The following is a 470,983-nucleotide window of genomic DNA, read 5'->3' on the forward strand; positions in this document are numbered from 1 at the left end:
TGTTTTTCTATTTCCCTGCACATTAAAGAGTCAACTTTATCATTGCCAAGTGGATGTAGAATGCTGCCAACTCAAAATGGTAATGATTTACACTAATTTTGCCCTTATATAATGACTGCATAAGATGCAGAACAACAGAGAATCAGGCCCTAACTGTACATTCTGAGGTCACCAACGTCCATGATTAAACAAGGTAAAATTTAAGGATAACGATATTAAGCAAATACAACACATTACCTAACACTAGAAATTGGATTTTATTCTGGACTTTTTTGCAACTGTAGTTGATGCTTTCTAGGGAAAATAAGTTAAGGCACTCTTCCCATTCTGCAGAAATTCCCCACAACAATAGACGTCCCATGAAATCCTCCCCTAAAGCATAAAATATCCTTAAATATAATTAAGATATGTTTAAAAAGAAAAGGAGTACTCGTAGCACATTTTTTCCCCACTACATGCATCCGATAAAGTGAGCTGTAGCCCACAAAAGCTTATGCTCAAATAAATTGGTTAGTCTCTAAGGTGTCACAAGTCCTCCTGTTCTTTTTGTGGATACAGACTAACACAGCTGCTACTCTGAAACCTAAGGTATATTTGCGTCAGAGGGATGCTGCTGATGGTTGCTGTTTTGCACCGAATTCAGAATGGCAAGGTGTACACATGTTATACTTAGTAGTAGAGCTGCTCAGGAATTCGTCAAGATATGCCAGTTCATCAGAACCAAAACTGTTGTGAAACAGACTTGGGTTCAACAAATTTCCCAATTTGAAAAAAATGCTGAGAAAAAAAGTTTCCGAATTGTTGAGACATTTTGCTTCAACATTTTCTCAATTTCAGTTTTCTGGTTCAAGACTTTTCATTTCCAAATGTAAGCTAATTAGACTGAAAAGGGTTTCAAAAAGGGTCAAAATCAAAAACATTTCAAAATTATTGAAATCAACTATTTGATTGACCCAAAATTAAAAAAAAATGTTTTTCCGTCTGCATATATTTTTGAGATTTCAAGGTTTCATCCTGATTTGAGGTGGGAAAATGTTTCCAACTTTTGAAAATATTAATGGAACAGGAAAACTGTTTCCCGTTCGCTCTACTTATCAGCAAGAGCGATGACAGAATGAGACCTAAATAAAAAGTGCATTTCACAATGCTATATTATTATAGCCTGCATACAGAGAAATTGCACAATGCATGCAGGTGTTATACTTTGCAGTGTTTTGAAATAATGTAGCCCATGGCAAGAATTACAATATTGTGCTGACTATGCCAATTGCCAAATGATTTGGCATGGCAGTCAGGGAAAGACTGTCTCTAATTTATGTCACCGATTTGTGATGTAATTATTGGTAATACTAGCTGCACCTATGTTTTAATATATTTGGAAATATACAAGCAGTTTCACATGCCTGGAAATTCTTCATTCAACTGCTCCACCCCAGACAAACCAGAAAGGCAACACAAGAATCACAGTTGTAGCTGATGCTGGCAACTGGCCCATAGTTCTGTTCTTTTACAGAGTAGCAAACCCTGGTGAATTTCAGATCTCTGCATAAGTGATGGCATTGTCTTCAAGTTCTGAGCAGGCACTGAAAGAGATGATAACCCACCCTTATTATAGGAAGCCTCACGTAATCGTCTGGAGTGGTCACAAGTCATTCCCCAGCATTCAGCTCCTCCCTGATGCCAAGTGAACAAACAGGCCCAAGAGAAAAAGCTCCCAACTGTGGTGGCAGGGCATATACTGAAGAAGTAGGCCTCTGAATTAGATTCTAAGTCCTTGTTCCCAGATACTACATTTGTAGCCGTTAGAAGATCTGGTCTTTGAGGCTGCTGAGCTATGTAATTCAGACATCAGCTTGAACTTGTCCCTTGAACTCCTGATCACTCCTTCAGTGATTCAAGCACTAATGACAGACGCAGAGGCTAATGAGCACCAAACACGCAAACACAGTGGAGAGGAATCCCTTAACAGCAATGTAAGTCAGGGATCTTGGGGACACTCGAAGCAGTTTTAAGCAGTTCAACTCAAGAGGCCAGCAGTTTCTTGTTCCTGGCCAATGCTATAACTATTATTCACATCCAGCTGATTTGACCTCTCATGAAGATACAGAAGACCAGTGTCTTTGATAGCTCCTTGTCTTCAAGTTCATGTGGGGTTTGGGCCCTACCATGCTGTCTGCTAATTGGTTACCGCTGTCTACAATCAGAGGTACTTGCGTTTCAGTGGTGCTCTAAGTGCATAGTTTGCACAGGTCTTTTTTGGATTCCTTTGAGAGGAAAAGTGCAGTATAAAGGGGAAAAAAATAAATTTTGTTATTTATTACTATTTCCTAAAATCCCCATCACTGGGAAGAATAGGGCACTGTGGCTTCAGCATCTCTGGTCCTCCAACCACTGTATCTGCAAAGGAAATCTTCCCCCTTGCAGTCACCCAAAAGACTCACCTTCCTAGGGTGAGGAAACGGGGGAAGATTCTTTTTGTTTGCGAAGTCAGAGAGGGGTGAGGCTCTGAGTCAGTTTATAAAACAGCTGCTTCTGCTGGTTTAAAAACTATAAATATGGTTCAAGAGTCACTACCCTTGAATACTGGATGTGGTATCCAAGTGCCGTTGATCGCATTGGACTTGCGTGTAACAGATATCGCAATGGAATCATGTGCCAGTTTACCTCAGGTAAGAATGCTTGAAATTCCAGTCCATTGAGGTGTGTACAGCACAAAGCAGGTGCTGTTCATCCTGCTTGGTCGTTAATTATTGTGTGTCGCTCTTTCCAGACAGGGGAGAAGGTCCTTGTCTCAGGGAACTTACAATCTCAATGAGAAATGACAACAGGCTGGGAAGAGAGGGGAAACCTCTTTGGAGAGAGAGAATTCACTTACAAAGATATCAGATGGCCTGGGGCTTTTTGTGTGTTTCATGTTTTTCTTGTTTTGATACGTTAGTTTAAACTGTGATATGATTAGCCCCTAGGGAGGGAGTAGGCAGCTGAGATTCAGGTGGAAAGCAAGGCGGGTGAGTCTACAGGGGGCAGGTTTACTGTTCCTTTTATAGAGACAGATGAGAGGAACCTTCATCCTCTGCTGTTTCGTACAAACAGCCTACATTCATACCAATTAAAGTAACTAGGGTGTACAAAATGAAGTATTTGGTGCATCAGACGAGCATTGCCACATTCTGGGGCTCTGTGATCCACAGCTCTGAATCTGGCCTTTTCAGCCTTTGTTATAGCGGTTATGCATTTATAATAGTGAATGATACTGGATGGTGAGAAGTTTCTTTTCAGTGTTACCATTTTTCTCTCTTGCTTCAGGACCTGAACACTAAGACTAATCCATTGGGAATGAGAGAAACCAAGGAGAGGGATCTGTGCACAGTGCAGCGGACTGCTGACAATAAGGTACTATACAAGAGAATTTCAGAATCAAACCATGTTAGGGTTGTTTCTGCCGGTTGAGGGAAGGGGAGGACAAATTTATTCACTGATAATTTGAATAGCTCCTTAATGGCTAAGCAATCCCAGCTTCATGGGTGAAACATGCTGATGTTTAACATTTGAATCATTCTTTGTTCATATTAAAGTTCTGTAGCTTTGGTGCATGGAAAATTTTAGTATCTCCGTTACTTGAAAAGGGACTGGTTTAACGGACTTTCTACTGTAAAATATGTGTTACTACAGACGAGGACAAATTTACTGCTGGTGTGAGCGGTAACTGACATCAATGAAGTGGGGCTATTTGCATCTTCAATGAATCTGGTGCAGTGTCTCATTGGTTTTTCAAATGGTGTAAACCCAGTTTCATGGGTCAACATTACTTCTGGCCTCTGCTGGAGGGAAAGTCATCACAACACAGAGCTTCAGGGGGAATTAATACACATTATATTAAATCCTCCAACGGGAAGTCAGGGTACCAGCTTTACTCAAGAAGACACCTCTTCACGCTGGCAAACTCTCCAGTTTTCACCCTGTCTCTAACCTTCCCTTCTGTTGGTGAAGTGTATTGAGATGGTGACGCTAGTGTCATCCAGAATCCTTGCATTTCACTTGGTCCCTGGCTTTAGACCTGGGCATGGTACAAAGACCACACTGGTCTCAATAGTTGGTGATCTCTTCTGAGGAATATATTGTGTTCATGTGTCTGTGCTGTTTATCCCTTTTGCCTTAGGTGCAAATTGGAATTGTTCACCTGTGTGTACAAGAGTTTGCACCTGCAAAATGTGCTTTTGTTTACCCAAGTGGAGGTTGATGACTAAAAATCAGGCCCTATAAACCAATCTGTCAAACACAACTCTGATGTATTTGAAGTGCCACTTAACCGTAGAATCATAGAAGTGTAGGGCTGGAAGGGACTTGGAGAGGTCATCTAGGCCAGCCCTCTGTACAGGCGCAGGACAAACCAAACCTGGATATTTATATTTTATGTATGTTAATATTTGATAAGACCTAATCCTGCATCACTGAAGTGAATGGGAGTTTTGCCACTGACTGCAATGGGTGCTGGATTAAGTCCATAGTGCATAAGAGAGTTAAAAAATGGTCCTATTGCTCCCTGTCCATCCACTGTAGAATACACTTCTATTATGGAGCCTCTGAATGTGGCATGGCTGAATAGATTAAAAACTATATATGTAAATGACAGACTTTGTGTTTGTTAGCAATAAAGGGAATATGCTAACACTGAATAATAATTCTCAGATCATGAAGGATTTGAATGGTTTTCTCTTGAATCTCCATGGGAAAATTAGCAGAATTAGAATCAGAGAATCATAGAATAGCAGGGTTGGAAGGGACCTCAGGAGGTCATCTAGTCCAATCCCTGCTCAAAGCAGGACCAATCCCCAATTTTTGCCCCACATCCCTAAATGGCTCCTGTAAGGATTGAACTCACAACCCTGGGTTCAGCAGGCCAATTAAGAGAATCTAGCTCTCTAATGTCATGGCATTTATTAAACTATTTAGGAAACACCACCTATTTTTGTCAGGTGGGATCACAAAATATTGAGTTACAAACATCATACTGATTGTTTAAGAAATTTCCCCCTTCTGTTCATTAATTAGATGTAACACATTAATAGAAAAATAATGCTGCACTTCCCTAGAGTCTTTCATCCACAGTTTAAAAATTGCTTTACAAACTTTGAACCAAATCCTTCAAGCCTTCTTTAGGCAAAACTGCCATGGATTTAAATGGGAGATTTGCATTAGTAAAGACTGTGTGATTTGGTCCATTAATTATTTAAGCCCTCACAATAGCCTCTGAGATCTCTTGAGTATATAACTTGCACTATGTACAGTGTGTTAAGTTGGAACGTTTTGAGTAATGATTTACTTCCAATTAATGTTGTGTCCTATTTTGTTTTTTTCCCTTTCTGGAACCTTTAAAATGGAGGGTTCATCGTAAGTAAAGTGTGAACTGAATGAAAAATATAAATAAAATGGGGGAAATGAAGACGACCCCAAGAAAGGATCAGGGGAGCAATGTGAGAGGTTGGGGGAGAAATGTTAAATCTCACCCCAGGAGACACAGTCTGGTTAAAAGTAATTAAACAGCTGGGTAGAGGAGATGAGGGATTTTTATGTGAAACAGGGTTAAACATGGTAGTTTCACCTGAGTTTCACTTCACATTTCTGGTGCAAACTCCAAGGGTCCAAACCCAGGTAATTCAAAATTAAAGGAAAGATTCTCACAAATCTCTGGTTTCAGAGTAGCAGCCGTAGAGCTTAGCTCAGTGCTCTCATGCAGTTACAAGAAATCACTTCAAAGGAATCCATATTCCATGGTGGGTAGCATGAGGGAGGTATCAAAGTAGAGAGAACTGAAATTGAGACTAGAAGTAACCTGGGGACCCTGGAGTAAATATTGCCCGCTGGAGGCTTCAACACACTAAGAAGAGCTCTGCTGAGAATAGCAGCCATTTCCCCTGACTCCCAAACCATGTGTGCTGCACCAGTGGCAGCTGGATCTCAAAGAACTAAAATTGTACCGTTTATAAAAACCTCTACAATTTTTCCTTTTCTCACCTAAAAACTACATGAAAAATCTAGCTCCCAACTAGGCCCTGAATTATACATACTAACACAACTGGACTTTAGTTAGAAACCAAACCAAGCTCCCCTAAGGGGGCCATTTGGGGATCTGGGGCAAAAATTGGGGATTGGTCCTGCTTTGAGCAGGGGCTTGGACTAGATGACCTCCTGAGGCCCCTTCCAACCCTGATAGTCTATGAAATTGTATGAATCTGTGTCTCATATTGTTTTAATCACAGAATCTGGCTTAGATGGTTAGTAGTAAAATATCCGGGGGTAGCCGTGTTAGTCTGTATCCAGAAAAACAACAATGAGTCCGGTGGCACCTTAAAGACTACTGTGCAGAGCAAAGCGGGCGACGGCGGGCAGAGGGCTCCGCTCTCTCTTCTTGTCCCGTGTCACCTTCCTCCTCCACAAAGCTCCTTTGCATGCCCCCTGCTGTCCCCTTCCTTTCCTCTCTGGGCTCTGCCCCGCTGGGCAGCGCCTAGCACGATGGGCCACTGCACCTTGTCTGGGTACCCCAGTGACCTGCTGTGGATGTGCCTTTCTCCCCTTAGCCCCCTTCCTTCCCCGTCGGCATGTCTCTGGCGCTCCACAGCCATGTTGCTCAGACATCAGCAGGGCCTCTCCCTGTCCCCCCCGGCAAGTTAAATGCAGGGACCCTTCCCAGTGCCCTTGGCTGTGAGGTTGTTGGCCCTGTGAACCCAGTCCAGCTTAGCCCCCAGTTATCCTTCCCCAAATAGATTTGTTGACCATTTTATTATCATACAGAAGCTTCCTGAGCAGGTTGCTTATTTGTTAGGTATTTCTCCCTCCCTCATGACCATTTCTATCTACTAGATCTACCCCACATTTTAATGTTCACCCTGGCCTTTTGTATGTTTATTCTGCAGACAGAATCATCTCCTTGTTACTTACTCACTGTAAGAGTCATAAGGGCAAGGAATCTCCATCAGACAGATACCTGTGAGTAACTTTCCTGATCTAGAGGTTCCACATAGTTCTGCACTGGGAATGGTGCTGAGCTGTTCTGCTCCAGGGGGACCTGTACTCCTCCAGGGAAGAAGAAGGCTTCCTAGACTTCCTCAGTGCCCAGAAGGAGCCCACCCACTGCTACACCCTTTTAAGAGATGCAGCATATTTACTTTTGTGTGCTGATCCAGGGTGAAGTGCCAGAGTGGAGGGGGAGCAGACAGGACAATTGCCTGCACCTATTGCACACCTCTCCTCATGCTCAGAGGGAAATTGAGGAAGCAGTTCCTGCTCTCCACTGAAAGCAAGGACTGCAACTGTGTCTGACCCTTATGTAGGTTGTGCAAAGGTGGGGGAGGTTCCTTGGGCTCTCCCCCATACTGTGCCCTTACGTTAGGGCCAGGCATAGATTGGTGCAGTATAGCTATGTTTTTTCTCACAGGCTATATAAAATATTCATGCTTTTTTCCAAGAAAAATAATAAAAAGCTTAATAAGAAAATAACTGCTTCAATGTATAAAATGGAAAAGCTTCTTTTAAAAAAAATGTGTTTATTGCTGCAGTTATATAAAGAAGGATCAAATTCCTCCTCTTCTCCATCCCTATTATCTGGACTGGGCTGGATATATTGGACAGAAAAGAAACAATTTTGTTTCTTTCATTTTGTTCAGTGTGTTCATTCCCCCTGGTGCCAATTAGCACTGCATAAATTGCTGTGTTGTCATTTAGCAAGGTTGTTTTTGTTTTAATATGCAGTAAGCCAGTCTGATTGCTATGTGACCCTGTGGCTGCCGACAGCTTCGGCTGAAAAGTTCTGGACTAAAACCATCAACAACTGCAAAGACCCAGTCTGGAATGAAACCTTCTACTACAGGATCCAGAGCCAGGTCAAGGTAAGGCCTTGAGAACTCTCTCTTATCTGTGCTCTAGAGAGTTCTCTCCTGCAGAAAGGATGATGGTAATGTTCCTGGCTGGCAGAAGATGTGAAAATGACACATCTCAACTCAAAAGTTTGCCATCTTGCACCAGGCAGTGGAAGCCAAATGTATCAGTCAGCCACATGCCTAGCTTTGGGCTGGAGAAAACCCGCATTACTTAGAGTTAGAAGATGTCTTTTCAAAGGTAGATGTTTCCGTCATTTCCTCATTCCTCCTCTCTCCCACCATACACTCTCTTTCTCTCTCCCCCCCTCTTTGTGCAATATTTTCCCCAGGAGTCCCTGCTTCCTGGGCTCTGTGAAAGCCAGAATGCAGAATTTCTAAACTCCCTCATCTCCCTTTCCAGAACGTGCTGGAGCTGGGTGTCTACGATGAGGATGATGTTACCCAGGACGATCACCTCTTCACTGTGCGCTTTGATGTGGCTAAACTTCCACTTGGAGAAAGAGTTCTCATGTACTTCAAGTCTGACCCACAGGTGAAGTATGAAATAACAGGGAGGGCTGGGTGAAAGGGACGCACTCTCCTGGGTTTTCTGCCTACACTACTATTTGTAATGTATTACTGTTTTCCTTCATGCATGTTGGATTACCCACCCTAGTAGTCTGTCATTCTAACCCTCTGGAAAGGCCTCTTTGCTGGCGCTTCCTCCATTACAATGAAGGGTTTTGCCTCCATGCTCTTGGGCAATGGAGGCTGGCGGAAGTGGGATGCTCTTTGCAAAGCAGTCTCTTCAATGAGTTTGCCGCCAAAGATGACCCTAGTGGAGATTATTCTTCCCTCCAACGGGTATCACTTGAAGTTCTCTGTCACAACTTGTTGGCACCAACCCAGCAATTATGAGGTAGTAGTTCTGAGATCTGGAACTGATACTAGACTGTATCTAGTACTAGTTTATGCATAGCTTATAATTATACACCGTGACACTAATTTTGGCACATGGCTACCTAAACAAGATGTCTAAATTGCACAGCTGATTACTTAAATTGACAAATAGCTGTATAAAGTCCTATTTAAAGTCACATCTGGAAAATTGTTACTTTTTTTAACAAGTTTCCTAAATGATCAATTGAAGTGTAATATACAGCTGGTGTGAAGGGGCAATTAACAGGAAAGCTTGGTATCAAGAGATCTATCAGGTATCTTATGTCCAAGCCACCTCACTGGCATTGGTACTATCCATGCTAAGGTAAAGAGTATTGGCTAGGTAGGAGAGAGGAGAATATCCTTTGGGTGTTCATGTGGAGAATCTCTGTGTACTTTCACAAGGTCAAAGCAACAGGGGCATAGGACTATAGTATTTATATAAAGTATCCCCACATGGACACAAACAGTGAGAACAGCTCCTGTGTTGCAAAATAATGTCAGGTACGGTGTTTGTTTTTTTTTTTTTTAAGACTTGAAAAGATGAAATAAGCTGCATCTGCTGCAAAAAATTGAAGGTGACTTTGCAACAGCACTTTCTGTACTGGGGTCAGGTTTATACACGCAACAGGGCTTTTCTGAACAGGAAGCATTATCATGTTCAGGGGTTCTTAACGCTTTTCATATCATGGACCAAATCTATTGGAGGGATTGTCACATTCGCCTCCCAACATCTCAGTCATCATCCCATTTGCGATCCCAAAACACTCCTGAGAGAGCTACAATAATTGCTTATATGCAAAAGTAATAGTTGGAAAGAATGTGGGTATGTTTTTAGCTGTCTTTAATGTGATAAGTGTATTGTCCTTTTTAAAAGACTATATTAATCACACAGAATCCTTTCACTCTTCAGTTAGCCATCTCCTCTCTTCCCATCTGATCCTCCCACTCCTTTGGACATGGTTTCCTGCCAGTTGATGCCCTTCTTCTCCAGGCCCCATCCATGCTGCCCTAATTCCAGATTTCCTTCTACTCTGCTGCCCTGGGCATATTGCCAAGTGACCTTGTCCTCCTCTTCCACTGTTCCCCTGCATGTTTCTAAGGGACGTCTACACTTCAAGTTGGGGGTGTCATTCCCAGCTCTGTTTGAGGTAGTACACTAAAGAGAGTGTACCTGCAGCAGCACGAGCAATGGGAAATATCTCATTGTGCAACGAGTGTAGCTGAATGCAGGTTAAGTTGAACAAGCCTTTATTAAACACTTTGGACTGCTCTGTCCATGTGACTGAGTTGCTTTCAGCCTAATTCTTAGCATGACCGCCTTTCCTTTTGTCCTCTCAAGAACAGTCCCTTCAGGGAACATGGCCATCTGACTCCACTCCATTGGGATATAAGATGGGGTGGGATCTGAGTTACCCAGGAAAGAATTTTCTGTAGTATCTGGCTGGTGAATCTTGCCCATATGCTCAGGGTTTAGCTGATCGCCATATTTGGGGTCGGGAAGGAATTTTCCTCCAGGGCAGATTGGAAGAGACCCTGGAGGTTTTTCGCCTTCCTCTGTAGCATGGGGCACGGGTCACTTGCTGGAGGATTCTCTGCTCCTTGAAGTCTTTAAACCACGATTTGAGGACTTCAAAAGCTCAGACATAGGTGAGAGGTTTTTTGCAGGAGTGGTGGGTGAAATTCTGTGGCCTGCGTTGTGCAGGAGGTCAGACTAGACGATCATAATGGTCCCTTCTGACCGAAATATCTATGAATCATCACACATGAGGGGCTAACTGCTCTGAATATGTACGTATTTGGCCAGGCCAAAGCGACACTCTATTTTTAGCCCACTAGCTCAATCGGAGCTAGTGAGAGTACGTCTCCTCGAGCTGGGAATCACATCCCCCTTCCCCCTGTTTGAAGTGTAGACACACACCCCCTCAATCTCCTCTCCTACTAGCAGTCTGTCTACACTGCAGCTGGGCGGCGTGATTCCCACTGCGGGAAGACAGGCTCATGCTCGCTCAGCTGAAGCTAGCATGCTAAATATAGCCTTGTGGAAGCTGCAGCATTGGCAGCAGTTTGAGCTACAGACCTAGGGGGTCAGGGAGGCTTGTAGCCCAGTCTGCGACATCCACACTGCTATGGTTAGCAGGCTAGCTCAGCTCAAGCTAGTGCGAGTCTGTCTACCCACGCTGGAAATCACACCTCCCAGCTGCAGTGTAGACATATACTAGAAGACTTCCTTATATTGACAGCCTCTAGCTCCTCTCCCACTGATGGGTTGCAACTCCAGTCCTACTGGTGGCAGTGATCCCAGACAGCGTCTCATTCCCCCCACCCCTATTAGGCAACAGCAGCTCCTGGTCGAGGAAGGCACGCTAAGACCTCTTCTTTGTTCACAGCTGCTTTTACAGACATCCAGGCCCTTCTTAGCAATGAAGAGCCTTAGTGCTTGTGTAAAAGCAGCTAGAAGCGAGGAGGAGGAGCCAGCACCAAGTGAACTGACAGGTATCCATGGAGTGCTCCACAGATCACTAGTAGTGCATGGGACACAGTTTGAGAACCTATGTTATAATAATCCCGTTAACTTTCTTTCTTCAGAGAAAGGAGGAGCTGGAGGTGGAATTCAGACTGGAGAATATGTAAGTAAAAGCCAAATGCTATAGAATCTGTAAGGGAGAGAAGCAACAATTGAGAGACTAATGAATGAATCCATTTCATTGGCCCAGAATGCATCATTCTTTGACACTACTACTAATAAGCATAGTTTACAATGAGATTTATGGTATCTGTAATATCAAAGAATGGCGCATTCTGGGAGAATCATCAGTGAATCACGACAGGCAGGAGAATTTCACAGAGGGGGAAGAATGATTAAAAAGCTAGTTAAGTTTTTTTCTGTGCTGAATACCCATTAAGGCGTGATTAGTGGGACAGTCTTCACCTGTATCTGGTATTAACTCAAATTTCACTTTAGCTTCATAGTTTGTCTTTGAGATAAATGGGGCAATATTGTTCTCTTAATGGTATCTGTTTTGTCTGGAATACTTCTTTTACATTTGGAATCTTGATCCAATGAAGCCAACTGTAATCTCACTTTAGTGAATGTCAGAAAACAGTCACATGGTGTGGCCCAGTAGGAAATATTTGTTAGCTTGATGACTAGAATGGCATGAGCTTTAGTGGTTTTGCCATGGCAAAGCGCTATCGGGGGACTTGCACCATGAGATTTCTAGAATTATCCTTTGTTCAGACACAACGATTCCAAAATTTAGCACAAAACTAAGATAAGCCAGATAACAGTTGGGAGAAAGGTGTCTCATTAAATTATATTGCACCCATTACTAAATATGCACTTTTCATTTTGTTTCTAGTTCGGATCCCTCTGAAACCATCGTGACTAATGGAGTTCTAGTGGTAACTTTTATGTTCTGTTATCATCCCTGTCCTGTAGCAGTACTCATAATGCAGGTGAGATGAGGGTTGCCAATTTTGATTGGACGTATTCCTGGAGGTTTCATCACATGACATCTTTAATTAAAGATTAATCTTTAATTGCTGGAGGCTCCAGGACAATCCTGGAGGATTGGTAACCCTCAGTGGGAGTAGAGAAACTGTGCTGCTTCGCAGTCAGCAGGGCAAGGCACGCTCCTGCAGAGAGAGGCTGAGACTGAAAATAGATGTGATTTCCTAGTCATCTGACTCACACCCATCTCCTCCCGTGTATCATGTTTGGAGAGCTATGACTGGAGCAGCTGCGAGATCCACCAAGCCAGCACTCCTACAATAATGCAGAGTGATTCCTTCTGGCAAAAATTGGGAGTGGTATAGTGGTGAGTTGCCTCAAAGCCAGCATTCTCACCTTATTGCCTGCAGTGGGAGGCACTGATCTCTGTAAAGCTATGAGCTCCCCCACAGACTTTATTATTCAGTCCCATCCTCTGACACTGTATGAAATGGTGTAGGAACAATTTGCTTCCCCATAGTCTCTGTTCCTATACCGTTCCCCCCAAATTACTGGCACTTAATAACAATAACACTTCCCACAAGGGCTTTGCTTGCCAGTGATACTGGTTCTTAGTAGCTTTCTCTCATTATTATTTTTTCTCCTGAATTAGTCCTCTGTGCCCCTCTCTGTATCCTGAGAATGCTGTTAGTTTGGCCTGCCTCACACTCTTCAGAGAAGCTGTGTTGTAAGTCACAACCACCCATCCTTTCTTACAGCTGATGACTACATATGACTCCCTACAGTTATTCAGTTTCATTCATAATCAGATAGCAAGGTCACTGTAGAACATTTGGTTTTCCTAGGGGCTGAGCATGTTGCCTACGAAGCATTCAATTTGTCCATCAACAGTAATACACTAGGATGGGAAGTAGAACCTCAGATCATAATATTCTCCATCATGAGTTATTTTATTGTTCTTCTCGGTTACAGTCTCGCAAAGTCTGCTGTTTGGAAGTCCAGGTGGATGAGAAGAAGAGGGAAAAGAAAAGGAAGCCTTCATCACGTGAGATTGTTGCTTCATTAACTGGCTATAAGTAACCAGATATTGATTCTACTATGGTGACTGGCCATTCTATGAATCATTAAAATAAATAAATGGAATAAAATAATATTTCCACATGATACAACTTTCTTAACACCAATTTTAAAATGAATAATCCGTTATCGGTTACATGGACTGCATCCCATACATCTGCATAGTGAACTCCTTTAAAGTAACACTAAAGCTGAGATTTTAATCACAGAAGGGTTAGAGTTATGATTCTGACAGCAACCTTAATTTTGTTCACTTGTGTGAGCTGATGTCCATTACAAAAGGCTTTTCATTAAATGATTACACAGCTTAAGGGAAATAACTCGGAATACAACATAGAGAAAAGAGTACAATTTCTTTGCTTTACATTGTGTTGAACTGTTTTCCAAATATTGAATCATATTGTCCAGTGTGGTATTAATTTAATGAGAGAGAAATCTATCTAAGGCAAATATTCAAGTGTGTAGAATTAATATTGATTTTATAACTAGAATTGTCTGACCTTTCTGTGATTAAAATCTCAAGCATGGTGTTATGTAATATTGTTTTTACATATTCTTTCCTTTGTTTGTTTATTTAAAAAACATATTACAAATTCAGTGAAAACTTCCAGTATATTACCTCATAATGTGTCCTTTACAGGCCTTTTTTACAGATTTAGTCTAAAATGTATTGTTCATTTTTATATTGTATTAGCACTGGGGTGCCCCATTGTGCTAGGCATTAAACAAACATACCTGTCTAAACTAGGGGAAAAGGCTTGTTTAAAATCACTTGTTAGTTAAGACATTTTAATCAACATTATTTCTAAAGCCCATTAAGCACTTAGGCTCACATGCTCAAAGGTATTCAGGCCCCTAACTCCCTTTGAAATCAAGCACCTAAATACCTTTGGCCCTGGGGCTGATCATGACCGTTTTTAAAGGTGTGAAATCCTGCCTATACTTAGTTTTAAGTAGTGTTTAAAAATGTGGTATTTTAGCTAATAGGTTGGGTTTTTTAAAAACACAACCACCTCTTCCCCCCCTACTCTATATAGCCTGCAGTGAAGAGTTTACAGTCACAATGGACAGAACAAAGGAAGGATTGTGATTCCCATTTTACAGCTCAGGAAATGAGGCACAGAGAGATTAAGTGACTTACCCAAGGTCACACAAGAATTCTGTGGCACAGCTCAGAACTGAACTGAGATTTACTGAGTACCTTAACTACAAGGTCACCTCAGTCAAACAGTTGTGTTGCTATGGAAATAACAGCCCTTAAAGAATTATAAGGCAAAGTGTAGAAATACAAACCTTTTATTTATAAAGGAACTAAAGCTACAACAGACATACCTAGATAAATTGCTCCATTCATTCATGGAACCAGACCTTTTTTAGTACTATTAGTGATTATCACATATGGTTAAGGCTGCAATTCTTTCACAGAGGTCACAGAAGTCACAGATTCTGTGACTTTCCGCAACCTCCATGACTTCCTCACAAGCTGGTGTGGCTGACTTCAGGGCCGCCTGGCCAGCTGGCCCCAGGGCCTGCTGCTCTGGCACTCCACAGCCAGCCGTACTGGCCGCTGCTGGAGTGACCTGGGCCAAGCTGCTCCAGCAGTCCCTGGGGCCAGCTGCACAGGCCCCTGCTTGGGAGGCCCTGGGCAGCTGGCTCCAGGGACCCGCCTGAGCAGCCCCTGGTGCGGCTGGTCCTGCGGACTGCCCGAGCAGCTGTCCTGGGGGCATCCCCAGGGAGCGTCTGAATAGTGGTCCTGTGGGCTGCCCCATGGCCAGCCGCACCAGCTGCTGCTGGAGGGACCCAGGGCCAGCAGCACCGGCCGCTGCTCAGGCGGTGGCTCCGAGGACCACTGGAACAGCGGTCGGTCTGGCTGGCTTTGGAAAGAACCTGAGCAGCAGTCCTGGGGGTTCCTTGGGAACCCCTGAGCAGCAGCATTCCTGGGGTGGCTGAAGCAGCCCCAGAAGCCATCCAAAGAGCGGTCCCCAGGAGCAGCGGCTGGGGGACAGTCAACCCCCAGCACTGGAGCAGGTCCTCCCAGCAGGGGCCCCCGAAGCAGCAGGGCCCCAGAAGTAGAGATTTAGTCAGGGGTATTTTTGGTAAAAGTCATGGACAGGTCACAGGCCATTAGGGTTTTATTTATTTATTGCCCCTGACCTGTCCATGACTTTTACCAAAAATACCCCTGACTAAATCTTAGCCTTACATATGGTACATTAGTATAGATTTGCTCAATTGGAATAAAATAAAAGCAAATAAATGGTTCCCATATCTCATGAAACCCCACGTATCTGAGCCCCTTCTCGTGCAACTTGATTTTATCCTAATTTCTGTCAATATCTCTAGGGTAAATTACCTACCCCAAAATTTCCTTGATTACCCAACCCCTATTTATCTAAATATTATAATAGAATAATATTGCTCAATATGTGGTCTCTCTTAGCTCAGTGTAAAGAACTTCTAATCAATTTAATGAAGGTGGGGTTTTTTTAACACCCCTATTATGCTATGTTTCCAGTCCAATAACAGTAACTTCTGTGTGTGCTTTGCCTCATTCCTTTAGGGAAAGACATCTCCCTCACAGTGAAAGGATCCCATGAAGACACTCAAGACCTTACATTGGCCTCTGATCCCATCATTAGATCCTCATGTCCCCCGAAGTTTCACTATGTCAAGTATAAGCAGTCAGCATTGGATATTATTCTACCAAAGCAGAAACCATATTACTCCTTTGTAAGTTATCATTGGCTTTAATAAACTTAGTAGTAACTTTAAAGAAACACATGCATTAGATAGCAAAATTAATCTATCTTCACTTTACTCCTTGTGATATAAACTTCTATGTATTTCTTCAGTGTAGCTGTTCCTATAATACAAAGGCTGACTCGCCAAATGTGGCTCTCAATTCACTTCCCACAGGAGAGAAAGTAACAATAGCAGAGGTGAGTGCCTATTGTTAACTCTTAGGAATAAACACTGATCCGTATCTGGATTATTACCAGTGTAACAATAATGGCCTAGGTTGCCTCCTTCCTTGGAAACAACGTCGGAAAGGGGATAAGAGGAGGAGGAGAATGAGGATAATCCCCTCAATGAGTTTTTCTGGCATTATCCCTATGGTGAAAGAGGTTAGGGAAATTTGATTTCAAAGGCAGGGCCCCTTCCCACCTCCATGAATCTTGGGAGCCAGATCTCTGTCTGTCCCACAGGGGTCAATTGACTCTCCACGTGTTCTGTTGTCTCTGACAGAGGAGCTCCAGCTGTAGCCATGCAACCATAGTGCTCCAGAATGCAATCATTGCAGCCGTTGCTCCGGAATGCAATCTTGTATTTATGCACCTGGGATGGGGAGTTCCAAGATTCCAAACTCATTGCCATGGGCCTAAGTGAATGGAAGATGGAGGACAATGGCTGATATAGCAGAGATCTCAGCCCAGTACACGGGTGCAGTTGCCTGAAAAGGCTGGGAAGTTGGGAACTCCTGATTTATTCTATGATTCTGAAATTTTATGGTGATTAACAATAGGCTTTATGATTGTGTAAACCCATGTTAAAGGGCCACAGTTACATGATGTTGCTAAGAGCCAAAATTTAGCTTTTGAAAAGAAAACACACTACTACTCACAAAAACCCTGGATTCTACAAAAACTAATAGCTATAATGAGATTTTCATGATTAGCCAAGCAAGTCACCTTGAACTGTCATTTATTCCACCAGTTCTCAACCAGTACTTGCCTCTTCAGGCTTTTGTGAGTGACACTCTAAACACTCCATCCTGATCTTAATGATAAATCACTGTGCTAGGTCTTGGGGCACTGCTGCTCATCTCTTCCTGTCCGGGAGGAGGGCATTCTAACTAGCCATGAAACTACATCACACACAGGCGCATGGGAGGAGACAAACACTGGCTAGGAACCCCAAGGTGTTCATCTGTTTAGAATGGCACAGTCACTGGAAAATGCTGAGCAGCTTTACAGAGAATGAATGAGTGGTGTTGAATCCATATACATAGCATCTCAGGTTGGTGTCTGCATTGCTGAAAAGGGACAAGATAAAACTCACTCAAAAGCTGAAGGGAGGGGAAACCTTAACAATGTGATGGCACTTAATGTATTTGTATTCTTGGTTTTCAGGATAAAAAATTTAATTTGTATGTGAAGGCTACAGACTGGTAAGAGATCTATCGTCTTTGGATGTTAATGATTTTATCAGTTGAATTCTGCTCTCTCCCTGTCTGTTTATAGAAAGAGTTTGCTTACTGTATGTCAACAATTTGTGCAAACAAATTAAAAGCACACAACCTTTAATTAATTTATATAGAAAGCTGGAACTTTATATATAAAAAGAACACGGCATATTCTGTACCCAATATTTTCATCAGTTTAATGAGACTCATGTATAAAATAGAAGTAGTGGCAGAGTTAGCAATTTGATATCTGTATTTGCCCTGTTGTGTTGGTATCCTGTTCAGCACAATCCATAATCTGTCATGATGCTGTTTAGATATAAAGTTGATCAGTTACAGTCAGCAAAGCTTATTCTACTACAGCTCTCAAAAAGGCATTGGGCTTTAAATACAGCCACCAGCTTATATCTAAAATATAGCAGGATCCTTCAGAAATTACTTATAGGAATTAATTCCCCCCCCCCTTTTTTTTTTCTTGCTTCTCTCTCTCTCTCTCATGCTCATGTTAAATCAGTTTGTCTATATAGGACTGTGGGAAAGAGTTTTCTGTCAGATTGACTCTCTTTGGAAATGGTTGATTGTCTGCACTGTAAGTTCTAAAATTGGCTATCAGTAACAACATGCAATATGTGTGCCTGTGTTTTTTTTCCTGGTCTGTGCTCCAGCTCAGAAGACCTAGACGTGCGCTTAGGGTTTGACTTGTGCACAGAGGAGCAGGATTTTCTGTGTAAAAGGAAGAAATATGTTGCTGCTGCTCTGAAAAAGGTTCTCCAGCTAGAGGAGGATCTGCAGGATGATGAGGTAAGTGCAACAGAATCCCAGATGTTCCCCCTCAGCTCAAATGAGCACTCAGCAACTGGACACCTAATGTGATACATTTACTATTATCAAAACTTCTGAATGGTCAGGAGGCCCTCGATTCAAGCAGTGGCCCTCTGATACCAGTATTCTCATCCATCACATCAGTAGACTTAGTTGTCTTACCCCTCCCCTCCTCTGTCTCCAACACGCTTGACTCCTTTGCCACACAGAGTCCATCCCAATAAACCTCAGCCATGGCTCATTCCAAAAATCTGCTTCCTCATTTCCTTTTCCCGTGTCACCAAAAGCCTGTGAATGAAGTATCATGACCCCACTGTCTTACTCCAATCACATTTGTTCTCTCTTTTTTAGTTCTGTCACAGTCCTGGTCAAACAATACTACTTTTGTCTCATTGACACCCATGCCCACAATTCCTGTTATTCATTTGTTACCTTTGGCTTCCCTAAAATCTTCCCCCATTCTGCACCCTTCTTTCTTTCCATGAAAGATCCTGTCAATTTCACCAAACAGAAAATTGACACAGTCCTCCATGATCTCTGACCTCCTTCTTCTTACTTGCCCCATCACCTTCTATTACCCTCTTCTTCCTTTCCTGACTACTCTCTTTACCAATCTCAGCAACTCCATCTCCTCCCCACTCCAACTTTTCCTTACTATCACCCCTCCTATACTTCTTCCTTAACCTATCACTGTGCTCTAGCTACTTTCCATCACAATGTAAGTATGTTCTAGTCTTTATCCATCATAAGCATCTGTACTTCTCACCACCTGCCTCTCTAATGACTGCCCGACCTCCTTTCCTCTTTCACCTCACAACTGACAGAATGCACCATTTACATTTGTTGCCCTGAATTAAATTTCCTTCTGCTTCATCTTGCATCCCATCCCAGCTAGTTATCAATTTCTCCCTCCAGCAAAATTGCTCGCACTCAAAGATTTTAATAACGTCAAAACCTCAGGCTCTACTCCATCCTCATCCTCCTTCTTCTCTCCAATGCTTTGGACACTATTCATAATTATCTCCTTCTTGACACTTTCCCTCCCTGAGCTTTTGTGATACTATCCTCATTTGGTTCTCTTCCTGCCTTACTATTTGATTCACTGTACCTCTTTCTGTATGTCTGTTTTGTCCCCAGGGAAAGAACCGTTCCTCTTTTTGTGTTCATACCAAACAGTACATTTCAGGTACACTGGAAACAAATAACAATAATACTTGAACAAAAGCAACTTCTCCTTCTTCTTTGCCTTCACCTTGCCCCACTTAGTCGGGGTTGGAGGCTCTTGTTCTTTATCTCCAAGCATTCCTATCGAGTGCGTCTTCCAACATGTCCTCTTTACTAATATAGAACTACCTTTTTCTTGGTCTTCCTCATGGTCTTCGATCCATGACAACCAGATCTTATACTCTCTCACTAGCATACCCCATGTCTCATCATTTCATGTAACCCAGAAATCTAGGTCAAAACTCCCTCAACTTTTCTACGATAGGGCTACCCACTTCATGGCTCATACGATTTCATTGTGTAGCCTATCAGCTCTTGTCTTACCCAGCATCCACCTGAGCATTCTTATTTCAGCTGTGTAACATCATTGTTCTTCTGTCTTCCTACTTAGAGTATAGCAGTAAGAATATATTACTGACCACCTGAACAGGGTGGTGATGGTGGTTGTGAAATGCTCAGGGAGATTATAAACACAGAAAACCTAATAATAATGGGGAATTTCAATATCCGTTAATTTGACTGGCTACATGTCACCTCAGGACAGGATGAAGAGATAAAATGTTTAGACACCATTAATGTGTACTTCTTGGACCAGCTAGTCCTGGAACCCTCAAGGGGAGAGGCAATTCTTGATTTAGTCCTAAGTGTAGCACAGGATCTGGTCCAAGAGGTGAATAAGCTGAACCACTAGGTAATAGCAACCACATTGTTATTAAATTTAACATTCTTGTTGGGGGGAAAATACCAAAGAAACCCACCACAGTAGCATTTAACTTCAAAAAGGGGAAACGACACAAAAATGAGAGAGCTAGTTAAATGGACATTAAAAGGAACAGTCACAAGATGGAAATGCCGGCAAGCTGCATGGAAACTATTTTAAAACACCATGCATACTCCAAAACTAAATGTATAAACCAAATTTAAAAAAAACAGTCAGAGGATAAAAAATGCCACAATGTCTAAACAACAGAGTAAAAGAGTCAGTTAAAGGCAAAAAGACTTCATTTAAAAACTGGAAGTTAAATCCTACAGAGGAAAATAGAAAGGAGCATAAACTCTGGCAAGTCAAGTGTAAAAGTATAATTAGAAGGCCAAAAAAAGAATTTGAAGAGCAACTAACAAAAGACACAGAAACTAACTGCAAACATTTTTTAAGGACATCAGAAGCAGAAAGCCTGCCAAATAATCAGTGGGACCACTTGATGATCAAAGTACTAAAAAGCACTCAGGGAAGACAAAGCCATTGTGGAGAAGCTAAATACATTTTTTGCATCAGTCCTCACTGCAGAGGATGTGAGGGTGGCTCCCACACCTAAGCCATCCTTTTTAGGTGACAAATCTGAGAAACTCTCCAAAATTGAGGTGTTGATAGAGGAGGTATTGGAACAAATTGATAAACAGTAATAAGTCACCAAAACCAGATGTTTTCACTCAAGAGTTCTGAAGGAACTCAAATATGAAAATACAGAACTACTAACTGTGGTATGTAAGCTGTCGCTTAAATCAGACTCTGTACCAGGAGATGAGATGATAGCTAATGTAATGCTGATTTTTTTTAAATGTCTTCATAGGCAATCTCAGTCTGGTAAACCTAACTTCAGTACCAGGCAAATTGGTTGAAACTATTGTGAAGAAGAGAATTATCAGCCATATAGATGAACATAATACGCTTTTGTAAAGGGGAGTCATGCCTCACCAATCTATTAGAATTTTTTGAGCGTATCAACAAGCATGTGGAGAACGGTGAGCCAGGGGATATAGTATACTAAGACTTTCAGAAAGCCTTTGATAAGGTCCGGCAACACAGGCTTTTAAGCAAACTATGCAGTCCTGGGATAAGAAGGAAGGTCCTCTCATAGATCAGTAACTGGTTAAGAGGTAGGAAACAAAAAATAGGAACGAAATGGTCAATTTTCACAGTGGTGAGAGGTAAATAGCAAGGTCACCCAAAGATTTGTACTGGGACTATTGCTGTTCAACATAGTCATGAGTGATCTGGCAAATGGGTAAACAGTGAGGTGACAATGTTTGCAGATGATACAAAATAGTTAAGTCCACAGCAGACTGTGAAGAGTTACAAAGGGATCTCACAAAACTTGGTGACTGGGCAACACAATGGCAGATGAAATTGAATGTTGAAAAATGCAAAATAATACACATTGGAAAACATGATCCCAACTATACATACAAAATGATGGGGTCTAAATTAGCTACTACCACTGAAGGAAGATCCTGGAGTCATTGTGGATAGTTCTCTGAAAACATCCACTCAATATGCAGCAGCAGACAAAAAAGCTAACAGAATGTTTGGAATCATTAGGAAAAGGATAGATAATGAGTCAGAAAATATCATAATGCCTTTATATAAATCCATGGTACACCCAAGCATTGAATACTCCATACACTTCTGGTCACCCCATCTTGAAAAGATATGTTAGAATTGGAAAAAATAAAATAATTAGAATTGCCGGAGAAGGGCAACAACAATATGGAACAACTTCCATATGAGGAGAGATTAAAAAGATGGGGACTGTTCATCTTACAAAAGAGACAACTAATAGGTAAGGCTATCATTTTGTCATAGAGGTCGCAGAAGTCACGGAATCCGTGACTTCAGCCCACAGCGGCTGGGAGCTGCAGGGTCTCCCTGCCATCTCTGGCGGTCAGGAGCTGTGGGGTACTGCGGGGGCCCCAGGAGCTGTGAGCCGCTGTGGCTAGGGTGTCCAGGTGTCCAGTTTTCGACCGGAATATCTGGTTGAAAAGGGATCCTGCGCCAGTCCAGAGCACCCTCCTACACCCCAAACCTGTCATCCCCAGCTGGAGCCCTCCCCCTCCCCCATAGCCCAATCCCTTGCCCCATCCCTGATCCCCCCCATGCCCTCCAAACCCCTCAGTCCCAGCCCCACCCCAGAGTCTGCACCCCCAGCCAGAGCCCTTAGACCCTCTGCACCCCAACTCCCTGCCCCAGCCCAGAGCTCCCTCCTGCACTCCAAACCCCTCAGCCCCTGTCTGGAGCCCTCTCCTGCACCCCAAATCCCTCATCCCTGGCACCACATCAGAACCCACACCACCAGCCGGAGCCCTAACCCCCCCTCCCACACCCCAACTCCCTGCCTCAGCCTGGAGCCCCCTCCCATACTCCAAACCCCTCAGTCCCAGCCTCCTACACCCCTAATCCCTCATCCTCTGCCCCACATCAGAGCCCTCACCCTCCCCTCCCTGCACCCTAACACTCTGCCCCAGCCTGGAGCCCCCTCCCACATTCTGAACCCCTCATTTCTTGCCCCACCCCAGAACATGCACCCCCAGCCAAAGCCCTCACCCCTTCCACACCCCAGCCCCCTGAGCCAGCCCAGTGAAAATGAGTGAGTGAGGGTGGGAAGAGCAAGTGACAGAGGGAGGGGGATGGAGTGAGTGGGGGTGGGTCCTCGGAGAAGGGGCAGGGAATGAGCGGGGCCTCAGAGGAGGGGAGGGGCAGGGGTGGGGCAAGGGTGTTCTGCTTTGTGTGAGTAGAAAGTGGGCAACCCTAGCTGCGGGCGGTGTGGGAATCCACAGCTCCTGGCTGCCACGGGCAGAAGAGGGCTCTGAGCTGAGCACCTCACGGCCACTGTGTGAGTGGCAGGGGCTCCCTGGAGCTCCGAGTGACCACGGGCGGTGGGGCTACCCCGCAGCTCTGAACTGTGGGTGATGGGGGACTCAGAGCTCTGAGCCAGGGCCCCCACAGCTACCCAGCCGCTGTGGGCAGTGTGGGGACTCCACAGCTCCCCATTTTGTCATGGATATTTTTAAGTCACAGTCAGGTCATGGGCTTCTGTGAATTTTTCTTTATTGCCCGTGACCTGTCCGTGATTTTTACTAAAAATATCTGTGACAAAATCTTAGCCTTACTAATAGGAGTTATGATAGAGGTCTATAAAATCATGAATGATGTGGAGAAAGTGAATAGGGAAATGTTATTTACCCCTTCTCATAACAACAGAAGCAGGGGTCTCCCAATGAAATTAATGGACAGCAAGTTTAAAATAAACATAAGGAAGTATTTCTGCATATAATACACAGTCAACCTGTGGAACTTGTTGCCAGGGGATGGTGTGAAGGTCAAAAGTATAACTGGGTTCCAAAAAAGAATTAGATACGTTCATGCAGGATAGGTCCATCAGTAGCTATTAGCCAAGATAGTCAGGGACACAACCCAATGCTCTCGGTGTCCCTAAAACTCTGACTGCTGGAAGCTGGGACTGGATGACAGGTGATGGATCACTTGATAATAGCCCTGTTGTGTTCATTCTCTCTGAAGCATCTGGCACCTGTCACTATCAGAAGACAGGATATTGGGCTAGATGGACTATTGGTCTGACCTAGTATGGATATTCTTATGTTCTTTATTGGCCAGCATTCTTCATTGGCCAGCCATACATCACAACAGACCTAATCATGTCTTATACACCTTGCACTTTAGTTTACTTAGCATACTCTTACTGCAAAATAAGCCAACTGCCTCCACTTGCACCAAGCACTCTCCACGTGATTCCTAACATCTGCATCAACATTCCCATCATGGCTCAGCACTGAACGATGGTATTTGAATTGTTGCACACACTTTAACTCTATACCAACTAGTTGTACTGGCTTCTCATTGTCCCTCTTAATAAAGCATCACATGGATTCCATCTTTTGTTAGTTAAACTATTTTCTTCTACTGCTGCCCTCCATTCTTCTAGATCTCTTTCCAGTTTGTATTTATCTTCATGGCACAATATAATGGCATTGGTGAAAAGTATGCTCCATACAGCCTCTCCCCAAGCCCCTTGTGTGAAGGAGTCAATTACAATCGGGAATAGAAATAGATTTAGGACTGATCCTTGATGGAGACCTACCTTCACAGTGAATGGCTCACTGTCGTCACAACTGTTTCTTGCTGCTGTTGTGCTACCCTTGCAAATGTCCATAATAGTCTGAACGTATGTCTCCAGCAGATGGTGCAAATGCAGACACCGCCATATCACTCGGGTCTCTGTGAACTCTGTAAGAAGCCTTCTCTAAGTCCACAAACTAAATGAAATTTCTTGTATTTCTCCCTCTACTTCTCCTGCAATGTGTGGGCTGCAAACATTGCATCCAGCGTTGACCCTTCTGACATAAACTTGACTTGGTTGTCACTTATTGATGCTCCAGTTGCTTGAAGTGTCTTTTCTCACTAATTCTTTCCAGCCATTCATCACATGACTCATTAACTTGAGGGGTCAGTGTGATGGGGTGTACCAGGCCCCCTGCTGGAGGCCGCACGGTCCTATTGCACCTTGCCCCAGGAAAGCAGTGGCAAAGGTCGGTCCTCCAGGCCCGCCTAAAGAGGCTTCATAGAAGCAGACAATCACAGCCCAGCAGGCTCAGATAAAAGGAGCTGCAGGGCCTTAGCAGCTTAGTGCCTGGCTGGGACCAGAGGGCCAAGGAAGGGTCCTCTCTGGCCACAGGAGCCTGAGGGATAGCCAGTTTGTTCTGGCTGCATTTTGCTTAGCTGGGTTTGCAGGAAGAGAGAGGCCCCAAGAACCTTAACCCTGAAGTAAGGGTGAAGAAAAAAGGGGCTAGATAGGAAGAGGCCCAGGGAAGAATCAGCAATGAATTGAGATTGAGCAGTGCATAGCTGCTGTTTTTAGGGTGCCTAGATTGGAACCTGGGTGTCAGGAGACCGGGTTGAAGGCAGTCAGGCCTAGTGGTTGGAGTCTGACGGCAGGACCGGTTGAGACAGGTCCAGAACCAGGAAGCAGGGCTAAAGGTCAGAACTGGAGTCAGAGTCTGAATGCCACAGCCCAGGGTCAAGACAAAGTGGGTGTTGGGAATCAGAACCGAGGGTTGGAACTGGATTACCGGGAGTCAGAGAAGCCAGGAGCCAGGCTGGGACAGGATAGGAACAAGGCTGGGTACAGGGCAGGATCTGGGCTGGAGCAGTGGAAGACCAGAGCAGGAGCAGGGCTTTGCAAGAGATGGGCACAGGGAGGCAGAGGGTCTGTTGGCACGTGCTTTGAGCAGCCAGCAAGCTATTCATGCTGAGGTTCCTCAGCCAATCAGGCATGGCAGTCCATCAGGCAGCCTAGCTGGCTCATTAGGGTGTCAGGAGTACTGAGCAGTGTCACCTGCAGGGTCTTACTCCTGCCACTGGAGTAGTGAGCAGGTCTGGGTTCCCCTATCGGCTAAAAGCAAAGCAGTGTAAATCACACAAAAGGGCCAGGGCTGAGCTAGGAACCCAAACAAAGGGCTGCGTTTAAAGGAGACCAGAGCCAGGACTGAAGATTCTTCTAAGCACAAATAAACTGTTCCTTTATCAGACAGTTTAATACCCCTAAGGGATTCAATTGGGCTTTGTGACTCGGTCGGAGGGCCAAGCCACGGAAGACTTGCCAAGTGAGGTCAACAAAGCTACAGGAGGTGATAGCAGTGGAAAAACCTTGCAGTACTGCAGCAGCAGCTGCAGGACGTGCGCAAGAAGCAAGTGCCCTTCCCCATTACAGTTAGTAATTACTACGTTCTTCCACATCCCCTTTATGCTTGAAGATAGAGACCATATGCTCTTCCCCCATTAGCTGGGTATTTTTTCCATTCTGGAGGATTAATTTAAAGAAGTTGATCATCACCACCACCACTGCCTCATGGCCCAGTGATTTAAATACCTCAGTTGCTACACCATCTGGTCCCTCTACCTTCCCATGTGTCATCTTTGGTGCTGTCTGACTCACAAACACAGTGATAGCTCTTGTGAGGTGGTTGTTTGCACATACTTAGCTCAATGATTTCCTCAAATTCTCTCCATTGAGCAATTTCTCATAAAACCACTGACGTCTCCTCATGATTTTGCTACCTTCCACCAGTACTCTTCCATTTTTGTTTTTGATACACTCCACAATTCCCAAATCCCTAGTGCTTCTTTGTCTGATCCTCGCGAACCTCTATATTCCATTTTGCCCTTCCTTCCTCGATAATCCTACATATAAAGCTTTAAGTGCCTGACCCTTAGCTTCTGCAACCATTATTTTCACCTTTTTCTTTACCAGCCTATATTCCTCATAACTGTCCACTGTTCTTACTTTCTGCCATCACTTAAACCTTCCTTCCTTTTTTTATTTTCTGTTTCCTGCACATCATTAGACCACTACCATATCTTCTTTCATTTGTCCACACACAGCTTGTGAGCTTTCTGTATTACATGTGGATATTTTTCTCCAAACCTCATTGGTATCATCATGGCTGGTTTGGTCATTGTCTTACCTCTATAGAACCTCATCCTTAAATCTCAGACTAACTTCCCTATCTGCAGGCCTCCATCACTTTATCCTTTGTTCCACAGCTCATCTTTTAGTGTCCCCTCCCCCACCCCAATTGCCTTTTTCACCTAGAAGTCTGTTACATGCAACCTATGTTGCTCTGCAATCTGCTCTCCTGGGATCACTTTAAAGTCTCACATTTTTTTAGATCTTTTCTCCTTGTCAGGAAGTAATCTGTCTGGGACCTGTTGGCACTGCTCCTGTATATAACTAAGTGCTTCTCCCTCTTTGTGAAATGTATATTGGCAACAATCAGGCCATGGGCTCTGGCTAACTCTAAGATATCCTCACCAGCTTCATTTCTGGTACCAAAGCTTCATCCTCTGGCAGTCATTCTAGCTCTCACTGTGTTCTCTCATATCTATTGAGATCTGCTATGATAATCAGGTACTCAGAGTGTGGTACTTCACTTATCACTTGGCCCATGCTATGTGGAACTCCACCTTCTCCTCTCTCATACAGCCAACCTGTGGCACATATCAGCATATAACATACAATTTTTGGTCTCTGTCAGTGCTATTCTAACTTTCATCAGCTGGTCACTCTTTCTTTGGATGTCCACTATCATATCCTGTAATATTTCTGCTACTATTATTCCTACGCTATTCCTCTTCGCTGCTGAGCATCATCTTGTAGCCTCCTTGATGTACGTGGATTTAAATCCCTTCCATTTTGTCTCTCGTATACAGGCAATGTGCACTCTCCTTCCCTTCATCATCTCAGCTACTACTTTTTGTTTCCTTTTCATTGTTCCCGCATTCAGGGAAACCAGACATTACTCTTAGGCTTGCTATTTTTAGCCATATGTACCACAATGTGGTAACTTGACCATTTTCCACAGTCGTCAGACAAAGAGGTTGTGTGTCACTTCTGGGTAGGGTGACCATATTTCCCTATGCTGAATACAGGACACCTGGTAAAATTACTCATATTCAAGTGAGTTCAATAGCAATCAATAGGAACTATGCAGTACAAACGTTCAAATTAACATCAAGTTGACTGAGCCCCTGTTAAAAAGAAATACTGAGTAGTTCGATTCTTTTTATTTACCTTCTTATCTTTAAGGCTTTAGGGTTCATATGGGGAGGGGTGACATCCCCCCCCATCCACACTTCTGTACACCTCTCTCACACAGGGGGAGTGACCAACCTACCCCACCCTCCCTGCCTGGCTGGGCCCCTGGGATGGACCCGCCTCTTCTGGCATGGGAGGGATGGGAACGCAGCATCACATACCCTCTGCCCCAGATTTGTGCCAGGGTTCACACCAGAATGTGACCAGCCGCAGCCTTTCCGCACTGTACGGGAGGGAAGGGACAGGAGCTGCTTCCAGCCACAGGGGAGGAGTGGGGGGGAAAGGAATGACCTGACAAAGGTCTTTGCAGAGCTCATTTCTTCTCTCCCCTTGTCCTTTCCTCCTCGCACAGTGTCAAAAGACAGCTAACACCTCCAGGCTGCTATTGGCCACCAACATAATCCAACTGCCTCCGGCTACAGCGTGGGCTGAAAGGGGTTAAGCCCTAAGGATGCATTGTGCACCAGGGCCCAGGGAACCTGACTGCAGGGGCTTCATGGAACCTAGCCAGGGAAGTTGCTCAGCAGAGGAGGGTGTCTAGGGGGCGGAGCAGCCCCAAGCTCTCTGGGGGCAGGACCCCGGGCGAGGGGGGTTAGGAGAAGAGGGCGCTAAGCTCCTGCTCTGGGGCGGGAACAGGCTGGAAATCACTCCCTGCCCCCACTCCAGAGCTTAGCTGAAGGGCGGATAGGCTTCCCCATAGCAGCGCTGTGCGGGGCATTGGCACATACAGGGCTTGGCTCCTCCTGACCAGTGCCCTGGGCCGGAGGGTCTTGGGCTTTCCCGGGGCACCAGCCCAGCCAGAGGCAGTGGGGGAAGGAAGGAGCCTGCTGGCCAGGCTATTGATGAGCTGAGCACTCTGACCAGGGGCTGGTTCTCCTCACAGCGCTGGGAGCGGGATGCACCCTGCAGGTGAGATATGGAGGAGCAGCGGGGCTGGGAGGGGGGCAAGGGACAAAGCAGGGAGAGGACAGCAAGAGGGGGAGCGTGTAAAGGGCAAATGGGTGGGCAGCAGAGGCAACACGTAACTGGCTGCCGCCTGGTGCCTGCCGCACTCACCAGCCACCGCAGAGCACAGCCAGCACCTGCCGGAAATGGGGGGGGGGGCGGAGCCCTGGTGACCAAGAGCCAGCACGCAGGGGGGGCTGCGCTGACAGACTAGCAGGGGGAGCGGCTGGCCCCACGTGCTGCATCTTTGCCTCGTCACCAGCCTTGCACACCTACTGCCATCATCGGCCACTGGGCCCCCACCCACTCACTGCTGGTGGGCAGGTGGTTGGCTAGCAGGAATCCAGCCAGCAGCAGGACCCACCAGTACTGATGTGGGGGAGACAGAAAATATGGGACAATTTGCCCATTTTTAAGAAAAAGTTGGGACACCTGCAGGAGGGCTTAAATATGGGACTGTCCCTTTAAAAATGGGACATCTGGTCACCCTACTTCTGGGGGACACCTTACCCTTTGTATTGATATACTTATTGAAGATGAAGACCTGTGGAACATGTGTGAATGACACAACTTTTACAAACTGGTTAGCCACGCTTGACATTCTTGGTTTGAAATTGGAGTTTTTCCTTCTCCTAGGTGGACTGCCTGCATGGTTAGAGAGCCCCCATCTGCCTGGGGCAAGCTGCTTATAATGCGCCAGACCCCCATCCTTCCCCCCCCCCCCACACTTCCAGTTAAAAACACCTCTGCCATGAGAAGGCAAGTGGTAGGAGTTTGGCTGTTAGAAGCTATGTATTGAGCCAGCCATATGAGGCATTTTCTAGGGCAGTGGTGGGCAACCTGTGGCCCACGGGCCACGCACGGCCCGTCAGGGTAATCCAGTGGCAGGCTGTGAGACAGTTTGTTTACACTGACCATCCGCAGGCACGGCCGCCCGCAGCTCCCAGTGACTGCGGTTCACCATTCCCAGCCAACGGGAGCTGCAGGAAACAGTGGCCAGCACATCCTTGCAGCCCGCATCGCTTCCCGCAGCTCCCTGTGGCCAGGAATGGCGACCTGCAGACACTGGGAACTGTCGGTGGCCGTGCCAGCAGGTGGTCAATGTAAACAAACTGTCTTGCGGCCCGCCAGTGGATTACCCTGACGGGCCGCGTGCGGCCCATGGGCTGCAGGTTGCCCACCACTGTTCTAGGGGGAGCCCATCCTTCAACCCATCTCGGCTTCAAAAACTCTTTAGGAGGAACAAAAGCAACTGAACTTATAATAAGTCCTTCCCTTCTCTATTCCAAATCTATTCCAAATAGAGAAAGCCTGAGCTACAGAGGTTGGGTCCAAATCAGATTCTAAACTTCTCCAGTGTCCAGGAGTCTGTGTATGTATTTCAATTTTGACCTTGTCAGAAGAAAGACTATAGTTGTGATTTGGAACTGGATTGGGTCTAGTGTTCCATTTCAGGTTCATCTAAATGTTCATATGTCATTTGCTTTGCAGTAACTTGCTCTCTTTGTATTGAACAGATTCCTGTGGTGGCCATCATGACAACAGGTGGTGGAATGAGATCACTGACAACGTCATATGGCAGTCTATTGGGTCTCCAGAAGTTAAATGTCATAGACTGTGCTATGTACCTAACTGGTTTGTCTGGCACGACATGGTAAGGAAGACATGAGCAGAATTTCTCTATGCTCCTGATACAAAGATCTATGCTAAAGAAATATTATGGAGCTGCCAGTAGCAGCTCCCCCATAGCCAGCGTTGTGACCCAAGCCCTATTTTTGATCCATTTTGCCAGAAAAATCTCTTTTCTGGAGTGGGGAATTTTTATAGTTAGTGTCAGCACAGAAGTATATGTTTAAAAAAATATTTTAGGGAAATTGGCCGGTCATTTTAAATTTACCAGGCAGGGGAAATGTAATGTTTGTGATTTTAAAAAAATGTAATGTTTTTTGGGGAACCTAGAACTCAAAGGCAGCATAGATTTAGGACATTAAACCTTTGGTGAAGTTTACATTAACCCTTCAAACTGAAAACGTTAAGTTTAGCACCTTCTCTAATAAACGCCTCAGTTTGTTTTTGTTTTTTCCCCTTCAATATATTTCCCAGGACTATGGCAAATTTGTACAGAGATGCTGATTGGTCACAGAAGGATCTGTCTGGGAAAATCCATGAAGCTCGAAAACATGTGACCAAATGCAAGATGGGTTCTTTTTCCATGGAGCGTATCAAGTATTATAACAAGCAGCTGTGTCAGCGGAAACAAGAAGGACACAGGACATCTTCTATAGATCTGTGGGGGCTCATTGTTGAATATTTGTTACATGATGGGGTACAGTATATCAAAGCATGGTTTTATTAAATCATTATGGTGATTAATATTGCACTAATAATCTTATCCTTATGGCTGAGGAAACACTTCCCTTAAAAGCCACTCAGTTTTCAGAGGCTTATAACTTTCTGAAACTGACCCATTTGGGACAATATTTTTTCATGCTTGTTCTGAATGCAGGGTGGGGGGAGGGACCATTTTCACTAGTAGGTTTTTGGATGCTTTTTGTTGGAAAAATCACATTTTGAAAACGTAATAGTTAAGTGCTGTAGGCATATTTTGAAGATGATTTCTTTAGAAATAATTAAATTATAAGTGTTTTAGAACAGCAAACAGTAGGCTATTATCCACTCATTTTTCACAGCACATGCAATTGCAGTGCTCCTGATACAAGCATGCCCAGTCCTGTGTACAGCTGCAGTATTGTACATTAAACTAGGCTGTCAGCTGGTTAGGAGACTCATTTTTAACTGAGACCACTCAAGAGTCTCTACGCTGTAAGCATCTCTTTCTCCTTTTTAGACATTCCCTATCATGTTGTCTGAAAGTGCCATCAAATCATGTACCATGTAATTATCAAGAACTTGCAGCCACCATGCTTGTCAGCTGTTCATGAGAATTTTGGAGAGTATGGAAGATCCCAGACATATTAACCCCTGCATACAATGCAGTCATACAATGGAGAACGTGGCTGAAATGCAGGCATTTTACTATATTCTAAGTACAGACATAGTGAGTAGATTCCTGTGTCAGTTCCTTCTCCCCACCCGCCCTCAATTTAGATACTTTTCTTGTAAAAACAGAAAGACAACCATAAACTCTCGGATCAGCGACAGGCAGTGCATCAGGGTCAGAACCCACTGCCCATCTACGTGGCAATCAATGTCAAGGACAACTATAGCACTTTGGATTTCAAAGGTAAAGATATTCCAGAGCTGTACTTGATCTTAAGTCTAGGAGGCGGCTCAGTTTTGTGTGTAAGACCTCATATAGATTACATAAAACCCCCTCTAAATTAAAGACCAGATCATGGCCTAGTAAAAATTGGCATAGTTCCACTGAAGTCAATGGAGCTACATCAGCTTACACCAGCTGGCATTTTGTAATCACTAGTTTTAATTTTTGTGATGTTTCTATATTTCTGGTGTTTGTGCCGGATCAGAAATGTTTGGAATAAACTTTCAGTGGTTCAACCTTTTTTTAACGCCTTGTATCCATTTGATAACAGCATAACTCTTTATCCTCAGCCTGGTGTCTGCTCTAAAAGATTTGTTGGGGTTTTGTTTTTGTCTTTTTGTTTGTGGCTCTGTTTGCAGAATGGCTGGAATTCACCCCATATGAAGTTGGATTCATGAAATATGGAGCCTTCATTCGCTCTGAGGACTTTGGAAGCGAGTTTTTCATGGGTCGGCTGATGAAGAGGCTCCCAGAATCCCGGATCTCCTACTTGGAAGGTGATTTATTGTCTTGGAAAATTATACAAACCGGGCACTGGTGAATCACTGGTATGTGATTGGCAGCAATGGTACAGTATCACCTGCCAGAATATGTGCCAGTACCTTATATGAATTAACATTTAATAAAGTGGTTTCCTTTGCATTGTTAAAGCAGGAAACTTAAAATAACAGGTGAATGGCAACCACTAGACTTTAAACATTTTCTATCTGAAATTTTCTAATTGATTTTGCATAACAATACAGTTTACCACCAGTCCAAGAGTGAAATCCTGGCCCCCTGGGAAGTCAATAGGAATTTTCCATTTATTTCAACTGGACCAGGATTTCATCCAGAGGCCGTATCTACACTGTACACTAGGGGTGTGATTCTCAGCTCGCACACACATATGCTAGCTCTTATCTGAGTTAGCGTGCTAAAAATAGTGTAGCCATGGTGCCACGGGATTAGCCATGGATTAGCCACCCTGAATATGTACCTGTGTGTGTGTGTAGTTCGTCGGTTCGACAATGATGTTTTCATTCTATCTCTTTTTGTGGATTCTGCAGTGACTCTGAAGTCCCAAATGTGACGTGCATGCTCGTGACCATATAGGGCAGACAGTCATTGGGCAGCATCTTGGTAGCTATAGCGGTAGTATGACGCTTTTCCCTGGCAGCTAACAATTGATTATTTCTGTCCTCTTCAAAGGCTTGGAAAGCTCTGAGTGTTGTGTGCTGCCCTGCTGATCTATTTAACTCAGCCTTCTCAAGATCTTTCGGTTTTATTGCACCAAAGTGTATGCTGTTCTTGATGCTGTCCTTGTAGTGCTTTCTGGGGCGGCCTTGATTCCGGTGTCCTTGTGCCAATTCTCCATAGAAAATTTTTCTAGGGAGTCAATATTCAGACATCCTAATGATGTGTCCAACCCAGTGTAGTTGGACTTTTATCCGCATGGCCTCAATACTTGTGGCATTTGGCTTTTGGAGAATCTCCAGCTTGGTTATTTTGTCTTGCCAGCGGATCCCCATAATGGCATGCAGAGACCGCATATGGAAAGCCTCTAGTTGTTGGATATGCCATATGTATGGTGTCCAGCTCTCACAGCTGTAGAGGAGAGAAGTGAGCACAAAAGCATTATAAAGTTTTATTTTTGTTGAGAGGGTTATGTTGTGGGATTTCAGGACTTTGTTACGTAGCTTTCCTAATGACTGAGAAGCTTTCTGTATCCTGTTCGTGATCTGTTTACCGAGAGACCCTTCATTGGAGATATTGCTGCCGTGATGGGTAAAATTGTCAACTTGCTTTAGTTGGATTCCATTACTGGAGGTGCTGGGGGATATGGCAGAGAGCAGTGAAGATAATTGATGCAACACCACAGTTTTCTCAAGGCTGATTGTGAGGCCAAACAATTTTGATGCTTCAGTGAAGCGATCTACAATGAACTGCAGATCTCCCTCTGGGTGTGGTAGGAGGACATTAGCATCTGCAAAGAGTGCCTCTCTTAGTAGTAGTTCTGTTGCTTTCCTTTTTGCTTTAAGCCTCATAAGATTGAAGACTGAGCCGTTGTGTCTGTATCTGATGTATATGCCTCGGTTGAGCCCATCTGTAGCATGGTTGAGAACTTGGGTGAAGAAGAGGCTGAACAGTGCAGGGGGCAAGGAAACATCCTGGTCTGAGTCCATTTGAAATGGGAAAGGAGCCAGTGAGATCTCCATCTCTGTAACAGTGTAACAAAAGGTGACTAAATCTCACAAGTTCAGTGAAACAGGAATGCTCTGCAACACAAACACACCAGTGACATTTAGAAAATAATATAATAAAACTTGACCCTTCTGAGAATCTGACATACCAGTGCTGCCCGTATTTCAAAATTCTGCAGCGTTAATACACTCCTTGACGGGGGGAGAGAAATTAAGAGCTGTAAGCAACAGAGAAAAGAAAGATGCTGTGGGAAGGACAAGAATGGGTGATCTGGAGAGATACAAGAAGGCTTCCATCTTATGCGGGATTTGACCTGTAACCTTCACTGTGACAGATGATATGAATTAGAGCTAGGCAAAATTGTACTATTCAGGCAGAGACCTGTAAAGAACTGCACTGCCTGAGAAATTACTTGTGCGGGCTGGCGGGGTGGGGGTGGAGGTGCGGCATTGTGCCCCAGGAGTCATAAATTCCTTTTCGAGCTCTCAGCTGTGCATGATTATGCAAGCTGCACCATGCTTTGAAGTGGTTAAAATTGTTCCCTTGGTGCACCAGGCCTGGTTTACAGAGAGAGCAGCATACATGAAAAGAGAGCATCCCTTCATTTCCCAGAGCACAGGCACTGTCATGGCCCCTTTCAAGGCATAGGCAAGAGAGGAAAAGTCCTTGCATCCTGCCTGCACACCCGCACAAAGCCAGACACAATCTGGTCCTTAGAATCTAAAGACCCCCAAGTCAGATATTAAAAGCAGAAGTTTGGAACTGTGCAGACAGATGCCTGCAAAAAATAGAAGGTAATGGAACAACTTCAGATGGAAGGATAAAAAGGCAATTTTCAATTAAATGCTCCCAAGACTAGAGCATAAAGGTCTCCATAAAATCTCTAGCATGGCCCACTCTCATAATTTTATCACAAATCTTGAGTTATTTGGTGTTTTTTTTTTCTTGAAGTCTACAATCATGGGAGTACATGAGAATTGCAACTTTCATTTAAAAAAAATATTTCTTAGCCCTCATGGCTTTAGAGCAAACCTTGAAAATGTTCACAAAGAGTGCCCTAAAGATTTTAAAAAGCAGAAAACAAATATAAAGAACTCAACATTTATTATTTAAAAACAAATCTCATGATTTTTAATCCAATCTTTTATGATTTTGGAGGGCCTGACTTAGGATTTTTTAATGTTTAGGGTTGGCAATACTGATATCGCTCTCCTTTCACAGGCATGTGGAGTAGTTTATTTTCCCTGAATCTGTTATATATCTGGAATTTGTCACACACTTCAGAGGACTTTTGGCACAGGTGGACCCGAGACAGAGTAAATGATATTGGTAGGTTACTTTATACCATTGCCTTATCATTTATTTATCATTATGCTTCACAACCATCTGTTGTGTAAACCATGCACTTGCTTTTTGGAGTTTTATTTTTAAAAATCTGCAGATGCATCATATCTTGCCTGGAAGGAACCAGTTTCAAGAGAGTAATATTGACTACCATCATGGGATCATTTCTGAATAACCCATAGACTGCCCTTTGATCATGAGCAATAATCACTGAATATGTAAGAGAGTAAATATATTCAGGAATAATAATCCTGGTTTGCAGATAATTAGTGACACAAAAAACACCACATGAATATTTGCTGAATTTTTAATTTGACAAATACAGTTCAACTTGGCTTATTTTTCAGGATTATGATTTGTAGGTGGTGTGGCATTGAATGGCTTATTGAATGCTGGGGCTTTGTTTTTAATCCAGCCCTGGGGTATCTTAAGAAATTTTGTCTTAATAGAGCAAAAAAATGTTTATCTACCTTTTGTTAAGGTGCTCGTGAGACCTTTCATCATGGACACCATAGACTAATAGTGTAGAGATTGTTATTGCTATTTTGGGGGCTCCTGAGAAACATTTATTTAAGCAAACAAACCCTTTAATTACTTCTTTTGCAGAGGAAGAGTCCGTCCTATCTATGAGGCCACATGAACAGAAGACTCAAGTATTCACCACGGCAAGCCCCCTTTCCCGTGCTCTTCGTAGTGCCATTACAGAGCGCACATCAGTTGCCCAGTACCACAGTTTCCTGAAAGGCCTCCAGCTGCATAATGACTACCTAGAGAATGACAAGTTTTGTAGATGGAAAGGTAATAGCACTTACCTTTCAGCAGCATCCTTTGAAGGAATTTGGGGTCTGCAATATAGTGAGGAGATCTGCAAGACTTGGGAGAGAATGAACGGATTTTATTTAACAACAAAACAAAACAGACAATGCCCACTTCCCCCTCGAAAACCCCCCTGCTTCCCTTCATATCAAAGTTTGAATCTACTTTTAAACAGAATTGTTTGATCAATCAATTGAACTATACAGGGCTGAAAATCTTTAGTGACATGGATTTGATGGGGTTCAAGCTCATTTCTCTTTGGGCTGTAGCCGGTTGATTAAATCTCCATAGTTTGGCTCAGTGTGTTGGCAGCATTCATAGTCTTTATGAACAGAGAGGAGACATTAAGGCCCAGAGTCTCAAAGGTATTTAGGCACCTAACTCCAATGGGAGTTTGAGCGTCTGTGCCTTAATGGGTAGACAGAAGAAATCCTTGATCACTAGAAGAGGGTGCCCCTGCAGGTCAAAAGGACCAAATGCCGGCTTCCTAGAGACCCCGATCTGCTTATTTAATGCTCCAGTAAAGGATCTGCATTTTAAACAGAACGACAAATTAATTTATTTTTTACTGTTAGCAGCTAAATTCTGTGGGTATGTCTACTCTGCAATTAGACACCCGTGGCTGGCTCATGGGGCTCGCGCTGCAGGGCTGTTTAATTGCAGTGAAGACTTCCAGGCTCTGGGACTCTCACAGGGTACCAGAGCCTGGCCTCCAACCCAAGCCCAGTAGTCTTCACTGCAATTAAACAGACCCACAGTTTGAGCCCTGTGAGCCTGCCAGCTGGCACAGGCTAGCTGCAGGTTTTTAATTGCAGTGTAAACATACACTGTATTGCACATTATTGGAAAAATGTGACCCGTCCTATGGCACTGTGGTAAAGTAAAATATAGACTGATCTTGTAATGGAAAAGCTTTCAAAGCCAATACGTCCATGAGAGAAATACGAAAAGGTATTTAGGAATTTGGTCACCCTTTCGAGTGTACTCATAGGAGAAGGGCTCCCAAGCCAGCAAGCCAGAATCTTTAGCCAAGTTCTTTGAATATTAATCTGATCCTGAACATGTAATGTGCAATGTAGTGTGTTAATGTTTTCTTGTAACTTTGCCTTAATAAAAAAAAATCAAATAAATGCATCCAAAAGAAAAACAAGTGGGAGGGAGGATGGGTGGGCTAGCACAGTTTGAATGAGCCAGGTATAGAATGAACATGGAGAGTCTGACTTCAGAAAAACTAGTTGTTCTAATTTAAGGCTGAGCAACAGTGATGTAAATAGTTTGTCAAATGTCTAATGAAATTAGAGATGTGGAATGGGGCTGCAGACCCTTTTTTCTTGAACACTGTGTTCATCAGAGCATCAGCAAACCGCTCTTCTGTGATTTCCCTTACGGCAAGAAATATATTCCTTTTAGATACTGTGCTGGACACATCACCCAACCAGCTGACTGAAACAGCAGAGTACTTGTCCCTGGTAGATACTGGATTCTTCATCAATACCAGCTGCCCTCCACTTCTGAGGCCAGAGAGGAAAGTGGACGTCATTCTGCATTTAAATTATAGTGCAGGATCACAGATACTGGTGAGAGAAATCAGTGTATTCTGTTTTCTCCATTGATAGTCATTTGTCTGTAAGTTTTTAGCGATATTGTTCCCATTAAAAGCCCTGTGTTAAGTATTCTGAACCACAGTATTTTAGCTTAATGCTGTAGCTTAAAGTTGTATTCACACCCTGTAACCTAACCATTTTCTTTTGTGGTACTGAGTGTTTTTTGTTGAGTACTCCAGGAAAAATTTAAAAACCTGTCCATGTGTTTTCATATAATGCATGTTTCTCAAACCACATTCTTTCCAACAGGAAAGCCAGTGCTATCCCAGAGGTAGCCTAGTACAATTTAGTCTTAGTTGCTGTGCTTTTAAGAAATCCTGATCTCAGCCTAGTCTCTGGTTCTCATATTGTTCTCTTCCTTGATCCAGCCTCTGGATCAGTCCTGTAAGTACTACTCAGAACAAGGAATTCCATTCCCCAAAGTTGTGCTGAGCGAAGAAGAGAGGAAAAAGCTAAAGGAGTGCTACCTCTTTGATGATGCCGAGACTCCAGGAGCTCCCATATTGCTATTTTTCCCATTAGTGAATGACACCTACCAAAGTTACAAAGCACCTGGTAAGTTATCAACAGTAGCCAAGCATTCAACGAAGGCCATCCTGGCTAGCTTATCAACTGATTGAATTTCACTCTTTAATTCATTCCTCTCCACTTGTTCATTTCCCTACAACAAACCTCTCCATTGCCTAACTTACCATTTTTACTTAGATCTACTACATATTTCTTATTAAGAAGAATAGGACCCTGTTTTATTTCCGTATTCACTTTCATCTGTTATACACCCCTAGTTATCTTGCTGTATATTAGTGTAAATTGTTGTAATAAAAATGCAAAATCTTTAAGGTCAAAGGAAATGTACATTTAAGGAGAAAACCCAAAATAATTACAAGCTTTCTTCTCTTTAAGCAGACTTTTCTTTCCTTCTTTTGGTGTCTCTAATATTGGGTCTCTGTCCCAAGTACTAAAAGGCCTGTGTCACAACTCTGAGCCTTGATGGGTATGAGAGCTTTGCTTTCCTTGTAAATAACCTGTTCACTGACTGAATCGCTATTCCTCTTTTCAGTAGGAATAGCCTTTCCATTGAACGGGACACTGTTTCCCCTTAAATACCTTTTGAGGCTTCTACTCTTCTTTCGGTTCCATTCCCCTTCCCCAAATCCTGCCATTTGCCATGTCAGTATTTCCCTTTCCTGCTTGAGTCACAGATGTGAAGACATCTCTAAGACTGTTATGAGCAGACAACAGGAGACACTCATAGGGATAGTCACCTATACCCCTCCCTTCAGCACATCAGGCAACTGACATTCCCCTGATCCAGGGATCAAATTACTGGATTGCAACAGAAACACTTGTAAAACATGCCCAAAGCATTTAAATGGGTGAGCGCTCTTAGTGCAGAGAAATCTCCCTCTCTGGGCTGTTACTGGTGGTACATGACAGAGATAAACCCAATACTACAGCAATTTCCTGTTGAATTTTTCCCTAGGTGTGAAGCGCTCCAGCTCAGAGATGGAGGAGGGCAAAGTTGATCTCACCAGTTGCTTTTCCCCCTATTCTACATATTCAGTCACATACAAGGAACAAGATTATGATCAGCTGATTAAACTGACTGAGTACAACATCCTGAATAACAAACACCTGATGCTTCAAGCCTTGCGTAAAGCAGTGGAACGGAAAAGGCAACATAAAAAATAGTCACCATGCCAGGTGCCTTTATCCCTGGGAGGATGTTTATGTATCCTCTGGCATATGGATAACCACAGCTTTTCTGAAGATTTCAATGGATTCCAGTTTGACCCTATTAACTGGCTGTCCCTGATGAGCAAAGGTCACCAAATAAGGAGAGACCTTCCTTATTCCCCAAAGAATTTCATTGCTACAAAATTAATTTAGGAAAATAAAGTGCAATTTGCAGCATGTTGGAAATACAGTACATGGGTAGCCATACACAAAGAGCTGCTGTGGTGGTGGCATGGTCTAAATGCCAAGAGAGTGAGTTTAAAAATATATAAGTCCAAACTACAGTGTACACACTGGATTCAATTAATCTTTAAATAATACTAGTTCTGCCTTGTTTTAGTGGCTGTTCTGTGAACTATTGTCCATGTGCCAGAATGTGACTTGTTGCGCGAAGGTGCACTGTAGGGAAGAGGACTAGGAATCTTGCCAGTCAACCCATTCAAGGCTCAAGGACAGCTACCACCCCTTTGCTGAGGGGGAACACAAGGACTGCTCTCTCTTAGATACTTACAGGTGGTCTTTAAGGTATAGTCTTGTTTTTGTTCCGAGATTGCTGCAGACCTCCCCTTCGGTGCCTACAGGGTTAGGCAGCAGCCAAGTGGATTGCAGTGGAGCCTAAAACTGGGATTTAGGTTTGTCTGAGGTTTAAGTTCCTAAGTACCTTTTGGATCTGGTCCCTAGTTCTTGTAACACACACTGCTTAAGTTTATCTTGAACTGCCACTTCACATTGGTTTTTCAACATATAAACTGAAACTTCTAGACTTTAAAGTAACATAGGTGCCCTTGTCATTATTATCTGTTTTTAATCAACAGTTCTAATTTAAAATAAACATATATCCTGACTTGACCATTATCTGGGACTTGATGGTATTTAAGGGTGATTTTAAAGGCAAACTGACCTAGAGTGCACTTTCCTTTTCTTCTTCACTCCATACCTGTGTAAAGCAGCCTAGCAGGTGGTCATATATAACCACATGATCGGACAATTCTTTTTTATCACTACTCTTCTGTGTGGAGTCAGAGCATTAGAACCATGTGAATACTAGTTGGCATAGCCTGTTCAATCTGGCATCAATATGTTTAACAGCAGCTTAAAGTGTGTACTCCTATTTTTCTGCAGCTCTGGTGATGGAGACTCAGAAGTATTGACTCCTTCAAATTCGTCTCCCCTCAGCATGCATTTCCTCTTTGGAGAGTCCTGATTGACTTTCATTTCTGAGTTTTAGTATGGAACTTTCAAGCTTTTGTAAATCCTCAGACAAGAGATCGACTCCTTGAAAAATAAGAGACTTCAGTCACAATTTTGATTAAAACCAGCATGAAATAAGATGTGCCTACATGTTTATCTATCTTGATCTCCTTGAAAGGTTTTATTTTATATGCATTTCTGAGAGATTTCCCTAGGAGATTTTACAATTGCTTTGGTAAAGTCTTTCATTGTCTGGTTACTCATACAATTTAATCCTTTCAGTCAGCCCTATTTTGAGGACCAAAGTGGTGCATTGATCTTGTCCTGGACTTCAGCACAGGGGTAAATTTCCCCCTGTGAGGGTTTATGGTATGATGACTAGATCCATCTACCTGCCTATTCCCAACTCCTATGCTCATGTTAAAAGCAGACTGCAGTGTTTTGGCACACTCAGAGGAATTGCTTTTTATTGATAGTATCTGTGAAGAATCAGGCATTTTGCTTCAGTAAGTGTACAATGTATGCACAATTGACTGTACTTGTGATATGGACACAATATGGCATGGTAATGCGGGGTAATTCTTAGCAGAACCTGTGCTTGCTAGCCATCACCTGCATGATGTGCTGTGTACAGCTCTGCATATTGCACAATGGGTCACAATGTAGTAAGTCGTCATAGCATTGGAAGGGCTTCAATATAGGGTGAGATTCCAGATGTGAGAGCTGCTACTGTGTAAGTATCATTCCCATACAAGAACCAGGCAGCATCAGTGACTGGGAATGTTAACATCTTGAAATAGACATGGGTGAACACGTCATTCAGCCCTATGTTTCAACAACTTAACCAGCCCATACGTGACACCATATCGAAACAATGTCCAAAATGTGTAGAACACCTTTGTCTCTTCCTCTCCCAAGTCACACTGTCACCACTACTGCTTCTTGTATTCTGTTCCATCCACAGCCTATGCTTCCTCACTCTCTCCCCAGGACTATAACAGAGGAAGCTATCAGCCTTGCAGCAGAACTCTGGAGCACTGCCAGTAGGAGGAGAAGCAGGCAGTACATACTAGTGCAGTAAAACTGGCTGGCTCTGCCTAGCTCTCTCTGATTAGCAGCAATCACTTGATCCTCCTGCTGTATTGCATCAGTGACAGGGAGGTTCTAATCTGGGAACCACTCCCGAAACCACAGAAAAAACTCAAACTCTTGCATTTTCACTGAAAATCAATAGGCCTCCCTTCAGCATTGCCATGTGTTTGATGTTGTCAGGCTTCTGATGGCTGCAGCTATCTTATGGGAATGAATAGAAACATTACTGAAGAACCCACACAGGCTCCTTTCAGGGGAAGCATAGGGAATGCTGGTTGGTCAAGGGAAATGCTTTGAAGAAAGGGCAGAGCCTGCAGCTATAAGGCGTACACAAAAGGGAGTGCACAATGGTTGAACATTTTGGACAATACCCAACTGTGTTCCCCAAAGGTGGTAATTTTTAGTCACTCCTTACTGGTTGGGGTGCTGTGGTATGGGTGCAGTTGCTTTGTTTTGGAGCGCTGTTTTTCCACAGACCCCTAGGTCTCTGCTCTGTGTTACGGGGGTGTGCTGTATGGTTGTGATGATAGAGTGTTTCCAAAGGACAGAATCTGCATTTTGAAGCATGTTACATTTGGTCAGCCAGCCATGAAGGGGTGTTAGCTGCTGGTCCCTGGAGTTAAAAAACAACTCTTCCATAGAGCAGAACTTAGAAGACAATACAACTATCAGCTGCAGTTGGGAGTATATCTGTATGGGAGATACTGAGCACAGGAAACAAAGATAAGAACATGACATAAGACTGGCCAGACAGGCTTCATCAAGCCCAGTATTCAGTCTTCTGACAGTGACCAGTGCCAGATGCTTCAGAGGGAATGAACAGAACGGGGCAATTATTGAATGATCCACCCCTGGCATCCAGCCCCAGCTGCTGGCAGTCAGAGGTTTAGGGATGGGGTTGCGTCCCTGACCATCTTGGCTAACAGCCGTTGATGGACCTATCTTTCATGACTTTATCTAATTCTTTTTTGAACCCAGTTATAGTTTTGGCCTTCACAGCATCCCCTGACAAAGAGTTCTACAGGCTGACCGTGTATTATGTGAAGAAATAGTTTCTTATGTTCGCTTTAAATCTGCTGCCCATTAATTTTATTCGGTGACCCTGAATCTTGTGTTACCTGAATAATGCATCCTTCTTCACTTTCTCCACCCAGTTCCTGATTGTATAGGCCTCCATCATACTCCGCATTAGCTGTCTCTTTTCTAAGCTGAACGGTCCCAGTCTGTTTAATCTCTCCTCTTGCAGAAGCTGTTCCATATCCCTGATAATTTTTGTTGACCTTCTCTGTACCTTTTCCAATTCTAATTTTTTTTTTTTGAGATACAGTGACCAGAACTGCACTTAGTATTCAAGATGTGGGCATACCATAGATTTATATAATGTCTAGGGCTGTCAAGCGATTAAAAAAATTAATCATGATTAATCACCTGATTAAAAAAATTCATTGCAATTAATCATGCGATTAATCGCACCGTTAAACAATGAATACCAATTGAAATTTATTAAATATTTTTGGATGTTTTCTACATTTTCAAATATATTGATTTCAATTACAACACAGAACACAACATGTACAGAGCTCACCTTATTTTTTATTACAAATATTTGCACTGTAAAAAACAAAAGAAATAGTATTTTTCAGTTCACCCAATACAAGTACTGTAGTGCAATCTCTTTATCATGAAAGTTAAACTTACAAACGTAGAATTATGTACAAAAATTAACTGCATTCAAAAATAAAAACAATGTAAAACTTTAGAGCCTACAAGTCCACTCAGTCCTACTTCTTGTTCAGCCAGTCACTCAGACAAACAAGTTTGTTTACATTTGCAGGAGATAATGCTCCCCACTTCTTGTTTACAATGTCACCTGAAAGTGAGAACACACGTTCACATGGCACTGTTGTAGCCGGCATTAAAAGGTATTTACATGCCAGATGCGCTAAAGATTCATATGTCCCTTCATGCTTCAAGCACCATTCCAGAGGATATGCATCCATGCTGATGACAGGTTCTACTCGATAATGATCCAAAGGAGTGCGGACCAACATGGTTATTTTCATCATCTGAGTCAGATGCCACTAGCAGAAGGTTGATTTTCTTTTTTGGTTGTTTGGGTTCTGTAGTTTCCACATTGGAGTGTGGCTCTTTTAAGACTTCTGAAAGCATGCTCCACACCTCATCCCTCTCAGATTTTGGATGGTGCTTCAGATTCTTAAACCTTGGGTCAAGTGCTGTAGCTATCTTTAGAAATCTCACATTGGTACCTTCTTTGCGTTTTGTCAAATCTGCAGTGAAAGTGTTCTTAAAATGAACAAAATGTGCTGGGTCATCATCCGAGACTGCTACAACATGAAATATATGGCAGACTGTGGGAAAAACAGAGCAAGAGACATACTATTCTCCCCCAAAGAGTTCAGTCAAAAATGTAGTTAACGTATTATTTTTTTAACAAGCGTCATCAGTATGGAAGCATGTCCTCTGGAATCATGGCTGAAGCATGAAGGGGCATATGAATGTTTAGCATATCTGGTACGTAAATACCTTGCAATGCCGGCTACAAAAGTGCCATGCGAAAGCCTGTTTTCACTTTCAGGTGACATTGTAAATAAGAAGCCATCAGTATTATTTCCCATAAATGTAAACAAACTTGTTTGTCTTAGCAATTGGCTGAACAAGAAGTAGGACTGAGCGGACTTGTAGGCTCTAAAGTTTTACATTGTTCTGTTTTTGAGTGCAGTTATGTAACAAAAAAAATTTACATTTGTAAGTTTCACTTTCATGATAAAGAGATTGCACTACAGGGCTTGTATGAGGTGAATTGAAAAATACTATTTCTTTTATCATTTTTACAGTGTAAATATTTGTAATAAAAATAATATAAAGTGAACAATGTACACTTTGTATTCTGTGATGTAACTGAAATCAATATATTTGAAAATGTAGAAAAACATCCAAAATATTTAATAAATTTCAATTGGTATTCTATTGTTTAACGGTGCGATTAACAGCAATTAATTTTTGTAGTTAATCACATGAGTTAACTGCCATTAATCGACAGCCCTAATAATGGCATTATGATATTTGGGTCCTAACAGCCTGTTAGCTTTTTCAACTGCTGCTACACACGGAGCAGATGTTTTCAGAGAACTATCCACAATGACTCCAAGATCTCTTTCTTGAGTGTGTAGCCTTTTATTTTATTTAATGTTAATTATGCTACTATGGGTTCAGCTCTGGCAGCTACAGTTTCAAGTTCAACAGAATCATTTGTTTGTTCTGGATCTAGAGTCCATAGGAACACCTGAAACCATAGGCAAGTAACACATACAATCACAAGAACAAGGTCCACTATCTCTTAGCAGTTTTATTAAAGTTACCAACAAAGATATAAATGTCACAGCACATACAATTCCTAAATATATCCATGTACCAGTTATAACTACAGACATACTCACATCCTCCTAAATGATAGAAGAGTCTGGTGGCTCTCTCATGGATTGATCATCAATACGGGGGTGATTCCTGCTGTAGGTTCTCCTAGGAAGCTCAGTTTTCCTGCTCTGGGCACCCTTTTTTATAATGTGATTTCTGTGCATGTACGTGAAAGTGTCAACCCTCTCTTTCTTATTGATCTGTGTCCCCTAGAAACACAAAGGACCCCAAATTCTACAGGATGTGTAGGTTGACATTAACATTGATGTACCACCTTTATCCTGTGGTTAAGACACATATTGGAGACAATATTTGCTGTTACAGCAACTGCAAATTTAATCTTCAGGCTAGACTTTTGAAATATTACCAGTTAGTACCTCTTTTCCTATAATCTTAGAGCATTGGGTTATTTCTTCATCATTGACTTATGTTAGCATTTCTTGTCTCCAAGGCCTAAAATAGCTAAGTTAAAATCTTGCAGGCGTCAGCCTACAGGTTCTTGAGTTTCAGCTTGTCTTACTTATGTCTAATACACGATTCTGCTAAATACTGATCAATCTTATATTTTTATAATCCTACAAATTAACTCTAATTAACATTCATTGAATATATATGATAACATGTGGATTAATCATAACATCACACAATAAATGAATAATAAACTAAAATAATTAGCTACAGCTCCTCCCCTTGTCAGGGTGACTGTTTTCTCATTATCAAGTGATAATTAGACAATAAGAGCCCCGTCACATACACATGATAGTATACAGCAATGATTAATACAATACAATTGATATATTGCTCAAATCTTATATCTTAAATCTATGCTTAAGGCTATATGTAACTTAACTCTATCTGCACACCATTATTCTATACTATTAGAGATTGGTTTTTACTCTAGGGATCCTTTCAAGTGGTAGATCAATTACTCCTCTGCATTGTGGTACATAATTATAATCATATGGAGCTTCTGGAACATGATGTGGATTTATGTTTCTCAATTCTTCGTAAGTATCAACATCCTCATATACCTCCCTCATATTAGATCTGGCTGCTTCTGGTGATGTGACGGTTGACAACAAGGGAAAGGAAACAGGCTGAATCGTGTGTGGCAGGAGGTTAACCCTTCTTGTACATATGGTTCTAAGTTTTCCTCCCATGTAACATAGGGCAAAGATGGTGCACATCATAAGGATACTATGGCCAATAATCCATCCCTTCCATCCAATTCCTATTCCTTCAGGTGTACTGTCTTGTGAACTGACACTATCTAAAATTTTAACTATTTCTTGATTTGCTTTATCCATGTCATTACTAATTTTAATTAAATGTGAATCTTTTCTTTCTAATAATTGTTTTAGCTGTAAGGTTAGTGGTGGTATATATGCGTGAAACACTGGAGTACTTTGATCAAATCCTGATAATCAGGGTTACTCAGAATAGTGGTTTCATTTTCAAAAGTGGGTATTGGAGATATTGTTGTGTGACCAATCATTTTAGGCACTTGTAGTTTAAAACAAAAATTTGCATTTATGACCATATATCTGCATTGACCATGATAGAATTCTGTATGGTCAGTTACTGCGCAATACTGTCTTCGTCCTGCATAGGCTATTCGTTCCATAGGAGATATCCATTTGCTTAGTTATACTGGACATGATATCTGTGTTGCATTCACTGCCAGTAAATCTCGTTGGCACCTTTCCAGCTGACCAAATAGTGGAGTTATTACCTCAAAGACATCACACCTACAGATCCATTGATGTCCCTTTTGAGAGCAACAAGCCATCTTCAAGACTCTCCATGTTTCGGTATTGTGAGGATACACTACAGCAGAGTACTTGCATCTGTTCCTTGTAAATGTCATCTTCTAGGTGGCCTATAGACTGGACAGTAGCCAATTGATCAAATGCATCTTTATCTGGATTGAACACAAGTAGCGATAGCGTGAACGAAGCATATAAGGATTGTTTCATGTCACAGGGTTTTCTTAAATAACCTGTCGTGATTTGGATGTGGTGTCACAGATTCCAGGTTTCTAATTGCCCCAAATTCTATTTTTTTACATTCCATTTGGCATTCAACTTTCTCTCCTCCACACTTTTGAATACGTTGTGGACTACACCAATTCAAAATTTGCTGGTCTCTAATCAATTCTAGTACCTTTTTCAGTTCCAAGAATTGTAAGGTATTCGCAACGGTGTTGATTACATATTCTCCATATGCTGAAAAAATAATTTCTTTCCCAAGATAAGGGTTTCTGTCCTGATCATTATTATAGTTTACCAATTGATTTATTTTCTTTTGGGTTTCATAAAACGGTCTAGCTAAAAATGGAGATCACCGCTATCCAAGTAGTTCTGAGAGCACCACATTATGACAGAAGGAAGGAGACCATGCTAATTTATCCCAAAGAGAGCACCTCAGAGGTGGGGCTCTCCCCCCTGCTAGAAGGAGGATGAAGGTAATACTTGCAACCACTGCTTTCAGTGTGGAAATGAAGAGCGCAATCAGTCTGGATGTTGTCTCATCAGGAAGCCAAAAGGAGTGGACCGGAAGGGAAACGATCCCCAGTCACTCCAAAGGGACCTTAAGTGACCAACTAGCCCCAAAGATCCCACTGAGAGACAGTTGCCAGAAATAAATAAGAAATTGAGAAACCCCTGGGACTAATAAGGTGAGACATGTTAAAATCTGGTATAGATGTACTTGGACAGAGAACCAGTAACCATGAGTTTAATTGTAATATTTAAAGGATAGAAGGGAATTGTTCATTGACACCAAAGCAGCATGCTAAGCTAACTAACACAGTGGGAAAAAAATGTCTGGTTTGGTGTATCTTGAATGGGTTTAAGTAGCATCTTTGTGGGACACTGATGCACAGGTATGCATAGTGCCATGCCAGTGCGTGAAGGAGAGCCTTCCTAATGTACTAGCCAGGTTGCTCAGAAAGTTGCTTGAGAGAGATCAAAGCCTGAGGCTCACAGATGCTAATGGTACCCCTCTTCCCTAAGATGGGTGGATTGCAACACAGTTTCAGCTGCTAAATGGTGGGAAAGTACTTATAGCTCCCATGCTGGTCACAACTCAGGAGATGCAGAGTCCTATAACTGGATATAATGTTACTGAAGAGGACGTTAAACAGTATTGTCATGAATGGCCAGAAGACACAGTACCCCCAGCCCTCTATAGTCATTTGTCAACTGCCTTTTCCCATTTCAACAGAAAAAAATGAATGTGTTAGTACACCTTTGAAAGGCCACAACGTCTGCGGACATTGGTATGGCATACATAGGTAAATGTGGGATCAAAATTTTAAAAGGGGACATGATACACTTGAGAGGTTGGACTTCTATAAATTGCCTTTCTGCTGGGGTACCAACCATTTTGGAGCCAGGGATTTGGGGTTATTGGCTAGAAAGGTTAGCGATTAAGGAGACCCTACTCAGAATTCCACAGGGGTCATGGCAGAAAGCCAGTATTCCCATCAGTAATTCAATCCAACATGGATATTACATTCCACCAGCACACAGTGCTGGGATGGTAACAGATGATTCAGACAGTAATTCCACTGCCAGTATTAGACCTAGCTCTGAACCAGGCCAAGTTCAAAGAGAGCTGGGTGTGACACTGTTCCTAGTGGTAATAACACCAGGTCAAATCAGCCAGCTGGGAATTCATGCCCTTGTAACACCTTAGGCTACCACTAGTTAACCCCTCATCACTTTAGTAAGGAACAGCAGGAGGCCAACTAATGCATGTTATGAGAGGTGTCAAGAGCTTTTGCAATGATCAGGACATAAACCAGGTTGAGAGTTTAAAGATGCACATAAAGCTCCATGAAGCCCAACCCATAAAGAGGGATTATCTAGCAGTCCCCTGCCCCCTCTACTAGGAATTAAAGAATTATTTGCAAGATTTATTGAACTGTGGATGGGTCATGAGGTCCAGCTCTTCCTACTCTTCATTGGTTGTCTGTGTGCAGAAAAAGGAGGGTAGTTTATGGCTCTGTATTGACTACTGAGAACTGAATCAAAAGACAGTGCCAGATTGTCCACCCCTTCCCCATATATGAGATGAGTTAGATGGCATGGGTGGGAAGTCATGGACTTTTGTTCTAGTCCAGGGCAAGGCCTACCAGAGTGCTGAGATCTTACCCCCTCACAGCCTTTATTACACCCTGTGGGTTGTCTGAATGGATTCACATTCCATTTGGGATTATGGATGCTCCTGCCACCTTCCAGAGGTGTATGGAAGACTGTCCTGATGGTCTGAGAGATCAGAGTTGTGTCCCATATTTAGATGATGCCCTGGTCCCCAGTAGAACTTTTGAGGAACACCTTAAGCATGTTTGGGAAGTCTTTCAGCAATATCAAAAATATGGGATAAAACTAAAGACTGAAAAGTGTGACTTTTATTTAGAAGGGAGGTCCAATATCTGAGTATGACTGTAACAGCTGAGGGATATAAAATGGACCCATCTGACAACTTTGCAGTAGCAGCATTGGAAGAGAAGAAAACATTGCAATGTGAGCAAGTTGTGGAAGGTATTAGGCTTACTAAATCATTATCACCAGTACATTAAGGACTTTTCAAAAGTGGAAAGGCTTTTGTATGACCTGTTGTCTTTTCCACCTCATAATAAGGTCACTAGTAAAAGCATCTGTGGGGAAAAGTGCCTTGCAGAAAGAAAAAAAAAGAATAGGGAAGTCAAGTGCCTCCTAGCCAACCAATCACCTAGACTGAGGAACATCAGAAAGTATTAGAAAAGTTGCTTGACATTCTGATACAACCCCTAGTAATAGCCTATTCAGATTTTCCCCTGCCATTCATTTCACATACAGATGCATCTTCTGATGGGTGGGGAGCTGTGGGGTACCAGTGACAGGAGGGCAAATTCCAGATGATATGCTGTGGCTCTAGGACCCTTTCTCCTGTAGAAAAAAAGATATAATTTGCATTCTGGGAAACTGGAGATTCTGGCTTGAATTGGGCAATTACACCATGATTTGGGAATTATTTATATTATGTGTCATCCTTTCCTGTTTACACAGATAACCCATTGATGACATATTTACTTATGTCAACTAACCTGAATGCCGCTGGACAGCAATCACTGGATAGTTGGTTGACTTTAATTTCTATACCAGATACTGGCCTGGAAAATCTTACATTGATGCTGATATTTTGTCCTGCATGTCATTTGATATAGGTCAGTTCATGTAAGAGTGTACTGAGGAAACCTCTATTGCAGTTGTAAATGCTGTACTAAAATTAGTACAGGCCCAGGAGGAAGGGTTCATATCCTGTATAACTGCTATCACTATGGATGGGAGGAGATAAACTAACAAGTGCATCTTCAACAACAAGGCACATCTCTTGGGAAGAACTATGTAAAGCACCAGAAGCCGACCTGACAATAAAAGTAAAATCCAAAGGATCCAGGCCACCAGTATGGAAAAGCTGAAGACCTTTTCTCCTTTTGTATGGGAGAGCCCCTCATTTGCCAATTAACTTTATATTTTGTTTAATGGGGAATCAGGAATTAGTGGAGAACTGTGGTGATTACTTGCAAAAGTAAAAAGCATAGATGAGAGAAGCTTTTGACTTAGGCAACAAAAACTCCAGAAAATTGGCGGCAAGGACCAAGAATTATTATTATTGCACAGCAAACATAAAAGGGAGTGCACAGTGACACAAATAGGGCTGCCAATTTTGGTTGGACGTATTCCTGCTCTGTGTTATAGGGATGTGCTGTGTGTTTGTACTTAGTGAGATCATAAGGAATCCTGTGCTCTCGAAGGACAGAATCCATGTTTTGAAGTGAGTTACATGGAACCCTGTCAGTTAAAGAAAGCTGTCAAGGAATGCACAACCTTTGGACTCTCAAATAACAATGGTGGCTAGAAATGCCTTTCTCTGCTTATAGCTGGCAAGGAAAGTGCATATTTTCTTGCCTGATGAGGACTTGGCTAAGCTGAGCTACCACTTTGTCATCTCCAGGGTAGATGCTTTTAATGGGATCTGCCTATCTGAGGCTGACCATAAAGAGCAGCTGAGGTTAAAGGTGATACAATATACAATGGTCCACCTGCTGAGCAAGATGGAGAATCAAGAACATATCCTACAAGAACTTGGTGCTTTACATTGGCTCTGCAGTGCATAGGAAGCCAATGTCAAGATCCCAGTCATTTAGAAAGACTTAAAAGGGCTGGAAATTGGCTATCTCAGTGACTACCTCTTATTCTGCAGCCTAAAATGACATCTTCATGCATGCATCTGGGATTCTCACACTATTGTAGACCAGGATATGTCATACAGGTTGTAGGGGTAAAGCTCTAGTTAGTACAGCGGCCATGGCTATGAAACTAGAGATGAAATTGACTGGGAATCTTGTCAGCTCTAAGAGATTCAGGTGTTTTCTGATGTAAGCAGGGCCTGAATCAGCTCATCCCTGACATCTAGTGACGAGCTCAGGAAGAAGATTTCAGGAACTGACCTTGTTTGCATAGACACACCCACTCTGCCTAGGTGCACAGCATGATGGATCTGCTTTGCCCAAATGATCACTTTTGGTGGATGTTGGATTGTAAGTCACTTTGTTATTGGGTATAGGGGTGATAAAGTGTTATCCTTGTTCTGTGAATCAAGGGGACCAGAGTTGTGCTTGTCATGCCCTTATTGAGGGGTTCACCCTCAACTGAACTGTGCTTGCTAAGGAGCAGGTAGGGGTGCCAAAGGCCAGTGGAGATGAGAGAATGCAGGGATACATGTTTGTACTTAGTGGCATGGGCTCTGCCTAGGGGTCCTGGACACCATTTGACCCTCCTTCCTTCCACTGTGTAACGAAAGAGCTGACTAAGACTCAGTTGAGAATCTTTAGTTACAGATCAATAGAACTGTAATCACTGAGAGCCAGGTCTAAGCATTAGACCTGCTATGGGGTAAAAGAGACTGCCTAGTCTGCACTAGTAGTGAGGTTCCCCCACGAACAGCTGAAATTAGGAAGAGCTGAAAGCCGGGTTAAGAGGTAGGACCTCAAGACATCCCAGGGGTTGCAGTGAAGCAAGTGGCTGGTGGAGTGAATGAGCAGCAGAGCAGCCAACGGCAGAGTGAGCAGCTGGCGGAACAAGCAGCTGACCAGCAGAGCAAGCAAGGTGCCTCCCTGTCAACCCCAGAGTGGGAGATGAACTCAAATGTGAACTCTGGGTCTTCACTGGCCAAGGACAGCAGCTGTGAGTGGGGTGTGATGGAGGGAGAGGAGCGGAGAGGGGCACATTGAAGGAACTTTTGTTTGTTGGACTTTCTCACCACAAGATGAGAACCTGAGGTAAAGGACACTGCCCAATTTACTCTGGGGTGGGTGTTTTGCTCATGGTCATATTCTTCTGCATCATGCTTGACGTGTTTTCTGAAATTAATGCTGGGTTATTTTCCCCTTTTTATTAAAAGTTTCTTTTCTACACACAGACTCGGAGCTTGCAAGAGGGGAAGTATTGCCTCTCAGAGGCATCCAAGAGTGATGTGTATTTTTCCAGGTTACTGGGAGGGAGCTCAAGCCGGTTCTGTGTTGTCTTGTTAAAAAGAATCCCTAGATATTCAACCCGGCCCTTAACACTGTCACCTCCACCTGGCACCTCCACCTGGTTAGACTTAACAAATGGATGGGGTTGCTTAGCTCCACATGGAGTCTAATAAGAAGCTATGAAGGAAGATAAAAGGTAGGAGAGTTATGATCCTGTTTGAGACATGCCTTGTAAAGGACAAGGTTTATGCCAGAACTTTAGAAATTAGAATAGTTGTAGCAGTGCACTCCACCTGTGCCTATTGCACAGGTATGCTACTGTGTAAAGTAGTAAATGTGCCAGACTTACAATAGCTATTATCTTCCTTACTTATGCTTAAAATCATACCTTTTAGGTTGCAGGAATTTACATACTATATTCAGTGGCAAGATTGGTCCAGGATGCTAAGCACGTCCTGAACTGTCTGTTCAATGGCATGTGCAACAGGGCTTTCTCTGGGTTTTAAAAATGTCAGCACTGAAGCATTTCATTCACGAGAACAGGCAATAACAAATTTCTCCACTATGAAGCCAGTACTGGAGAGAATGATCTGAAGCTCTCACAGGAGCCAGAAGAGTACCCTGGTGACTGCAAATCCTCCTCTTCTCCTTTTTCCCTATATGGGCCAGATGAGGCACAAGGGCACCTTCACTCTACAGTTCCTTACTCTTCACAGGAGCGGGGAACACTGATGGGTTCTGTCACTGTGCTTCAGTGGGTCGCAGCCGAGAATACCAAATTCAGGACAAACTGCTAAGAAATAGGTCAGAAGACACACCCTAAAACGGGTGGTGGTTCTCCCATAAGATATACCAGACCAGCAACAAAATTAAACTTCTGTTTCTCCATACTGGCTAACAACAAGTCAGAAAAACAGTCTCCTTAGGCATTCCAGTTCTTATATCACCACCAAAAGCACTAGACTTAATGGTGAATGGTTATTTAAAACCAATTTCATCAACCAAAGGGGTCTTCTGATCCCAAAGGACCAGCCACATACTCAGGTCAATATATAACTCAGATCTTACCCAATAATCACGCTGTTGCCAATCCTTTAGTATCTAATATCTAAAGGGTTATTTATAAAAAGAAAGAAAGATGAGAGTTAAAATTGGTTAAAGGAATCAAATACATACAATAATTGCAACATTCTTGGATCAGGCTTGTAGAAGTGATGGAATAGACTGCTGGCTTGTTAAGTCTCTGGTTGTTTCCAAATCATTGAAAGGTCCACAGTCCTTTGGTTAGAATGCTCCCATTAGTATAAGTTCGTAGTTCAGGAAAGGGGAAAAATGGGGATGTTTTCAGGGCCTTTTATATCTTCTGCCATGTTGAGAGAAACCTATTGTTCTAGTTTGTGGGAAATAGCAGGTAACAAAATAGAGTTTGGAGTCACATGGGCAAGTCACATGTCCTTGCATGCTTCTCTTAGTCATAGCAGAGGTCATTACCCATACTCTAGTTAGAACATTCATAGGAAAGTCCATTAAGTGTAGATAGGTTTCAGAGTAACAGCCACATTAGTCTGTATTCGCAAAAAGAAAAGGAATACTTGTGGCACCTTAGAGACTAACCAATTTATTTGAGCATGAGCTTTCGTGAGCTCATGCTCAAATAAATTGGTTAGTCTCTAAGGTGCCACAAGTACTCCTTTTCTTTAAGTGTAGATAGGCATCTTCTGGGGTCCATTGTGAGTTAAGTGTTCTTTGATGGGCCATTCAACTTGAATAGTTCCTTCACAATGTGCTGGCTAAACACCTTGTTGGTGTTACCACAGGAGCAAGCATTTGAAATACAGGTACATAGTTAATATTTATAACTTCTGATACAGAAATGATGCATGCATACAAATAGCATAATCAGACTCAGCAAATCATAACTTTTCCATAGACATCTTACATGACAGACTTTGTACATGATCTGTTCCAATTATATAACAGTGGTAGCAACAATTCTCTACATGATCATATTTTAAACATATAACATCACGCCCACCCCAAACTAGTGGTTATTCTTCCATAAGATATACCAAGCCAGTAACAAAAGTAAACTTCTGTCTCACCACACTGGTTAACAAGAAGTTAAAACTTCAGTCTCCTTAGGCATCCCAGACCTAGTTTCACCACCCTGATGCTAGACTTTATGCTGAGTGATTATTTAAAACCAATGTAATCAAACAAAGTGTTCTTCTAATCCAAAAAGATCAGCCACATCGCCAGGTCAATATATAATACAGATCTTACCCAATAATCACACTGTTGCCAATCCTTTAGTATCTAATATCTAAAGGTTTGTTTATAAGGGAAAAGAAAGAGGGGAGAGTTATAATGGTCAAGGAAAACAAATACACACACTCATGACCAAGTTCTTGTATCAGGTTTGAAGCAGTGATGGAATACGCTACTGGCTTGTAAAGTCTTTGGTAACTTCGAAAAGATTGGAAGGTCCTCAGTCTATTGGTTGGAATGCTCCTTTCAGTGTAAGTTCATAGTCCAGAGATCAGAGTAGGAAAGAGGGAAAATGGAGATACTTCTAGGGGTTTTTTTTATACTTTCTCCCATGTGGAGGGATTGCTCTCTGTCTTAGTTTGTGGAAAATGACAGGCACAAGATGGAGTCCGGGGTCACATGAGCAAGTCACATGCCCTTGCATGCTTTGATGAGTCATAGGAGCAGCCATTACCCATATTCTGGCTAAAATGTCCACAGGAAGGCCCATTGAGCAGGGACAGGCTTCTTCCATCCTCTGTTGTGTGAGCTAAGTGTCCTTTAATGGGCCATCAACTTGAATAGTCCTTTCACATGTGCTGGATGTAAATTACCATGTAGGTGTTAACCCAGGAGCAAACACATTTGAAATATTGGTACATAGTCAATATTCATAACTTCAGATGAAAAATGATACATGCATCTAAACAGGATAATCATGTTTAGCAAATCATAACTTTTCCATTGACACATGACATACTTTGTATAATGTTTGTAACAGTGGCAATATTAATGATATAAATGGTCATGTTTTAATCATACAGTGTCACAGGTGCTGAGAAATCTTTTCCCCTTCTCTACTGGTGCAGCAGCTAGAACCATCCAGCTGCTGCACCCCGTGTATTTAGTGTTTGTTATTATGTAGTAATAACAAACACCAAATACATGGTTTCCATCAGCAGTAGCCCCACTATAACAATTGTAACAGCACCCCTTCTCTTCTCTCTTCACTGGGAAAAAGGGGCTCCTATGAGAAGGGGCTGAGAACTAAGTGTAGGAAGGATAGTTTAGTGGATCGAGCACTAGACTGGGTTTCAAGAGACCTAGATTCAGTTCCTGGCTTAGTCACAGACTTCCTGTGTAACCTTTGATAAGTTATGAGGATAATATCTATTAATCCTCAAATACTATAGTGATGAGGTCTAAATAGTCTTTTCTACCTCTGTACATTTATAAGATATACTGTAGGAAACATAACTTTGCCCTCTAGTATGCGTGCAGGTTTGGATCAACATATATTTATGAACATCTATGTGTCATTTTTCATTATGAATTTTGTGAAAAACAAACATTGTTCCAGTGTCCCCAATTCTCACTTCAGTGACTTATTTCAGTGTCAACAAAGCTGAACTCAAGTACTGATGACATGATGGACAAAAAGGACATTCAGAAACCCCCAGTAGACTGCTGTCATGACACTCAAATAATGGTCAGTTTTTTCTATGTTAAGAACATAAGAATGGCCGTCTAGCCCAGTATCCTGTCTTCCAACAGTTGGCAATGCCAGGTGCCCCAGAGGGAATGAACAGAGCACATAATCATTGAGCGATCCATCCCCTGTTGCCCATTCCTACTTCTGGCAAACAGATGCTAGGGACACCATCCCTGCCCATCCTGGCTAATAGCCATTAATGATCCTATCCTCCATGAATTTATCTAGTTCTTTTTTGAACCCTATTATAGTCTTGGCCTTTACAAAACATCCCCTGGCAAATAGTTCCACAGGTTGACTGTGTGTTGTGTGAAGAAATACTTTCTTTTGTTTGGTTTAAAACTGATGCCTTTTGATTTTATTTGGTGACCCCTAGTTCTTCCCTAGTTCTTGTGTTATGTGTAGGAGTAAACAACACTTCCTTATTTACTTTCTCCACACCAGTCATGAATTTATAGACCTCTATCATATCCCACCTTAGTCATCTCTATTCCAAGATGAAAAGTCCCAATCTTATTAATCTCTCCACATACAGAAGCTGTTCCATACCTTTAATCATTTTTGTTGCCCTTTTCCAATGCCAATATATCTTTTTTGAGATGGGACGACTACATCTGCACGCAGTATTCAAGATGTGGACAAACCATGGATTTAGATAGAGGCAATATGATATTTTCTATTTTATTATCTATCCCTTTCCTAATGATTCACAACGTTCTGTGAGCTTTTTTGACTGCCATTGCACATTGAGTGGATATTTTCAGAGAACTATCTACAATGACACCAAGATCTCTTTATTGAGTGATAACAGCTAATTTAAACCCCATCATTTTATATGTATAGTTGGGATTATGTTTTCCAATGTGCATTACTTTGCATTTATCAACATTTAATTTCATCCGCCATTTTGTTGCCCAGTCACCCAGTTTTGTGAGATCCCTTCGTAGCTTGCTTTGGACTTAACTATGTTGAATCTGGCTAGATCTGGCGAGATTGTCGGGCTCAACGGGTAGTTATCAATGGCTCCATGTCTAGTTGGCAGCCGGTATCAAGTGGAGTGCCCCAAGGGTCGGTCCTGGGGCCGGTTTTGTTCAATATCTTCATAAATGATCTGGAGGATGGTGTGGATTGCACTCTCAGCAAATTTGCGGATGATACTAAACTGGGAGGAGTGGTAGATACGCTGGAGGGGAGGGATAGAATACAGAAGGACCTAGACAAATTGGAGGATTGGGCCAAAAGAAATCTGATGAGGTTCAATAAGGATAAGTGCAGGGTCCTGCACTTAGGACGGAAGAACCCAATGCACAGCTACAGACTAGGGACCGAATGGCTAGGCAGCAGTTCTGCGGAAAAGGACCTAGGGGTGACAGTGGACGAGAAGCTGGATATGAGTCAGCAGTGTGCCCTTGTTGCCAAGAAGGCCAATGGCATTTTGGGATGTATAAGTAGGGGCATAGCGAGCAGATCGAGGGACGTGATCGTTCCCCTCTATTCGACATTGGTGAGGCCTCATCTGGAGTACTGTGTCCAGTTTTGGGCCCCACACTTCAAGAAGGATGTGGATAAATTGGAGAGAGTCCAGCGAAGGGCAACAAAAATGATTAGGGGTCTGGAACACATGAGTTATGAGGAGAGGCTGAGGGAGCTGGGATTGTTTAGCCTGCAGAAGAGAAGAATGAGGGGGGATTTGATAGCTGCTTTCAACTACCTGAAAGGGGGTTCCAAAGAGGATGGCTCTAGACTGTTCTCAATGGTAGCAGATGACAGAACGAGGAGTAATGGTCTCAAGCTGCAGTGGGGGAGGTTTAGATTGGATATTAGGAAAAACTTTTTCACTAAGAGGGTGGTGAAACACTGGAATGCGTTACCTAGGGAGGTGGTAGAATCTCCTTCCTTAGAGGTTTTTAAGGTCAGGCTTGACAAAGCCCTGGCTGGGATGATTTAACTGGGAATTGGTCCTGCTTCGAGCAGGGGGTTGGACTAGATGACCTTCTGGGGTCCCTTCCAACCCTTATATTCTATGATTCTATGAATAGTTTTGTATCATCTGCAAATTTTGCCACCTCACTGTTTACCCCTTTTTCCAGATCATTTATGGATATGTTGACGAGTACTGATACCAGTACAGACCCCTGGGGGACACACCACTATTTACCTCTTTCCATTCTGGAAACTGACCATTTATAGACATTTACCAACTCTACAGTCCTTCCAAGCCTAGTTATAGATGACTTCACTATTTTTGATCCTATCTGGCCTTAAGTCTATGAGAACATTTCCCAGTGAGGGCAAACAGTCTCCAAGAATGGTAGTAAATGACATAGAAGGGTTTAGACACTTAGGCCCTGATCCTGCAAACACTTATGCACGTGCTTAACTTTACTACCATGAGTAATCCCATTGATTTCAAGTACTACTCATAGTAGTAAAATTAAGTACATGTGTAACTGTTTAGCAGGAAGTTGACCCTAAGGCCATGTCTACATTACCCGCCGGATGGGCAGGTAGTGATCGATCCCTGATCGCTCTGCTGTCGACTCCGGAACTCCACCACGGCGAGAGGCGGAAGCGGAGTCGATGGGGGAGCGGCGGCCATTGATCCTGCACCGCGAGGACGCGAAGTAAGTGATTCTAAGTCGACCTAAGATATGTCGACTTCAGCTACACTATTCTCGTAGCTGAAGTTGCACATCTTAGATCAATTCCCCACCCCAGTGTAGATCAGGCCTTAGACTGGGTGTTTCAAAATAAAGATGGTTAAAAGGATTAAGGTCCTGAGTCTGCAAAGCATTTAAGCTTTTGCTTAACTTTAAGTATGTAAGTTGTCCCATTGAACTTCAAAGTAATTATTTGTGTGCTTAAAAGGGTCATATGCTTAAATGCTTTGCTGTACAGGGATGGGATTAGTCATGTGTTTACAACTAATCACATATTTAAGAACTTTGCTGAACTAGGGCCTAAAACAGTTACAATTTTGTAAACAATAAAGATACAAAAAGATGAAGGTGGCAGAATGTTGTGGGAAACCATCAAAGTGATTGTAAGAGGAGAATGCATAAATGTTGCTGTTAATAAAACAGAAGATATTCAAATTGGCAGTGTGCTCTTTCTCAGGTGTTGCAATTTAGACCTAAGGTGAGGATAAGAAAGATAATGAAGTCATTTAGAGGAATCTTGCCTTTTACGCCCATTGATGATTATCTTTGGACTAAGGTGAATTGTAAACAGAAGCTTATTAGAGTCCTGCATAATAATAATAATATATTCACAACTGTATATTAGTAAGGTGTTCAGATCTTTACAGAATTACTTCCCTCCCCATTTTTTCCTACATTTTGCAACTGGAAAAAGTGGGGAACTTAGGGGACAAAAGAAGAGAAAGGAAGGGAAAAAATCAAAAACCTGAAAAATGTTTGGTTTTCTGTTTTGGTTTTTCATCAAAAATCCAATTTTTTGTTTAATTTTCAGAAAAAAAAAATTGGGATTTCTCAACCATACCTTGTTATATTCCTGACTCTGCCAAAGATTTCTTGTCTGACCTTGGAGAAATCATTTAACCTCTCTCTGCTTCAGTTTCTTCATATGAAAAATAGGGATAAAATACTTATCTACCTCCCCACAGTATCGTATGAGACTAAAATAATTAATGGAATTGTATTAAACGTGTTTCACACAGGAGTGGTGGGAAGAATGTGTTTCAGTTCCTGGTTTGTCACCTGACCCCTCAGGCAGAGTTGCTAACTTTCATGATTTTATCACATCTTGTGACATTTGGCATGGTTTTTGGTTTTGGTCTTTCTTTGCTTTTGTTTGTTCATTTAAGATTTTTATGATCTCTTGATTTCTGGAATGAAACTTGTGAATGTTTGCTTTTATTCAAAATGGCTACCATACACTATTACTTCTAATATGAATGAAACTGCTTGTTTTCCTGCTTGTTTTCCACTAGTTTTCTGCTTCCTTTGCAGGTCGAAGAGTGACTGGTCCTAGTAAACATGGCCATCATCTCCCAATGTTTCCAGTAAGACTGAAGCCAAACTGCTGTCATGCAAGATGGCTGCTCCCTTTCTTCTGAGGTTAGGAGTGTGGACAAGAAACGATGAGAAGAACAAGGGTATGTGCTAGAGCAGGAGGGAGGCTATGGAGTTTGTCTTAGAATATGAGGTGCAAGATAAGACTGAAGGGGGAGGTAAAGAAATGTGGGGTACAAGAGGGAGCTGAGAGAGTAGAGTGGAATGTGGAGCTCAGGAGGAGATTGAAGGGGATGCATGCAAATTGTGAAGGGAAAGGAAGGCAATTGAAGGGAGTTGCAGGGGAGTATGGTGCAGAGAAAAGCATGTAACCTGCCACTGATCTTTTACTTTATCCTTAGCTGTCACTGCTACAAACCTAGACATGACCAACTCTCTCATCTAGTCACAGATATTTTAGATTATAACATCAAAATTAATTTAGTTCACTCATTGGCTGTAGCCTTGGAGAGAGAGAAAGAGAGAGAGAGAGAGAGAGAGAGAGAAAACAGGCTTGTAGAAAAAGGATAATAATAGGCGTCCCTCCAATCTCAACAAAATGTCTTGGCCCCAGACTTTCCCAGGTTCCATTTGGGAGGGAGGATAGCTATGGGAATTCTGAGAGACTTGATAGAAAATTAACATTGCCTGCAATTGCTGTTAAGTGAACATTTAACTCACTTAGACAGCCAGAACCATTCAAAGTTTGGGGAACTTCATAAGCAGAAGCATCAGGTCCATGAAAGAGTGCATAAGAGATGGCACTTTATTTAGAAATCATGCATAACTGTAATAGCACACAGTGCCTTGGAGTGAGATTAAGGTACAGGAAAGCAAAATAAAGAAGTAAATAGATTTGCTATTAGCTTTATTACCAGAGGCTGTCGTGCTCCTTACTTTTGCCGCAGCACCTGTAGGGTCAGGCTCAGATCCCCAGGAGGAGTGAGAGAAAAATAAGCATCTTTACACCCCAGCTATGCCTAGCTACCAGAATGATCCTAAGGGTCCAATGACAGCCAATGCAAACTAGAGCAACTTTAAGGCTGCTCTATCTTATGCCAGGGAGTGAAAAGCTGCCCCCAAGATGGCATTGGAGTAAAGGCATAAAAGTGGCTCAACACTATTTTTCTCCTCCACCTTCCTCCCCTTAACATCATAAAGCACATCGCCAGGACCTTAGACTGACTGAAAAGGAAATTTGACAGTTTAATTTCTACCTTATATATACAACGAGGAGACCAGTGGCACCTTAAAGACTTAACAGATTTATTTGAGCATAAGCTTTCATGGGTAAAAAACTCACTTCTTCAGATGCATGGAGTGAAAATTGTTGTATTTGTGGATACAGGCTAACAAGGCTACTCCTCTGATACTTGATACCTTATATATATTTCCAAAGTCACTGTTCTGAACAAAGTTGATGTACTGGCACTTACAATATTAAATTTTGTATCCTCTACTAACCTTTACAGCAAGAACTGTGCTATTCATTACCCAAATGCATGATCAATGTAAGCTTTTCATTTGCATATTAATCAAGCTCTGCCTATGGAGTTTTGACACAGTTCTTGCAATACAAAACAACCACCGGTTAACAAAATGCCCAAGTTCCTGATTGTTCTGTGTTTTCAGTATCGGTGAAACTTTGGAAACAAATAATTGAAGAAGATGCATTTTAAAGATTACTCAATGTGTATGTTGTAACAGGAAAGACAATTGTAATTTTTGTGTAACTGTGAATGGGAACACGCTTTGCAAAGAAAACCTAATATTGAACTCTGACACCACTCCAAGTAGCTAGTTAATTGTGTCATCTTTGAATCAAAGGAAAACTTGCTTGCATCTGCTTTGGGGCTTTGGCAACAGAGATTAGCTGTTAGACAGCAAGCAGCTCTTAGGGCTTGGCTACACTTGCAAGTTAGAGTGCATTAAATCAGCCCCGGGCTCCCTAACTCCTGACGTGTCCACACTGGCAAGGCACGTAGAGTGCCTGGACTCTGTGGCTGGTGTGCCCCTGGTAATCCACCTCCACGAGAAGCATAGAGCTTGCTGCGCCCCAGCTGAAGCACCACGGTGCCAGCGTGGAGGCCCTGGTCTATTAATGCGCTCTGATCGGCCTCCAAGAAGTGTCCCACAATGCCTGTTCTAGTCATTCTGGTCATCACCTTGAAGTCTACTGCCCTGCCCTCAGGTGACCAACCGTCAGACCCGCCCTTTAAATTCTTTGGGAATTTTGAAATTCCCCATCGTGGAGTGCTCTCAGCACATCTTTCCAGGTGACCATGCCTCCATGCGCCAGGCGATCCCTGGTATTGTCTCTCTATCCTTCCTGTTTAGAAGATGATGTTTCTAATGCCACATCTACACTACTTTTGTCAGTATGACTTAAGTCACTCAGGGGTGTGAAAAAACACCCCCCTGAACGACGTAAGTTACACCAACAGAAGCACCGGTGTGGACAATGCTATGTTGGAGGGAGAGTTTCTCCCGCCAGTCACGTGTGGAGGTGGTTTAATTATGTCGACTGAAGAGCTCTCTCCCGCTGGCATGGAGCGGCTATATGAACAATCTTACAGCAGTGCAACTGCATCAGTACAGCTGGGCCACTGTAAGCACACTAGTGTAGACATGATCTAAGTGCTCTAAAATCCCCATGCTTGCACAAATTTTCTTGGCATTTGCTATGCCTGGTGGGAGTGCACAGTGGAATTAGTGACTCACATTTGGGGGTCTGTTGAGCCAGGGGTTCAGGACATATAAGTCCTGAAAAAACAGCTCTTTTCCCACCAGTTTCTAGGTGTTAGGTTTTTTTGTTTTGTGCAAAGCTAGAGATCAAGCTGTTGATGTGATGCAGGTCAAAATGGTCTCAATCAGTCCATTTTTACCCAAGATACTACATGGCGCCCACTAAGTCTTTGGGGAACCAAACCATGAGCAGTATTTAAATAGGGTGACCCTGAGCCCTGCCTGCCCCACTTTCTCCCCCCCGCCCCCCACATGGCTGGCTGTTGCTGTTTGTCGGAACCCTGTCTGCCCCCTCACAGATGTTGCTGTTCACCTGAACCCTGCCTCCCCACTGTGAGGCTCTCGTCGCTACTCACTGGAGCCCTGTTCCCACCCTACACTGACAGGGCTGGCGTCACCGCTCGGCTCCTCGCACGTTCCTCTGTGCTCCATCAGTTGGCAAGAGCAAATGGGACAAATGCCCACTTTTGCCAGAAAAGTCAGGATGGCCGGGACAAGGCTTGAAAAAGGGACTGTCCCAGCCAAAAAGGGACATACTGTATGGTCACCCTGTATTTAAGAACATGTTCACTTCTTCACTTTCATAGATGTGCACTCCGGAAGGATTACACTGTGCATGCACTAATAAAGAAAACACCATGAGAGGGTTTCTATGCAACCTCTTTTTGCTGGCCTGGGTATTTTGAGGGAATGTGTCAACACAGTTGCCCCTTTGAACACCCCGCCACTGTGTTTTCTGGTCCAAATCTTAGTACACATCTGCAATAAAGATTTAATAACTCATGTAGCTTGCTACAAGTTGTCTCTGTTATAATAAAATGTGCTTTTATTTTATGGGGAGGTTTACTGTGAACTCAGAAGAATAGTCAGCAGATGGTCTAACCAAAACGTTTGTTGTATTGGGGGAAGAGCCGAAACTAGAAGTCTTTGTGTGTATGTGATGGAGAGACTGGGAGAGGGGTTGCAGCTACAGAGCGGTTAGGCAATGGGGATGGGAGGTAGGAAAGCCTTGGATTGTTTGCTTGAGAAAATCTTGGGACAGATTAATATGGTGTTTCCAAAGACCAGTGCAGAAGTGTGGGACTGACTGTGCAGGTTCCTTGATCACTGAGGGAAAAGAAATATGTGCGCTCCCAGGGTGCCTAGTGTGTGGACTCTGGGTGATCCCTGGATCACACGGGTGCAGAAGTTAGTGGGAGAGCATGGCATGGAGATTGCTCTGCAGGTTGATTTGCCTCTGTGTGCAAATTGTGAAATACGATGTGTACAACCAACTAAATGACTACTAACTCCTGCCAATAATGTATCTTTTCCTGTTAAAAAGACTAGGCAATCCAGTGGCAAAACTGACCAGAGTTAAGCTTGGTAGGTGGTATGTTGACCCCTTGCAGAATGTTGAGTAGAGCAGCACTCAAATTTCAGAAAACTAAGAAATGCTGAATTAAGATTGTCCATGCAACCTTAACTCTGCCCTCTTCAGCAATGCCACGATATGCCCATTAACACACATCCCTTTACTCTACCAACCCCACAGTTGCTGAAATATACAAACTCTTCCCCTCCTTGTACTACTCATTCCCTCACCCACCCACAGGATTCCATGTAACACTGTTAAAGGACAAAAAGTTTTTTAAAATGTTGCCCTGGCACCTTCCCTCTGTTCCCCTCAAACTAGCAGTAGCCAAAGGGAATTATTTGCATACTCTCCAGGTGCAGTCAGTGTGTTAGTTGCACCTACATTAAATGGTGGAAGAAGGGCGTATTGGGATGTAAGGACACAGGTGGCTTCATTTGAGGTGTGTGATAGAGCTGTGATTATGAGATGAGGAAATCTGTTTTGCACCCTCCAATGTGTGTGAGGAAAACGAAGAGGTGCATGTATATCTTCAGGATGCAGTATGCATGGGTGGCAGGTATTGTTGGCCAGGGGAGGTTGAGCCTCCTCAAACAGCCAGGTGTGGCCCTGCCCATGCTCTGCCCCAACGGTGCATCCTGCTCTTTCCCCGGGGCCCAGGCTGGGGCTGGGGTTAGGGTGGGCCAGCCTCAGCTGCCTGTCCAGCGCTTTGGGCTGGGGGTGCTGGGGCTGCACTGCCCGGTACTCTGGGGAATGGGGGCTCTCAGGCTGGGGGTGCCCCCCTGGTGCTCCAGGCCTGGGGGCACTCAGGCAGCAGAGGGGGTGTGGCCAGAGGACGCAGTAGGGGGATCAGGATTTTGGCAGGGCGGAGAAGTGGGGCTGGGGTCTAGCCTCCCCAGATGGGTGGTTCACATGCCACCCATGGCAGTATGCATCATTTCTATGCAGAAGTGTATAGGTTACGTCAGTAGCAGGGCATAGGGCTTTTATGACAAAGGCTATTGTCAGCAGAGAGGTGGAATGCAAAAGGATTCTAATGCTTTAATGATGGTGTCATAAATATAAAGGGAAGGGTAACCACCTTTCTGTATATAGTGCAATAAAACCCCTCCTGGCCAGAGGCAACATCCTGTTACCTGTAAAGGGTTAAGAAGCTCCGCTAACCTGGCTGGCACCTGACCCAAAGGACCAAGAAGGGGACAAGATATTTTCAAATCTTGGGGGGGGAAAGGCATTTGTTTGTGCTCTATGTTTTACGTGGTTGTTCTCTCTTGGGTCCGAGAGAGGCCAGACAGAAATCCATCTTCTCCAACCCATCCTAATCCAAGTCTCCAATATTGCAGCCAGTATAGGTAAGCCAGGCAAGGCGGATTAGTTTATCGTTTGTTTTATGTGAATTTTCCTGGTGTTAAGAGAGAGGTTTATTCCTCTTTTCTGTAACTTTAACTTTCTGTAACTTTTGCCCAGAGGGGGATCCTCTGTGTTTTGAATCTGAATACCCTGTTAAGTATTTTCCATCCTGATTTTACGGAGATGATTTTTACCTTTCTTTTTTTAAAATAATATCCTTCTTTTAAGAACCTGACTGATTTTTCCATTGTTCCAAGATCCAGGGGGTTGGGTCTTTGATGATTTTGTAGCAAATTGGTTAGGATATTATTCTCAAGTCTCCCCAGGAAAGGGGGTGTGTGGGACTTGGGGGGATATTTTGGGGGAAGACGTCTCCAAGTGGGCTCTTTCCCTGTTCTTTGTTTAAAATGCTTGGTGGTGGCAGCATACGGTTCAAGGATAAGGCAAAGTTTGTACCTTGGGGAAGTTTTTAACCTAAGCTGGTAAGAATAAGCTTAGGGGGTCTTTCAGGCGGGTCCCCACATCTGTACCCTAGAGTTCAGAGTGGGGAAGGAACCCTGACAGATGGTTAAGTGAAAGTGTAGGTGAGATGGTATCCTGTACGTGTAAGGGAGCGGTAAAAGGCTGTGAAGTGGTTCTTAAACTGTGAATGTGTAGTATTCTTTCTCCAGAGCTGGCTAAGGATCTGGAACTTCCTGAATCTTATAGTGCCAAGGGCCAGTGTGGCTAAGTGCATGCAGAGGCATTGTTCAAAGAGTGTAGAGGGAAGGTGGCATGGGGAACCTTCTCATTCCATTTTTATCCCTTTTTTGTTCTGTAAAAGTGCTAGATGGAATCCTGTGGGTGAGGGTGAATCGGTTATGAAAGCTGGTGAAGAGCGTGTACATTTCAGCAACTGTGCAGTTGGCAGAATAAAGGTATGTGTGTTAATGGGCATATTTTGCTCAGTTCAGTGTTCTGCAAGGCAATGACATACCACCAAGCAACTTTAGCTCCGCAATAACATAGTTTTTTGCCATTGAATGCATTTACATTTAGTACTATTTGAACATATTGTTTGCTTGCACCCAGTTTACCAAGTAGTCCAGATAATACTATATAAGTAACCTATCCTCTTCATTATTTACCGCTCTTCCAATTATCGTTTCATCTGCGAACTTTATCAGTGATGATTTTATGTTTTCTTCCAGGTCATTGATAAAAATGTTAAATAGCTCAGGGCCAAGAACCAATCCCTGCAGGACCCCACTAGAAACACACCTCCTTGATGGAATTCCCTATTTACAATTACATTTGAGACCTATTGTTTAGCTAGTTTTTAATTAATGTGTGACATATTAATTTTATATCAGTCCAGTTTTTTAATCAAAATGGTGTGCAATACCAAGTCGAATGCCTTGCAGAAGTCTAAGTATATTAGATCAACACGATTATCTTTATCAACCAAACTTGATATCTACCTAGATGTATTAGATATGTTTTTAATGACACTTACATTATTGTTCAGAACATATAATCATTCAGCCCACTCCTTTGAGGTGCTGAGAGATCCTTCCAATTTACTAGCCCCAGCCCAGTAAATTCTACTGGTCTTAATAGTAATGCCATATTACCGTGTTACTTGAGTAGAGCTGGGCAAAACTTGGAATCTCTGTTCCAGGTGAAATGCCGACATTTCAAATTTTGTTTTTGTTCTAATTCGGAACAAAAATAAAAATTTAGAAATTTCCCACAAAATAAAATTCTAAAGAAAAAATTAATTTCAGGTTGAACAAAATGTTTTGTTTTGACAAACTAGAAATAGTTTGTTCTACTTTAGAATGTTTAAAAAATATTTTATTATATAATATTTTAAAAATTGAAACAGAAAGTCATTTCAATATGTAAAGTCGAAACGTTGCATTCTGAAAATGGAATACTGACCAAAATGCTTTTCCAATTTTTTTTCTTAATGAATTTTGTCAAAATCAGCACATTTCCATAAAAGATTTTGACTGTGAAAGAAATGGCATTTTCCAAAGGAAAAATGTTCCACTGGAAAAATCTCAACCAAGTCTAGAGTTGAGTGCTTTTGTAGACCTCTGCCTGGAGACACCACTTGGTATGTGAATTGGTACCTACCCTGCAAAGCCATCAGATGTCTGGGGTATATGCCAGGCTGGTTACTCCTGAGGGCATTCTGTGGCAAAAAATTAAAAATACTGTGCACAATATTTTAAAATTCTGCAAGTTTTATTTGTCAATAAATAAATGCAGAGGCTCCAGCATGGCAGTGGGGAGCACAGACGACTGGCTGCATAAAGGTGGGAGATCACCACACACCCCACAGCCCCCCTCCCCTCCCCCACCCTTAGGACATAGATTCAGCGGTGAGGCTGTACCCAACCCTGACACAGCACAAGGCCTGGGCCTGCCCCAGAAACACCCAGGGGCCCTGTCCCTCTGCAGCAGGCACACCAGGTGTAGGGCAGGCAGGCTCAACCAGGCAGAATCCAAGTGTGGAGGGGCTGCTTGTGGGGAGATCCAGGTGTGGGGTGAGAGGATTCTGTGTGGGACAATCTGGGTACAGAAAGCTCAGTGGGGGGGTCTAGGTGTTGTGAGATCTGGATGCACAGAGGCTTGTTGAGGTGGGTTCCAGGTGCAGGGGCAATGGGACTCTGCAGGGGCTTCCAGGTGAAGGTGGTTGGGGCTCAGCTGATGAGTCTGGGTGTGCGGGTCTCAGCAGGGGGGTCTGGGTGCTGGGGGAGTGGGACTTGGTGGGGTGGAGGTCTGGGTGCAGCTGGTTGGGGGGCATGGGAGTCTGGATGTGGGGGCTCAAGGTGGTGCAGGGGGTGGGGCTCCCCAGGGTGGGGGTTTGAGTGCACAGAGCTCAGTGGGAGGTGGTCTGGGTGCAGGGGTTGAGGTTCAGTGGGGTGGGGTTTGGGTATGGAGGTCTCCGGGGGTTCTGGGTGTACAGGATGAGGCTTGGAAGAGGTGTCTGGGTATGGGAGGTACGGATGCATGGGGGTTGGGCAGATGGGGGAGCAGCTCCCCATACAGTGACCTCTCCCTGGGCAGCTAAGGAACGATGGGAACAGGAAGCCGAGGAGGATGCCGAGCTTCCTACAGCTGGGAGAGGTTTCTGGAGCTGGGTATGACACAGCCCCAGCCACTCCTTGACGCTCCTCCTCTCCTGCCTCCAGCCCAGCTGGGACTAGCAGCTGATCCCGGCTCAGGGTAGGAGCCACTGACTGGGGTGTCCCCCATCCCCCTGGTGATTTACCTCTCTGCCAGCTGCTCCAAGTGCCTGAAATGTTGTACCTGCACAGCTAAGGAGTGGTGTGTGACTGCTGTTGTAGCATCCCTTTGCTTCCCTATCAGAAAGTCATTTTTCTGTGGGAAAGCAAAGAAATCTGTGGGGGACATTAATTCTGCGCATGCGCAGTGGCGCAGAATTCCCCCAGGAGTAGCTGGTGTGTCACGTTACACTGAGTGCAAAAATATATACATAGTCTTGGGCCTCACAGCATGGACACCTGAATTCCACTGGACCAGGGCTGGCACTATATTTTGCCGCCTCCAAAAGTTGTTCAGGGGAGTACTCAGCCAGAGTAGTGTTCGTAGTGAAGCCGATACAAGGGAGCTGCCCTTTAAAGGCTGAAACCTGAGGCTCTATAGTGGCCAGCCATGCAGGAGCTGTACTGGAGTGATAGCTCCAGCTTTTGGTTATTGGTGTACGCAAATGTGTGAGTGCATAGGGTGCCCTTAAAGACACAGAACTCTGTGCCCCTGAAAATCACACAGCTGCAGCTCACAGCTCGTGAGGGGTTGTGTGACTAAATCACAATCACAGGTGCCCATAAAATTTGGTGTCCTAGAAGGACACCTGTGTGGCATATTCCTAATGCTGCACCAACCCCTGCCCAGCAGCAGCTCCTCCTTCCCTCGCCATTAAAGAAGTTCGGGAATTGAAGATAGGGAAACTAGGGAAGGACTTGGGCTGTGGGGTGACCTTCAGGGTTGAAGCAGGGGTGGAATCCAGACTCAAAGGGAATCTTGGGGACAACCACAGCTAAGGGGGGACCTTGTAATGAAACAGCCTCAGAGGAGACATATTCATAGGGAGGGTCTTGGGAGGACAAGCTTTTGGGGGACCCTGGAGGGGACACAAACTCAGAGAAGGGCCTTAAAGGGAGACTTGGAGAGGGAAATTCAGGGGGACATAGGGTTGGAAGGAGCCTTGGAGAGATGGAGGTATTTTTGGAGGGAGAGGGAAGAGAAATTGGAAATTTGGAAGGCGTGAGGGAGGGGGAATGTTTGAGGAGAGAGAAGTGTGTTCAGGCTTATTGATGGTGGAATTGTAGGAGGTAAATTATAATGGCAGGAGTCAAGGGGATGCCTGTGGTACTATGAAGGAGGTCTGTGTCTCCCTCAGCTTTGGTGACAGTTATTCCACTGTGCTCCTTGACCCCCAGCAGGTGATCTGGGAGGGGGTGGAGCCAAGCTGGCTGGACATTGGGCAGGGGACAAGTATCAGGCCTTCTCTTAATGGCTGTAGCAACTTGCTCCCACTCTCTGTCCTCATTGCAACAGGAGAGCAAAAGTGGGATTTGAATCTCAAAGGAGTGGCACACTGCTTCCCACTGCTCCCTGTATGGGCAGTGCCTAAAAACACAAAGTATGTGCCCCTTTGGCCTCTGCATATCCTGTTCCTCCATCACTTCAGTTGCAAAAGAATATCCCGCTCTTGCAACAGACTTGCTCTTATTGTGAGGAAAGTGGGCGGGGATTCTTTCTGTTAAGAGAATCACAGATGGGTAGGGCTCTGTGTCAATATGTATACAGCACCTACTCAGCAACCCCGGCTGATTTCAAGTCTGCACATATGTTTCAGGAGTCACTGCCAGCTGTGGAACCTAGTACTCAAGTACCATTGATAGTGCCTGACTTGAATGTAGCAGAGACCACAATGGAATCACCTGCTGGCTTCCATGAGGTAAGAAAAAATAAATAAAACCAAATAAGATTTGCTGAGACCCTGATTCAGAACTGCACAACCGAGTGCATGGAGTTTCAGTCCTGCCTTATCAGGCAGGGTTGCTGTTCCTCTGACATCTACAGTTGTGAGGAGTTAGCACTCTTACCATATTTTATAGAAATGGTTGACACTTCTGTATTTTTTTTCACTTTTTTTCCCACTTTTACTCACAGCCTTGTCAATAAAAACAAAAAGGAAGTACAGACTAACCTGTGCCATACTGGGAGTGAATAAGCAGCAGCTCCACACTTTGAAGTCAAAATATGATGCTGCAATTATGAATTTATATTGTGAAATTGGAAAAATATTTTCAAATATTACCACTTGCCCATTCTTGCTTCTTTTCCCCCTCTCAGGACTTAAACAGCAAAACAGACCCACTGGGAAATGTAGGAACTAAATGGATGAAGCAGCAAGCAGTACAGTGGGATGCTGACTATAAGGTACCATAAAATAGACAACATTTTGGGGAGAATAAATAAGTTTATGGATCTTTTTGAGGGCGAGTGGGGGCAGGAGTTTTGAGATGAATTTACTAATTATCAAAGTGTTGAATATTTAGTGATATTAGGTTCCAGGTTGAAATTTCCTTATGTTAATCATCTGAATCCAGAGCTTAATTTGTGCCAGGGCTTACCAGGGCTGAGTCCTGGCACCTCTAGTCTTGGCAATTCATCACCCTGACACATCTGGGCTTGCTGCACCAGTTATGAATGTAAAAAAATTGTTTGAGCCCTGGCACCTAATTGCTTGAGCTCCAGCATCTCTTTCATTATAAATTAACACTATCTGAATCCAATCATTCTTTTGTGCTATATTTCTCTCTGTATGGTTTGTAACAGGCAACATATATTAATTTCATAGCTTCATTACTCCTGAGGGCATTCTGTGACAAAAAAATTAAAATTCTGCACCAAAATATTTAAAATTCTGCAATATTTTGTAAATTTTATTTGTCAAATAAATGTGGAGGCTCCAACATCGCATTGGGGAGCACAGGCCACTGGCTGCACAGAGGTGGGAGATCACTCTGCAGCTCCCCACCGGGACATGGACTCAGTGGTGAGATTGCACCCAACTCTGACACAGTGGAAGGACTGGGCCTGCCCCAGAAACACCCCAGGGCCCTGCCCCTCCATGTCAGGTGCACCAGGTGTGGGCAGGCAGGTTCAACCCAGCAAGATCCAAGTGTGGAAGGGCTTAGTGTGGGGGATCCAGATATGGGCTGAGAGGGTTCTGTGTGGCACAACCTGGGTGTTGGTGGCTCAGTGGGGGATCCATGTGGTGGGGGGGATCTGGATGCAGAGGGGCTTGTTGGGGGGTTCTGGGTGCAATGATAATGGGACTCTGCAGGGGGGATCCAGGTGAAAGTGGTTGGGGCTCAGCGGGGGAAGGGTCTGGGTGAGGGGGGGGATAGAGCTCAGCATGGGGGTCTGGTTATGGGGGGTTCAGTGGAGGGGTCCAGATGCTGGGAGAGTGTGGGGTGGAGCTCAATGGAGTGGAGATCTGGGTGTGGGTGGCTCATCGGGGTGGTCCAGGTGCAGGGGGAGTGGGGCTTGGCAGGGGGAGTTCTGGGTATGGGGAGTGAGGCTCAGTGGGAGGATCTGGTTTTGAAGGGGTCTGGATGCATGGGGGTTAATCAGATGGGGAGCAGCTCCCTGAGCAGTTGAGGAGTGATGGGTGCAGGAAGTGGGGGAGGGGGTAGTTAGTACAGCTTCCTGCAGCCTGGGGAGAAATGTGGGGATGAGTCTGACCCAGCCCTGGATGCCGTGCAGGGGAAGAGGAAGTCCTGTCTTTCCCAGCCCAGCCGGGACTAGCAGCTGAGCCCGGCGCAGGGTAGGAGCCACCAGCTAGGTCTTCCCCAGTCCCATCCCCTGCCCCAAAGTGATTTACCTCTCTGCCAGCATCCCTGGGAAGGGAAAACATACTGCTGGGGAGGGTCGTATGACCACTCTTGTGGCTTCCCTTTGCTTCCCTGTCAGAAAGCCATTTTTCTGTGGTGAAGCAAAGAAATCTGCAGGGGACTTGAATTCTGCACATGTGCAGTGGCACAGAATTCCCCCAGGAGTAACTATCATAGCAGTGGGTCTGATTCTTGGTTCACTTGTATCATTTTTACACCAGCATATCTGCACTAACTTTAATCGAGTTACTCCTCATTTATACTAAAGTGAAAGGAGAATGTGGCCCAGTATCTCACATTCATAACACGATTGTTTGAAGTCCTTTGTATTTTTAATGATAAACCCCAACTTCCAAAACAAATGTTCCTTCAAGCTCTGCTGGAAGAAAGTCATCACAATAAAAGGCTTCTGAGGGAAGAAAGTGGTGATGCCTGCAGGATTGCTTGGAAATCAGTTATAGATGTAATTTGTGTTTATTACACATTAGGAATATCAATGCAAATATTTCTGTCCATTGCTGGATTGCTTACTGCTGGCTATGCATTATATACAGCTGTTGCCTCAAAGCAAAACTGGATGGATTTAAATGAAAAGCTATCTCAAGTTCACTAATGGTGTCTATAATAGAATGTGACTCAGGAATATGACTCATGGGAAATGTGGGGAAATTGGCCTCTTTTCTGTACAAGAAAAGTTTAAGTTCCACAGAAATCCATAGGGTATAAAATATTTGTTCATATAATTTCAAAAATTGTCCAAAACTATGTAAATCACTATCAGTAGAGTTACTCTGGCAACTTCAATGGAGGGAACTTCTCATTTTAAAAGTCTAACTGAAAGCAGACAAATGGTGACAAGTTACCTGTTGGGTCTGCAAGTTGATGTAAGTGGGAACATAACATAATTTGCACTGATCTGGCATTCAGTGGGTGTGTATCTTGCATGCTGGCTCTTAAAAAGGGGATGTAATATAGCTGGAAGAGCAACTAACAAGGAATGTAAAACCTGGTCTTACAACAGTTTTTGTACTGCTTTAACTGTATCTGTTTTGAAATGTCCTTTTGTTTTGCAACAGACACAATTAAAGTGGTACAACCCCCTAGTGTGGATGCGGATTCAGGGATACAAAGATGCTTAGAATAGAATAGCTTAAGCTTCTGAACAGATACAGTTAAACCAGTAGGAAAACTGTGTGTATTCAGTACAAGGCTCCTCCCCATCACTTCAACTCTCTGCTCCTCTTCTCACAGCCTCATCTAAATGTAGCAACTTTAGTAATGCTCAGAATTGCCACCCCCAAGCATTTAGCAATCATGAGATTTTTTTAAAAGTAATACCCTCCCCCCCCCCCCACCCCCCAAATATATTTGCCTCTGGCTTTTGAACCGTTTGAATTCACATTTTCAAGTTTTTTTCTGCCACCATAAGAGCTAGAAACTTTTTTTTTTAAATGAAAGCAGTGAGTCTTATATAGTCACATAACTCCAGAGGCTGAGGCTTTAGGATAAACACCAAATATGGTGAGGCTTGAGGTAAAATTGCAGGAGTTGGCAGCACTGAATTCTTGAATTGAAATTCTGAAGTCCCAGTGTTAACACTGGTATGAAACAAGGTCAAACATGTTCAATTTTCCATAGTAAACTATGAAGGACGGTTGGTTAAGGCACAGGCTTGTGAGATGGGAGATCTGGATTCTATTCCCTGTCTCTGCCTCAGACTTCCTGTGTGACCTTGGGCAAGTCATTTTATGTCTGTGTGACTCAGCTGTCCATCTGTAATATGATGAAAATGCTTACCTGACAGAGGTATAGGGAAGCTTCCTGTGTTAATAACAATATTTAGCCCAAGACATAAGCCAAGTAAAATGGTGCAAAGCTCATCTAACTGCAGAGCATAATACAATGAAAGGCTTATCTATATGCACAAATGTTTGCCTGATTTCTGGGTATGGTTGAGGTGGTCAATTACTGCCTGTTGTAGCACGATAGTGATTGTATTCATTTTAGGAAAGCATGCCCAGGTCTGTGGCATTGGATATATAGGAAGTGTGACCATTTACAGAAGAAATCCCACTTGTCTTTTCTGTCTAATACATTATCAGAAAGTTTTAGCCCTGATCTACACTAGGACTTTAGGTCGAATTTAGCAGCGTTAAATCGATGTAAACCTGCACCCGTCCACACGATGAAGCACTTTATTTCGACTTAAAGGGCTCTTAAAATCGATTTCCTTACTCCACCCTTGACACATGGATTAGCGTTTACATCAGCCTTGCTGGGTCGAATTTGGGGTACTGTGGACGCAATTCGACGGTATTGGCCTCCGGGAGCTATCCCAGAGTGCTCCATTGTGACTGCTCTGGACAGCACTCTCAACTCAGATGCATGATTGTTTGCCGTTGCTCTGACGCAGGGAGGGGCGACTGACGACACGGCTTACAGGGTTGGCTTACAGGGAGTTAAAATCAACAAAGGGGGTGGCTTTACATCAAGGAGTATTTCAGGCAGGACTTCACGGAGGGTTCCAATAAGAAATGGTGCACCTAAGTTATTGTTCTTATTGGAACAAGGAGGTTAGTCTGGCCTCTGATTGATACATGGCTAGATTTACCTCGCTGCACCTTCTCTGTGAGTGACTGCAGTGTGACCTAGAGGAATGAGTCCCCTAGACGGGGAGCAGGGCGGGGGGGTGGTTTGCAAATGAGTACAAAACAAATCTGGTCTATTTCTTGTTTTGATCCACTCCATCTATCTTTTACATCTTTGGCTGGCAGCAGACGGTGCAGAAGGACTGCATGCCATCTACATCTCATGGCTGCTTGGCAGAAGATGGTACAATAGGACTGCTAGCCATCCTCATCTCTTGCCTGCCCGGCAGAAGATGATGCAATAGGACTGCTAGCAATCCGTATCACCTGCCTGCTCACCATAAGGTGGTTCAATAGGACTGACTGCAGGACTAAAGAGAATGACCTGATCAAGTCACTCCAAATTTAGTCACTGCGCCCATGTCTGCCCAGGCGCTCCTGATCGACCTCACAGAGACGACCAGGAGCACCTCGGACATGACGATGACGGCTACCAATCCTATTGCACCGTCTCCTGCCACAAGGCAATGGGTTGCTGCTGCTGTGTAGCAATGCCGTACCGCGTCTGCCAGCACCCAGGAGACATACGGTGACAGTGAGCTGAGCGGGCTCCATGCTTGCCGTGGTATGGCGTCTGCACAGGTAACTCAGGAAAAAAGGCGTGAAACGATTGTCTGCCTTTGCTTTCATGGAGGGAGGGAGGGAACGGGGGCCTGACGATATGTACCCAGAACCACCCGCAACAATGTTTTAGCCCCATCAGGCATTGGGATCTCAACCCAGAATTCCAATGGGCAGCGGAGACTGCGGGAACTGTGGGATAGCTACCCACAGTGCAACACTCTGGAAGTCGACGCTAGCCTCGGTACTGTGGAAGCACTCCGCCAAGTTAATGCACTTAATGCACTTAGAGCATTTTCTGTGGGGGGACACACACTCGAATATATAAAACCGATTTCTAAAAAACCGACTTCTATAAATTCGACCTAATTTTGTAGTGTAGACATACCCTTATTGAGTCATGTGAAATCCCATTAGGGCTGTGAAATGGGCATTAACTGAGGTTCTCTTTGTCTTCCTTTAGAACTTTTGAGTAGCTATTTTTGCCTTCTTGTATGTTTGCCACTAACACGAGGAAACACACTGAAGCAGTTGAAAATGGTTGTTTCTATCTAAGCTGAGGCCAGCTCATAATTATTACAAAAGGCTCCTTCCATTTTGGGGGGGGGGTTAGTGGGGTTTTTTTTGCGGGGGTGGGTGGGTTATTTGTTTGTTTAAGGCTTTATTTAAAGGGAATGTTAACCTCCAGTGGGGTAAAAGTCCTAGGAGCATGAAGGAACTGCTATTTCCATTAATAGTGCAAATGGCTAGGGTTCCTGGTTTCAGGAGATGCTATTTTGTTCATGGCCTTTGGTAGGGTAACTTTAATGTCAGCCATTTTGCTGGTAGGACTGGACCATATGCAGCATTTTGGAATGAAAGAGCAAGATCTCTCTAAATTGCCCTCCCCTATAAAGAGTAAATCTCATTTTCTCTTGTCTTGGAGACTGGCTTGTTAAAGGACTACCAGCCCCCTTCAAAGTGATTCCTATATCTTGGAGTAGGATGAATAGGGAAGATCACTGCGTATCTCTCCCTCCTTTGAAGAAGTACAAGGAGGGAGATGGAGAGGCTTCCTGGGGGGGAGGGATAGCTCAGGGGGGGAGGGATAGCTCAGTGGTTTGAGCATTGGCCTGCTAAACCCAGGGTTGTGAGTTCAATCCTTGAGGGGACCATTTAGGGATCTGGGGCAAAAATTGGGGATTGGTCCTGCTTTGAGCAGGGGGTTGGGCTAGATGAACTCCTGAGGTCCCTTCCAACCCTGATATTCTATGATTCTATGATTCTATGACTTGGGCTCGTGCTATGGTGCTAAAAACAGCTATGTAGACATTCAGGCTCCGGCTGCAGCTCAGGCTCTGAAGCCTAGGGAGAAGGATGAGCTTCAGAGCCTGAGCTCCGACTGAGAGGCAACATCTACACAGGTGTTTTCAGTGCCATAGAGAAAGCCCATGAGCCTGTATCTGTTGACCTTGGCTCTGAGACTCAGTGCTGTGGGCTGTGTAGACTGCAAGGCTTTGGCTTTGAGATTTTCCCTTTCTGATGGGTTATTGGCAGAAAGCAGGAGAGGCTGAGGTTCCAGACTGAATCTGGGTGCTGTGGAAACACAAGCCAGGAAGACTTTTTAGAACGACATTTTTCGGACTTACTCAAGGCCCCACACAGTCATAGAGAAAGCCCAGACCACACAGAGGGAAAAGCACCATCATCCAGTCTACACTAGGACTTCCACAAGTGCTAGGGTGAAGAATTCCTTACCATGCTGAGAGTAAAGGAGGCCTAAGTGGCAGGCCTACACTACAAAGAGATTTGCTATGATTAGTTGCCACTCACCTAATACAGGAGAGAAACTAACCATGTGGTCTGTATTGGTGGCCACTAGTTCTTACAAAATTAAAATTCTACCTTTTGAAATAAACAAACCAAAGTTTCTCTAATTTTTTCTCCTTTCATCAAAAAACTGCATAAAAAGTAGAAGCCTCTAAATGGGCCTTGAATTTGATTCTAAAACACCACAGGATTTTCTTAAACCATCACACAAAACCAAAGAGAATATTCCTGATTTTGTTTAATCGCGATCTCATGCTGGGATGTTTTAGGTACGAGAGACAATTTCAATCCAGAAACTGTCTTAGATTATTAATATATGAAAATTGTATTGTTTGCTAATTAAGGTTCCTCATCTGTGAGTTATTTCTTTCCTATGCCTTTCTTCTCTGCTCTACATCTTGCCTGGGCAGCTGAAGAGTTTGGGGTCCAACAGGAGTGATTTTTGTGAAATGGGGGATGGAGTTTCGGTAGGGAAAGTTCCATCTATTACTGAGTTATGTTAAGGGTGGAGTTTTCTGGGATTTTTTTGTTGTTGTTGTTGTTGAGTGGGTCTTATTTTTGACCAATTTGTTATTTTAAATAGGCTCCACGAGTAGCCGTCGGGCTCCTTTTAATGCGTTGTTATAAATTACAATAAATAAAAACATTCCATATGATAATGTTCACACATGTATTTTATGTGTCATTTTTCTACCAAGGAAGCATCGCTTTGCTACTTGCTCACCGTAAGAATCATACGAATGAGAAATCTTCCTCAGGAAGACTTTTGTGAGTACCTTTACTGTTCCTTTGGGGCTCCTCATAGTTCTAGAATTACTGAGAATACAGATGAGCAACAAGGGCAATTCATTCGTGAGGTAACTTAATTCCAAGGATGAATCTGACTTCAATTAAATCAGCAGAATGAGTAAAGCAGCAATGAATTTGGCCATATGTGTGTTGTGAAATGGACCCGTGCACCCAAATTATTTCCAGAGAATATTATCTAGGGTCCAGTTCCATGAGGACAAATAACTGTATTGTTACCCAAATACAGTAGAAGTGCAGTTTATCACAGATACTTGGAGTAGTGAAGAGTGTCTGGGCTATCATGAGTGTTCAGAATATTGTCAAACTATAATCAGACAATCAAATTATTATCATTATTAATTATTATTATTTATTATTTATTTGTATTGTAGTAGCGGCTGTCATGGAGCCAGGACCCCATTGTGCTATAGCTGTGGGACTGTGGCTTTTTGGGCTTCTAGTAAAGTGTTATTAAACAATTCCCAATTATCATTCACATTTTCCTCATTAACTTCCTCCTCACGGCTGTTCTGGCTCATAATTGTTCTCAAATTTGTGGAAATTGGCCCTTTGAAAACCCCAAGTATATATATAATTGGTCTGGACTTTATTCCTTTTCCACATTATAAATGTGATCAAGTCATGATCACTTGTACCTAAGCTTCCATTAATTTTTATTTCTGTGATCAATTCCTATTTATCTGTCAAGATGAGGTCTAATATAAAATTCCCCTGTCTCAGATGCAACACTTTTTGAGTTAGGAAAATGTCATCTATATAATATTTAGAAATTCCTAGGATGTTTTAGTACTGGCAGCATGAGAGATCTCCAGCATGTGTCTCTCAAATTGAAGTCCCCCATGATCATGCAGCTTTTTTCCCTACACATTATAAATAGATGCATAAGTAGTCAGTCATCCTATTCCCTAGTGTGATTTGGTGGTCTGTAGCAGACCCCAACTAATACCCTATCTTCTGCTTGTTATGTGTTAGAACACTGATCCATAAACACTCAAGATACTTTTTTCTGAGTTATCAGTTATTTGGAAACAGGTAGTGCCATTTTGACAGAGTGCATTCCCGCTCCCCTTTTGCCCACTTGATCTTTCCTGAATAGGTTATAACCATTGATTTTAACATTCCAGTAGTGTGACTCATCCCACCAGGTTTCAGTAATACCAACTAGACTGAATTTATGCTCATAAATCAGCAATTCCAATTCCTCTTGTTTGTTAGCCGGCTCCTAATATTGCTGTTTAGGCAATTAAAGAATTTCTTCTCTTCTGTCCTTAGGTTCCTTGATTAATTTTGTTCTAAATCAGTGCTCACATCTTCCCTTTTTTACCCTCCCCTATTATTATTATTAGTTTAACGCCCTCCTGATATTCTAGCCAGTCTGTCCTTGAGGAGATAGGTTTCCCTTCTACTAAGGTGGACACCATCCAAACTATACAACCTCCCGTAGAAGGTGTACCAATGTTCCACAAAAACAAACCCCTCCACCATACATCACTTAGTCAGCAATTCACTTCCAGAATCTTCTGCCTTCTGTCTTCCTTTACTTGTGAGACAGGAATGATTTCGGAGAAGATTGCTTGGAATCAACTGCCTAGGAGCCAGGAACCACTTCAATCATTCACTCATAATAATCAAGAGTTCTCTTGGAACTTTTGTCCCAGATAGTTCTATATACCACAGAACTGATTCTCCTGAGATCATATGGGGTTTACATACAAACCAGTTCCTTGGAAAGTATATAAGACCTAGCAAGTCAACTGATGTCTCGATGCCTCAGTTCCTCCTCTGTAAATTGTGGATAATAATACTTCCTTTGTCACGTCTATTTAGAATGTAAGCTCTTACATGTGTTTGTACAGTGCCAGGCCTAAGGGGGCCTTGATATCAATTAGGGTCTCTAGATGCTACTGTAAGACAGCTTCTAATAATCACAAGATATGGCCAGAGGAAGTGACGCAAATATGTGCTGAAAAAGAACCTTGCCCTTGTGACTGAGCTATCCACAAGCAGGAACCTACAGCAGCAAGCAGATTAGTTTGGTGATTGTTTAAGTAATACCTGGTTCATTAGGATTTTTAATGAGACCAGTTAGACAAGAATTAAAAATGAGGCTGAATGATTTAGCGGTGTGAATAATTGATTGTAATCAAGGACACATCTGAGGTCTAGTCCGAGCTTAACTGCTGACTCACTCTGTAGCCAAGGGCTACATCTATCTCTGTTTCAGATTCTATCTGAAAAATTAGAATAATATTTAAATACATACTTCTTAGAGGTGCTGAGGATTAGTTTGTTTATGCTGTACAAAGATTGAAATATGTTCAGTGTGGTGTAAATGTTAACTATTTTAATTATTTTGAGAAGAGTTTTTTACATGCAGATAAAGTACAAATAACAGGCATTATCAGCAAATGCTACTGTGTTTCCATACTGACATTTGGAACACCATGTTCCATGACTAGGAGCCCTAGTCATGGTCCAGGATCCCATTGTGCCAGGAGCTGTACAAACACAGAGCTCACAATCTAAGTATAAGACAAGAGACAACAGATGGATACAGACAGCCAGGGAAGCACAAGAAAGCAATAAGAAAATATTAATCAGCATAATCGGCAGTGATCTCTGCACACCAGCTGCCCAACCATTGTTAAGTTTTTGTAGGCATCAATGTAAGGAGAGTTTTGAGGAGTGATTTGAAAGTTGACAATGAGGTTGCCTTGAAGATGTTTACAGGGAGCACCTCCCAAGTGTTAGGGGCTACTTGGGAGAAAGCATAACGGTGCTTGTTTGAAAATTTAACAAGTTGGCAATGGAAGCTGGCATCATGGGCTGATGGGAGGTGAGCATTGACAACATGAGTAGATGAGAGGTGGGGTGGGGATTGACAATGAAGGGCCTTGAAAGTGAAGACAAAGCAACTTTTACTTTTGATACGACAGAGAAGGTGGATCCAGTGAAGGGATTCAAAAAGCGGAATGACACGGTCAAAGCATCGGGCTAGGAAAATTACTTTGGAGTGGCATTCTGAATGGATATGAGTGGGACAAGACTGCATTTGTCAAGGCCAGAGAGAAAGGCATAGCACTAGAGTGGAAGGACTGGAACCTGGGTTTCTGACATCTCTGTTGGAATAACAGAGACTTGGTGGGATAACTCACATGACTGGAGTACTGTCATGGATGGATATAAACTGTTCAGGAAGGACAGGTAGGGCAGAAAAGGTGGGGGAGTTGCATTGTATGTAAGAGAGCGGTATGACTGCTCAGAGCTCTGGTATGAAACTGCAGAAAAACCTGAGGGTCTCTGGATTAAGTTTAATAGTGTGAGCAACAAGGGTGATGTCGTGGTGGGAGTCTGCTATAGACCACCGGACCAGAGGGATGAGGTGGACGAGGCTTTCTTCCGGCAACTAACTGAAGTTACTAGATTGCAGGCCCTGGTTCTCATGGGAGACTTCAATCACCCTAATATCTGCTGGGAGAGCAATACAGTGGTGCACAGACAATCCAGGAAGTTTTTGGAAAGTGTAGGGGACAATTTCCTGGTGCAAGTGCTGGAGGAACCAACTAGGGGCAGAGCTCTTCTTGACCTGCTGCTCACAAACCGGGAAGAATTAGTAGGGGAAGCAAAAGTGGATGGGAACCTGGGAGGCAGTGACCATGAGATGGTCGAGTTCAGGATCCTGACACAAGGAAGAAAGGAGAGCAGCAGAATACGGACCCTGGACTTCAGAAAAGCAGACTTTGACAACCTCAGGGAACTGATGGGCAGGATCCCCTGGGAGAATAACATGAGGGGAAAAGGAGTCCAGGAGAGCTGGCTGTACTTTAAAGAATCCTTATTGAGGTTACAGGTACAAAGCATCCCGATGTGTAGAAAGAACAGTAAATATGGCAGGCGACCAGCTTGGCTTAACAGTGAAATCCTTGCTGATCTTAAACACAAAAAAGAAGCTTACAAGAAGTGGAAGATTGGACAAATGACCAGGGAAGAGTATAAAAATATTGCTCGGGCATACAGGAGTGAAATCAGGAAGGCCAAATCACACCTGGAGTTGCAGCTAGCAAGAGATGTTAAGAGTAACAAGAAGGATTTCTTCAGGTATGTTAGCAACAAGAAGAAAGTCAAGGAAAGTGTGGGCCCTTACTGAACGAGGGAGGCAACCTAGTGACAGAGGATGTGGAAAAAGCTAATGTACTCAGTGCTTTTTTTGCCTCTGTCTTCACGAACAAGGTCAGCTCCCAGGCTACTACACTGGGCAGCACAGCATGGGGAGGAGGTGACCAGCCCTCTGTGGAGAAAGAAGTGGTTCAGAACTATTTAGAAAAGCTGGACGAGCACAAGTCCATGGGGCTGGATGCGCTGCATCTGAGATTGCTACAGGAGTTGGCGGATGTGATTGCAGAGCCATTGGCCATTATCTTTGAAAACTCATGGCGATTGGGGGAGGTCCTGGATGACTGGAAAAAGGCTAATGTAGTGCCCATCTTTAAAAAAGGGAAGAAGGAGGATCCTGGGAACTATAGGCCAGTCAGCCTCACCTCAGTCCCTGGAAAAATCATGGAGCAGGTCCTCAAGGAATCAATTCTGAAGCACTTAGAGGAGAGGAAAGTGATCAGTAACAGTCAGCATGGATTCACCAAGGGCAAGTCATGCCTGGCTAATCTAATTGCCTTCTATGATGAGATAACGGGCTCTGTGGATGAAGGGAAAGTGGTGGATGTGTTGTTCTTTGACTTTAGCAAAGCTTTTGACACGGTCTCCCGCAGTATTCTTGCCAGTAAGTTAAAGAAGTATGGGCTGGATGAATGGACTATAAGGTGGATAGAAAGCTGGCCAGATAGTTGGGCTCAAAGGGTAGTGATCAATGGCTCCATGTCTAGTGGGCAGCCGGTATCAAGTGGAGTGCCCCAAGGGTCGGTCCTGGGGCCGGTTTTGTTCAATATCTTCATTAAGGATATGGAGGATGGTGTGGATTGCACCCTCAGCAAGTTTGCTGAATACACTAAACTGGGAGGAGAGGTAGATATGCTGGAGGGTAGGGATAGGATACAGAGGACCCTAGACAAATTAGAGGATTGGGCCAAAAGAAATCTGATGAGGTTCAACAAGGACTAGGACTCAGGACCGAAGAATCCCATGCACCGCTACAGACTAGGGACCAAATGGCTTGGCAGCAGTTCTGCAGAAAAGGACCTAGAGGTTACAGTGGACGAGAAGCTGGATATGAGTCAACAGTGTGCTCTTGTTGCCAAGAAGACCAATGGCATTTTGGGATGTATAAGTAGGGGCATTGCCAGCAGATCAAGGGACGTGATCGTTCCCCCTCTATTCGACATTGGTGAGGCCTCATCTGGAGTACTGTGTCCAGTTTTGGGCCCCACACTACAAGAAGGATGTGGAAAAATTGGAAAACATCCAGCGGAGGGCAACAAAAATGATTGGGGGACTGGAACACATGATTTATGAGGAGAGGCTGAGGGAACTGGGATTGTTTAGTCTGCGGAAGAGAAGAATGAGGGGGGATTTGATAGCTGCTTTCAACTTTTTCACTAGGAGGGTGGTGAAACACTGGAATGCGTTACCTAGGGAGGTGGTGGAATCTCCTTCCTTAGAAGTTTTCAAGGTCAGGCTTGACAAAGCTCTGGCTGGGATGATTTAATTGGGGATTGGTCCTGCTTTGAGCAGGGGGTTGGACTAGATGACCTCCTGAGGTCCCTTCCAACCCTGATATTCTATGATTCTGTGATCCCAGTGCCTAACCACTGGGCTATAGAGTCATTCCCACTATTTTGCTGGCCCAGCACATATTTAATGATTTATACAGAGTAGAACAGCTTCAACAGGAGACACTGAAACCAACCTAGCCCAGAATACCCCTTACCCCAGTGGGTAGAGCAATGTGCAGGGATGGGGAGACCAAGCTCAAACTCCTTCTCATCAGGCAGAGATGGGAATGAATTTGGGTCTCTCAGATCCTGGGTGGGTGTCCTAGCCACTTAACTAAAAGTTATGAAGGGACTGGTCACAGCGGCATGTGAATTTAGGAGTGGTTAGTGAGCGCCATCAGTGTGGGCTTTGCAGGTGAGGGAACATCTCATTTGAGGATCCCACTGGGACTTAGGCATCCAGGCATCTAGACTGAGCACATGCCTGCTGGCAGAAATTTCAGTGCCTAAAGAGTTAGGCAGCCGCTGGGTGGGGGGGGGGGGGGTTGAGGATCTTGGTTGTCCCTAAATATTGGACTTGTGCTCCTAAGTCTTTTTACGGATCTAGCCCAAATATCCTCTACTCATGGTCTTAGAGATTCTTATGGGAATAAGGGGAAGGAAGTCAGAGGCAGATATAATAATAATAACAACAATAACACTAAGTACAGTACTCTGAAAAATCAGGCTGTAAGCATCTTAAATTGGGTATCCAAATTAGTAGACACTTTTAACCTTAATCTTTCTGTGCCTCAGTTCCCCACCAGTAAAATGCGGAGAACTCCACCCCCATCTCACAGGAGAGTTGTGAAGCTAAATTAGTTAATGTACATGAAGCTCTCAGATATGATAATGATGAGAACTCTAGAAAAGCCCATGAGAAAATTAATCATTCTGTATTCCAAGCAGGGTTTGAATAAAGCACTGAGCCATGCATTGAGGATAAAACAAAAAACTGAACAGCTACTTGTTCAGTGAGCCCAATCCATCCTCTGTGCTGAGTGTGGCAGGTGTCCTATGAAAACAACAGTATGTGATCAAGTGACTGAAGACTATCAAAATACATATATGCAAGGAGGCCAAATAGAGGTTGCATAGGTAACCTTAATTCTGGAAGTTCCTCATTTTTGAGTGCTTGACTTTTCAACCTTAGCAAAATAAAAAAATACACCTTACCATATTTTTTGTGTGTAATATCATGTGCCTCTATGGAAAAGTTGGTAAATAGCTACATAACCATTGTGTTTTAATTAGAACTTAATATAGACAATACTTTCTACAGTGCCTTAATCACCATCCACTACTTCAGCATATCTCAGTGCTATGACTTACCTTTTTCCTTGGATAGTGAGCCTTAGCAGCTAATGTGAGTGTGCCTACAGGTTGGAGTGCCAATAGAAGACTGCCAATTTTTGGATAACTTTTATAATTTTTAATCTGCTTTGTGTTCAATATAGGAGCTAGTCGCCTTCCCCGTCAAGTGTATTTGCTTCTGCTGTTTTCTTTTTGATCAATATTCAGCCTTCCTGGACTGCCAATTTTGTAGTGTTACCAGTCCATTAACTGTTCTCTCCATTTCCACTTGGACAAAATTTTCCCTTCTAATCGTGAACCTCCATTAGCTCATGCAGGTGTGATCACCATTGTTGGTTTGATCAGGAGCTTTTACACTTTCTTGATCTACATACTGATCACCAAAAATCCTGACTTGGGATTTTGGCCCTGTGACAGGTCACGGCCCTCCGCTTCTGTCTTCTCACACAAATAGCCCTAACACCTCTGGTTTGTAAACACTGATGTGTAGTTTATCTCACCCACCACCTGTTTACGGTCCTCCCACAGCAACTCTGTTTACAGTGACATACAAACATTATCCCCTTTTGCCAGAGTCAAGACATCTCTCCATGCAGAGATCTCCCTCTACCCCGGTCCTGCTAGCCACTCCTTCTCATTCGTTCCCCCTTTGCATTTTCTTCCTGTGTGCCTTTCTGCTTTTTCAGATAATGGTTTAACTAGCTTGTTAGCTCTCCCAGCTCAGACTGACTAATAATTAGCCCCAGCTTCCCTCAGTCAGCCCCTTCTATGGGAAAATGAATTGGGCTTACAGGGTACTGGTTCAGCTGCTGGTTCTCAGCACTGTCACAGACCCCACTCCATGATGTGGCTCCCATCCAATATGAAGTCATCTCTGAACAATGTTTAATTACTTAGGTTACACCTCTCTGGGAATTTCAAGTTGGATGTTTTGTAAGAGTGTGTAGGTTTGCATGCTCATGCCGAAATCTAATGCTGTAGTTTGCTAGCAGAGAGCACCTGTCAGCAGCTTGGCAGTGATTGCATCTGTTAGTGCATAAGTGAGGGTGAAGAGACATTCTCTGCAGGCTGATAGAGGAGCGGTACATAAGTCCCTGGTCTTGCCACGGGCACTTAACTGAAACCCTGTGATAGGGCCACTGACAGTGATACTTCTGCTTCCTGCCTATTGTCCTGCTCTTGCTGTCACCACCATGGGTGTCACGGCCAGATTCTCATTGCTCCTATTTGTCTCCACTGGGGCTGCTGTGGGAGTCCTAGCAAGCAATACATTCAGGTGGGGACTTTAGGACTTTTGGGTATGTCTTCACTGCTGGATTAGCCCAGGCTCTTACCTGGGTGTTGCCCTAGCTCCCTTCTGATTCACATACAAAACCCTCTCACCTGAGTGCAGTGGTGCTTTCAACCAGGGCTGGTGGGGCTTGTCTGGGGCTGTAAACTAAAGCCTGAGTGAGGCTTTCACTTATGTGACTCCCTTTGCAGTGAGACCAGGCTAAATCACTTGGGTCCTGACAGTCCTCCAATGCCTTCCCACAATTCCCTCATTACCTTAGAAGGATAGACAATTCACTGGTTTCATTGCTGACATTCCCAGCAGAAACCCAAATTGGTTGACACTTACTTGATGCTCCAGTTCCTCACGAGGTCTTTTCTCAATAGTTCACTTCACCATGTGACTCAGTAACTTGATGAGTTGGTAATTACTACATTCTTTCACACCCCCTTTGCCCTTGAAGATAGAGACGAATATGATCCTCTTCCATTCGTCAGGCATTTTTCCAGTTTGGAGGATTAATTTAAAGACATTTGTCATCATCACCACTCCCTCATCGCTTAGTGCTTTAAATGCCTCGGTTAATACACCATCTGGTCCCACATTTAATCCTTTTTAGCAGTATCTGAATCCCCACCCTGGTGTTAAGTCTTGTGAGGTTGTTGTTTGCTCATATTTCCCTATTTCCTCAGATTCTCTTCAGTAAGCAGTTTCTCATAAAACAACTGCCCTCTCCTAACAATTCCACCATCTGCCAGCATTTTTGCTTTGACATGTTTCACAATTCCCAGGTCCTCCATGCTGCTTTGCCTGATACTGGCTAATGTGTATATTCCTTTTCCCACTTTCTTCATAAGTAGACTCACATATAAGTCTTTCGGTATTTGGCCCTTGGCTTCTGCAACTGCTCTTTTCACATTTTTTTTTACCAGTTTGTATTCCTCATAACTTTGCCCCATTCTTACTTTCTGCCGTCACTTAAACCTTTCCTCCTTCTGTACGGCCTCCAGAACATCACTACATCTCCTGTCATTTGTACACACACAGCTGTGCACTTTCTGTAGTATGTTTGGATATTTTCCCCTGAACCTCATTGGAGTCATCATGGTTGTTCGGTCATTGTCCAACCTTCATCTCATCCTTAAATCTCTGATTAACTTGCCTACACATGGGCCTCCATCATTTTATCCTTTGTTGTACAACTTGGCTTTTATCCCCACATAGAATTTTCATGAGAAGTCTGTTAAAGCAATTTGTTGCTCTGCATTCTGATCTCCTGGAATCACTTTACAATCTCCTAGGGTTTTTAAATCTCTCCTTCTAATCAGGAAGTAGTCAGTCTGGGACCTGTTGACACCACTCTTGTACTTAATTAAGTGACCCTCCCTCTTTGCAAAGTATGTATTAGCAATAGTTAGGCCATGGGCTCTGGCTAACTCTAAGACCTCCTCACCAGCTTCATTTATGCGTCGTCCTCTGTGACCGTCATCATAGCCCTGGCTGTGTTCTTGCACAGAGCCATTGAGATCTGCTCTGATGATCAGGAACTCAACTTGTGTCACTTCAATTATGACTTGGTTCAGCACTATCTGAAATTCCTCCTTCTCCTCTGTTGTACAGCCAATGTGTGGCATATATAACGTGAAATATTTGGTCTTTGCTCAGTGCTATTCTAACTTTCATCAGGCAGTCACTCTTCCTTTGCATTATCATTATCATTACTCTGTAATATTTATATTGTTGTAGCCCTTCAAGATCCCAGCCAGTGCTGGGCACCGTACAAACACTTAATAAAGGGCAGTCTCTGCCGCCAAAGAGTTTACAGTCTAAAAAACATGAGAAGCTGCACCATTTGGGAGTGAGCAAGAACTTAATGTCAGAACTAGTGTAAGTAGCCTTGTCTCGGGTCTTTAGACAGTGCCAGGGGTAAAAGCATGGAGTGAAGTGATGCTCCCCCATTGGCTTGCAGGGACCATGATGCCACCAGAACTGGCCCTCCCCATGAGAACACCTCACTGATACCTGACTGCGTGAACAGCACAACTGGAAAGCTACTTTCAGTATGTGCTTGTGGTTTACCACTGCATGAATTAGCAAAGCTTTTCTATACTCTGCAAGAAGTTTCACCTTCACCTTGAACATCTAATTAAAGTGGGCTTTGTAAAAAATTGCTGTCTGAAAGAGTAGAGCTTGGCATGGATGCCGACTGATGGACTGTCATGGGTTATTGTATAGGTGGTGAATGCTGCTGGCATCCATTGTATAACTCAGGGGTGGCCAAACTTACTCACCCTGCAAACCGCATACAACAATCTTCAGAAGTTTGAGATCCGGGGGGCGCCTGCTGGGGCTCAGGGCTTCAGCCCTGCGGGGAGGAGGGTCCTGGGACCTCAGCCCTGTGGAAGGCGCCTGCCCGGGCTCAGGGCTTCAGCCCCACTCCTGCTGAAGCTTTGAGCTCCAGCAGGTGTGCCCTGAGGGTCTGAAGCCCCAAGATCCCCCTCCCCGCTGGGCACATGGTGCTGCCAGGCCCCCTCCCTGCATGGCAGCTGCTGGAGCCGGCAAGCTGGGAGCTGCAGCAATGGGGAGAGGCAGTAGCCAAGCTGCAGGGAGAGCCACTACTTTTGCTGCTGCCTCTCCCCATGGAGCTAAAGCAGTGGCTCCTCCCTGCAGCTCCCAGTTGTTTGCCACTGCCTCTCCACGCAGAGCTAACACCTGGGAGCTGCAGGGAGAGGCCACTGAGGGTAAGAGCGGGGTGTACCTGGGAGGGCATGACTCAAGCTGGTTCGGAGGGGCAAACCTTTAAATTGTGTGTCTGTGTCCCCCCCCACCGCCCCCAGCAGGCACCAGTTGTCTCTGGCAGAAGCCCCTAGGTCCACCACCCTGCCATTCCTGAGACTGGTAGGCAGAGAACAGAAGGAGGGGCAGGGATTGGACTGGGGAGCTCCGCAAGCACCAGCTCTCTGTGGAGAAAGAAGTGGTTCGGGACTATTTAGAAAAGCTGGACGAGCACAAGTCCATGGGGCCAGATGCGTTGCATACGAGAGTGCTAAAGGAGTTGGCAGATGTGATTGCAAAGCCATTGGCCATTATCTTTGAAAACTCATGGCGATTGGAGGAAGTCCCAGATGACTGGAAAAAGGCTAATGTAGTGCCCATCTTTAAAAAAGGGAAGAAGGAGGATCCTGGGAATTACAGGCCAGTCAGCCTCACCTCAGTCCCTGGAAAAATCATGGAGCAGGTCCTCAAGGAATCAATTCTGAAGCACTTAGAGGAGAGGAAAGTGATCAGGAACAGTCAGCATGGATTCACCAAGGGCAAGTCATGCCTGACTAATCTAATTGCCTTCTATGATCTGATAACTGGCTCTGTGGATGCAGGGAAAGAGGTGGACATGTTGTTCTTTGACTTTAGCAAAGCTTTTGACATGGTCTCCCACAGTGTTCTTGCCAGTAAGTTAAAGAAGTTTGGGCTGGATGAATGGACTATAAGGTGGATAGAAAGCTGGATAGATTGTTGGGCTCAACGGGTAGTGATCAATGGCTCCGTGTCTAGTGGGCAGTCGGTATCAAGTGGAGTGCCCCAAGGGTCGGTCCTGGGGCTGGTTTTGTTCAATATCTTCATTAAGGATATGGAGGATGGTGTGGATTGCACCCTCAACAAGTCTGCAGATGACACTAAACTGGGAAGAGAGGTAGATATGTTGGAGGGTAGGGATAGGATACAGAGGACCCTAGACAAATTAGAGGATTGAGCCAAAAGAAATCTGATGAGGTTCAACAAGGACAAGTGCAGAGTCCTGCACTTAGGATGGAAGAATCCCATGCACCGCTACAGACTAGGGACCAAATGGCTTGGCAGCAGTTCTGCAGAAAAGGACCTAGAGGTTACAGTGGACGAGAAGCTGGATATGAGTCAACAGTATGCCCTTGTTGCCAAGAAGACCAATGGCCTTTTGGGATGTATAAATAGGGGCATTGCCAGCAGATCGAGGGATGTGATCGTTCCCCCTCTATTCGACATTGGTGAGGCCTCATCTGGAGTACTGTGTCCAGTTTTGGGCCCCACACTACAAGAAGGATGTGAAAAAATTGGAAAGAGTCCAGCGCAGGGCAACAAAAATGATTAGGGGACTGGAACTCATGATTTATGAGGAGAGGCTGAGGGAACTGGGATTGTTTAGTCTGCGGAAGAGAAGAATGAGGGGGGATTTGATAGCTGCTTTCAACTACCTGAAAGGGGGTTCCAAAGAGGATGGATCTAGGCTGTTCTCAGTGGTAGCAGATGACAGACCAAGGAGTAATGGTCTCAAGTTGCAATGGGGGAGGTTTAGGTTGGATATTAGGAAAAACTTTTTCACTAGGAGGGTGGTGAAACACTGGAATGCGTTACCTAGGGAGGTGGTGGAATCTCCTTCCTTAGAAGTTTTCAAGGTCAGGCTTGACAAAGCCCTGGCTGGGATGATTTAGTTGGGGATTGGTCCTGCTTTGAACAGGGGGTTGGACTAGATGACCTCCCGAGGTCCCTTCCAACCCTGATATTCTATGATTCTATTAAAAGAGCCACATGTTGCTCAGAAGCCACAGTTTGGTCACCCCGGTATAGTTCATGAACTTAGTATAGTGAGAGAGATGACACATCATCTCTGATTCTACAGTGACATACTTAGCATGACAGATGATGAATGTTTCCAACAATTTACCTGGATTGCAGAGCTATGTGACGTAGCTATAGTTGAGCTATGTGACCTACTGAGCCATGATTGTTGAATCAGTCTGCAAACAATGCTAAGTTTTGCCTTGCTTGCTGAGGATAGCAGCTGCTTTTCCTGGGATAGGCACACTTCTTCTAAGACAGGGGTGGGCAAACTATGGCCTCGGGGCCGCATCAGGCCCTTCAGACGTTTAAATCCGGCCCTCGAGCTCCTGCCAGGTAGCAGGGTCTGGGGCTTGCCCCGCACTGGTGCTCCAGCCAAGGAGTGTGGTCTGGGGTTTGTCCTGCTCTGCACGTACTGTGACTCTACGCGGCTCCTGGAAGCAGCGGCTATGTCTACACTAGAGAGATTACAGCGATGCAGCTCTAAGATCTTTCATGTAGCTGTTCTGTGCTGATGAAAGAGAGTGCTCCCATTGACATATTTAAACCACCCCCAGTGAGTGGCGATAGCATGTCAGCAGGAGAAGCTCTCCCGCCGACATAGCACTGTCCATACTGGTGTTTATGCCAGCGTCACTTGTGTCGCTCAGGGGGCTGGAACATTAACACCCCAAGCGACATCACTTTTGCCAACGTAAGTGATAGCATAGACATAGCCTCACACGAATGTGAGAGGAGAATCTACCTATTATCTCCAGGAGTCATAGAGAGCACAAACCACTGTGCTACCCTTGAAGAGTTTCAGTGTGTACTCCTTCCCACCCTAAGGAGGATCAGCTCCACTGATTGGCATGGAGGGAGGATAGGACCATGGCGCTCCCTATGTGACAAGTCAAAAATTTGAGTGCTTATCTAAATCTTGAGGTTTCACCCATATCTATTTCTAAATTACAGATATGTAAATAAGATTCCAAGAGGAGAGATTTTCTTTTTTTATGTTTCATCAACAAGCTTAGGGTAGAATTTTTTTCTCTAGATCCTTCTGAAGCACTAAGAAATGTGTGACATGCAAGCTGATATACCATCTCATGTAGAGAACCTTGTAACTATGGATTTTCTTATTGGTTATAATATATATATATACACACACATACATATATAGCGTGTATGTGTTTGTGTGCATATATATAGTTATAAATTGCTACATTGACAATTATTCTGTACTTTTCTCCAATAGTAAGCCAGTCTGATTGCTACGTGAGCCTGTGGTTGCCAACTGCTTCAGCTGAAAAAGTCCGGACCAAAACTATCAAGAACTGCAGGGATCCAGTGTGGAATGAAACCTTCTATTTCAGGATCCAGAGTCAGGTCAAGGTGCAGAAAAAATGCCAAGTACTCTCTCTTGTGTCTCATCTGTAGCCAGATCCTTCTGGTATAGAAAAAGCCAGGACAAGATTTTCTGCATCCTGTGTATAATATCCCTTCAATTACTAGATGCTAAAAGTACCCTTAAAATTCCTCTGTGAATCATGTAAGTAACTCCAGTAACACATGTTTGGAGTTTGAGTTTAGTGTTTGGAATAAGACTCCAGAGGCAAGTTAGAAACATAATTTATTTTCTGGTTGTGAACTAATTCAACTGAGTTTATTGAAAATTACACTAACAAGCTGGAGAGCTAGAAAATTCTGACTTAGTTCGGATTTCACTCACCCAATTCCCCTGAAGGATATTTATTTATTATGTGTATAACACCAACATCTGATAGATACTCTGACAACAGAGAGATACAATGCAGAGTGATAACAAATGAAATAAAAATTAGAATCATTACACGATCAGAACAAATTCTCATTGAGTAGTAGCTTTGTTGTACTTAAAGTACTGTACAGGATCTTTTCAAGGGGGTTAAGGCAAAGTGCCACATTTATTGGTAACACATGTATCAATCAACACTGTATCATATGCATATGATATATATTACACTCATGCACTCACATACACAAACACAAGCACACTCCGTCTTGTTGTTACCAACTAGTTGCTCCCCTTAACTTCACTGGGCAAGTGAGTTAGATGGGGGAGGGGTGGAGCCGGGTTTCTGTCGATCTGGATCAATCCTCTGATGTTGACAAGACGAGACCCGAGGTCCTCTGAAAGACACCTCACATTTATAGCAGCTTCCCTTTCATGCAAGTCTATACCAGATTCAAAATCTGTGTCTGTTGGTCATCTGTGGCGCCTCCTTCTGGGTGTTGTCTTAATGCTGCCACATTTACTTTCAAAGAGGGTGTTTTTCAAAAGAAGGTGCTCGCTTCTAACTCCCAAGGCCGTCATTATGTCTGATTTTCTTTAATGAGCCCACTTGACAAGTTTTAATGTTCTTGAGTCTGTCTTCCATCCCCTCTCCAATGTTTGCAGCTGTCTGGAGGTGCTTGCCTTCCACGCCTTGCTCATTCACACCTCATTCATTCAACAGGGCAATTGATTAAAAAAGGGGGAGATCTTATTCTACTCTTAGCAAAAAGACATTTTTCTTCTATCTTATTCTATCCTTAGGGGCTATAACATTATACCAAGGTTCAATACAAAATTTCTATATAAGGATTTGATACAAAGTTCCTGTATACCAAGGCTCAATACAAAGTTTTTACGAAAACAGAGGTCACACGTGGCTAGACCTAATACAAAGTTATATGAAGAGACATAATACAAAGTCATATGAAAGTTATGCGAAGATGCTTAATACAGAGATTTATCTACAGCTTGAGATAATGAACAACAGCGTACAGAACTGAGACCCAGGAACTTCTATTTCTAGTAGCAGCTCTGTCACAATATGACACATAAAGTGTTAAGCAATTGATTCAGGTAGGTCTTGCTAAGGACATTATACTCAAACATTCCCTGAACACAGCTGGTTCTGTGATGAATTTGAAGGAATATGGATCAGTAAAGCCAACAGAGAACTTTAAAAAATGAATCCTTGGAAAAATTTCCAGGAGCCATAACTGCTTCCCTGTTGAATGGAAAAATTTATTCTTTCATGAGTTGATAAATGACAACAGATTTTTTTAAAATAAGATTATCTACATTTAAAATTAAATTGTATGTTCATCGAGATGGAGAATTTTTCAGAAAGTTATTTGCAAATGGAAACAGAGTCAAAATAGAATTCCTGATACAACCTTCATTGATCAGATTTGAATATATTTCCCGTAAAGATGAGTGATTATTCACTTACTCATCATCTCTCTCTTCTTCTGTCTTTGTGCCAATCTCTCCCCCACTTCTTTCCTTCTTTATCTTCCTGTACTATATGCAAACACTAAATATGGAATATTCACAAAGAACCTTGTTTCCTAGATGCTATCTAACAAAGAATATATTCTTAATTTATATTCCCAGAATGTCCTGGAACTGGCAATCTTTGATGAAGACGTTGTCCAAGATGATGGCCACCTCATTGTTTTCTTTGATATAGCTAAAATCCCACTTGGAGAAACAATTTTTATGAAGTTCCAGTTGAATCCACAGGTGAGAACTGATCTCACAAGCAGAGTGAGGAGGAAAGCATACATTTCTCTGGAATTTCCTCATAAAGTTAGTTTGTATTTGTCATAAATATAAAGGGAAGGGTAACCACTTTTCTGTATACAGTGCTATAAAATCCCTCCTGGCCAGAGGCAAAACCCTTTCACCTGTCAAGGGTTAAGAAGCTAAGGTAACGTAGCTGGCACCTGACCCAAAATGACCAATGAGAGGACAAGAGTCTTTCAAATCTGGAAGGGGGACAAAGGGTCTGTCTGTCTGTGTGATGCTTTTGCCAGGAACAGATCAGGAATGTAGCCTTACAACTCCTGTGAGGTTAGTAAGTAATCTAGCTAGAAATGCGTTAGATTTCCTTTTGTTTAATGGCTGGTAAAATAAGCTGTGCTGGATGGAATGTATATTCCTGTTTTTGTGTCTTTTTTTAACTTAAGGTTTCGCCTAGAGGGATTCTCTATGTTTTTAATCTGATTACCCTGTAAGGTATTTGCCATCCTGATTTTACAGAGGTGATTCTTTTACCTTTTCTTTTTCCTTTGCCTCCATTTCTCTCCTGTGGGAAGCCTCCATTTCTTTTGCCTCCATTTCTATCTTTCTGAATTCTACCCGTCTTTCATGTTCCTTTTGTTTTTCCCCAGCCTCAAATCTGGCTAATTCCAACTTCTGTTGAACAGTGCAGTCTGTCATCCTAACCTCTTTGTTTTTAACTAATTTTACACCCGAGAGCTGGAAAGAAAAGAAAAGAAAACAAAAAACTGGCTTGTAAAATTTTGCTGTGCTGTAACCTGATACCCTTTTTTTTCTGATAGCTGTTCTCAGCCTACAGAAAAATCCTTTTGTTATGCCTGCTGTTCTGTCCCCCAGGCAGAGAGACAGAATCTACAGCTGCAATCACCTTTTAAAATCCTGCTGTGCTTTCTGGTTCAAAATGGTCTCAAAATGATCCCACCACTCTGCCACCATGTCAAGATTCCTTCCCCACTCTGAACTCTCGGGTACAGATGTGGGGACCTGCATGAAAGACCCCCTAAGCTTATTCTTACCAGCTTAGGTTAAAAACTTCCTCAAGGTACAAACTTTGCCTTGTCCTTAAACCCTATGCTGCCACCACCAAGCATTTTAAACAAAGAACAGGGAAAGAGCCCACTTGGAGACCTCTTCCCACAAAATATCCCCCCAAACCCTACACTCCCTTTCCTGGGGAAGGGTTGATAAGAATCCTCACCAATTTGTACAGGTGAACACAGACCCAAACCCTTGGATCTTAAGAACAATGAAAAATCAATCAGGTTCTTAAAAGAAGAATTTTAATTAAAGAAAAGGTAAAAGAATCACCTCTGTAAAATCAGGATGGCAAATACCTTACAAGGTAATCAGATTCAAAACATAGAGAATCCCTCTAGGCAACAGCTTAAGTTACAAAAGCCACAAAAACAGGAATATACATTCCATCCAGCACAGCTTATTTTACCAGTCATTAAACAAAAGGATATCTAACGCATTTCTAGCTAGATTACTTACTAACTTCACAGGAGTTGTAAGGCTGCATTCCTGATCTGTTCCTGGCAAAAGCATCACACAGACAGACAGACAGACCCTTTGTCCCCCCTCCAGATTTGAAAGAATCTTGTCCTCATTTTTAAAAAAGGGAAGAAGGAGGATCCTGGGAACTACAGGCCAGTCAGCCTCACCTCAGTCCCTGGAAAAATCATGGAGCAGGTCCTCAAGAAATCAATTCTGAAGCACTTAGAGGAGAGGAAAGTGATCAGAAACAGTCAGCATTGATTCACCAAGGGCAAGTCATGCCTGACTAATCTAATTGCCTTCTATGACGAGATAACTGGCTCTGTGGATGAGGGGAAAGCGGTGGATGTGTTGTTCCTTGACTTTAGCAAAGCTTTTGACACGGTCTCCCACAGTATTCTTGCCAGCAAGTTAAAGAAGTATGGGCTGGATGAATGGACTATAAGGTGGATAGAAGGTTGGCTAGATTGTCGGGCTCAACGGGAAGTGATCAATGGCTCCATGTCTAGTTGGCAGCCAGTATCAAGTGGAGTGCCCCAAGGGTCGGTCCTGGGGCTGGTTTTGTTCAATATCTTCATAAATGATCTGGAGGATGGTGTGGATTGCACCCTCAGCAAGTTTGCTGATGACACTAAACTGGGAAGAGAGGTAGATATGCTGGAGGGTAGGGATAGGATACAGAGGGCCCTAGACAAATTAGAGGATTGGGCCAAAAGAAATCTGATGAGGTTCAACAAGGACAAGTGCAGAGTCCTGCACTTAGGATGGAAGAATCCCATGCACCGCTACAGACTAGGAACCGAATGGCTAGGCAGCAGTTCTGCAGAAAAGGACCTAGGGGTTACAGTGGACGAGAAGCTGGATATGAGTCAACAGTGTGCTCTTGTTGCCAAGAAGACCAATGGCATTCTGGGATGTATATTTAGGGGCATTGCCAGCAGATCGAGGGACATGATCGTTCCCCCTCTATTCGACATTGGTGAGGCCTCATCTGGAGTACTGTGTCCAGTTTTGGGCCCCACACTACAAGAAGAATGTGGAAAAATTGGAAAGAGTCCCATGGAGGGCAACAAAAATGATTAGCAAAAAGAAAAGGAGTACTTGTGGCACCTTAGAGACTAACCAATTTATTTGAGCATGAGCTTTCGTGAGCTACAGCACGAAAGCTCATGCTCAAATAAATTGGTTAGTCTCTAAGGTGCCACAAGTACTCCTTTTCTTTTTGCGAATACAGACTAACACGGCTGTTCCTCTGAAAAATGATTAGGGGACTGGAACACATGACTTATGAGGAGAGGCTGAGGGAACTGGGATTGTTTAGTCTGCCTGAAGAGGAGAATGAGGGGGGATTTGATAGCTGCTTTCAACTACCTGAGAGGTGGTTCCAGAGAGGATGGTTCTAGACTATTTTCAGTGGTAGAAGAGGACAGAACAAGGAGTAATGGTCTCAAGTTGCAGTGGGGGAGGTTTAGGTTGGATATTAGGACAAAAATTTTCACTAGGAGGGTGGTGAAACACTGGAATGCGTTACCTAGGGAGGTGGTGGAATCTCCTTCCTTAGAAGTTTTTAAGGTCAGGCTTGACAAAGCCCTGGCTGGGATGATTTAGTTGAGGACTGGTCCTGCTTTGAGCAGGGGGTTGGACTAGATGACCTCCTGAGGTCCCTTCCAACCCTGATATTCTATGATTCTCTCATTGATCATTTTGGGTCAGGTACCAGCTAGGTTACTTTAGCTTCTTAACCCTTTACAGGTGAAAGGGTTTTGCCTCTGGCCAGGAGGGATTTCATAGCACTGTATACAGAAAAGTGGTTACCCTTCCCTTTATATTTATGACAGTATTATAATTCTTTTTTACCTTAGTGACTGTTAGTGTCTCTCCATCCATCCATATATCTAGCCATATTTATTTCTTTCAACCTATCTATGAGCAAAGCTTCTCTAAAATTGCTTTGACATTGTACTGAATAATTTGGCTAGAACTGCAACCGTACTTTGTCAGAGGAGTTTATCAAAGGTTTGATGATATTGTTGACTGAACCACCAGTATTGAACTTCTGGAGATGAACATCTCCAGTTACATCACTGAGCAGCTCTGAAGAAGGGAAGTTGCTCTTGTCTTTAAAATACAGAACTGGGAGAGAGGAGGACCTGGGCTCTACCCCAGGCTCTGTTGTAGTCTGGCCAGGTGACCTTGGACAAATCAATCTCTCTCTACCTGTTTCCTCACATGTAAACTCGTATCAGGACACTGGCTCTCCAAAAGGAACAGACATGTTATGAAGATTAAATAATTAATTTGGGTCAAGAATTTTTAGAACTTCTGATGGAAAGAGCTATACAAGCAGTAAAATATTATTCTGTGTCATAACTTGTTGCCATTGACCTAGCAACTTTGGAGCACAATAGTGATTTTGACTCTTGAAACTGGTATTGGTCTGTACTGGTAAAAAAACCGAGAATCTGATAATTAAGCTGCATGAGTTCAATATTTAAATATTGGCACCAAATCCCATATTTGGCAAATAGGCAAGTAGGCACACTTTACACACTTAAACATCCTTGATTTGGATGCTCAAAGCCTTATTTAGATCTTCACAATATTTTTCGAAGTGATACATTTTTAGCCTCTGCCTGAAGTGGAGGGACAGGAAAGAAAGAGATCTATTTAATATCTTATGTCCAAGCAAGTAATAAGGAGAATTGAGAATGTCCTCAGTTCATTCAGTAATATCAACATCTTTTTGATCCTGGAGAGGTCAAAGCAATGAGCTTCTCTCCCCTAATGACAGGTTTCAGAGTAGCATTCGTGTTAGTCTGTATCCGCAAAAAGAAAAGGAGTACTTGTGGCACCTTAGAGACTAACAAATTTATTTGAGCATAAGCTTTCGTGAGCTACAGCTCACTTCATCGAGTGAGCTGTAGCTCACGAAAGCTTATGCTCAAATAAATTTTTTAGTCTCTAAGGTGCCACAAGTATTCCTTTTCTCCCCTAGTGGTGGGAACAGCTACTGGGAAGCAGAATATTGTTAGGGACCAAAAAGTGAAGTTAACTGACTATACTTGCAACACAAAATTTAAGGCTACTTTGCAGAAGATCCTTGAATACTAGGGCAGGGGTGGGTAGGAGGGGGAAGAAGAGTTTACACAATCAACGGGGCTGCCCTTATTGGGGAAGGTTTTTGCATGCTTCATTCATTTCTCTCTCTAATTTTCAGAGAAGGGAGGAGCTGGAGGCTGAGTTCACACTGGAGAACCTGTGAGTAAACCTCAAATATTATGAAATCAGAAATTAATGGACTCAGCAATTCCAAGAGTAATCAATCAATAGGGAAAATGTTTCATATCCTTGCTGTTTCTTCAATAGCCAGACCCCATCCCCAGATTCCTTCCTTTTCCAAAACAGAGCACACTTAAACAAATCTTTTAAAAAAAATATAAAAGAGGGAGAAGAAAAGAGACAGAGTGGGGGAAAGAGCACAACAAATATCCATATCACTTTCTAATAATAATTTGTGTCACTGTAATTTTTCCTAACGATGATGTGTTATTTAGGTCCCCCATAGGAGTCCAAGGCTGGCTTCTTGGGACCAGTGAAATGCATGTCAGTGGTGTGGGCACCCCTGGCCAATTCATGGCACTGGGGGCAACGTGACCCACACAGTCATTAATGATATTAAAACTGTCACAAGCCTCTCCCAGAGGTTTGACTATAGTTGAATCATCTCTGTTTCTGAGTAGTCAGTGTGGCCTCTAAAAGAGGCACACTTTTATGAACAACCAAAAATTAAAAAGATCAAGATAAAAATGCTTAAAGTAGTATTTAGACAATACTGGTTGTGAAATGTGTACTTTTCATTTTGTTTTCTAGTCTGGATCTTCCTGAAACCATCATCACCAATGGAGTAGTAGTGGTACATTTTGTTTTCTTTTCTCTTGCCTCTACCGCATAGCAATACTTATGTAACCCTTCTGCCCGTCAGAGTTGGCAGCAACAAGGGCCGGGTTCAATATCTAGGGGATCCATTCCAATAACACAATGCAAACCGGCTCGAGCCCCCACCCAGTGACCTGGGACAAATATATACCACCCCCGCTGGGCGCCTCCAAGAGGCAATACTTCCCCTCTCGCAAGCACATAGTCTGAGTGTAGCAAAAGCCTTTTAATAACAGAGAGAAACAATGTGGCATTATGTTTGGGAAACACCACCAACAGGATTCATAACAAAACCCATGAGCAAAAACCCACCCCAAGCAAATTGGGGCATGCCCTTTTCCCTTTGGTTCTTGAGTCCAGCAACCCCAAATCACCCAAAGTCCCAAAAGTCCAATGCCCCAAAAGTCTCTGTCCCTGGTCAGGGCAGCCCCAGAGTTCGAAAGTTTATCTGTGGAGCTTTACCTCCCAACCTGGGTGGAAATGGGACGGGGGTAAGAGGCACCTTACATGATCTGAAGCTGACTGCCCCATGAACTCCTTCGCTCAGCTGCGCTCCGCTCCGCCAGCCGCCCCACGAACTCCTTCACTCAGCTCCACAGCCCACAAGCAGCTCCTGCCATCCACAAACTGCTCCACCAGCCGGCCCGCCAACTGCCCCACAATATATCTTCCGGCTCCCCCACTACTTAACACAACACTCAGTGATTTCAGCTCTTAGGTGAATTCAGCTTGTAGTAAGGGAGCCCCAGTGCTGGTGCACTGTCAGCCCAAAATGAGCTCAGCAGCCTATAACTAGACTTCTAATGAAATCAAAATTAGCTCTGATATTCTACAGTGGAGAGAGGAGGAAGTGCAATTAGCATGTAAGGCCCTCACCAAGGGGCCCATGCCACCAAGTATTAGTACTTGTCCCCAGCCTCTCTCCATTCACACAGTTTTGGAACCCATGACCCTTGCCTAGCGAGTGCTACTTAGTTGATGGTGAATTCCTCCATCATAACAAAAGGCCACGTACAGTTCCAAGCACAGTTCCCATAATCAGGGTAATAACAATTTATTCTTCCTGCCCCAATAACAGAGACACTGGGGATCCCACAGCAGCCAAAGTGACCATTTGGGCAGCTATGGTCTCATTCTAGGCATGGTGGGTGTGCCTATGCAAATGAGATCGGCCCCTGAAGTTCTTTTTCACAACTTGCCACACCTCACCACCAGATGTCAGGGTGGAGCTCATCCTGACACTGCTTACACTTATAATACTGTGCAGAAACTAGAGAATCAGTAAAATGACCCAGAGCTGATACTCCTATACACTTCCTCATGCTGAGGCAAAGGCTGAGCTTGGATAGCTTGTGAACAGTTTGTATTTCCCCACCATTCCCTAGAGTGTCTGTGTTGGTCGTGGCTGAGGCTAGAGTATCTGCGAGCTCCCTCAAGCCAGCACACCATAGAACTGACTAGCTGGAGAAGCATAACAATGAGGACTCACAGCCGGTGCTCTCCCATTATTCCCTGCAGTGACTGTTGGAAGAAACTTCCATTGGAGTACAGCAGGAATGACATTTTACTACTCCAGCCAGCACTCCTGCATCATTCCATAGCTTAGCTGCCACTAGTTATGAGCGCAATGAAAAATACATAGCAAATCATCACTTGTCAAGGACATTTGTTTTCTTTGTAGCTTTATTTTTCCCCTTTGGGAGTCCTGGTGGATCCTTATGGGACCTTTAAGAATGCCGTCATTTTCTCTTGCTTTATACCACACCCCATAGACACCTAGGGTATGTGTATCATAGCTCACCATCCTTTCACCTGCAGATTAGATATGACTCTCTCTAGAGCCCATTAATAGTACTTCTTAGTCTACCAGAGATCATTGCAGAAGAATGCAAGGCACTTAGAACCAGGGATCGAGCATGCTGTCTCCACAGTGCTCCCAATATTTGCCACCCTGGTAGCAAAATAGTGGGCTGAAGAGGTAAGTCTCCCTCTGTGATATTTTCTGTGTGTAATCATCTTATTGGTCATGTTTGTTACAGTCTCGTGAAATTTCCTGCTTGGAAGTTCAGGTGGATAGGAGGAGGTGGAAGAAGAAGAAGAAGGAAAAAAAGCATTCTACAAGTGAGGTTATTGCTTCATTAACTGGTTATTAGTAGTTATAGCCTTTAAAACAGCAACTGGAAAATGTGTAATCCTTATTATAGGTTACACTGACTGCATCTACAACTGATTGTTAAAATTCCACTGCCTTAAAGCAACATTCAGGCTGAGATTTTGGACATATTACTCCTAGTCCTGCACAGTGTACAGTCATTTACACTGGTGGAAAATGTGTATAAAATGGTACCAAATCTGAATGGTAGCACTGTGCACACACTTTGCACTGATGTATATGACTGTACTGAGGCGGTCACCCCGCTCCAGCCCTGAAGGGGTTAAAACAGCCCTGGGACGCCAATAGGCTAGGCTGATTGGGGAAACAGCCACAGCTGGAGCCATGCCCCAGTCAGGCCACATCTGGCCCTATAAAAGAGCTGTGTCTCTCTCTAGCTCTTGAGAGAGAAGGACCTGGCTGCCTGGGAGAGAAGGGTACTTGGGACAGACCAGTGTGGGGGAAATGGAGGAGGAGCTCCAGCCTGGCAAATCCCCAGGCTGCAGGCCTGGTCAAAGGCCAGAATAGGTACTGGGGTTGCAAAGGTTTAGCCTGGGGTTAGGCAGAGGTAGCAGGTCCAAACCCCCCCTTGCCAATGATAAGTGGTTTACAGACTGCACTGCAGTCTGTCCCAATGAGCAGGAGCTGGATGATGACTGACAGTAGCCACTAAGGCAAGGTGGGTTTAGAGGGTGGGGGTTCCCCTGGGTGAGGAGACCCAGATTGTGGGTTACTGCTGGGGGCAGAACCCCTGGGCAAAGGGCACCAGGGTCTGGGAGGGACACGGGGGCCAGTGGCGGCGAGACACCGGCCTGCACAGGGTGCTCTGGAGGCTGGAGAGCTAATTCCCGAGACGACCAGCAGGAGGCACCGAGCCAGTGTGTCATCGCCTCACTACAATGGCCTACACAAGGTGCAGGACAATGGGGAATCAGGTCCTTGGAATTCAGACTTACGATTCCACTAATAACCTTGACTCTATCCCCTTTCCCATGTGCACTGCAACAGGGTTTTCACTGCATGGTCATACAAGTATACACGAAATAAATGCTCCATTTGTTTATCTGCAGTTATAGAAAAGAACACATTTTGTATTTGTGTGTGTGTATGTATGTGAGTGTGTGTGTGTGTACAATTTGGCAAATTACATAATATGTCACAGGCCCGTTTTTATGTGACCATCAACATGTAATGACAAGCTCTCTTTTAGTGTGTGTAGTGCATGCAGGAATGGTAACTTTCATGTGGGAATGAAAAAATTGAACTTTCTGATTTTGTGTGATTAATATCAGAGCCATAATATCACTTCCCCCAATATAAATTCCTTTGATTTTAATTATTTTGAATGATTACAAAATAAAATCTGTGTCTAAAGGTACTGTGTGCTTTGCTTGGTGCATGTGAGGGGCTGGGATAGTGATTGCAAAGGTGGCTTTAAGCTGTCTTTGAACTCCCATGGCTTCAAGAAGCTGGTTTGACTCCTAATGTTAGATGAGCTTCAGGGCTGCTCTAATTTATACTAGCAGTTATGGCTCTCATGAGCCTATACACCGCCTGGGAATTGGTGGCATGCTCCCTACAGTAAACCAGGGACATATGCGAAGAGAATCTCCAATTTTCCAGTGAGATTTCTAACTAGGTGGACTAGTTACACTTCTTCACACCCCCTTGTGCTGATCAAGTGTCACAAAGGAGTTGTAGCATTGGCAAGCATCTGGCCTATTATCTATGAAGTGACTAAAATAGACAGAGATTCATCTGGTCTATTTGTTCTTATAAAGAAGGTTATTAGCTATTGTAGGGTCAAATCCTGCAGGGCAGCTGTACCGCACATCATTTGGCCTATAATAACATACAATACAATCATGTACATTTGTTCTGTCAGAATACAGTGGCGGTAAATACATGGCATCCCAAAGCACAGGGATGTTCCGATCTGGGCTTTTTGTTCAGGCCATTGTAAAGATAGGGCCATAGGCAATATTTGAATCTGAGTCCATGTCCAGATTTCAAATCTCCCCACCCCCCAAAGTGTACAGAACACAGGTTTTGGTTCCAGTTCATCTCTAGGTATTTTTGTCTTTTGGCTTTTTTATTTTTGTTTTATTACAGACGCTGATAAAGGTTTGGTTTTGGTTTTGTTCGTTTTTTTTTTTTTGTCTCCTTTTCTTAGAGCACGACTTGACGTTTACAGTGAAAGGATCCTTTGAAGAAACTCATGGCCTTTCATTGTGCTGTGACCCCAGCTTTCAACTTACAGATCCCATCCTGTTTCACTATGCCAAGCATAGCCAGCCACAACTGGATATTACACTCCCAAAAATGAAGACACTTCCCAGCTTTGTATGTTATAATTCAACATGGTAGTAGCATGGAGTAATATAGACAGCAACATACATCTACCTTTATTTGGGATGGGGCAGCAAAAGAGTACTTCTCCTTTTAATAAAAACTCTTGTTTCTTTTCAGTGTGCTTGTATGTCATGTAGAGCAGGAAGGAGTAGAACTGGCCCTTTGACTGTGCCATTGAATTTACTTCCCTTTGATCAAGAAGTAATAGATAAGGTAAGCATTGCCAGCCTTTGAGAATAGAATCATAGAATCTCAGGGTTGGAAGGGACCTCAGGAGGTCATCTAGTCCAACCCCCTGCTCAAAGCAGGACCAATCCCCAATTAAATCATACTGAATTTTTTTAAGTTTTTGCTGGATCCACCCAGAGAAACAAACCCAACCTCCTAGATACCAAAGAGGACGTTTTCTATTAAGGACATTAGAAAAAAGATATGGGAGTGTGTCTGCCAAGCTGTGGGGAAGGGCCAGAAAATACAATGCAGCAGTTCTTTAGTGGGGGGGAAGGAGGAGAAAAGAGTCTGATATCTTGCACACTCAACCAGCAAGAGTGTCTAGAGCAGGAAAAGAACTGCATAGTTCAAGGTTCTTGAAAAGCCCAGTGTCTCCCAAGAATGTTGGCTATTCTATCCTAAACCCCACCACTACAGGCCAAATCCTCAGCTGGGCTAGGCTCACGCATCAATACTGGTACTTCAAGACTTTTGGTTTTGGTACTCGTGGCAGCCTGTCCGAGGCTTAATAATGGCCTTTCCACTGGGACCTACAGTTCCCCTGCTGCCCGTCTCCCATTCATGTATGTATTCCCTAACCTGTAATGGAGCATGGGCTGCTCCATAGCCCAGCCGTGCAATAGTGAGACAAGGCAGGCAGAGGTAGATGATACAGACAAGGTCTTAACCTGGTAAATTGCTGCACCTTCCTGAAAAAAACAAGGAACCATTGAGATGCAAGCGATTTTTCTACAAATTTTCTTGAGGCCATATAAATCACTCTGATTACTACAGCTCATGGCTTTGTGACTGTTCTGATGACCAGGAGCAGATGAAACTAATTAAAGTCGGGAGGAAGGAAGGCTGTAGAAATATCTCAGCATTTATTATATTTCCATTTCTCATTTTCAGCACAGAAAATTTGACCTACACTTTAAGACAAAACAGTGGTAAGTTTCTTTCTTGGCTTCTTGGATTCTGATAGATGGTGGCCAAGTTCTGCTCTTTGTATCTGGGGAAAGATGTGCTTATGTCATAACTTTCTGCTGTGTACTGATCTCCAATTGAGACCATGTAATAAAACACACGCAGTGCAGTCAACATTTAATGAGACTTCTATTAGATCCAGCAAAAGAACTGTTACTGATAGTAGTTTTTGAAATCTGTACACATAGGGTGAGATTCTGTGCTGTGCTGCCAGAGCTTGTGAGGAGTTCCTTGGAAGAAAGCTTTATGAATGCTGGGCGTATTCTCCAGCTAAAATGAGAGGTCTTAGGGACCCTTTATGTCACTCCAGACTTTTTACTTTGTATCAAGGGTTAGGCAGGATGAATGAGATCTCTTTTTCTATCTGTTATCCTCCGAGCACCGCAATCCACTGAACGCTCTTGTGCCAGCCATTATGCACTGTAAAATCCCTTATATAGCCAGTGACATAAGATAGCAGTGTGTTAATAAAAGACTTGACAAAGAATGTAGAAGCCTGCCAATTGCCTTATAAAATGTAAATCCAGTTAAAATTGTACACCACTGGGTAGAGATGCCAGCTTATACACCTGGGTCCAACAGCTGTGTATTGTCATATACAGAAATTGTGTCATATACAGAAATGGCCCAACTTGATGATCACTTTAGATAAGCTATTACCAGCAGGAGAGTGGGGTGGGAGGAGGTATTGTTTCATGATCTCTGTGTATATAATGTCTTCTGCAGTTTCCACAGTATGCATCCGATGAAGTGAGCTGTAGCTCACGAAAGCTCATGCTCAAATAAATTGGTTAGTCTCTAAGGTGCCACAAGTACTCCTTTTCTATTGACAATTTGACCCTCTATGTATAACTTTGCCGTTGGAGGTGCAAGTTGCCAATTTTGTTACTTGCAGCTATCTTTAGACATTTTAGATAATAAAAAATACCTTAATATCATGGAGAGCAGATAGATACTTTTGTTTTGTTAATAGAATAAAATTTTACAGGACTCTGCACATATTGCTGTCTGTCTTCCCGTATAGTTTATTAGTTTGTCTATATACAAGTTGTAATAACATAATATAAAAATGGATATATTGTGTCAGACAAATGGTCCATCTAGCCCAGTATCCTGTCTTCCAATAGTGGCCAGTGCCAGCTGCTTCAGAGGGAATGAACAGAACAAGTAATCATAAAGTGATCCATCCCCTGTTGCCCATTCCCAGCTTCTGGCAAACAGAGGTTAGGGACACTTCAGAGCATGGTTTTGCATCCATGCTCACCCTGGCTACTAGCCAGTGATGGGCCTATCCTCATGAACTTAAGAGTTCCACAGGTTGACTGTGTGATGTGTGAAGAAATACTTCTTTTTTGTTTGTTTTAAACCTGCTGCCTATTAATTTCATTTGTTGACCCCTAATTCTTGTGTTATGAGAAGGAGTAAATAACACTTCCTTATTTACTTTCTCCACACCAGTCATGATATTATAGACCTCTATCATATCCCCGCCCTTAGTTGTCTCTTTTCTAAGCTGAAAAGTCCCAGTTTTATTAATCTCTCCTCATATGGAAGATGTGCCAAACCCCTACTCGTTTTTTTTTTTTTGCCCTTCTCTGTACTTTTCCAATCCCAATATATCTTTTTTGAGATGGAGTGACCAGATCTGCACACAATATTCAAGATGTGGGCGTACCATGGATTTAGATAGCGGCAATATGATATTTTCTGTCTTATTATCTATCCCTTTCCTAATGATTCACAACGCTCTGTGAGCTTTTTTGACTGCCGCTGCACATTGAGTGGATGTTTTCAGAGAAGTATCTACAATGACTCCAAAATAGCTTTCTTGAGTGACAGGTTTCAGAGTAACAGCCGTGTTAGTCTGTATTCGCAAAAAGAAAAGGAGTACTTGTGGCACCTTAGAGACTAACCAATTTATTTGAGCATGAGCTTTCGTGAGCTACAGCTCACTTCATCGGATGCATACCGTGGAAACTGCAGCAGACATTATATACACACAGAGATCATGAAACAATACCTCCTCCCACCCCACTGTCCTGCTGGTAATAGCTTATCTAAAGTGATCATCAAGTTGGGCCATTTCCAGCACAAATCCAGGTTTTCTCACCCTCCACTCCCCGACACACAAACTCACTCTCCTGCTGGTAATAGCCCATCCAAAGTGACAACTCTCTTCACAATGTGCATGATAATCAAGGTGGGCCATTTCCTGCACAAATCCAGGTTCTCTCACCCCCCTCCAAAAACCACACACACAAACTCACTATCCTGCTGGTAATAGCTCATCCAAAGTGACCACTCTCCCTACAATGTGCACGGTAATCAAGGTGGGCCATGTCCAGCACAAATCCAGGCTTTCTCACCCCCCCCCTTTTTTCCCGGGGACACACACACATACACAAACTCACTCTCCTGCTGGCAATAGCTCATCCAAACTGACCACTCTCCAAGTTTAAATCCAAGTTTAACCAGAACGTCTGGGGGGGAGGGGGGTTAGGAAAAAACAAGGGGAAATAGGCTACCTTGCATAATGACTTAGCCACTCCCAGTCTCTATTTAAGCCTAAATTAATAGTATCCAATTTGCAAATGAATTCCAATTCAGCAGTTTCTCGCTGGAGTCTGGATTTGAAGTTTTTTTGTTTTAAGATAGCGACCTTCATGTCTGTGATTGCGTGACCAGAGAGATTGAAGTGTTCTCTGACTGGTTTATGAATGTTATAATTCTTGACATCTGATTTGTGTCCATTTATTCTTTTACGTAAAGACTGTCCAGTTTGACCAATGTAAATGGCAGAGGGGCATTGCTGGCACATGATGGCATATATCACATTGGTGGATGTGCAGGTGAACGAGGCTCTGATAGTGTGGCTGATGTTATTAGGCCCTGTGATGGTGTCCCCTGAATAGATATGTGGGCACAGTTGGCAACGGGCTTTGTTGCAAGGATAAGTTCCTGGGTTAGTGGTTCTGTTGTGTGGTATGTGGTTGTTGGTGAGTATTTGCTTCAGGTTGCGGGGCTGTCTGTAGGCAAGGACTGGCCTGTCTCCCAAAATTTGTGAGAGTGTTGGGTCATCCTTCAGAATAGGTTGTAGACCCTTAATAATGCGTTGGAGGGGTTTTAGTTGGGGGCTGAAGGTGACAGCTAGTGGCGTTCTGTTATTTTCTTTGTTAGGCCTGTCCTGTAGTAGGTGACTTCTGGGAACTCTTCTGGCTCTATCAATCTGTTTCTTCACTTCCGCAGGTGGGTATTGTAGTTGTAAGAAAGCTTGACAGAGATCTTGTAGGTGTTTGTCTCTGTCTGAGGGGTTGGAGCAAATGCGGTTGTATCGCAGAGCTTGGCTGTAGACGATGGATCGTGTGGTGTGGTCAGGGTGAAAGCTGGAGGCATGTAGGTAGGAATAGCGGTCAGTAGGTTTCCGGTATAGGGTGGTGTTTATGTGACCATTGTTTATTAGCACTGTAGTGTCCAGGAAGTGGATCTCTTGTGTGGACTGGACCAGGCTGAGGTTGATGGTGGGATGGAAGTTGTTGAAATCATGGTGGAATTCCTCAAGGGCTTCTTTTCCATGGGTCCAGATGATGAAGATGTCATCAATATAGTGCAAGTAGAGTAGGGGCTTTAGGGGACGAGAGCTGAGGAAGCGTTGTTCTAAATCAGCCATAAAAATGTTGGCATACTGTGGGGCCATGCGGGTACCCATAGCAGTGCCGCTGATCTGAAGGTATACATTGTCCCCAAATGTAAAATTTCAGCCACCAGGTTAGCCGTGACATTATCGGGGATAGTGTTCTTGACGGCTTGTAGTCCATCTTTGTGTGGAATGTTGGTGTAGAGGGCTTCTACATCCATAGTGGCCAGGATGGTTTTATCAGGAAGATCACCGATGGATTGAAGTTTCCTCAGGAAGTCAGTGGTGTCTCGAAGGTAGCTGGGAGTGCTGGTAGCGTAGGGCCTGAGGAGGGAGTCTACATAGCCAGACAATCCTGCTGTCAGGGTGCCAATGCCTGAGATGATGGGGTGCCCAGGATTTCCAGGTTTATGGATCTTGGGTAGTAGATAGAATATCCCAGGTCGGGGTTCCAGGGGTGTGTCTGTGCGGATTTGATCTTGTGCTTTTTCAGGAAGTTTCTTGAGCAAATGCTGTAGTTGCTTTTGGTAACTCTCAGTGGGATCATAGGGTAATGGCTTGTAGAAACTCGTGTTGGAGAGCTGCCGAGCAGCCTCTTGTTCATATTCCGACCTATTCATGATGACAACAGCACCTCCTTTGTCAGCCTTTTTGATTATGATGTCAGAGTTGTTTCTGAGGCTGTGGATGGCATTGCATTCCGCATGGCTGAGGTTATGGGGCAAGTGATGCTGCTTTTCCACAATTTCAGCCCGTGCACGTCGGCGGAAGCACTCTATGTAGAAGTCCAGTCTGCTGTTTCGACCTTCAGGAGGAGTCCACCTAGAATCCTTCTTTTTGTAGTGTTGGTAGGGAGGCCTCTGTGGATTAGTATGTTGTTCAGAGGTATTTTGGAAATATTCCTTGAGTCGGAGACGTCGAAAATGGCCCACCTTGATTATCATGCACATTGTGAAGAGAGTTGTCACTTTGGATGGGCTATTACCAGCAGGAGAGTGAGTTTGTGTGTGGGGGGGTGGAGGGTGAGAAATCCTGGATTTGTGCTGGAAATGGCCCAACTTGATGATCACTTTAGATAAGCTATTACCAGCAGGACAGTGGGGTGGGAGGAGGTATAGTTTCATGATCTCTGTGTGTATATATTGTCTGCTGCAGTTTCCACGGTATGCATCCGATGAAGTGAGCTGTAGCTCACGAAAGCTCATGCTCAAATAAATTGCTTAGTCTCTAAGGTGCCACAAGTACTCCTTTTCTTTTCTTGAGTGGTAACAGCTAATTTAGACCCCATCATTTTATGTATATAGATGGGATTATGTTTTCCAATATGCATTACTTTGCGTTTATCAACATTGAATTTCATCTGTCATTTTGTTGCCCAGTTTTGTGAGATCCCTTTGTAACTCTTTGCAATCTGCTTTGAACTTAACTATCTTGAGTAGTTTTGTATCATTGGCAAATTTTGCCATCTGACTGTTTACCCCTTTTTCCAGATCATTTGTGAATATGTTGAACAGGACTGGTCCCAGTACAGACCCCTGGCGGACACCACTTTTTACCTTTCTTTATTCTGAAAACTGACCATTTATTCCCACACTTTATTTTCTATCTTTTAACTAGTTACTTATCCAGGAGAGAACCTTCCCTCTTATCCCATGACAGCTTACTTTGCTTAAGAGCCTTTGGTGAGGGACCTTGTCAAAGGCTTTCTGAAAAGCTAAGTACAGGATATCCACTGGATCCCCCTTGGCCACATGCTTGTTGACCCCCTCAAAGAATTCTAGTAGATTGGTGAGGCATGATTTCCCTTTACAAAACCATGTTGACTCTTCTCCCACAAATTGTGTTCATCTATGTATCTGATCATTCTGTTCTTTACTATAGTTTCAACCAATTTGCCAGGTACTGAAGATAGGCTTACCAGCCTGCAATTGCTGGGATTGCCTCTGGACCCTTTTTTAAAATTGGTGTCACATTAGCTATCCTCCATCTGGTACAGAAGCTGATTTAAATGATAGGTTACATACCACAGTTAGTAGTTCTGCAATTTCATACTTGAGTTCCTTCAGAACTCTTGGGTGAATACCGTGTGGTCCTGGTGACTTATTACTGTTTAATTTATCAATTTATTCCAAAACCTACTCTAATGAGACCTCAATCTGGGACAATTCCTCCGATTTGTCACCTAAAAATAATGGCAGAGGTTTGGGAATCACCCTCACATCCTCAGCTGTGAAGCTGGATACAAAGAATTCATTTAGTTTCTCTGCAATGGCCTCATCTTCCTTGAGTGCTCCTTTAGCATCTTGATTTTCTAGTGGCCCCACTTGTTGTTTAGCAGGCTTCCTGCTTCTGATGCACTTTCAAAAAAATTGCAGTTACTTTTTGGCTAGCTGTTTTTCAAATTCTTTTTTTTTTCTTTTTCTTCCTAATCATATTTTTACCATATTTTGCCAGAGTTTATGCTCCTTTCTATTTTTCTCACTAGGATTTAACTTCCACTTTTTAAAGGATGCCTTTTTGACTCTAACTCCTTCTTTTACTTTGTGGCACTTTTCTAGTCCTCTTACTATGTTTTTTAATTGGGGCTATACATTTAAGTTGAGCCTCTATTATGGTGTCTTTAAAAGGTTTCCATGCAGCTTGCAGGGATTTCACTTTTGGCACTCTACCTTTTAATTTCTGTTTCACTAACTTCCTCGTTTTTGTGTTGTTCCCCTTTCTGAAATTAAATGCGATGGTGGTGGGCTGCTTTGGTGCGCTCCCCCCTCCCCCCAGGCTGTTAAATTTTGTTATGTTTTGGTCACTATTACCAAACGGTTCAGCTACATTCACCTTGTGGACCAGATCCTGTACTCCACTTAGGGGTAAATCAATAGTAATGGTGGTAATGTCTTGTCTGTTTATGAAGGGTATATAGTTTATTTTAACTGTACAGTCCATCTTGAGATACAAGTCATAACGCATAATATTTGTGCCTGCGTTCCAGCCGGGAAGACCTAGATATGCGCTTGGGGTTTGAGTTGTGTGTGGAGGAGAAGGATTTCCTGTGTAAAAGGAAGAAGTATGTTGCTGCTGCTCTGAAAAAGGTTCTCCAGCTTGAGGAGGACCTGCAGGATGATGAGGTACGTGGGGCAGAATCCTTCCCACTCCTTGTCACAGAGACATGCTCAGTCAATTGGGCGCCAAAATGTGGCATCTTGTTCTCTATTTTCACAGTCTCCAGACAGTCAGGATGCTTTACACTGAAGAAATAGGTCATCTTACTTTTTAGGAAGTGAATGAGTGGTCACAGATGATTAGTAACATCTTTTTACTTGTATGTACAGTACCTAAAGAGTGTTGCTTGAACAGATATTAAATACCAAGATGGTTTAGGCCCATGTTCTCAGAATTACAGCAAAAGCTTTCTTAGGACCAACCATGTTCTCAGCCAGCCCATGAAGACAGACTCAGAACTTCTGTCACTCAGGCCATGTCTACACTACAAAGTCATGTTGACTCTAGTTACGGTGGCATACCGCCACTGCAGTTAGTACATTGCTTGTATGTGTACATACTTGGCTCCTTGCGTCTGTGGTGTGCATACTCAGTAGGAGCGCTTCTGTTGATAGACAGTGCGGTGCACCATGAGTATGTATCTCACTGTGCAACTCGCCACCATCCAGCGCACTGTCTTTTGGGAAGTTTTGGCAATGCATGATGGGGCTGAAACGAGTTGCACATGGGTAATTGGGAGTATGGGGTCAACTTCCCAGTTTGCAACTGTCTCCATCCCATAACGTTATCTGTATCCCATAATTTTTGCGCCTTTTTTTCAAAATCCCACACACCCGCGCCACACTTCACGCTGTCCACCGTCTCTGACAGAAGCATGGAGTCAGCACAGCTCTGCTCTATTGTCATAAGTGTTGCAAGCACATGATCCTGCAGTATTTGCAGAGCTGCAAGAAGAATCGAATGAGTAGGGAACATGATAATTTCTCGGAGGACAGATTGCCATGGGACATAGTGAGAACCAATGCAAGGTTGTTGGCATTCATAGAGCAGCTGCAGATGGTGAAGTGCCACTTCTGGGCCCAAGAAACAAGCACTGACTGGTGTGATTGCATCATAATGCAGGTGTGGGATGACAAGCAGTGGCTGCAGAAGTTTGAAATGCACAAGGCTACATTCCTGGATCTGTGCGCTGAGCTTGCCCCAGCCCTCCAGAGCAGGAACACCAAAAAGAGAGCTGCACTAACAGTGGAGAAGTGAGTGGCGATTGCATTGTGGAAACTTGCAATTGTGGATTGCTACCAGTCAGGTGGGAATCAATCTGGAGTCAGGAAATCCACCGTGGGGGCTGTTATCATGCGGTGCAGGACTGTGACTCAGCAATGCCTCAGGACATAATGGATGGATTTGTGGTACTGAGGTTCCTGAACTGTGGAGAGTGGGGAAGGGGAGAAATAGACAGCACTCATATCCCTATTTTGGCACCAGATCATCTTGCCACAGAGTACATCAACAGAAAGGACTACTTTTCTATAATTATCACTGGGATGCTTCATCGACATCAATGTGGGCTGGTCAGGGAAGGTGCATGATGCTTGCATCTTTAAGAACACAGGACATTTCAGAAAGCTGCAAGCAAAGACTTTCCCAACTGGATGGTTACCTTTGGCAATGATGAAAGCCCAGTAGTGATCCTGGAGCACCCAGCATACATCTTGCTCCCCAGCTCATGAAGTTGTACACCAGCCACCTCAACAGCACAGAGGAATGATTCAACTACTGGCTTAGCAGGTGCAGAATGACAATTCGTTGTGCTTTTGGTTGTTTGAAGTGATGCTGGCATTGTTCACTCACAAGATTGGACTTCAGTAAGAAAAATATCCCAATGGTTATAGCTTCTTGCTGTGTCATACATCATATCTGTGAAGCAAAGGGGGAAATGTTTCCACTGGGGCAAAGGTGGAGCGGCTGTCTGCAGAACTTGAACAGCCAGATACATAGGCTATCATAAGAGCTCAGTGCGGAGCTATAGGAGCAGGGAGGCTTTGAAAAACCACTTTAACAGTGAGCTAGAGAAATATGTGGTGTAGTCAGCGTTCCCTCTAATTTTGTGTGTCCATGTGAGGAATGAATTTTGTTATGTACACCAATATGGAGGTGATGTGGAACACGTCGTCTCCATATTGGTGCACATAACAAAATTATGTGGCGGGGGTGGGGCTGAGGGGTTTGGAGTGTAGGACGGGGGGCTCAGGGATGGGGCAGAGGGTTGGGGTGTGGGGGGAGGGAGAGAGCTCTGGCTGGGGGTGCAGACTCTGGGGTGGGGACAGGAATGAAGCGTTCAGGGTACGGGAGGGGGCTCAGAGCTGGGGCAGAGGGTTGGGTTTTGGGGGGATGAGGGCTCTGACTGGAAGTGCAGGCTCTGGGGATGAGGGGTTTGGGGTGCAGGAGTGGGCTCAGGGCTGGGGCAGAGGGTTGGGTGCAGGGGGTGAGGGTTCCAGTTAGGGGTGAAGGCTCTGGGGTGGGGCCAGGGATGAAGGGTTTAGGGTGTGGGAGGGGGCTCAGGGCTGGGGCAGAGGTTTGGGGTACAGGCTCTGGGGTGGGGCTGCAGGCTGCCTCTCTGCGGTTGGGAGAGAGGACTCCCCTCGTCCCCTTCTTGCCACAGCAGCTCGGGGCGTGGGGAGAGGCGCCTCTCCTCGGCTGTGGCAGCTCCGGCGGGGTGGGCTGGGCCAAGGGAGGGGCTCCTTTCCCCCGGCAGCGGCAAGTCCCATGGGGCATCTCTCCCCACCGCAGCCCTGAGCCCCTGCGCAGGACTTAATAGGCGGCTGCGCAGCTTAGAGGGAACTTAGGTTGTAGTGTGCTCTACCTGGCCCTGCTCTTTTGTGGCCTGGTAGGAATTGTATGGTGATTGCTGCACACACAGGAATATGGCATTGTCAACGCACCTATTAATTTTGTTTGTGACTGATCCTATGAGTTGTGTGGCACTGTGCAATAACAGGTAATTGGCTGCTTTCAGAACTGCTCAGCTCTCGGCAGCATATGTTGTGAACTAATAAAGATGAATTATGTTCCAAATAATAGAATTTTATTCTGTAACAAAATAAGTGCAAAAAAGTGCAATTTTAAAACTAATACATTAAAAATGTAATAAACCATAATAAATTAATAGAACAGAACTCATGAATGGTAAAGAACATTCATGTCCATTTCAGCTACACATACATGGACCTGTGAAAGCTATGGTTGGCATATGTGAAGCTGTGATTGTCTTTAATGTCCCCATGGGTAGAGTGGTGGGGGTAGTGCCCTGATGTCACATGGAACATTGAGAAGGTCCCGATGTTGAGTTCTCAATGGGCTTCAGAGGGAGGCAAGCCCAGAACTGTTGAACTTGCAGGTCCACCAGAGCCTGCAACATCTTTGTTTGCTGCCTGAGAAGCCCCAGTATGTTCTGGTGCATCTCCCTCTCCTTTTCCTGCTGGGCTCCTGGGCCTTTTTGCTCTCCACTCATTCCTTTTCCAGTCTGTCTGCAGTTTTCATCGTCCAAGCCCTGTGTTCACAGTCTGAAGCAGCACTGACTTGCAGGATCTCACTGAACATGTCATCCCGAGTCCTCTTCTTTCTCCTCCTTATCTGGCTCAGGTGTTCCATGGGTGTAGAAAGGGAGACCCTAAAGGCTGCAATGGCACCAGCTGCAGATAAAACACATAGAGGTACCCTTCTCAGTCCATTCATTACAGAAAGTGAAACTTAAGATGCTGAACTCACTTCCCTTGCTCCCCTAAAGTTTTAAGCACTACGTTCTCACTTCTGCTTGGGATTGCTTGTGCACGGCGCCAGTCACAGCACCAGCCATGGTGAGTATGGCCCGCCGAGGGTTGAGGAAATGTGGAGGGAATTGTTTGGTTGCATGAATCTAGTAGTATAGGGCATTGTCACTGCATCCTGGCACCATTTTCCACAGGCGGGGGTGATTTTAGCTGAGATCTCACTCCTGAGGGTAACAAGGCAGAGAGCAGAGAAAGCACAGCTGCTGCTGGTGTCCCAAAGGTGCCTGGGCCTGTATGCTGCTAGTCTGTGTACTGCAATGGTGCCTGCTGAACTGATCACTGAGTGGCACAGGAAAGAGTCCTACCACAGAGAAAGATATAAAGGAATCCTCCCTAGAGATCTTCGGCAGAGGATTGCAGAGTACCTCCATGAACGTTTCATCAATATCTCTCAGGAAGATTCAAAGGACATCCCCGAGAACATAAACTGTTCTGCATGGCCCCTCTGCCTAATTCTAGAGGGGAATGAAAAACAGATAGCACCTCACCTCTTTTGGTTGTACCACTACCTTGTCTAGCACAACTAAATTAATGATAAGTCAAAAGATGTGTCCTCCTACTTTGGGGATGCCATCCCTGTAACTGAAAATTTATCTACACATTTACCCAAGGTTCCTTCCTCTGCATTGGGGTCACCCGTGCTTGACTGGTTGGACCGTGGAGGAATCAAAAACAGGTCCCAGCTCGCTGTGCAGCTGGATTCCCTAGGTCGCCTGTCCTCCATACTCCTCCTTCTCTTCCTGATCCACCATCTCTTCCACCTCACTGTGCACATCCTGTGACTTGGTCTCCTCGGAGGTATCTATGGTGGTGTGGGGAGTGGTGGTGGGGTCTCCGCCAAGTACAGCATGCAGCTCTTGTAAAAGCAGCAGATCTGTGGCACAGCAGATCTAGTGTTGGCCTCTCTGGCTTTCTGGTATGCCTGCTGCAGCTCCTTGGCTTTCACTGTGTACTGCTGTTGATCCCTGTTGTAGCCCTTCTCCTGCATCCCCTGACCAATTTGTTCATAGATGTTGACATTCCTATAGCTGGTGCTGGAGCTGTGCCTGCATAGCCTCTTCAGGCCCAGGAGGTCCAATATCTCCTGTTTTTTCCAGGCAGGAGCACGTCTGGAGCATGGAGCCAGCATGGTCAGCTGGGCAGTTGTACTCAACAATGGAGAGCTGCTAGGGGTGCTTGCCAAGCCAGACAATAAGAAAAAGGAATTTCAAAAATCCATGGGGCTTTAAATGGAGTGGAGGTGGGGAGTCTTCTGGTCTCTCTGACCCCTAGGTTGGGGAGTTCACAACTGAGACCAGAGCAGCCAGTATGGGGCATTGTGGGACAGATACTGGAGGACAGTTAGGATCAAGATAAATAACGCAGTTTCTACACTCACACTGCATCAACCTATGTACATCAACTGTGGCTCTAAACTGCTTGAGGAGGTGGTGTTACTAAGTTGGTGTAATGGAACACTTACCTTGGTGGGAGACAAATTTAAGTGTAGACATATGCACAACTAGGTAGACATGAACTGCCTTGTGTTGACCTAACTTTGTAATGCAGACCAGGCCTCACTGTTTATAATTGATTTGAACCTGACTTTCCATTTGCACCTGTGCTGCATAGATGCAAAATACTACCATTCTGAGTTGGTTGTGTTTACAATTACTTTGTACTCACTGGGCAGGTTTAAAGTCACCCACACTTCTGCACAAAAATGATACTTCCTTAAAGACTTTATGCTAAATTTACCATTTGTGCCAGCAGTGTCTTTAGCCCAGTGCATGGTATCCATCTTTAGTGTTAGTTGAGCCAACTTATCTTTCATGTGAGACATAGGTTTAAGTCACTGGGGGAAATGATACAGAAATGTAAACTCATTTTACAAATCTTTGGATCAAAAAAATAAACAAAACAAAACTCACAAAACCTTACATTCTACAAGGTTTGCCTATTCCTAGATGACCAATACCTACTGACAAGGTCACAACAGTGATAGTTTATTGCATTTAGTACAAGTCTATTACAATCAGGAGATAACAATTCCTGTATTTTTATGTTGATCTCCTAGAGGATTTTTTAGGAAAATTGAAAGTATTGAGGTTAGTCTCCAATTATGCTCAGTGTTTAAAATTCCATGACATGACAGCCTTTGCTTTCCAATTGCTGAGAAGTAAGTTACAGAAAACTCAGAGCAATTCCAGTTATTTCTATGCAGCATGGTTAATTCAGATCATGTTTCTACTTGCAAACTGATCATATACAATTTTTTTTACCATTTAATCAGGGCTGGAACTTGTTAATATAATTTCTACTCATCTCCATTCAAATCACTAATTGTCCCTACCCATATAGTTATTTTTCATTAAATGTATGCTTTTTTGCATTGACTAGGTACCAGTGGTGGCATTCATGACAACAGGTGGTGGTACAAGAGCATTGACAGCAATGTACGCTCACCTGTTGAGTATCCAGAAGCTGAATGTTTTGGACTGTATTTCATACATCACTGGTTTATCTGGCACAACATGGTAAGGAGGACCAAGCTTCTGACACAAAGAAATTAAGGACACACAATTTCCAGAGTGGTGAAATGTTTATTAGTCTCCAAGTAGTTATGCATGTACCCATTGTAACCTAGTTTAAATATTGTGATAGATCCAGGCCAGTTGGGTACAGCACAGTAGCAGAAGGCAGATATACTGGCCACTGGATTAACAGTTTTTTGTTCCTTGACTGACCAGAGCAGGGGCTGCTCCAGGCTAATGAGAACACCTGACTCCAATTAACCTGCAAAGAGTCAGGTGAGGCCATTAAGCTAATGTGATCACCTGACTCTAATTAAGGCCCCTCTGATAATATAAAAGGGCTCACTCCAGTCAGGCAGAGAGGAGTCAGGGAGCCAGAGGAGAGGAAGTGTGGCTGAAGGGCTGGTTAATGAAGACCCCCTCAAGTCATTGGTAAGGGAGCCCTAAGGTAAGGGTGAAGAGGGGAGAAGCAGGAGAGCTGTGGGGAAGTGGCTCAGAGAAATGTAGCAACTCTGGCAGTGACAGGTTGGCTGCCAACAGCTGCTACCATTAGGGTCCCTGGGCCAGAACCCAGAGTAGAGGGCAGGCCCGGGTTCCCCCCCAACCCACCACTACAGAAACACCTCCTGGGAGGGGAAAACAGGCTTCTGTCAGGACAGGAGGCTAAACTGTTTTGGCATAAGGCCGTAGGAGCAACAGAGACTGTGGAAATTCTCTCACCAACCTCCATTGCTGGCTTATGATGAAAAGGGCTCAGTAGACTGTATCCCTGGCCCTAGAGAGAAAAGGGCTACGTGGAGGGTTGCAGTGAGCCTCTGAAGCTAGCATAAACCGCGTGGAACCCACAGGGACAAGGTCGGAGCTCTGCCACAATATCTAATAATTTATTATTTTCATACACAAACCAAGAAATCATCACTGTTTATGGTTTCCAGAGGCCTTTTTGGCCAACAGAATGATAATTAACAAGCAGCTTTATTCATCTTGTGTGGCTTTTTCATGTTGGCCTTTGTTAGGTGTTTACCAGTATTTGCTATCGTCCATGATCATGTGTGAATGATATCAACAATGGAAAAGTAGCAAAGTGAATTAGAGAGATTAGATCATCTGAAGCTACAAGCAACCAAGGGAGACCTGGTGCTAATAAATGTACAGTCCTACACCACCAGCACAAGTAGGAAATAATAAATAATATATAACTTTTAGCAAAATGGGTGGTTGTAATAAAGCAGCCACACCCATCGTATTAAAACAATCTTGTTTTAATTTGGTGGTATTAATACTACCCTAATATCACTTTTTGATGTACCTAAGCAATGTAGTTGCTGCAGCGAAGGTGTAGAATAAGGATTGGGGAGTTTGTTACAAATCTAAAACTTGAGCTAGGCTTCCAAATTGTTTGCTGAAATTCACAAACCTTTTGGAAAACGTGGACTGGGTGTCAAGCAAGACTGGGCCCGTTTAATGGACATTTCATGAAACTTGGTGGTTTCAGTTAAATGTCGTTACGTTTCACGGAGATTTTTAGTTTCGTTCAAACGCAAAAGGCACATCAAGGTGTAAACTCACCCAATCTGAAATCAAGAAATGTTGCTCAACGCGCTCTAAGCCAAAACTTGAGAGTTTCAAAGAGCTCTAATTTTGAACCCCAACTTTTCCTTATATTTCCTTTTCTCAGGACAATGTCAAATTTGTATGAAGATCCTGACTGGTCACAGAAGGATATGGAGGCATCAGTCAGTGATGCTCGGAAACATGTGATCAAAAACAAGTTCTTGACCTGTTTTTCCATGGATCGTCTGAAATACTATGTAAAGGAGCTACACCAGCGGAAACAAGAGGGGCACAAGATATGTTTTACAGATCTCTGGGGACTCATCATTGAAGCCATGTTACATGATGGGGTACTATAGAACATTTACTCTTTTCAGAGTCTTCCTTTAAGTAACTAATCTTCTGAAAGTAGAAATGAGGATAAACTGTAAACCTTAACGGGATATGCCCGCTCAGCATGGCTGCAGAGTTATTCACACAAACAAGTTTTATTTCTTGACTGCATCATGTATATGTTAAAATTAGACATGCTCAAAAAAAGGGAATGAAACCCCCCTCCTATGGAAACTCTGGAAAATCCAAAATTCCTTTTTAAGAGCTGATTTTTCAAAGTGCCTTAAAATCCCTATGCCTAGGGAGATTGCCTTGATAATGTATATACGACAAGTGGAGCTGGGATAGAGCATGTGATGCAAATTTGGAATTGTTTGGTCAAGGGGTTCCCAAAATGCAGCCCAAACCCTTTGGCATATGAGCTACTTTTACTTTTCGAAGTGCTTTCAAATCCATGTGCAATTTCGAGGAAGTTTCACCCCACCACACACACCCCATAAATGCTTCCCCAAAGCCATCAACTCTTCTCTCCACATCCCACCTTGTGCCAGGTTAGTGGGTAGTACTGTTTCTGGGAGATAAAGCCTCGTATGCAGGAGAAAGGGGACGGGGAGATAGTTGAGGGCGGGGAGTAGCTACCATATTGAAAATGACACTAAAGAGGCTAGTGCAAGTGTCCTGGCCAGGATGAATCTCTTCTCTGCCAGGAGAGGCTCACTGAATGCCTGCCAGACAGCTGGAGGTAGGGCTGATTCTGTCCAGGGAGCTGTAAACAGACCCACTCCAAGCATGCCACAGGCACAGCATATAACGCTGAGCTGAAAAGCAGCATGTATGGCTCCACGGGCACGTGGAGCTGAGGCTGGGAGACGGAAGGAGAAGGAGGCAGCGGCACACTCACTGAGGCATGAATTTTCATTTTGTTGTGGTTCATAATGGTTCAATATTTCATTTTCCACATTTTCAGCGGAATTTTTCTATCCCCATTTTTTGTTCCCCCAAATTAGTAACTCTTCGAAATGAATTAATTTTGATTTTTAAAAATGATTCCCGCCCCCCCCCCCATTTTTGAAAAACAATCAGTGTGACACTAAAGGGACCAGTGAAAATTAGCAACATAAAGAACCAAACCAGACAAATAATAATAAAAAAAAAAATACGAATTTCACTGAATGACCGAACTTTTTCACATCAAAACTTTCTATATTTAAAATACACACACACACAATCCCCTGTTTTATTATTCATTATTATTTACTTATTCCACAAGGGCATTTAAAAAAAATTCAGAATTTCAACTCCCTCCAATTAAAACACAATAGGAGAATCTTGTGACTGCTGATGCAGGCAGATGTGAGTATCATTTCTTTGTGTTAGCAAAACCCTCTGCTCCCAGAGTTGAATTCAATCCAAAGAAAGGCAGGCAATGTTGGCAATGCTGACCCCCTTCAAGGTTCCAGGCCAGGGTGTGGGGCGCAGTGCCACCCTCCCCAGGAAGCCACTTCAGGAAGGTGCTGAATCAGCACGTTCTGCAGCCTGGCTGGCACTTAACACTGTTCCCAGCCAGCATGGCCCTCTTTTGGTAAGTGCTGCATGGTGCTGGTCACCTGTGCCCTCTGCAATGGAAACAGGTTCTAACCACACTACAGTTTTAAACCATATCGTAACTGAGCTCTTCATTCTTGTACAGCGGTGCTGTAGTGGTGGCTTTCCTGTGACATTTACCCTTTCTGGACGAAATGACTCGTGCATGTTCTCAACTGATCATTTTTTTAAAAAAGTGTGGGGGGGGGCCCTATTTTTTAAAATAAGCAAAAGGTAAAAAATGACAGTTTTCACCAGTGAAATCTTTGAATGTTCCAGTATATGAAACCTTGACAAACTGATTTTTAAACAACTTTAAGCATTCAAGTGAATGAGACTACTCTCATGCTTAAAGTTAAGCACATGCTTACGTGCTTTGGTGGATCAGGAACAGAGTGCTCAGCACATTGCAGGATCAAGCCCATAGAGGAGAACCTGGTCAGAACTGAGTAGGCATTTCATTGTAATATTCCAAGTCCCAGTAAAGTGGTAGGTCCCTATGTCATTTACATTTTCCTCAGTTATGTATCTTGTTTCCAAACAGGAAGACCACCATAAACTCACAGATCAGCAACAAGCGCTCAGTCATGGTCAGAATCCCCTGCCCATCTACCTTGTTCTCAATGTGAAGGACAAAATTAGCAATAGAGATTTTCGAGGTAATAATTATGTTCTAGAAATTTATTTTTCTTTAAATCTAACCAGGTTCAGCTTAGGGTTAGAACTGGTTAATTTAATGCAAGAATCCTTCTTAAATCAATTCACTCAAAAGTGGGCTTATATTTCTTATCGATGAAATTTGTCTCTCTCTGTATTTCTGGTTTGGCCTGGGATCAGAAGCAGAATATTATGACAGAGGCTATTCTCACAAGATTATCTGGCCAGCACAGAAGCAGGAAGTACCAGAAATCTCATGAGCTTTCCAGACACCTGTTGGGTGTGAGAAGAGAATTCACTCTCCATGCTCATCACTGTTATATCTGTATTGAATAAAAGTGGCCAGTTAGCAAATATGCTAGTTCAGCAACTAATTTGTCATGAAGAAGCTGAAACCAAAATCTTATTCCATTAATAACTCAGTTTATTCATATAACAACAATATTTTTCTTTACCCGCAGTCAGGTTACTGCAGTAACACTTTTTCTTCTGACTCCTTCTTTAGAATGGATGGAGTTCACTCCCTACGAGGTGGGACTCCTTAAATATGGGGCCTTCATTCGCGCTGAGAATTTTGGAAGTGAGTTCTTCATGGGTCGGCTGATGAAGAAGCTCCCAGAATCCCGGATCTGCTTCTTGGAAGGTGATTTATTGTCCTGGAAAAATGTAATGTAACATAAGCCAGTCACTGGCAAGCCAGAGTTTTATGGCTGCTGCAATTGGTACAGTGTCACCTTCTAGAAACTGTATAAGGTGATGTATCTGAACCAATAGCATGTCCTGACCTGCAGATTTAAAATCTCTATATAGTGTAATTAAGTGAGTTAGATTAATCTGATTTCATTATACTGTTATGCACAAGGCATCTGAAAGATACTTTTTCATCTTTATTTGAACAACAAAATTTTCAGTTTGCTCAAGTACCAGTCTCTTCTGGATCCCAAATCTATGAGAAATTCAGCCCCTGGTATAGAATGGTCCTACTGCTGACTTTTAGCGCTGATTGATTCAGCAACGTAACATTGAAACATAACCTAATAATATCAGTATTAATATTCTGAAGCAGTACAGCTGTTCTAAGGAGTCTTTTGTACGTACTGTATCCCCAAACTCTTTACAAATGTAAAGAATACAATTTAATAAATAATATCAGAGAACAGAGAAATGAACAAACAGATGAGAGAGAAACAAAACAGCATGTAGTTTTTCAGATGAGTTTTAAAGAGAGATGTGGAGTGGATGAAGCAGAAGGAAGCAGGAAGAGGCTGCCAGTTTATGGCTGGTTAGCAATATTACCGTCACTGAGACAGACTTGAATTTCAGTTAAAATGTATAGTAAAGTAATAACAACATCTACCGCATATGTATATGTAGTGTTATTGTAGCTGTATCAGTCCCAGGATATTAGAGAGTCAAGGTACGTGAGGTAATATCTTTCATTGGACCAACTTCTGTTGGTGAGAGAGAGAAGCTTTCTAGCTTACACAGAGCTCTTCTTCACGTCTGGAAACTAACTCATGCTATGGCTGCACTAGAGAGCTTACAGCAGCACAGCTGTACCAATGCTGTAAGATCTCCCGTGTAGCCGCTCTATGCCAGCAGGAGAGAGCTCTCCCATCAACATAATTAAACCACCCACAATGAGTGGCGGTAGCTATGTTGGTGGGAGTTGCTCTCCCTCTGACACAGCGCTGTCCACACCAATGCTTCTGTCAGTGGAAACTTATGTCGGTCAGGGCTGTGTTTTTTCAGGGTGTTATAGGGCTACAGCACAGTAATGTCTATACAGCTTCATCAAACTATGTTATAATATTATGAGGGCACAACTGGGTTGTAACCGGATGCCTCAATATGGTAATTCTGTATTGTAAATAGAATCTAATATTTCCTTCCCTTCCTTTTGCATAAGCACTGCACACAGCCATAGAAAAAGAGCCCCTGGCTTACTCTTCCTGCTTCTCACCCTGATTGCTGTAACTAAAAAGGATTTATGTAAAGGGAGTTTCAGGTTCCTATTATTAAATTAGCAATGTTGTGACTATTTGCCTGTATGGACCTTTCACAACAGCCACTCGAAAAGGATTTCAGGGACACCAAGCTGCCTTTACACTGCCCACACCCAGGAAAGAGTGGATGCTGACTAACGTAGGTCATGGGACCCCTAACTACATTCAGTGATTGGCTGGAATGCTCTTGGGAGTGCTCTTTGTAATTCCAGGTTGGTGTACATGTAATCTCCCAACTGTTAGGACCCAGCTAGTCCTGGCCCTCATTCAAATCCCCCCAAACTGGCCAACATTTCAAATCTTCAGGAAATATAGTATTTGCATTGTTGCCAATTCATGTGATTTCCCTTCCCCAGCTCCACCCAAGTCATGCAATATTTGGTATTTTTCTTCAAGCCCAGTTCCTGGAGGTATGTGATTAGTTGGGAATCTGAACTGTTTTTTTTTAAAGTAAGCTTCCAACCTGGATTGCATATCTACAGCCGAAGTGCAGTCCAACTGAGTCAAGAATTTGAGTCTGCAAGAACCCGTCTTGAAAGAAAATGCAAAAGTCTGATGATCTTTTTAATAAAGAAGCTATTTGCAGTGTGACAACAACAAATATAGTGAACCTACAAATTTATGAAAAACATTATGTAGCCTATGCCAGTAGATGGTGCTCTTTATATTTACTCTACATATGAGCATGCAGAGAGAGAGAGATGCTGCCTTTTTATATGGAACTCTCCTAACAGAAAGAAATTGAATACAGTTCACTGGTAAGGATGGAAGGCAATTTTTAAATAAAATGCTTTAAAGTCACAATTTATTCTCTGTCAAATTTCTTTCATGTCACAGGGATCTGGAGTAGTGTATTTTCCTTGAACCTTATGGATGCCTGGTATATCTCCTTTGAGTCAGAAGAGTTCTGGCACAAATGGACCCAAGACAGAGTTATTGACATTGGTTAGTTATTTTTACATTGCATTTTTGCTTTAAATAAAATAACCCTAAGAAAAAGTAATTACTTTACTAATTTATTTATTATCTAATGCATGAAGTGGAAAGGCATGTCTTGTGTTGCTGTGCAGCAATCATTTTGATTGATTGAGAAGCAGAATTGATGAGATCTACCAAGGATGCAAATGAGATGCCCCTGATATGGGGTCTTGAAGGAGAAGGGTAAACTGTATAAGAAAAATATTCTTGAAAGTATGGGAGGTGGGGCTTATCCTTCCAGGGCCCACCATTCTTCTGTATTCTCCATCTAGCCAAACACCAGATGTGTGTCCTCCTTGTGAGTGAGGTATAACATACTCTTGTTTCCTCTGTTAGTTTTTGCTGTTTTTAAGTGGTTTTTATTTTTGATCCCACTCAGGAATTAATTTGGGTATGTTTCCTTATAGTTTTACTTATCATTCATTAGGGTGCCCAGAGATGTAAGACATACATTATAACAACAATAATAATGATAATAAAAGGTAGCATAGATGTGCATGATGCTTTCCAGAAATAAGATCTTGTCCCTGCCCCAAGGAGTTTATGAGCAAGAGTCCAATTCTGCAAACCTTTACTACTGTATAATATAGTGCTTGTTACTGTGGATCATTCCACTAAGGTCAATAGAAAGCACTACACTAAAGAGTAAGGGCTTTTAGGATGGGGACCAAAATGCGAAATACAGTAAATCCTTACAACAGACTGAGTGGAGAAAGAAGAGCACTGCAGCAAATATTACTATGATTCATTTTGTTCTGTTGCATTTGTAAGCTGCAGCTTGTGTGTGTGTGTATATATATATATATATTTATATATTGAATTTGTTGGAGAGTTAGGAAGTTAGTAAAGGGATGTGTGTGTGAGAGGGGGACATGGCAAGGATACAGAAGAGGAAAATTATTTTAGGTGCAAAATGTTGGCTGGGATCAGGTCGGGGCAGAGGGAAGAAAGTTATAGTATACCAGGTTAGAGAGAACTATAGCATGGGTAAGGCTTTTTGTAGTGCTGACTGAGAAGAGGAGACAGATTATGGAAAGGTTAGACAGATAAGCAACTAGCTCTGTGGAGAGCCTGGATGTTAGGAGAGAAAGAAGTTGAAATGAAGCCAAACATCCTATAATAATTTATTATTATAGAGGACTATCCCCAAAATGAATTCACATATACAAAACTTTTATCATTTTTTCTGCAGACGAAGAAACTGTTCTACCTACGAGGCCAAGCGAGTTAAATACTCGGGTGGTCTCCCCCCCAGATAGCCTTTCAACTGTTTTTCGAGATGTTTTTATGTTGCGGCCAGCAGTTTCAGAAATCCACAATTTTCTAAAGGGTTGCCAGATGCACAATAACTACTTGGAGAATGAGTTTTCTAGATGGAAAGGTATGGTGATAACTTCCTATTTGAAGCTGCATTTTTAAAGATTGGGTTGGGGTCTGGAATTTCGTGTGGCTATCTGTGGACCTTAGTGGAAGTGAATGAAGCGACTCAAATGGTTCTGTTACTTTGTGAGAAATCCTAGGTCGTAATACATGGTGTGGTATGGTATGGTATATGATATGATATGAAGGCTTTAAGGGTATAAGTTTGGATACACCCATTACCCATGAGTGGCAAAGTCATGAGTAAGTTATGCAGGCTATTATTTTGTTGTTTATATTCCAGATATGCCCCAAATGTGCAAAGGATTGTCAAGACATTGAGGAGGCTGAAGTCTCTGCCTCCCAAACAAATGCCTAGCAAACCTTTATACCACAACCCAGTACCATATATTCTGTCTATGCCATGTATGTTACAGAACATTTGCTCTAGGAATGCTTTCAAAAGTGCATTTGGATTATTTTTTGCACCCTCTGTTTCAAATGTCAGAGGTCTTAGTTACCATGAGTCTAACTATGCAGGACTTGGAGAAAGCCATAAAAGCCTCTAGAAAAGACATTCAAACCTTTCTATACCTAAATACATCATGACTTTAAGTAAGATAGGTCGCAGTCCTGCAGGGCTAGAAGCAAATGCAGTTTCCTGCTGGGAATCTCCCCTTGCCAATGATATAAAGATCCTGTTTTTAGCCTGTAACAGTTTTACATATAGAAAGGCTGTTCTTGGTGCATGACTGAATCTTGCCCACCTGGGGCCTTGGGCAAGTATAATTTTTGGGGAAAATCCACATTTAGAGGAGGAGAAAATATTTATTTTGTAGGTTGATTTAAGCTTCTCAGGGGTTTGGAATGTTACAATAAGTCCCAGGGGGATGGATTAGTGGCCAGAGGGCAGACAAGGCAGTTAAAGGTACATGATAATTCCTTTGTCACATAGCTTTTCAATTTATACTCCTGGGGGAATTCTGCACCACTGTACATGTGCAGAATTCATGCCCCCCGCAGATTGCTTTGCTTCCCCGGAGAAAAATAGCTTTCTAACAGGGACGCAAAGGGAAGCTGCAAGAACAGTCACACACCACTCCCTAGCAGTGCAGGTACATCATTTCAGGCACCCAGAGCAGCTGGTAGAGAGGTAAATCACCACAGAGCTGGGGACAACCCAGCCAGTGGCTCCTACCCTGAGCTGGGATCAGCTGCTAGTCTCTGGAGGCAGGAGAGGATGGGACTTCCTCTTCCCCTGCAAGGAGTGGCTGGGCCAGTGTCGGATCGATTCCCAGAAACCTCCCCCGCTGCAGGAAGCTCAGCATCCTCCCCTGCTTCTTGCCCCCATCACTCCTCAGCTGTGCGGGGAGGGGCCACTATATGGGGAGCTGCTCCCCCATCCTCCCAACCCCCGTGCATACCCAGACACCCTGCCAGGCCTCACCCCATACACCCAGAATCCCCCTAAAATTCCATATCTGAACCCCACCCCACTGAACCTCAACCCCTGCATCTGGAGCCCCCCTGAACCCAAACTGCACCCCAGACCACACCCCACTGAGCTCCCTGCATTCAAACCCCCACCCTGATGAGCCCCACCTCCCCACACCACCCTGAGCCCCCACATCCAGACACCCACGCTACTGACCCCCAACTAGCTGCACCCAGACCCCTCTGCTGAGCCCCAATCACTTTCACCTAGAACCCCCCTACAGAGTCCCATTGCTCCTGCACCTGGAACCCCCTCAATGAGCCTCTGTCCATCCAGATCCCACAACACATAGACCCCCAGCCCCCACTGAGCTGCCTGCACCCAGATTGTCTCCCACAGGACCCTTTCATCCCAAATCTGGATCCCCCCCACACTGAGCCCCTTCACACTTGGATCCTGCCTGGTTGAGTCTGCCTGCCCCACACCTGGTGCACCTGATGCAGAGGGGCAGGGCCCCAGGGTGTTTCTGGGGCAGGCCCAGGCCTTGTGCTGTGTCAGGGTCAGGTGCAGCCTCACCACCAAGTCCGTGTCCCAGGGGTCGGGGAACTGAAGTGTGATCTCCCACCTTTGTGCAGCCAGTGGCTTGTGCTCCCCACTGCCATGCTGGAGCCTCTGCATTTATTTATTGGCAAATCAAACTTGCAGTATTTTTAATTTTTTGGCACAGAATGCCCTCAGGAGTAAATTTATCACAAGTGGTGTGTGTGTGGGGGTGAGTATACAGTATATGCAGTAGTTGCAGTTAAAAAGTTGTCTTTTGCCCTTTTTACTGGTAGGTAAGATATTACTGGCTCTGGCGGTATTTCCCATTATAAATACAGAGAATTCTTCTTAAACCAGTAATATTTCAGATACCAGCGAAAGGAAAAAGAAAACTGTATAGTTGCTCCAAATGTACATATGAATATATATCTATCTTTGGTACTTACATGACCTCATTACCATAGTATCTAGACACCTTCCAGTCTTTATCCCAATGAAGTAGGAAAGTACTATTATCCTCATTTTTCATATGAAGAACTGAGACAGAGATAGACCAAGTGACCTGGCCAAGGTCATACAGGAAGTCTGTGGCAGAGCAGGGAATTGAACTCTGGTATTGTGTGTACCAACCTAGAGCCCCTTTGTCTGTAGAAAGCAGACAGAAAGAATTGCTTTATGCTGCCCAAAAGGGTGGTTGCTGCAGATCAATAATGCAAACGGCGGAATGAGGAAACCCAGACATGAAGAACAAAAAGACTGTTGTACAAAACTGAGTCTGTGGTCAGAAAGGGAGCTGAATTCTCTTTCCACTCTCTAACTCTTTATTGTCCTCAGAGTAGTAGAACACAAACCCTTGCAGTGATGCACACTCTTGACAAGAAATATTTTTTTGGTAGACTGTGAGCTTGACTGTCACCCCAACCAGCTGACAGGAGCGGCAGATCACCTCGCTCTGTTAGATACTGCATTTGCCTTCGAAACCAGTTACCCACCGCTTATGAGGCCTGAGAGGAAAGTGGACCTCATCCTGCATTTCAACTACAGTTCAGGATCACAGATAGCGGTCAGACTTTTTGCCTTTTTCTTCAGTAATATCCCCTCTTTCAGCTGCCAGAATTGTTAACTCTCTATTTCCAAACACTTAAAGAGAAAGTTGTTTCTAACAGGAATAAACTCGTACTGCCAGTGGTGTGAATCCTTGTTTCAGAATCACTGGACTGTGTGCTCTGTATAAAAAAACACTACCTAGGCCCACACCCACAAAAGGACCCAGGATCCCTGGTGTCTAACTCTGACTTTAGGCACCTAAGTCCAAAATGTAGGCACCAAGGCAAGCCTCAAAACCCCTGCTCAGCCACCACCTAACCCTGCAGGCACCTAAAACACCTACATTATTTCTGTAAAAGTCCCCTAGAAGCCTAAGTTTCTGCCACTGGGTATGTGCACTGCTGCCTCAGCTAGACAGCCGGACACCTATCTCATGTCCAAGCCTCAGTGGGATCCTCAAACCAGGAGAAACTATGGGTTGCTATAAGAAAAGGAGGACTTGTGGCACCTTAGAGACTAACAAATTTATTTGAGCATAAGCATTTGTGAGCTTTAGCTCACTTCATCGGATACATGCAGTGGAAAATACAGTGGGAAGATTTTATATATGCAGAGAACATGAAACAATGGGTGTTACCATACACACTGTAACGAGAGTGATCAGGTAAGGTGAGCTATTACCAGCAGGGCCCAAACTGGTAGGCATTCTCAAAGCATGTTTAACTTCGGTTGGAGGGTTGGGGGGGAGGCAGCCTCCCCTATATCCTTGAACCCAGTAGGAAACCCATTTTCAAATCCCTTCTCTACATTAGGCAGAGAGGGGAATTGAACTGGGGTCTCCCATATCCTGGATGAATGCCCTAACCATTGGGCTAAAAGTTAGAAGAGAGGCTGCTGCTTCTCTTCCTCCCAGCATTTTCACTAGGAGTTAGGCATGTGTTCCTGCCTTTCTGGCAAGGACTGGCTTAGTCGCCTGACTCCAGGAGAGGGTTCACAGCTTTGGATCCCAAGTAGAGAGAGGTTCCTCGCTCCAGCCTGGACTTAGATGCATAAACCTCAGAGAGCCAGGGCTTAGGAAAGAAAACCTTTCATCAGCCTCCGCTATTGGCTTGTTTAGGTAGCCCCTCAACTAGCTTTTGTGGATCCCATTCTCAGGTGCCTATTTCTCCCCATTCATTGTACAGGAAACTTGTGTGCCAAACTGAGGGTTTGTGGGTTCCACTGGGTGACTAGGCACCTTAGTACTTATAGTAGAGATGGTGTGCAAGTTTCTGGATTGGGCAAAATTTTCTCTCACTTGTTCAACACATATTATAGGTATGTTAACATATGGCAAAAATTATTCTGGTCACTTTGGGATTATCCCAATGTGAAAGATTTTAAACTTGACTCTTGAGGGGGTGGGTGGGAAGGGTGTACTTTGGCTAGTTTTGAAAAGAAATTCAGTTTAGAAATAATGAAGTTATAATCACTTGAAACTTACACATGCCACCACGTACATAAGGTGTGCACTTCCAGATTTAAATATGCTTTCACACACATTTTTATGTGTGGGAAACTGCACATTCAGTTAAATACATCTCTAACCATTTGAGTGTTTGATCCTTGTGGTCCTTTGCATTCAAATACATGCAAAGACCATTTGAATGTTTCACCAGATATCTAAATGCAATTACTTGTGTATCTCATCATGGGGATTGGACTTTCAAATAAAATCATTTGGTGCTTTTTTTTATCCCAGTGTTTGATCAGACATTCAAAGAACCCAAGGTGCCTTGCCATCTGAATAACTGTATGTGTGGTTGAAGGAGTGCTTAAATGCATTATTTTTTCAAAATCTTGCTTTAAAAAATAGGAAGTTCACTACAAAAAGATAACTTACATTTGATGCAATGTTATACTGTGGTTGACTTTTTAGGGCTTGACTGTGTAACCATTACAGTGATGAGCTTCAATGGGAGTATACATGTGAGTGAGCACCACCCACATGAGTAAATCCTGCACAATTAGTTTCTTAACATGCAGTTTTTTTGTCACAAAAATCTTAACTCATCCACATAATAATATACCATATATATGCCTCATGGTCTGAAGGATTCCAGTGTGGTATACAAACTCAAAGTGATGTGCAAATTATACAGAGGGATCACTTCACCAGCTCCTGAAATGCAGTCACAGCTCTGGCAGGAAGGGGGATGTGGGAACTATAGATCACAGTGGGCTAGACGCTACCACCTGTATTCGTGTTGCTTAGTGACTTACTCCACAAGACTTACTCCACTCTTACGGAAGTCAATCTCTTAAATTAATCTTAGTCTTGTCATGAGCTTCTGATGTTTTGTTTTCCCTTCTGTGGTTACCCAGCCTTTGATAAAAGCCTCTAAGTACTTCGCAGAGCAGGGAATCCCTTTCCCCAAAATTGTGCCAGGTGAAGAAGAAGCAAAAAGTCCAAAGGAGTGCTACATAGTTGGAGACAAAGAAGGCCCAGAAACACCTGTAGTGCTGCTTTTCCCACTTGTGAATGACACCTTTAGAAACTACAAAGCACCTGGTAAGTTAGCAGCAGCCAATCACTTTATTAAAGCCAGCATGATGAGCTTATCCATTCTGTGGATTTCCACTTTTAATTTCATTATAATGAACCTATATTGGCTGGATGCTTGTAAAAGACTTTGCTTTTAGACTCCTCACTATAGTACCAGGTATGTCTACATTTCAAAACACCTGTGGCTGGCCTATGCCACCTGACTTGGGCTCGCGGGGCTCAGGTTGCTGGGCTATAAAATTGCAGTATAGATGTTTGGGCTCGGGCATCTACACTGCAATTTCATAGCCCCAGAGCCTGAGACCAGCGATGACAGCTTGAGAAAATAGTTCTGAGGGGTGTGAACAGTTTCTGTTTGCTTCACTGCATTCTTGACTCTGAAACCTCAAATTGACTGTTTTAAATGTCAACCTTGTTAACTACTTGACTGCTGATCATTTCCACCTAATGTACTTATCTCACAATCTCAAACCGCCTCATAGGTGTCAAAAGCCTCAGCTGTTCCCTACCCAAGTTCTAAAACCTCCTGCTTCCCCCAGGACATCTTCTACAATACAAGTTATTCGTTATCCATACAAAAATCTACCCTACATTGAAAATGGAAAATTTGAGGGCATCAAATAATAAATTGAATTTGTTCATTTTGATATTAATGTGGGGGCTGCTGTACTGATCTATGAATCATTTTTGTATTAAAAATTAAAATCACCTCTGAGTAACAGCCGTGTTAGTCTGTATTCGCAAAAAGAAAAGGAGTACTTGTGGCACCTTAGAGACTAACCAATTTATTTGAGCATGAGCTTTCGTGAGCTACAGCTCACTTCATCGGATGCATACCGTGGAAACTGCAGCAGACTTTATATATACACAGAGAATATGAAACAATACCTCCTCCCACCCCACTGTCCTGCTGGTAATAGCTTATCTAAAGTGATCATCAGGTTGGGCCATTTCCAGCACAAATCCAGGTTTTCTCACCCTCCACCCCCCCACACAAATTCACTCTCCTGCTGGTGCTTGCCCATCCAAAGTGACAACTCTTTACATAATCAAGTCGGGCTATTTCCTGCACAAATCCAGGTTTTCTCACATCCCCCCCACCCCCATACACACACAAACTCACTCTCCTGCTGGTAATAGTTCATCTAAACTGACCACTCTCCAAGTTCAAATCCAAGTTAAACCAGTGGTCACTTTGGATGAGCTATTACCAGCAGGAGAGTGAGTTTTTGCGGGGTGTGTGTGTGAGAGAACCTGGATTTGTGCTGGAAGTGGCCCACCTTGATTATCATACACATTGTAGGGAGAGTGGTCACTTTGGATGGGTTATTACCAGCAGGAGAGTGAGTTTGTGGGGGGGGGGGGGGGGCGGAGGGTGAGAAAACCTGGATTTGTGCTGGAAATGGCCCAACTTGATTATCATATACACATTGTAAGGAGAGTGATCGCTTTAGATAAGCTATTACCAGCAGGAGAGTGGGGTGGGAGGAGGTATTGTTTCATGGTCTCTGTGTATATAATGTCTGCTGCAGTTTCCACAGTATGCATCCGATGAAGTGAGCTGTAGCTCACGAAAGCTTATGCTCAAATAAATTGGTTAGTCTCTAAGGTGCCACAAGTACTCCTTAACTTTTTCTAAGATCACTATGAATGTCTCCCCATGTGCTGGCCTGTAGGAGGTGCTCAGAGAATGATGCACTAGGCATCTAATTTCCACCAGTCCTGAGAGTGGTGATCGAGGCAGCACTGTAGTGAAGTAAGCTAAATGTACTCATAAAACATCCTCACAGTAAGAAAATCTCACTGGAGAGAAATCTCTGGTCTGTGACTGATTGTGTGCACATGGCTGATAAAGCCTAGGACTATAATCATGTCTCAATAATAAACCTAATTGCTATTTTCCTCTAGGTGTGAAACGTAGTCCCTCAGAGATGGCAGAAGGTGAAATTGATGTTGCCGATATCAATGGTTCATATAATATAAATAATCTGCGCTATTCAGAGGAAGATTTTGACAAGCTGGCAAAACTGAGTTACTACAATGTCCAGAATAATAAAGACTTGATTCTTCAGGCCTTGCGTATAGCTGTGGAACGGAAAAAACAACATAGAAATAGTCTCAAACCTCATACTCCTCTGTGATGATATATCTTTCTCTCCCATCATTGGGGAGGATCCCAGCATTCTACTGATTGTCCAGCATTATGGAATATGAAAAATATCCATCTGTTGATATTACTGAAGAAAAAAGGAACGGAAACAGAAAGTGATGGAAATCCAAAGAATGCTAAAAATGGCATTCAATCTATAATAGGAAAAACTAGTATCTCCCTGTCAGAAATGGGAATGAATAAATTATGGAAGAGCTTTCCTCTTTATGTTTATGTGCTTCCCTTGTTAACACTCTCAGCAGTGTGGCCAAGTACTGAATTGATGCTGAGGCTGAACTATGCTGTCACTTCTAGAAGTGATCTGCCTCAACCTTGACTTGGAAAGACTGGCAAGGAAATATGAAGTAGCTTGCATTGTCATTGTTTGTGTTGTATCTATTCTGTCAATTAAGAGAGGACTTCCACGACCAGGACTGCCAGTCCAGAACTTTTAAAGAGAACAAAATCAATTTTTAAATAAAATAATTAACATACTAAGCTTTCTATACAAATATATATAAATATGAAGTAAAATTTTGCATAATAAAATGTGGTTTTGGATTCTGAGTGGTAAAAATGAGATTTTTTAAAAAAACAACGTCCTCTTCTATTAGCAGAACTATTAATGCAAATGATTGATTCTGTATTCACAACCAGCAAAGGGTCTGGCGTAGAGATGATGCAAGCACCAGAGTTCAGCATTGGAACTGAATGTGAACTTTCCTAGTGTTTTAGACAGTTTGAATTTGGGATTCCAGTTTAGGTTCATCTCGAGTAAGACAATCCCACACACACACATTTCCTAAGGAGAAATTAATTTTGTAGAAACATAGCAGAGGTTTAGTTTTTAAGTCTGTTATTGTGCCTACAAACTTGATTTTAATTTAACAAACTTTTCGGGTGTGGGAACATCCTTAATTATTTTTAAAAACAGTCCTAAATTCTGTTGCAAAGGCTCCCTGTTCCTACAAACCCTACCAGTCCTACAAGAGAGGAAGCCCAATTCAGCAGACTTTAGGAGGTTCAGTGGTGAGTGGGGAATGGTTCCTTGGTCTGCTTGCTCACCCCAGTGCTAACCCAACATTCTGTGAAGGGAAGTCCTGATGCTACAGACTTCCCATGGTCTGCAAAAAGGAAGTCTGTCGTCTGCAAATTATGTTGGTCCTCAGAATCAGGGCTCTCACCCAAGGAGGGGATAACTGTGTCACTCTTCCTTTTGGCTTCATAGTGCCGGAAGGACTAGAATTCTACTGAGTGCAGGAAAGGGGGATGGGAAATGTGGCTAGGCAGGAAGCTTGATGAGCAGAACCAAGAGAAGAACCACTTCCCTAACCTTCCTGCTGCTTTTTAGACCCCATGAAGGGCTTACAGGGAGTGATAAGCTCCTTTCCCACATCTTGTGCAACTCCCTGAGTAACATTTTTTATGAGACACCAAGTAATAGTTTCCCTCTCAGGGACTCTGTGAATTTTAGAGGGGGTAACAAAATAAAGCTTTATACTGGAAATCAGTTGCAACCTTAACTAAGGAGCATGTTAATGAAGTTTAATAGACATAAAAATGGAACCTCTTGAAGGCTACACACAGAGGTATCATACATGAGTAAGAAAACTCAGAACTATGTAAAAATGTGCTGATACAGTGCATGGTTAAAAGATGTGACTATCCCGGACTTCAGTAACATAAAGCATGATTCTGCAGACCCTTTCTCCCACATGTAATATCACTAACTTTGCCAGGATTATGTGCAGGCGCACGCCCTCTGCAGAAGGAATCTTCCTATGGTTGGGTCCACTGATAGACAACACAAAGCAGCCTGAATGTATCGGCGAATTGGCCCTGTGGTGTGTATGTGAGAGGTTGCCTTCTATTGGTTTGTTGCAACTTAGAAGCACCATAACGTTATTTTTATAGCTGCTATCTAGTGAGTTCTCAAGTAATACACAGATGTCGGCTGGAAGAAGTAATAGTGACTTCAATATGTTGACGTTCAACACCTTTGATGAGCAGTCATCAGAAATAAGAAACATGAAACCAAACTTAAGAAAGGGGAAACAAAACTTAAGAAATGGTATTTCCAAAAAAATGAGGAAGCCAATCAAAAAGACCCTAAAGCAAAAGTGAAGGACTTTAAAATACTTAGACTCAGCATGGAGGTTTCTTAAATACACCACAACAGAGTTACAAATGGCTTGCATAGGCTTAAACAAAACATGAAGCAGAAATGCAACCAAAACCAGAATGGTTAAAATACAAGAAGTTATTTGAGCCCAACAGCTATTCTTTGAGGGGAAGGGAGAGGAGAGGGAATCCAGTCCTACTGAAGCCAAAAAATTAGTGCATAAAATGTGGTATTCAATAAGCAAGATGGAAAGTAGGAGGTCTAACAGGGATGTTGAAAAGTAAATACCCACCAAATCTTGTTTGTAGCTATGTTGGACTATCAAGCAGTAATTAAGGAGGAGAAGGATGTTGCAGAGAAGTTTAATGACTTTGTATCAGCCTTCACCATGGAGGACATGCCCTCTAAAGCCAAATATGGACTTAGCTTCAGCAAGGTCTTGCCCATTCACCTGCATCCACCCCAAAGTTTTATATTCTAGATAGGCAGCAAGCCTATTTATTTATTTATTCCTTTTAGCTGATAAGTCTCTGTTCAATGCATTGAGATTTTTAAAAGCAATTAGGGAATTTAGGCACACATCTTCCATTAAAATATATTTTAAAATTAATGGAATGTGTCTAAATCGTATAGGTTGCTTTGAAAATCTCAGTGCATTGGACAGAGAGTTATCAGGTAAAAGGGATAAATAATAAGAAATGATCACTTTAAACTACACATATAATGTGATCACCTACATCTATTATACCAGTTCCACTGAAAAATGTCAATGTTAATACGGTATGAAATTTAGCTGTCTCTAGAAAGGAAGAAGATGCTCAGTCTGGGCTAGCTTGGCTTCAGTGAAACACATTACATTAGGTACAGACTTCTCAGATGATAATGGATGGCTATATCTGCTGTATCTAGAAGATAAACTTTTGGGAATTTAAGAGGAAAAATGGACAAAACTTTGCTGGTCCAGGTCCATAGCTGGATACCAGGGACCAGATTTTTATAGTGGAATAGGAGGAACACATCGTTTGTGACCACAACTTTGATGGATCTGGTGAGACCCAGGTACCAGATCTGTGTTGCTTTTGCATTGGATTGTGCTGAAGTCTGAAGTTTTTCTGGTCAAGTAGGAGTGGCAACATGTGTAGTTTATTTGGGATCAAAAACTGATAGGAGCTAGCAATTTCTAGGTGGTGGATGTGTGTGTGTCTTTACCCTGCTATTGAGGAGAGATACACAGGGGTCTGGATTTTTACAAGTAGAGCCAGCTGCCCTTCTTCTCTATTTAACTGGTAGAAGTTTGGTATGAAGAAATGAGGATGAGGGTGCTGACTGTTTTGTGGTGTTGCTCTGCCAGTTTCAACAGTGTTGGGCTAAAAGCTGGTGCAGTTTTTCTCTATTCAGACAGTAGAATTGGGGGAAATGAGGATAAAGAATTACCAAAATCAATCATGCTCTGGGGACCAGATACAAGTTTTTATAGTATTATTGGGCTAAAGTGCATCAGAATCCAGATTATTCCAGTGAAGTAGGAGGGGCTATGTTTGTTTTCTATTCAGGTTGCATAATTTGGAGCTTGGGCCGCAATTTGCGAGATCCATGTGGATCCAGGTGCTGGTTGTGGATTTTTGTAGATCTCCTGCAAGGATGCATTGGGGTCTAGGACTTTTTTTCCCCCAGTAGGATCGGCTAGATTTGTCCATTCATGCCACAGAATTTGGGACTAAGGCCCTAAATCTGATGGGTCTGGCAGGGTTCAGGTGCCAGATCTCAATGTCTGCGGCGGCTACGTGCCGGGAGACAGTCCAGGCCCACAATTTTTTGGCACAGTAGCGGAGTATAGACGGGGGAAGTCCTTAGCGGCGGGACTCAGCAGGGCGCGGGCACCAGGGGACGCCGGTGCCGGCTCTGGGGCTCCGTGTGGCTTCGTGCTCTGGGAACGTGCGGGGATGGGGCAGCGGTGACTCCACTTGATCGGCGTTGACGGGACACTCTGGGGACCTGGCGCCCCAAATCCCCAGGCCGAGGGTCATTCCGGCTTTTCCCAGCGGTGCGGGGCGAGAGGGTTGGGCCGGGCCGGGCAGGCTCCCAGTCCCGGGGGGCGGTGCTCGGGCCGGGCCCAGAGGGGAGGGGCCGGGCCGGTGGGGCGCTGCCGGCCGCCAGTCAGTCAGTCAGTCAGTCTGGGCGGCGCTGCGGGGTCGGGATGTTCAGCTGGATGGGGAAGCAGGCGGGCGGGGGCGAGCGGGCCGGCGACCCGGTGCAGACGGTGACCGGGGGGCTGAAGCAGCTGTACATGCGGCGGCTGCAGCCGCTCGAGGACTATTACCGCTTCCAGGACTTCCACTCGCCCGCGCTGGAGGAGGCCGACTTCGACAACAAGCCCATGGTGCTGCTGGTGGGGCAGTACAGCACGGGCAAGACCACCTTCATCCGGTAAATACCCCCCCGCCCTCCATTGCCAGCCTGCCTCCCCCCCCCGGTAAATACCGCCCCATTGCCAGCCTGCCTCCCCCCCCGGTAAATACCGCCCCATTGCCAGCCTGCCTCCCCCCCCGGTAAATACCGCCCCATTGCCAGCCTGCCTGCCTTCCGCCCCCCCCCCCCGGTAAATACCGCCCCATTGCCTGCCTACCTTCCGCCCTTCCTCCCTCCGGTAAATACCGCCCCATTGCCAGCCTGCCTGCCTTCCGCCCCCCGGTAAATACCGCCCCATTGCCTGCCTACCTGCCTTCCGCCCCCCCCCGGTAAATACCGCCCCATTGCCTGCCTACCTTCCGCCCTTCCTCCCTCCGGTAAATACCGCCCCATTGCCAGCCTGCCTTCCGCCCTTCCTCCCTCCGGTAAATACCGCCCCATTGCCAGCCTGCCTGCCTTCCTTCCGCCTTCACTTGGTAAATACCCCCCCACTGCCCATCCTTCCTTTCTCCCTCCCAGCAGTAAATACCGCCCTATTGCGAGCCTGCCTGCCTTCCTTCCTCCCGCCTTCATCCAGTAAATACGCCCCCACTGCCCACCTTCAGTTGGTAAATACCCCCCTGCCGCCCTTCCTTCCTCCCTCCCTCTCTCCGGTAAATACCACCCCATTGCCGGCCTGACTTCCTCCCGCCTTCATCTGGTAAAGACCCCCCTCCAGTGTTCGTCTTCATCCGGCAAATACCCCCGGCCCCCCGCCACTGCCCACCTAAGTGAAAATTCCTTGCCTCAGTCCAGTAGCGGTCCCTTGATAAACCCCTTCATTTATAAATAACCGTCCCCTTTCCTTCCTCATTTGGTAAATACCCCCCACAGGGGTAAATACCTTCCACTGTATACCCACGGGAACAACATAGACACATAGCCCACCACCAGTGTAGTTGCCCCCTGTGCCTGAGCTTCATGCTGTAAAGACTTCAGCATCTGGGTTAAATACCCCCTTGGCCCTCCTGCCAGCACACAGTTTCATACAGTAAATACCCCCTAACTACCTACTCTTGCATGCACTGTGGTCATGCCCCCTGTCACTTTCCTTTCATACAGTATCTATTTCACACCTACACTGAATGATTGGTTCCCTGCCCCTTCATCTTCATATGATAAATACTCCTCACCTGTCATTTCCACCCTCACCTGGTAAATACCGCGTTGGCCCTGCTGCCTATCTGTTAAATAATCCTCCATCTGCCCCCTGCACTTGGATAAAAAATACCCTTTCATGTGGTATTTTTCATGTGGGTGAACAAACCTACCATTTTCATACAGTAACACACTTATTATCCTTGAACAGTAACACACCTCTAGAGTAAATGCGGGGTGGAAAGTTGAGAGGCCTGTCACTCAAATGAAGACAATAACCTTGATGGCTGACGCAGAACAAGCTCCAAGATGTGGCTTGTGTTATCATGAAAGGGCAAGTGAAAACATCTCCACTGGGTGGACAGGTGGAACCAGTTTTCTTGGATGGGGGCAGGGCTGAAAAATGTGGAGTATGTAGAAAAGTGCATACACATGGTTTGAAAGTACTTTAAAAGAAAATAAAAACGTAACATGTATTAACTACCTGTTCCATCTTAAAGCCACAAAGCAAGTAGCATTGGTGTATTGAGTGAGGCAGGACCTTTTGTCTGTTGACATGCAAATTAACTAATCAGTCTAAACCAGGGGTGGGCAAACTTTTGGCCCGAGGGCCACATCTAGGTGGGGAAATTGTATGTAGGGCCCTGAATGTAGGGCTGGGGCAGGGGGTTGGGGTGTGGGAGGGAATGTGGCGTGTGGGAGGGGGTGCGGTGTGCAGGAAGGGGCTAAAGACAAGCGGTGTGGGGTGTAGGAGGGGTGTGGCAGGGGGTTGGAGTGCAGGGGGGGTACGGAGTGCGGGAGGGGGCTCAAGGCAGGGGGTTGGGGTGCAGGAGGTGTTCAGGGTGCAGGCTCTGGCCTGGTGCCGCTTACCTCGAGCGGCTCCGGGGTGGCAGTGGCGCGCGGGGCTAAGGCAGGCTTCCTGCCTGCCTTGGCCCCACGCTGCTTCCAGAAGTGGCCAGAATGTCCGGCAATGGCTCCTGAGGGTGGAGTGGGGCAGGCAGATCTGCTGCACGCTGCCCTTGCTTGTGGGTACCACCTCTGAAGCTCCCATGGGCCTCGGTTCCCCATTCCTGGCCAATGGGAGCTGCGGGGGGCAGTGCCTCCAGGCGAGGGCAGCGCACGGAGCCCTCTGCGCGCCCCCCCCCCCCTTCACCTCCCCAGGGGCTGCAGGGATGTAGTGCCGGCCTTAGCCCCGCTGTGCCAAGGGGCTGGCAATCCCATGGGCCGGATTGAAAAACCTGACTGGCTGGATCCAGCCTGCTGGCCATAGTTTGCCCTCCCCTGGTAAGCCTTTTGTTGTGTTATCACTGTATTGGAGAGTAAAGCTTTTCTAAATGTCTGCAAAATATGATATTTAAGTTTGATGTATATTTCTGAATTTTTACAGCACTCTGTCATTTTGTTTTTGCCTTCCTGTTTAAGGACGCTGTCTCATGGTTTTTTGTACTGATGGGAAGGAATATGTGTTGTTTTCCATTTACTGTAATGTTTTTCTAGTTTGTTTCAATAGACAGTAGTTACTGAGAGTTAATATAGTGTGCATCAGCAGTCAAGTGTAAAAAAACCTAAAAGCTGTCCAGCCCATAGTGCTAGTTTTGGTGTTGCATTCACATGCAAGATCCAGATTTGCGAGTGACTCTGGAACTTCTGTTTCTGTGGCCGATAGATTTCAGACCCCTCAGAAAGGTAGCACATGTACATTAAGTTGTACGTAGGCATATGCCACTCTGCTCTTTCTTGAGTTTAGTATAAGTAAGATTGCACCTGGGTAGGAGGTAAGATCTTTTAGAAGTGGTAGTTTTATGAAATATAGTTCCGTGGAGATAGCGAACTTCGAAGGAAATGGGACCCAACAATTCTATATCAGTGATCACTATGATGTCTTGCTCAGGACACCCAGAACTCTGAGCAACTGTGTTACACCTCTGCCTTAGCAAGAGTGAGAGCTTTGCCACTGCTAAGCTGTTTGTCAGTTTCCTGACACACCAGCCTGTCTGTCTTTCCAACAAACTCATCAAAACTCTACCAGTGTAAACTTTCAGGAAGCAATCAGTGAAGCCCAGTTCCTGACTTCTCCGGAGACATCTCCCTGCAGTGTCCAGTCCCTCTGACTGGACAGTCTCAGAAATTGTTTGGTGTCTCCAAAGAGAGAGTGCACACATCAGACTGTAGGTTAGCTGAAAACTCACCCTTCACTTTCATACACCGTACTGAGATAGTTTTGTAATAAAACAAGAATAAGTTTATTAACAAAGAAGAGAGATTTTACTGACAATAAACAAGAGAAAAAGAGATAGATATGGTTGCAAATAAAACAACACATTTTCTTGTGACTAAAACTTAATCTTAGCGATCTTTGCCTAAGCGGTTTTCTTACATCAAGTTGTCAGCATCTCCCCAGGCTAAGAGAATGCAACTTTCACATGCTCACAAGGTGCTGTCCCCTAAGTGATGGGTAACTAAAATATCTTTTTGCTCCCCTTTTATTACTCAGAGTCCATTGTCTCTGCCTCAAGAACCAGGAAGGCTTCCTGGGGTGCAGATTCTGTCCCATGCTGTGATGGTTCAGTGGTCTTCTCCCTTGCTCATTTAGCTTGATGGCTTTGTTTACATTATATGTAAATGTACATCCATTGTCCTCTGCCTGTAACCAAGTTGGTCAGACATATATAATTATATATATTGCAATATATATGTGTAGAGAGAGAGTATATAATCTGTACATATATCACACAATGGCTTTCAGGACTAGTGTGTCACCAGTACACGCAGTGCACCTTTGAGATATATATATATGGCCATACCAAATTCACAGTCCATTTTGGTCAATTTCACAGTCATAGGATTTTAAAAATTGTAAATTTCATGATTTCAGCTATTTAAATCTGAAATTTCATGGTGTTGTAATTGTAGGGGACCTGACCCAAAAAGGAGTTGTGGGGGGGGGTCGCAAAGATTATTGTGGGGATGCTGCTACCTTTACTTCTGCGCTGCTGCTGCTGGCAGTGGTGCTGCCTTCAGAGCTGGGCAGCTGGAGAGCGGCATCTGCTGACCAGGAGCCCAGCTCTGAAGGCAGAACCACTGCCAGCAGCAGCGCAGAAGTAAGAATGGCATGGTATGGTGTTGCCACCCTTACTTCTGCATTGCCGCCTGCAGAGCTGGGCCTTCAGTCAGCTGCTGCCACTCTCCAACTGCCCAGCGTTGAAGGCAGCAATGCAGAAGTAAGGGTGGCATGGTATGGTATTGCCACCCTTACTTTTGTGCTGCTGCTGGTGTGGTGCCGCCTTCAGAGCTGGGTGCCCAGCCAACAGCCTCCGCTCTCCATCCATCAGCTGCCACTCTCCGGACACCCAGCTCTGAAGGCAGCGCAGAACTAAAGGTGGCAATACTGTGGCCCCCCTAAAATAACCTTGTGACCCCCCCTGAAAGTCCCTTTTTGGTCAGGACCCCCAATTTGAGAAACTCTGGTCTCCCCCATGAAATCTGTGTAGTATAATGTAAAAGCACCCAAAAGACCAGATTTCACGGGAGACCAGATTTCACGGTCCATGACACGTTTTTCATGGCCATGAATTTGGTAGGGCTCTAGATCAGTGGTTCCCAAACTGGGGTTCACAAAATGTTACAGGGGGTTCTTGGGGAAAAATTTCCTAATGGCGGACTGAGCTGTCCATAGGGACCCCGGGCAGTACGGGGCCGGCAGGCCCTTGGGGACTTCCAAGAGCTCAGCAGATCAAAGCAAGCATATCTATCACACTGAGGAGATTTAAACTTCAAGACTCCTTATATGAAATAGAAAGGGAGGTGGATTTTTTTTTTTTGCTGTTTTTAAAACTAAATAGGCTGCTGGTGTTGTTTTTAAATTATTATGAAGAACAAATTTAAGCTTTGTTTGTTTGCCTGGACTGCTCAAGACCTGAATGCTTGTGTAGGAGGAACTCTTTGAGTTGGCTTCTTAAATACCTTCCTGCTGTTTCACATCTGATACTTCTTGATGAAACATAGGAGCCAGAGGTGCTGTTATACCAATAAATTAAAAACCAGCAGGATCTTATTAAAGGGGAAAAGGCAAAATACCACATTTATTGTGAATACAGAAAGAATCATAGTAAGCAGTTAGTTATAGTTATAACGTTCCATTCAATCTCATATTTATTCATACATTCATTCATACACACACACACAGAGGTTCTGCGAGGTTGTTATCATAGTTACCAGCCTTAGAGTTGCTCATGCCAAGCCACTGGCCAGGTGGCCTGGACATGAGGAAGGAGCAGGGCCTTGTCAGATGCTCATCTGATGCTCCTGGAAGTTGGTTTTCAGAATCAGACCCCCAAAGTTCTCACTGTCTAGAGTCCATTTTTATAGGAATTTCTTCCTATGCCAGTCTATGGGAATTGCTTCATAATGCAGATAGCACATTCCTGACGGCTCTGTGCTGCTAGATGTTATCTTGTTCTTTGGTTCTCCCATTCTTGAGGCTGTTGGGTGGATTCCAGTCTGCCCTCCGGGGGTTCTCTGGTTATTTCCACTTGACGCCTTCTTCAGCCGATGGACACTGGATTCTGAGGCTGGCACCTCCCTGATCATTCAGTTATTATCCACACCAAGCATCCATCCACATACATCCTCTATCTCTATTTTAATCACAGTTGTTAATACAACAAAAGGGCGGGGAGTCTCTGGGTGCTGTTTCTGTTTTTACAGAGTATTGCTTTGAGTCTCTCTCTCTGTGAATTGCTTTGAGAACAGACTCTGTCTTAGAATGTACTAACGCAATTAGCAGCTTGCAAGTTTCACACATAGAGGGAGAGAAACAGTACCAAAAAGCAAGAAACCTCTTAATTAGTAATACCCTGGAATTTAAACTATGGGGAATCAAACTCATTTGTGATTTTAATACAGAACTTCTTTAATATGATCCAACAGTGCCAGTATGGGGGGGCGATGAGGGTCACGTGCTGCCCTTGTGTCGCCGCCACACCCCCTCCCACCGGATCCCTCCCCTTTTTCTCCAGCAGTGCCCCCCCACCCCCCCCCCCAGGGTGCGCGGGGGCTTTGACCCCGCACCCCTTTTTTCTACTGGTGCCTCTGATAGGAGCCTTGTCTTATAACAGGCTTAATCAAAAGTCATACAAGCTACAAAAGTGAGATCTTGGAAGAGTGTTGCCATTTTCATAATGTAATAAAAATACTGTAATGATAAATAAAAATTAATAAATAGTGAATGTAATAAGCATGTCCTAAAAACAAATTTTATATTTCTAAGATCACTGCTTTTATAATTTATGCTGAGGTAAGGGAGAAAATCCCTGCAAATATTCATTTTTAGGAGGGGGTTCACAAGACTTGACATTTTAGTGAAAGAGGTTCGCGGGTTGTTAAAGTTTGGGAACCATTATATTATGGCAACAATGTGCTGGGGCAATGAGTTTGTCAGGCCTGATGTAAGTTACACTATGTGTGAGCTCTCTGCCTCTTGGCCTTGAAGGGCTTGTGGGTCACAATCACCTTAAAGATATTAAACTTTTTGTGAGCTGCCCTGTATAAGACATAGTACTATTTACAATTAAATATTCTCACAATGACTTTTTTTAAAAATGTGGGCTAGGTTCAGCATTTTTCCTGTTGCCTTTCCTGTCGTTCCTGTTTCTCCTGTTACTTCAAACACTTGTTTGGTAATTACTTTACAATTATGTACAGGGCATGACCTTGCAAATACGTACCCGAGCATGAAAATGTCTGCATTTCCCCACATGTTAATTATACAAAGTTGCTAGTGTTTTTTGCATTCTTCATAAATTGCACTGAAAATTTGCTTTTTTCAAGTACAGTAACTTAAAACTGTCCAAGGAACATTGTAGAGGTGAGGATCAAATTTTAATCTGCTTTTTATATCTGCAAGGTTCATGAAAGTCCTGCTTTAAATTCTACAAAACTTTTTTTCTTATTCTCTCAGTATCAACAGATTATAATTTACTTGCAACCCTACAATAACAAACTATGTTTTTTCTCTTTTAACATAGGCCAAGATCCTACAGACACTTATACCCATATTTATCCCTACTCATCCGAACAGTTCAACTGTCTTCAAATATTTAAATAGCAAGTCAGTTTTCTCTTCTCTTATTTACAGCTACCCACTGGAAGCTTGAAACTGAATTTGGTTTCTTTAGTGATTATTGCTTCCACCCAGCAAACTCTTATATACAGTTTAATTTTACTCAGCTGAGTAAATTGAGTGTATGCATAAGTGTTTGCAGAATTAAGAATTAGGACATAATTAGGTAAGGAAACCAAATTCATCTTTGGGCTCCCAAAGGGTAGGTGCAGATAAGAGAAGTGGAAAAGTTATTTGTATTTTAAGGCTATTTGTGAAAAATAGTTTATTGTCCAAACATTGCTCTGTGCTCACATAAACTTTTTTTTTTTTTTTTAAAGTTAAAATCTGCTTTGTGGGTTTGGAGTCTGTATAATATATTTCCAAATCAATGTATTACTTGACTTAAGGGCAAATTTAAGTTAGAGCAAATATTTCATGGATCTTCAGGTTTTCTGTACTCTTTGTTTTGAATTCAAGGGATAGTTTTGGAAAATAAACATAAAGTTTTAACATTCCAATATTCCTTGCAGGGCTTTTAAAAAAAATATTTTTGGTGCCACCTTCTTGTATGTAATGTGCTTTTAGCTTAACTCTATTCCCTACAATGTTTAGTAATGTAGTTAACTGCTGTGAGTGTAGAGCTTGGGCAGAGAGAAGGGAAAAATATTATTTTATTATAAATAAATAATGTCTGGTAAATTTTTTCTTCCAGCTGGTTTTTCACAAGTAAACTTTGATTTACACCTGAAGTCATAAATCCATACTGTTCCTGCTTTCTTCTGCATTTAATGCTCTGCTTCCTCAAGAAGGATTGAGATTTAAAAGGTGGAGAACCACTTTACCCCAGAAAAATACTACTTATGCAGTCTTTTCTACTGAGTCAGCAAAACACTTAACTTTTAAATATGTGAGTAGTCCCACTGAAGACACTTGCTTAAAGTAGCACATGCCTATATGTTTTGCCTGATTGGGAGCTTAATGAATGAAGGAAGTAGGTAAGGATCATATGAGTGCTGATTGTTGTGACTTAGTGTTAGATTCATGTCATATGCAAAAGTTTTGGTTTTAGTCAACCTGAATGCAATTTTTTGCATTGTTTACAGTCAGTATATAGTCACTTTTAAATTTAGACATAGACAAATATGTAAAGTTATGGTTCCAGGTGCTATTTTCCCCCTCCCCTTACAAACTCCCCAAACACTAACTCCTGAACACCAAGCCTATACAGAATGAAAGTAGATAAAGGAATGCTGTCAAGATTTCAAACAATTTGAACAAATCTCTACATGTTTCTAATAACACTTCAGCTGCACCCTTGATACTGTTGACGCATTTTGCACTTAGTGCAAATGACCAGTTTAGTTTTATTATCCTATCTGGTTATTGTGTAGTAGTACAGTATTGATTGATTGAGCATTTGATACTGCCAGAGAATGTCTAAAGAAGTATATAATTTAAAAAACAAACCAAACAAAATGTATTTTTAATTCAAATAATAAATCCAGCAAAAATTCCTATTCATCATCCTCCCCCTGTTTTGTTTTTTAGGAAAAACTATCTTTATTTTAGGTTTAAACTGTGTAACAGCATACCCTTAATCCTTCTATTAGTCTCTCAGTTTGTCATGGTTACTATAAAGAAGGAAGGAACTACTGTGCATTCAGTACCTTTTCGCAAGAGTATGCAAAACAAAAACAAAACAATTTTTGTTTTTGAAGGTGGAGGGAAATAGGGACAATTGACAATTTGTTATATCAAACAGGAACTAGCCCTTATGCTTTTGTAGTCAGCTGTGGTGTTTATTTTTTTTCCTATTTAATGATCAAATAAATTTCTACCCTATTCTAAAATCTTGTTGCATCGAGTTTCATTTTGATATCAATGTGAGGTTTAAGCATTCTTATACTACTAAATAGATGTATTTTAAAACTAGAAGGGTCTGACTTTTTTTAAAACTAATCAAAGCAAGGAAATTCAGAATTAAAGCTAAAAGAAAAGGAGGACTTGTGGCACCTTAAAGCTGTTTCTCTCCTTAGTCTGCCAAGTTGAGCTTTGTTAATACATTCAGTATTAAGCAAATGGTGCAATGGTACACTGAACTTTTTTTGTTCCCCATAGCCAGTGTCAAGAATTGAGGCAAGATTTTAAACATTTTTTTCAAAGTTACACTTTCAAAATGTGGGAGCATATAAAATCTCGGGTTTGCAAAGGGTATATGGGTATATTTAACCCGATTGTGGGGAAGAACTGACAATGACCCTGTGTCTATCATGGTCCGGATAAGATTTCTGATACTTTTTAATCTCTGTGGATTTGTAAAGATTAAATTTGTCTTTCACTGACATCAGATGTCATGAGTTTTCATTCAGAGCAGATTTCCCACACTTAAACAAACATCCTCTGCCTGGACTAAAGAGCCCAGTTCATAAAACAAAAAGAGAGGTTTTGTGACTGTTAGCTATTTTGAGTGGAGTGGCCCTGAGGGAGGAAAGAAGCTTTCCATTGTGTCTCCACATGTACTAACAATTGCTAGCTAGAGTATCCTTGCTTAATGTTGCTGAGAAGCAGTTAGCTTGTGCTAATGCAATAGTTCAGAATAGCTGAAGCAATGCACTTTAAAGGTTGATTACCATGTCATGAGCTCTGCCTAATTCGTAGCACATCTAATTTTGAAATGAAATTTCCCACAGTTTGGCTTCAAGTTCTGCAATGACGTCTTGGGAAGACCTTACAGAATTCATTTTAAGGGCAGGAAGGCTGCACCTCATGTAGAAGCAAAACTTGCAGTCCACAGGATATGTGTGGCATGAACTACAGTAGTCTGTCTGTGAGACACATGCTATTTTTAAATAGTCTTCCTGTAAACTCTTGGACTCCTTCTCTAGTGATCTTTGCTGACAAGGCCATGAGGTTACTGGTGTTATAAATCTGGGTGTTTTCCTGTGTTAACATAATGTATTGTACAAAAACCACTAGTTTTTTACGTAGCGAGACTGCCCTCTCCTTTCATGTGGCTGGGTGAAAATGGTGTTTTTACATTGAGAGGAAGCATGCTAAAACTACTTGCAACTGGTAGTCAAGATCTGGTTCTGTTCTGGACTCTGCCACAGACTTGCTGTATGACTGTGAGCCAGTCACTTAACCTCTTTGCCTCATTTTTTCTGTTTGCAGATATTCATAATATCTGTCTTACCAGGATGTTACATATGTATCTTCACTTCTTCAGTATTTCTAGTGTGCAGTGGGTCTCCTGGAGCAGATCCTCAAAGAATAAATCCTGAAGCACTTACATGAGAGGAAAGTGATCAGGAACAGTCAGCATGGATTCACCAAGGGAAGGTCATGCCTGACTAATGTAATCATTGCCTTCTATGATGAGATTACTGGTTCTGTGGATGAAGGGAAAGCAGTGGATGTATTGTATCTTGACTTTAGCAAAGCTTTTGACACGGTCTCCCACAGTATTCTTGTCAGCAAATTAAAGAAGTATGGGCTGGATGAATGCACTATAAGGTGGGTAGAAAGTTGGCTAGATTGTCGGGCTCAACGGGTAGTGATCAATGGCTCCATGTCTAGTTGGCAGCCGGTGTCAAGTGGAGTGCCCCAGGGATCGGTCCTGGGGCCAGTTTTGTTCAATATCTTCATAAATGATCTGGAGGATGGTGTGGATTGCACTCTCAGCAAATTTGCGGATGATACTAAACTGGGAGGAGTGGTAGATACGCTGGAGGGCAGGGATAGGATACAGAGGGACCTAGACAAATTGGAGGATTGGGCCAAAAGAAATCTGATGAGGTTCAATAAGGATAAGTGCAGGGTCCTGCACTTAGGACGGAAGAACCCAATGCACAGGTACAGGCTAGGGACCGAATGGCTAGGCAGCAGTTCTGCGGAAAAGGACCTAGGGGTGACAGTGGACGAGAAGCTGGATATGAGTCAGCAGTATGCCCTTGTTGCCAAGAAGTATGCCCTTGTTGCCAATGGCATTTTGGGATGTATAAGTAGGGGCATAGCGAGCAGATCGAGGGACGTGATCGTCCCCCTCTATTCGACATTGGTGAGGCCTCATCTGGAGTACTGTGTCCAGTTTTGGGCCCCACACTACAAGAAGGATGTGGAGAAATTGGAGAGAGTCCAGCGAAGGGCAACAAAAATGATTAGGGGTCTGGAACACATGAGTTATGAGGAGAGGCTGAGGGAACTGGGATTGTTTAGTCTGCGGAAGAGAAGAATGAAGGGGGATTTGATAGCTGCTTTCAACTACCTGAGAGGTAGTTCCAGAGAGGATGGTTCTAGACTATTCTCAGTGGTGGAAGAGGACAGAACAAGGAGTAATGGTCTCAAGTTGCAGTGGGGGAGGTTTCGGTTGGATATTAGGAAAAACTTTTTCACTAGGAGGGTGGTGAAACACTGGAATGCGTTACCTAGGGAGGTGGTGGAATCTCCTTCCTTAGAAGTTTTTAAGGTCAGGCTTGACAAAGCCCTGGCTGGGATGATTTAATTGGGGATGGGTCCTGCTTTTGAGCAGGGGGTTCAACTAGATGACCTCCTGAGATCCCTTCCAACCCTGATATTCTGTGATTCTATGATTCCTCAGAGACCTTTGGCTTCATCTATGTGGCTCTGATTTGCAGAACTGGGGATTAAGATTGTTGCTGCCACTTTGTAAGCTTTATGTTGTATGTGTCACCATCTTCTGAATCACCATCTTCCATCAGCAGGAGTCTCTGGAAATGCTGTTTCATAGCAAAATAGGAGACTTAGAACCAAAAATAGAGACTCTTTTTGAAGAAGAGCAACACCAGTGAAAAGGAAATTGTTATTTGAAAACAAAGTATACTTGATCTATGGAACTCACTGCTGCAGCTACTGATTCAGATAATTTTAGATTAAAAAAGATTAATACACTAGCATCTGGAGTTACAAGTGTTATCTAAGGACTAGATGCTGCAAGTGGATCCATGTGGGTGTAGTGATGTGCAGATCCATTTTTAGGATTTAGACCTTAGCTACAATAGTGTAAGGCAGGGATGGCCAACTTGTGGCTCTGGAGCCATATACTCCTCCTTGTATAGGCACCGACTCCAGGGCTGGAGCTACAGGCACCAACTTTCTAATGTGCCGCGGGGGGGTTCACTGCTCAACCCTTGGCTCTGCCACAGGCCCTGCCCCCACTCCACCCCTTCCCGTGCCCTCCCCTGAGTCTGCAGTGCTGTCACTCCTCCCCATCACCCCCAGAACCTCCTGCACACCATGAAACAGATGATTGGCAGGTGTGGGGAGGGAGCGGGAGGTGCTGATGGGGCAGTGCTGCTGGTGGGCAGGAGATACTGGGAGCCGGGGGTGAAGGGAAGCTGATGGGGGGGCTGCTGACATATTACGGTGGCTCTTTGGCAGTGTACATTGGTAAATTCTGGCTCCTTTTCAGGCTCAGGTTGGCCACACCTGGTATAAGGGCTATTCATTTTCATATATCTGGGCATAAAGTGATCATCTCCTGAGCTCAAGAATGCATACTATTCTCTCTCTGCACCCCCACCTCTGCCAAATAAATAACATAATCATGGCGTTGTCCAGTCTTGCAGGTGCATGAAGCAGAAGCTGGTATAAGTCACTCCTGGAAGCAGAATAATGTACTTAATGGACTTTGGTCTGTTCTGATATGTTAGTAAATAGGAGGCTCAGGGAGAGAAGCTCTCTCCTAATCTTTTGGCTCTTACATGTCCTCTTGCTGGTTTTGGTCTGTATGAGCAAAGGGTTGTTAGAATTTCACTTAAAATAATAGTTCTTCCCTTCTTCCATTCCTCCAGTTTTTAGACCTCATGTAAAGACGATGCAGTTGTTCCCTGTAGCTTATACAGTAAGAGTTTGGTGCTATTGGAGCAAGTTTACCAAGGCTGGTGAAGAGATTCTATTTCATAGCTATCATAGTCTTAGTTCCTTGATTTTACTTCTTTGTACCAATATTATAAGGCTTTGGTTGTTTGGGTTCTGTTGAACTGAAGGCAGAGTGAAACAGGAAACAGATATAGGTGTGAGGTTTTTTGCAGGAGTGGTGGGTGAAATTCTGTGGGCTGCGTTGTGCAGGAGGTCAGACTAGATGATTATAATGGTCCCGTCTGACCTAAGTATCTATGAATTGTTTAACAAGCGGAAAAGCTCCGTGGAATGTATATGCAGCTACAGCAGCCTTGAAGTAAGGCTAAATTAGTGCAGTTTTACAAAATGACACACAACCTACCAAACCATTGCTAGCTATTGACCTCACAGTAGCAGCCTTGTCCAGGTTCCCACCCATTGAATGCTCAGAGCATTCTGCCATTGGCTGTCAGAGCAATGGTACTACCACTAAAGCCTGAAGAATTGTCTTGATAGGTTCAATTTTGATTATTTTAAGCTGTTGACTATGGCAATCTGCAAATGTGCCCTAAATTGTAGTTAGCCATGATTGGCTTTAAATACACCAATACTTGGGAAACCCATGGACCTAGTAATTCTTGATTAATCAGGTTCTCTTTGTTTGAGGGAGAATCTTGAAATACTAAATCCTCAATTGTTTTCATAGGTGCAACTTTTCAAGGGTATTTCTAGGGTAGTTCTGCTGTTTATATTATGAACAGGGAGTTAGAGCACAATTTTCTTGAAGCTAAGCAGGGCTGATTGTAGTTGTTCTTTCCTTCTCTGAATCTGGAAAAATGGGTAAGCCAGTGTATGCTGCAAAAGCACGTTACTTAATAAACTGAATAGGTATAGGGAATCTTTTGCTGTTAATATTGGCCTCGAATCAGGAATACCTCCTCATTCAGAAAAGCATGGAAGCCTGTCCTCAACCTTTAAGCATGTGCTTAAGTTCCATTGAAAATAAGCACTTAAGCTGGTCCATGAAGGAGGCTGTCCTGCTTTTGTCTGTAGCCTATCCTTAGTGATTCGGCAGGAGATGGAAAACCCATCATAATGCTTTTTGAGATTTTCACCTATTTTATTATACACAAAAACATGACCAGAGAATTCTAATGAGGAGGCTGACCACGTCCATGACTGAATCTACCTCTAAACTGGAATTCAGTAGCTGCTCCAGCACCAGCCTCAGCCTTTTAGTCAGCACCAAGTGGAGCGGTACTGCGTCTGTAGGTATCTCTGTCAGCCTCTCTCCGAGTAAGACGAGCAGGGCGTTCACCTTCCAGACCTTTGGGCTGCGGTCTGCCAGTCTCAGCGCGGCTACAGCACAGGGTGACAAGCACAATCTCGGGGTAGATGAAGATAATCACGCAAATACTCGATACCCTCGTTGGTCAGATACCAGTAAAAGTGCCTCCAAGCAAACTTCTCCTTCACATAGCCACGCGATTTCAGTGACTGCATGGCTTTCATGACATGGAGGTTGGGCACATTCTTGTCTTCCAGCTCTGGGTGTTTAGGCATGTGAACATCTTTCTTGGCCACCATCACTCCCTCCTTAAAAAGGAGTTTGTAGATGGCAATCTGGTTCTTCTTGGGCATCAACATCGTGGTGCTAGCAGTAAGCCCGAGAGCTGGAAAGCTAGGCAATTGTGCAAACAGGAAGGAAATTGTCTTCAACTGAGATGCATATATGTGTCCAAGGGCAGAAATTAGTTCTGCAGTTGGAACTTAGTTAACAATTCTGTTATGCAATTTAGACTCAAATTCATCTCCTGCTCCCCCATGTGTTGGCTCTACAGGTGTTAACAGAAGAAAAGTTTACTCATGTATGTTACTAAAATCATCAGATATGACTGTGAATTCAGCTAGCAGTCAGGTCTGTTCAGGAAGTTGGTGTCGTTTTCACATGATCGCTTTTCTGACCATACCCACAAGTTTAAAAACCTCTCTCTATAGGCCTTGCTGTTAGCAGCACACATACAAACTTAAATACACAAGTGCTAAATGAGACTTCCTAATGTATGCATTGCTGTATTTGCTGGCAGCAATCATGTGCAGCAGCATACCTTGAATTAACTACAACTTTGTGTAGTCATGCTTGAGTCACTTGTAGCCATAACTGGTGAAGTGAATCTTATAGTTGAGGGCATGTTTTTATCTATGGTTTTACAGGGGAGGATTGACTTTCATTATTCTGACTTTATCGGCTTTTTGTGAAAAGTTGGAATTCCAGCTTTACACTCTGACATCTATTTCTAGCCAAAAAAAATAGTGAAATGCATAAAAAGTTAGTCCCTGATGGTTGGACTGAGGGGGTATATGTCTCTTGAATTTTATTTCTTTATTTTAATTATAAAGAAAATGGCAATTTTTTTTAACCGAAGTGCTTGCTTATCTTCCCTTTCCTTTTTATAATTCCCCTTTCCTAGGTACCTATTAGAACAGGACTTTCCAGGCATGAGGATTGGTCCAGAGCCTACCACAGATTCTTTCATTGCTGTGATGCATGGAGATGCAGAAGGGAGTACTCCTGGAAATGCATTAGTTGTGGACCCCAAGAAGCCATTCCGTAAACTCAGCCGCTTTGGAAATGCTTTTTTGAACAGGTAAGGGCAGGCTCGTTGCTGGGTTTTTGTTTTTAAGTTTAAAGTTCCATCTGTCTCACCTTCTCTATGACATTTACTAAGACTACTCATTTTCTGCTATATTCCTTTTTAATAAGGCAAATGATGCATATTCAAATGCAGCAACCAGCAGTTGGGAATTGTTATATAAATTAATATCTAAAGATTAAAATACCATATAGTGAATTTTTAACGTGGAGCTGAACGTGTCCAATCACAACAGTTGACTGTGAAGGGAGAGAACATGCAGTAAACAAACATTTTAATGGTGGTCCAGACTACACAAAAATATAAATATGGTATATGTTCAGTTACAGGAACTGTACTTGTCATTATGAAAATTAATTCACAAAAAGCTGCTAAAAGGTCTCTTCAGCCAAGTGTCTCTTCGGTGTGAGAGTTTAAGCAATACATAACTCTGGAGCAGACTTAGCCCTAGCTGGCCTTCTCTGCCTTAGAGAATGGAATTTGTAGATTAGCACCAACATAAGTACCAGTAGTGCTGTGTGTCCACACCAGCTATGCTCTTTTAGGTACTGGTTGGTTGTAGTTTTGGTCTGCATCCATTATTGTGTTCTTTTACATCGTTACTTTTGTGCTGCCCTCTGGATACCACAGTTCCTGGCACAGCCCTCTAAAGCAGTGGTTTCTGGAGATTTAAAAGACCTCCTAACAAGGACAACATATGAAAAATTCCACGTGATTTGTGTGCACTTCCAAGCTGCAAGTGATGAATTTTGACAAGTGGAATAGATGAAGACAGCCTTCAAGGGTTTTGATAAGACAGCGTAGTACTGGGGTTTGGGTGGTGTATTATCATTTTATTTTGCATAATTGTGGGATCTTTAACTGGTTGTAAGCCTTGCAGCCTGGAGCACATAGTACTCCTGGGGGAATTCTGCATCACTGCGTATGTGCAGAATTTATTTCCCCTGCAGATTTCTTTGCTTCCCTGCAGAAAAATAACTTTCTGACAGGGAAGCAAAGGGAATCTACAAGAGCGGTCATGCGACCCTCCCCAGCAGTATGTTTCGAGTGCCCAGGGCAGCCAGCAGAGAAGTAAATCTCTGTGGGCAGGAGACAGGACTGGGGAAGACCCAGCTGGTGGCTCCTACCCTGCACCGGGCTCAGCTGCTAATCACAGCTAGCCTGGGGAGGATGGGACTTCCTCTTCTCCTGCACAGCATCTGGGGCCAGGTTAGACTCACCGCCAGATTTCTCCCCCAACTGCAGGAAGCTCTGCATACTCTCCCCCCGGCCTGCCCATATACACTTCCTGCACCCATCTTTCCTCAACTGCAGGGGGAGGGATCCCTGTACATGGAGCTGCTCCCCCATCCGCCCAACCCCTGTGCATCCAGACCCCCTCATACCCAGACCCTCTTGCTGAGCCCCACTCCCCCTGCATCTGAACCATCCCAACGAGCCAGCTGGATCCCCACCCCACTGAGCCCCAGACAGTTTGCACCTGGATGCCCACTCCCCCCCAGCATCTGGACCTCCAGTGAGCCCCCTACACCCAGACTCCCTTGCTATACTCTATTCTCCCCCACCCATACAACACCCCCGCTGAATCCCAACCACCTTCACCTGGACCCTCCTGCAGAGTCCCATTACTGTTGCACCCAGACCCACAACTAGCCCCTGTTGATCCAGATTCTCCCCCCCTCCCAGATCCCCCGCTGAGCCACCCGCACCCAGATTGCCCCACACAGAATCCTCTCAACCCACACCTGGACCTCCCCCACTTTAAGCCCCTCCACACTTGAATCCTGCTTTGCTGAGCCTGCATGCCCACACAGAGGGGCAGGGCCCTGGGGTGTTTCTGGGGCAGGCCAGGTCCTTGCGCTGTGTCAGGGTTGGGTGCAGCTTCACCACTGAGTCCATGTGCCAGGGGTGGGGAAGTGGCACAGATCTCCCACCTCTGTGCAGCCAGCCAGTGGCCCGTGCTCCCCAATGCCATGCTGGAGCCGCCACATTTATTTGACAAATAAAATTTGCAGAATTTTAAATTTTTTGGCACAGAACATAGAGTAACATAGACTCTATTCATGTATTGGGTCAAATCCCACAACCCCTGCTGAGTTAAAACTCCCAGTGACTTCAGTGAACAGAGTAAGCACTTCATGAACCAGCCTTCTTTTGTTTTTCTGCTGTACTTGGTGGTGGTTTGAAGAGGAAGCCAGGACCTGTAAGACAAGTTAAGTTAAATTGGTTCCCTTCTAACACGAGTGCTTCCTGTTCTGCTGATAAACTCTAGCTTGTGCTTTAGCAGAGCTGTTAGAGTGCAGTGTTTTCTCATGTTGTTTTTATTCATGGAAGAAAGCCTGTGTGTGCTTGAAGCCAGGCAGCCTGTCGGTTTGCTAAGAAATGAATTTATGTAAATAATTACGGCAGCTCTCTGGGCAGCTGCAGTTAAGTTTTTTTTTAAATGTATTTTTGTAGCAAATACTCCTTGCTATTGTGACCAAAGCTCTGGTCTCCACTGCATATTCCTCTATTCTTTCTCCACAAGAGAGTGTAGTACTGTTCTGTATACCAAGCAATCCATGAAAGCCACGTATATGAGAAGTATGTAGTAAACAGTACTTATACAATACACTACTGATTAAACAGACACATAGTAATAGTGAACATTTGCTGACATAAGTAGGACGACCTAGTTTCTTTCCTAAATCACACCATAGCTAACTGTCTCAGCCCCTGAGTTCCCCAAAGGAAGGCTGTGTTTCTGGCTGAAAAGAAAACGTATCAGACATGGTTACTGACTAAATTATTAAAATAAATGCACTGTTTTGGTGCAAGATATCTACTGCAATGCAATTATAAACCAGCAACCTTCGCCTCCCTGATACTTACAAGCTCCCCGTCAGCATGCCCAAAATTGCTGCAAAAAATTATCATTCACGTGTTATTCTGACCATGTTTCAAATCCCTCAACTGCCTCCACTTACCCTATCATAGAATCATAGAATAACAGAGTTGGAAGGGACCCCTGGAGGCCATCTAGTCCAACCCCCTGCCCAGAGCAGGACCAATCCCAACTAAATCATCCCAGCCAGGGCTTTGTCAAGCCTGACCTTAAAAACTTCTAAGGAAGGGGATTCCACCACCACTCTAGGTAACGCATTCCAGTGTTTTACCACCCTCCTAGTGAAAAAGTTTTTCCTAATATCCAACCTAAACCTCCCCCACTGCAACTTGAGACCATTACTCCTTGTCCTGTCATCTGCTATCACTGAGAATAGTCTAGATCCATCCTCTTTGGATCCACCTTTCAAGTAGTTAAAAGCAGCTATCAAATCCCCCCTCATTCTTCTCTTCAGTAGACTAAACAATCCCAGTTCCCTCAGCCTCTCTTCATAACTCATGTGTTCCAGTCCCCTAATCATTTTTGTTGCCCTTCGCTGGACTCTCTCCAATTTCTCCACATCCTTCTTGTAGTGTGGGGCCCAAAACTGGACACAGTACTCCAGATGAGGCCTCACCAATGTCGAATAGAGGGGGACGATCACGTCCCTCGATCTGCTGGCAATGCCCCTACTTATACACCCCAAAATGCCATTGGCCTTCTTGGCAACAAGGGCACACTGTTGACTCATATCCAGCTTCTCATCCACTGTCACCCCTAGGTCCTTCTCTGCAGAACTGCTGCCTAGCCATTCGGTCCCTAGTCTGTAGCGGTGCCTTGGATTCTTCCGTCCTAAGTGCAGGACTCTGCACTTGTCCTTGTTGAACCTCATCAGATTTCTTTTGGCCCAATCCTCCAATTTGTCTAGGTCCCTCTGTATCCTATCCCTACCCTCCAGCGTATCTACCACTCCTCCCAGTTTAGTGTCATTAGCAAACTTGCTGAGAGTGCAATCCACACCATCCTCCATATCCTTAATGAACATATTGAACAAAACCGGCCCCAGGACCGACCCTTGGGGCACTCCACTTGATACCGGCTGCCAACTAGACATGGAGCCATTGATCACTACCCGTTGAGCCCGACAATCTAGCCAACTTTCTACCCACCTTGTAGTGCATCCATCCAGCCCATACTTCCTTAACTTGCTGACAAGAATACTGTGGGAGACCGTGTCAAAAGCTTTGCTAAAGTCGAGGAATAACACGTCCACTTTCCCTTCATCCACAGAACCAGTTATCTCATCATAGAAGGCAATTAGATTAGTCAGGCATGACTTGCCCTTGGTGAATCCATGCTGAGTGTTCCTGATCACTTTCCTTTCCTCTAAGTGCTTCAGAATTGATTCTTTGAGGACCTGCTCCATGATTTTTCCGGGGACTGAGGTGAGGCTGACCGGCCTGTAGTTCCCAGGATCCTCCTTCTTCCCTTTTTTAAAGATGGGCAGTACATTAGGTTTTTTCCAATCTTCCGGGACTTCCCCCGGTCGCCATGAGTTTTCAAAGATAATGGCCAATGGCTCTGCAATCACATCTGCCAACTCCTTTAGCACTCTCGGATGCAACGCATCCGGCCCCATGGACTTGTGCACGTCCAGCTTTTCTAAATAGTCCCGAACCACTTCTTTCTCCACAGAGGGATGGCTACCTCCTCCCCATGCTGTGCTGCCCAGTGCAGTACCCTGGGAGCTGACCTTGTTCGTGAAGACAGAGGCAAAAAAAGCATTGAGTACATTAGCTTTTTCCACATCCTCTGTCACTAGGTTGCCTCCCTCATTTAGTAAGGGGCCCACACTTTCCTTGGATTTCTTCTTGTTGCTAACATACCTGAAGAAACCCTTCTTGTTACTCTTAACATCCCTCGCTAGCTGCAACTCCAGGTGTGATTTAGCCTTCCTGATTCCATTCCTACATGCCCGAGCAATATTTATATACTCATCCCTGGTCATTTGTCCAATCTTCCACTTCTTGTAAGCCTCTTTTTTGTGTTTAAGATCAGCAAGGATTTCACTGTTAAGCCAAGCTGGTCGCCTGCCATATTTACTATTCTTTCTATGCATCGGGATGGTTTGTCCCTGTAACCTCAATAAGGATTCTTTAAAATACAGCCAGCTCCCCTGGACTCCTTTCCCCTTCATGTTATTCTCCCAGGGGATCTTGCCCATCAGTTCCCTGAGGGAGTCAAAGTCTGCTTTTCTGAAGTCCAGGGTCCGTATTCTGCTGCTTTCCTTTCTTCCTTGTGTCAGGATCCTGAACTCGACCATCTCATGGTCACTGCCTCCCAGGTTCCCATCCACTTTTGCTTCCCCTACTAATTCTTCCCGGTTTGTGAGCAGCAGGTCAAGAAGAGCTCTGCCCCTAGTTGGTTCTTCCAACACTTGCACCAGGAAATTGTCCCCTACGCTTTCCAAAAACTTCCTGGATTGTCTGTGCACCGCTGCATTGCTCTCCCAGCAGATATCAGGGTGATTAAAGTCGCCCATGAGAACCAGGGCGTGCAATCTAGTAGCTTCTGCGACTTGCCGGAAGAAAGCCTCGTCTACCTCATCCCCCTGGTCCGGTGGTCTATAGCAGACCCCCACCACGACATCACCCTTGTTGCTCAGGCTTCTAAACTTAATCCAGAGACACTCAGGTTTTTCTGCAGTTTCATACTTGAGCTCTGAGCAGTCATACTGCTCCCTAACATACAGTGCAACTCCCCCACCTTTTCTGGCCTCCCTGTCCTTTCTGAACAGTTTATACCCATCCATGATAGTACTCCAGTCATGCGAGTTATCCCACCAAGTCTCCGTTATTCCAATCACATCATAATTCCCTGACTTTGCCAGGACCTCCAGTTCTCCCTGCTTGTTTCCCAGGCTTTATTCATTTGTATATAGGCACTTGAGATAACCCGCTGATCGCCCCTTGTTCTTAGTATGAGGCAGGAGCCCTCCCCTCTCACACGCTCCTGCTCGTGCTTCCTCCCGGTACCCCGCTTCCCCACTTACCTCAGGGCTTTGGTCTCCTTCCCCCGGTGAACCTAGTTTAAAGCCCTCCTCACTAGGTTAGCCAGCCTGCTCGCGAAGATGCTCTTCCCTCTCTTCGTAAGATGGAGCCCGTCTCTGCCTAGCACTCCTCCTTCTTGGAACACCATCCCATGGTTGAAGAATCCAAAGCCTTCTCTCCGACACCACCTGCGTAGCCTTTCATTGACTTCCACGATTCGACGATCCCTGCCCTGGCCTTTTCCTTCCACAGGGAGGATGGACGAGAACACCACTTGCGCCTCATACTCCTTTATCCTCCTTCCCAGAGCCACGTAGTTTAAACTATCGAGTTTAAACTTCTTAAATTTGCATTCAAGGACTTGTGTAACTTCCACCTTCCCTGTATCTCAGATCTTGTTACTTATTTTCCTTCCCTCATCCCCTTTGCATTACTGGTATTGACAGTCTTGGCATCCCATTTTATTATTTTTCTATTTCTATCTTTTTGGGCCTTGCTCTGCTGCTCCCTTTGGTTGGAACAGCCTTCCAATCCCAATACGCCAGGACCCCTTGTGACCCGGATTGCCTGGGGTAGCCCTCACTGAAAATGTCAATGTCAGTGCAGACTGCAAAAAGAACAGATTCTCCCAAAACTGGTGCTTAACACTGAAGTTGCAAACTATACTCCTGATCCCTTACACTGGTTATCAAGAAGCAGAAGAAAAGAAATCACACAGCCCCCTTTATTGCATTCCAGTTCTCTGGCTCCCAATTGGTGCAGAGGTCCAGTAAAGTGAGAAGTTATTTAAAAACTCTGCTCACTTATACAAAATGTTCTGACCCCAAAGGCCAGCCACATTGCCAGGTCAGTAGTAGTTTGGATGTTATCCAAAATACCATGCTGCCAGCCAATCTTTTAGTCTCTAAAACTAAAGGTTTATTATAACGAAAAAAGAAGGAACAAAAAGAGTTTTTAAATGGTAAAGCATTTTACATACATGCAAAGACTTCAAAGTCCATGTATCAGGTTGTTAGCAGTATTGGTGAGTCACTGGCTTGAAAGTCCCTCTGGAATGCATCCACAGCTTGGATGGGTCATTCAGTCCTTTGTTCAGAACTTCAGTTTGTAGAAAAGTTACTCCAGAAGTAAGAAGCAGGAATGAAGAGAGAATGGAGAAGATGCAGTCTTTTATATTCTTTTGCCTTGTGGCTTGTACTTCCTTTGTCCCAAACACAAGTTTCACAGCACATGTCATGGAAAAACCTTAGAGTTCTCTGTCCATAGACATGCCTCTATATGTTTTGCTGACTCATTAGGTGTATCCCCAGGCTCCTTTCCCTGGGTTCATTGTACCTCTGATGACCCTTGATGGACCATTGAACAGGCTAGGCAGTGCCGATGCCAATCTGTGTGGGGGTGTACCCAGAAACACAGCACAAGTTTGGAAATACAGATATATGCTACATATCTATAACTGATAATGCAAAGGTGATACAAACATATAAACAAGATTATCATACTTGGTAAACTGTAACATTTTTGCAGATACCTTACACGGTGTATCTGGTCTGATTAATTGCAATTTTATAATATTGGTATCAATAACATCGCAAAGTGTTCCACCCCTCCTTTTTTAAGAATTGAGATCTCTCTTAAAGACTTGTGTTCCACAAAGCTCACATCAGTCACATGTAACATAAGAGAGGAAATAGTGACTGAGAGAATGGAGAAGTTAGCAAACAAACAAGAAAGAAGCGGTACCACCAAGAGTTGCACGTAGTGAACCTAACCAGCCACATTATTATTATTATACTTTTATTCCTCCCTACTTTTTGTTGCTCTTGATAGTAGTTGACATGTCTAAAACTAAATTATAAGTTCCTAGGTGCAGCGATAGTACCTCTTTTTTGTTCTGTAAAAAACCCTAGTTAGCATGCCCTTGGGTGCTGATGAAGTACTCAAGAATGAAAATTGCTACAAGGTTACAGAAATTATTTTACGATATTAATTTGCATTTGAGAAATAGCATGTGATTATGTAGGCAAAAGGCTATGTGGTGATGCATACAGTGTACACCAGAAGGCAGAGTTAAGGATGTAAGTGCAACCTTAATTTACTTTTTTTAAAAAACAAGTTTTGATTGCTTCTTTGAGCAGCCTTGATGTTCTCAGCATAGTTTTACATATGGATTATTCAATAAAATTGAATGTAGCTTTCTGACAGTAAAGTAAAACTTAGTTTTCAGTTTCAGATACTGCAACTGCTTTTTAGGCAGACTTTCTAAAATTGTTGCAATCCAAAATAATTATAAATTTGGTTCACTTCTGATTTCCAGACCAATGTACATCAGCTTCAGTTTTCACCGAGTCCGTTCTTGCTAAGGGCCACTGCTCTACTTGTACGCAAAGGAGATACATTCAAATCAGGAATGGCATGAAATGGAAGATGGTATATGTTGGTAAATTGATCTTTGTAGCATGACACTTATTTGCTCCTTCTTGATTTATTGTCTTTTGAGAGGGTGGGCAAGTGTTCTGGAAACATACAAGTCCATCTACAAGATTTTTTCTGCAATATACCCAAGGTTTCTTGTTTATTCCGTTCTGATGAAGACGTCTCACTTGCAGTGATAATCTGATATCACTGCTTGTACTTGTGTTTCTATACTTGTATATTTAATTTCAAATGTGGAAAATGTGGAATGAAAATCCTATGTATGGTGCTAATGGGGAGGAAACTTTCATTATTGGACTTACGGCACTGCAACACTGTATTTACAACAACTTTGTAAACCTGTTTTTTAGTGCATGTCTGTTTGCTCCTGAACAGTTAAGTACAAAAGCAAGGTGTGTATGAGACAAATGTGCTTTGAAACTTATCTCAGAACTAGGATTTATTGCATTTCAGGTGCATAGCATAGCTTTTTCTTAAAACTTGTCATAAAAAGCAGTTTAAAATGATCATGCTGATATAGTTGCATTTACCGTTTGAAACTTTTATATGAAATATTAGTCTGACCTACCCTTTGTGGAAATATTTTTGTAACCTGGCTCCACTTTGCCTTCAGGTCATGGACTAATCTAGAAACTGCAGCCAGCCATTTCTAACTTCAATTTGTACTCCTGTTTTTCACTCCTTTTCTAACTTGTCCTCTTCTGTACCCTATTAATGCTTCTTGTGTGATTTGCAGAGCTATCCCCACGTCTAACTATAGCTCTTGTTTGGCCTGTACAACCTGTCACTGCTTTTATGTAATTTGGCTTGTGGACAAATTTGAACATTGTAGCATTGTTCAGCTGAAATAAAGGTTCTTCTTTCTCATAAGATGTATGCTGAATTTTCTAGTTGATACTAAACAGCTGCCAGGCTTTCTACAGAAAGATGAGATAGCGTGAAAGTACGTGGATTAAGAAAAAATTCAGTCTCTACAATATTTCTAATAAAAGAAGGTGTTTTCACCTTGTATATATTGCCCATTGCTCTCCTTTTGTCCTCGTGATCATCTAGTTTATTTTCTAGGGTTCAAATCTTGCATCTGATGTTTATATTTTATATAGTTTATATTTTTGTATTTCCTTGATTATTGATGCCTGTTTAGTGTTCTTCCTCAGAATCCAGTCAGTTTTGTGCTTTTTGGTGCATTGTTTCCTTTATTATCTCTGCTGTTGGAAGTGAAGGACAAAGTTTTTTTTAATAGCAGTGTCTCACTGACCTTTCAAAAGCAGCACGTAAACTTGCAAAACCTTTACTTAAATATATAAGGCTACTTTGATGTTTGCAGCATTTTCTATATTTAGTACTCCTTTGTATTCTCTATAGTAATTATAGGAGATACTGAGATAATGTTGTTTACTTAACATGTGCTTTTGGAAAGTCAAGGTGGTTGTGTCTTTCTGAATCAGAAGGGATGACAGACAGGTATAACAGAGTTTGGTTTCCTGAGCAATGCCTTTTAATGGATAAAAGCAAGGAGTTTCTCTGTGCATTCTCTCCAATATCATTACTTCCAGAGGTCACCTGGAAAATAAGACAAGGCTTGAGTTTTGTTGATAGCTTCTAACTGGGTCCCTCCAATTCTCCTGGATCTTCCAGATCTTCTATCTTAGAAGCAGGAGCATATTCTCCATCTGGAGTTGAAATTTCTGCAGTTGGCTGCGTGGACCATACTATACTAACACATTTTGACTTTGATTGCGGTATGTTTTGTTAGGGAGGCATGAATTCCACACAGTACAGTACAGAACATACAGAGCATATCCGCTTCTTTATCTATTTGAAGATCTTCCTTCTTCAGACATCTACTATCAGAAGCACCACTGTCTTGGGACTTGCCAAGTTGAGGGCACTACTTGCCAAGTTGAGGGCATTACCATTTAAATTTTGGGAGAATGGCCACTGTGCTGTCTCTGAAGACCCTATTACTGATATCATTAATGTCAGCCATGAGAGTCAGTGAGATCCAAGACCTATTGGCTGATTCTCCTTACAGTGTTCCATAAGGATAAGATGTTCCTACTCACCTGCTAAATTTCTGTCTAAATAAACAGAGCTCTGAAGGTGATTTTTTTCCCCTCCATTTGAAACAATTAGCCTGTCTGTATTTTATTCCCCTATATTACACATTTTACCAGAAGGGGATAGGCTTCACTCTCCAGTTGTTGATAGGGCCCTGAGCTACTATCTAGATAAGGCAAGTCTTGTGCAAGTCTCCTAGGCTGCTATTGACATACAGGGATAGCTTTTCCATTGAGATTTATCAGCACTTGAAAAGTGTCAAAGAGGCTCATATTTTACATAGAAGCCTGTTACGAACTTGCAGATGATATAGTACCTAAAGGCCTTCAGATATGTTTTTCCAGGTCAGAAGCACCCTGCCTGAGCACTTTGTATCACAGTGTTGTGTAAGGCTGGTCTTTGGAGTTCTGTGTGTATGTTTAAGCAGGACTACTCTCTTGATTTGACAGTTTATTACAGATCTGCTGTCTCTATAGCTTTCTACATGCCTTCCTCAGATTTTGAGTGTGTCTGGGATTTTTACTAAATGGAAAGGAACTGGGGCCATAGCTGTATCTATGCAGTAACTTCGCACCCGGCATTTGGTTTCTTGCCATGGCAAGTGTGTGACCCATCGTTGCCATCCCTCATGATTTTATCAAGTGTTTCATTATCCGTGGTATTTTTAGTAAAATGAAAGTTTCTGGCTCTGATTGCTGCAGAAAAAAAGCTTTAAAATGTGAATGAAGTGTTCCTTCAGAAACTCAAAGGCAAATAAAAAGGAACACCAAAAGTATTATTTTTTAAAATCTCATGATTGAACATTTGTGGTAGGCAGTACAGTGACCCCAGTGTTCGCTGCTTTACAAAGAGGTCCACCTTTGTTAAGGGTACATGCACTCAAGAGAGGGGATTTCTACAAGCAATCTAACCAAGAACTAGAGCTGCTGTAAATAACTTCTTTCCTCCTTCCCTCCAGGTTCATGTGTGCTCAGTTACCTAATGAGGTTCTGAAGAGCATCAGCATCATTGATAGTCCCGGCATTCTTTCAGGAGAGAAACAGCGCATCCGTAGAGGTGAGTTGAAGCAGTCAAAGTAATGAACACCTCTAGCGACCTGTTCTGCTGTACTGGGAAATTGGTCCCGCTAATCTTTCTTAAGGGCCTGCTCCAGTGGCTTGGAAATGGTGAAATTCCACTGTGATGTGGGAGACCTGTGTGTAAATTGTCTCTTTTTGCATCTCTATGCTGAACAAATATTACAAAGTCTGTTGCAATCAATGTTTTGAGGTTAGCTGTAGAGATTGGGATCAATGTTCTATTCATGTTGAGTGGTGCAGGGGCTTTTGTTGTTGTGCTGAAATACACCAAAACACTTTAATTAAAAAAAAAAAGAAACATTTTGTTTAATTTTCCGAGTCCATCAAACACAATCCCTCAAGATATATAAAACTAAAGAAACAATCAACAAGAAACTTCAAGTAGTTTAACATCACACTGAATATTTGCTAAAATTGATGATATCTCTATTGAGCATGCAAACCACAACATTTTTCAAAGGCTTATAACTTGCCCAAATTTGGGTGGATTTTCAGAAGAATAGTAAATGAGTGTTGTAGTTCCAGATATTGATTACATTTAGTAGTGTGAATAATGTAAATTATAAATATGTGGATTATAATTATAGGCGAGGCTGATAGCACCGTCTGTTTTTAACCAACTCCCCTGATACTTGTCACCATATTTTTCAGTTGCTTACCACTTTGCCAAACCTAAACAAGCTGGAATTTTCCATGCTTGATGTCTACCTCAGACTGAATTATTTTGGAAAATTTCAGCCAAATGATTTAGCCATTTCGGAGAATAAAGCGAGGAAAAGATAGGTTGCTTTGCCCATGTTAAAAATTTGAGAGCTTTTCTCTGAAATGCTCTATCACTTCCATGTTTTGGACCTGGCACTTGAAATTTGGCAGGGAGGCTGGCTTTTGTGTCAGGGATGCCTCTGTGAAACGGCTTTTGCTGCCCCTATGAAAATTCCACCTAAATTTGGCCAAGTTATAAGCCTTTGAAAAATTGTAGTTTGCACATGCTCAATAGAGACTTCATCGATTTTTAGCAACTAAAATCTCTGAAGATTTTTGTTCTCACGCCTCTTACATCTCCTAGTGCTGACCAGACTGAGCATTCACCATCCCAGCAGAGTGATTGAGCATGCTTCATCCCCTCACAGCTCCTAGAACTGACTATATTGCGCTTGCACCATCCCCACACAGCGACTGAGCATATTCCCTCCAGCCCAGGGCTCTAGGGGTGAAACCAGGCTTTACCAGTAATGGCTGCTGTGGGGTGGGGGGGAGATAATTCACTGGAACTGACAGCAGAAAGTATGTCTCCCCTGTGGTCTCAATGACACTCCTGTCAGTGCTCAGGCAGCTTGGAAGAAGAAGCCATCTGATTAGAATGTGGAGGGGATGGAAAGGAGTAGATTACAAAAAGGAGTCTGGTGAGACAGGGATTGGAGGTAAGGAAAAAACTGGGGCTTGTTGGGCAAGAAGACTGCGAGTCAAGGGGAGGAGAGGCAGGGATTGTGCACTGCAGCAGTGGGGAAAGGTAGTTTAGGAGTGGTTGTGCAAGGAGACTGGTATTGGGAGCCAGGAAAGGACTGGGAGCTGGTGAGGGGAAACAGGAGGGTGGGCCGGGAGTCAGAAGACTGGAGGCAGGGAACACTGAGATATGGCAAGGAGCTGGGATACTGCGGGATGTAGAGTGGCTAAGTCTAGTTGGGTAAAGAGACTAGGATTGAGAGACAGGAAAGGAGAGGAGTCTGAGATCGACTGGACAAGAAGATTGGGACTAGGAACCAGTGTGGAGTGGAACAGGCATGAGAGGAGGGAAGATATGTTTGGTGAGGAGCTGGGTTGCAGAGGGGACTGAAATTGGTTGAGGAGCGTGGGGAGGGAGACTAAGAGTGGAAACCAGTGGGTGGGGAGGGGAGAGACCGATCAAATGAGGAGCCAGGAGTGGGGAACTGGGACTGGCTGGGTAGGAAGATTAGGGACAAGGAGTTGGAGTGGGAGGGGGAGATCTTGGACTGGTGAGGAGACTGGGACTGGGCTGAGAAGCCTGAGCAGTGGGGACTGGGATTGGGTAGGCAAGAAGAATTGGACTTGTACAAGGAGTGGGGAAGAGACAGGATTGGGACAGATGAAACCCCCTGGCAAAATTTCTTATCCCCCTCTAGTCTAGAGAAGATACTTCATTAGCTCAAGTGTCAGAGGTCTGCGCAATTAAACTAAAGGTTCCAACTTTGCTCATGACCCATGTTCGTGTCAGTACGATGCCACATGATGGAATTTGTTTTTTCAGTTTGCTTTTTTAAAAACCTCAAAAATGACATACAAAAAACTTACATTAAAAGAATATTAAGGTTGCAAAGTTAAGCACTCAAAAGTTAAGAAATGTCATGTGGAAAAGGTAGCATGTGTTCATGTAATTAAAGACTGCATCATAATGCATATGCACAAGGGGTTGGAATTAAAGTTGCACAGGCATTTCCTAAGTTTTGAGTGTTTGCCTTTGCCTTTTGTAGTTTATTTGTGTTTCATACTTACATTTATATTGTACTAAGAAGAGTATAACTAGTAAATTCAACTAGCTAATTCACTTAAAATAATCTGCTATTATTAGTAATAAAAAAGTGGAAATGGAGAATTAATACCTGTCCTTTATTGTTCCTCTTTTCGTGGAAGCAGATCTTATAGTAGCTATGAGATGAACTACTAAGTCAATATGGTGGAGGACTGTTGATATTACATCCTGCCAAGTTCCTGTCATCTCTGTTCTGACAGAGATTCTCAGCCATATTGACACAATATAGTCTACATTAACAAGAGGTATCTCTGACTCCTATGAAGCCAACATGTCTATTCATCAGCACATATTGGCTAGTACTGCAAGCTCCCAAATGTTATTTTCAGATATTTTATTATGATATATGCATTGTAGTTGAAAGGGAGCAAACTAAAGTTGTACAAAAAATTAGACCATGGCTTTTTAATACAGCTTGTAGGAGACCTGTCTGCTTTTTCAAAACTACTTAAATAACAAAAAAAAACAAACACCCTCCTACAAGTAAGGTGTCGCTCCACTGTCTAAATGATGCTGAAATGTTGGAAATCTAGGATTAGCAAATATTACTGCTATATATTTTGTAGAAGTGAAATAAGAATAGCAAACTCAAAAACTAAACAGAATAAATTTCTGCAAAGACCAAACGTAGACTTAACATGCCATTCTGGGCAGTGAATAGTCAGATTCGTTTCTGGTAAATATCTTCATCCATGTCGTCACTGGTTTATGATTCTTAAATATGGTAGAAAAAAGCTGTTTCTGAAAGAGGGAAATGAGCAAGAAGTTTGTACAAGTTTTATACTCTATTCTGTAACGCATTGTCTCAAAACTGTTGTAATATCTTATCTGCTAAATCAGTACACCGGAGTGTCACTGGAACATCCTGCATTTTCACTCCCTGTTCTCTCATAGATGGATTTTGTGTGTGTGTATTAAATGTGACCAAAGTGCCAGTTGTAAATGGCAGCTCTAAGGTACTTTTGTTGTTCATTGAACATAGAGAAGGAAGAACTCTGACATGTAAAGCTCTTTGTGTATTTAAAAATAATTATCTCTTCCTTAATAATATGAATTACATTGTGATTTCTTGAGGGTAGCCTAATATTTGATAACCATAGAAATAGAAGTATAGTTTCTAGTGCACATGGCACTGACAGAGAAGATAGATTTCTGTTCCTAAATTTTAAATAACTAGGTGCAGAAAATGTTAACTTTGTGTCATTACATAGGTCAGCTATTTTTTCGGTCTTGCTAGAATGTGGCTCTGCTGAACACTAGTTAGCTTTAGCCAGTTTAGTTGTAGTGTGAACAGGGCTTTGTTCTACAGCAAACCTCCCATGTAAATTCATCCCAAGATTGGCAGATCATCTACTTTCGAACAAGGAATCAAGAATTGGGATTTTGGTGTAGATGCACACGCCAACAAATTCAGGTGTACAAATGAGTAAATAGTCCTTTTATATGCTTGTATGGTTGTGCAAATACACTGTGCTCACCCACATGTATTTGAAGTACTGAATGTTCAGATACATGCCCCACTGTCTGACATAATGACTGCTCAATCAGTGCAAATACAGCTGCTGTTGGGTCTACTTTGAGTATTGTATTGTCAAACATTTATATAAACAATGGGTTTTGTAGAGAACAGACCTGTAATTCAGTGCAGTGCAAAGCCTCTCTAAGCTGCTTCTTGAAGGAGAAGTATGAACAATAAATTATTTTCACAATAAGGTTAACTTAACACATTTTAAACCATATAAACTTGTTGAATGATTTTCTAAATCAGATGTGTACTATTGTGAATGGTATTTAAGATTCCAGATTACTCACGAACTTGTATCTAAAATGTCTTAACAAACAGAGTACACCTTGTAGAAAATGGAGACTGGCCTCTGGCAATGACATTTAAGTTGTAGTCTCCCAGGGCACGAGTCTAACATTTTTTCTCTCCAATAGTTAGTGAAAGTTTATATGGTACACTAGTTGTGTGAGAGTTAAAGCTACTGAGAGTGGCTTTATGCTTGACCCTGGCTTTGTAAAAAAGGTTGCATTTTAAAACCATTAGGAGTTACCCTCTCCACTAGCAAAAGTAAGCCCTTCCCATGCTGATATCATCTGAGCAGAAAGCACTCACTGCAATGTAAGCCCAGGCTTAGCAGAATTCGAGTTAGCAGACCCTGGGTTTGTTAACCTAGGGCTTGAGCGTCTGCACTCATTTGTAATCCCCGGTTAGAACTTCTTGAATCCTGGGTCTCACCCTGGAGCTCAAGCATCTACACTGCACTATGTATTCTTATTCCTTCATAACTAAGTCCTACCCTGATTCCAGGAGACTGGTTAAGATGACGTACTGAGGTCCCTTCTAATCCTACACTTCCATGATTCTATGCAGGCCCAAGTTTAACCACCCACTTCCTTGCACCCTTCCAAAATGTGGCCGCTCTAGCCCTTTGTTCATGGTGCAGTGTGGGAAAACTTGTAAGCCCACCAAAGTGGCTCTGTAGGTGACAAAGGAAGTTGGACTGTGGAATACTTAGTGTTGTCAGACTCCCAGAGGACAAGCCCAGTGAGTCTCTGTCTATATTGCAAAGCAGTAGGGTCCCTTGTGGGGTTCTGGGACCCTGGGTCTGAGCCCTGGGTTAGTGTGATTTGTGTCTACTCAGAAGAGGGGTAAGGCTTGAGTGTGAGCCCTGGGCCTAGGCTGCATTGTAGACATACCCTTTATTTCTACCATAGTAGCAGCAGGAGGCAGCCAAGCCGCTAAGATCTACAGAGGAGAACTAGCAGTGGACCCTTTAGACAATCTAGGGATGGAAAGGGACAGAACTGTGCATCCCCAATACCCAAAGACCAGCACTGATTGAAGAAAATTGCTACTAGGACAGAAATCCATGTTCTAATCCATCCTACACCCTCATCCTGTGAATATCAGCTAGCAGTGGCAGAGGAAGGCCATACTGGAGGGCTGGGTGGGGCTGGGGGTGGGGAGGTGCTATCAGAGCAGGGGATTCTTCATCCCTGGAGCTAGGAGAGACACAGGAACCTGTGGTCCCTTCCCGTGTGGTTAATGGGAAATATAAAAGGGACCATCTCCACTGCACGCAGGTAGGATGGATATATATATATATATGGGACCATCTCCAATGCATGCAGCAACACTCATAGGAGAGGGGAACAAGGAGGATCACATCACAAGTAGCTGGTTTCTATTAGCAGTAAAACTGCCGTTCTCCTCCTTCAGAGATGGGAATTGTCCCATGCTCTCCTGCAACACCTTGATTCATTCTTGCGGGTTAGGAGTGTTTGTTCTTGCCCCTTCATTCTTGTTGAAATTATTATTTATCCAGGGTATTACCACAACTCTAATTTAGCCATAAATTCCTCTATTAAATCCAGAGGCTGAATGGTATTCATGCAGTTGCTCTAAACAGGCCTAAAAAGCCTAAATAATAAGCAATTTACCATATCCAAACAGTAACAAAACATTTATAACCATTTGATCAAGATACCTAGGTGTGCTTAGACCCACGTTGGTTGGCTCCAACTTGATCAGACAGGTATTAGCAATGACCCTTTCAGAGTTTACTTTTTTATACCCCTTACAAACAAGTGATGTCGTTCCTACTTATTGGACCTTAGCTAAGGCCAAACGAAGCAATTTCTTATATAGCCAATGAATTACTGCCCTCATAGCCAAATAACCATGTTTTATTTCTCTTATTTCAGTCCAAACCTTAAATAATATAATACTGATATTTTATCTCAGCAACTGCTTCAAACTAAAATTAGATGCCAGTTCATCTTCTATAGGAACTTTCATTTCCTTTTGTTTCTGAGCTGATTGCTGACTTACTTGTATTTAGTAGTTCACATTCTGTTTGTGTGGCAGGAAATCTCCCAGCCCAAAGTGCTGTTTCTTTGGAAGAGTCGCTTTTCTCATTATTTCAAAATTTCATATTTCAATAACTTTTTTTAACTTTCAGTCTCCTTCTACTTTTCTTTTTTTAACCTTTTTTTCTTGCAAAAGCTGGATTTTTTTCCCCATAAGTACTAAATAAATTATATGGGGAAGTACTGCACTGGTGCAGGTTGCTAAGTGAAATTTAGTACCATGTGATGGCTAGTCTGAGCCCTCTATCCACTGTCCACCTCATACGACTACCATCATTATTGACACTCACATTGGCAGTCACCTGATTGATTCAATGACATTTCTGAAAGAAAAGTTTGGTCACCTGCTGACAACTTGGTGAGCAGCAGTCTACCTCTCTGGTAGTATTTTGTGTGTGTGTGCGCATGGTGGGGAAGGAAATCCATTCTTTGCTTTCAGGGTGTAGAGTGAAAGGTTTCAAGCTTTTTCTATGAAGCAATTGTTGAATGGTTTAACTATTAACTATCAGTTTACATGTGCAAACATAATTGCAAGAAAGACTTGACAAGTATTACTAACTTACTGAGAAAAAGTAAAATTAATCCTGTGGTTGACTGATTAAAATCCAATGTAGAAACTGTATAATTTAAAATGGAAACTATTAAGCTTTCTTCTATATTAATAAACCCATCCAGGTGCCTGCCCCTCAGCATGACTACCTACCCATATACTCTATTAAAAGCTTTGGAAAATTCAATCAGTTACCCAAGCTAGAGCAACTGATAACTTTGAAAAGGGACAAAAGTTTACATTTCTCTTTTCAAGGTTAGGTTCTGTGCACTTTTCAAAGCTGGATTTATTTGAAAACACCATTGCCCTACCATTATGAACAAGCAAGATATTCCATAAACTTTATTATGCTATCTAGCCTTTCATTAGACTTGCAGGAGATTTCCAGCAGTATGTGTAAATACATAGCCATGTGATGCTGGGGGGAAGTGTGAATGCTGTGGGCACCTTAACACAGGTGAGACGGTTCTGTGGTAACACAAGGTGTGATGTTTGCCTAGCTATTTCAGACATGTTGTGTTTGTTGTCTACAGGATCTGAAAAGAAAATAAGTGGAAGGGAAGGAAGGAGCTGGGGCACTGGAGAAGCTTCCATTTCAATTACAACAAAACACATTTAGCAGTTCTTCCTGGATTACATAAACAGTTAACCGCTTACATTAATATGAAATGAAGCGGGAGGCATAGTTTTTTAAAAAGAAAAATCTTGGCTGCCTGATACTGTTGAACCATGGGATACATGTAAAATTAGTGTCTTCCCTATGTCTCCAGCAATCTCTGACAATACAATGGCTTTTTTGCTGCTGTAGTGTTCAGAGGTCAATCCTTGATGTTTAACAACTGTAAGAATTAATATGAATGTGTGTGTGTGGGGGGGGGGGGGAATAGCTTCCAGTGTTGCATGTTCGTTTCACTGGGATTCAGATGGATACTTAAGGCACCAAAGGTTTTAGAAATTGTGTGCAGAGGAGGGAAGCAGAAAATTGGCTATTTTGCACCTTGAGATAATTCCAGCTCTAAAAAATACCCAAACTTCTGTGTCTAGTTCTGCTAAAAAAAAAAAAAAAAAAAAAAATTAGATTTGGAGTAAGTGAAAAGATGCAAATGATTGCAATGAATTATAGCATATAATATATAATACAGCATGAGCCACATGATGAAGATCTGGGAGAATGTTATTGATAAGAGACTATGAAGAGGAGTAAAGCTCAGTGATAGTTTGGATTTGTGCCAGACATGTCAACAGTGCATTAAGACAGATTGTGGAAAAATATAGAGAAAAGAGAAAATCCCTACACGTAGTATTCATCAGTCTTGAGAAGACTTATGTCAATCTTCCGAGAGAAGTCAGCTGGTGGTATATGAGAATGAAACAGATACCTGAAGATTATATCAGACTCATCCAGGACATGTACGAGGGTGATGTTATCACTGGGGCCCTACCAAATTCATGGCCATGAAAAACGTATCATAGACCGTGAAATCTGTTCTCCCCCTGTGAAATCTGGTATTTTGTGTGCTTTTACCCATAATTGTAAAGTAATTACCAAACAAGTGTTAACAGGAAAAATGCTGAACCTAGCCCACATTTTAAAAAAGAAATCATTGCAAGAATGTTTAATTGTAAATAGTACTATGTCTTATACAGGGCAGCTCATAAAAAGTTTAATATCTTTAAGGTGATTGAGACCCACAAGCCCTTCAAGCCTAAGTGGCAGAGAGCCCTCTCCCCCCCAGTACAGTAACTGACATCAGGCCTGACACACTCATTGTCCCATTGTTGCCATAATATAGATCTAGGGCCCTACCAAATTCACAGCCATGAAAAATGCATCACTGACTGTGGAATCTGGTCTCCCACCGTGAAATCTGGCCTTTTGTATGCTTTTACACTATACTATACAGATTTCATGGGGGAGACCAGCATTTCTTAAATTGGGAGTCCTGACCAAAAAGGGAGTTGCAAGGTTGTTTTATGGGGGTCGCGGTATTGCCACCTTCACTTCTGCGCTGCCTTCAGATCTGGGCAGCTGGAGAGCGGCAGCTGTTAGACGGGTGCCCAGCTCTGAAGGCAGTGCTCTGCTAGCAGCAGTGCAGAAGTAAGGGTGGCAAAACCATACCATGCCATTCTTATTTCTGTGCTTCTGCTGGCGAGGGCTCTGTTTTTGGAGCTGGGCTCCCGGCCAGCAGCTGCCGCTCTCTAGCTGCCCAGCTCTGAAGGCAGCACCGCTGACAGCAGCAGTGCAGAAGTAAGGGTAGCAGCATCGCTGTGACAGGTTCGGTCATAGAGACCCCCTTGGGACTGTCACCTGATGTGCTGAAATTACCTTTGAGCCCATTTTTCCTGATGGCTTGGGACTCCACAACCCTGCCTTGTTGAGCCAGACATGCTAGCCTGCTGCAACACAGATCCAGGTCTGAACCACGCCCCCAAAAGCTGCAGACTTTAACTGAAAACCACTCACGAGGTTACCCATCTCCAGCACCCAGATGCCCACTTCAAGCACCTGAGGAATAAATGTTCTTGGCTGAGTGGGAATAGGCACCAGGTTTAAGATGGATTCCAGTATTCTGTGACATGGTCACATGTCCTGTGAAACCTTATTCTTCATTCTTCCAGGGCTGGCCCACATGTACCCAGGGAGGTTTGCAAGTAAACAGAGCCATTTAAAACCAATTGTTCTAGCTAATGGTAGCGATTAAGTTTCTAAACCATCATCAATGGCTCACACTTTGCATAATTACAATAGTACCTCAGGGAGTTATACTTTATATTTCTAGCTTTAGATACCAGAATGATACATACCTACAAATAGGATGAACACACTCAGTAGATTATAAGCTTTGTAATGATACCTTACAAGAGACCTTTTGCATAAAGCATATTCCAGTTACATTATATTCACATTCATAAGCATATTTCCATATAACATATGGAGTGTAACGTCACAATCGCAACCCCCCTCCCAAACACAATAACCTTGTGACCCCCCACAACTCCTTTTTGGGTCAGGACCCCTACAATTACACCAACTTTAAATTTTGGATTTAAATCGCTGAAATCATGAAATTTACGATTTAAAAAATCCTATGACCGTGAAATTGACCAAAATGGACCATAAATTTGGTAGGGCCCTAGTTATCACAGTTGGAAAGGCAGATGGAGAAACTGAACCGTCTTTAGTAAGAATCAGAGTACATCAAGGCTCAGCACTAAACCCCTTTGTGTTTACATTGGTGTTCAATGCAGTTACAGAAAACATCCAAAGGGTGGCACCATGACGCATGTTTTTTGCAGACGATGTTGTGCTCATGCGGGAGAATAAAGAGGAAGTGCAAGAAGATTTAGAGAGATGGAGATGTATACTTGAAAGAAATGTCATGAAAATTGGCAGAAAAACAGAGTATATGGTCTGTAGAGTTGATGATACCTTGTAGGAAGATAACGGAACTATAAGTCGAGTAGGGCAGCCATTACCATAGGTACAGAAGTTCGAGTACCTAGGTTTGATAGTACAGGATAATGGCGAACTCAGTGACGAACTTATAAGTAGAAAAGGAAAGGCATGGACTAAACGGAGAGATGTGAGGGGAGTGATCTGCAATAGGAGAATGTCTCTCACATTAAAAAGTAAGATCTACAAGATGGTGATTAGGCCAGCACTTTTGTTTGACTGAATGCTGGGCACTGAGGAAGAGACAGGAGCAGATCTTGAATACAGTGGAAATGACAGTGTTAAAATAGATGCTGTAAGTTACAAGATTGAACCATGTTTGGAACACATGAATTAGGGGAAGTGTGAAAGTGGTATCAATTATAGAAAATTTGAGGGAATCCAGGCTCACATGGTTTGAGCATGTGAAAAGAAGACCAGAAGAATATATAAGAAACTGTGTTAAACTTAGAAATGGAAGGTAAGAGAAGGGTTATAAGACCCAAAACAATGGATGTCACACAAAAGTATCTGATTAGATGTGGAGTTTCTGAGGAACTGGTTAAAGACAGACTGTAATTGAATTACGGGATGTGTGCTGCACCTGCACATTGTGACAATGACTGGAGCAAGTGCTGTTTGTGGCCATACTACAATAATTCACATAAAGCAAGATAGTTAATTTGGCCTCCGTGAAACAAGAGATTAAAAAAAAAAATGCTAGAAATATTTGGCTGAAATGTTTAACCATGGCTGAGATTTCTAGTATGGTTATACCAAAGTTGTATAACTGCTAGAGATGGTCAGAAAATGGGTTTATTTTCCACAGAAAATGAAAATTATTTTCATTGAAAAACTGAAAGGTGAAATGTTTTTTCACCAAAAACTCAAAGTTGACGTTTTCTAGGGAAAGAAACACTTTCCACCAATGTTCATTTAGTTCAGTACTCAGTTTTCTGTTGAAAAACCGTTTTGATGGAAAATTTTCAACCAATCTTTTAACAGGGCTTGGTTCACTTAGTCAACTTTGCAAAACTTAAATTTTATTAAAAATGGCTATTTTAAATTCACTGGTTTGCATCATGTTTGGATTGAAATGCATAACTTAATAATGTTTTTCTTCCAAACTAATAAAAATCCAAATCAAGCTGCTACATGTTTCAGATTAGGGTAGGTGATATATAGTTCATATTTTGGGTAGTTTGGCATTCTGCCTAATGCAGGAGTGGTTCTCCCTCCCCCATCCTAATTTTATCCTTCAGACAGGAAATTCATGTTGCAGATTGAAGTGGTTTGTGTGTTGGTTTTTTCCTCACTTTTTACTATTATTTCTATATTTTTTATGAAGAACACTGATAAGTAATCAAGTCTTTTTGGATTAAATGTTATACCTTGGGGTAACAAGAATTATCTTCTGGATTTGTCTTGTTTGTGTTCTTTTTTTCCATTGGCTTTTGTTCTGCTCCTCCTGAACTGACTACTCTTAAGAAAAAACGTAAGAAAAAAGAGACCGAGTAACCAGGAAAGGGATTGGATTTTGTATTCCTTGCTAAGCAATCCGCTTAATGGGAGATGTCGCATTTGCTTTTTTTATTTTATTTTTTTTAACTGTTTAATGAATCTGACATGAATCTGTTTTGAGCTCAGTAAAGATTTCTTAGCATAGTCTTGCCATCTTATTTGGCATGAGTGTGCTGGATTTGTAATGGAGTTAGACTTAAGGGCAAAAATTGGGAAGATTTTAAGTAAAATACTTAGAGCTTCTAGTTTTTGGTTTCATATACTCTGTACTTGTAAAATTTAAGGATTTAATGGTTTAAATAAAAGACTTAAGGCCACCTCTGCCCACTGGTGCAACTGCTATGTGCTTTATGGCAGAATTTGGCACAGAAATGTTTTAATGTATATCTTTGAGTTCCCAGATACTGCCTCTAGCCAATTTCCTATTGGAAGGCATTGGAGGGTTTACTGCTCACAGCAGGCATCTTGGAACCATAGCTGCTAATGATTCAGTAAACTTATTTTTCTTGTGATTTTTTTTTTTTTTTAAGTTTTTAACAGCTGGCAAACAGCTTCAGCTATGATGTGGATGTGAATTATCTTGACTAAGCAGGCATTATTTCAGGGAGAATGAAATGATTTTAGAATGGGTACTCTCTTCCCTCTTTGTGTTACTTGCTTCGTAGAGATAAGAAATTGGTAATATGGAGAACAGGGGACAATAACACAGAGTAAAAGATAAGGACCTTTTGCTTATCTATGCAGAACGGTTACGTAATGCTTGGATGATGACTGTATTCATAAGTAAATGTAAAAGAAGCATTCAATATTGTAAAATGTCTGAAGGTGTAAAATTAGAGTTTAATGGTGAGCTTCCTACATTGCCAATGATTAAAGGTGAATGCTGTTGGGTGCTGAATTCTGGATTCTGTTCAGGTTTCCTCACCACTATCCTTGAATTCTGACTGTCCTTCAGAGTAATTTTTCATTTTAGAGGATGGACAGGGATGGAAAACTGGCTTCCAGTTCACCTGTTCCTCATATAAGTAAGATGGGTCACTCAGACCAAACTCAGTGCCATTTCACAAATTGATTACTCCTTCTGTAGACTGTGTGTGTCATTCCTGGAGGAGTTCCTGAAGTACTGTTTGTAATATGACAGTGAGTTGGGTTGTTGCGAGGCCATCAACAAGAGTTGTAAACTGTGCAAGCAGACTTTTAAAATAGTTTTTGCTTTAAACTTCCTTTTGTTTTTTGTCCCAGATAGTCTTAAAGATCACCACTCGTTTTTCTTCACTGCAACCCACCCTGTCATTAAAGCTACCATTGGAATGGGTAAAATTCTTGTGACTTGGGCTGCTTAGTGGGCTGTGGAGCGTTACAGTGCAGTCCTTCATTCCTAGAGTGTACACAGTCTGCTGCCAGTCTAAGGACTGAGACACTAGGGTTAGGAATTGAGTTTAAACTGCTACTGCTGGGTTATAAGCTGGTCCTTTAAACCATCCTTAATAAAGAATTATCAATTTAGTGACATCCTGTGGTATTCTCTCTCTTCAGGCTATGACTTCTGCCAGGTCCTCCAGTGGTTTGCTGAGCGGGTTGACCGCATCATCCTCCTCTTTGATGCCCATAAACTGGATATTTCCGATGAGTTCTCGGAGGCTATTAAATCATTCCGAGGCCACGATGACAAGATTCGAGTGGTGCTGAACAAGGCTGACCAGGTGGACACCCAGCAGTTGATGAGAGTCTATGGTGCACTCATGTGGTCCCTGGGAAAGGTGATTAACACTCCAGAGGTGTTGCGAGTCTACATTGGTTCTTTTTGGGCCCAGCCTCTTCAAAACACAGAGAACCGCAAGCTCTTTGAGGTAGAAGCCCAGGATCTCTTCCGAGACATTCAGAGTCTCCCACAGAAGGCAGCTGTGCGGAAACTCAATGATCTCATCAAGAGGGCAAGACTTGCAAAGGTAAGATAGGAATAGAGCCAACTTTATTTTCAATGACCAATCTCTTCTACGTTTGTTTCATTCATTCTTACTCTCTCCTCTCATGTCTTTCCCTCCCCACCCAGAAACAAGTTGTTTTCTGGAAAATGGATTCAATTAACAAAGTTAAAGGAAAAATTATTGTTAAATTATATGTTGGAGATGAACAGTAATGTGATGAGCCAATCAGTGGACCTTCCGGAAGGCCATAGAAGGAAAAGTACTTTTAGGATGCTACTCTCTCTGCCTTTTGAAGGAGACTTGAAATCTTCTAGGATACCTCCCCTTTCTAATAAGGAGAACTTCATACTACTAACATGACTAAGGAGGGATATGATAGAGCTCTGTAAAGTCATGAATAATGTGGAGAAAGTGAATGGGAAGTGTTATTTAACCTTCACATAACACAAGAACTAGGGGTCACCAAATGAAATGAATAGGCAGCAGGTTTAAAACAAACAAAATAAATACTTCTAAACACAATTCACAGTCAACCTGTGGCACTCATTGTCATGGGATTTTGTGAAAGCCAAAACTATAACAGTTCAGAAAAGAATTAGATAGGTTCATGGAGGATAGGTCCATCGATGGCTATTAGTCAAAATAGTGAGGGATGCAACTCTGTGCTGTGGGAGTCCCTAAACTTCCAATGGCTAGAAGCATCTGGCACTACCCACTGTCAGAGACAGGGTACTGGTCTAGATGGACCATTGGTCTGATCCAGTAGGGCCATTCGTATGTACTACCTGGAGCTAATCAACAGCAGCTAGGCAGAGCAGCTAATGACTGAGCAAAACAAGATGCCCCCTTCACCAAAATGCCAAGTGTACCATCTTCACAGCACTTGCGGTTCCTGGACCACAGATCACAGTTGAGACCCAGACACTTACTTCCTCACACACACACGGCAGCACACAGCACTGGTGCTAGATCATGGCCAACCAACATACTGCCGATGGGAAGTAACTTCTCCTTAATCAAAATTTATTTTGATTTTTTTTTTTATGCCACACACCCCACTTTGGCACTTCACATCTATTAAAAGGAGTACAGTGGAGTCGCATCTTACACGGGGGTTAGGTTCTAAAGTCAGCCCGTAAGGCGAAAATCGCGTATAGTCAAAATGACCCTGTTCGGTGGAAGGTTTGAATAGCGCGTAGAGGCTAAGAGCCTTTTCTTGCAACGTGTTGCCATTGATAGGCACATGTTTACGGTTCATGTCTTCCAGCCATAAGTTTAATGCCTTTTTAGTCTTCACTAAAGTCTTATCACTCACCTGGCTTGTCACCTTAGTAGTTATTGGAGCACTTGATGCAACAGCTTGACGAATTTCTCTCTCTCGAATCTTGATGGCACGGATGCTAGATTCGTTGTGGCCACATTTACATGTCACATTGGAGACCGACATACCGTCTCTGAATAAGTCCAACACAGCCAGTTTTTCCTCCAGCGTTGGAACAGATCACTGTTTCTTCGGTTGAGCACCAGATGAAGTAGTTGGCTTGCGTTTAGGGGCCATGTTGTACGAAAAATACGTATCTTTAAACACTAGAATCACACTTAGCATGGCGAGATGCTCATATTGTGAGACGCACGTGGGTACTGAGACCGACTGAGGGAACAGCAGATTCACGTCTCCCATCTCACGCTCACTCTGGAATGGTGGGCAGAATCGCTTGTTATTTTTCTTTTTTTTTGCCAAGCGCATATAGTTGAATTTGTTTAAGTTAAATGCGCGTATGATGCGACTCTGCTGTAATACTGCCATATTGAAACTAAAAAACATTCCTTTACTTAACAGATCTGCCTGTATATTACTGTTGTGCAAGCCAACTCAACAATAAAAGTAATATCCGCAGATTAAACCTTCTGTATTCCCAACCCATCATCTTCCCACATACTCAGCTAAAGGTGGGCTTAGCATCATTTCCAGAAGAAATCCTAGTCTCTGACAGACCAGAGAGGAAGTGAATTCTAAGAGGTCCTTTCAGGGCAAATGCCCTACCAACATTATCCTCTGTTTTAAACTATGGAAAATAGTATTTGCATGTGCTAATTGGGTAACCGCTCCCTGCAGTAGCTACTTGATTTGTGTCCATATATCTAGGCTTGGCAGTATTTAATTTTTATTTAGATTGCCTATTGAAAATGTGTACTTAAATTTTTGTTAGGCCTCTAATTATCCTTCAAACTAGCCTCTTACTTGCAAAGCTCTTGGAATCGTCACCAGATTGCTTGTTTATCATTTTAAAGCTTTCTGATTATTACTTACGCTAATCTTCAAAGTCCCTACTTAATGACACTAGCTTCTGCTGTCCTTTCCTGTCTAGGCCCAACCTGGATAAACTTCAATTGCTGTGTTTTAAATGGTTTCCTCTAAATATTTCCTTCTCTTCCTTAGTAGACTTCCTTTATTGTATAGTATTAAAATTCCAGATAGAATAGTAGCAAAAGTATTCTGATATTCTATTCTTCTGCAAAGCCCTAGGGAATGTTGACTAATCAGCACCTTTCCTTTTCTAAATTTCAGCAGGCAAATAATTTGAAAAAAATTTTTGGTGAAAAATGGGAAGGAAGAAAAATCAAATAACATTGAAGCTATTGCAGAGGAAATTTGCTACTTACTAAATATTTCTGTGACGTACAATGCAGATGATAGTATTTTGGGGTTTGTCTGCATGGGTAAATTATACCTGTGTAGGCTAAGGTGTGATTTTGAACCAGTAGTATAGTTATACTGGTCTAACATCCTGCGTAAACATTCTTATTACAAAAAGAAAAGGAGTACTTGTGGCACCTTAGAGACTAACCAATTTATTTGAGCATGAGCTTTCGTGAGCTACAGCTCACTTCATCAGATGTATACCGTGGAAACTGCAGCAGACTTTATATACACACAGAGAATATGAAACAATACCTCCTCCCACCCCACTGTCCTGCTGGTAATAGCTTATCTAAAGTGATCAACAGGTGGGCCATTTCCAGCACAAATCCAGGTTTTCTCACCCTCCACCCCCCCACACAAATTCACTCTCCTGCTGGTGCTAGCCCATCCAAAGTGACAACTCTTTACATAATCAAGTCGGGCTATTTCCTGCATAGATCCAGGTTTTCTCACATCCCCCCCACCCCCATACACACACAAACTCACTCTCCTGCTGGTAATAGCTCATCTAAACTGACCACTCTCCAAGTTTAAATCCAAGTTAAACCAGAACATCGGGGGGGGGGGGGGGTAGGAAAAAACAAGAGGAAACAGGCTACCTTGCATAATGACTTAGCCACTGCCAGTCTCTATTTAAGCCTAAATTAATAGTATCCAATTTGCAAATGAATTCCAATTCAGCAGTTTCTCGCTGGAGTCTGGATTTGAAGTTTTTTTGTTTTAAGATAGCGACCTTCATGTCTGTGATTGCGTGACCAGAGAGATTGAAGTGTTCTCCGACTGGTTTATGAATGTTATAATTCTTGACATCTGATTTGTGTCCATTTATTCTTTTACGTAGAGACTGTCCAGTTTGACCAATGTACATGGCAGAGGGGCATTGCTGGCACATGATGGCATATATCACATTGGTGGATGTGCAGGTGAACGAGCCTCTGATAGTGTGGCTGATGTTATTAGGCCCTGTGATGGTGTCCCCTGAATAGATATGTGGGCACAATTGGCAACGGGCTTTGTTGAAAGGATAAGTTCCTGGGTTAGTGGTTCTGTTGTGTGGTATGTAGTTGTTGGTGAGTATTTGCTTCAGGTTGCGGGGCTGTCTGTAGGCAAGGACTGGCCTGTCTCCCAAGACTTGTGAGAGTGTTGGGTCATCCTTTAGGATAGGTTGTAGATCCTTCATAATGCGGGGTTTTAGTTGGGGGCTGAAGGTGACCGCTAGTGGCGTTCTGTTATTTTCTTTGTTAGGCCTGTCCTGTAGTAGGTAACTTCTGGGAACTCTTCTGGCTCTATCAATCTGTTTCTTTACTTCTGCAGGTGGGTATTGTAGTTCTAAGAAAGCTTGACAGAGATCTTGTAGGTGTTTGTCTCTGTCTGAGGGGTTGGAGCAAGTGCGGTTGTATCGCAGAGCTTGGCTGTAGACGATGGATCGTGTGGTGTGGTCAGGGTGAAAGCTGGAGTAGTTGGTGGTGGGATGGAAATTGTTGAAATCATGGTGGAATTCCTCAAGGGCTTCTTTTCCATGGGTCCAGATGATGAAGATGTCATCATGTCACCATGATTTCAACAATTTCCATTCCACCACCAACCTCAGCCTGGTCCAGTCCACACAAGAGATCCACTTCCTGGACACTACAGTGCTAATAAACAATGGCCACATAAACACCACCCTATACCGGAAACCTACTGACCGCTATTCCTACCTGCATGCCTCCAGCTTTCACCCTGACCACACCACACGATCCATCGTCTACAGCCAAGCTCTGCGATACAACCGCATTTGCTCCAACCCCTCAGACAGAGACAAACACCTACAAGATCTCTGTCAAGCTTTCTTACAACTACAATACCCACCTGCAGAAGTAAAGAAACAGATTGATAGAGCCAGAAGAGTTCCCAGAAGTTACCTACTACAGGACAGGCCTAACAAAGAAAATAACAGAACGCCACTAGCGGTCACCTTCAGCCCCCAACTAAAACCCCTCCAACGCATTATTAAGGATCTACAACCTATCCTAAAGGATGACCCAACACTCTCACAAGTCTTGGGAAACAGGCCAGTCCTTGCCTACAGACAGCCCCGCAACCTGAAGCAAATACTCACCAACAACCACATACCACACAACAGAACCACTAACCCAGGAACTTATCCTTGCAACAAAGCCCGTTGCCAACTGTGCCCACATATCTATTCAGGGGACACCATCACAGGGCCTAATAACATCAGCCACACTATCAGAGGCTCGTTCACCTGCACATCCACCAATGTGATATATGCCATCATGTGCCAGCAATGCCCCTCTGCCATGTACATTGGTCAAACTGGACAGTCTCTACGTAAAAGAATAAATGGACACAAATCAGATGTCAAGAATTATAACATTCATAAACCAGTCGGAGAACACTTCAATCTCTCTGGTCACGCAATCACAGACATGAAGGTCGCTATCTTAAAACAAAAAAACTTCAAATCCAGACTCCAGCGAGAAACTGCTGAATTGGAATTCATTTGCAAATTGGATACTATTAATTTAGGCTTAAATAGAGACTGGCAGTGGCTAAGTCATTATGCAAGGTAGCCTGTTTCCTCTTGTTTTTTCCTACCCCCCCCCCCCCCCCGATGTTCTGGTTTAACTTGGATTTAAACTTGGAGAGTGGTCAGTTTAGATGAGCTATTACCAGCAGGAGAGTGAGTTTGTGTGTGTATGGGGGTGGGGGGGATGTGAGAAAACCAGGATCTATGCAGGAAATAGCCCGACTTGATTATGTAAAGAGTTGTCACTTTGGATGGGCTAGCACCAGCAGGAGAGTGAATTTGTGTGGGGGGGTGGAGGGTGAGAAAACCTGGATTTGTGCTGGAAATGGCCCACCTGTTGATCACTTTAGATAAGCTATTACCAGCAGGACAGTGGGGTGGGAGGAGGTATTGTTTCATATTCTCTGTGTGTATATAAAGTCTGCTGCAGTTTCCACGGTATACATCTGATGAAGTGAGCTGTAGCTCACGAAAGCTCATGCTCAAATAAATTGGTTAGTCTCTAAGGTGCCACAAGTACTCCTTTTCTTTTTGCGAATACAGACTAACACGGCTGTTCCTCTGAAACCTATTCTTATTACAGTATCTGAGGGCCTTTTATCAGTTTGTCTCTTGGGAAACTGAACCAAAGAAAAAGCCACTCTTACACTGGAATAAGAATGTCTGTGTGGGGGGTTTATGCCAATGTAACTGTATGGTTTAATTGACTATACAGTAAAACTTTCCTGTGGAGGCAAGCCCTTAGTGAAATGAGTTTGTGATGTGGAAAATTGGGGACTAGGACTACTGATATTGCCTGCAATATTTTGAAAAAAATATCTTTAGAAACAATTGTCAATCATTATTTAAAATTCCATTTTGATACCATGTTTCTATTAATATTTGTTTCTTGAAAGTTAATATGTCCTTCCTGCAGTTCTCATCTGATTTCATCAATCTTATTGGCATACTAATTGCTTCCAAAGTAATTGATTGTGATGACTGAGAAGCATCAGGAGCAGATGACTCTTAATCAACAGAAATTCTGTTTAAATACAAAATAAAAATGGATGAAATTGAATTTTTTTTAAAGTGAAATTAGTGTTCATTGAATGTACTGAATTGACAGCCATGGAAAAGAAAGTCAGCTGCTTATCCATAGAACAAGCAACAGCAGTGTAATATGTCTCAGTCCTAGCTGATCTTAAAATAGCTGTCATTCAGAAACTGCAGAGCTGCACACTCTTCTTTGAACAAATCATTGTGAAGTATTTTATCTTGGTCCGTTTCTCCAGATACCCGCAACACCTTCCCTGTCTGTCCTGAAACTTGTAACACATCCAAAAATAAAACAAGTGAATTCCCATCTCACTGTCAAGTTCTGGGTCTTATCATTCCTTTCTAGTGTCACTTCAAAGCCACAAGGGTGTTAGGTATTACTTATAAAATATTTTGAAGATGGAAACATTCTTATATTATGAAACACGTGATATTTACGCAACTGTAATCAGTTGGAATAAAAGTGCAGGATTGTAGTAATTGTGCCTTTCAAACTTGCAGTTCCATATTTTTTCTAGATGCTTTGTCCATATATAAATCTATTAAATCCTGTATGGCTGTTATAAATTGGTATTGTGTTAGAAGGGTGCATTACCCATACATCTCCCTTCCTGCAGATCTAGAATTTGTATACAGCAAGTTGTCATCTTAATTTTTAATCCATTCCTCCATCTGTGCAAAAATTTAAACACAAACGTTTGTGAAAACAAAAATGCAAAGTGTTTTTTGTTTGATTGTTTTTATGTGTACGAGCAACACTGATATGCATATGGTCTGTCAGTGATTAGAGGAATGCAGTAGCTGTCCACAGACCTCGACTGTAATGATCCTTTCATTAGATCTTGAAGGAATAGTGAATTAATCACATTTAAGATGATCAAAATGAAGCCAAAGGAGAAAAAATATTTCAAATACAACCCCAGCAGTATTCTTCCAATTCTTCATTCTTCTTCTCCCTCCCCTGGTAATCATGTAACTGATTCTTGCAGTTGTCATTTATCATATACTTAGAGATGTATCATATTTCAGCATTAGTATTCCTCATGTCAGTGTCTTTCTCAATAATGGCACACTAGTTTAAATCATTGAAATATACACACTGTGAACATTCATACACTAATTCTTTTTTTCCTCATTGCTATAAGAAATAGGTCTCACCTGTCTGAGAATGTAACAATCATGGTGTTCTCTGCAATGATACATTTATAGGATAACAGGAATTTTATAAACAATGTTCAGTTTGTCAAACTTCTAAAACTAAAAGGTCATGTTTAGTCTTTTCTGCTAATTCAGTCGGGTATCTAATTGTCATTTGGACTCCCTAGAATGTGAATGTTCTTGGCCTACATCCCAAGTGTATAACTGATCTGCCAATTGCAAGGTTTTGTGGTTTTTTTTTTTTTTTTTACAAGAAAACTAACCATTTCAGAACTCTTGATTCTTACACTGGAATCAAATGAGACACGGTTATCTTCTTGGACACTTTACAGTGCATCTAGGCTCTTCACTTTTGAACCTTGTCATCCTCAACACACATACACACCCCTTTCCGCTACAGATGATGCCACCTGTGTCTAATCTGTTTTGGTTTGAAGGGAATCTATGCAATCTTACAGGCTATGGGTGAAGTGACTTTTTCTCGAGGATTGCAAGGTGACATTTGTTATAAAACAAGAGGGGATGCTCAGTGCATGAATGTTTGGTTTTCAGTTTGCTTTTAGGTCCATTTCTATAATGTCTTTGTCATATGGACCAAAAATCAACCTTTTTTAAAAAAATTCATTAGTACACACACAAACGTAAGTCTTCCAACTAAAGCAGCGATACCAAAAGTGGCCTACCGAGAACTCTTAGAACTCAGGAATATCATAGAATGCTGTAAAACATATTCTGTAGTATCTATGTAGGTATTTGTACTGTGCTTATCACCATGGTGTTTGCATGCCTATGTTCTGTCCACTGCTGCTCTCTGCTGCTTTTCACTCCCACTGTTCCCCTCACTTCCCTTGTTGCTAACTTTTTTGAAATCTATCAAAATGTTAGAAATTATTTTGAAATAATTATTTAAGTTTTGGTGAAAAATCATTTTGGATTTTTTCTATGTATAATTGCTTGTATGTGTGTGTATTACATCTATGCATATATTTAAAAAAATATTTTTACAAAGTAAGGCCTCAATCCAGAAAAGATTTTGACACATGCTTAACCCTACACACTGTGAGTGGTCTCATTGACTGCAATGGTCATGTCGGATCAGAGGCCCAAGTGAGCTATGTAAGCAGCAACACATTTTAGGATTCATACTAAAGAAATATCTTCCCTTATGCTGGAATAATTCTGCGTTCCCCCCTCATGCTTCATAAGGCAATCAAGATATACTGTTGTCTGTCATCTTTTTGTGGCTGCCTAAATACAGAAACCATGCACTTAGATCCATGCACTTGTTTCACTTACTCCACTTAGATCATCCTATCACTTGACATTGCTTAGATTGCTTGTGGGACTTTTTTTTTTTTCTCTTCCCAAAATAACTTATTTGGCAAGGCAGATGCAGTTGTTTCAATTAAACTTAAAAGTGGGGCTCTGTGTAGGCACAGATGACACCCACACATAGCTCTGTGTTGTTGACACTGACAGAATGTCATGCTGTGCTTCTCAATAGCTGCACTCAACTTTTCAAGCATTTTTTGGTGAAAATTTAAAGAACATCTGCTTATTTTACAAAAACCCATCAAAAGGCTTGGGAGAAGGCAGCGAATGGGTTTGTGGAAATATGAGCTAACCAGCAAAGTAGGAGCTACCTGAAATGCACCTACATCTCAAGGGCCTCTTCAGCTCAGCAGTTTGTCTATTTTAATATATTTCTCAATAAACCATAGTCGATATCTGTTGTCCCTAAGATGTGTTAATACCCAACTCATCTTTCGCATTTCCTTTTATAGCCAAAAGGAGGAATACTGGCATGGATTTTTGACTCGAAAGCTCATGCTCAAATAAATTGGTTAGTCTCTAAGGTGCCACAAGTACTCCTTTTCTTTTTGCAAATACAGACTAACACGGCTGTTCCTCTGAAATTCATAATAATGCCAACCCTCATCCATTTCTTCTAGGTTCATGCTTACATTATCGGCCATCTAAAGAAGGAAATGCCATCTGTATTTGGAAAAGAGAACAAGAAGAAGGAGCTGATCAGCAGGTTACCTGAAATTTATATCCAACTGCAACGAGAGCACCATATCTCGCCGGGAGACTTCCCAGAGGTCAAGAAAATGCAGGTACATTAACTCAAACTAAAGTGCAGTTGTACTCTGACTATTAACCAGTGACTTCTGACAAGCCTGGCAAATGTAGGAACACGACAGTATCTCCCATAATGCTCTCAACAGTTTGGGTTCTGCCAGCAGTGGCAAGAAAGTGTCAGAAATTGATAATGATTGAAAACTGACTGTTGTGTCTCTCACTAGATTAGCATGAGTTAGGATCACAATAATGAAACCAATGGATTAATTCCTCTGAAAAAAAGTATCCTAAACTCATAATAACATAGAAATCAAACCAGTATTTCATCTAGTTCAGTATCTTGTCCCTGTAGACAATTATGGAATAAACTAGTGGTTGGTTTGTTCCCTGAAATTAAGGGTTTAGATCCATTATTTTAAAAAATCCTATTAAATGTAACTGTGGATGTTCATTATCCATATACATGTCTGATCCTTCTTTTTTTTAATCCTACTGTGCTGTTGGTCTCAATGGTTTCTTATGGCAATGAGTTCTACAAGTTAATTATGCATTGCATAAAAAACAAATTAAACAACCTTCTATCACTTTTAAACTTACTGCCTTTCAGTTTTATAGACTGTCCCCTTTCTCTTATGTTATGTTAACATGTAAATATGAGTGTCTAATTTACCTTCTTTGTACTGGTCAGTATTTGTACAACTCGTGTCTCTTCTTGTCTGCTATTTCATCTAAACAGTCCCATTCATTTCAGTCCCTACTCATATCTTTTCATGTCCTCTAATCATTTTCACCATTTTTCTCTGAGATCTCTTCAATTTCTGCTATATCTGTGTTCGAGATAGGGTGACCAGAAGTGAGCATGGTATTCCAAATGAAGGTGGACCATTGATGTATGTAATGGCAGCATAATATTTTCAGAATGGCTTTCTATCCTATCCTTTATACACCCTAACATTTTTGTTTGCTTTTTTTTTTTTTTTTTTTTGATCACTACTATGTATTGAGCAGAGATTTTTATTGAGCTGTCCACAGTGATGTTCAGGTTTCTTTCCTGAGTGGCTGCAGTTAATTTAGAAACCAGTAAGTTGTATGAGCAGTAAAACAAGGAAAACTCAAGACATAGTTCAGGAGTTGGACACTATAGGAATAATTAATCAGGAGGGAGGGGTGACTGCTTGAAAAGGTAGACTTTAAGGAAGGATTTATATAAAGAAAAGCAGAAGAGTACAATCTCCTTTTTGCTAGGCAATCATTGATCATGGAGTTCGAAAACAGGCAAATAACAAAGTAGAACACTTGAGACTGGCTTGTTACTAAAACGAATTCTTCAGTGGGACTTAGTGTTTGAAAAATGACTGGTGTATTTTCCTAAGTCTCAGCAGCAGATGGCAGCAAAGTCCTGACAAGCGATTTCTCACACACACGTTCATGCTAGGGAAAGAACAGTGTGGCTAGCTGACTGATTTCAGAGTAACAGCCGTATTAGTCTGTATTCGCAAAAAGAAAAGGAGTACTTGTGGCACCTTAGAGACTAACCATGCATCCGACGAAGTGAGCTGTAACTCACGAAAGCTTATGCTCAAATAAATTGGTTAGTCTCTAAGGTGCCACGAGTACTCCTTTTCTTCTAGCTGACTGAGTTGATCTTTGCTTCCTGAAACTAAACTCATCAGTACAGACTTTGTAGCAGGTAATAGTGAATGAATTCCAGCCAAATAGATTGATTTAAAGGAAACCGATAGTCTTTTGGTCTTGCCAGCTTGCAAGTGTATAATTAATTTTGTGTGCACACATGTTTTAAGAAATGTGAGTCAGCACCACTAGATTCCAGAGTTGTATGGAGCAGGGAAGCCGTGAGTTAGCCATGATTTGTCAAAGCAATTTATCAGCGTTTAACAGGTGGCTGAGGTTGCCGGGAGGGGAGAGGGGAAGGGGAAAGTTATAGTAGAAAACTACTGTTCGTAGGTTGAAATCTCGACTCCTAGATTGAAATCTTGGCCCTACTGAAGTAAATGGGAGCTTTGACATTGCCTTGAATGGGACCAGGATTTCACCCCTATTCATCCCAAGTGCATGACATGGAACAAATTGTGTACCTCCTTCAGCAAGTGTCCCCAAGACACTTCAAATGTTAAGTCAGTTACCAAGATCTTGCCACAGCAAGATGGGCACTATTTTAAAATCCAACTTTTCTTCTTTTAATAGGTCAGCCCTCTTTTTGGTACCAGATATGTTTAAATGAGTACCAATAGAACAGGTATACTTCTGGTACTAAGAGACTGTAAAGACATGGACCTAAATCTAAACTGTTATTCACTAATTTTAAATCAACAAATAGATAACAAATCTAACTATTTACGTGAATATTTACGAGAAACTACATGAATAGCACCAGCTGATACCATGACAAACAGGAGGCACAGATTTCTGGCCTCTTTGCTTCAGCAACTTGAAGGAAATAAAGTTATTAAGGGCTACAGCTGGTTATAGTACCTTGGATCTGAACTTTCAGTACCATGACATACAGCTTTTTAGAAGGTTCTGATTGCAGTGCATAGAACATATGCACATCCAGGTGTGGGGTATCTATGCTGACATTACTCAAAGTACTAACACTTTTCATGTAGGATTTCTCTTATTCGTGTATTGCGTTTATTAGCAAAATTTGATTACTAAGCTGACATTTTAAATTCAGCTTTACTGTGCAAGAAACTTAGCTCCTAAATGCTATCACTTGTTGGATATGTTTGTTGTGACAGAGCATAATGTGTGAGTGCATAGTACTGCCGTGTTCTGTTAGCAACAATTATCTTTACATAAAATCTTGCCCACTTTCTCTGTTCTGATGAGCAAGATCAAGTCTATTGGTTGAAATAGGTGTAGAAATAAAAACATAATGTAACCATTTCTGGAGCTAAATATAACCATTATGTATATAAGTTAGACAGTTGGGGTCATAAAAGTTGCCGATGTATATTTCCTTGTATTTCTATGGAGTCTTCCTATCCTGCCCTGCTAAAAAACAGAGGTTGGCAAACTAGATGTCACTTTTGCTACCAATAATACCCAGGGGCTATTCCTTTTAGGGAACTGAGACTTTGACTTGACACTTGTCACTAGATCAGTGAGGACAAGCTGTTCCTAGCTGGCCTTGTTGCCAAATGCCCTCAGGAATCTTTGCTCTTTGCCATTTTCATTTTCACTTGCGTGTTTGTGCTAAGCATTTGAAATGACAGCTAATTAGATAGCAACATTTCATAGCAGCCTGAAATATTTTAATAGCTTTATCTCCGCCATAAATGTACATCAACAAGGGCCTGATCTCTCATACCTTACGTGGGCAGGACTCCCACTGAAATCAGTGGGAGTTATAGCTGAGTAGGAAGGCCCAGGTAGGACCGTATTAAAACATTAGTATTGCTGGTATGGGAATAAGGAGATTGTTATTATTGTACATGGTAGTGTCCAATAAGTATCTATTACATTACCTAAAACCTGTTTTAACATTAAAGATATGACAAAAAACAGGGAAGTTCAGTGAACTTAAGTATGACATTTAGTCCTTAACTTGCCTGATAAAAAAAGATTATGAAATTGTAAATGAAATCAGTTATTTGAGTTGTAGAAGTTGGGGCAGGGGGGGAAATTGACTCTAGCTTGAGGGAGGTTCTGCTTATAACTGAAAAAAGTGCTACAGAACATCTTTAAGTTACTCTTAAGAGACATGGGCCTAAATAAAATTTGTTATGCACAGTGAATTTGTACTCCCAGGTTACGCTTCCCCTTCATTCCCTTAGCCACTGACAAAAAGGTTTGTTACAAAATTGAGCCCTGATGCTGCAAATATTTTGACTCATGTTTTTAACTTTCAGAGGATTCTTAAGTGTTTGCAAGGTTGGGGCCTTACTGGTGAACCTCACTCTCTTCCTGTGATGTAATTCCTTATTGATTTTCATATCTAAATATTTTCTTATGAGGAATACTATTAAATGGAAAACTTTGTCAGTTAACATTATATATCAACTGACAATTTTTTGTAAAGTATTTGTTTCTTGAGAAAAATGTTGTAAACCTATTTTATTAGGGAAGGATATATAACGGATTCATTGGAAAATTATGCTTAGACTTTTGAATTTAAGGTTGATCAGTGTATGAGGGTATACATATAAAATATGAACTTTTGTTTCTCTTTCAAGTGGGTTTAGTTTTGAGTTTCTGCAGTGGGAACTGTTTCAAATGAGACCTCTGCAGACAGACATCTCATTTGAAGGAGTTCCTTCAACAGAATCTGCTCTAAAAGTTTTCATCAATGAAACCTTTGCAAATGTTTTGTTTAATCATTGGTATGTGTGTTTTGTTATTGACAGGAACAGCTGGAGAACTATGACTTCTCTAAATTTCATTCTCTGAAACCAAAGCTGATTGAAGCTGTGGATAACATGTTGGCCAATAAAATCGCCCCTCTGATGAGCCTGATAAGCCAGGAAGAAATCAACATGCCTACACAGATGGTGCATGGTGGAGCCTTTGATGGCACCATGACAGGGCCCTTTGACCAAGGATATGGGGAAGGTGCCAGGGAAGGAGCTGATGAGGAGGAATGGGTTATTGCCAAAGATAAACCTGTATATGATGAGATCTTCTACACTCTGTCACCAATCAACGGCAAAATCTCTGGGGTCAACGCAAAGAAGGAAATGGTGAACTCCAAACTGCCGAACAGTGTTTTGGGGAAAATCTGGAAACTTGCAGATTGTGATAATGACGGCATGTTGGACGAGGAGGAGTTTGCACTGGCAAAACATCTTATCAAGATTAAACTGGATGGGTATGAACTGCCCAGCATCCTACCACTTCATCTGGTGCCACCATCACACAGGAAACCTTTGCAGGTGTCAGAGTGAAAAACACAGGGAGGAGATTAAGTGAGGGATGGAGGGAATTGAAAGCACTCTGAATCTTTTTACAGATGAGTTGAACCATCAAGGCTTAACATTAGGTTTAGAGGCAATCTTTAAATCACGTATCAGATTTCACACAAGTTACTGGAACCAGCAGCATAGTACAGAGGTTACTTGTGTAATAGCTCTGGCTGACCTTCACTGAGACAGGTTTATCACAAGTGCCTTTTGTAACTACTTCCACACCTTACATTGCTAAGATAGCAAAGCTTTCTCTGAGAATCACGCTGTCCATGTCTCACTGTATTTACAACCAAAAAGCCGAAACGAGGTAGACCACACCTACAATCATATACTAAACATGAATACCTAGAAAACACAAAGCTCCCCAGACTGTTTAGCAAGTGGAGGGAAACGCTAAAGCTCAAACTCACCTGTTTCTAGAAGGCATAGATTTGTTTAATAAAGATACTTTAGGTGCCTTTGTGTAAGTCCGTATCCCTAGCTTTAGAAAAGGAAGAAATACAAAGGAGTTTGCCTTCATGTATTGCTGTTGATTTTAATAATAATAACTTGTGAGAAGGAAGGGGGACATGGGTAGAACTTTTTGTAAGAATGTTCAGGACATGAGCAGAAAGAAAAGAATTTTTACCAGAGATTATTTTTTAAAATCTGCAATATATTAAAACTGTTTAAATCTGTCAACTGTGCATTGTGGTAAACAGAAGAGATGCTTCCTTTTGCTTTGTGCATAAAATAATGTGCAACTGACTCATCAGCTAAAAAAAGATTTGGATCCCCACTGTGTTGGGGGTGGGAATTTCGAGATTTCTGTTTAGCTGCTTTGCACATTGTTTGGTGTAAATTCCTGAACTTTTCCAGTTATAGCACTGTTTGGTCCTGGTTCTTGGAAGCAAGGGAATTCACATGTTTAAGCAGAAACAGAAGCCTTGTTTTAAATCATGAGGGAAGGCTGTGTTGTATTAAACTTCTTTTCAAGATACACCAGACCCTCACTAGAATGCGGGATTTGGGATCCATGCGCGGTACCGTGTTAACACGGGGACTGCGTTAAAATGAATTGCAATTAAAGTAATTAAATTTGGGATCCATGGCCGTGACCGTATTATATGCAAATTTGCACTATATAGACGCACATTCTAGCAAGGGTCTGGTGTATTCAGTGTGCATGTTCAGGTGGCTTGATAAATTCTCTTAGGATTTACACTCAAGGTTTACAACCAATTATATGGATATCTTTATGTCCAAGTATTCTTTTTAGTTTCTTTTATTTCAGCAGAATTTTGAATTCTTTCCTTTGTTAAAGGGAAGCTGGCAAATGTAGAAAAAATTGTTCCACTCCTACTGTAGCATCATTTTCAGAAGGTAGGCCACTAAAGGGCCAAGCCAGCTTCCACTGAAGTTAACAGGAGTCTTTCCACTGACTTTCACAAAAGCTGGAATTGGTCCCTTAGAGTAGTGCTTCTCAAGCTATCTGATGTGAGGGACCGGCAATTTTTTTTTCCAATGTGCGCACAGATCGGCAACCGATGGCTTGCGGAGTCTGCGGACCACCACTTTGAGTAGCACTGCCTTAGAGCATTGTTAATTTATTAAATAAATATTTGGGAGGGAAAGAAGTGCACCAACACTTCACTTCACTTCACCATCCTTCCCAATTGTACAATCAAAGAATATTGATCATGTGAGATACACACAACTGATTCGAACATCCCTGTTCTCAGTTCTCCAGAGGAAAGTGATTCTCCATCCCCATTAATTTTAATATGCTTTTTCTTTTTGCACGGGGAGTGGGGGATAGAACAACAATTCCTTCCAAACTTGGCAGTTAGTTTAGTTTATGTGCATGTGAGTGGGAATCACCTTATAATACATATATAGCATAAAAGACTATAGGTATCAAAAGTACTGTAATTTTGAGCACTTTTTCCCCTTGAATCCAAGAAAGGTAGATTCTGGAAGTACCTTCTGGGACAGACCAATCCAAAGAGTGATTGACTAACCTATTGGGTGAGGAAGGGAGAATTTCCTGAGAGTAACTAAGTAGGCAGATTCATTTATTCATGTCTGAATAGCAATGACATTATAGCAGAATTTTCAGAAGCCTTTACAGTTCATTGCTAACTTTGAGCACTCAGCATATACCTTCCAGTGATGTGTTGTACAGCCTCCCTCCATCTCCTCACCGGTTCCCTATTTCCTGAGTGTAGTTGGTTGAAATTTATAATTTTCAGGAATGTCCGTGTTAAGTACTTAAATGCTCTAAGAAGATCCTCCCCTACATAGCTTTTTTTCTCAAGCTTGTATACATTCAAGCTCTTCAACTTAGCCACTTACTTCAGTTCTTTCAATACTTTTGATCAATCTAGTAGCTCTTCCATATGCCTTCTACAGAATTCATGCAGCCCTGAGCAGTCAGACCAAATCTTAGACATGGGTCCTTGATTGAAACTTCACCATGAGTTTGTATTGCACAACAGTACACCCTCCATTGGATTGTTTTTAATCATTTAATGTAGCTTAGTGTTATTCTTTGCTGCAGTTTAACAATATATTCCCGTCTTTACTACACTAACATGTAATATGAAGTCTAAAGACATACACAATATTAAAAAACACAGCAAATGGAAGCAAAAATTTTAATCCATCTTTATGCATATCTCTAGCTTACAGCTATAGTAAGGTCTTATGGTATATATGCCAATAAATAGTTATCCATTCCTATATCTGTGTGCTAATTGTAAATATTCCATTAGAAGGTTCTTTCTTAAGTTGATTTAGGAACCGCTAAGATATTTCAAAGAACTGATCTAATTTATTCACAAATGAATGAGATGCTTTTTGTAATCAACTGTTAGGTATATTACCTTCACTCAGTTTTATAAGTGAGAGAGGGCTGTCTGTCAACCATCTCTTCAGCAGCAACCACTTGACTGTTTGTTTGATACTGCTAGTATTTTTTGTTAAACAAACCAAACATCTCAAATCTCTTAGCACGTCTGTGTAAAACTGAAAAGTAGTACTTCAGGGTCTCAGGTTAATTTATATGTTAAATCCATACACACTATTTCATTAGCCTGTGGTTATACCCAGAAATTACAACTGAGTACCTAATTCAAAGCAACTCTTCCAAAAGTAATTAGATACATGTTTGTTGATATTGAAATATTACTATTGGTTTTTTGGCTGGAGACAAACCCTCTTCTGGATCAGTTCAGCCATAAGGTTATTTGTTGTTGGTGCATAAGCTCTCATACATCCTTGCCCCAGAGTCCATCTGATGCCTTGGTCTTTGGAAAAGGAAGTTCATTCTTCTTGACTGTAGCAACAACAGTCTGAAAGCTCTCCAGTGAGCTTGTAAGATCTTATATAGGCATAGCGTGTTAGCAGAAATCTCTGCCAGAAGTCTCCAATCTGTATTCTGCCCATGTGCTGACTGTGCTTTCATCTGCCCCATTCTATGTTCTCTGAGGCTTTCACATTAACCCTAGCCAACCAGTGTGATCTGGAGTTCTGAAATATGCTTGCTGATATCTTAAATATAATACTGAATACACTACTCCAACTACAGTTATCACTAGGTTGTGGAGACGGGGTGGGAGAGGATGGGAATTTTCTCAGGATTGCCACGGTCATACACCATTAGCTCTTTAACCATTTTACCAAGACTGAATATCTTACGTGTGTCTCTGGTTCTCTGTATCACTTCCAGCTGCTTTGAAGGTCTGTGTAAAGTTGCATAAGTCCCTTCTATGATATTCAGTTTTTCAGACGACTTACATTTTTTCAGGGATCTTGGCGCGTCTTCCATCAAGTAGGTTTTTGTGTTTACCTGTACCCAAAGTCTCCAGTTGAAGATTCTCAGGTATTCTGCTTTGTTCATAATTCCCCTTTACCTTTTCTTTGCCGCTGACTCTTAATGCTTTGAAAAAAAAATTTCTCCAGTTTTCTTTTGATATTTTTGTGAGGATTGCTCAGGTTTCCAATTGAAATTACCTCTGTTCCTTTCCTCTTTTATACATGTTCTTCTGACCTGGTGTTAGGCCTGATGAATCCAGTGTGCCCTCTGCCTTGTCTCTCATGGTGTACATGAGAAACATATACTCATTTTTGTTGACAAACCCTGAGAACAAAAAGCTGTTCAAAACTGTTTATGTTGGCTATGCTAATTATCAGAAAAATTAAAGATTACTGGAGCATGTATGGGAAAATAACTCCATTGTCCTGCATGGGGCAATGATTTCTGTTCCTTTTGACTTGTGTTTTATCCCCTGCTGCTTCTGTGTCACCAAGGCAACTTGTTGACTTCCTCAAAGCAACTGTATAAATGACCCTTTGCATTTCTGGGCCCTTTAATGCTACCCTGTTTGTGGCCTGAAACCTACTTTCTTAGCAAAGCTTCCTCTTTACTTATCCTTTTGAGGGAAACAGTTTATTTTTCTTTTCCTGTCTGCTTTTCCATGCTTGTTTCCTCTTTGAGCTGATCATAGCCTTACACACATTGTCTGAGTACTTCATGCTCACTCTCTCCTCTTTCACCTCAGCTATGGCAGGACAGCATGTTTTTAGGGTTCCTCCAGTGTTTGGGGGACATGAGATGGAAAACAAACCCTTCCCTTACTGAAGAGGAGCTTCACTTCTTCCTTTTATCTCAGTCGCCTGCATGTGGGAGGCAGGCACTTCTGATACTGTCATGTTACAGGTTTCAGAGTAACTGTCCGGGACAGTGGGGTGGGAGGAGGTATTGTTTCATATTCTCTGTGTATATATAAAGTCTGCTGCAGTTTCCACGGTATGCATCCGATGAAGTGAGCTGTAGCTCACGAAAGCTCATGCTCAAATAAATTGGTTAGTCTCTAAGGTGCCACAAGTACTCCTTTTCTTTTTGTCATGTTACATGGGCTGCAGTCAGGGGAACGGAGCATAAAGAGGCGTGTTTGGTAGCAAGAGAGAGAATTGCCTTCTATTAATGATGTGATTTGCACTACTTCCAGGTTTAATGGGGTTCTCAGTAGTAAAGTCCCTTCTAGCACAAAGTCAATGGGAGTTTTGCCTGAGAATGGACTGCAGGATTTGGTCCATGGGTGTTTTCATGAACAGAGTTGTAGATTGTACATTCCTTTTTAGGTAAGAAGGATACCAAAGAGCAAGGGAAATGGATACAATAATATCTTTCTTAAAATCTGCTGGTCCAGACTGTTTTCAACTTAAACTAATGCATTCTCCAATCCTACATGTGAAGTTGTGCTTTGAGAAGGAACTACCTGAGCGTTACCAGGATTCTGCTCTGTGTGAAATCGATGGAGCCATTTTAGACTGTGACAGAATGGTGACGCTACTTTACCCAGACAGGCTTTCAGGCCCTTGTATCAAGGGTACCCTGCTCTAGTTAATTATTCTTGAACACTCAATCTGTTTTTCATTACTATTCCTTCCTTAATACAGTTTAGTCACCTCCCCATCCCCAAAACTCCAAATCAGTTAAGGGCAAAATTCAGTCCTTATGCATCTCCATTAACTTCAGTGGGGTTGTGCCCATTTATGTCAGGGCTGAATCTAGCCCCGGGTCTGTACAAATACCTTGTTATGTTTAATAGTGACACTGATCTTCTGTGTATTTATACTTGCTACTGTATTTTCCACTCCATGCATCTGATGAACTGGGTTCTAGCCCACAAAAGCTTATTCTTTAAATAAATTCATTAGTCTCTAAGGTGCCTCAAGGACTCCCCGTTGTTTTTGTGGATCCTCTATGTAATTTATGCGGCAGGTTATAAAATCACTTTATTTTTATGATAGAATATTGTTTTGTTTAATAGAAATTGAGACTTTAGAAGCAGTTGTACTGGTGTGAATGTGTTACATTTGTATTATCTCTGCAATCGGGCAACTGCACATCCTAGCACCTTCCCTGAGTATCTTGGCTACGGAGATTCACTGGGGGAAAATGGGAAGAATCTTTTACTGCAGTCTACTGCAGCGTAGAAGGAAAACAGGATCTGAATAGCTGCTGATCCTCCAGCCCTACACCTGCCTTACCGCTGACCTTTCTGTGTACAGATACATAGTGGACCTGGGCTGCAAATCACCACTGTGTGTAGCCTCCAAATCTCAACTCCCTGTGTCACAATGGAACCGTAATTGTTCCACTGCTTTGGGACCTTCCCTACCTGCTGAAGAGAAGAGCAGGATTGGTCCCTCAGTGACTTGCTGTCATTCATTTTCTCTTTCTAGTTTTGTTAGTGAAAAGGTGGTGACACAGCCTTCTTTCCACTCCTCTGTGTGCAGGCTGCCGCTTCATGGCACTTTCAACATGGATAATGAATAGAGCCGGTCAAATTTTCAGATGAAACATGTTGATTTTGCCCAAATTTTATTTTGAAACAAAGCGCTTCATTTCGATAAGGTCAAAACATCTCATTTTAACTGTTCCATTTCAACTTTTTTATTTTTTTATTTTATGTAATTTTTAATAGAAAATAACTGCCAAAGCAATGCAGACAAAAGAACCAAGAATACCTGGACTTTGTTGTGAGATCAATACACTGCACTATCTGGGTCTAAAAAGTTACAGTCCAGCAACTTGTGAACCCATCAAAAGCGTCTCCCCGCCCTTCCACCTCACATATCCTTTGCCATTCTTTAAAAAGAATTATGACACTGGTCGGGAAGAGTGGAGAGAGGGGAAGGAGGATACAGGAGAGGGAATTTTGACAACAAGAAATGTGGCTCCTCCGCTTCAATGTTCTTTGTCATTACTAGAGAACTGAGTGAAATTTCGAGTTTCTATTTCATGGCAAATGCTGCAATTTTGAAATTTGCTTTTCTTCCAAATTAAGAATTTCCTGCAGAAAAGAATATTTTAAAAAAAATTATTTTGACCATATAATTTCAAGAAAGTCAACATTTTTTTCATTTCAGTGAGGTAAAAAATGTTGACAAGTCCTAAATGAAATGTATTTTCTGATTAGTTGCTGGGAACTACGTTACATCATCACCACCACCACCACTCAGTTTGACATTATTATTATTGTGCTCAGGAAAGACCCAGGACTGGGTTCTTGTCTATACTAGAAAGAGTTTGCCAGGCCTCACCCCATATGCCCAGAACCCCCCTAACATGCCATACCCGAACCCCACCCACTGAACCTCAACCCCTGCATCTGGAGCCCCCCTGCACAAAGACCCCCTGCCTCCGGACCCCCACTCCTGCACCCCAGACCACCCTCCACTGAGCTCCCTGCATTCAAATCCCCACCCCCCTGCATCACCAGACACCCACATCCAGACCCCCACCCTACCAAACCCCACTCCCCCAGCACCCAGACTCCCCCATTGAGCCCCAACCACCTTCACTTGGAAGCCCTTGCAGAGTCCCATTGCCCCTGCACCTGGAACCCCCCCAACGAGCCCCTTCTGTGCATCCAGATCCCCCCACACCTAGACCCCCACCCCCCACTGAGCTGCCTGCACCCAGATTGTCCCAAACAGAACCCTTTCATCCCGCACCTGGATCCCCTCACACTTGGATCCTGCCTGGTTGGGCCTGGCTGCCTCATACCTGGAAGGGCCTTATATGTCCACACCCAGTGTACAACATGTGTCTTTGGTGCAAGGTATGGAAACTTATACGGAACCTGCTCTTCATATGCCTGTCTCAAGATAGCGATATTATTAGTCCCTCACTTTCATCAACTTGCCTACAACACTTAAAAATGCGTATCTTTTCTAACAATGTGCTGTTTCTACAGTTTGATAGTTTGTCATTTTAATTCAGTCAAAGAGTTTAGGATATATTTTCTGTTTTGTGTGTGTAACTTCCTGAGCACTGAGAACATGCCACTTTGCATTTTCTATTTTACACAATCACCTGTCCTTGTGCCATTGTTAAATATTTAAAGTTCATGCCAAAGGTATTGTCTCTCATTTTTAAGGAAATGTTTAATAACAAATTTGAATATGCTTTGTATCCCTTTCAAGGGGTTGTGATAACACTTGCTGATTAATAAACTGTTAAACTACCTACTGCTTTTGGGTTTGTAAAAGTGTTTCTGAGAGGAAAAACAATTAGAAGAGGAAGTTTGGTCTAGTCATTTAGATAATTACCTCCTAATTACTACTTCCTTCTGTGCTACGGAGTACTCTAGTCTATTTCTCAGGAGTCGCAGCACTACTCTTACCTAGCCATGTTACCATGGGCAAGCCACTTAATCTCTGTGCCTCAGTTTACTTCTCTGTAAACGGGTCACAATGCTTGCCTTACAGGTGCTGTGAAATAATCAGTATGGCCCTAGAATTCGCTGCAGAATCCAGTGCCTACCCCAGAACTGTGCTCCAGGACCTGTTTTCATTTTTAAAAAATCCTTTTCTAGCTCTTGTGGTTGAAAATAACCTTCCAACTATGAACTGAGTATAAACCAATGTAATGATGTCTTTCTGTGTACACAAACAGGCTGAAACAACTTGCTTTGAAATGCTCTTTATTAATTTCCGTGGGAATGTTAATCTTGAAACCTAACATTAGTTTAAATGGCAATTTAGCAGAAAATATCCAGCTAATATGATTATTCCACAGTCCCAAATCATTTTCCACACCTTCCCAGGTGCCAAAGCATCCATTTCTCCAAACCATTTGCCAAAACCTCCAACTTGTTTCTTAACTTCGGGAATGTATGAAACCATTGTCAGTTAAAAACAACAAAAATTTCATTACATGATAATTAACACAGATGTTCCCTTGATTTTATTATTTATTTGGGTGAAAATAGTTTTTTTTTATTTACCTGAAGCTGCTCCAGAAATTCCAGTCTGAGTGCCACAGAAAAGAGGTATCCTTTTTGCGCAGTGAAGTCTAGGTTACTGAACAAACAAAAGGTTTTTTAGCATAGCAATAAGAGTTAACAGTGTTGTCTCAAGCCACATTAGAGGTCAGTGCAGCTATTGTCTATATAGGATGGTACTTCATGACAAATCTGGAGCATAACCTTACAATACTGAGACATGAAGAATTTGCGGTGGTTTTGCACACATCTCATTACTTTGATCTCGCATAACCTCCACAGTAAAACAAAAAAGTATTACTAGGTTTATGTATAGAAATTTGTAGCCAAAATCTCTGGCCAGCAGAGCTGTGTGAATGATTATTTCCTATGGCAGGTGTTTAAAAAAATATAAAAAAGCCACTAGAAAAACATACTGGCAAAACAGGTTGAGTAAATTTGTATTTTTTTTCCAAGAAAAAAATTCCAATTAAAGAGGCAAGAAAAGAAAGAGAGGAAAAAAAAGTTACAGATGGGAGTCAAGGGGAATGTCCAAAGAGAAGAAAGCAGCAGAGCATAATAACAGGGCCAGCTGAGTATGAGGCTCAGGAGAATCTACTCTTATGCAATTAAATTTTATAGTTAGAACACATTGATAAAAGTTGAGAGTGTCTAAAACAGTAAATTCTTAAAAGAAATTCCTTCCAAGTGTGTAGTTCAAGAATGTTGAATGGACAAATTCAAATATATTTCTGTAAAATGGAGAATCCGTAATAGAATGCCTCTTTGATTTGCCTCCCTAGGAATATGAGGACACACATCCATGGGTGATCAATGCATGGAAAAATCACAAATACTTTTCTAGCAGTGTTGCTTCTTCTGCAGCAGGAAGGTAGAATTGTGCATTTCTGAGCCAGATATTGATATACTTGTTCCATAAGAAGATTTGATATTCTGGATAACAGCTTCAAGAAATCTGCAAGCATGGTGAAGACCCTGATAGTTTAATAGCAAATATTCTTCAGCTCTTCAATCATGGTAGGAACTGTATGTTCCATGGGGACTATTGGAAATGGATTTATTGTGGTTAAGAATTTCATTGAGTGGTGGGAGGGATAGCTCAGTGGTTTGGGCATTGGCCTGCTAAACCCAGGGTTGTGAGTTCAATCCTTAAGGGGGCCATTTAGGGATCTAGGGCAAAAAATAGGGATTGGTCCTGCTTTGAGCAGGGGGTTGGACTAGATGACCGCCTGAGGTCCCTTCCAACCCTGATATTCTATGATTCTACGATTAAAAGTAGAAAACTCACCACATGTGATGCTATCCTGATCACTTTGGGCTTATCCAGATCTTTCTTTCAATGGACACTACTTGTGCATGCTGTCTGCATTTTGTGCTATCCTTTCCTGTATAGTCAAAATCAAGGGAAAGAGACAGTTGCAGTCCTTTGTCTTACTAAATTATGCCAGTGCCTAGTTTGTCACCTGACTGTTTTCTACAGCTTGAAAATTGTCAGCTTGAACCAGCCCACCTTTCTCCCCCAGCTGAAACCGAGACTCCTTGGGCTGGTGCTGTGGTTGCCCCTGGGCTTGGTACTTCTCTTTCTGATCACCTGTGTCCCATTCACATGAGGTAATCGCAGAACATCCTGGAACAATTCAATTTCCAATCTTCCTGGAAATTGCACAGAAATAGTCCCATGAAAGGTGAATGAGTTTACCTTTATTTTTTAGCTTCAGCATTGGATTTGCCCTGCCTGCCGTCATGTTTATCATTTCTGTAGTCCAGTTAGAAATATCTCTATGGAGACATATCAGGCAGATGCAGTAGTGTTCATCCAGTTTCAGCAGTGCAAATAGAGAGGCCCATGTAGGTGCCGTTTAAAGCACTGCTCTTGTTTTTCTTCCTTCATGTGTTGACTTTTATAGCTTTTATTCTCTTTTCATATATGTTGAAGGTCATGAGCCCTTGGAGATGGCTTTGTGCAATAGTGGTATGTACCTCTCCTTTTGTACATTCTGGTATATTGATTCTGAGCAACCACAAAGTTTTGCAGGCATTGGTGAGGATATTCCATTCACCCATATTCCATATCCCGTTCACCAGCAGTAGTTTCAGATTATCCTATAACAACTCAAATCCTTCCTCCACCACCCCCCCACCCCCCAAATCTCTGCATTATTTACATGGAGAACTGATAGAGAGAACTAGATAGTGATTTTGGCATTGGATTCACCCCATCCTCCTCCATGTTTATTATTTCTGCAGTCCTCTTAATCCCATCTCTATGGAGACACAACAGGCAGATGCAACGGGTTTCATCCAGTTACAGCAATGCCAGTGCAGAAGCCTGGATCGGTGTCATTAAAGCTCTTCTCTCCTTCATCCTTTATGCTTTCAATGTTATTGCTTTGTTTCTTTTGCTGTCAAATATTTCCTCTTTGGAAGCCCCTTGTTCAGTAACTGTACAATCAGATTGTTGTCTATGCCTGTACAGAAAGCATCATCTTGACAGTGGTGTGGAAACCGCAGGTGGAGGTTTGTTTGAGATGAGATGGAGCATAAACTGAGGCAGAAGCAGGCCCCACTCCCTGCTACACAGATCCAGAATGTGAGCATTTTACAGTCCATGGAGGTTCATTATGGAAGATGTCATCTGGCCAGGGAGTCTGGGCCATGTGGGAGAATGGAGAAAAGAGGAACCAAACTATAACTTCTATGAGGCCCTGTGGCACCACAAGAAGTTGCAGTTTAATATCAAACTAACTTGAAACTACATGTTTTGATTTGGTTCAACAAACAAAAATGCCTTGATGTGGAAATACAAATGTTTAGTGTTTTGATTGAAGATGTCAAAAATAAAACTTGGCAATTTCTGAATTGATATTTTTGTAATTCTGTTTAATGAAAGAAAATTTAATTTATTTTTCTGTTCCAATTCAGGAAGAAAGCAAATACCAGAATCTCCGATAGCATGGAAATCCCGATGGCCATCAACTTTAGTAAATACACTGGAAAAAAACAAGACTGCTTTTCCCTCTCTTTCAGTTTTAGTAATAATAAATAATTGCAATAATAGTGGGTAATATTCTCAGGTGTATGCTATTAAAGTTGATTGTGTCCAGAGCAGATGGTCATGAGGAGTTGGTGGAGTTATATCCCATCAATAATGAATACTCCAGTTGTCAGCTATGCTGTGACTTTAGTTTTGTGGCTGCTATACTGTAAAATGCAACACCATTTGCTGCCACCAGGAATCCTCGATACTAGATGTGTACCTGCCTTCCCTGGCAACACTCCAGACTCACAGTGGTGTAACAGTAGAATTTGGGCCACAAGGACTGATCGCCCCAACTTATTGAGGTCAGAGGCAAACCCTGATTTCTCTGCAATGGCAGAAGAATGGGGCTGACAGTCGCTCACAGGGGAGATTCTTTTTTAAAGGGTGAGCTGTACCTGAAATGAACAAAATGTAATTTCCTTTAACAATAAGTGCCATATCCCACACTTCACTTCATTAGTTCAGATGTGCTCCTCTGTGAATCACCTGAGGCCTCCCTCTCTCCAGATGTTGTTCAGGGGCTGACTGGTGAGTGTGTGTTTGTACAGTTCCTCTCATTGTGCTGACGCATAAATATATGTTTAAAATGGCTTTATTATTATTGTATGTATTGTTATAAACATTGTTGCTCATTGTCATACCCGAGGATTTAAAAAAGCATAAATTGAGACATTCAAGATCTATAGAGAATTCGTCCCATGGTCCTCTACTGCCTATAGTGTTACCACTTAGCTAGAAGAGTAGGAACTTTGTTCCACATATTTAATCATTAGCTAATGATTAACTCACATGTTTTATGGAAGTGATTGTACACGTCATAGAAAATCCCTGCCTTTCTAAGAAGTTGATGTGTGTCATACTCTGGAGGTTTCCTGAGCCTGTGGCACAGAACTAAAAAAATCCATTAAATTAAACTCAAGTGTCAAATCAAGTCCCCATAGAGAAAGGCATAGACATAAAGGTCCAGTTCACCCTTTGTCTGTCTTCAACTTGCTATTACTCCAGACAGTTAAGATTTACAAAGGGATCTCACTAAAGTGGGCAGCAAAAGGGTAGCTAGAATTCATTGTTGTTAAGTGCAAAGTAATGCACCATAGGTGCTGGAACTAGGGCGGGGGAGGGGTGCTATTGCATCCCCTGGCTTGAAGTGGTTTCCATCCTATACAGCATTTACAGTTTGATTCAATGGCTCTCAGCACTCCCGCTGTACAAAGTGTTCCAGCGCCCCTGTAATGCACATGGGGAAAAATAATCCCAAACTATACACACAAAGTGATGGGATCTAAATTAGCTGTTCGCACTCAAGAAAGTGATGTTGGAGTCACCATGGATAGTTCCCTGAAAACATCCATTCAGTGTGCAGCGGCAGTCAAAAAAGGTAACAATGTTAGGAACTATTAGGAAAGGGATAGGATAATAAAACAGAAAATATTGTAATGCCACTCTGTGAATCCATGGTACGACTACACCTTGAATACTGAATTCAGTTCTGGTTGCCTTATCTCAATAAAGTTATATTAGAATTGGAAAAGGTGCAGAGAAGGCCAACAAAAATGATTCGTGGTGTGGAAGAGCTTCCATATGAAGAGAGCTTCAAAAGACTGGGCCTGTTCAGCTTGGAAAAGAGACAATGAAGGGGTGATATGAGAGAAGCCCCTAAAATCATGACTGGTGTGGAGAAAATGAATAAGGAAGTATTATTTACCCCTTCACATAACACAAGAACTAGGGGTCACCCAATGAAATGAACAGGCAGAAGGTTTAAAACAAACAAAAGGAAGTACTTCACACAACACACAGTCAACGGTTGGAACTCATTGCCATGGGATGCCATGAAGGCCAAAAGTATAGCGGGGTTCAAAAAAGAATTAGTAAGTTCGTGGAGGATAAGTCCCTCAATGGCTATTAGCCAAGTTAGTCAGAGATGCAACCCACAAGCTGGGTGTCCCTAAACTTCCGATTGCCTGAAGCTGGGACTGGATGACTAGGGATGGATCATGCAAAAGTCACCTGTTCTGTTCATACCCTTTGAAGCATCTCACAAAGCCACAATCAGAGACAGGATACCAGGCTAGATCACCCAGTATGGCTCTTCTTATATTAGTTTGACCTAGTATGTTCATTCTTATGTTCTTATGCTAATAGGAAGGACAGGTCTAGTGATTTCCTCAGCATGAGAAGACATCTCAAACCTACCAGGGAAGGATCGGTATTCCATTCCTGTCCTTTAGCAGCCTAGTCCTTGCATACAAGTACTAACTTCAAATCCCTGCTCACTTTCCAGCTGTGTGAGCCCGACTTCAGCCCAGTTAACATCTAGGACCAGTGTGCTTTGTGACACTGCAGCCCTGTCACTTGCAAGGCACTCCAGGGCTGTAAGCTTACTGACATTAGCTCACCTGGCTCTGTCAACTGGAAGTCTAGCAATGAGAGCTTCTTTACAGCAGAGCTTTGCCACCAGCAGCTGGCCTTCCAGCAGTGTGGGCTTCCCCACTGCAGTGCCTTGCTGATGACCGGTAGATATGCAGTAATGTGAACTTCGTCGCATCAATGCCTTGCTAATTTCAGCATGCATGACTCTGCCTTCACATTTGATTCCACCCACTTAAATGACTCTTGAACAGTTAGAACCTCTGCACTCCTTACTGAACTTACAATTTCAAATTCCGGCTGAGATTTCAGAGATAACAGGCTTCGGCAGAGCCCACGTTCATCAGAGCTACCAAAGTATGGAGGGCGGTGATTTCTTTATCAGAACACTTGTGTTGTTGGCATTGCATCCCAAGGCACATCTTCGTATAGTATGTCAGCGTTGGAGCTGCCTCTTACCTTTCTGTAAGCATAACAATCACACCAAAGGAATTTGTGATAACCTTTGGCCCCCACCCCCTCTGCACTAACGGGTTGTTTCCTCCACAGTCAGATGAAGGGTTTGCCTGTGGATTATAAAATACCTTCCCTTTATTATGGCATCCAAAGGTCACTCTGAGTGCCCAGGAGGAACAGAATGCGGGAACAGCAGAGTTGGAGTTGAAAGTCAATCTCCAGAAAGACGGACTTCTGAACTTGAAAGGGGAATCTTTACAAACCTGGGTAAGTCCTGATTGTTAATATTTTTTGGTTTTCTTTCTCTGTGTGGAATAAATGAAGACGTGTGACTGAAGTCACGTTCTATTGTTAGTGGCCCCATTCTTCTAGGCCGATGCAGACAGAGCTCAGCCTAGAATATCTCTTAATGAGAAGGTTTACTTGTGCGTGAGAAAGAGGGTGTGTTACAATACAAACCTGATCAGTGTGCTCAACTTCACCAGAAAACCAACTCCTTTCATGGTTCTGTCCGTCTTAACAATCGTGAACACTTGTTCAGTAGTCAGTGAGATGGAGAGTGTGGCAGCAATATTAGCAAAAACGTCTTTTTCATCATATGTGAACTCTCTTTAAGGCACTATATGATAGGAGTGAGAATATCTCAGTCTGACCCTTAGAAAAGAAGAGCCTTCAAAGGTGATCTCAAAAAAGGTTTGAAAATGATGAAAGAGCTTTAATATAATTCAGGGAGATCACTTTTAACTGGTAGAGGTTTCAAAAGTTGAAGGAGGTGGGGAGAAATATACTGTATGAAACATATAATAGGAAATTGAGGTGGAACTATTCCATATGGACTAAGTTACAGGGGAAGGCCAGGAATAAAGAGGTGTTCAGGAGACATCTGAAATTTTACTGAACTTGAGAACCCCTGTCCTACTGCAAGATCAACCCTTTCTGGGCCTTGAAATGGGGTCAAATTCCTGCGTGCATCTGTTTCTCCATTCTCCCACCTTTAGAGTGACCCTACATCCTGTTTTGGCCAGTACAGTCCCTTTTCTAAGCCTTGTCCTGGCTGTCACGACTTTTTTGGCAAATGTGGACATTTGTCCCGTTTCTCTTGCCAACCTGATCGGTTAGCAAGAGCAAACAGGACAAATGTCCACTTTTTGTCAAAAAAGTGGGGGTGCGGAGAAACACGCGGGGGCGAGGCAGGGCTTGTGTGAGGAGCAGGCAGTGCTTGGGTGAGCAGCAACACCAGTCCAGTGTGGGGAGGAGGGGCAGGGCTCAGGCCAGCCCCATGCAGGGACGGGGGCTTCAGTGAGCGGCTCGGGCCAGCCCCGCACAGTGTCCCATTTTCCCTTTGGGAAATATGCTCACCCTACCCACCCTGCATTCTAAGTCAGCAAAGTTATGTCTGGGACAGCTGAGACAATGGGAGGCTTGGTGATAATCATCAAGTGTTGGGATTAAAGACTGGCCAGGTGCGGAGAGTGGAGGGTGAGAGATGTCAGCCTCTCTGGGAACGTTCAGTTAACATCAGCCCCTGGGACGGTAGCGTTCATTGAAAGACCCTTCTTTGGTTATCCATTGTCCAGACAGACAAGATGTTCAGTGCTAGAGCTGGTCAAAAGAAGGGAAGAAGTTGCGATTTTCTTTTTAATTCTAAAATTTGCAAAATTCCAACTCTGTGTAACTTGCATGAAAATTTCATGGATTTATTCTCCTTTTTTTTTTTATTTTGATAGTTCAGATTTCACTGTAGTCAGCGTTGTGGTAAAGCAGACAACAGATGGTGACAGAATAATAGGACCTTACTCCTGGGTGGCAGGAGCAACCCTGTGCTTTTAACCCCTTCCTCCCCCATCCCAGGGATAGCATGTGTCCTAAAACTGCTTCTAGTCTTATTCTCATTTGTTAGAGCCAAGGAAGAATAACGTGTAGGCAACTTTCCATGGGCTACTGCTGCTTGCATCCCAGCATTGTTCTAACCCTCCCAGGTGCCATTTTCCAACACTTGCCAGCTGACTTGTGGGTTTACAATGCTGCCAGTGTTCCACCCTTTGTAGGTAACTGCAGCCCAGAGCCAGGCCCAGACAGAGGGAAACCTAAAAGTTCTAAAGCACAACCCTTGCATCCATTTCCCCTGCGGTTCGTCAGTCTGGTATGTTCCAGTCCCTTCTCTCTTTTCAGCGATCCAATGCCAGCTGCCTCTTTGTAATTTCCTCTTCTGACTGCATGACACCAAGATTCCTCCTAGTTTCACAGCTAGGCTGTTCTTCCAGGTAATTAATCTTAATTTCTTCATATACTAAATTCTAAAGATAATACAGTTAGAAGTCTAAGCAAGTGAATTTCTGGTCACTAAAAGTTCTCAAACTTGCAGCTGTTATATTATTTGTTTTTTGTAAAACATCTCTCATCCTCATATAGGTGGCACAGTCAGGGGACTCCACTGGAAATGATGGGTGTACTGACAATGAAGGACTCATCAAAAGGAGGGGCCCACATATTTTTCATTCCCTCTCCAGACAGTCATCTGCCCCACCAAATAGACCATGGTCTGAAAGGCAGCAGCACTACCCCAGAATGTTCTGAAAGCAGGTGACTGAGAACTGAACCATAACACTGGAACAGGTTCTCAACCAACACATCAAAGGCTGGGTTGGCAGATCCCACTACTGCCTGGAGAGACTGAGGCTCAGTACTCCGTCGTCTGTTTTCAGGACACTCTAGGAAGGTGCTGCTGGCTTGCAGACCATGATACCCCTGATGGGGGTCAAGTGACTTAGAGAGAGAATGAAAAAGGATGATGTGATAGATGATTGGGCAGCTTGGTATAAATTCTCTGGGTTGTGTATGTGCTTGTGTAGTTTGTGTAGTGAAGGAGGGGCTGTGTTCAAGAAAGCAGAGCTTAAGGGTGAAGGGAGAGCAGAGAGCAAAGTAGGAGGAAGAGGAAGTGAATCCCTCAAGTTGATGTTTGTCTTCTTAGGCTACCATGGATAGAGAATATGTACAAGGTCACATCCAGAAGCTGCAAGAGCAGCGTATGTCCACACAGAAGAAAACCTTCACCAACTGGATAAACAATGTCTTCTACAAGAACAATGTAGGTAGTTCCTCCTCCTTTGGACTTATTTTTTTCATTCCCAATTTCACCTTCTGCTCAGCCTTTCTGCATTTACTGTTACTGAATGTATAATATAAGCAACAGAGACTCCTGTCAAGGAGGGTGACCCAATCAAGTATTTTTCACCATACCTACAAAACAATCCTTCTGATTTTCTTCAAGGTCTCGGTTCCTGGTCTCCCCTGAAATCAGGGTTCTGTCTTGTGGCATGAGTTGTCTTCCTTTAATCTCTTGACCTTTGTGTGAATTTTCCTATTTCGATTATCTTCTATGTGTGAGGTCCTGAGCTGCCTAGTTATTAGCCCCAGGGAGGAATTGCATCCTCCATGAAAAAATCTGTATGATCTAATCCCATTGATCTGGGGCTACAATGGCTCATGCAGCCTCAGTGACTATGACTATGCAGTCTTAATATGAACTCATTTAAAGTGAAAGAAAGATAGGAATTGATCATCTGTGACATTCACTAAATTGTGGCTCTCTGCAAGGCTTCCAAATCTTTGGGGGAAATTGACCAGACTGTGACCTTAACGGCCAGTGCTTGCTGCCTCCCATTCAACTGTGCATACTGTAACCCACAGTGGAGTGGAGGTTGTTCCAAACTATGGTCTGTTCTTGCTACCATTGGAGCAGTTTAGGTTCCACTGTGAGTTAGACTAATGTGAGCACTATTGTCTGCGAGATGGGCAGTGATGACCCATCAAAGACAGACATCTTTAAGCTTTGGTGGCTTTAGGGCAGAGCAAAGGGGTTGATTAAATATTACTTAGTATGTGAGAACTATGAAACACAACCTGGTTCTGTTACCCAAACAAGAGTGGAAATCAAGGAGATATCAAAGCACCATCTAGTCATATGTATTATTTCAGTGAAGTCAAAGATACCTCAGAGTTCAAGAGCTGACTTCAATCTTAAACTTAAGCTGCTTGCACATCAAAAAAGTGGAGAGAGGGAGAGAACTTTCAAGCCATAGAAGGTACGAAGTTGCGTAGGGAGCTTATCCATGTCTTCTCAGGAATGTACTTTCAGTTTCTGGCCCCATGAGATGAAGGAGCTGAGCTTAGATCGCAAGCTACATTTCAGACACTGTCATATGCCTGGATTCCCTGCCGTCCCTGGTGAGCGTATTAAATGGTAGGACAAAAACACTGCTTTGCAAACTGAGCCCACTTCTGTTCGTTCTTCTCAAATTGTAATGTGGTCCCGCTGTCAGTGTATTCAAAAGCATGGGTTTGGTAGCTGTATTCCAATTTGTATGGAAAAATGGAACATATATATACACACACAATTTTATTATTACTGCACGATGGTTCAAAGCACAGATCTATACAGAAAGGTTCATTACAAACTGTAATTTTAAAAAGATTTTGTCTTCATGAATAAAACTGGCACAAAACACAAGCGAGAGGCTTTTCCCTTCTTAAAACAGTCAGACATCACTGTCAGTACTTTAGAGCTATTTAATATAACACAACAGTTAAACAGGTAGAGACGGAAGATAGAAAAAGAAATAACTAGGAGAATGAAACAGGGTGCTCTCTGAGGGCCTGGAGGTAAGCAGTAAAGAGAACGTTGTCAACTACTTGTCCTACATAAAATGCCTACTTAAAATTGCTCTGAGCTGCTCCTGTACTTTCCATTCTTGCTGATTCTGCTGCAAGAGGGCCTGCGGAACCCACAGATGATAGGGCAGGGTTTGATCTTTAAACTTGTTATTTGGTCCTATTTTCCTCACGCGTAACTCTACTCCTAATTCAAAAAGCTATTTCTTCATCTTAAAAGTATGGTCTTGTTTGTCTTGCGAAATTAGTAGTTCAAAATTGTAGTAAATTACCCTGGAAGGTGTGGTGTGGTCTAATAATGACCCACTCTAAGGGTTAATGACATGGAGGGCAAAAGATATTCCTCAGCCATGCTATAATTAGGATACAGTACACACACCACATCCCATATTGCTGAATCATTAGGTCACCTCCTTGGCAGCAGGGTAATATGCTTGTTGTGAGTGGATCTGAACACACGCGTGATTGAGCAAGTTACAACATAAGACTCTGGCTGGGACGTGGAGGTTCTGACTGTGAAGCTTTAGTTAAGGCCGGAACTAGTGTTCCGTTATAACCCTGAATTGGAATTCAGCCAAGAGATAGAGTGTAAAAGCTGCTGAGTCTTTAAAACTCAGGAGCTATCTATAGGAGGCTGGTATTAGCCAAGTCCCTTTTACTGCTCCCTTTTAGCTAGCTGTATTTTAATAAACCATTTCCCATCATGACTGAGCCCATTCTTGATCCCGCAGCAAAGTGATAGTCCTGTGCTCAGAATATTAGTCTGTTGCCACAAAAATGATTATGATGTCACCACGATGCATCCAATGAAGTGAGCTGTAGCTCACGAAAGCTTATGCTCAAATAAATTGGTTAGTCTCTAAGTACTCCTTTTCTTTTTGCGAATACAGACTAACACGGCTGTTACTCTGAAACCTGTCACTTTGACATTGTGACTCACTTCACTTGCAAGGTTAGATACAAAGTGAACTGTAAGGGATTAAGTCACAGATAGATTTGATTATTTGCAAATATGGCAATAAAAATTCTGAAAAAAGCGTGTCTTTTAGCCTGAGTGTGAATGTGCCTCTTTAAAGTCAACACAAAAATATCCCCTTTGTAGGGAAAGTACCTCTTGGCTCCATGTATTTTATAGGCCTACAAAACAGCTGAAGGCAGGGGGTTATATAAGCAGGAATTCAGAAAGCAAACAGAAATGGAGGGAGTGGAAGGGCTGAGGAGATGGCAAGACCACGCTGGGCCGAAACTTAATTATATGAATAGGAAGGTAATATGTCACCTCCACCCAGAGAAGCTCCCAAACAGGCATTCTCTCAGTAATCCATTTCTGATGCATAGAAGCCCATGACTGAATGGGTAAAGCAAACCAAGTGGTCTTCAGGTGAAATCCAGGAAGAAGCTGCAGGTCTTGCTTGACACTATGTGGAAGAAACTCTGGAAGTGGAGCTGGCCATTGACTGAATAAAGGAGAGCTGCTCATCATGCTCTTGGCTGAACAGAAGAGATGATAATCCAGTAGCAGAAGCACAAAGTACTGAAGTTGTTGAACAGCATAGAAAGTACTAAACCTTACTGTACAGCCCTGCCAGCCTGCCCTCATTCAGTGTGTAATTTCTGTGAACCTTGTAGCAGGTCTCCACACAAACAGAGGGGAAACTAGATCTCACAGAGCAGATTTTGTGACTTCAGCACCTAAATGTTCTTCACTCTGTGTTAAAAAAATCAAAATCTGTCAGCCAAGTGCAAGAGTCACGGGAACTAAGTTTCCATGTGGTGCATTTTGTCTTTGCAGGTGAACATTGTGATACAAGACGTCTACACGGACCTGAAGGATGGCATTTACCTTCTGCAACTCCTGGAGCTGCTCTCTGGAGAATCACTGCCTAGACCAAACTGGGGCAAGATGAGGGTACATTTTCTGGAGAACAATAGCAAAGCCATCACGTTCCTCAAATCCAAGGTGAGAAGTGGAAGCTGACACTAGTCTGAACAATTTACAAGCTAACTTCAAAATTAAATGGGTTTTGCTTGATTGCTTGTTTGTTTTTTTTCCCTATAGTACGTAACGAGGTGTTCCATGAAGATGGGAGATTTTTTACTTTGTCCCTTTTCCCCTCTTTACTTCAGATGCACAAACTTTACCTGGTTTCATATTAACCTTCTCTCACTAAGAGTTTCCTCCTCAAGAGAGAGAAGAGGGTGGTTCTGCTGCTGTCCCTGTACCTTCATTAGTTTGCTCTTAAGTCTCTGGCAGCTTGAGAAATTATCTACCATGGAACTTTCTGATATCAATGTTTTGTCTTGTTTCTAGTAAAAGGGACATCCCCCAAATCATTCTTGTGCCTTTTGTTTATTACAAAACAAAGATAATGTAACACACAGGCACAGTGGAATCCAAATAACCATGTTGACTAACTATATATTCAACATAGAAGGCCTAGCTACATATATACTCTGCTGCTCTGGCAGGGTTCTGGGTGGCTTCTGAAACACAGAAGACAGATCCAGTAAAGGGCTCACAAACTATTTAAAGGGATATGACCCTATTCCTCTATTGTATAGTTTTGCTTGCTGTTTGAATAACAGCCAAGAGGGAACATATTTCTCCACACATCATTTATTACACAAGTGCCCCCTCCAGAGCGGTAGACTCAGATTGTTTCATGCTGAAGGGAATTGCTTGTCTATTAGCAGGTGCAAGTAAAGGTGATTGGGCCTGAGAATATTGTAGATGGGGACCGAACCCTAATCCTGGGATTAATCTGGATCGTTATCCTCCGGTTCCAGATTTCTTCGATCACACTTGATAAGGTAAAACAAGGTCTTTTTTCTTCTGATTGTCAATAGGTGTTTCATAGATTTCATAGAGATTAAGGCCGGAAGGGACCATTACGATAATCTGTTCTGACCACTTAGATCACACAAACCATAAAATTTCACCCAGTGATTCTTGCATCTAGGCCAATAATGTGTGGCTGAATTAGGGTGTTCTTTAAAAAAAAAATCCAATCTAGATTTAAAAACGGCAAGCGATGGAGAATGTACCGCATCCCTTGCTTTGCTGGTCCAATGACTAATTACCCTCACTGTGAAAAATTTACTTATTTCCAGTTTTGCTAGTTCTTTTCTGATGTGCAGAAAAGTTTAATGTATCTAAGGCCACTGACATACTGGTCATCTGCCGACTGCATTCATGTGATGTTAGATTCAAACTCATTGTCCATCACCGCTAAAAGCACAGAGCTTGGCTGAGGCAGCTGGAGGAGCAGTGACACTCTCTCAGCCAGTACAAGGAATCATATCCACATGGGTATAGTGTTCAGCTCGTGTGTGTGTTTAACACTGCCCTCTACTGACTGGCTGACAGCAGATAAAGGAGCTTCACTGTTGACATCACTGGCTAAGTGCACACAGACCCCCTCAGGACCATGCATCATCTGCCCAATGCCTTTAAATTCAAAACCACAGGCCCCCTACTACTCATTTTTATAGATTTTAAGTCCGTAAGGGACTATTAGCTCATCTAGTCTGACCTCCTGGGAGAAAATTCCTTCCTGATCCCAACTCTAGTGATCCGTTGTACCCTGAGCATGTGAGCAAGGCACACCAGAAAGAGGATTCTCTGTACCATCTTAGAGCATGGGTCCACACTATCTAGTGTCCTTTTTCCAGTCAAAGCAATTCTATTCAGAAGAAGGATCAAAGAATCATAAAATATAGGACTGGAAGGGACCTCAAGAAGTCACCTGAGGCAGGACCAAGTAAACCTAGACCATTACTGACAGATGTTTGTCCAAATAGTTCTTAAAAAGCTTATTGCAGAAGGTGAAAAAGAACTCAGAATAGATCTGACCAGTTGTGCACTGAAGAAAAAAATTCCTTCCTGAACCCTGCAGGTGGCTGAAGCCCTGAAGCCTGAGATCTATTTATAATTATTAACTTAATGCAGAGCTGCAAGTGTTATGAGCAGGTTGACAGCACTGCAGGCAGTCTTGTTCTCCCAAGAGACGATAAAAGAAGGGAATGAACAGGGAGACTCAGATTCATACTTAAGCTAAATCAGAATTTCCATTACTGATAGCAACATGAAACTTATGACTAGGACTGGTATAAAAAAAAAAAGGAATTATTTACCGTAGAAAAATTAGAACCAAAGAGAAAATGTTTGTTTCATTTTAATTTTTTGCAGAATTTTCATTTTGCAGAATTTTAAAAAGAAAAATCATTTCAATTTGAATTGAATAGAATCAAAACAAAAATTTGTTTTTGTTTTTCTCCCTTTCTCTCCTTTCTTCCCTTCCCTTTTATCCTAGGGAAACCAAATGAAAACTGGAAATGTTTTGCTTTGATTCAAATTGAAACTTTTTTTAATGTTTTGAACTGATTCAGAACAGCATTTTTGTTTCAGATTGTTTAATTTAAAATGTGGACCATTTCAAATGATTATAAACATTTTAATGAAATTTTTGGTATAAATCAAGAAGCTATTTTTAATTTAAAACATTTTATTTTACAAACTTTGACCCTCCCTACTTATGAACTATTCAGCAATTCTGAATTCACCCAATAGATGCCAATGGTGCACATACACATCAACTTATTCATCGTAATATCAAAGGAAAAGTGAAGGAAAATTGCAACTCAGAGTGAGTTTATGGGGAAACCCCCTTCAGCTGTAATTCTAGAGAGATTGAGAGCTTCCTTAGCATTCCATATTCTCTTCTGCTCACACACAAAACTTGAGTTCCTCTTATACTTCCTTAGAGAGACTGGCACTAACATCAAGTAAAAAACCAATTTCCAGGGTGAAGTAGATATTGGGACTAGAATGCAGGTCTGCCTCCTTCTTGGGTAAGTTGCACTGTCAAGTTAGCTAAAGATATGGCTTCACTCATTTCAGCCCGCATACTCTCTCTTATACATTTATTACCCCAAAGATTCTTAAAGTACCTTCAATGACAGAGTGGGGACAGGAGAACATACCAGTTCATGACAGTCACCTTGCTTAAGGGAAAGCAGAATTAACTAAAAATTCTATAGAACACGTCTCCTTTATTCCATGTGAGGATTTGTCACCAAACTGTTGCTCTTTTCATACAAATGCTCTGAAGCCTTAACTTGCAGATTAACGAAGCTGCCCCCACCTCGACCCTTCCTCTCCTGGCAGTCCGCTCATGCCTCCACAGCCCCTGTTCCCCCATCAGAACCCTGTTGATTTAGGGGATGCTTAGGAGTAGCTTGTGGATGGCAAATGACTAAGCTGAGACAAAACACTGATTCCTTTGGGGGCTTCCCTACCCAACTTGCCTTCACTGTTTTCCAGCAGTGGGACTCCCCTCTAATGAAATACTGGAAGTCCATAGGGTGGAGGAGTCAGGGAAGTGTTAGTACCCAGGCACTGTTTCTGAACTCATCCCTTCTTCCCACCTGTACCACTCTTCTCCTGGCAGCCCTCAGAACCCTACCTGGAGACCTTTCTCCTCCAAGTTCTCATATCCCCCATAGCCTCTGCCCCTTCCACTCCCCCATCTAGAGACTTGCTCACCCCACATCCCTATGGCCCCTGAAGCTGGAGATTTATTGGATCCCACACACACCTCACTCCCCTCTACAAGCCTTATGAAGCACATTTTGGGAGAAACATTTTTCCCCTGGTGGTTGGGCTACATTTTGATATCTCTCTCTCTCTCTCCAAGGAAAAGTGTTAGAGACTTTTTCAAAGTCTCCAGGAGTCACTTGTTGCATAAGATAAACTCACCAGAGCTGAGATTCCTTAGAGACATTACCAAATCAAAATCCAATAACCTTTAATATTAAACTTTAAAGACCTAAATTTTGGTGCAGGGCACCAGATCATGGCTAAAGAGACAAATAAACTAAGTTTTATGTCTCTCTTGTTTTCCATTAGCTTGTTACAAAGTGGACAAAGAAGACTTTCTGAACTCTGACCACCTATTTTTAGGGTGCATAATTTAGGGACCCCTTGTTCACCTCTAACTTGGTAAAAGCATTCGACCTAACCTACCAATTTTAAGGCTGATATGAATTTTTGTGGATTTCAGAGGGGGACAAAATCAATTTTATAAAAGAAGCTGAGTTGCAGCTTTAGCTGTGGAGTGACTGCTGTTGTTATGAGGAGGAAGTTACTGCCATCCTGAAATTTCCTACCTTGCTCTCTTCCCAGGAGGAATTTGGAGTCCGTGCTGATGTACTGTCTGCCAATGAAGCCCTGCTGATCTGGTGTCAGCATAAGACTGCTAGTTACTCCAATGTGAGTGTGAAGGACTTCTCCAAAAGCTGGTCTGATGGCCTGGCTTTCAATGCCCTCATTCATGTTCACAGGTAAATAGGTGATGGTGGGAGGCTTCAAGAATAGCTGATGCCACTATGTCTGGCTCTATCATACTGACTTCCAGGGTCTGAATTCTCTTTGACGGATGAGAAAATGGTTTTGTCTTCTCATTCAGAACTACCATTTCTTTAAGTGGGTGTTTTGCCTGAATAAGAATGGAAGAATCAGGTTCATGGAGTTTGACTCTTTCTCTTCCTGGAAACAAAAATGAATTTGCTAGCATATACTCTGCATTTAAACTTGTCTCTCTTTAATTTGCTCAGAAAACGAGTAGGAAATGCTAGAAAAGCATTAAATATGTCACTATCAAACAGTGATATAAAAGGACTGATGGCAGATCAAGAGCATGTTTTGTTCCACTGCTGTAATTAATTCCTAGTCATTCCTAAGCCTTAGAAGCACATCATCATCTCAGCCAGTGTATGTGTCCCCTGCAGGTGCAAAGTTTCCTCCGAGTGTCTTCAAGAGTGTGATTTTTCTAGTTGTGCCATGCAGGATAATTGTGCTTCTCACTGATCCTGGCTGGCCATTGATAGGAATGAGTACCTGTGTCTCAAAACTTGGCTCCTGTGCAAAACATTTACATGAAGAAAAATACTAGAGAATTTGCTTTCTTTGATCTTCACCTTCCTCCTGGTTTCAATTGCACTTTCTGAAATGTTATTGAAAATGAGGTTTTCTGTGGTCTTCGCCAGCATTTAAACCTTTCAGTTCCGTGAGAGCTGTAGCTGGGAGCTGGAGGCAGCAGGCTCTCCCTCTTTCCCTCTCTGCCCCTCTTGAGGGGAGGAGGAAGCAGCAGGGGACAGAAGAAAGAAGGGAGAGAGGGGACTGCCACCTTGGACAGTTCTTCTCCCATCAGATACCAGTGCTGCTCCATCTGTTGGCAGGAAGACTTAGAACCCCATAACTCCCCAGCCGGGGACAACATTCCCACTTTGGAATTTCCTACCTAGTGAGTCTTTGTTTCACCAACCAGGGACGACAAGAGGCAGGAGGAATGGGGAGTTTTGTGGTGAGCTGAGCTGAGTTCTGGAGTGGGAATTTTCCTTTGTCTGTCAGGCAAGGGAGGGCTAGTGAAGGGTCTATGCCAAAGCTCTACAGGAAAGCAGAGAGCTACTCAATGCTTTAAAAAGAAAAGGAGGACTTGTGGCACCTTAGAGACTAACCAATTTATTTGAGCATAAGCTTTCGTGAGCTACAATGAAGTAAGCTGTAGCTCACGAAAGCTTATGCTCAAATAAATTGGTTAGTCTCTAAGGTGCCACAAGTCCTCCTTTTCTTTTTGCGGATAAAGACTAACACGGCTGCTACTTTGAAACCTGTCAATGCTTAAGGGATTATTGTTCTGTGTTCCTCATTCTACTAAAGTTCCTTGTTCAGTGTCAGAAATTTGCTCAGTTGCAACCTTTGTATATAAATCTGTGTGTATTTAAACGAAGCCAGGACTTTACAGTGGTCATTATGACATACACCATGGCCACATGGAACTTCATGGTGACAGCTGGGTAAAAAACAGATCCTGCTGCACCAAAAGCACAGCATGTGACCTCTAAAGCCAAAGGAAAATCTATGTTAACAGCTGTTACTGTACAGCCCATAACAAAGAGAGCAACGATATGCACCAGATACTACATTGCAGTATATATGTGTACATACAGCATGTCGTGTAGCTGTGTGTGGGAGGTGTAACCCTTCTTGATAGTAACTCATTTCTATTTTTTTAGTTTCTAAATCTAACCCTCCTCTCTTGTGTCCTTCATATGTTCCTCTCCTCATCCAGGCCTGATCTCATCCACTACAGCTCACTGAGGCATGAGCAGCCAATCAAGAACCTGAACAATGCCTTCAGCGTGGCAAAGAAGCACCTGGGAATCACTAAACTTCTGGATGCTGAGGATGTGGCAGTGCCTCACCCAGATGAGAGATCCATCATGACCTATGTGTCACTCTATTACCATTACTTTTCCAGGCTGAAGCAGGGCCAGACTGTCCAGAAAAGGCTTGCTAAGGTCAGTGCATTGCCACTTTTACAATTGCCTCCTACTTCTATCTCTACTGAGCCCCCACCCCAGTAGCATAAAGTTAAACCAGTTTGGGGAAAAAGCTTTAATTCAGATTAACTGCACAGTCCTGTTAACTCAAGCCATTTGTGCGACCATGCCAGAGACTTGATTCTGCAGGGCCTTGCACAGTCAGTCACTTGTAAATGGTACAACTGGTGTGAGTAGACAATTCTGATTTGGCAATGGTTTAGACACACTCTGGTGCTAGAACCTGGCCTTTCTAAAGGGATTTCGCCATACGGAAATTAGCTTCTTTATTCGGTCATATTTTGTATTTGATAACTAAGGTGCTTAGTAAGTAGTCAGGCACATGGAGAACTCATTTCATCTCTGCAGCAAAACAGTGATGCAGAAATTAGTGCTGGTCAAAAAAACTTCTGTCAAAACTTTCTGATAGGAAATAGCCTTTTTTCCTAAACAAAAATAAATCTGTAAAAATATCTATGAAATTATGTTTCAGTAGAAAATTTTCAGTTTATCCACGAAAAACTAAAACCTGAAAAAAATTGGTTTTCAGTTTAGTTTGTTTTTTTCCCCTTTTCTCTCCCCTTTTCCCTCTATTCCAGTGATGAGGGGACAAAAGTGAGGAAAAAAGGAGGGGAAAAAACCCATAAAACCAAAATAAATAAATAAATAAATGAAGACTCATACAAATAAGGTTTAGTATTTTCAAAAAAACAAAACTGTTTCAGTTCTTTATTAAAAAAATTAAACTAATACATTTTTAAAATTTCTCATGGAAAAAATGCTGGTATTTTTCACTGACTCTGGCCAAAATGTTGTGGTTGTTGCAATGATGACAGCTTTCTTTGGGAATAGCTGCTTCCCTGTCTGCAAAACTTCCTTTCCTTTTTTGCCAAAAATATGAAGTGACCCCAAAAAGTATTCACCTGTGTGTGTGTGTGTGTGTGTGTGAGCTGATGAACATCTGATTTTTACAAGATGGTTGTGCTGTGGCAGGGACATGTTTGCACCATGGTAGGGACAAAAATCCAAAGCAGGATTTCCCTTGCTGTGGCAAGGTAAAAAGCTTTCGCAATGGAGGGTTTGCACTGTTAGTTAATCTGGGATTAAGACAAAGAGATCCTGTCTTTATCCCAGATATCCCAAGCTCGATATCAACAACAGCACTGTACTCTGAACAGAGGTGCTGGAGGAGAGGAGGACTTGTAGCTTGATTAAGCAGCGATTGGGCATGAGTGAGGAGACTGGGCAAAAAGATTAGGCTGGACAACACCTAAGACTCTGTCTTGGAGACATATTTCAGGTTCTTCATTAGACCAGTTTATTTCCTCTCTCATGCCACTATATTCCTAAAATTACTCAGTCCTGCATTTATAATCTACAGAGTAGAGGTCACACTTGCAGAGTTTCTTCCGGCTTGAGAGTTGTTTCCTATACGTAAAATGGATTATCATTGGAAATGGGAATCTCTATCAGAAGTGAGGAAACTTTTTAAGTGCAACCACTGTATCTATCTAGGTTTCAGAGTAACAGCCGTGTTAGTCTGTATTCGCAAAAAGAAAAGGAGTACTTGTGGCACCTTAGAGACTAATCAATTTATTTGAGCATGAGCTGGATTTGTGCTGGAAATGGCCCAACCTGATGATCACTTTAGATAAGCTATTACCAGCAGGACAGTGGGGTGGGAGGAGGTATTGTTTCATATTCTCTGTGTGTATATAATGTCTGCTGCAGTTTCCACGGTATGCATCCGATGAAGTGAGCTGTAGCTCACGAAAGCTCATGCTCAAATAAATTGGTTAGTCTCTAAGGTGCCACAAGTACTCCTTTTCTTTTTGTATCTATCTAGACAATCCTAAAGTTCCTGTCGTCATAGGCACTACTTAGATGAATTGTATAAGAACTCAAAGGATCAGATAGGACACATCTTCATATTCTGGAAAAGGGTTTTGGGGTGAATATTTCTATCTCCATTTTTTTAAATGTTCCACTGATTTCCTTTTCTGCATTTTCCTGTTCGCGTTTTCTATTTTCATTGTTTATTTTTCTCCTTGCGGTTACCTGCTTTTCATTTCCCATTTTTCTCTTCCCCTCAGCATTTTTTCCCTTTCCTCCCTCTTATAGGCCCCTCTGCCTTCTCCAGACGCATGCGCAAATAAACACACACACAAGCACATGACAATATCTTCATGTCCTTAGTCCCCTCAGATAGGCAGCTCTGAATTCAGTAATAGGATTGGGGAGGGAAGCCTCAATGTGTCAAGACAGCCTGAGAGCAGAGGCTAAATGGGTGACCAGGATTGCAGAGGGAATCAATCAAGAGAGGTAAATCTCCCTTCCCCCACCCGCTCCAGTGACCATGCACTTATTAGGATCCTTCAGCCAGAACTGGGTGCGATGGCAGAACATACAGAAGGGAGCCCTGATGCCACGGGCTGCTTTTCCTGCACTAAAGGTTAGTGCTGTTTCACTCCTCTTTGAGCATTGGGACAGCCACTCTTTTCCAAGTACAATTTCTGATAGGCAAAAGCAGATTAGAACGTGTAGCTCATAAACCTTTATTCACTTGCAACACCTTCCTTATTAACTTAAGTGTCTGCAGAGAGAAGCAGATGGGTGCTGAGTCTCCATAGAGAGCAACAGAGACACAGAATGTCATTCTGCATTGTTTGAACTTTCATGCAACAGGTTTCAGGCAATGTTAGCCATGGTATCTCTGGGACATTTCAGGTTTAGGGGTTACACAGGGCTGTGGGATGAGGAAGAAATGTAATATAAGGTGCAAAGAAAAGAAATAAAATGTATACATAAAATAGAAAGGGGGTTTTGCCTCACACTCTGTTTCACAACAGACTAGAATAAAATCTTTTACTTCAGGAAAACTGAATCCCAATCCAGGCAACATAGCAAGTGAAATAAATGACTATTGTGGTCTCAGAGTTGTTGCTAGTTGACATTTGCCATCCTCACAAAACCACTGCTTATTGTGGTACATTTTTCAGTCTCTGTTCAAGACAAGTTCAGGAGTCAGTGGCAAGAGTACTGCTAGTCAGGAACAAGGTGTTTCAGGCTGACCTTGGATAGAAAGTAGAACTGTCTGGGAAGTTTTCAACAAAATGTTGTTTTCATCGGAAAATGTTGATTCATTGCAACCTTTTTGTGGAAAAGTATATGTTTTGATGAAATTTTCCTTGATGAAGGTTTCTCAGGCCTTGCATGGAATTTCACATGGGGGGAAAGCAAGACACCCTCCCCCCCCCACCTCCCCCCGAATAGCCAAGGCACTCACCTAGAGTGGGAGAGACCCAGGCTCAAGATCCTTCTCCAAATTAGGCAGAGTAGGAGTTGAACCTGGGTCTCCCACATCCCAAGTGAGGGCCCCTAACCACTGACCTATGGGCTATTCTAGAGCACAAATCTCTATCACTCCCTCTCTCTCACTGCTTTTTTTTTTTTTTTTTTTTCCCCTAAAAAGGTTTTGCAAGGTCTTGGTTTTGTTCCAGTGCAGAACAAAAACAAATTCTGAAAACAGAATTCTTATTTTTCAGTCCTAGGAGGAAGCTTACATAGTTCTTGCCTGCATAATGCCTACCTCTCACAAGTAGCTAGGACTGTCTGTAGCTTATATGAGCCTCAATATTCACTTATTTTTTAAAAGAAACTAAAATTAATATTGGCACATGAAATCACTTTTTTTTATCCCTTTGCTTAACATGTTTTGGGGATGATCATTCTGTTCTTACTGAACCTAGACTGGGAAGGAATCCTCCTTGTCTCAAATGTGATAACTGTCTCCATGCTGATATAATAACCTGAGGGACATGGCAGCCTGCTGTGTTAAATAATGCTTTCCTGGTACTGATGGTCGCACACCAGCAGCTCATTTGCATCCTGATTAAACTGAGTTTATGAGCATGCCACATAGTTTTCTTCCCCTTTGCTTCATTATGCTGCTTAAATACCTTGTGTTTCCATGTTCGTGTTTCAGATTCTGTTCTTCCTGAAGGAGATTGATGACTTGAAGTTTCAGTATGAACAGATGATCTCTGAGCTCTTGAAATGGATTAAACAGAAAGTAGTAGAGTTGGACGATCGCCACTTTCCCAATTCCATACAGGACATGTGGATGCTCATGGCCAACTTCAAGACCTTCCGTACAGTAGAGAAGCCCCCCAAATACCAAGAAAGGGGCATGATTGAAGCCCACTTTTTCCACATCAGAACCAAGCAAAGAGCCAACAATCAATGGCCATATCTGCCCCCTGAAGGCAGGACACTGCAAGATGTGGAAAAGCACTGGGTCATTTTGGAGAAAGCGGAGCACAGCCGGGGAGAAGCACTGCAGCAGGAGATGCAGAGGCTGGAGAGAATGGAACAGTTGGCCCAGAGGTTCCTGAAGAAAGCAACCCTGCGTGAGTCATACTTGGAGGACATGATGAAGGTGCTCGAGAAGCAGGACTTCCAGCCAGAGAGTGTGGACAAGATGGAGGATGCCACTAAGAAGCTTGAGGCTATTGTGGCAGATGTACTGCCCAGGGAGCAGCGCTTCAGAGCACTGGCTGACATGGCGGCTCTTATAACCCGAGAGAACTACCATCGCAAGATCCAGGTCATGAAGAAGTGAGTCATGCTAGTGGAAATGGGCAGTCGTGGAGACTAAACAAGTTATGATACTAAGTGGATGTGGAAGAGGAGGGAATAGTTCAACAGCTCTATTCCACAAGAGTAGAGGTGGTCAGATTTCTCCCCCCCACACACACACATGCTCCACAAAAAATGTAAATGAAAAAGTGTTTCATTCTCATTAAAATTTTAACTTTTTGTTGAAAAAAGAACCTCAAAAACTGGGGAACAAAAATTGGCTGATAAAAATACATTTTGAGGAAAGCTGACACTTAATGTGAAATGTTTGTTTTGTTGAAAACCCAATCTTCCATCAAAAGAAAGTTTCAGTGGAATATTTTCAGCCAACCCATCACATATCTCTTTTAGTGTATGGTTTGAGAGGTTCAGATAGCCACAAATCTTCAGGTGCCTCTCTAGTTCCCAGATTGGGCTATAAATCTTGTGAGATCAGGACTTCTAAGATGATCAGTAATTCCTGGTTTGGGACTTCATGGAAATACTCTAGGAACAACCTTCCTGTGGTATTTTAGTAGTTGTCTATTCTAGACTTAACCAAAGCCAGAAGCATGTGTGAAAATAATAAAATGCTTAACCAAACTCCACAGAAGTTTTGGTTTTGATTTGAGGTACGGTTTGAATTAATTTTTATCTAAGCTGAGTCATTTAAGGGGCCATCCCTTTTTTCAAACCTATTTACTGTCTCAGGCAAAAAGGACATGGGACATCAGAGATGAGAATCCATGCACAATAGTTCCTTAAACAAGATTAATGATTACATATTAATCAAAATATCTTCCCAAGGACCATATTAATTGAGAGGATATAGTGTGCTGAGCCATGTGACCAGTGTATGCTTCATTAGATGACACGTATACTGTATATGACTCTAGGAACCCTAGGTATTCATTTAACTCTTCTAAAATTGTAAGCCCCATGTGTCAACAGGGTCTTTTCCCATGCTGTCCAAAGCATCAGATCCTTGTGGATGAGTCAGTCCTTTCTCCTCCCTTCTTTACAGGCAAGAGGACATTTCCCAACAGTGGCAGGATCTACTGGAGCAGCTCCAGAGACACAAACGCTCTCTGGGAGCAATGCAGGAAATTCTGGGCCTTCTGAGGGACATTGATACCATTACAGAGGAACTCAAAGGACTGCAGGTACCAACCCCTCTCCATCAGCATGTGGGCTGGGCACACAATTTGCACCACTACAAATATAAGTAATTGCAGCAGACACAGTATTCCAGTGAAAGTTGTGGATTGCAATGTCTATATTGTGCTGGGAATTGAGCATATGGCTAGAATTTTCAAAAGTAGGCTGCTGAATCCATATAAAGGCACCTAAATAAAAACTGCCCTCATTTGCAGAAGTACCAATCACCACAATTAAAACGGAAGTCACTTAGTATAGGGGATAACTGAAGTTTTAGATCCCATTGTGTGGTAACTGGTAACTGCTGAAGGGTGTAATGGCAGCCACTCTAAATATGTACTTTTGCCTTGCCCTGTACTGTGCAAGAGAGAGAATATTATGGATTGTGCTGAACATGAAGTATAAAAACCGTTTTGTTTATGGATCCAGCAGTTTACGTAAAATTGTGAATTGCAAATTGGAGACGGTGACTAGCTATTCTGAATCTCTGAGCCCTAGCCTTTTTCAGGAAAGAAAATACTGTGTACTGGTCATTATTCCCACTAGCTGGACACTTGCCTCCAAAACCAAGCATGTTCCACAGAGGAAAACAATACAATTATAATCTACTGTGGAAGGGGAGCCTCCTAGATTTCTTCAGATAAAAACTGAATCAAGCACACTATAATGAGTCATATAGGAGAGGTGTACTCAGTGGGCACGGTAAATGCTGGACATAAGCAGTGATTCTGGGAGTGAGAAGTGACTCTTGGTTAAAGAATATGACTACTTCCCCCACATCCACTGCAGCAGATAAAAGCTAGGGATTGTGGGTTATATCTTGTGAGTTTGAAGGAGAGGATTGGTTATGTATCTCCTTCCAATCAGCCAGTTAGTGCTTCCACAGAGTTCAAACCACACACCCATTTATTCATTTGGGTCCAATCCAACATCTGTCAGAGCCAGTGGGAGTCCTTCCATTGATTTCAGTTCCCTTTGGATCAAGTCCTTAGATCCCTGGATGGCATTGATTGCTCACACATAGGAGAGGGTGAGATCATAGTGCTGATAATTTCTCACTTTTGGTTTCTAGGCACTAGTGACATCTCAGGATTACGGGAAGCAGCTCTTGGAGGTAGTAGATTTGCTGCAGAAGCACAATTTGGTTGACTTCCAGATCACTTCCTATGATGATAGGGTGAGATACATCACCCAGAGGACAGCAGAGGTCACCAAGGGCAAAGCAATCAAGTCAGATGTGCTTCACGCCAAAACTCGGATGCTCCATCAGCTGTACCAAAACCTCATAGCTCTCAGCAAATCCCGGTAAGGCTCTCCTTATGGTCTAGCTCTTTCTGGTTAGAATGGTGGATCCTTTTAAAATGGAGATAATGGGAGGGCCAGAATCTAGAATTTCTCATTTCTCCACATATAAAGCTATAACAGACCCAGCAGAGAAGGAGATAATCACAGAGGGAGCTGATAGAACCATAGCTTTCCCTGTGCTCGCTTTGTTGTTCAGGCTTCAAAACTGAAACTAACACATTGTTGCATTGGGGTTGGGGGGAGAGCTCAAACATTTAAAGGGACAGTACATCACACTGACCATAAGGATCATCAGCTATCATAGACTGAGAGGGAACTTCAGTGTGAAAGTTCATTCCTAGTTGCTTCTATGTGATCTGGACCTGATATGGCTGATTCTCTATCTCCTGGGTTGAGAGGGGAATTTCCTTTTGGCTTCCTCGTGTTGTCCACCCATAACTCAGCCATGACTCGGAGGTACCATGGGAATTCAATCTCTGAATTTTCTGCAGTGCTGAAGCCCTTTAATTAATCTATTCTCTGTTTCTACGTTGTACCTGAAATCCTAGCACTGACCGAGCTGTATTGCTTGTTGCCTTGTGTTAGACAATCCCAGCTACAGGAAGCGTTGAAGCTTTTTGAGTTTTTCCATGACTGTCAGGAAGAAGAGTCATGGATCTCTGAGAAATGGCAAGTAGTGAGGACAGCAACATTAGGACGAGATCTCAGTCAGATTATTGCCTCCATTCAGAAGCACAAGGTACAGTATTTTGTTGACTGGTGTCTGTTCTGTATATTGAATCTAGTCTTTCATAATTTATCTAAACCAATTGTCAGAGCATTTATGCCTCAAATTAAGGTTCCTGGCTGGCTTTTGGAACCTGAGAAATCATGCATCTTAGGGATCCCTCACAATGGGGGACAGTCCTATGTTTAATATGGGATTGTGGATGTGCAGAACAAGCAGAGTGAAGCTCAGTGTGCTATCCATTAGGCCATTTTGGTGGATGGGAGAAGAAGATGGTTCTTATCCACTCACCCTTCCCAAAGGAGGTACACGGGGAGAATAAGTAGAGTAGACATGCCATAAATGAAGGGAAAATGACTGAGCTGTGGTAAAGGAGGGGTGGGAAACCCTAGAATAACATTGCTGGGACCTCCCAGAAATTTGCTGCCAGCTCTCCCTGTGAACTGGACACAGGTTGAGGAGAAAAGCTTCATTTCATGAAGTTCCATCTCGTTGATGACGAGAAATCACTGTGGCAAACAGACCTGAAGACTTGAAAAGGCAGTTACAGAATTTAAACAGCAATTTCTGACGTGCAGCTCTTTATAATTAGGAATTCAACAGTAAAGGCATGAGAGCATGTCCATGAACCATAAGATCTCTAGAGACGTGTGTGAGAGAGGATGAGTGTGTGTTGGGAGTGGAAGACATAAGGCTGCCTACTCATGGATGACAGCTCCCCCAGAGACCATCCTGTATAGTATGCTGCTGGAATGGGGAAGGGAAGTATCTCAATGACTATCATTAGTACAATAGTTGGGTGAGTGAAAAAGAGGTATTAGGGCTCAAAGGACAGTGTTAACTATGGAGAAAGGGGCAGTGTCCGAATGGAGGGAAAACAGAATCATTACACATGTTAGTTTTATAGTATCTGACAGAAGAGTCTGGCAGTGGGAAAAAGCCACAGCTCTCCTGGGACAGGTCAGTTCCTTGAGCCTGTAAGTCTCCACTACTCATTATCATGTCACTTTATTTGGCAGGCTCTAGAAGTCGAGTGCAACTCCCACAAGGCAATTTGTTCCAATGTAGTGAGGAAGGGCTGGGAGCTAAGTCAAAGGAACCACTCAAACCAGAGGGATATCCAGATGCAGACAGACGGCCTCCAGAAGCTGTGGCAACAGCTCCAAGATGAGGTGGCCAATCGTAAAATCCGCCTGCAGGCAGCTGCTTTAATCAAACAGGTAAACAAGGCTGCAGTTTTTGCATTTTGTAACAGAAAGAACAAGAACTCATTCTATTTCTGCTTGTGTCACCAGATTGGGATTTATGTAACGAACACAAGAAGAGTCTGGAAGCAATAAGCTTTGCTGGGGTTAAACAAAATATCTTTCAACTCACATGATATTAATCAATTTTTTTTTTATCAGAGTGCTGTGTCTCTCACTTTGTGTAGCTCACAAGTCCTTCTGGTCTTCTGTAGGCAGACACCAGCTGTGTGTCATAACTGCTGATTTCTGTTTTCATTTGGCTACTGTGAAATGTGCCCCAAACACTATATTCCAGATTCTGCTTTCCTTGTTCCTTAGCATAATAACTGATACATGCAGACTTTCTGGCTGTCAGCTATTCTGCATGTATGAAGCACTGGGAGGGAAATTTTGACCTTCAACTCTGAAAATTCAGGCTCCCAGCATTTGAATCATAGAATCATAGAATATAAGGGTTGGAAGGGACCCCAGAAGGTCATCTAGTCCAACCCCCTGCTCGAAGCAGGACCAATTCCCAGTTAAATCATCCCAGCCAGGGCTTTGTCAAGCCTGACCTTAAAAACCTCTAAGGAAGGAGATTCTACCACCTCCCTAGGTAACGCATTCCAGTGTTTCACCACCCTCTTAGTGAAAAAGTTTTTTCTAATATCCAATCTAAACCTCCCCCACTGCAACTTGAGACCATTACTCCTCGTTCTGTCATCTGCTACCATTGAGAACAGTCTAGAGCCATCCTCTTTGGAACCCCCTTTCAGGTAGTTGAAAGCAGCTATCAAATCCCCCCTCATTCTTCTCTTCTGCAGGTTAAACAATCCCAGCTCCCTCAGCCTCTCCTCATAACTCATGTGTTCCAGACCCCTAATCATTTTTGTTGCCCTTCGCTGGACTCTTTCCAATTTATCCACATCCTTCTTGAAGTATGGGGCCCAAAACTGGACACACTACTCCAGATGAGGCCTCACCAATGTCGAATAGAGGGGGACGATCACGTCCCTCGATCTGCTCGCTATGCCCCTACTTATACATCCCAAAATGCCATTGGCCTTCTTGGCAACAAGGGCACACTGCTGACTCATATCCAGCTTCTCGTCCACTGTCACCCCTAGGTCCTTTTCCGCAGAACTGATGCCTAGCCATTCGGTCCCTAGCCTGTACCTGTGCATTGGGTTCTTCCGTCCTAAGTGCAGGACCCTGCACTTATCCTTATTGAACCTCATCAGATTTATTTTGGCCCAATCCTCCAATTTGTCTAGGTCCTTCTGTATCCTATCCCTCCCCTCCAGCATATCTACCACTCTTCCCAGTTTAGTATCATCCGCAAATTTGCTGAGAGTGCAATCCACACCATCCTCCAGATCATTTATGAAGATATTGAACAAAACCGGCCCCAGGACCCCGGCCCTTGGGGCACTCCACTTGATACCGGCTGCCAACTAGACATGGAGCCATTGATCACTACCCGTTGAGCCCGACAATCTAGCCAGCTTTCTACCCACCTTATAGTGCATTCTTCCAGCCCATACTTCCTTAACTTGCTGACAAGAATACTGTGGGAGACCGTGTCAAAAGCTTTGCTAAAGTCAAGAAACAATACATCCACTGCTTTCCCTTCATCCACAGAACCAGTAATCTCATCATAAAAGGCGATTAGATTAGTCAGGCATGACCTTCCCTTGGTGAATCCATGCTGGCTGTTCCTGATCACTTTCCTCTCATGCAAGTGCTTCAGGATTGATTCTTTGAGGACCTGCTCCATGATTTTTCCAGGGACTGAGGTGAGGCTGACTGGCCTGTAGTTCCCAGGATCCTCCTTCTTCCCTTTTTTAAAGATTGGCACTACATTAGCCTTTTTCCAGTCATCCGGGACTTCCCCCGTTCGCCACGAGTTTTCAAAGATAATGGCCAATGGCTCTGCAATCACAGCCGCCAATTCCTTCAGCACTCTCGGATGCAACTCGTCTGGCCCCATGGACTTGTGCACGTCCAGCTTTTCTAAATTCTAAATTGAGATCAGACTCATCTCTTCTGCAAGCCAGCCAATAGAGGGCAGTGGTACCTAGCTAGTTGAAAACATATATATTGACATTCATTCTCAGTTAGAAATACTAGAGTTAAATAACTTTAAAAAAATCTGGCGTGTGAATCAGCTTCCTTGTGGGTGAGACCAGGGTGACTGTCTGACACTCTTTTTCTGTAGAAAAAACTGGGATCAGTCCCAGTTCAGAACTCATAGACTCCCCCATTCTATCCGTGAAATGCCCCGACAAAGAGCCAAGCCACCAGGCCATCCAGGCTGCTGATAATGGTTAAGTAGGAGGGTCCTTTTGCCTTTTGAGTGGCTTCCAGGAAGCTTTCTTTCTGACTGACTTTGGGTCTGCTCCCATCAATTGACCTGTGTTGATAGAGTGAGAATTCTTCTGTTTTCCAAAAATCTCCGAGAAACAGATTTAATGGTGCATTAGAATATTGCCTGCTGTATTTATGTTTCTGATTCAGCACTGCTGTAGCCACTCTGCTCTACCTGGCATAATGCCATCTGAGATAGTTACATTGCTAACTTCGCTGAATTGTTGTACATTCAGTGCAAGACTGCTGCTGAGCCAGGATGTGCTGGACACACAACATATGAGAAATACGTTGTGAACATCATGCAATGGATGAAAGTCTCTCCTGAGGAGCCTCAACTGAACGAAGAATGGGGGGATTTTTCAAAGGCACAGTGGCAGTTAGGTACTAAACTCCAATGGGAGGTATAGATCTAGCTGCCATTTGTGCCTTTGAAAATCTGTCCCATAAGAAAGAAATATCAGGCCACAAAGCTTGGATCCTGACTGGAGTTTCCCCAAAGTATGAGGAGTGATTAGTGTTGTTAGATGTTTGGCTGCGTGTGTGTTCTCTGTGTACTGTCCCAGCGCTGCACAGATAGTTGGCACAGCAGACCTCGATCGAACTGCCCAATAACCACAACCTCGGTTCGTAGCAAAGGCACTTGGGCAGGTTTATTGTCAACGAAGCACGGTCCTAATGTCCTGGCTCATTGGTTACAGGTACACAAACACATTGTATGCCTATTGCGATGGACTAGATCAGTTAATGGCGTGACTTTCCATTATCCCCTAGGCCAGCCAAAGACACTCCCTCTGAGATACCTCTTTATACACTGATACAAGTTACGTATAGCCCCTCTGACGTGCCTAGGTGCCACCCTCTGACGTATCTAGGTGACACCCATTCATAGATTCATAGATATTTAGGTCAGAAGGGACCATTATGATCATCTAGTCTGACCTGCACAACGCAGGCCCCAGAATTTCACCCACCACTCCTGCAATAAACCTCTCACCTACATCTGTGCTATTGAAGTCCTCAAATTGTAGTTTAAAGACTTCAAGGAGCAGAGAATCCTCCAGCAAGTGACAATCAAAACATCTCTATTCATCATGCTGTCATCCGGACCTTATCTTTGGGATCGGTCAGCGTGTGCCTGTTATCTTTGGGGAATGTGTTGGTCTCGAGGTGTTCTGGTACCACCCTTCTGAAATGTGTTTGTGTAAGGGCTCTGTACCTAGCATTTCTTAGGAATGTCTGTTTCTGCAATATCAGCCCTGTTCTTGCCAAATTCTGTGAGCAGGCCTGTCTTTTGCTCACAACCTGGCTTTGCTTTATATCAGCAAAGCTTTAACCACTACTTTAGCTCAGGCCTCATACCAGGCCTCTTATACAAGGGCTTATGTCTCAGGCCCTCTTCCTACTACAATTAGAACTGGAACTTTGGTTTGGTTCCATCTCTGATTTAAATACACAAATGCACACATTCAAAAAGCCACTATAAAACCATAATTTACCAATTACACCATAGTATCTCAGATTACCCAATAATAATGTTTTCCCTATCCTTTTCATTCCCTCTCATATTCACACAGAAGCCTGAACATTTCCTTCCTTAACAGATTTTGTTCTCTTTGGTTTGACAAACACTGAATTATTTCCTGTTTCTAGCAGTTTTAAAACTATTATAGCTTTGTCCCTCCCCCAGTTTTTTTGGGGGGGGAGGGGCGGGAAGGGGGTAGTTTAAATTATTTTTATAATTTAATGTCTTTTTACAATTACAGCCATATAAGATTGCACCCAAACTTTTCCCATGAATTGCAATTTGTGAAGGCTGCTTTCTGTTAGAGAAACTTACTCTGTATCCTCATGATCTATCATTAACTTTTGTGGAAAAACATCTGTTGTTGAAATTGTAGGCCATCCCTATAGTCTGGAAGTATGCTATGTATTATTGATTCTGTTAAATGACAAAGTCTGACTACTGTCTAGTAACAAAGTCTAACTACTGAGTGATTGACTTGGAAACTGGCTAATAAGATTAATGGAGGAAATATTTGGGACTAATTTATTTAATTGTGATCCTGTGAACCATATTGGTGCTAAGCTTGCTGCTGAAATATAATTGGGGTTTCTAAAGAAAGAGCCACCTGATGTGTAATGGTCCTGCTTATATGACCTGCATATGTGTTATGATTAGCTTCAGTTGTCTGATGCAATTACAGCCCTGTTGACCATTTGCCAGAGGATGGACTGTTGGATGTGTATCTCTTAGGGCTGTTTAATCAAACATTCTCCCCACCTGTGTTCCCTTCAGTACTTTGTTGACATTGATGAAGCAGACTCATGGCTACGGGAGCGGCAGCCCCTCCTGGCCAGTAAGGATTATGGGAAGGATGAGTCCAGCGCAGAAGCCTTGCTACACCACCACTTGCGACTGGAGAAGGAGATCACAGTCTACTGCTTGGAGATGAGGCGCCTGGAAGAACAAGCTGGTACTGTAGCAAAGCAGGCTCCATCTGCGGTATGTGGATATGAGGTTGTGTCCCTCTACTTCCCTTTGTTTTTATTTATTAGAGCTGGTTGGAAATTTAGTGAAATTGAAACATTTTGTGAAAATGTGTCAGTTTTGACAAAACTTCACTGAAAAAAGCATGTAGATAAGGTCAAGATGTTTCAGTCTTTTTGGAATGGAATGTTCTGATTTTCCAGGTCAAAATGACTTTTCATTCCTAATTGAAATGAAAACAAAGTTTTTTGAAATGTTGGAATTCCCTGCTGAACAGAAGAGCCTAGATTCAATTAGCTCTCTTAATTATACATGAGTCAGGGCCCAGTCCCCTGGCTGTCGCTGATGGAATCCTAGAAATACAGTTTTTGGTCATTTAGCACCAAGTCTGGCTCATCCACATCACACCTCTCTCCTAGCTCTCACAAATATTCTACTCCTCCCCACCTTATTATTTACTTCCTACTGAATCCAACTCTCCTTCCAAATGGCCATTATACACCACCCACTGCCTCCCTCCCTGCTTTTCGCCAGACTTCAATACTTCACTTACTTTAATCCTCTCACCTGAGGCTTCTGTAATCATCCTGGGTAAATTCAGTTTTTATGTTTGATTCCTCTGCTTCTTGATTTGTCTTGTTAAACTCATTTGATCTTCAGCTGTGGTCTGAATCCCCCATTCAATATTTTGGCCATAATCCTGATTGTTACCTTTCAGATTTCTTTATCTCTGAACGCTCTCTCTATAACAATGAGATATGCAAGATAAGCAACTATTGCAACTGCAATTAGTAGTAAGAGCTGGGAACACCATTTTGTGACCCTCCCTGTTTGTTCCTGCATTACTGGTTTTTAGAGGGAGCATGTAAGTTCAGGAGCCCACAGATGTTGATCAGTGAAGGAAATACAGACGCGCTGATTTTTTTTAACAGTTGATTGTTTGCTGGTTCAATAATTTAAGGACCATAAAAGTGAACCTCTAATGCTTGGCTGTACTTGGTGCTCCCATTCAAGTTCTGAAAACATTTGTTTTTAATCAATATAGTTATCTGGCCCCTAAATTAATTATTACATTATTGACAAGCATTCTTGGGAATTGTAGCCCTAAATATGCAAATCCCTTGATTAAGTTTAGGAATGTAATTTGTGTCCTGACACTTTTGAAATTCACTTGTACTCTTAAGTAGGTGGTTTGCCCCTTGGGTCTGCCTGCTTTGTTCTCTCTCTTAGGTGCTCAGTAGTCTTTGCATCTGCAAGTGTCTAGCTATTGAAAATACATTGACAGGTTGTTAGGGCTTGGACTGGGCCCCCCCCCTCTGCTAGAACAGGACAGCCTGGTGTTAACTGACTGAAATGCCTGCCTGTGGGTGTTTTCTGCCATTTTTAATTATTTTCATTGCACTCGTTGAATGGAAGCTGCACTACAAAAGCACCAGCAAGGGCAAGGGCCAGCTGCCACATAATGCTGCCCAGTTCCGGTGACTTGCGACTGATGTTGAGTGGAATGTGGCGGCCCAACTACACCTGTTACGGTGTGGACTTAGTGAGGAGGTAAAGGAATAAGCAAAAGGAAAAGAGGAGGTGAACCATGGTGCCGCCTCACCCAGACACCAGGCTGAACGCTCCAGCACCTACCCACAAACCAGTGCAGGTTGGTCTGGTCTGCAAAGCTTGACCCTGGAAGAAAAGGAACAGTGACAGCACAATAACTTATGCTTTTATTGCAGAGCACCGGCATGTGCTCTTACTTCTTGCCCATTGCGGACCTCAACCAGCAAGGAATCAAGAAATGAGTGAACCCAGGCTGTATGGAGGGGTCAGCCTAGGCATCACCAGGGCACTATGCTCTGGAACTACCCCCAAGCCCTTGAGGGAAACCCAATCTTGGACATGCAGTGCCTGCCCACATTTCCAAGTACAGAGACTGTTATGTACCATGAATGGAGCCAAACTAGTTCCCCCTCAGTGGCCCTGATTGATTCAGGAGCTCCGATAATTCAATAGATGCTGAAGACACTCAAACCCTATAAATGCCCCTCTGTTTAACGCCTCGGTCAGTTCTCATAGAGATGATAGATTTGACACAGGAAACAGGACCCCTAGAGGCTGTACTCCACGGATATCAGGATGTACTAAATTCAATGTGATTCGTTCTCCACACTTCCCCTGATTCTCAGCATCACCCAGCTGGATCAGCCCAACCCTTCTATGCTCTGGTGAAAGAAAAGGATCAGTTTCCCTCTGAACACTGCTGAAGGGTGAGCCCCAAACCTCTGGTCCCAGGCTCCTGCAGATGACCAGAAGTGATGGCACCTGTGGGAGAACCACAGATGATGGTGACCAGAAGGAACCATTCCTAAGCCTGAGTTCCCGTCTCACTGATGAGTATTAGGATTTGTGGCGGTTCAGTGATGAGACAGAACACAGCTTTTTGCAAGCAAGCAGGCTGGTCAGCTGAGATGGGCGTTCTGCCCCCCCGCCTTCCACCTTCTCCTTTTATTATATTTCTCCCCCTAAGCATTACACACTGCTACACAAAGGAATGTATGACGTTAATTCATATACTTAGTTACCATCCCCTATCTACTACAATCCTGGTTCTCAGGCCTTGAGCCCAGGCTAAGAAAACCTCCCACAGTTGCTGTCCAAACAATCAAGTTCTCATGGTTCATGTCTAGCCCTTGTCCTTGGATAGAGCAATTTGTGCATTGCTTCTACGAAACAGTCAGGGTGTGCCCCGCCTGCTTCCAGGTGGAATAGCTAAACATTAACCCTTCAAGGATTCTGTGGACGTCTTTGAAAAGAAAAATGTGGACATGCTACCTCCACATTGGCACTACAACTGCCCCATAGACCTGCAGCCCTTCATGTGCACATCAAGTAAAAGCCTAAAGGCTCAATCCAACACTTCACATCCCCAGTGTGGCCTCTGGTCCTTTTCAATAAGCAAAAGGATGGAACGCTACACCTCTGTGTCACTAACATGCCCTAAACCAAGTGACAGTCCAAAACTGGTATCACCCGCTCCTAACTTCGGCGTTTCTATAGTGTGTGATCTACCGGAATTTTCACCCAACTGGACGTCGGTGGAACTGTGGTGGGAACTTAAAAACTAGTGCACATTTTGAACCCACTCTGGGCACTTTGAATATTTAATAATGCCATTCAGTCTGACTAAAGCTCCCGCGACCTTTCAACACTTTGTGAACAATGTGTTTAAAGACATCCTGGACCAGTATGTAGTCATCTATCTCGATGACATGTGTCTGTTTTCAGAAGACCCTGAGCGGTATTGTTACCATGTTCATTCCACCCTGAAAAGACTACAGAAGCACAGCCTGTATGTGAAAATGGAAAGTGTACCTTTTGACCCCACTGAACAAAATGATGACATATTAGATAGAGAACTGGTCACAATTAAATCAGCCTTCAAAGAGTGGTGCCATAACCTTGAAAGAGCCTGACAACCAGTTCCAGTCTTTTCGGACCATAAGAACCTTGAATATCTGCGTAAGCTTGTGCCTTGAACCAAAGACATCTCAGGTGGGTATTCTTCTTCCCTTGGTTCAATCTCAACATCACCTGGGAATCAGGAATGGGAAAGTCAATGCCTTATCCTAAAAGGTGGAATAATACCACAAAGGTAAAGAGCCTAACCAAAAACCACCTTCTCTCCTTAAACCTCACAACTTCCTTAGTGCCACCATACACCAAAACCTGATTCATCTAATCTGATCCACTTCTCAAGGTGATCTGTTAGCCCAGAAGGTGATGGAACAACCTGAGCAAATAAGAGCTAGAACCAAAATGCAGTGTTCCACACAGGATGGGATCACATATCTCAATGGGTGCATATCCATTCCACCAGGGTGCCCCTGGTTAGAAGTGTATCACCTCTGCCATGACAATCAATGGTGGGCCATTTTGGCCACCTTAAGACTTTCTACATGGCTCCACATTTCTTCCAGTAGCCCCAGGCCTATGTTGACTCTTGTGACCTTGTGCATGTACCAAGACACCCCATTCTGAGCACCTTGGCTCTTTAGTACCCTTGGAGATCCCACCTAGACCCTGGGCCTGGATCACCCTGGATTTCATAGCAGAATTCCCTGACTCTGATGGCCACACAGTGGTCTTGACTCTTGTTGACCAAAATGGCCCACTTCATCCCCTGTGACTGCCTGCCCTCTGCCGAAACAACCGCTCAACTCCTAGTGGTGCATGTTATCCTTTTTCATGGGCTTCCGGGCCATGTCACCTCAGACCAAAGCTCACAGTTCATATCATGCTTTTTGTGTGAAACACTCCAATTACTGGACTTTGCACTTTTACTTCCTCCCCTTACTGCCCCCAGACAGATGGGCAGACAGAGAGGGTGAACCAAGTACTACAGCAATACGTAAGGTGCTTTGTTAACTACCATCAAGATACGTGGTTCCTCCTTCTGCCTTATGACAAGTTGTCATACAACAACACTGACCATGCCTCCATGGGGTAGAGTCTCTTTTTTGCAAATTACAGGTTTCTTACTTGCTTCCACCTTGTCTTGTTAGCAACCTCCCAGAACCCAGCAGCTTCCAACTGGATTCTGTGAATTCATCATATTCTGGAAGACCTTAAGGACCACCTCCATGATGCAAAAAAGCACTACAACGAGTAGGCAGACTATCAGTACCAGGAAAGCCCAGCTCTCACAGTGTGCCAAAAGGTCTGGCTTGCAGCTAAACACCTCTGTATGAACAGGTTATCCCACAAGCTAAACCACCAGTAGCTTGGACCATTCTGGGTTTTGTCAGTATTCAAATTGCAGCTCTCTCACTCCCTTAAGATATATCCCATTTTCCATGTTTCCCTCCTGAAGCATTCCACACAGAATCATGTTCCCAGCAACTCCCCGCACAGGTCCAGGTCCAAGGGCACAAGGAATATATAGTCTGCCCTGTCCTCAGCTGTAAACTGCAGGGCGGGAGACTGTACTACCTCATTGCCTGGGTCCTGAATTGTGCTCCTGGGAACCTGCTCCCCATGTCCATGCCCCTGACCTGGTAAGAAGATTTCATCAAGACCATCCAAGTGCCAACATGAAGGAAGGGTGCCCTCCAAAAGCGGGGGAGAGGCAATGTAAAGATCCATGGGACAAGAACCTGGGTCTGTGGACCCTGAGACAGCTGACATTCCCACATTGCCACCAGGAGCCCATGTAAAACCCCATCCAAAGAGCATTATGGAGATTAGGGGCCGCAGGAAATACCACCCAAAGGATCCAGTGTGGCAGTACTCTGCATCCTTTTGATTGGCCCATGCTCACTATTTAATCCTGGAGGGTGCCCCATAAAGTTGTCTGGGCAACCCAGCAGACTTCTGCCTTGCTGTGACTCCAAACCTCACCTCGCTTTCTGATCTCCAGCCACTGACCCCAGCCTGATTCTGACCCTGACTCTTGCCTATTGATCCCGGCACTATAAATTACTCTGATCCCTGCTTGCCAGCTACTGCCTCATGGCCATCCTTGACTTGTGGACACAAGCGCAGCTGTGACTGCTAGGCTAGATCGCCCACGCCCTGGTCCCCTGCAGTTATGTTTGTGGTATATGCATAGAGATGTGAGATAAAAACATAAAATACTCTTGCTGGTAGGTTGCCATGTAACATTGCTTCGTTTCTTAGAATTCAGAATGATAGATAACACACAAGAACCCCAAAACAGAGTGTGATGACAAAGCTGGGTGCTCACTTCAACAGAGAGGCACAACTCACCCCTGCTTACTCTAGGCTGGCTCTCTGCAGACTGATTCTGAACCCACACTTCCCTACACAGCCCCCTGCCTGCAAACAGGACCAGGAAAATCCCTGAAAATTTAGAGTGATAGATCACAATTGTATCATAGCGTTCAATGCATCACACAGGTGCATTTGCAAATTGCAATATCTAACACTTTGAGTCAGGCAGATCATTTTGAAAATTTAGTCCTTTAATTTATCCTTAAGGTCAGGGGCTCCAATTATCCAGTGTCACAGACTGATTTTGTTGTATTTTGCTTTAACAGGTGATATCAGTGCCGGTAGTGAAGGCTCAGGTCCTGAGTAGCCTAAACCAAAGGTTCACTATACTACCATCAAGCCGCTCTGTGCGCGGGGGAACCCCGGAAATTGGATTTTCTAAACCACCTGATTCAGATCCTCACTTTATTCCAGAGAACATCTGGAGGACCCAGAATGAAATAAACTTGCTTTATGAGAATCTTCAGACCATGGCTGAGGTATTGTACCTCTTTCAATACTTTGTGCTTGTGTAGCCTGTCTTGGAGATTAATCGTGGGATCTAGTGTCATGCAAAGCCATGTCAGCATGGATTCACCAAGGGAAGGTCATGCCTGACTAATCTAATCGCCTTCTATGATGAGATTACTGGTTCTGTGGATGAAGGGAAAGCAGTGGATGTATTGTTTCTTGACTTTAGCAAAGCTTTTGACACGATCTCCCACAGTATTCTTGTCAGCAAGTTAAAGAAGTACGGGCTGGATGAATGCACTATAAGGTGGGTAGAAAGTTGGCTAGATTGTCGGGCTCAACGGGTAGTGATCAATGGCTCCATGTCTAGTTGGCAGCCGGTGTCAAGTGGAGTGCCCCAAGGGCCGGGGTCCTGGGGCCGGTTTTGTTCAATATCTTCATAAATGATCTGGAGGATGGTGTGGATTGCACTCTCAGCAAATTTGCGGATGATACTAAACGGGGAGGAGTGGTAGATACGCTGGAGGGCAGGGATAGGATACAGAGGGACCTAGACAAATTGGAGGATTGGGCCAAAAGAAATCTGATGAGGTTCAATAAGGATAAGTGCAGGGTCCTGCACTTAGGACGGAAGAACCCAATGCACAGCTACAGGCTAGGGACCGAATGGCTAGGCATCAGTTCTGCGGAAAAGGACCTAGGGGTGACAGTGGACGAGAAGCTGGATATGAGTCAGCAGTGTGCCCTTGTTGCCAAGAAGGCCAATGGCATTTTGGGATGTATAAGTAGGGGCATAGCGAGCAGATCGAGGGACGTGATCGTCCCCCTCTATTCGACATTGGTGAGGCCTCATCTGGAGTACTGTGTCCAGTTTTGGGCCCCACGCTACAAGAAGGATGTGGATAAATTGAAAAGAGTCCAGCGAAGGGCAACAAAAATGATTAGGGGTCTGGAACACATGAGTTATGAGGAGAGGCTGAGGGAGCTGGGATTGTTTAACCTGCAGAAGAGAAGAATGAGGGGGGATTTGATAGCTGCTTTCAACTACCTGAGAGGTGGTTCCAGAGAGGATGGTTCTAGACTATTCTCAGTGGTAGAAGAGGACAGGACAAGGAGTAATGTTGCAGTGGGGGAGGTTTAGGTTGGATATTAGGAAAAACTTTTTCACTAGGAGGGTGGTGAAACACTGAATGCGTTGCCTAGGTAGGTGGTGGAATCTCCTTCCTTAGAAGTTTTTAAGGTCAGGCTTGACAAAGCCCTGGCTGGGATGATTTAATTGGGGATTGGTCCTGCTTCTGAGCAGGGGGTTGGACTAGATGACCTCCTGAGGTCCCTTCCAACCCTGATATTCTATGATTCTAAAGTGTAGGCAGGTGTTTTAACTTCCCTTGCTCAGCTCTGACAATGTGCTGCAATCCTGAACTATGCAACCCCTGAAAAGACTGCTGGCTGTGCTAAATTGTGTGGTGCTTTTCTGATTTTGACCAACATCATGTCAGCAGTAGGAGAGAAATGAATCATGGATGACATTCAAAACAGTCAGAAATTTCATTTAAGCTTTGAGTGCATTTGGTTCAGGTTTTATCCAGTCTGGCTTGTACATCATTATGTGAGAATCACAAATTAATTTCTGTGATCATCACATTTTCCTCCCAGTTCTTATATTTTTTGGAGAGCAGCTTCCTTCTGCATCCCCTTGACTTTACTGGAGTTTGCCTATTACAGCAAGAGACCCTCTCCTAGGTCGAACAAACATGGGAGGTTAACCCTAAGCCTTGAGGCTGTAGTGGCAAAGACTGGAAACTTTAACACAGATGTTCACAAAAGACCATTAGTTTTTCCCTTTATTCCTCTGTATCCTCAATCTCCAAGGGGTCCCGCCCAAAAAGCTGCTGTGTGAACCCTCCGATTCCTATTTTTCCTGCAACCAGTGCTTGTGCATATGTCTAGGATTAAAGAGGTAATGCTCCCTTTGTAGTGTTGACTTGTATCTTCAGTCAACCAGCACACACCACTACTAAACTTTCTGCTTATCAGGTGTTGTGAGCATCAGTTCTCTGATACTCCCAATTCCTGTTGCCCCAGGAACAAATATTCCAGGCTCAAGATGCCAATTTGTATTCACTGTGTGTTAGCAGGGAGAACTACCACCAACCTGCCAGGTTAATCTGTATGCTTTAGTTCTTTAGCCATGGGGATCTCTTTCTGCAAAAGGCCTGTGTATCACAGTATTCAGTTCTCCATCTGTTTTACAGCACAGGAAGAAAGGTCTGGAGGAGATGATCCGATTGTACCGCTTCTACAGCTCCTGTGAAGAGTTTCAGTCTTGGATGGAAGATAAGGAGAAAATTTTCCAGACCCTTCAGCCTGAAGCAGACAATGTGGAGGTCACACAGCAGAAATATGAGGTACCTCATCTCTACTTGGTGTAGATAACTTGTAAAACAAACTGACCATGGGGGAATGGATGTATGTGAGGAAAGGAGGACTCCAGAGAAGTTGCTTTCAACCTTTTTTTTGTTAACTGAATTTTAATCCATAAGGTTTTGTCTATACAGGAAAGCTTTTTCAGTTAAGCTAAGGTGTGAATATATAACTGCAGATTTATACCAGAATAAGTTGTCCACATGTCTGTGCGGTGGGATGGGATGTATATTATACCAGAATAAGTTTATTATGTATCTATGGGCTCAGAGGGAAAACCATATAGGGGAGTATATTCTGTCAAGAGATCACTGAATGAACAGAGAGAAAAGAAATAAATTGGATGTCAAAGCATAGTAGATACACAAATAGAAGATGAGTGAATACAACAGCTTGTGGAGCACTTTTTGCATAGAGATGCTGAGTTTTGAGTTCTTCACTCCATACATTATCCCTGTATTTTTTTCTGTTTTAGAGCTTTCTAGTGGAAATGGCTGTGGGGAAAATCCAGCTGGGAGAGATCAAATGCCTAGCAGATAAGTTTGCAAAGAGCAGTCCCAGCAAACAGAATGAAATCCAAGCCCACCTTAAAGAGATCAGTAGGAGGTAATGCTCCTGATAGAATGGGGAATCACCCCATCAAGGACTTTTCATGCCCTGCATAAACTATCCTGGAGAAAATACCAGTCTGAGATGTTTTGGCACACACAACTGACCTGAGATGTGAAGATAGAGGGTTGTCTATGGAAAGTTGATGTTTGTCACTGCAGTTTGCATTTACTTCACCGGGGAAGCTTTTACCAAACTGGAGATGTAAAATCTCTCTTATCTATAACTTAACCAGCTTTAAATAGAACCATTTGCCAAGAAGAGATGGAATCAAAATCACTAGAATTCTTTGCATCACAGCTTAATGCACACCTGCTGGAGATGTTCTAATAAAATTAGGATAATGATAAGAGGAGAAGCAGGGGGTGGTCTACGTGGACTGACTGTGGGGTTTATAGTATTATGACAATTGTAATGGAAAGTCTATCCTCTGCCCTTGGCAATCAGTCATTGAAAAGAACAAATAGTTTCTACAGGCAGGCAAGGAGCTCCCTTTTCCATGTGAGACCATCTTGCACAATGGACACCTTAATCATCACTTGGCCACATGTAGTCATCACTTGGCCATATATGTGCCTATTGTATGCACCTAAATGCTGATTTGAGTTTCTACATAGGGAATGGGGCCATTCTGTTTACGTGTCCCTGTTTGAAAATTGGATCTTATTGTCCCAACAGTTACTGGCTGGAGATATGGGGAAAAAATATAAATCACAAGAACTATTACCAGGTCATGGACACACTCATTTTGTCAAGGGGTACAGCAGATGCTTTGAGATCTGAGGGCTTTTTGTTCATGGTCCAGTGGAAAAGATTCCTCATAAGTCCTTATCCCCACCCGAGCTTCAGGGAGCAAAGTGGGGGCAGGTCTGAATTCTGCTGCAGCACCCTAAAGATGGTACATACTCCCATCTGGGCATCAGGGGAGATGCCTGACCCTTGCACAGGAAGGAGAAAGGGTGGAAGTCTCCTTGCACCCCTTGTACTGTGACACAAGAATCAGACTGACAGGTCCTAAATGAATGGATGACGGCAGGTAAAATATACTTTGGAATAAGTCTGTTTTCATTATATTTAAAGTAAAAGCAAGCACATCGTGGGATAGTCAAATGTCACAATGGGCTCTTCTGTTGGTTCAGCCTGTGCTGCATGGCTAAGTGTGAATTTGAGCACCCAGAGGCAGGGGTTAGGATGTCCTCCTAAGGCATTCAGGTTTGAAAATTGTAACTATAAGAAACTCTTTGCTTTTTTAACGTGTTTCATATCTATTTTTATATGGACTCTTGGCAGTCCCAACCATGGTCAGAAACGTCAAGGCACGATTGGATCCTTATTTTGATTATTTTTCTTGATTTGCATAGTGTGACAGCAACTTGCACTGGGTGCAGGAGAGGAATACCACCTTAGAGGGGAAATTCATCATGTGTAGAGGCTGAGCACTAGTCCTATACCCCCTTTAAGTGCCAGTACAATCTTATTTTGAAGATTGCTGTGGTATATAAAGAGAGCATAGAGTTTGTCTCCTCCACCTCTCCCCCCGCACAAAGATGAATTTTTCCATAGGTGATTTTTAAAGGTGCATGCAACAAATCCACTGGACATTTATTTTCCCCCCATAGGCAAAGACACTGTGATTTTAGTGTCTAGATACAGCTGTTGCAGTTGTTTTTTCACTCCTAGATGGGGGCGCCTGGAAACTCTGAAGGAGGAAAAGGGTTCAGAGCTGATTGGAGTGGCTGATGTGAGGACATTCCTCCAGGACTGCCAGAGCACTAGAGGGCTACTACAAGACAAGCTGGTCCATCTGAGGGATTTGGAACCTGGAAACACACCTGCCGTACTGGAGGCAAATCGGCGCAAGCTGTTTGCTTTTGACAAGGAGGTCATGGTGCTGGAAAGGAAAATTGAATACCTGAAGAGTGTGGCCCAATCGTAAGGAATCAGCCATTTGTTTCTGTATTTTTGCCTAGTGATCTAGTTTCATATTTGAAGCAAAGTGTATAGAGTATATATAGTTGTGAAAGGCTGACTTACACTTGCCTTAGGTCAGCCTCTCGTACTAGTGCTCTCCCTGTCTGGCTGCAATCACAGCTCCTTTTCCTCTTTGAGTGAGATCTTCTGTCCTGGGTAGAGTTGGATGAATATCTGAGTGACTGGCTCCAAACGTTGTCTACAAAGAAAGAATCCCTACATTATGAATGGAGTAGCATAAGTCTTTATTGATATTGAATCACTGAGCTATTCTTCCAACTCAAATCCCCAGCACATGTAGTGGAATGTGGTGTATAATGAATTATCAACGCAAACCACAGTCCCCACTGAGTTTGTTCTAGACAATGAGTATTACCTCTCTTTGAATTTAAGGACACCTCATTTGCAGATCATACTGCAGTTCAGGTTGTAGGACCATGAACTAGGATTAACAAACACTATTTCAAGATATGTGTATTCTTAATGAGGTACTGTGTAATCCCCCAACATGGGGTATCCTTGAGAGGCATGAGATGGGGAAAAGAGGATGAAAGAGAATTAGAAATATAGGGCATTTGTGTATACATTTTAAACTTTGGTTTAACACTTCTAATTAAAAAAAATCTCCTTGTGTGTTTACAATGTCCGTCGCAACACACCTGTTCCACTCTGTTAGGCATGACCTGTTCAGATCTATAAATTAGAAACATTTCAGTGAACTGTGAAATTTGATTGGCTGATCATCCCTATGTGTTTTATGTTATGTGAAAAGGAGCATGGGGTGTACGTGTGCTTTTCCTGGAATCTGGGACCAGGAAAGACCAGGTAATTTGTATCCTCTTGTGGAAATTAGTCGTACAATATCTTTGTTACATACAGATCAGAGGTGATGTAAGACATCAGTGAAACCAGCAGTGGCTGGGGAAAGGGTACCAATACTGAGTCAGACTATAAAAAGGCAGTTTATTGTCATTATAAGGTTATATCTTTGAAGTAAAGGTAATGAATTTCTTCATGTGATATGCTAGCTTTTGGCACTCCTAACTGAAGCCAGAGAATTTAAAAAAAAAATAACACAAAACATTTTGATCCTCAGTGATAGAATGCCCCACTGGTGCCTGTAAAGTCTTTTGACAGGATGCATTTCCTGGAGGACTCTATGATCACTTTGTCTATGCTGTTTACTGCTGATAAGGAACATTAAGTGCCCGAACTGACCTTCTTTTCGGGAGGAACCACTAACAACCCAGTCCCATTGACTTTAGTGTCAGCTGGGTCAAGCTATAAGGCTCATGTTGTCTCTGAAACTAAATTAAGGATGTTGTTTGGTTTCCTTGTATAGGATTAAGGACACCAACCCTGCAGAGAGCAGGGCCATCCAAAAGCAAGTGGAGAATATGGAGAAGCTGCTGGCCACACTCAAGTCACAGACTAAAGAGAGGGAGACAACCCTGGAGTTGGCACAGGATCAACAGGCTGTCCTGCAGGACAGCCGCAGACTCCTGCTGTGGGCAGATGGAATCAGGGAGAAGCTGGGCAGTATGGAGATGGGCATGGACGTGGCTTCTTCAGAGCAGTTGCTGAAGGAACATCAGGACCTTCTGAAGGAAATTCGCACTCAGAAGGAAAGGTAGATGTTTGCTTTGAGAGTGAAGAAGGAGGGTGAGGTACTGCAGCTGCAGCACCAGGGAGGCCTGGAGCATACCCAGAAAACAGATCTGGAAACATAAACTTGGTGTGAAAATGGTGCTTGGGATTTATTGAAGTGCATATAAAATTTAGCATGAAGAAAATAACAACTGACTGTGCACATAACCCAGTTAATTTCCCCATATCAAATGAAAGTGTCTGCTAACCCAAAGTCTGACTCCAATAGCTGCCTCACCTTCTACCTCACCTGGATGCTCAGCAAGGAAGAAAACTCACTATTTAAAGTCCTCAGGCTTCTTTTCCTTCCCAGGTCACTTCTGCCAGAGCAATCCAATCACTTATCCTGGGTTCTCCCCTCTCCTGTATTTTTATGAGCCAGGCCTGCCAGACTCTCAGGCCTCCAGCCCCATCTCTCATTTTACAAAAACCCAGAGACACAGTGACTCTTTCTGTTCCATGTAATGGCTGGCCACCTGTTTTCTTGGGCTCTCAAGCCAACAGAGAAAACTCCTGGCCACCTCAGATGTACAACCCTGAGCAGCCAACCCCTGCACTTCCTGGCAGACTGTAAGTGAAGAGGACATTAATAGGGAAAGCAATGGGTAACGGCAGCTCTGCCACCAAGAAAGCAAGGAATAGAGCAGCATCAGAGAGAGAGAGAGGTGGGGAAGTTATAGGAGGAGGAAGTTATTTATTCTTTTTGCTTTGCCAGGAGAACACCAAGCTCAAGTCACCTCCTACAGTAACTTGTCCTCTTTCCTTCTGACTCTGGGCAGGTTTACGCAGCTAGAAGAGCTGGGGCAGAAGGTAATGTGTGGTCAGCCCAGCAACAGGACCCAGGATGTGCGCCAGACCGTGGAGAGGCTTACCCAACAAAGCAGTGAGCTGGACGAGATGTGGGAGCAGCGGAAGAAGCAGCTCCAAGACAGCTTGGAACTGCAGAAGTTCAATAGGGAAGCAGATCGCATCAGTGCAACCCTCTCCAGCCATGAGGCTTTTCTACGAGTAGATGATCTTGGGGTATGTATCAGAACAGCCCTTGTTGTCTCCTGCTCCCACTCCCCATCCAGAACAGTCTTGACCCATAATGACTCCATCAGAACAGAGATTCAATGACAATCGCTGTCCTCTGGCTCAAAACTGAGAATTTCTAGCCAAGCTTAGATTGGTTGCAGCATTTCTGTAACAGTGATGTGTTACTGTTCAGAAGCTGCACACGCAGGTCCTGGTTCTCATTTACTCATTTCTTTAAATGAGAAGCAGGCTCATAACTGCTAAAAGACGCTAAACCAAGGAGCTGTAGTTGTGACCCAGAGGTGTGTTTGTGCAGTTGGGGTGGAATGCTCTGGTTAACCTTTTCACCATGCTTTCTCCACTGTTCCTTCTACCTGTACACTGCCATTATCCCTTAGCATGCTATTGCAATCAGTAAAATATTAGCAAGGAAGTAATTGGTACATTCCACACCAATACTCAACAGCAGTCAGCCAGGGGAAAGTTTGTAATGATCTCACCTCCAATGGAGAGAGGCTGGGAAAGAGGATATGAGTACTATTAACACCTGTTGGAGGCTCACCCTTAGACTGGATGATAGAGCTGTTACGAGCACTGTTAGAATCTGAACTGCAGCCTCCTCATATCTCAGAGACTGGTTTGCTGCAGTTTGTGGGTAACCAAATATATTATACAGTGCTTACGCCAGGGGGGCACCATGCTGCTGCGATTAAAAGATGAGGATAGACTCTTAGGACAGGAGAAAACATGAGAGATAAGGGATCAAGCAAGGCACAGCTGCTCACTTGTTCAAAGCCCTGAAGGTCCTCAGTGATGTGGAAAATCTACAATACATACTTGCTTCACTTGGGGGGAAGGTGGAGAATAAGGACTTGCACAAAGGCAGAAATAATACCATCTCCTCCACTGCCACAGAGGGAGCCATATTAAAGAGGTGAGACTTGATCAAGTTTTCTTCCCCCTACTCCAGGACAGTGTGGATGCTGTTCACAGCCTTCTCAAGCGGCATGAGGATTTTGAAGGACTGCTGATGGTGCTGAAGCAACAGGCTGAAGTGATGAATGAGCATGGGGAGAAGCTAGTGAAGAACAGGCACTTCGCTTCTTACATGTGAGTTCAGAGCCATTTACACTCTAGGTAGAAAAGAGGAGGAAGACAAGAGATTGACTCCACTGAAGACATTTAATTTTTACAAACCATCATCAAGTGTCGTCAGAGTGAAACAGAAGATCCTCTTTGAGCCAGCAATCATACCAAATCCCATCAGTCCACAAGCTGTGGTGTTCTAATTTGGGTGGAAAAGGATGAATTCTTTCATTTCCTTCCATGCTGCTTCTTAACATGGAGAGAATGGAGCCGGTATTGCAAAGAGATGCATTTCCTGTACTCTAATGACAAGGGTAACACTTTCAGTTCAGAGTGCCATTTTTGGTACAATAATGGAGAATACTCCAGTTTTTCTCCTTGCATTTTATACTACATGTGCCCATAAGATCTTGTAGTCCCTTTTAACCCTATGGTTCTATGACCTCTTTATTGAAGAACTCATTAAAATTCTCACATAACTGTGTGTTCCTTGCATTTGAGAGTATCAATAATATTTAGTATGAATACAATAGATTTCAAATCACTTCACAAAGGAATAACAGTTGTAATCATCATGCCTGATTCTCATCTAACGTAAGGCCCTTTTGCACCACCCTGGCACTGTAACATGGCCTTAAAGTGGGAGTCAGTGTAATTCATGGCTCCTTTAAGGTACTAGAGCGTGTAAAGGGGCCTTAGTGTCAATGAGAATTGGGCCCTGTATGTTTAGAGAGCACAACTGTTTGAAGGTAAGAGTGCTGGGGGAAACTGAGAAGCTACAATTATGCTTAAAGTTGCTTGGACTGGCTCTGGTGTCTAGTGCCATGACAAACCGTGGCATAGTTCAATTTTAAACATGAAAAGAGAGAGGGTGTGCATTTGGCAGTTTCCCAAAATGAATTCGTATTGGCAAATAGCCAAAAGACACACAAGAGCACAAAGCTGTACTTACTTGGTGAAGGCTGTGTTTGTCACTGTATTGCATTATCGCGCGCTTAAATGTTATTGGACTACATTCTGCTTAGGAGAGATTAGTGGGGAGGGGAGGAGCACAGCTGAGCACGGTGAGAATCCAAAGAAAAATTAGGATGAGAAATGGAGCAAAGTAAAGAAAAACAACAACAAGGAAATACAGAGGAACTATGGGAACATGGATAGGAGGTGAAAGAGAAATTCTAATGCAAAAGTATGGTGCCCTTGCCTGAGCTGTAGTGGAAGATGTGTTTGCGCCTGTTGAGTCTTTTCCGCGGTGGTTCTAGCGTAGGTCTCCATTTCGTCCTAAAGGCATGTCTGTTTGTCGTTCAATTGCCTCGCTCCAAAGAAAACAACCGTGGGCCAGATACTCAGCTGGTGTAAATTAGTGTGTTTCCATCAGCTTCAATGGAACTGTTGATTTACGCCAACGGAGGATCGGTTCCATGTGTTTAAATTAGAGGAAGATGTCTTATGAACTCAAGCGCCCCAAAAATGAACCGTAGAGTTTTACAAACCTTTGAACCCATATGCTCAGGGTTTAGCGGGTCGGGAAGGAATTTTCCTCCAGGGCAGATTGGAAGAGGCCTTGGAGGTTTTTCCGCCTTCCTCTGTAGCATGGGGCATGGGTCACTTGCTGGAGGATTCTCTGCTCCTTGAAATCTTTAAACCACGATTTGAGGACTTCAATAGCTCAGACATAGGTGAGAGGTTTTTCGCAGGAGTGGGTGGGTGAGATTCTGTGGCCTGCGTTGTGCAGGAGGTCGGACTAGATGATCATAATGGTCCCTTCTGACCTTAGTATCTATGAACTACATCCTTCATTTTTTCATCACTTGAAGTCTTAAAATAAAATATTTGTGAGGGTGGGAGTGAATTAAACACAAAGCTTTTCAGGGCAGGGACTGTATCAACTTACAGTAAGGTACTGTGCCCAACACATTTGGGGAGCTACCATAATACCAATAGTGCTTAATAATAATCATAAGACTGCCCACCCCCAGTCCATCTATCCCCTTCCCACCTATCTCCACATGAGAGGCGGTCGCTACCCAGTGGAGCTGCCGTTCTCCCACACACACAACCTCTCAATCTTGGAAAACCCAGCACGGTTGTGCAAAGGGATGGGGTAGTGAGCCTTACACACACCCCCTTACTCTTAGCAACAGCATCTAGCCCAAAGTTCTAGCAATAAAGAATGACCAAGGAAACCGAGACGGATCAGTGCCATTGCCTTGTCATCATTCTAGATAGGGGAATTAAAGCTCTGTGTCGTATTTTCTCTGCAGGATCGAGGAGAGAATGGCTACATTCCAGGACCGATGGGAACGACTGAGACAGAGTAATGAACAGAAAAAAAGGAAGCTGCTTGCATCTCTTCAGCTGCAGGTGAAAGGGCTGATGCACTAGAGCTGACCAGAGGAAACCTTGGGGCTGCAGTAATTTAACACTGTCTGTTGCCTTGAGCCAAGGCTAAAAATATTGACCACTCTCCCTGTTCCCAGCCACAGCCCACTTCACCTCGGAGCAGGAAGTTAGGAAATGTTGACCCCACATATAGGCTGACTAGAGTACTGGCAAATACATTAAGAACTCATTTAACACTGTCGGAGTGATCAGAGAATATCTACTAGGCCATAGTGAAGTATACCGTGAGTTGAATTAATACAAGAAATGAAAACATTTAATGAAAAACCACCTGGGTATCTTGATCACTAGATAATGTCCTTGTGAACGTCACCCTGGGCTTATATGTTAATGCTTCACTGTGGGTTGGTGCTCCCACAGAAAATTATAACTGGGGAGAAGAAGCTGATACTCCAGAACCAGTGGGAGGAAGCCTCTGGTTCAGATTCTTGCTGTGGTAGGAAAATTTCTTTCTAAAACATTGAGCCTGATTCTGCTCTCACTTACACCAGTGTTAATCAAGAGTACTCCATTGATGTAAATGTGGCTACATGGTTGCAAAAGTGGTGTATTGGCAGTAAGAGCAGAGCTGGCCTGTTTGGGTTTTTTGGTCACATTTTCCTTAACGATCATTCTACCACACAGACAAGGAAATAATTTGTCTTATGGGATCTGATTTTCAAAGGGGCCTCAACCTGACCTTTGTTTATGTATGCACAACTTTGCATTTTCCTCTCTGCATTCTGTAGACTCTAGTCATTAAAGTTTTTCACTTGGAATGGTCATGGGGAATTGGGGAAATCCTTAACAGGATTCTTTTAGTTACCCCAAAAGTTCTTCAAATTAAAGTTTCTATAATATATGTGTAACATAATGGGGAAGCATTGTTATTACATTGCTCCTAGCCATATTTTTCATGTGGAATGGAATGTCATGAATGGTATTTGGGCTTCCCACCGTGGAGCTGCATAGTCATAATGGTGGTCACCTCTTTTATAAATCCATTTTCTGCTTGAAAACTGAGTCTTCACTGGTTACTGAAAGCAGTGGGGTAGGAAATATTGTCCAAAGGAGGAAACACGGATATTACATTAGGGCTGCAAAAGATTGTCCAAGTCTGTCAGCAATCCAGGATTGTGATCCATCAATGCAGGGCGCTGATTATGCAAATTGTCTTTCAGACTAAAAGAAACTGGGCTCCCCAACACTTAGATAAAATAAGGACCGAATATTTTCTGCAGGAGTTCCCAGAATCCACTGTAGTGGATCAATCAAGTAGTATCCTTGAGTCTGTGTACAATCAGGAATTAAATATATTTAATCCTAACTGTCCCTAATAGGAGTTCAACCGTGATGTTGCTGAGCTGCTGATATGGATGGAAGAGAAGTACAAGATTGCATCAGATGAGTCCTATCGTGACCCAACAAATATCCTGCGCAAACTGAAGTGGCATGAGGCTGCTGAGAAGGAAATGATGGCAAACAAGAAGCACTTTGCAGAGCTGATAATGGTGAGGGTGGATTCATTGTTGGAAAAGGTTTATCAGCTTGGCCAGTGTTCGATAGGTTTGGTTCTATTTGCAAAGTGCCTTTCTTGGTTGATTATAGGAGCCTGTAAAACAGCACAGTAGCCAACACAGCCAGTCGCACCACAGATACGTCTTTGATTAAGTGATGGTCTTGATTACTTTTTAACACCAAGTTTGCAAATCTTAGCATGGCAGGTAAAGGTGTGGTGGGGTGAAGACAAATTATATACAGTGAGGGAGTTATTATTTTGTCTGGTTATTTTCCTGTGATAGTGGTAATTTCAGATGGGGCTCAGCAATGTGAATCATTCCATGTTTTTCGGTATGGTAGGTTTGATGTAGGAGAAAGCTTCAGGCTGCATGGTATTAATTGGAAAGAAACAAACACAAGTATCAAAGTTGTTAAGATTAGAATTGATTGTGCCCCTTTTTGAGACCTTTGAATAATAAAATATATTTCCTCAGATTGGAAATCAGCTGATTCAAGATGACCATTATGCTGCAGATTCTATCCGGGACAAGATGTCAGAGCTGAAGAAGAAGTGGGAGAAATTGTACAACAAGATGTTAGAGCGAGGAGACAAACTGAGACAGGCCGGACAGCAAGAACAGCTGATGGAACTCCTCCAGGTCAGGTGGTGATTGATTTCAGAGGGGAGGGACTGGGCTGATCTGTTGCTCTCCATGTTGTCAGTTGCCACAGAAAGCTCATCACAAAGATTTGGAAACAGAGCAGCCCCTGAAGATCCCATCCTGTTGAAGACTTAATTTTAGATTTTCCCAGCACCAAAGCGATAATTGTCACACAGGGAGTTTTATATGGCCTCAGCATACCAAGGATCCTAAGCTTGTAGGAGAATGAAGTAAGAAAGCCTCCAGGCTGTGAAGTTGTGCATTACCATCACTAAGGGAACTCTGGCGGTGGTGCAACTACAGTTGTGGATCTCTGAGCGTAAAGATATTGTTAAATATTTTGTCACTTGAAATATTCCAAGGGTTGGATTTTGGGAAACCTGTTTAAGGGGCTGGGACAGGGATAAACGTGAAAAAAATGTACACCTCAAAATGTTCCAGGAAGCACATGTTCATCTGCTCCTTGTAGGATGCAAAAGAGAAGATAGAAAAGATTGAGAAGGTTCTTCAGGATGCAGAGACAGGCCATGACCTGCGCTCCAGCCGCGATCTGCTCAAGCAGCACAGTCAACTGGAAAAGGAGACGGGGGAGTTGTCTGAGAAAATGAACTCCATTGTGTCCTGTGCCAAGAAAATGGCAACCAATCATTTTGATTCCCAGAAGATTCTGGATGAGACACAGAAATATCTGGAAAGGTGAGCGGGTGTTCTCTCACTTGTTGGGAGAAATGAATTCGTGGCAGAGCTCGGAACAGAACTTTAGTTCTTGATTCCTCATCTCCTGTTCTAACCACTAGAAAAGACTGTCTCTCAGCCAGCCAGCCAGGCATTCCTTCTGCTACAAGCTTCTGCCACAAAACTATGCTAACACACTTCAGTTTTACAACTGCCTGCTCCCCTGCCTCAGGTTCTGCTAGTGACCCTCAATCTTAATCTGCGACACTCCTGCCATTCCAGTCCTTGGCTTCCTTGCCAATCCTACCAAATTCTTGCTAAAGTGTGAGGTAGTCCAACATTTAATGGTAACTAGGTTCAGACCATTACAACTCATTTTGCTTGTGAACTAAGACTGATTTGAACCAACGTCTCCAAAAGTGAATCTCATTTCCCCCACAAACACACTAATTTAACACAATAACAATGTCAAAAAGTAAATTCCAGTTTCCTGTATTCCCAACGCTGGTTAAGATGGAGCAGAATTGATTGTTTAGAGTGGGTGTTAAACTGTACTCCTGCTTCCTAAATCTGTTTGCAGGGCTGGATTAAAGAATTTTAGGGCCCTGTGCACTCTGGTAATTGGGGGCCTGCCATAGTGGCGTGGGTGTCCCTGGGAGGTTGGGGGTAGGGTTTTGCCCCCTGGCGTGGGAGGCCTTGGAGGGGGGAATTGTGCCCACCCTGAAGTCACTCTACAGTGTCTCCTGTCCTACAGGGCTGGTCCCACTCTCCATTCTGGCCCATTGGCGCTTGCCACAGCATTCAGACAGAGCCCTCCTCCTGTGATGCCCTGCCCCCTTTGTGGCCCTAGGTTGTTGGGGTTTTTTTTTTCTGTCTATGTGGGTTGGTTTGTTTGTTTTTAACCGTGTCATCAGACTCCCTGAGTTGGGGGCCCTGTGCAAGTGCACCGACTGCACACAGATTAGTGTAGGATTGCCTGCTGGGGCTGCGAATGATATGGGCCCGTGGTGCCCATACTCCATCAATATTCAGGGCATGGGGGCCTGGCTCCACCGATGTTCAGGGCCAGGTCTCTCTCCCGGCCCCGTCTGCTGCCCCCATGCGCCTCTCCCAAACGACCCTGCCTGAGCCCTGGGCAGCGTGCGGCTTCCCCCTGCTGCTCCGTGCTGTACTCCGTTCTGCCGACTCCTGGCATCAACTGCCACCGCAGGGTCCTAGCACCCCGCACCACTAGTGCCAGGGCAGGCTGACCCAGGCTGACGCTGACCCTGACCCTGCCCTTCCACCTCCAATGGATGGACCCTTCCCTTTTCCAATGGGACCCTCCACCAGCACCGGGGGGCCCCTGCCCGCAGTCCCCACTCCTGCCCCACGCTGGGCAAGGGGAAGCCCCATCCCTCACCCCCAGTGAGGCTACAGTGAGGGGTAGCAGTAGGGGAGGAGGTGCATGCGTGATGGCAGCCCTCTTCCCCCGGCACCCACCACTGGGGAGGCGAGGGGGATTCCTGGACCTGAGAGGGGCCCTAGGAGCACGTGCAGTGACAGTGGTGCGAGGTGAGTGTGCTGCGGGGGAGGAGAGTGGGGTCCCTCCACCGGAGCTCGCTGCTACCGGCAGGGAGAGAGCTGGGTGGAGTACTCCTCTTTGGCCCCAGCCCCAGGGCACCTGCCTGCACCCCAAACTCCTCATCCCCAGCCCTGCCCCATCCCAGAGGCTGCACCCCAAGGCAGAGCCGGCCCTGATCCCCCTCCTGCACGGTGACCCCCTCATCCCCAGCCCCACCTCGCAGCCCTCACTGCCACCCCCCAACCCTCTTCCTGAGCCCTTCCAACACCCCAAATCCCTCATCACCAGCATCACCCCAGAGCCCTCACATTTTTACATTATTTAAAAAAATATATATCAGCTTACAAGGCAGGTGTTGGGGGGGTGGGACTTAGACCCGTTCTGGGCACGACCAAAAATTATACAAACCTGCTACCCCTGCCTGCCTGCTCTCCTTTGTAATGTGTACACTTACCATATCACATAACTTACATACAGATATGTGTGCCAAGAGCAGCCCTACTGAGAAGGCATTCTGTATGTGTACAGTGCCAGTCAGGGAGAGTTAGTAGCATGGGAAAGTGTCTGGCCTGTCTGAGCCTGCACTGCAGGTTCACAGGTGATTCCCTCAGATGACTCTGGAGATAACTGCACTTTAACATGTGATCCTCAGGTTTAAGTCTTTGCAGGTGCCTCTTGATGAGAGGCACCAGCTGCTGCAGGCAACAGTGGATCTGTACCAGTTCTACCATTACTATGACATGGAGATGAATTGGATCAGTGAACGATTGCTCATTGCCAACTCCACCAACTGTGGCAAGTCCTTGGATATGGCTCAAAGCCTGCTCCACAAACACAAGGTAACTGCTTTCTGTTACCCCTTCTATAGGTGTGATGGGAGCAAAGTGTATATCAGACACCCTATTGCCCCCACACCTAGAAACCTACAGCTACACATTTCCCTTTTGCTACCCAGAATGCCGTTACAAATGAGCCCACTAAGCAGAAGGAGACAACTGTTATTAAAGCTAAACTCTCCCTGGCATGCAATCTCGAGAACTAAATATTTGACACTGTCCCAGTTAAGTAATTCCAATAACTTGAGACATGCATATGATCCAGCCATATAATGGAGGATTTTCAGAGTGAACATGGAATTTCTGATGAAACTGAAGTATCTATCAATTCCTGCAGAAACCATTCTTCTCACAGTATTATGAGGAAATCACTAGTTTTGCATTAAAAATTCTTAGACTGATGCATTACACACTAAATATAATGAATGATTTTGCTCTTTTCTGGGTGGAATACTTCTGCTATTCCTTGCTTGCTTGTGTTTTAACTATATAATTACTATTCTCATCAGGGAGTTAGTGTCAGAGAGAGATGCATGCACACTGCAGTCTCCAGGACAACATAAAACAGATATTTAAACTTCACTCTAGTGCGATGACTGACATAAAAACTTTTGAAGACATCAGTGTAACTGTGAAATGACAGTTTAACAGAGTAAGATTTCTGTGGAATTTGCTTTGTGGTTTTTAGTTGTCTTTCACAGATATCTGTTAGCCCTGCTGCTTTCTAGCCTTAGCAGACAGCATCATGCTGATGAGCTAGACTCTGATGCACGTGTTCCTCTTCTATTGGCAACAGAAGGTTGCATTTTGGTAGGTTACCCCAGAAGCAGCTCATCTTAAGGGAGCATCTAGGTAGAGACCCACTGTGTCTTGCAAACTATGTATGCGCTTCTAATTTCCCACTTCTGACAACTGTGCTCCACTTTCTTGCATACTGTCCTGCCCTCACTTACTCTTCTCTCCCTCTCTCCCCCACCCTAGGAATTACAGGCAGAAGTGAATGCCCACAAACAGCAAGTTCAGAGGGTGTTGGAGAAGGGAAAGACTGTGACTGGGTGCAAGCACTCTTCATTTCAGAGAATAAAGGAGAAATGCCAGGAGCTCAGCAACAGCTGGGCGGAGCTGGAGAAGGCCTGTGAAGAGAGGCTGAAGCAGCTGCAGCGTTCTGTTGGCTTCCAGCAGGTATGGCTCACAGCAAAGTGACACCAACGTTTTTTCGGGCTAAGAGGAGAACAAAGTGATTTACACAGAAAGCAAACCTGGTTTAAGGTCTCAGACCATTAGGGCTGAAATTCGCTTCCTCCACATAAAGCCAGAGCACTGTGGGTGGTGGGCACTGGGCAGGACTGGGGAGGCGGGTCGGGATGCAGAGCTGTAGCAGTGTCTCCTATCGGAATTTGGTATTCTCGTCGCCTGGAGCACTAGCTACAGCCTGGCTCCACCACTCGCTCGGTGAGATAGGACGACTGGATCCCTATCATTGCAGGTCTTTTGGTTCCTGCCTGGTCTGCTCCTATTTCACCACCATCTCTGCCCTCCTCTCCAGTCAGTGGGCCTTATCCCAACGCTCTGAAGTCACTGGAGGGAATTCCTTTGACTTCAGTGGGATGTGGATCAGGCCCTATGTATAACAGATCCCCTTAGTGGTGCACATGGGGTACACATGTTCCCCTTACTAGCCACTTGGATTGGCAGTATCCACACACAGCCCCAAATTGGGGTTTAAGTGGTGCAGAGGGCCTTAAACTGGCCCTCCATGCCAGAGTAAATTTCACCCTAACAAAAGATGGGCCAAAGTTTCAAAGGCAAGCATTTAAAATGAGCCTGTTAAAAATTGCACATGAATACTCTTCTGGCTAATCCAGATTTTCTGTCATATATGGGTAATTAGCAGGGCAGTAACCCAGTTTGCATATACATTTTTTCCACAAAGGTGTATGCACAAAGTTTGCTGGTGCACCTCAAACACTTGCCATTGATAATCTGGCCACATCTGTGTCTCATTTTCCCCACTGTGAAAGAGGTATAACACTTTGCCTTCATGGTAGAGGTGTTATGAGGCCCTATCGTATTTATAAAGTACTTTGATCTCCTCAGAAAAGGGGAGTATATAAGTGCAAAGTTGGTGTTATAGAGTGCCAGGCACCAACAGCGAAAAGGTCAAGCGAAAGCAGCAAATACTGGATACTGATGTGAAGGGAAAGAGCTGGGGCACTCAAAATTAATTCTAGGGGTTTAATACCCTAAAAGAGGCCTTTCTTAAAATGAGATCCTCCAGATCTGGCCTTGTCCTTCTGCACAAGTTTTGATACAACAGTGTGTCCAAGATCCTGCTAGTATATTGCAGGCAGTAACAATAAAACCAGTCCCTGTAGCTTAACTTGCTATCTGAAAGAGCATCTTCTTGGGTAAAAGGGCTAAAAGCTAATCCTTTGTGCCCCTGCACCTATTACTGAGCACAAATGGTGCTTACACAGGTCTGCAGCCTAGAATATGTGGAAACAGTGAAGGTCATGATATCATCCAGAATTGAATTTCTTGAGATTGACCCCCAAAGGAACAGTTTATTTTATAGTGCAATCTGCAGTTAGAGTTTATCAGATTGAAGGAGAGACATTAACATTGTGAGGGAAATAACTGTATTTTTAATTGGTAGTTTTTACTGAATACCTCAGACCTGGAGACTTGGGTATCAGAAAAGCTTCCATTTGTGACCAGCAAAGACTATGGCAAAGATGAGGCTGCAACTCTGAAACTCCTCAAGAAACACAAGGTAACTGAGTGTTATTGCCAAGGTAATTATTCTTGAGGAATGTAGCATAGACCATTCAGAGACTATAGTGGTCCCTCCTAGTCAGGGGAGCCTGCTTGGGACGAACTGTAGGAAAGATCCTGACTTAAAGGGTTTGAAGATTGAGTTTCTGTCTTTGGAGAAGGCTGGCTCTTATAGATAAAGCAATGGTTTAATGGCAAATTTTTCTTGGTCTTTGTGTGTCATTCCTTGGAATAGCAGAGTCTAGGAGTGCCACAGAGGTAGTTCACAGGCCCTGGGAGTAAAAGAAATGTCTCACATTGTTTAACACCATTAATTCTGACTGATTAAAGAGCGATGATGCAGGCTGCTGAGGACTTCTCAGTCTGTCTCAACTTAAAGTATGTTCAGGATGCAGGATGTTGAGGGCAGGGGCTATAAAGCAAGGGGTGGGAGGAATGCAGGGACCATCCATTCTTTAACAGGGACATAAAGAACTTTTCATCCCCAAACCCAGTTCTGGGTGGTAGAAGTTTTAAAATGAAGAAACATGTAGAATGACGTCTCTCACTCCAAAGGAAGCCGGGCCATTCATCCCATGCCATTTTACACACACTGAGCATGAAAAGGATCTTTTTCAGATTAGGGGTGGAAAAATATTTTCTCTGTGTACCTTTAGAAATCCATTCATTACTCTTTCTTTCCCCTAGTTCACTGGTGAGCAGCCGAAGGTTGCCCACCACTGCCCTGGTTGGTTTTCCCCAAAGTTAATGTCAGGGAAGGCTTCCTTCCTAAGCAGTGCCCTGCTTAAATTCTCTATGGTGGCAGCATGGTCTGCCAGATTGTCTGTCTGAAGCTTTCTACTGATCAGATCAACAAGGGGTCTGACTATCTAGAGGATTTTTTTAATTTTATTTTCAGTTGCTTGAAACTGACATGTCTGCAATTCAGAATTGATTTGTCTGTGTGCATTCACACTAATCCCTGGATCAGTACTGGAAGGACAAACTCAATGTACTGTTGCATCTGGAAAGAGCTTGACTTGGAAAACAAAACTGAGAGATCTGGAGACTCATTTCTGTGAGCAAAGCACCAACTATGTCCTGTTGTGCAGTGTTTAGTCACAAAGGGAGATAGGGATGCCCTACTTTGCTCCAGAGTTGAAAACAGAGATAGATTAGTCATTATTCTGGGAATATCTTTCCCTTTCCAGCCATGTAGCAGGCCTCTCTAGTTGTGTTTATTTGCTTAGGCGTTGTATTTTTTATGAAAAAGTTAGTACAAATATTAACTAAGAATGTTTGTGTCAGGGAAAGCCCGTATCCTGCTTTGGAAATCTGGGCTTCTCCTTTTGGTGCCTCACTGGTCATGGCTGACGCTGCTGCCAAGGTTAATGGACTGTAGGGACTGGGTAACTTACTCTGCTATTTTTTTTCTTGCTATCAGGCATTGGAACATGAAATTGAGGTTTACAAGAATTTGATGCTAGAGCTGGGTAAAACTGCCAAAACCCTTCCTCTCCCTGGCTCCATCCAGTTTGATGAGGTTGATGCCCCACAGGAACAAGTTCACTCTAAGCTCCGGGAGTTACTGGAGCTGGCCACAGCAAGGTATGGGCTAGAAAAATAATTGTCTCTACTACCTGCCTCTTCTGGGTCCCTTAATGCATCCTGGGTTTGATTCAAAGACCATTGCAGGCGGTGGAGTCTTTCCACTGATCTCAATGGGCTTTGGATCATGCCCCATATCTCTTCTGTCTGTTTCATTGTGAGCTCTCCAGGAAATGGACTGTCTATATTTGTATCCTGTGCAGTACTGAGGTGCTACACAAATAATTATAAAAAAAAGAACTGTACATTTGTTGCACCTGAGCTGTTCAATAAGATTTCTTTACTATTGAAGATGCTAATTCCTCCCATTTCCCCTTTTCTGTTCTTCATCCTCGAGCAAAGTGATTTTGGATTCTGGATTATCTCACATACTTATTCATCTGCCTGCTTGTTGGAGTCTAACTTCACAGGTGGAACAAAGGAATTGTATTTCTGGAAGTGGTGCCTATTGTTTTCTTGGTGCATTACCCAAATGGACAGATGTAATGATAGAATTACACCTTCCCTTAAGACTGAGGATTTGTTAATACAAGAGGGCTTTCATCCTGTAATATTAGTCACTTCCCCCATTTATGACTAGATGCTCAAAACCAAGAGAGCTGGATTATGCCTAAGATTTTTAGACTCTCCAAATTTAGCACTAGGAAGAAGCAAATATATACCTGAATTGTTTAATTTCTTGCCCCACAGAAATGTCGTTCAGAGAGAGGCCAGGAAGTTCGTAAGATTAGTAATGAGACAAGCCTAGTTGAAAGTTGGAATTTACAGAGGCACAGGAAGTTCTGATACGTCGTCAATTGTTTTCAGCCTGATTCCTCACAAAAAAGTTGAAACATTGAAATTGTTCATGGAATGGAAAGTTCAGAAAAAAATGAATTCAGAAATGTCAAAATATTTGGTTTTGGTGTGATGGGCAGAATAGCAATGATTTGTTTGGTCTCATTTTGACATTGAACAGTGTGAGCGTGAGCTGCTCTGGTGCCTCATCTGGTCTTCACTGGCTGGACTATGTCTCCCAGGATGCACAGTTGTGATTCAAACAGAGGAGAGACAGCAGTGCATCACTGGGAGATTTATCTTCAGGAAGAACACCAAATATTGGGAGACTTGCAGTAAAGTCCCAAGAGTTGGGGGAATACTGCCATTTCCATGGTTCTGATTGGCCAGGCACATTAACAGCTGGAAAGTTGGTCTATTTTATCTCCACCTAGTCCTTAAAAGATGTTTGACTGTACCACAAGAGACCTAAACAATCTGGCAATCTTTGCTCAGGGAAGTGCAGCGAATTGTGGGAATGTTGCTTGTTGGGCAACATTAGCAGAGCTACGTAAGGTGATTTTCCCAGCACTTGCCTCGCTGAGCCTCACTCTCTGTAGTGTGGATTTCCTTCTCACTTTCGTAAGTATCGCATTTATCCGTAGAAATAAAAATGATCAGGAAAAAATGGAGGGAATTTTCCTGTGCTGTGGCTAGTATCCGGGCAGAGCAAAGCTCAGTTAGCCAATGCTGGGGAATGGTAAAGAGGTTGACAGAGCTACAGGCTACCATCCTTCAAACTTGATTTCCAGTCTTTGGGGTTATTGTGAGAACTCTCAGATCATGAACCTAATTTTCTTTCTTGGAGAGAGCCCCTCATTCTCTTCCTTATTTTATGCATTGTGTAGATATTTATATTCCGATTTCTCCCTGTTGCTCTCTCTAAACAGAGGGAAGAAGCTAGATGAAACTCTTGGTCTGCATGAGTATCTGAGGGAGTATGAGGACCTGCAGGACTGGATCAATCAGCAGAGGCAGGTGGCCAGCTCTGATGATTATGGCAATGATTATGAACATGTCCTGGTGAGTTAATGGTAACAAACACAAGCAAAGTTTACCTGATTTCATACTGTAAAAATGTCAGGTATGGAGTGTGACTGTGTATAAAGAAAAAAAAAGTCCTCTGACCACACGCTGCTAGTTGTCATCTCTCACCCTGCATTGGAACCCATACGGGGTATCATTAAGTAGTTATGACCCATACTCGATGGTGACCGCACCCTGAAAGGAATCTTTCCCAAATCCCCTCTTCCAGCCTTCCAACAACCCTTGAATCTCTCCAAGGTCATCATCAGAAGCAAGCTCCCCACAGAGTAGTACCCACCAACTCAAAGCGGCACCAGACCCTCCCAGAATAGCAGATGCAAAACCTGCAAGACATATTTCCACTGCTACAATGATCAACACCCCCCACAACACACCTTTTAAGATCCGGGGGTCTACATATGCCTATCACATGTGCTGTACCTCAGGCAGTGCACCATACGACCCAATAACAGCTATGGGGGTGAAACCAGACAGCCACTTTGCTTTCAAATGAATTTACACAGAAAAATGATAACAGACAAAATCACCACATCACCCATGGGCAAACACTTTTCACGAAACAGTCACTCCATATCTGACCTCTCAGTCCTCATCCTCAAAGGAAACCTGCACAACACTTTTAAAAGACAAGCCTGGGAGCTTAAATTCATAACTTTGTTAGACATGAAAAATCATAGACTGACTACTAGAGACACTGGATTTATGGCTGATTACAACAATCTATAACCCACGGACCCACCTTTGTCCTCCAACTTCAGAAGTATTAACTGCCCACTTCACCTTGAATGGTCTCTTGCAAGATGTTGACTCCTTATGCTAAACAATCTGTTTCACCTTGTGTTTAGCTGTGACACTCTGAGTACCTTTCCCAGACCTAAATAAGAGCTCTTGTGTAAGCTGGAAAGCTTGTATCTTTCACCAGCAGAAGTTGGTCCAATAAAAGATGTTACCTCATCTATTTTGTCTCTGTAAAGTATGTCATAGTTAGTGAAAATCATGACAGCAGTATGGATGGGGGTAGAAGAGAGGAGAGGAATGAAGGTAATAAAATAAGGAATAACGCTGATCAAGAGAAAATGCAAATGAGCTATTAAAGGAAAAAATAACAACACTTAGAAAATAAAAGTTTCATTGGCTGTAACAGGCTGGCAGGGTTGACTAACACGTCCACCCTATTACAAGAGGAGCTGGCTAAAAAAGAGCTAAGTGAGTGTTGACTCCTGTTAAAAGAGGTTGGGAGTAGTCCTCGGAGGAAGGGGTAAGTGAAATGAGCTAGGCCTGAGAAGAAGGTTTACATCAGAATTGTGAAGCAAGCCTGAGGCGAAGGCTTCAGATGGGAGGGTTTTCTGTATAACTGTTCAAAACTATTTGTTGTGAGACTTTGTTTTCTGAAACACTGGTATTTTGCGTGGCTGATTAAGTTATATTCATTAGGGTTGACCTTGGTAGGAGTGGCTTTCATTCAGTGCCTAGCTGACAGAAGTCTACATCACAAAAACCACCGACACAGTTGGCACTGTAGTTGTTAGAGCATGGATTGAATAGACCATGGAGACTGAGCTATGTCCCATCCTAAGTGGGATTCACTCACCATAACATGCTTGTGCTGTACCCTGTTCGGAGAATAAAGAGTGGACTTTGGTCAGTCACTGAATTTTATTATAATGGAAAATTTTTCCAAGGGAAATAACTGAAGCAATAGCATTAAAGACAGTTAGTTTAGTAACACTTAAGTGCTGAAGAAGTCTTGTGTAGGCCTTCTGCACAAGGGTGATATTCACCATTAGGAGATTACTACTACTTAGAGGATAGTCCTAATTGGTATACGAGAGGTAGACTAGATGACCCATGAGGGATTTTCTAGCCCTGACAGTCACTGCATGGTTATGTCATTTACGTCACACTATTTCATAACATACAGTCCATTCCTTCCAAGGTTCTCAAAGTGCATCGTGAACATTAATGAATGATTTTCAATTGGTGATGAGCCAGAATTGGAACTCTGACTCCAACTCCTGCCACAAACATTTTCAACAGGAGTTTTGGAATTGATTACAGGACTGGATCTGTGCACGGTGACTTGGGTCTGTCTCTGTAATGAGTCATACTGGAACACTGAATCCTAAAATGCCTGTGCTTTGGGAAATTGAGATTTGGATCCACTCCCAGTGCTGAGCATTGTGGCTCAGGTCCACTCTATATTTTGATCACCAGATACTTAAAGTAGTGTCCATTTAATAGATTTTGGTCACAAATATTAATGGGTAGACATCTAACTACCTATCTTCATCTACCATTGAAGTCTGTAGGAGCTGTTAGGTGCTCACCACTCTTGAAAATCAAGCCACTCATTTAGGCCACTCACTTTATATACCCCTTTTAAAAAAACCTTGGCTTGTGCAAAATTGTGTCCACAAACATGGAGGTTGGACTGAGGCGGACTGAAAATTTAGCACTGAATATACATGTGTATTCATACCTTATGTGTATATTATTTAATAATATGAACTCAATTTAATTTTCATTGTATGTTTGCAATAAGTTAGATCAGGTGTCCAGTTATTTTTTATTTTGGGATGCTTCTACCATTTGCAATATGCTCTCTGCCTCTACCTGCATCGTAGAGCTAGCAACATTCTTTCATTTTTCTAGCTAATCTATAGACCTTGTTGGTCTTTTGGAGCAAAATTATTTACTCACAGTCAAGCTTCATGTCCCTAAGGTCACCTGCCAATTGCTTGCCGTTAGGCTATATTCAGTAGGCAGCTGAGCAGATATCCACATGGAACAGTAGCTTCCCAAACCAAGTCTGATCCCTGTTTTTTGTTCCTCTTTCAAAAGCATCTTTGTGCCAAATATGATACGTTCCAGCACCAGATGGAAATGGCTGCTAAGAGAGTTGCAGCTTACCAGCAGCTGGCAGAGAACTTGTTGGACCACGGGCATTCGGAATCCAGACAGATCCAGCAGAGGCAGAAGGAGCTACGGTAAGAGACTAGCGGTGGCTCTTTTCTTCATTCTTCTTTCAGTTCCTACCTCGGGGGACCAAACGGGAAGAAATCCAGGAAAATGGAAGACATGCCCACACAATTCATTAGTTAATAAATGTACGACAATGAGGACCAGAAAGGAGATGTGGCTTGTTCTGAAATGATGCTAGTGGCAACTTCATTGGCACGGGACAGCCAACATGCTTTGTTCTTTAAAAAAATCATCATAGTATCAGCTTTCTGATTTGGCAGCTCGTGCAGTGGACCAGAGACCTTTAACAATCAGTATCAGTGAGAGTCCTGTGTCATTTTAAAGGGAATCATTTAACTGGGCTGCTAGGAGGTTAGTTGTGTCTTTATGATCCGGTTGGCATGGTCAGTGAATAGAGCACTCGACTGGGATTCAGACCTAGGTTCTCTTCTCAGCTCTGCCACTGCCTGCTGGATGATCTTGGGCAAGTCATTCCCCCCACTCTGTGCCTCAGTTTCCCCAGCTTTGAAATGAGGATCGTGAAGCTGACCTCCTTTATAAAATACTTGGAGACCTATTGAGAAAAGTGCTATGAAAGAGCTAGGTATAAAAAAAGTCAAAACATTGAAATTGTTCATGGATCAGATAAAGACTGTGGTTGAATTGAGCTGAACTAGGCTGGTATTCCACAGAGGCACATAATTTCTGCAGAATGTTACCTTTCACTTAAAAAGAATGGAGGCCCTGGATTCTCAGTTACACTAGGGCCTCTTTACCCTGCCACCAAGGTGTAAGGGGGCCTTAGCATAAATGAGAAGTCAGGACTACCTTGCTATTACTAGTGGTTGTGAAGACAACCTTCCAAACATGAATGAATCTAATGCAGCCTTTTAGAATCTGACAGTTAGAGTTAATATCATGGAGACGTGCGAGCTGCCCCATTCATCTCAGTGCATGGTAACACTGAAGGCTAATAGGGACTATTTAAATGTCAGCATTGTTCACAGTCTCTCTGCTGATTATCTGAAACATCAAGCTGCTCCAGGATTGTGGCTGGAGCTTAAGCAGAGTAACACCACTCTTTTTCCTCCCCTCTCTCACTCTCCATCTGTAGTCACACAGACAGATTTAGTTTTTCTAAGCATTCTAAAAAAATAATGTTTTTCTGTTTGAGTGTGTTCATTCTTCAGGTATGCTCACAAGCCCTCCTTTTATACATACTCATCTGACTTTGTCATGCTTCTAATTTTACCTCTTAGGCTCTCCCTCCCTGGTTCTCATATTTTCATTCTCCTGTTGTGGACTATGATACACATGAGATGGGCCCTTCGCCTACCCGCAAACCAAAATCCAGTCCAGGAAGTAGAAAGCTGAATCTCTTAGAAATTTAATAGCACCTAAACCATTTGGCTTCAATCATCCTATTACACATTACAAATAAAATGTAAAAAAGCCTGCTGTGGCATAAACTGCTCACAAAAATACAGTGCAACTGAGTGGGAGATTTACCTTTTATTTTTGTTGACTGCCTTTCTGCTGCTACCTCCTTTGGATCCTACTATGGCATGTATTTGAATAGCCTACATTTGACCTTGACAGGAACTGTTGTAAGATTGACTCAGTGATGGGAAACACTCACTGTTGCAAGGGAATCGCCTCACCCAGGCATGGTGGCTGAAGCAAGAGACTAAACAGGGGTCTTTTTAAAATTGTTGCTCCTCCTATTCATCTTATTTGTCTCCATTTCACACCCTTGCATGGTCTGTTTCTCCATGGCCCTTTGCAGGAACTCCTGGGAAGAGTTGTTGGAGATGACCTGGTTACGAGGCGAGCGACTGAAGGATGCGGAGGCAATTCACAAGAGTTACCAAGACCTGACAGATGCCCTCACCCACATTGAGGTAAAAATCATGGTGAAAAAACATAGGAGGTGGGTCTTTAATTTCTGCCTAGTGCTGTAAGGGTCTCTAGGACACCCACCATTCCTACCTTTGGCTTGTTGCGTTTCCCTGCAGAAAAGACCCATACCTCACAAGCCACTCTGACCAGAAGTGCTGACAAAGACACCTGTGGAATCCCTCAAAGACTGAACTTGATCTGCTGGCAGGAGCAGCTGCTGGAGCTGTATAAGTCACTAAACACCTGCCAAGCTGTGTGAGCAGCAAGAGGCTGAGCCTGGACTAAATTGCCTCATATTGCAGCACATACTCTCATGCTAGTTCTAGTCCATCACGTCAGAGTAAAAAGGCCTTGTTGTTCACTGCCTCATTGGGCTCCCCTTTACAGCATTGGCTCTCTCTACACTAGAGAGAGTATTTTCCAACAAAAAGGCATCTCCTTAAGTGTGAATCAGAGGAGGAAATCCAACATGGCTTCCAATGAGCAAAGCAGTAGGATTTTGCTACTTTATGAGCTGGATTTTCCACTTACTCACACTGTCATAATTCTGTTGACTTAAATTGAGTTACTCCTGATTTGAGCTATTGTAAGTGAGTGGAGAATCCATCCCCTTATCTCACGAGATACTACCTGGGATTTTGAGAGACTGTGCATATGCGTAAACGTACTAGTAGTTAATTTTGTGACAAAAGTGCTGGACTGAAAGCTCTACAGGCCCAGACTCTTGGTTTATCCATAGGTTTGGGTCAGCCCAGCCAGCGGCAATGTTTCCCTCAGGCTGCCCTGCTAATGGACCTCAATGGTAACCTGGATGTACTACACCTAAGGTTAGAATGGTCATTCCATAGTCATGACCATTCGTTCGTTGGGCTCTCAGCTGAGACTGCGGCCAACCGGTGGCGGTTGTAATGATGGTTTGTATGTTGCGAAGGCCTGTTGTCAAAGAAGTGGACTGAGACCCTCAACTAATTACCAATGCCTCTTCTGAGTAGGTCATCAGGTGCCACTATAAGAGCTATTCAAGGCCTACCGTTGTCACAAGCCTGGTCAGACTTTTATTTCCGTGGGCTGAGAGGTAGTCATGCATCATAGCACACAGTGCTACTTCTAGTCCATTTGGCCAGCCTAAAAGGTATTGTATGCCCCACTGCCTCATTGTGTTCATCTGTCTTTTCTAGAACATTACCATTTTACATGTTGAAAAGAATTCTTGGCAACCAAATGCAAGGGATTCTCCGAATAATTTTGTTTTTAAATCAAAAGGGTCAGTCCAGGGTAGATCTCAGCATACTTGATGAATTGTCTGCTGCTCTGTGTGTCTCTGGATACCCCTTGTGTCAGTGGGTCATCTTTCTCTTACTCTTACCGCATGGGTCTTCAGTAGCCTGTGTACACAGAGCCTTCAGCACTTCAGTACAGACCTCTACCATTTCCGCTAAAGTTACTCCATTAAGTGGAGCAGTAGTAGGCTATTATCCTTTAGTGGCCTGACCACTAGGGGGAGCTGTAACACACACTGCCAGTGGGTTACACTCAGATTCCATATAATGTCTTAGGGCCAGATTCTGCCAGCTTTATATTGAGCAATACCTTTGAACAGTCCCCGTGAGAAGTCCTTACTTGCAGACAGGGCCAGATTTACACCTTATGCGCCCCTAGGCACAGCATCTTCAGCACCCTCCCTCCCCCTGCCTACAGCTGACCTTCATGTTTTCCGTAAAAAATGAAACAAAACAAAATATAAACACAGCCTCCCCAGGAAGGCACGAGACCCTCCGCCATGCACGGCGCTCTCAGCCTGAGCCAGGGCACAGCTCACCTACCCCAGGCGAGGTGCAAGGTGGGGACTGTACCTCTCCCCATGGCGAGCAGTTTCCCAGTTGTCTTCCATCCCTCCTACAGCATGACACGGCAGCCGTGCTCTGGCTCCGCCCGTGAATGGGGCACCAGTCATGCCCCTTCTTCTCCCTCCCCGGCAAGGGGTGGAGGCAGCAGGGTGGCCGAGATTGGAAAGGGGCTGGTACACTCCCAGCACTTTCAGCAGCCGCCCCACCTGGCCACAGCTCACAGCGCCCCCAGGCGGGTTGACTCAGACACTCACCCTGCTCCAGCCCCATACACTGGGCAGCCACCAACCCATGCCAGGAACCTGGCCGCCCGCAGGGGAGCTGTATATATTAACTTTTACCCCACTTTTAACTTTTAGGCACCCCTAGAATGCCAACACCCCTAGGCATGTGCCTATTGTGCCTAATTGGAAATCCAGCCCTGCTTGCAGAGTAAGATAGGTCCCCTGTAACATGAGTAAAGCTCTCAGAAGTGGACTCTTAATGTTTGTGCCTTGGGGTGTTCATTAACAAAGCTCCTATTAACTCTTTCCTTGCTAGGAGAAGTCCAAGAGCATCCCCGATGACACTGCTAAGGACATGAGTGGCGTGCAGTCCCAGCTACGCAAACATGCAGCCCTTGAACACGAGCTCCTAGGGAATGAGCAGCAGGTGAGATCAGTCACTCACACTCTTTAATGTGCAGCCAACAGCCTGGATTCCAAGCCAGCTCCAGCAACGCTTTCCCACAATTAACTTGTCTGTCAGAGCCTGGAATGGTCTCCCTCAAAGCCTGCTCTTTCTTTTAATGTCTTTGAGTATCGGTGATAGGTATGAAGTGGGTGATTTAAAACATTAAAAACAAGACAGGCTTTATAATTCGGGCTGACTCTGAAATGGATCAGAAGGTTGATTCTGATAACCACTTGAAATGGGTGCTTATGCCAGGCTTATCCCTCCTGTCAAAAGCATCCCACTATTCATTGGATGCCTCTCTCGTCGGATGAGAGAGGCATCCAATGAATAGTGAGATGCTTTTTCCATTGCTGTGCCCAGCAATGGATTCACCAGCTGGTTAGAAGGAGTTATGGAAGGGGAGAGGGAGGTGGGAGCTCACTGGGATAGACTTTAGGAATTCTGACAGGTTTAGGAGGTTGGAGAGAGGAGGGCAAGTTGGGAATATGAGGCTGGGGCTTGTTATACAAACTTTTTAAAAGGCTCAGGTCACGAAAAGTGCTGTTATTCAGACAGAGTCCTGTTTTGTCCAAAGAGACATGCTTGGCTCTGGCTGTAAGAATGAAATTCATGCAGTTTGTCTCTTGGTAACCCAGTTTAATAAATGCAACATCAGAGTACTGACAATATGTTACATTGACATTACTAAGGCAGCATACCACTGAAAGGGCAAGGGCTTGACACCTAGACCTTGGGCTATCCATAAGGAATGGCACACTGGAATTAACCAAACCAGCTGCATGAGACCTTTAAAGGGAAATGAGGCAAGACAAATATCCATAAAGAACCTATCTGTGATAAATCTAAACAGCCCCTATCCAAAACAGGGTAGGGACATTTGTTCTCCTGGGATAGTCATATCTGACACATCCCTCACCGCCTCCCATTTTTACAAATGGGACAGTGGAAAGAGGAGCTGTGACCTGAAATAGGTAATGAGACATTTGCACTGCTGTGATGAACCTCAGCAGACATTGGATGTCACTGTTACTGTCACTGTAGTTATATGTGACTATAGCTGGCACAGGAGAAAACTTTCTCTGAAGAGTGTAATTTGAATTCTGATGCCTTATGCAGTTGATATAGGTCTTATCATTTCTGTGATGCTAACTGGCCCTCCATGATCTTCCCCTTCTTAACCTGCATGATGACTTTCTCCCCACTGCAGCTGCAGGAGCTGATTGATGCTGCAGGCAGTGTGCTGGCCCGGTGCTCTGAGAGACAGGTGGCAGACCTGCAAGCGAAGCAGCAAGCAGTAGTGGAGAACTGGGAGTCCCTGAAGTCTAAAGTGGAACAGCGCAGGGAACATTTGGAACAGGCCTGCAAGCTTTACCAATTTCAAGCAGATGTGAGCACTCCTGCCTTTCTGTATTTTCATTGTCTATTAATGCACAAAGAAATCTGACTTCATGTTATGTGAGCATGAGCATGTGTGTCTGGCACACAGGTCTATGTGACAGAATGTGAGCGCAGACAGGTGGTTGTGCATGCCATTTGCTAAGTGTATGAGAGCTCACAGTTGTGAGTATATATTAGTAGATGGGGAAATATTGTGCCAGTGTGCAAGGGATGTTCATATGTGGACATATATGAGGGTGTATGTTTTGTAGGGCAACTGGCAGAAGTTGACATCAATGTGCAGGTGGAGAAGGAGGTAAACCTAATTTTCTCAGAGTGTGAGCACCTGCAAAATCCCATTGAAGTCGATCGTAATTGCTAATCCTCAGTATCTCTGCAAACCAACACCTGTCTGTCCATGTAAGCATGAGCGTTGATAAGGGAATGGACAAGTGGATGATTCTGTGGGTGTCATCTGTGTGTGCATGTATATAGGGGAATGAGTGACAATGGACCATTTCAACATTTTGTTTCTAATCGGCAGTTTCAAAACAAAATATCAATTGGAATCAACTTCGGAAGTATTTTTGTTTTGACCCAAACCATTTTTTTCCAGTTCTGTTTTAATAAGAAAAACTGAAAAATTCAGATTTGGTTGCAAATTAACCAAATATTTTGGGGGATTTCTTTGGTTCAGCCACTGAACTGAAAGATCAATTATTTGCTCAGCTCTAGGAATGACCCCACGGTGCTGTAGGCAGCTGGTGCAGAGGATAGCATGCTGCTCTAACCTGCAGCTGAGTTCTGGCTCACTGCCAAATGCCCCCAAGTTCTGGTGAGCACAAAGGGTCATGCTGCTTCCCTTCTTTCTAGCTGTGCTGAGTGCTCTTCAGGGCCATTGAAATTATGTGAAAGGCAGTTGTAACAAATAAGAGGTAATATTTTTACTTTGTTGATTTCTAGATAAAGAGACAACTGTGTATTCATTTGTCCTGGTTCATGTTGTGAATCCTTTAATTTAAAGAAATCAAATAATCATTACTGTAGAAAGGGACTTCTTCTGGGTTATCTAGTGCTTCCCTCTGCATTGTGTCAGGTTTGATTTCATTGTGACTAAACAGCAGGGCTGGCCCTAGTGACCACGGGTCCTATGACAGCAGAGGGCTCCAAATCTCTGGAGGAACCCTCAGTGGAAGCAGGGTTTAAAGTGGGTTTCATGGTTTAGTAAAGGGCATGGGCACCCATGTGCTGAAGTTTGCACTAGACTCTATGTGGTTTCAGGCTTGCTCTGCTCAAGAGTCTCCTATAGATTGGAGTCTTTTCTGTCCTTGCATATTTCCAGCAATAGTTCAGTAAACCCCTGTGGCTGCTGGTTCATTCCAATGCTCTGAATAGCCCTAGATTTATGAAAAAAGAAAAGGAGGACTTGTGGCACCTTAGAGATTAACAAATTTATCTGAGCATAAGCTTTCGTGAGCTACAGCTCACTTCATCGTTTTTTTCCCAAACACTTAAATCTCAGTGAGCCTGAGATATTTGCACTGTGTCAAGTGGAATGTCAGTGACTTGCGTGATAGCCAGCCCTGACTCTGAATTACAGCCGTGCAAGCTGAAATGAAATCTGCACACATGCACTGCACTGAAACGACCTCCTCAAAAATTATCATAGTTACTGGTGAGGGTCACGTACAAATCATAGTCACTGGTCACGGCACACATTTATAATTGATTAAATTTTCAAAATGAAGCATCTGAGTGCAAAGCATGCAATCACGCATGCAAATGGAGCATGATTATTTATTTTCTGCGGTGGAGTTTTAGTACCCTGCAATAAAAGAGCACCCATGCAATGCTCTTCAGGCCTTTGACAATGTGTTTCAAGTACACTAATTAACAAATAGATCCATCCATATCCACAAGATCACCTCAGATAGCCCAGGGACAGTTTAAATATCACAAAAAGTTACGTAATCTTCCCATGAGCATCCCATGCCCTCCTGTTTTTGACAGGAGCACAACCTTTATTGTACACTCAAATGAGAGATCAACAGTAAGTGGGCAGGTTGGGGTTCAATCAGTTAGGTGCACAAAACTATGCTCACAGACATGTAGAATTATTTTTAGCTTTACGACTTTCCTCAGCCACATTCTGAAAATAATTCTCAGGTGTTTGGTGCGTGTTCTTGTACATCACTGCCCCAGCTGAGAGCTTCAAATGCTGTCTCCGAAATTCTAACTGTGACTATCTGCCTGCAGAATTTTGAAGAAAATCTGTATAGCACACTGCAGAGATGTCTGAAGGGCAACAGAAAACATCCTGTTATTGCTGATGAGACATTGCACAATGTTGTTGTGGTTCTGATGTTACAACAAAAGGCCTGTGGGTTTTTTAATACTGAAAGCAGATGTTCCTCTGAGCTTTTAGTACTCCCCTGTTGAGGTTCATAATAGCATTACAAGCCTTAATAGAATATTATCCTTGTTCTCTACAGCTGCATTATCTGTTATTTAAAGATGAACAATTATGCAGTGATGTACCAGTCTGACAACCTAAGCCTGAGACTAACCTGACCCTGGACTTTTTCTTGGGTTCCAGGTGTGGGACTATTTCTCCTGGACAGCAGAGATGATGAGGGAAATGAAGACTGAGGAGACAATCCGGGATATATGCACTTGCAGCCTGAGGCTTACCCAACACCAGCAGCTGTTGGCAGAGATCGAGGCACGAGAGGAAACATACAATCGGGTGGCACAGCTAGGACAGTCGCTGCTGCAGGAAGAGAAAATATCAAAAGAGGTCAATAGAAACCATTTAATAGCATATCTGGGTTCACAGTTGCATGCAGAACAGCTCAATACTGTCACAGATACCATTCTGTACTCAAACTGGGCTTGGATACATAAACCCCGCCACACACATATGTCGTGATCCACACCCAACTCAGTAGAATATCTGCCTTTGACACACATGAATGTTCTTTCATACCACTTCATACATGAGGGTGGACCCATGTGGGAATCAACAAATACCTGCCAAAGCAGAGTTTGGGTTATCTGAGAACTTTGGGATCTTTTGAGCAATCGAGACAATGCTACTTACTTCCTGGATTGGATTTTTACAAGTTCTTGCCATCCAGTTATGGCGCTACCTCCACACTAGACCAGACTGGGCAAATATACTGAAAAGGCTCAAACACATAAGAAAATCTAAAGGAATAACTGGCAAACTTTATGCAGCCCAAAAAACAAAAGAAAGATGGGAAGCGGAATCCTAGGGTCCTAGGACAAGCATCCTCTAAAATTCCCATACAACCACCAGTTTCTCATGTTGGAGGGTATTCCAATGTGTCTCCCATTCTTACAACCCAATAATCACCAACAAAATGAACTCCAACAGCTAACATCTCTGTTGGAAGGGATGTAGGCTAACTACCCTCCATCCATGCAACTGCTGGAGAGCAATACATTTTGATCATTTATATACAAAATCTTATAAAAAAAAATTTGACATTCTCTTCAGTGAAACCTTGGCCCATTAGGTTGTATGGGACGCTCTCCTAAACCTTTAAAACAGAAGTCATGATAGGACACTTGTTCAAAATATTAACCACCGCTGCAATAAAATACATTGTCACAAAATAAAACCTTGTATTTGAGACATGGCTAGCAACAATGTAAGAAACTAAAGGGATAGCACAAATCACAGCTCTAATTTGACTGTCCTCAGATCTGCTTGAGGGTTGATAGACTTCAACCAATTCTCTGTTTACAACAAGCAAGAAACAAGGACAAATCATAATGGCTCAGAGCTAAAAACATGTACTGTACCCAGACAGGACATCAAACTGTCATTCAACTCCTTGTGAATGAGTGTACCTGATGAAGGTCTAGCGGCTCATTTGGGGACCGGCTTGAAGCACAGGCTGTGTCCAGGTCAGGTGAGTCTTAAACACAAGACCCCCCGGACGCCCTCTGAACTTTGCTCTGTGCAGATCGTGTACCTTAGGATCAGGTTTTGCTGTTTCCAGAAGCATGAGCATCGTTCTTGTAGTTAATAAAAAGTGCCGTGCCTTCTCCTCTGACCAACCTATCTCTGAGTGCTTATTAAATATTGCAATGTGCACCTACCATAACTAGTAATCTTCCCAATTCCCAACCTGTGAAAGGCTTTGAACATACAAGTACAGTTGAAAGAATAAGAAGTCAATGCTGATAGTCGGAGGCCTGTGGACACCAACAGTTTTGGCAGTTGGAATACCATGTATTTCAACATGGATGCTCCATGTGTTCATACGCGCTTGCTTTATGGCACACAGCCCTGGTGCTGACACCTCATTCCAGTCTCTCTCCTTTCTGTGCCTACCGTGGGGCCATGGATAACAAGGAATAAATTCTGGAGAAGGAGCCTAAGAAACAGCTACTATTGCTTTATGTTTGGAATGGGCCCCAACATATGTACACAGACATACACTGTCACAAATATTCCTCCTCACATGAAACTGGACACCCCTCAGCTTCTCTGCCCTTATACAAGTGCTAACATTTATTCCTTCTCTCCCTTGTTTGATAACTTTGCCCAAAGTGCCATCGAAGAGGTCACTCCCAGCTCTGCTTTCTCCTACATGCCTTCCCCTAATCCCATGAGCTACAACAACTAAGACGGGTTTTCCTTTGTGTACCACCTTCAGATCCAGCAGAAGTTGTGGGCTTTGTTGGAAGAAAAGGATAATGTGTACCATCAATGGGAGCAGAAGAAGGAGTGGTTGGAGAAGATACACCGAGAACAAATGTTCTACCGGGATCAGGGTCACTTGGAAAAGATCCTGAACACTCAGGAGGTGAGTGACCTTTGCTTCTGGTGAAATGCTTCCAGCCTAAAACTCATGTGACTGTAAAACTGTAACTGGGATTATATGAAGACCCAGAGTGCAGATGCATACAGGATACACTGAGGCAGGGTGTCAGCACTTGAAATGTATTTCCTCACCAGGCCTAATGTTCCCTGCCATGAAAACTGTGGGTGCAATCTCAGATGTAGTTTTATATGGCTCTGCACAAACTAACAGGTTGCCAGAATGCAGCAGATATGCCAAGGGAGTGTTTTTTTCTCAACGACTCCCATGCCCATCACAACTGAAGAGATGAATGGAACTGAAGCAAGTAGAATCTCAGGGTAGCTTCTCTTGCAGAGGTGATTTTATGAGACATTTCTTGTTAGTTAAATCTCTGAGATTGGTTACAGTGCAGCAGAATGGTTCCTGGCTTGTGTTGGACTTTGGTTAGATCTGTGCAAATGCTTCATACCTTGGTGCCAGTGGAACTTTCAGACGCAATTGAGCAGCAGCCAGCTTCCCTACAATGTGTGTGCCACAGAGTCAATGCACACACTTGGGAGCTGCATTGGCAGAGTGTCCCTGAGCTGTATTGTGCAACGATAGTTGCAGTTCAGGGGCTTGGAGCCTCCACTTCTCAGTGCTGGTAGCGAATGAATTTCTGGGGCGAATTCCCAACATGTGGCTCTTTTGGCAGCTGTGGCCTGAGTTCTGAGTATATGCTGTAACCCGAAGCCAGGAGAGTTTCACCTGGTTTCAGGTTTCTGTAGTAAAGTGTAGCACAGCTCTGCTGGCTATAAATTTGTATTTGTTGCTCAACTAACAAATGACACAGGTTGGAAAATACCTACCCTCAGTTCCTGCCAAGCGAAAAAGGACTGACTGACCCTGCTAACATCCCATGTGGATAACATCATCACAGGAAGCTCAGGCACTGCGAAAAGACTTTATTCAGGGTGAATTCTGGCTTCGGCATATTTTCTTAAGAGTGAAATGGAGATCAGCCAACACACAGATGTGTGCTTAAAAGGAAAATACAATATACCCATTTTCATAAAGACAATCTGCTGCTGAGAAACATTTCTTGCTCTGCCTACATTGAGAAATGCAGCTGAAAATAAGTGCTACAGATGAAATTGGCGTTTCTTATTCTATTGGTAAAGGCAGCCATTTTGATGAGAGGGGATACCCCAGCATAAGGGATTGCAGGGCAGTGTCTATGCTGCTTTACTACCGGTTCACTAATTTATTTCCCCTGAAAATGCATTGAGAGCTACAATAAATGTTGTTACCTCTTGTGGTGGGACAGATCTCCACTCCCGTCAGATCAGGAGCAACACCCACCATCTCCCAAAAGGGGTGCTAGAGAGGTATAGCCTACTAAGCCGCTACTATGTGTACGCTATCTCAAAGGTGGTACGCACAGGATTGCTGATAAGAGGCTAGTCTTTCTCGTGCTCCCAATCACATTGCATGGGCAAGGGTTACAAAAGATTATACTGCTTTCACATGGAAGAAGTCAGTATACACCAATTCCAGTGGTTAGACTCGTGCAGACACCAGCCAGTGCAGTTTAGTTTAACTTTACTTATGTATCCATGTAAACTGGGTGCTGCTGTAAGCAGATGAATAAACAGCCTAGGAGAGTCAAGTCCACCATCCACAGAACAGGTGAAGTACAATGCAGACCAAGCTTCCACTGACTGCCTTGCCAGCATACCTGAACCCTGGTTCAGAGCATTGTAGCAGGCAGTTCAGTCCTCAACCTTTCTCTGGAGACTGCCAAAGGTGCCAGTTGTGATATTGGTTTCTCTGTTGTGGATACCTATTCACAGAACTGGCTCCTTTGCTTCCTTCTCCCTCCACCCAGCGCATGTTAGGGTTGGGGTAGAGTTGCTGCTGCACAAATGGGGTGGGGGGACAATATCACTAGGGTGCTATAATTTGTGCAGAGGCCGGGGCAGAGAATTGGAGAGCCATAACTGGCTGTCTGACAGCCCGCCTGTCCCTGCACTCAGCAGAAACTGAGCGCAGCAGAGAATCTGCTCTGGACATTTATTTGAATAAAGGGAGAGGATCAAGAGATGTGTTGGTATCCTCTGCAGCTGGTTCCATCCATCTACTGGGTGCAGAGTTTGATAAAGCTGTATATCGGTATTTATTTAGTTTGTATTATATGCGTATCCATTAAAACAGCAGATGGGGGATTTATTCCATCAGACTGAGCACTACTATGGCTATGCAGAGCTAAAATGTGGCTGAGTAATGACACAGGTCCTCTTCCTTGGTGGCGTGGGCAGGAACGAAGGACAGCACTTTAAATTGCCATTTCTTAACAAGTGTAGTGGTAGCCGTGTTTTGTCTCTAATTTCGTAACAAGATTTTATTCCCTCGTTTGCCCCTGAGGCTTCAGTTGTGGACTTTCAAATCACTTTCACAGGGAGGATTTTGCCATTTGCTGGTCTTGGAACAGACTGAAGTGAACACCTGTTTCAAAAGGATCCCCGTCAGCCAGGCAGACATTTCACAACTCTTTTCCCTCCTTTCTGACATTTTGTGGGTGGGTGGGTGGGTGGCATTACTTAGCTGTGTCTTTTTGTAGCCACGTGTCTGGAGAATGTGCATGCGTCTCTTTAATATAGTTGCTTCAGTCAGATCCCTGTTGTGGGTTGTTTACGTACACACAACATGCTGCATATACCTTGAACAAAGTCTCTTCCAGCAGCAAGGAATAGGGCAAGGAAAAAGGTAAGCAGCCCACAGTGTTTTAAACTAGAACTGCTTTCTCATTCGTTCTCCGTGCCAGTGTGACATGTTTGACTTCGTGCCAGCATCTTATGTTACATCCAAGTTGCTTAAACCTTCGAAGGATTTCAGCAGGGTTTAGTCTAGGATCATTCTGTGCTAAAGAAAACAGAGCACATGTGGAGGAAATTAGGCAAACAGATATCTTTTTTTATTGCTGAATTCTGTTGTGCCATTGCTTGGAACAGTTGTAGGAAATTCTCCTAAGACCTGTGAACAGAGATCTTGCCATTCTGAGTGCAGACAGGCAGCGTCTGAGACAGATGAAAAGAGAATAAACTTGCTTTGTTTTTTAATAGAAGTAGACCTCTATATGCTCTGCTCTCTCCCAACCATTTCAAGGCAACAGATGCTTTGCTTAGGTTAGCTACTTTGGGTTTTTTCACAGACGACATAACGGCAAATTCACGGTCTGTCTCTGGCGAGCATTCTTGGCTCACTCCTCCTCTGTCTGCAGTCTCCCTGTCAGAGAGCAGAGACACATACTTGATAATTTATCTTTCAGATCATCACATGCTCATATCGTTTTGCAGACGGGATAGGTGGTGATGGTGGTAGCGTTAGAGGAATAGAGCTTTTTATTTCGAATGTGGATACTTTAGTTTATCCTTTTTTTTTCCCCGAGGAATGTTTATTAACCTCTCACTCCTTCACATCAGAGGAAGAATGGAAATTTCCAGTGCCAAAGGAACAAGGATTAGGAGTTTATTGTAAAAATAGGGGGAAAGGCAAGTTTCTATTGCTTTGGTTTTGCACAGTTTAGGACTGAGCTGCAGGATGTCATGCAGAGACCATCACTGCAAGACCTCATCTGCACCAATCTATGTTTCCACTGTGGAAGTGATGCTGTCTTCCAGTAGAGTGACCCCACCACCAACCTTTGAATCAGCTGTGCAGGGGCAGCCTTTCCAGAAGATGCCATCCTCAGCGTGGTATCTTCCATCTGGGCAATCAGCAACAGAGAGTACTCCAAGCAACATGTCTTCTGGGGTTTACTGTTCAAGGTTAGATGTCATCCTGGCTCAGACAAATAGGCAGAAAGATTTCAGGAAAGATAACCCATGCATTAATCCTTCTGACATGGCATCTACATGTTCCAATCTTCGCAGAGACCCTCGGGGCAGTGGATATGGGAGTTTTGGCATTTGGTCCACACCCACATCTTGTAAGCAATGCTCAGTAGGAGATCAAAGTGTCTGTCACTCTTCCACTGATAAAAATGGTCCCATGAAGCTTTCAATGTCTTTGCCTTCTGCTGCTTCTTCCTCAAAAGTCCCACCAAGCTGGACATCACGTCTAGATGTTGCTCTGTCTGCCATTCCAGCTGTTTCACCACTCCATAGCAAAAGGATTCATGCAACGCTGGCATCTTGTAGCTCAGCCCCACCCCAACGTGGCTACAGTCAATGCAGTGTTCCAATTCCAGACCTCCATGCTTCAGTGAAGCTCTACATTTCAACCTGCAGCTTGGCAATAAAGCCTTTTAGAACTGATACTCAAATGAGCAACCATGCTCATTCCAGCCTTCTAGTGCCACAACTGGAGAAGATGTCTGGTACATCTGCTGGTCTCCCAACAGGATCCCAGGTATCTAAACAAGATTTTGCCTCACCTGGGTCTCCAGGTCTTCAGATTACAAGATTTCATGTGACTTCCTCTGCCGAATGCCCTGGCCTTCCCCAGCAAACAGTCTCCAGAGAAATATGGCTGTCACCAGCTGTGCTGACTAGAAGAGAAAGTTCTGTTGGTGGAAGTGAGGTCCCCAACACTGATTTAGATCCCAATCTGATCATCTTTCAAAACAACCCTTCATCTGAGACAGCATTTGGGAAGACTCCATGTGAAAGGCTAACGCCAGCTCACCACAAGATTTCCAAAATAACCTTAATACTTGCCACCCCTTGGACTACTGTGCCTATCCACGTGGTAAGAGAATTCAGAAAAAGTCCAGCACCCACCATCTTTATCAAATCACATGATCCGGATGCACCTGGCCCACCCCTTCACCCCGTTGGGATTGGGGCTGGCCTCTCTCTATCAGTGAATCCAGTTTGCTGTCCAGAATTGCTCTCTTCACAACAACATTGGGCAACATCTGGTTCAAGGCCTTCCCAGGATGCATGCACTGTAGGAACCGTAGATCCTGACACCCTCTTAACAAACATACCAGCCCGCGCTGCAAATGTGCCACACAGAGCCAGCAGGGGTGCATGGTGTCCATCTATCGCTGTGAACATTGCCTCCTTTGGAGCTGGGAGGAGAGTGGTAAAGATTTCCATTCCATTCTAGGAACATTTGCAAACAGACCTTGGTTACCCAAGCCATGTGGATTCCTCCTTGTTTTCCTCCTGGTGTGCTCCTATTACCTAGAGATGACTTATCTATTGGAGTAGACTTGTCTGTGCCATTTTTGTTTTGTTGTCATTATGGCCACAATTGAGCTCGATCCTGCAAGATGCTGAGCATTGTGATCTGATCCTACAAATCACATGCTAACCTTTAAATATGTGAATAGTCGCACCAGTGTCAATGGAGTTACTTGTGTGCTTAAATGTATGCATGTATTTAAATGCTCAGCCCCTTTCAGGATCAAACCCTTTGGCCAAGAATTGTTTTTTTTCTTTACCAGTCACTGTGGGAACCTGTAGATACCGTCAGTCTATTCTCTTAGATTTTCCTGTATCACAATTTTTTATTTGCTAAGTTGTCAAGTTGTGCTTTATTTCTAAATGGATAATTCCTTTCGCTTTAACTTTTAATAAGTACCCCTTGGTTTGTAAAATTAATATGTTTAAGTGCATAGAAAGAAACTACTTTTATGAGAGCACGTGCGCGAGAGAGGGAGAGACCACCCTCTCTTGGAGGAAAGAAGGGAATTTTGTCTCTCTAAAATCTGGACATCTTCACAGTGTCTCTACTAATGAAGCCTGGGGGAGTTGAAGGGGAATTTAGTATAAGTTTTCAAGCAAAAGGTATCATAAGTAAACATTTTAATGTTGATATTGTAAAAGTATTAGGATTCTGTTTTTAAACCTATCGCTTATGGGGTAGGTTTTTTTCATTATAGCAATACTAGAAACTGAATATTGACTGAGTTCTGTGCGCTTCCCATGTGTATTTCAGTCAAGGGCCATGTCATGTATTTATATTCATATATGTAAGAAATAACATACAAATGGAAGGATGGGGAAGAGCACCCATAAATGTATGTAATATAAACACACCTCAAGTGCATTGTGAGACATGAGGCCACAAGCAGAGTGACTTTAGTATGTGAGACATATGTATATATTTTTACAAACATTTTGTGTCTTCTTCAACTTAAAATAAAGAGGTATCATACTGTAATTGTACCTTCTACTCAGTACAGCATAGTAAACAAATAATTCTGAAATATAAATTGTATTAAGTGCTTTATTTATTTCTGCTAAGAAAAATGTAATCTTGTTTTTCTCCTTTAAATTTTTGGTTTTAGTGTACTTTTTCATCAGACTTTAGACCAAGTTGCTCCCCACTACACTAGCAGAGAACTTCCCTATCAGCTTTAAGGTTTTTCAGGAGCCTAAAACTGTTAGCGACTGGCCTATTCCTGCCATTGGCCACACTTAGAACTCCCAGAGCCTCCAACTGGAGTTCCATGTGTGGAACAATTGCATCGGTTCCAAGATGTGTGATGTGCTGGGTAGAATACTTGGAGCTGGTCAGACTGTGAAGAGAAGCAGCTCAGGAAGTGAGTGGTTGAAAGATTCAGTCAAGTGCTGAGTTACAATAATTCTTGTTCTGGGAAAAAATAATATTTCTTGAAAGACAAACTTTTCTCTGAGCTGCAACCACCACCGACAGGTCTGTGTGATGAGCTGGTGAAATTAAGGTTGTAGTGCCCAGAGAGCATAGTTATGCTAATAACCAGAATGTTTCCTTTGGGTTTTCTCAAATAGCTGATCTGGTCTGCCAGGTGAGAGCGTATGTTGTGCCTTTTAGTTTAAAATAGGAATTTATTTTGACATTATGGACCAATATAACTCTGAGTTTAGCACTCTACTGACCTATGGTGTGGACTTCACTGTCATAATGACAATATAGTTACATCCATTTACAATGAACTCAGGGATAGTGAAACTCCATTTGAAACCGAATGAAAATCTCAGTTTGTTTCAGCACTCTGCATTTTTAACAACTTGGCTGTTTGTTAAATTTCCATTTTAAATCTCAGAAGGGCGAGGTCTACTCTGTGGCTTTTTAGGAGTCTTTGCAAATTTTCATTTGAAAAGGGAGGCTGTTTTATAGCGAATGTTTTAATCTGTGGCTTTTTTTGGTCTCTAAGAATTTGGCAGAAGTGATTCAGAACAAAAACACTTAAACAAACTTGAAAGAAAGCTTATGCCCCTTGTATGCAATGTGGGGCCCTGGCTAGTTACCTGGGGAAAACAATACAGTTCATTGTATTTTAAATTAACATTTCTCATTAAAAATAGGAGTTTGGGGACCTCTCACAGGCAGCTCCCTATTGCCCCCCCCCCCCCCGAAAGAAAAAAAAAGAAAGAAAGAAAAGAAAAAAGAAAGACTTAACTGGCAAAGGGCCTATGTCAGAGTCTGAGAGCCAGTTTCCATTCTGCTTTCAGATTGTTACAACAAATGCTTTAATGGCAAAGTGCTGCAGTTTTCCTCATTCTTAAAGTCTCATCTAGTGTTCAGTTTAAATGAGGAAAGGACAGTTTCTCACCTCACACAAACTCCTTCAGCAGGGTGCTTTGCGCTATTGGTGTTGCTTTCTTTCAGCCACATCATCACTAATGGTACCACTCCTACAATACTGGAGGCTTCTGTGCTGACTCTCTTTGTATCAGCACAGAGTTAGATGCACTGCTCTGTGATAGCTTCGTTCAAGGCCCAGTGAAGTCACTGGGACTTCTTCCGTTGTGTGCAATGGGGCTTGCCTCAGGTTTTCAGTGCTCTATATTCCGCATCCCTAGAAACCACCATGGAAGTAGGAGCAAGTCACAAAACTCTCCAGTAGCAACAGCTCACTGTCCCCACCCTCATTCTGTCAGATGTCACCAGTGGCTTTAGTAGGGGGTAGTTGATGATGACCCAACTCTCCCTTTTCAACTCTCTCCTCCTTTGCCCACCACAGATGCAGTAGTGGGGAGGTGGATGGCTGCCCACTCCTCCATGTGCCCTAGAATCTGATACAGATGCCACTGGAAAATAATCATATAGACAGGCCTGGAAGTGCACCTGTGGAAAGCAGTACAGACTCTGACAACTATGTCTAATGTGACACGTTTCCATTTCTCAGGTGGATTTTTCCTTCCTGAGATTGTAGCTAAGCCATAAAACATGGCAAAGGATGTGATATGCCTTTAAAGCAGCTTCTGCAGCGGAGACACAGTATGCAAGAAATGCAGTTTCAGATGGAAGAAAAGGGGACTGTAGTGGGATGAGGAATTGCTCAGAGTCCAGGACTAATAGATTTAGGCTGAAGGTATTTTTTCCAAGGTAACTAAGTCTGGTGGTAACTATGGGGTGTCAGTTGTACAAGGAGTAGGGTGGCTATTTGTCTGTACAGGAGACCTATCAAAAGTGCAATGGGTGAAGTTTTTCTCCGCAAGGCCCAACCAAAGAAGAACATTAAAACAAACAAAAGTCTTAGCACCTTTATTCTGCACCCCTGAACTGTAGGTTAGTTAGAGGAGCCGGGGTATGAGGGACAATAATGTTTGCTTTAAAGTGTGATTAGTTTTAATATGAAATAGGCTTTGATGATGATCCATCCCTTTATCCAACCCAACACTTTTTGAGGCAGACTTCTTAAGAGCCTAGGCTTGGTCTATGGTGGTCCCCCTCCACTAAAATTTAGTTGTGGGGATATTTTTTAACCTGTCTTCTCATACTCACAAGTGGATTAATGCAGCCCAGCTGATAAATCTAGATTGGGCTAAATACTTCCCTGTACACTTGTCTGTGTATGCAAAATATTTATCTCAAGTTCACTTCCAAAAAATGAATTGGAAGGTGAGTCCAGGACTTGATTTCAGTCAGTTGATCCAACTGTATCCAGAGCTTCCAGCCTCAGCATGAGGTCTGGCTGACACTGTATGTAAAGTATGTCAGGTAAGCCTCTCCTCTAGAAGCTACTGGGTGGGACAGGAAGATTGATTGATATTTCTGGCCAGACAAGTGGTTTCACCATTGGTTTTCCAGTTTAGCTGTGTAAGAATATCTTTGCCCTGGTATATATTACACATTGAGATGTGACTGAATTGGAATCTTTTGCAAATTGTAAGAACTCTTTCTGGACAATATCATTTCTCCCATGCACATATATATTGTGCGATACCAATTTGCCAATATTCCTGGTGGGGCTTCTTCCAGGAGCATTGATCTTCCTGTTGTTTCTCTGATTGTGTTTTATTTTTTCCCTCCTCTTAATTCCTTTAAATTATACCTTGGTCTCAGACTTCTCTTCCCTTATGCAAAACTAGAAACTAACTGTGCAGCCATATGTTTGTCCAGTGGCTACCCCACTGAGTACCAAGCCTGACACTAATCCTTGACCAAGCCTTACCATAGCCATCTACTCCATTAAAGTTTTTGTCCTGCCTTTTTCACACAGTAAAAAGGAGAATGAACTGAAGAGCAATTCATTCCAAGGAAATGCAGCAAGTTACAAGCTTCCTGCAGAAGCGGGGTTTTTTCCCCCTCAAGGGGAATTGATTCAGTGTGTTTGTTTTGCATTTGGGGAAAAAAATGCCTTAGTTACAGAAGGTATGGGAGACACCTATTTGTGCAATTGATTTCCCTAAAACCAGGATAACGTGAAATACAGCTCAGCACTCTGGGGATGCATGTGGCATATTCAGCAAACATACAAATAATTTCTGAAGTGACTAATGCAGAGCTCGGTTCTCCAAAAGCTGTCCCTGCTATTCCTGTCTAGGGTCTCTCTGAAGCACAAAACATTGGCTGGAGCCAAACACATTGCAGGCAGGTGCTGTGCAACCATCCTCCACACTCACACTTCCCTATTCTTCAGTTAGCTCTACTAGTGTATCGTCCGCATCCTCGGCTCTTCCAACACTCTCTCGAGCAGTGAATGATAGTACTAGCTTGAATTATGCAAGTGATATACAAGCTTCCTCAAACCTTTCTCTCAACACACCTCCACTTTGCCCAGAAATGTGCAGCTCTACCCTTTTATCCTGGTACGTTTTTCCTCTGCAATGTCTCTCCTTCCTCCATTAATTGTTTAATGCCTGGTCCTTTCTGGAGCACATTGCCAGTGCTGGTGTTAATGTCTCATGCTAAAATGCATCAGATTCATCCAATTTTCACTTACAGCAAAGTTGGCTAGAAACTAATTCAACTTTTGTTGGTAGATTTATTTGAAAACCAGTGACCTGGGAAACTCGGTAGATGAGGTGGAGCGGCTGATCAGGAAACACGAGGCTTTTGAGAAGATTCTGACCTCTCAGGATGAAAAGGTAAAATGAAGAATACTGTATCAAGTACAGAGGAGAAGTCTTGTCTTATGAGCAAAGCATAGACTTGTTGGTTGGGCTGATATGCTTAAGCCAAATAGAGAATACTGGGAAGGCAGGAAAGTCTTAATGAAGTCTAGTGAAATAAGAAGGCTGAGAAGTGGAAGGAAAGCAATAAACAGTCCATGGTTTTATCCTGGCTGTAGTGTCTTATTACCTGTAAGAAAATTGCCCAAAGATTGGAATACTGAGACTTACCAGAGGAAATCTAGAATGAGTTCTTTACTATGTGCTGCTAATAGCAACTGTTCCTATTCCTTCCTCAAAAACAAAATTTTAGAGCAAGAATATAGATTAGTTAGCACAGAACACCATGGGGCAAGGATTATGTAAATATATACTGTGTGTGTGTCTGCAAAACTAGTAATGAAATGTTGTGTGTGTGTGTGTGTGTTTTCCCCCGTCCTCTATGGGATAGAAGCAGAACTGCTCAGCTGTGTATAATAGTTCCTAAGCTGCTGTCAACTAATGGAGATTCTCCTTTCACCCATATAGCTGCTGTGTAGGTCAAAGTGGCCATGATGTGCGGGCGGCATAGTGGCAAATGGGAAATCCTAGGTGGCCACAGATGTATTACAATGTTATTTTAGCTTTTTCCTGCCTTTCTCAGTTCTTCCAGAAGGGGCCATCTTTTTAGGTATGGTAAGAAGGCGACAGAGAAAGGAAATTGTTTCTGTCATATTCTTCCACGTGTTAAGAGACACAGCTGTGATTTCAGTTTTGTTCCCTTAAAAGGTGACATCTCTTCAGGAACAGGCAAAGAGGCTGCAGAAGGATGGTGGGTTGGAGGGGATAAAGATCCAGCACAAACTGAACTCTGTACTTGAGAGGAGGAATTGGATCAAAGATCTGTCTCAGAGTAGACGGGAGAAACTGCAAACCACACTCCTTCTCATGCTCTTCTACCAGAACTTCGTAGAGGTAGGTGTAATAGCTATTGCCAACTTGCCATTATAACATAAGGAAAGATACTCAAGACTTTATGTAACCATAAACACTTAACTCATTGCTAAGAATTGTCCAGATAGGCTGTCGGCAGGGCTCCAAGCGCAAGCAATGTGCGTCTGCCGATAAGGCTAACTGCATAATGATTCCCTCCATACAATACTAGAGTAAGAACCAAAATTATCCATAAAATTCCTACTATCATTACATTTCCACCCTTTTAAAAAAGGCATACAATTTAACTACATTTCAGTTTTTTTATTTAACTGTCTACTTAATTTAGCATCCATAATCTGAATCCTTAAGAGTCTAGAACAATTAGCCTCTGTATCCAATGTATCGAATAGGTTTTCTTATCACTCTGCCTTGAGGTAGTGGCAGGATTATCAGTGTCCCACTTCTTTCTATTCGAACTGACCACTTGAGTCTCAGTAGCTTCAGCAGACTGAGCTGGTGTTGCTTGTATTTGAGTTGAATGTTGACACAGTTTCTGTTTGTCCCCTATTTTTATTCCCCACTTGCACAGTTCTTTTAGTGTTCGTCAAATCCTTTCTGTATCTTCTATAGACATCACTTTCCTCTGTCTCAGTAAGACAAGATCTGGGAGCAATGTGTTGGTCAATCGCCTTTGCCTGTTTCCATGCTCTTTTTTGGCGAATACAAACAGTATCTCCATTTTCTTGTGATAGCAGCTTTGTACATTTGTCAAAGAAATATTTCTGCTTTGCTTGTCTCAATTTTAAGCTAGTTTGTATATCTCTTTGCATCAGGTAGGGTTTCAACAACTTTGATGAAGTTGGCAATCTGGTTTTAAAACATCTTTTCATGTCGAGTTGAGCAGGTGATCTTCAATTTCCTATAGGGGTATTCTAATAACCCTATCCAATATAATAGGGATGTGTGTTACACAAAACAGATTTTTTTAAAATCTGATTCACAGTTTGAACTGCTCTCTCAGCTATTCCATTCAATTGTAGGAATAACAGACATGATGTTTTGTGAATAAAGTCCTATTGCTTTTCAAAAGTTTTAAAGTCTCTAGAGCCAAATTGTGCTCCATTGTCACTAATGAGCTCATCAAGGTATGTTATACCTTGCAATTATAGACTTGCAGTGTCTGATATAGACACCCTTGTGGTGTCCTGAAACAAGCAGACTTCTAAGTATTTTGAATAATAATCAACCAGAGTAAGATAATCTGTACCTTGACATTTAAACAGGTTCATGCCAAGTTTCTGCCATGGTCTGTTGGGACTTCATGTGGTAACACTAGTTCCTTTAGATCTTTGTTTCTGAAGGTTTAACATGTGTTTCAATGGACTATACCATGTCCTCAATTTGACGTCTGGCCAGTAGACAGCATCCAAAGCTCTCTTTTTATGTAGCTCTGCTCCCATATGACTCTTATGAATACAAGATGAGATCTCCTTTCTGAGATATTCCAGTACTATGATTCTGTTACTTCTGAAGACAAGTCCATCTTGCATACTTAGTTCCTCTCTCTATGACCAATAAGCACAACTGTCCTCTTGTACTTCCATTCTCTGGTCTGGTCATCCTTGGGAAATTGTTTGTTTTAAGGTTTCAGAGTAACAGCTGTGTTAGTCTGTATTCGCAAAAAGAAAAGGAGTACTTGTGGCACCTTAGAGACTAGAGACTTAGAGTCGTCACTTTGGATGGGCTATTACCAGCAGGAGAGTGAGTTTGTGGGGGGGCGGGCGCGGAGGGTGAGAAAACCTGGATTTGTGCTGGAAATGGCCCAACTTGATGATCACTTTAGATAAGCTATTACCAGCAGGACAGTGGGGTGGGAGGAGGTATTGTTTCATGGTCTCTGTGTGTATATAATGTCTGCTGCAGTTTCCACGGTATGCATCTGATGAAGTGAGCTGTATTTCACGAAAGCTCATGCTCAGATAAATTGGTTAGTCTCTAAGGTGCCACAAGTACTTGTTTGTTTTAAGGTTTGCAGGACATCATTTGCAGTAGCTGTCTGAAATTCCTTCAACTTCTGTTCTGAAATATGCAAGTAAGACATCGTGAGATGTATTGCAATATCAGCTTCCTCTGAACTGACTCCTTCACCATGCAATTTGGACACTCTGGATAAAGCATCAGCAATTCCTAAGACTTTCCCTGGCCTGTACCCAACTTTCAGTTGATATTTCTGGAGTGTTAGCAACCGTCTTTGAATCTTTGGTAGAGCACTGCGCAAAGGTTCTCTGAAAATGGCCAAAGGAGCTGTGTGGTCTGTTTCCATTGCTGCTTTTTTCCCATAGATAAACTGACGAAATCAAGTGAAGCCAGATAATATTGCCAGCATTTCTTTTTCTATTTGGGCATAATTCTGTTGGGTAGTTGTCAGAGCTTTAGAAACAATAAGCAACAGGAGCCACCTTTTGCAGCAATAGCCCTTAATCCGGAAGAACTCGCATCCTCTGGCACAGCAACTGGTCTTTGACATGAAAGTACTTTAGCACAGATGCCCTTGTAAACAATTCTTTCAAATGCTCCTATGCCACCTCATGCATTGGCATATGGGTGAACTTGACATCTTTTCCCAATAGTTGTCTTAAAGGAATTGCTACTGTTGACATGTGCAGGATAAATTTCCCAATGTAAATAACCTTCTGTTTTCAAGGAAAGCTCCCAAATATTTTCTCTGTCAGAGCCCATTTGTGTTTGCTCTTGTTCAGTCAGTCACAGATGCCTTTCACGATACCTGTCTAGAACTCTCTTGAGCCTTTCATCATGTTCTTGTCTGGTATTTCCCCAGACCAGTATGTCATCTATATAACATTCAACATCTTCCAGACTTTCAAATGTCTGTGGAGCATTCTTTGGAATACTTCAGAAGCTGAACAGATGCTAAAAGGAATTCTGGTGAACATGTACCTGCCTAATGGTGTGTTGAGTGAACAGTCTAGAATTTTGTCAATCGGCTGTATTTGCCAAAATCCACTACTGGCATCTAAGACAGTGAAAACTGTAGCTTCTGCTAACTTGCTAGTGAGTTCTACTTTAGGTAATTGAAAATGTTCCCTTTGTGTCACTTTATTCATATCTCTTGCATCCAAGCATACTTTTCTTTTATCTCAACCTGATTTGTCGACAGTTAGTATGGAATTGACATTTTGTAAGTTCTTGCACTTTTGTTATTACTTGCAACTGTTCCATGCAGAGCAATTCTTTTTCTATTTTGTCCCTTAATACCACTGGAAGTTTGCAAGGTGGTGAACTGCAGGTGGTACTTGCGTGTTCATCTTTATGGTGTGCTTACCTGGCAAGCACGCTCACCTTCAAATAAATCCTGGTATTCTTTAAATATATTCCATTCACCTTCTGTTTCTTCCTTTATCATATTGACTCTCTGCACTAAGTTTAAACTTGTCACTGCCTGTAAGCCCAATATAGCTTTGGAGTCATAGAATCATAGACTATCAGGGTTGGAAGGGACCTCAGGAGGTCATCTAGTCCAACCCCCTGCTCAAAGCAGGGCCAATCCCCAACTAAATCATCCCAGCCAGGGCTTTGTCAAGCCTGATCTTAAAAATATGTAAGGAAGGAGATTCCACCACCTCCCTAGGTAACGCATTCCAGTGCTTCACCACCCTCCTAGTGAAAAAGTTTTTCCTAATATCCAACCTAAACCTCCCCCACTGCAACTTGAGACCATTACTCCTTGTTCTGTCATCAGCTCCCAATGAGAACAGTCTAGATCCATCCTCTTTGGAAACCCCTTTCAGGTAGTTGAAAGCAGCTATCAAATCCCCCCTCATTCTTCTCTTCCGCAGACTAAACAATCCCAGCTCCCTCAGCCTCTCCTCGTAAGTCATGTGTTCCAGTCCCCTAATCATTTTTGTTGCCCTCCGCTGGACTCTTTCCAATTTTTCCACATCCTTCTTGTAGTGTGGGGCCCAAAACTGGACACAGTACTCCAGATGAGGCCTCACCAATGTCTAATAGAGGGGAACGATCACATCCCTCGATCTGCTGGTGTCAAGGTTCCTCCCCCACTCTGAACTCTAGGGTACAGATGTGGGGACCTGCATGAAAACCTCCTAAGCTTACTTTTACCAGCTTAGGTTAAAACTTCCCCAAGGTACAAATTAATTTTATCCTTTGCCCTGGGAATATCCACTGCCACCACCAAACTCTAACTGGGTTTACTGGGAAACGTAGTTTGGACACGTCTTTCCCCAAAAAATCCTCCCAACCCTTGCACCCCACTTCCTGGGAAAGGTTTGGTAAAAATCCTCACCAATTTGCATAGGTGACCACAGACCCAAACCCTTGGATCTGAGAACAATGAAAAAGCATTCAGTTTTCTTACAAGAAGACTTTTAATAGAAATAGAAGTAAATAGAAGTAAAGGAATCACCTCTGTAAAATCAGGATGGTAGATACCTTACAGGGTAATTAGATTCAAAACATAGAGAATCCCTCTAGGCAAAACCTTAAGTTACAAAAAAGACACACAGACAGGAATAGTCATTCTATTCAGCACAGTTCTTTTCTCAGCCATTTAAAGAAATCATAATCTAACACATACCTAGCTAGATTACTTACTAAAGGTTCTAAAACTCCATTCCTGTTCTATCCCCGGCAAAAGCAGCATACCGACAGACACAGACCCTTTGTTTTTCTCCCTCCTCCCAGCTTTTGAAAGTATCTTGTCTCCTCATTGGTCATTTTGGTCAGGTGCCAGCGAGGTTACCTTTAGCTTCTTAACCCTTTACAGATGAGAGGATTTTAACTCTGGCCAGGAGGGATTTTAAAGGGGTTTACCCTTCCCTTTATATTTATGACAGCTGGCAATGCCCCTACATATACATCCCAAAATGCCATTGGCCTTCTTGGCAACAAGGGCACACTGTTGACTCATATCCAGCTTCTCGTCCACTGTAACCCCTAGGTCCTTTTCGGCAGAACTTCTGCCGAGCCATTCGGTCCCTAGTCTGTAGCGGTGCATGGGATTCTTCCGTCCTAAGCGCAGGACTCTGCACTTGTCCTTGTTGAACCTCATCAGATTTCTTTTGGCCCAATCCTCTAATTTGTCTAGGTCCCTCTGTATCCTATCCCTACCCTCCAGTGTATCTACCTCTCCTCCCAGTTTAGTGTCATCTGCAAACTTGCTGAGGGTGCAATCCACACCACTTGAGTCAGATCTTACCACTTGAAATTCCACCAATGTTTTCTTATGCCGATACTCACAGTCCAAGTTGCATTCACCACATACCTGCAGTTTTCCCCCAAGTAGGTTATCAGCTGAATACTTGAGTTGAGCAAGGAGTTCAGCCATTAAAATGTTGTATCACTTTACAGACATCACTTTGGCCTGTGCCTCAATATTGATTTTAAAACTCATAGTTTTGTGATCAATAATGAGCAAATCCACATTCCACTCATCCTTTGGAGGCTCAGTACTTAGCACACAGAGGAATAGATCTTACGAGTGCTCACCTGCTTCTGTGAGGTTAAACAGCTCTTTGCCCTGGTCAGGGCCAGCTCTAGGATTTTTGCTGCCCCAAGCAAAAAAATTTTTGGCCACCCCCGCTTTTTTTCGTTCCCCCCCTGCTCCCGGCTCCACCCAAACTCCGCCCTTTCCCAACCCCTTCCCCAAATCCCCGGCCCCGCCTCCTCCCCCGGGTGTGCCACATTTCTCCACCCCCCCCATTGCTTCCTGCGGCTCCTCCCCCGGAACCTCCCGCCCTAGCTCACCTCTGCTCCGCCTGCTCCCCTGAACATGCCGCTGCTCCGCTTCTCCCGCCTCCCTCTCAGGCAAGGGGAGCACGTTCAGGGGAGCGGGTGGAGAGGAGGTGGGGGGGTAGAGGAACCACTCCCCACCCAAGCTCGCCTCTGCTCCACCACCACCACCTCCCACAAGTGTGCCACCGCTCCGCTGCTCCCTCCCAAACTTGCTGAGCGAAACAGCTGTTCGGCGCGCGGCAAGCCTGGGAGGGAGGGGGGAGAAGCGGAGCGGCGGTGGCGCGCTCAGGGGAGCAGGCGGAGGCGGAGCAGAGGTGAGCTGGGGCGGCGGGGGCACATTTCTAGGGGCAGCATGGCCGGCGCCGGAATGCCGCCCCTAGAAATGTGCCGCCCCAAGCACCTGCTTGTTTTGCTGGTGCCTAGAGCCGGCCCTGGCCCTGGTACTTTTGCCTTCCAGAGTTGCACTTTTTCGCAGTATGATTGCATTTGCCAAATCTTCCTCATTCTTGCTTATGTGTAGGAGGCTACCTTATGGCATGACTATGGCTGCATTTATAACAACCTTTAGTTGCCTCTCTGATTGCTCTTTTCACTTCTCTTGATTGCAGGTTTTTATTAGTTGCAGGACACCACTCCAGTTCATGACTGCATGTCTGGGTGCTTACTAAAGGTGTTTCTCCAGTTCATCTAGGCCTTTCAGTTGTTTTGCAGTCATTTCATCTGCATGTCATATGTCCACAGCACATTCAAGGATTAAATTACTGTCCCACAACAACCTAGCTTGAACTGATGCAACCTCACACATGATGCAGTCTTTAATGAGTAACCCTCACAGTTCTCTACAATTGTACTGCCAGTTTTAAATCAGTTACATATTGCTCTATACTTTCCCATCATCCGATTTCTGGTGAAAAAACTGTGACTCCCATACATATTTCTTTGCGGTGCACAGTATGCCTTAAACATATTCTGTATGATCTGGTTTTTGTTTCTTTATCTGCTACATCATTACATTGAAAAGTATTAAATACACCTCTGTTTTCTTCACCTGCTGCAGAAGGAAATAATGCTGTTTGCAACCGTTCATTGTTTTTGTCCATGCCACTTGCAATGATGTCCAGCTCTAATCCTTCCTTCCACTTTCTCCATTTTCTTCAAACGCTAACTTTCCTGGAGGCTTTAGTTGGTCCGTTTCTTTTCAGTTTTCTTCTACTCTTTTCTTACTTCTAGTGTTTTCTGACACCAATGTAATAGCTGCTGCCAACTTGCTATTATAATATAAGAAAAGACTTTTTAAGTACAGTAAACACTTTATTTGTTGCTGAGATCTGTACAGATAGGTGCTGCTGGCTTGCCTGCCTGGCTCCAAGTGCAATGTGCTTCTGCTGAGAAGGCTCACTACGTACAATGATTCCCCGTACAACACTATGGGTAACTTTGGTTCCTACTTCAAAATTCCTACTATCATTACAGTAAGAATGATTTATGGCAGGAGGGGGGAATTACATCCCTCTGAAACATCAGGCACTGGCCACTGCAAGAGACTAGCTTGATCAAAGGTCTAGCCAGCTATAGCAACACCTGTGTTTCTAAACATCTGAAGAGGAAATTCTTTTAATAAAGGTGGTTGTTATTGCACCATGATTATGACATGGTTTCTAAGGTTGGATTCTCTTATCCATTTACAGCCACTTTGAACACAGGGGAACTCTTCACTAGGGTAAAAATGGCAAAGGTGAAATAATTGCCTTCTATGCCCCTTGCTCCCTTCTCTCTGGCATAGAAGGAAGAAACGGGCATTCCTAGATGGGACGGATGTGGGGAGGGAGAGAGCATGGTGAAGCCAAGCAGAGCTATGCTTATCCTCCACTGGTGTAAGGTCACTTGGGAACTTTATGCCAGTGTCATAAGTTAGAGCAGCTCTTTAGCTGCTTTAGGACCATCTCTGTAAAACGATTCCAATTCTATTTGTTTCTCCTGTTCTGGACTTAGCCTTGTAATAGAGTTGCTGCTGCTGCTGACATCACGGTTGGGAAGACATCCCAGGTCACATTTCCAAAGGGCAGCCCAATGTGCGTGCCTGAAAAATGTGCCAGCATCCGTCATGCTGGCACAAACATCACACACACGGGAGCTGACGGGGGCATTTGCACACACTGTTATTGGGTTTGCAGATGCACCTGTTGTGGCCTCCCTTGAAACACTCCTCGGCAGTGGAAAGAAAAAGCGGGGAGGTTCAGTCACCCCAAACACTGCCCTGCGCTAAGCTGACATATTTCAAGCCCAGACTGTTACCAAAAGCAAACGCCAGCTGGATAGCTGCTGCCCACACCCTGCACTTTATTCTTTATATTACAGACAGGAGTTTTTTAAAACAGTACTTAAGATTCCATTTGTACAAACAGCCTGTGCGGGCATCCCTCCCCCCTAACACTAAGCAGTTCAGTATCTCAGCAGGTCCCTCTTCCTTGGCAGTGTTTGAATTCACGGTCAGAAAAAACTTTTTCAAAGCCTATCCTCTTTTTAAAATGTATTCTAGCAAGACCCTATTAAATAGCCAAATGCTATCCTTGTATTTGTCAGTAAGTAACGAGCCAAATCCTGACCTGGTCAGTAGTGAGCATGGTAGCTGGAATTCTGGCTTGATGCATCCTCTGCCCCACAAATACTCCTGGCAGAGTAGGAGTCCATGGGCTGGGCTGAGGGAATGAATGGCGAATTGCACACTGCTGCTATTTTCAAAAGGCATAGGGTATCCCAGGTTAATGAGGCAGATGGCCACAAACCTGCTGCCTGGATGGGGGGTTGGCAATGCTAGTTGTGGATGCAGTCCACCAGCTGGTTTAGGAATATGTCTACCCCTCAGTGCCCCCTGAGTATTAAATTATAATCCTTCTCCGCTCTTGTCCTGGGGAAAGAAGCTCTCCCTGCTCCCCTGACTGACACACATGTATATCTTAGAGCAGGATCTGGCCTTGTGTGCCAACACAGTGGTTATTCATTGTGTGCCAACAGCAATTATTCTTGTTTCTTGTGAGAGTAAGTTCCATAGTCTAGGTCCAGTTCCTGTGAAAATCCTATCTCCTGCAGTCAAAAGCTATCCCTGTTGGTTAATAGAATCATTGTTCCAGTGGAAGGTAGCAGTTATAGCCACGGGGGAGAAGCAAACTCTCAGATAGCTCAGGCTAATCACATGGAGAGCTTTGAATATCAGGAGAGAGAACTGGATTCTCTGTTTATTGGGAAGATGGTACAGAAGGCAGAGTATTGGAGTCATACGGTCTGTTTAAGATCAGCTGGTGCAAAATGCAGCAGCCTGAGCGTTTTCAGGGTACGTGACTTCATTTCTAGACAGGAATTGCAATCCTGAAGTCTGGAGAACCCGCATTTGGATCACAAAATGGGGCACAGTCTTCTGCTGCAGTTGGTGGTGGGTATTTTTTGCTACCGTAGCTATTTGAGCATCCAGTGGTTGTGGGGTCTCCAGTATGCTTTCGTACTGTCACAAACTGTGCATCACATCCTTAATCATCTGAGAAAAAAAGGAAGCTGCTGGTTAGGAATGTATTTACTTTACTCTGAGGGAATGATCACAAGGCTGAAAGTCAGGAGGTCCTGACTTTTGATCCTGGCTCTGCCAATTCACTCATCATGTGGCCTTGGCAGAGTCACTTCACTTTTCTCTCTCTTTCTCCATCTGTAAAGGGAATAACATGCTTATCCATCTACCTCACAGAGGCGTTGGGAGGATTAATTCATTAATATTTATACAGTGCCTGGAATTCATGCAGCACTATATAAATGCTAAGTACTGTGCTTAATAATGTATTTTGCCAAGTGTGCTCACCCTGAGTTCTGAGCACAAATACGTTCAAAAATAAATGTTTCTAAATAGAGGCTGTATAGAATTTAAAAAACCAACCAGCGCCCACCAGAAATCAGACTGTTCCCATCTCCCTACACTGGGTGAAACCCAGGTCCTAATGGGAGTTTTGCCACTCACCTCGATGAAGCCAGGATTTCACTCATCATCCCTGTCAAAACCCACTTCCTGGAGAGATCCTGGGAAAATAGGTCAGCTTTGCTATGTACCCTGAATGTCCTCCTCATTATCTAGATCCTGCTGACTGCTCCTTTCTGCTGAAGCCTGGGGACTGTCTAAGTCACTTGATAGAATGATAGGAGAAAAGCTACAGAAATGGTTGTTAAATGGGATTTTAACAAAATTGTATCTGGTCTGCCAGTAGAGTGTGGCAGTGACCCTGTTAAAGATAAGGAGTACTTGTGGCACCTTAGAGACTAACCAATTTATTTGAGCATAAGCTTCAATGATGCATCCGATGAAGTGAGCTGTAGCTCACGAAAGCTTATGCTCAAATAAATTGGTTAGTCTCTAAGGTGCCACAAGTACTCCTTTTCTTTTTGCGAATACAGACTAACATGGCTGCTACTCTGAAACCTGTTAAAGATAGTGTCACCATGCCCTGGGTTTAATATTAGAAAGCGTGAAAGAGACCCTATGGTGAGTTACCATAAAAGATCTATTGGCTGCCCAGTCTCACTGTTCAGATAAGACTCTCCTTTTAAAAAGAAGAGAGACAGTTAAGAGTCCTTTGAGTGTTAATGACAGGTTTCAGAGGAACAGCCGTGTTAGTCTGTATTCGCAAAAAGGAAAGGAGTACTTGTGGCACCTTAGAGACTAACCAATTTATTTGAGCATGAGCTTTCGTGAGCTACAGCTCACTTCATCAGATGTATACCGTGGAAACTGCAGCAGACTTTATATACACACAGAGAATATGAAACAATACCTCCTCCCACCCCACTGTCCTGCTGGTAATAGCTTATCTAAAGTGATCAACAGGGAAATGGCCCACCTGTTGATCACTTTAGATAAGCTATTACCAGCAGGACAGTGGGGTGGGAGGAGGTATTGTTTCATATTCTCTGTGTGTATATAAAGTCTGCTGCAGTTTCCACGGTATACATCTGATGAAGTGAGCTGTAGCTCACGAAAGCTCATGCTCAAATAAATTGGTTAGTCTCTAAGGTGCCACAAGTACTCCTTTTCTTTTTGAGTGTTAATGTGTGTCTGCGTAATGGGAGAAGGCCTTAGCTTGTGAGCAGGGAGTGCATTAGTAATGAAAGTCACAGATGACAGTTTGCTGCCCTTGACAACCTTGATACCAAGTTTATTTTTTGAATCCCTACATGTGCTTATGGGAGGGAAAAAAACAGCTTGTGGAAGGAAAAAACAGATGAGGGCTGTTTCTGTGTACAGAATTTCAGTGGCTGAAAGATGGATTCAAACTGGTAATTAACAAGGAAAAACACCCAGCTTCTGAGTCCCATATACAGTCAGTGCAGTCCCCCAAAGGCAACTGACGATGTGTTTTGAGGCACACAAAAATGATCTCAATTTGCTGTCCTTGTGGAGCCAAAATTTTACTGTATGTCAGTGGCTTGAGGAATACAGGATCGGTCATGATATGTGTCAAGTTTCCAGTTCTCAAAGGCATGATGGAAAGAAGACATTTCTTTCAGTGCTACGAACTGAAACTTGGCATACTTTTTTGTTACTTGTGAAAAACTGAAGTAGATCCTATTGCCTGTTTTATTCTAACAGGCTGCATTTAAATCCCTGAAGGAGACAGATTTTAAGAGAGACATGACCATAATTAGCTCTTCAGAAAGAGCTGCTGATCTTGTTTATTACTTGTTTAATTTCTAGCAGCCACAAGTGTGCAGCAAGCACTTCACAGAAAACAGGACCTTCCCCTTGCAATCTAGATGACAGACTTGACCAGTAGTTGAGGATGTCACACACACAAGGGGGATGAGATGAGAAGGACCCAGGTTACAGAAATAAACTGGTACAGTTACTCATTTGGTGACTCTTACATCCAATTATAACAGAAAACAGTGACTGTGAAGAGATTCACAGTTAAATGTGAAATGTATACTGATGAACAGACTCTCAACACCTGCCCAAAATAAAGAGGGGGAGGGCTCAGAAAATAACTAAGGGTGTGCACACCATGCCTGCATGTTGGAGAACGTAGGGTATCTTTCACACTTAACTGGTAGAACTGGAAAAAAAATCCTCTTTCATGTGTTTAAAACATGCTGAGGTAACACTCCTAAGTACTGTTAAAGGACTTAGTAGCACAGGTGCCATTAATATTAATAATACTTGGCACTTCTATAGTGCCTTTGACTTGAAGATTTCTAACTGGTTCATATTAATTCATTAAACTTCATAACACCTGTTTGGAATAGGTAAATATCCCCATTTTACAGATGGGGAAACTGAGGCACAGAGCTGTTAAGTGACTGCACCAAGGTAACAAAGCAGGTCAGTGGCAGAGATAGGAGGACTCCTGGGTTCTATTCCTAGCTCTCAGCCCCATGCGCTAATCACCAGAACAGCTAGCTGTCATTAATGCGGTGGAAGCTAACGTAGTCCTCATCCAGCTCCAAACAAAGAACGAACCAAAATATGTGACTATCCCCCTGCTGTCTGGAGTATTGACAATAAAGATTATTCCAAAATAATATTACATGAACCCCCAGCCTCAGCCTGAGCAGACAGTTTATCAACTCCCAGGTTGCCTTCTTCCTAGACCTATCTGCTCCTGATTTTACTTCCTTGAGGGACTACCCATCCCACACCTAGCTCCCTTTTCCAGAGCACTCTTCCTACCTCCCTTATATTCAGGGTGGACTCTAATTAGCTGCAAGGGCCCCAGTGAGTTAACAGTAATTATCCTGCAGGTCCCCACATGTTCCAACACTTGCTAACAGAATGGACAAGAGGGGAATCCTGCCATTGTGTTACATGAAGTAATCAAGCTAAATCACCATTTACCATGCTGAAAATGTACCCCACCATACACAACTAAAATGTATTCATTCAGAGGCTCATAAAGGGAAGCAAGGATTTCTAGGAGATCAGCTCTTTGATGGAGGTAGAGAAGCAGATGGAAAAGAACAAATGCACACCCCACAATACCAGGAAATAGGTTCTGTGTGGCATGCTCTCTCAATTTTGTTGAAAGATCATTGCCCAGTAATCCAGGAGAGGGGAAAAAATCCTTGGCAGTAATCTTGGGATAAAATTCCTCTCTGGCCTCAAACATGACCAACATGTTAGATCTGTGTGAATGAGCAAGAGTCACCATAGATTTGCATCTAAACTCACTTATAACTTGAGATACAATAACAATAGTATCCAAGCTATTGTCAATATTTTCCCCTTATCATTTGATAGAATTATTTTCACTCCCTTTCAGCTGGACAGTTCCGAAATCAGAAAGTCACTTTTGTTATTACCAGTTATTGGAAATCTGCCTCCTCCAGGCACGTGCCATTTCACAGAACCACATTGTGCCTTGGGAGGAGGCTCTGAGATTGGGAGAGGAGAGACAGCTTCTGGGTGTCATGTTAATTCTGCTGCTCCCCTTGGTTGCAGGCAGAGGACTGGATTAATGAGCGCATGCAAAAGCTGGAGGACCCTTCCATCCGAGACCACAGCAACCTGAAGGATAAAATGAAGCTGCTGCAGAAACATCAGGTCTTTGAGGCTGAGATTCTGGCTAATGAGGAGATCATCACAGCTGTTAACAAGGTAGCTCCGACACTCTGCTACTATCTGCTGCTATTGCAGGTTCATTCTGCAGAAGAAGAGGGGGAAGGAGCTCAAAGTGAGTATTAAATATTCCCCAGCATAGTGTCAGTTCTCCATCTCCTTCCATCTGAACCAGAGACCATCCCTTTCTGTGTGGCAAGAATCCTGGTGGTATTTCATAGGGGTGACTGGAATGTCACTAATGCAAGGTGTGGGAATCCCATTAATTGTCCATGTGTGGTTTCCAGGGGACTTCTCTGTTTCCGTATTCCTTACATGGGAAGGAGCCACTGACTTCCCCTGCTAGTACTGAATCTTCCTGATCTTGGAAAGAAAATGTCATACCATGTCTGAATCATCTTCCTGAGAGTGAGTGAATCATCATCTGGAAGATGTTTATCTGAAATACCCTCCCTTGTGCTTCCAACCTCTGAATTTCACCTTGCCCATGGAATGTTCAAGCCTAATGTTCTTGACTGCGTCAGAATAGTGCAGACTCTCCTACCAATTATTGAAAATAATGGCTGAGTATTCACAGTTTGAGGGCTCTTGTAGTGGAGTTTTGTTGGGGGTGAGGAGAAGGAGGTCCGCCTAGAAAGATCATGTAACCCTTCTGTTAGTGGTAAACTTCCTTTCTAATTCTCTCTTTCTGACATGAAGAAAGGGGAAGCCCTGGTGTCACAAAGCCACCCAAAATCAGGGGAGATCTGTCGTAGGACCCGTATGATCCAGGAGCACTGGGAGAAGCTGAAGTGGGCTGTTGCTGCTCATGGAAAGATGCTGGAGGACATTCGGGACTTCCTGGAGTTTCTGCAGAAAGTGGACCAAGTGGAGGCCTGGATCAGGGAGAAGGTACATGGACTCTATTCTTTAACTGGGGCAAGCAAGCCCATGGTGCTATATATATGTTTTTTAGTAATGAACATTTGATGATGATATCAGCTTTCAGGACATTTACATTGTGTCTTTTGTCCTGGGGGACTTTAAGGGCTTTACAGATTGTATATAGGGAATATCACAGCAACTGTTAAAACGTTCTGATATGTTTCCATGCCAGAGTTGGAATTTGCCTAGGACACCAGTATTTGCCTAGGACATTCCTATTCATTCACAAAGTGTCATGGGATCTATAGAGACCAAAGGGTTCAGGGCTCTGCTTTTACATCTCCTCTGAAACAAAGATATGAAAAAAGAATAGAGACTACCCTAAGCACCTGAAATCCTAAATTCACTAGATTGTGTATTAAATCTGAGACATTTTTCTTATAAGAATGTCCAATGAGAAATATGTAGGGCCTTGATCTGGAGGTCAGTAGTCATATTTCACTAATAGGGCACATGCTGTTAAGGATGGGAAGTTCATACTAAGTGGTGCAATGGATTAAGGCACAAGTGCAAATGAGTTAGGGGGTGACCTCACCATAGTCTCTGAACATCTGTCTACATCACAAAACTATACAAAATTTAACATCATTGGTCAGTCTCTGCTCAATAGAAGCCCCTAAGGCCAGTAGAAAGGGAGTTTCTAGAAATGGAATGAAATGCATTTTCAGAGCTGGGGGGCAGGACTACAGGAAAGGTCCAGGGTTTGCAGGTCATGATTTAAAATGCACTTAGAGAGTGGTATGAGAGAAAACACCATCCCCCGCTGCCCCATGCTCTAGCACTTTCTTACTTATGGAAGTACTTCACTTTTATGAACCCTAAAATCCACTTTAGGGGGAGAAAAATAAATAGAGAATTGTATTCGGGTTTCAAACTAAGCACTCCGCTACTTGATCTCAGTAACAAAAGCCATCTTTTAGATCTGGGGAATCCAATCTCTATTCCTTGTATCAGTTTCTGCAAGTAACGGCATATTATGCAGTGTGCCAGGACATTCAGTAGTCAAGGCGCATGGGTGAGCAGCAAAAAGTGGGATATGATATTCAGGGACACAGAAAACTTCCACTTAAAACATTATTGGGCCCTCATGTACAAAATTTCCATCACAACGGATATTGTGTTCCTGGAGCGTATGGTTGTGGGATGAGTGAAATCACTTTTGGTTTATCAGGAAAAGGAAAAGCCATAGGAAATGCTGGCTGCTTGCATTCCGGGCCTGAAGCAATTCCCGTGGTTAGTTGAATATCCACCTAACCGTTTTCCCTTTCCCCAGGAAGTGATGATTAATATTGGTGATATGGGGAATGACTACGAACACTGCCTGCAGCTCATGAAAAAGCTGAACGAGTTCCGAGGAGCAGCATCAGGGGTGAGAGAAATTTCCATGCCTAGTCCCCTATGCCTGGTATGGCTTAAACCAAAAGCCAGCTTTTCAGCACAGAAGCGCATCACAGCCACTTGAAGCTATTTCATTTTCCTTAGGGGAAGGAAGAGCAGAAAGAAGTGTAGAGGGATTTGCCAGTTCACAAGCTGTTAGAATAGCTATTATCCTCTTTCCTTGCATCACTACATCAAATGCCTGATGACATCTTAACAGAGCTTTACAAATGATCACAGTGAAATCTGAAACTTCGGATTGCATTGCAAACCTGAAACTCTTTTGAGTGATCCTGGGCTAGATTTGGAGTGAGCTTCAAATGGGTTACACTTTTGGATAGAAACTATGCAAAACTCTGTGTGTTTCACCTCAGATCAGGCATCTTGGTGGTTTCAGGTGAGGTTCAGCTTGGGTTGGTTTGGAACCTGTAACACATTCCAGACCTTCATGAACCGAACCTCCAAAAAGAGGTCTGCTGTGGAGCAACAACACACTAGCTGCCTGGTTCAGCTTTCTTTGCTGAGATCTCTGAACTATCGTCCATGGTGAGAAACTGCAGCCGGCTTTCTCGCACCCCAATTGGTGCGCTAATTTCGGCACAGGCAAATAGGTTTCAGTGTACATTCAAGAAAGAATACCTGCATTGCATTGCTGATGTGCTAGCCTGGGAAACCTAATTAAGATCTGGAGGGGGAAATATTAGGTCTGTCTGTGGGAGTTTCCTGTAGTATTATCTGCCCACAGTCCCTATGTCCTTCCCCATATTGCTGCCAACCTCTGTCAGAGCATCTCACATCTTCCCTTTCTGTCCCCTAATGGCAGAAGGAGAAGCTCATACTATGCATAGAAGGAGAGCCCTGAGATGCCTGGGACCTGGAGAGAAATTCTGGGTTTTCCTTTTCAGTGCCTCCCATTTCCAGAGTCACTATGAGAATGCAGTAGTGTTGCATCTAGGCAGAGAACCAAAACTGTCACACTTCAGATATCAGTGAAGTGAGGCCAGAAGAGTTTAAAAGAAACCTTCATTGGCCCTTCAGCCCTCACCTGCAGAGTTAGTGTCTAAGGGACAGTACAAAGAGGCTGATTCAGGTAGTGGCAGCCAATAAGAAGAAGAGTTAGGAGTTGGGGAGGTGGGAAGGGAGGAACAATATAATCCTCAAGTCACTCTGGGAGTCTGGATAGGGAAAAATCTCACCTTGTCTATCTATAAATGAGATAGCTCTTAAGTGGGTCATGTGCCTAGTTTCTGTGTTAGGTAGCAGAGAATTCCTATCATTGGCAGTTCTCCTGCGCTGCTCCATAGACATCTCCAAGAGGCTGGCATTGTAGATGCTGTGATGATCACCCTCATAACAAGTGCTCAGTCATAACACTAACACAATGGCACAAGCAGAGAGAGGCTAGGCCTGGGGTAACTGCTTGCACCCTTCTAGCCAGTGATTCTTCACCAATCTCATAGGGTTACCTGCCAGGCGAACCTGGGATTAGGATGAGTAACGATCCTAGGAGCAATGATCCCCAGCCTGGGCTGCCTATACACCTCCCACTCCTGCTGGTTTACAGCCCAGTGGCTGGATTGAGAATTAGCAGCATGGAGATGGGGTGTATATATTTATTCAGGGTTTCTGGCAGTTGGGTCAGTTCCCAACCTCCAGCATAGGCAATGTGGGGTTCTGATTCATTAGAATAGTTTCTGCTGGATCAGATGGATTATATTCAATGTAGAATGCTTTCAGTGTGTTCACTTTCCAGCTGTGTATTATAGCAGAGTACATTTAGAAATATGCACAGTGGTATGTACGTAGCATATATAAAATGCAGATGGAATCAATACTTCTATTATCCGAGTGTTGGCATCCTGCCGATGTGCCTCTGCTAGACCATGATTAATGTCTCCCTGATGAGAATGTGATTTACTGGACTTACTGCAACATTTGATATTTTTGAGTGTTGGAATGCCTCTATTTTGCATTTAGTGTCATGTACTGTTGAGAACTCGCTGCAGGTCATGCTTCAGAAGAACATCCTTAATGTGGCATAGCTCAGATAATGAGTTTATGTGCAAATATTATCCTTTCCAAGGTATATTATGTGGGAAGCAAGCAGAATAAAAGATGTATACAATTTAAGGTAGAATTATGTTTTTAAAAGAGAATGGGGTGATTTGTTTGACAGCTATTTCCACTCTGATTAGATAAGAAGCACTTAAGGTCCTTGTATAGAACTATGACCATTGTTGGTTTCATAGTGATGTCCCTCCTTATCCCCACTCCATCTTTATCTAAGACTGATACAAGAGTGCTGTATCAGGGAAGAGTGTTTGGATCTGAGATCGTCTGTGCAGCTGACACAATGATGGGCATTTGGGGCACACAAATGATATTTTCTTGTTCTGGCCTCATAGGAAATGACAGTGGATGATGCTCACATCAAAACCATCAATGCCCTGGCCATGAAACTGGAAAGACAGAACAAGGAAGAGGTGAAGACAATATATCAACGCCAGAAGCAGCTCAATGAAAAGTGAGTATACATTCCAGGTTCTGGACGCTGGAAAGTTCAGTCAAAGCTGTTCTAATGGTTTCATGGCAGGAAGGGAAGGGTAAGCTTCTGCTAGGCTGGGCTGGGCTGTACAAAGGCTGGGGATACAGACGGAAATTTTCTCCATTTAAGCAACCTGTTCCACAGGTATGACCTACAAAATGCTAGCTTCCACCTCTAGCCAATAAAGCTTCTGTAGTGACTGTCAATGCATCACTTCAGTTGGCCAGAAGGGTTTCCCATTCAGCAAAGCAAAATTCATCTTTCCAACCTTGGAGATGAACATGCTTTCCCCACAATCAAACCCTGGTAGCTTAGAGTACTTCCAATTGGTCATTGGGTTGCCCAGGTGAAGTTTTAACAGGATGTCTTGCTCCCTTCCTGCTCTTGTAGACTCTCGTGGCTGGGATGAGCATAGCTTGGATTATCAGGGTAATAGAATCCTGGAGATACAGGTGGTGAAGCCAGCCTTGGATACCCAGCCTGACCTCTATATTTAACAGAACAACTCCATACCTCATTCCCACTAACATCTTGTCAAATTGTCTCTGTTTAATGTCTGCCCTAAGGCAGGTTTTCTAGCTCTTCTCCAAGCTGCTGACCCCACAGCAGACTCTCTCTCCTCACAATAGATTCTCATTTTCTCCTTGTTTTCTCCCTGTGGCCACCATCTCCTGTCCCCAGTCTGACCCTGTCTGGCTCCAAACTAGTTCCATCCCAACCCCCTGAAAACCTATATTCCTGGCCAACTTGTCCCACTTCTGCTGGCTCACAGCCCGGTGGCCAAATTGACAATGAGCAGCATGGAGACGGGATGTATGGGTTTGTTGAGGTTTTCTGGCAGTTGGGTCAGGACTTGTTCCATGCAAGAGTCCCTCCACAGTACTGGGAACCCCCTCTTATCCTCATCTGAGATCCCCTTACCTACACTCTAAAAAATCCTAGGACAGTCACTTTCCGACATATTAATTCTTTACTTATGAGATGTATCTGGGCTGCTGTGGGAAAAAGGAGTCCATGGGTGAGGAAGCTCAGAAATCCCATGTTTGAATGCGATCTAGCTGCAGCTCTGGAAGTTCTGATATTCATGCTCTCCCCTAAACCTGACTTTCAATAAAAGGTGGACCAGTTTCCATGGTAACCTGAATACATACAGGAGGAAGCTGGAGGGAGCCCTGGAGATCCATGCCTTAATCAGAGAAATTGATGACATCACGGAGAGAATTAGTGAGAAGGTGAGCTGCTCATGATTGTGTTAATTGAACGGGTTTCACCCACTGAGAAAAATCACTTCATCTTGAAGATAAGTGTGCACCCTGTAAAAGTGGATAAACTCCCATCCATCCAATCATTATAGAGAGAATGAGCATTTAGAGGTGATCTATTATAATAGCCTCTGTGCAAAATGGGAATGGCAAAACCTCTTTAACCAAACTGTAAATCATGAAGCAAACTCAGCCAGAGTAATATACCGCTTCACTATCCCTGGGGTTGCCTGTGAATCAGAGTCTGTAGAAAGACTGAAATGCAGGCAAATATAATGAAGACTTCTAGTTTGAAGGTATTGATAGTAATTGTCAAAAATTCCAGATTAGGATCAGAAATAAACATTTTTCAGTTAATACTGAAATATAGATTGCCTGGGACTTTTTAGCTCAATGCCTAGACATTCAGGAGATGATTGGATACTTTAAAAGGGACATAGCAAGGTACAGTGGATAAGATACTAGACTAAGTCAAGAGATACAGGGTTCTATTCCTTGCTGTACCATTGACTCAATGTGTGGCCTTGAGCAAGTCACATAATCGCTCTTTGCCTCAGTTTCCCCATTTGTAAACTGAGAATAATAATACCCATCATTGCTTTTTGCTTTGAAATCTATGAAAGAAAAATGCTATATAAGGACTAAGTATTATTATTTCACATGTATGATTTTATATCATTCGTATATGACTTTATATATCAGCAGACACACATACAGTAGCACTTGTTAAATTTGCAAAAAGAAGAGGAGTACCAGTGGCACCTTAGAGACTAACCAATTTATTTGAGCATGAGCTTTCGTGAGCTACAGCTCACCTCATCGGATCCGATGAAGTGAGGTGTAGCTCACGAAAGCTCATGCTCAAATAAATTGGTTAGTCTCTAAGGTGCCACAGGTACTCCTCTTCTTTTTGCGAATACAGACTAACACGGCTGCTACTCTGAAACTTGTTAAACTTGGTAAACAATTTGTTGTAAAATTTTCCATAACAATTTTTGCCAATTAATTCATGTTCCTCTTACGTCTCCAAAATGTCACTTCTGGCAAAATTTTGAGCACTCAAAAATTCCCCTCAAATTTTCACAAAATGCACTTACATTGCAATTTTATGTATGATAAAGTCCCACCTGAAGTTGTCTTTGGCTATTAGCATTATGGTTTATGGAAAAATAGACTGGGAGGGATGAAGCAAATAGAAAGTCTCTCTCGTGCTTTTGTGCTTATACACAAGCATGCAGTTACACACCAGGTCAAGCAGGGTTGGAACTGGTCAAGGAGTTCTGAACTCTTGTTCTACCTTCATAAGTGGCACAGAGAGTTGTCGCGATCATTGCATCGTTGAAATTTAGGACGCGGATAAAAGGAAGGTTTTAAGAGAGAAGGAGAGAGGAAACATTTGAAGGAACTGAGATATGATCCTGTTGTTTTTCTCCTTCTTCTGCCCTACCCCCCAAGAGTGCACTGATACAAGCATTGGATTACGGGAAAGACGTGGAGAGTGTGGCAAACCTGATGCGACGACATGAGGAAATGGAGAGGGAAATCAGTGTCATCAAGTCCAAAATGGAGGTCAGAGGCTGGGAAGGTAGAGGGTACAGAGTGGGGCTGCTAAAACAATGCTCTGTTTTTGTTTCTTTGTCTATGCTAAAATGCTTGATAAGCTCCTTCAGAGAGGCTTAGTACAAGATGAACTGGGAAGGGAACATAGCAGATAGACAATTCCAAGGTCCTCAGAGCAGACTTCTTTATAATGAACTATTGTAGTTCCTTTGTGTTCCCCTCAATTTGTCATATGAAATGCCCACCCTTCTGAAGTACTAAAGCTGAGAAGGACGGGAACGTATTATTTTAGCGTATTATGTTTCTCTTATTTGGAGATGGTTCCACATCTCAGTGCTGGATTGGACCTTCCCTGAACTTGTGGAAAGTATGGATCCAGATCCCTATCACATCTTTGCAACTTGGCTTCTATATCAGCAATGGACTAAACCAAAAATTTGTATCCATTTCTGTTCTAAAAAATGGAAAAACACAGTGGGCACAATTTCCAAGTGTCGTCCCCTAAACAGAATGTCCAAATGTCACATTTTAATGCTCTAAGCAGCTTGTATGCTTGCAAAATTGACCTTTACATGAGTAAGGGCTAATATCTGGATCCTGTTCCAACTTCAGAGGCAGTAGCACAGGTTGTCACAGGTCCAGTCTGTACCCCGTCCTGGCCATCCACAAGGCAGTTGTAAGGAGAATTCAAGGCTCTGGATTCTTGAATCCCTGAATATTTTAAGTTTCTAGGGCCTAAACGGGATCGAGACACTGGCCCAACGTTAGGGTCCCTAGGCACACTCGTGAAACAGAGACCTATCTGGCACCCCTTTCTGAGAGTGGGAAACAGCTGTCCAGCTTCTTAGCCCCTTTGGGTACAGGGCAAACCTTCAGACTCCCATATACTTAAACACACCCTCTCCCAGAACCCCACCAAAAGGTGTGAGCCTGCTGATTTACCATTTGAGTATCTCTGGAAGCTAGTAAGTAGTTGAAAAGCATTTGATACAGAGAGACGCTTTTCCCAGAGTCAGTTGCTCTTTCACTTAATCATGTAAAGCACAGGAGAGTATACATCATGTATAGAACATGACAAACATCCTAATTGCAATGACCTTCCCTACCTCACCCTTCCCTTGGGAGTCCTTGGGGAACCATCTGGGCTCAGGAAAGCAAGCAGGGCCCCCTCCTTCATGCAGGTCCCTATATGCTGGGTTGTTTTTCTTGCCTCTCTAGCTGGATACAAAATGGGCAAAGACCCAAACAAATCAGCTCCTCCCAATTTATAACTCCTAGCCAGGGCCGGATTTGGCACAGTAGGCACAAGACTAAGGGCACCGGCGTTCTAGGGGCTCCTTACCTCTCTAAAACTGTGTGCAACACAAAGGTCAGTTGTAGGCGGGGGCTGGGGAGGGGGCGTGCTGAAGATGCTGTGCCTAGGGTCACGTAGGTTGTAAATCTGGCCCTGCACTTAGACCCTTTTGTCAGGCAACATGCTTGCCTGCTTCCCGAGGTCACCAGAGATCTCTGCCAGGTGACTTCATTGCCAAGGCAACTTCTCCCTTTCTAAGCTTCATTCGGAGCCATCCTGTGGTTTAGAGCAGTTCCCCTTCAACGGAAGAGCACTTCACTTCAGCAACTCTTTCTTGCTATTCTTTTGCTACCAGTCTTTGGAATTCCAGCCCAACATGGAGGCAAATAGACAACAGAGAAGGGAAAAGGCTGCATGTTCAAAATGGAGTTTGCAGCCTGGTAAAGATAAATTCATAAATTGTAGAGAGATTCCCAGTTAGTCACGCAGGTCACATGAGTTAGTGTTCCCAGTTTAATTACCAGCTGGAGATTTAAGGATAATTGCTTATTTTGAATGCGTGTTTGGAGGCCACACATTTATCTCAGCTTTCTTTGGAAAAAAAAATGCAAAGATAGAGAACATGTGATAAATTCATAAAATAATACCCCACTGGTTAATTTTCGTAATATAAAAAAGCTGATTATTAGTGACAATCCTATATATTTATTGTCTATTCCACACATACGATTAGTCATGTCCTGCAGTAAATTTAATGTGGGATGAGTATCTTTTCTGATGATTCTACCCCCCTCGCATATATATATATATATATATACACACACCCACACACACTTCCTTATGGATTAAATCAGCCTGGCAAAATTCTGTTCACCAGAGACAAATATGTTTTCTTGGTGGGCAAGTAACATTCTTCCTTCTACATTTTTCACTATTTATAAATATATATGTTTCTTTTCATCTTTATGGTGGAGGGTGGGGGATCCAGATGGTAATCCTGGGCAATTTGGCCAGGCTGTGTTAAATAATGCCAGTAGAACCTCACTAAATAGCACTTCAGTAAACCACAAACCCACATTGAAAATGATGTTTTGTGACCACAGTTTACTGAAGCAGAGACCAATGAGCTTCTGGTCCTGTGCTGAAGGTCAAGCCGGTGTCAGTAACATCATGTTCCCGTCAGGCCAGTGGGAGTGCATCACGTTACTTCCTGGCAGTCACTGATGCTCTGAAACAGAGCTAGGAATTAGCTGCTGGTGCACCTCATTCACAGCACAGTCTAGGACTCAAACTGCATCCATCCACAATGGGCCTGCTCCCATTTGTGCAGATTAGTGATGTTCTGCTGTACAGTTGTTTAAGGCAGTATCCTGGTAGTTTGTTTTTTCACATGCTCTCTGAACTGCAAAATTCAGCAGTGGACCATGAGTCATTTGGGAGAATTAGAGGTTCTTCTGTAGATTTTGTTTTGGTTTTGGAATATACATTAAAACCTGTAATCTACAGCCAATTATCTACCAACATTTGTTTTTATTGGTTTGATGCCCCTACACTGTGAGGTTCCTTTGCCTCACTTGTAGCTGCCGTCACTTCTCATTCAAGTCACCAGTATGAAAGGACAAGAAGAAATCCTGTTTTAGCCACCTCTCATGCCAATGGTGTACATCCCAATAAAGCAGAGAAGCTTGTCTCTCTCACCAACAGAAGCTGGTCCAATAAAATATATGACCTCGCCCACCTTGTCTCTCTAATATCTTGGAACTGATACAGTTACAACAACACTGCATATAGAGGAGAAAGCGTCCTGGTTACTTACGGGTGAAACGTTCAAACATCAGCGCCTAAGTGGTGCCAATAAATGTTCTCACACACACAGAAAAACAGCATCTGTAAGTGTCAATTGACGTGTGTGTGAAAAATAGCATAGAGTTACTTGGTTTGTGCATTTGGATGATTATTTGCGAACAAAAATGTGGAGTCTGCACGCAACAACTGCCTGTGTATAATTTGTTGCCACAATTTTGGCACCCATGTTTGAAAACTGAGCCCTTAAAATAAGCCGCATGCTTTTCCTCCAAGCGATTGAGTGGAAAGGCTAGCTCATAGGAACCAATACAATAATTAATCTGAGTAAACGTAGTCCATTATAACTCTCTCCTCAGATACTGGAGTTGGAATCTTTCCGCCTTTGCAAGAGGAATCCATCCATAAATGACAAACTGAGTACAAAGCAAAGAGAGATGAAAGACAACTGGCTACGACTCCAGGGGCAGGCCAAACAAAGGTAAAGCCTTCTACGAGGCTACTATCTGAATCTCTGTCAACAGAAACAGAGCTGCTCCTTGGGGCCCTGAAAGCAATTGCCATGGGCCACCAAAGTTCTCTGGGGACTTCATACAATATCCAGTGCAGACAGCTGGGCTTTACTTCTGCAGCAGAATGTGGTTACTTTAATGGAATTTAAGTTCCACATACATATTTTTTATGTAAAATGAGTCCAGTAAGACTGTGGTTTATCCCAAAAATAATCTCTCTAAATTCCCCCAAATCCTCTGACCAGCCCTGGTGAGATCACTGTGTGCAGCAGTTATGTCTGGGTGGGGACAGAAGATTGTTTCTCAGGCCCATCCAAAAATGCAAAGGTTGGCTCTGAGCAGGAATCATCACTTAAGGGAGTGGCTGTGAAGGATTTTATAGTTGCTCCAGTTCTGGCTTCTCATGAGGAATCACTGAAGAAATAATGTCATCATGGTGATTCCAATGCAGTTTGCAGCTACTGTGAGCTCATCTTAACAGCAGCACTATAAGGAGTGTATGGGAATGCTGGATGACTTGAAGCTTACAAATTACCGCAGCCTCAGCTTCTCCCAGCACGAGCTTTGTAGCATAGTAGATCTCAACCAGGGGTATACATACCCCTGGGGGAACAGAAAGGTCTCCCAGGTGGTACATCAACTTATAAAGATTTTTGCCTGATTTTATAGCAGGCTACATAAAAACCCCTAGCGAAGTCAGTACAAACTAAAATTTCATACAGACAATGACTTGTTTTTACTGCTCTATATACTATAGACTGAAATGTCAGTACAATATTTATATTCCAATTGATTTATTTTAAAATTATATGGTAAAAATGAGAACATAAGCAATTTTTCAGTAATAGTTTGCTGTGACACTTTTGTATTTTTATGTCTGATTTTGTAAACAAGTAGTTTTAAGTGAGGTGAAACTTGGGAGTACACAAGATAAATCAGACTCCTGAAAGGGGTACCACAGTCTGGAAAAGTTGAGAGCCACTGTTGTAGAGAATGGTGCAGGAGGAGGGGCTGTGCAGGGAAAGGAAGTAGACAGATCGTGTATTGACTAATGCATAATTGTCCTTCATGTGGCAGGAGGGAAAAGTTGGCAGCTTCCTACCAGTTGCAGAAGTTTAACTTGGAGCTAAAGGAGCTGCTAGATTGGATTCAAAAAATCAGAGGCTTAATGGAAGCAGGGGGCCTTCCTAAAAGCCCAGCTGAGGCAGACAGCATGATTGAGGAACATTGTGAGAGAAAGGCAAGTAATGATCATTGCTTATAATTGTATCCCCTGGAGAACCTTCCCAGGGTACTGTGATTGGAATTACTCACTGCAGGACACCCCATGACCCTGGTGGACATGCTCCCTGTATCAGATCGTCCTCTCTCTTAAAATAAACAACTGAAAGATGCCAGAATATCATCTTTGGAGACTGAAGGCATCTGTGTATCCCCTGAACAGATACTACATGGGCTTTGTGCCCATTCGTGTTTCTCTAAACAAACCCATTGGTGTGCATTAATCCTGAACTGGAGAGTCCACCTCTAGATATAAAGAGGTGCTTCAGTATCCAAGTCCTTGACCACTCTGCTGAAACTGCTAACAAGGGTGTCAGTTAGCACCAGTTGTTATGAGTTATGTTCTGCGATACAGACAGATATCCACTGGGAAGTGGACTGAGATCACCAGCTTATTTCACACAGGGCACCGAATGGCCAGCAGGCGGTAACTTTTTGTTATCCAGTGATGGCAAGCTGAAATACTCCTTATCCCAGTGCAAATTCCTTGAGTCACCTAGTCCCCCTTTTTTGCAGGTTTCCTACTAGGAATGGGATCACTAATCAGCTTTGCAAAACAATGATCTATAAATATCATACAGTTACTACCTCTTCCTCATCCCAGCTGTTCCATCACTGTTTATCATGCTATTCCCCCTACCTTGTCAGATTTCCTTTACAGTTTTGTTACCTTTATGAACAGGCATATTCCCAGAATCATTAATGAAAGTTATGAATAAAAGTCCACACACTCTGTGGGTCCCAGCACTAACAGAATACAATCCTAATTAATCTTCCAGATCAGGATTTAATAACAAACCCCTGATATTCTCCCTGTGCTGCCAGTTTTCTTTCACGTCAGAAACTATCCAACAATGTTAATAATTTTACAATGCAGTACAGGTTTATTGTACATTCCAAATTTCCAACCATAAAATTGACTGTAATTATTAATGTACACAAAGTTAAAAGCTATGCCCTCAAGGCCTAATAGTGATGGAAAAGTTGGATCTAAGAATCAGCAATGTTAATTTCAGGTGATTAATATTCCATCAACTGACTGTGATGTTTTACATGTCCATCTTACTAAAAAGTGAGTGCACAATGGTATTTACTGAACAATTATTTTATTGTCAAATAGTTTATATTGTAACTTCCACATTAAATGTATAGGTCTCATAGTAAATTACATTTTCTACTTAAGGATTCATTATACAGACATATTGCTACCTTTTTCTCACTTTAGAAGAGAAGTTTAAACATGTTTCACTTTAACACCAAGAAAGAGGGTTAAACAATGTCTGTAATGCAATAATTTGCTGTCAATTTATTTGGCAGGAGACAGGAGAAGAGAAATCTCAAGTACAGTTTGCCATCTAGGGGCCACCCTTTATGAGAGAAAGGGATGATATTATGCAAATTAAAAATCCACATCCATTTAATTCTAAACATTTCCCCTTCTGTTCCCAAACAAATCAAAATCTTGATTTTCAGGGAACCGATATCTCTTGGAGAAATAAGGGTATTTGTTTTCCATATTTATTTGCTTAGACTTTCCCTTGCTGTTTCAGTGACATAGCACAAAGATGAATGGATATTAGTATTGGAAGGTTAAAATACAGTCCATTTCCTTCCCTTAAAGACCTAGATCCTGAATAGTTGATTTTCCATAAACCTTTGACATCAATCTTTCTAATGAACTTTAGGAGGAGATTGAAGCCCGAATGGAAAGATTCAACTCACTCTGCAGCTTTGGTCAGAAACTTGCCAACTCTGGTCATTATGCAACCCCTGAGATCCACCAATCTCTCTCCAGATTTCAGCAAGCCTTGTCTGAACTGATCCAGGCATGGCAGGAGCAGTATGTAAAACTGTTTCAGGCCCAGGACTTACAGGTAAGTGATCGACAAAAAAATGTAGCATCAATGAACCTTCCTCGGCGCATAGAGGGATTTTGAAAAGAATGGGCAGACTTAATTTGGAATTAGCCACAGGTGGTGAGGACATAAGTGTGCATACCCATCTGATAATGTATCATTTATCTATTACACACAAAAAATATATTATAAGAACGTTATTGAGGTTGCAAAGTCAAGCACTCAAAAGTTAGGAATGCCAGAATTAAGGTTGCCTGTACAACCTTAATTTGATCCCTTTGTGCATATAAGAATGGCCATGTTGGGTCAGACCAAAGGTCCATCTATCCCAGTATCCTGTCTTCCATCAGTGGCCAAAGCCAGGTGCTTCAGGGGGAATGAACAGAACAGATAATCATCAAGTGATCCATATGCATTATGATACAGTGTTTAATTACTTGATACTTTCTCCACAGTGCACAGAATGGCTGGTGCTCAAAGAATGAGCAGCTATTCAATATTTAGTTTTCTCCTCCATTGTTCAATATGTGGCTCTAGGCCTTATTTACTGCACACAATTCAAACCATGCTCTGAAGAGAGAATGATTAATGTCCTCATGGGATTTTCTATGGTGCTCGTCAGTATACTGTCCAAGTGCTTCCACTCTTCTATATGGCTCAGAAACATGGACAACTTATGCCAAACATACCAAAAGAATAAACAGCTTTCATATCAGATGCTTGCATAAAATTTCTCAAATAATATGGCAAGACAAGGGTGACAAATGTGGAAGTATTAAGTCTTGCTAGTCATTCATGGGAATGTTGATTAGTAAGAAAAGATTCAGATGGTTTGGACATGTCAAGCGAATGCTGGATTACAGAATCCTAAAGAGTGTTCTGTACTCTGAAGCTCACAAGAGTAGAATTTATTCTACTTAATTAGGACCAGATTCTAATTCCTTTTCTCAAACTGAGTAATACCTTACTCCACTGGGACTCCTCACAGAGGACGGTACTATTCATTGTGAATAAAGGTATTAGATTCTGATGTGCAGCATTAGCACATATGCCACTGATATTTTTGTTGCATATGAGAAAATCCAGTATCCTGAGTCTAAGTAGTTGTTTATACCAGCAAGAGAGTTCTGTTAATAATAGCTAAATACTTACATGGTATACTTACGTACACTGTTTACGTACACTTTTCATGTTCAAGGTACTTGGTCTATTGTAGCTAATTAATCCTCACAATAGTCCTATAGAGCAGGTAAGTATTTACCAGCTCCATTTTTACAGATGAGCATTATCCCTATTTTACAGGCTAGAGATTGAACTCATGGTTGCTTTTTCTCCCCTAAACAGAAATTCTTTGGCTATGTGGAGCAGAACGAGAGCTGGCTCAGCAGCAAAGAGGCCTTCTTGGCCAATGAGGATTTAGGGGTAGGTGAGCTGGATAATGACAGCATTTCCATTGGAGCAGGGAGACATCAGTGAGAAGATAGGGGAAGGTGTGAAATACTCTGACATCCTGTGAGCCTTTTTGAAATCCCCATGTAGCTCTTCCTCATGAGAAGGTCCCCTCTGCATCTTGCTGTTTATGCAGAATCCTGTTTCTTTTATTTGTTTTGTACACAGAAGGCTCAGGCTTTCAACATCAGATATAGTGAAATATTCTACCCACCTCTGTTAGAGATGGAAGCTGGAATTACATTTGTGACCTGTCACATATGGCCCAGGAAAACATATCCATCTTGATTATCACTACAAAAGGTTTTTTTCCCCCTCTCCTGCTGGTAATAGTTCACCTTAACTGATCACTCTCATTATAATGTGTATGGTAACATCCATTGTTTCATGTTCTCTGTGTATATATATATCTTCCTACTGTATTTTCCACTGCATGCATCCGATGAAGTGGGTTTTAGCCCGTGAAAGCTTATGCTCAGATAAATTTGTTGGTCTCTAAGGTGCCACAAGTACTCCTGTTCCATATCCATCAGGGTAAATAACATGGAATATGTCCGGTGTTGGTGTCTGGTGTCTGTCTCTCTGGGGTTTCAGTGTGGATGTACACATGAACAGTACCATCCATTGAAATATGGCAGGAATTCGTAGGAAGCCATATATTTTCCATTCATCTTCAGCTCATGAATGCACAAAAAATATCCTATTGAGTCCTGTCTGCCTTTCAGTTATGTTGCTGTATTTACTGATGATGGACACGCCTCCAAAGATTCATATAAATGTCTGGATATTTAGATACTTCTCTGCTGCATTGTGATCTGAAAACAGGGCTAGAAATTTCATGAAGATAACTTTCCTCAAGAGATTTCCAATGCTTTCTAGTGTCATCCAGGCTGGAAGTAATGGGAGAAACATGCCTGACTAAAGTTATAGTATTTTAATACCTCTGATTCTGAATAGGAAGTCCAGAGAAATGCAAAAGAGAGAGAGAGAGAGAGATCTGAATCATGAAGTTTGGATCACAAAGTTCAGGGGACTTCAGTTTCCATGCTTCTTATCAAACTGGACTTGAGTCATCCAGTTCAAATCTGGATCTGAGCTTTCTCAAAGTTCATAGGTTGGATCTGGTGCTCTGGTTTAAATCTCTCTCTCTCTCTGACATATTTGCTCATTAACCCTGATCCCAGCTTGTCATCCCATATTTATGCACTTCCAGCAGATATTTCTTGCAAGGTTAGATTATGACTAAATGCAGCTCAAATCCACTAAAATGTTAGAGTCTTCCGTCCTGTGGCTTCCTACAAGGGCAAGAGAAATCTCAGTATTGCCAAACCTCAGTCAGCTCTCTGTACCAAGCATCCAGCAGATTGCTCAGCACTGAAGCAGACAGAACCTGAACTGCTGCCCCCACGTGGTGGGTAGAAAATCCTTGAAGGCCAGGGGACCATGGTCTCAAATTCAAAGGCCAATACATTTCCAGGCCAGTTTGTGCGGGAAGGGTAATGTCAGTTTAATTTCTGAGTCCTGAATGTGCTGGGTGGTATGACTCCCATTGAGAGCAGCTTCCTTCTATCAATGGATATTATCACTGAATCCCATCCAGGATTCTGTGCCCAGTGTGGGGAGCCTGCAGCGGAAACACATGCAGTTTGAAAAGACTCTGGAAGCCCAGATGGAGAAGATTGATGTGATGGCCTCCTTTGCACAGCAACTGAGCCAGAGCAAGCATTACGACTCGGAGAACATCACAAACAAGTGTCAGGCTATTCTGAGGAGGTAAAGCCAACCCCTTTCCCGGTCACTATTACCTAGCCTTGCTCAAATGAGACCCTTCCTGCTCTACTCCTTTTTATTTAGATATTTTAGAGGAACCATAGACATTGGTCTGTACTTAGTCCGCACAGCACTTTGTGCTGAGGTCCTGCCACACTTTGCAAGCTAAGGAAGCTTGAGGCAGGTCAGGATTTCCATGGGAGACTTTCAGGGAACACCTTGGTGCTGCAGGAAGAGGTGTTGGTGATTCAGAAAGAGATACATCTCTCTGCGTTTGTACTGAATCAGTGTCCCTGCCTGGTATTAGGGATGCAGTGCTGCATAGACATAGCCCCTTATGGATAAGAAACTAGAGGGCTGTCATGACCAGTTCTGGTCATTAAACATCCCTTGCATTTTTCACAACTGTAAAGGGGTTGACCCAAAGTCCTGACCAAATTCCCAATGGAGTTATTTGTGTCTGTCTAAATTTCACCCTTTAATTTCAGTTGCATACGGTGTTCTTCACTTCTTGTCTTAAAATGTTGCACGTTGTTTTAGTGCACTGTTAAACAGCTGTTCACACTAGGCGTGACTGAAACGATCTGTGTATAGTTTGTAAAGTACTTTGAGATCCTTTAGGATGAAATGGGACATATAACTATATTATAGTGACCGTGTTATCTCATGTATGAATTTACTTGAATACAGTACTCAGGGTCTCGATTACTTGTCACACTTCATACTGTTTCCTTTGTATTTGGTAATAACGGGAGAGGCTACGTTTCAGAATGATGTGGCTTGAATATGATAAACTTCCACGGCTGAACCGTATTTCAGGAACAAGAAATGTTGTAGGTGATCTGCATGTAGGCAGAATGTCAGGATTATCTTGCTGATCAGGTGGCAGCCTGTACAGCCATCCACAGAAGGCATTGGTAGTGCCTGCTGGTGACAGGTATAGTGTGTGCCTGTGCTGTTCACGTTTTCAACGTACAACTTTTAATGGTGCTTAACTACAGAACCCCTGAAATTCCAGTCCTGGGCATCAAGTCTGCCATGCTGAATTATATGGTAGTTGGGTTATATGGATAGGTATCTGTTAGAACATAAAGTCACATTGCAAACCTGAGTTTTGGAGGTGAAAGGCTAAAATGCTAACCACTTATGCTAACTAGTCTCTTCTGCTGTAGCTTTGTTCTCATGTGTCTTTCTTTATCCCAGGAAAGACAAACTGCTGGAGAATGCCCTGGCTCGCAGGCATGTGCTGGAGGAATCCAGGCTATTACAGAAGTTTCTGCGGAATTCCTTTGAGGTACAGTTATATTTTCCTCATGTTGTTGTGATTTCTTAAAACATTTGATGACTCAGTGGTGCTGCTTGGGCATGAATCCCTGAAGTTTTTTAACTAGGAAAGAACCAAGGAACTGAGGCTGGGATGACATCAGGTGAGACGGGAAGATATAGGCGTAAAGAAAGAAAGCACCTTCTTCAACCGTCAAGCCACACCTGCCTCCCCACCTAAAATTCCGTTGCCATTGTTTTTAGTGTCATGTGAGTTAGAAGGAATGGTAGTGGCTGGAGATACAGAGATGACCTCCTCCTCTTGAAGGACAGGAGCAGATTGCGGAGGCATAGAAAGGAGAATTCAGCCATTTTTGCTTTCTCTCCATTCATTAGCCCCACATTTAGATATATTAGAGGGGATCCTAGAAAATGAGATCTGAGTAGCTTCTGAAATTCTTGTCTTCTTCTGTGTCTCCTCCCCCCCCCCTCCCCCCAGGTGGCAGCCTGGATAAATGAGAAGAATAGCATTGCTTTGGATGAGAGCTGGAAGGACCCGAGCAACCTACAGTCCAAGCTGCAGAAACACCAGACTTTTCATGCAGAGATCATGGCCAACAGAAATCGCATAGATGGCATCAAGGCTGTAAGAGATGCAGGGCTGATGTGGAGAGTGGGGGCTGGCAGGAAAGGTTCAGCCAAACAGAGTGTCTGAATCACAGGATATTAAACAAGCAGGGGCAACTGTGTGATCCAGGACAAAATAACTTAAGTTCTAGTTGGTGTTGTCTCACTTTAGAATCTGCAAAAAGGGTGCAATACTTTTACCAACCTCTAAAGTAAGTTTTGAAGTTTAGTTTGTTAATACGTCTCAAGAACGTAGAGCATGTCAGATGGAGGGTGTTAAGAGGAACAAAGAGTTTTAAGGGGAATTATTACTAAAATTTTGCCTTGGCAAAAACCAGCCAGTAGGGGAGGCATGCGGGAAATGTGACAAGCTTTGGCTAGGTATCGGGTATCAGGTGTGTCTGGAGATGCTTATGTGTTTATTTATTTAACCTAAACTCAATACAGTAATTGTTGTTGTTGTGACTGCACCATTCATGTACAAGGTGCTTCACAATAGACACTTCAGAGTTAAGAGTGAAGCTTCAACCCACACTCATCTCTTTGTGCCTGGGTATTGCAGTGCCCGATCCTGTAGAACACTGCAGTGTGCAGCTGCAGCCTTCTCTGAACTGCCTGGCTCTGGTGCCTTTAAACAGTTATTTGAAAGGATCTTTTTTTATGGTTCCTTTATGTAACAAAGATGGTCTGCGAATGATTCTGTAGAGGAAAATCTACAAATGGAAACCTGTTATGGGTTCTTTCCTCTCCCACTTCTCCCCTTTGCATAATTAAAAGGTACTGCAATCTAACTTTAGAAGGATATAATACAAACTTGCTCGTGGGCTGAGACCGTACCGCAAAGTTGCCAGCCTGCTGGATGGTTTTTCCCCAGCTAATCCATAAGCATCTGAAACCGGGGAGTTATAATAGAAATACTGACAGACTCTGACTATGTCATACAGTGCATAAGGAGGTCCTGCTTTTAGCACCCAGAGGTGTTAAATAGATAGAGATGGGTTGATGGGCACCTACTAATGCCATGCTGGCAAACCAGATTTAGTGCCAGCCTTTAGGCAGTACAGATACTGCATACTCTCACCTCAGATGGATCCTCTGCCAGGAGGCTGTCGTGTGTTTTTGTAAGTCAGTACCTGACCCCCAGGCATCCTGTTGCAATAGGTCTCTGGCATTTCAAATAGTGCTAGAGACCTGAAGTCTGGCAAGCTCTACTGCCATCTCAATTCCAGCAACCGTTCTGACTTAGAGTGTTTTCTCCTAGTGCCACCACACCTCACGTGTTCTGGTAAGGGGTTAATAAAGATTGTAGAAGCAGTGGCTTATGGATGTTGATAACCAAGCACACATCTCAGACAAACAGATGGTGCAGTGGGCTAATCGAGAGGGTGGTGTCTGCTGTCTTTGCTGCAGGAGGGAGAGAAGATGCTCCGAGAGGGACATTATGCTCCTGAGGCCATTCAGTCCAGACTGCAAGAAATGGAAGAGCTCTGGGATGAGCTGCTGGGAAACTGCCATGAAAAAAGGACCAAGCTACAGGATGCCTACAAGGTAAAGCTGGAGACAGGTCCTGTTGCCATTTCTTGTGACAGAGCAAGGCAGCAGTGCTAAGTTTCGTCAATGTGCCATTGCCTCACATGCTCTGTCACACCAAGCCACTGGAGCCAAGGAGTTAATCATCAGTGGCACATAACAAATACTACAAAGCACACAGATGCACTGAAGCTTTCAAAAAGAGGTGGGAACCCCACGGAGAGAAGTCTGTTGCTGCTGCTATGTTCTCGTGTGATGTCTGCTGGTAGAAGATTTAGTTTAGAGCCAGACCTCCGGAGGAGGATGCAGAGGCGATATGCGCTGAATTATCACATCCACCAGCTGCCTTGGGCATGTCAGAGAATCAGAACTGGAAGGGACCTCAAGAGGACATCTAGTCCAGTCCCCTGCACTCATGGCAGGGCTAAGCATTATCTAGACCATCCCTGACAGGTGTTTGTCTAACCTGCTCTTAAAAATCTCCAATGAATGGAGATTCCACAGCCTCCCTAGGTAACTTATTCCAGTGCTTAACCACCCTGACAGGAAGTTTTTCCTAATGTCCAACCTAAATCTCCCTTGCTGCAATTTCAGCCAACTGCTTCTTGTCCTAGCCTCAGAAGTTAAGAACATTTCTTCTCCCTCCTCCTTGTAACAACCTTTTATGTACCTGAAAACTGTTACCATGTCCCCTGTCAGTCTTCTCTTTTCCAGACTAAACAAATGCAGTTTTTTCAATCTTCCCTCACAGGTCATATTTTCTAGACCTTTAATCATTTTTTTGCTCTTCTCTGGACTTTCTCCAATTTGTCCACATCTTTCCTGAAATGTGGAGCCCAGAACTGGACACAATACTCCAGCTGAGACTTAGTCAGCATGGTGTAGAGCGGAAGAATTACTTCTCATGTCTTGATTACAACACTCCTGCTAATACATCCCAGAATGATGTTTACTTTTTTTTGCCAACAGTGTTACACTGTTGACTTGTATTTAGCTTGTGATCCACTATGACCCCCAGATCTCTTTCCGCCATACTCCTTTCTAGGCAATCATTTTCCATTTTGTATGTCTGCAACTGAATGTTCCTTCCTAAGTGGAGTACTTTGCATTTGTCCTTATTGAATTTCATCCTATTTACTTCAGACCATTTCTCCAGTTTGTCCAGATCATGGTTTTTTGTATTCTGTGAATTTGTTCAATGGACTGTGTTCTCTACATTTGCACACCCCATCAGAAGTGAGGAGATAGTTCATTGAGCCCTGAAAGGTTTTTGAAAGTGACATACATGCTCCTTGACAGAGGGGGCTGGGATTTTTTAACCCTAAATGCCTGCTGACATTTGCTTCCTGCTTGCACCCAGGCCCTGCATTTCCAGCGGAGTGTGGAGGATATGGAGAAATGGCTGGAAGATGTGGAAAGCGGGCTAAAGGCTCCAGACAGTAGCAGTGACCTGGTGGTTTTGAATAGTCTCCTGAAGAAACATGGGGAATTGGAGGAAGATGTTGCTAGCCATAGGGATCGGCTACAAATGCTTGTGGACACAGCCCGTGAATTCCAGCAAGAGAAGCATTTTCTTGCAGATGAGATACAGGAGAGAGTTGATCAGGTGGTGCACAGGTATGTGAGTGTCTGCCCATTTTCTCACTTCTCTGTCCCCTTCTGCCTTTCTCACCTTTATATTTATTTTCTCACTTCCAAGGCACCTGCTTGTATCAGCTTATGATCTCTCTGTTGTGTTAATTTGGTTCCATTTTAAATCTTGCAGGTACAAGAACCTAAGTGATCCGCTGCAGGAGAGGCGTGGGAGTTTGGAAGCGAGCAGGCTGCAGTACCAGTTCTTCCGGGATGTTGACGATGAGTTGGCCTGGGTTAATGAGAAGCTCCCACTGGCTTCCTCCAAGGACTATGGCCAATCCCCAACAACAGTCCAAAGCTTACAGGAAAAGCACCAGGTAAAATAGCGTGGACATCCCCCCTGTTTGAAGTCAAGCAGGAGAACGTGGGATGGTGCCTATGTGCCTACAGTGGAACACTTCTCCTCTGCTCTGGTTACAGCGAAACCATCACTGCCAGGGATGACTCTTATCCTTGTCTCACCAGGGTGCTCTTTATTGAGCAATTCTGTGCCTTTGTAATGTTCAAGACTGCACCCATGTCATGTATTTTCACACCAATACTCTGTGTAGTGTACCCTGCACTCCCCTTTGGGCTCCCTATCCCTTTGTGCAAATTATTGAGCTCCGACCCTGGCTGTTGCAATACTAAATAGATTTTACAAGCTGCTGTGCGTGCTGGCATGGGTTCTCCAAGCAATAGATGTCCCAAGAAAATATTTTAAAACTCAGCAGATGCATCCAGGGCACATTAGTCTTCCAGATGCCTGCAGAGTGAGGGAGTGACAGGAACCCTCTCCTGCACTTTTTGAAAAAATAAGGGTGTTAACAGGACGTTATTACCTTTATCGCACCATCATTTTAGCAACAAATTTCAAGTTAGTTACTAAAGTTTTTGCAAGGTTCAGATGTGGCATCAGAGACAAGGAGAACCTGGAACTTTGTCATCTCCCATACCAATGAAACAGCAGCTGTGTCGCGCATGTTTTTCACATAGAGTAATCTGCTCCTTTGCAATAGATGAGATGGGAGAGAAGAATTTCATGGTAGGGAGATTGCAACAGCTACTGGTTTTGCTGGGTAACGAGGGGCACTTCATTTCAGTGCCATCCCCATTCTCCTGTTGGTTAAACTTCTGCAATTTGTAATGGGGCTAGGGGCCAGAAGATCTACTAAGAGCTATCATCCCCTGGGAATAGATTTTTGAAACACCTGACACCTGGTGCAATATGATGCAATTCAAGAGGAAAAAAAATCTGCTCTTCAGTATTTTTTTAAAGCCATGGGGTAAAAGTCATGTCCAGTCCAGGTGGTTTATTAGAAAGGTGTGAACTCCCGTGAAGGGTGCGAAAATCATCCCAAATATCCCTTGAATTAAATGGAAAATGTATAACAAAGGGCTGTCAAGCATTCTCCAGCATATTGCTGTGGAGGTCACAGGTATATTGTGAATAATTTATGTTTGATGTAGATTTTATTTTGACCAGTGAATGGTCAAATAGAACAAATGAAATAGGAAAATTTATATTGTTTTAAGAACATGCAATTGGTACGGGAGGCTCATTTCACCAGGATGGAAAGTGGGGACAAGTTTATGCTTCCATTTAAACTCCTCTGTTTAAAAACATTCTGAATGTTGACATTGTAGGGAGGTAGGTTTAGGTCCCTGAAAGGTCTGAATGATTGGGGTTGGATTTGCCAGGGGAAGGAGCTTGGGCTGGGAGGGTGGGGACTGTAGTGATGACATCTTAAGCTGCAAAATTCTCCTTGTTATTTATTGCTGTTTCAAAATATTTCAATAGAATTTTAGTCTGGGGGGAAATAGTGTGTATTACAGTGGCAAAATAGGCCTGCTCTTTCTGACATTTTGCCAGTTCTTCCGATGGACGAGAGATTGGTCCTCAAAGCTTTTAATTCAGATTTCCGGTTCTGAACCTTTTAGTTACTACAGGCCACTAGACATTTTTACACTGGTGGTGTGGGGGATCTCATGTTAAAGATCAGGAACCAGTCTCCACTCTACTGTGAGATTAGTTTCACCCTCTAAAGAACACTGTTGTTTTATTTCTAGTCTTGGTGGGCCAAGTTTTCAAAATTCAGTCCCACCTTTGCTAGCACAGAAAGGAGCGTGAAGGAAATTTGTGAGTAGATATCTAATACCTGCCTCTGCAAATGTGTATTTACCTGCATATACAGCAATTGTGTTCACACAAATATTCAGTTTGTGTGCATAAATGTAGGGTTTATACACACCACTGTTTCCATTTCCTGTGGGTACAAATACAGGAGTTTTGAAAACATGTCCCTAAATATTAAATAGTGAAGTTCTTCTTCACATTGCTGACTTATTATTAATACACGGTACAAACTGTTTGACACTGGATTCTGTTCTGTTGGTGTCAGACATGGTGTCACTTTTCAGCAACATAGTGGCTGCCTATGAGATTAATAAAGGGAAATTAAAGATAACATTAGAATCAGGGCCCCATCATTCACAGACAAGTGATCTGCCGGTTGAGCTAAAAGTATGGCTCCTTGCTAGAGAGGGAATCTCTTCTACATAATGTAAAACTGCAGTGTAACTCTCATTCTGGCTCAATTCCGTAGTAATTACAAATTAAGCAGAACTATTTCATCAGGCTGGGAAATTCTGGGAAATGCCTTGCGTGTAGGGTGCTGTCATTTTGTTACCTACAGAATGCATGGCCCTCTTGACAGACAAGTAAGAAGACCGAGTCCCTACCCCAAAGAGAATGAAGTCTAAGTTACACCAGTAAGACAAGGAAGAGCACCATTGGGTGGGAATGTGTGTGCATAGGAATGAAATGAATTGGTTTGGCAAACACCAGATGTTTTCAAACATTGGGCTGGAAGAGGGTGTTGGGGAGCTGGTTTGAGTAGTTCATGTCTCCTGCCATTATCTCCTTGTCTTGGCCATCGCTGTGTGTTCCTATTGTGCTTCGAAATGCCATTTTGGTAAAGCTGTGTTTCCAGGAATTTTGTTGACGAACTAGAAACATTTATTTAGCTGCTGAACTGATGGAAAATTGGGGCTGTTTCCTAGAAGTTCATTAATTAACTCATGAAGCATGGCATAACCATGGATTCAAGTAGGCATTTCAGGTGGTTACTTCTGGTAACAAGTATTTGTGGTTAGGATATTTTACCTCAAAACCTTAGGGAAGTTTAGATCAGGAGTTGAACTTTGCAGCTACCCTCTCTTTCTGTAACTAGCCAAACGAAACTCTTAGTCCAAATACTCCTCAGTTTCCAATAAGTTATAGTCTGGATCTAAACCTTGACGCATCTTTAAATGTGGAAAAGACATTGATTTGTAATTATTAAATTGACTGACTGGGCTCCTAAGTGCAGTATATAAGTAGAAAGGTCTCCATTGCTTACATTTGGGGTCTCTCATTTGTGCTTTCCAGAAGTTGGAGAATGAGATTAGCAGCCATGATGCTCTAACAAAAGTGGTGGTCAGCACTGGGCAGAAGCTGGTGAGGGGTGGGCATTCTGCTTCCGAGGAGATCATGAAACTTTTGAAGAAGCTGGAGGCCTCTGTAGAAATCTTGAAGGCTGAGGCTCAAGAGAGGAGGAGGAGACTCATGCAATCATATGAGGCCCATCAATTCCTCAGTGAGGTAAGAAAGACTCATTGTATGTGCAAAAGGGGGTCAATTTACGAATTTGCCAGGGTGCCAGTTAGATTTTAAAGCTGAAATCTAACAAATTAGGTTTGTCAATGTATAATAGAATCCAATAGGAGAACCCCTTTTTATTGAATCCAGGGAGCATTAGCTTACTAGTTTAATGTTGGGTTCTTTTCAGGTCAGCTTTTAACTTGAATAGTATTTCTCAAATCAGGACACTTGCTTATTCTTAACCAACCAACAATTTATTAATTCACTCAGAACCACATAAATATATAATCAACAGTTCACCACTCAAATGTACACACACCAGTTGTGTATATTACACACACAATATAGTCCTGAAAGCAATGATTACATACTAGAGTTGAGGCTCAGCAGTTATATCAAAGAACAATGCAAATTACCACAATTTCTTATTACCAACAATTCTCGATTCTTTATTACCTAACACATTTGTCACACTTCCAAATTTCCACTGGTCTTTAAGCCACTTTGAAGGGTGTGGTTACTTCTCTTGGACTAGACTGGTCCAAAAAAGGACAAGTTTTGAATATTAAAAGCAATTGCTTAAGGTTATTGTTTTCAATCTCTCTTAGGCCAATTTGCTTGGACTTATGAAGGTGTTAAAATCTAAAATATGGTTATTTGAGGTCTCCCTAGAGAGTGTAGACTCAGCAAGATAACCTACAGCTATTTCTATTGAGGAATAGAAGAGGAAATACAAACTTTGAGATGAAATCTCACCACTTCTTCTTATCCTCTTAACCAGTACTAAATTTGCAATGAAAGAGGTGCTGGGGCTCAAGCATTTTTTTTTTAATTTTCATAACTGACGTGCCAAGCCCAGAGGTGCCGGGGCTATGAACTGCCAAGCCTAGAGATGCTGAGGCTCAGCCCTCTCAAGCCCTGGCACAAATTAAGCACTTCTCTGAACCCGGGAACAAGGGAGAGTCCTTCCACATGGCTGGCATGGGCGTCGGTCGCACTTGGGATTCTGCAGCTTGTTGTGTTGGGTTCAGTCTACTCCCTGAACACATGATGGCCTCAATTTTTACACTCTAGCATCAGGGCTCATTGGAGGGGGCCACACTGTGATTCCTATGGGACACGTTCCAACTGGGTCCTCAGATTTCAGCTCTTAGTTTCTCTGCTGCTTCCATTGGTAACCAGAAGATGGCATTGGTGTATAACAAATTTCCTTAATCTTTTTCTTGTCTGGAGGTTTTTTAAATTTGATTCATTTCAAGGATTGTATTTTATTATTTGCCCCTACTATCAATCAGGAGCCCCCTTTTAAACAATTTCTCTTAATATCCCAAAGTTATACCCTAGTTAATGTCTTTCAATGTTTCTCCTTCCTTGTGCCAGACAATTCCTATTAGTTCTAGACTGCAACAATTATTTACAATGAAAACCAACAATCCTTATAACCTTCTAAATTTGGAGGACATACTCTGTGCATTCTCTGATTATACTAAGCATTTCACATTATTTAGGACTTACAATAGAACAAGAGGCCTTTGCCGCATATAGAAGGCTATAAATCTAACTCAGAAGGCAAACAAATGTGCAGATTTTAATTTGGGGTGAAAGACAGATTACTCATGGTATATTTGATTTACCAGAAAACAATGTATAGTTTATAATTTGGGGTGAAAACATATGGCTTGGATTTCTTGTGGTAACAGTTTACCCAATTTAACCTTCACTCTTACAGCCACATTTCTAGTTTCTTTAACTGGCAGCTTCCCCACCCATTTCTTGCCTTGACCCACTCCATGTGGAAAGCGGAGTGTTTGGTAACTTGGAATATTTTAGCTAGGTTGGGAGGGAGAAAGAAATTTACACCTATGCAAATAATGAGAGATTCTTGCCTAGGTGATTAACAATACCCTCATTTAGCCGTTTAAGTATCTGTAGTTGGGGAGGGGAATGCCTGACCTCAGCTGATATGTGGGTCTTTAGACAGAGCGTCTCACATGATGTGAACTATTTTCTTATTGTCTTCATAGGTGGATCCTATTGTGGGATAAACAGAGGTGGATAGTGTTTCTAATTTTAAGGCCCTGATGGAATCATTACTTATTAATCATTCAAGGCATATCCGTCCATATATCCATTACATCATGAGGCTCTCGTACTGTCCTCATTTTAAAGGGTCATTTGTGGAACTGCGCCTTTAAGAGGCTCTGAACAGAGCCAGTTGCAACTGGTTGTTATGCTATGCAGAAGGCCCAACCATGCTAAGCAGTGACAGGTAGAATTCAGACACTGAATGAAGCAGGCCTTTGTCAGCTTTCTTGACTCTGAGTGGTAGCTGAACACCACCATAGATCAGATGTCCACAGTGCTAACTGGTGAGAGTTCTTGGAGTGGAACAGGATTAAATTAGAATCCCAAACTATTCTTGTGACTTTTCATATTTGTTAAGTACTTATACAGATAGGAGGGAGATAAAAAACTGCTTCCCCAGTTACCACAATGGGGGCCAACTACATGACTCTGAGGACTGGGTTTAGTCTCACAATTTTCAGAATGAAAGCTACTATATTGCATTGCAAGGTCACATCTGGGTTGCTGTCCACTATCACCTTTAGGGTCTCTTGGGCATTACTGCTTTCCAGATTTCTTTCTCATGCGTGAATATCTGTGTCTCAAGTTTATCCCTGCATTTCCAACAGCTTTTGGAAGTGGAGTCCTGGATGACAGAGAGGGGGTTCATCCTTGAGTCATCTGACTGTGGGAAGAACGAAGAAACCACCCACGGGTTGCTTCGTAAACTGGAGGCTACCAAGCTGGATGTGGAAGGGTTCAAGCCCCGCATTGAGAAGCTTCAGGAGACTGGCACTAACCTAATAAACAGCGACAACCCAGAGAGGTAGGAAAACGGAACTGGATTGCTGTTCCGCTTCTAACAGAAACCTGCTAGAACTGAACAGAAACCTGCAAACTGAAAAGAAGAGCAACCCCCATTAACCATTCAGTGACTCTGTCAGAAACACTGTTGTTGGGCGACATTTTAAACGCCTTCTTTCTCACGCCAACAAAAACATACCTTTCATTTTCATGATTTCCTGCTGTTCAGAAAATGCAACAGAACCACATAACAAGCATCAAAAGGTTATAGATCTTAGCCTAGTTTCTCTGGCTTCTGCCTACTCCCAGCAGTTCTCATCCAGACCTCATTTGTTTAAAGGGTCTGAGATCATCATGCCTGGGAATTAAGCAAATCAGTATTCCTCATAATTCATTACCTTTCTCTTTCCAATATGTTTTTCTGTCAGGGGGGAGTGGGGAAGAGGGGGAGAAGGAGCATTCTCTGAAATAGATATTTTAATTTCCTGAGCCAATTGGTTCTCACACTCCTAACATAATTTACCCTATCACTAGATTCTTCCTTTTTCTTGTATTTGAGCTACTGCAGGTTCAGCTTTGACAGCACTAGAGGGCAAAAGAGACACTGTACCAACATAGTAACAGAAATAGTTTTTACTAGCTAAGTACTCTACCCAATGACGTGGCTGGTGATCGTTATTCTTTGCAGTCCAGCCATGCTTCTGAAGCTCCAGGCTGTCCTAGCAAGCTACAAGTCTCTCCTACAGAGAGCTGAGACCCAGAGGAGACACCTACAGGAACAATACCAATTGTACCAGTTTGAGAGAGAGGTCCAGTTAGTGGATGCCTGGCTTTCCAGCAGACTGGTTGTGGCGGAATCAGATGACTATGGGCAGGACTTGGAAGATGTTGAGGTAAAAAGCTTCCTGTCTGGTAGAACAGGGAAGGTATTAGCTTTATTGTATGTATAGCTGGTGGCATTGAAGCACAATATACAGACAAAAATGAAGCAAAATCAGATTCTCTGTTACACACATTGGGTCTAATTTTTGCCTGGTTAACCCATTTGCAGGGCTCTCTGCAGCAGCGTTGACCAGAGGAGAAAGTTGGGGCAGCAGAAAGCTGTCACATCCTCTTTTTCTCTGTGGCAGAGGGCTGTAGAAGGCCAAAATGGAGCCCAGCACTGGCTAGAAAGGGGCTGGAAACTGGGGTTCTGGTTGTAAATCTGTAGCGCCCTCAGCAGAAAAGCCTGAGACAGAGCGTCCGTACCACTAATTGCTTACCTCAAGGTTAATTTCCTTTGAAGGCACGCTGGTGCAGAGAGGTGTAATTTATACTTGCTTCATTGAAGGTATACTTTCAGCAACTATTGCTTGTGGGGAGAGGCTGAATTGTTTGCATTTTCATTGCTGCTCTTGGTTTGTCGTTCTTGGTTGACATATCAGGCCATCAAGGAGGTAGGTGATCTCCTCTGTGTGACATAAGATGTTGATTTCTCACAGCAAGAGGTGCTTTGTTCAGGGGATGAGTGGAGGAAATCTGAGTTTGCTAAGTGATTTACACTGCAGGGAAGTTTTATAGGACATGGCAGAGAAGTGATCAGTTCCCTTTGCCTCCTTCATGGTTGGCGGCACAGGGTTGTGGAAGTTCTTCATATTTGAATCTGCCTCCACATTCTTTTTCTGCAGATGCTGGAGAAAAAGTTTGAAGATTTTATAAAGGAGGTGAAACCTCTGGGACATGCTAAGGTTTTCTCGATAAATGAATTAGCATCCCACCTGGAGAAAGGGTGCCACAGCCAGATAGGAGATATCCAGAGGAGGACCCAGCAGGTCAATGACACCTGGGAGAGACTAGGCCAAGCCATCCAGACAAGGACAGAGGTATGATGAGCACAACTAACTAAAATGCTCTTTGAGCACTAAAGCTCCTGAATGTTCCTACTTCCCTTTCTGCCTCATCAGGCCAGTGCCACTGCTGCTCACGGATGCATTTGTTGCAATAGCGGAAAGGGTGTTGCAGACAGCTCTCTTTTTTAGTTCAAATATTGCCTTATAGCCTTTGTTGACCTGTGCATTATCCTTGACAAAAATGGGTTAGTATTTACCGGTTATTCCATATAGAACATCTTTCAGGTGAGGCTTAAAACTGAAAACTAATCACCTGTGGTCCTTCAAATCCTTTGACACTTTGCATAAGAAGATAAGTTTCAGGTCCAATCTCCTGGCCAGTTGCAATATATTCTGTCTCCCTAAGCTTCCTGCAGCTTCAGATAAATATGGTAACACACAGAACAGGGCCCAGGATTTGACCCAATGTTTGTGTTTGTTATGTGCACAAAGTAAAATATATGATGTCCTTAACTATTCATTTCCTTGTTGTTAAGCACATGGGGTTAAATGATGTGGCACTTAAGTACATTATTATATCTTAGCAGCTTTAGCTGTTTTTTAAAAACAGGTTTTTGATCTTGGAATAAAGGTAAATATTTATTATAGTATTTTTAACCATGTGCCTCTGAACAGCTCAGCAGCTCCAGTGTTACCATACTTTGCATCAGTGTGTCACTTTAGGCTCCTTAGCATCAGAGCAGAGTGTGACCGTGCATAGTGGATGATGCCATTAATGAACCATTTCTTTGTTCAGAATCTAAGAGCAGCCCAGCAAGTTCACCAGTATGACCATGATGTGGATGAGCTCAAGGGCTGGATGCAGGAGAAAGAGGCAGTGGTGGACATAGATGATTATGGATATGACCTGCCCGGTGTGCAGACCCTCCTCAGCCAGCATGAAGGAGTGGAGGTAAGTGGTACAGCCTTGAAACACCGGGAGAAAAACATAAATTAATAAAACCCGGGAGACCCGCACCTGACTCAATGGCATCTTAGGCTGCTCTGTTTACAGAGCTATGGAAAACATGTCTGATCCATTACTGCAGTGGCCATGGTGCCTCATGCAAGAGGCCTTTCATCCTGCTTTTAACATCATGAAACAATATTAGTAAGAACATAAGAACGGCCATACTGGGTCAGACCAAAGGTCCATCTAGCCCCTTATCCTGTCTTCCGACACTGGGCAATGCCAGGTGCCCCAGAGGGAATGAACAGGTTATCATCAAGTGATCCATCCCCTGTCGGCCATTCCCAGCTTCTGGCAAATGGAGGCTAGGGACACCATCCCTGCCCATTCTGGCTAATAGCCATTGATGGACCTATCCTCCATGAACTTATCTATTTCTTTTTTGAACCCTGTTATAGTCTTGGCCTTCATAACATCCTCTGGCAAGGAGCTCCACAGTATTACTTACTGTATTTTTCACTTCACTTAATAGGTTTCAAAACTAAATTCCAACCCAAGCCCAAATAAGTTCAAAGCCTTAGTTTGAAGTGGATGTGGAGTCTCTAGCACTGCAATATCAGTGGCTCCTGGTACTGCCAGCCCATTGCTAGAAAAGAGGCCATCAGAGCCTGATATTTTGCTGCCATTCAAAAGAACCATGTTGAATTCTGGGATGTGGCTTCTTGCTCCTTAGGCCAGCAGGAACTGCTAGTCCTGTGAAGGTAACACTCAGCCTAAGGGAGAATGGTGAGCCTAGATTTTGCTGTACCTAAATTTCTTATTTTTCAACTTAAATGGTGTCACAGGTTCTGGGATTGGGAGCAGACAATCCCTGTGGGCTGGCAGTAGGTATTTATGATGTTTAGGCCAGATGAGGGAGAGGCAGAAAAAAGGACTGAGAGAGCAGGAGAATTGAGATGATCCCTAAGACTCCAGCTGGGGTGCTGCGGAGATGGGGAAGGAATATCGGGGTGTGTTCTGAACATGCCAGACTTCCTCTAGGTTTTGAGAACAGTCTGATCTCAAAATAAAAATAAAAGATTAAATTTTGGAAAGCAGATGTTCTGCTGGGAATTGTTGCACACTTACTTTCCTGACTTTTTCTCTCTCCTAATCCTCACCCTATTCCTTCCCTCTTCCTTCAAAGCCAGCCCCAGTATCACTGGTCTGCATTACAGGGTAGTACCTCTTCCCCCAGTCAAGTCAGCTGACTCCTCCCTGACCTCCCCCCAAATACATCATTTATATTAGAAACAGAGTTTTTGCTGGCCCAGCAAGTGAGGCTCCCAAGGTATCTTCTACCTTACTGCAGTGTCGTTCATGACGGCTCTGAACAAGCTTGTTCAATGGTAAATGTAGGTGAATCCTAGAAGGTAACTGGCAGCAGGCAAAGTAATGAGGTAATTTCTCACTCTGTGGGATCAACTGGGTGGAAGGAGCCTAAAGGTCAAGAACAGTCTGAGATCTGCTTTCAGGATTATTTCTCTGCACTGTCGGTGCTGAAGCAGAACCTAATGCTCTCAATTAGGTCTTGTGATCAATCACTTCTGTGTTCCAGAGAGACCTTGCAGCCATCATGAAAGAGCTGGAGCGGATCCAAGGGGAAGCTCGGCATCTCAGCCGGCTCTACCCTCAGGCCAGGGAGAACATAATGGAGAGACTCACAGAAGTGGATGAATGCTGGGAGAAACTTGACAGGAAGTCTCTGGAGAGGAAGGAGAGGCTGCACCAGGCAGAACAGGTCCAGGGCTACTTCAACGACTGCAGGGAGCTGATGTATGTGTAGGGCCCTTTGTCTGGCAATGGGGCCTTATTTTTGTTTTCCCCAGTGCAGTCTTCTAAATTAGACATTTGACATAGGTATTTATAGTACCATAGGCCATGCCTGCCCCTGTCTGTCTGCAACTTGCTTATGGCTCCCCTTAAATGATAATGCAAAGCATCTTTTCAGCTGCAGTGGCCAGAGTTGATCCCACTATAGAAAAGAACAGATATTTTGGTTCAAACTAATAGGGTTGTTTCTGGAGCCTATCACATATTGGATGTGTCTAGCACATGGGACCATACCACTCTATTTCAGCACAGTGTTACAGACCCGCCAGATTTTGGACAACTTAGATAATACCTCTAGTGTCTTGGAAAATCAAGCACTTTGGGTAGTTCAGTACTTTGGGGTTTGGTTTCCAAATATTGTTGATTCTACATGAGGGCAGAGTGCTTTCCTCAGGCCCTGGAGGTTTTTCGCCTTCCTCTGTAGCATGGGGCCCGGGTCACTTGCTGGAGGATTCTCTGCTCCTTGAAGTCTTTAAACCACGATTTGAGGACTTCAAAAGCTCAGACATAGGTGAGGGGTTTTTTGCAGGAGTGGGTGGGTGAGCTTCTGTGGCCTGCGTTGTGCAGGAGGTCGGACTAGATGATCATAATGGTCCCTTCTGACCTTAGTATCTATGAATCTGAAACTCCAATGCCCTGTGCAGCTGTACAGACCCCATTGCTCACATGTCTAAGAGTCAGCACAAGCATTTCACAGGCAATCTTAGCACAGCTATTTCAAGCATGTACAAAAATTGAAGTATTTTGAGTGGGAGCAGGGAGAGAGATAATATAAATAATATTGCTTGCATGTGCCTGCTGTTGTTTCCCTTCTGCGTAAATAAAAGAGCAGTGTGGGTACCGGAATTTCTCTTTTGCTGAGAATTCCATGATTTTGAAACTGGGTTTTGTTCCAAATTTGAGCAAAACACTGAATTTTGAAATTTCCCACAAACGGAAAACAATTCTGTTTTGGGTCAATGGCAACATTTCTTTCTGATTAAATCAAAACGTTCCATTTTAATTTCAACTGTTTTTAATTTTTTGTATTGTAAATTAAATTCCAAAATCAAAGCACTCCATTGTGATGTTTTTTTCTAAACCAATTTTTTTCCACATCTCCAAGTTCCTGTAGAATGTGTCTATTTCAGTGAAACGGCATTTTCCATGAAAAATGTTTCGTCAGAAAATGTTTGACCAGCTCTATTAAGGGTTATGAGTATTTTCCCAAGAACACAAATGTGTTCTTGGTTTCAGAATATTGTGCGTAAGTGTGTGTAGGTGGGGATACCCTGCTGTGAAGTAGCTCTCAGCTGCTGTTAATCAGCTCCACTGAAGTCAATGGAGCTACCGTGTTTTATACCTGTGGAGGCTGTGGCCTTGTAGGTGCATGCTCTTCCTAAATTTGTGAGTGAATATGATTTCATGCATGCATGCCCTGTGTATGTGTTAAGTATTCTTGTGCATGACAGAATATGAAACTTTAAGTATGCATATAAATGCCCATTGCATAAAAGCATTGTGAATATATACAGGAGATATTCTTCAGGGCATGTAATCTCATGATTCCCTTCTCTAACTATCTGAGTGTATCATGTTTGTCCCGTAAGTATAATATAATTATTGATGGGTCCAGGGTATGTCTGAATGTATGTTTATGCACTGGAGTGTGTCCCTTGAGTGTGTAAATGTGCATTTGGACGTGGATATCTACCAGTGTGTGTGCATATGTGTGTCCCTTGTATGTAAAAAAGGGCTTGTAAATCTGTGCGTATCTCAGTGTGGATGTATAAGTTTGTAGGTGTGTCTGAGTGTTTGTGAGTCATTCCATTTTTACCCTCAGCAGCTTTCGGTGTTCACTGACTTCTTTTGATTCCTTTCCGTAGGGTTTGGGCTAATGAGATGCATGCACTGGTGATATCTGAGGAACTAGCAAGCGATGTTCTTGGCGCTGAGCTGTTAATCAAGCACAATGAAGAGTATAAGCGTGAAATAGAGAAGCAGTGGCTAAAATATGAAGATATGCAGCAGGCAGGGAACAACCTGGTGAAGAACGGACACTTCATGTCCATGGAGGTATGCTGATGATGAGTTAAACATTTTAAAAAATCAGAGTCAGGTAAGGAAACAAACTTAGTGGGCAAACACCTTAATTACAATATTATAGAAGTCTAAGTGAAGCATCCCTGCCAGAAATACTACCATATATAAAGAATATTCAGTAAGTGTTCAGGAGTGAACTTAGACTTCAGAGCCCCCCCCCCCGCCCCCCCTCCAGAGAGTTCGTGCCTCTCAGGGGTTTTCACATATATCTGTCCTTCAAAACAGAGAAGGTAGTTAGGAAAAACAGATTCTTTAATATTAAATATGAAGACAAATTTTGCATAGAGACCTGAATAAGTGGAACACCATTTAGAGTTGTTCCTATCTCCTTCAAAATTGACTCTGAAGCTAACCTGTAAAATTACAACAATTCCAAGATTGAAATATTGCTGGTGATTGTTTATGCTGTGCTGTAGGCCTACATCACACTATACAGTGGGGAATATGTGCCACACGAATACCATCCCTTAAATCTTATTGTCTAAATTAACAAGAAATAGGATAAATAGAATGCAATACAATACAGAACAAATACAGAGTGAGGTGATGTCTTTGCACATGTCAGAGAACATGGGATTCTTCAGAAGCTTTACAAAGGAGAAAAGGGCGAGACGTAACTTTGAAAAACTCTAAGATCCTGTTATCTATGTAATTTCAGAATATGATCATTACAATGACCCCAAGCTTGGCTGGAGATTGTAATTGGACCTGGAGATCATGAAGTTAAGAGTCTCTGGAATTTGTGAAAGATCTCATTTCTGTTGCAAACTTTGCTGCAGAGAGGACTAGACAGTTTTCCACTGGTATAAAAGATAAATCAGTGTTGTCATGCCATGGCCAGATGAATTTGTCTTGTTGTGTGGGTACCCATTAGTTCAGTATTATAAGTTACGCTCTGCAACATCTGAGTTAAGTGTGGCCTGGAAGAATATACAGCAAAGTACTGTTCCTGCCATACATGGAATACGCATACAGATACAGAATATAGTATGAGGCTAAATTAATTCAGTCAGGCAAAAAGCAGGCTCAAACTTCCTTTCTAAATTAGGTTGGGATGGGGTGACCAGATGTCCCAATTTTATAGGAACAGTCCCGATTTTGGGGGCTTTTTCTTACATAGGCACCTATTACTCCCCACCCCCTGTCCCGGTTTTTTTACACTTGCTATCTGTTCATCCTAGGTTGGGACCACAAAGTTCTCTGGAGGTCATGTATGGGTCACATGGTCAGATTACAAGGTAGATGGCTGTCAAATGAAAGTCTAAGTGGATCTTTTATCTCTATATATTGTAAATGTTGTTTTCCTAGATTGAGGAAAAACTGTCAGAGCTGTCAGAGCTGATGAAGAAGGTGAAGGAGAGCTGGGATGTGAGGAAGGAGCTGTATGAGGAAAACTGGGAAATCCAATTACTACGGCGAGAGATGGAGCAAGCAGAGGCATGGTTGGCTGCCAAGGAGAGATTTCTCTCAGATCCTAGCTATGGGGTGAGTAAAAACAGTATAACACTATTAAAATGCCTCTCTGTATAGGCAGACTACTTGAATTGTGCACCATCTCAGGCAACCCCACCCCTGAGAGATTCTGTTTTACGTTAATCACAGTCCAAACATTGATGGCTGAGTAATTCAGTTTGGGGATTTTCAAAAGGTAGGTGCTATGTCCTTTTAAAGGGTTTAGCCTGGGGCAGGAAAAGTAACTAATGGAGTAGTGACCTGTTTGGCAAAAGATGGGGGAGAATTCCTACCCCTTCCTTAGCCTAGTCAGGGATCCAGAAGAAGGTTCTTACTCCTTCATATGAGGGAGTGAGCCTGATTTGAAGAGAAGGGGTGATTTTTCCTCTCTTGGGAGGTGGGAGGGTTTGTGTACATGGCTTTTCCAGCTTGCCCTAGAAATCTCTGTTCTTGCACCAGCTTCAACAGCTTTTTTCTCTGTGGCTGAGAGGGTGGAATGACACTGCCATGCACTTGGGCATGGAGGCCCAATGGAGGGGCAACAGAAGCTCAGTTGTGAGATCCCTGCTGTGGTCGTGGGCAGGGGGCAAGACAGGAGTAAACCATGTGTCTGCCATAAACTGTAATCCAGGAGTTTATCCTGGGTGCCATTGATTATACTGTAGCAGCCAGGATACCACATGGAAATCATGGTACCTTATGCAGGCCATGCTGGTGGTGGTATTGCAGGGTCTTTATTCCACAGCACAGAGCAGAAGGAGGAAGAGAAGCTTCACATGAATTGCAACATTTTTAAACAATTAGTGACTGTTACAGAGGATCATTTCACTGTGAAAGATACTGCATTCCAGTGAGGGCTGTACTGGTGGGTTCCAGTAAGGGTGCTGATGGCTGACAAAGCCAGCAGCTGGGGAGAAAGAAGTCTTGTCAAGTTAGCCTTTTTATTTTCATGTACCACATTCAGCCCAGGGACCACTCATTTTAGAAGAGTAGGTCGAGATTTTGAAAGCCAGCTAGGGGATTTAGACACAAACTATCATTAATTTTAAAGGGAGTTATGTAGCTAAATGTACTCGTTTGCTTTGAAAATCTCAGTCATAGTCTTTTCAGGAACAGTTATTTTTGTCTCACTGTATTCCTGTATCTATTGTTGATTTTTTTTCCACTCAGGATTCAGTGTCTGATGTAGAGGAACTACTGAAGAAACACCGGGACTTTGAGAAGATGCTTGCAGCCCAAGAGGAGAAGTTTGTACAACTGAATAGGAAGACAAAGGTGAGGGGGAAGACGACTGATGGATTAGTAAATGAGGCAGGGGTTTGTCATGGGGTGAGATGGACTTTTTAGGAGGTTGAGGCTCAGCTGCTCCTGTGCTAAACTCAGCTCACCTCCTGACATGGAGATTAATGGTAAAGGACCAGGTGACTAAGAGGAGACCGGCTGGGAAAATAAGAGCAGACTGTAATTCAGAGAAGACTAGATTGACTGAGAAAGACTCCAGGGAGAGCAGACCTGGGACCTAGTGCTCTGCCGAGAGCAGGAGGGCAAAAAGGAAGGCTGTGAGCATAGGAAGAGGCCTTGGGAAGAAGAGGACAATACAGTTTGGACTACAGATGTCCAGCTGCTTAGAGTTCCCAGGGCTGGGAATCTATAGTAGAAGGTGGGCCCTATGCTGTCAGATACATTTTTATAAAGGCCAATAGAAATGCACCTGAAGGTAATCCTAACTTCAATTTACATATGCACTTATAGATCATACATGTAACCCTTGTGTCTTGCAGAGGGAAATGAAGATACTGAAGCAGATTTATGCTGAGGAGAATGGGCAAAAGGAGAGAGGGAAAATCATTAGGGTCCCGTCTCTGAGAAGGAAGCCCTCAGACAGAAGGATGCCATCCTCAAGACTGATAGAGATAAAGAGAACTAGACCATTGCCATCTCTATCCTCCTCACCCAGCCTCGCCTTGAGGGATCCCCTTGAAACTATTGTCTCTCCAGTCCAAAAGTCCACAGAGGCATTCCAGCAATTCGGGTCTGGGGAAAATCCAGAGATGTTGCCCAGCACCAATGGAGAAACGAAAGCTGTGACGAGGCTCAGTGAGATTCACACTCAACCTACGCCAAAACTGATGGGCCTGCAAGTAACATCCTTGGGAAGCCACATCTCTCCTCCCAGTCCAGTAAACAGACAAACTGCCACCAGTTTGTTAGAACCATATTCCAAGGACCTCTTATCACCCCATGAGAAAAACCTTAGCAATTACCCCGTCTCTAACCTGGAAATAAAAGTTGTGAAGACTCCACCTAGGTCTAGCCAAAGTTCATTAGATCTTTCTCCACATTTACCACAGTCCAGTTCCTCTCTTGAGAAGTCAGAAAATGACCTTTTGGTAAGTTCATCTGCATTCACAGAACCTCTACAGCCACCCCATTGAAGCAATACCCAGATCTATATCTAGATGGTATTCGTGTGGCACATATTCCCCACTGTATAGTATGATGTAGGCCTACAGCTTAAGGAGTGTGAGAAAACTACAAAGAATGACCATACACATATATATCCCGAGTGATCCAAGCAGCAAGAAACACTTAATGTGCCTTTGCTATATACTTTCTAAATTATCCAGAAAGATAGTGATGTAAAGCAGTTGTATGTCTGCAGTCTATGGAACCTTTTAAATGCCTCACTTCAATAGACATTATTGCTACCTAATATGGCAATGAGTGATATTCTGTCTCTTTCGCTAAGAGGAGTAGGTTGCTCACAAAAACGTCTTTCCCCTGAAGCCAAGAAGCATCTATTCTGACTGATACTTTCTTTACACATACTTGGCATGACATCTAATCTCCATGATGAGACTGTCAGGTTAAATCTTGTCCAGTAATATTTTAGTTGAATTTATGTCCTAGAAAATATATCTTGCCATTTATCACTCTTCACTTTAATGAATAACAAATAGCATTCAAAATAGACCGACTTAATTGAAAAATGCAAATATTAATCTATAGAACCAAACATTTGCCCAGCTGCATCCACTGAACCTCTCATTTGCTTGTGCAAATAGTGAGTGCCAAACTAGATAAACTTATGCCTTTGGTAAATTATATTTTACATGTAGCTACCTGATTTGACTACACACAGGTGGGTTTTTTGTGTAAGATTGAAGGAGACTGATACACAAAAAGAATATTGCTTTAATTATGCAGCCATTTAGAACAAGTTTGAACAGTAAAGGTTCTATGTCCTAATACATTAAAAAATACATTAAAGAACTTTACTAAGGTCTCAAACTAAGCATTCAGACGTTAAGAAATGCCAGAATTAAAGCTGACTGAAAAATAGAATTTCCGTCCTGTGGGAAATTCTGAGATTTCTCAATCTCATTTCATCCCAAAATGATAAAGTTAAAATGAATCATTTCAATAACTTTCCACAGAAAATTTTGACAAAATTAATGTACTCCTGCAACGTTTCCATTTTGTCTAATCAGCATTTTCCAGTGGAAACCTGATTCATTGGAAAGTTTTCACTTAACTCTAGATCAAATAAAGGTTGTCTGTGCAACCTTAATCTGGCTCCTTTGTGCATATGCATTATTATTAGGCTTGGCAGAATCTGAGGGTTTTTTTTAAATAATTTAGATGGATAATATTGATGCTTATTTTTAAGCATTTGTTTTAGATTTTTATTTATATAAATTTTCAGTGGAAAGAAATTATAGGGGATTAGACAATGGGGGGGGCGAGAGAATAATTATTTAATGACAGTAGACATTGAGATTCAAAAAGTTAAAGCTTTATAACCATTAAAATACAAATTGTCCACATCACATGTCAAAATATACAAAGTGAATATCTTAAACATATACATAAACACAAATATCTTAAAACAAACTCTAGTAAATTCTTTTAAGCATCATTTTTCTTACTTCACCTATCTGTAAATTTTGATTACTATCAATGGAAATTTTTTGTTTGTCTGTGTGTGGATGGTGAAATCGACATTTATTGATAAAACTCTAGTCCTTTCAAGCCTAATTATGATACAGTCTTTATGATACAGTCCTAGTTTCTCTACCTGCCCCCTCCTCGTCCTAATCTTTGGCTCCTTGTCCCAATCTTTCCACCTGTGCCACCTCCTTCAACTTCTTCTCTAACTCAGTCTTTTTTTGAAATGAACAAAACGATATATTTTTCATATACCTCATTTTGAGAATAGCTGAACCAGTTTTACTGACATTTTTCCAAAAGCTTCAGCCTCAGGCAGCCACGCAGAATCAAAAATTTCAGCCTGAATTGATTAAAGTTTGGCAAAGTTATGAGCACATTAAAACAGGTTAATATTTTGAAAAATGTTGGGGACCCTGAACTGTAGGTGTTTCTACCTGTACCACATATAATATACTGGTTGTTTTTTCTCTATTATCAATCTCTGTGCAATTGAGCACCCTTTTCTGAATGCTAAATGATGATGTTATAACACAAATTGCCATATAACAATAAAAAAAAATTATTTTTTGCAACAGCAGTAAAGAAAGCTAATAGAAGTTGGCTTGATTTGTTTTAAGAGAGTTATAGCATGTAAATCAGTAAGCAGCAGCATAATATTCATGGAAACACTGAGATTACATTTGGAATACAGTGTCCTGGTTTTGTTACCTTACTGGAATGCAGAAATTTAACAATAGAAGGCAGAGCATACAAAATAAGGTAGCAGGGATGATAAATAGAATGGAGGGACTCATGTATGAGAGGATATATTGACAACACAGATTATTTAGAGAAGTACATTAACTAAAGTTTATTATAAAATTACACTGATGATCTACAATAACTGGTCAGACCAGTACTAGCGGATATAGGTATACATTAAGAGGGACCATATGAAGATTATTAAGAAACTCTTAATGGTATTTTATTGGTGAATGGGTGAAATGGTAGTATTAATGACATAGCTCCCCAGACATGCCAGAACTGCATAATATTTTGTTATAGAAATATATGTATGATACAATACTATTGTCATTTCATTTTTAAATAATAATTTTTAATTATAGTAGTGCAAATTAGCATCCAAACCCATAAAACAGTTCTTTTTCTCTAGCAGTCTATTCTACCATACAGTGCCAGAGTCAGATCCCTGGACAGACCTTCAGGCAGGATCTAGATGACAGCAACCAAAGTAAAATATTTTGTGAAGGATTCAGATTCACTTCTAAGCATTGTATAAAAACATACGTGTTAAGATTGCTTCATATAGTCACATTATATTACACCACAAAATGCAATATCACTCCAAGTAAGCTTATGTGTAGAGTGAGAAAGAGACCTTTAGTACACTGTGGTGAAACTAATCATATGAGTAGATTGTCCAGTGTAGGTCTGAAATATCTTCATTCAGGCACTAAATTAGATTTGTGAATGTGATCTACAGAAGGCTTCCAGGAGCATAGAAAAGGCAAAGGCTAAAGGGAAAACAATGGCCCGTTTGGGATATATCTGAAGTTTTGAAAAGACTTCTCTAAAGTGAAACTGTAATGTCCTTGTGTGTTTCAGGTTTCTGTAGGTCACCAGAACATGGAGGGGTTATTAGAAAAGAGGGACCAGCTCCTTCCAGGACGGAAGCAGGTAGAATCAAATGCACTCACTTCATGTTCAGCCACCATTCCTTGCATTATGACCAAATAGCTACAGAACCTGACTCCATGGGTGGGGGCTGGGAAACCTTCACTGGTGAAGCTCTCAGAACTGAGGTCCTGATACAGTTCCCACAGAAGCCAGTGAAAGGATTCCCTTGACTTCAGTAGGTGTTGGATGAGGCCTGGAATGAACAAGATGTCTGAATTCACTTATCTGCGAGATCTTCCAGCTCTGGCTTAGTTCCCATTGATGGGGCACTTACTGGAACCGGGGTCTAAATGAACATGTAGACTAAAATCCCCTTCAAAAAGAGTGAAGCCCTGATGGCAGAGAGAGCCTCTAATTAAATGAGCTTGGATATTAATTTCTTCCAGTTGATGGTAGTAAATTGGTGGGTTAGTTTCAGCATGTCCAGGGCTGAATGAAATTAAAGATTGAATTCCCCTCTTACCCTAAAATAGAATCCCATTTCCAGGTCAGGGCTGGCATCAGTGAAGTAACAGTGATACATTTACCACAGGTGGGAAATTTCTGTGCTGGTTTTCTCAGTCACTATCTACCAGTGCATAGATTTTTGCTAACAAAGTCTGTGTGCCTTGGACATAGGCAGGACTCTTAGACTGTTATTCCCTGGGAATAATTATTTATCTGAAACTTTTAAGCTGACCTAAGCAAATCCGCACTGGTCTTTATTTCCTATGCAAAATAGAATCTACTGTCACCCTGTTACGGATACACAGGTGAAACCCCAAGTTAAATTAACTGTGTTAGTGAATTCTCATCTCACCCACCCACGCAAAAAGAAGAAATAGAATAAATTCATAACATAAATTCTCCTCACATCTTCCTTAACAATTCCCCCTTCCTCTCTCATTCACCAGACAACTCTTGGCACAATAAAATAATAGCATCTTACATTTAGAGAGCACCTTCCATCCAGCAGGATCCCATAGCACTTCACAAATGTGTCACCTGTTGCTGACATACAACCACCTTCTGGGGTGGAAAGTAGCAGCTGCTTTTAAAACAGTGCACAGTAAGTGGGGAAGAATTCGATATCCATTAAATACATTGAAACTTTAGGCAGATTATAATGACCAAAATTGGAACATGGATAGCGCACTAGAGCCAACTCTCCAATTGGATAAAGTGAAATGGTGTCTTCAAGAAGCAGAAATAGAACGCTGGGTGTATATCTTCACTAAAAGATGGAAGGAACCAGCTGTTTAGTGCTTGCTTCCAGCAGGCTGTGTCATTAGTTCAGCACTGACTTATGTGGCGCCACTAATGGAATCACTCAAACCACTTCCTACAGTGGATTGGGTTTCCTTGGAAATAGCCCAGGGCTGACCATTCCTGGCTCCTGAGTGCTGAGGAGGTCCCAGCCCCAGGTTGCATGGCTAGAAGCTGCATATCGAAATGTATGTTACTGATGTAACTACAGGTACCATTATGATTACATTTTATTATCCTCTTTCTTCATGTAGCCACGCTCAAGGTCTTGGAACTCCTATTATGTAAAACTCAACAAACAAAAACTTGACTTCTACAATGATGAAAGAGAAGCGTCCAAGGTAATTTGTTTCTTGAATCTTCACGTAATCTCCAAAGATGGTTTAAGATTTGTTCCGTGTTTTTCCATTCTAATCTCTCAACTTCTTTAAAAAGAAAACATAGGAAATGAGACATATTTGCTTTTGATTAGATGGGGGTTAAATTCTTTTATGTATCAGTTGGTGGAAACTTAGTCTGATCAGTGCAGCTTCCAGCTATAAGGTTGAGAAAAGGGGTTTTGAGATTTACTGAACATTCTCTCATTTGAGTAGTGCCTTCAAGACACAGTGAAGTACCAGTTCTTCAAACTGTATGAAGGATGGATCTTGTACAGTTCTTCCTACCAGGGGACCTAGTGACAGTGTTAGGAATAGTATGAATGATGGTATCAGTGTGTGTTCACAGTGCGTGGATGAGACTGAATCCTAAAAGGCAGGGCAATTAGGACATTCATTGTAATCTCTTCCTCCTTCAGAACGTAACCACAAGCCCATCAATCAGTGTTGCTGGTGCCAAGTGTGAGAGGCTGACTGACTATGCCAGGAAAGAGAACACCTTTAGTTTACGGTAAATCATATGCCTAGACCTGCTAGCAAAACATATCTGGCTGCTCTGCAATGTTGCAACTACACGCAGCCATACTCATCCAAGCCTATCCCAGAAAACACTGTGGTATGGCAAAGCTGAAGAGTGCTGTATGTGTAGGAATTTGCAGATACTGCAGTTCCTGCCTTTCTCAACAGGACAATAATGTAAATGTTTAGACTAATTTGAATGCCCTTCCTCCTATCCCTGCTGTTTACAGATTGAGTGATGGGGCAGAATACTACTTTGCAGCACCTTCTCAGAAGCTGATGGATGAATGGATACAAGCGCTTAGGAGTGATATAAGTAGATCATCATTTATTTGTAAGGGGTAATTGTTTAGTATAGTGATGATGACAGGAGGGGGGAGGAACTAAAGGATGTTGAAATCACAAGCTGTCCCTTGTGTGGCGCTCTTCCTTTAAATGTGTTTGAGTGTCTCATTTGTGGGGAGCCTAGTTTTCTGGAATTTTAAAAACAAATTCTGTGATTTAAAAAAAACATAAGAATTGGTGGTTTTCCACAATTAAAATGAAATGCTGAACTTCCCTAGCCACAACATATATTAGTATCAGTTGAACACAAGGTTTTATTGATATATTTTCAATTTTTAAGCAAGTTCGAAGCCTACCAGGGCCATCAGTCATTATAATAAAATAAAATTAACAGAATGATCCCATCACAGTGCATTGTTTCTTTACTGTTGTCGATGGCCCTGCTGTTTCAGCCTCTTGTTTTCATTTCTTGTCATTCAGTTTAAGTGTAATGCTTTCCATGCGTTCTACAATTGTCTGCTTATGAACGAAATCTACAGCCTTGCTGCATACAGTACAGAACAGCATATTACCATCAACATGAAATTTGTCCTTGCCAAACCCAGGGACATGGTCTTCAGTGGGGATTTTTACAATTTTTGGCATCTTTTCATAACTTTAATTACTCATGACTGGAGGCTGACATGAAATCTGAAATGCATTAAAACATGAACCCCTCTATGCCATTGAGTAACCTCTGTATGCCGGAAGCAGTTTATTGGAGTATGTTTAGCTATACATATTTAAAGTGCATTCAAAAATCAACCACAAGAGTTGAGATTGCATGCATTGAATAAGTGACACTTGTACTTTCAGTAAAATTTAGTTAATAGTTAATATATGTTTTTATTTTTTCACAAAATGTAAAAGTGCAAATTCCATGTTTTTCCGCATTTTTCCATGGCAAATGGATTTCTAGGATCCCTGCTCGTCTGTGTCACCCATAGAGAACAGTACACACTGAGGCACTTGATAGCTGATGTGAAGGGTACGTCTACACTGCAATTGGAAACCCATGGCTGTCCTGTGCCAACTGACTTGGGCTCATGGGGCTCGGGCTAAGGGGCTGTTTAATTGTGGAGTAGACATTCCTGAGCTCTGGGACCCTCCCACATCTCAGGGTCCAAGGCCTGGGCTGCAGCCTGAGACTGACTATCTTCATTGAAGTTAAATAGCCCCTTAGCCCAAGCTCTGCGAGCCTGAGTCAGCTGGCATGTGCCAGCCATGGGTTTTTAACTGCAGTGTAGACATACTCTTGGGGATCTCACAGTACAGTCCCCAGAGTGACATTGAAAGCCACCTCTTGGTTGTAGTGCGGCTTGAGTCAAGATACTGGCTGGGGAGAAATGCACAATGGCTACTTACATTTTTTCCAGTTTTCATGTAGACAGGCCTTGGCTCTTGCTTGCTCCTTTGTGGGTCCAATCCCTATTCTGAAAACCTCAGTAAACGGTGACGGCTTCTGTGGCATAATGAAAAAGGGCAGAAATGCAGTGATACCTGCAGCTCAAAGAAATATACAGTGGATATAGGAATGACTGACTCTGCCTCTCCTTCTGATTCAAACATGTTTCCTGTATTTTCTTTGACCCTGCAGGCCATGGTAACAGTCAAGGTTCTAAAGTGATGGCCCAACCAATCACTCCAAATACAGAGAGGCCTCAGACCAGACCTTGGAGCTTCCCAGATGGAGGGCCTGCTGAAAGACAAAACAGCAGAGGCTTACTACCCAGGTGGGGACTGTATACTGCTGAGCTGGTCTGATTTCATTTTTGCCAGTAGCTAGGCAGTGCTCAAATACAGGATGATGCCAGATAGACAGGCTTGGTATTTAAAAGACCAGTTCAGTTTTCAGTATTTCACAGCCCCCAGGACTATATAGCACACAGCCCCCAGGACTATATTATGCAGTAACTTCTCTGATTCAGTCCATTTTGAAAGTTACAACATGCTAAAGGCAATTTTCCAATAGGGGTCCTTAACAAGGTCATCCAAATCCTCCCCTTAGGTGATGAACTTAAACTAGGCACACAATGGCCTCTTTACATATTCAAGTGTGAATCTGAGAATCCAAATGCAGCATTTGAACATACTGTTTGTGTCTTTGTGGTAGAAAATCTGGCCCATGGTGTAAATCCATTTCTGCTGCACATGGAGTGTACAGAAATCCTACAAGTTGTGACATGAAAACAGCCCCTATTGTCTACTCTATTGTACTGGAAGGATCCATGCGCCTAAACTTCATGAGCTGTGTGAACCATGGACCTGTGAAAACCCATAGGCTCCTGAAATGTTATAGCACACACAGTATCATGGAAACCAAAAAGACCAGTTTGATTGTCCCAGCCGATTCCTTGTGTTTTGCAGGAGAACTCACTACCTCATGCCTGTTAATGTGATTAGAACTGCAACATGATAATTGCTAGAGATTTCACTAAGTTTACCAGAGAATTGCAGAGAGTGCCCTTACCATCATGATAGTAACTCAACAAATATTTAGGAATTTAGTCTTGCAAATCCCCCGTGGGGTAGGGAAGAATTATTCTCTTCATTTTGACTTGTGAAGCACTGAGGCACAGAGAGATTGTGACTTACCACAGGTCACACAGGAAGTCTACTGTAGAGCTAGGAAATGAATGCAGATCGCCTGAAGCAAAAGACCATCCTTCTTCTCTGTATAGATGTTGTCAATGAGTACCAGATGCGATTGCAGTACAAACACAGATTTACTCATGTTGTTCCCATTCAGATAAATGGGAAACTGACTATTTGACCAAAAGACGTAGCACAAACCTAGTATCAGACTTGCGAAATTGTCAAGAATATTTCCAGCTCAGTCACAAAATCTGTTTACCCCCATTATACCGTTGTGATGAATGATGATAAAATAATTACTGATATTTTATTTGTCCTTCAAATAAAGTAATTCACCAGAGGTGAGTGGGTAGGTGCATTTTGCAAAGTTACTCCTATTCTATATTGCAGACTGGCTATATTAATGCACATATGTATATACAACACATCTTTTCTGTCCAGTGGCTATTTTGCTTTTGAAATGGTTTCATGACTGAATTGTTTCCAAATACTTACTTTTACTTACTGATTTAATTCATGTCTGAAATGTCACTGAGTTTCTGTGGTGCTATTTGTTGACAGGAGAGCTCCTTCCTTCAAAGTGAGACAAGAGAAAGAATCTGAAAACATTCCCAGGGAATCAGAGGGAGACACACATGAGATTATGAAGACACCAACCTCCACCTGTGCCCAGAACCCTGCAGGTATGGGTAATAAGAAACTCTGCCTTGATCTGTGTGAGAAGCACAGTTCTGAGATTGAGAAAACATGTTTCAAAATGTAGAAAGAGGAAATTGCTGTATCACCCAATATATACCACACCCTTCCCTGCTATGTCTTAATCCTGTGCTTTTTCACTTTCTCTGAAAATTTACTGATCCATTTTGACTAAATCATTTTCCCCAGGAGCTTATTTTAGTTAATCATTATACTTCACGTGCCGTAGATCTGCATGTCTTCTGGTTTCACTCCTACAGTAGTTTTCTCTTTATTAGGATTATGAAATACAGGGTGCTTGCTCTCAGGCTCTCTCTCACTCTCTCATGAAATATCTGAGGTTTTTCGCCTTCCTCTGTAGCATGGGGCATGGGTCACTTGCTGGAGGATTCTCTGCTCCTTGAGGTCTTTAAACCACGATTTGAGGACTTCAATAGCTCAGACATAGGTGAGAGGTTTTTCGCAGGAGTGGGTGGGTGAAATTCTGTAGCCTGCGTTGTGCAGGATGTCAGACTAGATGATTGTAATGGTCCCTTCTGACCGAAATATCTATGAATCTATAGCTAGATTAAACACACACAAATCTATGTGAAACGAAGGTGAGGCTTTCAGTGTCAAATACTCAAAAATTAGGAAATGCCACAATTAAGGTCTCATGTGCAACCTTAATTCAGCTGTCTGGTGCGTATGCATCATGACAGCCTTTAATTACATGATGGCATACTATTTTTTCCACAGGAATCCTGCTTCATTCGGTGGACAGTGCTCATGTTTGACTATAGTGGCTCTGTGCCTCAGTTTCCCATCTGTAAAAATGGGAATGATAATCCCTCACCTCTGAGGGCTGTTGTGAAAATAAATTCTATCATGTTTGTGTCTGGTAATGTTAATGTTTACGAGGCACTCAGATACTGTAGTGATGAGCCTCACAGAAAAGCCGATGAGAAAAATGATGATTCTGTGTCCAGAGCAGAGTTTGAATAGGGTGTAGTATAAAATACCTGGGGGCACACACTGAACAAAGAGAAAACAAAATATCGAATAGGTGTTCATTATCTGAGCACCATCCATCCTGGGCACCAAATGAGGCAAGGGTCCAGTGGCAAAAAAATAAGTATGTGATTGTGTAATTAAATAGTGTATCATAATGCGTACACATCAGGGATCAAATTAAGGTTGTGTAGTGTTACTGTGAACTGTTTAAAAGCAGCTGCTATTTTCCACTTCAAAGATAACAGCTGAAATGTTAGTGAGGTGCTGTGGGATCCTTCTGGAGGAAAGGTGTTATCTAAATGTAAGATCGTATTTTATCATGCCAGTAAGTAGGGTTGACCTGTTTGGTGAATGAGGAAGAGAACAGGGGAATCCATCAGGAAGATGTAAAAAGGGTTTATTCTGTCCATTTATTCTTTTTTTCTTCTTCTTCAGTATCGGTTTGGACACACAAATGCCACGTGTTTTTCAGTGTTTATCTGAACACCTAGTCCGCTCTGCCAAATGAATGGGATTGGGTGGTCAGGTGTGAACTGTGGGCAACCCATCTGAACACCCATGGAGCAGTCATGCATATTCGCATAGAGGAGTGTTCATTGGAAATGCCTAGCTACAGATTCATGACTGAAAGTGAACAGCATGACACACTGATTTCTGGATGTTGTCCTCCCTAGCATATGGTCATTAAATAGCTCATTCCTGATGCCTCTTCTATGCTCTCCATGGAATAAGACCCAGTGACTCTCTCACTGAGCACACCATCTAACACCTCCAACACACACACACTCACTACAGAAGTATGATGGGAACTCTGAGCCAGACAGCGCAAGGTAATTAACAAGGTGGGGAAGGAAATGAGGACTGTTGCTGGCACTAAACGAGTGCATAACAGGATGCAATTGTGAATGAGTAACATCCTGCTGCAAATAGTCTTGTAGGGACTGATCAACAGGGCTTGAGACAAGGGGTATCTGCAGTAGAAACAGTCCTGCTTGTTAAATAAAAGAGTAGTTTCAATCAGTATAGCAAAAGTCAGTCGGGAAGAAGATGATGTAACATCAGACCAGTAAGGGGTTCTGCCACTGCCTGTCCTGTAACCTAGGGGGCCTCTGTGCTGTGCAGGTATGGTTCATTTCCCTGACACCACTGGACACCCACAAGCATAAGGTCTCACCCTGGCTCTCACCAGCCTAGTTACTCTTTGCAGGGTGACACCAATGACACTTCCAGTCCTGAGTCTCCCCAAATAAGTCCTCCCCGAGTTCTCAACTACCAGACACGCTATCTTTTCCCCTCTAGTTTGTCACTCCCAAAGCAGAGAAACCAGCCCCCTGGAATCCGCTCACTTTCGCCCACACATTCCAGATGGTTTGCACACTGGAGACCTGCCTGAGGTAAAAATAAACAAAAAGTTTATTTAATAGAAAAAGCACAGATTCAAGGATGAAATGGTAAGGGAAAGAACATATAGGCAAGTTACACAGAAAATAAACATGAAGAAGCAACCTCACGCTTCGCACATGCATATTAAATAAAATCTCTTTTCTAATAAGAGTTACTTACTGCCTTAAAATGATTTCCCAAGCTATAGGAGGGATCCAGCATTCACAGACAGCCTCCCACCTCAAGACTGTCCCCCAAGTTCTGGGTGGTCTTCAGTTCAACCCTTTCCATTTTAAAACGGGTTCCTGTTTTTTTCCCTTCAGTCACTTTAGATACTCAAAGTGGGAAAACCCACCGTCTTTCTTGTTTTCCAAAGACTGGGGTTTTCTTTTCAGTCTCAAGTTGTCTCTATGTCTTTCCATTCACTTTAATGGGCCTCTGGTGTCCCTTCCTGGGCTGGAAAATGGATAGTTACTTGAAGCTGGTTTCATGTAGACACTTTGGGAGGTGTTCCTACCTTCCTGACTGCTCACTGCCCTGCTTTGAAGTGGAGCTAAAGTTGCAGTGTAGTTTTCTATATATACAAACACATAAATTCACAGTCATAGCCTGTATACATATCTCATAATGATTGAGTTTAGAAAGGGCTGTGCTTGTTATATTTATAATACACCACCATTGCATGCAATCAATTGATTTTACTGTTTATTTTGGGGGTTTAAACCTGTTCTCACACTGGAGTATCTAGACCCTGATTGTTAAAGAGGTAACCTAGTTAAAATTTGCCATGTAGTCCCTGCAGCTAGACTCATGCAATTGTCATTATCAGCAAGAGTTGCAGTGTTCCCAATAAGAAAAGGAGTACTTGTGGCACCTTAGAGACTAACCAATTTATTTGAGCATGAGCTTTCGTTTACAACATATCAAAACTAGCTTTTTGTTTCCTAGCTCCTTACCATCTCTGCTCTCTGACGCAGATTACACAGAAAGCTTACATATAGCAAACTTCTGCCTCGAGAGTCTTTTGTTTTAGTAGTGTCTCAAACTATCATTGTAAACACTGAGAGCAGGGAGCTCAGAAAGGAAATCCAGGTGCCAGAAATCTCCCCTGGGAGAGTTTACGAAGCTGGGGTTATTCGACATTCACATCATCCTGGTGAGACCCTAGATTGACTAGGAAACATGCTGGGAGTCCTTGCGGGATGATGGGAGCTGGAAAAGGCACCTCCAGCAACAGTGTCTGTACGAAGTCCTTTCAAGGTCTCACTGCACTGTTTGTTGGTCTTTCTCGCGGTTCTTACATTTCTACAGCTGAGAAGTGTGTCAGACACACACGAATTATTAGCTTTTCTTCCACGTGCTCCACAGTGCACCCAGAAAAGCGGCTACCTGATACTAAAGCTATACCATAAAAAGCCTGCAACCATATCATGAGACGCCAGCTCTTTTTACCAGAGGGCAGTGGGAAAGCTTTATCCTTTCCAGGACTGAGACTAAAAGTTAAATATGCTGCTTCTTGGGCTAATGGCACAAGCCATTGTCCAAGCAAGAGTTTTACCTATGGCATCTTTCACTGTGAAGCATCCATGAAGAGGACGCTAGACTTTTGGGTAGTGGTATGTGTACCATGCTAGCATTACCTCCCCCTCCCAGGGCCCTCTGGAATTCAAAGTTACATCACCGTAGCTTCTACCAATCCATAGCAGAGAAGGAGGACTATGGCAATTGAGAATTAAGGTCTGGATGCTACTGCTATGAAATGGCTTGGGTTAGCCTGCTGTAGGGAGGCCTAGAGAGAGCCTCCTTGACATGCACATCTGAGGGTGAGCCCATATTCCGGTGTTTCCTATCTCAAGAAAATGAAAACATCACTAATTCTTTTTCAGGAGCCAAGGCTGAGGATCAGAGTGTGCAGACCAAGCGCTTAGCAAATCCACTGACCCAGATGAAAGAAGATCTAGCGATTGAGGGCAGGAAGGAGAAACCCAAGAAAGATAAGAATGTCTTTCAAAAGCTTTTTTCCAAAAAGTAAGAGCCGCAGCACAAGAGAGCGCACACTCTTCAGTTTTCTGGATGAATCAGACTGTTCCCCTTCATAGCACCCTATTGCCTTGGAGTCCAGATGGACGGTGAGCAAGTGAAATGTGTATGGGAGAAGGGAATGCTCAAGCATCGGGAATAGACCCAGCACTTGGAAAAGAATAGAACTGTCACTGTTTTAACAAATTGAACTTGGGTGGATCAGTGTACCTGGTTCTCCCAGGCCTACAGAAGGCTTTTGTTTAAATTGAATTACTTTGATGCTCATGAATGTGAGGAAATAATAGTGCTGGCTAATGTCTGGTATACTCCTTATCCCCACCCATCATGACAAATTGTGTGATGATGACTAATGTCTACCAGGGACCAAGATGAGATACGACTAATTCATATCCACTTATTGCATAAGCTGCACTTTGATCCCAAATTTCCATAGATGAACCACTACTGTATTCACACACACCCCCACCCTGCACGATGTATCCACCCAATGTCTTATTTTACCTCTAAGTTCTAAAAGAAAGGTGCCGTTGATACCATTGTGTACAGTTGTGACAGCTTAAATGCACACAGCTTGCCATTACTGTTGTGAGTGGCACTCTGTGGAATCACAGTACAGAAGTGTAAGAACATGGAATCATTCCATGAAGTGACAAGAATCATTTCTGCAATGCTTTTAGCTGTCACTATGAAAAGAGAGAGAGGAATATTTCCTACTCATATTAAACTTTCAGGTGTTGCTAGATTCTTGCAGAGTTCCCCATCAACTGCCAAAATCAATTCATTCAAGAACCTCAAAATGCTGTGGGATTCAATTTAGTGTCTACAGCTCTGTCTATACCCTTAGTTTCAGGATTCTTTATTTTGCAAATAATTTTCAATAATAAAAGGGAGGGGGGCACCAGATTTGAATGAAACATAAGTAACTGTGGAACTAAAATGAATGACTTTCCTAAAATGATGTACACTTGTGTGTGATGCTAGCCAAATAATCAGATAAAGTTAAAAACTTTAGAAGCTGTGTTTAGATGGCAATTTCTGAGGCAATTTTAGGGGAGATGCGTTCACCCTTTGCAACAAGCAAATAATGTATAACGATGGAATCAAGCTGTCTTAGGTTTTTATATGGCAACTACCACCGTGGGATGAAAGCCCAGGAAAGGGAGCATATCGTAAGGAAAATCTGAATGTCATCTGGTAAACTATTACTGCAGCTATATGGTAATATGCTAATACTTCAAATTTATCAGCACCCATGCTCAAATGAGCTTTAATGATAAAATACAGATACAAAACTTGGGTCAATCTAGCAAAGGAAATTAATGGAAATTCTGTCTTCCTTTAATTGTTAATAACTGCAAACGGTGTTCTAATGAAACCTCAGATTTTTTAATCAATTCATTTTGAATTTCTTGTTCAGTCGCTAGTAAAAAGTTGTAATCAAAATATTTTTTCCCGCTTCTATTTAAATAAAGTCACCCAGTGGTAAAATTATGACATCTTTCAGTTGTCTGAATTCTTAATAGCCTTGTTCAGGAACCTGTTTTGTGCTTTTGACTGCTAGCCCACTGGAAAAGACTGAAGTAAAAATACATTTTTCACTTTTCTTACACTTCAATGCCAGTTGCGATACAGAATTTCATTCCTTCCCGTTCTTAAAATCGGGTATTATAACAAATCCTTTAGAGAGTGCTCATAACAAATATAAGTAGACACAAAGTAGAACAAAATGCTGTTCAATGTTTGTTTATGCATGAAGTTTTTCTCTAGGCCATTGCACTTTATTCACTTCTTCACTTCAAAAGACTCTTATTTAGCAGGTAAAAAGTACTAATATTTTTCCCAATCAGTGGCTTAAAATAAAAAGTATGGCAAATGGCATGGGGTGAGGGGCGGAGAACCAAAATTCTACCTATTCCTGGCCTCTCCCTGTCCATTCATCTTTGAGGGGAGGAGGAATAGGAGCAGCTCTAAGTGCGTGTGCAGCATCCTTTACCTCTGAGGACCTGGATCCAAATGAGACTGGGAGGAGTGGTAGATACGCTGGAGGGGAGGGATAGGATACAGAAGGACCTAGACAAATTGGAGGATTGGGCCAAAAGAAATCTGATGAGGTTCAATAAGGATAAGTGCAGGGTCCTGCACTTAGGACGGAAGAACCCAATGCACAGCTACAGACTAGGGACCGAATGGCTAGGCAGCAGTTCTGCGGAAAAGGACCTAGGGGTGACAGTGGACGAGAAGCTGGATATGAGTCAGCAGTGTGCCCTTGTTGCCAAGAAGGCCAATGGCATTTTGGGATGTATAAGTAGGGGCATAGCGAGCAGATCGAGGGACGTGATCGTTCCCCTCTATTCGACATTGGTGAGGCCTCATCTGGAGTACTGTGTCCAGTTTTGGGCCCCACACTTCAAGAAGGATGTGGATAAATTGGAGAGAGTCCAGCGAAGGGCAACAAAAATGATTAGGGGTCTGGAACACATGAGTTATGAGGAGAGGCTGAGGGAGCTGGGATTGTTTAGCCTGCAGAAGAGAAGAATGAGGGGGGATTTGATAGCTGCTTTCAACTACCTGAAAGGGGGTTCCAAAGAGGATGGCTCTAGACTGTTCTCAATGGTATCAGATGACAGAACGAGGAGTAATGGTCTCAAGCTGCAGTGGGGGAGGTTTAGATTGGATATTAGGAAAAACTTTTTCACTAAGAGGGTGGTGAAACACTGGAATGCGTTACCTAGGGAGGTGGTAGAATCTCCTTCCTTAGAGGTTTTTAAGGTCAGGCTTGACAAAGCCCTGGCTGGGGTGATTTAACTGGGAATTGGTCCTGCTTCGAGCAGGGGGTTGGACTAGATGACCTTCTGGGGTCCCTTCCAACCCTTATATTCTATGATTCTATGATTCTATGAGACAGCTCACTGGGCCATGCAGATGTGCAAACAGATTGTGAGCCATGTTTACATGGACAACATGGATACACAGCTTTGACATGTTGTCCACACTCTCACTTCAAGGGGGTCAGCAGGCGGGGGTTGGCTAGTGACTTATTTTAGTTCCTATTCTGCTAAGGTTTGAATTATTATTATTCGTGCTAGTGCACATGGTGATGTAAAGCATCTTAAGTGCACAGCTCCATACATCAGTGGGTCTCAACCTATTTATCAATATGTTACCTGGGCAGCAGGTTGGGAACCACGGCGCACCCCCCACCCCACAAAGCCCCCATGGACCCATATACCCAGCACCTCACGTCCACAGAACCTTCCATGAAGGGAAGCCCTGGGTGGGGGGCAGGCTGCACGGCCCCTGGACCCCGCTATGTGGGGCCAGGTGGCAGGGCAGCTGGGTGGCAGTCCTGTGGGGCCGTGTGGCAGCCCTGGACCCCATGGGCCTGGCTGGCATCCCAGAACCCCAGATCCCAGGGAGCCAGCCTGCAGCCCCGGACCTTGCGGGGCCCACCGGCAGCCCTGACCCCTATCCCATGGTGCAGTTCCTGGACCCTGCGGGGCCAGCTGGGAGCCCTGGACCCCGCTGGGCTGGGCAGCAGATCCTGACCACAGACCCTGAGTAGGGTGACCAGGTGTCCCGTTTTCAACCGGAACACCAGGTCGAAAAGGGATCGTGGTGGCTCTGGTCAGCACCCCTGACCAGGTCATTGACTGTCCGGTTGGCAGACCATGCAGTGAGGCTGGCATGCTCCCTGCTAGCACCGTGCAGCTCCCCGGAAGCAGCTGGCATGTCCCCTATCTGTTGTAGTGGCAGCCAGGGGGCTCTGCATGCTGCCCCCACCCCAAGTGCTGCCCCACAGGTCCCATTGGCTGGGAACCATAGCCAATGGGAGCTATGGCGGTGGCGCCTGAGGATGTGACAGTGTGCAGAGCACCCTGGCTGAACCTCCATGTAGGAGCTGGAGGGGGAACATGCCACTGCTTTTGGGAGCTGCTTGAGGTAAGCACCGCCTGGGGCCTGCACCCCTGAGCCCTCCCCCCTCTCATGCCCCAATTCCCGCTGCCCTCTGAACCTCTAGGTCCTAGTCTGGAGCACCCTCCTGCATCCTAAAACCCTCATTCCCTCCTCTGTACCCTGAACCTCTGAGCCAGCCCAGTGAAGATGAGCAAGTGAGTGATGGTGACAGAGGGAGGTGGGATGGAGGAAATAGGTGGCAGGGCCTTGGAGAAGGGGTGGGGCAAGGGTGTTCAGTTTTGTATGAGTAGAAAGTTGACAACCCTAACCCTGAGAGGCTGGACAGCAGCCCTAGACCCTGTGGGGCCGGGCAGCAACCCTGACACCGACCCCGGACTCTGCGGTGCTGGCCAGCTGGCATCACCCAATCCCGGACCCTGGATCCTGCAGGGCAGGGCAGCAGCCCGAACCTCAACCCCATGAGGCCAGCCAGCTTCGCACGGTCCAGGGCCTTATTGGAGATCCTGGGAGGTGGGCGGGCACAAGCCCACCCATGTCTAAAAGCCCCTCCCCCAGCCTTGCGGGAGGGACCACTGGACCTGGGAACCAACTGAAAATGTGGGACAACTAATGAATAACAGAATGAAGGTCACAGGTTCAAAACTAGGAATCCAGAGTGGGACACTGAGCAGAGAAACCTGGACAGCACCCACTGCTCCTCAAAGCTGTCTAGGGAGCCAGCAGACGCCACGCAGAGGAACTCTGCCTGGATGCGTTAGACCAGGGAGGACCGGAAATAGGCCCCACAGTCGCAGAGCAACCCCTTGACTAACATCCTTCTCCTGGTGTTGAAGATGGCCACTTTGGCCAGGGCCAGGAGGTGGTTGACAAGGAGGTCTCACGACTTGGTGGGGCCACGGACAGGGTGTGCAAATATAAACAGGCGTGGGGAAAAGTGCAGCCAGAACCTCAGCAGAAGATTCTGGAGGAGCCAGAATAGGGGCTACAACCTGGTGCATTCGAGATAAGCGTGTGCCAGGTTCTCCCTCACGCCACAATCGGGGCAGGCGTCGGGGATGGGGGTGAACCACGCCAGGTACAGGCCCGTGCTCACGGCTCCATGGAGGAGTCGCCAACAGATATCCCTGGCAGGCCATGGGACATGGGTGGAATAGAGGCTGGCCCACCAGGGTTGCTCACCCTCCGCAGGTGGTAGACAGTCCTGCCATTTGGTATCAGGGTGGGACATGAGGGTGAGGAAGTGAAACAAGTGGCGCATGAGCATGTAGAGTAGTTTCCTTGGTGTGGTTCGGAAGCAACCTGGCTGGAGGGCATGCAGCAGGCTCGAATTTTGGAAGGGAGCGGGCCAGGAGGGCTCACAGGACCGGGGCCCAATTAAAAGACCCGTAGGGCTTGGAGTGTGAGGTGGGCGGGGTGCACCCTCTCGCAGTACCCGCTCAAGGAAAACCCAAGAGGCAGATGACAAGGCTGCCCCCACCTCTTGGAGCATGCGCAGGGGGGTCAGGAGCATGGCAAGCTCCATGCGCCGACCAAGTGCTTGGGAATCCACCGAGTTCTCCGATTCTGGTGGTTTCTGCCAGGACCAACCACCAGGACACCGAGAGGGACTCTGCCACCTGCACACGAAGGTAGGGGTTGTCTAGCAGGAGCTCCACGAGGAGGTCCATCCCCTTGGTGGCCACAACAGACCTGGTCGCCGAGAACAGCTTCCATGTTTGGAGGAGGTCCTGGCAGAAGGTTGGCAGCTCAGAGAGATCTCGCAGAAGACCCCCTCGGGTGAAGAAAAAAGAGCTGCCAGTCGTATCAGAGCCCTTGGCGGCGGTGGAGGAAAGTGAGTGCCAGCGTCCTCCATGCTGGACTACCTGAATCATAAAAGAGTCTCTGCACTGCCTGGAGGCTGAAGACATGGTCCTGGCTGTGGAGGCAGATCAGGTCCTGTGCTCCCTCCTCCAGGGGAAGACTCAGGACTCCTGCAGAGACCCAGTGCAGTCCCAGCCAGAAGAACTCCAGAGCTACCCTGTGAAGCTGGGCCAGGATCCCCGGGACTGGGCTCAGGGTGATGAGCCAGTGCCAGAGAATGGACAAGACTAGATGGTTCAGTACCAGTGCCCTCCCACACAGGGAGAGGCACCGGAGGACTGCTGTCCATCTCCGCAGCCGCTCTGGTCTCCAAATCCTGCCAGTTCTCTGGCGCAGAAGGATGCATGGCAGAAAGGTAAACGCCTACGTAGAGCAGTGGACCTGCACTCCACCGAATGGCTTGAAGCGTGGGTGGGAGGGAGCTCATGTGCCATCCTGCCCCTACCATCAGGCCAGAGCTCTTGATCCAGTTGACCCAGGCAGAGGCAGCCATCAAGTAGGTCGCCCTGCTCCTGGACCACGAGAAGCACGTCATCGGCGTATGGCTGACAGGCCAAGCCGCAACTCTGGCTCCCAGAGCACCAACCCCCGTCAACCTCCAGCGGAGGAGACAGAGGAAGGGCTCTATCGCCAGAGTATACAGCTGGCCCAACACCTTTGACACACCCCTCCCACCCGAAGCTGACCAGCTCGGTCAGGGTACAGTTGAGCCTGACCAAACACTCCACGGAGGTGTACAGCACCAGGAGAAAACCCACAAACGGGGGCCTGAAGCCGAATGCCCAGGAGATACCCCTGGTTCAGCAGGTCTAATGCCTTCTCCTGGTCCAGGGACAGGAGGGTGAACGACAGACCATCCCTACACCTGAGCTCCAGGAGGTCCCAGACCAAATACAAGTTATCAAAGATGGTGTGTCCCGGGACAGTGTAGGTCTGGTCAGGATGGACCACATCCATCAGCACGGACCCCAGCCGCAGCAAGATGACCTTCACTACAACTTTGTAGTCTGTGCTGAGGAGCGAGACAGGACACCAGTTCCAAAGGTCGCAGAGGTCCCCCCTCTTGGGTAGCAATGCGAGCACAGTTTGCTTGCACAACAGAGGGCGGACCCCGCTCTCCAAGGACTTGGGCCAGAGAGTGATGAGGTCAGGGCCAAGGACGTTCCAGAACACACGGTAGAACTCCACGGTCAGCCCGTCCATGCCCAGAGATTTATTGGTGGGCATGAGACGGAGGGCTTCCGAGACCTCGGCCAAAGCGAGAGGCAGCTCCAGCTGATCCAGGTTGACTGTGCTGACTGTCAGGAGTGCGTCCCAGAGCACCCTGCAGGAAACAGAGTTGGTGGAATCCAGGGAGAAGAGGCTGGCGTAGAAGGCTCTGGCCCTTCCATGCATCTCCTCTGGATCTGTGAGAGGGGTGCCATCCTCTGCCACCTTCCCCACATCTCACCACCACCATGCGGAGGGAAAGGCATGCTGCTGCCCCCGCCAGGCCAGCCAGAACTCCCAGAAGGACACTGCAAAGCCCACATCCTCCAGCAAGCTATTATTAAAGTGCCAATAGGCCGGCCCCAGCTTCTCCAAGCTGAGATAGACTGTCACGGTCACCAAGTGGTGATCCGAGAATGGGGCTAGCTGAACGGCAATAAATGTAATAAATGTAATAAACGTAATAAATAAATGTGGTCCAAGCGGGAGTGGCATGACCCATCACTCTCTACCCGGACATAGGTGAAGGTGGTATTGTTGTCCGGGTGGTGGTCGTGCCAGACATCCACCAGGGAGTAATGGTCAATGATCTCCCTGAGGACACCTGCAGCAGCCTGGCTGCTCTTGGGCCCTGAGCGATCCTGGTCCTCAAGGGTGGTATTAAAATCCCTGGCCAGGACCAGGCTCTTGCGAGGATCCAAAGTGCAGAGGAAGGCAGATGCTTGCTGATAAAAATGCACCTACTCCAGGCCTGCAGTCAGGTGTAGACGTTGACTAAATTCAACTTCAGCTCCTCCACACAGGCCCGGACATGCAGCAGGTGACCCGCCAAGACCTCGGCAATCCCCAGCACCTCTGGCCGTAGGTCGGGGGGAGAACAGGATGGCCACCCCAGCCAAATGGGTGCTGAGGTAACTAAAGTACACCCTGTCCCCACACTCCAGTCACCAGCTACCCTCAGCAGCCGGAGCCGTGTGGGTCTCCTACAGGAAAATCACAGAGTACCCCCTGTCCCAAAGCACGGAAAGCATCTGGTTCCTGAGGAGACCCACCCGCCAGCCCCGGGTGTTCCAGGTGGCAAAGATGGTCGGTTTCATAATGAGGAATGGGGAGGACCCTCATGGGAAGGGGTGGCGGCGGCCCCCAGCAAGCCTCGCAATAACCCGTGCCTGACTCCAAAAGCCAGCTGGAAGTTGCAGGCCCACCAGTAGGCCACCATGTCCCACCTCACAGTCCCCCTTCCCTCCTGCAAAACAGCCGTCACAGCCTGGAGGATGAGATGGAAGTCCCCCCTAGCACTGGAGAGCAAACTTCACCTTACCCTCAAAGACACGGCTTTCCCCTAGGAAGTGGTGCAGGTTGTCCCGCAGCACAGTGTCCATCAGTCTCTGGCGAGGGAGAGGGCAGCAGAGGGAAGAGTAGCAGCCCCTAGAGGGTCAGGGATGAGGGACATGAAAACCGCCCCCTGAGGGTTGGCCGAGGACAGGGGAAATGAAACAACCCCAAGAGCAGCAGCAATATGGGGAGCGGAGGGGAAGGAGGTGGGCAACGCATCCCCGGGGGCTGGAGCAGGGCTGGGGTCAGCACCAGGAATGGAGGCAAAGGTGGGAGTGGGATCCCCGGCAGGCATGCCACTGGGGTGCAGCACCTCTTGACCAGATTCAGGGGCTGAAGGGGTAGGGACGGGAAGGGGGCCCTCACCGACACCGGGCCTGGGTGCGTCAACAAGCTCAGCACCCTCAACCACAGCGTCAGGCATGGTGGCATCAGCGGCAGGGCCCCCCCACTGGGAGGGGAGGTGGCCGCCCCATCTCAGAAAGGGGTGCCACCAGGGCCTCGACCGTCATGAGCAGGGTGCCGTCTGTGGCTGGGCAGGAGGATGAACCCAAGGGCGCCCCAAGGCCAAAAACGAGGGCAGAAGCCTGGGGCAAGGGAGAAAGAGGGGGGGGGCAGCATGACTAAACTGCCACCCAGACTGAGGCCCGCTGGCAAAAGATCGTCCTCCCCCACAGCCTCGCTCTCCTCAAAGATGGAGGTGAAGTCTCCCCCTCACTGCCCCAGAGTCCTCCCCATCTGCAACCAAGGCAGCAATCGCCTCAGCGCCAAGGTGGGGCACAGGTGACCAAAGGGCTGTGGTGAGGGGAGGCTCCATCTGAGGCCTCCTCAGGGACAGACTCCAAGCGGGGGGAAATCCCCCTGCTCCACTGCCATGGCCTTCCTGGCCGGCTCCACCAGCTGGACTCTATCAGGGTGCGTGCTGGAAGGTTTGGCGGTGGCAGCCCCCCTCACGGTCTTGCAGTGGTAAGTGGCGTGGTGGAAGGCTCCACACTGCTCCCCACAACAGCAGCAGGAGTGACCACCACCCCAAGAGCACAGATGTCTCTCAGTTTGTGAATAAACCCCCTCCACGATGTCCCGCAGCAGGGGTCCACTTGCTCCGACACAGCAGCCAGCCAGCTAGGGAAGACCCAGGGATGGTAGTGGTAGGGTCAGGCGCTCCAGGGGTCAGAGCCCCCCCCTGCACAGTAGCAGTAGCCCAAGGGAGAGCTCCAGCCAGCAGGGCAGCCAGAGCAGAATGACCAGTTGATGGAGGGGGCGCCCAGCGACCCAGAGGGGGAGGAACCCCCTCACTGAGCCCTTGTGGGCCAAAAGTAACATTAAGGAGGACTCCAAAGACATAGCTTTTTAAGCTCTTGTTGACTAGGTCATTACCTAACCAGGGACTTGGACCCTCAGATTGATAATCTGCCAACTGAGCTAGACAGGCTCACAAACATGCAGGGTCCAGGACCATGTGGGGCTGACCAGCAGCCCTGGGGCCTGCCAGGCTGGGCAGCAGCCCCAGACTCCACAGGGCTAGCTGGCAGCACCCGATCTTAGACCCTGTGTGGCCAGCCTGCAGCCCCAGATCCCACTGAGCTGTTCAGTAGCCCCCGGACCCCATGGTGCAGCCCTCAGACCCCAGATCCTGCTGGGCTTGGCAGCTGCCCCCACATTAGCCAAAGTTGACTACTTTAAGCAACACCACTCTAGCTGCTGGATATGTAATGAGAGTAGGTGTGTTCCTGTAAATACAGTTTGAGCCTAAGGTCTCGCCCGCTCCCCGTTGGGAGAATTCATTCTACAATACATAAGGATGTAGGTTTTTCTTGGAGGACCAAGGATGAACATGGATTCAAAAAAAAACCGTTAGATATAGATGAACCAGATCCTAAGCCAGTGTAAATCACTGTAACTCCTTTGCCTTCTATAGAGCTATGCGGATTTGCTCCAGCTGAAGATCTGGTTTTTAATGCTTTGTGTTCTGTTCAGAAAAGTTTCAACAACATCCTTTTAATGTACAGAAAGGTTATGAAGTCTGTCCCCCTAGCTCTAAGTCACATTCTTCAGTGTATTCATAATTAAATGAAAACCAGACTAAATTTTCCTTGTTTTTCCTTCGGCAAAGCAGCATGAAGAATTTTCCCTTTTTTATTTTGGCTAAATGTTAACTATTTTTCCATCCCACCTATTAAAAATGCTTTGCATATGATGTTTTATAGGCAATGGTTTTGTAAAGGACAAATTTCCTGTGTAAAAATGCCATAGCTGATCACTCAAGTCTATATTAACTTTGCCCTAAGCTCAGTTTGTAAAAGGAATAAGAACATCTCAATTTATGTATTCTTGGCCTAGTAAAAGTGACTCAGACATGTCTCCATTACAGCCATTTATTTCAGGGCTGAATTTGGCCCATTATATTACTTAAAAGCACCACACACAATGTAGTTAATAAAAATAATTTACACTATAGCATGTTTCCACCAGCAGGATGTGAAAAATCATTTTACTAACTCTCTAAAGCTTATTTCACGCACCACTGAAATGTATCTGGTAGAATGTGACACCAGTTCTGTGCCCATTTGTTTGAGGAAATGGGAGGAAAGAATAATTTCTCTACTGAACCCCAAGGGGAATGTAGGTAGGTAGACTGGAATTCTCCAGTTAGAATTTGGCCATGCTACCCCAACTCTTTTGTATGGCCTGGTCTCCAGTGCTGAGCCCACATGGATCCCTTTAACTTCAGTGGGAGTTTAAGTGCTCTGTACCTCGGAAAATCAGGCCTTTAATGACCACAAGTGGTCAGGGCTTTTGTTTGTAATGTATCATCCCAAACTCCGCACCTCTGATAACATTGCCCTCAACACCATGAGGGGATGGGGTGGCATCAGCTCAGTACTGAGAGAAGAGTTTCAGAGGGGTAGCCCTGTTAGTCTCTAAGGTGCCACAAGGACTCCTCGTTGGTTTTGCTGATACAGACTAACACATTTATTTGGGCATAAGCTTTCGTGGGCTATAACCCACTTCATCAGATGCAGGGAGTGGAAAAAAAGTAGGCAGGTATAAATATACAGCATATGAAAAGATGGGAGTTGCCTTACCAAGTGGGGTGGGGGGGTCAGTGCTAACGAGGCCAATTCAATTAGGGTGAATGTTGCCCATAGGGGTGAAAATCAACAGAGGGAAAATTATTTTTTGTAGTGACCCAGCCACTGAGAGTCGAGTGTAACTCACTGAACTACCACTGGGATTTCCTGGGAGGTCTCCTACCAACCACTAACCAGGCCCCACCCTCATAGCTTATAAGAACAGAGCCTGAGGTTGGTATGGCTGCAAAAACTGGAATTTTTAATGAAACTTTTTTACAGCTAAGACAATTTGAAATGGACAAGATGAGAAATATACAGCTGCCGTATCACTTCATACAATGTAATAGGTAATCAGCAGTGCCTCCGGTAAAATATTGGCAGAACACTGTAACCTATAGTGAGTAGATGATGCAGAAATACTGCCTAGGCAGATTCAACTTCAGAACCGGTGGGTAAACGTGCCCTCTTGCTGGTTCTCCTCCATTCCATAGCCCTCTGAATGGACTGTAGAATCAGGTCTTTGTTATTGTGGATGTTGTAGCTGGTCAGATTCACCAGTTTGTCAAAGTCTTCAGCAGAGTACATTAGTTTTGTAAAATAATATGGTGAGTTACTGTTGGTCAAATTTATATCACCATCCTTCATCTCCAAGGGACTGCGCTTCACCCCTGCAGAGGAAGAGAAAAGCCACCATTGTGAGCTGACTCTTGAATATAAAAGACAGGAAAATGTGTGTCTGGCACACATTACATTCTCAATAGCAATAGCAGTGAACATTTTCTGTTAAGTCCTACTGGTCATTAAATGAGGGCTAGCATAAATGGAGCACTCTGACTGGTCAAATGGGGATTCTAACTCTGTGGGTATCCTGCGGGCCTAAATGGGTGTTGAAATTTTTTGATGAAGCTAAGTAGAATATGTCTGCATTTCAAACTCTGACTTTAAACCTGATGACAAACCCCTGCCAGAAGCAGAGAAGGAACAAAAATACATTGGAGGCAGTGGGCCAATTTTTTTCCCCTCTCAGTTAAACTGGCATAAATATGAAGTAATTCCATTGACTTCAATGCTCTGGCTTGACATCACACTGAGTGCAGAATTAGGCCTACAGGCCTTTTCTGAACACTACCGGCCTGATTCTCAAGTACCCCTTCCTTGCACACAATTCCCGCTCAGATTAGTGGGAGCTGCTGGTGCTTGATACCTCTGAAATTCAGGCCATATGGGTCAAATTCTGCCAGCAGGTAATCCATGCAATGCCACAGGAGGCAGAAAAGAATAAATCAACAGAGTCCAAGCCAGTCGCATACGGAAGAGTGGAAGGGGTTGGGGAGTCTTCTGCATATCAATCTGTGTTCCTCCAGCTATCAGGTATCACATCTTCATTCTCCAGTTTAACACCATACCCCAAATGTGCCAGTATCCAACATGCCAATGCTCCTGGTAAGTTTTATTATTTATTTAGCACTTAATATCAGGAAATCCTGTTTACTGCATCCAAGGACTACAGAAAGTGAATATTTATGCTTTTGAGTTTGGACTTACACTTCCTTCCTCTCATTTTGCAAGAGAATCTAATTTATTTGCAGCCTGAAAGCAAACTGCCCAGATCAATCTAATTCTGTACGATCTCTGCTAGGGCTCTAAACAGGCCATACTTGAGATGTTATCTGCAATATCTACCTGAGCCATGTGAAATTGACACCTACACTGTGCTCATGAAGTATCAGCTGGCTTCCACACTCTAACTTGGATTATCAGTTTTTCCTGTAAGTTTGATTTCCAGGCTAGGGATATTGAATAATACTCTGTAGAATTTCTGGTGATGTGTTAACACTTTGCCTCAAATGGATCTTTTAGTGTTCTAGCATCATGAGCCACATTTCCTATGCCAACCACCTATGCTGTAGATGCCACTGCTGGTTTTGAGCATGCAAATGCAGGATTTTCATTTTAAAGGGCCAATTTTTCAAAACTGGCCACCTAGTCAAAATCAAATGATTAAATAAAAAGCTCTCTGAGGTGTCTCCCACTCAGCCAGAAATGAAAATTACCACTTTTAAAGTTGAAATCACTAGACCTCCCATTCCCCAAATGCACACTTTCACAGTTGACCTGTCAGCTTGAAGTCCAGATCTATGAATAAATTACTCTTTGGAGGCAAACCGGTATGACTCATAACTCACAGGTTTGGGCCTCGGGCACTGAGAAGCTAAACTCCCGCATTCCTTCCACATACTCTCAGCTGCTTTTCATTAAGTGAACTGTGAAAGCCTCTGTTTGACCTGTTATGCTGTGTTCAACAGCTTTGCCTGAATGTGCATTACTCTGTGGAGCTTTCTCTGTCCCCATGGTCGGGCTCCAGCCTTCTTCCTAATATGTTGATTACTAACCTGTAAAGTTTCTACACTGGATTTAGTCACAGTCTGTTTATGCTGTGTTTAACACTAGTATTAATGTTCCATGGTAAATGATAGTAACAGTGGAAACATTTTTCTTAACCACTTATTTTTTAGTTGCTCATAACTTTATTCAAACGTTCCTTCTGGGGAGAAGTTTTCCATGAGCAAATGAATTTTTCTGCAAAGCTTGAACAGAATCGATTTAACTGTTAGAGTGTTTTTCTTTGTGTACTCATCTCAAAAACCCAGTTTGCTTCAGGTCTGATTTGAAATTTTGCACTTTGATAGCTCAAAAGGGGTGCAGCATCCTCACTGGGAAAGGCAAATCATTCCAAGTCTGAATAAAATCAATTCATTGTTTTCAAAGGTCTGAGTGTTTACAATTGGACCATCTGCACAGGCATAGCTAGAACGTTGCCTGTTCCTTTTTTTCAGGGTGTCCCACAGCTGTTTAGAAAACCGGGTACCAGCTACTGAATCCTTCTCGCTTTAAAGTGTCCTTTGCTGCTTAAGGCACCTTCTGAGGGAACAGCCTGCTGCTAAATATCTACAGAGATTTAAGCACAATCTTGGTGCAGAGAATGAGCAGTGCTAAAGGTGGTACTAGCTTCCCTGTAGGTCATGGGAGCGTCAGGGTGAGAGCAGAGCTGGCCCAGAGTGGATGTATCCATTTATGGGGGGGGGGGGGCTGCTACTTTAATATGTTCTTCCCCTAGAGTCCAGGAAGAATTCTAGCTGAGTCAGCCAAAAATTCTCTTATCCCATCCCCCACTACAACCCAGCCCCCTCCACACTCTTCACATGCAAAAGCCACAAAGCATCATTTATTCTGACATTGTTTGCTAGTCTGCATCAATCTCCACGTGTCTGCTCAAACTTGGCTCTGTCGAGGCTTTTGCTGTTATATGTTAGGTCCCTGGAGAGTGCAGTCAAAAAACAGGGACTCAGCCCTGGGAATTCATAACAGAGGTGAACAGGACAAATGGGAAATCAGATGTGGGAAGACTGGTCACACAAAGTGTCGTAAAATGATTGGTTCCTGTTAACAGTGAACTTACCAGGTTCCTTGTAGTCCTTGAAAGTGTTATTCACCAATGGGAAGTGGAGCACTATGGGAGCTCTGGAGTTCTCTGCCTCTGAAAACACGTAACATTCCTTGGGATTCTTCTTGTCTTCCTCACTCAGCTCAATTTTGGGGAATGGGATTCCTTGCGTTTTGCAGTATCTGTATGTCATCTCTAATTGCTGGTTAGACACAGAATATGACCACATTAGAACCCTCACAAAAGACTAGACTCAGGCTTTCCTGTAACAAGTGACACTGAATTACTCTGAAACCACACGAGGCACAATACTGAATGATAGAAACACCCTATACAGCTGCCTGACCAAAAGCCTCCGTGTTATTAAAGCTCAGAGGGTAGGAATTTCCAGCACTGGCTTAACTCTGTTTCCATTGAAGTTGGTGGCAGTTTTAGCTTAGATTTTAGTGGGGGCAGAATTAGGCCAACTCTGAGTGTTTTGCAAATCCCATCCATACTTTATAAACAAACCCCACACAGAGTAATGAAAGGGGCTTGTGGCAAGAGAGAAAAAGGGTTACAATTATTCTCTACTAGACATAGGGCACATCTGAATTTTCCAAAAGTATGGAAATGTCAGAGCCAAGGTTTTTGTTCAGTCCATTGTCAAGAGAGGGATGTTCAATGCCAAGCTTTTGTTTCAAGTTCACCTGTACTATCGATCCATGGTAGGAATTGTTATAGTAGCTGGAGAGAATCAAGCACTGGCATGTTCCCCCGTGTGTGCTTTGTACTTTATCCCATTAGTAAAATGTCCCTGTCTGTCTGCTTCTAGGTGCCTTTACAATACTCAGTAAAAGCATCTTTCTTCATAAGCCAATTCAAGGTAAGCAAAATATGGTAATTTTTTGCCAAAAATTGTAATTCTTCCACCAGCCCTAAACTCCCTTAGACAACCTCCTCAGTAAAATCCTGAGTAATTCAAAAGCCCCTTCCAGCCGGCCCTGAGGACCAACACACTCAATATGTGTCAGACTAAGATGGGCAGTGAATTCCAGAATCGCAGAACCCGCACACTGAAATATGCTGCCTCAAACCTCTAGATGTATACGTCTAGGTGATCTTAGTTGCTGGGTTAAAACCCCAGGTCAGGGTGGACATCGCTAAGTGACACAAGACCATCTATATGAAGCCATCTAGATCAATAACAACCACTAATTGCACCCAGATATGAACTAGAACAGGGGTGGGCAAACTTTTTGGCCTGAGGGCCACATGGGGGAATAGAAATTGTATGGCGGGCCATGAATGCTCACAACATTGGGATTGGGGTTTGGGAGGGGGTGAGGGCTCTGGTCAGGGGTGCAGACTCTGGGGTGGGGCTGGGAATGAGGAGTTTGGGGTGTAGGAGGGTGCTCTGGGGTGGGACCAAAGGCTTTGGAGGGTGGGAGGGGATCAGGGCTGGGGCAGGGGTGCAGGAAAGGGTGCAGGTTCTGGCTGGGGGTGCGGGCTCTGGGGTGGGGATGAGAGGTTTGGGATGCAGAGGGTGCTCTGGGCTGGGTTTGAGGGGTTTGGAGAGCAGGAGGGGGATCATGGCAGGGGCAGGTGGTTGGGGCATGGAGAGAGGCTCGGGGGTGCAGGCTTCGAGCGGTGCTTACCTCAAGCAGCTCCCAGAAGCAGTGGCATGTCCCTTCTCCAGTTCCTATGCAGAGGCAAGGCCAGGAGGCTCTGCACACTGCCTCATCCACAGGCACCACCCCTGCAGCTCCCATTGGAGCACCGGAGAGGGACAATGGAGCGCGTAGGAGCCAGAGCAGGGCCATGATGCAGCTTCCAGAAGCCGCATGGTGCGGCCCCCAACCCAGTGCCTCAGTTGGCAAGCCGGAGCAGGGCAAGCCCCAGACCCCGCTCCCCAGCGGGAGCTCTCAGACCTGCTTAAAACAGCTCGCTGGCCGGATCGGGCCCATGGCCGTAGTTTGCCTGTCCCTGAACTAGAACCTAGTGCAGTCTGTGAAGCAAAGATTTACTACACTCCTTTCAAGAAACACTAACTATCTGAGCTTCTGTGCTCTGGAATGACTGAATTTTCCAGCGGTCTATGTATGTAACTCTAAGCAGTTCACTGTGCATTAATCCAACATGGAAATGACTGTGCCATACATATGTAGCCACTCACTGTCCAAATGGAAGGAAAAAGTAGGATAATTCTCCTCACATTCCTATTAAAAACATAAAACATAATAGATCATCTCATTTTTTCATGAAACCATGCATGCAGGGGAGGCTCTTGATGTAAACTGGAGATAGGCTTTGTTGGAACATTATACCTTTTCTGTGCATTTTTACTGGTGTTTTGGCCATTCTGACTAGTTTGCTCTCCCATGAAGGGGGAAATAATGGGAGCCTCTTGGTGGTTATTAACTAAACACTGTTTAGTTTGGTGGCAAAAGATATTGGACCTGATTCAGCAACTGCTTACAACAGTCCTACATGGGTATTAATTTTCTGACATCAGCAGTTACTCCTCTTTTGCACCACTGTGATAGTGGACTTTGGACTACTGAGTCCAAATCCTATTATAACTGTACTGTTAAAAACAAAATAAAAATGGCAGGCAAGCCTTGTAGGAAAGGTGACATCAGTGCAACAAGCAATAGTGAATTTAAATCATCTCACCTGGAACATATTGCCCATTGAGTAATCAAGTGAGATGATGACATCCACATTCCTCTCAGGCTTGAGAAGCGGTGGGCAACTGGTGTTAATGAAATAGCCAACATCTATTAGGCAGAGATGTTTCTCCTGTGGAGTCAGTTTGTTAGGGGATAAGTCCAGCACAGTGTCTGAAAGATAACTGTATTTTAATCAGTGTATCACTAGGAACAATGGACTATTTTTTAAGAATAAGAAAACAAAAAGACAAGATAGTATTAAGTGGTATCTTGCAGTAATTTTAATACGGTTGTAACATGCTTTTCAGCTCCTCATAATTGCCTCCTGAGGTCACATTCCGTCTATATCTGACCCCTCAAATAGTTTCTTTTAATACTGCTCTTCACAACATAACATCTAGAGTGGTTTTCTCCTGTCTTGCCTTCCTACCTCTTCTCCATTCTCCATTTTAGTATATCACATGGGAGAGAATGTCTTTTGAACAACTTTTGTTTCTGCAATCTCAGAACAAAAGATCCTTCTCTCTGCTTGAAAATCAGAATGTAGCCTGTCTAGTGTAATTCTCAAATCCAAATATTTGCAAGTTACCTTTTCTTGCATTCTTATGTTTCTAACAGCAACAAAATATCATACTTCAAATGTATAGCATCTCTTATCCAAGGATCTTATCGTACTTATGAAAATTAATTAAGCCTCACTATTCCTAAAAAGTAGGCAAATATTACTAGATGGATTTTACAGATCGGTAAACTAAGGCATGCAGCGATATAAGGCCCAGATCCTGATAGATTGAGTAGCACATCACTCCACAGTAGTCCAGTCCACTTGGCTTCTCCCTTCCAAGCCCATTATCATTCCCTGGTGGTAAATGCCATTACCTTACTCCCTGGGAGTAAGGCACTATTCAGCATGAGTAAGGATATCAGAATATGATCCTAAATGATTTGCCCAAGGTCACAAAATGAGTGCATGGCAAAGCCAGGAACAGAACCCTGGAGTTCTGACTAGTTTTTGGTCAGAAGCAGGAGTTAACAGCTAGATCACATAGCTACTTTATGTAATTTTTAGTATATTTCATTTCTGTTGACCTGTCTGCCATAGAATCATACAATAGAGTTGATTTAAAATATGTATAACAACTGTAAGGTGTTCCACATTTTGGAATGCATCTTTGACAGCATCCTGAAGTAATAACTTATGTTTCCATATCCCCTGTTAAAATTAGCAAATAATTCTGTAAAAATGTAACATTCACGGCTGCTAGGAACTCAAGATCCTGATTTAATGAGGGGTTTCAGAGTAACAGCCGTGTTAGTCTGTATTCGCAAAAAGAAAAGGAGTACTTGTGGCACCTTAGAGACTAACCAATTTATTTGAGCATGAGCTTTCGTGAGCTACAGCTCACTTCATCGGATGCATACCGTGGAAACTGCAGCAGACTTTATATACACACAGAGAATATGAAACAATACCTCCTCCCACCCCACTGTCCTGCTGGTAATAGCTTATCTAAAGTGATCATCAGGTTGGGCCATTTCCAGCACAAATTCAGGTTTTCTCACCCTCCACCCCCCCACACAAATTCACTCTCCTGCTGGTGATAGCCCATCCAAAGTGAGGGTAAGTTACTTGGTGATTCACAGAGCAAAAACAGGAAGGGGTTTACATTTCAGTTCCTTTTGGTTCAGTGTATATTATTAATTTAAAATTCCACCCCCAACCCAAACCCCCATCTGCATATCACTGTGTTGAAAGTTTTCAGAGTAACAGCCATGTTAGTCTGTATTCACAAAAAGAAAAGGAGTACTTGTGGCACCTTAGAGACTAACCAATTTATTTGAGCATAAGTCCTGTACTTACTTTTCACTGGAAATCTGAATTAAAGCAAGCACTTCATTGGGAGAGTCCCCTCTTATATATTCAAACTCAAAAAGAGCCTTTAAATAAATCCTTTCCATTAAAATCCCTCAAGGGAGTCAACTGGAGTCATTAATTATTTCACTGTGTAAAATTCCCTGGTCTCATTTCACAAATTTACCACAGCAAAAATGAGGCCATTCATGAGCTCTCTTCTTCCCTCTCCAACCACCACCTGGCTGGTAAAAAAGTCATGTTAAACCCAGACCTGAGGTTTCAGTAGGTCTTATCTGAAGAAAACTCTTTAAAACAAAATAAAATGCACCTTTAACCTAGAAAGCCTACCCTTATAACTCATAACACATGAACTAGGGGTCACTAAATAAAATTAATAGGCAGCAGGTTTAAAACAAACAAAAGGAAGTATTTTTTCACACAATGCACAGTCAACCTGTGGAACTCCTTGCCAGAGGATGTTGCAAAGGCCAAGACTATAACAGGGTTCAAAAAAGAAATAGATAAGTTCATGGACAATAGGTCCATCAATGGCTATTAGCCAGGATGGGCAGAGATGGTGTTGCTAGCCTCTGTTTGCCAGAAGCTGGGAATGGGTGACAGAGGATGGATCACTTCATGATTACCTGTTCTGTTCATTCCCTCTGGGGCACCTGGCATTGGCCGCTGTCGGAGGACAGGATAGTGGGCTAGATGGACCTTTGGTCTGACCCAGTATGGCCATTCTTATGTTCTTATATCATTCCTGCACATGTAGATGACCTCTCTTCCTGCCTCTGATCTAAAGATGGGCTCTTGGACCTAACCTTTTCTTGGCTTCACTGAAGTAGCCAAAAGAGGTTGCAACACCCGATCAGTTATTCACTTTTCCCACAACAGACTGTATGCTTTCCTCCATGCCTCGCCTTATGCATGGGATACCTTCCCTGAACTAATCTGCAAGGCTACTATGCTCTACTCCTGCAAATCCCTCCTCAAGACCCATTTCTATTAGGTTGCCTTCACAAATATTCCAGCTGATAATGCGAGTTGATACTGTTTATTTGATTGTATGTTTTATCCCTCTCCCCCCACACTTCAGATGTTGCTGGTTTTCTTAGGATGTGAGCTCTTTGGGACAGGGACTTTCTCATGTTGTGCATTTGGAAAACACCTAGCACGTTGTGGGCTCTACCTGAATCCAACTGACAACAGCAGCAGAAGGATCTGCCACTGCCAGCAGGGCTGAGGGTACAATGGCAGCCAGAGTTGGACAGGTGGGATCTAGAACTTGCAAGGAGCTTGGAGGTGCACAGGGGTCAACCTCATCCTCTTGCTTGCATTCTAGGGATGAGGTCCCAGAGTGGCTGGTTCTCCAGGTATAAAGGCAGCATACATGGGCAGATTCATATTTTCATCCAACCCATTCACTGATCTCTAACACATAACGACTTGTTACATTTTTGTTATTGGCATTAGTCGTATCCCTTGACCTGAGGTGATACCTCAAAAGTGCAGCTAATGTTTAGTGCAGTTACCTTTCCATTCAATAAATCCTCTCTGTTGGAGATAGTCCTTGTAAAATTCTAGGCCTCTCAAGAAGTTATGAGTCTCTTCCAGTAGCGGGCGGATGGTTAGAATATCATTAAAGATTTCGCAAAGGTTCCCTAACATGGAACAGGAAGGCTTGATGATAATGGAAGAGTCATCAGAAGCATTATTTTCTCTAGCTGGGAAATAGAAAAAGGAGGGTAAGAGAGAACTTTGACAAAGAATGTGGGATGCTCCTTTCTTGGGCTAATCACCCTCTCTGTCTATTTTGTGGGTCAACGCTCTTGTTTCTTTGTCTGTGCACCTCTCTCTCTCTCTCTCTCTCTCTCACACACACACACACACACACACACACACACACTTTAATGAAACAGTTGACCATATTTGATTCTTTTTTAAAGAATGATTTCCAATTTCTAGCCTTCCAAATGACATGCTTGCTTCATAGCCCTGCTGAGAGCCTGACATCACCAATTGCCCCACCTTTTGCATAGTCACAGTTGAAGTGAACTAGTGGTTTGAGAGGAAAATTAAAACTAATCAAAACATTTTTAATTAGCACTTAAATATGGCTGGGTTCAACAGGATGAGATTGGAAGGGTCATTGGGTAAGTGGCAAGGTGAGCGATAAGTTGGTTTGGGCTAGTAGGATGATACTAGCACTTTAGGATTCTTGGTCTTATTTGATTTCAATGATCTTTACAAGAGTTTCCATTTCAATTGTTTAAAAGACACAAAAATAAGGTAAGGGCAGTGCTACTGACCCAGCGCCATTACCGAATATGAAACAATGGCAACACAATATTGGTCAGCTGAGGAAGTGGCAGAAAAAAGGTTACACTGTAATATACTGGTATAAGAGTCCTACATGGCCTCCATGCAGAATGAACCCGTTTCTGTGAACCCATTTCTGTCACAAGGGAAAGACTCCCATACTATCTCAATGCTTTCAGAGTAAATCTGATACAAGTGAAAATTATACTGGGGGATCCACTGGTAACCACAGTGGAATGACAGAACACAAGTAATGCACTGGTGTTTAGAGAGTTTGTGAGGGTCCATTAGCAGAAGTAGCAGAAATGTATCTTCTCCTAATCCTCTCCTTGATAATGGGAACTATGCGGTCAGTCAAGGTAAGAATATATGTTGATCTTAAAACACTTTAAACTCTTACCCATATCTGCCACGTCTTTGGCCCAATGGTCCCAGAATTCATCTGAATTTGAGGACCAGAATAAGCCATCCAACAAATTTCGAGTAAAAATATTAGTCCAGATACCTGCAAGTCCAACCACATGAGAGAAATACCATATCAGCTCAAGTTAACCAGTGGTTTACCTCATCTGAATAAAAATGTCATGAATTTTTACTTACAAGAACCCATGTTGAGTATAGTTAACTAGTTTGAGTTGATTATGCTGTAACGTAGTGCCCTCGATAAAAGAGCAAATCTGGGACTTCGGCTACAAAGATTGGCAGAGCCCAGCCAAGAAAAGCTCCTCCTCAGATGCTGGTGGACATTGCATTCTCTCATTCTACTGGAGGGCAGCAAAGTACAGACTTCACCCACCCAAAAGAGGTCCTCTAATCCCCATGTGTATTATGTGGAGATAGAGAGTATAGAATATTGACAAAAAGGTGTGATGAAGCAGAAAGAACCCAAGACCCTTCTGTGAACTGGTCTTTGGGTCAGAACAGACCAGCAGAGCACAATGTAGTGAATCTATTATTAGTAATATCTGCTAAGGGTGTAGCTGTTGTTGCTCTTTCCATCAGGCTGAAGAGAGTGGGAGGGCACCAGCTGGGGAAGATTTGGCGGTAGGTGCTAGGATGGAAGTTAGGAGGCATGGGGCACAGAAGCAAGGTGTCTGGGACTGTGGGAGCAGCATGGTGTTGAGGGCAGTTGAGGAATAGCCTTGAGCTCCACCAGGTATGAGGGCTAATAAGGCCTTAGCAACAGAAGCACATACAGAGCTTGCCTCAGCCATGGCACACCTAGCATGGCTCCAGGGACTGTTTCAAGAGAGATGCTACCACAGCACTGCAGAGATCCCACAGGGGCAGCATTTACGATGTAAATGAGACCCAGAGACATCTGCTGCTCCCCAACAGCACGGTTTTCTCTTGCATGAAATCACCAGCACCCAAGAGAGGGTTATCAAATCAAGTGTTATTACTTCTATTTATAAATGAAGGCGTGTATCTGTTTGATTAGAATTCGACAGGTACAGGATCAGATTGTGAATGGACTTGTGTAGATGTACTGGGGTGCAAGGAGCTCCCACTTCTTGTGCCCTCAATGCACACACACACACACAAGAGGCCAAACTCAATCATGGTGCGACTGCCAGTGTTGTCATCTCTTGCAATGAGAGTAAGACCGTTTTAGCCCCTAGTGGAGCCAGTTAATGATGCCAAAAGCTCCTGCCCTGATATGGATTTCAGCCCTGCTTAAAGGGGGGAACCCATTCTGATTGGCTCCCTTCCCCACATGCCTGCCTCCTGGGGAAAAGCAACCAATCAGGGCTGCTGCAGGAGGCTCTCTCCCCTCAAGAGTCAAGAGGAGTTTGGGGGTATGGCAGGGGAAAGCTGACACCATTGTCACAGGAGAGGAGGGAGCAGAAAGACCTTAGCAATTCTGCTTCCTCCTCCCTTCCCCATCCTGTGAAAAATGGATTGGCTCTGTTTGCTGCTGCTCCTCCCCCTCCATCCCTGTGCCACAAGGTCTGGGAAGGGGGTGAAGAATCCCTGGAGTTCCAGGAGGACCAGAGGTAAACAGATGGGCATGGGGGGACAGAAGTGATGAGGGGCTGGGAATGCATCACTAATTGGTGGTCTATGGGATGGGCAGGTGTGGGGGCTGGTGGGCTAGAATGGATGTGGGGGCTGGTAAGTACATAATTCATTTCTGGGCTGGGGGATAGGTAGATATGGGGTTGCAGGGCACAGAATTAATTATTTAGAAATTTGGGGTTTGAGGAGAAGCTGGAATCTCTGCGAGTGCCAAAACCAGCCAACTCTGTATTTGAAAGAGTTGGCAACTCTGATTGTGTCAGTAGGGGAGGGGGTAGGGGGAGTCCAAAAATCAAAAGATAGACCAAAAACACAATATAATTTTTTTTAAATCTCGTTATTTTAGGGAGACCGAAGTATGATTTTTGAACTTTCGAGGTTAGCAGTACTCGACTCCATTGGATCTGGGTAAATTTGACCCTAGGAATCTGGCCATTTAGGACTGCAATATATAGATCAGTGGCCAGCCAGTGCCACATTTATGTTCTCTATGGTGTTTTAATTAGGCTATGTTCCATGAATAATAGGTCACCTTCCAGAAAGCAGATCCGAGACTCTGGGAGCTTCTTCACCAACCTCCCCATGAAGAACTCACTGTCAAAATGTTCTGATCGAATGGAGGCTCCGTATTTCTGGAATCCCACCTCGTAAGGTGAGAACTCCACCCATTCTACAAAAGGATTGACACACAAGACTTTTATTATAATGTTAAGAGAGTAGGAAAAGAAAATGAGACTTACGCAGATGGATAAAGCAATTCACAAATCAAACAATTTTGCTCCCCCAAGCTCCTCTCTGCCGACTGTAGCTTGTATATGATAAGCCATACTACCCTTTTCATTCACATTTGGCGCTGATGTACATGGAGACTAAATTGGTTTCTCATCTCAGGAGAATATTGTCTCTCCAGATAAGAGTTGAGAGACCCATTGATGAAGCCCTGGGTGGAAGCCCAGGATTGAATGAATCTGGATACTCGGACATAGAGGCCAATTAGTGCCAACCGGTTCACTGTTGGGTAACAGCAACTCCTAACAGGCCTGACAAACTCACTACCCTAACACACCGCTTTCATGGTATTTATCCATAAACCATGTTATGTAAGATCTTACCTGAAAGCCAGGATCATGCTGATCATTAATATTATTGTGAAATGTATGTGTGCCTATTATGTAAAAAGTTACATATGCATAATGATAACATGCTCCTAAAGTCTGAATCAAAGTAGGGTTGACAAATGGGTGTTTCCAAGACAAAGGGTAGATATCCACCTATCTATCTTGGTTCACGTGTAAACTAAGCATTGTAAGTCAACACAATGGAAACCCCCATTAACATATAAAGTCAACAGGGAGATGGAAAGTGAACAGGGAGAGAAGACATCAGAGACTGAACCACAGGGAGCTGGGGATAGACAATGAACTTTGGGGATATAAGAAGAAGGCAAAAGGACACCCCTTGATCCTGCACATGAGGAAGTATTCAGGCAATGCAATTACATTTGTGAAAATGGGATCCCAACCTGCCCTGGTTAGAAACACTATAAAGAACATTGAGGTGACTGCTTTTAGACTGATGGTTAGTCTGCTAAAGTTAAGTTTAGTCTCTAGAAAGCAGGTATTGGTTTTGTTTTATATGTAACCTCTCTGTTTCTATTATCCTTACTCACTAGCTCTTAAATCTTAACCTTTGATAATAAACTTAAGATAGATTTATAGTGAAAACAATCTCAGTGCTGTGATGTTATACAAGAACTGATCCTGGGTTGAATCAGATAAGTTGGTGTGCACATGGTTCCCTTGAGGACACAATACCTAGTATTTCTGTGAGTGTTCAGTGGATAAGGGCTGGACTCTACAAGGGAACAATTCAGAGAGCGGTCAGGGACTGGGGTGAACCTACTGTTAAGCTGCAAGGCAAAGTAAGTGCTGGCATAGCCCACGGGACTGTTTTAGCGCTTAGCAAGCTGGTGGTGCAAAAAGCTGGCTCTCAGTCCTGAGCATGCTGACAACCATCACAGATGCTAAGGCCAAGATTTTCAAAAAATGTGGGCCTAACATTAGACTCCAAAGCTTAGATTCAGGCTTCTAAATAAGATCAGATCATTGCCTGTTTAGATATGTATATGGCCCTCCTCATGGTAGTAAACAAGGGCAGTAGAGAAGTACTCTCCTGATTTTACAGATGGGGAACTAAGACACAAGATACATTAAAGGATTTGCCCAAGGTTACACAGAAGGTCTGTGGCTCAGCTGGAAACTACACTCCAGTCTCCTGAGTCTACAACCAAGTTCCCTGTCCATGTCCAAGTGCCCTATCCTCTAAATCATCTCCTCTCATCTTCAAAAGTAATGAGCACCCAGCAGTTCCCAGGTAAGGACGAATTCCTTTCTCACTCCAATTAAAGGTAAACTTTCCAGAACTGGTGCTGAGCAGGAGGGATTTTTTCCCTTCTCAAAATCTCTTTAGCCTCTCTGACCCATAAGGAACTGAATTCAGAAACAAGGGTAAAGCTTGGAACACTTACCTCTAAATTTAAAAGTGCTGATCTGTTCTGCTTTGACGTTGAGGATTGCATAGAGAGGCAAGGGGTTCTGACCCTGATCCACAGCCTTGCGCTGGTCTGAGAGTTTACTTTCCTCTGGCTAACAAAGGAGACACAAAATATCACAAAGAGCATAAGGAAAATTGAAACAAAATCTGAAACGCAGTAAGAAGAAGCTGCCAGCAGAGTCAACCTAGGCAGCATAAATAGATGTGTTAATACCAAATGCATAAATCTATTGGACATATTGTCAAGCCGGACAGTCTCTGGACACAAATCAGACATCAAGAATTATAACATTCAAAAACCAGTCAGAGAACACTTCAGTCTCCCTGGTCACTCAATTACAGACCTAAAAGTGGCAATGCTACAACAAAATAACTTCAAAAACAGACTCCAATGAGAAACTGCTGAATTGGAATTAACTTGCAAACTGGACACCATTAAATTAGGCTTGAATAAAGACTGGGAGTGGACTCTACATTACACAAAGTAAAACTATTTCCCCATGCTTATTTTTCCCCCTACTGTTCCTCACACCTTCTTGTCAGCTGTTGGAAATGGGCCATCCTGATTATCACTACAAAAGGTTTTTCTTTTTCTTTTCTTTTTTTCCTCCTGCTAATAGCCAATCTTAACTGATCGCTCTCGTTACAGTTGGTATGGCAACACCCATTTTTTCATGTTCTCTGTGTATATATATCTCTTCCTACTGTATTTTCCACTGCATACATCCAATGACGGTGTTTTAGCCAATGAAAGCTTATGCTCAAATAAATTTGTTAGTTTCTAAGGTGCCACAAGTGCCCCTCGATATTTTCAGAAGTGGCCTCCAAATCTCTGTCTGGATTTCTGCATGGATATTTTTTGACACCAGGTAACATTTTCAAAAGCATCTGAGTTATTTAGACAAATCCTATTGACCTTTAATGAGGCAGAGGCAAATTTGCAGAAGTTATTAGTGATTTTGGTGACTCAGCTCTTGAGTGCCCAACTTCAGACACCTTTAAAGGCAGCTGATTTTCAGAGGCTGGTTGCTCAGCACCTTTCGAAAATCAGTAGGGCACTCAAAAACTGAGGCACTTAAAATCACGTGATGCTTTGGAAAATCTTAACTCACGTTTGAACATAGGACCTGGGCACTTTGGTGAACTTTATCCACCTCTATTTCTGAACAGTTATATTTGAGGAGACTATATGTTTGCACGCACACACGTTGTCATTAAAGGCTCAAAGAAACAGAGAAGTCATTTTCCTTAGCTATAGCATAGCAAGTACGTGCTCCAGGAAGCACTGTATGTACCTCATCATGTAAAAACGCTTCCTGAACAAGTGACCACAGCTCTGTAAAAGATGAGATGTGTCCTTCTTTTGCCCTCTTAATCATCTCTTCATGATAATACTTCAGATGCTCCATGGAAATAACATTCATCTTGCACTTCATCACCTGTTTCTTTGCTAGACTAATTAGCCCTTCCAGAGTTTTCTGTGACCAGTCAGTATTTTTGTACAGGTTGGTCATGGTCCTGAAGCAAAGAGGTGATGTTAACAAAACAAGAATTGGTTTAATAATACAAACACGTTACGTTTACCTGGTGTCTTCCACTCAAGGACATCAAGTCACTTTACAAACTTTGATGAATTAAACCTCACAACACTCCTATGAAGCAGGTGAGGATTACTTATGGATGTTCTTGGTCTCTACAGTATTCAGACCCAGATCCAGTATTCCTCGAAGAGCTTGGGGGTGTTTGGATCTGAGGGCTTGGATTGGGTCCTGTGTCCAGTATTGCTATTCCTATTTTGCCAGTGGAGAAACCCAGAGAATTGTTAAGCATTTACTCCTAACCCCTTGGACGCAGTGCAGGGTTCATATTGACTGCACCGGAAGCAGGATTCCTGTCCTAAATACATCTGTTTGGAACATTTATGACAAAAATGAAATTTTCACTGCAATATGCTGTTTCAGCAAAGCCAAAATGTTTCATGAAACCATATCAGTTTTGCTGGTTTTCATCAGGAAGGAGAAGGAAGAAACAGTGAGACAGAGAGAGAGAGTGCTTTCTTATAGCCTATAGCCTGGTTAGGGCACTGGCCTGCACTGTGGGAGACCCTGGTTCAAAGTCCCTGCCTCTGCCTGATTCAGTGTGATCTGGGATGAAAAACTATTCTAACTTAGCAGAACTGGGACTTGAACCTGGGTCTCCCAAGCCAGTGACCTAAACACTCCACTGCCTAAAAAAAGAAATCAGGTTGCAATCCAAAAACAGACATTTAAATATAATTCACAAAAATTGTCAAAAGGTTTTGCTTTTGTTCCAGCGAAGAATGACACCAAATTTCAAAACCTCAAAAGTTGCCACGCAACAGAACTGTCATCCTGTGGTCAGCTCCAGTCCAAAGTGACCTCCCCAAATTTACCTGAGTGTCAGTGGCAGAGCCAGCATTGGAAGCCAGAGCTGTTATACAATGCTCCCGCCTCTTCCTCCAGTATGGTACACATGGAGTTTTACATGACCACGCACAACACCATTAATTTTCAGAAGCTGCCCTAGAAGTGTTCCTCAATCAGGATATGGGGACCCTTGGATGTAACTAATTGAGTACTAAACAAACGCTTGGGGCATGTGAAACAGTGATTCTTTAACATATTTAAATAGTGGGTTACAGATTAAATAAACGTAGCATTTCTAACATTGAAAAAAAATCTAAAATAATCTGAAACTGATCTTGCAGTGCAAGTATTCCTGTGCAAGATAGTGAAACCTAAGTTTCTTCAAACACATGCTGGTTGCCCTGCAAGAATTAAGAGTGAGGCTAAACAACACCTCTGTTTATATACATTACTTAGGCTATGTCTACACTACTACAGTAAGTCAACCTCAATTACACAACTCCAGATACATGAATAATGTAGCTGGAGTCAATTTAGCTTAGGTCAATTTACTGCAGTGTCTATACAGCACTGGGTCGATGGGAGACACTCTTCTGTCGACTTACCTTACTCTTCTCATTCCAGGTGGAGTCTACCGGAGAGCAATCTGTGGTCGATTTAGTGGGTCTTCACTAGACCCGCTAAATTGACTCCCTGGTGCATTGATTGTTGGAGCATCAATCTGGCAGTAGTGTAGACATAGCATTAGGCTGGGAATACACAAAAGTGGTGGGGAAGAACAGAGGGTATCTCTGTGTGAGGGCAAGTAGAACCTCTGTGTTTATAGGTTCTAAGGCTTTCTACAATGATGTGTGTTCTTTTAGAAGAGAGGGGTTGAAAAAGAGACAAAACTTGGAGAGATTTAGCAGTCCTAAATTGAAATTGTTTTAAAATGCCAACTCAGAGTTTTAGCAATGGACTAGGAGCATTCAAGAACACTAAGGATCTAAACAAGTTACAAGCATTTGTCACTGCATTGAAATATCAGATTTCAGAGTAGAAACCATGTTAGTCTGTATTCACAAAAAGAAAAGGAGTACTCGTGGCACCTAAGGTGCCACAAGTACGCCTTTTCTTTTTGAAATATCAGAGTCCCAGCCATTCTGGAGCTGTAATTTAAAAAAAAATAAAGCCCCTCTCTTGTCCTCACCATGTTGAGCCAGAAGTACCAGTGAGATATGTAGCACAGTCCAAGAGATTCAGCTTCTGGAGACCTAAGAGGTGGCCATACATTGCTGACATTGCCCTGATACTTCCTCCTGTTGCCATGACAGCTATCACTGGGATCTGTTGAAAACAAACATTAACCTTAACATTTAGCTACCTGCCTACTCAGAAAAGACAACTGAAGATCTGGGGTTGGAATCAGCAGATATTCTCGGAAAATGCTTAAATAGAGCCAATGTTTAGTCAGTCCTCAGGAGAGTCATCTTATTCATTGACGTTAGTGAGGAGTGAACCTCAAAAGGTATGTGGGTTCCATTAGCCGCAACTGAACCATAAGAAAGTTTAAAATTTTGAATGAACATGCAAAGTCTCCTTCTTCTCCTCACGCATTATCAGTGGCACTGTGATGATTTATACCGGATAAGAATTTGTCCCTGAGCATCAAGAAAATGTTTTAAAGATCTAATAATGAAAGAATTCAAAGAAGTCATGATCTGCTTAGTGAGCTAAGAGCAAGGGGAATGGGGGGGGGGAACGGGCGGGGAACAGTACATCCATCAAATGAAATTATTCTTTATTAATTATTTACTTAACTCTAACAAAAACACATCTAGAAAGGGATGTGTTAAATTCAAAATTCATCCTGGTTCTTAGCAGCAAAGCAGATACTGTGGAATAACAAGAACTTTTTGTGAAAAATCAAAACCAGAAAAATTTCAATTCAGAAGTGTAGGCAGGATGTCTTATGGGAGTTGAATTTCTGGGGCCTCATGCCCCCATTCTCCTCTCTGGGCCAGAGTCCCTGGCTGGACCACACTTTCCATTTTCGGCCAACTGTAATATTAAAGCATGGCGTACACAGCAGCATTTTTAAACGCTACTCTGTATATAATTCCAGGATCCTTCATCATTTTTAAATATGGCACTTTGGGGTTCTGTTCCAGCTCCATTAAAATCAATGCATTTGCCTGCAACATAGAAGGTCTGAAGATGAAATTCACTGGGAACTGCACAGATGCAGACTCACCATATCTGAAATATATTTTCCTCTCCCATAACCTCACCCTAGTCACAGGACTGACTGACTCACAAACCTCATGCTCATGCAGATCTCTCCTCAGCTGAAGAACCTTTTTCAAGGCACTAGCAACCACCTTCTTCCTTTTCTGCAAGAAATCTTGCTCCTCTTCACACAGATTGTACCCTAAACGCACATCTAGATTTTCTGGGCTGGAACATACGTAATGATATGTAATCACGCAGGCCCAGATCAGCTTATTAAAATGTAAACAATACATTTTCAGCAATTAAGTTCTATAAAGAATCATGATTCACCATTCAGATTTACAGACACACAAACCAGTCCCACAGCCTCAGAGCAAACAACTGACATTAGCCTCTTCACAGTTTTGCATTGTCTTGGTAACCTTTATGTTTTTCACTAGAAAGTTCACTGAGATTGATGGAATTTCAGCACATATCTAGCAGGACTAGCCTGACAACAGGCTTATTCTCTAAGCATATCTGGTATTTCAGTCATTGAAAGATAGCTAAACTGGAGAGAAATCTCTTCATGCCTCTAATTAGCCTTATCACTGGCACCCCAGCTATTAATCTTTTCTGAGATATCGTGACCAGAACCAAACACAGGATTCCATGTGAGGCTGCATGATTTATCAACGCTATTGTAATATACTATGCTCTGTATTTTCTGTTCTTCATGCATCCTAACATTTTACTTTCCTTAGTTAGTGCTCCTTTCTATTGGCTTCACTTGGGCTGGATTTCCTTTTTTGGAAGATAGCTAGTTGCCTTGAATAACCTCTTGAACCTTGCTTTTTAAATCCTATCCGTTTTTTCCTATTGCTTTCCTGCTTCTCAGTCTCTGCTGGGGTATGTTTAAGAAGGCTCCATGCTGAGAGTAAGGATTTTAATTCTCTCATTTTTCATTTTAGGGCCTTTGCAACTAGGTTCCTCATAGTTTTCAGATTCCCCTTTTTCACTTAATGTCCTGGTATTCATTTATGTTATGGTTTCCCCCAAGGAAGTTTACTATATTGTAGTCCCTCTTCCAGTGGCTCTACTATAGTGACTTATTGAACTGACTTGTGTGTGTTACTTATGATTAAGTCAAGAATAGCCTCTCCTCTCAAGTGCTTTAGAATTAACTGTCCCAAGAAGCAATAATGGAGAAAGAGGATTTCTTACCAATCATTTACTTGGACCTGCAGCTCCAACTGTGTACCCTAAAAGCAAAGAATTACAATATTAAAAAGACAGGTAAGATTTCAATAAATGAACAATGGTGGTTTAGTGAGAGGGATGGTCTTTTCACTCCCCAATCTCCGTGTCTTCTGAGATGAATGACTTCCCACGCTCCTCCTCTGTTATCCTTGGGAAGGAGCAGGAGATCAGCCTACTGCCCCCAACAGATGTTCGAGACAGCCTAAAGTTTCAGCAGCAGTGGAATTGACAGCATTGTTTCTGGTTCCACTGCAGAATGAGTGGGATAGACCACCCACCTCCCTGTGGATCCCCAAATGGAGTGGTGGAGCAGCACGCCAGCCTGAGCAGCAGTACCAGGCTTCCCCTCACACCAAGACAAATGTTGGAGGAAGGGGGCCAGCCAGCCCACTGAAGACCAGCAGGGGGAGAAAGGATATAAGTCACTAGGTCCCACCAAAAGGCTGCTAAAGGTAAGAAAGGAGAAGTCAGGGCCTGCAGAAGAGGGGAACACTGAGACTTCTAGGGATGGGGGGATCCAGAGGGTGTCAGAAATATTTTCATTTTCCCTTCTCCCTGGGAGAAAGGCTCCTGAAGGATTAACTTCTTCACTCCCTAGCCTCACTCCAAGCCTGCCATGAGGTTTGGAAGAGGGAGCACAGTCCCCACTGGCAGAGTAAGAGGAGATGATTGGATTGGCGCTCCTCTAGCTCTGCCTGATCTATTAGAACTGGAGGAGCAGTCAGCTAGCCAGCTCCAGGGATGATGGGTGACACAAATGTCAATCAGCCAAACATTTTTAGATTAAGATTAAAAAATATCCAGCTGGCCGGAGAGCAATGCTACTTCTGCTTTCAGGAAACTTAGTTTTGGACACACCCACCCCTATTCATCATCTTCAGAAAGGGATGTCCCAACAGGGCTCAGACCAATAAAACGTTGCTATTCTAAAGACAGTGAACTTTCCGAGACAGAATAGCATCTACGAAGCCTCAATAACCTGATAGTTTTATCCCAGCTTCCTGTCCACCCCACTAGTTTATTGATAGATTAAACAGATTACCAATTGCTATAATGCTTAACAGTTATTTTCCTTTATTCATTCAACTGACCTTTATCTTTGTTCCCTTCAGCAAAAGTCAATGTAAATGACACACATTCACCTTTTCTACAGGAAGGCCTACTTTCACTTTCTGTCCCACACCAAGTAATGTCAGGGGTATTGTTAAGGAGTCATCTGAATTGTCTTCATTCTCTTCCGTATCTGAAACACACTGTGGGAGAGGGAACTTAACTGTTTTATCTGGAGGCAGGAAACATTTCAGATCTGTTGAACAAATGAGCAGCTCTGATCCTCTGTAACTGGGTGGGAGAGTTGTAACAAGTGATAACAAACAGAGGCTATTACCTGCAGCCTGGCTTTTAGTACTGGCTCCCAACTCTTTATGCAGTGAAAGAGGAAAGTATCCGAGTCCATAGTGGTTTTCTGTGTTCCTTCATATGATGCATCCACCGTAAGCACAACGTTTTTATTCTCTAGAGAAAATAGATTTATACTGGGAACATGACTGACTGGGGTACAACAACCAACATAGTCGGCACACTTCTTTCTGTGCAGTTTGCAACTTCACACAACCCTTCAGCAGGCTACCACATTGACAGATCTCAAGCCACAGCCAACCAAAAATGGCTAGTAGCCGGTATTCTCATTCAACAAAAGGAAATCTGAGACATAATTGGCCTTCCCACTGTTGACTTGGGGAGATCCTCTCCCACTTTTTTTTCACCCACGAAAGCATGTGCCACCTTGGTAACTCTATCCCTTTTCCTTAAAGTTAAGAGTTAAAATTGAAAGAGGATTGAGACTGAGAAGGGCAACTCAGAGACTTTCATTGCACCATATTTTATTGTCATTCAAAGGGCTATTTAGAAACAGTCCTCACTGCGACTTAATATGCCTGCAGCTGGAAATAACAGGTTACTAAAAGGGTAGATTTTGTTGCCTGATACCCTAGCCAGGAAATGGACTCACCTTTCAAATACTTTTTATTCTCCTCCTTGTCCACCTGAACTTCTAAGCAGCAAACTTCACGCGACTGTGAGTGACAATCAGTAAAAGAATGGATGATAAAGAAATATACTAAGAATGTTTCTAATGGGGGTGAAGACTGGAGACATGGACAGCTGATGGGTTCTTGTGCAGTTTGTATCATAATCAGAGCGTGTATGTCAGCTTCCCACTGTTCCTGATTGAGGTTACTTCAACTATCTTCCCTATAACTTATTCCAATTGATCTCTAATGCATTGTTAATGCTACTGTAGCTCCTGGGGATATTTCAGGGACAACTTATACTAAATCGTTAAGGCACATTCAGACAGCATGGCTGGAAAATCTATGGCCAGAAGATCAAAGTCTTACTCCTTATTCAGGAAATGAAAGGGAAAGGGATAAAACATGACTTCAAAAGACAACCCGGGATTGGCAGTTGTAAGGAGAGGTTCCTGCGGAGTGCGTGCTGCCAGCAGCTCTTCCACTACTTGGTAGGGTGCAGTTTGTGCTCCCTAGGCACTGGGCCAGCCAAGGGCATCTCTCTCAGCAGTTCAAAGTAGCTAAAGTGGGACGCAGCACCACTCACGTTTGGCCCATCCACCCCTCGTAGATGGACACAGAGAGGCAAACGGGCCAACCCTGACTGGCACTACAAGCCAGTGCACTATGTCACAATGCCACTCAAATGGAGGGGTTGGGGCAAAGTGGCCTTCAAGCAAGACAGGGGGCTTTGAGGGTCAAAGTGCGATCCCTCTGAAATCCAGGACTATTGGGAGGTATGGCCCAGGAGGATTAGCAATGTTTCATATACCACCTGCTGGGTAATAACATGAGAGGACTCCAAGCTTGTAAAACTAAATTGGCCGTTTATTAAGAGAGACTGCAGCTAGCATTCCAACCATGTGCATGCAGATAGTCTTCCAGGTGCCTCCTCCAAACTCTTCCCTCCTGCAACCTGTGCTCCTCCCTCCAAGTTCCATGCAGGCTGCTACAGGAAACAGCCTTGCCTTCACTCCACCCCAATTAAGGCTAATGCCAACGCACAGTACCTACATGCCTCAGCCACATTGTGGCTGGCCTTTGAAGAGGTAGACCTAGGGCAAGAACAAATATTTGCACCCTCCCTGCCCTTGTGATGCTACACATGGCCAAAAACTATCTGACCCAAAGTAAACAGAATCAAGCCTCTCACAGTGAATGCTTTCTAGCAGATCTAGAAAGAAACACTGTCTAGAAAACCCTGCTGTATAAAGTACAGAAAGGATTTTCTAGCACAGGGAAAAGAAACAAATGAAGGGAAGACACTTAGGGAAGGAACAAAGGAAAAGTCAAAATTAAACTTACTACTAGGACACCATTTGTAATGAGCTTCTCAGGAGGACCAGGACTGAAAAAACAGAACCAAAAAAATCAAACCAATTTTATTGAGTTGAAGGAATTATTTTAAATGAGCACTTGTAAGTGTACAGTTAAGAACAAATGGCTTCCCTGCTTAAAAATTAATGCAAAACACTAATGTATTTTGAGAGCCCTAACAAATGGAACAGAAATATGGGCACTCACTAAGCAAATTAAACAAAACTTTAAAAAGTTAGACAATGGAGATACACAGCTGCTATCACATTGAGAAACCAAAAAAACACAAAAACATTGATCCTGGTCCATCTAGATTCATATCGTGCCTGTAGCATGCTATGGTGGGAGAGGTATTCATCTGAGCAGCTTTGGCATTTGGACTGGTTGCCTCAGCTCTTCTGCCATATCTCTGCAGCCTAACTATACACCATAGAGGTTCGCTCCAACCTCATGGGAGCAGGTGCAGCCCACTCCAGGGTTCTCATGTTCTCCTGCAGCACCCAGGCCTAGGGTCAGATGGGCTATAATGAAGCATCCCCACTTGAAACCAAGTGCTATGGAAGCCACAAATGTCTTTGCCTCAGATCAACCTGATTTGTGATTAACTGTAGCAGGAGCCAGCATATGATCCATAAGAGGAAAGCAAAAACCACTATAAATACAAATTATGCAATGCTTTAAATTTGGAGGAAATATCCTGTCTGACTCCTCCAGATTATTATTTATATCACGGTCATCTAGGAATCCTGAACAAGGATCAGGATCCCATTGTGCTAGGCACTATACAGACAAGCAATAATAAAAGACACTCTTTGCCCCAGACAGCTTACAGTCTAAGGCCTCGATCCTGCAAACACTTATGCATGTGTTCAGTGGTGAGCTGGAGCCGGTTGTTAAATTTAGAAGCCCTTTTAGAACCAGTTGTTCCGCGAGGGACAACCGGTTCTAAAAGGGCTTCTAAATTTAACAGCCAGCCAAAAGTGGTGCCTTAGGTGCCAGCTCCATGGGTGCTCCAGGGCTGGCGCACCCAAGGGGAAAATTTGGTGGGTGCAGCCCACCCACCGGCAGCTCCCCGCCCCGCCCCGCCCCGCGCCCGGCCCCAGCTCACCTCCACTCCACCTCCGCCTCCTCCCCTGAACGCACCACCCCGCTCTGCTTCTCCGCCCCCCACCCCCCATTCCCCCTGGCTTCCCGCAAATCAGCTGTTCACGTGGGAAGCCGGGGTGGGCTGAGAAGCAGGTGGCGGCTTCACGCTCAGGCCCAGGGAGGTGGAGGCGAGCTGGGGCGGGGGGGAGGAGAAGCAGAGCGGGGTGGCACATTCAGGGGTGGAGGCAGAGCGGAGGTGAGGTGAGCTGGGGCCGGGCGCGGGGTGGGGAGCTGCCAGTGGGTGCTCTGCACCCACCAAATTTTCCCTGTGGGTGCTCCAGCCCCGGAGCACCTACGGAGTCGGCGCCTAAGGTGCCACTTTTGATATGATCAGTGGGGGGAGCAGCCACTCCCACCCCAGCTATGCTACTTCGCCCCTAGGAGCCAGAGGGACCTGCCGGATGCTTCCTGGGAGCTGCCCCAGGTAAGCAAGGCCAGGACTCCTCACCTCGCCCCCCGGCAGGTCCCTCTGGCTCTTAGGGGTGGGATGGGCACCCACAACAGTGGCCCACAAGACCCTCCTGCCCAGTTCTGGGGGCAGTCAGGGGACAGGGGAAGGGGGTGGATGGGGCACGGGTCCCGGGGGGGGGCATCAAGGAATGCGGGGGATTGGATGGGCAGGAGTCCAGGGGGGCGGGGATGGACAACGTCCCCCTCATGGGGTGAGGAGGGAACCGGTTGTTAAGATTTTGGCAGCTCATCACTGCTTGTGTTTATTTATTACTGTGAATAAATCAATGAGACTACACTCAGTAGTAAAGTCAGTGAGACCACTGAAATCAATGGGACTACTCATGGCAGTTGTAATAAAGTGAATTTGCTGTGTTGGTCCCAGGATTTGAGAGAGACAATGTGGGTGAGGTAATATATTTTATTGGACCAACTTCTGTTAGTGACACACGCAAGCTTTTGAGCTACACAGAATTCTTCTTTAGGTCTGGGGAAGGAAATCTCAGACACACTGATTTCACAGTAAAGTAAGCACAGGCATAAGTGTTTTCATAGATCTTTAGGCCAGAAGGGATCATTATAATGATCTAGTCAGACTTCCTACATAACAAAGGTCATAGAATTTCACCTAATGATTCCTGTAGGAAGCCTGGAACTTCTGTTTGAGTTGTAGCATATCTTTGGGGAAAACACACAATCTGAATTTAAAGACTGTGTGATGGAGAAATTGTTCCAATGGTCAGTTACTCTCACTGTCAAAAAATTGTATCTTATTTCTAGTCTGAATTTGTCTCACTTCAGCTTTCTCATTATGAATTTTTCTGCTAGATTATAGAGCCATCTATTATCAGAGATCTCTTCCCTATGTAGGTACTTGCAGAACATGCTTATGTCACCCCTTAACCTTCTCATAGATAAAACTAAATAGCTTTAAAAGTCTGTTATCATAAGGCATGTTTTCCATTCTTTTCCATTCCATTCTTTTCTAATCATTCTTGTAGCTGTTTCCTAAACCATTTCCAATTTTTCAACATTCTCTTTGCAATGTGGTCACCAGAACTGGATGCATTATTCCACCAGTGGTCTCACTGATGCATAACACCTCCTCCCTACTTGAGATTCTCCTTATTTAATACATCCAAATACCTCATATGCCCTCTTAGCTACAACATCGCACTTGGAGCTCATGCTAGTTATCTACCATTACTCCTAAGTCTTTTTCACTGTCACTGCAATCCAGGATATTGTCTGTCATCTTGTAAGTGTGACCTACCTTCTTTACTCTAGACCTTGCATCTGGCTGTATTGAAATGCATCTTGTTCAAAAGAGTCCACCTTACCATGCAATGCAAATTGGTTTCTATAAACTGACTTGTCCCAATGTTATTTACCATTCCACCTATTTTTGTGTCCCCTGAACAACTTATCAGCAATAATTTTATGTTTTCACCTAGATCATTGATAAAAATATGGAATAGCACTGGACTGAGAACAGACCCCGTCCACTAGAAATACCTGCAATAGGTGTACAAAACTGATAAATGGAGTCAACGTGTGTTGGGATAATGAGATAAAAATAAAACAAAGTTAAGCAGTAAAACTGTAATCTCAACTCTCCTCTTCTTCTTTTTTTTTTTAATGGAGGAGGAGGAGGAGGATACATTTCCAATATTACATTCATGTTGATCCTTGTTGTGAATTTATTACCACCACCTTACCAGTCTACACATACCACTCAAGGGCCTACAACTTTGGACTTTTACTCACATTGTCTCCATCTTGAATTCCACTTCCAGAGAATCCTGTTTCTGAAAAGAAAAAGGGACAATACACATCAATCAATGGTATCATCCCAATTCAGACCAGAACTATCCTAGCTTCACTTTCTGGACAAATCTCTTCTACCAGACCCTTGATGGACTATCAGGGATGTTATCAGATTATGCTTCCTTTTACTGCTGGCCAATGAAAATGAGAATCAAATGAAAGGAAACCCACAGAACCTGGCAAAAGGAACTCCCCCTGAAATAATTGTTTCATTTAGGAAATGTATGAGTTTTCCTCAGGTTTTTCACCATCAGTTTTCACATTCTTAGGGAAGCGTCTGAGCATGAGGAGAGTAAAATTAAGTCAAAGGGTAGAAAGCTATTGATTTGGACCACATAAGATAAATAGCACTTTGGACAGACCTAAATGATAACAAGTTGTCAACATTTGTTAGCCTCTCACAAAGATAGTGGCATAACAGAGAATGAATGTTTTTTTCTGACTCTAGGAAAAGAGATTTTTGGTGCCACTGCTAATAAACATTTAATGAAACAGGACAGGGGTATCAGCTCATGCAAAGCCAAAGCCAGGTCACTATGAGAAGCAGATGAGACAGCAACATTCTACTCAGCTCTCCTGAAATTTCAGTCCTTACCTCTGATTTCAAAGAGAATATCTTATAGATGACCTCTCCAGGCCTGACTTTAGCGACGTCAAACAGAACAGTGAATTGTGCGTCATCTTTGGTGAGTGAATCCTCATCATAGACTGTCAATTCTAGGATATTCTGGAAGCAGAAGGGAAGATGTGTAAGAATTCTATACCCTAGTTAAAGAGACAAAAAATTAGGTAATCTTTGTTACATTATCTTTCAGTTGAGAGAAGAGAAGAACAAAGGAGGCAGAGCATTCCTTCACGAGCCTAGCAATGTGGAACTCAGCTATTAACTAAATTCCAAGAAACTGGTGCATAATGATTCAATCAGTGTCTTTTCAGTCATCTATTGTATCCTGTGATGGGAAAAATGGTACCTCTCTTGAGAGCCTTTGCTGTCACCCAGTTCAAGGAACAATGATTTCAGCTTCTCCATAACCAAGATTGACTCAAATAAATCAACTAATCTCCGCTGTTTTACTCTGCACAATCAGCTATTTGCAATTCGGTCTCAAGAGCATTTCTCTAATTTGTCTACTATGTTTGATCAGCAAGATTTAAAGTAAAGCCTCTGGACTCTTCATAAGGATGAATTCTCATTGTCTTAAGTACCTTGACCTCATTCTGGATCCTGAAGTAAAAGGTCTCATTCCAGACAGGGTTATCAGTTTTCTCGATGGTTTTGGTCTTGACCTTTTTATTTGAAGCTGTTGGCAGCCACAGGCTCACGTAGCAATCAGATGCAGTGACTGCAAAAGAAAAGAAAAAGAAATGACATGCCAGTATTTTATATCAAATGCTTAAAACTTGTTTCAGTCTTAGAAGCGGACATGAATGACATTACCCAGCAGGTTTTGGGGAGAAAAGAGAAATGGTCTATTCCAGAGAGAGAGAGAGAGAGAGAGAGAGAGATGGATGGATGGATGATACCACAGAGCTGTGCTCCATCCAATATCTGTCTCTGACACTGTCTAGTACCTGATGCTTCAGAGGAAGGTACAAGAAACTCTACAATGCACAGTTACTGAATAACCTGCACACACAAAAAGTATCTTTCTAGCCCCAGTCGAGGTCATCTTATGTCCTGGAGCATAAGGGCCACTTATTTCCCTTCAGAAGCTCTAGGCTATTTTTAATCTTTATTATTATACATCCGGATATTCTTATTAACCACACATTTATTTGAATCATTGTGGAAACTCACTCAACTGCCTTTTTGCTCAGGGGCTTGGCTGTAACATTCTACCTGAAAAACTCCAAGACACAAAGGGCCACTCAAAGATACATAGTGTCTGGTCTGTCTTGCAGCCAGGGTTGGGCCAAGATTCTGCATGGCTTTGTGAAGTGAAATGTGTAGGGTCTCAGACATATTTCCATAACTAGCATAGCACATCTTGGAGTGGGATGGTTTAACTGGACAGGTCAAGTTACTGTACATTAGGGGAAAGTGCAGGAGAGGAGAGTTAAGCAACTGGAGGAGTGGGGTCAGAGTGCCTGTCTTTACTGGGGTTATTCAAAAGGATTTCTCACCAACTATGGAGGATCTCTGCAAATGGGAGGTGAGAGGGTCCCAAAGTACATCTGTGACGAGTTGGACCCCGCTTCCAGGGTGACACCTGATGTGCTGGGGTCCCACCGAGCCTGCCCATTCCACCAGCCTGGGCTCCCTCACCCTGTCCTGCTGCACGCGCACACACACAGGCAGAGGTAGGGATGCACTCAGCTGTAGAATCACACAGTCTGCAATCTGTTCTGTGTGGGAAGACTCAGCTCGGGGAATTGCCCAGCACTCTGGTGCACACGCTCTCTGGAGTGTAAACCCAAATTTATATTATCTTGAGCTGTATAGAGATCTATGTAGTGTAAGCTCATGAAATTCACCCCCTGCCTCAATGTGGAGGAAGATATGCACAGCTTTTTGTTCCCCCAACCCCCGGTCATGAATTGTACAAACTGGGTTTTGGCATAAACAAAAAAATAAGTTTATTAACTACAAAAGGTAAATTTTAAGTGAGTATATGGGATAGCAAACAGATTAAAGCAGATTACTGAGCAAATAAAACAAAACACACAAACTAAGCTTCACACACTAACGAAGTGGTCACTAACCAGTCAATCGCAATCTCCAGTGGTGCAGTGTGGCTGCCGCTAAGGCAGACTCCCTACCCTGGCCTCACACCGCTCCCAGAAGTGGCCACCACGGCCCCGGGGGCGGGGGTCTCCCTCTGTATGCTGCTCCTGCCTGCAAGCACCGCCCCCACAACTCCCATTGGACGGGAGAGCTACAAGGACGTTGCTTGCAGAGAGGTGCCGCGAGCAGAGCCACGTGCTCCCCGCCTTCCCCACAGGGGCCGCAGGGGTGCATTGGCCCCTTCCAGGGGTGGCGTGGGGCTGGAGTAGGCAGTGAGCCTGCCTTACTGTCGCTGCACCCACTGCCAACAGGGAGCCACTGGAGGTAACCCAGAGCCCCCTCCCACACTGTGAACCCCTCGGCTCCAGCCCAGAGCCCGCACCCCCTCCCTAACCCCAACTCCCTACCCCAGCCCAGTGAAAGTGAGTGAGGGTGGGGGAGAGCGAGCGATGGTGGGGGGATGGAGTGAGCAGGACAGGGCTTTGGGGAAGGAGCAGGGCCTTGGGGACGGGGCAGGGTAGATCCTGGGTTACCCTTAGATTCAAAAAGTGATTTTGGGCGTAAAAAGGTTGGAGACCACTGCACTAAGGAATACTGGCTACAAATCATAATTTCTCACCCTAAGTGTTGTTTCAAGCAGGTTACAGAGTTTCTTGAAGGTAAACTGCACTGCTTGCAGTATAAATCTGCAGGGATTCCTTTTGCAGGCCGACCTTTCTCGCCTGGGCTCAGCCCCTGCCCACCCCCTCACCTAAGTTCCTTTGTTTCTTCAGGTGTTTTCAGCAGTCTTCCTTCTTGGGTGGAGAGGCAGTGGAGAAGAGCCCTGATTAACTCACTCCCCAGCCTTAAATAGGATTTGCATATGGCGGGAATCCTTTGTTTCCTAGTTTGACCCCCCATCCCCTTCCCGTGGAAAAGTACCAGCATTTCAAGATGGAATCCTGTACGAGGTGACATGATCACATGACCCTGCAATGTCAAAGCCGCATCCCAGGAAACTTCCCAGGAAGGAGGAAGATTGGTATCTTTAAAGTCCTACTGTCCTTCCTAATGGCCCATCCAGGCTGTTTGCATACTGTCTGGTGGGCGTTTCCCACGTGAAAATACAGTTGTAACTATTACATACTCAATATTCCCAGCTTCAGATACAGAACGGATACATGCATACAAATTGGATAATCACATTCAGGAAATCATCACCTTTCCAATGATACCTCACATGACCCATCTTGCATAAAACATACCTTAGTGATGCCATATTCATATCATAACCATATTTCTATGAAGAATATGAGGCATAATGTTACACCAGCTTTCAAAAGGGGCAAGAGTAGGCCATTGGGAGGGGGGATATGTAGGGAGGGAATGCTAATTAAGAGGGGTATTCACAAGAGAGACCCATTTTGTCTGCATACTCAGCACATATTTAGGACTGGGGTCCTGCAGGTTGCTTTTCTTATCAAGGAAGAATCAATATAATTTTGTGTGGCTGAGAATCTGGGGACTGCAGAAAACAGAGGGGTTTAGGCTGCTCAGAATTCTCTACGTTGCCCTGAGACACTCTAGGGATTCTGAGTGTCTGTGGTACCTTATATCTTTTTAAAACACATGGAACATTTGCATTTCATACAGACTGGCTGACGAAACTCCAGTCTATGAGTTGATTTATCCACGTGTGAAAACCATAAACAAACTGTTCGAAGCAGATTAACAGACTGCAATGACTGACTGCAAGGACAATCAAAAGGAAACACAGTTGGGAGTCTTCTGTCCCACTATCTCCCTGAAAGACTAGGTCCGCACATCTGCAGGTATTTCAGGCATTTGATGCCCCCCCGCTCCGACAATAATCCAGGTGCTACCTCTTTAATTACACTGCATTTGCTTCTCAAATATATTGCTCACAGTCAGTGAGCTCTGGGAAGTACTGAAGGAAGAACACAACTCACAGAGGTCTTTCGAGGAGATATTCCTGGCTCGTATGACTCTCACAGAGAGCAGGCAGTTGGGAGAGGTTTTGATCTGCAGAGAAACCAAACACGAGTTTCATCAGCATAAAATAACAACAACATTAAATATATTCCAAATAGGACAGAAAAGGGCTTTTCTACTTACTGTTTGCTCTTATTCTTCTACAAGTAACTATTGTTCATAGTGGAAGGATACATTGCATGACTACCACAATTACCGTTACCCCCTGAAAACTGGTTTTTAAAATGGTTTTCCCCCAGGTAAATTTAGAATGAAGGAACCTTGCTCTAATTTAATAGCAACAAGTTATGCCAGGGAATGTATTACAGGTTATTGGGTACATGTCTTGGCTGGATGAAGGTATGAGCTGGGAGGAGCAATGGTCTCAGCCTCTGACAACATTTACTGTCAATTCAATGCTGCCGCATCTTCAGACTTCCTGAGTGCATTGATGGCTGTCGAGCCTGGTTACGCTGCAGATCTGCTGGCAGCAGTGCACCACCGACCAAAGTTGAGCCAAAACTGAGCCTTACATCACACCAACCCTGGCAGCATGTAGCTGCTTGAATGAGCTCTGTCTAGATACTTATACTGAACCCCACCGTGCTCTCTGGGCACTTGATAGGGTTCTGGCACTGCAGCCACCCTGTGGTATCAGAGCACTGTCCAGGGATCTAGGCATTAGGACCCATTTTTCATCAAGTCTCAAGATGGCCTCAATTCAGTGTGCCCACAACTGACTGCGCTATGAAAAATCACATTTGCACACACTAACTGAATAGCTGGGCCTTTGGATGCATTAGGAGCTAAACTCTTTCCCTTCCAGATAGGGGATTTAATCCTTAATCTAGTTGTGTAGTTACTGTAGTGTTTATTCATAAAGAACTTGCTTTCATCGGCCTAACCTACCTGGGGGAAATTGACCAGCATAGCTAGTCTGAAATAATACAGCTATAGAAGAATAACTCTCCTGTGTGGATTCTCTATTCCCAAATAAAAGTATTTTTATTCCAGAATAATAATCATTCTACTTTGGGAATAGTTCACTCGACAATAGCTATGCCAGTCAATTTCCCCATGTGGACAAGGCCTAACAAACAAGGAAATTGGCTTCCCAACTGTTCCTCTGAGCCAATCACAAGAGTTTGACTCACACATCTTCATATGCAAAAACTCATTAACATGTGAATGCTGGATTGTACAATCAGCATTTCTGGCTGGATTTCATTAACATCCTAAAACTAGGTTTTAAAATTAATGGCACCGCCAGCACAATATGGGCCATATTCTACTCTCAGAACTTGTCCACGCTGGAGAAATTTAAACAATAAATTGTCCCCTTCAATCAGTACAAATGGTCTTGCATTCAGATACAAAAAGTGCTGCAATCAATTGTTGGGAGGGCAAATAAACACAGCAAGTGCCCTGGGATTGTAGAGGGTAAACAACAACAGAGTCCCAGTTGTTGCAGACTGAATCAATTCAGTGGCAGCACGGATGAATCTTTGTTTCACCAATGATGAGTCGTCATTTGTGACAGTTGCCACCTTGCCCGCTTCCCCGCCCCAATCTCTTGGGGTTCTCTGGTATTAGAGTGCACAAGTCTACCAGAGCAGCAGGTAGAAACATACAGGATCCAACTTCACAATGGAACCAAGGCCTCAGTTACTTCATAGAATCATAGAATATCAGAGTTGGAAGGGACCTCAGGAGATCATCTTGTCCAACCCCCTGCTCAAAGCAGGACCAATCCTCAATTTTTGCCCCAGATCCCTAAATGGCCCCCTCAAGGATTGAACTCACAACCCTGGGTTTAGCAGGCCAATGCTCAAACCACTGAGCTATCCCTCCCCCCTCTGAGCTATCCCTCCCCCCTTCAGGTTCACTCCAGTGTAACTGAGATCTAAATTTGGCCCAACCACTTTAGCATGAGCTAAAGGTAAGGTTTGCTGTCTTCATAACACAACAAACTACAGAGGACATTACAGCTAATTCAAAATCATAAGCACCGATACAGTTTCTGAACGATTGTCACAATATTCACGTATCTATACCTTTCCTGCTGCTCTGGAGCATCCTTCCCTTTCCTGTGTGCACTGTATTTTCCCATTTTTTTCTCTCAAAATAGGTACATACCAGTGATTAGCACTCATGTGTATATATTCAGAGTCAAATGTGTACAGTTCAGCACAACTGCTGAGCTGACCAAAACAAAAACAAAGAAAACAACCCTTTATTTTTGCATGAAAATGAATATTGACTTCAGTGGGTGATGGATTCAGCTCTGGGTGTCAATATGTTTGTGTAGTTCACACACCTTGGCCTCATCAGTACTCAAGTTTTTATAGGTCTCACAGCAAAGGAAAGTGTTACCGAAGGTTTTGAAGGAGGCTAATGAGTTCACTTTGTGGATGGTTACAGGGAGCGCCTCCCAGGAACGAGGGGCAGCATGGAAGAAAGCACAAGAGAGCTTGTTTGAAAATGTAACATATGGATGATGGAGGCTGGCATCAGGGCTGATCAGAGACACGAGATGACTTTGCAGTATCACATGAGAGATGATAGGTAGGGTGGGGAGAAGACATGAAGGACCTTGAAAGTGAAAACAAGTACCTTATGTTTGATATGATGGAGAAGAGGGAGCCGGTAGAGAGACACAAATAGGGGTGACACGGTCAAAACGATGGGCTAGCAAAGTGATCTTTGAACAGCATTCTGAATGGATATGAGTGGGGCAAGAGTACATGTGTCAAGGATAGAGAGAAGGATGATGCACTAACCAAGATGTGAGGTGACGAGAGCCTGTGCAAGAGTTTCCACTGTGTGGATGGATGGGAAAAGCAGTGTCTAAGGGATGGTATGCAGCAAGAATCTATAAGACTAAGACATAGCCTGGATGTGAGGAGCTACAGAGAGGTCTGAGTCAAAAATGGTGCACAGGTTAGGGCCCTGAGTGATAGAGAGAACTGTAATGATGTCCACAGTGATTGAGAAAGGAGCTAGAATGGAGGGTTTATCATCTACTTGTGTCGATATCAAGTCAAGTTCAAAGTCTCAGTTGTTTTCTTCAAGGAGCTCATTGGCTTGGGTCCAGTGTATCTAAAAGATCACTTGCTGCTCTGGGATGAAGACCAGAGTTGACACCTCCACTCCTCTGGCCCACAGGAACTCTTTACAATAAGGAGAAAGCTCATCTGTGCGGGATACAGGATTTTCTTGAGGATTGTTCCAAGACTGTGGAACAAACTCCCACAGGAGCCAAGAACCATCATAAATCTCACCACCTTCTGTTCCAAATGCAAAGCATGTTTCTTCAACCCATTTTCTCTAACATAAAGAGAGCAACATGTACACTTTAAAAAAAACAGCCCCCAAACCCTACCTAAACAACACACTACAGAGTACACACAGTTCACCTGATGGAGAAAATATGTGAGAGAGAACAAGTCACATGTGACAGAAGGCAGTCAAATCACTTAATGCAGCACTGGAAGACATTCTGATACTACTGTGATGAGGGCAATATAAGAATCTGTATGGAATAGAATCTGCTAAGCCCCCTATAATCCTGCTCCCAAATCCCCAAAAACTCATTGCTTCACTTGTCTCTCTAGAACTTTTACAGGTCATCTCAGGTCCATTCCACGCAGCCAGTCACATCCTGGGCCTGATCTTCAGCCTAGATATCAAGACTGAGGATATCACAACCCAGCTACTGTCTTGGATAGACCATCATCTCATTTAGGCAGTGGTCAGAGACCTTCCAAGTCACAGGTAACAAGAAAGACCAACGATCCTGATTTGACCACAAAGACTCATGGACTCCAACAAATTCCAATGCCTGCTAAAATACAGTAGCACTGCACCAGGGGTGCTGGGAATACAGCAGCAGCTTGAACTAATAATAGCAACCAAATGCACAGTTTCCATCATGTACCAAATGTATGGTTTTGTTCAATGGTTTTCAGCACTCCTGCTATAAAAAGTGTTCCAGCACCAGTCTCCACCCATAGGATGAAGAATTGGGGATCTGGTGAATAATTATCATTCTATCCTGGCCTCAACCATTGACACAGTGGCCCCCAGATGTCTCCTTCCTTCCCATCACCCACACAGATCTCCTGGGTTTTATGATACCCTGCACTGGATGAAGAGAGAGGGGTTAGAAAGTTGAGTGCTCAAGGGTGAAAAACAGAGGCTGATACAGGCAGGATCAAACATAAATAAGTCTTCATAGCCTTTGTGAGGCTGTATTACAAGACAGGAAAATCTTCTTATCAGAATCCATTAAAGCTACCAACTCCCACCCCAAGGAGCTATCTAGAGTGGGAGACCACTTCATCAATTCTGAATGCCTATAACCTGCATCAGAACTGAGCACCAAGCACTGTGAAGAAGTAACAACATATTTGGCTGAAACAATCACAGACATTCTGGAAGCCTCGTCAGATGGCACAGATCTGTTTCACTTGGAGCCACCAACCAACAGCCTCCCTACATTCCTGGAGTTCAATACATTCACTCATCAAGAAGTTCTGGACACCCTATGGGCATCCCATCCCAGGACTTGTGAATCTGACACATGCCCTTTCTGGACTTGTGAAAGAGAGTCATCACCAACTAGTGCCACTCCTGACCAAAATAGCCAACACCTCATTCAGAAAAGGAAGCTTCCCTTCCTCTTTCAAACATGTGATCGTCCAACCAACACTGAAGAAACCCTCCTTGGATACACTGGTTCTAGATAACTACTGCCCAGTGTCGAACCTCCCATTCCTGAGCAAGCTCATAGGGAAGCTAGTTAGATGAGCTTGTATTCAGCTTTGGCTAAAGCCAACATCGTAGACCCAGCACAATCTGGATTCAGGTCAGGACATGGAACTGAAACTGCTTTAGTGGCACTGATGTATGACCTTCTCCTATCAGTGGACAGAAGAATCATAGAAGTGTAGGACTGGAAGGGTCCTCAAGAGGGCATCTAGTCCAGTCCCCTGCACTCAAGGCAGGAATATGTAATAACTAGCCCTGTTCCTGACAGGTGTTTGTCCAACCTGTTCTTAAAAACCTTCAGTGCCAGAGATTCCACAACCTTCCTAGGCAACTTGTTGCAGTGCTTAACTACCCTGACAGGAAGTTTTTCCTATTCTCATCCTCCTGGACCTCTCTGCAGCATGTGACACTGTTGACCATAAGCTTCTGCTGGCTCATCTGAGAGAGGTGACGGATCTAGGGTAATGGCTTAAATGGTTAGTAGCCTTCCTGGAAGGAAATACTCAATAAGTAGTGATGGGAAACTGCACCTCCACTACTAGACCCTGACTTGTGCAGTCCACAAAAATCATGACTCTCTTTAGTCCTTTTCAACATCTACATGCAGCAGTTACGTGAACTGGTCAGATGACATGGACTCAAATGCCAGCAATATGCAGATGACACACAGCTCTACCTATCCTTCACCACATATGACCACACTGCTACTGCAAAGGTGACCCAGGCTTGGACAAGATCAGCTCATGGATGTAGAACAGCTAGCTGAAGCTGAACCTCAACAAGACAAGGATGATGCAGATGGGAAGAGGAAAATGCTCTGAAGAGTTTGTAGTCACAGTGAAGTCTCCTTTGGCGATAGTTTCACATCCACCATAGGTCAGTTCAGTTTGTAGTCTAAGATCACTTTTGCATTCCTCATTGATTCTAAGCTCTCACATAGCAGCGTCTATGAGTAACGTTAGCTATCATATCCCATTGGCTTGGAGACCCCGTCCCATCCTTGAGGATGATGACCTTCATCACCTTTCCTCTAGACTACAACAATGCAAAATACCTGGGCATGAAGCCTTCACTGCTTAGGAAACTCAAACTAGTACACAGTGCTGCAGCACATAGCCACAACAGTACAGGCTACAGCAAGCACATCACCCCTATCCTCTGCTCTCTACACTGGCTTCCCGCAGAATACTGAATCAGGATCAAGATATCAGTCCTTATCTTCAAAGATCATCCTAAAGTCCCAAACACAATGGAACTCTCAACAATAAGAGCAAAGCTCATCTGTGCAGAAGACAGAGTTTTCTCAGGGACCAATCCAAGCCATGGACTGAACTCCCCCAGGGACTAAGGACCATCACAAACCCCACCACCTTCCACTCTATGGACAAGGCACATTTCTTTGACTTTGTCTTCTCTAGCATATGAACAGAGCAATTAGTTCATTTAAAAAATCCTCTGCCAAAACAAGACACTGCATTGCACGTGCTTCTCCCTCTGGGAGGAGGATGAGAGAACAAACAACACGTGACAGGTGTTCACCATATTGCTTAAGGCACTACTGGAAGGTGCTCACATGCTATAGTGATAAACGTAGAGCAAGAACCTATGCAGAACAGAATAGAATAGAATATACTCCAAATTATCTTCTCACTCCCTTCTCTCCCTTCAGTCCCCAGGCCTAACTTGTGCTAATTTGTACCATCCCCGAGCTCCCCAGTGAGGTGCTGGGGAATGTACAGGCTGTACAACCCTGTAAGTGCCATTCCCTCCTTGTACCCTCCTCCTTTCTCCTCCACAAGGACCAGGGACAGCCTGACCCTTTGTTTCCTTTTCCTATTCTTAGGTTCATGCCTTTCATCATACTGCCCTCTACATCTGGAAACCTGGCCCTGACCCCATCAGCCATTAAATACCCTCTGTCCTTCCACAAACTCCTCTTTAAAATCTGTCTCCCCAAGCAATCCTTGATCCTTTCTTCTTAATCAATAATCCCCACATCCTCCCTTTCCTGTCCTGCTGTTCTGTTATTTAGGCTGTCAGCTCCTCAATGCAAGTAATACACATTATTGACATTTAGAAAGCAATAATTCACAGCACTACAGAACTGTTGTAGAATAATAAACTTTGATGAAAGAAAGGTGCAGGGTCCTCACCCTCACCAGTCTATTTCTGTGCCTCTGGGCCTTCAGCTGTAGCTCTCTGGCTGGATAGGAGAAGGAGGTAGCTTTGACTAGATAGGAGGAAGAACATGTTTGCCCTAAGGTCCCTTGATCATGTTCTCATCTGTCCTTATCTCTCTCCATTAGAAATCACCTGGTAGCACACACTCTTCTAGAACATACTCTTAACATCTGGAATGGAGTTTGGAAAATATTATCCCATAAAGACACAGGAAATGTCCCTTCCCATCTTGCAGTATAGCAACAACCCCTGACGTACCCTACCTTTGCTGGACAAAAATATGAGGGGAGAGAAAGCTTTTTGTTGTTTTTCCAATATTTTAAGACAAAGAGGCAATGAAATTACATCATAGAGTAGAATTGTTCCTAGATTTTGGGCCCCCAGATCTCTGTATGCTGTGTACATTACTCATCCTGCTGACCCTGGAAGCCAGTTTCTGGAAGGTTACAATGCTCATCATTTGCTGGAGCTGCTCCCCAGCTTCTAAAAACAGCAATTCATATGCCTACTAGCACCAAAAAGATGGTAATCAATCCTCTCTTCTGCTTACAGGCAGTCTCTCTGGGATGCCAGTCCAAAACTAAAACCTTTGAGTTTTAACAACGGAAATCAGGACATTTATAATAATAAAATAAATAACAACAAAACAACAACAACAACAACTTGGTTCCAGAAATTTTGTATCAAATGTAAGTTCCACCAGCAATTTTGGTGGATATCCACTCTCCCACTGCTTCTCTATCCATAGGGAACTATTGATTAGCTTGCTTGATCAGTTAACAATAAAAAGTCTACTAAGACCTTGTTTGGATACAGGACAATGAAAAGCCATTTAGAAATTTAATCTGGAATTTATACGTCAAACTCTAGATTCCAGATCTAAATGGCTCTTTCAGCCATGGTCTCAAACCAGTCCCACTGTTGTCTCTACTATTATTTGTTTCCTCTATGAGAGTCAGTTTCACAGCATGCAAAGTCTAGCTGGGAGCACAACTTCTAAGATCAAACCTAGAAATAAAGTCCTTGATGCGTACATGCTGGATCCCAAGTTGGGAGTGTTGGCCGGCCATATTTCACCTTCTTCTCATCAAAGCTAAGTAACTCTTTGGGCCAAAGCCATCCCTGTGGTGTAACTTCATTGCCCCTTTGATGAAGTTTTTTCTCTAATACATCTTACACTACATAGAGTTACTCAGCAAATTCATCATTATTTTAGGATACTGACATTTTGGTTCGGCTAATTATAAAGTGAGAGGCTGTTTACCAAATTCAGAATGAGACATAATATCCTATGAAATAAAAACTATTAAGGAGGGATTGCTACAGCTATGCGGGAAGAGGAATTTCCATGTCACAGGAAATTCCCTGATTGCAAAATTTGTTTTCGTTCTGAATCAGAACAAATCACTGTGTTTTATATTTTTTCTAAATGAAATTTCATCAGAATCAACACGTCCATGGAAAGTTTCAACCTCTACAAAACAGCATTTTCTGACAGAAAAATGTTCCATCAGAAAATGTTGAACCAGCTCTAGTGATGACTACAACCAACACCAGAAGAAAAGGCCATGATGTGAATATCAAATCAAAATTACATCATCACTTTGGACAGTAACCATGACCAAAACTTTTGTACAAACCATGGTGATGCATTGAGACCATAAGAATAGTAAAGAGAATTTTCTAGATGTTATGAAGTATTTATGCTTTCTACAGAACTCTATCTTTAAAAATAAAACCACTATTTCCTGGTTTAACTATAATTTCCCTGTCAAGATGCTGAAAAATGCAAATATCCCTTCAGATGCTCTTTACAAAAAGCATTCGCTGCTATAATAGGCAGCTCTTCAGGTTAATGTCTTCAGAATGTACATGAAGCCCTCTGCCAGTATAAAAGATTCATACTTAATTATAGGTACCCTGAATGAAAAGGTCCACACCCATACTGGGTGGAAAAAGGGATTTGTAATGTTTGATTGTTTTTAACCTATGGTTCTAAAGTTAAGCTTTCAAACCATCGATATGTACTGCAACCTTAACTTTGCCATAAAGGGTTTTGTATGTGAGAATGCTATAGATAGTACATGACCATCAGTGATTCTCCTCAAGTTGCAGCATACAACGGTGTCCCTCTCACTTTATTTTAAACCTCAGAGTGCCCTTTTTTCTCTTACTTTTTTGTGAAATGAGGTATAAGAGCTGGGATATTGGTTTTGAAATAACTCATAGTCTGTGCTGCCACCACTACGCTGTAGTCCCTTTTCTTTTACATCTGTCACCCTCTCTTAAATACTCCTGTGAGAAAATAACTCAGACTGTTAACAATTCTGTTTACCTTTAGTAAAAAGTAGGAATTATCCCCTCCCCTGCCAACAACATTCATTTGTGGAGAACACAAACCCAGACATGAAGAACTTCCACTAGGATAGTGGAGGTACAGAAAGACACCCAAATGCCGCATCAGAATTTTCCCTGTAGCCTAAAGCAGGACAAAAATATGCTGTATTCTACCACGGGCAGTCACATCTGCATCTCAAAGGATCCAGCCTGAGTCTGCTGACAGGTAGGAAGTTACCTGATGAGAACTGACACAGAATCTCCACAGCAGCAGGGTTTCTAACAGTCACTAAGAACACTGGGTATTTTCTTACCTTACCCACAGAGTTCTCCATTAATTTCAAATTAGGTCGTGGTGATGATGGCAAAATCCCAACTAACTTTTGAGCAACAGGGCTGTTGGCTGCCAGGCACACACACAGCTTGCTGTTGCCTTTACACTGATTCACCCAGCAGGGCAGGTGTGATTTATAGAGACTCTGAGATCCACCCCCTGACTCCTATATGCGGAGAAAATAATCTGCTGACGTGTGCCCCAGTACTTGGGGTGAGGGGAAAGATGCAGCTATCGTAACACTTCATGTGCCTGGTGGCCTGTAAGTGCATATTACCATGTTCAGAGGGGTTATCCCTAACATCTCCATCAAATCATACCTACCCATAATGGTTTTTATCCAACACTTCCAAAAAGCACAATACTTCCATAAAGAATGAGAATGGGAAGAAATCTCTGAATCCCAGCCACAGATGTCTATGGTGAAACATCTCATCCCCAGATTCTCAGCTCAGCCCATTCTGTACTGGGAATTTTTTTTTAAATGTAGCGTTTTGAATCTATTTACCAGTATAATAGGATTTCCTAACTTGAGGGATGGGGTCTCTAGAAGGGGGAGGTTCCCAGGCTAGTTCAGGAGTGCATGTGGGACAAAGGAAAAAAAACCCAATGAGGACAGGAAAAGCAGCTGCTCATAATCTGTGCTTGTGGGTAGAGCACTGGGTGATTCCTTGAAAGCACCTACCTTCCCTCCCTGCTCCTAAGGTAGCCTCTAAAGCAGCTGTCGTAGCAGCTCATGTGTGCAGTACCACAGGCCCATGCAGCTGCCCACCAGCCAAACTATTCTTAACTGTGCAGCATTAAGCTCAGCCATGAGAGTGGCTATGGCCCAGCCCCACAGAGCCACCAATGGACATCCACTGCAAGTAGCATGTGCCCTTCCCATACGTAGGAGGACGGGGAGAGGGAGCTACCTGAAAGAGGGCATCAAGAACAGTTAAAAGGAAGATGCAGGGAGGGGAAAATACACCGGTAAGAAACAAGATGAGAAGGGGGAAAGTAGAATTTAAAACAAAAGACAGGAGAGAGGAAACCTGGACAGAAAAAAAAGAGAGAGTGCCACAAACATGCCCAGGAATGCTATGAGGGGGTCAGGGGGAAGATGGGGAGAAGCATCGACCCATCTAAAGGGGGCACCACTAAAAATAAGTGTGGGAACTGTGCTGGAAGGAACTGCAAGAGTTCATGTTGAAAGCCTCCCTACACCCAGAAATAGTGACTTAACACGAAGTGTCAGACTGTTTCCCTTTTACAACACAAACAGGAGACACTTTGATCCAGACAAGAGGTAAGTAGCAGCAGCCCTTACTTTTAAATAAAAATAAAAATAGAGTATTTCAGCTATTCTATTATGTCATATTATGTCAGTAGTGTAGTAGGAGTGAACATGATGCATTACTACTACTGATGTCATGAAATAATGTAAATGTCATAAAAATATTAAAAAAGAAAAATATTGAAATTCTGAAATGAAATTTTCCTATAATTTCTAAACAATTTTTTGAAACAAATTGTTCTTGCATTAAGGGTCCAATTCTACCACCCTTCTAACACTAAGGAGTAACCTAGTCTGCAAGTAGTCCCTGGATATCTTTGTGAGGATGGCAGAATCTAGCCCTAATTGTAATGTCAGTGTAGTTAATAGCTTTATGTAACGAGATCTAACCAACAGTAGTAAGCTGTGGATCATAATCAAAGGGCCAGATACTGCCTGTGCATCAAGGCAGTAAATAACAATACAGAAACAACACCAACTTTCCATAGATTCTGCAGAACTGAAAACACACTTCCTTTGAAAAAAGCTGTGGACAAAAATTCAGTGTGGGCTGATGAAGGCCAACACCAGGACCCCAGGCATGCCCTCACTTGTGCAGAGCAAATAAGTACCAGTGGATTATTCTTGGCTCAGCAGAATTGGGGGGCTGCATTGAAGTGTGAGGTGAGAAAGGCTATGCCTATATGAACATAAAAGCCATGACAGTGAGACACAGGATGCAAGCACTGTTAAATTCACTGCAACAGCAGCAGTCTGGTTTCCAGGTGGTCGAATTTACATACTGAGTATGTAACACGAATACAGCAGGGCCATGAGAATGGACACACAAAGCATATATAAGTGGCAGGAGTTAAAACAAGATCCTAGGTAGATATCTGAAGACACTTGGACTGAAATGTGTCTGAGGCAGGCAGGATAGGTTAAATCAGGGGCATTCAGTACAGCCTCTACAGACCTGCCCAAAGACTTCAGACTCAGATTCATAACAGTTAAAGATGGAAAAGACATATTAGCTCATTCAGCCCATAGTCCTTCCAATGCAGGACTGATCTCTACACTCCATTCTGTAATATTTCATTCAATCTAGTTTCAGGCAGTGAGACTTTTACCACTTCCCCTGGCCTGAGAGAGCTCTGTCAATACTGAGCCTAAAATTTCCCCTTTCTTAATTTTAGTTCATTACTGTATCATTCATTCAATTAGTAGACCAATTCTTCATTTCCCATGGCAACAGCCTAGCTGTGGGAATATGTTACTGCTAGTGATGGCACATTAACAACGGTTTAACTGAAATTGTTGACCTTGAGAGCTCTGCCAAATTATGTGCAGAAATGGGGAGCCCTACAATTTGTTTCTTCATTATTATAAACTCCTGCAGGAGGAAAGCTCCCTTCCAATGAGCTTGTGAGCACTACAAAAGCAGAGAAATTTCAATACAGAATATCCGCCTACAGAGATAATATCCATCTTGAAAAATTTCTACATCTACATGTATACTGGCCCAGATCTGTGGTGCTTAGCCCAGCCCACTTGTGCCACTCTCCTGGTACAAAGGAGCCACCACGCAGCCATGATAGGGCAGCTGGAGATTTAGCTGGTTGAGGGGCATGCCAAGTCTATGTCAATCCAGTCAAGGCAGTGACAATTTTTTTTAAAAATGATAATACTCCAGAAAAGCTAGATAAAATTAATCCATGTGGCTCTAAGGGATTACTGCACTGTCTCTTAATGGCTTTTAGCACATTTATTGCGTGTACTTTAATTATTTGTAGATGCTCCAGAAGCTCACAAAAGCCCTGGCGTGACTGGCATTCTAAGAACTCACGTTGTGCTAGAGTGCCCATAATTTCTCTTGTTTGCAGTTCCAGGAATTCAAGATCTCCTCAAACTCCTTGATTCATACAATGTTTGAGGCATCTAGAACTGCCATCCTTTCTGTATGTTATTTCTTAAAATCCAGGAATTCCATATATTCTTTAACGGCTATTGAAGGAAATGGGAACCCTTAGCATGCAGCACCTTCTTAGCAAAGGATTTTAAGCCCAGGGCTCTAGGGCTTAACAGAGCAGTGTGGTGTAAGGTGGCCAATGAGCCAGGTAGGCTCAGATAGGCCCGGAGATTCAGTAAGTCTGCTTGGAACGGAAGCACAGTAGTACAAATCATCCACAGGGCCCAAAAGACCCAGAGGCCCAAAACTGGGTGCCAGGCCAAGATGGGATGGGGCCAGACTGGTGAAGAGATGTACTGATTTGGTGGCTCTTGCAAACAGCCTCTGTCAGTGGCACTCCTATGGAGCTCTAGATTTCAGAGGTGCCATCCCCCATGATCACCTCCAGCACAGCTGCCTCTTCTAGGTGGAAGAGGGGTGTGCAAATTAACAATTGGGTTTTCTACACCGCGTATGCACATTGGTACCCTACAGTCTCTCACTCTGTAATAGAGATCATGCAAAACTTCACATACATACAAATAGCTCATACACTCACATACTGTAATGCAGGATTCAAGATTATATCTACAGGCTATTGCACATTTACACGTATGCTACAAGTAGTTGTCGGTCAGGTGCTGTTATGCAAGCTGTTAATTCTCTACAACCTCACATAACTCATCAGTAGAGCTGTGCAGGACCTGGTATTTCCATTGCATAGAAAATCTGCATTTCCAAAAAATGTTTCACTCTGAATAGGAACAAAAAGTCGGAAATAAAAGATTTTTTTAAGGAACAGGCATCTTTGAAAAATTCCATTTCAGAAGAACCAAAAAAGAATTTTCCAAAAAAGTTGGGGCTGGCCCCCTGTCTCCCCACCCAACTTGTCTCCAGACCACCCACCCAGCAGGCAACATGAAGACCCAGCCAGCCCGTGAGTCAGATAGCCCAGTGAGCTGGCCAGCCTGCCTGCCCACCAATTGGACAAGTCTGGGGCGATGGCTGGCTGGGGCGCTGTGGAACCCAGGGAGCCAAGGAACCAGAAGCCTGGCACCTCAGGGAGGTAGGCAGCCTGAGGACCCAGAGAGCAGGGCATGTTCCTACCTAGTTTCAACTGAATCAGCATTTTCTGATGGAAAAACTATTCCATCATAACATTTTTGACTAGCTCTACTCATCAGCCATCACTTTCTTGGAATCAGAGTCTGACTTCTTGCGGATGTTAAAACTGTGCAACTGGGAAATAGTAGGCTGCTGTCGCATAAATAGTTCCTTCTCCTCCTCCTCTTCCTCCAGTACTGTAAGCAAACAGCTGACTGATGTGTCTCGGTTTTCTAAGCATGCAACAAGTTGTGCAACAATGAAACATTGATAATTCCAAAAGTTTTTAGAAATAAAAGCAGCAGTTATGGGACAAATATCTTTACATCCATGCAACATCCACAAAAGGGTTCATCAGCTCTCAGAATGCTTGGTAACAGTCCCTGACCTTCAGGTATACTCAGCCAATCGGAATGTTCTGGTGATATAATACATGTAACTTTATAGCTTTTTAAGTGCTTGCGTTGTTTGTACGAAAATTGGCCTAACCTGGTTTGTGGATCTCAGAGACCACTCAGGATGTCCTGACAAATATTTGAATTAAGCTTCTCACTAAAGCAGATATTAATTTTCTAATTCACCTTCTGACGCTTGGGGTATTAGCCACCAACTTCAAATGGGAATTTTGCATGATAAAGGTGAGCAGGTTTTAGCCAGTCATTTGCTATAGCAATATACTATACCTGTCTTTTGAACTTCTTTCAGAGATGCAAGAGTCTCCTATGTGTAGAGCAGCATTCAGATGAGCAGCATGGCATCACTGGATTCAGAACATAAGCATCCTCATGTATGTACACATGGGTCTCAGTGGATGGGGCAGTCTGACTCACACTACTGTCTCTGGATATGTTGCTACTCCCTATAGTGCCATATATTTACTGGAAAACATGCCAAGTCTGTCAGAGTATCCCCCACAAACATGCTTGAAAGATGAGTTGCATAATAAAAATGTACCGTGTGTGTTCATAAAGCAAAATGCATGACGTAAGTGATGAGCTCCAATTATGACTGTGTGCAGGAATGCTTATGTGACTGCACAATAGAACGGGGATAAGTCATTTTTTGGATTTCTGTCATGCCTTTCATCTGAGATGCTCAAAGCCTCTCAACATACCAGTGAAATATGAATTATTAGCCCCACTTTAGTGTTTGATGGTGAAACCAATGTCAAAGCGATTTGCTTAAGATCACACATTTAGCCAGCAGTTGGTAAGAAGCATGGGTATCTATGCCTCCTATTTCAAGCATGAGAACCAGGAATAAACACTTGAATACTGGCTTCCAGCCCTGTTCCCTAATCCCTACACAGCACTGCCTTCCTCCCAACATAACCATCAGTAGTAACCTCCCTCCTGTCTCACATTGGCCGCATCATGTGCCTGGTCTGTGTCAATATAGTATTCCACTCAAAACCTATTGCTGAACAGACTGTCTGAGTTCCCATTACTACATTGGGTGAAGCAGAGCATGTTAGATGTGTCCCCATTAGTTATAGCATGGAATGCTGCCTCCTATCAGAGAGATGGTTGAAACTTGGAAATTCCATCATTTGAAAGTTTCCTTTCATCCTGAGCCAAAATAAAAATCTTATTCTGTGAGAAATTTCAACTTCTCATCCGGAACCACAATGAAAAGCTGGAATCTCCCACAGAATAAACTTTCTGGACAATGTTGGTTGGAAATATCAGAACAACCTCATCTAAAGGTTTAGTTTCTGTAAGGTTGAAGCACTTACCGTTTTACCATATCATTAATTATAAAATAAATCAAAACAATAGTCAAAAATGTCGGAGCGCTTGGTTGCTGAAACAATACATTTTGATATCCATTTTGTTGAAAATTTCAACAAAAAATGTTCCCATAGAATATTTTGATTTTATCAAATCAGCATTTTCCTTCAGAAAATTTTCAACAAGCTCTAATATCTCCCATGAATGCTGCAGTGTCCTTCCTGAGACAATTGCTGCAATGTAAGAATGCAATATTGTATCCACTCCAGGAGGTTAGTGACTGTAGGAACAAGTTGGGTTTCCTTGCTCCTGGATCAGTGCAGTATGGATATAAATGGGTGTCTCTATTGTTTCAAGGAAAAATGCAATGAAAATACTGCCACCACAGCATCATCCCCCTGCCTTTGAGTCTGCCATAGTAACAATACGTGGGGATGAAGCTGTGTGTGGTTTGGGGGTGTAGTGCTGGGGGCAAGAGGTGAGAAACATCTGACACATCCTCCTATCCTGTAGTAATTGATGGGTCATTATTAATCCTAGTTAGAGAGCACCCAAAATTGTACGAGGCACTTTACCTCCATTTTATAGGTCCAAGGAACTTACAGTCTAAAGCCTCAATCTTTCAGATATTTACAGACATAATAGCTTTCCTCAGATGACTAGTCTAATTCAAATCAGTTGCACAATTAAGATGAGTAAAATCACTCACATGCATAAGTGTTTGCAGGACCAGGCCACAAATAGACAGACAGACAAGAGATATCAACACAATTCTCCCCCTGCTCCTCCCCCCGCCCCCGACTTTTTTTCTTCAAACAACGCTTCTTAGCTGTCGTTATTTTTGTTTAACTTTTAACCATTCACCCCTATTTGCTGATTTGTTTGGGTTTGACTTTTATTTTATTTATTTAGACACAGTTTCTTCCAGCCAAGGACTGTCCCTCATTGTGTGTTTGTGTAGCAACTACCAAAATGGGGCCCTGATCCCAGCTGAGGTTTTCTAGCTGCTGGGGTAAAACCAATAATCGTTTCTATTTTTAGTCCTTGAAAATTGAATGTATTTGTTCTCCAAGATGACCTTTATGTATTCTCTCCCTTCCATACCTTCCTTTCACATTGTGACCTTGACCTTTTCCTCAGCCTTCTCCCCACACTTCCCTCCCACTAGACATCTACAATGTTTTTCCTTTAAAGACATGCTCCAGCTCAACTCAAAATGGGCGTCCGACAGGAATCACTGGCTGAAATTGTATGGCCTGACTTATACAAAAGGTCAGACTAGATGATCATAGTGGGTCCTTCTGACCTTAAAAATACGTCAGTCTGCTCTCCTTCCCAGCCCCCAATCCACCCACCCACTCACCTGGCCTGTATTAACAGTTCAGAGGTTGGTTCCAATGGTAGTAGGCAGTGAAGGTTCTCCATGAGCTAGATGCGAGTAGAGGGCTTCAGGTGAAGAGCTTAGCTGCTCCTGTTGTCACTAATGACAGGTTTCAGAGGAACAGCCGTGTTAGTCTGTATTCGCAAAAAGAAAAGGAGTACTTGTGGCACCTTAGAGACTAACCAATTTATTTGAGCATGAGCTTTCGTGAGCCACGAAAGCTCATGCTCAAATAAATTGGTTAGTCTCTAAGGTGCCACAAGTACTCCTTTTCTTGTTGTCACTAAGTGTCTCTACAATTAAAGTAAGTCTGCTAGAAACATCATAACTTAGGCTTCATACATGTACTTCTCCTCACTTCACCCAAATATGGGGTTTACATGAAGTGCCTGGTCAGTGACAGCAAAGCTTCTCAGGTGCTGTACTACAGAGGACACGTGCAGGGTTCAATTCCCTGTGGATCCTAGGGAGCCACGAGGTTAGGAGGAAACAGCCCCTGCCTCTCCCATATGCTCCCAAGCCCTTCCTCCCTCAGTCAGCAGTTGGCGGAAATGACAGAAGGTGAACCTCACAGTGTTTCCTGGGTCAGTTGCCATTCTTCCATGGGTATTCAATGGGAGGGGCACAATTCATGTCTTCATCCATGTCTGGTTATCTCAGCAGGTTTCTGACTTTCCTGTTCATAGTTAACACATCAGTGTGTAGGCAGTATAATTAGGATAATTATAATGACATGGCTAATCCAATTATGATATCCTTCTTCCTTACTACCAGGACAGGCACAGGGCAGGGCACAAGTAAAGAGATCAACAACACTGAGTCTATTCCAAACCTGTATTTTCACTCTCACATAATTACCTCAGAATGCCTCCTTCTGGGGATGTGTGGAGCTTGAAAGTGCAATTCCTTTCAGAAGTTTCTGAGAGCTCTGCATGGCAGCAGATAAAGCAGCCATCTAGTTCAAGTCATAGTCTGTTACAGAGGAGAAACACATCCAGATCTCTCACAGAAACTTTACTGCTATTCTTTCTTATTTTTGTTTGTTCTTAATCTAAAATAAAAGTAATTTAGACTGGACGTGCATGGTTAGGTTTTTTTGTACACAAAAAACTAACATTGACATTGCTCGCGCTTAGTCTTGTGCCAAATGTAAATTTTTTTTAAACATTTGAACAAAATCATTTGAGCAGTCGGATTCATGCCACCAGGATACAGGTACATGCAGCTTTTATTTATCCAGATAACAAAAAAAGAGTCTGTTTTAATTTCAATCTTGGTTGCAATCTTGCCTATTAACTTTCAGGTCAATTAGTTCTATCCTTATCCATAATGGACCTGGCAGCTTTTCTGCAGCTTTGTTTGGGGAAGAATATCACAACCTCTAGCTTTTTCACTCAAGCCATTACTTACTCTGGTGTCTACTTCCCCCAAGATCAGAATTTACTTTCATTGTCCAACACCTCTTCTTATCTGCCCCATCTCATAGTCAGAGACCAGTTCAGAGGGTCAATAAAATATTCTTACATTTAAGATAATTTTACAAACAGAGCAGGGGGCAAATCCCAGAATAAAGAGGTATCAAATTAAGTGTTTTTAGACTAATACCATGGAAAGCATGACTAGGCTGGCACTAGGTTTCAGTTAAGAATATGGACATTACCTATAGCATGGCCCAAAAATGAATCTCTTCTCTCTCAGCCTGTATGCGTCTGTCAGTTCAAGCCAACCACATGCCTCAGAGTATCTGTGTCCTCTACTATAGCCTATGGGCTTTCGCAGTTTAATTCTCACTTGTCAGTGCCTCACCTTCCAGGCCAGACCTACGTAGTTATTTCCTTTCAGGAGCGGCTGTTGATTAATAAGACAAAACAATTTTTTCTTGAAATATCACTTTTGTCTGATTCATGTCCCTACCTACCTAAATCATACATTAATAAATATCCATTTCATCTATTCATAGCAATAGCCCATTTCCTTCTCTGCTCTAAGGTTGCACACAAATTTGCTCTTTATAGGCCTTATGAGTAAACAGCACCTTTAGTAGCATTTCATTATCAACCATACAAGGGGAGGTAAGACCATCACATGCAGCCTGCTTCAGGGTAGAAAAATTATGGGTGAAATCTTAGCCCCATTGAAGTCAATGACAAATCTCCCAGTAGCAGGGTTAGGATTCCTCCACAAAACTTTGAGAAATATGCAGATTCTAAAATCCCCACAAAGAAAGTAAACTTCATATTGAACTAGCTGGACACCATCTACCACAGCACTTCACAAATCTAAAAAGGTTACAAGTGACTGAAAATGAAAACAGTAAATGAAAATATAGTGTTGCACATGGCTAGTAGGTAAGTGTCAGATGCCATCATTTATAACGTAAGTGGGGTCTTAAACTAACCCAACCACAGTCTACCAAGATGCTAGCATAGTGCCTGCTATTCTAGGACAATACACCATTTCATGGAGAAACAGGGAACAGAGACAGTGGTTATAACATGTTTCAGAGTAACAGCCGTGTTAGTCTGTATTCGCAAAAAGAAAAGGAGTACTTGTGGCACCTTAGAGACTAACCAATTTATTTGAGCGTGAGCTTTCGTGAGCTACAGCTCACTTCATCGGATGCATACCGTGGAAAATACAGAAGACGTTTTTATACACACAAACCATGAAAAAATGGGTGATTATCACTACAAAAGTTTTTCTCTCCCCTCACCCCACTCTCCTGCTGGTAATAGCTTATGTAAAGTGATCACTCTCCTTACAATGTGTATGATAATCCCGGTGGGCCATTTCCAGCACAAATCCAGGGTTTAACAAGAACGTCTGGGGGGTGGGGGTATATCATACACATTGTAGGGAGAGTGATCGCTTTAGATAAGCTATTACCAACAGGAGAGTGGGTTTGTTGGGGGGGGGGGGAGAAAACCTGGATTTGTGCGGGAAATGGCCCACCTTGATTATCATACACATTGTAAGGAGAATGATCACTTTACATAAGCTATTACCAGCAGGAGAGTGGGGTGGGGGGAGAGAAAACCTTTTGTAGTGATAATCATCCATTTTTTCATGGTTTGTGTGTATAAAAACGTCTTCTGTATTTTCCACAGTATGCATCCAATGAAGTGGGCTGTAGCCCACGAAAGCTCATGCTCAAATAAATTGGTTAGTCTCTAAGGTGCCACAAGTACTCCTTTTCTTTTTGGTTATAACAACATGTGACCTTGCAATCTTGTAGTGCACTGATATGGCAAATCATTTTCTCACCGAGTGCTTGGGCCATGTTCATACACAACGGGCCCTGGAACTGTTGCTGTAGCAGTGCATTATGAAATTCCTGAACCACCCAATCCAACAGCTTCTGCCACAGCTCTCCCAAGCCGGTGCTTTCTGAAAAATTGGGAAAGTATAGTAGGAATTGAACGGTATTCTGTTGGTCCAAACAAAACTTGCAATTTCAAATGCTACGTGTTCCATGTGGCAAAGGACATGCTGGTTAGTACAGGTGCACAACATTTGTCTTGAAGTTGTTCTTTAATTTGTATGCAGTTGCACATTCAGATATGCAAAAGCTGGAAGGATTAGAGGGGCAGCCAGGTAGGCTGAGGGAGGAATCCAGAGCCATTTACACTACATTGTACAATGTAGTACAATGCATCCGATGAAGTGAGCTGTAGCTCACAAAAGCTTATGCTCAAATAAATTTGTTAGTCTCTAAGGTGCCACAAGTACTCCTTTTCTTTTTGCGGATACAGACTAACACGGTTGCTACTCTGAAACCTACATTTTTAATCTAAGTCTTGCCACATTTAAGCATGCTGACATATGCACATATCTGGAGAGCCAGCATCTTTAGTCTGAAAACAAACATGACAGATTCCAACCCCAAGTATAATACTTTGCAGAAAAATATAAAGTGCCTGAAAATGGAGGCTTAGAATAAAAGTGTTTCCTCAACAATTATTATAGCAAAACTTCAATTAATTTGTCGTTTAGCTGTATTGTCTCCTTAGGTAATGTCAGGGGGGTCTGTTTTTTGTATAAGTGAAGAGTATTAAAGGTTTAGCAGACAGTTCTGATGTTTTAAATCACAACAACACGCTGTGGCCAACTGCTTAGCATTAGGAATAGTACACTCCTATAATAACAATGGGTACAGAAAGCTTTTAAAATTTCTTGTGTCTTAGCAAAGTAGGTTTTTGGCTATTCAGATTGATACATTGTATGTTGACTGGCAGTAAACTCAGATCAATAACTTGTAAAAATTCTGTGGTAGCTACACTCAGGTATATAAAAACATAGCCAATGAAAATTTTGGTTCTACCATTCAGTCATGAGAGCTGTATTTGCATGTGCAAACAAGTTCCTATGCAATTTCTCATGTGCAAAAGGTTACATGATCAAGTCCTTTGATTTTAAACTCATCTGGACATGGAACATGACAATATATATTTGCAGAGCACTATGTAAAGATACAGCTTCATATAAATTAGATCTGCATGAATACCAGAAAGAATTTCCATAAGTATGCACTCATATTTTAAAGTGAATCCACTCCTGTCACGGTCTCCCCACTTGTGTTTGTTTTCCACTGACATTGGGAGTAGCCAAATTCACTCTCACAGATGTTTGTGAATAGAAGATTCAAGCTCACTGGTGTGAAAAAAAAAATCACAAAAAGGGAGCTGGAAATTTCAGCGTGCAAATATTCATGCTAGACATGTTCTCTATAAAAGTTATGATCAACCAGGCATGGGAAAAATTTTAAATACCATCTGAGTGATGTGACCAATCACAACTAACCAACACTTCAGATTCTCAGCATAAAGTAACAAATACTGACAGTGAACTGTTTGCAATCAGCAGAGTAACAGTAGCAGGGAAATTATTATAGATATATAGAGAAATTGCTGATATACCGATAAATCACTGACGTATTCCACAAGTAGAAAGAGAAGAGTTTGTTGAATAAGTTATTCCTAGCAAAATTTACTCAGATATAATATATATGATGTTTAAAAATAATAAATCATAGCTACATCCTAGGGGCAGAGCTAAGAAGGTTGAAAAGGAACACATTAAAAGCCGAAAAAGATGTTTCAATTTCCCTCCTTAACTTATAATTTCTTGACTTTTACAAGGTGTGAAAGTTGAAAATGTTATAGTTCCATAAATATTGCTTTTGCATTTGTTATACAAATAGGATGTTGCTCTATTTTATGTTAGTTATCTTACAAGCAGTTGGGCCAAGTTCATCCATTCACTTCAGAGTTACACCACAGATAAATTTGGCCTGAGTAAGAAGAAGAGATGGATTGACAACATAAAAGAGTGGACAGGAATGGACTTCGCGGAGACTCAAGCGCTGACGCACAATCGTCAGGAGTGGAGGCAATTGGTTGATTACTCATCAGTGATGGTTTCAGAGTAACAGCCGTGTTAGTCTGTATTCGCAAAAAGAAAAGGAGTACTTGTGGCACCTTAGAGACTAACCAATTTATTTGAGCATGAGCTTTCGTGAGCTACAGCTCACTTCATCGGATGCATACCGTGGAAACTGCAGCAGACTTTATATATACACAGAGAATATGAAACAATACCTCCTCCCACCCCACTGTCCTGCTGGTAATAGCTTATCTAAAGTGATCATCAGGTTGGGCCATTTCCAGCACAAATCTCACTCTCCTGCTGGTGATAGCCCATCCAAAGTGACAACTCTTTACACAATGTGCATGATAATCAAGTTGGGCCATTTCCTGCACAAATCCAGGTTTTCTCACATCCCCCCCACCCCCATACACACACAAACTCACTCTCCTGCTGGTAATAGCTCATCCAAACTGACCACTCTCCAAGTTTAAATCCAAGTTAAACCAGAACATCTGGGGGGGGGGGGGGGTAGGAAAAAACAAGAGGAAATAGGCTACCTTGCATAATGACTTAGCCACTCCCAGTCTCTATTTAAGCCTAAATTAATAGTATCCAATTTGCAAATGAATTCCAATTCAGCAGTTTCTCGCTGGAGTCTGGATTTGAAGTTTTTTTGTTTTAAGATAGCGACCTTCATGTCTGTGATTGCGTGACCAGAGAAATTGAAGTGTTCTCCGACTGGTTTATGAATGTTATAATTCTTGACATCTGATTTGTGTCCATTTATTCTTTTACGTAGAGACTGTCCAGTTTGACCAATGTACATGGCAGAGGGGCATTGCTGGCACATGATGGCATATATCACATTGGTGGATGTGCAGGTGAACGAGCCTCTGATAGTGTGGCTGATGTTATTAGGCCCTGTGATGGTGTCCCCTGAATAGATATGTGGGCACAATTGGCAACGGGCTTTGTTGCAAGGATAAGTTCCTGGGTTAGTGGTTCTGTTGTGTGGTATGTGGTTGTTGGTGAGTATTTGCTTCAGGTTGCGGGGCTGTCTGTAGGCAAGGACTGGCCTGTCTCCCAAGATTTGTGAGAGTGTTGGGTCATCCTTTAGGATAGGTTGTAGATCCTTAATAATGCGTTGGAGGGGTTTTAGTTGGGGGCTGAAGGTGACGGCTAGTGGCGTTCTGTTATTTTCTTTGTTAGGCCTGTCCTGTAGTAGGTAACTTCTGGGAACTCTTCTGGCTCTATCAATCTGTTTCTTTACTTCTGCAGGTGGTAAAACCTGGATTTGTGCAGGAAATGGCCCAACTTGATTATCATGCACATTGTGTAAAGAGTTGTCACTTTGGATGGGCTATCACCAGCAGGAGAGTGAATTTGTGTGGGGGGGTGGAGGGTGAGAAAACCTGGATTTGTGCTGGAAATGGCCCAACCTGATGATCACTTTAGATAAGCTATTACCAGCAGGACAGTGGGGTGGGAGGAGGTATTGTTTCATATTCTCTGTGTATATATAAAGTCTGCTGCAGTTTCCACGGTATGCATCCGATGAAGTGAGCTGTAGCTCACAAAAGCTCATGCTCAAATAAATTGGTTAGTCTCTAAGGTGCCACAAGTACTCCTTTTCTTTTTTCATCAGTGATGGTGCCCCAACGACCAATGCGGTTATGGGAGTGAGGATGAAGAATTTACAGGAGCTAGTTTAGAAAGTGACACTGTGTTAGTTACTTCTTTTATATAATGGTTTCGAACACTGGAAGGTTAAGCTATTGAGCAGTAAGTCTGTCAGTTTGACAATGAAAATGTAGAGTTTAGAGGTTAATGAAATACAGAATGCAAGAAAGTTTGTTACAGTAGCACTCATTTCTTTGGTTACACTGCCATCTTCTGGCTCAATGTGTTTTACTCAGCTACAGAGATTCCCCCCCGGACTGATATGTTTGTATACATCTTGTATACATGGAGCATGTATCTCTGCACGCTCCATGGCCCTGTAAAACATCTGAAGTGCCCTTCCAACATACACACCCGTGTTCTTCCACCCCTCACCATTTCATCATAGCCCTGGTCTACACTACGGGGTTAGTTGAATTTAGCTGCGTTAGGTCGATTTTAAAATGAATGCATCTACACAACCAACCCCGTTCTGTCGACGTAAAGGACTCTTAAAGTCAACTTCTGTACTCCTCCCCGGTGAGGGAAGTAGCGCTAAAAATCAACCTTTCTAGGTCGAATTTGGGGTAATACAGGCGTAATTCGACGGTATTGGCCTCCGGGAGCTATCCCAGAGTGCTCCAATGTGACCATTCTGGACAGCACTTTGAACTCCAATGCACTAGCCAGGTACACAGTAAAAGCCCAGGGAAATTTTGAATTTCATTTCCTGTTTGGTCAGCGTGGCGAGCTCAGCAGCACAAGTGACCATGCAGTCCCCCCAGAATCACAAACAAGCTCCAGCATGGACCGAAAGGGAGACACTGGATCTGATTGCTGTATGGGGAGAAGAATCTGTGCAGGCCGAACTCCAATCAAAAAGAAGAAATGCTAATATATATGCCAAAATTGCACAGGACATGGTGGAGAGAGGCTACAACAGGGACACACAGCAGTGCCGCGTGAAAGTCAAGGAACTCAGGCAAGCCTACCAAAAGCCAAAGGAGGCAAACGGTCGCTCTGGATCAGAGCCCCATACATGCCGCTTCTATGATCAGCTGCATGGTATTCTAGGGGGGGATCCTACCACTACCCCACCACTGTCCATGGACACCTGCAAGGGGGAGTCTCACACAACAGGGAGGAGGATTTTGTGGATGAGGAAGAGGAGGAGGACAAGGAGGAGAATGCGCAGCAGGCAAGCAGTGAATCCATTCTCCCCGTCAGCTAGGATGTTTTCATCACCCTGGAGCCAATACCCTCCCAAGGCAGGATCCCTGACCCTGAAGCCGGAGAAGGCAGCTCTGGTGAGTGCACATTTGTAATTACAGTACAGGGTTTAAAAGCAATAGTGTTTAATGTTTGATTTGCCCTGAAGAATTGGGATACATTCGCGGCCAGTACAACTACTGGAAAAGCCCAGTGTGTCTGGGGATGGAGCAGGGAATCCTCCATGGACATCTCCATGAAGCTCTCCCAGAGGTACTCTGAAAGCCTTTGCAGAAGGTTTCTGGGGAGGGCTGCCTTATTTTGTCCTCCACGGTAGGACACTTTACCACGCCAAGCCAGTAGCAAGTAGTCTGGAATCATTGCAGCACAAAGCATTGCAGTGAATGGTCTTGGGTTTTGGTCGCATTCAAGCAACATTTGGTCTTTAGCTTTCTGTGTTAGCCTCAGGAAAGTGATATCATTCATGGTCACCTGGTTGAAATAGGGGAATTTTTGTAAGGGAACAGTAAAAGGACCCCGTTCATGCTGGGTTGTTTGCACTTGACTAAAAGGGATCATCCCGGAGAATAGCCACGCGGCAGGGGGAGGGGTGAAGGGATCATCCCAGAGAATAGCCACACGGTGGGGTGGAGGAGGTGTGTGCTGCACATCCACCTGAAAACCGCAGCCCCTCCTTTTAAATGTGAAACCCAACCAGCATTGCTTGCTATGGGAAAGGATGGCGCTGCAGTTTGAAACCATTCCCACATGTTATGAAGGTGTAAGAAGCCAACTCCGCGTACCAAAAGGCTTACCATGGCTGCCTGGAAACCGAATTCTGTTGCCTAGCTATGTGTGATGTGCCACCAAAGCGGCAGGCGTTCAATATAAAAGGCAAAATGTGACCTTGTACCTAAAGCACATGTGCTGTCTGCTGTGAATTGCTTGATTCACTGTGAAAGTCTCCCTTTTGTTCTCAGAAATGTATCATCTTAAATTTTACTCTCCCTTTTTATCTCCCCCCAGATGCAAATGTTTCTATGCTCCCCCTATCCTCTGAGGTTATTGCAGATTAGAAGGCGAAAAAAATGCACTCGGGATGACATGTTTTCCGAGCTCATGCAGTCCTCCCGCACTGATAGGGCACAGCATGGAGGCATTCAGTGGCAGAGGCCAGGAAAGCATTAAGTAAGCGTGAAGAGCAGAGGCAGGAGGTGATGCTGAGGCTAATGGGGGAGCAAACGGACTTGATGAAATGTCTGTTAGAGCTGCAGGAAAGCCAACAAGAGCACAGACCCCCGCTGCATCCATTGTATAACCGCCTGCCCTCCTCCCCAAGTTCCAGATCCTCCTCACCCAGATGCCCAAGAACACAGCGTGGAGGCTCCGGGCACCCAGCCACTCCACTCCAGAGAATGGCCCAAGCAACAGAAGGCTGTCATTCAAACAGTTTTGATTTGTAGTGTGGCTACAATAAGCAACACGGCCTTGTCTTTCCCTCCTCCCCCACTCCACCCAGGCTACCTTGTCAGTTATCTCACTTTTTTTAATTAAGAAAGAATGCATGGTTTCAAAACAATAGTTACTTTATTTCCTTTGCCAGCTGTGATCAAAGTGGGGAGGGTGGTTGGCTTACAGGGAATTAAAATCAACAAAGGAGGCGGGTTTGCAGCAAGGAGAAACACACACAACTGTCACACCATAGCCTGGCCAGTCATGAAACTGATTTTCAAAGCCTCTCTGATGTGCAGCGTGCCTAGCTGTGCTCCTCTAATCGCCGTGGTGTCTGGCTGCTCAAAATTGGCCACCAGGCAATTTGCCTCAACCTCCCACCCCACCATAAACATCTCCCCCTTACTCTCACAGATATTATGGAGCAAACAGCAAGCAACAATAACAATGGGAATGTTGGTTGTGCTGAGGTCTAACCTAGTCAGCAAACAGCACCAGTGAGCTTTTAAACATCCAAAGGCACATTCTACCACCACTCAGCACTTGCTCAGCCTATAGTTGAACTGCTCCTTACTACTGTCCAGGCTGTCTGTGTATGGCTTCATGAGCCATAGGAGTAAGGCGTAGGCTGGGTCTCCAAGGATAACTATCAGCATTTCAACATCTCCAATGGTAATTTTCTGGTCTGGCAAGAAAGTCCCTTCTTGCAACTGCTCGAACTGCCTGGAGTTCCTAAAGATGCGAGTGTCATGCACCTTTCCCGGCCATCCCACGTTGATGTTGGTGAAACGTCCCTTGTGATCCACGAGTGCTTGCAGCACCATTGACAAGTACCCCTTGCGGTTTATATACTGGTTGGCAAGGTGGTCCGGTGCCAAGTTAGGGATATGTGTTTCATCTATTGCCCCATCACAGTTAGGGAACCCCATTGCAGCAAAGCCATCCAGTATGACCTGCACATTTTCCAGAGTCACTACCCTTGATAGCAGAACATCACTGATTGCATTGGCTACTTGGATCACAGCAGTCCCCACAGTAGACTTGCCCACTCCAAATTGATTCCTGACTGACCGGTAGCAGTCAGGTGTTGCAAGTTTCCACAGGGCTATCGCCACTTGCTTCTCAACTGTCAGGGCAGCTCTCATCTTGGTATTCCTGGGCTTCAGGGCGGGGGAAAACAACTCACAAAGTTCAAGGAAAGTGGCCTTACACTTGCGAAAGTTTTGCAGCCATTGTGAATCATCCCATATCTGAAATGTTAGGCAGTCCCACTAGCCTGTGCTAGTTTGCCAGGCCCAGAATCGGCATTCCACTGTATCATCCAGCCCCACTGCCGCCATGATGTCCCAATTGCCACAGCCCATGCCTTCAGGAATGTCTGTGTCCATGTCCTCATCACAATCGTCCTTGTACTGGCGTCCTTAGCCCGGTTCTGTACATACTCCAGGATAATGCGCGAGGTGTTTACAATGCTCACGACAGCAGCGGTGAGCTGAGCGGGCTCCATGCTTGCCGTGGTATGGCATCTGCATGGGTAACCCAGGAAAAAAGGCATAAAAGGATTGTCTACTGTTGCTTTCATGGAGGGAGGGAGGGAGGGGAGACTGATGACATGTACCCAAAACCACCCTCGATAATGTTTTTGCCCCATCAGGCACTGGGAGCTTAACCCAGAATTCCAATGGACAGCGGAGACTGCGGGAACTGTGGGATAGCTACCCACAGTGCACCGCTCGTAAGTCGATGCTAGACAAGGTATTGAGGACACACTCCGCCAACTTAATGCGCTTAGTGGGGACATACACTATCGACTGTATAAAATCGATTTCTAAAGATCGACTTCTATAAAATTGACCTAATTTCGTAGTGTAGGCATACCCTTAGACACAATCCTCCTGGTCTGAAAGGCTGATCAACACTATTCATTATTCAGTATGTGTGATGTGAGTCATCACCACAGGTTAAGCATGCTTCTTCCAAAGGATTTTTCAGCCCTTAATGCCTTGAGTAGCAAAACACTGGGAATCAAACTCTTATCTCTTATGTGATGGGGAACATTGCTACTGCATTATTGTCAGTACAAGATGCATTTTTAGTACAAGATGAATCTAGGACTTCCCTCACTTGCATGCTGGGTGGCAAGACTCATATGGGCCTTATAGCAGCCTGGGAATAGTCCAGGGCAGTGGTTCTCAACCTATTTACTATTCTGGGCCACACATGCAGCTCTCTATGTGTTATGGGGGCCACATCCACACAATATATATACTGTACGGCCTTGAGGATGTCACATGGGCCGCTGCTCTGTGCTGATAGGGCCACGGGTTGAGAACTAGTGGTTCAGGCATAGGAATGCCTCAGCTATCTCCCCACGTACCCCTGGCCTGGCCCAGCCCTGACATACTCTCAGCCTCTATGGAACATTCCCTGCAACAAGGGCTCCTGCAAGGGATGGGAGCCAAGTTTGCACATTCAGTGTCTCAAGGAGGCCCACCTGTACAGGGATATTCATGGGGGAGAGCCCTTATATGGCTTGTGTGCAGTTGAGAATTCCTCCCATTATGTCTGGCTCAGAAGTGCTTTCAGTCCTTCATTTTCACTGGCAAAAAATGTACTAACATTTTTAGGACAAAACACAAACATTTTTCTAAAACATTCTATAATTCACTATGCCTGAGGGAAAGAGGGCTTAGCTAGAGTGTAGGGAGGAGACAGGTTATGTTTGAGGAATATTATCATATTATTTGAGTTATGTAAACGGAGCCTCAGATAGTATGGCAATGGGGGCCTTAAATATTTTTAAAAGGCAATTTCAGGAAAACGTCTGGACAGCTGAGCCACCAGCTGGGGCACAACGGCAGAGTCTTTTGGCAATAATCAACATTTTTATAATTGTTCACATGTTCAAAGCACTGTAAAGACTTCCAATTAATTCTCACAACAGCCCTGCAAAATAAGAATTCTTATCCCTCTTTTACTGCTGAGGACAGAGACAAAAAGGTGAAGTTACCTGCCTAAGGTCACCCAGCGTTAGAGGAGACTTTAGAACTCAGGACCCCATTCTCCCCAGCCCTGCAGCTGTTCCTCGAGACAACACTGCTTTTCAAAAGGCTCAGGAATCTCCTGTGTACCATTCTGTAAAGCAGCAATCTTCTTAAGAGAAGATTTAAAGTATCTGATATAGGCAACAACATTTGTAATTGAAAATATAAAGTAAGTATTCTATCACACAGCCCTATGTTGGCCAAGCAGCCATTCCCCCCATCATATTGCTTATTGGCAGAGCATTTGGGTCCTTGTATGTGGATAGATATTAATCCTAACCTTCCCTTGAGATGGATTCAGGCTGTTGACCCTCTTGTCTCCTGTGTTTTCCCCAGTCATTGGCTGTGCAGAAAGCCTGCAGAATCAGGTCAATTTTCATTGAAAATCTTATAGAATGAAGCCCTGCAGCTGAGATGTAGTTGAGCTGCATGCTTTTGCTGAAGGCTAGCATGACCCACCCTCACTAATTACTCCTTGACTAGTGGTGTAAATAGAAAATGCCTCCAGGCATTGAGAGTGTAATAGTGTCTCTCGTTAAAAGGCTCTGTAAGGACAGGCTCGTGCTATAAGGGTGTGATGTGATAAGAATGTGTGTGTTTATATAATGTATTTAGAGGAAAGCACCAGATTTTTAAGTTCTTTGCTGCTACAACTTGCTGTTGGAAGCATCTATTCAAACCTCCCAAAAATCACACTGTGGGATACAGCCCCATCCCCCACAAACAAAACCATGTGGGACACTGACCCCTAAAATGAGGAATATCTTTTCCTCCTCAACATCCCCTTAAATAGCCTCTTTCCCCTATATACTTCCACTATACCCTTAATGCCCCTCGCTTGCTGCCGATAGTCCCTTTTACTCGCCAAAACTCCCCTATAACTGCCCAAATCCCACCCCACCCATGTCCCCATCTTCCTCTCTCTCCATTACCCCCAAATGTCTTCCAGTATTTTCCCTACCTCCCTGAATACTAAGCAGGGGAAGCTTCCAGGTTACCCTAGCAGTCACCTTCCCCAGCCCATAGCTCATGTATGTTCTCTCTCACTCAGGTATGGTGCATTGCCACTAATTGGATTTAGCCTGCATCTGAGGAGGGGGTTGGAGAAGAGTAAAAGGGTGAGAGAGAAAGAGACCAGAACAGATAGGGCACGGGTTACCTCCTCCTGGAGGAGTGTGAGAGCAGCAGCAGGAACATGAAGTGCACTGAGGGGCTCTGCAGATAACTGGATAAGGGAAAGGCACAGAGCAGCATAAACACAAGCAGTGGTATGCAAGTGGACTGGAGGATGAGCAAACATAGCACCCCTGGGGTGACATGGGGTATTCCTACCCAAAAGTGCAGAATGCTGTAACCTTCACTCTGAAATGTCACCATCACATGCCTTGACAGGGCCCTGCAAATAAAATACTTGTATTTAAAGTGTTTGAATATTTTTCCACAGGCAATTTTCTTATCTGAAAATTATCTACTTTCAAGGTCAAAATGTACTAATTTTGTGATTTTTCTACAGAAATGGTACAATTACACCTTTCACAGTGAAATTTTAACACATTCAGATTTGAGTATTGTTCAGAGTTTTCCCTGCTCTAAAACTTTATGTAAAAACCCCCTCTAATGTATTGGAAAATGAAGTGAGCTTTCAGTTTTGAAAAAAAAGATCCAAACTGTCTGTTTTTGGAGTATGACCGTACCTGTACAATCCCAAGTTAACCAGTGAAGAGAGAGACAGAATGGAGAAAATTAACGTTACAGAGAGTATATCCCATGTTGAGCCTCTTCATTTCCATGTCGCTCAGAACCACAATGGTCTTGCTTGAGTAAGATATCTAGAGAGATGTTGATTTTTTTACAAGGTCAGAAATGATTAAATAATGAAAATGTTTGTCCTGAGCGTGAGCTCTTTATGTAGCAGAACTGCTAGAAAAATTCCATTCAACTGGCACATGCTACTTCTCTGAAGGCATAAGTGTCCACCAGAAAGTCACATTCCTGAAGGGTGTCTAGGCCTCACAAAGTATAAGCTCAGAAAGACGCCCAAGGATTTCACTTCTCCCTGCTGCAGGCACAATCACAAACTTCACTGAGAAGGGAAAAAGCATGAAATTGTGAGCCATCAGTGCCTTTTGCCAACAGCTAAAGGAGACACTCCCTTGGGGGGAAGCGGGGCGGGGGGACGTTGACAACTTTAGAAACTTGATACAGTATAGTTAAATGAATCTGTATTTGTACTTTTCTACTGACAAGAACACCTCTAAATCCCTAACAGTAGAAGTGGTTGAACTATCCATTACAAATAATAGTAAGAATTCAGCTCCTTTTCCGCATTATTTATATTACAGTAGCACCTGGAGGCCTCAGGGCCTCATTGCGCTGGGTGCTATACAAACACGAAGAATTGGCAATCTAATTTTAAGACCAGATGCAAACAGCAGGAGGGAGGACCAGACTAACAATGACCAGATCAGGTGGTTACATACGATAGGGGTCATGCAAATCAGTTACATCAGTTTAATAAAAGGATTTTTTAATCTTCTGCCTTTGCTCACTTTTAATTTCATTTATTTGAACCTACATCAAATTCCATTTGTAATCTCTGCATATTTCCCTTTCCCCCCCTAAATTTATCCATGCCTTTAAAAAAAACAAAAAAAACCCAAACCCATCTTTGCCTATTTCCATATTTTTAAGACCTCTCACAGGAATAATAGAACTCATGACCTGAAGTACTTAGACTTTAGACACAAAACCATTAGTAAAATCAGGGTTTCTGTTTGGAAAATATTTAAACAGCCCTACCCAAAATTGCAATTACTGTGGGCATAGGGAAATTCACACAACTGTTGCATTTTAAAGTGAATTACCCTGAGGTTTCTGTTTTTAGAGACTTGGATTTTGTAAATGTGATTTTACATCTTATTATATAGTTGGAAAATATAAGAATAGGCAGATGTACAAAAGCACAAATGGGAGGTAGGTGCCCAACTCCTATAGGATTACAGTAGGAGAGTTAGGTGCCTCACTGCCCTCTCTGCCCCGTAGTTAATAAGGCTCTGCTTATATTTTGATAATTTTTATTCTGTGTTTTCAGTTAATAGACAGTTGTACTGTACTTGGATCCCAGTGACTCAGGGCAAGCCTTACATTCCGTTCAAGTAACCATTTGGGCCTTGTATTTTTTGGACCCTATTGATCAACAACTTCAGTATATTCCTATAATCTCAGCAACTCATCCTAATTCCCCCATGGGAGAAGGAAGGAGAAAAACTCACGCATCTGACACCCCTTCACATAAGCTCTTACCTGGGGCCTTGCAAAGCACATGGTAGTCCCTGCATTCATCTCAAGCAATGCCCAACTGTTACACCTTTGTTTAGACCAGGGTGGCCAAACCGCGGCTCTTTTACACTTAAAGTGTAGCTCACCACTTCTCCACCGCACCATTCTCCGCTTACCAGACTGAGGAGGGGTAGCTTGGGGATTCTGCCCTGTGGCGGGGTTAGGGGCTTCTGCCAGTGATGACTGGTGCCTGCTAAAAAGGGGGGGTATAATGTAAGATTTACACCCCCCCTTACCTCCAGTGGCCCCTCCCTGTGGAGAGACAGCAGTAAAGAGCTGAGATCTGTGGGAAAGGGCCTCTGCTTTGGTTCAGTGGAGAGAGGCAGCAGCAAAAGCAGTGGCTCTCCATGCGGCTCCCAGCTGTTTGCTGCTGCCTCTCCCCATGGCCACAGCTCCAAGCTTGCGGGCTCCAGCAGCTGCTGGGCAGGGAGGTGGCCCAGCAGCACCATGTGACCAAGTGGAGCCCGCAAACCCTGGCAAAAATCTGGTGAGGTATCTGACCCCACGTGACCACACCCACACATCTCCTCTGCTGGGAAGGGGTCTTGGGGTTTCAGCCCTGCAGAGTGAGCCTGCCAGGGCTTGGGGCTTCGACCTCGCTCCTGCTGAAGGCCCAAGCCTGAGCAGGCAACCCCCAGGGGAACAAAGCCCCTCCCACCTCTTCAGGGCTGAAGCCCTGAGCCCCAGCAGGTGCTCCCTGGCTCTTGAACTTCTGAAGATTGTCATATGCAACTTGGAGGGTCAGTAAGTTTGGCAACTCTTGGTTTAGACCATTAGAGCTGCTTGGAGATCATGTTCCAAAATCATCTCAGACTAGCCAGGTCTGGCCATAAAGGGTGAAGTCCACTTTAGCCACACTAAAAGCTCAGAATCCTTCAGGAAAATAAGTGATCCCCTGTGAGTCAAGACATTCCACTGAAGCACTCATCCACAAAGGACCTTTATTACCAGACTAAGTTCCTTGGAAGAGATCGGATTTCCTTACAGCTTTTTGTTCTCCTCTTTGAAATTCGGGGACTGGATAAGTGCAGAAAGGTTTTAATTAGACACTGAAGGGTTAAAATCCATTGCTGATGTAATAACCTGGTATATGGATTTGTGTACAGGCCCAAAGACCAGAGTTTGGTCAAGAGGTCAGAGGCCTAGCAAATAGCGATTAGCTAAGAGAAAGCAAAATAACCAAAGATAACCTTGTTTTTGTTAAGATATGTCTGGTCAGCAAAACGCCAGATGTTGGGGCAATAATTGTGTCTTATTCAAAAGTTGCAAATAGAACAAAGAAGCCCTGTTTCTGTTGTGTTAGTTTATTCTGTAGGGAGATGTTCTTCCCACACATCCGACCTTGAGTTTATGAAAGGTTGGAACATGTCAGTATAAGATATGGCCTCCTCCCATCTCCTTTTCCCAGGAACCAATGCCTGCCTTAAAACACAAATAAGCAACTTGAAAGACAATCTTTATTGACATATACTTTCACTGTTTCTTTGCTTTTACCCATAGATACGTATCTGTTGAACAATCAAAGGAGCTACTTCATTTCTATGGACCCCAAATTGAATTCAACATACATTTATTAAAGTACTAATTAAATATTAAATGTTAATTTGTTAACATTAAGACCATGGGCAGAGACATTATGTAACCTTTTGACCATTGGCTACTGTGCTATCATGTCTTGCAGCTAGACCTATCCGTGGGTGTGCAACTGCCTACCCCATCATTTTCTCTGCCCATGGAAAATCCATATATTCCATTGTAATCAATTAATTGACAGTGTGTCTGAGCCTAATAAGTGTGGTGACACCCTGTCAGCGCCGTATGTAATAAACTCCTATGCTTGACCTCTACACGATGTGAATTTATGTCCTTCAGACGCTGACAAACTTATGAACTCTTGTCACTTGACTCCAGTTCAGCTATTGAAATTATTCTGCTCAAAACCAGCATTGCGAGAACGAGATGGATTATTTCTTTATAGCAAATTACTTCAGAATAGCTTAAATCTATAGAGCTTTTTTCAGGTTCTTTAAGAGACTTTGTCACAAAGCTTTTTCATTCACTTAATAGAGATGTACCTCAAATTTCTACACAAAAGGATGATTAATGCAAGTGTCAAGCAAAGATCTTTTAGTTCAGTCTACCATAGGCTAATCTTTCAGGTCACATTTTAGCTAACTCTCTCAAATTATAAACAAATTATGAGAATAGCTTCCACCATCAATGTTTTATTCCCTGCATCAGCTTTGCTCAGCATGGACTCTCTTGTGAAATTGAGGTTGATTATCGTTAGGTATATAACAACTTTCTAGGTGTTCTTGAGTAACAGTTCTTATCCTGTCCCACTGCTGGAGCCTGAAATCAAGTCCTGATCCAACGCCACTGAAATCAATGGGAGTTTTGCCATTGACTTCAAGAGGAACAGAATCTTGCCCTATTTGCCTGGACTACCTCTAAATGCCTTATCTATTCCAGCAGAAAACCATGCATATTTAGGAGCTTTGGTGCCAGTTCAGCAAAACATTTAAGCACATACACCATGAGACTTAAGTGTTTTGCTGAAATGATGTTTCATTTAATTGTTTAGAGTTGGACCCTCCAGAATTTCAGATTTCTACTTCCTGAACGCAAATTTCAAAATGGGGGTTAATTGCAAAAAACTGGATTTAAAAAAAAAAAATCCAATGTGACTGGCTAGAGTGGCCTCTTACCTTATTTGTTTGCCCATAACAGTGAGCTGGTCAGCTAACTTGGCAATTTAAATTTCATTGATGGCTATCAGACAGCTTAGCAATAATAGGCATCTAACAGGCCAATAAGGGCCCTCTGATCCCACAGCTAAAACAAAGAAATCATTTGAGCTACTGCATCAGTAGGGCAACCATCTCCCCTGCCCCCCATCTTTTGTTTAAATGTTGTTACATTACTGCGGATGCCAAATGCAGCAACATAATGGAACATACAGGAAAGTACAACTGATCATGCTGTTCACTTATTCAACTAAAAGATTTTTGCTTCAAGGTGAAGTTAACAGCACATACAATTACCAGCTTGTACCTAATAGCTTCCAAAGATTTACGTCTAAACTAAGATTATAACTTGTCTGCCAAAAGGAGAGTTCATTCTCCCACTTTTCTTTTTAATTTCAATTCCCAAAAAAGTAAAAGCTGAAAAAGTTAATCTCCATCTTCACCAGGGAAGCATTAAACTAGGCTTGTTTCCTCTCATGTCTGTGGACAAGGCACACACTGTACTATATGTCTCACTGTACTCAGCGAGAACAAAAGCAAACCACGTGTCCAGTAAAGCTCAGAGTGACCCAGAGCCTGAGCCAAATTGCGAAGGATGCCAAACAGGTTTTTCTTTTCTCCTTTTACTAATCCCTATAGTAAGTCAAAATCAAACACTTTAATGCCTTGTACTTCTTTTGTCCCTTTGCCCTCCTCCTCTCTTTGCATCAGGGAGGAAGGATGTTCGAGTGGTTAAAGCAGGAAGGTGAAAGGCTGGGTAACTGGGTTTCGTTTCTGACTTGCTGTGTGACCTTTGGTGCAAAGTGTCAAAAGTACTGTCCAATTTGGGGTGCTTTTCAGGATCTGACTTTCAGAGGTGCTGAGTGCCTGTGACTCCAGCTGAAGTCAGCAGGAACTGCAGGTTCTTAGCATCTCTGAAAATCAAGGTCTACCTGTTTAAATTTGGGAAGCCAAAAAACTAAAGCAACCTTAAGTTGAAGCTACTTTTAAACTGTGGTCCTTACCCTTCTGAGGGCCAATGGAGCCTGCCTTCCCATGATGGGAACTACACCCTCTCCTCCAATTGGCCCTCTTACAGTGAACTGCTAGCTCCCACCATCTCACTGAATGCTAGGAACCAACAGATTCTGGACACACATACCTGCATGGGGGAAGACTGACATGAGGAAAAACTGGGTTGGGCAGATAGTAACATAGAGCCCAACAGTGGCACTGTACTGAAGAAGCAAGAAGGTGTAGGTGAGCTGGGAACACAAAACTCTCCACCTACTTGGAAAGGAGGGGTATCCCCTGTGATACTAATCACCCAATACACTATTGTAACCATCTTTGTACAAAATATGCCTTGTGAATTATCATTTGAAAATTAATAATTCAATGGCCAATAACTTCATGGTGAAATGTATGTAGCAACATTATATGTAAAGGTATGAAATCCCCCTGTATGATGATGATAGCACATGTTCAAAACCACACAGCCCTGCCTAGGCAAAAGTTGTTAAACAGGTCTATCCTAAACAAAGGAATGTGCGTGTACCTCAATTTACCTGAAAATAGTAAACAGGATCCACAAGATAGCAGGAGGAAGATATAGCAGGAGACAAAGCAAATTTGCATTTCAGCAAACATAGGCAAGGAGAGAGAACATGGAGCCCTCCTTCACCAGCAGACTCCATGTCACCTTCTTTACTGCTTGAGCCTTGAATAAACTTTACTTTGAAGGGTAACCCTCAGAAGAATCCACTTCAGAGGCTCACTGGACTATAAAAAAAAGGGGGCAGAGAACCCCAAGTTCTCTCTTTCACCTAAGACGACAAAGGGACCAGCACCTTTGGACCTCTGGGAGAGATCCTGACCAAGGAAAGGATAAGTCATCATCTTGCTGGAAGACTGTGGGTGAGAAAGGCCAACTTAAAGAAAGCGTGAACCAAAACTTGCTAGATTAAATTTGACTTGTAGATGTGTGTTTTCACTTTCATTTGCTTGTAACCATTTCTAACTTTTATCTCATACCTGAATTCACTTAAAATCCTATCTTCTTTTGTTAATAAACTTGTTTTACCTTTAACTTTAACCAATCCAGTGCTGTGTTTAAACCAAACTTTTGGGTAACTTCTTGTCTGAACATTAACGAGTATATTGAAATGTTTCCTTCTATACATTAAAGTCATTCTATTTTACATACTCAATTTTACATACTTTTGCCATGCATTTACTGATTAATACATTAGACACTTCTGCCTCGAATGAATCATACCAAAAGCAGAAGTTGATAAACACAGTGTAACCTCTGCAAACTTCATTTCTTTTGGTCTGATTACCTCTGAGGCAGAGAAAAGAGTATAATTGCTCCGCAGAGGTGGCTGCCCATTCATTGATGATGGGGTGCTGTCTGACACCAGAACAGTGGGATTTTTATTTTCATGGAATGGGAGATAGTGATACACCAAGAGTCGGTGAATTGTCCCAGTCCTGAGGAGAGGTGGGTGAAGGCACTAATGTTTCACTTCAAACCTGTATTCATGTCTAGACTCCATTAAGGGTCTCATCCTGGGATGTGAGTTATGGGTGCTAAGCACCCCTGTGGATCCAGATCCTATGTCACAAAAGAACTGAGCTAGGAGATAAGTGGCCAACATACCACACCACAAAACCAATTTGGCATGATAGACCACTTCTGTTCAATAACAGGACTGGCCTCTGGTACTGCAGCAGTATAAGGACAAATCACACTGTGCCTATAAACAATATACCCGAGTCTAGAGGACCCTAAAATTCAATGCCAAATGAGTATAAAATCAGCAGAGCAGTAGGAAAGATAAACAGGAAAGCAGGCACACAGTTGGAAAAGAGACTAGAAGATGAAGACTGAAGAGTAATAGGGTGAAGATTAAGTTCCAAGGCATACTATTTTCAAAATACCTACCAGTGCCAGGACCAATTCCTAGAGACTCTCAACCGGAGTTGGCTACCTAACTCCATCAGGCACCATGGTAATCTCACCCCTATAGATTACTCTTGATGGCATCAGAGGCCAGCAAGTGTTGCTGAAAGAAGACCTGTATCCTGTGCCATGCGTCATCCTGTGCCCGGGCGTGCTCTCTCCACTGCCCTCCCCACAGCATGTATCCCCCAGTCAGCTTATGAATTGAGGCCTGACACAAAGGCAAATACGGTGGCTCCAGGAGGTGTCCTGCCCCAGGATAGCAGTAAAACTCCACATCTCGCCCGCACTGCCGAAGGCAGTGAACAACTTCTCGGCAGTAGAGCTCACTTTTCCAGTTTCTGTCATCCTGCGCTGATAAAAAGAGGAGCTTGGCGGGGGATTTCTCTACTGGAATGCGGCAGGCCCAAGTGGCTGGGTCCCTAGGATCATCCAGGACTTCTGAAAAATCTATTATTCCAGAATCACCGACAGCCTTCATCCTCCCCAAGTCATACGGATGGGGAGGAATAGTGAAACCATTAACACGCAGGGGGATAAAGGAATTAACACCACATCCAGAAATGCTGACAGCTGCTTGGATGCCTGGCAGAAATGTGGCCAGAGAAAGGGCTAGATCTGCCCCTTTAGATAAGCCCAAGACTCCGATCCCGGTACCTTTCACCTGCAACACAATTATGGAACAACCATCACCATATGCCATCTTTCCCTTAGACGACTGTAACCATCTCTGTCCAGGCTCCTTATCTTTCCCTGTGCCAGACCAATCAATCCACCAAAGTTTACCACTCCTTCCTTTCCCTCTGCTCTCACATCACTCCCTCAATCTTTTCATTGGCTTCCACTATCCCAACTTCAAACTCCTCAGTCCCTCTGTTTCTGTTCCCATGTCTTTATTCCATCTCCAACACCGTACACCCGTCCCCATCCTCTCCCTGGACAAAGCCCTTCTCCTCCCCCCACTGTTGGCTTCAAGCTTGTGGTCTTGCTGCTACTTCATTATGCATGGTCTCCAAGAACCCTCATCTCCATCTTAAAAACCCCTCTGGAAACCCACTTCTTCCATCAATCCTTCCTGGGCTGATCTCCTTTCCATTGATTTCTCAGACCCTCTGGAGGTTGCTGGCCTGTCCCCCAGCCTAGGAAGGACTAACACCATGCCCAGAGTCCATTCAGGCCCTTTTTTAAGGGCACTATTCCACTATCTTTTAAGCTTTAATAGACAAAGAATTAGAACATGCCCTGTTTTAAGCAGTTTAGCATTCCTGTAACTCCCAGTTGTGTTTTCAAATGTGTAACTTTATATAATAATTGCTACTTTGCATAGCACCACGATAGTGACTTTCCTCTCAGGAAGACAAAGTGCTGTGCAAATCATTCATTAAGCTTCCCAGCTCCCTGTGAAGTAGTCATTCTTGTTCCAGTTGGGGGAAATGAGAGCCAAAGATGTGACATACACCCCAAATTAGTATCAAAACTGGGATTAGAATTCACGCATGCCTGGCTCTCCATACTGTGCTCAGTCTTTCCGACTGCATGGTCTCCTTCCACCTCTCTCAGAAACTTAAGTGTATTTATTTACATTTCAATTTAGGAAAGTGTGATATAGCGTCCAGTTAGAAAGGCACTGTAATTTGTCTCATACCTGTTGTTGCTTCCGCAAAAACTCCACAGCCTCCCCAAAATAGTCCAGTTCGAGGATGTCTGGGAAAGCTGGGATATCTTCAAAGGCTGCATAAGCGAGAGCTAATGTAACAAAGCCCCTGCTAGCCAAAAGACTTGCTCTGTACTCAACAAGACCTCCTCCAGATCCATACAAGTCGATAAGTCCTGGGAATGAACCAGATCCTGAAAGGAAGGAGACCACATTCACTGTGGAGGAGTCTTACAGCTGTCTAGTAATATTTCCACTGCACAAAGTCATACAGTAGGTCTTGACAGAAAATCACTCCGTTTTTTTTTTAAACTAGATTCTCTCTCTCTCACACACACACACTTTCTCTCAGGGCTTGTCTAGTTGGAGAAATTGACTGGCATACCACAGTGGAATAACTAGTGCCAGCATAACTCCCCAGTGTGAACACTATTTTGGAATAAAAATTACTTTGTTGCAGACTAATTTACTCCACTTTGGAAGTTATTAGTTATATACTGTTGGAGTTATGCTGATCAATTTTCCCCATGTAGACAAGACCTAAAACAATCCTGGGGCCCTATGCTCCCACCACAAGATACAAGTGACTTTAGAGGTGAAGTCAGTGGGAGATATTAATATTCTGCAGCAAGATACCAAGGACTTCTGAAATAAATTATAAGAAATAAAAAGCCCACACCTCCTCTTTTGTCTGGTTCTCCTACAATATGTACTATATGTCCCCTTCAGTAAGAAGAAGGATAAAAATGACTTACCTGTGATTGTGTTCTCAGAAGATATGTTTATGAATTAACAGATTTTCTTCCCTGGATTCCATATTCCTCATGCGTCACTGATGAGAATTCCCTTAGTTTAGAATTTGATCTAGGCATTTGTAACATGCTTGTCTAACATACAACAGCACCTTGATTAGGGCCTACCCTAAAGCCTTGTTTAATGTGTATTAAAGACTTACATTATTTGTACTTCAGTCGTTATACTGAAACAATTGAAGCACAAACTATTCAATGCATTCACACTACCCATGCAGAATTGGGCACGTTTGGCCCTGAATAGACACTATCACTGATCTGAACCAATTCTACTCTCTTCTGGGTGGCTCTCTCACAGTTTCTGGGACCTTTCCTATGGTTCCATGATCTGATCAACCCATCACTGTCATGCCCAACTGCTTTCACTAGGAAACTTTTAAAAAAAAAAAATCAGTGGAAGCATTTTTAACAGGCTTTGATATCATAAAAACTTGTGTCTACAAAATTAAAAATTTTGGTCAATTTGTGAGCGCTCTTTAAGCACAGCTCCAGGCAAATAACCACTAAAAATTAGCAACAGCTTTCCTCGGCATCCCAGCCTCATCAGTGTCTCTGTACACAGCCTTGAATCGAGGTCTTTAATCCTCAAATCTTGCCACTTTTGTTTGTCCCCACGATTCCACCTCTCCATCAGTACTCCCAGGCTGCCTTATTGGTCTGCAGGACAGGGACCTCCTGTGTCCTTAAATATTCCTCCCCATTTCCATCTGTATTTCAAGACCCTCTCTAGGTGTATCCTCCTTATTCCCTCTTCTAGCACATCTCACCCCAGTCTGCCAATCCCCATTATCAGTCTTCCTTAATCCCACAACTATTTCCAGTTCCAGTCCCACGAAACACCAAACACCTAGCACCTTACGTTTCTGGTTCCCCTCGTATTGATTCCAGATCCTCATTCTGATCTCTCAAACTTCAAACCAGCTGGCAGCCTTTAAACATCCCCAGCCTCCTTCAAGTCTATTTCACCTCCCTTACGCCTCTCCCGACTCCTGACAAATCTAGACTTCAGCCATTCCCTCAAGTCCCAGTTCTCCCAGAACTCTAAATTCTTCTCTTCTTGGGAACCACAACTTTGCTTTCTTTTTCCTGCCTTGCCTATCCCACCCCTTTCTCTTTGCACTCCCCTCTCAGCATTACTACTGTCCCTTCAGAAAGCTTTCCTCGTCAGGTATTTCAAAGGAGTTAAAAGGTTTTCCACTGATGGTAGGTAGGATTCGTGTAGGGAAGGTGAGCCATAGTCAATTAGGCTCTCCCACCTGTTTGTGTCTCCCCACCCCATCACCACAGTATACAAGTATGTCACATACATTGGTGAATTTATCCTTTTTATTTCCCATTTTACAGACAGAGAATTTATGCACAGAAGATTAAGTGACTTGTCCAAGGTCACTAGGAAAGACTGTGGCAGAATTCACATCACCTGAGTCCCAGTCCAATGCCTTCACCACAGGACCATCTTTTCTTATTCTATTATTTGTATTACAGTAGCACTTAAAAGCCCCAGTCAAAACTCAGGAACCTATTGTGCTAGCACCATGCAGAGGAGTTTAAAAAAAAAAAAACACAGAACCCTCACTCCACTGCCCCAGAGCCCTCACTCCACCCCCAACCCTGCCTCCATCTGCTCTCTCTGCTCTGAATGGAGCGGCAACCAGAAGAAAATAGCTGGCATGTCATATGTTACTCTCACTCCCCTCAGCAAGCATCAGCCAGCACTGCCTCTGCAATAAACACTTATGCTCCTCATGCAAAAACTGGATCCACTCCTGTTTGGGGGGCAGAGGAGAAACATGCAGCCCAGGTGACCAGCTAACTGAAAACTTGCTCTGGGTCCTATAAGTCTATTCAAGGACAATAGTGCACATTACGTGATCTAACAAACAACTGAAAAACTCATAGGAAATTAAAACTCACCAGGAGGCAGGAAGAGAGTTGCCTTGAGCCGACCTTCTCTGACTGGAATCCTTTCCACCCCCTCTCCCAAAAATTTCCGCTCATTAATGCATTTGCCCAGGAGCTGGCTGGTGATATTGTGGCCCTCAAACACTTCCACATGTACATAGAAAGGGGTGAGGACATTCTTCTTTGCCAGCCGTTTGAAGGGTGTCTTGGATTCCAGTGACCACAGCAGTCCCATGGGTTCTACCCCAGAGTAACTGCCACCCAGGGCTGAGGAGCATGTCAGGTCCAGTTCTCCATTGCTCTCAGCCCTGTAGTAGGCAAAGGACTGGAAAAGTTCCCCACTCTCATCAGTCAGGGATGCCCTCAGAGTGACCTCCTGCAGCGGTGAGAGACCCTCCACTTTAATCTGAATGGGATCATCAAACAAACACTTTGGAGAAGGCAAGACCTTTACACTCACTGCCATCGAGAGTTGGAGGAGGAATTCAGCTTAATGCAAGATACCAGCTGTGTGACACAGGAATTGTCAGAAGCTTTGGCTCTTCTTGAGACTTGCAATCCCTGTCAATGCCAGAGTCCAAAAGGAACTACAGTGTGGGAAGCCCTGTTGCAAAGGTTTCTGGGAGATGTAGTTCAAAATGTACTTCTGGGAGATGGAGTTCAGGAAAGGACAGCACAACTTCAAATGGGGAAGTTTTCATTTGAAGAGGCTGTACCAAAACACCACCAATTCATTCATTCCAGGACTAGTGATTTAATATTTTATAGATAGATACACACAAAATAAAACTCCAATAGTCCTAGAATGAATAAAGAGTCCTTGGGAACCGACAGTGTTTCATATATATGGGGCCAAACTATAAAAACAGTTCCAAACCCCATCTTCTCTCCAGACTTTGGGGAAATTTAGATCTGAACATAGAACTAATCTGGAAATTCATGGCTTGGGCTCTATTAAGGTACACTGAATCCAAATAAGCCTGAATACCCCAAACAGATTCTAATCCAATTATGAATTTGAATTCTGTCTCTTGAGTCCATCTCTAGTTTTCAGTAACTGTTGAACAGGAGCTACATTTGAAAAATAGGTTTAGACTCAAAATTCATTTGTTTCTTTTGAAAGGATTTTTCTTGCAATAACCAGTACTGTCTAAAGTTTCTGCGCATTTTCCTGACTAATAATATATGAATACAAGTTTCTCCCACTAAGCCCTGGTAGAGTAATGCTTGTATGTACCTTTGAAGATCTGTAATAAATTACATTTGGCATTTTATATATTAACAACAATACTGCTGGACATATCTGTTGGGTCCCATATCATGGTACCCAATCCTGCAGTTCTATACTCAGATGAGTAGTTTCACTGAGTTCAATGAAAATATTCATGGAATGGGTGCAGAATCAGGCCCATGGTTCACACAACTCATCGACCATGTATTTCATACATTTTAAGGACAGAGGCACAATTATTCAGTCTAACCTCCGTAACACAAGCCATAGAATTGCAAAATTTCATTAGAAAAGTCAAAGATTATGGTAAATGGGCTTTAGCAAGTGGAATTTTCTGTTGATGGGAATAGACGGGATTTGATTCTCAGTTATTATGAACTCAGAAAAGCAACCTTTAAATCGCCACTAAGAATGTGGGAAGGTACAACTACAAAAAGCCGCACACGACCGTTGGCAATCTGCACAATGAAATGTAGATATGTTTTTACATGGAAAATAATCACAATTGTATCATGATTTCCTGATCACTCCCCTTCCCCGTATCATTTGAGGGTTCCCATAGCTAGTATAGAAATAAGCTTATAAACACGGATATTTTACTGCACAATTTGTATTCTGAATTCTCAAAGCATTACACACAGCCACTGAACACAGTGAATTAAAACTCAGAAAGTATTGTCTCATAATGAATGGGAGTTATCTCAATGAATGGGAGTCTTGGGCTGATGATTACGCTGTTATTGCAGAGCTGGTTTTGCCTCATTACTTTGCCAGTTACCAAACTGGACTGTGGGCTATAGCTTTGCATGTTCTCTAAAACCAGTGGTTTTCAAACTTTTTTCTGGTGACCCAGTTGAAGAAAATTGTTGATACCTGCGACCCAACGGAGCTGGGGATGAGGGGTGGGGCCAGGAATGAGGAGTTCAGAGTGTGGGAGGGGGCTCTGGGCTGGGGGTGCAGGCTCTGGAGTGGAGCCAGGCATGAGGGGCTTGGGGTTCAGGAGGGGGCTCCGGGCTGGGGGTGCAGGCTCTGGGGTGGAGCCAGGCATGAGGGGCTTGGGGTTCAGGAGGGGGCTCCAGATTTCAGGGGGGCTCAGGGCTGGGGAAGGGGACTGGGGCACGGGCTTACGTCTGGCGGCTCCCGGTCAGCGGGGCAGCCAGGCTGCAGAGGCAGGCACCTGTCCTGGTACCGCAGACCGCACTGCACCCTGGAAGCGGCCAGCAGCAGGTCTGGCTCCTATGCGGAGGCGCACAATTGGCTCCACGCAGCTCTTGCCCACAGGCGCCGCCCACCCCCGCCTCCAGCTCCTATTGGCTGGTTACCAGCCAATGGGAGTGCGGAGCCAGTGCTCGGGCAGCACATTGAGGCCCCGCCCCCCCACCTATGAGGCGGACCTGCTGTTGGCCGCTTCCGTGACACAGCGCCATGTCAGAACAGGTAGGGACTAGCCTGCCTTAGCCGGGCAGCACCGCTGACAGGACTTTTGACAGCCCGGTCAGCGGTGCTGACCAGAGCGGTCACAACCCAGTGCCTTACATTCCGTGACCCAGTGCTGGGTTGCGACCCACAGTTTTAAAACCACTGCGCTAAAGAATCTAGCAAAGGGAAAGGAACACACATGGTTTACATTTTTGAGGTTTCCAAAACCTGCAGTGGCTCCACTAAAATTCTGCCTTCCTTGAGGCATCTGAGGCTAAGCATGAAGGCTTTGAAATGTCAACAAGCCCTCTCCTGTCAAGCCAAAAAAGATAGCCATTTGGGTTGGAATTTCACTTAACGCCCGCATGATACCATCTCCAAAGGCAAGCAAGACAAATATCCTCTGACTGACATTTGTTGAGGATAATTTAATGTTTAGTTCTTCTAACTCAAGCATATTCGTACTCCAGGCAGACGCATATAATTCAGTCACATTAGAAAGGTTTATGACTGAGTCCCCAGACTCAGCTACACCAGTGTCACAGCTTTTGAGAGAGAATCTAGAAGTTGATAGTAGCTGTACTTCAGGTCATATTCCATGTCATACCAATAATTCACTGAGGAGACAAGAGATAGGAAAATTGTTATTGTCTGGTGTTAGAAATGCCTTTTGGCCATATTCACATGCTGCTTTAGAAGGTAATGCAGGCACTCATTTCTCAAAACTGGATGAACTTTAAAAGAATCCCACCTCTGACTAGAGCCAAGCATAATGCAGGCAGGCAGCGAGTCAGCATCTGTTACATAAACTCTGCCAATGCACCTCAGTCCTTACTCACATTAACCCCCAAAACAACAGTCCTGGGACTCTCCTGAGCAGACTTGCAAAACGTTTAGAAACAGAAAATGTGCGCTATGATCTAGGCCAAGAATACAAATTCATTTTAATTTATGACCTACTCTAGATTTGAACCTCTCTCTCCCCACAGTTTTTAAAGGATGGTGCACTAACCCACCATTTTGCCTTGGTCATCATATGGAAAGTGTTTTAATTTTGCCTCTTAATTAAAATGAAAATTAATACATCTTTTTACCATGCTACGGCAAGTACTAAAATAAATGCCTCCAATATCTGCCAGCGGTGTTATATATTTGCTTTCATAACTAGGTTGATGTTATTCAACACTCATCTGTTACTTATTTTTTCTCTGCATGGAAGGAGTTGCTTTGGCAGAATAGATACAGTAAAGCCCTTCCTTGCATCCTGCAATACAGACAGTAATGGTTTAGGCGTAGAAGAGTAGAAAGGTTTGAAAGTCTGGAGCTCTCTAAGCGGGTGGTGGGGGGAGGGGAGAGAGACAGACACACACACACACACGAGGAGATTTTTGTTAAAAGGCAGAGACAAGAAGTAACTTGTACATTTGTTTGGTTTTCTTTTATGCAATAAAGACTCATTTTTACTGGTCTGATAATAACAGACACTAAAAATCCAAACTTCCTTGTGCAGTTTCTTTGCCTATGGTGTACAGTCAGCCAATTTGCAGCCAGCAATCAAATAACCTGCTTAGCGCTCTCTAACAAAACAAACTATTACAGGGGTGGCTGTGTTTGGCTCTCTCTCTGCAGCCTCAAGGACTAGCTGATTTTTCCTACCTTGTTCATCCATTTCACTACATTCTTTTGCAATTCTATATAAAATATTATCAGAATAGTCTTTGCAAGTAGGTAACACTATAGTCATGTGCCAAGATGGCTAACTCTACCAGGGATAAAGAAGAAAAGACTGTGAAAGTGCCCTTGTACCCAACCATGTTTTGCTGGAGAAAATGGACTATGCCATCATGGATTGAAAATATGTTTGTCACTAACAACTCTTCTTACCTGCTATACAACCATGTGACTGCTTAACATGATGAAACCAGAGAGAAGGGAGGTACAACATCTCACCAGCTTTCACTGTGCACCGCAAAGGCCTTGCCTGGGCATACTCTGGGTATTGTTCAAGATCTGGATTTAAAGGATCCAGTGGAATCCATGGAACCTGCAAGGAGAAGAGTATGTTGTACGTGCAGCATTTAACAAAATATAAAATGTTAGGGTCCCCCAGAAAATGGAGTTGTTAAACAAAAAATTCACTTACTGAACTTGTAATAAAATGTACCAGAAAATATATAGTTGTAAATCCTGTAAAATCCACTTTACCATATTACAAGAATGCTCCTTTCTATAAGATATGGTGATGGATCCTTACATTTACCAAGTACTAACTGCAGACTCTGTTTAGGGCATAGGAAAAGGAATCTGATTGTTTGTGACAGAGGTTACATGGCACGGAATGGACCTGGGATAGAAAATGGACGGGGGGAAAAAGAGCGTACCTGAAGGATTGCTGAATGAAGACAGACATGGTTAGCCTATTGGTAGGAAGTATGAAGGCCAACAAAAGCAGAAGATAAGTTGAGCTTGGGTAACCTACAGTTTTTGGGTGATACACATATGCCAAAATCGAGGAAAGAAGTGGGACCTCTAAACACTGAGGATGGGGTGGAGATTAGAGATAATCTAGGCATGGCCCAACACCTAAATGAATACTGTGCCTCAGATTTTTGGGGGAAACGAGGAGTTTAGGAGTAGTGCCAGGGTGGCTAATGGAAACAAGGATATGGAAGTAGAAATTACCACATCTGTGGTGGAAGTTAAACTCAATCAGCTTAATGGGACCAAATCAGGGGTCTCAGATAGTTCCTTTAATATTCTTGAAGGGAGGTTGACATATAAAATTGCAGGACCAATGACAAGTATTTTTAATGAATATGTAAGATTGGAGCTTGTACCCTACGACTGGAGAATTGGTAATATGTCACTTGTTTCCCAGATCACTCTTTCCCCTTTTTTAAAAATTATAGGCTTATTAGTTTAACCTAAATTGAATGCAAGGTCTTGGAACAAATTTTGAAAGATAGTTAAAGACACAGAGGTAAACAGCAATTGGGATAAAATACATCACGGTTTTACAAAAGGTAGATAGTGCCAGACCAACCTGATGTCTTTCTTTGAGAAGATAACTGATTTTTTTAGCCAAAGGAAATGCAGATCTAATCTTTATGGATTTCAGTAAGGCATTTGATACAGTTCTACATGGGAAATTAGTTAAAGTATTAGAAGATGGGGATTAATATGAGAACTGAAAGGTGAATAAGGAACGAAATTGCAAGCCCATTAGTAAGAATTTTTTATTAATCTGTAAACTCAGGGGTTGTACCGTATGACTGGAGAATTGCTAACATAGTTCCTTTTTAAGAAAGGGAAAAAAAAGCAATTCAGGTAACTACAGGCCTGTTAGTTTGACAGCTGTAGTATGCAAGGTCTTGGAAAAAATTCTGAAGGAGAAAGTAGTTAAGGACATTGAGGTCAATGGTAATTGGGACAAAATACAACATGGTTTTACAAAAGGTGGATCATGCCAAATCAACCTGATCTCGTTCTTTGAAAAAGTAACTGATTTTTTAGACAAAGGAAATGCCTTACTGAAATTGAGATAAATTAGATCCACTGCATTTGATACGGTTCCACATGGGGAATTATTAGCTAAATTGGAAAAGATGGGGATCAATATGAAAATTGAAAGGTGGAAAAAGAACTGATTAAAGGAGAGACGACGACAGGTCACACTGAAAGGTGAACTGTCAGGCTGGAAGAGGTTACTAGTGGAGTTCCTCAGGGATCGGTTTTGGGACCAATCTTATTTAATCATTTTATTACTGACATTGGCACAAAAAGTGGGAATGTGCTAATAAAGTTTGCCGATGACACAAAGCTGGGAGGTATTGCCAATACAGAGAAGGATGGGGATATCATACAGGAAGATCTGGATGACCTTGTAAACTGGAGTAATAGTAATAGGATGAAATTTAATAGTGAGAAGTGTAAGGTCATGCATTTAGGGATTAATAACAAAAAAATCTGTTATAAGCTGGAGATGCATCACTTGGAAGTAACAGGGGAGAAGAAGGACCTCGGAGTATTGATCAATCACAGAATGACTATGAGCCGCCAATGTGATATGCCATGAAAAAACCTAATGCAGTCTTGGGATGCATCAGGCGAGGTATTTCCAGTAGAGATAAGGAGGTGTTAGTACTGCTTTACAAGGCACTGGTGAGACCTCATCTGGAATAGTGTGTGCAGTTCTGGTCTCCCATGTTTAAGAAGGATGAATTCAAACGGGAACAGGTACAGAGAAGGGCTACTAGGATGATCCGAGGAATGGAAAACCTGGCTTATGAAAGGAGACTCAAAGAGCTTGGCTTGTTTAGCCTAACCAAAAGAAGACTGAGGGGAGATATGATTGCTCCCTATAAATATATCAGAGGGATAAATACCAGGGAAGGAGAGGAATTATTTAAGCTCAGTACCAATGTGGACACAAGAACAATGGATATAAACTGGCCACCAGGAAGTTTAGACTTGAAATTAGACAAAGGTTTCTAACCTTCAGAGGAGTGAAGTTCTGGAACAGCCTTCCAAGGGGAGTAGTGGGGGCAAAAGACGTATCTGGCTTCAAGACTAAGCTTGATAAGTTTATGGAGGAGATGGTATGATGGGATAGCCTAATTTTGGCAATTAATTGATCTTTGACTATTAGCGGTAAATATACCCAATGGCCTGTGATAGGATGTTAGATGGGGTGGGATCTGAGTTACTACAGAGAATTCTTCCCAGGAGACTGGTTGGTGGGTCTTGTCGACATACTCAGAGTTCAGATGACTGCCATATTTGGGGTCGGGAAGGAATTTCTCCCCCAGCTCAGATCGGCAAAGACTCTGGGGGTTTTTCGCCTTCCTCTGCAGCATGGGACATCATGTCTCACTTGGTGATTTAAACTAGAGTAAATCGTGGATTCGCTGTAATTTGAAGTCTTTAAATCATGATTTGAGGACTTCACTAACTCAACCAGAGGTTATGGTTCTATTACAGGATGGACTTGGTGAAGTTCTGTGGCCTGCGATGTGTAGGAGGTCAGACTACATGATTACAATAGTGCCTTTTGGCCTTAAAAATCTATGAATTTAGAGCAACTGTATAATTTTATAACTGCAATCTTTATCCCTTCTTATCCTCCTTTTCGTCATGTCTAAAATTGAATTGTAAGCTCTATGTACTTATTAGCCTGCATTACCAGGATATCTAAACACTTCCTAATCTTTCACATATTTTCCCTCAACACCTCTGTGTATTACTACTGAAGTATTACTATCCTCAATTTACAGCTGAAGAACTGAGGTGCAAAGAGGCTGAGTGACTTCCCCAAGGTCACATAGAATGTCTATGGTGGAACAGGAAACTGACCCAAGCCCCCCAATCCCAGGCTAACACCCTGGGCACTGGGCCATACTTCCCCTCTTTGGGACAGGGATCTAGTATTTGTATATAGTTTTGTATGGTGTCTCCTTTCAATCATTCTGACCAAATAATAATTACTACTATGAATAAAAATGGTTTATAAAGATAACTACTATGTTTATAGCACCAGAACATTTTTTCTAGGATGAAATTCACCCCTCTGCAGAGGGCCAACACAATGTATGCACAGCAGTGAAATTCACCCTTGATGAGCTAAATTCCTTTATCTGGTATTATTTAAAAAGACTTTTAATGGACCCGTTTGTGTTCAGCGCACAGAAGACATTATTTTGAAAGGCTATTCCTTTAACAGCTATTGATTTCAATGGTTCCCAGTTTGCAATTAGAGAGGCATCTTAGAAACAGGACATACTCAAATAATAACCACAGAAACTTGCAAGGGGTCACAGGGCACAGTGGAATACCTGAAACTACTTTTGACTAATTTTTTTTTAAATTGACAGGTTGACAAGTTGATGGTGTTCTTTTAATACAAAGATGTCATAAGTACCTTGTCTGCAGCCTTTTCATCCACAACCTGAAACGAACCATCTTCTGATATGCAATACGTCGCAGGCAGGTAGAGCTCTGAAAGTGTAGAGCATGGAAAAGGTTAAATGGCATTAATCTCAATAAAAAATACAGAGTCTTAGTGACATAGTACATGACACTTTCACAGATGGACTCAAATATTAAGATACCATCACACAACCACCATTTCCAGTTCTCTTTCCTCTGCTTCCTTCTTCCCTTTGTTCATTCCGTGACACGTCCTTCAATTTCTGTCCTCCCTATTACCAGCTCCGCACTCCTCTATCACAATGTTTTCCAATGCCTCCCTTTTCTAGGGCTCTGTCCTCTCTTCCTTCAAATGAATTATTTTTTCCTTTTCCTCAACACACATACGCCTACCTTCTCTTGATCCTACTTTGTTCCAATTACCATCCCACTTCCCTTTTCCAAGTCACAACTTCTCCCCTATCTTACCCAGTATTCTATTCTCTGTCCTTTCTGCTTTGGTCATTCTACCAAGAGAGCTTTCATTGGAGTTCTTAATGACCTGTGGCTAACCTTTCACTTCTAGTTTTATCTTATTTGGCTTATCAGCCATTTTAGAAAACCTGGGCTTCTCTTCTTTCATTGCTTCTGCACATGTGGTTTTCTGATTCTGCAGTCCAATGCTGATTGCACTTTTGCTGATCTTTAGATATTATGATAATATATAAAAACAACACACACAAACTGGTATTAATCCTTCATTAGAGTTACAAATCTAAAAGCTCAAAAGTCAGGGAGTAAAAATAATTAAGGTTCTTGTGAACAGGTTCACATAGCCCATCTTATATACCATATGTTGTGCACATTAATATTTATGTTAAATGTATACTTGTAAAAGTAACAGAGAAATAGGAAATAAAAGCTATGGGTATTCTGGTCAAGCTAATGTTAGTATAAGAACCTTATTGTGTTCTTTGTTAGATTTCAGCATTTACATTTGTAACTTTAATTTTTCGTTAATGTACATATTTGTATTTAATTTCCCTGCTTTTTTCCAGAAAGAAAGAGAATCAGCAGAAGGAATCAAGAACTACTGCACATGAGGATCCTGCAAGCTTCACCACAGAGGAGATATTTTAATAATTCTAAAGCTGGAGGAATTCCAGCCAGTCCGACACTTAGAGCACAGATCCAGGTGCCAGATCCTCAGCTGGTATAAATCAGAGTAACTCTACTGAAGTCAATAATTTATACCAGCTGAGGATCCAGCCCCAAGAACAGAAATCTCTACTACTCCAAATAGTAAGTATTTGGTAATAGATTTCTATTCACATTGCAAAATGTAACACTGAAAATGTTATTAGAACGTTATTCCTGTCTCTACCTTTCATTAATTTGGACACTTCTCTTTACACATTTATACACACTCTCAAGCATGTACCATAGGGGATGAAGGGCCGGTCACTTGGTGGATGCAGTAGAAAATGTTTCTCGCCGGAAATCACACAGTACAAGTTCTCGTAGTGATCTTTATGTACTAAAATTGAGAAAGAAGAAAAGCACCACATCACAAATTGTAGCAAATTGAAAGTGACAGCTCTTATTGGCAGTGGTAGGCTGCTTCTTCTTCTTGTGGCCAGAGGAGAAAGAAATAATAATGAAATAATATTTCATATGTATGCAGCACTTTTCATCCAAAAGGATTCCAAACTACTTCACCAGCAACATAGAGAGAGCAATACAGAAAAACAGTCACTTCTGGGGTGGAACCTGGCAAGCAACCTGCACAGAAACACACTGATCAACAGTTTGAGGGCAGGCAGGAATTTTGGCTAGTGTCTCCGCTTATGAACATGTCCTGAGATCTTCAGTGTCCAAGGAGAGCAGACATTACCTCATTTTTTAAAAGTCTCATCCAAAATACCGCCACACAGAGCAAATTGCAAGGTACTCAATCTACCTCAGAAGAATACAGGGCTGAGTCAACAATTCCAGGAACTGAAACTGTGATTCCAGAGAGTAAATGTATTTCAAATTTGATGACTACACCACTAAACCATCCATTTCTGCTCTGCTCTAAACTCAAAATTTCACAGAAAGGAGATGGCTAGGACAAAAAAAGAGAAACACAGGAGCTGCCATACCACCTCAGACCAGTGATCTAGCAAGTCCAGTATTCAACGTACTGTATGGGAGTTGCTAATAAACTTCAGAAGAGGAGGAAAATACCCATAATGTTATTAATTGTGCAAAGTTCTACTAGGGAAGGGAGAATCCTACCTGACCTTTACAGCAATTAGCCTGAGTTATGAAGCATGAGACTGAAATTTGATTGCTTTACTTTATACCCAGGTGCAAGATTTATAGGACAGAAACTCTCAATATTCCACCTGAAACAATAAGCCAGATGCACATACAGATACAGCAGTCAAGTGCTGGGACAAGGTGGGTAGGAAGAAAGATCATTACATATGAAGACGACAGTTAAAGTACAACCTATCCATTAGGATTTCACAAAGAGACCTACCCACCTTACCCCTCAAAACAAGTATGTCAAAATCTGAGCTGAGGGCACATACAAGACCTGACAGCATTATATGCTACGCACAGGATGTCACAGCAGCAGACTCGCCAAGCCAGAAATTCACAGCATCAGGCTTCTTTCCTGCAAGGGGAGGAAGAGGAAGTGATTTTTAACAGAAAATTAATTTGAATGTTATGTTTAAAGAGCTGCAGATGAAGATTTTTCCGCCAACTCAGTTTGTTTATATTCTCCACCCACCTCAGTAAATATGTCAGCCTTGATCTCCAATAGCTAATAATTAGGAGCTCCTTCTAGACTGAAGGCTGTCGCAGAGACACACCATACTAACTGATGGAGCATTATTCATCCCCAAGGCTGTGCTTTTGACCTTCAGCTCACATTTTCTGGAGACCTGGTTCCCCAATACATAGCTCAAATCACAAAATAGCACTTCAGGTACCAAAACCCCAAAGGGATCAGGAGAACCACATTAAAAGGAATGAATTATGCTCTAGCAGGAAAGTAGACTGTAACGAATAATCCTTTACTACCATAAGCAAGCACCTTCAACCGCACAACAAGGGGCAGAAAGGTAATATTAACGCAGCACTCTAGAGTATTGTCTATAATAGACTTTAAAAAAAAATTCCACTTTTGCTATCAGTTTAGCTCCACAGGTGGTAGCAACACCCTGAACAATAGTGTAGACAGGGCCCCAGGAAGCCGCCAACCTTTTTGCCACTTGTGGATGAAAATTATGTATATTAATACAATAGCACAGTTTCACACTCTATGAACCTGCTAAGCAAGCAAGCTGTTTTGGAGTCCTCCAATCCACAGGGCAAGGTTAAGCTATTTTACGACCCCTCTCCTTCCTGAGTTGACAAAGCCATACTAACCTGTGCCAATTAGAAAGATAACAAAAATATTTGGCATGTAAACATCACAGAAGTTTAAAGTGCTATATAAAGTATTCACTGATTGCAGGGGGTGTTTACCGAGTGCCTCACTCATCCACGGTACCTCAGGCTCCACATCACCTAAAAGTTCAGGGAACTCCTCAGTCAGGTTTGAACACTGCTTCTGCACATAGAACACACTTGGAGAGATCACTTTCTTCTCCACAATGTCCAAGAAGTTGCTGAAAAGCATGTGCCGCTCCTCCGGCATGACAAACCGGTCCTGATAAACAGCATCAGCATAACCATTAGGCGTCACTGCCACACTCACCATCTTGGAGCCTGCTACCTTCCTGCAAAATATATCTGAGGTTCAGAGCCAATTGAGGAATCTACAAACATGTACTTTAGACAATTTTTTAAAATCACAATTTGCTGTGTGGATGTACTGAGAAATCCTCTCTCTTGGACACAGAAGTTTCAATTACTGAATTATTTCATGTCCACACCTGGGATTTTTGTTGTTTTTAAAAAACAAAAAACAAACTAAGAGGTGCTTAGGTTTTGGGTTTTTTTTAATAATCATAACTAATGCCACCAGGGCCAACTGAGGCAATGCTGCCAAACCTACAGCCACAGAAAACCCACTCCAATCAGAATAGGATGAAATGCCAGCACGTTTCTGCTCATGCACCACAGTTCACAAGGTGTGCAGCATTGACTGCTTTGTGCTGAATGAGTGCTTTAGTGAAAATCTGATTCTGCTGGGGAACCAAGACATCACTATCTATTGTAGCCCTGACTGGGGCACTCTGCACGTTCCTCCTGTTTAACAAGAAGCTCGGAAATACTATTTCCCTATCTCTCTCTCTCCCCACACACAAGTTCTGGCACACAAAAACCAAATCTCCCATATCCTTTAATGGAACTAAGTATAGTACAGTAGTTGGGGGAAGAAAGTAACTTCGGAATTTTGGGTGCTGCAGCTGGGATGCCCAACAGAAGTCTTCACATAGGATTCCAGGTTCATTTGAGCCAGTCTTATCAATAATTTAAAAAACCGAACAAGAAGCTCTCTTCTGATGGTTTGTAATGTTCAGCTGAGCTACTGCCTAGCTTCAAAGTGGATTCCTACCTGAGATAAGTTAACGTCCACTTCTTCAGAGCTGGCCAGTGACCGAAGGCATTCTGAATTATACATGGTTTGTTTGGACACACCCATTCCCGATAAAATTCCAGCGGAGACAAAAGGCTATCTAGGTATGGCACAGATTCCGTCAGTCCCAACTCTGCCCAGACAAAGAAAAAAATCTATCTTACAGAAGTCTTGAAAGCAGTTCAAGCCATCTCTACACCGTACTAATCAATTTTAAAACAAGTTAGAAAGTTTCCCCAGTGTAGACAGGACCATGGAGACTACACATCCCTACATTCAGTGCTCCAGCTTAGAACTGGTCATGCTCTATGCTGGAATCTGTAGTCTCCAGGGGTCAAAACCCTACATATTGATGAGGTGGTCTTCACTGTCAGACTCAGCACATGCAAAGCCACACAACTGGCCACAACTTGTTTCAGACTATTGGTTGCTGTGATTCATCTCCCACATGATAACACTTCATACAGACAAAAGACTAAAAGAAGGAAACAGCACCAATGGTGGGGCTCATACAACAAAGATGCCTAGAGATAGCCTCACCTTCTGAAACATTCAGCACCTCTCATCAGATGACTTTCATTTAGGTTCCTACATGTAATTTAGAGACCTGACTTTAAGGCCATTTTGCAAACTGGGAGCCTAAAAATCATTATTGTCTACGCAAATAAATATATAATACATGCTCTGCTGGCAAACAAATCTATAGGTTTTTTTTTATTATTATTATTAGAGATTACACTAAACCAAAGGCAGAACATAGGAGAACCATCTCTAAACACAATGTTTTTCAAAGTTTCCCACATGGGGCCATTGGATCTTTAGCAGTAACCAGCAACGGATTTTTTTAACCGTTGGATTTGTGCACTGCTTTGCTTCTCCACAAAGTACGACAAAGACCCAAAGTGGTTCTCCCCACGTCCTTCTCTGCTAAGTTTGTACCTTTGGTGGCATCAGGAATGTAAAGTCTGGCCTTCCCTGATTTTGCTGCAAGACCTCGGGGGGGAGGGGAGGTTTATTACTGGCTCTCCCACCTTCGCTACCGGGCCAGGGGGTGTCCATAGCCTCACAGAGCCAGGGGGTTAGAAGGGACCGCAACGGTCCCCGAGTCCTTCACTAACGGTCTTTCTCCAGCGTGTCCGCTGGGCACTGGCGTGAAGGGAGGGGGACAGACAAACCCTGCAGCTGCCACGCGCTGGGACTCAAACCCCTTCCCCGCGCTGGGCGAGGCGGGGCGGTTCCCCTTCCCTCGCCTTGCGGGCGCCACAGAGCCCGACCCTCTCAAGCCCCCGTGAGGTGAGGCGAGGCGAGGCGAGGACACGCCCCTCCCCCTGCGCAGGGACCTTGGGATGGTGGGGCCGCGCCACCAGGGAGCTCCCAGCCCCCCCTGCTCTCAGGCCAGTGGCAGCCAATCAGGGCCCGGCTCGCTCGCGCTCACCCCTGGCCTCCGCCGGGAATGCCGCCAGGCACCTCCGCACCGCCCGCAGCGCCGGCACCTCCCCTTCCCCATCCGCACCCGCCATCCCTAGGCAGGCGCGGCCGCCAGCCGGCCGGACTAACGTCACCCCTGACGTAGTCACGCACCTCGACGCAACGTGCCGCTCGGCGCCTAATGAGCATGCTCAGTAACATCTGCTGAAGCCGCTGCCCTCGCTCTGCCCTTACTTGGGATTCCAAGTGCTCAAGGGGGCAGGTCGGGGGCGGAGTCTGCGCAGGGCCAAGCGAGCGCACGCGCGAGTCAAACAGCTGGAGGCCGGGGCCAAGGGGCGGGTGCCGGGTTTGGGGATGGGCTGCCAGGCAAAGGGGATAAAGTTACCCCAGCTGGGGTGAGCCTTCTGCGCTGGCTGCAAAAGCAGGGCGCATCTCAGCACCAGGTTCCCAGGGTGGGGTTGTTAACGGCGAGGTGCAGCCTCTTGCTTTGGATTGAGCTGCGAAAGGAGATCGGTCTGAGTGATGCGTTTTACATGCGGCCACACCCTTGAAAATTAGAATTGTCACACCTGGTTGTACTAGTATCAGAGGGGTAGCCGGCCCTGTTACTCTGGCTCTGTAAAAGCGGCAAAGAGTCCTGGGGCACCTTATAGACTAACAGACGGATTCGCGCTTAAGCTTTTGTGGGTGAATACCCCCTTTGTCAGATGCATGCATCTGACGAAGTGGGTGTTCACCCACGAAAGCTTATGCTCCAATACGTCCGTTAGTCTATAAGGTGCCCCAGGACTCTTTGCTGTGGTTGTACTAGTGTTTAAACGAAATCCCGTAGCAGTTCCTATACCCGCATAGAGCCCCACAGGCATTCGCTGAGCTGAGCTACTGTTCCGCTTGTCTGAACCGAACAGCCTTGTCCTTATAATCCACCACAGACTGTGGGTTCACTTATTTACTTTTTCAAATGTTGTTTTTATTGCTGCCTCTTAGCCCTTCATTTACCTCTGTTAACACTGTGAAGAGGGAGGTTATTGTGCTATTTAACTTATATTTTTGATAGCAAATAATCATTGAAAATATTAATAGTTGCTTGCTAATAGCCTCTGCAGTGACAGCTCATCGTGTTTCCACTATAATGCTTCCTGGTTATATTGCCATAGTAGTTTTTAATTCTACGCCTGCATTTTTGGGAGAAGTTTCTTGTACACAAATGTATTCTTTGGGATCATATGACATCAAGACTGACTGATTTCCTTAGTTAATGTCAAAACTTCTCCAGTTTCATTTGATCCACCAACAGGGATTACCTTTGTCAATTGTTATTTTGCCTCTCTATCAAGCACCCTAGTGCTTTTTCACATGTCAACACTTGTACATAGAACTTGGTTCCTAAATATTCATTCCAGGCCTGATTTTTAAAAGTTGAAAGCTCCTGGATGCTTTTGAAAATCCTGCTAGTCACCTAAAGACCTTCAAAAATCTGGTTCTAGGGGCAATCTTGTATGAAATCTTTCTCAGAGGCTAATTTCTATTGTAATTTTTATTAAATATAGGTGCACAACCCCAAAATAGCTTAAGAACCACAAGAAATCAAAAATCATGAGTTATGCATCGAAAAGTAATTAACAAACAAATACATTGGTTTTTTTTTATTTGCCATTTTGTTTCTGAGCCCTTAGGGCACACTAGCTTCATACTTTTGCTGTTACCTTGCCCAAAGAATCCATATATACCTAAAACATTTGTACATTCCTGTAACATTCAATACCATTTTGGACTTTTCCAGTAACATGTGAATCCCCCCCTTGCTTTGTAATTGAAAACTTATTAAAAATCCTTATTTCTGTAAGTAACTCCCCATCCTGTGAAGTGCACACCATGATCTTATTACTCCTTTGTATTCGTTGGCCAGGTGAGCATAGTGCTGACCTCACCTAGTTTGCCTTTTGGTGAAACTAAAGTGCCTTGTCCCCATTATGTTTTTACAGTGGGATAGTTAATGCATGTTAGGTTTCAGAGTAGCAGCCATGTTAGTCTGTATTCGCAAAAAGAAAAGGAGTACTTGTGGCACCTCAGAGATTAACAAATTTATTTGAACATAAGCTTTCGTGAGCTACAGCTCAATTCATCGGATGCATGTCAAGGATCCTTCCCCACTCTGAACTCTAGGGTACAGATGTGGGGACCTGCATGAAAAACCCCCTAAGCTTATTTTTACCAGCTTAGGTTAAAAGTTCCCCAAGGTACAAACTATTTTACCTTTTGCCCTTGGACTTTATTGCTGCCACCACCAATCGTCTAACAAATATATAACAGGGAAAGAGGCCACTTGGAAACGTCTTTCCCCCCAAAATCCTCCCAAACCCTACACCCCCTTTCCTGGGGAAGGCTTGATAAATATCCTCACCAATTTGCATAGGTGAACACAGACCCAAACCCTTGGATCTTAAGAACAATGAAAAAGCAATCAGGTTCTTAAAAGAAGAATTTTAATTGAAGAAAAAGTAAAAGAATCACCTCTGTAAAATCAGGATGGTAAATCCCTTACAGGGTAATCAGATTCAAAACATAGAGAATCCCTCTAGGCCAAACCTTAAGTTACAAAAAGACACAAAAACAGGAATATACATTCCATTCAGCACAACTTATTTTATCAGCCATTTAAACAAACAGAATCTAACGCATATCCAGCTAGATTACTTACTAAGTTCTAAGACTCCATTCCTTTTCTGTTCCTGGCAAAAGCATCACACAGACAGAGAGAACCTTTGTCCCGTCCCCCCCAGCTTTGAAAGTATCTTGTCTCCTCATTGGTCATTTTGGTCAGGTGCAAGTGAGGTTATCCTAGCTTCTTAACCCTTTACAGGTGACAGGATTTTTCCTCTGGCCAGGAGGGATTTTAAAGGGGTTTACCCTTCCCTTTATATTTATGACACACACCCCAAATCACAGATAGGGTGGAACACTGTCTATGATTTCTTCCTGGAGCGCTAGGAGAAAACAGAGTTAATAAGACACATGTATCTCTAAATGTACTACCAAGTATATAAAGACTAGCAATATTTTCCACATCTCAAGGACGATTTTAACCAGTTGATTCTGGGAAACTTTCAAGGGAGAGTGCATCAGCCACTTTGTTAGAAGCTCCTGAGATGTGTTGGATGTCGAAATCAAAATCTTGGAGAGCTAAACTCCACCGAATAAGTTTTTTGTTATTTCCCGTGGCGGTATGAAGCCACTGTAGCGCAGCCTGGTCGGTTTGCAGGTGGAAACGCCGTCCCCAAACATATGGGCGTAGCTTTTCCAGAGCGTAGACAATGGCATAAGCTGTAGCTCACGAAAGCTTATGCTCAAATAAATGTGTTAGTCTCTAAGGTGCCACAAGTACTCCTTTTCTTAATGCATGTTAGTTATCCTACAGTAAAAACTCACATTTTCTTAGCACTGAGGACACAGACTATAATGCTGACTTAGATGTTAAATGAACTATTATTATTAATAGCTTGATGATGCTGATACTGATTGGGTGGCTAACATTGCTCCTTCACCATTAATGGTATTTGCAGCTGAATGCCCCCCACCCCACCCATTTGTGTGGGAGTCATGGAAAACTAGTTAAAATATTTTAAACTCAAGGAATTAAGAGGCTCCCCCCCTCCCCTTAACTTCTTTTGTTCCCTTCCCTTTCCTTATTAAGGGCTTGGCTACATGGAGGGACACTAAAGGTGTGAAATTAAGGCACTATAACTTATGTGCATTAACTTTCTTTGGATATAGCTACACAGCAAAGAAAAAGCCATGGATGGCCCATGCCAGCCAACATGGGCTTGGGCTGTGGGGTTGTTTCATTGCTGTGTAGCGTTTCAGGCTCAGGCTGGAGCCCGAGCTCTGGGACTGGGCTGGGTGGGAGGATCCTTGAGCTCAGAAGTCTATACAGCAATGAAGCAACCCCGCAGCCCAAGCCCTGCAAGCCCGATTAGGCTTTTTCTTTAGGGATTTTTCTTTACTGTGTAGACATACCCTACGCAGATACTCTCATTCAGAAGTAAAGTTGGTTTCGTTTTGGCAATGTCAGTCAGAGTGACCATAGAAGACTGCAGGAGTCCTTCCCCCAAACACCGTTAACCACTGAGGTCTTGACATGTCTTTTTAAGTATTCTAGAGTTGAGGTGTTACCCACATTTGATGTTTTAAGTCCAAAGAGAAGGAGCAAAGCAGTGGAGCACTCAACTTCCGTGAGTGATACCCTGTGTAGAAAAGCCTTTGCAATATTTCACCAGGTATCAGTTTTGGCCTGACAAAGTTTCAATACCTGAGTTAAGGTTAACATTTAATGTGATCTTGCTCCTTCTCTCTGCTCTGTGCTGGTCAGGACAGATTTCATGAGCAGGAAAATGAAGGCCTGATAGCATCATGGTAGGTCCTGCAGTGCATGCAGACAGGGTGGATTTGATTTAAATCAAATTGATTTAACTCATGATTTAAATCACTAGTCAGGAAGACTCGATTTAATCATGGATTTCTACATAAAAGTGCATTCTTGTTGCTTGTTATAACCTTAATACATATTCTTCACAACTCAGTGATAGATGTAGGTTTGTTTTTTAGAAGGTACACACTATACATTTTTAAGTGATTTATTTTGAAAACTTTTCAGATTAGTTTTACAGCTATATCAGAAAATGAATGATTGGTTGGTTATTTCATTTACCAAAGGTAACTGAAGCAGATATATATGAAGTCATTGGGAGTTGAACTATCTCCAGTTCAACAGGTTAATCATTAATATTTGGAGGATTTTCTTGCCATGCTGTATTAGGAGGAGAACATCACCAGACAGACATTTAAATTGTTTTATTTAACTAAAACAACAATGTTATGTATTCTGGATTTTTTTATGCAACAGCAAACATATAATATTTTAACAAAACAAGCATATGAATTTTTGAATTTAGTTACACATTCAAGTTTTTTAAATCAGGTTTGTTTTTGTTAAAATTGTTTTTAAACTAAAATAGTTAAGTGAAATATTTAAAAAACAAATTCAATCGACTATGTCAGCCAGGTCCACATGAGAAACTTAAAATATTGGCTTCTGCAGCTAACTCAGTCGTCGTCACCTTCATTTTCCTGTTTGTTCATAATCTGGGAAAGAAAAACAAGCTTTCCTGATTTTTCAGGTCCCAAACAATTTATCAATTTGGAATGAATTAGTCCAAAGGAAGAAAATATTCTTTCTACGCCGGCAGAAGAAGCTACTGTTGTTAAAAGTGAGATTATCACTTCAACAGTCTCTGAATCCAAGTGCTTAAGTGACTTCCACCACTTCACTGGTGTGACTTTCTTTAAAACATCATCATCAAACATATATTTCTTGAATGGTTCACCCTTAGCTCTGAAGTTTATTATAGTTGGCATTATGGAGGGATGATTGCTGGATGTCCAGGTCATAGCCAACTCCTCTTCTTCAGCAGTTAAGGTTTGACTCTGATACCGAGTATTGAGAATATCTGCAAGAAAATGAGCGGGAGATAGTGCTTGTCCCATTCGTTTTTTAATGCTTGTAATTTAACTCTGTCATTGTATATTTCTCTTTTTAAGATCTCACTCCATTCCTTCCAAATTTCTATAGTGTCAGCAATAAAACAGCTATTTCCCTGCATTGTGATCAAGGCTACAGAAATAGGCTTCAGGGTACTCAGCATGTGTTCAACATTTCTCTTAAGCCCAGTGTTGAGAACTTTGGCTGTGACAGTGCCATCTATTTTTTCATGATTTTGTTCACAAACTGTCATCAGATTAGGCCAGTGCTTGATCTAGTGCTCAACACAGTCCACTACTGAGTTCCATCACACGTCTTGTGGGAGAGTTAGCTTGGTTCCTCCCACTTTTTTCGGAGGAGCTGCTCCAAAGTGGTTGTTACGGAAGTATTTTGCAAATTCAACGTTTTATTTCTGGAACACTGAAGTCTTTGGCTAGGAAATGCATCAAATGAGCAGTGCAACAGTATGTTGATAGCTTGGGACTCTCTTCACTCTCTTCTAAATAAATTCTTCTCATCTTGGATACATTTGCAGCATTGTCTGTGACCAAGCTGCGTATTAGATATATGAATTTTTTTTCACAGTTTGTTATAGTTTTTACTGCTACTTCTTGTAAGTATTCTGCTGTGTGTGCATTTCCTGATGTATCAATTGTTTCTGTAAGGAAGATATTCCTACTTCTATTGTCACACAAGCACATACAACAGGATCATTGATAGGAACATTGCTCCACTCATCAAGACTCAGGTTAACAATTTTACCCTCTAGACCTTTTGCACACTGCTTAATTTCTCTTTCATACACATTATTCAGCAATTTTCCCATGACATCTGCTCTGTTGGGTGATCTGTATCCTGGTCTTAATGACTGAACCATATTAACCAAGTGTGGGTTCTCAATCATACGGAAAGGAGAGTTTGTTGCATAAACAAATGGGGCAATTTTTTCATCAATTACCTCTTTTTGCAAACTGTTGGTTCTTATCACAAACTTATCTCTGGTTGTTTCTGGAAGATGAATTTTTTTTTCCTTTTGCTACAGGTGATATACTGTGGCTATGTGACATATATGATGTGACAAACACTATCATTGGCAGATAACTCTGAAGCTATAGAAAATGATGGTGATCTTGAAGGTGGATAGTCTTTGAATCCTGTATGTTGAGGATGGATTCTCCTAAACAAAATAAGTCAATGCAGTTATTTAATTAGTATTACCATACTGCTCATTTAGTATTACTCATTGCATTCACTGACACTCAGTACTACTTTTAAGGTGAAATTGTAAAAGGAAGATCTGCCTATTTCAGCTATTTATTTTTATCACAACTGCATCTAAAATGAGAGTACCATAGAGTAACAACTATATTTTTAAAAAGAAAAGGAGTACTTGTGGCACCTTAGAGACTAACCAATTTATTTGAGCATGAGCTTTCGTGAGCTACAGCTCACTTCATCAGATGTTTACCGTGGAAACTGCAGCAGACTTTATATACACACAGAGAATATGAAACAATACCTCCTCCCACCCCACTGTCCTGCTGGTAATGGCTTATCTAAAGTGATCAACAGGTGGGCCATTTCCAGCATAAATCCAGGTTTTCTCACCCTCCACCCCCCCACACAAATTCACTCTCCTGCTGGTGCTAGCCCATCCAAAGTGACAACTCTTTACATAGTCAAGTCGGGCTATTTCCTGCATAGATCCAGGTTTTCTCACATCCCCCCCACCCCCATACACACACAAACTCACTCTCCTGCTGGTAATAGCTCATCTAAACTGACCACTCTCCAAGTTTAAATCCAAGTTAAACCAGAACATCTGGGGGGGGGGGGGTGTAGGAAAAAACAAGAGGAAACAGGCTACCTTGCATAATGACTTAGCCACTCCCAGTCTCTATTTAAGCCTAAATTAATAGTATCCAATTTGCAAATGAATTCCAATTCAGCAGTTTCTCGCTGGAGTCTGGATTTGAAGTTTTTTTGTTTTAAGATAGCGACCTTCATGTCTGTGATTGCGTGACCAGAGAGATTGAAGTGTTCTCCGACTGGTTTATGAATGTTATAATTCTTGACATCTGATTTGTGTCCATTTATTCTTTTACGTAGAGACTGTCCAGTTTGACCAATGTACATGGCAGAGGGGCATTGCTGGCACATGATGGCATATATCACATTGGTGGATGTGCAGGTGAACGAGCCTCTGACAGTGTGGCTGATGTTATTAGGCCCTGTGATGGTGTCCCCTGAATAGATATGTGGGCACAATTGGCAACGGGCTTTGTTGCAAGGATAAGTTCCTGGGTTAGTGGTTCTGTTGTGTGGTATGTGGTTGTTGGTGAGTATTTGCTTCAGATTGCGGGGCTGTCTGTAGGCAAGGACTGGCCTGTCTCCCAAGACTTGTGAGAGTGTTGGGTCATCCTTTAGGATAGGTTGTAGATCCTTAATAATGCGTTGGAGGGGTTTTAGTTGGGGGCTGAAGGTGACCGCTAGTGGCGTTCTGTTATTTTCTTTGTTAGGCCAGTCGTGTAGTAGGTAACTTCTGGGAACTCTTCTGGCTCTATCAATCTGTTTCTTTACTTCTGCAGGTGGGTATTGTAGTTGTAAGAAAGCTTGACAGAGATCTTGTAGGTGTTTGTCTCTGTCTGAGGGGTTGGAGCAAATGCGGTTGTATCGCAGAGCTTGGCTGTAGACGATGGATCGTGTGGTGTGGTCAGGGTGAAAGCTGGAGGCATGCAGGTAGGAATAGCGGTACCTACTGACCAACAACCACATACCACACAACAGAACCACTAACCCAGGAACTTATCCTTGCAACAAAGCCCGTTGCCAATTGTGCCCACATATCTATTCAGGGGACACCATCACAGGGCCTAATAACATCAGCCACACTATCAGAGGCTCGTTCACCTGCACATCCACCAATGTGATATATGCCATCATGTGCCAGCAATGCCCCTCTGCCATGTACATTGGTCAAACTGGACAGTCTCTACGTAAAAGAATAAATGGACACAAATCAGATGTCAAGAATTATAACATTCATAAACCAGTCGGAGAACACTTCAATCTCTCTGGTCACGCAATCACAGACATGAAGGTCGCTATCTTAAAACAAAAAAACTTCAAATCCAGACTCCAGCGAGAAACTGCTGAATTGGAATTCATTTGCAAATTGGATACTATTAATTTAGGCTTAAATAGAGACTGGGAGTGGCTAAGTCATTATGCAAGGTAGCCTGTTTCCTCTTGTTTTTTCCTACCCCTCCCCCCCCCAGATGTTCTGGTTTAACTTGGATTTAAACTTGGAGAGTGGTCAGTTTAGATGAGCTATTACCAGCAGGAGAGTGAGTTTGTGTGTGTATGGGGGTGGGGGGGATGTGAGAAAACCTGGATCTATGCAGGAAATAGCCCGACTTGACTATGTAAAGAGTTGTCACTTTGGATGGGCTAGCACCAGCAGGAGAGTGAATTTGTGTGGGGGGGTGGAGGGTGAGAAAACCTGGATTTGTGCTGGAAATGGCCCACCTGTTGATCACTTTAGATAAGCTATTACCAGCAGGACAGTGGGATGGGAGGAGGTATTGTTTCATATTCTCTGTGTGTATATAAAGTCTGCTGCAGTTTCCACGGTAAACATCTGATGAAGTGAGCTGTAGCTCACGAAAGCTCATGCTCAAATAAATTGGTTAGTCTCTAAGGTGCCACAAGTACTCCTTTTCTTTTTGCGAATACAGACTAACACGGCTGTTCCTCTGAAACTATATTTTTTGCTCAAACATGAAAATTCAAGAATAGTCCAGAAGGAAGACAGGCAGTCCTTAAGAAAGGAGTATGAAATAAAAAAGTTTACCAACCTGAAGATCCTGCATGTTGAGACATGTTCCTTTCATCATCTTCAATGCAGCTTCCTCCTGAGAAGGAACACTTCTCATGATGTTGTTTCATTCGGACAACCAGACCTTGCATTTCTTTGTTGCACTGTTTGCACTTTGCACGCATGCCTGTTTGACCCTCAGGTAGAGGAACTTCATTAAAAAATATTCCCAAACTGGGTCTCTTTTACGGCCTGCTGCCATTATAGATTTTCCCTTCTGTGAGAGAATGGTATGGTAAATCTCAAATCAATGAAGGCGACACTCAGGAAGACCTCAAGACTTCTGGAATATGCTGCTTAAAGAGTTTCACTTTTGTTTCTACTGCCTGTCCCTCCCTTCTCACATTTATCTCCAGACTTCTTCTCATTGTCCAGATCTATTCTACCCCCAACAATCTTCTATTCTTTGAACTTTTTGAAACTTTGCACTTTTAGAGAGAGGTAAGGGATTGACTCTCTGTACATGAATTTACAGAGGGACAATAGGATTGAGGTCTGTTATTTCTCACCTCTCTATATTATTTATTTAAAAACATTTTTGCTAACAAGCATGTTATCTCTGGAGAGACAACTCCACAGATTGAGAACTGCAAAACTAAGCATCTCTGATGGTATCTTCTAGACTGAGCACTGAGTCCCATTGAGTAGATAGAAAGATTAACCTAAATAATCTATACAGAAGCCCCTGGAACCACATAAAATTGGGTCCCTAATCCATGAACTATTGGAACTCATTTACAAACTTTTCTTAAACATTACACGAATATATTGTCTCATACTATAGAATTAGAATTTATAATCCCTACTCCATGATGAGATATCTTTGAGCTATAATGTATCTTAAAACTATTTTTAAATTGTTTTTTTCTTCAAAAAGCATTTTATCAAAAAAATCCCATTTAAAATTAAAAAATTTAAAAAAACAAACACAAACGTTGATTTTTATCCCCTCTGCATGCAGAGGTTGTTAGCAAGAGCGTGCACATGTGTGCTGTGAGGGATGTTTTTACTGACAACACTGAGAAATGGCTTGAGAAGAAAGAGGGTGCTAACACTCTGATGAAGAAGATCTGAAGAAACCAGGCACGTACACTACATATTGTGGCCACATTATAGAGACGTAGGGCTAGATTCACAAAGGTTTAGGTATCTAAGTCCCAATTTTAGGCTCCTTTGCAATTCCCAGAACTCCCACCAAACACTTTAGGCACCTAAACTTACTCAGCACCTGCATTTTCAGGGTACAAGTTACTTAGGCACCTAAGCTTTTGCCTCTGGGCATGCACACAGCTGCCTTACTGTCGGCACCTGGATTCCTACCTTCCACCTAAGCCCCAGAGCAATTTACACACCAAGAAAGAGGGGGGCAAATGCCTATCTTGTCTATGGGGCCGGATTAGGGTTGCCAACTTTCTTCTCGCACAAAACCGAACACCCTTGCCTTGCCCCACCCCTTCTCTGAGGCCCTCCCCCTGGTCACTCCATCCCCACTCCCTCTGTCGCTCACTCTCCCCACCCTCACTCACTCATTTTCACTGGGCTGACTCAGGGTTGGGGTGTGGGAGGGGGCTCCAGGCTGTGGGGTGGATCCAAGGGGTTCCGAGTATGGGAGGGGCTCCAGGCTGAGGCAAGGGGTTGGGGTGTGGGCACGGTGACCAGATGTCCCGATTTTATAGGGACAGTCCTGATATTTGGGGCTTTTTCTTATATAGGTGCCTATTACTCCCCACCTCCTGTCCCGATTTTTCACACTTGTTATCTGGTCACTCTAGGTGCGGGAGGGGGTATGGGCTCTGGCCTGGGGTGCAGGTTCCAGGGTGGAGCCAGAAATGAGGAGTCCACGGTGTGGGAGGGGGCTCTGGGCTGTGGCATGGAGTTGGGGTGTGGGGGGTGAGGACTCCAGCTGTGGGTGCGGGCTCAGGTGTGGGGCCGGTAATGAGGGATTTGGGGTGCAGGAGAGGGCCTCGGGCTGGGGCTGAGGAGTTCAGAGTGCGGGACGGGGCTGGGGCAGAGAGTTGGGGGCGGGGGGCAGCAGGCAGCGTCTGGCTGGGGATGAGGGATTAGGTGTGCAGCAGGGGGCTCCAGGCTGGGGATGCAGGCTCTGGGGTGGGGCTGAGGATGAAGCGTTTGGGGTGTAGGAGGGTCCTCCAGGCTGGGGCCAAGGGGTTCAGAGGGTGGGAGGAGGATCAGGGCTGGAGCAGGGTGTTTGGGTTGGGGGGGGGAGGGTCGGGGTGCAGGCTCTGGGTGGCACTTACCTCAGGTGGCTCCCGGAAGCAGCGGCATGTTCCCCCTCCAGCTCCTACGTGGAGGTGTGGCCAGGCGGCTCTGCGTGCTGCCCCGTCTGCAGGCACCACCCCCGCAGCTCCCATTGGCTGCAGAGCTGGCACTTGGGTCGGGGGCAGCGCATGGAGCCCCCTGGCTGCCCCTATGCATAGGAGATGGGGGGGAATATGCCACTACTTCTGGGAGCCGTGTGGAGCCATGGCAACCAGGGAACCTGCCTTAGCCCCACTGCGACGCTGACCGGACTTTTAATAGCCCAGTCAGCAGTGCTGACTGGAGCCACCAGGGTCCCTTTTTGACTGGGCATTCCAGTTGAAAAGCAGATACCTGGCGATCCAGTAGGTGAG

General features: G+C 43.3%; 7 protein-coding genes, 1 long non-coding RNA gene and 1 pseudogene across 10 annotated transcripts; 4 read left to right on the plus strand and 5 right to left on the minus strand.

Annotated features, from left to right (window-relative positions):
- Nucleotides 1-2,642: 2,642 nt before the first annotated feature.
- On the plus strand, nucleotides 2,643-40,720 carry LOC125638718 (cytosolic phospholipase A2 epsilon-like). The gene is made up of 21 exons (XM_048854801.2): nucleotides 2,643-2,669; nucleotides 3,307-3,393; nucleotides 6,915-6,987; nucleotides 7,750-7,886; nucleotides 8,278-8,409; nucleotides 11,385-11,425; nucleotides 12,158-12,200; nucleotides 13,222-13,294; nucleotides 15,887-16,056; nucleotides 16,179-16,265; nucleotides 17,457-17,494; nucleotides 18,175-18,310; nucleotides 30,408-30,544; nucleotides 30,994-31,216; nucleotides 32,020-32,134; nucleotides 32,533-32,670; nucleotides 35,576-35,683; nucleotides 36,305-36,496; nucleotides 37,925-38,091; nucleotides 38,487-38,673; nucleotides 39,602-40,720. Exons 1-21 carry the CDS (start codon nucleotides 2,643-2,645, stop codon nucleotides 39,808-39,810), a joined length of 2,520 nt encoding a protein of 839 aa, XP_048710758.2. The 3' UTR covers nucleotides 39,811-40,720.
- A 30,443-nt stretch (nucleotides 40,721-71,163) lies between these two features.
- On the plus strand, nucleotides 71,164-136,257 carry LOC125639120 (cytosolic phospholipase A2 epsilon). Its single transcript, XM_048855660.2, has 21 exons — nucleotides 71,164-71,274; nucleotides 71,673-71,759; nucleotides 78,936-79,005; nucleotides 93,170-93,306; nucleotides 95,339-95,467; nucleotides 100,221-100,261; nucleotides 100,874-100,916; nucleotides 102,979-103,060; nucleotides 105,265-105,434; nucleotides 105,561-105,656; nucleotides 106,566-106,603; nucleotides 113,261-113,396; nucleotides 119,481-119,617; nucleotides 121,293-121,518; nucleotides 123,630-123,744; nucleotides 124,248-124,385; nucleotides 126,586-126,693; nucleotides 127,919-128,107; nucleotides 130,960-131,126; nucleotides 133,475-133,661; nucleotides 135,564-136,257. The coding sequence occupies exons 1-21, from the start codon at nucleotides 71,164-71,166 to the stop codon at nucleotides 135,794-135,796; spliced, it is 2,640 nt and encodes an 879-aa protein (XP_048711617.2). The 3' UTR covers nucleotides 135,797-136,257.
- Nucleotides 124,146-142,532, minus strand: LOC142072540 (uncharacterized). Its single transcript, XR_012668965.1, has 2 exons — nucleotides 142,343-142,532; nucleotides 124,146-124,398 (listed from the first exon to the last, which is right to left on the minus strand). It is a non-coding gene; the product is annotated as an uncharacterized LOC142072540 (long non-coding RNA).
- EHD4 (EH domain containing 4) lies at nucleotides 140,088-203,889 on the plus strand. 2 transcript variants are annotated; one of them, XM_048855661.2, is made up of 6 exons: nucleotides 140,088-140,353; nucleotides 155,906-156,082; nucleotides 167,457-167,554; nucleotides 181,039-181,451; nucleotides 190,816-190,980; nucleotides 195,313-203,889. In XM_048855661.2, exons 1-6 carry the CDS (start codon nucleotides 140,124-140,126, stop codon nucleotides 195,847-195,849), a joined length of 1,620 nt encoding a protein of 539 aa, XP_048711618.1. In that variant the 5' UTR covers nucleotides 140,088-140,123; the 3' UTR covers nucleotides 195,850-203,889. The 2 variants fall into 2 exon arrangements, with proteins under 2 accessions (XP_048711618.1, XP_074985788.1); XM_075129687.1 differs by lacking the exon at nucleotides 140,088-140,353 and adding an exon at nucleotides 142,660-142,756.
- On the minus strand, nucleotides 154,534-155,109 carry LOC125639125 (small ribosomal subunit protein eS10-like; annotated as a pseudogene).
- A 9,601-nt stretch (nucleotides 203,890-213,490) lies between the features above and the next one.
- SPTBN5 (spectrin beta, non-erythrocytic 5) lies at nucleotides 213,491-359,088 on the plus strand. Its single transcript, XM_048855659.2, has 68 exons — nucleotides 213,491-213,601; nucleotides 216,977-217,144; nucleotides 217,876-217,995; nucleotides 221,369-221,526; nucleotides 223,317-223,545; nucleotides 227,552-228,183; nucleotides 229,208-229,346; nucleotides 230,414-230,646; nucleotides 231,232-231,385; nucleotides 232,393-232,593; nucleotides 237,266-237,472; nucleotides 243,505-243,717; nucleotides 245,944-246,096; nucleotides 246,588-246,718; nucleotides 248,402-248,653; nucleotides 250,035-250,322; nucleotides 251,119-251,362; nucleotides 252,327-252,466; nucleotides 254,704-254,803; nucleotides 256,162-256,332; nucleotides 256,816-256,980; nucleotides 257,453-257,679; nucleotides 259,875-260,061; nucleotides 261,040-261,240; nucleotides 262,715-262,831; nucleotides 264,257-264,420; nucleotides 266,127-266,259; nucleotides 269,125-269,270; nucleotides 271,031-271,145; nucleotides 273,531-273,641; nucleotides 274,873-275,052; nucleotides 277,639-277,839; nucleotides 279,731-279,880; nucleotides 290,059-290,163; nucleotides 290,956-291,141; nucleotides 304,346-304,501; nucleotides 305,162-305,353; nucleotides 306,660-306,755; nucleotides 309,169-309,287; nucleotides 310,426-310,540; nucleotides 312,026-312,139; nucleotides 315,587-315,708; nucleotides 316,817-316,979; nucleotides 318,706-318,894; nucleotides 320,221-320,298; nucleotides 321,926-322,098; nucleotides 323,299-323,389; nucleotides 323,858-324,004; nucleotides 325,396-325,533; nucleotides 326,876-327,132; nucleotides 327,281-327,467; nucleotides 330,560-330,772; nucleotides 333,466-333,662; nucleotides 334,329-334,533; nucleotides 335,308-335,502; nucleotides 336,266-336,421; nucleotides 338,016-338,233; nucleotides 340,156-340,345; nucleotides 341,681-341,857; nucleotides 342,995-343,099; nucleotides 343,606-344,214; nucleotides 347,381-347,452; nucleotides 348,952-349,038; nucleotides 349,494-349,585; nucleotides 349,824-349,909; nucleotides 351,515-351,650; nucleotides 353,074-353,201; nucleotides 357,471-359,088. Exons 1-68 carry the CDS (start codon nucleotides 213,491-213,493, stop codon nucleotides 357,614-357,616), a joined length of 11,781 nt encoding a protein of 3,926 aa, XP_048711616.2. The 3' UTR covers nucleotides 357,617-359,088.
- Nucleotides 359,089-369,258: 10,170 nt separating this feature from the next.
- Nucleotides 369,259-440,056, minus strand: PLA2G4B (phospholipase A2 group IVB). The gene is made up of 21 exons (XM_048854802.2): nucleotides 440,042-440,056; nucleotides 439,991-440,008; nucleotides 401,186-401,258; nucleotides 397,718-397,854; nucleotides 397,107-397,238; nucleotides 396,452-396,492; nucleotides 393,077-393,119; nucleotides 391,714-391,777; nucleotides 391,090-391,217; nucleotides 390,845-390,955; nucleotides 389,667-389,704; nucleotides 388,553-388,688; nucleotides 387,442-387,578; nucleotides 385,161-385,383; nucleotides 383,840-383,957; nucleotides 381,845-381,982; nucleotides 379,694-379,798; nucleotides 378,507-378,698; nucleotides 375,121-375,287; nucleotides 372,481-372,667; nucleotides 369,259-369,688 (listed from the first exon to the last, which is right to left on the minus strand). The coding sequence occupies exons 1-21, from the start codon at nucleotides 440,054-440,056 to the stop codon at nucleotides 369,444-369,446; spliced, it is 2,448 nt and encodes an 815-aa protein (XP_048710759.2). The 3' UTR covers nucleotides 369,259-369,443.
- Nucleotides 435,758-446,107, minus strand: LOC125639123 (acyl-coenzyme A thioesterase 3-like). Its single transcript, XM_048855662.2, has 3 exons — nucleotides 444,389-446,107; nucleotides 441,654-441,856; nucleotides 435,758-440,672 (listed from the first exon to the last, which is right to left on the minus strand). The coding sequence occupies exons 1-3, from the start codon at nucleotides 444,840-444,842 to the stop codon at nucleotides 440,070-440,072; spliced, it is 1,260 nt and encodes a 419-aa protein (XP_048711619.2). The 5' UTR covers nucleotides 444,843-446,107; the 3' UTR covers nucleotides 435,758-440,069.
- A 94-nt stretch (nucleotides 446,108-446,201) lies between these two features.
- On the minus strand, nucleotides 446,202-459,087 carry JMJD7 (jumonji domain containing 7). Of its 2 annotated transcripts, none has more exons than XM_048855663.2 (8): nucleotides 458,945-459,087; nucleotides 457,489-457,642; nucleotides 456,453-456,706; nucleotides 455,539-455,595; nucleotides 454,372-454,467; nucleotides 452,944-453,020; nucleotides 448,911-449,070; nucleotides 446,202-447,643 (listed from the first exon to the last, which is right to left on the minus strand). In XM_048855663.2, the coding sequence occupies exons 1-8, from the start codon at nucleotides 459,027-459,029 to the stop codon at nucleotides 447,555-447,557; spliced, it is 972 nt and encodes a 323-aa protein (XP_048711620.1). In that variant the 5' UTR covers nucleotides 459,030-459,087; the 3' UTR covers nucleotides 446,202-447,554. The 2 variants fall into 2 exon arrangements, with proteins under 2 accessions (XP_048711620.1, XP_074985789.1); XM_075129688.1 differs by having other exon boundaries at nucleotides 459,023-459,044.
- Nucleotides 459,088-470,983: the final 11,896 nt, after the last annotated feature.

This window comes from Caretta caretta, chromosome 6, assembly GCF_965140235.1.
Source record: "Caretta caretta isolate rCarCar2 chromosome 6, rCarCar1.hap1, whole genome shotgun sequence".
NCBI lineage: Eukaryota > Metazoa > Chordata > Testudines > Cheloniidae > Caretta > Caretta caretta.

What these genes read in the sequence shown, in the direction of transcription:
- LOC125638718 (XM_048854801.2), top strand. Translation starts at nt 2,643, where the DNA reads ATGGAATCATGTGCCAGTTTACCTCAG. An exon ending in AATATTTGTTACATGATGGG is followed by an intron (nt 31,217 to 32,019) that starts GTACAGTATATC and finishes TTGTAAAAACAG; the next exon opens with AAAGACAACCATAAACTCTC. An exon ending in TAGCACTTTGGATTTCAAAG is followed by an intron (nt 32,135 to 32,532) that starts GTAAAGATATTC and finishes CTCTGTTTGCAG; the next exon opens with AATGGCTGGAATTCACCCCA.
- LOC125639120 (XM_048855660.2), top strand. Translation starts at nt 71,164, where the DNA reads ATGTTTCAGGAGTCACTGCCAGCTGTGGAACCTAGTACTCAAGTACCA. An exon ending in GAGTTCACACTGGAGAACCT is followed by an intron (nt 100,262 to 100,873) that starts GTGAGTAAACCT and finishes TTTGTTTTCTAG; the next exon opens with TCTGGATCTTCCTGAAACCA. An exon ending in ATCAAGAAGTAATAGATAAG is followed by an intron (nt 105,657 to 106,565) that starts GTAAGCATTGCC and finishes TCTCATTTTCAG; the next exon opens with CACAGAAAATTTGACCTACA.
- EHD4 (XM_048855661.2), top strand. Translation starts at nt 140,124, where the DNA reads ATGTTCAGCTGGATGGGGAAGCAGGCGGGCGGGGGCGAGCGGGCCGGC. An exon ending in GGCAAGACCACCTTCATCCG is followed by an intron (nt 140,354 to 155,905) that starts GTAAATACCCCC and finishes CCCCTTTCCTAG; the next exon opens with GTACCTATTAGAACAGGACT. An exon ending in AGAGGGCAAGACTTGCAAAG is followed by an intron (nt 181,452 to 190,815) that starts GTAAGATAGGAA and finishes CATTTCTTCTAG; the next exon opens with GTTCATGCTTACATTATCGG.
- SPTBN5 (XM_048855659.2), top strand. Translation starts at nt 213,491, where the DNA reads ATGGATAGAGAATATGTACAAGGTCACATCCAGAAGCTGCAAGAGCAG. An exon ending in TCACGTTCCTCAAATCCAAG is followed by an intron (nt 217,145 to 217,875) that starts GTGAGAAGTGGA and finishes CTTGTCTATTAG; the next exon opens with CAGGTGCAAGTAAAGGTGAT. An exon ending in TCTCAGATCCTAGCTATGGG is followed by an intron (nt 341,858 to 342,994) that starts GTGAGTAAAAAC and finishes TTTTCCACTCAG; the next exon opens with GATTCAGTGTCTGATGTAGA.
- PLA2G4B (XM_048854802.2), bottom strand. An exon ending in TAGGCCTTCCTGTAGAAAAG is followed by an intron (nt 389,705 to 390,844) that starts GTGAATGTGTGT and finishes CTTTGCTTTTAG; the next exon opens with GGTACACAGTTGGAGCTGCA. An exon ending in CAAGGACTACAAGGAACCTG is followed by an intron (nt 369,689 to 372,480) that starts GTAAGTTCACTG and finishes CTTCCTCTGCAG; the next exon opens with GGGTGAAGCGCAGTCCCTTG.
- LOC125639123 (XM_048855662.2), bottom strand. Translation starts at nt 444,842, where the DNA reads ATGGCAGTGAGTGTAAAGGTCTTGCCTTCTCCAAAGTGTTTGTTTGAT. An exon ending in AACTCTCTTCCTGCCTCCTG is followed by an intron (nt 441,857 to 444,388) that starts GTGAGTTTTAAT and finishes CCTTCCTTTCAG; the next exon opens with GATCTGGTTCATTCCCAGGA. An exon ending in TTTTGCGGAAGCAACAACAG is followed by an intron (nt 440,673 to 441,653) that starts GTATGAGACAAA and finishes ATTGTGTTGCAG; the next exon opens with GTGAAAGGTACCGGGATCGG.
- JMJD7 (XM_048855663.2), bottom strand. Translation starts at nt 459,029, where the DNA reads ATGGCGGGTGCGGATGGGGAAGGGGAGGTGCCGGCGCTGCGGGCGGTG. An exon ending in GTCTGCTGCTGTGACATCCT is followed by an intron (nt 454,468 to 455,538) that starts GTGCGTAGCATA and finishes TCTCAATTTTAG; the next exon opens with TACATAAAGATCACTACGAG. An exon ending in ATGAAAAGGCTGCAGACAAG is followed by an intron (nt 449,071 to 452,943) that starts GTACTTATGACA and finishes TTCTCCTTGCAG; the next exon opens with GTTCCATGGATTCCACTGGA.